We start from the raw sequence: 574,983 nt of genomic DNA, 5'->3' as shown, positions 1-574,983 counted from the left end.
ATAATTCTGATAAATATGTAGAAAACATATTTTTTAATAGAAAAATTATATACTGCAGCTTGTTGTTTCAGTGTCATTACTTTGAAATCCTTATGGACCTGAGCTACATTCAGCCACTGACTGAAGTATGAAGTTTGTTTGTGAGGTCATCTAGCCTAAAGTTGAAGTCAGAATAGAAAGTTAGTTTTTACAGTGATAATAACACTAATCTTGGCAAGCACTAATAGAAAGGGCTCAGACAGATGTCAAACATTATAAAAACACATCACTTGCTAATAAAGATACAAATCAAGGAAGAACTAATCACATTGTTTCCATAATGGAAAACAGAAAACAATGCTAATCAGTTTATATAGCATCATCACATCATGGTCATCATGACTTACATTAATGTGCATTTTACTGCTCTAATCTGTGGCATTGTTTCTATTAAAAGCTGTCCCGTCATCTTTTCCATGAGTGTGTGGTCATGTGAGGCTGAGTCAGGTGATGGCATCAGTCCTAAAACTGAAAATAATGATACAAGTATGTACACAAACAACTTGCTGACTGCTTGATTTCCACTTGTGATTCTCTAAGGTGTTTTGATACTGGAAACGCAAGAGTTTTTCACACAAGGTGGCTAAACAGATATATAACTCAGGGTGTGTTACAGTTACATTTTGGGAGTGCACATGTAGGAATAGTTTGGCTTTGTGTCTTGCATACAGTTGACCCTGCAGTTTGCTGCCACCTTGTTCGGGGGTGTTCCTTTCATTATGCATGCAGAATGCTGGTAAATACAAAAACTTTCTGGTGTGTGCATGGTTAAGTAAATCTGGACTTTTTTAATTTTTTTTTTTTGGTGCCCATCACACCCCCTTCAATTCTCCTTGCACTTCTCCTTCCACCTGCAGTTCCTCCCCCCAGTTAAAAAAAGAGTGAGTGTTTTTGAGTGTTTCTTTGCTTACATAATATATATTCAATATATTTTAGATTAGTGTGGCTTAGCTATTAGTGCGAGTGATTTGCTACAAATGTTTTGCCTGCTTTCTTGAGCTACAGTGTTTATTCTTAGCTTAAAAAATGTTTAACTTATGTGTTTTCTCAACCAGTTACTTTATATTTTATATAAAGTGTTCTATGCTCTCTAACAGACAGTATATTTAAGAAAAGACAATAAGTAGCTGTGACTTGTAGTACCCTCATACTTTTACCTTAATTAATGAATACAAAGTTGTTGAAGAATACGTGAGAAGCTACACAGCCTCATGTGATTAAGGCTCAAATGAAAAGTTTGTGGTTATGACTCATTGTACTTAGTTCTTTGATGGCACCCGTCATGTGAGCCTGTTTCACTGTGGTTTTGTCGCTTTAGAGTTTGCGCACTGTCTCTTTGTATAATCACAACAAGTGTGGGGGGGAAATAAACCATGAAGTGGTGGGAAACTTTTCTGTAATTTCCTAGCTTGTTATACAGACTTTGAGCTGGAATAAAGCGGGTAACAATGTACGTCTAAAATGGGTGCTGTTTTGACATGAAAGAAGAAAGTCAGGGTGGAAACTGGTGCTTGTGACGTCAGATTAACTGAAAAGGTTTTTAGGGGGGCTCCAAAACAACATGTCATTAAGACATCATTTCACAGTCACTACATCTCGTTGCTTGTACTTGTGACAGTGCAATGACAATAAAGTTAAATTCTATTCTATTCTATTCTATTCTACAATGTTGCAAACATTTTTGCTTATTCAAAAAGCCATGTCATAATGCATCTGAAAGGTATTCCCAGCACTTCACCTTTTTCACATTTTGTTATATACAGATTGTATTCAATTTTAACCTCGTTCCTCAAAATTCTACATTCAACTACCCCATTATGACAATGTGGAAATTTGTCTTGAGATTTTTGCATATTTATGAAAAATAGAAAACCAAGAAATCAGATTTATGAAAATATTCTCAGACTTTGCTTAAATCTTTTTGGATCCACTCTTGGTAGTAATTACAGCCTCAAGTCTTTATGAATATAAAAACTGGCCTGGTGATGAGTCATACCTGGTTTCCTCCAAACATGACACCTGGTATTCACACCAAAGAGTTCAGTCTTTATCTCATCAGACCACTGAATTTAGTTTCTCGTGGTCTGAAAGTCCTTCAGGTGCCTTTTGGCAAACTCCAAACAGGCTGCCAGGTGCCTTTTATTAAGGAGTGACTTTGGCCGAGCCACCCTACAATGCAGACTTGATTGGTGGATTGCTGCAGAGATGGTTGTCCTTCTGGAAGGTTGTCCTCTCTCCACAGAGAAACTCTGGAGCAGTAATTGACAGAGTGAGGTCTACAAACTATCCCTTTGAGTTCATTCTTGGTGTTTGACCTCTGACCTTCACTGTCAACTGTGGGACCTTATATAGATAGGTGTGTACCTTTCCAGATTAAGTTCAATCATCTGACTTTACCACAGATGGACTTCCTGTTAAGCTGTAGAAACAGCACAAGATTGATCAGTGGCAACAGTTCAGTTTTGATGTAAATCTGCAAAGGCTGTAAATACTTATGTGAGTGTGAGTTTCTTGGTTAGTAAATGTGCAAAACACTGCATGTGTTTTAAGACATGGTGGAGTTAGCACTGCTTTATGTAGATGTCATTTTTGCTTCAAATTAAATATTCTGCCAAAAGAGTTCAAAATTTCTCCACAGCGATGTAAGAGACTGAATGCAAGTTTCACTTGTGTGGCCACAATCAGGTACTCAATCCATGTTTGTATGTTTGAAATATAGTTGAAATAGAATAGAATAGAATAGAATAGAATAGAATAGAAATAAAAAAACAATTAATTGGTTGGGCTACGTCTTTATTCTGAGTATTTGCGACTCTTTTCTCTTTGAAGACTTAAACTTAGATATTTCCACTGAGGCGGTAATGAACCGTGACATAAAATGTTCCCCAAACATTTATCGAAACAGATGCAGATCAACAAAGGGAGCAGTCACAGTGTTCTTTGTTTTTTCTTCTTTTTTTTTCAAACTCGGGAGGTAATTCGCTGAAACCAATGACAGGTACTCATTTCTCACTCAGGTTTATCTGTGTAGCTGTCATAGTTTTTGGTGATTCACCATCTGCAAGGACATTGCAATTAAGAAAGCTTGAGTCAGTGATTAGCTCTTTTCTCCTCTGCAGATTTGTCAAGACGTTCTACAAACTGGTCCAGGCAGCAGCTTTGAGAAAATTACTCACGATGGGTTAAATCTGACGAAGTACTCAACCTCAGGGTTTAAACTCTGATAACATTATGAATAAGCCTTATTTCTGTCAGCAAGGTTCAGTCACCAGTATGTCACAAGGCTTTGTTTTATTTATAGAATACTATGGTGGGTAACTTGACTTGCTAAGAAATGCAATACCTTTTGAACTCTTTCACATTTTTCACATTTTTCACATTCAAAAGCATTATTTTGTTTTATTAAGCTCTTATGTGATAAACCAACACAAAGAAAAACATAAATGTGAGTAAAATTAAAAGTATGTAGCTTTTGATATTTTTCACACAATAAAAAATGCAAAACAAAAAATAAACAATACAATTGCAACATCATGAATTCATGTGGTTTGTTCTCTGCCTTTTCCATTTCAAAAGAAAACTGCAAAATCAAAATAACCACGTTTTTCAATGTTCAAAACCTCAATGCGAAATATGTAAAATCAAACTAATCAAACGAAGTCTGTAAAATAAAGTTTGATTTTTGCTTCAGCTATCTAAATCCAAAATTAAATATGTTTTATTATGTAGCGATACTGGAAATGACAGAAGACACCAAAGAAGAAGAATTTGTAGTGGCTGGAAAACGACTTAAATGCAGAAACTTTCATAAAGATATTGGTAATTTTGTTCACGGTCAGATAATCAGCTCTCAGTGAGATCCGTCGCCTCCCTTTAAACAAGAGGAGGCTCATTGTTTCTGCACCTACATTTCAGGCCATGATTTCCTGTTCCATCAGAAGGTCCTAAATGTTGAAGAAAATGTAAAGCTTGTCTATGCTTTACCCATAAAGATTATTGTCTTTAAAACACCCAATTATTCTGTTTTTGTTGTTGTTGTTGCTTTATTTTGAAATGGAAAAACCAAGAAAAGAACAATACATGGATTCATCTGCCTTCAAAGGTCACCTGATTAGGAAATTGATCTAATTTATTTTCTGTATAAACCCAGCTGTTCATGTTCAAGCAGCAAAATGTCGTTATAAAAAGGAGATTGTACTGAGATGCCTGTCACATTTTTCTCATGTATATAAAAATAAATAAAAAGAAAAGACTTAAGTTTCTTTATGCTTTCACTGCCCGGTAATTCACATGTTTGTGTTGCTCTATCACATTAAATCCCTAAAAATATTTATACATTTTGTAGTTGTGAAATAATGTGGAATGGAAGCAATTTGTGTAAGATACTGCAAAACAGTGCATAGGGAATCAAAAAAAAATAATCATTACTGAACCTCCCACATCCATCCGCACACGCACACACAAATTGTTTGATGAAGCTTGTCATATTCAACTTATATGTTCAACTTGATTTACAAACTCTTCATTCATATGTTGAAATCAGTACCAGCTGTGGTGTATAAACACAAATAATGATCCTGGGCAGTTTGAACATCACAGCTTTTTCTGAGCAAAGCTGAATCCATTCAAACACTGAAACATAATGAAATTATGCCGATAAAAAGACATGAAAATGAGGAAATTAAGATATATGTAACATTCTGACTACTCTGTTAATTTCAAATGTCATGTGGCATTTTTTAGTGTCTTAAGTCCAGTAAAATGTTGTCCTAAAATGTTTTGTTTGTTCTGTTCTTAGGGTTTTCATGATTTTCTTTTATGTTCCTCACCTCTGCATCTAAGTGTAATAGCCAAGATTTCATTCAAATAAATTCAGCTGACTTATGCTCAGAATTACCGCCTGTTAAGCTATTAATAAGCCACAACTTGTAGAATCATGCAATTTGACATGTGCAGCCTCAGTGTCATGTTGATTAAATCAGAGGGGAAATTTTAAAGCTCAAACAAAATTGGTTAATTTCCCGTCAACTTCTCATTGCGTATGAAAAGGTTTGAATTCAAGTTTCCATTGGTGAGGAATTGAAAATTCTTTACAGCTTGTCAAGCACCAGCTTGAAGGGTCCCAACAGCTGTCTACATGCTGCCCGCTCTGCTCTGCTCTGCTCTGGCCCACATAGCTCACATTCCTCACTGACTCACCAGCTTTAAGAGTGTGCGCTCGTGTGCGTGTTTGTGTATAATGTGTATCTTCACAACTTCTGGTCTAGCTCCCTTACTCTCACTGGCTCTCGCAGTGTAGGCAAGCACAATTGTGTGTTGCCTGAGATATAAACAAGTGACTGACTCAGAACGTGTTATATAAGGATTACTTGATCTCCAACTGCCAGTCAAAACACATCTGGTGTTTCTAAAGTGGAAAAGACAGTGTCACTCAGTTTAGCCTGCAATCAAATTGACTATTTCTTTTCTTATTTGTTGTGAAATGCAGTGTATGTTAGCTAGTAGATACTCTGTTTTAACCTGCATAGCTTGCATGTACATAAAAGGGACTGTTTTGACTCTGTGCCCACATAACAAACACAATACTGGTACCTGCATCACTTCCTGACAGCAACAGAAAACCGGTTTCACCTGCTTATGTCATTCGACCTCACCTTTTTTCAAACTTAAGCAATCTTAGGTCACACCCTGGAACATGTTTCTAGGCTCAATAAACAAACAGAAAGACATCTGTGAGAACTGAGATTGGTCAATATCAGTACAATTTAGCATATTTTGGATTTAGGGCAGTTCTGTTAACTTTTTTTGTAAACTTACATAGAAATCCAATGCTTAGCCACAGTGTTATGACTCAGTTATTTGGGGTTGTTAATTTTTGAACATCAAAACTGATTCTGTAGCATTTCTCTAACTCTATATCAGGCACCATGAAACATTTGTAGATATAAAGTGGCTCCATATGTGAACCAATCACATCCAAAGAGGTAAAACATTTTCGTTTATTGTCAATGTTCATACAAAAAAACCTGAAAAGAAAAGTAAATGTAAGTAATGGAAGATAAAGAACATACAAAGATGACCTCTCGCAGCCAATAATCTAACAAATTTAGTTCTATCAAAAAATGCAGTAATATATGAACCCCGTTAAAACATTGTAGAAATAATAGGATCACTACAGTATCGGGTTTTTTTTCTGTTACTATGTTTTCTTTGTTTATATCTGCAAAAAGCTCTGATAATACAACTAGGATCAAATTAACATTGGAAATAATTTTGAAATCTGACATCTGGTGCTACATACAGAAACTAGGAGGAGGATCATTATGAAGGTAAACATTTTTCCTAAACATGCCAACTGCTTCCAGTTTCAACCATTATTTTCATTATTTTACCTTACCAGTTTTTCACATTTTCCGGTGGAGTATTTGCGTACACATATCATATAAAGTTTGTCAGTGTGGATTTGGTTATGCACAACCCAACGACAGCAATTAAAAGCTGGAATTTGGCCTTTAATCTGGCAATTAAAACAATTTGTTTTTCTTGTTAAGTGATTCACTGGTGTGCTTGATGTTTTGAATTGTAAATTGACTCCTGTGACTCAAGGTTGACTCACTGACTGCAAAGCTTGCAATGACTGTGGATGCAAAACAACTTTAAATCACAATCATTCCACCCACATGCTTGACAGTTGTATTTAGGTAACAGAACTCTTTTCAGCAAGAAACAGTTGACACTAAAAATACAGTGAAATATGTCTTCATAATTGCTATTATAACCTATCGCGTTCATTTTCATCCACATCAAACCATCCTTTTGGTGTGGATTTAAGAGTTTGAGCTTCTGCCAAGTGCTTGAAACGTGGAAATCGTTTATCTGTTTTTTGACTGTCCTTTGCCTGTTTTGCTCCATTTGGGTTTGCACGGCAGACCTGGAATGTGACGTACAAACATGATCTTGTGTTTTCAGCAGACATCTGAAATCACACACTCACATAGACACACATAGACACTTCCATGTGGTCTCACACACCTCCCAAGACCATCTTTCAAATATAAGGATGGAGCGTTGCACGCAGTGTTTGTGTGAGAGGGTTGCAGCCGTGGCTGTGTGCGTGTGTGTGTGTGTCAATAGTGGTGTAGTGGGAAATACAAAGTGTACCTGAGAGAGCCAGAGAGAGCTGTGGGAGCCGAACAGAGGACAGAGAAGTTTCAGTGTCTCATCCTGTATTTCATCTCCTTGGTAGCCTTATTTATTTAGGTGTGATTCTGTGACAACATATGCTCGTGTGTTAAATGTGTTTGAATCTTTCCACCTATTCAAACACTCTTTATGGCTTTTCTAGATAAATTAAATGGGAAAACCCTAACACTGTGGATTTTAGAGCAATATTTTGGCTTGTTCATGCTTTAATATACTTTGTTTTGGAAAAGAATTGAGTGATAGTGAACAATCGGTCAGAAGCTACATTGAATTAGTTCAATATACAGTATTAGTGCAGATCTGTTATGCTGTAACTAAGCTGCAACAATGAACACTGGTTCATTTCTTGAGTCAAAACTTGCTCTGCGCTCTCTGTATTTTCAATGTCTAAACCAGAGGCCATTGGTGGATGTGGGTCCTTGGTTGAATTTTGTGTGGCACTCGAACACATTTCAGGAATGACAAAAAATTGGCCCACCAGCACTAACATCTTGTTAAGGTTGTTCTTTAGGCTGGTATTTTCCCTGATGTAAGGTTTTTAAAGAATATGCATTAAAATATTCTAAAAATAGGAAATGTTATGTGCAACACACTGTATCTGTCGTTTTTGTTTTTTTTATTTCCAGTCATTTCTAACCCAATCCAGACAACCTAAAACGGGAATCTGCAAGACTAGAATCTGGCAATTTTCAGATGTGTTTCTACTTCAACACATCTGAGTCAAATAATGAGGTTATTAGGATGGATTAAATCCTAATGACCTTCAGCCATTAATGTCTCTAATGGCATTTGAGGATTAGATTTGATTTAAATAGGAAATCCTATGAGAATATTATATGTCTGTATATTAAAATAGCAAACATGTAAGATAATTTTTGTCTTAGAGACCTGGCTTTGCAAAAAAAGGAAACCACTATGCTTCATCAAAACGTTCAGTTTTTTGCTGATTGGGTAAAAATGATAAATATCACAATGGAATTGCTTTCATGTTTTTAATTTTAATGTACATGCTGATTTTGTGGCCCATGAGTACTTTGAGCTTAAACTTTGAATGCCACCAGTACACTTATCGTTACAGAAACTAGGCAGGTTACAGCCGGAAACCAGTAAGTAACGTAACTCACTTATAGAAGTTATGATCACATCTGTTGTTTTTAGGAACCTAACAAGATGATGCCTGCAAACCTATAACTGTGGGAACAGAAAAGTAGACACTGAAACACTGAAATGTTCTGAATCATTGAAACAAAAAGAATAAGATTAATATCCATTGAGGCAGCTAGCTCTTGTGCCTGTGTGAACTGTGGGGGGACAAAAAAAGCTTGAGTGACGTGATTAGACAAACATTTTAACTTTGTTAACTTCTGCATATTACTACGTCTGTTTCCAGGACACATCTGCAAAACTCCCCTTTTCTCTATTTTGGCGCGTCTGTGTGTGAGTGTGTGTGTGGTGTTCCAGTCAGGAACATACTTTTCCTTTTAAAGAAACAGGAAAGAGGCAGCAGAGTAAAAGAGAAAGAGTGGGGTAAAACTTTTTCTTTGGCAAACGCTCAGAGGGGCAGGGCCAGAAAACGTGGATAAAGGTTGGAAACGTAATGGATTTTATCTGCCGAGTCTGGCATGCAGCGAGGCATGACTGGGAGATAAAAGAAGATATGAGATCAAGATGAACGGAGCCGGTTTTCTATGACGTCAAAGAGGATTATAAAGTATTAAGTGGACTTACTTCAATTATCTGAGTTGCACTGAACCCAGGCATTACCTATTGTATGTCAAAGTACAACCCAACCAAAACAACACCGGTCTTACTTACAACAATAATGTGAAAGGTTTGCATTTTTCAGGTTGTCTTGCAAAAAGAAAAACATCAATAATAATTGTAAAAAGTTACATTTGAAATGCTAAGATGATTTCCAAAAGCCTTATCTCGCTTCTGAAAGGTGCCATGACTTCATTCCAGTGAGATTTAATCTCCACAGCCTTTTGGGTTAATGTTTCAGACAAAAGCTGCACATTTAGTCCTGCAGTTGCAAATTACGTGAACCTGACAGATACAATGTGTGCAATGCCTGTGTTTTGTCTGAACTTACTTGATTATCACAAATGACAAAGCATTTTCTGAAAAGACACTCACTAATGATATCAGAAAGGTGAATTTTCCAACCAACCATTTCTATGATTTAAAGTTTTCAGAATGAGATGTCAGACAATGTGTCAGAGTGACAAAAGTGCCTTGCAGCTGTATAGAGCACACAGCTAAACAAATGCTGCCCATTCCCCACTTGTTACTGTGAAATGACGGTGTTTCACTTCTCGTTAGTCCCAGAAAAGAAAATGTGCTTGTTAGAATATGTTTTCAGCAGTAGACATTATTGACATTGTGGATGTGAAAACTAAATGAGGATCAAACTTCTTTTTTTTTATTGAGCAGCTAACTGCAGGTAACCTGACTAATTATCTAGTTAACATGGTGCTATTATTCATAAAATAAAATAAAAAAAGATATGTTGAAATCTTTTTAGTCTGTGTCGTAAAATCAAAATTACAGTAAAGACAACAGCAACAACTGCAATATATAGTATTTTTTAGTGTATTTTTTAGTATTGCTCCTCTGATTTAAACAACAGCAGCTATGTAAAACAGTTACACATGTATGTGACGGAAACATCATGTATGTTTCCGTCATGTATGTGACGGAAACATACATGACACATGTTTTCTATGTTTTCACATAGAAAACATGTGTCGTTCCGTCACATGTTTTCTATGTGACGGAAACATCAGATGTTTCCGTCACATAGAAACATATCATGTTTCCATGTTATCACATCACTGCAATCTAATACTGGTTAAGTTAAATTCTACATAGAAATTTGAGTTGGTCAGTTTTTCAAATTCAGAGGAAAATACTTTTTTATTGCCTTTCTGTTGCTTTCTGTGTGTCTTGATCACATCTGTATTTCACCACTTTACTGTTTCTAATTTTCAAATGCAATCACAGGCAAGTTTACTAATTGAAGCATTGTTTGTGCAGCTTTAAAATACGTGTCTTGAATAAATATGAAGTTTGAAAAGACCACCAAAAGTCTGGTAGTCGGACAAAACCTGAAAAGATTATTTTGTTTCTGCTGGTTTTGTGTCTTTTCTATCTCTTCCATTGCTGCTGTTCTTCTCTTATCTTTCTTTTTATAGCTCAGAGTGCTCAAATACGGCGTTATTTATGTTTTTAGGAATGTTTTTCACTAACTTTCGGGGTAAGTTTCGCCACTACTCCGAGCTCATTTCCTGGCAGCCACTCCAGCTTGCAGTTGAGAACATTTTGTTTCATTTTCCTACTGTGGCTTCCCGTCATTCCCTCCCACCCTCATTCTTCTGGCTTTCTACACCCTGTCCTGATTTCCGTGTGAGAAGGAAGAAAGTTGCTCTACTCTGGAAAAGAAAAAAGGGAAATATAAGAAGGAGAGAGGTTTCGAGAAGGAGACGTTTTCTTAGAATTTAGTCTGTTGACAGATTTACTGTAAGTAATTAGATGATGAGTAGAGACACAATGAGAAGAAAAAAAAGTATTCTCAGCTTTCTCCGTCGTGTCTATTTCATTCCCATCAAATAAGTTCCTCCATATTTTTTTTAATAAATCTGGCTACATGAGAGCTCAACTCTGACACTTTACATGAAGAAGCTGCAAGTCAATGATTTCTGATCTGGAAATCTCCAATGCTCTTTCTGCTGAGACAGGGGGAAAAAAAGCACAGCTTGAAAAATGACAGCGGCAAACATCTGTTAAGCTTTTGGAGCAAAATGACGTGCTCAGTGGACACTGTGAGTTCTTAGTCACTGCCACAGAGTAAAATATCACCAAACACACACAACACCCTAAAAGCCCACACTAGTGACCTTGAACCACAGAAGAACACCCAGCTGATACACAAACATTTACAAAAGGGGGCTGGGTCGACTACTTGCTGACAAAGCACTTACTCTGCCCGTTTTCAATGTTTTACCAGGATGGGTGAGTTTTAAAAGCATATTTTCTGACAGAAAGTTCAGAACTGTTCTTTTGTTTTACTAGGGTCCATGTGAGTTAGCACTTCAGGAACACATAAGCCCTAAACATATACCTTGAACCTTTTCCCATGTTATCACTTTGGAGTCCCAGGAAAATTACGGGGAGCATATGTATTTAGCATATCCAAATCAGTTACTTGCAGAACCACTTTTTGATTCAATTACAGTTTTGGAGGTATGACTCTGCTAACTAAGCACATCTTGAGTCTGAAATTATTGACCTCCCTTCTTTGCAAATTAGGTCAAACACAGAACAATTGGACAGATAACATCTGTGAAAATCCCTTGTCAGATCTTACAACAGATTCTCAAATATATTGTGTCTTTGTGCCATTTTAGGATATTGCTTTGTAACCCTAACCCTTCTCCAAACTTTCCACAACTTTCTCCCTGCTTTCTTTGGTCTTCATGATGCTGTTTGTTCACAAATGTCTTCCTACAAACTCAGAGGCCTTCACAGAACATCTGGATTTATACTGAGATGAAATTACACATGGACAAACTTTACAGTTTTACTAAATTGGTCACATTATTATTATTATTCTCATTTTGAGCTGGATTTTATTAGCTGGTAAGAGAATAAGAGAAGCTTAATAAACATGTAACAGATAGAAATTATTTGTGAAAAAATATCTTAAAATCATGTGTCATTTTTCTTCCACTTCACAACTGCTGTCTTGTTAGTCTATCAAATAAAAACATTAAAAAAAATACAATTACGTTTGTGGTTGAAACAAAACACAACATTGCAACGCTATGAATAATTTTTCCAGGCACTGCATCAGAAATGACTTTGAAACACAGAGATTTGAAACTCCCAGTTTTCCAGTTTCAAAATATTTTTTTATTATTATTTCTCTTCCGAAATAAAACAAAACCTGAACCACGAGTTTGCCCTGGTCACTGGAAATGTCAAATTCAACTTTTCACCAAATAGGAAATCCCCTCCTTTGTTTTTTAATTCAGGACACCAGTCAAAGAATTTGAAACATAAGATTACATTTTGCCCAGAGCTATTGCCGGATCTTTTCAAACACTCTAAATATACCTTGTTGCCTGACAACTGCATGCATTGTAACACAACTCATATAATTTTCTCCTGCAAAAAGTGCTTGACTGTGTTTTTCTTTGGCTAGAGTTCTATTGCCAAATGTGCATTCATTCACACAGCCCGATTATTTTCGTCTTTTTATTTTAGTATCTTTAAAAACTAACACTCCCTACTGTACAATAGACATGTTATGAAAACAATTACTTTCCATCGCACTATTTGGGGTTTCATTTATGTGAAGGATCCGTTATTTAATTTTTTCTTTTGTGCCTGCTTGTTCTTGAGAGTGAAGAAATAATTAATTTGTGAAAATTTATATGAAACACAGATCAGAAATGGTTAATTTAGCTGTGACTTTATGCTTTCAGAACAGAGGAACATATGCACAGATTATGGGTTTTGCTCCTTTATGGAAAACCACCACTTCTCACTGCCAGAGAAAAAGTCAGATAAACAATTCTTGAGTTACACACTGGAAAACCTCAGCATTAATTGTGTGTGGTATCAACCAAGATTACAGTCGCAGCTGTTTCAGTAATGTAATTACTGCTTTTTTGCTCACAGAAGAAATTCCTCCAAAACCACGTTTCGCAGCTGATACAGGAAGCATGGCAAAAATGTCTTTGAGCTTGTAAAATACATTTTTAAAAAATGCTATAGATTTTCCTTTTAGCTTTAAGGTTTTAACAAATTGTTGAACTACCACTTTTATAATAAAGAGTTCAGGGGTTATAAAACCGTTTTTAGTAAGTGCAATATAGGCTTTTGTGTTCTTTTTGGTCAGCAGTGGTTTGAACCTTGGATTTCTTCTGTGTGTGCGATTTGTATCCAGTCCCTTTTTCACTGTTAAGTTATGTACACTGATGCTAACTGGGAGGCCAGCAGCGCTTTACATTTGGTTCTTCGTTCATTTGTGATTTCCTGGAAAAGGCGTTAATATGTTCTTGGAATAATTTTGGTAGTCTGACGTCTCCAGGCAATTCACCGCTGTTCCATGTTTTCTCCATTTTGTGGATAAAAGCTCTGACTGTGGTTCACTGAGGTCCCAATGACTGTAACCTCCATACAGTCTCATAGATGTGACTGATCTTGCTGATCTGTTCCTGAATTTTCATCAGAGAACTGTGTGTCGCTTATTTAGTTGTGTTTAGCGTACTTCATCTTGCCGAGTGATGGTTCCATTACAGTCATGACTTGATCCTACAGGCCTTGTACTATTTGGGTTAAGCAAGATGTAACAAGAGAGTAATTACTTTTCCTTTACGGCCATGCTGGTTAGAATAGTGTTCCCCTAAAAATATAAATGATCATTTGAAAATTAATTTTCTCAAATGAAAATGTGATTCAAATCAATCACGTTTTTTATTGGCAATAAAAGCAACAAAAAAGGAAACTGTAAGGGGATTAGTACCTTCTGCAGCACTGTATCTGCTTATGCCAGTACATTAAAAGACTGGCATTTATTTGTATCGTTAGCAAATGATTTTTTATGTCACTGCACTGCATTACATTTTGCTTTTGAGTTGTTGTCACCATGACGCCTTGTAAGGAAAAGCTAAAGAAACAAGTTTAACCAGTCGGGCCACACTCTAATCTCAGTCACATGCTAACTGACCTCTCTAACCTTTCTCTTGTTTATGGAAAGGTCTGACATTTTCAATGGGCCACTATTGAAGAACTGCATTATTCTTGTATTATTATTCTTCAGAAATGTTTTCAAAGAAATTTGTGATATTTAGATTTCAAAACGTTTGCCGACTTATCTTTTATATGCCCCTTTCACCCTCTACATATCTGCAGTAGTAGTAATTTGTTTATTTGTCATTCTTCCCCTTGGGTTTTCACCTATAAGACCAATTAAACGTTGAAGTATCAGTGTGACACCATTATGTTGTATGAATCTAATGCTGCAGGTTGAATAGAGTTCACAAAAGACATGTCATCATGAATAAAAAAAAAAATCTAATGTCACGTCATTGAAGCAGCAACTTCAATAACAGCCAAAAAGTCAATGCTAGGGCACAAAGAATTGATGCTGTACCCAAAAGTCAATACTTTGTCTTTTGGGAAAAAGTCCAGCGAACTAAAGTTGTACGATTGAAAAGCAATTATTCCAAATATTAGTTAAAGCCTTTGACACTGAAAAAAATAATATGAAAAAATCCCAATCCAAAATTACCTTGAGTATAACATGTTTCCTCGGATTATAAGAAAGGTAAGAAAAACTACGATAAGAAAATCTGCTCATGTTTCTTTTTATACAGACTATGGAAATATCTGATTTTGACTGTAACTGACAGCTGAAGGTTGTGATAAACTTGTAACCATGAATAGTAATGTGCTTTTGTCAGCATGTTTCCAGTTAAAAGGTAAAACCACTATTACAGTACAGTTCCTGAAAGTATTGATTGGAAAGAGTATTTAAACTGGATCATTAAATAAATGTGAGTATGACGTGATCGAGTTCTAGAAAAACAACCCACTCATTAAATGCTACTCTAATATATGAGCAGGAAATAACCCAGTAATCCACTGAGAATGAGAGATTAAAATTAGTCATCAGTCATTAGTAATCAGACATCTGCCTGTTGAGAAACAGAAGCTATATGCCACAGCTGCATTAAATGCCACAAAACCAGAGTTCAGAATAGTTCTGGTTAAAATGTATTGCCATTCAAGAAAACACAAACACATTCAGTTCAATTCTAGAATAATTTATTGACTTATAAGGAAATTAAATATTAATAATCAAAAAAGATAACATGGAAAAGTTAGTCATATTCAATAAGTTAACATTATTTTGAAAAGTTTATTCACTTAAAATCTCAATTCACCAAGTGAAACACATACAGGTTGATGTTGCAAAGCCTTTATTTCTGTTAATTATGATGTTTTTTGCTATATCTATTTATAGATTTTTGTGAAAATATAAATTTGCCTTCAACACATGTAAAGTTGAAGTCCTTCTTAAATTAAGATGAAGCTCTAACCAATATAATTACATGTAGTAGTCTGCAGCTCATACCCTGAAAACTGGTCCAAAAGCAGCCCACCTGTTAATGATCCTACACAGAAGCCTCCGTATCGGCCATGTCTCATATAAATGTGCCAGAAGTCTGGAGAGGAGGGTACTTTCCCCCCACTCCTAATGTCAACACAGGCCTCTTACTTAAAGCATTGACTCACTTTCCCTATTCTGCAGTAAGAATACCATTTATCCTTCAGTCTTTCCTGAGTTTCTGTTCTTGAATCATTCAGTGAACTCAAAGGTATTAGCAGCTCAGGCTAATCATATTTCTGACATCTTTATTAGCTTGACAAACCTGCTGCACAACTGTTGCTAAGTGACTGTTTAACCTGTGCTCATTTAGTGGTTCAGTGTTTGGCATATCACCATAGCAACGCTATGTAGGGTATTGTTAAATATTTGCCGAGTATTAGTTAATGTAGACACAGGCTGCCCAAACTGTATTTATCAAGGTCTTTCGGTGAGAGTTTTGAAGGAGTTGGAACCTGAAAGATCAACTTTAACACTGTCAGTGAGTCTAAAAACTGCATAATCTGATGTGAATTGTAAATATATAATAGCATAAATGCAAAAAAAAATAAAATAAAAACAATGTTTGAAACTATAGCTCAGTAAAATTATCAGCAGCATAAATTTTGTTTTGGCAAGAAAGGAAACCTCCCTGGCTGTTGAGTGTCTTCTTCAATGTTGACTAAACCTTCCTGTCATCGAGAGTCATGTGATGGTGACTTGGCAGTTCGGACCTAGTAATGAGTCAGAGTCCTAAAACGTTTCTCAGAGTTCCCCTCATACAGGTGCACTTAAAGGTCTGTAGAGAAGTCTCAGGTTGGAAAATGGCAAAGTACGGTAGTTCAGAGTGTAATTTTAGATTTGTCATAAATGTCATGTGCTCTTTTTTCTTTCTGATTGGAGTTGAGATGCGACATTCTAACAGTGAAAATTATCCATGACTCCAGCAGATTTAGATTTTGTTTTCATTCAACCAAGAAGTAGGTATATCAGAAAATAACAATCATTACACCAACATTCAGGGCAGTTAGCAGTAAAATTTGGTAATTATTGAATATTATGGATGTTCAGGAGCTAAGTTTCCTTTAATTTTAATTAACTAGGACATATTCTTTCCACATGCAAATTTTAAAGATTACATAAATCATTAGACATGAATGTTATAAGTTATTAAACTTAAAATAGAATAAATTCCAAAGTCATCACATCATATGATCAATACAAAAGGAAAGTAACTAGCCTGTTGTGATTGTCTAGGCTGTGTAGAATCATTTGAAATTAATTTACTAGGATTAAATCCTTAGTCTCACTGTATCATAACTTATTAATTTATTTGGATGTACAATATATATGAAGTTTGATTTATTGTTTTCATAATAACACACATCTACACATATGCATGCAAGAACAATCTGATCAATCTGTCATGCATAGGACTGCAAAAAAAAAAAAAAATTCAAGCATTTAAGCAGAAGTAGCTACCTTTTAACCTTTTTCCACTTCCCATTGCTGGGTCTGGGAACATATGGCAGTAATAAGATGTGGGAGATGGCATCAAAGCTTTCTGTATAATATATCAGCAGCTTCTGGTAAATGTAAAATGTGTTGCACCACTTACAAGAAGTGAAAAGAGCTTAGACCTAGGCCAAAGTTTAAATAACAGGATATGTAATCTGGCAACCTGGACCTTGCTTTGTAAGCATTTGGGATGATCTAACCAGAGATAAGTTCAAATAATGTTGAACGTGTCTGGTATATTTTTAACCACAGATTTTTAGGCACTTGAGTCAATTCTGTGTAAGAGCAGGTACTACATCATCAACAAGGCTGAACAAAGGCCTTTTGGTTAATGATCCAACCATTTTGTTTTATCAATGTGCACAGTCAGAGTACACTGATAAACGTCCATGAACATTGGGTACATTTTGAAACCCAATTAGGAAGTCTAGACATCAGATGATAGTATTTCTTTTTATTCATCTATGTTTGAGGGTAAATAGATATGTACATTTATTTTCAAAACCTGCATTATTTTTGTTTCATTCAATCAACAGTGGAAAAGAAAGTAAAAGAAAAATATACTTTCACATTTTAAAGTGCACATCATTTAGTGTTGGATCTAAATAAATATTAAGCTTTTGACTGAGAATAATAATAGACCTTAAAATGAAGAAAAAAAAAATCACAGATAAGTAACAGGATTGCATTGTATGTCATTTCTCCAATTACACTTTTTTATGGACCAGCTCACGCCTGTCATCATGCCCTGACCTGTTATAAAACTTTGCTGTGTAGAAACTGAGATGTCATCCAAGAAAAAGCGCTGTGGAAAACTTGGAAACTGAGAGCCCAGTCACTTAGTCACAAAGGAAAGAAAAACCTCACACTGAGCAACTTGCAAGTCACCGTCACCAAGAAGACTCTCTTAAGCTTACATTGCTACGAGTAGGCTATGTGAGTGCCACTCCCTATTTTAGAGCTACTCCCTGCAACTGCACCAAAAGACGTAGCAAAACCAAGGAGCCGATCAAAGTAACCACACCAACATGTAAACACACGTACACACATATGAATGTAATTTTGCTTCCTAAGTATCCCTGCCAATTTCCTGGTCTGATGAGGGGGGAATGTTTCTAAAGAAGGGGTCAGATTTTTCCACACACTGTTGACAGGCTCATATAATCTGTCAAGCTTATAATAAACAACGTTATTTATATCTAGCCAAAGATATTATTAGCTGAACATGAGAAGCTAGTCTTTTCCCAGCCATGATGTCAGTGCATCATCATGTTAAGGTGAAGAGCATGTGAGGTCGTTTCATTAATTTAATTTTCTAATGAGTTACTAGCCCATAAACTGTTGATCTGTTGAAAAAATTAAGACATAACAAAATAGTTGTGTTTGAACAAAGTGCTGATTAGCCCCTGGGAGTTCAAAGAAAATCAGGGTTCAGTACATACTTTGGTACTAAATTCACAACTCAGTTTGTTATCAAACCCCTTTAAGGAGCAAATTTAAAACATGAACTGTTACTGACTAAGACTGATAGTTTGATTTGTAATACTATCAGTAGCTATAAGTACTACTATAAATATTTTGAAGATGGTTGTTACAGCTTTGACTTGATCTGAATTGTTAGCACAGGGATACGTTAAATAGTACAATCACCGTGTTGGGAATCGGGGTTTTGGGGGGTTTCCTTTTTGCTGCTGTTTCATCCCTTATCCACCAGATGGCGTCTACAGGCGGAGGTTTCTCTGGAGGGACGGGCCTTGGTTCAGCACACCGGTGTTTAATCACCTCTTCAGTCATGGAGCTTAAGAGGAGCGGACTACCAGTACTTCGTCGCTTGAGTGTTAGCCTATATGGTACTCTAAGCCCCTAGAGAGTTACCTCCGAGCCTTTCCAGAAAGATCCTCTAAATATCTCTCTCGTTGTTTTTTTCCTCCTACAGCTATTCCTTCGTGACGCCAAGCGGCCTCCGTGAGGAATCCTTCCTGGTTTGACTCCCCTCGAGATACCACCTACCCACGGGTTGCCCGAGCCCCGTTTCCGTTCCTTCGGCCGGATCTCAAAGCCTCTTCCGGATTATTCGGCGGATTGTGGATCCGCTCCTCGTCTGTCCTCCACCACAGAAAACACTGGCCCGCTCTCGGCCGCAGCCTCCTCCGATCCTCCGGGACGTCACTCGAACATACTGTAAGCCAAGATCCGGTATCCACCGGAGTGCCTCCAGGACTGTCATCATCATTTTCCCAAGTAAGACCGGCTACTACTCTCACAGCTCCCATTTCCGATTACCCCTGAACTTACCATTCCCTCTGCTACTTCTCAGTGTGCCGGCCTTCCCCAGAAGCCCTCCCCTGACAGTTCGTCGTTCTACCCACCGAATCTGTGTTTACATTAATAAACTATATTTTGCTGATCTCTGTTCTCCAGTGGTGTTCTGCATGTGGTTAAGAAAATTAGACCTCACCATGACAGAACACTCAAGCCAACCGTCAAACCCTGCAGATGCCATTAGGAGAACATTGTCAGAACAACAGGCCCTACTTCAATCTCATGAATCCGCCCTACGTGAGCTGTGCACCCGTCAGGCCGAAACCAACCAGCACTTATTAGATCTAACAAACTTCTTGCAGAACTCCGTTCCACAAACTCCACCCTCTACTCCTGCACCAGCTCCCGATCCGGTTCAGTCGGTCCGCCCCACGTTTTCTGAGGTCCGACCACCTACACCAGAAAGATTTTCTGGCGATTTAGACAAGTGTAGGGGTTTCATCTTACAGTGCTCGATAATGTTTAATCATGCTCCCCAAAGTTTTGAACAGGATAGCGCGAAGATTGCCTATGTCCTTTCGTTACTGTCAGGTCGAGCTTTAAGTTGGGCTGAAGCCAGATTTCCCATCCCCGACAACTATGGGTGCACTTTTGCTGAATTTCTAAGGGAATTCAAACTAATTTTCAGTCAAGAGTCGGACAAGACGTTTATTTCACGGGAGTTGTGGAAAATGAAACAGGGGCAGCGAACCGTAGCGGATTTCGCAATCGACTTCAGAATAAAGGCCGCAGCATCAGACTGGAATGCGGCTTCGTTAAAGAGTGCCTATTTCCACGCTTTAAATGAACAAATCAAGGATGAATTGACCACCTTAGATGAACCGGAGACTTTAGAAGAGCTAATAAGTCTTACCATTCGCCTCGACAATAGGATCCGCTCTCGAACTAAAGAAAGAAACCGAAGAGAACCGCAAGCTAGAGCATATTCAGTTCCCGCTCCGACTCATTCTGTAACACCTCCACAGATTCCAATGGAGCCCGAGCCGATGCAGATCGGTCATACTCGGCTCACGCCGGAGGAACGACATAAAAGGATGACCTCCCGCCTCTGTTTATACTGCGGGTCTCCGGGTCATTTCATCGCTCACTGCCCCGTCCGGTTAAACTCCCAGGTCCGCCAGTAGTTGTGAGGAGGCTGGCGGACCAAGCTCGGAGGGAGGATTCTCCTCGCCTTTTATTTCCAGCTACTCTGATCTACAAAGATCAGCCAGTCCCATTGTCTGTTCTCGTTGATTCCGGCTGCGAACAAAATCTGATAGATCTGTCATTCGTCCAGCAGATGGCGATCGAAACAGTGTCACTTCAGGTTCCCCTCCGAGTCTCTGCGCTAAATGGCAAAGCCCTACCGCAAATTACACACCAAACTAAACCGTTGAAGTTAACTATTTCAGGAAATCATAGCGAACTAATCTCATTTTTTGTTTTTCCCACCGCTAATTCCCCCATAATTCTAGGATTTGACTGGTTACAACAACATAATCCACACATAAACTGGCTGGACAAACATATTGAATCCTGGTCCACATTCTGTCATTCATCTTGCCTCCGTTCAGCAGTTTCTCCAGTTCAGACACCAGCAGAACCACCCGAAGCAGACCCTCCAGACCTGTCATCCATTCCTCCTGAATACCTCGATTTAGCACCAGTTTTCAGTAAGAAAAAAGCTCTTTCTCTACCGCCTCACCGCCCGTATGACTGCGCTATTGATCTTCTCCCAGGTGCCCCACTACCCACCAGCCGCCTGTATAACATCTCTCGACCAGAACGAGAGACAATGGAGAGTTACATTAGGGACTCATTAGCCGCAGGCATAATTCGTCCATCCTCCTCTCCCTTGGGCGCAGGTTTTTTCTTTGTTGGCAAGAAGGACGGCTCGCTTCGACCCTGCATTGATTATAGGGGACTGAATCAGATAACTGTGAAAAACAAGTACCCTCTGCCCCTGTTGTCATCCGCCTTTGAACCGGTTCATGGTGCCACTATTTTTTCAAAATTGGATCTCAGAAACGCATACCACTTACTCCGAATCCGCCAAGGGGATGAATGGAAGACAGCATTTAAAACACCCATTGGTCATTATGAATATCTGGTTATGCCTTTTGGATTATCTAATGCCCCGGCTTTCTTCCAAGCACTCGTTAACGATGTCCTGAGAGATTTCCTAAATGTATTTGTTTTTGTGTATTTGGACGATATCCTGATCTATTCTAAGTCCCTCGCAGAACACAAGAAACATGTCCGTCTGGTCTTACAACGACTCTTAGAAAACAAACTGTTTGTAAAGGCTGAAAAATGTGAATTTCATAAAGCATCAGTTTCATTTCTTGGTTTTGTTCTTGAAGGGGGGAGAATCAGACCTACGGAGGAGAAAATAAAGGCTGTTTTGGCGTGGCCGATTCCCGAGACACGTAAGCAACTACAAAGATTTCTCGGGTTTGCCAATTTTTATCGCCGATTTATTCGAAACTACAGCCAAACCGCCTTGCCATTAACTGCCCTTACATCAACCAAGACCTCTTTCTGTTGGACCCCAGAGGCAGATGCGGCTTTCAGACAACTTAAGAGCCTTTTTGCCAGTGCGCCCGTACTCATCCAACCAGACCCAACAAAACAGTTTATCGTCGAGGTTGATGCATCTGATACCGGAGTTGGAGCTGTACTCTCACAAGTTTCCGAGTTAGATAACAAGACTCATCCTTGTGCTTTTCTCTCACGCAGATTATCTTCCTCGGAACGCAATTATGATGTGGGCGATCGTGAACTTCTGGCAATTAAGTTGGCCCTGGAGGAGTGGCGGCATTGGCTGGAGGGGGCCGAACATCCTGTGCTGGTTTGGACTGACCATAAAAACCTATCATATCTTAAATCAGCTAAAAGGCTAAATCCCCGGCAATCCCGATGGTCTTTATTCTTTTCTAGATTTAACCTCTCTATTTCATACCGGCCAGGAACTCGAAATATCAAACCTGATGCTCTGTCTCGCCTGCATTCTTCGGATGACTCGGAGAAGATTCCAGCCACTATTCTGCCCCCCAGTTGCACGGTTGCAGCAGTAACGTGGGAAATTGAGGATCTCATCAGACAAGCCCAACAGTCAGAACCTGCTCCTGTCTCTTGCCCCTCTAATAGGATCTATGTACCTGCTGCGGTCCGGGCCAGGTTTATTAATTGGATCCATGCGTCCAAGTTTTCTGGACATCCAGGGGTTAGCCGCACTATATCGCTTATAAACCGTAAGTTCTGGTGGTCATCTATTCACAAAGACGTTAAAGAATATGTTCTGGCATGCCCAGTATGTGCTAGAAATAAAGCTTCCCATCAACCTCCATCAGGGCTTCTTCAACCGTTACCCGTTCCTAAACGTCCATGGGCTCATATTTCTGTTGATTTTGTCTCTGGCCTACCTCCGTCTAATGGCATGACCACTATTCTTACAATTATTGATCGTTTTTCTAAGGCCTGTCACTTAATCCCTCTTCGTAAACTGCCAACCGCATTTCAGACGGCTCAACTTCTAGTGAAGCATGTTTTCCGTTTGCATGGCATTCCTCAGGAAATACTATCTGACAGAGGACCTCAGTTTATTTCTCAAGTCTGGAAAAATTTCTGTAGGGCGCTCAACGCTAAAGTTTCTTTATCCTCGGGATTCCACCCACAGACTAATGGCCAATCTGAACGTATGAACCAGGAATTAGAGTCAACACTCCGCTGTTACACCTCAACTAATCCCTCTGACTGGAGTCAATTCATTTCATGGGTGGAATATGCCCACAATAGCCATGTCTCTGCCGCTACTGGTCTGTCTCCATTTGAAATTTCTCTAGGTTACCAGCCACCATTACTCTCATCCGAGGAAGACGACATCGCTGTCACTTCCATTCGACACCACATCCGTCGCTGCCGGAACATCTGGAGGAACACAATACACGCCCTCCACAACACGGCTGAACAGAACAAGCGACTGGCCGATCGCAAACGAACTCCTGCTCCTTCCTACGCTCCTGGTCAGAAGGTTTGGCTATCCTCCCGTGATATCCCGTTGAAGTCTATGTCCAAGAAGCTTTCTCCCAGATTTATCGGCCCCTTTGAAATAGAGTCCATTATCAATCCATCAGCTGTTCGTCTACGCCTCCCAGCCTCTCTGCGCGTCCATCCCTCTTTTCATGTTTCACAGATAAAACCCGTCCAAACCAGCACGCTTTGCCCTCCTTCCGAGCCCCCTCCTCCCGCCCGAGACATAGATGGTCACCCAGCTTATTCTGTCCGCCGGATCGTGGACTCCCGTCGGCGAGGTCGTGGGTGGCAGTACCTCGTCGACTGGGAGGGCTACGGTCCGGAGGATCGTTCTTGGGTCCCTGGCTCTTTTATTTTGGACCCGTCTCTCATTAGGGATTATCGGGCTTCTTGTTCTTCCCGGCCGCCAGGTGGCGACCGTTGAGGGTGGGGTACTGTTGGGAATCGGGGTTTTGGGGGGTTTCCTTTTTGCTGCTGTTTCATCCCTTATCCACCAGATGGCGTCTACAGGCGGAGGTTTCTCTGGAGGGACGGGCCTTGGTTCAGCACACCGGTGTTTAATCACCTCTTCAGTCATGGAGCTTAAGAGGAGCGGACTACCAGTACTTCGTCGCTTGAGTGTTAGCCTATATGGTACTCTAAGCCCCTAGAGAGTTACCTCCGAGCCTTTCCAGAAAGATCCTCTAAATATCTCTCTCGTTGTTTTTTTCCTCCTACAGCTATTCCTTCGTGACGCCAAGCGGCCTCCGTGAGGAATCCTTCCTGGTTTGACTCCCCTCGAGATACCACCTACCCACGGGTTGCCCGAGCCCCGTTTCCGTTCCTTCGGCCGGATCTCAAAGCCTCTTCCGGATTATTCGGCGGATTGTGGATCCGCTCCTCGTCTGTCCTCCACCACAGAAAACACTGGCCCGCTCTCGGCCGCAGCCTCCTCCGATCCTCCGGGACGTCACTCGAACATACTGTAAGCCAAGATCCGGTATCCACCGGAGTGCCTCCAGGACTGTCATCATCATTTTCCCAAGTAAGACCGGCTACTACTCTCACAGCTCCCATTTCCGATTACCCCTGAACTTACCATTCCCTCTGCTACTTCTCAGTGTGCCGGCCTTCCCCAGAAGCCCTCCCCTGACAGTTCGTCGTTCTACCCACCGAATCTGTGTTTACATTAATAAACTATATTTTGCTGATCTCTGTTCTCCAGTGGTGTTCTGCATGTGGTTAAGAAAATTAGACCTCACCATGACACACCGTGGTTTCCTCTTTAGCTTTTTTGTTGTTTTTGCTTCATACGAGGTCATGTATGATTACATTTAGATGTATTATAAAAGTGTGTAGTTATGTTAGACATAAAGCTATCTACATAGTTTATCCTTGTTAAACAACGACAACATAAAAATATAACAATTTTGTTCCATACATCATTGGTTGACTGAGGACTTATAATATCATCAAGCCTTTCTGCATCTGGACCCAAGACCCTTATTGCTGCAAGGCGACAGGGCAACTAACTTTAATAAAGTTTAGTAGAGCTAGACTTGAATGATAGTTGGGCAGCAATATGGATAATGTGAAATTCTATGATGATATATTTAAGAAAATAGATGATGAGTCTTCATAGCAGAATTACTTCGTTTTTTTTTATTTAAACATACGCTACTTATTTACTTACATACCACAAATCAGTTTAATCTGTCAAAAATAGATTGAAACTTGACTACCTCCACATCATTATTACAAAACATTTAAATGTAAAAAAAAAACCAATATGCAGTCAAGAGACACATCATGTTTTGTTTGGTTCAAAAAATGTAAACAGGACATCATACAAATATTATATTGTATAAAAATACATTTGTTCCCAGGTTGTTTTTTTTTCAGTTATATCAAAATTGTTTCTTTTGGTTCTCTATTTAAGTAGCTGTTAGCTAAAATTCTATCCCATAATTCCTTGCTTCTTCTCAAACAGGAGGTCACTTTGATGGCATCTGACAATATGACAATAACTACAACACGGATAGGTGTTAAAAATAAAAAGTAAAGTAAAAACTGGTTGCACTAATAAGATGCGTACATTAATCTGGCTGCATTGTCACACGTCTTAGTGTTCTTAGTGACTTATACACTTACACAACATTGCTTCGAATATACGTGCCATCATTGCCAGGATTCAGGATGACTCATGCAAGTGGGTGACACATGCAAGAGCAGCAGCAGTGAAGAGAGAAAGAAAACATGATTTCTTTATCTGATATGAAATTTGTAAAATTGAAGGAAACTGACAGTTGCATTTAACGTTACTGTATGTAATCTAGATTTTGTGTGCCCTATCACTGCTGTAGTTGTGTGCTTGATGACTCCAGTATTGTAGCAGAACCAATGGCAAAACTGTCTGCATTTCCTGTCAGCCTGGGATTTCCATTTTATTTAAGAATTACCTGATAAATAACTTTGGAAGACTTCAAAAAAAGTGACAATGTGTATGTGTATTTATTACAGTTGCATAAAAGTGTAAATAACATTTTATGTCAACATCAGATAAATGTAGAGTACAGCCTAAAATTATTCACCCTCTTGTTAGATTTTGATTTGAAGTAGCATTTTAATTTTAGCAACATGTTTCTTCTAACTGGCAGATATATAATTTATCTGGAGTCAACCAGCCTAAGTCTTGAATACGACAGTCAGTGGAGGCAGATAAAGATTTGTTTATTTCACATTGATAAGTGAGAGGTATATGAAATGAAATGACTTACTAATACTTAATAAAACATAGACATTTTTTTTTCTAAAAATCCTGATTCACCTTTTAAATTGTTTTATCTTTTGAGAGAGATCTCTCTCTCATTTCCTATGAGAAACAAAATTAGTCACAGAGTAAAAAATAAAATAAAAATAAAGGAGTACAAATAAATTTTAGCTTTACTCCGCAAAGTAGAGTAAAACTGTACAAGTACTTTGTGGACAGTTTGTGTAATTTTTTATGTAAAAATAACATTTTTAAAAACATCTGAAAGCATATTGGTTGTGGTAAATACATTAACTGTTTAAACTCAAAGACTGACATGTTTCCACTCTGGGACATGAACTTCAAAGGGAGACGTTTTCCGTGTAAACGAATATCTCTTATGACAAAAACAGGATTTTTGTCAGTTTCTCAAGAAGGCTGGAGAAAATTTGATTAATATGTTATTTTTTAAATTGTATTCAATTAGATTCTAAAACCAAGTCATTTACTTTATGTAACAAACCTAGTAATTAAAAAAAGGCTTACACCAATTGCTTTAAAACGTAAATATCCTTAGCCACCAGTGTTCAAGAATTATCTGATTAGATTTCACTCTTTTTTTTTTTTTTTGGTCTTTGCTGATATTTTTTATTTGCTCATGTCTTGTTTTCAACCAAAGGTTTCTCCCTTTGACCAATCTGTACCTGAATTTGCGGCTGTGATGTAATCATCACTGAAACCAGAAGACATAGTGGAGGGGGCATGTTCTGGTAAACTCAAATGTACAGTAATACATTCTGCTCTCTATGAGACAAAAAGAAAAAACAACTCTTAGAAACTATACATTGTGTGATCATTTATCACACTTCCCGACAGTGTAGTATTAGTCACTGGAACGAGGTCAAATACTGTAAAAGTATAATTAGGTTTATGTATACAGAAAGACTCAAACGCAATTATTTTGGCATTTTCTTGAAGCTTGAATGCTTCAGATTTCTAAATCTCTCACAAATTTGGGAGGGATTTATCTTCCTTCAGGAACTTTGTGCGTGAGAGCATAAGCACATTTGGTTTGCTCTGTGCCCTAAAGAAGAGTATCTTCGAGAGCTATGTAAATAAGCCACTTCGGCTTCACATGCCTACGAAACTGAAACATTTCACACAGCTGGCTAAAAATACTCAGTTCTCTTCTGTCTTTTTCTCTCTCATTTTTTTTTCTTCTTTTTTTTCTGTTTTTCTGGAGGGGGAGGAGAAAGAGTTGTCAGAAAGAGGATCATCCGGGAACATGGCCTGTGCTGTGGAAACCCCTCCCTCCAAAGGGAGGGGTTAGCTCCCTTAAAATAGGAGCTAAGAAAGAGCAGGGTTAACACAAGTCTACACGCAGGCATTTAACACTGAACCAAGGATCAGAGCCCAGTCTTTTTGTTGCAGTCAAAGGGATACAGCATGTCCGATATGCTTGACGACATTTTGGCAAAAGTGAGTAAAAACACAACTTTTGTGGGGTTTTCTTTCTCTTTATTTATTTTTTGGTAAACTTTATGAAGTTCAAAAAGTATATCTATAAGTGTTTTTTTTTTACTCATTTGAGACATTTTGTATTGCCTCGCAGATTGTCTGTATGCTTTGTGGTAACTGTTTACATTATCTATTACAGAACTTCCCAAACTTGGCCCTGAATGAAGAGCCGCTCTTCGTACAGCTTAAGAACCCAGGGCAAAACCGACTGAACCGATCGGCCTCATTCTTCTCTCCCTCCTCCCATCCTGCTTCCTCATGCCTCAGCTCGAGCTCAGAGCACATTAACGATGATGACAATGGCAGCTCTATCTGGTCATCGAACATCTGGAGTCAGGCACTGGTTTCCAACAAAAAACAGCTTTCCTTCCGGCCTGACCGCTCCATGAGCCTGACCGAGCCCAGCAGCTCCCTGCTTCCTTCAATCGGACACCTGAAAGGCCTGGAGCCTTTCCCCCCAAGCCCTGCTACTACAGTGGCCCCCCCACCAGGATTTCCTCCCTCATCCAACCTCCCAGCCCAGGTACCACCAATGCTTTCCTCTAACCGTTACAAGACTGAGTTGTGTCGTGGCTACCAGGAGAGCGGCACTTGCAAGTATGGCAGCAAGTGTCAGTTTGCTCATGGTGAAGCCGAACTGAGAGGAATGTACCGCCACCCAAAGTATAAAACCGAGCCCTGCAGAACCTTCTACAACTTTGGGTACTGTCCGTATGGCTCACGTTGCCACTTCATCCATGAGGAGAAAATCAGTGGTGGTCCTTTATCATCTGCCAAATTCCAGCAGCAGCAAAATCCCTCTGCATCTGGCAGCCACAACCCACGTCACCAGCTACGCCAGAGTGTCAGCTTTGCTGGCTTCATGGGTCCATCCCGCAGTTCCTCTCCTCCATCATTCTCTTCACTGTTCAATGATCCCAACCTGGGATTCACCCGTGCTCCTTCAGTTTCCCCTCCTCCTGCAGATCTCCTCTCCCCCGTGTTTGGAGACTCTATGCAGAGGGAGACATCAGCATTCCAGTTTGGCAGCCACCAGACCCGCACCAGCACCGGAGACATTCCTCTCATCCTGGAGTCAAAGTCTGCGCGCTGCGTGTGCAACCACGGAAATAACTTTTCCAACAATAAATCTAGAGCCTTCCCCAGCATAGTGGACCATGATGGTGGCTTGCTGTATCCTGGCAACACCGGGGGCTTCACCAGGTCCACTGGACTGCAGCGTTTCTCCTCCGAAGACTCCTTGGAGGACAGCTACAGCAGCAGCAGTTCCAGCGGGACTGAATCTCCAACTTTTGATGGGTCGGCCACCAAGAGGCTGACTGTGTTTGAGCGTTTGTCCCTGTCTGACTAAAGATAAAATCGGACAACGCAATCTAAAGAGAAAGAACTGTGACACTTGCGTAGCCTTTCTATTTTCTGACTATTTTTGAAACTCTTCAGAACAAGACAACTTAATAACACTTGTAGAAATGTAACTTATCTTTTACAAACTACACATACTAAGATGATTTTAGAACTCGAATGTTATCAGACTTTATTTTTATACTCAGAAATATGGCTTAGCCTATTAGACCTTTGTATGTGGTCTTCCAAGAGAATTACCTCCTCTGCAGGTCTTGACCCTACCAGCACATACTTTAGCTCACTGCAAATCAGTGGTGATTAAAAAAATGGCTTATCTTTTAGCGATAATCAATGATGCCTGTGCCTTAAAGACTTTTCCATCCTCTTTGCCACAAGCAGTATGTTTGATTCAGTAGCCTTAATCAGCGAGACCTGACGTGTCTATTGTATGCACTTTACAGCTAATTCAAATGGGGAAAATGTCCCAGTAGCATTCAACCAAAGCTTCATTTGTAATTCTGCTCAGTGTGTATGGAAAATGAGTGACTGTACAAGAATGCATGTAAGAATGTTTGAGTTTATTTTTCAAAACTTGGGGTGCGAGTAAATATTGCAGAATGCTGAAGGATCAAAGTATGCTAATAGATTGTTGAGTTTAGAACTGAATATTTGTATCCTGACATGCTTTTATGGTGTTTGATTCTGTAAAACGTTCTGTTTTATTTGCTCCTTTGTTAATTGCACACCATCTATAGCTTTTTTCTTTTTTTCCCCCCCCTGTTTGTTTGACAGCCTGGTTCAGGGAACACCACAGTATTCCATTTGGTTATTGGTTGGCTCTTGTTGTTAACTTAAACTAATGTATTTATTATATTTATTCATGTTTAAAAAAAAAAAAGAAACTATGTGTTTTGTACTTTTATTTATGGAGAGATATTTCCAACTCTGTGAAATAGCAATGTGAGAGAAAAAAAAAACAGAAAAAGAAAATATTATATTTTTAATTGCCTGAAAAGCAAACAATAAATTCCTAAATACAAAGAAACTTTTTGTTGACTTTTTATGGAGTTTACATTTTGGGTTTTCTGCACATCACAACTCAAAAAAATATATAAACCAAAAGATATTGTAAATTTAGACAAACTGAAGGAAAGCATGAATTAATTATCTTGGATCAGTTCCATTACATGTTTTTGTCAGCCATTAACACACTACTATGAAAAAACCTAAACCTTCTAAAGGGACGGATATCCCTTTAGTAGGTTGTATGTTTTGGCTGCCATATTCTAATGTTTGCAATAAACATGGGATTTTATAGTTAAAAATACATAATCCAAACTGTTTCCAAGAAAAGTCAGAATATTTTCCTTTCAAGAAATCTTTTTTTTGAAATTCATTGCAAGATTTTTAAGTTGCATGAGATACTCACACTCAGATTTCACTGGCTCTCACCAGGAAACTAACCTTATATGTAAATTACAAACATGTTTATTTGCTGTCATTTTTATTCAGATTTAGTAGTTGTGCAACACTGACTGAGCTTGCCAAGAAAAGCAACTAAAAACAATAGCAGTAACCACCCCTCCACTCATGTGGCTGACAACAGAAACTGTTCTTTTTCCGCCTCATTTTCACTAAAATTATTCAGGAAACTGAAGACAATTCTAAACTGCACAAAAGCTGATTTACCAGAACGGCTCACTATGTAAACTGCAGCAGTGAAATACATCCATCCCTTTCAATACTTAGAAATGTCCTAAAAGTTAGTTAAATACTACAAACATGAAACAGGGAAAGCGATGGAATTACACAACATGCCGTTTCCCAGGAAGCAAGTCATCTGCTGTCATTTCCAGCCTTGATTGATTTATGTTTTGCGAGCTAAGTGTTCTAGAGATTGTGCAAGAAGCATTTATGTGTTAAGCAGAAGTTCACAAAAGTACCCTGTTGCAACTTCCACTTTAAAATCCCTGTGAGACGATGTGTTGTGCAACAAACAAGCCACCACCCTCTCAGAGTTTGAAAGAAAGGCTTTAAAAATCTTGCCAGTAAAAAGACTTCGGAACGTTGGCTAGTGCACCATGCTTGAATTTGTCTGAGATTTCCTGTGTTGGATTTAGAAATTGTTGTGTTTTACAGTGGGCAATAATAGCCTATGTATTGTATGCATACATGACCCTGACATGTGACCTTTGACAAAGATTTGAAAACAACCTTTGCATGTTACATTGTGGGCAGATAAATCATGCTTGTGGAAACTTCTTTCATGATGGTTCCAGAGAAAATGGAAGACAAATTTAAATTTAGAAAGCCAATGAAATTACCTTTGTTAAGCAACTTTGTTTGAGTAAACCGCAAACCATTTCTACATTTTTGAAGAGAGTACTTGTACTGTGGTTTAGTTATTTTTACAGTTCGATAACTTTTCTGAGGTTCATTAAGGCTGGTTTACACTTTCACACAGATCTTGCCATGGCATGTTATTATTGTTTAAAACCTTGAACTATTTCCTATTTTATTATGTTGTTAATGCAATCTTCTATCTAGGATTGTTTGTTGGGATTTTAGGTCGTAGACATAGAACACCAAAGAGTTTATGTTTTCAAAAAGAAGGAAATAGTTCTCTTTTTTTCCCAAAAACATTTCATAGCTAAAATTTCTGAAGTCTGAGTTGTATTTATATTCAGCACCTTTTATTCTAATAAGTTGCATGGAATACTGTGCACCCAATTGCCTTCTGAAGTAAATAGAGACAACCTGTGTATAAATTAATGTTAACAAATGCAACAGACTCAGAGATTTGTTAGAGAACATTAGTAAAAGAACAACATCAGGGTTAGAAATAAAGATATTTCATATCTCATTTTCAAGAGGGACCTGAGCAAAAACTGTGCAATACATAACAACCTGGTTACAAGATAAAAACAATTAATACATATGCACAAGTATAAAACAATAAAAACAATTTAAAAACAATGACACTGTTTCATAGAATCTATGATTTGGTGACCTTTAAAGCAGAGTAAGCTATAAATCAATGTCCCTAAACTTCAAACATCTTTCAGAGCACTGTTAAAATCTGAAAATGGATAATTTGACACAATACCAAACATATCCAGACCACCCAACCACCAAAACTAACAAGCTGGACAAAGAGAGCTTTGTCCAGCTCTCTTTGTAAAAAGTAAAGAGGTCCATGGTTGGTCTGGAAGAGCTGCAGAGGTCCAGATCTCATGTGAGAGAACCTATCTCCACAAATCTGGACTGTAGAATAACATGTCAACAAGAAAACCAGAAAACCAGAAAGTCATTTTACAGTTTGCAATTAGCAGCAAAGGAAACACAGCAATCATGCTTTAGCCAAAAAGGAAAAAATCTGAACATTTTGTCCCATATGCAATTTTCTGTGTCACCCTGAACACATCATCCCTGATCTGAAACATGGTGGTGGGCTGCTGGGATCCTTTTCTCAGGAGTAACAGGGAAGCTGATTAAAACTGATATGGACACAGAATGAGTTAAATACAGAGCAATTCAGGAAGAAAACCTATTAGAGCATGCAAATGACTTGAAACTAGAGGTTTTCCTTCCAGCTGGACAATGACCCTTAACATCCAAGCAAACTAAAGTGGAATGGTTTAGATCCACATACATGCATGTGTGAGACTGGCCCAAATACTACATAATTATATTATTACATGAAAACTGAAAAATATTGTAGTGGTTTTGCCCAACATTCAGGGTATGAAGAGGTAAATGTGCTTTGCAAAAAGGTAAGACAAAACCACTCATAATATTTAACTTTTTTTTGTCGTTACTTACAACTTTTCACATCTTTAATATGTAACCAAGGTTGAACATACAATATAGAGAAAGCACAGAGCATGTTGTGCAATGCATTCTAATTATCTTTTCATGATTCTATTAGGGTTTTTTTTATTTACCACACTTTTCCTTGTTGCTAATGCATTTGCAATTACTTTGCTTCTACGTTGCTGTGTTGCTCTTCGCTAGTAAATAGAATGAAAATATCAATTTAAATTAAAGCTATAAACATATCTTACTCAAGCTGCATCATGCCATCTGCTGAGCTCCGAACACAGCTGAGACAACCGAAATTGATTTATTTCCATTGTCTATGCATCACAAATGCATGAGGAATGCAGATTTTCCGAAGAAACCTATTGAAACTGGGCCCTGAGTACACCTCAACTTAAGCCACAATTGCGCATTGTGTCTTTAAACCCAGTTCCCCTTTCGAGCCATAGCAGGATGTGTTGCCATGGTGATGGACAATGACCACATAGTGTAAACAGCAAAGCCAGAATGAAAAAAAAAAGCAGGCATGTGTTTGTTTGTTCGCAAACATTAACTTACCAGCCAGTTCACGGGACTAGGCTGGTTAAACGCCCCGTGGAACAAAAGGGCAAATATCTGAAAGCTCCACAAAGCTGGACATTTCAGGAACCTGGTGACAGCAAGCTGGTCAAAGGAAGCATTCTTTTATAAAGAGCTTCAAGTTAAACTATTTACAACAACATGGATTTTTTTTCAGCTAATAGTATTTTAGCTGTTGATTGACTTCAGCTTTTTTTCCCTCCATGTCACATTTTGCACCGCATAGATTTTTAACATAGATTTAGTAACTCCCACACAGAAATTGTTAATAATCAACCACAAACCTGCTTCTGTCAAAACAGTCTTTCCCCTAAGTCACTTGATCTAAAGACTATACATGGACTCAGACAGGCCTGTTAAAGCTGCTGCCCTTTATGGAGTACAACATTATCAATGAAACTACATGACGGAGTTGTCTGAATAGGCTGAAGTAAACGTTTGAAACAAACAGACAGGTAATTTATACACTTTAATCTTAAACCAGAGTCCCAAGAGTTTAATCGCAGGAACAACTGGTTTATAAGACATAAATCTCAGAAAATCTTCCAAGTTGTGAAGCATTAACATTTTTTCTTCTCCCATTGGATAATGAAGGGATTTTCAGTCAGCAGTTTTTTCAGGCTTTGCTGTTGATAGTTAGAACCTAGTAACCAAGTATTTATCTGTATGCGTGTGTGTAGGCGTGTGTGGGGGTGTCTGTCTGTCTGTCTACTTGCAGCGTTTGCTTAGCATATACTCTATCTCCCGTCCTCCCACCATGTCTGTCACAACCTGCGGATTAAACATTTATGGTTGAGAAATCCTTTAGCTCTAAAACATCGTCAGCCATTCAGAGTGTGACGGAGTCCGTTATGTAAGCTTTACCTCTCGCTAACAAGGTCATTGGAAAATACCACTATTTTTCCTGGAAAAGAATAACATGGAAGAGGTCAGAGCACGCTAAAATACTAAGAAACCGCTCAGTTTGTTCGCACACATTTCACTTGGTATGATCCTGTATTTTTGAGATGCTGTTTTTTAATGTGTGACACTACCAATGGAGAGACAAATCCTGTCATTACAGGTGGCAGTAATAACCAAATCTGACATATCAAATTACTTGTTATTACCCTGTGATGTTTGATTTCAATGCTTTTTTTAATGCTCTATGTTGTGCACCAGGAAAAAGTGAGAAATGACAAGTGTTGAGTCACTTCACCAAGGTAGGTTTGGGCATCTAAGTAAGTGGGTCAAAGCTTTTAAAGGGAGGGGAACTGATGAAGGTAGAAAGATCAGCATCAGCATTTGGGAGTGTAAATGCTCTTGGATTCAGTGTCCCTGCAGTGAATTGTAGCTTCCTATTTGGTGTGCAAATAGAAATCCTTGAGCAAAATTATTTCATGCTGCTGACAGATTGATCAAAAAATAGTTGATTATTTGCTACGTCGTTTGAGTGACTGCCGAAAACATTGTTTATAAGTTGCTAGTTGTCTCGTCTTTACGTTGGCATATCAGTTGATAAAGGGAACAAATATTCAAAGAACTACTATGTAATATGTAACAACTTTTTCAGAATGATCTCTGAAACTTTTAATGTAATTCAGACTTTTGATAGATTCATATTATAAACTGAATGTGATAAAGTGCTATGAATAAAATGGCTACAAATCTGATTTAAATAATATTTTAATAAGTTGGCTATTACACAACATTGATAAATTGTTTGTCTTTTAAAGACCCCTTTTAAACTGAATTGACATAATGTATTGTCTCCAAAAGGCAATTCCTTTAATAGCAGACTACAAAATGTACACACAATAGCAAACACTCACAAGGAAAAATAAAAATTAAAAATGAAGCACATTCTTGCATGACAAAACAAAACAAAAAAAAAAACAGGCATATCATAATCATTTTATGTTGTGTTGCTTTGGAGTCCCTGATGATAGCTTTAACAGCAGGGTATAAAATAATGTGGGCACAACACATAGACCATTGTCTGCCAATGTGATTTACCAAAACACAAAACTATTCCTCTCTTACAGTAAATACTGACTGATTTATCAGAAAAGTCAAAGGAGCTGCATGTGGGCTCCAGAGAAATTATGGATAACTGGCGGAAGTGTCAATAACTGCGAAGTGGAGGAGAAGAAAGGAGGAAATGTTTGTGTTGTGACATCAGAGTATCGGAGGGGAAGTGCAATCCTTTTATAGCCATGTTCTATCACTTAGTTACATTCCTCAGCTACAGGCTCCAGTTCACCCCTCCTACTGTGCTGTAATCTAACTCCACTTGTGTGACGCAAACACAACAGAGAGCAGACACAGGAGATGGAGGAGGAGGAGGAGGAAGGTGGAGGAGTAGAGCAGTGTGTGAGGGTGAAGGCAGAGTAAAAATCCCCTAACTTCCCCCCCTCTCTGTCGACTATGTTCACCACTTCTCAGTTCCTGATGATCCACTCTTCCTCTCTCGAATTTTACTTTCACTAGTGGGTCTCTTTGGTACTAAAGGTATCCTTGGAGGGATTTAGGACAATCTCCCATTTACAGTAGCACGCTTTTATGGAGATTTTGATGTGTCTTAAAGCAAGGCCTCAGGAAATATTTTTGACATTTTAATGATAAAGTATCACTATGCTGGAATCTGAACATTTCAAGTCTCACTAGTGTGGTTTGATTTTAAGTACCATGCAAGATGATGAATTAATAATCACATATAGGTATGCTCAAAAACAACATGTGTAGAAGTAGGAAGTTATAAGTGACAGCACATGTTGCTATTGACTTAAGTTGATTCACTTTGGTTTCCTTACTTAATAAAAACAAGAAATAAAGTATGAATGAAGCACTGTGAAAAGCACAAAACAGTACATCTGTAGACTTTAGTGGACTCTAAAAAACCAGATTTGTTCCTTGAATTAGAGTCTTTGGTCAGACTGCTGAGTCATAAATGGACGGATGCTATAAAGACTGTATAACCAAGACCAAGTTTTATTGTACTCTTCCAAGAGTTTATGTCTTGTAAATCAGAAATTTGGGTTAAACTTTGATCAGGCTAAATAGACTCATAATCATAAAGTCCTTTGTGATAAACTGACTCTGAACCCATTGCCAAGATAAGCTTGAGGTCATATCCATTGACATACGGCTCTGGAAAAAATTAAGAGTCCACTGCACTGAACCCCATTGAAAACCTCATGGTTATTCCACTAAATATTGTTTTCTAAACTCTTCCTGAGTTAGAACATTAGTGTTGTTGCATCTTTTTTGTTATTTTGACCATATCTCATTTTCTGCAAATACATACTAAATTGTTGTCAGTAGTTAATAGAATAAAAGAACAATGTTCATTTTACTCAAACATATACATTTGAAAAGTAGAATTAGAGAAACTGACTCGGACAGCGCCTATTAGTTGTCCAGTTCAGTAATATATTAGCTGTGATAGTTAGTGATGTGCACCTGCAGGCGCCATTATTATTCACTGCGTCAAGAAAACCATACTTTTCATTGCAATGTGGGATAGTCATACATCCCACATACAAGAAATAATGGTCATAGCACCCTTATTTTTTGTATGATTTCTATAATATTTTGTCTGAGAAAATTGTAAATGTTTTAATATGTAAAACATGTGTCTCCCTGGAAATAAATCTATAAACAGTTTGGTTTCTGTTAGTTCTGTCAAGATGCAAGAAAGGTCTAAACAAATTTTAGTTGTATATTGGACAATTACTTTAATTTTACATAACTGTCGCTATAGGAACCATAGCTTGTTAAATACGTCATGAGATATCTTATCCTTTTTGATTATTGTTATGAATATTAGTCAAATTAAGTTTGTCACTTCTTGAACTTTCACAACTTACTGTGGCTGCATAGTGCTACAATGAATTTTTCTTGTTACTCTCTTCCTATTAGCTATACTCAGCGCTCACACATTTGTTGCTGTGGCAACCACATAACAACTCCACTAGGCAGCAGTGAAGAAATAATGTACAAGTGTATCAGTAACATCAAAACCATAAAACATGCGAGAATTTCCCAAGCAAAGAACGGAACATAAAACCCACAAACAGAACAATCAGTTTATTACAGTATTATGTTTTATAACTTGATGTCAATTGTGCAAATATTGGTAAGTGGTGGCGTGAACAGGAGCGGTGGTTGGTCAGCTAATTTAACACCTGATCTAATGATGATCTGTCATCATCACATCAGCGGGTGTGGGTCTTAGTTAACCAAAGCAAAACACAGAGAACTGTGGAGCATAGGTACATGATACGGTTGTAATTAATCAAGCTGAGATGCATGACCTTCTTCCTAAATGTTCATTATTTTTTTAAATGAAAACTTTTTTCTGACTTGTGAAAAGTTATAGTCTTAGACTTTATCTAGCTTTTGTAATGTTGACCATTAATAGCAAAACATTGCATCCATTTTTAGATTCTTCTTCATTAATGTTTGATCGTTGTCTTTTTCCCAACCACCAATATTTCTAACTCAATGCATAACAATGGTGCATGTTTGTCACACGATAGTTACGTGATGTCCAACTCAGTAATGTTGGACATCACGAGGTATGAGGTATGAGGTCATAAAGTCAAAGTTAAAGGTCAGACCTTTAACTTTGACAAAAGGTAATGAGTCTTTTGTTTTTAAGGGGCAGTATTATGCAAAATCAACTTTTATTTAGCTTTACATCATGTTAAAATGTTATTCCTACATCAAAAACATATCTGGGATGTTTCCTTGATTCTCTCATGCATATTTGAGAAATCCTATTGAGCTGTGCAAACTACCTTGTGTTACTGCCTTCGAGGCTGAAGCTCCTACTCTAAGCTGCAATTTCCAAGCTTATCAACTTCTGCCTCACAGAACAGCCATCTTTCACGATTCCCTGACTCAGCTTCTTCAAACTAGCTTGCAGCAATTAGCAAACATCAGCTGAAACAGTGTATTTGCTGAGCTCATTATATGAGCTACTAGTAATGACTCCCTGAAGGTGGAGTGAAAGAGCAAGAGTTTCTTGAAGAGACAGAGATCCAATTTCAAGGCATAACATTAATAAAGAGATCATTTCTTTTAAGTCATATTTGAGATATATAACTGAAGATAACAGTTATTGATTGTAATAGTTCCCTTTGTTGTGATAGAAAAACATTTTATTGAATAAGTTTGTACAAAATTAAAGAAACAGTTGTGAAAGGCTAGCAGCTAGACAGCTAGTCCATGTCACCATGCTAAAGTGACGTTGTCAGGATTCATAATATAATTTAAAAGTCTTTTGTGAAAGTGTGGACATTTAAAATCTGTTAATATAGTGTATTAAATAGATATTTTTACAGTTTAATAGTTTCAAATAACTACATTTAGCTGAGTGTCTCTGTCTAGTTTTTAGCTTTCTATGGCTCAGAGAATTATCTCTTTACTACACACTATGACTGAAAAAATACAGAATTTAATTAAAAAAATTAAAACAAATTCAATTAACCTCATAACGTGCTTGTCGCTGGATATAAATATATCTGGCCAATTTCATTAATAAAAGATATATCTTCTATGCTGCATAGAAACTCAGTAGAATTAAATTTTGTAACCTATGGAACATCATAGGAAAATGTTACTGACATAATTACATTTATTTAATATCCCTGGGCCTTGACTTGATACCCTTCTTCCCCCCACCTCCAAACACACACACACATATATATATATTTGTATATATATACACATATCCGCCCTAGGACCTCATCTGTCTTTTCAGTGTTTAGCCTTTTATAGCCTGATGTGTTTCTTCTGGGTGTTGGGCAGGAAAAGAAAGTCCCGTCAGCCAGTTTCACATCTATTTCTGTTATTAAAATAGATCTTTCAAAACATACTGGCCCATACATGTTCACTTCACACTTCCTGTTTCTAAAGCCTCAACTGGTACTTCTCCTTTTAGACTTTGCACTTCCTGTTTTTATTTCCTTTTCTCATGATCGTATGAAAATACATTATAACCGTTTTGGTGGGTCTATTGACAGCAGATGTGTGACACACCAGAATAAAAACAGCTTTCTGTGTAAAAGGGCACATGACTGAATGTTGCAGGCATTAGTGCTGGAGAGGGCTGGTTTGGTCTTAAAGTACAAAGCACTTTTTGTCGTTATGCAAACTTATGGTTTACAAACTTGAAAGATTTTAGCAAGAAAGATTTCATTTCCTATTTCTTTGAAAATTTAGAGGGGGGGCAATGCAACATAGATGGAAAATTTGTATAAACATGTCACTGCTGCACCAAAATGTTTTCTCCCTGCAATTTTCAGCATCTCTTTGACATTTTCCAAAGCCTGGGCCATAATACGTCAGCAGTTCCTTCCCAAGTTGATCTTACCACTTATTAGCTGAATAGTACTCTTATTTGTGGTGTTTTATTTTACCCCGATTTGTCAGTACACTGGTGTGGTAGGATCCAGGATGAGTTGGCAGAAAACAGCAGGCAAAGAATATCTGAATGTTTAATTCTCAAGTGGAAGGCAAGCCACAACATGGCTACAGAAACAGGAAAATCCACCATTAAACCTAACCAAACCTAACCAAGAAATCATGATCTGACATAAATTTGCTATAAAGGTATTCCTGATTAAACTTTAGCTTTAATAACATAAAGCTACAGATTTTTTTAAGTTTAATCAGTAATACTTTTATAACAAATTTATGTCAGATCATGATTTCTTGGTTAATGATAAGTTGTCATAACAAAGACATTTTGTATTAAACTTTGTATTAAAAGTGTCATAATTTACTGAATGACACTTTCATGAAGACTTACTCATGTTTATGACGGTGTCATGACAGTCTTATTCTCAACCCATCAAATAAAGTGTTACCAAAAATTATATAGAGCTGAAAACCAGGAGTAACAGATGTCTCACAAGCCCAATGGCCTGGCACTAAGCAAAGGAAACTGGGCTTAATATTTACCAAGGGAATAAAGGATTTACACACCGCACAGGAATCAGTGTTGTCAAATCAAAACCAATATTTAAACGAGAGCATAAAGAAAATTTACAACACACAAAGTTACAGAGAACAATAATACCTTAAAGATTAATTATTATGAAAGCATCTGTTACTGTTTAACACCCTGAAAGTCATTCCAGTTCTACTTCCCCCCAACAGGTCAAAGTATCAGTTTTGACTACCTTGTTATGCTGTAGAATCTCACCAAGTTCATTGGGTGTGAATGTCTCACAAATACGCACCACTTGGCAACATATGCCAAAGTAACACTGTCATTTCTTGTTAAGCATGTTGGTGTATCTAAAAACAGCTCTTGTATGGTCTAAATATGGAGAAATATATTGCAGTCTGTGACACATTAAGCCTTGTCACTGCTGTGATGTATGTTGAGCCTGTGTAGGGATGAAGATTGTGCAGTTCAGTTTGAAGGTTGGTGTAGTGTGACTTGAGGAGTTGATATGTACACGTTGTAACAGTGCCATCTAAGTGCAGCATATGTGGTGCCTTTGAGTTGCAACATTCCATTTTGACAAGCCAGAAAAAGTCTGTTGGTACTCTGAATCATCTTTTCTTAATTATCAGATGTATAAAGACATTATTTAATTAAAGTAGTGTATCATCATATCATCATCATGCAGCTATTGATAATAGTCTTTAAAAAATGTCCAAAGGCTGACAGATTCAGTGACTGCTTACCATCAAAAATGATCAATTTGTTAATGCAAGACTTTCATTTGTAGAGTAGAACGGTTGTTCCCTCCAGTGGATTAAATTGTTTTTTTACAAACTTGTTTCTGCTAAAAAGTGTGGCCCAACTCAGTTGTAAAGGTGTCCCCAATACTCTCAACAAATTCCAAATTGTTCGTTGCGTTCCTATTCATCAGATTATTTACGCGAAACAGGTCTTCATTTACATGTGAAAATGAGTATCATGGCGTCTTTTTTTGTACACACGTCATTTACAGATGAATTGCAAGTTATTCAGCAATTTGTTTTACACATAACTGCCAGAAAGTGTCCCTAAATGGCCACACACATAATGAGATTATCAGTGCAAGATAAAATCCCATAGCACAAAATGAGAAGCACTCTGCAGTCGCCTAATTAGCGCTTGCTGTTTCTTGAATTGATATGCATATATCTTAGGAACATCTAAAGCAGCACAGCTGTGAAATATCCACAAAATATAATTGAGATAGTGGCATGCTTTCTGTGTAGTTGCTGTAATCTATCTAAAATAGAGGTGAACTTCAATGCATATTTGAAAAGAAAATTTTCATTTCTTTATTTTTGATTTCCAATATGATTTCAAACATCCGTCTGCATAACTTATGTGTCCAAGATGACCTGTATTTTAAGTCCTTTCTTTAAAACACACAATGCTGATGGGGCACAATTTTGGCTCAGTTGCCTTTTTGTCAATGCCTGTTATTTTAGGCCCGTATTTCATATTTAGGCTAAAATCAGCAAAGGGCTTGTGGCTGCCGAGTCAATTCATGACACAGCATGGACATCGAAGACCTGAGCACAATAGGCCTCTTTGTGAGCTTGCACGTGTATGAACATATACACAGTGGTGTTTGAACAGGTGGGTTGAAAAAAGTGAGTGGTGTGTGTATGCGTGTAGGCGTGTTTCTGGTGGGTTTGGTTATTAAAAAGGAAAGGAATGGATACAGCATGTGTGTATTTAGCCTTGGCTGACCTCCCAGGAATACATACCACAGGGACACTAGCAGCGCCGACACCAGCAGAATTCCTTCCTATAAAAATAAGCATCGTCGAAACAAAGAAAACAGGAGGGGAAAAAAATCAGGAACAAATACAAACATAGGGGTTAATGGTGAGCAAACAAAGTAGGCCTGTTACAATGAGTTATTATGCATCTATGCAAAAATAAAAAAATAACATGATGTACTCATTTGGATCTCATTATCATCTTTAGGCAACAAAACCACAGTCTGTATTTTTATGACACCAATAAAGTGTCATATAGCATCTGATGCTATAAGATCATCACAGCTTATCTGATAAGGTCAACTTAGTTAGCTAACAGTCTGCTCAAGACTCGTAATTTTCTTCCTCCCCTTTTGTTATCACACTACACTGATAAAATGCTGTTACTATTGTTATTACAGTGTCAAACGCCTCACTTGCAGCGTTATAGCACAAGCCATAATGCCCTTCTTGTGAAAGTAAATCTGATAGATTAACTACTTTAATTTAATTGGTACACAGTCGGACACTACACGTAAAAGAAAAGTAAGAAAAGAAAATAAATAAATTGTTTAATGTGCCTGGTTGTCAATGGTGTGTGGCAGCAATATCAGGGGCATGGCTTCACTTTGGAGAGGGGTTGGCATGGGGGTGTGCTGTGCTGGGTGGTGTCAGGGTGGGTGCATTGCAGGCATACTTGGACACCTGCGGGTCTGTTGTGTGGGACTGAAGCAGGGGCTGTGTGCGGACCTCAAGCTGTGTTGATGTGTTCTCATCGTCATTTTTGGGGCAGAGCTCTCTTGTGGGAATGCCTCCTATTTGGATGGGAGATTCATGGGGTCTGTGTTTGGGGGCATGTGCTCCCCAAACACATGGGGTAGTTCTGTGAGGGAATTCATGTTGAGGTTTGTGGATGGTGGGAGGTACATGGAGTTGAGGTTAGAGCTAGTAGGGGGTTTGGGGCTGTTTAGTCTTGGGGCTGCATTGGTAACTGTGTAGCAGGGCCTGGTTATGTTTGCCATAGATTTGTGAATCCAGCAGTTTTCTTACTTTAAAATATTCTCATATTTCAAATAGTCCATGATATCATGATGTTTCACAAGTTTCCCAGGACCTCTTCAAAGGATACTGGCCAACAGCATCTCTTGACCTCCATCATGTCTATCATAAAATATGAGACACATTCATATTTATTAGTTGTTTTATTGCTCACCCAGATTTTAATATTTGTGGTTTAAGTCTCTGTAGCATTCAACAAATTTATTATGTTAATGATTGAATGACAAAAACAGTATTTTTGTCATGCCTACCAAACAGCTGGCTGGTATGTGGATTGTGTTGTAATTATTATGGAAAATTGGTCATTCAGGCTACTCTTCTTTTTCCAGTGCTCTTTAAAGAAGTTTATTTTTTTTACTCATTTGCCATACCTAACTTGTGTAGAGGGACAGATTAATGACCAATTAGATGTTCCAGGACATGCTAAAGGGCATATATGTTTTTTAAACAATGCTACATGCTTCAAAAAACGCAACATAATATGTTTTTTTAGGTGTGACCATAAGTGTTGGACAGGAGATTTTATAAACATGTTTTTTTGGAGATGTTCCTCTCCACTAACAATTGAAATCCCATAACATATGTAATAGTACAGTTTCATGCAAAAGTAAGTGGTTGTTGCAGGTGCTGACACGACTTGTTTGTGAACAGTCACAGTCCACATCAGGAACTTTGCATCCAGTACTAGACGCACGTGGTGTGCACGCACAAATGGGCCGCTCTATTGGGAAGTGACTGCCTGAGCGAGCTGGATCACAATTACAGGTAGTGACGGCTATAAAAAGAGGAAACAAAGGATTTTATGACGCTGGGCAGAGCCCAACCACAATATGGCTGCTATCTGTTTAACAGCTAAGAAAGCTGATGCGACGTATGGGGCTTTTCCTGACAGTTGTTCCCCGGGTATACCCATCTTTCTGTTGCCTTTGGGATGGTCTTTGACTGCACATTTTGTCCAGCTTCACAGTTTACCAACTCAGACAATTCATCATGACTTTGCATTTACTACTCTCCTTATAGCTGTTCTAAAACTAACAGACAGACACATCCCACATACAAACTCAGAAATAAGAAAGACGTTTGGTCACTCTGGTCAAAATAGATGTATAAATAACTACAAGTGTTGCTAAACACTTGTAGTGTGTTCACGCCTACAGTAAAAGAAAACACAGGCAAGTTTTGTAATAAGAATTGGGAAAGTCTGATAACCCTTTTTTGTGACTGCATTCGTCACCAAAGCCAGCTAATGATTTTCTGAGTTATAGTGTAAGGTTTTGTTGACCAACGTCTTTGGTCTTGACCTTACTGAAAATATTTACTGATTCCAGAAATCAGACATACAATGGAGTAATTGGGGACAAGTCCTGTGTTAAAGCAGATCCTCTTGTGTGGTTGTGGTAAATGAATCACTTTTGGGATCTCACATCAGACTTCAAATTACTGTAAGGCCAGTAAAAAAAATGTCTGCCAGGTGAAATGAATATGGCCTGTAGAAGCAATAAAATTATTTAAACAGCATCTGTCTGGCAGCATGAAGTAGGTAAAAATATTCCTAAAAGTAACGCATCACTGAATACTAATTGGCTAATCATCCTGTGTTTCCCTGGCTATGCCATGTTTCTCAGCCATGTTTTTATTTTGGACAAGAATATAGTCAATATTTCTGAATCAGCTTTATCAAATGTAGGCAAGTTTCTACGTCTGCATAAAATACAAGACTTTATGACTGACATGAAGAAACAAAGTCATTCCTATAATTTAGGCACACAGTGACAGACTCACAGGGTAGTACAAAGTATGGAAAGCACTGAGGAAGGAAACAGTGTTGCAGTAACACTTCCTATGACACATCCAACACATTCCTCATATAGATTCATTTCCAAGTAGGAGCTCAAGGAAGCTAAATACACTTCCCCCTTAATGCATATGCAAAACCTGCACAAATGTACACAGCTTAGGCATTTTTTTTAACAAGCTGGTCCCTGCTTACCGATATACAGAAATAAGCAAACAGATCACAACCCTTTGAATATGAATCTACCAATATTCAATAACTTTTAAAGACATAATCCCATCAATATAATTAGCCACCTCGAGACAGCTTGATGAGTATTCCAGGACTCACCTCTGAGGGGCATGTTCAGTTTCATGTAGACACTTGAAAATGAACATGCCCAGCATTACCTGACTTCTAGCATTGGAGACTCAGCATAAATAATCTCCTCACAGTTGACAGCTGTCTCCTCTGTGTTTATGATGCTCCCTTATTGAACAAAAACCTTCTTAGTTAATAGTTCTAAGAAAACCCTTTGAGGACATTCAAAGAGAAAACTTCTTATCTAGCGAGGTACACCCAAATTCTCAAGTCTCTATGACTTAACATTTAGCTTCATAGATATAAGCTCTAAAAAGAGTGCTCTAGCATAACTAGCATAACTGCGTCAACACAACAGTTGCGTCTTCTGTAACCCTGTTTAACACAACAGTTAAGCATCAGGAAAATTACAAATATACAACAATAAAAGAATGCAAAATTGATCATTTTACGAAGTGGAAAAAAGTCATAAACGTCACTTGAAAGCTTTGTGGTGCATGCTAACTGTCTTCCATATTTGGCAATTTTTCATAACTGTTCTGATTCAGTTTTAGTTTTTTGGGGAAAAAAATATATTGATGATGTGAGTTTGTGCTTTCCTCATCTCCACCAGTCCTGGCAGGAAATCAGTAATCTAGTGGTAAAATGTTTTGGGAAGTTTTCCACATAAAAATGACTGACAGTGCAAATTAGCAGAGTGATGTTTTTTTTTCTCATCTGTGTTCCTCTTTTGTAAATACAAGTGTTGCAACATGTCTCCTCGTGACGCTTGTTCTACATTTGCCCGCCCGTCGCTATGCAAACATCTTACATCACTTCTGACTCTTTATACGTTAGTGATCATTTCCTCTCTCAGTCTATGAAAGATGCAAACTACTGATAAAAGATTGATATTGGAATGTACAGGGGTGCATTTTGAAAGTCAGTAGCAGCAAGTTCAAGATGTTTCTATGTACATCTGCTAGGCGGACATAGAGACAAACAGCTCATGCTACATTCCTTTTGTCTTTCATAACACCCTCAAGGTGCTGTCACGCACACAGCCTCATAATTTTTAAGCTTCTTAACATACATAACTATTATTTAGGAAATTCGAAGGCTTTCTCTCTGTTGCATCTACCCTACCACATTTTCCCTAAATTGAGGAATTCCACTGTTCTGACACAGATTTCTGATGTATTCCATTTTTATAGCTAAAGCCACTGAAAGCCAATGAAAACAAGCTGAAATTTGAGTTTAACTCTTTGGTTCCATGTTTTCTATACGTTTCCCTGTCTCCTGAGCAGCGTTTGTTACTACACCTTTGTACACTGAGCAGACGACCATGCAAAGTGATAAATCATATTATGTCTATGTGTTTTGTTGTGGCTTTAGCTGGATCACTAAGAACTGCAAACATTTAGTAGCTGCCTTCCAGGTAAAGTTCCCAAAGGTCCCCCCATCTGTCAGAGTTTCCTCTGCAAATGTGCCTGTCAACCTGAGCCTTAGTTCATGTTACACAAAGTGAGCTAATAAAAGTGTGTTCATTGGGTGGCAAAGAAAGAGTTTAGGCATGAAAAAGTAATGCATGTGTAGATGGAAGATATTTCTAAAGGGAAAGCAAACTGACCTAATTCGTTTTTCACTGTGGGACACACTAAAGCACTAGAGTAGTCATGGAGCAGCACCTCCCTCTGCTGGAAATTCATTTAAGGAGAAGTTGTAATTGTATTATATGTGTGCATTTGTATTCAGCAGCCTTTACTTTGATGCCCCTAAATAATACAAGGTCTTCAGATGTTATTAGTATATAAAGTCTATAACCGTGTAATTTAAAGAACACAGCAGGTAGGTCATGAATAGAAAACAAGTTTAGACATCTAATGCAGCACTGTTCAGTCCATTTTTCAAAACGGCAGAGTATTGGGCAAAATATCCAGATATGTAAAACAGGCTGAGACTGTAATTAGAATGAAAATTGGTCTTAACAGGTGTTAATGCTGAGGGGCTGAATATAAATGTGTGGCACATATCACAGATTGTTCTCCATACTGCTACTGCTCATCTGTGCTGCCTGGATTTTATGTGTTGTTTGTCCATTAAAAGCCATCATTATTGCATCTTTACCACCTCAAACCACCACTCAGGACAATAACCCTGTTTTAGTTTTATCAAACTAATACAATGCAGCCATTGTTTAACATTTCAGAGAAAATATTTAACCATATGCATGGTTTGACATTAAAAAATGCATGATTGATCATTAAAAAATAAGGTCTATTTAGAAGAAAAGGAAACTGACAACTTTGATTAGAATAATTGTTGCATTTTTATGTCTCATAAAATCTCCCCTTTTATTTTAAAACTTTTATTTTACTATCGCTTAAATTGAATTTATGTCATTCTTTAAACATTTTTAGTCAGATCTGATTTGGTGAGTTGCAAATACACTTTAATCCAACAGAGGGCAGAAATACACAGCAAACGCCAAAGAGCTCTTCCCCCTATTCCTCAAGGCAGACATCTTTGTTTTCTTACGAATTTTCAATTTGCATATTTCAATTTAATGACTAAAAGCATTAAATTGAAATAATGTTTTTTATTATTATATTAATAATAAAATATTAATTATTATATTGTTTCTTGTTTCAAGAAACAACTTATTTTGAAACAAGATAAGTTGTTTCAAACTTATCTTATTAAAACAACTTATTTCACATCTAATGCAATGCATTCATGGTTTCAAGGCTAAAAATACTGCTGACCAAAAAGATTAAAAAGCCCATTTCAGATTTGCAAAAACATCATGATGACCCCTAAGACTTTGAGGAAATATTCTGTAAGCTAACGTAAGTTAGGCAGTTCTGTAAGTGGAACTTTTTGGAAGGTGTGTGTCAGGTCTTATCTATACTGAAACTAACCCAGCAGTTATTAGACTCTGGCTATGCACACTCAGTCTGCTTCAAGTCCCTCAGAGAGAAAGCTAATTGTAATAGTCTGAGCAAAGTATACAGAATCAGCTGCTTTTCTCTTCACTACACAAAACATCAACTTGGCCTCAATGCCCTCAACAGCTTCTTCTTATAGACATTTGTCACTGTTATCTTGCTTTCTAAGCTATTTGACTTCTCTTGCTTCTTAATTGAATCCACAGGACTGAATTCCAACAGCAGGAGACCAGAAGAGCAAGGAGGTTGTGTCAGAGGTCTAAGGTTGTTTTTTGACCTTCAACCTCTGAGAAGAGGCCTACTGTGTGGGGCTTTTAGAGGTTTGTGTGTATCTGGGTCCAAATTGTTTGACTTAATATACATACATAGAGACATACTTTTTTGTAAAGGTGTCAGAAATCATTTATTATGTTATGCCACAGTAAAATGCATTCACGTTGATACACTTTTTTTTTATTTAATTCAAACAGATTTTTTTTTTCTTCCCATGAAACCCACAGCCACTAAACAACCTGCTGATTTACAAGACTTTTGGGAAAGGATTCTGTGGCTTGAGACAACAAAATGGAAATTCATGTCCCGTTGCATCTCCCGAAAAACTAACACAGCATACCAGAAAAAAAATCATCATTTGAATAGTAAAACATGGTGGTGGGACTCATGTGTTTCTTTTGAACATCACATATCGAATGAAATCAGAAATTCTATTGGACAAAGTCCAACCATTAGAAGGATAAAGAATGACCTAGTCAATGTCTGGACTTGTATTTGATTCAGGTGATTTGCTATGACTTTCAACAACATATTCATGTTACAACACCATCGAAAGGGACTGAATTATTTAAAAGAGGGGGTCAAAAAATTTTCTGATTTCTTCCACTTATTGCAAACACTTGAATGCAGTTGTTCCACCTAACGCAGCACAACCGGTTATTAGGTTTAGGAGACAATTACATTTCCACCTAGGGCCAGTTCCTTATCCCTTAGCATTAGAAAACATTTGAAAATTGTGTTTTGTATTCACATTTGACATCTTCATCTGATATAAAAAATTTGATCATCTGAAACATTTAAGTGTGGCAAAAAGTGAAAACGGAAGAAATGGAGACACAGCAACGAGTGAGAGAGCAGTGGAAACTGAATAAAGTAGTGAGGGGTGGGGAGCTAAAAAGCAGATGTTCAAGAGGTCCACCACCCCCATCTTCATTGTGCTGCCTTTTGTAAGTTAAGCTGGACCAGCAAGGTTGAAAACCGCAATAGATCGCCCCCTGGTGGATATTTTGTTTTGTTTTGATGACGCTAAAAAAGAATATAAATCCAAGATGGTGGAACGCGTCACCGAACAGCTCACGATTTAAGTTGATTATCATCCTAATACGTCGTGTTTCAGACAAGATTTGTTCTTTATGATGGCCAAAGTGATGGCAGTGGTCAGAGGCCACTCTTCAATAAACAAGTCGAAAAGAAACAAGTTTGGTTATTGGAGCGTCGTTGTCTGGCTGTCTAGCTGCTGAAAACTGGAAACCTCAGGGCGAGGACAGCACAGTAAAGAACATCAGCGCAGCGGGCCACAACCACGAGGAGATATTCAGCAGATTAACCATGAGCCTGCGGTCAGGTAAAGCAGATGACATGGAGAACAAGGATAACGCAAGCAATACAGACACAAGTTCCAAGTCTACACGCTCATGTACGTCCAAACGTTCGTCCACAAGTTCTGCAGCATTAAAAGCACGAGCAAAAGCAGAGGCTGCACGTGCTCAGTTGGCGTTTTCAGAAAAAGAAGCAGCCATAATGAAACAGAAAACTGAACTTGAAGCTAATTTGCATATTTTGAGTTCTCAGAAGGCTGTTGCAGCTGCAGAAGCAGAAGTTGCAGTTTATGAAGAGGAGGAGGTTCTCTCAAAATTTGAACAGGACTATCCATTAGCAGGACCACCTGCCAGCCCAAAGCAGCGTACGGCAGAGTATGTTCAAAAACATTCAGACATTAGTTTTGAAGGCTTCTCGTTGCCAGCAGATCCACTCACCTGTCATAAGGCTGCACGTGAACAGTGTGAAAACGCCATGAAAGAAGAAGTGGACAATAACAACTCACACAGTGCAGAAACAGCCAAGCCTAAAGTGGCGCACATTGCCCAACACAGAGAGCGACTGAACCCCCCCATACTATATCCGTTCCACACTCCACCAACATCAACAGAGGCACAAGGTGTACAGGAGATTACTAAGTACCTTACACGGAGAGAAATGTTAAGTTCAGGACTTTTGCAGTTTGATGACCAGCCAGAGAATTACTGGGCGTGGAAAACGTCATTTCAAAATGCTATTAAAGATTTGAACGTTACAGCCCAAGAAGAGCTAGATTTAATGGTCAAATGGCTGGGAGCTGAGTCTGGACAACAGGCAAAAAGAATCCGCTCAGCCAACATCTTTAGTCCAGCTGCAGCACTGGACCTTGTGTGGCAAAGACTGGAGGAATCTTACGGTTCTCCTGAAGTAGTGGAAAATGCACTCTTAAAAAAGATCGAACAGTTTCCCAAACTCAACAACAGAGACAACATAAAGTTAAGAGAGCTGGGTGACATTCTGCAGGAAATTGAATGTGCAAAAGATGGAGGATACTTACTAGGACTCTCATATTTGGACACGGCTCGCGGAGTCAATCCCATTGTGGAGAAGTTACCCTATGGACTACAGGAAAAATGGATCGCAACAGGTGCAAAGTACAAAGAGGAACATAAAGTTGCCTTTCCCCCTTTCAGTGTTTTTTCAAAGTTTGTAAGACAACAAGCCAAAATAAGAAATGACCCAAGCTTCGATATCACACCTGCCAACGCAAGCTTCAAAAAAGAGAAAAGCTTCAAAAACAATAACAGGCAAGTGATTACTGTACACAAAACAGACATCCCTATAGATGCTAGTACATTTCAAACTAGTTACAGTAAGCTTATAGAAAGCCCTGACAAGGTTTGTCCTATACATAAGAAGCCTCATCCACTTAAAAAGTGTAAAAGTTTCAGAGCAAAACCCATAGATGAGCGCAAGTCATTTTTAAAAGAAAACAGAATCTGTTTTAAATGCTGTGGCTCTACCCAGCATCTAGCAAGAGACTGCAAGGTGCAAATAAAGTGTATGGACTGTGGCAGCGACAGACATTTAGCAGTGCTACATCCAGGTCCACCGCCTCCTCCAGCTGAGAGCTTTGAAGCTGGTAAAGATGATGGCGGGGAGACGCAGGAAGATAGTGCAAATGTCTCAGTTGTTTCTAAGTGCACAGAAGTCTGTGGTGATGTAGATATCCCACATTCATGTTCTAAAATAAGTCCTGTGTTAGTCTACCCAGAGGGGAAAAGAGAACAGGCAAGAAAGATGTACGCAGTGCTTGACGAACAAAGTAACAAGTCTCTAGCTAAGTCTCAGTTTTTTGAGCTCTTTAATGTTAAGACACGCTCAGACACTTACAAACTCAGGACATGCTCAGGACTGTCAGATAATGTTGGCAGAACAGCATTAAACTTCACGATTGAGTCAATAGATGGTAGAGTAAAGCTCCCACTTCCAAATCTCATTGAATGTGACATGATTCCGGACGACAGAAGAGAGATTCCGTCTCCACATGTTGCTATGAAGTTCCCACACTTACAGAAAATAGCTGAAAAAGAACCTGCTGTAGAAGAACAGGTACCTATTCTTTTACTCTTGGGAAGAGACATTATTCAGGTTCATAAGGTCAGAGAGAGAATCAATGGGCCACATAGTATGCCCTATGCACAGCGTTTAGATTTAGGCTGGGTTATCGTTGGGGAAGCCTGCATGAGGAAAACACATAGGTCCCCTAATGTGAATGTGCTCAAAACACATGTTCTTCAGAATGGACGTGCTTCTTACCTCTGCCCATGCCCTAACATATTTCAAGTCAAGGAGTCAAGTGGCTGCAATTACCAACTCAGCACCACACCTGCTTTCCAAATGGATATCGAAAACACAGCTACCAGTCAACTGGGAGAAACGGTGTTTGACAGAACAAAAGATGATGACAAACCAGCACTGTCAGTAGAGGATAAAGAGTTTATTGACATTATGGTAAAGGAAGTGTACCAGAATGAAGGTAATAGCTGGGTGGCGCCTTTGCCATTCCGCTCTCCTAGACCAGAGCTTCCAAGTAACAGAGAGCAAGCACTCAAACGCCTCCAGTCGCTCAGAAAAACACTGGACCGGAAGCCTGAAATGAAAAGACAATACACAGAGTTCATTCAAAACATGCTGGACAACGACCACGCAGAGGTTGCTTCACCTTTGGACTCAGGCAAAGAACACTGGTACTTACCATCTTTTGGTGTGTACCACCCACAAAAACCGGAGCAGCTGAGAGTAGTTTTTGACTCAAGTGCGGAGTTTGAAGGACTGTCCCTTAACAAAGTCTTATTAAGAGGACCCGATCTAAACAACACGCTAATAGGTGTTCTTATGCGTTTTAGAAAAGAGCCAGTAGCATTTTCAGCTGATGTGCAACAAATGTTTTACTGTTTTGAAGTGAGAGAGGACCATAGGGATTATTTGAGATTCCTTTGGCATGTGGATAATGATACCAACAAAGGCATTTGTGACTACCGAATGAAGGTTCATGTCTTCGGTAATAGTCCATCACCAGCTGTGGCTATTTACTGTATGAGGCGCACTGCAGTTGAAGGAGAAAAAGAGTTTGGCCATGACGCAAAACAGTTCATATTGAGACATTTTTATGTTGATGACGGCCTTTCATCCACAGCAACAAGAGAAGAAGCTATTGAGATACTCACAAAAGCACAAAACATGCTGGCTCAGTCAAATTTAAAGCTACATAAAATAGCCTCTAATGATCACAAAGTAGTGGAAGCATTTCCTGCTGCAGAAAGAGCCAAAGATCTAAAAAACTTGGACTTGGACGACATACCCCTGCAAAGGAGCTTAGGGGTGCTGTGGAATCTCAGAAGTGACTGTTTCACTTTTCATGCCACAACTGAGAAAAAGCCATTCACCAGAAGAGGTGTCTTGGCCACCATTAACAGTTTATACGACCCATTAGGATTTGTTTCACCCATCACAATGCAGGGAAAAGCTCTTCTCCGTGACCTATCCACAGAACGGAAAGACTGGGATGAACCACTTCCTGTAGAAAGAGAAGAGGAATGGGACAAATGGAGAAACTCGTTGAAAGATCTGGAGCAGCTACAAATACCAAGGTGCTACTTCTCATTCTCCCAGTCCATCGCTGCAAGGAAAGAACTGTGCATATTTTCAGACGCCTCCACCATGGCCATAGGAGCAGTGGCATACCTGAGAGCTCTCGACAGTGAAGGTCAGTGGCATACAGGTTTCATCATTGGCAAGTCCAAAGTTGCCCCCCGACCCGCTCACACTGTTCCTAGATTGGAATTATGCGCAGCAGTTTTAGCTGTAGAAATGTATGAACTCATTAGAGATGAGATGGACATTGAAGTGGACACTGTAAGATTTTTCACAGATAGCAAAATCGTCCTTGGTTACATACACAACAACACAAAGAGATTCTATACCTATGTAGCCAATCGAGTGATCCGAATCAGGAAGACCACACATCCAACACAGTGGTTTTACATATCCACTTGTGACAATCCAGCAGACACAGCCACTAGACCGATCCCAGCTTCCACATTAGCTTCCACAAACTGGTTTAGTGGTCCTTCCTTTTTGACACGACATGATATTGAGACATCACACTGTGATAGTTTTACACTCATTGACCCTGACACAGATACAGAGATCAGGCCTGATGTGAAAACCTTTGTTACCAAAACCTCAGTAATGCAGCTGGAACCATCTCGTTTTGAAAGATTCTCTCATTGGATGAGATTGTGTTGCACTATTGCATCACTAAAGCGTGTGGCAGCATCATTCAAGAAAACAGACACAGAAAGTAAAGGCTGGAAGTGTTTCAGTAACAGTAACACTGCAGGAGAAATATCCAACGCAGCCAAGTTTATCATTCACACAGTACAAAGTGAAACATTCAAAGAGGAGCTCAGGTGCATAAAAACAAATCAACCACTTCCAAAACAGAGTTGTCTACAGAAGTTAAACCCTGTCATTGATGAAGAAGGACTTCTCAGAATAGGAGGACGCTTGGCACCTGCTAACCTAACAAAAGAGGAGAAACATCCTGTCATTATTCCAAGGTCTCATCACATATCTATCTTTCTTATCAGATACCATCATGAGAAAGTAGCGCATCAGGGGCGTCATATAACAGAAGGAGCACTCAGAGGAGCTGGATTTTGGATTACTGGCAGTAAAAGGCTTATTTCTTCCATCATTCACAAATGTGTTCTTTGTCGAAAACTTAGAGGACAAATGCAAACTCAAAAGATGGCAGATTTACCCATTGACAGACTATCAACCATGCCACCATTCACTAGTGTGGGACTGGATGTCTTTGGGCCCTGGACAGTCTCCACACGTCGCACCAGAGGAGGAAGTGCAGACAGCAAGCGCTGGGCTGTACTTTTCACCTGCATGTCCACAAGAGCCGTGCACATTGAGCTCATTGAATCAATGTCAACATCGAGCTTCATTAATGCACTAAGAAGATTCTTCTGCATCCGTGGACCTGCTCAAATACTCCGTTCTGACAGAGGGACAAATTTTATTGGTGCATGCAATGAACTGCAAATCGATCAGACAGACACAGAGCTGAATTCTTACCTGCTAGAGAAAGGATGCACATGGCTGTTCAACTCTCCCCACTCCTCACATATGGGTGGATCGTGGGAGCGACTCATCGGAGTTGCAAGGCGCATCCTGGACGGTATTCTTTTGAAAGCCGGACACATCCAACTCACACATGAAGTGTTAAGTACATTCATGGCAGAAGTAATGGCAATAATGAATGCAAGACCACTTGTACCAATTTCAACAGATCCGGACAAACCAAACCTCCTCACTCCTGCAATGCTCCTCACCCAAAAGACAAATGCGCTATCTGCACCAGCAGGAAGCTTTGCACCACCAGACCTCTACTCGAGGCAATGGAAGCAAGTACAGTGTCTGGCGGACTCTTTTTGGAAACAGTGGAAAAGTGAATACTTGTCAACTTTGCAGAAACGGAGAAAATGGACTGATGATAAACCGAACATTAAAGTTGGTGACATTGTGTTACTGAAAGATGCTCTTGCTCACAGAAACAACTGGTCCATGGGAAAAGTTGTGAGAACATTTGAGAGTAAGGACACTAGGGTTCGAAAAGCAGAAGTAAAAACTGTAAAAGACGGAAACGAAAAAGTGTTTTTGAGACCCATTACCGATATGGTTTTGCTTTTATCGGATGATAATTAAATTGTTATGAGTGTTAACAGTTCGAAATGTTTATTGGAAAAGGTTAGTTATAGTGGCACAATTGTATTGTACCAGGCGGGGAGTGTGCTGCCTTTTGTAAGTTAAGCTGGACCAGCAAGGTTGAAAACCGCAATAGATCGCCCCCTGGTGGATATTTTGTTTTGTTTTGATGACGCTAAAAAAGAATATAAATCCAAGATGGTGGAACGCGTCACCGAACAGCTCACGATTTAAGTTGATTATCATCCTAATACGTCGTGTTTCAGACAAGATTTGTTCTTTATGATGGCCAAAGTGATGGCAGTGGTCAGAGGCCACTCTTCAATAAACAAGTCGAAAAGAAACAAGTTTGGTTATTGGAGCGTCGTTGTCTGGCTGTCTAGCTGCTGAAAACTGGAAACCTCAGGGCGAGGACAGCACATTCATCCTCTTCATTATTTCACTGGTACTAATAGCCACTTATCTGAAGATGGATGTGCTTGGCTGTGAAGGAATGACTTCACTTGATAAGTATTGTTCCAAAAGGTTCTGACTAATACTTAGTCATAACGTAGGGAATTTCTTCAGTATTTTAAAGGTTGTCTAATGTGTTTTAGAAACATATATCTCCACAATGAAACGCAATTTCTTCAAGGTCTGTTTTTTTTTTTTACTTTACCCTTGAGGCTTACCAAACAAATAGATGTGTCAGCAAATACCTTTTCTGATAACTTGGCCTGTCATTTCAGATAAGTAAGTATATGTGTGCAAAAACTAAATGTGTTCCAGGATACAGAGTTATGCATTTTGTTTATTTATCTGAAATAATAGTGGAAACTTTTGCACATCCAGTAAGAAAAAACTCACTCCTTCCTATACTTTCAACAATCCTTTCTCTTTATCTTCCTCTCATTCTCTTAAATAGCCCCAATTTAGCCTTCTCTCCCCATGTCTGTTCTCCTAACAAGACCCATCGTACCCCCCATATACTGTTTTTTATGCTGTGTGTGTGCATGGAGAAGGAGTCTTAGAAGGCGGGCCATTGGTTTGTTAGTTGATTCAGCAGCTCATTGAGCTCATTGTACTCAAAAGGCCCTCCAGCCCAGCTGGACTCAACAAGAAGCAAGAACTCTCTTTCAAATCTCTCACCTCCTCTCTCGTCCCCTCCCCCTTTTTCGTTACACTCCACTCCCCTACCCACTCACACATAATCCTCCAACTCTTACCCAGAGTAATCCCCAACTCACCAAACTTTATTTTTCTTTTACAAACGTAAATCCACTTAGCTTGTTTACAGCCAAGGCTTGTTTACAGCCAAATGAACACACGGTACAAGTTTTTTTTAAGGTGCAAATGTCCTGTTGTTTAGAGTGACACTTCAAAAACAAACTTTCACAAATCATAAACCCTCAATTTCTAATGTTGGAAAGCTAACAAACATTACATGTGATATTATTAATATACAGTGGGTAGTACAGAAAGTATTCAGACCCCTTTAAATTTTTCACTCATTGTTTCTTTGCAGGCATTTGCTAAAATCAATAAAGTTCATACTATTCCCCATGAACGTACACTCAGCATCCCTTTTTAGCAGAAAAAGCAGAAATATGTAAATGTTTGCAAATTTATTAAAAAAGAAAAACTGAAATATCACATGGTCATAAGTATTTTGACCATGTGATATACATTTTACACCAGGGATCAGCAAACAACCCAAGTAATTCACATTTACATATAAATTAAAGCAAATTAGTCCACCAATGAAGTGATGGGTATACTAAGACAGTCTTCAATTTGTGGCACTCTTTATATTTCAAAAGGAAATCAGAACAGAAAAATGGCTGATCACATCCTTTAGGGTATGTAGATTTGACCAGTGGGACACACACTCATCTCTGGAACGGTTTAACACACACTTTCCGACATTAACAAACACAAGTATGCCCACCCCTATGCACACAGAGACACACACACTTAATGGGGACCAGTTGGCTGGGGTAAAACAAAGTTTTTTGGATGGCTTTGTTCTCAGCTGATCACATCTTTTCGAGGCGGCTTAGAGGTCTGAGTTGAAGTATTAGAGACGTTTTTAGTAGAACATCTAAAGACACAGCAGAATGCTTTTCAAATGTTACATTTATTTTTCTTAGACAATTTCAATGTGCTGGTCAAAAAAAAAAAAATTAGAATAACCTCATACTTTGAAATGTTGTCACAATCATAACATTGCTTATTTACTTGTAAAGTGAGTTCCCAGTTTCTTCCATGATGCCTATACTCCTTAGTATGAGTTGTTGCAAACTGAAATAGTCCTCACAAAGTTTGAGACAATTATTTGCGCATGAAGCTTGTGAGCATGCTCCTGTAAATTCCCAGTAATGCCAGAGATCTGGTAGTTTCCCTCCTAGTGAACCTGTCTGGATGTGTCTGTACTGCCTTTGTAAAAACAAGCCTTATCACCTCCGATGGTGGTAAGATTAGGTTTTCTGTGGCTTCTAGTTAGCCACAGGGCTAACTAGAAGTCCTGTGGTGTTTTTCAAGACTGAATTGTAGGTTCTAGGTACATTGATGTAAAATTTTAACTTGCTATAATATATATTTCCTTTGCTGACGTTCCAGAAAAAAAACTCATGTCTGTGTGTGAAAGTGTGACTTATATTTTCATGGCTCAGCTCAGTTGCAGTGGAAATTTTCACACATCTGCCTGTGCTTTTGAAATCAAAGACATTGTTTCCTTTCATCTGTCTCAGACTGTTAGGCTGTCTCCAGAGGCAGTCGTTCCTAACCATATGTCCAGGTGTCTTCTTATCTGCCTGTTTTCTTCTGTTTCTTTCTGGTGTGTGACTACATACTGCTACATTTCTTCAGTCTATTTCATGTAGCTCTTTGTTTTCAGGTTTCTTGGTGTGGCAATGCTGTTATATGCACGGGACACCCTCTTTGAGAGAAAAAAAACCTCAAAAATGTACATTCGTATAATAGCTTATCTCAAAATCAGTAAAAAAATAAATAAATACATACATATATATATATATATATATATATATATATATATATATATATATATATATATATATATATATATATACACATACAGTAATATCTTTTGTTTTGGGGCGAAAGTGGCTTTGTTTTTTTGTGTTATTTTTAGATTAAATAAAATGTTGCATTTCAAAAGTCAGTCATGATTTGAGTCATGTTTAATGCTGCTGTATGTCCACTGTGTTTTGTGGCACTTCCTGCTTCCTCCTGCTATCTTCCAGTATCACTCGGCTCTTTTCAGTTATTGGTGTCTAATCTAATAACTATGGTATTAACGTGCTTGACTGGGCAGCAAAATGGGCTAAGAGAATCTATGGAGTCCTGTGAAGACCAAGAGGAGATCCCAAATCCAACAATGCAGATGAGCTCAAAGTTCCTATTAAATCAACCTGGGTTTCCTCAATACCTCAGCAGTCTCCTTCATATGAACTATATCACTCTGAAAAATAAAAAAAATACATATTTTCGTTCAAAGAGTTTTACCTGTTGAATCAAAGCAGGTCGCTGCTTTGGTCTCCTGCATACTTTCAGACTCCAGTGGGAGGAGCCACGCGGCGCTGTTAGGTTTTAAATCCACACGTGGTCTCCGTCTCAGGGCTTGTTTAGCACCAACGACGTATTGCTGAAAACCTCTGACGAAACTCATGCCAGCGCACTGCACACGTCCACCGCGGCAGGGGTAAACTGGACCACACAGAGGCGAGGATGCCATCTCACCCTCTCAACCAGTTTTCCGAACTGGAAGACGTAATGAGCAAGGTAAACGGAACAGGGGGCGGAAACGCGCAAAAGAAAAGTTGAGCGCAGGACAAGTTGGTTAGCTAAAACTCTGGAGGGTGCTAACATTAGCCTTTTTAGCTGCTCCACGAACTCTGCAGATAGTTTACTTACTCATGACTTTGGGTTTTCTTTTCTTGCGTTACAAGAAAAAGTTGTTTTCCGGGGTCCACGGCCGGTTTTAGTCCTGTTGCTGTTTATTGTTTTGCCTGCAAACTAGAAGCTAGGTAGTCGGAGCGTTGTGGCGCCTCTTCACAACAGCGGCCTATCATCAAACTCTCTGAGCGACATTCTTACAACTTTTCATGCTTAATATAGCGCTCAAACTATTCCCTGCCTTTTCACACTGAATCTGAAGTAAAGTGGCCCACTTAAAGAAGTAACTGCCAAAAAGTTTATTCAAAACAGCAAAGCCAAACTGAGCTGTAGCTTGGGGATTTTTCTCTTCGTATTGGGCTGCAGTCACTGTGCGCCTGTTCATATTTCTGCTTTGCTTATGTTGCTTATACTGCAGCTCGTTTTAGCTTCATACCCAGGTTTCTGTGTTTCTTTAAGCTTATGTCCAGAGCAGCAGCAAATAACTCTGAAAATTTGTGTTTTTCCTTTGGCTTTACAAACCATCCATTGCATTCGACTCTGGCTTGTTTTAACAATGTTTGTTGATTATTAAGAAAACAACTTAGTTCTCCTGTGTACATTTCTTGTAGCTGAGGTGACTTTTATAATCTTTGATTGATTCTGATTTAAACGCCATAGTTTAAAAAAAAAAATCTGATTTGTTGTCTTTTAACCACCCAGGTTAGGATGGAGCACAAATCATCCAGTTCCAGATATTAGCTAATTTCTTGGTGCATCTCTGCCAAATGCACAATGTAAAACAGGAATATTTCTTTCTTTCTCAATTTCTGACCCCCTTTTTGCACTGAAGTGGGGCAGTTATTAGCGTTTCCTTTATAGCAACTGGCACTAATAAACTGGTGAAGTTTTGGCTTCAACTTTGACCTGAGCTAGAGGAAAGAACTGTTTTCATCAGGCGCTGGAGGTAGGCTCATGGAGTAAAGCAACCAATCAAAAGTGTTTTGATCACCATGTTTGAAATTCTACCTAAGCACAGCCTCAATTAAGTAAAAACACTAAACCTAACAAGGGAAGAATTTGGATCATCTCAGGCGCAACATCAGCCTTCTTATCCTGCAGGAAGTCAATTTAATTTTAAAACTGCATCGAGCGTCACTTGGAGTGATTTTTCTCCAGGAAGACCATTTGTAACTCAGTTCTTCGACATTGTTAGTCTTTTAAAATCCTCAAATAACGTTACTACATTTAGCTTCAGATACTGTTTAAATGCTTCCTGCAGGTCGTGATCAGAGCTGGTCACCTTTGGGTCTAGAACACCATTAATAGGTCGAGATACTCAATAAGAAGGAATGTATCTGGGGGAATGTGGATGTGTATATATCCTCTCCCTCTGCACTGTGGTTGTTCATAAAAATATTAAAATAACACAGATGTAGTGTCATGGATACAGAGTGACTGCTTTGTTGAAGGAAACCTAATTGGAGATTTGGAAGTGGAACGTTTTTAGTTCATACCCATGTATTGTTTACAGATGTTCTCCACCTCCTCTGAAGGAGAGAAATCCATAGATGGGGAGTAAGAGAGCTACTTGCTCCGAGGCTTGTTGGTTGTAGGTTATTGATCACAAAGTTTCAGGGGATTTAACGCTAGTTGTTAATTCAGCTGCACAGGGATAGGTGCCTTGCTGCCAGAAGCTGTTGGACATTTGACTGTTGTGGATTTCCTACATCTGCACAGCTACAGCAGCACTTCACTGCTCACTGCCTCACCTTTTTTGCCAAGTAAACCGAGAAAGGCTATTGGTTAATATTTAAAAAGTGCTTTATAACAACACTTTCATGGTGTTATTCAGCCAGTTGCTATAATGACTTGCCGCTAGCTGCCATGGAGCAGTATCTAAATAACTTTCAAGAAAAAAAATCCAAAAGGTTTGCAAATATTTACTCTGTAGAAATATTAATTTAAAAGCAACGTAAAACTCTTTTAATCTACAGCGATGAACTGGTTTCTGAATAAAAGTGTTTATCCTCTAAATGTCAAATGAGAACAGTAACATTTTCACTAAGTTTTTATATAGAACTAAAGGTGCATTTTGAGAAATCTCTGGTTTCAGTATGTAATTTTAAAAAATTGCACAATGATGCAGTTCAAATATTTACCCATATACATTTTGCCAATTCTGGCTTGCAGTTAATAATAATTCAAAATTTGCATTGCATTCATAATGGAGATTTTTATTATAGAAATTTGAGTCTAAACAAAGTACGAAACGCATTAAAAGATAATTGCCATGCATCCTGCCTATTGAGTGCTAGATGCAAGCATAGCAATGAAAAGTTGAGTGGAAGGAAAATGTGTGTTAGCAAAAGGCTGGATGCCTGTACATAATCAACCAAATATAACATTTTATCTCTGACTTAATAAGCTAATGCACACAAGAGCGTCAGCCATTCACGCTCTTCATTATGATTAGTAGATGTACCCAGCTGGTTAGGTCAAATGCATATTAAGAACATATAGTGACATATGTGCTGTTGATGTAGAAAAAAAAACCTTCAGGTTTTTCTGCTTTTGACCTGCTGATTCTTATTAAAATTGGAAATGTACCAACTCTGATCTGTGGCTGAGTGAATTGTGCATATAAAAGATGCTTTGTTGTTGAAACACAGCAACAGGTTGAAATACGTACGTAACGATTTCCAAAAGAATTGAGTGCAGCTGTAAATGTATGGAACTGATTTTTAAGTTTAAGTCTGCTTGTTTTGTGTGAAATCATTTTGGGTAAAAGTAAACAAAAATAAAATTGTAAGGATTTGCAGCCCAGACCATTCAGACTGCCTCAAATCAGAAAGCTTGATCTTAAACAGGGTCAAAGTAGTAGTAATGTTGTGGTAAAATATTTTAACACGTTTCTTTCCTCTTTTGTTTTTTACAGCATTTTCTCAGTCTTGACCTTGGAGAGCAGAACAGACCGCCTCCCTCTGTGAACCTGGCCATGACTTCTCCGGGTTACGCCAGCGATCTGTGCAGAAGCTCCTCATTCTCTCTGTCCAGCCTCCCTGCTGATTCGTCAGACGGCCTGTTTCTGGCCTCCAGCCAATGGGGGCAGCCGTCAGAAAGCCCGTCGCCCTCCCAGCTTGCTGCTAACTCCAACCAGTGGGGAAAGTTTGGTTTTCTCTCCCAACGCTCTGTCAGCCTGGTGGAGACGAGGAGCATGCCGGCAGCAAGCCTAGACTGGCCCAGCACTGAACTGAAGACATCCGAAAGTGACATGAGCCCCACTGCCTTACAAGCTGCCGCTGCCTCTTCATCATCCAGCTCCTCATCACGCTACAAAACCGAACTTTGCAGATCTTTCACAGAGAACGGCCTGTGCAAGTACGGCGGGAAGTGCCAGTTCGCCCACGGCCCGGAAGAGTTACGTGATCTAAACAGACATCCTAAATACAAGACGGAGCCTTGTCGCACCTTTCACACCATTGGCTTCTGCCCGTACGGGATCCGCTGTCACTTTATCCACAACAGCGAGGAAGAGAAGAAACCCGCCTTTTCTCGCTCGTCCTCATCATTCTCCTCCACCCTTAACGCTTCTCACCAGCTAGCAGATTCCTCCTCTCCCTCGTCCTTGCGCTCTCACAGGCCGCCTCTGATCAGGCAGAGTTTTAGCTTTGCTGGCTTTCCTTCCGCTCCTCAGCATGTCCTCCAGTCAGTCTTGACTGGCCACACCCCTCCCCCTGCCGCCACCGCTGCCTCGTTTACATGCGGCTCATCAGGCTCTCCTGCTTCCTGTGCCGACATCACTGACCTCCTCTCCAGCGCCTTCCTGGAGATGGACTCCGCCTTTGAGGCTTCTGGCAACCAGCAGTGCCAGCCCTCAGCGGGCCACGTTGTCCAAACCGACCTGCGCTCCCACTTCCTGCCTTCCCCCGACTCAGGCTACTCCCCCAGTGGACTGTCACCCACCAGCTCACCCTCCCTCCAACAGAGCCCCAGCAGCGCTGACCATCTTCTGGGGTCGCTTGGCGCCCGCTCTCCGTCTTATACCTCCCTGTCAGATCAGGATCAGGACGGCGGCAGCTCCACCAGCTCCCTCAGTAGCTCCGAGTCATGCGGGGGGAGCAACGACAGCAACGGGAAGCGCTTGGCGGTGTTCAGCCAGCTCTCTGTTCCATAAGATTGCTGCTGGCTTCCGCCTAAAAGCAGCAGAGGTCTTTGAAATGAAATGTTCTCACCTTTAACCTCGGTATATTTTCACCTGACTGACACATAAGACGTTCTTTACAAACTGTGTGGCATTAAAGATGATGAGGACTTGATGGCAGATTCAAAACACTTTATAGAGATTTCCCTGTGTAGATTTATGTGGCCAAATTATTACCCCGACACGCACAAGCCACACTGATGCTTAAACTAAAGAATACATATCACCGTAATAGTTTTACATCAATAAATGGGCTTTTATTCTTTACCTAAATAGTTAATATGTGCCATGAAGACAAAGAGCAAAAAAGCCAAATCAGTGTCATACGATTGATTTGCTCAACCGCACAATCATTCACTTGTCTAAATGTTTTATGAATGGTTTGCAGTATGTGACAAAGCCAAAGAGGACATGTTTTTGCAGCTCAGACTTCCTAATTACGGTCGAACAAACGGTGGCCAATGTTCAGGAGTTTGCTCCAATAACTGTACGCAGTGTTGTTTATAAGCTTGTGAAATAGTTTTTTGGGGTTTTTTTTCTTTGTAAATGTGCAGTCTGAGGTTATGTTTAGATTACTGGCCTTAAACCTGTAAGTCAGACAGAGGGTTGTCTGTTTTTTTTTCTTTTAAAAGATGTGCCTGTAATGTTTTTATTGGGTCCCGTTTTGTTGTTGAGCCAAGATTCTGATTTGTTTGGAGAGATGGAAATGGAGGTGAGTCTCAACCTTTTTTCTTGGAAGCATTAATTCAAACTGTCTTGGTATGCGTTGCCAGCTTGTGGGCGCTAGTTGCATGCCTAACCAGCAAGTCTAAGCTACAGTTTGAAGCATAAACAAGATGCCTGCTATTGGCATTTGGCTTTAACATATTTAAATCAAATCCTTCTCAACAGCTCTCGTCAAACACCCCTATTTTAGGTGCTGATGGTGTTTTTGAATTGATCTTTGACACAGACATTGCTGTTAGTGAGTCTTTGTTTTGTTTTTTTCTTTCTTGCTCTCATCCACGGGTGCACCATTACAGTTTCATCAAATGTTTTAGTGATTCTCGTCTTGTTGCATCTCTCCATCATTCAGTGTTAATCCTTGCTGTTACGCCTTCATACTGTTCTGATAAGATCCACTTGAAATGTGCCTGTTGCCTTACTGAATTAGACTGTAGAGGTTTAGAGTACGTATGCTTAGTGTTCTAGAAACATTACTCGGCTGTATTTTTTTTTTTTTGTGTGCGTGTGTGTGTTTACAGTAGTTGGTTAGACGAACAGGCGTCGTGATGTTCCTGGTCTATTTAAGAATCGCCTTTTTCGTCGACAAGTTTGAGACCTGTTTAGATATAAAGGTGAACATCTTTAGTAAATTAATTTCTTTAATTTATTTTAACGTATTTATAGAGGACTTCTCAGTTAATGCTTGTATCGAGTTTAATATATTTGGGTTTCTTCTGCCTTTTTCTACTGAAAATAAAGTTTTTCTTTTTTAAAAATAGTTTGTTTCTTTGTTTCTCACTTAACAGATATGCTAATGAGGCAGAACGTATGATTTCCGTTTGCTCCATCTTTTTGCATAATCTACATATGTGTTGACTTTGTTGCAGACTGCATGCATCTGCAGCCATTCTCTGGTTTTTAGGTGCAGCAGGAAGGAAGGAAGCAGGAAATGACTTAACTGTCATATCTGTTTTCAGTATTGACTGCATTTCACCAGTGACCACGAATGGTTTAGGTTAAAATATAGAGATTTAGAGTAGAATGAAAATTTGTATTGTCTTACATTTTAGATTTATAGTTGACTGACTTTTATTTTTCTCTCTTTGCACTCACCACTATTGGTCACATTATAAAGTTGTCTGTGACCATCTAGCACAAAAGGACTATTCTTTGAACATTTCATTCTTAAATTAGAAGATTTTTCTTTTTAAATACATTTTGCTTAAATGTTGTGACATGTTTTTGCTTTTTCATACCATTACTTGAACTTTCAAAGGTGAGATGTACAGCATGCAGTTAGTACACATCACATTACATTCTTGTTCTTGCCAAAGTGCATATATGAAGTAAGAAGTGCACAAGTTGGTTTTAAACGGTTAATCTTGGCATTTTAAAACAATAACCAAATACTCACTTTGAATCCACTGTTAAGTTTTAGATGTGCTTACAAGTGCTTTACTACTGAGCTTATGTAGTCCGGTATCAAAGGATTGTTTATGTGTGAGCAGGAAGAGAAATGGTACATGGTGTCCCCCAATATAAATAACATCACAATATTAATTTGCATTCACTATATATGAGTCAATATGTGGAAAGCTTTTTTTTTGCTGCAATTTCGTCTTTTAGCTCTTTGTCTCTGATAGCTCTGCAAAATTAGAAACTAATTTTTGTCAGGAATTTCTGCATCTTCCCCAACATTAAATCGTTTGATGGATCCATCAAAAGATTTAATGAGGCAAACAGTGTAACTTTCCTGCCTCTGTTAACGAAAAGCATTCCCACAGCATGCCGTTGCCAACACCTTGTTTCATATTTGGGATGATGTTGGTTTTACACCTTATCATTTGTTATATATGAACAAAAACAATTATGATCTTGTCATTTTTAGCTGAGCACCTTCTTCTACAGGCTTTCTGTGTTCCTTGTATGCAAAGACAAACTTGTTATCTTGTGGGTTTCTTTCAGCATCGGCTTTCTTTATTCTATCTGTAGAATTCAAAATCAAACGGAGCCAAAAAGATAACAAAATGTGAAAGTGAAAAAAGAAAAAAACAAAGAGTTTATTGTGAGATTCACCTCAAGTAACTCAAAAACTACAACTTGAAATGTTCAAATTGGCGAAAAAAATTTTTATGGAAAAAATAAACTGATGAATGAAAGAAGAATATTGCTAAGATTGGTAAGCTGTTATTCAACCTATACAACATAGCTGAATGTTACAGTATACATTATATAAAACACAGACTATTAGAATGAGAAAGGGAATATTGCACATTGTTCACATGATAGTGGTATTGCACTCGTTTTGTTATACTGCATGAGTATAAACTTGTAATAAAGCCGTGAGTAACCAAATTAACAAGATGGTAACAGTAAGTTTGAGTAATTTAAACCCTTGTGTTCAAAAAGTTCAGATATGAAACATGCATAAAGAATGTACAGAAATGTAACAGTTTGGTTTTGTGATGGCTTGGGATGGGGGAACAAGATCCTGTTAAACCTGGTTGTTCTGGACTGCTGTTAAATTTTCCAGAGGATAGAAGTTAAAACAAACCATGTGCAGTGCGAGTGAAATCTTTTATGATCTTGGTAGATCTGCTCTGGCAATAGGGAGTTCTTGGACAGATGGGGGTTAAGCCCAAATGATTTCGTATGCTGACCTCACGACTCTAGGTAGTATGTAGTGGAACTGCCACTGAACTGAGATGCTGCAGTTCAGTGTAGAAAGTTCAGCAGATGGACGGGTTTCTCTTTTCAACTTCTTTTCAGAGTTGTCAAACAATTAAATTATGAAAAAGATGTTTTCTATGTCTGGCTTGATGATTGTGTGAATTATTACTATGTCAAAAAATTCTAGAAAATGTATTTTGCAAAACAAGTTAAATAATGGACACGATAGGTAGCTCCTTATTTAATATTAGACTATGAGATAGATAAATCTACAGTGGAGCTGTTAACCATAACACTAATGATTTTAATAAGTTGGAAACATTTATGTGAAATAAAATAAAAATTATGTTTCCAACTTATATTTTTTTCTATCAACACACCAAGAAAACCAGAAAATGAGACCTCCCATACTGAATAACTTCCAGTTCAGATTTACATAGATCGAGAAACAGATTAAACTTCACGTAGTTTCCAAATAAGCATTAGTTTAGTGATGATAGCTGAGGAAAATTTTACAACTAAAACAAATTGCTATCATCAGCAAGAAGTACAGGAAACAAAAACACTAATGCATTGGATTAGACAAATCATTTTTATATTCAAGAAATAAGTGTTCCCAAAATGGATCTTTGTTGGATCCCAGGACTTACAAGAAATTGTTGATCAGGATAATTATAAAGCCACAGAGGAATATTTTTCCTGCAGAAGTGTAAGGTGATAATTTTGGTAAAATTTTGTGATTTACTATATTGAATGCCTTTTTCTTCAGCACAATGAACTAAAGCTCAATTTGCAGATTGCATGATTAATGGCTGTCATATCAACAATCTTTTCCAACTGAGTTGAGGATTTTTGCAGCTTTTCTAGCCTCTCCATGGGCCTCAAGGCTGTTCTTTGGTTAATACATTCTTTATCCGGCCAATTAGTTTACGTGCTTAGTTGTGCCACACTTTCATTTTCCAATGACTGCACTGTGCTTTAAGCCTGGGGACACTGTTTAACAACCTGCTTTTAACTTCTCCATAACTTTCACAACCTCTCTGCTTTATTCCTTGATCTTCACGATGTTGTTTGTTCATTAATGTTCTCCTGAGGTCTTCACAGAACAGCTGCTTATACTGAAGATTCATTACACACAGGTGGAATATATATCAAATGCAATAGTTTTAAATAGGAGTATCAGATCAAAGAGTAGATATAGAAGATGAAGTAGATATAAAACAGATGAAGACCTTTCAGATTTGTACTTGTAAACACTTTGGAAAGCCATGTAACTCAGCTGTTCCTACACACAATTATGCATTTGTCTCTGATGGTTTCTAACATAATATCCAAAAATAACCCAATATAACAGTTTGCGATTTTAGCATAACAAAATACAGAGATGTGTAAAAATGTTGATTCTATTACTGCCACTTACATTCCTTTTCACTTTCTTCCTGCTCAGCTGACCTAGTTTAGTCATCTCTAGTCTAATGACCAAAACATGATTGCAAATTGTTTAGTTTTCAGTTTTCAAGTATTTTTGGTTAGAACATGGCAGAGTTAGCCTCTGCCATGTTCGGCACAAAATGTATCGGTGCCTATCATTCAGATAAAATAAGAGTATGGTCTTCTTAAGGATCCTCATTACTGAAGTCTTTATTTTTTCCTCATACATGCACACACTCAAGCTCTATTATCTAGTCTCTACAACAGCAGATGGGTTGGCCTTCCTGGGAGTGATTGGTTAGCTGTGCAGGGTTCAGAGGCATGTGTGTGCTTGTATGGGTATGTGGCATTGTTTCCTAGAGACATTATCCCACACTCCTGCGCTGCGGGACAGAGGAAAGGCAGGCAGATGGCTGCATTCAGGTCCACCATAGGTCAACATATGGGCCATAGAGACAAAGTTTGTGTTTGTGTGTCTGAGAGCCTGAGCGTCCCGCCATGCATGAGTGGAAAAAGTTGAATGAAATAAGAAAGGGGGAAAAAAGGTAAGGGTGGGGGAAGATGAAAACTGGTGAGAAAAGAGTTGTGGGAGAGTTTGAGAGGAAGAAACTTTGTGTCTTCCCATGAGATAATGCAAATTAAGCCCAGCAATATGGGTGTATGAGGACTTGTTAGCACAACCCTGCAAGGTAACACTTTATTTGACAGGTTGTGAATAAGACTATCATGACACCATCATAAACATGAGTAAGTCTTCATGAATATTTATGAAAGTTGTCATAAAGTGTCATTTGGTAAATCATGACACTTTTAATACAAAGTTGACGTTATTCAAAATGTCTTTGTTATGACAACTTGTTATTAAACTAGGCAAAAATATCTTCATTATGACAACTTGACATTTACCAAGAAATCATGATCTGACATAAATTTATTATAAAAGTAATACTGATTAAACTTTAAAAAATATGTAGCTTTATGTTATTAAAGCTAAAGTTTAATCAGCAATACCTTTATAACAAATTTATGTCAGATCATGATTTCTTGGTTTTTGATGCTGTTTGATGTCAAATCTCTCAGAACTTAATTTTTTCTTCTGTTAATTTTAATGAAGATTTGTTGTGATGCTATAAAAATCTGTCTTCATTTCCAGCTTTCTACCAGTCACCTGGATGATTAGGTTTTTTTTTGTCAAAACTTATTTGTGTCTAGATCTGGTAATGATTTCACACTTGACAGAACCCCAGTTCCTTCTGAAGAAAAGTAATCACGATACCATCACCAACATGGTTCACTGTGGGTAGAGTGTGCTTTTGGCAACGTTCACAGTTGTGTCAAACTTGTGATTTTGACAGTCAATGGTGGTGACAGTAGTAGCGGTTTATCCTAATTCGAGCGATAACCGAAACTCCCACAAGGTTTTGGGAAACTTTAGCAAGATCTGGATGTTTTGTTTGAAATGCAAGACTGTTCTCTTTAGTCCAGATATATGGGGAATATTGGAGATTGCTGACTTCTGCTTCTTATGTATCACTATTAACTGATGGCAGGTGTTAACTATAAAAGTCTGATTGCTGAATATGATTTAAATAGGTGATTTAGCAAAGAGGTAGTTTCAGGGGGCAATCACTTATGCATCCAGGACCTTTCTGTGTGTCCCACCTTTTCTTGCTTCTTGAAAAGTGAAGGACTCGGTGAAGCAGTCACAATTTATCATACAAAAGATTAAGGGAAGTTCAAGAGAATCTATGAAGAGAAACCTCTACTCAATATAAGGGGTTCAAGAAGACTTGAACTAAAGATCTGTTACCCATAATACAGTCAAGAAAACCCTAATCTTTAACAGGGAAACACAGGCTCCTTGTTGTCGGAAATAAACAGGTGAGTAATTTTTCAGTCTGGACAGCATATTTCTTTGTACTTGTCTGGTGAACTTTAGTTACAGAAACATGAACGGTTCTGAGTGCAGCTCTTGAGCCCCCTACGTTCAGGCCCCCTCTGTTCAGGCTCCTTTCTGAGTCTATTGGGCGACACAAGGGAGGGAAGAAAAGAGACAAAATGTCCCTGCTGAGCTGCAACTATTGTCCCTCGGTTTCACTGGAAGAATCAGTCTCCATATAACCCTACTTCTCAGCAGAGGAATTTGTTTGCAGGTGAAAGGAAACACTGCCTGAAGACCACTATTACACCTTTGTCACCTTTTTCTGTTTCCTTCTCCTAACTCTCTGTTTCCAAGAACCTCCAATGAAAGTCTCTTTTCTTCCTTTCTTCTCCCTACAGCCTCCTTCCAGGCTCTCCATTTTCTCCATCTATTTTTCTTTTTTGCCCACTCTCCTAATCTCCTCCTCCACCAACTTTCTAAAACTCTACCCCCTCTCAGTCTTTCTCTAATCCCTCCTCCTGATTATTTTCCTCCTCTCAAGAGAGGATTTGGGCTGTTTAATGGGTTGCAACGAACAGAAAAAGACTGAGCTTGGCTGCAAAGGAATACAGTCAACTAACTGAGATTCCTAGTCTGTTTTTTCCACCTCCTCTAGATTTCTATGGTTGAATAAAAGTTTCATAAGGGTTACATTACACTGTGCAGATTTACAAGTGAAAAGTAACCATTTATGGTATATTCAGCAATTTTCCTTAACTTCTCTTGAAAACTCGAGATAGCTTAAGCACACTTGTTTCTGAGACGTTCTAACAGGGGAACACAGCAGGGCTATGAGAGCAGTTTGAGACAATAGCGTTGAAAATAAAGAGATAGTCAAGCAATAAAATCTTTATCATCCACACATACAATTAAAAAAATACAAATCGAATGAAACAAGACTTTAAAAATTCACAATTCACTAGATCATCTTTAAAACCCTGAATTGTGCATTACCCACCTTACAGAACATAAACCTATCAAGCAAAATATTATTTTATGAGTTATAACAATAAAGAGTACATTACTCTCCACTGAAACTGGAAATTTTTAAGTGTGCATCCCATATGTGTCTTTCTCCCTAGAACCAAACCAAATCTCCTTTGGGGAATGTTTATGTTGCTAATGGAAAACCTGACAAGAGCACAACTGGTATTACTCTTCTTTAATATAAAAAAAATGTTGTCTTCAGCAAGGATATGATAAAAAAGGAATACAAGTATTTGTGTAAAGTAAAACTGAGACATGAATAAATAAACCCTCAAACGTATAATGATTGTGTCATGTGTCTCCATCTGGTGGCTTAAAGAAACTACTGCTTTGAGTTCCTCTACCAAACATGACAAGATTTTCATGGAGCGCAGCATTGTCTTTTACATCACAGTTTTATTAAGTTTACAAAGAGAAGTCTTGTTTTAAGACCCTATGACTGAACAGAGAACAAACACATTGTCATTGAACATAACGCATTTCAAGAAAGAATTTTACAAACATGATTTACAGCCAACTGAGAAAACATATATACACATGAAATCAGGTCAGCATTCTCAATCTAGTATTTGGTAGAAGTAGTGCTTGTATAATAACATTCAATCATTTTAGAAGATCAGGGTCCCCCACAAACAAGATCTGATTCTAATTATACATTTTAATGCACGGTTGACTTGGGAACACAAGATCTAATTCCATTTAATCCATGTGCCAGCAATATGAATCCAAATTACTACGAATTGATTGCAGAGGCAAAATGACCAAAAACACCAGACATAGATGCAGTTCTGCCATGTGGTGTTTCTCATACCTGATCTGTTCACAAACTTTACCATCACTGACCACATACACCAACAGCATCCAACATTTACCAAACAATTTGCTGTTTAGGCTTCATAGGAACTTCAAGTGATGTACTAAACTTGCATCAGGTTTACATTAACTTTGACAATCAGGGAACAAAATATAGGAGGGATTTCTGACACACTAGTTATAGAATTGGCTTTATTTTTTTTTGTTTGTTTTTTCACTACATCTGCTGACACATTTTTTCACTACATCTTCACATTTAATATTTAGGTCCAGCAGTTTTGTTCCCAAGCAAGGCTTTCCCAGTTAGTTCATTGAAGCAAGCTTTTAAAAATTATGAATGTTTAGTCAGACAGATTTAGTCAAAAGTTTGCACTGGATAAATTGTTCTAACATTTAGCTGATCAATCAGTGCCAGCCTCCCCCAAAAATACTTTACACAAGAACTGATAACTTTATATTACACAGTTTAAATGGACAAGCATTTCAAAAAAATTTTAAAAAGGAGGAAAAAAATGCACAAAACCAAAAGTGAGCTAAAGAGCCTCCAAAGTGGGCTGTTGAAGTCCCAACAGTGGTTTGGAGGATCCGAGTTGACCCATCCATCACCCACTTGACCCATTCGTGATCATATATTCCAATGTCCGTTATGATCAGTGGAAATACAGGTACATTCCTCCCAACACGTTGGCACCATTTATGTGTACCAGGGTAACCAAGGCAACTGGGTTACAGCTTCTGGATGACCACCTGAAACTTACCTAGGAGAACAAGAGGCAAAAAAAAGGGAACCATCATTATAATCTACACAAAAGTAAAGTAACAAAAATGGTCAGCACAGTTAATGAGATGATCTGGGCTTACTGATCAGTGAGAGCACATTTATCCTGTAGCAGTAGCCATTTCTTTTCTCAATGAGACACACACTCAAACTCCAGTGGTCTCATTTAAAACTGTCACGTTTATCCTGGTTATGTAGGTTGTAAATTCTGAGTCTCAACAGTCAGGCCTGTTAAAGTAGCACTCCATTGAGACTTTTTAGGTATAGATATAAATCTCAAATATGTTGCGATATTAATATCACAAAGGACTGTTTTGGAGTGCAGTAATATTTTCAAGTATTTTGAAGTTGTGTTTTCACACTGAAGTAATAACACCGCTGCTGTTAAGAGTCTTACAGCAACAGAGTCTCATACTGAAAATAATGATGTTGTCCAAAATGCTAAAGGTCACAGAGTGATGGAAGCACAAATGAGAAGAAGAGGAAAGAAGAAAATGGGAATATGGCAACTGATATTTTTATCATAATATTTACCAATATAATCACCAGCACAAAATTTTCTAACATTGTGAAGTCCTTGCAGACAAAAAACATACATCCACAAAAACAGATAAAATCAGTTCAAGTTTTATTCAAGTCATCTGTTTAAAAAAAAAAAATCTTTTTTTTTCTCAAATTGCACAGATAGAGAAAAAATTACAGTGTCAGTTTTTTCCCCCCAATATTAGGCAATAGTGATGCCTGCTATCTCAGAGTATGTCTCTTAAATCAATTTTCTTAATCTGTGATGTTCCACAAGATTCAGTTCTGGGCAAATTAATAGAATCTTTTTACATCCTTTTATTAGGTAGCATTTTACAAACTTATCGGACAGCTATGTATCAGTTGATGAAGCCCACTTGGTGAACAGGTTGTCCACCTTAGTCCATCATTAATCAGGCTTTTATCCAGAGATGTTATGTTACTTGATTGCTTGCTTATAATTAGAACCATTATTTGTCCAAAAAACAACTCAAGCAGTTAAGTTGCTTGTGAGTTTTAGTTACTGTAGCTAACCACTTTAGTTACTGCTTGGAATCTGTGAAAATATTATACCTTAGTTGTGCACATAGGAATAGAAGTCATGTATTGGACACTTACATGACGGCATGATGGAGACCTCAGCTGTCACCACACTCTCCAGTCCGAGGTTAGACAGAGCTCCTCTCACCACACCGCAAGAAAAAGCAAGATACTGGGAAAAATAATAGATTGATCAGTTACAGCTTAGCTAAAACAAACTGATTTCATAAGCTGCGTGTCATAAACATTTTATCTGCCTGTTTATGTTAGATTTAAAGTTAACAGCAGTGTACATCTACTTGAGTGTACAAGGTGATAATTCTGTACCTTGGGGGCCTGATCCAGATACTGTTTCCCACCGGAAAACTGAGTCAGAAAAGAAAACTTGTTGTCCTGTAAAACATAGGTCCCCTGTGGTGCAAAATAAATGGTTAGACTGCGCTATATTTTGTTCTGGACATTCACATTTGCTAATGCTCTTCTGAAACACACACATTTCTAGAATTGTTACCATTTCCCTGAGTAGTTTTTTTTTAAAACCTCTTTTAAAAGAAGAACTTTACAGGCTTTTGGTTTTAGTTCAAATGCTGTTTGTCATTTATTGGAACCTTGGGCAGAATTGGAGGCTTTGCTTTCTGTATGTCAATACTACAATATTACAAAGCAGTGTCTCGTTTGACACTGTCTTCAGCACCATGAATAAAATTACATTTAATCATTGCTCTTCTCTGTGAACCAGATTTTTTTCAACAATATTTTACCTGATGGTTTGTCCGGAGGTTATCCACTTGTCTCCTAAACACCTTAGTCCAGAAGTCTTTACAAATAAACTTCATAATATCCAACTCATCCTTAAAGCTGGGGGTGTCCCGTGTCAGTCTGCAAGCAAACATCAAATCATATACATATTAGAAGGGAGATCAGTGGTCGGATATGCATCCACTGTTAAATATCCCTTATTATGAATATCACCAACCTCTCAATGAGACCTTGTCCCACCCTGAAGCCCATCGCTTCTAAGAGAGAAATACATGCCGCTCTGTCCTTGGGTGAAATAATATATAGACATACAAGTGAATTGGTTAAAAATGCAACAAAATATCTTGTAATGTGGTAAATGCTAAACTTGTGCTACACAGAATTTAGAGAGGAGAGAACACAGACTAAGCAATTGCTTGGTATGTATTAATATCCTACATGCTCAAAAGTAATTTAAGTATCATATTTTTTGCGTTTTACTAACTTCGCAGCTTTAAATTTCATCTTACAGTTTTTATTTTTGTATATATTAATGGATTAGGGCTATGCAATTGCTTACAGGCTTTCTCTATATCAGAAAAAACAATTTGACTCAAGCTTGTAAATAAACATACCTTGTTGTCCAGCTCTCCTTTACTCGACTGCTGCTCATTGAAAATGTGCGAAACAATCTCCATATGGAGAAACTCAAACAAGGAGTCGTCTGCCATTCTGTAAAAACACTTAAAATTAACATAAAGCTCTATGAAAGGATGGGACATTAATAAAATCAGCTGTAGACATTAAAATTCTGTTCTTCTGTTTAGCATTAGCTAGCTAGATTTGGTTAGCAACCGGTAATGAAATATTTCTTAGCCTAACAGAATGGGCTATACGAAAACGTAGTAGAGAAAAAAAAAAACAATAGAAGGATCACTTATAGAAATTAATCACCACAAATATCGCATTAGATTCAAATTTTCACTATATTAGCTTACTTGTCAAACCTCCCGTACTCTGCTAGCCTACTTCTGCTTCTCAGGTTGCACTCGATATATCCGCCAGGGCACCCCGTAAAAAGTATGCAGGCGAAGTTAAAGGTACTTTGATCAATTTATATGGATTATCAACAGGAGAAGAACCCTGTTTGTGCTACTAAAGACAAGGTAAGTAATAAAAATAATCTAGTGATTGAACAGCCTCCCTGATACCAGATAAACAGCAGTTTCACATCTAGATGTAGCTTCCGAGTACGCCGGCGTAATACACAAACATCTGTAACATACCAGGGAACCAATCAAAATACAAAGCGTATTTTTCATGCGCTTCCTGTATCCGATTTGATTGGATCTTAGAAAGCAAGCTACTTCCTCGCTCATGTGATTTGTTTTCGACAGGAAAGGTTCGACATTTTCTGAATTTGATTCTGCTCATGTATCCATTGTGTAATGCAAAACCCCCCATTCTTTTATTTCCAACGAAGTGACAAATTCAAATTGAGTCCTTTCGCTGCCCATCCACTGTTGTTTTGTTGTGTTTCCAGCCATGTCCAGCAGCAGATACCCGATAGTGGTGCAGGGGGAAGCGTCTGAAACGGACTCCGATGATGAAGTCTACATCACTTCTCTAACTTCTCACCAAACTACCGCAGGAGGAGCCAAGGTTAGCAAATAGAAATACAAATAAACTTTGAGCATTTGAGCTCTATTTTTCTTAATGCGTTTAATGGATGCTGTCAGGTTCCTGGGGAAGCCTCGGAGACGGACAGTGAAGATGATGCGCAGCAGGCGGTCAGATCCTCTTTAATGGCTCAGGAGAGTGCTCAGATACTCAAGAGAGAGCTGCCCCCTCTTATTGTGGTCAGAGACAACCCCGATGTGCAGTCCATAGTAGAAGACAGGCCGAGCCCTTCACACAAGCCTTATGGTGAGGACACATACACAGCTCTGTGTTGATGCACACAGGCAACAACACAAAATCATCAATCTAATCCATGTTTTGTTGCTGGTTTGTATGTGAACAGTGTTTGGAGAACATGCCATTGTGAAATAATGTATTGACGTTAAGCTTTGTGCATCTCTGTACTGCATCTGATGTTTTAAATACCATTTTCATCCTGAAAGAAGGTAATTTTGAGTCTTTTTCCCTCAATAACATCGGTAACCGCTATGATTGGTGTTGTTGTTAGAATAACCTAGCAGTTCTTTAGCATGTTGCATTCAGTAATGGGAATTTATAGTTCATCTCAGATTAGGGTCACTCAAGCTTAAAATTCAGGTCACCAATGAAATTCTCAGGGCGTCTCCAAGTCCAGCGTTTAGTATTAATTTGTTGGCTAACGTTAAAAAGCCTGACTACATTTGCATTAGTCATATAATAAAGATGGATCCAGACACTGTCTCCTTCACTGAATTTAAGAGGAGTATATGATAAGTTTCCTGTCTGATATTTAAAAATTTATTACACAATTTGGTGTAATGGTGCTGATCCAGAACTTTATTGGTGTTTACCTTCTGCAATTATTTATTGCAGAAGGTAAAATAATTTTTACAGATACCACCATGTCAGTGGCATTGTATGAGGAAGGACAACTTAAAAAAAGACATAAATATCAGATTAATTTCATAGAACTTTATTTGTGACAAATAACGGTGAAACAAAAGATTCATTACTGGCTTTACATATTTTTATGTTATCAACCTAACCATATCACACAAACTTAGAAGGTCTTTGTCCATTAAAATTTCTTGTTTGATTGTTTTTATCTATTAGGTAGCTGTCGAGTTTCAGTCCCTGCTCCGTTTATAATTCTGTTAGCAGGAGATACCCTTCTACAGCAGAAGCTGCTGGAGTCCAACAGCCGGCTGTATACCGATGTGGGGCAGAGGGTCCGACAGGTTTACGGCAGTGCCAGTAAGGAGGTGTGCTGTGTTTCAACTTGAACCAATAATTTGTCAATGCATGACTTAATACTTATCTAAAGTCTTTCTTCCCTGTTGCACCACTTCTGGTATAATCTGTCATCTAATTTAGATGAAACAATTCCACACCTAAATAATAATGTCAAAATTATTCATACCGTTGGCAGGTTCAGGTGTAGAATTTTTTTGATTTAACTTGTTTTTGATAGGAAATGTGACAGGCATCTCTCAAAAGATAATAGAGCAAAATAAGACGAATAAAAAAATGATTTTTTACTTTATGTGTAAAAATGCCACATCACAAAATATTTATCACTGCAGTAATTACTGGAAAAATCTATTTTGACATTATAACATTCAAATCATTCTTGTATTTGCTGACCGGCTTTCTCTGCTTCCACTAGCAATTTAATGGATGTTCTTTAGTGATGAACTCTTAACAGCCTTTGAGGTTGGATGGCCTCTTTGCCATCACCCTGATCTTTAGCTGAGATCAGTTTCAAGTCAGTACCCTAACTGGCCCACTCCAAAAACATTAATATTTCTTTCAATCAGAAGAAACATGCTGGTCAAAATAAAAGATTACTTCCAACGAAATTCTCCCAGAGATATGAATTATTTTGTGTTTAATAAAGTAAAAGTTCTGACATGCAATGCAGACCTTAGAGCCGACAGAATTTCTTTCCATACAGTAAGAAGTACCTTCTCAGTTTATTGGTTAACTTTGTGTTTGTAAATTAGGTCCACAGTGTGACATCTCAGCTGAATACATCCCAGAGTGCCATCATCAATGCTTCCCACAGTATCAGATTAATTCTGGACGATCTGAAGGCCGTTTCCGAGAAGATCGACATTATCACCAGCTGCCAAATACTGCCTGATATTAATATCAACCATGGTTATTTAACTTCACCTACACCTTAATCAGTGCATTGCAACTGACTGAAATGATGACATATTTTTCAAACAGCATCATACACACATATACATTTAGTAATTTCAGAGTAAGACACAAAGAGGAACAGTATATTGTTTTACTTAAGTGGATGCAAGCTGTCCCTGTATATAAAAGTAAAAAGTGTTTGTAAGTTGCCTTTTGTTGTATTTAACTGACAGTTAAATACAAGTGGCTGTATGTAGCTTTCTGTTAATAGAAATTTAACCGAACATGTTATTCTTTTTCTTCCTTTAAAGCAAAAAAAGTCTTTTTTTTTTTACTTTTTTGACTATTTTTAAAGAATAAATTGTATATTTAAAATCTGAAGGATTATAAATAAAATGTTAGTCTCTGATTTCTATGGATGCTGTCCAGGTTTTTGATTTATTTTGTTTGTGGGTTGAATATATCATGTATTTATTTTTGTTGTTTTTCAGAAGGGACTTCTAGGGTAGATGAATATTGTTGCTTAAAAGAAAATCGTAAGCTAAAAATCAAACAAAATTAATAACCACAAAAAACATCATAATACAAAACTTCAGTAAATGACAAAGAAACATTCACATAAAGAGACATTAAAATAAAACTGTAGTTCAAACAACACGCGCTGTTGCAAATGCTGTCACATTATTAAATATCACCACAGTATAATTTCATGTTTACGACTTCTGAATCTCGCGCATTCACAATTCACTAAATACACACCAAATATATTTTAAACTGATGTTTGAATAAGACACAGTAGATTAAAATGACCAGTCACAATTACAAACATCTGCCGAACAAAATACTAATACAAGAAAATGTACTGCAAGCCATCAGTAGCTCTACTTATGTAAGCGTTTCCTTGTACTCGTTAAACAGGGGTGTAGATGTACACCAACACCACCACCAGCAGGTTGAGAACGGTGCCTACAATACCCACAATCCCAAGTAAATGATCGGGGTCAACTCTGCACCTCTCCATTTTTTGGCGCAGACTCTGAGCATCAGCTGCCTGAAATAGAAAGTAGAACATAGATGCACATTTTATATGTCTTGTAGAATTGATGGCCCCATGCAAATAGCGCTCTGTATGACCAGAGCCTTTATGAAGTTGTGCACCACACCAGCTATACAGTGGAAATATAAAAAATTTAACAATTGTTTTTCTAACAGACACTGAGGGTTTCTGCACATTTTTAATATGTATTTGTACAACTTTGGCTGTGTGGCTGCAAATCTAGTTTTTGATAACTTTTGACAAAAGGTAAAAACTGAATGTCAATTTTTGACACCATGACTACCACTACCATGACCACCCTAAAAAGTATAATGTGTTACATTTGAGCAATCGGGTAGCAAATCCTCGGCTTAATTCCTCCATATCCCTTTTTTTCTGAGAGAGAGTCGTTTTCTAATTCTCTTCTTCATACTCTGTGAACAAGGTATTTGTTCCTCTTGGTAAAGAACAAGTAGGCAGATTTAAGCAGTGATGCATGATGTCCACTTTAATGGACATATGATTAACTGGAATTTCCAGCTCATGAAAAATCAATTAAAGCAGTGTATGGGATTTCTGGCTTGATATGGGATGGGAGTTTATTGTGCACTTACGCTAGTTATCCAGTAGATGGTAGTGTGTAGTATTACATACCAGAGACCACTAAAATGGCTCTGCACAAGTAAACCATTCACATTCACACATGACCAAGAAAAAGGTTTTGAATGTAGTGACCTCTAAGAAAACTGTATCCCTCTTTCTCCTCCTCTCACACATATTTTTGTGATACAAATTACATCTTCTATTTAAAGTGATCCATAGCTGATCTTTGGAAACTTTGTTACAACAGAAATGACACAATTTGTGCTTATGTATTTTGTTAATCGAAAGAAACATTCGGAAAACACAGCTTACATAAAATATTTTGTAATTCAGCAAAATATGGTGATTTTCAACATACATTGAAAGTCACAAAGTCTTGTGTCAGGTTTTTATAATTTGATAAAGGAACAACTTTTAGATAGAGGTCACTCGTTAGATAGCTGTTTCAGACCTGACCTCTCTGGTTCTACTTGTCGACTTTCCTCTTCTTTTCAGTCAATCTACATTATAATCTAGGCTGTCATATTTAGGTAGATGGGCTGTAAAATGAGTAAAAAAAATTAGCTAAAGTCCCCAAAATATTTTGAAGCTTCTATGCACAACAAATCTGGAACAAAATTCCAGAAAACTGCAAAACAGACGAAACACGTAGTTTCTTTAAATCTAGACTAAAAACCCACCTGTTTAGAGTTGCTTTGTAACATAATTATGAAACGTTAATCAATAATCTAATGTGTAATGACGGCAAAATGTAATGTTGACTGTGTGTTCTATAACTTTATATTTTGTGCTTTTATGATGTAAAGCACTTTGAAATGCCTTGTTGCTGAAAGGTGCTATACAAATAAAATCTGATTTATTGATTGATTGAAAGATGCCTAGAAAACCTGGAGAACAACCAATTCAGACTACTTAAGAAAAGCACAAGAAATCCTACTACTTGGGGGGGGGGAAAGAATGAATAATTTAGTTTAGCATTTTTCTGGCCATTAATTAACTTTAAAGGATAAACAAATTATTTGAAACCTTAGTTTTTAGATAATGTACATTAGATCTAGTACTTTATCTGAAAACTATCCATGTTAAATGTAACATTCTGAGTTTACCTCAGTAGTGTTCCTCTGTCCTCTGTCTTCTCTCGGCACCACTGTGGGCTCCATGTCTTTGCCTGGAAACCTTTCCAAATTGAAAGTAGTAGAAAGCAAGAGTTCAGCAACTCCCAATAAAATACCGTCTGATCGTTTATGTAGATTACGATGAGCAAGAGTGAGCGCAGCTTTCGTAGCTGTTGGAGTTTAATTCTTGTGTTTTCTCTACCCCAGGCTGAAGAGGCTCACAGGTCTGTGATAAATGAGGGTTATGAAGGGATGCAGGTCTGACTTATTGTGCAGCTAACTGCACAGAGTGCCGCTCAGTGCAAAGGGACTTCTCAGCTGTCCTCTAACAGCTTTGGCATAAAGTCACATTAAAGTTGGCTCATAAGTGCCTGTGTGCATCTTTTCCGGTGGGAGTGTTATAGAAGAGGATCAAGAGGCCTCCGGGGTCTCAGAGACTCTTCTGGATGTGTGTACATATGTTTAATTACTGCTAAAGAATTAGATGAGCCAAGATTATTTTATGTCAATAAAACTTCTTGAGTCACTACTTTGTAAAACTACTGCAATCACAGTCTATTTGTTATCAGATTTTTCCTTCCAAAATAGTTTAAGTTCAGTCAGATTGGTTGGAGAACTTTTCTGAATATTAGTTTTCCAATCAGAATCCACATAAATATAATAAGACATACAGGATTCAAAAGCAACCATCCATTTTAAAATAAAGTTTACAGGGAAATAAACATTTCTTCCATCATATTTTTTAAATCTCACTCTGATGTGTGTGTTAATGTGCGCATAGCTATCCATCAGTCCCAGCTGTGCTGATCGAGCTTCAGGCTTTAAAGGCTTTTTGAGCGACTAAGAAAAAAAAGATCAAAATAGCAAAATTATGTCAATAACTGAGAAAAATAACACACTGCAAGCTTTTGACCCAATAGTTGTGAAACATGTGACTCTTATCTGAAATTTAGATGTAATTGAAACCTGCAGAGATAAATAACAAATGCTTTTTAATCTCAGCGAAATCTTACGTAACTAAAACCCACCTTCTAAATTCAAATCTACAGACAAATTTTTGCAGTTTTAATGTGATCATTTAAAATAAATGCTTAAAATAACTAAAGTGAATTGAATAAATACATTTAGTTTCCAAATAAGTGTATAACTCAATATTTCTCAAATTCAACAACAGCTTATTTCAAGCATAGAATACGCAAAAAACAGACCAAAGCACTGACGAGCCCAGGCAAATGAGAACTTTCCCCCCATGTAAACAGAGAAACATAATCAGACTGTATTCCTCCAGCGAAATCTTTTTGGAGTGCCTGGACACTGAAAACAGCATAATTGCTTTTTTGACTGTAAGCCATTTTTTTAATTCAGTAATCCAAAAGTTGCAGTTTAATTGCTATACAGCATGCTCTTCATTCATTGCAACTTCTGGTAAAGTTGTGTAAGAAACATTAATATAAATTAATCTTTTATTAAAGTAGCATAGTCTCATACTGAAAAGAAATTACTTTCACTCTCTACCAATGAGCTTTAGAGATTTGCTTTTACTTCCCTTACGAACACCTCACTGTGTGTTGTGTCAAGACTAATTTGGGTCTTTGTCCGTCCATGTTTGCTCCAGTTTTTTAAAACTCTTTAATTACTGCTCCGACTACAGATATTGGAAAGTTTAGACAGTTTTCTTGCAGCCATCTTCTTACTTGTCAAGATCACGATACCTGCACCTTACTTGATGAGCGGCTAAGAAATAAAGAACCTCTGTGGCACAGCATATTTAAATTTCAAAGAAAAACAAAATCGTAGTATTTAATGTTCATGGACTCTCTGATTAGAGTTGGGATATTCTTCAGTTGTCCCCAAATTTATTGAACCTGTTTAACAACCAGGTTGCAGAGTCTGGCTACTGTTTCTTTTTTCAGATGTACATGCAAACTCCTTTCCTTGTCCTGTAAGAGTGACAGAGAACAGGCTGGAACAGGCCTGGTTTCTGCTTAAATCACATCTCTTCCTCATTAGCACTAATAACCAAGTCAGCATCACTACTTAACATTATGTTTATGTTTTAAATCAGGCACGCTGAACAATTGTGTTCCTTTAGTCATTTTTTTTTATTTATATGTAAGTTAAGTGTAAACTACTATAGTAGAAAGTTCAGTCTTCTCAAAGTTAGAAATATGAACAAAGAAATGGTTGATTTGTTCCTTTAAGGCCTGCTGCACTTCCGGGGTAAATTCTCACGCTCAACAGGCAAGTAGGACATAATATCTTACTGTTTATAAAAAAACATCTTCTCTTGTTCTGCTGACAGTGGCTTTAGGCTCACATATAAGGGATGGGGTTCATGCTTGAAATGGCAATCTAACCAAAGTCTAAAATAGTAACAGAGCAAACAATTCACCAGGGCACAGAGGAGGGAACATAAATGTTTGCAGTACATAGCGGAGGCTAGCGCTGAGCAGACAGGGAGGACACTAGGTTGTCAAATCAGACTGGATTATGAACTTTAGCAGGATTCAGGTCCTTTCTTAATAGCCTGCTATAATGCGTATAGGTCTGTGTGTGTTTGTGGTGCTCAGAGGGCAGCTTCCATATTAGCCAGGTCAGTGGGTCTCTCATGGGGAGCCGCAGGACACACTGTTAGTTTATATGGCTGGCTGAACATGGCTGCACACAACAAATCAGGTTTGCCAAAGCAACTGCTTTAAGCTAAGCCTCCACTTTGGGTGATAATCTTGTTTTCTGTTGTATTCAAGACAGCTTAGATAAAACAAGGGATTAACAAACCAGAGGAGCAAGGAAGCAGGGATCAACCCAAATGAGTTAAGGGAACATTTTTTAAAAATCAAAACAACAACGTATTTTCGATGTTTGTCGACATCCCTTCTGCTTTAACCCAGCTTAGGTCTCTTGCAGCGTATCTGTCACTTGATCACAGCCCTTCAGTTTCTTGCTTTTAAACAGCTAAATATGTAAAATGGCCCATCATATTTTCTCTGACGGAGCAGCTGTTCTCCTGCAGGGCTGTGCAGTGTATGTAAAGAGGTGTGGAGACCGCTCTTCTACACCTTTTTACATACACCACAGTTTCTCTATCTAATAATCTAGTTTGCTAGCACATATTCTGTGATGGACTATATTTCAAAGGAAAAGGGAGCTTTGCTTTGACAATCCAAGTGATTAAATGCCTCTGCACGGCTCCCCAGCAGAGAAAATAATGGGTTTCAGTCCTCTCTCCCTCAAGGAGATTCAAAATTCCTTCATCCAAAATTCATCTCATGTTGGAAATGTTCGTCTGGTGGCTCTGGATGGTACCACCGTTATATCAAATAAAGATCAGACAAACTGAAATAGTTTTAGTTCGTTTGTGAGTATTATTTGTAAAAGTAAAAGAAAAACAATTGTAAATGCAAAATAAAAGGCAAACTTCATAAAAACAAAAAAAAACAACAACAAAAAACTTAAACAGAACATTTAACAATAAATGTGAACTATAAGAACAGATGTATAGATTGCCATGAATAAAGTTTTGACACAGTTATATTCAGAAAAGAAACCAATTAGAACAAAGAAAAATGATGACTGCAAGAGCGTGGCAGCTCCAAACAAGAAAATGACCCTCCTTTCGACGTTTGAGACAGACCTGAATCCTGTCGGCTTTTGGTTAGTTGGTTTAAGCCGTCCTCATGCAGCCAAATGTCTGCCTTCAGTTTTGGTTTGGTTTCCTCTCTCAGTTGGCAGTCCTCTGTTTCATTCCACTCATCTCTGTTTTTCGCATTTTGGAAAGTCATTGTTGAAAAGTCATTGTTGAAAAGAGCGGTGGTGGCTTTTGATTTGGCTCCATGCCCAGGGCTGCCTGGCCATAAGCACAGGGTGATGGTTTTCTAGTAATTGTTTACATATTTTATATTGATTAGAGGGCTGCCTTGCTTCCACTTTGATGTACTACTAACAGTTGGAATATGTAATTGTAAGAAAATTTCCAAACTGGACTTATTACACAAGTGATGTCCAGTCATGGTACCTTCCTGCAATTCACTGAGCTCCTAAGAATGTCCCGTTCGGTCACAAGTAGGGCAACAGCAGTCTGTATGCTCAGTAGTTGGATTTTAAAAATACAAAAACTAACAAAATTTTATTTTCACAAAATGCTTTGTATAATTTGCATAGTAAAACATTAATGTTTATTGTGCGTTAATCAAGGGGCACGGGGGAACTTAGAGAGAGATCATAAGCAGCCGTGGGGGGCTCGGTGTTTACAGATTGAAACATAGCAGTGGGGGGTGTCATTGTTTTTGTAAAAGGATTCAGCGTCTTTCTTCACATTTGTCATAGTAATCGCTCTATCTCCACAGATCACTTCACTGCTGTGTGGAGCTCACAGATGGGGTTCTATGTGCAGGGTTTTTCTACACAGACATGAGATTATCTAGGTTCTGATCTAAACCTCCCAGAGATGAAAGAGTTAATGCCATAAGTGATGAAACTGTTTTTATTGTGGCACATGTCATACTGTGTGAGTGTGGGTGGAAAAGATGCATGACTGCAGTCTCCAGAGGAAATATTGGAGGGCCTGAAGGTGTTATGTTTGCAACTTGCTTGTGTTAGAATGGAGGAAATCAAAGGCCATGCCATAGGAACGTGCTGACAAGTTGTTACAGAGTTTAATCTTAAAACGAATTAAACTGGTCTCTGTTTCAATCTCAAGTTGAAACAGAGACACATCTAGAACCTGCAGGACACCGGCGCCCGATGCCTGGATTGGGGACTCGGTTTAGACTCTAAAGCCCTTTTTGCACTGCAGGGTCCGGCCTGGCCCAGCCCGGCTCTGTTCGACCCAGTCCTATTGGTGCCATGGCCCTGGTCGTTTTGCATTGAGCAGGATAAGTGACGTAAATCTAATTATTGCTAAAGCTACCCTGGTGATCTCCCCAGCAGCCGCAGAACAGTTTTCTTCTTGGGTCTCCCGTCCCATTTTTTCTGTATGAAAAAATGGGACGGGATTTTTTGATTTGTTTTGTTGTAAATGTAAAGCTGAGGTAAATGTTTCCCTCAGCTTTACATTTAACGAAAAGAAAATCTCATCTGAATGTTGTCTCTGAGCGGGACTTGCAGCCAGCTGAACTACCGCTGCAGTAGGTGGGATTTCCTGGCTGGAGCGACGCCAGATGCGGAAATCTCCTTGTTCACAGCCTTGCTGACTTCTGATCGGTTCAATTGAAGAAATGTTATTTACATTTACCATTAAAATCTGTGGCTGAAGAGGCGATTATAATCCCAGTGTAGGGTAAGAATACGGTAGATTATAACGGGAATTTATTGGTGCAGCACATTGAAATGACAGCCATCGAGAAAGTCTAGTGCTCCTCTGATCCAGAGATCTGATCTTTGTCCCGCCCCCACAGCCAATGAACCAATCAACAGCTAACTCCAAACCGGTCCGGTCTGGCCAGCCCGATTGCAACCACATCTCTCGGGGTTCCAGGGAGGTCGATGGTACCGGACTGGAAGTGCTAATGCAAAAACGATCGGGCCGACCCGGGTCCAGCGGTGCAGTGCAAAAGGGGCTTAATACTCAAATTACAACAAAGTCCAAATCCAGTCTTACCTCTTTGAGATGTCTCCCATGGAAAAGGAGAACGTGCAAACTCCATGCATAAAGACCCCAGGTCAGGATTCAAACCCAGGCACTTCATATTGTCGACTTCTTTAAAAAATACCTCACTAAATAGGACTTGGAGAGTTTTCTTATCCTCATTCTAAGAAAACATGATGTTGGAGGCAAGCTAAGTTTATTTTGTTCTAACAAAACATCCTGAAGTCATTTAATGTTAAACAGATTTTATGATTATCAATTGCGGATAAATAAAGCGTACACTTTCGCAGAAGAATATGCATGTCAAACCTGTCAGAGCTGAGGTCTCTAGCTGTCATACAAAAGAGCAACCTTCTCAGACCGCATCTCTGAGAAAGTGGAGGTCCTTTCTCAGAGGATAGCAACCGAGAAAGCCCGGTCTGCCACACACCACACTTCAATAAATGGGTGATTTATAGGCTTCTGCAGCACTTGATGGCACGATGGCCATCAAGTGCATTCGGTCATTTGAATCAGGTGTTCTGGAGCAGAGACGCATCTAAAATATGCAGCGTAGTTCTTCTTGAGGACCGGAATTGCTCTCAGCCAAGAGAGTGAGTCAAATCTTAAGTCTTTGGTTTTGCAACACAACTCCGACTCTTAAACCAAAGTCACAATCTCTACCACTTCCCAAACAGGATAACACCGATTAGTAGCATACAGAATGAATCAATTAACCTCCATAAGTTGTCTCCAGGCCGTCTGTGGGTGATGTGAAATAACAAGGCCAAGTTGTCTTTTTAGGCCAGTAGGCCTAAAAAGACAACTTGCATATAAGTGTAAAGAGCAGCATATGCACTGCTTGAGCAGCTTAAAAAGGATTTACATCCTATTAGATTTTAAAAGGTGTCGGTGTTACTGAGCACCAAATACATGGTGCAACATTCATACTCAAGTTGTCACAATAGCTGAATATTGTCAGAGAAACAGCCAACAACAAAATGAAATGACTATAAATTAGATGTATTCAAACAGGCTGTTTTGACAGAATAATTTTTATTTTTATGGACATCTCTGTAACTATACATGTACATATTTACACCTTTACATATGAAAGTACATCAAATCTCAAAACATTTGTTCTTTGTCAGCTTAGTCAAAAAACAGCGGCATGTTGTCAAGTCATCTGGTAAATTCTCCTTTTTGCAAATAAATTAGTTTTTATCACTTGCTCACGAAGGCAAACGTAAACAATCCGGTAGTTATTGCAGACATCTTTCATCTACCAGAAAAACACTTTAAAAATCGGATTATTATATAAAACTTTGGCAAATGGATAATATCATCTACCTTTCATTATTTGTCCATTTCTGATAAACTAATAAAATAGTTTGCATTTAAATGAAAAATGACAAGATGACAGAAATTGTCATGCATATCAAGGCTTTTCCTCTGGGTGGAGATGTGAGGCTGAATGCAGAAAATAGTATTTACTTTTAAAAGGAATCTATTATGGCCAAATTTTTCCCACCAGGCACTTGTTTTTGCCAGATTTCAGCATTAATGAATATTATACAACTTGGTTGTCTAAATTCCCTCGTGCAGTCAGTGTCAAAATGTTTTGAAAATGAAAATCGTGTCATGCATCAAGAGAAGGCTTGCTTAGTTTGGTTACATCCTTTTTACTTTTAGACGTCTTTCGAGGTTTTCTGGTAAAATACAGGTACACGAGAAAAAGGTTTCATGCATAGTAAAAAAAATAGTGACAAGTGAGGATTTTAGTTGATAAAAAAAAAGAAACCCATGCTGTGTGTGCGTGTGGGTGTCTGCGTTCACATGGTGTCTGTCTATTTGGGCAGCAGATGGTCAGGATTCACCCTCAGGGCTCTCTCCTCTTATTGGTCCACAGAGCACACATTGAAACTGGTCCCCAGGGAAAACTTGAACTGCATTTTGATACAGCTTGGACGCAGCCATGGTAATAAATCAGCTTTTAAAAGTGATCAATATGCAGATATTTATGCATTAGGTGCAACGATTCTTTTTTGCTACATAATTTTTTAGAGTGGAGTGCTTTACTTTGTTACATACTATATGTTAGTTTTAAGCTGAATTTTCCATGTCTTTTGATAATTCAAGAACTGAAAGTTCAAAGTGCTCAAGGTGAAACATCAATATTGTTATAAAAATGAAGCAGACCTTGTTTTTGAAGTCTATTGGAAGATCCTTTATTTTATTTGCTTTATGCTAATTATTGGAAGCGTAAATGTTTTTGGAAGCATGTTGTTCCTACGCATGAATAGGTTATGTTGTCATTTTGAAAGGAAGAGCTTTCTTACAAAGTGATCTAAAAAGATGAAAAGCTCATCAAAGTTGTACTGATGGTCTAATCGATCTGAAACAATAGTGAGTGGAGAACGTTTAGCTTATTTTTAAAGGCAGTATATTGACCAAACAAGCTGGTAATCTCAGTGTGAATCGGTTTAGCCAAGGTTATCCTAATATACAAAAATTGAATCCATATTAAAAAGCAATCTCAACATAAACATATCTATACGTATCATTTCAAAGGACTGATTTCAAAGCGTTATGATTTTTAGTTTCCTCATCAGCAGTTTATATCCACATCATCAGCATGAGTGTTATGCTAATTTTGCTGATTTTCCTGGAATATAATTTTCTGTTTGTTATTTCAATAGGGAACAATTTTTTCAAAGTATTAGCAGCTCAAGTCTGACTTTTGCATTGATGTTCAATAATCCACTTTGAGTTAAAATTATACATAGAAGTTTAAATGTTTCTTCATACACCCACACTAATATTTGGATAAATGTCCAGTAGTATGTTGCAGAGCAATAACATTTGTTTTTTGTATTCTGAAACAAACGTCTGCCATAATTCTGGTTATTGGAGCATTTAACTTTGAAAAAGAATTTGAATAAATTGTTTTCTTTCCTAGTTTTCTTTTAAACTAGGAATCCACCAACTCTTAATAGCGTTCAAAACGGTTAATGTTGGCTGGCTATAACAATAAAGAACGTTCTGATTGTGCATTTGGGACTGTCATCCCGTGTCAGAGTTTCAATCATCTTTTTGAAGATTTGAGCTAAAATCAAAGAATGCATTAGTACCACTGTCAGCTACACCGACCCTACAAGGCTGTCATTTTGAAACTTAAGATGTGGTACATTGTTTTAGGGAGTTTGGGGTTTGAAACACTCTTTGTCATTCTATACCTTTAGTCTCTCAAGTTTTTCTCTATTAGGCCTCTGGCTCATCCATCTGGGCAGATGCAAATTGCTTTCATGCTTTAAGGTATTTTGCAGACGAGGCCTCTTTCTTACTCAGCACTTCATCTTAGAGCATTACCACACTTCACTATCTAGAGTTACTCACATACTGTAACATTTTTCATGATTGGCATACGCCTTGTTTGTTCCTGATTTCCTCATGAACAACTATTGACATAAATTATGCCAGAGGCCACAGCCAGACGTATTACTAAGGTAAATTTATGAATTAAATCTAGTGTATGTGCACCCAAACTTTTAAAAATCACTAAAATTGCATGTGAGATTACAGGTTGGTTAAATAATTGTTCAAATAAAAATCAGTGAAAGCCCTAAATTAATTGGGCATTCATGTTGATTATTATGTAAAGATCTAACTGCATGATTTCAGGATTTTTAGGCATTGTTCAGCCTTAAAAGCTTAAGAGGGAAATGAAAAATTTTGTTTTTCTGACATTTATGTTTGTTACTCTGCTGCTGCAAATTTAACATTGAACAGAGCAGCAGTAATTATACAAGTAATCAACCAACCACATGTTCATAGAAGTAAATCCAAATGAGGCACAGGCAGTATATCTATGAGGATCTTCCAGACTTTGCAAATGTGGAAGAGATCTTTTGAAATTTACCTCTGAATATTATGAAAATTCAAATGTATAAAATAGATGCATTAGGTTTTTTGGACTAAAGTTAAACAACTAAACGTATTATGTTAAACATTCACATGAATATTTGTAATGTTCTTTGTCGATGGTGTTCCCATTTGAACCTTCAACAGCTTATAAAAATATATTGTTGTCACTTTCAGTTCAAACATCGTTCAACGCTGGGATTCTGGCCTCTGGATTTGTAAACCAAAGAAACTCAAAGGAGAAATTGAAGAGAGACACTACACTGCGTGACAACAATTTAACAGAATTACTCAAAAATCTTAACACTTTTTCACATGAGCCAACATGTTAAATTGCACATAGACACATGGGCAGTTGTTTTTTTGTGTGTATCTGTTTCCTTAACAACAGTTTGTAAAGTAGCAGCAGGGAAGGAGGAGTTATTATGTCTTCTCAGGTATTAGTTTGTCAGTGGAGAAAAGAACGACCAGGATGAAGTGTATATTCAGCCCGGTCTGTGTTGCTTTCCTGTCAGCTGTGTTTAGGTCTACTTCAACATTAGATATGCGCTGCTTAAAACTAAACTCACATCTGTTTAGGTATGTCGCTCCAGCATAGTGAAACAGGTTCTTAACCCCCTCGTTAGTTTTGTAACAAACAGTGGACTCCTTTACAGCATTTTTCTGTCCTCCTTTTTCAGACGTTGCCTGCCGCTCCTCTTCGACTTTGCTATAGTAGCTGTTTGAGGTCAGCCAAAACACTCTGTTGTCTAAATCCAAGTGGCTTTGCTTCAAGTTCAGGGCCTGCTCTCTCCGATGCTGCTCCTCCATGTCTGGTTTTCTAATCCAATCAAAGAAACATGACAGCATAAAAATATCCATCACTCTGTGGCACCCAACATTAGCAGAGTGATCTTCAATGATATGTAGGTTTTCTGCATGGATCAAATCACCAACAGTATTTTGTTCCTTTTTTATTTTTTTATTTTTTGTCTGATTTCAGTGTCAGTAAGCCTGTAGAAGAAATAGAAAACTAGCGTTTACTCCAATTTTGATCCAATTTTGTGAAAAAATATTTCACTTAGGCAATGCAAACATAGGTAAACAGTTTACTGATCATACATGAAGTTCTGGATGATAAAAATACAAACTGTAGAGAATAGGTTGACACAGAGAAGTCCAAACAAAGAAAGTGTCTAACTTCTAAAAATAGCTCCTTTACTTGCACTCTGTATGTCATTGCTGTTTCATTAAAATACCCAACACTTTCATATTAGCTCAAGTCGACTTAAAATTCACCTGATGTTACTTATGAACCAAGCTATTTTTTAAAATTTACAATTGTGGTTGCAATATGAAAATTTGAATGATTTGAAGATGTGCAAGTAATCTCAGAACCCACCATAAGAAGACGACTTGAAATATGTATTTACAAAGCTCCATCAAATGGAGGTGTAAATATACACAAAGATAAGCAGTAGCAAGTTTAAGACAATCCCAATAACTCCCAGCACAGCCAGGAATCTCTCCTCAGGTGTGCTCGGGTGCGGACACGTCAGTTCCATGTAAAACTATCTTCTTGAACTCCTCCAAATGAAAAGGAATGGATATTTTGGAATGGCTATGCTTTTTTTAAATTACACAAATGTACAGTTTGAGGAGATGTTTAAGTGCTATTTGAGTCAAAGCATTTAGATTTTGGCAAAGGTTTAGATTTTGGTCAAAAGTAATGGTGTCATTTTCTAATTTTCTCACGTTAGCTCAAAGCTCTCCTGTTGCTCATATGGGATTGTAATATTGGCTGGCAGTTCTATTGGCAGTGATGATCTCAACTCTTTCAAAAAATAAACAAACAAAAAAGCGCAAATCTTAGCATTTCCACAGCAAAGATTAGGCCTCACAGTCAGATTTCAGAACAAAAATCTGTGAAGTCAAAAACCTGTTTTTCCTTAATCAGTCTTGATTATTAGAGTATTAGAGATGTGAATATTTATAAAATGTGAAAACACAGTTTTGGTTTAACACCACATAGTTACCCTGCATGCTGTAGTGGAGTTAGTGTTCCTGCAGATGTCTAAACTTTGCATGTCAACAGCCAGTGAAGCAACCCTCTAAAAGTATATGACTACTTCCAGAGGCAGGGATGCAGTGGCAGGAGGAGGCTTTGGCACCAGCATCTTTCGTTGAGGTCCTGTGGGAAGCCTCAGGTGACGGAGGTGTAGATGTAGACGAATATAACCACTAACAGATTTAGGATGGTTCCAATGATGCCCAGCACAGCTAAAATTCGCTCTTCGCGGTCATTAGTTGAGTCATCCTCTCTGGTGTGAGCGCTGCAGACATAGTGGCTGCCGGGTATCATGGTTACCATCACAGAACCCCACCACCAGAGGGCACAGTGCCTGTTGGGGACAGTCGGATGATGGTTGTGGGTGGGAGTGGGGTTGGTAAAAAAAAAGAAATATGTAGGAGGTGGCAAAGAAAGGAGAGGAGGATATAGATGAAGTAAAGGAAAGCAAATTGATTCAGAAGAGAGAGAAAGAGAACTTAGGTTAAATATTTCTGAGAAAGAATGACTTTCATTAACAAACATGTCCGGCTGACTCTACGTAGAAACTTCTGATCTGAAAAAAATAAAAAGATTAAATAAACATTTCTTCTTCTCTCAGGTTGTCAGGAATTTAAAAGCCTCCATAACCACTGAATTCTGTTGTTTTCATTCAATATTTTTAACCCTCCAACTTCTCTTACAAATAGAGTATAGTTTTGTCAAAGAAATTTTAAATACTTCATATTAAAGTTTCTTAAAAAGTACATGTCATTTAAAAAACCCTGAAGTATTGCACTCTAAATAAGTTCTTGAAGGCTCTGTTCATGTCGCTGCCCTGCAGATGAGATCATAGATGCCTGAACAATGGAGCAAGTGGAATAGCAAAGTGGGGGTGCAAACTTGATCCCTCATTTTTTGACACAAAGAAATCTGATCACTCCCTGCAGTTTACAAAGTCTTATTCATTCTCATTATGCTTCATTAACCAGCCTGCAAAAAACAAAAATAACGGCTAAATGTTAGTCCCACCTTTTTTCACCTGTAAGTTATAGTGAATCTGGAAAGTATTCACACCATTTCACTTTTTTCCACATTTTATGTTATGGCCTTATTTGGAATTGTATTAAATGAATCTCTGTTTCCCCACCCTGGTCCTCAAGGTGCCCTGCATGTTCTTCTTCTTCTACTTCTTCTTTTTATTGGCTGTTGGCAAAAAATGTTAAACAGCATTACTGCCACCTGATTCAGATGATTGCAGTTCAGCAATTACTTGTTAATCTGCCATAAAGCAAGGAAACACGTAAAACGTGCAGGGCAGTGTGCCTCAAGGACCAGCATTGGGAAACATTGTCCTGAATTATTTGTCAGGCTTTTTCCCTTTTAGTTCTAGATCAGTGATCTCAAATTGCAGTCCTTGAGACCAGAGTCCTGCAACTTTTAGATTTTTTTCCCCCCTTGTTCTACACGCTTGAATTAAACGGCTAAACTGCATCACTAGCATGTGGTCAAGCTCTACAGAGCTCTGCTAATGAGCTAATATTGGAGCCAGGTGTCCTGAAGCAAAGAGACACCTAAAGGTTGTCCTCAAGAGACCGGCTCTTGAGGACTGGAGTTTAAGGTCGCTGTTCTGGATCCTTTTAGTCCCTTTGTGCTTTATTATCAATCTTCCCACAGTGTTTCTCTCACAGCTGCACTGTTCCCAATCAACCACCTGTCTTTTGTCTGTAATCAAACTCCCCAGTATTTAAACCCCTCATGTTTTGTCATTTCCTACTGGTTTCTTCCATGACATAAACTGTCTGTTTTTGCCTTTTCCCTGCTCTGGTCCTTTTGTGGGTCCCCATCTGAAAGTCATTTCAATAATACAATAGTCAATTTTGCCACAGTCAGTCTGTGTGTTTGGGTCCTTTTCAAACTTTAGCCTAACGTGACACCTTCTGCGTTATTTTCAAAATTATGTCCTTTAATCACCTTCACCTGCTGTTTTTTTAAAAATCAGTTGTTTTTGCTTTAGTTAAGTCCTTCTTGTGTAAAGATTTCTTCATATTCTTGAGAATACATAGATTTTTGGACATATACAGACTGTACGCCATACATGTATCTTGACTTCTACACTCCCCTCCGGGCACAGGCTTCAACACTGGACCACTGCTGCATCAAATATGCATCAAGATATTGGACCAACACACTGTCTCTCCTCTCCTACTCTCTCCCCTCTCCTTTCTTTTCAGAAACACATCATAATGAATTGCAGCAACTCAAGCGTTAAGTCAGTTCTAATTAATATTTCAAGACAACCCGTATAGTCAAGCCTCTACGACTCGTCTTCATTACTGTAATTAGGAGCAGTCAGATGTTATAATTCTGCTCCAGCCTATTTCCCTTTTATTTTTTAACTATTAAAAATCTACTGTAGAGCAAAAAATGCAAGACATTTTTTTAAACAGATTCCTGTGGTGAATGACCCTCCATGACAGTCTGTATAAATATCAACCTATATGTCTATAATTTTAAATGACATTTATAAAACACCACGGGACGTTTTCATTAATCTTTCACCATCAAACAGGAAGTGGCTATCTTTGTAGCATTTGTAAGCAGTTATTGGATATGCTTTTTGGTTTACACGTTTCTTCCAGTATGACTACTAACAGATTGTGCTCTAAGTTGGTTCAGCATTTTTTTTATTTTATTTATTTATTTTTCTTCAGAAATAATGACAAGGTTTAAGCAACATTGCTTGTTAGGACTTAGTCCTGCATAATTTTGAGTATTTATGACAAACTGGGAGTATGCTTAGCCGGTTTTGAATTAAACAAGGAGAGTAGTTACTGTGCAGAGCAGTAGAAACAGGGGAATTCCTCATTAGCTTCCCCACTGACTATGCAAAGGCAAGCATTCTGCCCCATGAAACTCATGCATATTATTCATCATGGTTGGAGCAGATAGCCACTCTGCCTCTTCTTCCTGTCAGATCACATTATACCCAATATGATTTCTATGAACATCATCTATTTGCAATGTGTGCTACCGGAACTGTAAGAGAGAAGTCACATGGGAAGCAACAAACCATCATGAATGTAAATCTCACAGCTTGTCAAATGCATATCTAATATTACAATATTATTGTTTAATTTATGCTCATAGTTACGACATCAGGGAGGGTTTTTTGTCACTTTTTTGCAGGTGCAATCAGTCATCTAAAGTTATGAAGTGATCTCAGCACCCTTCATAATTAAAACAGTTTGCTTTATGTATTATTAGTGATGGCATACATAGTTATGAGTTTATGATCTACTCGGAATATAATTCAAATCTGCAGTAGTACAGTAAGCAAGGCATAAAAAGTTTGCCTCGGGGCAAAAAAACCCCTCCATGGTCTTGAATATGTTTCTGCAGAAACATGCTTTTTTTGGTTGGGAGTTTGGGGTTTCTCTGAGAATTTAACTGAACCATAAATTGCAGTCTTGTTAATATTTAATAAAAGTTTCCTATCTTTGATATTTTGTTTTTCAAGTTTTTAAAGTGCTTTGAAAGCAAATCAAACATTTTAAGGAGCACTGCTATTGGGGAACACACAGGCAGATTTGTAGAGATTCGTCCTAAAAGTTAGTTTTGCCTGCAGCAGGAAACCGTTCTTAAAAGCTGTCATTGCTAGAGTATTCATAAAAGGCCTGGGGTACCATATGCATCGACACAATCTCTGAGAGAAAAAGAATAAATCAGACACACATTTTGAAGGAAGTTCTATTTGGAGATTTAATGGAAAGTTTTGGCCAACATGTAGAAAGCTGTGCGGCAGACGGCTAAAACAGCACATCATCTGGGATACACCATCCCTGTGAAACATGGTGGTTACAGCATTATCCTATGCCAATGTTTTTGTGTAAACTAGTTACAGTCAATGGAAAGTTAGCGGGAGTTAAATAACCAGATACCAAAATTTAAGTTAAAACCTGCAAAAGACTTGTGTCTGAGACAGAGGTTCATGTCCCATTAGGACAACCACCTCATTCATCCAGAACTCCAATGAAAAGCATTAGTTCAATATTTATGAGTGGCTCAAAGTACAGACCTAAATCCATTTGCGAATCAGTGGTGAGACTTAAAAGCAGACGTTCTTCATTCTGTGTCAGGTTAAGCTCTTTAACAAGGAATGATGGGCAGAAGCTTTTGTCCTCAGATGAACTAAACTGGTAGAGACATATCCCAAAGAACTAGTTGTTGTTATCACAGTGAAAGGCTCAAGTATAGAATTAGAGGACTTGAGAGCGAGAGAATATTGTTTATCAAGAAAATGATTAAGTGTCCTTCATATCCCTTCCTCTAGCTTATTGAAACTACAGGGAGTCTTATTAAAATGTGTGCCATGTCCCGCCATAAGACCTTTTCCCAGTTGCAGCCTTTCATAGCATGTTGGGTATGCTATATGTACAACATTTTTGCTACAAAACCATTGTGGAAATATTTAAAGAAATTATTGGAGGACACCTTTTCTAGTGCCCTGTACACACTCCTCAGGAAGAAAACAATTTGTTTTGGTTACATGAGATTGTAATAGTGAGAGCTAAGATCTTACTGACCAGGTTACCTTCCCCACTGCAGCAGACCCACTTCATAAGTCTTGGTCACCACACAGGATATACATCAGAACAAGCTGAAAGAATTCTCAAACAAGAGCTGACATAACAATTTTGTTCCTTTAGCTCAAGGAGACCAAAGAAATCTCTATTCTTTCAGAATATGTTTTGGGCTTTAAAGTCTGAATTTCTGAATGTAAAAGAAAACTTTGTAAAACATGTTTGCTCTGTAAAATGGTTTCAGACTTGCCCATCGCCTAGATTTCTACTTGCACAAGTAGCTCCACATCTGCACATCTGGTTAAATAAAAAGGAACACAAACAATGACTAAACATATCAGCAAATGAAGACAAATCTGAATTTACCTTACAAATGTACACCTTTTACACTGTAATTCCAGAAAAACATTTTGCTCTACTTTGTGTTGGTGTGTCACATCAAATTCTAATGAAACATACAGAAGTTTGTGGTTGTAACTTAAAAAAATGTAAAGACGAAAAAGTTCAGAGTGTGAATTCTTTTGCAGGAGAATGTATGTCCAACCTCACTGTTCGACTTTTTCAATCAAGACCCGTGACCTCTTTAACCCTGGCCACGTTCCAAGGTACACAGTGCCACTATTGCTCTGCCAGATGACAGAATGAGAAGGTCAAACATAAACAGTCTATCTGGGCTGTATTATTAAGCTGCTCATCAGGCAATGATCCGGGAGAGGACGTACTGTCTGGAGTCATTGATTGCTGCTGCTATTGACTTTACAGAAGGTCTCGACAATAGAGTGGAGTCTTCACAGAGATCACTGAGAGACAAAAGCACAGAACAAGCTGCTTCAAGACACTTCTAAGATGCAGTAACCTTCAGCATCTATAGCAGAGAGGCACCAGCTTTTCCGCCCCCCTTCCAGAAGCTCACATACACACACTCCACTGATTTAGATATGGTGTGGGAGCGGGATCCTTGTGACACTAGAATGTTCCACAGTCTCATTACGAGCTCGGCTGGCCTGCTCTACGAGCATTTAGAGCCAGCGGCCATCAAGCAACTGTCACTTCTCTTCAGCCACAGCTCTGCTTGTTCCATGTGAGCCCATGACTTGGAAAGGGGCAATAAAGGGTGGAAAATGTGTCTCGTGTAAGATTGAGTGATTTCATGATAGACTGCGAAAGGGGAGAGTACAACTTTGTGTCAAAACCTGAAATTTTAGGGAATTGCAGTCATCTTGATACGTATCCATTCATTAATTAGTGAACACCTTCAGGAATCCTCCCACTCTGACTTTCTAATGTTTGGTCTTCATTTTGCTCCCAGGCAGGAGTGTCATGTGACCCATGGACACCACCATCATGTGACCTAGATTAAACAGTTTGAATCACAGTGTGGAAGAATAAAGTGTCACACTCCAGACCCTGACATCCTGAGGTTTCTACAGTATTACATGACCTTCATCCAATAAACCCCCTGAGCTCTGTCGTCCGTATCGGACCTGAGAAAAAATGACTCACTGACACCTATGCAAGGACTCTGATATGAAAGTGTGGCATAAAGGGAGTGATGTGTACTCACCACACATCGCACCAGGGTGGCAACCAAAGAGTCCTTTGTTTCTTCTCTTTATCTGAGCATTTTCGTTGTGGTTCCCCCCTCTTCGTCCGTTGTGTTTCTGTCACCTCCGCTTGCTCCTTCTCCTTTTTATTCGCCTCCCTTTCTCCCTTCCACCCGCTGCTGTTCTGGTCCAGGTCTGTCACTGGTGAGGAGAATCCATGCAAATGCTCACACAATCGTCTTCAAAGCTCAGTGTGAACACACACTAATCGATAGTCACACCCACATATGTGCAAAGGAAACAGTTAATCCATAACGGCTGCCCCACATTACCACACAGCTGGTTTGTCCATAGCTGAACGGAGAGCGTGGCACTGTGTCGTCCTGCGTAATCGCCTTGAGATGCAAGTGATTCTAGTCGGAGACTAGGCAGTTTCTAACTTAACACCCTGTTGGCATTAACTGCCTTAGAGACAAAAGCAAAGAGCACAAGTTCACCACCCGTCCAACGATCCTTTGCACCACGGCTGATTAAAGAATCTCCTCGCGTGTGTGCTCAAGAGGTCCTCCACTTGCCAAATCTCTGTAATGAGGCCATTTTCTGAGATCAGGAATTGCTCCAATCAGTCCAGGACAATATAATTATAACATAAGCCTCAGGGACATCAGTTAATCTCACCTGACAGAGATTCAGAGTAGCATTTCAGTCCAGCATGTTCATCTCTATTATCCTCAAAGAAAAGAGGAAGGCGATCACATTGTTTCATGGAAATGGATTTGTCCTTTCAATTTTGCTGTTCCACGTCAACATCAAGCTTTTCTTTTAGTCATTCCAGTGTCTACAAGGGGTTTCATAGCTGGCCAAATGTCCTCCAAGAAGCCAACTCTGGCTACTTTGTCGGGAACTTGTGCCAATGTTAGGCAGCAGCATTCTTTATGGCCATCGTGTGACGCAGGTTGTCTGAGCTTTAAAAATCCAGTAGAATAAAAAAAAGCAGTTGCACAAGTTCTTTCCAGATTGGCTTGTCAAAAATGTTTAACACCTTGTGACGTATTTGTATCACAGTTGAGATTTCCAGTCTTCATGATGATTAACCCTCCTTTTTTCAACTCTTTCTGTATTCTTATTGAAATCATTAAGTTTGGTGTGGCTTATGTCACTTTTTCTCTACCTTTGTCTCCTGTGTCTATGGACAAGTGGAAAAAAACTTTCTCTCTCATTTGCAGACCTCCGGTTTGCCTTCTCCCTCAAGCTGGGAGATAGTGACTCTGGACTTCTCCAGTGGGAAATGAAGAAATTGTTAATTAACACAGCCCTCTTGACCTTTGAAGTTCCCTTTCCACAGTCCTTGCTGCAAACCTTCACTCAACCTTCCCTCAGCCAGCTTCAGTCATACTAAACACTTAAGTTCCTAAACTCACCCTCCAGCAAACTGATTCACTTGGCCTATTTCTCGCTGCCCGCCAGCACAGCAGGCTCCATCCTCAAGCTGTCCTTTGCCTGTCCGGTGACAGCTTACTTCTGTTCCAGCCCCTTCTGTGTTTGCTCCATATTCCTCCTTAGCGATCCTTTAGCACTGCCTCTGCTGCTCCTCTTGCATGCAGAATACAGTGTCTCCTCGCTGCTGAGCTCTGAGTCATACAGCTCACTCTCTCCTCCCTTTTCCTTCCAGAAGCTTGCAATGCCCCCCCTACCACCACTATCACACCCCTACCCCCCTTTTTTTTGTCTTTTTTTTATGGTGGTGCCTCATCTCTCTAAGAACCCATCAGGATTCATTCAGCATGTCTTTCCATCCTTGACACCAGAGGAATGTGTTTGCATCATTCAGCCAAGGGTTGCCTCTGGACAGACGAAATACAAATATTGTAAGCCAGGAGACACAGGAGTTTGACTGAACATTTGTGATGTTTTGTCCACGATTTTGCTAATTGTTTTACTTTGAATTCATCTCTTGCTGAACAAATGTCTTGTGTGGGTGGGTGTGTGTGATGTAGCCTCTGGTGCAGCTATGGCTTTGTTTTCCCTCCCTATCTGTTTAAAGCTTGCTGTTGGTTCTTCAAGTGGCTGTCAGGGGGAAAAAATACAATACAGAAAATGTTGCCTGAATACACAACAAAATAACAGAGAGGTGCTCTGACGAGAAAACAGAAGAACCGGGGAAGAAGCATGTGCATGAAAAATAAAAATGCCCTCAGGAAGTGTGGAAGTGACAGCAAAGGAGATACAAATGGAGAGAGGAAAGGGGAGGATGAGGAGGGGGAGGAGGAAGGAGATGAGGAAAAGAGTGGAGGAGGAGGGATATTTTGTGTGGGTGGAAAGGAGACCAGATTGTGGATGGATGGAGAGTTAAGGGAACATGGGAGTTTGCAGGGTAATGAGGAGATGAGAGGGCTTGTTGACAGAGGCACATAACCAAATGAGAGGATGGAAACAAACGCATATGCATGAGTTGGCTGGTGGGTTGCCCCTCAACTAGGAAATTTTTTTCACCTATTCAGAAGAGCCCCCTCTGACATTATATTCATCGATACTGTAACTATAGAAAAGATCCTCAGTGAGTGGTTTGTTGCTTGCTGGTTGATGTTTTACCTGTATGGAACCACTGTCCACTCTTTGACAGCATACTGCTCCTCCTTTTTTAATTTCTTGCTCTTTCATCGCTCTCTGTTTGCTGCTGCAGCCTTCGCTGCCAGCGCTGTATCGTTGAAAAGCAGCATCTCTCTTCCCTCTCTCCACCTCCTCTCCATCGCTCTCATTTCCCTCCCTTCTTTTTCCTCCATGCTTCTCTCTATATTTGTCCTCCTCTGCCTGTACCTCTGTCTCCACATCTCATATGTTCACCCTTCCTATCTCTTGTCTCCACCCCCTCCTCCCCATATTCCATCAGTTCCTCTCCACCTCCCTCTCATCTAGTCCTCCATCCTACGCTTGCTGTTACATCCCCCCTCTCTGAGGGAAGCTTCGAGAACACAGTGGACAGACTTGGGGAGAGGAGAGCTCTATGGACATGTGGAACAGCATTCATTACTCTGCCTTATGAATAAAACACATATATACACATGCATGTCTTCTCATAATCATGCATATCTTCATCAAGTTGAACAACCTGACAAGTGAAGCAAGGGTTTTGTGATGCATACATACCTGAGCAATATCTATGACACAGCCTCATGTGCTCAGACTTTTGTTCCCCACTGAATTTGAATGGAATATGTAATAGAAGTATATTTTGATAATGTTCGTATGACAGCAGGAATCAATTTTATAGACGTTTTGAAAAAGGACATTGTAAATCCCGTGAATTTCCAGGGTTTCCTGTAACTTTTTGTTCACATACAGATTAAGACAACAAAGCTCACAGTTTCCCAGTTTTTATCAAACACTTTCTGTGGCCACCCAGGTTTGATCGAAAGCTGATAATGACAACATGGCTTGGTCACAATATATTTGAAAATCTCATTTCAGGTTGAATGGGTCTCATGGTGGAGCAAAATTGTCCTCTAGTACAGAGAAATTTGACGCTGGTTGAAGCATTTCAGTGTGGTACTTTGGGTACTTGGGCTTCTTGTTTCCCAAACATTTATTCAGACTTCCAAGTATATTTTGACATTAAATGAGGTGCCAGTAGCTTAGTAATTTATTTGGAGCCCGGCCAGCCCAGTGTGGCCTGTATGTATCCTTCGCATGAGAGTAGGAGTGACATGTGGTGAAATCTGATGTATTCATACAAGACCACTGTAAAAAACATAAATATTATATTTTAAGTTTTGAACCTATGATGGACACATTACTGTTTGCTCATATTAATATGCACGCACATATCAATCTCATTATATTGTCAAAATTAACAGTATTAACAACATTAAATAAATGTGCTCCTTAACACTTCTTAAGAACTACTGCCACATCTCAAAATGTTCAGACAGGTACAAGTGAGATGTACGTATAGTCAATACAAATATAGTCTTCATATCTTCCTCTAAATTGTTGTCATACACACATTTATGCCCCTTAATAACGTTTTAATGACAAGATAATTGAGTAACCTGTAGCCATCCAGGCAACATTTCCCCATAGATTTTGCTTTCAGCAACTGAAAACATATGCAGTTTATTAAGCACATAAAACAATCTGGGCATTTTGTGAGAGATAACATTATATAAGGAGTTTTTCTTACTTTACTGGAAAATGAAATCAATATATCCTTCTGCTTTTCTTCAAATAAAAGTTGAGAAACCAATTTTAGCTACACTATGGCTGCCTCTGGCTAGTGAGCCCAATCTTTAATTGAATTTTATAAGAGCTTGGGTCAACTCAAAAGCCAGAAAGTAAGCTGCCTTTCTACATACAAATAGCCTAAAGTAGGCAGTTTTATTTTTATTTTAGTTAGAAAAATCTCTTCAGATCTTAATGTGATCTGTGCTAATCTAAATATATTCTTTTAAACTTAGGGTGACACAATCAAAAAGTTTGGTGCTTTTTCTGAAAAAGCTGTTTTGGGATTTGCTAAAAATAACTTACAAAAGTATAGTACTTGGTTTTAAGAGGTGGGAAGGGTGATGAATCAAATCTCGCTCTCTGTTGAGCAATTTGCTTTAGCTTGTCTTAACCTTGAAAGCACATTATTAATGTATGAGTGAACATATACAGTAGAACTCAGCCCGGGAGCTTGCAACACCATGACACCAAGCTGTAAAAAATGTGTTCATAACTCCTTTTTCAGCTAGTTTCATTTCTCCTATCAGGAGTTTGTTTACCTGTTGTAGGCTATGGCCCCGACCAGGAACAAAAGAATGAGTCACAATCTAATTAAATGATAATTAGTATAATATTTTGCTGCCTCATAATTGGATTTTTTTGTTGTTGTTAGAACAGGAAGTTTGTTAAGCAAATTTTCATATTATCTAAATATATTCTGTCTGTCTAAATGTCACAATCTATAAGCCTGTGCTATTGCTTGTATTTCTTCTTTGGGTTTTTAAGCTCTTTTCCTTGAACTTTATGTTCATTTCCTTTCTAATCTATGCATTTGACTATACTTCATTTCTTTTTACTTAAGAATTGACACTTGACCCACTTATCCTTCTAGTTGAAAACATGCTGCTAAATATTGAGACATAGACAGTGATTTGCTGTGAAGTTCATGAGGGATGAGGAACTGACACCTCTGGATTTGGATGTGCAAATATATAAAATCCAAAATAGTATTTTAACTTTAAAATAAGATTACATAAAGTGTACTTTTTTAATCCCAGAGTCTGGGAAATTATTGGGCGACAGGAACATGATGTACAGAAAACAAATAATATATTCAATATAAGTAAAAATGAAATACAAGATGAAATGTAAATTTATATGACTTTCTTAAAAACGGTTTTAAGTAATCAGTGTCATATTGTTATGCTATATAATGATAGCAAAAATATACATATATTTTGTTTTATATATTATGTCAAATTTTGTTTAATTCTTTTTAATTCAATTTCTTTTTTGGTCTGATATTTTATTTTATCAAAATTGAAAATCATATATGCTCTCACCTTTCTTCGTATAAAATATAAGAATAAGATTTACTTTCACAAGCAGGGAATTACAGCTTTTGCTATGATTGCTCACTTGATATATAGATAAAACTTAATTAGAAAATGCTTTGTGTTTTTTCAAACATAATTGTGCAATAATGTAGAAGAAGTTGCTACAAACTCACAAAGTCGTATCCTTAATCCGAAAGCACGTCTTTAGGATGATTTACCTTGTCTTCCTCTTTATTAAATAAGACTGAAAAGTTTTTCTCTTTTTTTGTTGCTTTTCTGTTATATATTTATAATCTACATGTTTTCATTTGACACTGTAAGTCAAGTTATTTTTTTTTTGTCCAACATCACTGTCTGACCTCACAAATCCTCTTGAAGAATACTAAAAATCTGCAGAATGTATTCCCACCAGTCCTATAAATACTTTAAAATATGAGTGGATTAGGAATCAAATAGGCCAGGAAATGTATGCACCCATGTGAATCTACATTTTGCATGTGTTGAAACTTGGTTTTTCCACTTTGGTCCTCCAAACTCATTTTTCTCTTGTTTTCGCTCTCAATTTTTCTGGGAGATTTTGGGGAAAACATTTTTTCTCAGCACTCTAAAGCAACATTAGAAGAGAATAAAACGGATTAGAAAGTGGATTTTAAGATTATGTAGACATACAAAAATGTTGGCTACATAACTGTAAGAGTGATGATGTAGATCTGTAAAAACATTCCTTTCTTTATTCATGCCAATCCCTTTATTTGATCTCAAAGGAATCAGAGATATCCACTGTCTTACATTGTCTTAAGCATAAAAATGCATGTTAGAGCTAATTAATGTCACATTTAAGTCATCTTCTGTGAATTGTTGTTTACACACACAAACATTTATATATAGGGCTATTTTCGCTTACATGCAGAGCACAGGTGTGGTTCGTTTTTCTTGCTCTTCAAATTGGGGTCACCAGCTAACCTCCACATGAGCTTGTGGCTCTCTCTTGTGTTGATTTCTTGAATTGCAGGAAAGTCTTCAGATTAAATGTGCTGGTGTGATATGCATGCATATCACACCAGCTTTTACCCTTTGAGAAATTAAACGTATCAGTGACACGTTAAAATAGTCATAATTTAAACTTAAACTAATTATTTCTGCTGCTTGTGCTTGCAAAATATTCCAAACACATTTGAACGGTTTTGTAAATTGACCAGCAAGAGTTAGTGTTTTTCTGAAATTGTTTCCTGCCTGAAATATGTAAAACTTTAGTTTTCTAAAACCTTAAAAATTTCAAAATCTTCTAAATTAAAATTGTTAATTATTTTTATTAGATGTATTACGTGAATGGTATGATAATCAAGCACAACCCATGCTTCAATGTATTCAGTGTAATTAATCATCTTCCCTTTCGATGAAACTGCTGTAAAATAATAGTTTCAAGGCTTGGTACATTAAAAATATAAAATTAAGGTCAGTAGTGCTGTTGTTCCCGGTGGGCTTAACCTGAGGTTGGCATTTTATCTCAAGACTTTACAGAACTTTGGACCAGTTCTGGATCAATAAATACATTATTACAGCTTTATCAGTTTCTCAATTAGACTTGCCTTTGAAATAACCAGAGTCAGCTTATCCATTATGGTGCCCTACGCAAATTACAGATTCCCCCACCACCAAAACACTAAAAGACAACATCTGCATTACAGACCTTAAATATTTAAACATGTGGATAGACATTTGTAGCTTTTGCATATCCTGTAGACAAAATTGATAAATATTAAAGCTTCCCATCAATATTTCATGTGTAGCTCTACCTTAACGATTCTAGTAGAAGAATTTAAGACAGCTTTTCATAATGATTAATTATTGGACTACAATATCTGGCAATGTTGCATCTAAATGGAAAATTAGGATCAATTTAGATGCAACATTAAACTACTTTACTTTTTGTCATCATGAACGCACAGTAATGTTTTAAAAATGTTTCCGTTTATTTTTGATTATGTTTCAGTTAATTTTTGATTATGTTGTTTTCTAGCATTCATGTTTGGACAAATTAAATAAGATTTTCTGGCCAACAGGCCAAGTTGATTTCTGCATGTTATGATGTGAATATTGTGATAGAGTTTTGCTAATATTTGATAGAAACATACCCAAAATTGGAATATTTTTTCTGTATTCATATATATATATTCATATATATATATATATATATGAATACAACCTATACCGGATTAGAAACCTATATATATATATATTATTTTCGAGACAGCCCTTTGCAAGAATAAGTAGTGGATGTTAAACAATAAATTACATATTTGTACTAATTTATCTTGCATTGTCTCCTCCAGCAGATGGAGTCCTAGGCAACCGCATAAATGACTTGCCTGCAAAGCTCTTTCCTGTGCAGATAAGACATACTTTTAAGACACTAAGGGCAGTATTGAGCTTAAGGGATGCAACTGAATGAAGTTCCTCTGTTGTTAAAGGCTGTGATCAACTATGCAGCACGGAAAATCCATTTTGAGACCATAGATAAAAGTATTCTCAGTAGCTTTGCTTGGATAAACCAGAGCATAAAATGCTCTCCCTGAAGCTTTTATCAGCACAACCCAGCAAGCAGATGGGACAAAGAAAGCCAATAGCAAGCATTTGAATTGAGGAATTAATGAAAAACATATTCAGATATAAAAAAAGCAACAATTCCTTTCAACTCCACTATATCCTAAGGTACCCTCATATTATGCATTGTATTTTACGACATATATTATACTTACTTTTGTATGTTTAGCACATTACACATTAGTGTTGACCTCGGAAAGACTTTGTCATCAGTGCTTTTGAAGATGAATATTGTTGATGAAGGACATTTTATGCAAGAAGCAGCACCTCTAGTAATTAACCTCAGTGTGTGTTTACCCTGATGCTTATATCATATAAACTCTTGAAAGTGAGCCTTCAGTCATTTTATATCTATTCGTTAAAAATATATATCACAAACATGTTTTATTTTCTTTTAAGATAAATGTAGGTCATTTTAACATCAAATTCTTTATTATTATTATTTTAAACATTGACTGGAATAAACTGCCTCCTTAAGGCCAAAATGCATTTTGTTTTGATACATTTGTACATTTATCAAAACAAAATGCTTGTAAACTTTGTTTCAAGTTTACAGTAAACCTAACACAAATTAAGCCAAATGATGTTTCATTAAAAATATATACACTGAGAATGAAATGAATATTTCACCTGACTTTCCTTAGGCAACACATAAACGAATAACGGTGTGTGCTAACAGACACAATAATATTGCTTTCCATCTCACTGACCTGAGACCCATTTTGAACTGCATTTTGTGCTGAAACACTACAATGTCTCATAGTTTGGATTACTATTTAAAAAACATTGAACATTAAAATGAAGATCTAAAAAAGTGCTTAAACCTCTACAAAGGCCTTTTACGAAAAGCCCCATCTTGATATAATGTGTGGTTGGCCTTTGACTCTGGCCATAACATGAACTGATTGAATTAATTGAATTGATGACTGGAAAGATAAAGATACTTATCTTTATCTTATGATTAAGATAAGTCTGAAAGTCAAGATTCTTCACATATTATTATTCATGGACCCTAGCAACACTTCCTGTCGAGAATGATAGAAAAGTAATGCAGACCAATAACATTAGAACTGAGCTTGAGACATGACTGCATACAAGAAAAACAGTTTCTTTGTTTCCATGTATGTTTTTCTCTCAAGAACACATATGTATGAAATAAAGGACAATGAGAAAATAAGAATTTGCAATAAATTTATTCATAGGTGTGCTGTTCCCATTTTGGGTGAGGAATGTGACTCCTGCATCTACTGACACTTGAAGTAAATGTTGCACCCTTAAAAAGAACTGAAAAAAACTCAAAGGTCTTCGTTTTGTGCAACTTTATTAAAACAAAATCCACGGTTCAGCATACAGCGTGTGTAGTTTTCTGTCTTCTCGTCTATTCACAGGTCATGAACTTTTTACTCCCATCATGCATTGTGTCTTTCTTAAAGAGATATTATCATAACAGAAATCTATGAAATAAAAAATAATAAAGTAGTCTAATTTAACATTATCACGTTCTTAACATATTTCCAGGGCTCTACACCCTCCCCTACTAAAATAATAAAATGTTTTCAAAACATTTTACACTTTAAAACTTAAAGAATGTATCCTTGCTACTAGATTCTAACATTGAACTCACCCATCTCAGGTACCATTTAGTTACATGTTGCTCTTCAAAACAATAACCAATACTACACATTAAATGACTACACATGTATGTGTACAGGATAAGTACATTTACTTATATTCCCGTTTCAGTGTATTGACTTAAATCATCGGTACATTGGTAGGCCTCCCAAGTCCATTAAGTCACATATGGCTAAATCTACCATTCCACCTTATTAAATGTATCCACATTAAACATACTTTGAATGTAGTACGACTTCTTACAGACTACTTTTGTGTTACCTTACAAAACACTTATTTCCTTCTGTAAACACATCAATAACTTTTAAGTGTAGCTGTAGTCACTAGAAATACATTTCTGAAAAATGACTCTTACTTGTAACTGAATATTGTGTACCAAATGAATAATAGAACATTTTCAATTAACTTTAGCTGTAACTGTAACTATATATGGTTCAAAATACAATTCCTATTTCTTCAAAGATATGAAACTAGGTTTCCCTAACTCATCATATGTAAAGATGGATTTTGGTTGACGTGTTCTTGAGGAACGTCGCTCCTGCTCCACCTCCTGATCACCCTCTGAAGAAGCATTGATGTCTTCCTCAGGCATTTCAAGTTCAAATGGTTGACCTTCAGTATCCATGTCCGGATTTTGACTTCGGTCTTGGTTCTGCGTATCTCCTTCCTCATGTCTCTCGTCCACCTGATTCCTGATATCAGCAGAATCATTCTCATCCTGAAACTGGCTTTGTCTTTGTACAAGTCTCCTAGTTTGGGTTTCTTCTGCAGGTTGGCTTGATCTGGACTGAAAGACTGGGGCTTTTGGGTTGAGACTGGTAGTCTGGCTTTGATGGGTAATCCACACAGAATACTCGTCCTCACTACAGCTGTCAGAATTCTCGTGAACTTGGTCTGTGGTTTGGCGTGTTTGTCTGTTTACTTGTCTCTTTTGGTTGTGTTTTTCTTTTGGTTCTTTAATGTCTTGCCCATCAATAAGATAAGGACAGGGTAGTAAGACATTCCTATGAAGGGTTCTTTCCCTCCCTTCACCATCCAATGGTGTCACCACATAAACTGGACTGTCTGGCCCTTTTCTTTCTTTTATAACATGGGTTTTGTTTTCCCAGTAAGAACGTATTTTTCCAGGTCCTCCTCTTTCAGATAGGTTTTGGACAAGAACGTGGTCTCCAGGTTGAAGTTCTGAACTCCAGGCTTTTCTGTTGTAATACGTTTGTCCTCGCTTACTTGCTTTTCTCATGTTTTCTTGTGCAATGCTGTAAGCTTCCTGCATTGACCTTTGCCATTTGTCTGCATAGTCTTGATGAGACTGTGACTGCCTTTGCTCCTTTGGAAACAATAGGTCAATAGGTAGGATTGGCTCTTTTCCAAATAACAGAAAAAAAGGTGAAAAGCCAGTCGATTCATGCACTGTAGAGTTATATGCATGTACTACTTTGTTCAAATAGTCTTTCCAGTTAGGTTTCTGTGTCTCTTCCAGTGTTCTGAGCATGCTTAACAAAGTTCTGTTAAAACGTTCAGCTGGGTTTGACTGAGGGTGGTAAGGTGTTGTCCTTGAATGTTGTATCCCACTGTAATTTTGCAACTTTCTGAACAACTCATTCTCGAATTCCCTTCCCTGATCATGATGGATTCGCGCAGGGTATCCGAATCGCAGAATAAAGTCGTCAAAGATTTTGCGTGCAGCTGTCTTTCCAGACTTGTTAGATGTTGCATAAGCCTGTGCGAACTTAGTAAAATGATCTACTATTACAAGAATATACTCTACTCCACCTTTACTTCTCTCTAGATGCAGATAATCAATCGAAATTAGTTCAAAAGGTGCAGAGGTTGTAATAGTTTGGAGTGGGGTTTTAGTTTTTCGGTTGGGTTTCTTTTGTTTCAAACAGCGGCAGACTCTTGTAACATAATGTTCAATCTCTTCTCGCATTTTTGGCCAAAAAAACCTCTCTCTGGCCAATGAGATCATTCTGTCTGCGCCTAAATGACCCATTTCTTCATGAAGTTGCTGATAAATCAGTGTCTTTAGCTTAGCAGGAACTACAAGTTGATTTCTAGTTTTCGTCTTTCGTCGTAAAACTCCGTCTTTGTCTAGGTAAAGATGAGGCCATTCTCTCAAAAGTCATTTTACTTCAGTTGGCTCTTTCACCTTATCCCTGTATTTAACTTTCTCATTTTTCTGCTTTAATGTGATTACTCGTTGTGTCACTCGATCTTCTTGTTGAGCAATTTGAATGTCTTTGATTGCTATTGGCTCAACTGGAGTTGTACATGGAGCAGTTAGTTGTGACAGTACATCCACATTGCATGTAACAGCTGAAATCCAGTCAGTATCACCACAGTGATCTGCTTTGAGTCCTTGCTGTAGTGCTGTTATGTCATCAGCTTTACATTCCTCTGTACATGCTGACATTATTTTGTCCATTTCTGCAGGTTTGCGAGATAGAAAATCAGCATCTCGGTTGACTTTACCAGGTCTGTACTTCAGAGTAAAACGGAAATCAGCTAATTCTGAGACCCAGCGATGTCCTACCGCATTCAGTTTAGCACTTTTCATCACATATGTCAAGGGATTGTTATCACTGTACACTGTAAAGTGTGGGGCATGGAAGAGGTAATCTCGAAATCGCTCAGTAACAGCCCACTTCAGAGCTAAAAATTCAAGCTTCCCTGAGTGAAGTTTGTAGTTTTTCTCAGTTGGAGTGAGTGTACGTGAACCATAGCCTATGACTCTTAATGCTCCCTCCTGCCTTTGATACAGGACAGCCCCAAGACCTTCCTCTGACGCGTCCACCTGTAACACAAATGGTTTTTCAAGGTCTGGGTAGGCCATTACTGGTGGATCTGATAAAGCGTCTACAAGCCTTTCAAGTGCCTCCTGCTGTAATGTTGTCCATTCCACAGACTGAGACGGTGGCAACTGTGAAGAACCTTTCTTTGAGGATGTGTTCTTTGTCTTTGGATGTGACAACAAATCGTAAAGCGGTTTTGCTATCCTTGAGAAGTCGGCTATGAATGATCTGTAGTAGCCTAGAAAGCCTACAAGAGATCTTACTTCCCTGACTGTTTTAGGACTTGACTTTTTCAAAGATTGCACAGCTTCTACTTCTTTTGGATTCATCCGGTATCCATCTTTTGAAACGACACGGCCAACATAACACACTTCCCTTTTAAAAAAATCACATTTCTTTGCTCTGAGTTTGATTCCACATTCTTTTTGTCTTTGTAAAACTTTTCTCACATTTTCCACATGTTGGTCAAATTCTTTGCTAAAAACTAAAACATCATCGAGGTAGGGCACACATATCTCATCTCTGAGATCTCCAAGACAACCTTCCATGTACCTCTGAAAAGCAGCTGGGGCATTTGTTAGTCCGAAAGGTATCCTCAGCCATTCATAAAGTCCCCATGGTGAGATGAAGGCAGTGCATGCTCGGCTCTCTGGACTAACAAAGCCTTGGTGGTAGGCTTTTCCTTGGTCTAGCACAGTAAACCAGGAATTTCCGCCAAGATTTTCCAAAGTTTCCTGAATTCTTGGAATGGGATGTCTGTCGGGGTGTGTCTTTTCGTTTAATTGTCTATAGTCCACACAAAGTCGGATGGTAGAGTCTTTTTTTCTTACAATTACTATTGGTGATGAGTAAGAAGAAGTTGACTCCTGTATCCACCCCCTACTGAGTAGATCTTGAATGTGCTTTTTCACTTCCTGATACAAATGACGAGGGATTGAATTGTATGTTTTTGTCACTGGAATGCTGTCTTTGAGATGTATTTTCATCTGCAGATCAAGTATGCATCCTGTATCCCACTCATTTTGTGCAAAAACATCACTTTCCTCTCTTAGCATTTTTCTCACTTTGTCTTGCTGTTCTGCTGTTAAGTGTGAAACATCAACTGGTGGATCCTATATTTGTTCGTCAGTTTTTCCTTCATTTTCTGGTGTCACTTTCATGTCTTTGGTATGTTCATGTCCACTTTCACTTTGTGACCTCTTTGTGATCTCTTTTACATCTTGTACGTTATCCACTGTGAATAATGAACCAATTATTGTCCTGTTTTGTAGTCTGATATTGTTATCTGTGTTGTTTTCGACTACAACTGAAATTGTTGCTCCCTCATCAATTGGTATGTGTATTAGCTGCTGCTGTATTTGTAATCCTTCTGGCCATGGTGTGCTTTCATTTGGTTCCAACACTGCATATTGTCCCTTTAGCACATTTTTCTTGAATTTTCCACAGATTACTTTGAACATTTGATGTTTTGGAATAATAACATCTTGTCTCCCTAGCCTTACTGTTTGACTCTCCGACATAGATTTGTCTTTACTTAACACGGAGAACACTGCTTTTGCTTTTTTGTGTCCTACGTCTAATGCTGACCCAAGACTGTGCAAAAACTTGTTGGGAAGAGTCCTATCTGTTGATATGTTAGACTTTGCAAGTTCTTCTATGACATTGAAACCCACTATTGGCTTGGTAATTGGCTCAGAGCTTACAAGAAACGGTACTAACAGTTCACTGTCTCTGTTCTCTGTAAGACTAAACTCAACTCCTACCCAACCCTCATAAGGTATCTCAGTCCCATTTGCTGCAGAAAGATCTAACATACCTTCCTCAAGAAGCTCTTTCACTGATCGAACCTCGGCATCTGGTAGATGTTCTCTTTTCCAGTTTAGATCCACAATTGACACTTGTGATCCCGTGTCCCAAAGAGCTGTGACTGGAACACCTCCAATGTTGCACTGTACAAGGTTTTTGCGTCCTATTAGTTTTGCTGTCTTTTCTTGTTTTTTTGACAAAGGCACATCCTTTTGTGGAACAACACTGTCAATAACATTTGCAATATGTACTTCGATTTTATTGACATTAACTATTGAGTCTTTCTTTTTCCGACAACCAACAGCCCAATGTTCACTGCTTCCACATTTAAAACAGTGTGTACATTTTCCTTCTGGGTTTGACTGTTCACATTGACGACATTTTCTGGGACTCTTTCTGGTAGCACTTGGATAGTATGGCTTACTTCTTATGTTTTTGTCTTCAGTTTTCACTTTTGCTTGAGTCAAATTAGCAACTTGTGTTGAAAGATTTTGGATAGCTTCACAAATAACTTTATTAGCTTCCAGCTTTTCCACAATGGGGTTTGGCTTTTCTGTCTGGTTTTTGCTTTTCTTTGAGCTTCCATTTTCATTTTTGCAGTTATCCTCTTCCTGAACTGAGGCCACTTTGATGCTCTTTTGTCTGGTCGACAGTTTATTCCTTCTTTCGAGTTCAACACTGTAGGCAGCGCTCATTTTCTCAAGAAGCATTTCATCACTAACAGTTACGTCCTGCAAGTAAGGTTTAATGTCCACTCTTACAGCATCATCTTGTAATCCAGTCAGAATAGTTTGCAAAAATTGTGTCTGCACGAGCTCAGGATTGTATTTTAGTCCAGCTTTGGCTCTATCAGAAGCAGTCAACACTTTTTGTCTAAGGTCCATTGTGCGTATAAGAAACTGAACAGGAGTTTCTCTGGGATCTTGTACTGCACGCGTCAAAGAATGATAGAGTTCTGTTGCATCTTTCTCTGTGACGTGTGTCCTAAGCACTTGCCTGAGAGAGTTCAAGGATAATTCCGACCTACTCTCTAGATAACTTTTTAATTTCACATCAGGTGCAATGGCTTGAATCACTGCTTCAACGATCTCTCCCTCATCGTATCCTTTTTTAAGTCCTCGTTCCATTTGTCTTTCAAGACTAGTGAAGTTCAGTTTATCCTTTTGTCCCACATCACCGATTTGTCCAATAATTCGAAAATCCTTTCTGTAAATTGGATGCAAATTTATTTGATCTTTGACTTGCGATGACTCTCTTTCAGAACTTGGTGAGCTGCTTGATATTTGCGGTGGTAAAACTAAAGGTGTAGTACCGATTTGTACCAGCAGAGGTTGCTCACCGACCACTTGTTGCTCAGCAGCGGTGCGCTCTGACGCAGCACTTGACAAAACACTCATATCAGTTTTCTTATTCAAGTCATCTATCAAATCATTAGTGGTCAACAACACTGATAATCCATTGTCCTCTAAAGAAGTGACATCTTCGCTTTCCAAGTGAATAAGCATTTTTCTTCTTATTAACCGACATGACGACTTCACCTCTTCACTCAGCTGCAGGCCTAGCGCTTCACTTAAGGCATTTAGCTCATCCAGTGAAAGAGTAACCAGCTTCTTCTCAATATCGGCAAATAGAGATTCCCACTCACTGTCCATGATGCTTCGTCTTTGGTTGATTCACTGCTTGGAAAGATTCATGTCTGTTTCTTCATTAGTTGTTTTTCGTTTTCAGTAGATGTCGTCTGGCTAGCCGCATAGCTACTTAGCATAGCCACTAGCACGTTCGCGTTGCTCCGCCGAAACGTAGTTCCTCTTCATACAAAAAAAAATCACTTCTCATTGCAGAAAACATTTGCTGAACCGGGCGGAAACACCAAAATTTATGTTGCACCCTTAAAAAGAACTGAAAAAAACTCAAAGGTCTTCGTTTTGTGCAACTTTATTAAAACAAAATCCACGGTTCAGCATACAGCGTGTGTAGTTTTCTGTCTTCTCGTCTATTCACAGGTCATGAACTTTTTACTCCCATCATGCATTGTGTCTTTCTTAAAGAGATATTATCATAACAGAAATCTATGAAATAAAAAATAATAAAGTAGTCTAATTTAACATTATCACGTTCTTAACATATTTCCAGGGCTCTACATAAAGACCTGAATCTTTTATTGCAGGAGCATAAACTTATGTCCTGATTTAATTTTACTATATTTACTCAATGCGGAAGACAAAACCTCAAATTCATAAGGGATGTGTGGTTTTCTGCTAATCAAATTTTTATCCAAGGAAAGTAGGATGTAATTGCTTACTGATTAAAGGCTCCTGTTTAAAGCCGCATTTCTGTTTTTAAACAGAAGCGTTTCAGCCACATTTGTTTATTGAATCCTAAATGTTAGGCAATCCACCAGTGATTTTGTGACCAAAATAAATGTGACCTTGAGGTTGATTTTTTTTCTTACTTTTCAGTGTGAGACTGAGGCTAAAAGAATTGTTTTTTTCTTTTCACCAGGAGTTCCAATAATATGGTGGATACTGTAATCAAATGTTATTCCACTCACTGTGCAAAGGATTTCAGAATGTTTATTATAACAATTTACAACTTGTGTACAAAGTATTCTGAAACTGTAAAAATACATATTTTCCAACACAAAGACTTGGTTTTTAATAATAAAACAATTTATTTATGTCTCATTTTCTATTTGAAATACTGGTTTGGTTGGTTTCTTCATTAATCAAGGAGTTTATCAAAATGGTGGCATTGTTGCAGATTCTGCACCGGTGAATATAATTCTGTTGTTGCTTTGACAAATGTTACCTTAGTTAACAGCAGATTGATGGAGTAAAATGACATTTATTTCATGATTTTGAAGAGGCTAATAGAAAACTTAAATATGACAAACAGTGGTAACTAGAAAAAATAAATGTGCATGTAAACAAACATGAAAAAAATAGAAATCATAAATTCCTAAACACTGGAAAATTTAACATTTGTGTGTTTGTTTTGTTCTGCTGACTCAGAAATAGCAAAAAAAAAAAAAGAAAAGAAAAAAAAAACATCCATAGCAGTCAGTAGAAAACTACTTTGACAGAAAGACAACTTGCCAAGTTTCTGGATTCCAGATTTACATGTGTTTTCTATAGTGGGTTAGACATTTTTTTAATCACACATCTCACTTTGAAATCATCTGCATTCTTATTTGAAAGTAGTTTCTGGTGTTGATTAAAATCATGAAGTACATTTCCCCCTGAGGCACATTGGGTCACTGCCAATTTACAAAACATATTTTCTTTACGTTGCTGTAGCTTTAAGGCAGTGTTGCTCAATTCCAGTCCTCAGGAATATTTTAGATGTGTCTCTGTTCCAGAAAACCTGATTCAAATGGTTGGATGACCTCTTCTCCAGTCATCAAGCGCTGCAGAGGCCTTATAATCTCTCACAGATTCAAGCCAGGTGCGTGGCAAAAAGGGAACATCTAAAGCAGCCAAGGCAGGGGGGGCGTGAGGAGCGGAGTTGAGAAACATTGCTCAAAGGCAAGCGATCTCAAACTCCAGTCCTCAAAGGCTGGCGTCTGGCAAGTTTAGATATCTCTCTGCTTAAGCACACCTGGTTACAATGTTAGGTCATTAGAAGAGCTCTGCAAAGATTGACTGTAATGCTGGTGAGGCAGTTTAGCCTTTAAATTCAAGTGTGTAGGACAATGAACACATCCAAAAGTTGCAGGATACCAGCCCTCATAAACCCCAGTTTAAAACCACGGCTTTGAGGTAATTGAGAAAATTGGGAGTCCAGAACGAAACCAGACGATACAGAAAACAATACTTGCCTATTGGGAAACCGGATCAAGCATACCAGGTCATTTCTAGTTTTCAGAAAGAGAAACAACACATCACTTTTCAGAATATGGAGAGTAAAACTTTAGGCGTGACAGCCTCTTCTTCTTTATGTTTCCTAACCGCAGATCACCCCTACATCCTCCTCATGAGAACAGTTGTGTTTTCCCACCTTTGACCTCTTGCATTCCAGCAGGGATTTTTCCTCACCTTCACACTCCACATCATCCAGCAGGATCCTAACCCTGCTGCTGGCCTCGCCCAGCGCGGCCCTCTTCATCACCATCAGCGCAGTTGTGAAGCCGAGCTGCCGACATACAACTGTACCTGCCTTCCTCGTGAACAGGTCATCACACACCGTTCCCCACTCTCCTCTGATGAAGATCTCCACCCTGCCTCGATCTGGCATACCGTCTGCACTCACAAGTCGCACAGACCCAGAAAGAAGCCCTTTTCCTCCTTTTCCTCTCTTGTTACCACGTCCTCGACCTTTTAGCCTTTTGTTGACTTGGTTGCTCTCTCCAGCACTTTGTGGCTTCGCTCCAGGCCACAATTTTTCATTCTGGATTTTAGGTAACGTGGTGCTGACCGGTGTTTTTGGGGGCTTGTTGGCTGTCTGGCTTGTATAAGGTGCCCATGTTGTTGTCAGAGACTGAAATGTAGTTGGAGAAGGGGATTGTGGTGGGTTTAAAGGTGAGGAGGTGGAACTACCAGGGTATGTAGGTGGTCTCCAATATCTTTTTGTTGAAGTTGTGCTGTTGATTGAGGTTTGAGAAATCCTAGAGCGGACTGCAGTCATGATGGTTGCACGATAACCTGAGGGAGAGACAGAATCACCCTCTTTATTTAAATATAATTTAATATTGAGCTAAAACTGACAGACATTGACTTTTTAAAAATCTTATCTTAACAATTGATGCAAAGCCACTCATAAAGGCAACACACATTGGGGGCAAACGGCAAAATATTCCCCTATTGTTTTCCATTAAATAAACACCAGTATGGTCAGGTTGGTGCCAGCACTCATCCTTTCCAAAGTGGAAAAGCTTCTGATCCATCCTCAGTGGAAGTCCAGAAATATGTTATTGCTTTATCTAATTTTGACTAATGTAAATTTTGAAGAAATTAGTTCTAAAGTGGTAAAGAATATGAACAAAGTTCTCTCTTGCCAGGGCATTTAATACTTCACAAGAACTTAAGTACAAAACTATGGAGAAGTCCCATCGGTCGCTCCTACTCCAGCAGTCATTATCACAATAACTACACCCACTTCAAATTTTGGACTCACAATTCCTAACACAGTTGTTACTGGGCAGCCCACAAGAGAAAACTTCTGCCCAGACAATGTGTCAAGAACAAGTTGCAAGAACTTCCTAAACTGGGCTGCAGGAACATTCTTGGAGTCCTGCGAAAGAGATAAAAATTGGGCAGTATATATCTAGGATGTCCAGCCCCAGTACAACACACATGGATCAAATGAAGGCTCATGATCAGATCCCTAGAGAGCATTGACATGATGAACAAGTACAAACTACCACCAGGGAAGGAGCTAAGAGATGCTGGACACCAAATGTTGTGTCCGGCATCTCCAAAGTATGTCCAAAGTTGAGGACATACTTTGGACACCCCTGCTAGCCCTTTCAGCCTAATGCATCCACTCCATTAAAGGTGCCAACCGATGTGTATCATTTAACATGATACACCACTGCACACCCAATGTGAGTTCCCCTTTAGTAGTGAGCGATGTTGTTAGTACTAAGCGTTAGCTTGAGTGTGTGGCGACAGCATCCTGTTATCTATCTGCTGACAGATAACTGTATCTTTGTAGTTTAAAATGCAACTACATCTGGATTAAAAACTCTATAAAATTTATATAAAATCACTTGACATCGACCAGTGCACATGATGAATAAGTAAGATATTACGTTACTTGATTAAATTTTAAAAACTAGGATAAAAATCCTTTAGTTTGGGAGATTTACAAGAAAATACTCTGGCTTTCTCCCACAGTCGAAAAACAAGACTGTCAGGTTGATTGATCCTCGGGTGTGTGTGAATGGTTGTTTGTCCAGGTGTGTGTGAATGGTTGTTTGTCCTGTCTGTCTCTGTGTTGCCCTGCGATGGACTAGTGACCTGTCCAGGGTGTACCCCACTTCTCGCCCGTTGACCGCTGGAGACAGGCACCAGCACCACTCACAACCCCACTAGGGATAAGCTTGTAAGATAATGGATGGATATTTAATGGTAGTCTAAAATGGTTTTTCAAAGCTTTTCCTTTCTCTCAGTTTTAAAAAAAAAGGTCTTAATGAAACATTGTAAAGCGGAGAAATCAGTCTTCTTGCTTTAAGTCAAGAGCTGCAGAGACTAAAGGAACATTTAGCTCATCAGAGTTTTGTTAATACATTACAGCAACACAATTATGCAAATAAGTCAAGAGAAAAAGTAATGTTTGAGTTATTATTTTTCCATAATTTTTGTGACAATGATCCAAGTATATCAATGACTCTGCATGTTCTTATTAGCGTTGTGAACATGTTGTGATATGTTTGAATATGAAGTTGGTATTTGAATAATTTGTAAGTAGCAGTGATTTTTATCAACAATATCGTGAAAAGTATTCACCATTTCCAAACATCTATTTTTACTTTTTTGACACATTTGAATAATCAAACAAATTTTATCACTAGATACAAAAGATCCTGAGTAACTATAAAATGCTGTTTTTGAAAATGGATTCTAAGCTACCCAAAACAACATGACTAAATGTTCAAAAGGTATTATCACCTAACTTTTCGATTGGGTTTGCCTAGTCTTTTTAGCTGAATTGCTTCAATTCAACCACAATGGAGGGTATTTGAGCATGAAAATGCTGACTTTTTCCCAATAAACCAAATTGCAATATTTTTGAGAGTGATGTTATTGTGAAGAGCCATAAACAGAAAACATTGACACAGACACACAAGGAGGATTGTCCGAGCTGAAACTGAAGAAGAAACATTTATTCAAAATAAATTAGCCCCAGTACTTGATTTAAATTAGTGCAAATATCTAACATAAATAAGAATTTGTCCTGCAACAAAAACTTTTGTACCAGCCAAAGAGAAGCATGTTAGCAGGTTCTAAGCAGGAATTGATGGTCACTTAACTTTCCTCTCTACTTGAGTCTTTGTGTTTCAAGTTGGTATTTGAGCACCTATTAATATTAAAACAAAATCAAAGAACAACACAATCGTAAACAGTTTCTTCTGTCATTATTTTAAATAACTTACCTTAATTTAATTAACTTTTTTGCCATTTAAACTTATAAATAATAGAGTAATTGTTTAACCCCGCAAAAAAGGTAAACATTGAAGAGCTGCATCGAAGAGTATATTGTATATAAAAAAATATAGTAATAAAATATTAGTACCAAAACCTCCCATAGAGTAACTGAATTTGTACATGTGAATAATTTTTATGGAAACATTTCTGGTTATATTCAGTATCAAGAGGGCAAAGTGAAGCGTAACTATTTGATAACAGGTTCAGTCATAAATGGCAAAGGTCCTGCCAATTCTTTACATTCCCAGATCTTAGCACCTTCTTAATTCCTAAAATTTCACAACCTCCAGGAGAGATACACCAACATCATATCCTTTGAGATATACAGTGAACTGACAAATTTTATTGTTCCCAAGGTTTTAGCTAACCATTAACTACTCTAAAGGTGTGCATCAGAAATCAAATTCAGATTTGCCCACCCAAGAACCCCACAGGTGAGTTTGATGGTGAATCAAACAAAGTTTGTAGCCAAATGAGTAGTGCTTTATGAACTTTTACCTCAATGTTCTTTGTTTTTGAGCATACAATTTAACGATTGTTTGAACAGTTTGGACAGAGGAAAGTATTATTATCACCTTTACTTGCAAACTCATTAGCAAAAGTGATATTTTTTGTCAAAAACTGTACCTGGACATCAACAATTCTGGAGTAGGTTTTTCTTTAGATTGTGTTCTATCAATTATCATTTTAAACTGAGCGTTCGAAGTTAAAAGGCAAGTTTTCTCATTGACAATTTGTGCAACCGATTGCTGACCATGAGAAAAGAGGGGCATTTCTTACTTTTATCAAGAACCAGAGAAGAAGCACCAAAGAGCATTTTGAAACTAAAATGATGTTCTGAAACATAAGATCTGCTATAGGATCCTTTCTCCTTTCCATATCACCAAAATATCTGTTATCTATTGCATATTCAGAAAGTCCTACAGAAAGTAAAAAACACCAAAATCCCCCTGAAAAATCTAAATCTTGTCAAAATGCTCACTATAGACATATCAACATATTCTTAGACTCTGATACTAAATAATAAAACAATTATTATTAGATAAAAACCCTACCAAGCAAAAAAAAGCTAATATATTTGATCTTTTAGAACCCTGAAGCTGAAAGACCGAGAGCACAGTATTGTCTAACACAGCAACTGTCTCCTCTATCAGGAGGAGACAGCGTCGTCTTTCTTTCTCTCTTGTTATTCAACAAGATGCTAAGCAAATCACAGTCTGGGTGTTGACTTAAAAGAATAATTTGTAGTCACCTTCAGAGTTAGAATTCACTCAGTCATTGCATTGATATAGTATAAAGCAACAACGTAGTGCAGCATAGAAAAGCACCAGTGTTAATACGAGCTCCCTGTCCTCGCGGCTCGGTGTGAAATACTCTGTGTGTGGGTTTAGAAGATGTGTTAACAGCTGAGCCAGAATGTGAATAGGCAGTGGAGCTAGGATGATAAACAGGTGCACCAGTAGGCCTACCAGTGGACGGAGTTGTGACAGGAATTGTTGCGCCCCTCTGGACAGTTGTTGGTTTTACTGTTGTGGTTGACGTAGTCTTTATTGGTGCAGACTGTGTCGTCTTTCGTTCTGTTGCTTTTGTTGGCTGCGGTCGAGCTATTTTCCCTTTTGTTTGTCTTGTTGGCATCGGAGGTTTTCTTATAATTATTGGTCTTCGTATTGTCTGTTTCTTCGTAGTTGTAGATTTTGGAGTGGTCGTGGTGGGAAGAGGTGTCGTGGTTGGTTTCTTGTTGACTACAAACTCTGAAAAGAGAGACAAAAAAGCTATAAGACAATTAAAAATACAGATCTGGACTTTCACAATTTATGTAAGGTATTTTTTTCTATCTTCAAGCTATAAACATATTAGTGACAACTTGAGTTATAGCATATAGGGAAGTTCCTAACGTATTCTGTGAGTAATTTGCTTGAGAGGCAACATTATCTTCCTGTGAAACATACAAACTTTTCAAAGTCAGATCTCAAAGGCTGGATCAGTCTGGTCCTTAGCGTAGTTTGGTTCTGACTGGTGTATAAAAAGCCTAATCCACCTTCCAAAAGCTTCCACTCAGAATCCTTCAGTTGTAGCATTACGTTAAAATAGGTTAGGAATTTATTGTTTTGTTTCTCTGTGCTGTACTGACCCCTGCTTAACGTCACTATGTAACCCTCTTAAAAGAGGAGGTAATTTGGACTCCACAAGCTTTAAACTTTGTGTGCAGTCCAGCGGGGTTGCATCGACCCCATTTGTGCTTTACGAGGTTTTTTTGTGTGGTTTCAGGAACTGACAGGCTGTTGAGACAACCCCTCAGCTTCCCCGCTGTCTGTGACATTTGTCGTGCTCCTCTTGAGTGTCACGCTACCATTGAGGGAGGGTTAAAGAAGCAAAAACGGTTTTAGAGAAGTGTGGACTAACTACCTTTTGTCATATTTTGAATGTGGAGCTGAACATGCTGTAGGCTACTAACTGAAATGTAAAAACAATGTTACAGCTATCCCCTCCACTACATACCCTCTTTGGGGTAGAAATGAATGAGTTTTCCCTTTATTTTCACAGGCAGAGGCTTGATGCTGCATTTTCCAGGTGGTGCTCGTCTGCATAGTCAAAAGAATGAGAAAGCAGGAAGAAGAGCAGAGAAGACCATTTAAATTTCTGTATATTTTCAATCAAATCACAGTCATTGCATGGCATCTACATGTTTTTTGACCATGGCTGCACCGCAAATGAATCAGTTCTACTGATAAATGACTAGAGGGGATAAATTAGCAAATAATCTTTCTGCAGAGAAATCCATTAGCATACAAACAGCCTAACATTGCCAAGATACTCATGTTAGGTTAACTTTACACTATAATGGACCCATAAATATGAATGTTATTTCTGTTTTGTTTTTTTTTTTGCATTTTTGACAAAAGCATTGTTTTCTGCTAAAAGTCATAAATTAAGACATAGCGTACTTCAGAACAATTTTACAATGACTAAGAACCCAATATTAACCATAAAAATAAGAAAACTTACTGTATGTTCTTTGGGTTACAAACTTTTTTAAGAGGTCATGTAGAACTTACTTAAAAATTTATTTCATATGGTATATTGAGAAAAATATAACAGCCTGTGTCTTTCTTATTACTGTTGCATTGTAAAACATTTACTGTATTTTGATTAAGTTTTTAGATGAGTTATTTATGTATATATACTGTATATATATTTTTTTTAAATTAAGAATTCCTCCAATCAAGAATTCATAATGATTTTATTCAAATCAATTTTTTTCTATGATGCTTTTATTTTGGTGTTTACACCAGAGGCTTATCGATAATTATTAATTTAAACAATATCCAGAACATTGAAAAAAGGATTTATGGGAGTATAGCTGTTGCATCTTGCTACCTGGAAGGATCCACTATTTTATAGATGACTCCAGAACTGGCTGTGGCACTTGGGACTCCTGTGGCTAAGAAGTACAGTTCTCCTGGAAAATGCACAGAGGAAAGTGGGGGTTACAGGCATACATAGGAGGGAAGATGAAAGGAACCAGATGGAAAACAGCAAGAGAACAGGATGGAAGAATAAAGAAATCATATACTTTAAGTGTAGACAAAAGAAAGCCCAATATCATAAAGGTAATAACATTATTGCTGAAGTGACATATAAATAATATAATTTTCTGAAATATCTGTGAAAATGCATTCATAGTTTGCTATAACTTTAAATGTCCCACTTTCAAGAGCGTCATAAAAAAGAAAATGGAAAAAAAGTAACAGCGTGGGCAACATTTTACCTCATTAATCAGCAGCTGTTAATTCAAAACAGACTTTACAATAAGCCTCTCCTTACTCATCAGAAAACAAGACACAGTATGTTATATCCTATGTGTGGGTTTCAAGGACCTTCTTTTCTGAAAATGAATAGATTTTTTTCTATGTAGGATTCATAAATAACAATAATTAAAATAATAATTACCAGAGAACCTGGAAATACTGAATATTCACACACAAAATTATTACCTGCTTCGTCTTCAGCAAAGGAGATTATGTATCTATAGTAACTGTTGATGAGTTTGGGAAATTTGCAGGTCTGGTCTCTTCCCATGCAGATTTCATTATACTGCCATTCACCTGTAGCCTCATTCTCCTTTAAAGACATTAGACGCCTAAACAGAAAGGGAGACAATTAAATACGGTCAGAAGACAAAATAATTTCTAATAGAGTCCAGCAAAATCTACATCAAGTTCACCCTACAGTTAGAACCAAGTAATGAAACCTTTCTTTTTCTCATCACTGTATGTGGATGTAAGGGAAATATCCACATGAATCCTGTACTTGACAAGGAATAAATATTCCCATAAATGATGAAATCAATATTAGCCCTAGGAAGGTGCTACCTATAAAATGTATTTGTTCAAAAATGTATTTATTACATTTTAACAACACAACAGTCATAATCATTGATATAGTTTTAACATGATATTCCTCTTTGGGATGCTATTCTTTGTTTGGCATGTTCAGTGTTGTCTGAGTGTATCCAGATAGTGTAAAAATATCTATAAAGTTTTAACAACTTTGAAAATTTTAATAAATGATATTAACATCTACCCGCTCATGAAATCTCCAAAGATGTAAAGTCCATTTAGGTTGGGCATCTCACAACCTCTATAGACGTATCCGCCTGTCACCGATTTTCCCAGTTTATGGGGGTAGTCAAAGATTGGCAAAATGTCGTCTGCAAATTGAGAGGTACAGATCAAATGCATACCACATTACATAACACATTTTTTTTTCTTTTTACTCAGTAGTTCAGATTATGCGTTTCTATTGTCCTTTGAACATTGCAGAGTAACTCACTCAGAGATGAGTTTTGGCAGAGCTTGCGGTCATAACAGCTAAAGCCTTCTTTGGCCCTCCATCCATAGTTTCCTCCTTCAAATAAAAGGGTTATCAGAGTCTTAGAGATTTACAGGCAAATCAGTTTTCTTTCCAAATATTAACAAATCAGATCATCGTAAATATTTAGCAACAGAAAAGTCCTTCTAAGGTTTTTAAGCCACGTTTTGTTCAAAACACAGAAGCAATGCTATTTCCTTCAGTCTATAAAGTACAATGTGTAAATGTGGTTGAAATGATGTGTATTGTTTTTCTCTGAGCACTAAAAACATTCATCTCTGTCTGCACTTTGACTAACAAGGACAAAGATAGGCTAATCTAAATAGAAGTTTTATTTGTTTTTAGTTTTGTCTTGCATCATAGAGGCCTCTATAGGCTCAATAATGACATATCTGCCAATTCAGGGACACAGTAGATTTTGGTACTATTTTCCTCCATATTTAGTTATATTTGAACCTGGTTATAACTGATATTTTCATCTTTCTTTGCTTTTGTTTTGTTCATCCAGACTTTGCAGACTGCCAGTGCACTCTGTTCTGTTTGTCAGAAACACTAAAACTTTACGATGTAGCTCATGTGTTTTCTCACAGCGCATTATTTTCCTTTTTACTCTGTTAGTAAATTAACATTTTGCTTATTCATCCATCTTAAACAAGCTAGTTATTCAATTAGCACTGAATTTTGTAGAAAATCTAAATAAATAGTCTATTTTGATCAGAAGAGAATTAAGCCTGGATTATTGTAGATGCCATTTAGACACATTTCTCATATACTGACATCACGAAATTATTATGGAGTAACTGAAGTTTCTTGCGTTCATTTTATGAGATTATTTAGCTTTTTCTGGACTGAAAAATGTTAGTAGGTCTTACACTAAACAAAGTTTTGCTGTTCCATTATTTTTTAAGAAATAAAGCATGGCTATTTTCAGCATCTGCACACATTCAACATAAAGGACTTCAATGTGAGAAAAAAAAAACAGGATCCTGTAACCTCCTACCTTTAACAATGAGGTCTATTTCTTCATATTTATTCTGGCCAACATCACCACAAAACATCCTGCCTCTGCCTGCGCCTGTAGCAGGGTCACCGCGGTCAATGGAGCATCGCCACATGTTGCGAACTCCATAGGCGTAAATCTCTGCAAAGAAATAAACCCGACAGGATAGTTGCACACTTTTTTATGGGCTGGATGAAAAAAATATATATATCGAAAGCCTAAATTGCCATCTCTGGATAAGAAAAACAAAAGCTGCTTTGCTCATGCAAAATAAGATGTCATATAGCTTAGCTAAAATCTGAATCTGACATTCTAGAAATTTTTTTCTATATCCGATTTGATTAGAATTAAAAGGATTTACCAGGCCTTGCTCCCTGTTCCCCTACGAACGGATTGTCAGAGGGAATGGTGTATGGAATGCTTTCATTGCTGTTGTCAATGTCAATGCGGAGCACTTTGCCGAGAAGTGCTGATCTGTTAATTACAAAGATAGAACAACAGATTGACATACACTTGGAGGCCAAGATGATACTTTTCTCTTTTTCTGATTAATGCTAAAATGGTTACATTTTTCCTATCAGTGTCACAATATTTCCCCTGTTTGAAATCTTCTCCTTTGTTTTTCTCTACTTTCCAACTTTCATCCTGAGTAGTAATATTTTTTTGTCACAACTTTCCAGTTTTTCTTCTCTCTTTATCTCTTTATCTACTTCTCTTTTTGTCTTTGCATGCCAGTGTAGAGTGAATATACCTAATAAAGTAACCGGTGTCCTGTTCCTAGAGGAACTCAAATATGAACAACAATAATTTTGTCTACAAACCCCAAAAACGCATATTTAATAATTAATTTTAATTTTCAGAATCAAAATTGTGATGAAAGCGTCATTAGTAAAAGTAAAATAAAAATTACCATTCTTGTCCAGTCAGAGTCATTTCATGGAATTAAGTGAAAATGTCTTAGCAAAATTATACTAACTTGTTCTGTGAATTGCCAAACTTTCCAAATGGGTCTCCGGCTCGTCCGCCATCTCCAGTAAAAATGTAGAGATATTCATCATGGCCAAAAAGCAGCTGCCCACCATTGTGATTAGAAGCTGGCTCCACCACTTCCAGGATCATTCTGTATGAGGATGGCATATGAAAATGATAAATATGCTTCTCCTTTTAAGACAAACATGCAGATAAAATGTTAAGTTTATACCTCTCAGAGGAATGATCTAGCTGGTTATCATCATGTGCTGAGAGTATAAACTCGCTGATTCTTATTCTCTCTTCCTTCTTGACAGACACTGAGTAGTAAACATATGCCTTTCTGACTGTGTTGAACCTAAGAACAGAAGCAATGCTCGGTCTTATTTCTACTTCACATTTAGTCTTATTTAAATTTTCATCCAAAAATGTTGCAAAAAATGACACTGTGTTTCATAACTTTTATGAAGAACTAGAAGTAAGAACCTTGGATGCAAGGCAATGCAGAGGAACCCCCTCTCATCTCCAGTCCATCGAGATGTGAGCACAGCCTTGGTGAGGTTGAGGAAAGGACGGTCGATTCTGGAGCCATTAGCCAAATACACCCACACATAACCCAGCTGCTCTGCAACAAAGAAGCGATAGCTTCCATCGTCTGCATGGATCATGGCCACAGGGTTGCGGAGACCATTGGCAACTTCCTGCAGGCAGACTTCCAGACAGCCTTTAGAATCCTCTTGTACTAATCCGAGGTTAGCATTCAGTTCTGGCGACAGAAGAAACTGCGTATAACCAGCTTTATATTGAGGAATAATTAATGACGTAGATTAGGGCTAATACATTAACTCATACCTGCATCTGTTAAAACATTTGGGTAGCAATACTGTTTGTCCTTGAATTCCAGAAAGTCACAGAATCTTCTGCGGTCCTCCTCTATTGCGGCAGTCAAGTTTGCAAACTGTTGTGGGTTCCCCTTATCCTCCAGGAGCAGGCTGAGTGTGTATCGACAGTCCCGCCAGTAGTCTGAGCAGTAATCTCCACATAGTCCTGGCAGAACCCTCATTGGTGTGTTAGCATCCTCAGCATCATATAGGTGGGCAGCATATGGAGAGCACTCCTTAAAACGGAAATTAGAACCCATTAATCATTTGTGGAAATTCAGGTTATTAGTACACCGTATTATTTGTTTCATCTCATAAGTGGGGATTATAAACTGTCTGAATCCCATGCCAGTGTTGTAGAAATACTGCCAGAGCTTCTCTGTGCCATAGTGTTCAATGGTCAGATCAGGGTTATATACAGCTACAGTATAAATGAATGCAAGGCAGGTCCACTTTGTTATTAAGTCACAACCACATTGTCCACACCCAGAATAGTGAGGAAATTCAGTGGCACGACATGCGAACCACTGGACATTTGAGACTGTCACACAGGATGAAGCCCAAAAGGGAAAATCTAAACCAGGACAACAAATCTAGGAATGTTTCAAATAGCACATTCTAAAATGGGTTCTAAAGTGAACAGGTAGTCATTGATAAAATTGTTTCTGCAAAAGCGATAAAGAAAAAAGTCATACTGCAATATTTTACATTGGTGTGTAGTTTCTCAGCCATCCAGGACATTACAGTCCCACATACTTAAACAGAAGAAAATGTTACTTCTTTTGTTTTTTCTTGAAGACATTACATCTCTCATGCAAACTGAAAAAGCCTTTTGGGTATGAGACAAAACATTTTCAAGAGACAGTAGAAGTCCAGTTGCATTCTACTTAAGCATTTAAGATTAATATTTTACAGTTTGTGCAGATATAAATACAAGGTCGAAATTAGCTTCTTCTACATGGTGGTCAAGGGCAGCCTTAGAAAAACTAAGCAAAGCTGCTCCACTGCTTTGAATGGAATGAGGGGAGGGAGTTTGAGCATCTGATCAAGATGTCTCCAACACACCTCTCTATGGACGTTTTGTGGTTACGCTGACTTCTCATTTGACATGAACATACTAAACATTACAATGATTGAACTGTAATGAAGGAATGGAAACATCAAGCACTGTTTGACCACTGTTGTATAACTATACAGCAGAAAAGGATTCTGAAACCATATAAACCAAAAACAAAAAGTTATTAAAAGTAGGTACAATATAAAATGACTCCAGTGTGACAGCAAAAATGACTACACAAGAGGCACATGCAGCTGGTACATCTAGTTGTATCAGAAATAACTACAGGATTTGTATTTGTCCCCAGAAATATATAATTAAGAAACCTAATCAACTCAGATTCTGGGATTTGAAAACCAGAATGAAAAACCTTTTTCATCTAAAATGATATATTTGGAGATAATGAGGAAAATTATATATTTGGAGATAATGAGGTCAACTAATGATACGTTAGTGATGATACACTTAAAAGAAAGTGTCAGAGATGCAATATTATGTTTACCAAGACATTGTTGCTGAGTACAATACCTGCCTGCATGCCATGCTGCCAGACAGACTGCAGACAGGTGTGCAACAGTAAAAGAGATGTTATTGTTGCATTGTTAGGAAAGATGAAGCAAATCTAGACATGTTACTCTCCTGGTGTGTGTTTCTTCACCCTATAACACGGACTACTTCCCCAACACTGACATTCATACTTTGGTTAATAAATATCCAGTTACCTAGATAAAAATGTAAAAACAGTAGAACAACATTCTGAGAGGTGAACAGTTCTCCTTAAGTATTAAAACTGAAAAAAAAAATTCTAGCATATGATCCTTGTCAACATTCCTAAAGCCTTAACTGCATTAGTTCAGAAAAAAATGTTTAATATATTTGATATATTGAAGGTTAAAGTTGCAGCCCACAACTCTCATTATAAATACCAACTTTTCAATCATAGTTCAGTTCAAAGAAATGAATAATGGATTTATACCACAATATTCAGGACTTTCTTTCTCTGTTCGGATCATTGTGGTAAGTCAGTAATACCAGGTTTCTCAAACAGAGAACCTGTGTGTGGTGGGTTAACCCAGCTGAAAACTCAGGCCTTTAAGCTTACTTGACTACCAATTGGTGCTTTCTTTTTTTTTATTTCAAACCATCAAAGACTATTTTTATACCAAACACTCTAAAAAAATTAAATCATATCTAAAGCAACACCAGCTTTTTTGGGCTGGTCATAGCAAACCCATTTCCTTTTAGCATTCCTCCAGTGAAAGTTTTATAACCTAACTTAAAATAAAATCACTTCTTAACCTTATGAATTTACACTGCTTAGAGGCAAGCCAACACTAAAACCTCACTAACAGGAGTAAACTCGTAGACACTTTGCAGCACTGTTATTACACACACAACCCAGCCTGCCCTGCATGGAAAGAACTGCTGTGGGCTGTAATTTCCACAGCGGTAGAACCTATATTTTAGGATTTGGTGATTTGTCACTGCTTTTACATAGAATATGCTGCACTGAACTGCAAGAGAGACATGTATTTAGTATTTTCATAACATTGTGGTACCCCCCAAAAATATGAAAACGTAAACCATTTTGTTTATGTTACTCATGATACTTAAGGAAAATATATTGGCCTGCTCAGTTTATCTATAAAGGCTACAGCAAATTAGTGCCGCACCTATCATTCAATTTCCACACAAAGGCTGCACGTAGCTAGCATCTGGGCTGCAAAGTCAGCACGTAATTATGTAATCAGTGAGGGGAGTGAACTTCAAGGCTCATTCCAGTGACGGGGAGGTTGGGCTTTAGTGCCAGGATGTGTTTAAGATTAGGGAAACTAAAACATACGGAAATAGAAATAGTTAGTGGATGAAATAATTTTCCAAACAAAGACTGTGGCAGAAGCAGGATTATCACATTAACTTCTAAAATTAGAGATACATTTCAGGCTGTAACTGTGAGCCCTAACTGTAATAAAAAGTGCAAGTAAAATAAGTGCTGGAGGCAGTCGTTGAACTTGGTTTGTAATGTTTTAAATGGTTTTCTTATGTTTTAATTTATTTCTCAGACTATTTTTTTTTACTTTTTCAAGAAAATGAAAACAAAACAAATTAGCACCTTAGAACAGATGTTCCTAAATTATGCTAGGCAGAAGGTTTTGTAAGAGTTTGCTATGGGAGGTGAATGGGGATAGTGTGCAAAGGGTCAAGAGCTCATGGGTTTTCACCTTTGGTGGCATTTGTGCATTTCTGTGTAGGGTAAGCAAAAATCACAAATATGTAGAACACAACAACCTCAGATATTCAGAAGAATCATCTACAAAATGATCATTAAGATATGTAAAATAATTCCAAAGATGCATGAAGGTACTGTTCTCTCACCTGACAGAGGATGCTGCGTATATATGCACCACATTTTGCTGAACCTAAAGTGTCAAAATTTTCCATAATTGAGTCATACTTCCTTGATATCTCTTCATCCTTCTGCAAATCACAGCATCCAAACTTGATATACTCTTTGCAGAAGACTAATGGCTGCTGAGGCCCAAATGGAGGTTTGTAATCCAAGCATTGGGGGTGACAGTTGCCCCTCCAGACCTGGAGGAGCAGCATCAGGATAAAGGGGAGATATTCAGCGAAACCTGTGTGCTGCAAGATCTTCTGATGGACCAAATCATTGGAATATAGAGTCATGCTGCCACTCTGTTCAGGATAGTCTTTCCCTTCACCCGGAAAGGAATTAAAAAGTAACTATTGCAGCTTTGATGTGTAAATACACCAGTCTCCAACAGGATCTATGGAACACAGATGAGACAGTTAAAGTTATTGGTTAGCAGTTGTACTTGGTGGATCTCGATGTAGAACCTCCATAGTCAGTGACTGTCTAATCTCATGATTGAATGTTTTATTAAATGACGGGCCTGATTCTATTAACTTTGAATTAAAGGAGGCTGATATTTGCTATTTTGTTATCCAAGGAGAAACCTGGACATTTGTGATTTGATGCAGATGATAAAAGTTAGTTTATCCTAGTTTGGTTGACAAGTTGGGCATCAGACAAAACTGGCTCATCATAATTTTTTTTAATTTTGATTTTTAAGAGAAAAAAGCTTTTAATTTAATGTGACCCTAAGTCATAAAATAATATCTACTAGCTGCAACCAAGTAAGAGAATTGCTTTATCTATAACATCAAAAAAATTGGTCTGACAGAACTAAAGACAAAACAAAAACAAAAAAGAAAAACAGAAAATCTCATCCAAACAATTCAAGAACAAATCAAAAGCAAAGTCACCGAAACAGTGACAAAGACTTTTCTAAAGCTTTCACTGTGGTAAACCACAGCAAAGGCTTTTAACCCCAAATGGGGAAAAAATGGAAAAGAGATTAACTTTCACTGTAGTGGGCAGCTTACCAATATAACTCCAAGATCACACAAACAACCCATATCGGAGGAGAACCCAGGACAACATCAGTTGCACCCTTTAGATCAAGAGTACAAATGTTGCACACCAGCCCATTTACCCCCAAATAACTTTAAAAAAAACCCAACTAAATAAAGTAGCCTAACTAGTGGCTTAGTCAAACACCAGAGCTAAATTTCACTAAGATTATGCACTGGGACCTTAAACAGAATGTTCATTCTCCTGAAACCTCCTGATTTTGCAAAGTGGGATGGCCAAGCATCTGACAGGGATGTAACTGGCACATAGCCAGTCATCGCTAACAATTGATGGTAGTTGTTGCATCAAAAGATGGTAAAGTCATTTTAAGGGGGTAATTACCTTTTTACAAAAGGTCAAATTGGATTATAAACTCACTATTTTGCTGTAACAAATTAAGTCGTCATTTGAATTTTCAGTTTTAATATTATCCAGTTCACTTTGTCTGATGTACAACTTGTTTACTGATCTGAAACTTTTAAGAAGACTAAAAGTTTTAGTTTTCTTAAAAGAATAAAACACAATGTTTCACCATTTATTTTAGCAGTCTTTACTAGCAAAAACATTAAAGATGAGAAACTAACCAAACCAGTTTAGTTCAAGATTGTGGACATGTACTGAATTTCAAATATTGGATGCAAAATGATTAACATTAATTTGACATATAAACAAAGTTTTAAGCAGTTCATATGATGTGTGAACTTACAGAGCTGGTCTCTAGAAGCGTGAACGTGTGAAACACACTAGCCCAGCATCATAGCTGTCTGCAAGGGAACTTCAGAAGGTACACAATGGGTTACATCATCATCTCACAAAACTCATACAGTTTCCCCACTGCATGTGCAAATGTCATAGAATATTTTCAGCTTGACTCAGATCCAGTGGATTCTTATTATTACAAAGGTTTTCGTGCTTCAGTCCAGACAGCAAAGACACCTGTGGATCACAACACAAATCATGCAGAAGCTGAATTCAAGAGTGCATTGCATCTCAGTCAGTTTTCAGACACTGAAACCACAGCATAATACAGAATCTTTAAAAAGGATACAAAACTTCAAGGAAGGCTTTTCAAAATAGAGTTTCACCTTCGTCCAAGGTTTCAGAAAAATATTTACTTCCAGACCGAGGTCATCTTGAGACTCTCCCTATGTTTGCTCTGGACGCTCTCACTTGCTGCAGTGAGTGAAAGCCATGCATAGGGAGAGACAGCAGAAAAAGTGTGAGAGGTTCTTTCATTTCCACATGGAGCCACGCTGCAGCCTTGGCTGAAAGCCTTCCCACTGTGTGTCCTCACTCCTCCTCTTCCTCCTCCTTTCTCTCTCTTCGTTGGCTTTTTAACTCCCCTCACAAAGACATTCCTTCCCGTAGCATGTGGCACATATAGCCCTGGAGTTGCAACTTTTCATCTTTCCTCCCTCTGAGCTCCCCCTCACAACCTTCTGCATTCCCACACCTCCTCTCTGTCTGTGCCGCCTCCAGACAGACTCATGCCGCTGTTTGTGTGTATTTATGTATGTGTGTGGGTACTGCTCTGTGTGTATGCGTGTGGTCAGATGAATCAGGACGTGTGCTGGAAGTGAAGTCCAATGGATTCTCCAGGCACAATTCCAAACCTGAATCTTATTTTAAAGCACACAGCTAGCCAACGTTTGCATCCAGAGCTACATTTGCGCTCTGGATGCTCTCTAGCTCCAGTAATGAAAAACATTTAACAGTATCAAAACAAAATGTAAAGACAGTTAAATATTTTGAATTAATTATTTTTTCTTTAGATATTCTGATTTTGGAAACTGTTGCCTGGCCTGTCTTGGAGCAGACACATAACACTTGCAAGTAACTTTATGGAAGTGGGTCAGTATAGAAGACAATAAATGGCCATTTTTGCAGCAGAAGTAAGCAACTTTACAGGCTGAAACACACAAGGACACATTAATAGCAGCAAGCTGTTGAGGGATTTAACCCACTTGAAATGTGGAAATAAACAGTTTTTAATTTGTTAAAGAAAATCAAAGAGCCTGATCACAATAAGCAACTGGAGAAAGTGATCAAATCATGAGCCATCCACATTGTTGGCATCCTGGGTGAAATTTTGTAAAAGCACATCAAATGCATTTCGACTGTGCTTACAAATATTAGCAAAAATAAAATATTGCAGAACTCCTGGCTTTTGACAAAGTTGTAATGAGAAAGAGTGTTGTAGAATATTTAAAGTGCTTTTTTAATTTCCTGTATACATGCAGTGTGTTACATTCAATAACAAATAAAGTTTAAGTTTAAATTTTAAAATGTGCCAACTTGTGTGGAGGTTGTATTTTTCCCAGACATACAGATGCCAAAAATCAAACAATCAGCCCCACATCCACAATTATGTCTCTCCTAAACAAATCCCCTCCTGCCATACACACACACACACATCCCCACCCCTGCGCACGCGTACCCCCCCCCCACACACACACACACACACACACACACACACACAAGCATTAACAAAACATTAGATGGATCCACTTTGAAAGCTTTTAGGCTCTTGATTTATGTGACATAAAAGGCTTCCTCCATTGTTTCATTTATTAATGAAATTTAAAACATTACATCATTAGGTAAATGAATTAATCAAGTTAATTAAATCAGTTTTCTCCATAAGTAAATATTCATGTGAACATCACCTTTTGATTTTCTTGAGGTTGATGAACTGATGAAGTCTAATGAGATATTCATGAGATGGATCAGTATTGTGTGAATATCTGGCATAAGGGCTTTTGTGTAAGTAGAAATATCACACTAAGATCTCTTGCTCAGTATTTCAGATCATAGATTGTCTGCTGTCTGACTAGCTACCAGGCAGTTTCTCACTCAGAACCAACAGGAACAAAACATCATCTGCAGTGTTGCAATGAACTGTCCTTATGCATGTCTAATAGTATGCACTAGTTGCATACTATTAGGCATGAACTATTTGTCAAAATGTAAGAATTTTATGCATTTCTTAATCATTCTTTCCTGAAAATGTCTCCCAGACTGAACAATTTCTATCAGGTGAACCTCAGCTTTCACTTATGATGCTTGTTGAGCATAACTTCAGCGCCGAAGAGAGTTTCTTATGTATGTACCAAAAAAACAATGTACTTTGTTTTTGTACAGTTCCATAAACAAATTACAACTGGAAGCAGCACATGCAGTAAAAATCTGAAACATGTATTCACTGATTGATACTAATTTGCCTCACTTATTGTAACTCTAGATTACAAGTGGTTGAGTAAATAATGCATAGATCCGTCTTGCACATTTTCAGGTAGTGTCACCAAGATCTGACTCTTTTGGATTAGAAAACACGGTGTGTACTAGTTGTTTTGAGAAATACACTCTAAACAACATATGTTGTACATATGTTAATACTGACATATAGCTTTAGATTCAGTCTTTACTGAATCTTCTAGGTTTTTACCAGGTTAGATTTAGGGTTAAGAAGGTTTGCAAGAGGAAAAGTAAAACAAAAATCAAAGCTGCATGCTGAAAATGTGAAAGCAAAGATGATGCAAGAAAAGACAAGTACCTGATAATTACAGTAAATTTCAGTCTTCTGAAATGAAACTTAATATGTATTTTGTTGCAAAGTGTACCAATAGAAGTGTGACCCTTATTGGGATAAATTTAGTCGTAATGACATGACGTGGAACTGAATTAGGTTTTGGGGGTGTAACGTTCAAAAGTGGTTCTGGAGGTTTTCTGGGATAAATACACAGCTTAGAGAATAAGATTATGTTTTTTTGGATTAAAGGGCCAAAAACCATTCCTGTACCACAGCGCTTCATGTCTGCATAGCCTGTTTGTTCAAGATGTACACCCTGGATTACTGTGATCATTCCTTCATCTGATACTCTTTGTAGGCAGTGTAACAGAGTTCAAGCACTTACATGGAAATATATCTTTCAGATTTTTAGTTAATATTAAATGAAAGTGAGCCCATTCGAACATGTGCTGCTGCTTAGTTTGAATTTTCAGAAATCCTAGGTCTATTCTGAAACTGTAAATAGTTTATATCCACAGACTTGATTAGAGCTTTGGCAGGAAGCATGAAAGTATCTTCTGCAGACAGCGTTTAAACTTGGCTTTTAAAGTGTGCTAATCTTTAGAATGAGTAAGGGTGAGTCATTCTTTACTGGAAAGACAACCACACACACACACACACACACACGCACACATGCACACACAGATGTTTGTCTGTCTATCTTTGCGGGGACTTTCCATTGACTTCAATTCATTTCTACAGCCTGACCATAATCATCACGCGCATCAAACGCTTACCCTAACCCAAACACCTTAGTTCTAACCCTATCTCCTAACCCAAAAACATAATTTCTCCTTGTTTGGAACAAAGTAGTGAGTCCCCACAATATAATATGTGTCAACAAAACGATCCCCACAATGCATCAAATTCATGACACCCGCACCCACGCACACACATAAGTAATAATTAAGTCAATGCAATCTTCTTCGCTTTGACTTTCTTTCATTTTTCATTTATTTCTATTGCCTAATCCTCACCCTCACCTTATATCAAACCATTACAAGTGCAAGGCTAAGCTCAATTCACACCTTAGTTATAATCCTAACCCATAAACCAAAAACTGCACTTCTTATGGGGCTTGATCCTTGGGCCCCATAAAAAGCACTGAGTGTTCACAACGTAAGTATTTGTTGGAAAAATGGTCCTTACAAGGTAGGAAATGCACACATCTGTGGTGACAGTCACCAAATGGGTTTTGTCTCAGTCTCCTTTTCTGGACACGCACATAACTTGAGTGAATTCACAAATTCCCTTTTTCTCTGACTCATCCTGAGAAAGGTCAGCAAATCACAACAATTATGCTGTTTAAACCTTATATATTACACGTTGTTTAATATGTGTTTAAAACACATACTAAGTGATTGCTTGTTTTTTTTTAAATCCATCCACAATTGAAGAGAGTTATTTTTGTTTTTGACACAATTGCACAGCAGCTCATATTACCAGTGAAGCATGACCTACCACAGCCACTAGGGGGACCCCAAGAACAATTTATTTTTTCTTTTAACAGCATAAAAAGTGACTTCTGCACAATGAAATATATATTATTGTAAAATAAATCCCAACTTTATACTAAAATTGTGTGTTTTTGTTCATATAATCACATAGAAATTGTTTCTTGAATAAAATAAATCTGTTCCACTTATTGGGCCCTTAATGGCCCCGGGACTCTAAGAAGCTGCTTAGTTTGCTTGTGCCTTGGGCCAGGCCTGTTGGTGAATGAAATCATGAGCTATAGCTATAGTTGAGCTATAGCTGAGCTATAGTTGTGTTCGTTTACCAAGAAGTGTGGCGCTTATAGTTGACACAAACAAGACACAAATGGGCCTTTATAGAGGGATTGTAAAAATGCCAGTGATAGGTGACTGGCTCTGTAAGAGCACTTTCCAAATAGCCCAGCTTGAGTGAACAGTGGCGCGTGCGATCCGTGCTTGACCAGGCACGAGGCAGAGTTTGAGGCCAACGCACGTCCCCTTGCACCCGATTCAATGTGTCAACTATAAACGTAGCTTCAATCTTTTGATACAGGGGATAAATAAGACATTAAATCACTAAAATAATGTATGTGTGTGTTTGTTTGGGATTAGATGGACGGATGATAGATGGCTTAGTGCTCAGGAATGTGTTGTGTTTGTGTATTTGAATGACCCATTTGTCTGTGTGTTTGAGGGTCCCTCATTCCCCCAAAGACAATCATGCCTGGCAGAACTCCAGATGGAGTGTCTGGGATAGCCTGAAGTGTTAACACACACACAAATACACATTTATTACACCCACAGAGATGTCGTGTGAATTCAGACTTGCCCCTTATTGCATAACTCAAAAATGTGAGCCCCATTCACACAAGGTAATGAGCATTTCATTTAAACCCCACTGCAACCTGAGAACATTTCTGTAAACATCTCCACCTGGAATACTTTATTTTTACTATTTCTGTGGGGATTACAGGGATAGTGATACTATGGAGTTGATGTGGCTTTGGCTCAGAGAAAAGATAAGATTTTGTTAATGAGTGGGGCAATACATGGATCCTGGACCTCTTTGACTCAAAGTCTCCTTCAGCAACATTTTCAGCCCCACAATGACCCCAGAGTCTTTCGCTGTCAATTTAACCTTTAAGATAAAATCATAAATTGAATCTGTAGGACTGATTAAAAGTAACAAAGAAAAGTACAAAGAAATCTCCGTATTTTGATTACATTGCTATCCACTTTACATGTTGGTGAATTGGACTAAACAAAACAGAAAATTAGTTTTTTTAAAACATGCCTCTTTGTACAGTGCACAACCATCATTCAAAATTTCATCACACTGCTTTTGTCATTTATTCATTTTAAATCTGCCAGATTATAAATGATCATTGAGAGAGTTTCATATATTTCTGCTGCAGAATCATTTTATCCATTTTTTAAAGGAAAATAAAAGTTTTTATGTGAGATATCCTGTGGTAGGTTCATGATGAATTTTCTTTTTTATATAATGGAGCAGTAGTCATAACGATTATATAATAACATTCCTATTCAATATTTGAGTGACATTAGAGTTAAACCCTGTCATTTCAGATCTATGAAATTATTCCCTTTAAGATAAAATCATAAACTGAATGTCATTAATCAGACCTTTCAAACTGTCCGGGGACAAGGAAACGGCCAGTTATACAACTCTTTGTTAATATAGAAATGATTAGTGATAATAACTCACTATGCTGTCAGCTGCAATTTCCTTGACTCAAGTTGTATTCTGACTTCTCTCCAGGAAGCAGGAGTTGGAATTTCATTTTATCCTTTTTTTCAGAGGGTGAGTGAAAAATTCCCCTTGCCAGACAAACCACTTTTTAACAATCACAAGAAACTGCAGGCACTAACTGTACCTGCAGTTGCAAAATGGGGTTAGGAAAGTTATAATTTGCAAATATATATAAGGTATGATATTCTCATGGATGAATATGGAATAGAAAAGGTCTGTATTGACTCTTGAAGCTTTTAAAGGCACATTTATATGTCAATTGAATGTTTTTTTAAAAAAGTAAATGGTGATACTGGGATAGTAGTATTTTTTTTTTTGGTGAAAGTCAGTGAATGAACAAATCCAAAGCATCATACTGGCTCAGATTCTTGGTCATCTTTATTATTTAGGTTGTAAGGCCATTGAGGTCTTACTACTTAAATAATAAAAGCATAGAAGGAGCAATAGATATACATTTGTCTAATAAAATGAACTGATGACGACCAATGTATAAACATATTAAAATATATCAAAGTGAAAACAGAAATAGATTTGTGAATCTGTGAAGAGTTTGTCCATCAAAGTGAAGAGTCAGAAAGACATCATATCCACAGCTGGGAATGGGCTGCAATATTAGCAACTTAAATACTGAAAGTGACCTATTTCAATTATTTAATCTGAACAGTGATGTGCTTCTGTTTTTTACATCACACCATTGCTCTTTTTTCCATAGAGATCCATTTCTTGTGAGGATTTTGTGTAATACCTTATAAGCATGCTGCTGTATGGCCCTGTTTGCACCAGTATACTCTTAGAAGCTGTGCATCCCCTCTATCATTTAGGTGTATTTTGAATGTAACTTTAAGTCATGAAAGATTAACCCTTGTTCTCACAAAACAGATCACAGCAAAGTAAAAAAAAAGAAAGAAAAAAAAACAAACTACAAGATTGTACTGTTGTTGTAAGACATCCAAAAGAGGTCCTGCTTACAATTTCCCACAAGTCATGTGGGGGACACAGCAAACATAAAAGAACGCTCTTCACGTGGCATAAAGCTTTTTCTCAGCAGAGACAGAGAACATGGTCAGTGTTCATTTAAAGATGGATGAAGCTAAGAACACTAGTTGAACAAAACCTTTACAATAAGAGCTAGCCTTCAACAAGATTTTGGATGCCTAAATAAATTTAAGCTTAATCCTGTTGACAGAGGTAGTAAAAATAAGCCAACTGAAAGAAAAATGAGACAATCAGTTCGTTCTCAATAAATGCAACTCCATTTCCTGTTTCCTTTTGCCCTGTTTGTGCTCTTTACTTTTCTTCCCTCACTGTTTTTCATATTACCTCCTTAAAGCTCAAATTATAACCCTTTCAATTTCCTTCCCTGTCATCCTGACAAACAGTAGTCAGTGATGACAACTTTTCTTCAGATATCTTCCTCACACCACCTCGTATTCTTCCTCTGTCTCCTCTAATTCATCATCATTCTTCAGTTCTATTTTCCCCTCTCTCATCGGATGTCATGTTCTCACAATGCTCATTGAGCTGATAGGATGAGTGCTTCCTGTTTTTGTAATTCAATTTTTTTCTAACTCTCATTGTTGTAGAGTAAACATCAGTCACTGACCTTTGCCTCCAAATATGAATGTTCTCATTTGCATGCATTTATTTGTGTCCCTTCTGTGGTATCATATCCTAAACCCCCATATCCTTGCAGGATTACTGGGAGCTGGTGTCTATCTCCAGCAGTCATTCAGCAAGAAGTGGGGTACACCTGGACAGGTTGCCAGCCTGTATTATAGAGCACTTATAATAAGATTTTACATCTACATATTCTCATAAAGTCATAAACCGTTAACCACAATGAAGTGCATACACATTTGAAACTTCGTATGTCTTGTGTTGCAGGTAATTTGAGGACATGACATAATATGGATGGGATGCTCTAGAGGTGCGTTGCAGCTCATTAATCTGAGATGAGCAACAGAATGCTGGTCAAACCGAAAGTGAAATGCTTTCATCTGTTGAAAAACTAGTATGCATCCTTGTTAATGATACTCATTTAAAAGATTTTGGTTGTATTTTACAAAAAAAAAGTGCATAAAGTTCTCATCTAGCACAAAGTTCTCACAATATTAATATAAACTGATTTGGTTTTTTTTAGTAGAGGCCACTGTTCACAGCTGATGCTTGGACTTTTGGGTTTTACATTTAAATCAAATTCTTGTAACTATTGAGTTGGGTCATCTTAACATCTCTGTGCAAAAGATCCAACAACATTTAATTTACTCTGATGGTTTCCCTGCGGTACTGAAGACAAAGTGCTTCTTGACACAAGAGTTCATCTGATTAAACGAGCAGAGTTTTAAATAGTCTCCCATTGTTTTTAGATATTCTGTGACTTAATCTTGCCTCATTATTCTTGTGTCTCCACCACTTCTCTCCCCTTCAGTGTCTTCTTTCATTTATTCTTCCACATTGGCTGTTTAAAAACTAACATCCTCGCTAATAGTCTCCCTGATCTAGACAGAACTGGAACTCGAGTCACAGCACAAGTTTTAATGATTCGTGTATTCGAATAATGAGGAGAAAAATGACCTTAACAGAGAGATGTGCCCCTATTTGAACCCTATCTTGGTAGTTAAATTTCAATAAGTAACAGTTCAATTGAGCCATTTGTCTTTGGGAAATCGCTTTTTATCCATTCGGCTTTTTTAAAGTGGACCTTAGTCTCCTTTTAGGCAAGATGTGTCAGCTGAACGTTTTGAGTTGGAAAAATTTTGAGTTTGCTGAAATATTGAGAAATAGAAGATAAAAGGCCACAGATACAGAAAATGGAAAAAGTTATTTTTCTTAATTCTTTGATGTGTAATATTGTAACAAAGTAATTCTCCCTTGCAGATTTGTTCTGTTTTTGCTTTTTTTTTTTTCAGGCCTGTTTCAGATCATCAAACACATTTTAAAATCTAACAATGATTAATTGATTTATATCATAAGTGCTCTTAATTCAACTCAGTTACATATAAAAATATGTTTTACTCCAATGGGGAATTAATTGTCATTGTAACTTTTAAAATCCAACTATCTGAAAAGTTGTTGAGGATGTCGGTGCTGTGGGCAGGAAGGATCTCCAGTAGCAGTCAGTCGTGCAACATATCTGAGGCCTCTGACTGAAGAATATTGCTGTATGACAGTCACGTGACTATCATGACATAACAGCGCAATGTCTGGGCAGCAGAGATCATATTCCACTGCAAAGTGTCATGGATGACACATTTAGTTGTTGATATGCACTGCTAATCCAGCTCATTTGTTTTTTCTACTCATCCTTAAATTTCCTTGTGGTTGGAGTTGGCAATATGACCTTATTGCTGTGTTTTGGACTAATTTTTGCAAGCCAGGCTTATCCGCTGTTCTGAAGAACTGTGTAGTGCTTCAGATGTTGTGATGGGTTCTTTGGTGACTTCCTATATGAGTCACTGAGGTGTTTTTTCTTAATATTTTTGGATAACGGCTCTTTCGTTTGCTGGAGTCCTACAGCCGTAGAAATGAGGCTGTCAATAACTTTGTTCCCCACATTCTTTCACTACTTTTGAGGACATGAACCTTCAGCCTACTTCATGTTGTCAGACTGATTGATTTTACTTAATGATTTCTTGATTTTGTAGATGTGATAGTGATCAGGTCTCCCTTGAAGCTTTGTTTACATATATGTGGCTAAATCTGAAAGGCAGCATATACTTTTTCCAAATCTATGTTTTTCTTTAAACACTGTTTTCTCAGTGGAATTGCTCAATTACTCCTTTACTAACATGAAAGACACACACATAGATTTCAAATGATAATTACAGATTTTTATAAACCCAATGCAACTTTCCCTCTAATCCCCCGAAACAATGCACTGCTCTAGTCCAGTTGGGGAAAATTCAGAGGAGAACTTTACAGGAACAATGACATTATAGAGTGAAAGGCATGCAACACTGAAGGAAACAAAAACATGGCAGACACAGTAGCTATGCAGCTGTTATGATCAGGATTTACTGCTTTGTAAGGTCAAAAAGTCTTTCAGACTCAACCAGGCCAACTGTGCAGTCAGTCAAGAAAATAGCATTTAGGATGCTGAAAAAAAATAACACTAAAAACTAAAGGAATAAACAACAGTAAGAAATAAGCAGGATGGCATTTAATGTTTTCATTAATTGAAATATTGAATTCCCAAACACTGTTAACACTGTTTCAATACTTAATATCATAACTGAATGATGCCCTGTTTTCTGATTTCAAAGAGATTGAGGTTTCATCTGCTCTAATCACGATATCTGTTAAACGTGTGCTTCAGTCACCAATGTATGGACTTGTATACCTTTTATTTGTAAAATCGTGGCCTCGTTTGCATAACCAGCAGCACGCATGATGTTTTTATTCTGAGGTCACATTTTGTTTTGAACTAGATACCTGTGACAAAGAGAAAAATGCAGGTATTTGCTTTGGGCTCATTTAACAAATGTTAATAAGCAACTCATGTGGAAACTGAAAGCGACCTTTCTGTGACCTGGTTATTGCTCGGCTATAAAGGGCAGACCTGGAGACATGACATGTTCTTCCAAATACAGGCTGAACCATTTCTGGGGAAAAAGATATGAATTTTAAACTGAGTCAACATCATTGTTCCTTTAAATTGTATTTAAATAAATTATACAGAAACTAACCAATATCTACAGACTTAATTTTAACAGTTTGATGTGAATATAGTTCTATGTTCTTGAAAATGAAAGGATTATATATCACAAATTACTAAAACATAAAATCCTAGTTTTGATTGTCTTGAAGTTTCCACCTATTTTTGTGTTATTTTAGTTGTTGCACTTTGTTACTAAAAATAAGCTAATGTTCAATGGGTTTCATACTTTTTATTACTCTTTTAAAAGGTTGGTGAGTTATATTTTTATGAAAGAAACAAATCAGTGACTGCGTTGATTTACCAATGAAACCTTTTTTGTTTGTTTGTTTTCATTTTAACCAAGAAAAAGAAAGAAACTCAAAGAAGGTCTGAACGTTTGATGACAGTCATGTTCCTGCCTCGCTCCTCTTCTGTGTCAGAAGGCACAGGCACACACCACAGCCACCACCACTATGTTCCCAATGGTCGCAAGCACGGCGATCCACAGCCAAATGGTGTCACTGGACACTTTTCCATCATCCTCAGCTTCTGAAGGTCGTGAGTAACTGGCGTTGAGGTTGGATGTGGACGTCTGCAAGGACGCATTGCCATTGTAAGGAGAATCCATGAAGGCCCTGCTCACAACTGGAAAATGCTGTGGAGAAAAGAGACATAAGATATTTAATAGTCAGGGTGACTTTAGCCGTCTATATAATAGTAATATAATTATAATGAGGAAGAAAATCAAAATCATTTTAAAAGTTTGGAGAAAAACAGCTGCAAAAGTACAAAAAAAAACATCTTAATATCTAATTTGAAAATGACTGTGTTGGCTGCTGCAGCTCCCAGTCCCAGCAAAACGTTTTTTAATGTTTTATCCAAACACAATTAACTGGAAGTGAGTTTAATGAAAACAGAAAAGAAACAGAACCATTTGCCTAGCATTTTACCAAGTTATTTGCATTAAAACATTGTCACCAGATTCCAGTTCTGAGTTGAATACTGCAGCTTTATGAGTCAAGGGAGATACATCTTCACAAACAAATGCTAAAGTTCTTCCTGTTTTAGGGGAAAGATGATCAAATCAAATTGGGACTCAATACTGGCAGATGACTCATTTCAACACTAAAAAAGAAACACTATAGTTTAATAATATAGTGCGTCAAATAGTCGAGAAAAGTTGCATTTTAAACCAAGATAAATTAAAACTGAAGATAAGAACATAAACTATAGATGGTTTAAGTGTTGATTAATAGTTACCAGTCACCATATTTTGACAAATAAAACACTGTTTGTAGAAACATGAAATGCTTAGATTATGCATTTCATAAAAATAACAAAACAGCAGCCATATGTTTGTCATCACATATTTTTTCCACTGTTATATTTTCACAAGAATTGCTCCTCAGAAGTTTATTCCTTCTCTGCTCTTCCAGCTACACACTTTGGGAAAGTTAACTAGCTTTTTGGTAGGAACAAATCTGTTAAAAAAAACACCCATTTATATGCTACTTTACTTTATGTGCTACTAAAACACTGCCAATAAACTGCACCAACTATCAATTTAGTATTGCGAGTTAACCAACCCTGGACTTTTTTCACTGAGTCAGACTACCCAGATAAAAGCCACAGAGGCACAGAGGCACCATACAACCTCTACATCCCAGTGATGATATAAACAAAGGTGACAGATGAAACCACTGTGCCACCATACACTGTAGAGATAAATGTACCTTTGATAGGACACATGAGTTTGTGTCCTTAAAAGTAAAGAGAAGTTAAAGTTTATGAAAATGTATGTTCGTATAAACAAAGTGTGCTGCTTCACATGCAGAATCTTTAAAGCCACAGGGACAGGCGCAAACAGAAATAACACAGAAAACACAGAAAAGAGAACCAATTTATCTTTTTTTCTATTCCAAACAAATCCACGTGAAAGAAATAAGTGTGTTTATTCATGTGTTTACTTTTTAATACAAAACAGTTCATGACTTACTTATGTTGCTGTAAGCTCTTTGGATCTAAATAAAGGTACGCAGGTGCTTAATTAAAGCATAGATGTGTGAATTTAATCTTCTGTAACTTTTCGCACCTTCTCAAAAATACATTGTAAAATAGTCTTTAATACAAACACAAACACAAACTTGTTTTACTTAGTTATACTTACACTAATTAACAATATTAAAAAGTTTGCCACCAATAAGATAGCAACATTGGTGGCAAACTAATGTTGTCTTATTGGACTAATATCTTATTGCACAACATGTTGATGTCACAGCAGGCACACATCAGCAGCTATAATACAACTAACTGCATTCATCAGTAATTTTTTCTTTAGATTTTAAACAAATCAGTCTTGCTGTGATGTTTCCTTTAGCCTGCTAGAAAACATCTGAGCCATACTTGAAAATACTGGACTTCTGGATAATTTTGTTAGCAAGAACCACATGAAGCAGTTTACGAAGTAGACCGAGGCTAACTAAAACCAACAGGATTCTATCATCAAAGACCTGCAGTAATCAGTTTGAGTCATTTTAAATAAAGAGCATATGTTATATTTTGTTAAGGTACTAAAAGTGATGATTCTCCAAGCCAAGGCTATAATGTCTGCCTGCATTAATCACCTATCACTACAAAGACACAAAGTTAGAGACTCAGTTACAGATTCATCTTGCCATGTATGCTGGCAATTTGAAAAACTTGTGCTGCATGAGTCTAAACATGGAAAAGTTATTTCCATTTTCTGAAGTATGTGTGTCACATTTGTTGGAACTCCATTTTATGCAGTGTGTGATTATTGGGAGGGTCAGTTTTAAAATTCTCAATGGTTTACTGGGTCGTGATAAGGCAGAAACCTCACATTTCCTTACTTGGTAGACATAGCTTTTAAATTTTATGACTTGGGTCAAATGTTCTGAGTATCTTCCTACAAGTTTCTTACAAAAACCTCCGGAACTTTCTGGAATTTTGACCGATTCCTCCTGACCAAGCTGGTTTAAATCAGTGAGGTTCGTGGTAAAGTTGTTTCCCCTCAATGCTGTCTAATTTGAGAACCGCACAAGCCTCTCCAGCGTCAAAACACAAAAAAAACTGTAAACCCTGCTACCCCCAAACTTTGGGGATGGCGGCATCAGTTAGGATGGTGCTTCCTGACTTGCATTTGCAATGTAGCTAAGAGGATTGAAAACCTCTCATGATATCTATAAAATCCTATTGATGTGATTGTCTGTCATTGTGCTTCCACAACTAGGTTATCCCTTCCAGTGTCAGATAATCTGACACTCACCTGAACGTTGCATGCATAATTCTTTTGCTTAAACACAACAAACATTTGTACTAATTATATCCTCTTGTGAAATCTGGGAAAATCATTTTCAGACCAGCTGGTTAAACTTTATATATAGTTTGAAATGCCTCACTTTAGTTTTCATAAAGTAAATAAGGGACAGAATTCCTGTCTTCAAAAGATCGTTTGGAAAAGTTCACCTCACATACTGTTGCTTCAGAGAGAAAATTAGGGCAAAAAGAAATGTGTTCTAAAAGAGAGACCACTGAACTTTACCTTTATATTTAAGTCTCTGCCTGAGGATAGAGTCGTGTTTGGAAATGAGACAACAAAGGTCGTCAGCAGAACCTCTGGAGAGCACGTACAAGCATTATTAAGTCACACGTCTGGAATACAAACTACAGTTTTGCTTTTAGACATTGTCCACTTTTAAAAGGCTAAATGCACAATTTCCATCACTCCTTTGTCATTACTGCATATTGCAGCTCAGATAAAATGATAATTTACACAAGCAGTTTCATGCACTGGTCATAAGGAATCTATATTTGCTGATATATTGACAACTTAACCCATGTTTTGAACCATCAAATTCTTAACAAGAGTGTCTTTGCAGCTTTATGTACCAATCAAAGTTTTATTAGCTTTTGAGTGTATTTTAAAAATACAGTGAAATACAGAACATTTCAAGGAATTTTAAAGTGTCTGCGCTAAATTGGGACAGTCTTATTATTTTAAATCTAAATAATGTAAAAAACTAATGGAGAATCATCCATTAATGCATAATTACCTAAGTTGTGTGGTGCAGTACTGTAATGTTTTGAAAGTCATTGGTTTCAAATTATTATGCCAATATGCCTGCAAACCCCACTCTAATCTCACTCAAATAAAAATCTGCAGATTTCCAGGTTGGAGGTCTATTATATGATTTTTCTGAAAGGAATGATTTCAATAATAACTGCCCATTAAAGAAGAAGTGAATTGCTCGCTGCCGTTCACTTCCTTGTATAATCTAACAAAAAATGAAGAGGAGCACTTCCAGACAGACGGACATAAAAACATGTTTAAATTCACTGCACCGAGTATCAACACTAAGCTGTGTAGAAAAGCAGCAATCTGTTCACACAGACTTAAGTTAGTTATGTAAGTAACTGACCTCTTTTGCATCCGCCACAGCTTCGTTTTTTTTAAATGGAAACAGAGTTCACCACCTCTTAACAACATGGCTGCAGCTGGCCAGTAATCATCTTAAGAGGTGTTAGACAATATTTTCAAAATATTTTTTGTATAATTCTAAAAACATGCATGACTCAAGTAAACTTGCTTAGTATACAAGAGATCCGATAATTAAGAGCCCCCCCCCCAAAAAAAAATAAATCAATAAAATTGATCGTTTTTTTGTTGTTGTTTTTTTTTTTTGCTTGTCTGTTGTGTAAAAAGTAACAAATAAGCATAAATACAATTTATGAAATTTAGTAAATTAAGGTAGCTTATTGTTCATTAATCACTCAGAAACTGCAATTGATGAAAACTACGAAGGTAGACCTTTACATCAGTCACTTCTGGACATCTAAAGCAAAGAAACTATGCAGAAGAAAAGAAAGCACTATTTCAAATAAAGAAAAAACCAATAAAGTTGGTTTATTTGTTTTACTGAATCACTTAATCAGTAATAAAATGACTACACTTTATTTCTGAAGTAACAAAAATAAAATGTAATCATTTTCCTTTGAAAAACATTTTATTGGCAGAAACATCCTCTCTTGTGTTCTGCTTTGCACAGTAATGTAGCCCACATAATATTTGCATGTCAAATGTAAAACTGCTCTTTAGAAAGTATCTCACACTGCTTGTTTTTGTCAGGATTGAGAACTGCAATCATTAGAGGTTCTTCAAAAATGTTATTCCTTAATTAATATGCAATTAGATTTAACAAAGGTATTTACATAGGTTATCTGCTACTTGTAATTTGGTTTTAAATTTGTACCTCACTTCATGCTACATATGTTAAAACACGAGGCAGATACTGATTTAAAAAAAATAAAAAATAATTTTGAAAACGCAAGAAAGATACAGAAAGAGTTTCACCTACTGCCGGCTACTGTCAGAAGAAAAAGATGAGTTGTTGCGTTGCAGCGCGTTCCGTCCGACTCTCTGACTTGGAGGGGGAGCATCTACAGACAGGGCTAGGGTAGCGCTTCATAAGAGTGAGAGGCATAACTCCATCTGAGAGACAGAGGGAGATAGCTGGAGTGTACACTAAGAGGGAGAGACATCGCTCCCAGCCATAGCCAGAGCATACATTGTGAGATCATGAGTGTGCGTGACAGATCCCGCTGTGAGACAGTACTGCTGTTAATACACGTGTGTGTGTGAGGGGAGATTTGTGAACATCCTGTGGATTTGTCTGGACACAATCGGTGAATTGAGTCAGTTCAGGAAGATGCATTTAAATGTTTGGAAACAGCTTAGACTGACATCAGGGCAACCGTTAGAATTGAAATTATAGCCTGAGCTTTGTTAGATGCCAGATTTTAGCTCAACTAAATACATCTCCTAAATAAAAGTAAGTCTTGTGTGACCTGATCAGGTGGGGTGTACGCGCAGGTGGAAAAGCGTCTTTTACAACTTTCTCAGAGATACATATATGATGTTTATTTCATTCACAATGAGCCAGTCAACCTTAAGTAACCTTGCTCATGTGCGTGTTGACCCAATGTTGTTTTTGTGTAATCAGAGGAGGCATGACATCTAATTGAGCAGTGGTGGCATGTAATGTGACCTATGGCATAAAAAAATGAAGTCCTTCATTAGGATTTTAGAACAATGGCTGGAACCTGGGTGGGGAGGTATTTGATTTTAATCTTGTTTGCATTGGAGCAATTCATGCTCATGAAAAATACTTTTTTATTATTATTTTTTTATGATTTTTGCATGAAATTACCTAAAAGCTTTTTTAAAGATGCTAAAACATAAAACGTTCCTATCCAAAGTTACAAATGATTAACTCAGATATTTAATATATCTGAGTTAAAGGGTTAAGTCAGAGTTTTGTTGGTTTTGAAAATACCATCTCAAATACTGTGAGACGAACATTGGGGCTCAGACTTCTTCAGTTTGCCCTGTTTTCTCATAAAGAAAAAAAAACAGAGAACATAATGTTCCTGCGATGTATGTTTGTTTGAAAGATGTGCTTCATTTGTGTTCATAGCTTTAGCCAACATTAACATTTATAAGTTCAGAGGTAGAAAAAATAGAAAATGTGGAAGGTTTCTTACCAAGAAAATTGAGTATGGCATTTGTGTTTTTAGAACCTTGAGACAACTGATGCTTTTTTTGCACTTCTGTTTGTTTCTCATTAAATTTTTCTTACACATAATACTGTACAACTTCTGTTAGTAAACAGATTTCTTTAGCATTTATTATACACTGTTATTAGCATACCTAAAGTGAGGGCTATTATGTATTTTCCAGGCACAAAGTTAACATTTTATAACACAATCAGGTAATTATGTTTCCTTCAGTTGCTATAAAATGTAAAAGTAGAACAGAGTAAATGGTATGCTTTTATGAAGCCCATTACTTAGGTATGTTCAAAAGGCAGTATGTTTTACTATTTTTCGTTCACACCCACACACTCACTACATATGATACGCGTTCACCTTGGTAATGGTGAGCTGAGGAACAAAATCCAGATGTTTCTGGAAGACAGCAACTACATCAATGACAAATAAATACAGAATTACAACATAGATTTTTTTGTAATTGATTGTTTGCCTCCAGCAACCAGTCCTATTAACCATATTCATTTTAAATATGCACATTTAATTGATTTGTTTTCAAATATGTAGTAAAAAATCTATTTATGTAATTGTCATGTTCATCCATATTTCCCTGAAACAGCTATTTCATTTCTTTCCATATGTTTGTGATTCTATAGCAGTGGGGAGAGCCTGAGAGCAGTGGATTCTCATGATCAAGTTCATCTGTGGAAGGAACAAAGATATTAAAGCAAACCTTGATGCTGGTGTTAAGAGGAAGGGGAGTTGTTCAGCTCTGTGTTGTCATGAGTGAATCACTTTGAGTCACAACACAAACAGTGCTGATTGTGCTTTTTGTGTGACCAAATGATCCTCCGTGACATTGGTGAGTAGACATGCAGACACCGAGTCCCACAGAGTCATGGACCAAGAAAGCTTCAGTCGCAAAAAAATAATCGGCCTTTCTGAGTTTACACAGGGGACCCTCTACTCTTGCAGTTGAAAAGTAACCAAAACAATAGTTTAAAAAATGCTCCCTGGGTATGTGTATCTGCATCTGTTAATGTGTATGCATGTGTGCACAGGGTAGGCTCATGTTTGTTTTGTTGTGTGTGCACATAAGAGTGCATCACAGGCATGAGTGAATATGTGTGTTTCTGTATAGTAGCTCTGATTTTCTTTTTTCAAGGAGGACTGTTTATGTTTTTACAGTTTTTATTTTATTTTTCAAGTCTCCAAATATTTACGGGGCCTCCAAATTTGACCATTTCGGCAGAAATACATGGAAAAAAAAAACAGAAGATGACAAGAAAGACAGCAAGGACAGAAAAGAGATACATGAAAGGGTGAACAAATAGCCTCCCAGCAGCCAGATGTTCCTCTTCTTTGTGGAACATCTGTCGTAAAAATGGAGACTCAGAGAATGATGCAGAGAGAATGCAGATGAAGGGAATGGAAATATACATGAGAAGAGCCAAAAAGAAGATGGTAAAACATTCCAAATTATTCCATGCTTATTTAGATATTTATTTAAAAAATATGTTTGTATGTTACTTCTGACCTGCACATGACGCAAGCCTGTTTAATACGTACAAAATAAGTATGATAGAATTGCTTGCTGAAAAGCATTGAAGCATCCTCTCTATGACCTGTGACAAATATGTTTATTCTGCTTCAGTAAACCTGGACCAATAGCTCCTACCCACTGACAAAAACTGATGAGTTACACAAAATAAATATGCTAGAAAATATACAATTAAAATGTAAAATGAGAACATACCAAATCAATGAATGCAAACCATTTAAAAAACATAAAACTATATAAGTATACCAGAATACACATAACTTCCATTCTCTTCTTTAATGCTAAGTTTCACCAAATGGTCATCTGATTAAAAAAGAAAATATGTTTTATTAATATAGTGTCCTTTTTAATATGTCTCTCGTGTCTGCTGCGTGCATTTGTGATGCATAATATATAATTTGATTAAACTCAAATGAGTCACAGTAGATGGGCATTTGCCCTGAAATAATGGACACCAAGTAAATTAAATCAAAAAGTAGTAGCAGCTTTAAGTGATCCTCATAACTTTTAAGCTATTGAGCCGTATGTTGACAAGAAGATGCTGGAGCATAAGGAAGTCCTCAAGGAGTCTCAGCTGCCTGGCTTTTTGCCAGGGGTGGAGGGAGCAAGCATTACAGGGAAAAGAGAAGCAAGTGAGTTCAAAATGAGGCACTTGCACAAGTCTCATGATCTTATTTAGGGTAAAAAAGGACACACATCATTGCACGGACACATGAAACAAGACATTGTCTTCAATTAAATTCTAGGATCACTAAGACTTAATAAGTTGGTTTGGTGATATTGTTGCTTATAGTACAGAGTGGGAAAATTGGCTGGTAAACAAAGTATCAATTTATAACTAACCAATGATAGTTTTCTTTTTTTTTAAATTGCCCATGTAACTATCTTAAGCAAAACAACTTTCATGTTCAAACTAGACTTAGTCGTGTGTTTTGGGACATCAACGGATTCAAAAACGTCTTGACAACTGAAGCAGACATTTAAATATAAAGCCAAGATGCTATAGATAATGAGATAAAAAACATAAACTGATAAGATCATAACAGGAGCCACTCACCTCAGGGCTCTTTATCAGAGACTTTAGTTTTCCATTAGGACTTGAAGGGCATTTATTTTGATTGCACTACAAAATAAGCAAAACAGAACAGCATATAATTTCATAGTTGTGTAACTGTTTTTGGTCTATTCATTCAACAAGAAACCATTCCAAAAATAGCCCTTTTATACAAAATTGTACCTATGAAACATTTAGTGTTGTCCTATAAATATATAATGAATTCCAGGGTTTAGTGAATGAGGAAACCTGGAACCAAACAACTCAAGGAATAAATGCAACAGAAGGATAGTATTGTTCAAACTTGTGCAGCTAATTTCCAAAACCTCTGATCAAAAGGTACCAGGTATTATGGAATATATACATGTGAATAAAAGACAAAGAACCTTTTGCATAGCTATGTGCTTCTTATAACTTCACATTCTTGGTAATCTCATGAATCCTGGCAGTGCTACCACCTAAAAGGTCGGGAACCAAAAAACATCTTCCATCTGCATGAATTATGTAACAGTTACTTGTGTCATGTGTAAATGGTGTTGATTGCTTTTACTGGTATTTTCCATAAATGGGTTCTTCCTGCATGTGACAAAGTCAGATGAGCAAATATTACACAGAGTGGTCACTATCTGGCTGTTAAGATACTAAGAAAACGGTTTGATTGTTAATATTACTTTTCCATACATAGGAAAATTATAGGAATTATAGGAACTCTCACACTGCTTGCAGTGTGAGAGTAAGTGGTAAATAAGATGGATTTATATAGTTTTTCAGTCATTCTTACCATCCAAAGTGCTTTGCAGACAAATTCACGCTCAAAAAACAGACACACATTTATATATCAATATCCAGATCCAGATCATTGTGGTTTGTGCTAAACAGTTAAGTAGTAGAAAATTCAGAAGCCATTTTAAATGGAAAAAATATACAGTATATAATTGTTGCTTGCTCATAGAGCAAAAGTAGACAGAAAAGTAGACAAGATTTGTTAGAGGGCCTATTTACAGTGGTGCAGAAAATAAGTTGGTTTCCCCTTCCTGATTTCCTAGTTTTTGCATGTTTTTCACTGTTAAGTGTTTCAAAATATTAAACCAATTTAAGTATTAGTCAAAGACAACACAAGTAAACACAAAATGTACTTTTCAAAGCATTCATGTTATGAAACTGTGAGAGGTTAATGAGACAGGGATGCTGGTCTTTTTGGATTACATATAAAACTAATTCTTGGATTACTTTGGAAAGAAAGACCCGCTCCTGATTGATCCGGTTTGCTGTCTAACTGAGGTTCATCAATAAACTCTTTATCAGATGATAATGTGACCAAAGACCACATTATACACACTTTGATGGACATTTCTTAATTAAACCCTCTCTTGCATTGACATGAGACTTGAGGATAAGAATAGAAAGGAGTCATCAAGATAATCTCACTCCTGGAGATTGCGCTGCTCAAGAAGAAACGACAGAAATTGCATGAATACCTACGATGCTTACTATCATAATAAGAACTGAAAATAAATCTGAAATGAATGCACATTGTGTACATATGCATGTCAAAAAAGATGCTGACTATATTTTTATGGCTCATTTCATGCCGAGAAAGCAGGACATCCATCATCAGCGCAAGAATCGCCCCGGCAGTCTCGACTTTAAAAAAAAAAAAATCATAACACAAGTTTAGGCTTTTCTTTAAAGTTTAAATAAGTAACAGAGTTATGGTGCTGACCTCAGATTGCTCTGAGACAGATAGTTCAGGGTGATTAAAGACCAAGCATTGAGCACATCTGATTAACTGTCTGGGAACAGATGGCTATCAGATGAAGCTCTTCATCAAACTCTTTCAGTCGGGCAGGGTTCACATTTTGAGCACGGGGTTGACAGTAGAAAATGAAAGAGTAATGCCTCTCAGTTTGAACACCTTATCTGCTTTTTACTACATATTTTAGAAATTAATGATGTTTATGATGCAGCACTTTCACAAGGTTTTTCAGATGTATATTTTCACTAACATGGATTGATAAATGCCAGAAATCAAACAATGTTTTTGTTGTTTTTTTATTATGATTTATTTTAAGTCAAGTCAAAGTGTATTTAAATAGCACATTTACAACAACCTCAGCTGACCAAAGTGCTTCACACACTACCACACTAAAGGGAAAAATATGTTAATTCTGGTTTGTATGTAATCGGGTCAGTGAGCTCATAAGAGGCATAAGGAACAGGTCCGTCAATATTTCTTGAGAACAATTTCTTGAAATTTTGGCAATAAATCAGAAGTCTTCAAGCTTAACTGGAGTTGCAAAGGGGTTAGCTTAAGAAAATGATGATCATGGAATACATACATTCCAGTTTGATTTTCTCCATTTTATTTGTTTCTTTGCATTCTTGTAAAATTAGTAAATGTTATTTACTGCCTCCATGACCTTCAATAGATACATAATTCGCCAGTGCAGTAGTAATAGAAGAACACTGACACATTTTCTTGCTTCCTCCCTCTGATGTTTACCAGAGTGATGGTGAATCTGCAAGCTGTACTGCAGGTTAATGCAGGGTGGGACTTACTGCTAGTGTTGTGTTCATACAATCTTCCTGCCTAGTGGTTGTTTTGGATGGAAGTAATGGGAAGCTGTTCCGCTGGAAACATTGTAAAGACTTAATAATAATGTAAAATCTGTCCAGTCTTCTTCATAAACTGCTTCCATTGGTTATATTTTTGCACAATTTTCCAGAAATCCATGCAAAACTATTTAAGGCATTTACAAGAAATGCAGGTAAACACATTTAAAATTAATTGAATGAAAACATATATTGGGGGGAAAAAATCACCAGCACAATTAGCACTCTAATAAGCTCTGTGCTATTTGTGGTGTCACCAGACCACATGTGACATCTATAGAAAATAAAGATATTTTATAATGCAATAATGTTTTGTTCTATAGGTAAAAAGTTACATTAGCGCAACAGATGAATGTTACAGAAAAGTCTGTCTAGACTTTAAGTCATTATTGCAGCAAAGTATGTCTCCACTGATAGTGTAAAGTCATGAAATATTAACTTTGCCATCAAATTTTAACATCTCAATGTTAGTCGGAGCCACAAGTGGAGCTAATTTATGAATCTTCGTTTGCATGTTTAGGTCAAATGATTGTTTCCAAAAGGTTTAAAGTTGGCCTGTCAGAACATTTTCTTTTATTTTTCACTGTGTAAACGAGCAGATGCTGTAATTTCACACACAAGCAGGCAAATTACCCAGACAGCAGGGTTTCAATGCTAAAAAACACTTCTGTTCCCTGGCAGATGTCGTCAGTAGTCTGATTTTAAAAAGGCCGTTTAAAATTAATTTGCTTTAGTCCAAAAAGACCACAAAAAAAAAAACTACAAGAAGCTGGATGAGGTTTAAAACTATGATTTAGTGTTCGATACTGCTATGTTCTAGCTTTTAATGAAGACTGATATTAAACATTCAAAGGAGACACTTTTAAACGTTTAGGATGTGTTTAGATATTTGTATTATGATCAATAGGATTTTATCTGCTTTGTTTAACTATTCATTTAACAACACTATTCTGTTATATTGTTGCGCAGGTAAGTCTTGATTTGGAAGTGATTCTCGTCACTGCCACTAGATGTCCCCAGTTACACATGATGTCATCACCTGCTCCATGTTGTTCATTACTAAACTCTTATTATTTTACCTCATTTCCCCCAGCAGGACTAAAAACCACATTCTCCCTTGCCTGTCTTTTTTTGCTCTTCATAACCTATTCTGTTGTTAAAGTTTTTTCAAGTCACTTACAATTATATCACTGGTTTCTGACAAGAAGATACAGTTACTTTAACATATAAATGTATTCATTGTGGTGCTGTTTCTGCATACTGATACTGAGAACTGATCAGATGTCTCTGAAAAAAGAAAGCTGGTTAGTGAAGCAAAGCAGTTCTACATACTTAAAGAAAAGTTTCTAATCTTTCAGTTGTTGTGTTACTTCATTTAGGATTCTATATTATGGTGATATAACAATTATATCTTCCTATTTAAACCTATGAAGGATTATGTTTAAGAATTTGTTCAAATAATAATGTTGAAAATACTTCAGCTTTCTCCAGTTCATGATTTCAGTTTGTTTACTTTGACACGTCTGAGTCTCCGAATGCCCTGGTTGAGTGTAGGACCTAAAAAACATCGACATAGCCAAAGGAAAATGCAATAAACATTGGCAAAACCAATACTTAAACAAAGCATTTGCAAACATTTCTAAATTTCTTTTTCAACATTTTTGATATCTTACCTGCACTGACGTCAGTGATGGCTCCATTATTCAACAATTTCCAACCTCAGTGTGAGCAAATTACAGCTTTAGCCACAAAAAAGATAAGTGCTGGCAAAACAGAAAGTCAAAGAAGGGGACCTCTGTGTGGTGGAGAATGTTGTTGTGGTTGTGATTCACGATGACATAATGATGTTTTATGATTCATGGAAGAATTTCTTTACTCAGCAAATCTTTCACTATCTCTCTCTGAGGGGTGGAGGTTTGGGGAGGTAGGGATTCCTCATGTGTAGCATGATATGCAAACTTTACAAAATTATTAATGCTGGTAGTTTTGACATGAAAGTGCATTTTACACTCCCACAACTCCTTTCACAGTCTCGCCACTATGTTTGATCTCACAATCCTCATTGCAGACCTGTTGTATTATTTATCTTCATTTGAAAAAATAATTATTTCCCTTGAACCTTTCCACATTTTGTCACGCTATATTGTGTTTTATCTGGATTTTGCATGCAAGGTCATAAAAAAAGTTCACTTTAAAGTGGGGAGAAAGTGATACAAAGCTTTATTCAAAGAACTGAAAAGTGTGGCATGCGTTTCTATTGATCCTCATTTTATTCCTTTCCCACTTTTAGGCACTGTCCTGTTCATGTTCTGGCATTTCAATAAATCAATTTAAATCAATGGAATGATGAACAAGCTCTGACTCTGTAACATAAAATAACACTATACATTTGATCTGTTTTAAACTTAACTCAGCCAACATGATGTTCTCAAAGCTGTGATCTTGTTAACTGGTCTTCTGTTCATTGAAAGTGGCATAAATTGTGTCCCAACCAGCAACAAACAGCAGCTCATCATTAATATGCTAATGAAAGCTTCTTAATAGTTGACAACACATTGCTGAGCTTTATATTTTGTTTCTAAATAGTATATCTGACTCAGACATACTGCTTCAGTCTTTAAAAAACTCAAATACTCATACTACTATTTATCTGTATCAAAGTTTACTTTAGTGCTGTGTTTTTGATGTGAATCGTTGATTTACTTCATAGCATATTTTACGGTAGGTCCAGGTAATCATACAGGCATAAATTACAGAAAAAGAAAAATATGTTCCTCTGATTTAAAAAATAAGCCCTTTATTTTTAGAGATATAATATAAATCAGTGATGCATGATGCAGAATGACATGTCAGCTGCTGCAAATTGTCTCTCTCCCTGTCAATCTCATTGAAATATTTGGAATTCTCACATTTCTGAAGTATTTGCGTTTTCTTTACTCTCTCAATATACTGTATATGACATGTCACACATTTCAGAGCTAACCACAATGTAGACAACAGCACAAAATAAAATTTTCAGCAGCTTTAAGAATCACAATCAGAAGTTTTAGTTCATCACTCCCTAGTGTTTTCTTAATTGAACATGTAAAGCTGTTATCTGTTGTCCTGTAAAATTACTGATGAATATGTTTTTTTAATGTTGAAAGTTTTGTCTTTTCTGTAACTATTAAATATTTTATATATCAACACAGTTTGGTAAGATCCCCACAGCTTTAAAATGGTTATGTTTGTGGTTTGCCTACAGAGGCATATAATCTTCTTCTCTTCAATAATAAAACAGATTTTTGGACTGCAGAAAACCTATGTGGAACTAGTCCTTGGGATGGGAAAAGAAGAATAATTCTTTGGTTATTACACAGTTTTACTATTTACCCTCATCGCTCACCTAATTGAACTGAATTGAATTGAATAGCATTAAACCACAATGAATCTCGCTCTGGCTACATGATAATCTCATGTAACCAGAGCTTATCAGTAATTATAATAATTAATCACTAAGTCAACGTTATAAGCTTGAACAGGACGTCCAACATCCTCAGTACATGTCCTTTTATAATAATTGACTAGTTAAACAGTGGCCTAAATGACTAATGGCTTTAGCTCAGTTGCCTTAATCATTGGATCAGTGCCTTAAGGATACAATAAAACAAGAAGTGTTCCAGTTCCCTGTCTGCCTTGTTTGTAATCATATTACTTCTTACCCATTAGCTTTATACAGTATCACATAAGTCAAATGATATCTTGACAGCTTTGATGATCCTTGCGTGACAAAATAATCCTAAACTCTTGCAGTACAAAGCCTATGGTATAGGGAGACACCTCTTCTCGCCATGATTTGCCCTGCATTAAGGAGGAAATATCCTCCCTTACTGCTCAGCATTACTTCTGAACATGGTTTTTACCAGCTGTTAAGGAACACTTCCTATTTTTACAGGGCAAAAAAACCCAAAATTATAAATAATCATAACCAAAGCCATAACTATCAGGTGACTGGGAAAGAGTCCTGACAGGCAAACTTTCTCTAATCCCATATAAATTTATTTAGATTTGGAAAAACATTGTACTCAAAATTGTTGCTAAAAGATGCTACTTTTTTGGCCAAATTGCCCAAAACAGGCTCTGACCTTAGACAGAGGGGAAGATTACCCTTTTGAACACTTGGTGGCGGTATTTTTTTTTTTCAACTGACTCGACGCTTAGAGTCGGCTCTTAGAACACCTAGCGTTCACTTCCGTGTAAATGTTATGAATCACTTCCCCCTGTAGCTAGTTGACTTGTCTTAACTCCATCTGATTTCAGGTAGACAGTTTGACAGCTGCTGCTCCTGCAGGGCCTAATCAGATGGAGTACACTGCCGCACAGAGTGGGTTCAGACAGCGTAAGTTACGTACGTGATTTCGATTCGAATAAAGAAGTAAGCTAGCATGCCCAGTGGAGACTGCTGCTTGCTTTCTACACCTAGCTCTGTGTTGTACCGGGTTGAAGCTAACAATAAGTTGAACTTATTATACGCAGACAACCCGTAAAATGCCTATTCTTAGTCATTTTTTTATTATCTTTTTGTTTTCTACGGCTTCACTAACAAACTGTCATCTTTGTCAACACTACTAACTAGCTAACTTCTCTTTAAAACCGGTTAAACCAGCTAGCGTCACTATGGAGTTGTTGTTGTTATTTTTTGTTATAAGTGTGAAGTTCTCAAGCTTAGTTTGTAAAAACACATCAGTTGTGGGAATTAAAGTTGTTTAAAGTCCATTCAGCTGACTAAATGTACAGAGGATATACAAGGATATGTTGTCTCAATATTCAAGGTTATTTATATTGAACAAATACTATCATCCTTATTGAGCTTAGTTCATCAGCCAATATTTTATTAAAAATAAAAATATTGGCGCCCCCCCCCCCCCCCCCCCCAATTAATCTAAACCTACTTTTGTCAACCCTACATTACTGATCTTTTGCTGACTTGTAAGTATAGACCAATTAGTGTCTTGCCTTACCAGAAGGATCTGACACAGTATTGATGTCCCACAGGGCTCCATGCTGGGTTTACTTCTCTTCAATATGTAGTTGAGCCCAAATGGCCAGTATGTTATCAGCAAGTAGAGTTTATATACCAGTAGTCTGCAGGGATATGTTAAGGGATAGATAAAAAAACCCAAAAGAAAACAGGACACCAGCCATCAATGACTGGAGTTTAACATCTGTGCTTTAGGGCCCATAAGCAATTGGAAGAAGTGCATGTTGGGGTTATTTTAAACTTCTTGGCTGACTGTTGTTTGAGTTGCTGATTCTGCTCAACTTCAATTTAAGCAATTAAATTATTCCTACATATACCTATTTAGATGTTGTTTTTTTTCCCCCACAGAGCATAATATGCGTTTGAGGAACAGCTCAATGGATGGGTCAGATGGCAGCCAGCTGTTTGACGACACAAGTGCGACTGGGCCAGGGGCTCAAGGAGTCTACAGGTGGGATCTGTCCTTGGATTAGCTTATATTTCACTGAATATTGACCAGTTGTTGAATTGGCAACTGAAGTGATAACATTTGATTTTGGTTTCTGGTTCTTATCATATTTCATTAATTTATTGACAGAAATCAGCAGGCTGGCCCTCAAGCAGCAGGAGGACTTCCTGGCCAGTCCCTCCTGGCGGACCCCATGTCCAACCTAGCCATGGCTTACGGCAGCTCACTGGCATCCCAGGGGAGGGAAATGGTGGACAAAAATGTAAGGCTGGCGAAAGATGTAGCTTATCAGCAAGGCTCTAATGAAATCTACTGCAGGGACATTAAATGAAGTGTCCACTTCTTTGTCTTTGTGTATTTCAGCTGGACAGATTTATTCCCATATCCAAGCTGAAATACTACTTTGCTGTTGACACGGTGTACGTCGGAAAGAAGCTTGGAATTTTAGTTTTTCCGTACATGCATGAGGTAAGCTCGTGTTTTCTACTAAGTCAAGTTTTTTAGGCAGTTATTGGATTGTAATTGATGTACTTTTGATGGACATGTGTAGTTAGAAATAAATTATTTAAATGATAAGTTGTTTTTATCAAATAAAGTTATTTTTGTTTGATAAAAATAACTCTTTTTTTATTAAAAAACTTCCTTTTTTTTGATACCAGGATACCTGTCCCTTTAGCACAACTTACAAAAACCAGAACATCTTTCTTTTGTATTTAAAGTTTGCTTAACAATCCTAGCTATTGTTGCAAACGACTTAGAATAAGCCATAAAACACTTGAGCTAAATTTGAACAGACCTGATAATTGTGTGAAATGTGTTTTCTTCTGCAGAATTGGGAGGTGAGTTATCAGCAGGACATCCCTGTTGCCCCACGCTTTGATGTCAACGCTCCTGACCTTTACATTCCTACTATGGGCTTCATCACATACATCCTGGTGGCTGGTCTGGCTCTTGGTACACAGAACAGGTACAGAAGCCTTACTTGTGTCCAAGCTGCAGTTTGCAGCTGCTGATTGTTGTGTCAAACAAGGAGTAAATTGATTCTCACATCTGGTGGGGGGAAAAAAAGTTTTCAAAGAAACTTTGACAATACAGTGGCAATCTCAATGGCAATCTACAGCTGATTGATTTTTTGGAACAATAGTCTTTTTAGTAGCTAAAACCACAAATATGACTTATTGTAATGAGCTGATAAAGGCTGGCTGAAGATATCACTGTTACTATGTATCCTTTGTTCCTCAGGTTTTCCCCAGAGCTTCTGGGAGTTCAGGCCAGCTCGGCGTTGGTGTGGTTGATCATGGAGGTCCTGGCGGTCCTGCTTTCACTTTACCTCGTCACTGTCAACACAGACCTCACCACCATAGACCTTTTAGCCTTTTCAGGTTACAAATATGTCGGGTATGTGCTGGTGCATATTTCTGTCAACATTATTTCTTCTGCAGTATCTTTAGTTAACCACCAGACGGCCTGCTTTTCCAGAATGATTTTAGGCGTTGTCGCTGGTCTTCTGTTTGGAAAGCTAGCGTATTATCTCTCCCTGCTGTGGTGTTGTGCCGCCATCTTTGTCTTCATGGTGAGTCTGAAGCATTTTTAATTATTTTAATCTGTTCATTTTTTGCTCTTTCGGTGCTTGTACCTCCGCCTCATACTCCGGGTCGCAGTTCATACATTATGCCTAGCATGTTCATGACAATTGAAAGTTGTTACAGACTGTTGCAGGACTGTTTTTTTTCTATCCTGCTCTGGATTTATTTTGAACCCCTTTTGTTACCTTTAATGCATTTTACTGTTACAATGTAGTTACAATGATTTGATGCGTTTCTCATCGTGTTGTCGTCCAGCTTTATTGCTGTTATTACCCACTTAAAGATTTGTCCTGTTTGTCACAACTAAGTGTTTCAGATTGTGGAACTAGTTTCTATATTAGATGAATCCATTAAGATAAAAGATAAAAGCTATCTACATCAGCCTGACTTTATGTGAAAATAGAAAAGCTTCTTAATAGTTGCTGTTGTTCTACCTCTGGTGACAACACCTACCTTAAAGTGTAAAAATGGCCAATGTGTCTTTTATGTTTCTGTGGAGAAAATTTCACCCACTTGTATTTGAGAAATCGTTTTCTTTCAGCCACATTGGAGAGTTTCTGAGCATGAACAGTCTTGTTTCAGTCATGCCACAGCATCTCAGTCAGGACTGATTGAGTGTTTTTGTTGAGCTATTACTCAGGTGGACTGGTTAGAGTGCTTTAAATCTTCCCCTAATTTATAACCCAAGAGCACCTGAGCTTAAGCTAAAAGTGAAAAAATGATGGCTGGATATCTCCAGGATTTCCTGCTAGGAGGAATAATTTATGCTTTTATAGATTACTGACAGATCCTGACACAGTAAAGCAGGGAGGACCACCACAATGCCTCCATTGTTTGACTCCTGCTGTGACATTCTATTTCTGAGATGCTTTTAGTTTTAAGCCACAAAATATTTATATAAGTTCTCTATTTCTGAACTTTGTGTTCTTTTTGATCAGCAGTGACTTTGGCAACTCAAGGGGAATTACAGTTTTGAAATTACAGTACTTACCAGTTCACTTGGGAGTAGAAACATTTCTCGCCTTGTTCTTCTTTCCAAGCAGATCCGCACTTTGCGTCTGAAGCTCTTATCCGAGGCGGTTGCTGAAGGGAAGCTGGTGAGAGGAGCCAGGAACCAACTGAGGATGTACCTCACCATGTCCATCGCAGCAGCGCAGCCCGTCTTCATGTACTGGCTCACCTACCACCTCATCAGATAGAAGCTTCAACTCTCACTTTTGCAGGAGAAGAACTCTGCTGTCTGCATGACATCATCTCAGAAACAGAAACACAAACTCTCCTCAAACACAGAACCACATTGCTAAACTCACCGGGCAAAACGCTCGCTACCAAACAACAAAGAGGTGAGACATTTCTGCCTCCACCTCTGAGCACAGCCACGTTGTTAGTTTTGCTTTTTTTTTTTTTTACATTTAATGTCTTCACATTTTGTAGCAAGAACATGTGGCTTTAATTGCTCTGCGTCTTTACTGCATAATTGCATGTTTACTATGATTTTTTTTTTATAAATATTTATGTACGTCTGTGAATTAAGTCGTTGCGTTGCAGATTTTGCTCGTCTGGTCGTCGCAGGTGTTTTATTAAAGACTGCACAAAGAAAGCACATTAGCCTCACATTTACCCCGCCACCTGATGCTATGAGCAAACTCTAATCCAGGTTGCTACTTGATCGGCTAGCTTTTCCTAAATATTTTGTGTAACTTTTTCTGTCGCTTCTTTACTGAGAAATGTCAGACCCTGTGGAGAAAAAGTTTACATGACGAATGCAGCTTCAAATGTTTAACCCTTTAGTTTGTGCTCCGTGACATGTGCGAGGTTTGTAAGAGCAGACGTCTTGGACAGAGACCTGCTGGAAGGAACGATGTTAGATGCAAAAACACAAAGATAGACTGTAGAAGTTTACTGCTGAATAAATGTAATTTAATATCAGACATTTTTATGTTTCCAATATTAAGGTATATTTCCAGCCCAGGTGTAATTCACATTGACATGAAACTTCAAATGAGCTCCTTCATTGCTACTGAAGCTTTTTTTAATGAGCACTTATTTAAATATGAAGCATTTTGCCTAGAAAGATGGATTCTTTTATCGCTGCGACGTGATGCTGACTGGGAGTCGAAGTTTACCGGAAGAAGGAAAGATGATAAAATGAAGAAACTGAACAATGAAAGTGATGTAAAAATTGGTTTTTAAACTGTTTGTAGCTAAATTTGCACAACAAAATGCCCCAAATGTGCTGAATTCTTGCAAAAATAAAAACTGTCCCAGACCCATGAAGCAAATCAGAATTTACACATCACCATGTTGGACTCAGATGTACATTTTTATCACTGTTCTGTTTATTTAATATCTTTTGTCAAAATAAAGAACTGTAAGATGTTGCTGATGTTGAATGTTTATTTACTCTTATAATGCAGAAATAACTAGTATTGCTCTTTTTTTAAGCAGAGTTTTCAATGTACAAGAAAAATAATGCAAAGAACAAATATGGATAAAGTCTCAAATGTTATTCCCCTGAATTGTCTGAACTCCAGAAATTAAATGTGGATTAAATATGAATCACCACTGAGACTTATGCGTTGATGCTGGTCTATTTTGTCCTTTTGGAGTTAAAAAAAAATAGTTTGTAATTCAACAAAGCTGGAGCTTTTATGTGGAAACATTCTGATACATGTTTAAAGCTTATTGTGGCTTTACTTAATTGTGTATAAAGTGAGCTCTTGATCTAAGGTGTAATCTAATTATTGTGTTCTAGTTACATCAATAATTAAGTAGTTATTGTGAAACAGGATATGTCAGCATTATTTAGACAGGATTTCTACACAGCCTGGAATTTACTCCTTCCTTCAATGTTTCTTATATCTGGATAAGTATGAAAAATATTTGTATTTCCAGACTTTTCCGTCTTTTCCAGCCATCCTGTATTTTTGTAAATTGAAGTCGTTAGATCTCTTTGTCCCTCTGTCCTATTCTTTGCTTCCTAGTCTCTATCCACTTTGTTTCTTCCTTCTTTTCTTCCAGTGTCCCATTTCCCATCCATCCATCATGGACAGATAAATAAGTGTAATACTTTACATTTTTTAATAAACTCTAAAGAACTGAGCCTGGAAACATTCATCTGTAAATGACAACTATTACAGGTGTGTATATCTTAGATAATATTGCAGTAATGTCTTTAAAAGGTTAATGAATCTTTAGATGTTGCACATTGTGGAAAACCAAATAACCAATAAGGTATGCTTGTAGAAAGATTTCTAGTTCTTCCAGAAACCTCTGTTGTGATTAATGGCCTGAAGGAGCCTGGCCTCCATCGTCCTCTCTACCGGGTATCGCTTGTAGTTGGGCAGCAGCAGCAAGGTATGGCAGGTGAGGGATTCAGGCAAGTGGATCTCTGTGGCATCTGGCATCATGGCCACTCTCATCCTGATGCACTTCATTCCCAAGAAGGGGACTCTGTCACAGCCTGTGAGGAACACTGACCACAAACAAAAACAAAATGGATGAAACAGAACCCTGGGTAGATCTAAAACTGATCCAAAATGAACAGTGGAAAACATACAGAGGAACTTTTTCTTCTCTTCTGCCGAGAGATTTTCAAACACCTTCCAAAAGGTGATGATGGTTGGATGATCAGCATGATAGTTTCCTTCATAAACTGTGTTCTGTGAATTTAAAAATAACATACCTGAATACATCATTTCGAATTGTTTTTACAACTCAACTTACATCACTGATCTTTAAGGTTTGATTTTATTTACATTCCCTTAGAACAAATATCAAAAAATGCATGTTAATGAAACTAAAACATTAAAATCAGGAGATGTATGGCTACCTCCTTGAAGACCTCCCAGTCGTAGTTTTCCTGGCCCACCACAACTGTCTGAAGTTCCTCAGGCTGGAAGAACTCCACGACATCTATGTTGCACACTTTGAAAAACCCTTCCTTGAAGAGTTTAAACACTCCCTCCACTGATTTGTTAAAGGCATGGTTGACAAAGGCAGCGACAAATTCTTTCCTGTAGACATAAAGAATATTACAAACAGCATCTAAGGAATCGTTACACTGACTGGCAGATTACTACAAGTCTTGAGGTTCTTGCATAATTGTTCATCTTAACTGTAGTCCAGGAACCTTTCCACAGATGGCTGGAACAACAGCTTTTCACATAAATATGAGATGCCAACAGATGGAAATGCAAATTAAAACAAACCTATTAGATCCAGTGACAGATTTTCCGGGTTCGTTTGGATCAAGTTCAGCTTTCTCACCACCCCAAGAGACCTGTTTTGTCATTATGGATAAAAAGGTTTAGGAACCTGCACAAATATTTTTTAAATATCTATCTTTTGAAGAGGATAAATCCAGCTGGATGTAATTCAGTTTATGTTTAGAAAACCTACAGTGAAAGTCATCTCCATGGCTTCGACAACTTCGGGGGTGTAGTCCTCCAACATGCACCTCCATGACCTTAACACACAAACAACGGTGAGGAAAGTTGTTTGTTTTCCATTATAAAATTTCACGTTTTTTCTGAACTTTTGATAAAAACAATAAAGTTTAGTTTTCATTATCTGATGATTTCTGTAAATCATGAAGCACCTCAATGCTGAGGCTGGTCTTCAGGTCAGGATCTTGGTTAAGGGCACTGTTTTATTTTAGCACCATTTGTACATGTTAATATATTTTTTCCATGTGCTTTAGTCCAAAAAATAGAAATTTCAGTGATTTGTTCGCAATTTAAACCAATATGCAGGTCCAGTCTAAATCTTTAATCCAACAAAGTCAAGAAAAGCAAATACTTTGTTATTCAGAATTTTCTATTTTTAGATTTCTTAGACAACAAAATATAGGATGGTCTGGAAACATTTTACTCTTTTTTAATATTTTTTTTTCATACTGTACTTATTTTGACTTAGAAAAATTAATTTCAAACTTTGAACCTGCATTCACAACTGATAATGTTTGAATTCAACCATGACAAATATGAAGAAGAAAGAACAACATTTTTGTGAGCCTTTTCTCCTAAAAGAAAATGTGCTTAAGTGCCTTTTTATTTGTACAACCTGCTTATAGATCTGTTCAGCCCTGGATTTAAAAAAAATGTTTCTTACTCTGCCATGACAGGATCAAACTCCTTCATGTCGTCCAGGGACGTTTTGACTCTGAGCAGCTTCTTGAAGAGCGCCAGCGGGAACTTCAGGTGAATGATGTTGTGGTTGTAAAGAGCCAGGCCACACAGAACGCCAAACAGGAAGTACTTCCTTTCCTCCACTTTAACCTACCGGTTTTTAAAAGAAAAACAAACAAGAATATGGGAAAGCTGAAATCCAACACAATTCACATGTACAGTATGTCTGCTATGTCTATGTTGTATTTATATCCTTGGCTGTACACACAAGGTCAGTCTTCAAACCTACAAACTAACAAGTCATGTGTTTAAAGGTGATGCAGGTCTTACCTTGGGTGGGAACCAAGCCAGAGTTTGACTCTCGTTGTACATAAACATTTGAGATTCAGGAGCCATGAGCTCATCAAACACATGGAGGAAAAAGTCTTTTTTGTTGACGTTCATGATCTTCCTGTCATCTACAAACTGCACCTAGGGTAGGTAGAAAGATAAAAAAAAAAAAGCCCTGTAAATTTTTAAAAAGAAAAAAAGCATCCAAACTGCTCTCCATTTTCAAAAACTTGTTCTCCAAAATAATTATTTTAATTTATCTAAACTTAGGCTGCAAGTAAGAAAACAGGTGAAATTATAAACCTCTTCAATAAAATTTCACACGTATTTGTTGTTTTACTAATTATTTTTCAGTGATTTAAGCACTTTTTCTTTGTCATTCAAGCTCTGCAGTTTTGTATGTTTTTAACCTAACGTGTTTGTGTCAAATTCCACAGACTCAACAACTGTAGATTTTTAACTATGTCCATTTTCTTATGTTGCTTTTACCACAAGCTCTCTTTTAAATGCAGCGTGATCGGCTGCAGCAAGATGTCTGAAGGTGTCCTCCACCATGTGAGTTCGTCTCAGGTTCAGCTGCAGCACCGGGACAGGGGAGTCCAGGGTGTTTCCAAGAAACTCCACAGGCCACGGCATACCCATTTCATGAACAACATGATGAGATTCCTGCAGTTACAAAACTTCTTTCTATTATAAAATTGTGGAGCAAAATATTTGCAGCAACATACAGGATGCAGAGCTTATAAAGCACATTACCTTCATCACACGTGCCAAGATGTTGAAGACAGCAACTTTACAAATCAGAGGGAAAACGAAGGGGTAGCGACAGAAAATGGCGGGTGTTTGCTCGTTGTCCTTTGAGAAAATGTCAGAATAAGTGGTCAAGAAGGAATTTCAGCAAAATATGAGCAGATCATATTAAACACCACATAACACTGTTTTCACCTCTACTTTGGAAAGCGACAACCAAAGAGCGACATCCACAAATGCATTAAGAGTTCCCGTAGCAGTGCTTTCCTCGAGATAAAAGTTGCTCAGTGGGACTTTGAAAGACTGTCCAGATTTGTTCGCCTGAAAAACAAAGCAAAACAAAACAATGGATCATATTAAAAGCAACCAGAAACAATATTTTTATTTTATTAATACAGAGTGAAATGTAGAGTTTAGTAATTATATAGACTGCATGTCAAACTTTCGGTAGAGGTTGTGATTTCAAAGCATCTATTAGTAGACTTGACATTGGTAGTAGTGAATATTTCTCAAAGGTTAAAGGTCAAGCAGCTGATCAGAAGATTCTGAAATGCTAATTTCATTATGTTAAATGAAACACACAGCTGACTAAAAGAAAGCATTCAGCACTGACTTTGTAAAGGAGCTTCAGGGCTTTCAGCAGCAGTTTGGTTCCTGGGTTGTGGGTTTGCAACAGGCCGTTCTTCAGAATGAAAGTCAGGGCGTTTTTGAAGACCATGATGTGCCTGATCAAAATGGTGGCCGACAAAGACGACCAATAGCTTTCTGCAGAAAAAATAATATGAATTAAAAAAATAGAGAGGGGTACATTTATTTTAAGTCAAAAGGTGACAAATCATATTTATCAGTACTAATGTTAAACTGAGGGATGGCAAATCTTCCTAAACCTTAATTTGAAACATGAAAATTCAATATAAGTCCAGTAGTTTCTTACTTAATGTTTCCAGAGTCTTCTCACTGAGATGCTCAATAATGATAGCCAGAGGCAAAGCCACATTCATGATGTTTGAGTCTTCTTGTACCAGCGGACATGTCAGCAAAATCAGGAGAATCTCCGGAGACTTTAAAGGATGTCTTGAGAGAATGAGCAATTCTATCAGGAGCTCCAGATTTACCTGCATGGGAAAAATCTGTTTAAAAAGCTGTGCAAAACGTGCAGCATATCTAAATCCTGAATCGAGCTGTCATCCAAACTCGTAAAATTTCAGTTATTCTGAATAAATGAATGAAAGCATAGAAATTTTCCTTAACTGTTTGCTTGATCCATGGGACTGCCAGCATCTGGTCGAAGGCCTGACAAGCAGCCTCCAGGTCCACAGTTAGAGCACCAGCTTCCAGCGGAGCTCCTCTGGTATCAGGGCCAGAGCAGTGTTAGAAATCTGACTTGTGGGAATTATTTATTTGTAAAACACACTTCTTTAATCCAAATTCCAAAGCCGATGGAAAATCATACTTACTCGGGTTTTGTGAAACTTGCAACAAGACTTGAACTTGTGTAAAACATCGACTCGATTTCTCTGTTCCACAAAAAGAAGACAGCATGAGAAGGGACTTATAAACACTAAAATATATATTTTTAAATTAGTCACTACAAAAGGCACTAAAGACAATAAAATGCTACACAATTTAATCCCTTGCAGACTTCTTCTATTTTTGGTTTAAAAAAACATTTATTGCTTCAGATGTAATCAGATTATGTTTTTAAACGCTTATTTTAAAGTCAAACAAAAATAACCTAATAAAATACAAATATCTGTGTTCAAATGATGATTTAATTTATAAACCTTCCAGACCAAATGATGTCAGCAACTTTGGTTTTCAAATGTTAATTAGTTTCTTTTGATAGGGGCACGATGTTTTACTTTCTGAGATCAGTTAGTCGTTGGGCCAAATTGATTTGAATAGCTTTTATCTTTAACAAAGGAAATTATCATTTGAAAACCTTATTTTGTATTTACTCTGATTAATGGAGACAGAAAAAATATATTTTTGATAATTTAAAACTTTAAGGTGTGACAAAAAAGTAAAGCCAGAAGAAAACTTTAAGCATGTAAACAAAACTTTTACAGCATAGCAACATAAAAGTCCACAGTTAAATTATTAGGTTACCTTTTTGCCTCGATGTTACTGTACTTCATTGCCACCCACTTTTGCAATTTTTTCTCATCCAACCGGCCAATTATTTGTCCATGGTTGAAGGTCTTAAACGTTTAGAAACAGTAAAGTTTTTATGTTTCCTTTTTAGGCTAATGAAAAAGTATTTTTTGATTTGATACCACCTTACCTTTGCAGGTGAAGTGTAAATGAAGTTTGTGTCCCATCCAGCTGATAACTTCAAGTCTGCTTGACAACATAAGAAATGATTAAAATCAGTCTTTGAAAATGGTGGATTAGAAATGCAAAACCTCATTTTCAGAGTCTAAAGGTTGTTTTGGTTGGATTCCAATCTCAAAATTGTGCCAAAATGCCAGAAAAAAATAAATTCATCTCACTAAGATAGACTCCTTGACAGGCAATCAAAAAAAATACACACTACTTAAATCATTCAAACTATCATATGCCATCCGAGGCGACTATATACGCACCACTAGGTGTGGCAGCAGCACTGTCAGAGGCCCATGGAAGCTGAACTAGGGAGGGGGACGAGCTGCTGTCTCGCTGTCCTGTCCCCAGCTGGCCTTTGTCCCCATTACCAAAAGCAAACAGACGTCCAGAAGAAGTCAACACGAGAGTGTGACGTCTGGAAGGCCAGAACCATGTCAGAATTTAATGAGGCAGTATTTAATGGCACGGTGTCTTGAGGTTTTTTTGGAACAGGTTTACGAAGTCATCTTACAGCAATTTGGCACATTTACCTTCCACATGCAACCTGGGATGCCGTCTCTCCAAGACCATCAACCAGCCTGGGCCGAACCTCGGTGGTGGAGGCATTGTGACCGAGTTGACCGTGGCTCCCGTCTCCGAAAGTGAAAACTTTCCCATCCTACAAAATCCAAGAATCACATGACACCCAAAAACAAAGAATGATTATTTTTTAAAAGGCTGGTGTTAGAAGGGTTTATTCACTTTATGTAAATAATCTGAGTCAGCAGCATTAGCACCTTTGTCAACACAGCAGTGTGCGATTCTCCACAGCTGATGGAAGAGACACCCAGAGGTCTGAGAGCAGGTACCATGCAGACGTTGAACCTGCCTGTTTTGGAACAGATAACATCAAAAAGAGCTGGACACTCAGTGCTTTCTATGGAGGAGTCTGAGAGTTACCTGTTAGTTCCCATCTTAACGACAAAAAAAGATTAACCTAATCTACCTTTTTCATCCACCCTGTTGAGCCCCAGCTGGCCAGATTTATTGGCCCCACAGCAGTACGTCAGGCCGGAGAGCGTGAGGAACAGTGTGTGGCTTCCTCCTGCTGAAACCTGGGTTACTGCAACTCCGGTCAAGGCGCACACCAGGACAGGTCTCTGCTGCAGTGTCACGTCCTTCCCCAGGCCCAACTGCCCATGACTGTTTAAACCCCAGGAGAAGACATCTCCTCCTAAAAAAACAAAGTAAAAACAAAATATAACACTGAGTTGTCTCTTATCCTTTTAAGGTCGACGCCCGCCCTGTGGCGGGCATGAGGTCATGTTTCTGTGTGTGTTTTTTGCTCCAATGTGATAATAAATTTTGTCAAAATGAAACAAACACTGTAAAATCACAAAGTTTAGGATGTTCTGAAAATAATGATACCAAACAAGGTAAGGTAAATAGTTTTTATGGTGAAAATATAAGGGTATATTCAAAATTAGACCAAAACGGCCATTTAGACCCAAGACTCCAAAGGGTTGAGCATATGAAGACATAAAGCTTTCCTCAGCATGTTTGTAACTTTACCTTTGGTCAATGCAAGGGAGTGGGAGTTTCCACAAGCCACCTGGATTACCGGTATGGGCATTGGGATGGGCACTCGACTGCAAGTTGATGAGGCAATAATGGGTTACACATATTTCCACTAAATAGTGCGTGTTTACTTGTGAGTTTCAGTTCTTGCCTTGGTCTCTGGTTGTTGCTGGGGTGCCCTTGTGCAAGCCCAAGCTGTCCATCATCTCCTGCCCCCCAAGAAAACACATGTCCAGAAGCACATAAAGCCAGAGAATGGTCCTGACCACAAGCCATGGCAACAACATCACCGAGTCCCTCCACAGATCCTAAAATATGGAGAAAGAAAAGTAATGATACAAAAACATAACAGGATTAAAAATTTATTCAAGTCTTTCATTTATAAAATTGATTAATTGAATTGTGAACACAGCAAAGTTTCACTTATCAAATTTCGATCACATCAGAAACTCTCTGCCAACAAAAGTAGCAACACCATATATTAATTATTTTATTATGCCACATCTGTCATGTTGACTAGTAAGGCACAATGATCTTGTACACGTTTAAAATTGGTACACGTAATTTGATCACAGGCTGTAAAAATACTGACGGATGCTTATCGTCATGGTTGTGTCATTAAAAATCAAAACATATTGGAATAATTTTGTTAAATTCCAAGATTGTTGTCTTACTTGCAAGATATACAACAGAAAACATCTACTGACAAGAAAACCAGATGTGTAAGTAGAAAGGACTGTTCGACAGAAAAAAACTGCACTTGGTCGGGCAGGTTTTTTGGTGAGATACTCATACCTGAAATATTCCTCTAATGGTGTTCAGGAGCATTATACTTTCTTTGAAAAACATTTTTAAATTATGGTTGAGGGATGGTCAAGTGTGTGATAATTTGTGCTCTCTATGTTTTTTATTACATGTTCATTGTATTTTAATATATTATTAGTGCTGCATTTTAATTATGTCAATGTTCATGTTACCTGCTTCAGAGACTATGGCTGAAAATTAGCCTATTTGTCTAGGCTGGCATAGTTAAAGAAATGTGTATTAATGTGTACTATCTTTGTACATTTTAAACAAATGAAAAAAAACTAACCAATCAAGTTTAATCTAAAACATAACGTGTTCTGTTTATTACAGCATTAAAGTAAATGACACAATTATAAAAAGGAACTATGGAAATTAAAATAAAGAGAGACTTGTATCTAATATCTCAACACACTACCAATGACTATCACATTAAAGATTAGGAAACAAAGAGTCAGTATGGTAGGATTTATTGCATACTGTGACCACTATACACTAAAAATCAACACAAGAGGATCTTTAAATAAATGGAGTATGAGCTAGTGCATCATGAAACGGGTATTTCACCCAGTTTTACCCTCAGGGACTTCCTAAAGCAAAACAAACAAACTTCAAGAATTCCCCACCCTACCTAATTGTATCTCAATGACCTTTCTAAGTTAAGTTTCGTTGCATGAATAAACTGAAATGAAACGAAACTGAAACTTAACTCAATAAATTAGCCTACATGCTATGCCTGTCAGATGATTCATGACTCTTGCATGAGGCAATAACAACCTGTAGAGGATAATTTAAAAGAAATACAAAAACTCCGTCTGTCCCGCAGCTATTTTTTGACCACATAATTATTATTAGCTTATGGTCAATTATTTGGAAGAGCATTTTTATTTCCTTGCAAATAAAAACCAAGTTATTTTATACATACTAAAAAAAAAATGTAATTATTTACCAAGCATCTTTCCACTTTGGTTCCTTCGTCCAAGTTGGCCCTGCGAGTTGTGTCCACATGATAAAACTTTTCCGTCTTCTCTGAGGAATAAGGTGTGCTGCTCTCCGCAGCAGATGTTGGTTAGGACTCCGGGCCCGGTCCAGGACACCGGGCTAAGGGTTGCCTGGACCCCAAACTGTCCACTCGAACTGTCTCCCCAACAAAACATCTGCATGTCTGCTCGTAGACTGACCGGAGCGACTAGTGGCGCTCTACTTCAGCTGGAGCTGCTGCCTTCACATGATGTCGGAATTATAAGACTCCTCTTGTAAGTGCGTCAGGAAAATATTATTCCGCTATCGTAGTCCTTTTGAAAACATTGGCACACTCTGGATTAGGTAAAAGATCCAATTCAATGTGATAATTATATTCAGCTTTATAGTTTATTTTCAAAAAAGTAATAATAACTTTAAACTGTAGTACGACCTCATGAAGGTACGTGAAGGCAGCACCAGTGTATATACATAAAGTTTCTGCTTTATGTAGTAACTTCCTACTGTAACTTCCTACAGTAAATATAGGAAGTTACTGTCATCATCACCAAATTATTAAATGTTTTTTAAACACTTTTTAGATCGATAGACAGACAGAAAGACAGATGTTTTATGATCATTTTTAATCTAATGAAATACTGCAAAAAGCATGATCATATCAAATACAACTGCATTTAGGCAAAATGAAACTGAACAAATTCAAACTGAGAGTTGCATTTAGCTTAAATGCACTACAGAGAGAAGACAATTGTGTTCCTTCACTGTCCTCCCATTTTACATCAGTCAGTATTATAAACATCATTTCTATTTGCTAAAACAAAGAATGAGAGAGAATTTTTTTCAACAACAAAAGAAATGTATTCTTTAAATTCATCCATTTACTTAAACTAAAATTACTAAGCAATTTGAAAAAGTCCAGAGGAATTGTAAGGTACTAATAGGTCATTTGGTACCAATATCAATTTCCCAGAGATGAACATTTTTGATGTAATCAAATTGTTGATTACATTTTGATTTTGCTTTTGTGTCTTCCTGTGTCTTTTGCTTTTGTCCAGGACAAAAGCAAAAGACACATGAAGCTTCTAGTTGAAGTTAGTAAGATAGTAACATTATCCATTGTACTGACCTGGACCAATATTGGATAAAAGGACACTCAGTGAGGAAGAAAACACACACACACACACACACAAGAAGAAAAATAGATTACAGTTTTCAGTTGCATCCTGGCCCAGGGACATTAGAAACAATGTTAAAACATTATTTATATTAATTACATTTTCTAAGACCAAAAACTATAATAAGACCTAACATGCAATAAGGCATAATGTGCTTTCAAACACTATACAAGAAAATTAATAACAGTTTTACATTTCTGGTTGTCAAAGTGGTTACAAAACATCTTCTTGATGACTACAAATTAACCCATTTAATTTGAAAGGTCCCATGTCAGATGGATCCCTATTGAAAAAACTAGATATGGTAACAGGAAAAAAATTTACAAAACAGGTGAAGGGCAAAAAAGACCTGCAGTCATTTTGTTTACACTGTATGTAAGCAGATACAGTAGGCTCATGACCAGGTAATATTGGGTTTTGACTGATAAAAACACCTTATAGGTTCTCTGTCAAAGGGACATTTTATTGGTTCTGATTTTAAAATTTCTCTGTCCCAGACTAACTCTTTATCAATTGTAGCATCAGAAACAAAGAACACACCTAAAGACCCATCCTCATAACCCACAAACACGCTTTGCTGCTTGCCAACAGTCAGGGCTGACGGATTCTTATGCAGATGTACGCTTCCTATTCTCTCTCTGTCCGAAAGCCGCACGACTGTAAGGATGAGCTTAGAGTGCAGGTAGCATGCACAGCTCTGCTCCTGGCTACTTGGGTTGCATACATACACAACATAGCACCCAGTTTTGTCCAAGCAAGCCTTGATGACAGGTCCCTCAGCTTTCAAGGAGCACAACCTGATCCGAGATAGATCTAAGAAGTTAATGGAGTTATGATCAATGGACAGCAGTGCATAGTTCCCATCAGGCAACATTTGAAAGTCTTGTGGCTGACAGTGAAACCTACGTGGCAGCTGAAAGTGCCGGCATACCGTCTCCTCTGACAGTTTCCAGGTGTACACCGCTCCAGAGGCAGTCAGCACCACCACAAAGTTCGGATGGTCTAAAAGACACTGGAAAGCAACAACATGCTCTGAGTTTTCCACACATGAGAAGCGCTTACTGATTGAACCAGACCACAGGCTGGCAGCCAGTAGGTCTCCATTGCAGAGGCCAACAAGAAAGGTCCCCTCAGCTGATACTTGTGCGTCTGACAGGTACTGATGAATGTTGCACACAATAGCCCCATGTGGCAACTTCCAAACATGAGAGAGGCCATGCTTAGAAATGCTCACTCCAAATTTACTACTGGGAGTGATCAGCACATCTGCAGCACTGCCGCCGTTGATACGGGCAATGTTCTCACCTGTTTCTGCCTGCCAGACGTAAATTTCCCCTGCAGAGAGAGAGAGAAGGTGGCTGTTGTTTGGAGAAAGCTGTATTTTTTCCACATCGCCGGCATGCAGGAAGGTAAATTGTGGAAATCCAACATCTAAACTCCACCTCCAGACATTCTCTGACCCATCTGTGGTGTAGAAGCATTTTCCTGTTTGCTCCACTGCCATGCCTTTAACTTCACTCCTCATTTTTGTTGCTTTACCTGCAGCATTGATCATCTCTGAGTCCCAGACTGTCAGACATCCATCATGACTCACGCAAACAATATCTGAGGCTGTTTTGATTAGCGAGAGGGGCTGTCTGTTTGTTTCTAAAGAAAGGACACAATCACCAGTACTGACCCTCCACACCAAGATTATTGTGAAATGGTCCAACAAAGCCAGGAAAAGGTGTCCATCCAGGGAGAGCACCGCTTGAGAAAAGGCTTTCCCTTGCGGAGCCAAGAACTGGTCCCAAATCTCCCAGTTAAATGTATTCCACAATGTCACCTGGTGAATTTGACACACTAAAAGAGTGCTGGTGGCTTTGGAATAATCTGTGTTGAGAATACTGGAAGACTTACCCTGATTGAAGTTTTCTTTGAGAAGTTTGGGAGCTTGTTTTTTATCAGCAACATCCCACAAGTCTACACTCCCACTCCTGTCCACACATGCAATTTCTTGCTCCTCTTCACAGAGGACTATCTGCATAATTGCACTGTTGGTTGAGTTTAAACAGGTGCCAAGAAGACGGCTGGTTGTCAGATCAAATATTGACACTGTGCCGTCCTCTTGTCCACAGTAAAGGCTGAAACTCCTGAAGGAGGCAACCAAACAGATCACAGAGCTCTCACAATGAAAACGAGTAGAAGTATTGTTGGCAATATCAAACACACTGAAAAAACTCTCCTTTTTCCTCCAGATGCATATCATTTCCTGACATGAGATGAATCCTTCAATTTTACTCAGAGTTTGACTTGACTCAGACTTCGGTTTCAGAGATTCCTTCACCTCTATAAGACTCTGTGGATTTGCCCCGTCCCACACAAAGAGTTTGTTGCATTGAGTGGAAAGCAATAGGAATTTGCAGTTACTTTTAACTCCTGCAAACTTTAACTCCTGTTGATCCTGGATAAGTGATAGCTTGTAAAAATCACAAATTGAACCCTCCCAAATCCAGGCAGAACCATCATCCATAACCTCTGCCACAACATCACATTCTGTACATGCAATTTCTGCGACTCTGGTTGTTCTGGTTTTAATATTGGGTCCTACATAGCAAATGGGGAGAACGGAACAGGGAGTGGGACAAAGTACCAATTCAACTCCTTTTCCGTTCTTCTTCCTGTACTGTCTGATGTCTCTTACGTATCCCTCAAAGGCAGGAAAAATATCCAGGTAAGGGAGGAGGTTTGTCTCCATCACTTCAGGCAGTTGCAGGGGTGAGCTCTGCAAGAAGCAAGCAGAGGACTTTAATGTGCTTGCTATAAGCCATTTTTCTCTTAAAAACTTTGTTGAGCCTTCATACGCCTTTAACATGGCTATCAGATCACTTAGCATGTCACCTTGAACCATGGCTTGATGAAACCCTAAAGACATTAACAACTCAAGTTCCAGTTCTTCCAACCTCCCACTTTGTTCCAAATGATGCGGCAACTCTAGGATCTTTCTCATGTTTACCTGACAAACATCTTCAGTAACAGGGAAAATAAATGGTTGACTCACTTGTTCATGTTCTGGTTCAGATGCAAGACTTACAACAAATGGTTTTTCATTTCTACCAACCCGTCTTCCACTGAAATAGTCCGCCATCTCTGAATGGATTTTCCTCCTCACTCCGTGAGTGCCCAGATATCTTTTAGTCACGACAAGCTTGAAATGCCGGCTCACCCAAAACAGAACCTGAAAATCAGTGATTGGCCGCTTGATTAGAAAGTTTTTCAAATCCATAAGAAGCCTCTCAACGTCAACCTGTGAAATTGGTCCTCCACATTCAGCTGGGCTGTCATAATTATAGGACAGCAGATCCACAAGCTCCGACTCACAGAGGCCAGTCCTGGAGAGGGAGACATATGAGGCCAAACGAGCCATCAGGGACGAGCCGTGCTTCTGTTCCAAGTGATACAAGAGAGCTGAAATAGACGAATGGACGCCATCCGGGAGAGACGATTCGTTCACATCTGAATCTGATAAGAAAAGACAAATTAGATATAAAATGTTTTCACTGCTGGTACGAATGTAGATGCAAGAACACCCCATGAACAGTACATTAAGCAACATAAATTGTAATTTGTGTACAAAGCCTGAAAGAAATTACAACTAAATAATTTGCTGAAATCTTTTAATGACAAAATCATTGAGAAGAAAAATATGTTTTTAAAGTGCATATGCACAAAACACAGAAAAGCTGATGCATATTTCTATTTATTAGGTAAACTTTAGAATAATTTCCATAACATCTTTAAAACTTTCAGTTCTTCGGTTTGTGAAATCCTATCAAGAACAAACTACATATTACATAAAAAACCACATTCAACAGGGTGCCGTTTTCTGTAGGAACGAGTAGCTTTTGTTTTAGTCATACCAGAGTGCCACAGTGAAGTGTGTGCATGTAGGAGTCGGACATAGAGAGGCAGAGAGCAGGAGGTCAGCGCCTGGTTCACCAGCACTTGTTGTCCTGATGTCACCTTTCTTCCTGAACTGTTTAGTAGCGATTCCAAAAGCTTCGCACACTGTTTCCTGTCCTCTGACTGGAGCTGTATAGAAGCACATCCACTCTGCTCCTCACTGTCGTCATCTGATGCAGAGGAAGAACGACTGCCTTGCTGGGGATAGTGTAGCTTGATGGCTTGCAGGAGACCTGTTCTGCTGGAGGAGACTGTGATAATGAGTTTGACAGCATCCGGGAGCGGGGAAGGGATGCTGCTGATAATCTGAGCACCAACGTTGTTTTCCAGCTGATCCAAGCCATCGAGGATGAGAACAAGAGGATGTTTTGCGGAAGGAAGTTGGGTTAGAATGAACACAAGATGCTCTTCAAGTTCAGACAGAGACACATCCACTTTTATGACGCTAGAATCGAGTCCTTGAGAATCTGGTGTTTCACAGAAACCTGGGTCACTATCACAGATCTGTTTTCCATGGTGGCAGTCGTTGTGAGGATCCACAGCAGATATTGAGGTGTAGTTAGTCTTACAGCTGCACTCATTTGGGTTTTTGCAGGGCCAGGACTCAGGCTGCGGCTGGCTGAGTGACTGCTCCTCATATTTGTGAGCTATCTGGTGACAGATACTGGAGAGCAGATGCTTAGGAGATGTACTGAATGAAAGGTTGCAAAAACAGCTGATCACCACTGGATCACAGTCTGGTAGCCAAACCTTGATCTGTGGAGCAGAAAACTTAATTACTAAAAATCAACAATGTTCTCTTGAATTCAGGTCTGGTTTTGTTTTATTATTTACGTTAAAATTTAAGATGACAAAAAATCTTGTGACACATAAAACCGGGATTCAGTTTGAGATCTGAAAAGCAGTTTATGTTAAGTTGCATCAACATTTTTCTCTTAAAACATTATTAAATAGTTAAACCTAAAATGGCAAATATCTACCACAGTGTAAAAATTATAGTAAAAGAAAAAAAAAATATTTGTTTCACCAAAATATAAATTATGTTAAACTTAAACAACTTAACAAAGATTATTCTTTTCATATGGACTAAATGTATTTCATATTATTTCGTGAAGCAAATTAAAATACATTCGTCTCCTCTTGGAATCACGTTTCATTTCACTGTCCACTGACCTGTTCAGCGCAGTGTGCGATTAACACAGTCTTCCCTGTGCACGGTCCTCCACTCACCACTAGTGGGCGCTGTTGATCCATGCCTTTCACATAAGCACTGATCTACAACCAAAAAGAGGAAAAAGCAGACCGAAGCATCATTTGGGATCAGGTTACATATTACATTACAGCATGACAACAACCACAATAATGAAACATGCAACAAAAAATTTAATTCTCACCTTTTCCTCCTCTGGCAGAATAATTTTGTAAAACTGAGCCAGGATGCAGCACAGCTGCTCCTGCTCGGCCCGCTCTCTGGATGGGGCATCAATAACATAAGCTTGCCCTCTGACCTGAGGAATGTTCGAGCTGTCAGTCAACGCCATGAGGTCTGAGAAAACCTGCTGGCACAAAGAGTCTGCGTAGGCCTGCCTCCTGGCTGTGGTGTAGCCGTGGCGGCGGTCACACTCGGTGGTGGTGGTGTAGAGGATAAGTTGGCGGAAAGTGAGCAGAGCAGGGAGGAAGCTGTCACACAGCTGTGATAATAACTCAGATGGAGTGGGCACTGTCTTCAAAACAGTCTGCTCACACGGGTCAGCCTGCAAATTTAAATAAAGGAAATAAAGGACATAAAGGAAAATCGACTCCTGTCGCATTTGTACGTTGGTCAACATGTAAAATTTCACTTATGTTTTGATTTAACTTTGAACTATAATGTTTTGATACCTCCACTAAAAATATATGAGATCTTTCTGAAATATCTCCTTTTAGATAAACTCTTACCTTCAATGCTGGCTGCAGCTTTGTGTTTCTCTGTTGTTTTCCTCTTTCTCCATCTGCATTGACGACCTTGTGGACGTAGATCATACATCTGTTGATAATGTCCAGAACAGGGCAGTTTTCCAGAGCAAACCGAAGATCTGAATCAAGAGCTAGAGACAAAAATAAAACACCAGAATCAGGTATATTCAGCTCAGGATAGCATTCTCTTAAAATTTATTTTAAATTCTGCAAAGCACAATTGGTTAAATTTAATACCTGTAAAATAAAATAAAAAAACAGCTTCTGTGCTTTGTTGGCATCTAAAGGAGACCAAGTTTAGGAATCACAGCTTTAGCACAAAATGCTGATTTCAAGGTGACTAAAGAACAAAAATGCTGTGAATTGGTCCTTTTTAAAAACAGGTGTGAGTAACTCAAAAACTCAAATACTGACAGATGAAGTGTTAAAGCCACTGACTGACATTACTTATCAAATATAAAATCAGCAGTTTATGGAAACAACATGGAAAAATTAGTGTGTGATTAGAAATGTAATTGTATTTTTATTTTTTTATACCCTGAAGACACTTTGAAAATGTGAGACTATCACCAAAGTCCCAGAATATTCTGGGGAGGATCATGTCTTTGTACAAGACACGTCTTGGATGCCCCACAAAGTTTAAGGTAAGGTCAGGGATCCCACAGGCTGCCATGATTGCAGACTCTGTACACAATTCACAAATCTTTCAGAATAAAAGAGTTCTTTTGTTGTTGTTTTTACCTGATCTGTAGAAGACTTGGGCTCTCTCTGCACTCATACGTCTGCTCTGGACACACAGACTCACGGCCGTCTGCAACACCTTCCTCAAATCTTCATCACACAACATGTTATTCTCCGTTTCTTCCGTCTCTTCTCTCTGCTGAGCAAAAACACTTTGATATTTAAAATTTTTAAAGTTATGACTGTCTTCTATATTTTCCTGCACTATATTTTATTCTATATTTTACACCTACACTAAAATATTTTGTCTCTTTTGAAAAGGTTTATCGTTAAACACAGTAAGATTAATTTTCACATGTATGTGTGAACAGATTGATATCTAAACACTTTCCTGATTAAAAAATAAAATAAAATCATATCATGTAATTAAAGTTAGCCACACAGCAAAATAAATAGGTTGACCATAATCACCAGAGGACTGCAGATGGATTTCACGGCAGGCGTCAGGTGGTAGGAAGGAGGAACGGCGTTCTCATCTCTCTGGTACGCCCTCTCCAGCTGTCGGGTGCCCACGCCCGCCTGTTGGCTCTCCTGCAGCAGCAGCTGGAACTCCGACACCTCCACCTGGGTGGGCAGACAGGCTGGTCCATACTGGTGTCCAACTAGAGCCTGTAGCACCAACATGTGGACACAAAGCAATAGCAGTCAAAGGAGTGAAAACTCTTTTACTGTGAATCTACGATTAGGATGAGCTTCTTTTTTTTTTTTTTTTAGCTTTGTAAAATCATTTATAGCAGAGTTTTCTGTCTCAACTTTTTGAATAAATAAGTAGTCTGAGGCTATATTGTATTGTAAAATTCTATTTTAAACAGCCATTTACTTAATCCTCTTTAATTTAATCAAGCACTTACTATGAGTGGAGTTATATTTGTTTTTTTTTATTTTAAAAGGTAATAGTTTAGTTGTTTTCTCTTACAGGGGCAGTATTATATATTTTCCAGTCACATAGTGCCATTTTATAACACAATCAAGTAACTATGTTACCTTTAGTTGTTATAAACATGCTGTTTGTATCAAACACAACTTAAAAGAAATTTGACTTCACAATTTTATGCCTTGAAATTGGCCTCTGTCTCTTTCTGACCCTCAGCCTACAGCACGTCGTAACCAATGCTCCTTCATCATGCCGTTTACAACTGTTCTTAGGTGCGCTGGACTGAGAATATTTTGTAAGAAGAGCTCAGCAGGTGTGCAGTTCCATCAGGTCTTTGATAATTACTGCTGCTGCTAGTTGAGAGGAGCTACGTGGGGGAAGGGTGCTCGGTGAGGCAGAAGCTCATCTTAGAGACTGCAGCTCCAAGGAGAGACTTCAAGGAAACAGGCCGCGCTTTGCGAGAGCAAGCGTTTAGGCAACCCCAAATGGCTGCTATGGGAACTGAAGAGATTTCTTAAACATGCATGAAAGAATCAAAGTAACGCTCCAAGTTTGTTTTTGATGAGGGAAAAACATTATAGTATATCCTAAAGCTCGAAAAATTTGATTTACATAATACCCCCCTTTAGTCCATAATTGAACTGGCACACTTTGAGATAAAATCATGACCAAAGCATTGATCCTTGTTCTGATGAAACCCCAGCTTTTAGCTCAAATAATGAAGCTTGTGTACCTAATTATAGTAGTCCTTTAGTTTAGAGCTCCTAATGCTTGTGGGAGCGAGCTTTGATCTCAATATTCAGCGTGCATTTAGTTTCTCTTCAGTGCAGTTTCACTTACCAGTAAAAACGGTCCAGCTGAGTTCTTTCTGCACTCTTCAATTAGCTGCTGCCTGGTGTTTGTATCTGGCCAACAATTAGGATCGCTGGACTCAAATGGGTCGATCAGCTGCAGAAGCAAACCCACACATACAGTAAAACGACATAAAAGACATAACTGGGAGTTGATGCAGAAAACTTCATTAGAAGCATCTACCGCAAACAACCAAGAAACGGCTGAATGATATATGATGTTTGTGTTTGCGCCTAATTACACAAGCTGCTGAATAGAATGAGTTTCACAATGGACTTGTCCGGGGGGGGTGACTTAACACACACAAAGCACGCAGTGCAGTCATGTTGCAGCTGCTCACTGTCTTTGTTGTCATTAGTGATTAAGCGAAGGTAAGCAGAATTGATTGTACCCTCACAGGAGTGGCTTCAGGCAGGGAATACAAATAAATAAATAAATAAATAAGATACAATCATGAAGCTGGTAATAATCACTTGCAGCTCTTTTATTTTTCCCACTGCTTGGGCCCAGTTAATACATAAAATTTACACCTCAAGTTTCATGCTTTTTAGTTGACTGATGGAAACTTAATTAATGGCAACAGTTTTAATTTGACCCCAAACATTAAAGGAATAGATGTACATTTCTGCAAAATAAGAAGAGGAACAAACAGCAAACGCAGACATAAAGTATTACATTTATTCTATCTAAAAAAAAAAAAACAATGTACAAAATAACTTGTGTATAGTTAAAGTTTGTGTTCTTAGTCACAGAATAATATTCTTCATAGCTGTTGTGTTTTCAGTGCAGTGAGACTGATTCAGAGCCGGGTACTCACCCTGACATCTAGCGCCAGTAAGCTCCTACAGTGCTCTCTAAACCTGGGAAACACTTTCTCTCTGAGAGCTCTTCGCTCGATCACGCTGTCTGACATGCAACATAAACACAAACAGGAATCACTTGTAACCAAGTAAAAATAAAGGCACTAATTGACAAAATGCTCAGATTAGAGTAGATTTATAAATATGTAAAAACAGTACCTTCTGGATTGGAGCACAAATAGATTTTGACAGAGGATGAGCCACGGCAGGAATATGAAGAGTGCCGGCCTTTTCCTTTGGAGGGCATGCCTGGTCTATGTCCTTCAAATGGAATAAAAATAGAGTAAAACTATTTCTGAGAATATAATAAGCGACCTAACTAGCAAGTTGATTCCTCTCTTCTGAGCTGGCGGTCCTGTCGCCTCCAGTGAGGAAACTCTGGCCTTTGGTTTCTCTTGCAGACTGTAATATCCTGACCACGCCCACTTCTGCAAATGTTTCAGTTTTTACATTTGCACCCAAGTGTGAATCTGCACAATTCATATTACTTCTCATTTTGCTGCGGGAACACCCAAATTCTGAAAACTACGTAGAATTTTATTCATGCTTACATTGTGGAAATTGTTTTGACAATAAAATAAGAAGCAAATCATTTAAAAGTTTGAGTCTTTTTAATATTTTTTTTACATATTCAAACATTGAACCCATCCATGCAATTATTCAAACAAATCAGACAAAAGTGTTTTAAACATTTTTTTATTAATTAACTTTTGTACACAATAAATACAAACTCTATTTTTGTACAGCCAATATTAATACGATGAAAGACTTTTGCGCCTGTTCTCATTACTGTCACAACGGCAACAGTCTATGAAGGGAGAAGGCCAGTTTGTTTCACCGCATCACTGATACTAGCGGGCTGCGCTGCTCTGAATCAGATATATAGAATCATATAAAAACATAGAAAAAACACAAAGTAACAAATATCTCAACCCTGGAGCAGATAAAAGAGACTGGCAAAAGAAGGAGAGCTAGGCATGTTCAAGGTGGCGACTAGCAAATAAAAAGTCAAATGTTGCACTTGGGCCACCACTCTAAATCTAAAGATTTCAATAACAGCTCTGAAAACCATTGTAGGGAGATTTCAGAGAGAACAAGGGGAGCCGGCTGTTATGCTAATGTTTTGGTATATCCCTCCCATCACCTTTATCTGCTTTATAAAAAAGGAAACCAGTTAAGCTGAACCCAGATCTTACTGGAAGAGGTTTGTCTTCCCACTAGAGCTTCAGTTAACATGAAAATGTACTCACCTTTGGAAGATTACTGATAATAATTTTCACTAAGAGAAATCAAAACACATATACTGCCAATTGTCTTCCTTTTCTGGAACCATATAGGACAAAAAAAAGTTTTGTGCTGCAATTGTGCTGCGAAGAGGTGTTGGATTGTGGAGCTTTACAGTTCAATAAACCCATTAAACCAAATTGGGCATTTATCCTCACAGTGTGTTTCAAAGAGGGACTTTTAAAGCTGTAATATTTTTTGAACAGTCAGAGGTTTCCTGCTTCGGGTCAGTTTGCCTCATAGGTACCCCATTTTTCACCACTAAGTATCAGTTTATTTATCTCGACAGTAAATGTAATTTGATGACTTAATGATTTATAAAAAATATATATATAATAATTACATGTATGATGTAATGGTTTTGTATATTTTTTATGTGTATATATTTCACACTATATCCTATTTCTGCTAATTGTGGTTCAGTTCAAAATTATATTAAATCACTGGTTGTTGAACTGGGTACAAAATCATGCAAAACAATGAAAACTGCAAACATATTTAAGGCATAAAGGGAAAAATGACCAGCTCCCATTATCCCAAGAGTCCAAAAAACACACCAAATGAGATTACAAAAAGTCATCTCTTCTGAAGAGTGTATCATTGTTTTAAGCATCAGTCACCCTTAATTAAAGACCATCTAGAGAGTCAGTATGAAAAGATGAAACTCGTATGTCTGCATGTGTCGCTACAATTGCCTATAAGAGTCGTCTCTAACCATGCTGATGCTAGAAGAGGGTACTGCTACTTTCCAGGGAAGGTACCAATAAATAAAAGTGCTACTACGCCCTTTAGGGAAGGACTTTTAAAGGCATGAATAGTAAATGACGAGGGGTATTTATTTACTTTGAGTACAAAAAAACCTACCACAAATTAGTACTCGGCTCCATTTGCGTTATTTTTAGTCCTGTGACCAAAATCATGTCAAGTAAACATGGATGAATGTTGAAGCTGAACAGATGAAGAAAAGCAACGCAACATGAGTTATGATCTCTAATGAAGAAAACTTCAGTCTTTGTTTCTGGCCCTAAACAGTTTTTAAAGTTTCAAACAAATGTTTTTTTTTGCTAGCACATAGTGAATACCAACAGATTCGGTGCGTTTCAAAGCACCAGCAATTTTCCTTGATCAATCATTTAAAAGGAAAACCACACAGCGCACAGAATGAGAGAAGATATAACAACTCGTGTGTGTAATATATTGTAACTGTATGAATGTATATTATAGCCACTGATTCACACCGACTGCCCAATGACAGAACGAAGGTTGAGAGACAGGAAGCAGAGACGGGAGGAGAGGTGAGCACAAGAAAAGAGAGGATCCAGCCTCCCTCGGCTCTTGTTTCTCCTCCTCTCTCTCCTTCCGTCTCTCCTTCCTGCTGTTATTTACAACACCCTTTTCAGTACATGATGAAGATAAAACTTCCACTACATATCAGACAGGGTATTCCATTCAGTTCAGTTAGTCTATATGAAACCATGTGCATAAACATTCCTATGACAACAGTAATGTACTGTACTAATACACATTAAATACGTATAATGATAATGACTATATATGGCGTGAGAGAGGCCGGAAGTAAACCCACCGTCGGGTTTTCTGTCCACGTCCCTCAGCCCTGCTCTGCACTTTGAAACACCCCGACAAAAAGTTGACTTTTTTCTTTATCCCCCCTCACATCTCCTCTTTTTTTTTTATAACAGAGCCTCAAAACTCGCAAAACATCAGACGTGGTCCCTGAGAAAAGGCGGGAAAACATGTATTGTGTTCATTTTCAGCCTATAAGGATGAATTAAAATGGGTGGGCTTATCATACAATGACTACTAATAAATTAATTTCAAAAGCAAGACTTGGCTGCACACAAGTTGGTGTGGCCTTCACAGGGTCAGAAGTATCACAAACTGGTTCGCCAACGGGACAAACTGTTGGCTAGCATTACTTCCCCTTCGGAAAGTCCTGACCTCGATCCGTCTGAAAACGTACGGGGCATCTTCAAAGCTGGATCCGAACCTGGAAGCCAACCAACTTAAAGACCCTCTATGTTTTCTGCCAAGAGGAGTCGTTCAATATCAAACCACAATTATATCAGAAGTTTGTTGATGGTCATTAAAAGAACACAGTTAAACTCTCTAACGGGATATTTAGTCAAATATTTCTAGGGTTAAATGTATACGTGAGCTGGTATGTGCACTGTTGCACATAAAGACAGAATACTTGTGTTTTTGAGGCACATTTCTTTTTTTATTGTTTAATTTTCTCAGTATGTTGTCACAATCATTTCATGAGAAGACAATTACTTATTCCAATAAACTCAAACTTGTGCACCAACTTTCTGTTTGAAAAAAAGAAAAATCACTAGAATTGTTCCACCTCGGAAAGAAAAAGTCGCTTAAACTCATTGTTAATAAAGGCCAAAAACTAACATGATATCATGTTCACGGTAAATGTCCGTTAACCTTTTGTTATAACTGTCAGTATTCAGACTGTTTGGTGACCTAAAGCTCGTCCAGATGACTGAGTTAACCTCAATTTGTAGTTTTTTGGTGAGCTTTAAATATACCTGAAAATAAATTTTAATAGTGTGATAAATATCTCGAGCTGTATGTTTTGCTTGACTTTTTAAATATTTTGCAGGTTTTGGGCTCTGAGATGTTACTGATGCTCCAGGATTTAGAGTCCTGAAGGGGTTTAGAAAGTGCAGAGGAGAAGAACTGCTTTACATATCTTGCGAGCTTCAAAAGACCCCATCAATAAGTGTTCCCCATCTCTCCTTCCTCTCTTCAGCCCGCTCTAACTTGCTGTGTGAGGCGACGTTTTAAGGCCAGACTGGAAGGACGGGTCTGAGGGGGCCAAAAGAACGCAATGCTGCACTTCATTAGGGGGCTAAAATGGAGCTGATTAAATTGGATACGCCAAGCATTACCCCGGCTCCCTGCTCCTTCTCTTCCTCGGCTCGGGGATGAGAGAAGATGCAGAGCGTCCGGCAGTGTCAGTGTGGTTCGATCGAATTAACTTCTCTTCGCTTCATTTGCGCTCGCATCAGTCCAGAGCGAGTTCAAGCTCACTGCATCAAGGTCTGCTTCCGTCTTTTGTGCAACGTCATCAACCTGCCAGGCTCGTCCGTCACACCAGGGTGATCTCCACTTCCTCCGTCTTGTCGCTTTTCTCATGCGGTCGCCTAGGTTGCTGTTTGGGTGGAGGCGGAGCGGCTCGCACCTGCAGCACAACGAAACGAATTAAAGTTAGAAGAAACGCCGAGGTAATCACACAGAAGGCTAACTTTTCCAAAAACAAATATATTTCCGATTTATCTTCTTTTCTGCCTTTCTTAAGTTTTACGTTATTAATGAAAAAACAAATAATTTAAACCTTGTGTGGGATCACTTTTTCTTTTACAACAAATGTTAGGCATACACATTTAATATTTGATTCATATTAACACTATTGCAAGTAATTGTGTCACATTATACATTGCAAAACATTTGCTGGGCTGGTGTACATAATCCACCTGCCCAAAGAGCAGATCATTTTTAAATAAATACTGTTTATTTGGTTGTGAAATTAAAACTGTGAGGAAAACATTATTGAAGAAATACTTTTAAAGATTTATCATCCAAAAAACGTGAACATATGAATGACATCCTGGATGTCTTTGATACCGACCGGCCGTAGTTTACCCGGTCCGCCTCCTTCAGCTGTGAATCGTAGAGGCTGAGTCTGAGGAAATCCTGGAGACACTGGACTCCTGCCAGAGCTTTGATCTACACACGGACAAAAATACAGCATCAGAAAAGCTCTCCACCCGGCCATCTCTCTCAGTCGATATGGTGTTTGAAGAAAGTTTTGAGTCAATCTCACTGTGAGAGGACAACTGTCCCTTGTGTGAGGAGGCCGGCAGAGGAAGCTTGTGCTCCCCGTTGAGTGCAGTGGAGGGGGATCGCGGCAGAGGAGGGGGGGTGGAGGTCTCCGGGCTGGTGAAAGGGCTGATGGGAGGCTGTTCATACAGAGGCAAAGGCGGCAGGGAAGATGGCAACTTTGAAGATGGAGAAATCTAAAATAAACAAGTGACAGAAGGGCAGAGTTAAAGGGACGTCTCCAAATAGTTCTGTAAGCACTAAATTTATAAGACATGATATATTTATAAAACAGACTTAAGTACAAATTAATTACGGTAGTTGAAGCTCATTCTTGCCTGTCTTAAAATTAACGTCAGTCGTCATTTTGTTAATTGCAGAGAACCAAAGAACAGATTATATCACATGAACTAATGGAATCCATCGGAGAAATACTCAGTTGGTATCATTTATTGAAAAACAAAAAAAATTGTACAGTAAGAAGTTATTCTTTCATTGACAGAGTACAGCAACCTACACATTTATAGCTGGCGTTTGATATTACATAAAAAAGTCATTTTTTTCCTAATGTATCAGGACATAAGGAACTGATCTTGATCTTGCTGAGATGGTGTGAGGTGACTTGAAACGGGCTGAACAAAAAACCCCTGAAACATCTCAGAATGGGGCAAGTTTTAGAGACGAACAGAAGACTACAAGAAACCTCTCACTGAGTTAATAAAGGACAAAGAGGTAAGACTAGCTACTAAAAGGTGGGGTATTTATTTCTATTTATTTAAAAAAAAAAACAGATTATTTTGGTGTTCACCTGTAATTAAATTACTTCAGTTTCCAGAGAAGATTAAACACTGATAAGTGAAACTTTCTGGCAGAGTTCTAATTTTCTCACATCACTAACTCCACAGTATATAAGCCGTTAACTAAACCACTTCTACATTACCCAACCACATTACCTCATGTAACACTTAAAAGTACCAAAAACCTCTTATGTTTGGTCTACAGGCTCAAAGGAAGGGAGAGGCTACATCCTTCCTGTTGCCAAACCTCTAATCGGGCAGCGCTTGGTGCCACAGATAAGGACATTTTTCTCTAATTACAAAGCCGGATTTTGATGTACCAGGAACGCAACTATTCCACTTCACTGTTTGTGAACTCTGCTGGCAGATTAGCTGGAGAACAGACAGGAAGGGAGAGCGGGAGGGTCCTGGTACAAAGTGGCACAGCATATACATTCCTTCCCAGCCCTGAGGATAGCGCTGAATGTGCAGCTCAGGCATTGATTATCTATGAAGCTCAATTCCATCGCTGCTTCCCATGGTTTCCCTCTGAGATTCCTCCATCTGGACATAGAAGGGTCAACCTCTGTTATCTGTGAGGCAACTCCCTGTGTGTTGCCGTACCTGTGGGTCATTCAGGGCTCCGCCGCTCGTCTCCCCGTTCTCAGTCAGATCCTCCACCAGCACGGAGGGGAACACCCCCACCCTGCCGTTCAGCTCGCCCTCCCAGAAACCGTCGTCCGTCTGAGTATCGCGGTTCAGCAGGCGGATCACGGCGCCCTCGGAAAAGGAGAGCTCCTCATCCGCCTGGCCTTCGTAATCGTAAAGCGCACGGACGTACGCGGCTGCACACAGACAAAGAGAAAACAACAAGGACAGGCAGGAAAGCAATCAGTGTCACTCAGAGGGACTAATTATTCTCAGTAAAATATATTTCCTTGTCTGCTTTGCTCCTTATTGTTATGAAGAAAACTGTACACCCGGCTGGAGAGGCAGAGATAAACGACACAGACAGCAGTAAGGATAATAATGAGATGGGTTTTCCTCAGGCGTTTGTTTTAAACATGCAGATGGAGCCGACACAAGCAGGAAGCAAAGCATGAGAGACTTCTAGAATAAAACAGGAAACACATGTAAACAAAGCAGTTTACGTGTTTTTAGCGGAAGAACACGAGTACTTGGTTTTTGAAATATGTTTCAACAAATACAGATCTGAAAGGTGTGGCCTGCATTTGCATCTTCAGTTTATTTTCTTCCACCACCTTTTGCTGAAATTACAGGTGCAAACTCTTTTGGGGCTTGTTCCCTCCAGTTTTGTACTTCTAGAGATGTATTTACAAAATACATCATGCTCAGAGAGCATCCCTGAACAGCAACTGCCACAGATAAACAATTGGATTTAGGTCTGGACTTTGACTAGGCCATTCTAACATACGAACATGCTTTAATATGAATCATTCTATTATAGTTCTGGCTGTATGTTACTGTATTTGTGCTGTCATTTTCCATTTTGTTTGTTCTCGTCTAAGCCCTTCTTCCACATATCAAAACTTTGTGACTTCTTACGACTTTCTTCTTGCCATTCTTCCATTAGAGCATGACTAACAGGTTGTCTTGTCAGTAGATTCTCATACCTGATAGGTGAATCTGCAGCTCCTCCAGAAGTACCATGGTTCTCTTGCCTGCCTCTCTGATTAATGCTGTCCTTGTCAGCCCTGTCAGTTTAGATCAGAGGTGTTCATTTGTGGCAATGAGATTCATTTTGTGAGGCCCCTGACCTCAGCTCAAGAATGGTACAAATTTGGAGCGGATGCAGATGGACACCTTATGTAATATTTTTTAGAATGAGATTTTCAAGTACAAATGTATCTAATTTTAAATGAAAAATGAGAAGTATAAAACATTAAATGTTTTTTTTGTTTCTTTTCATCTTACTGTGATAGTGAGAACCAGAAAATTTCAGCAGCTTTTTAATCAAACTCATTTACTGAAACTGAATACAGTACAGTACAAACAAAAATACAATAAGTTGCTTTTCTCCTTTTTATTTCTGGGAATAGGCTGAAAGCATTTTCCAGACCAACAAAATTGAAAACATTTGGGCCACAAAATTATGAAATTGCACAAATTTCTTTAATTCAGCAAACATCTATTCTGTTTTTATTTTTTAACTTTGTTTCATTGAAATACTGCATGTCATTTAATGCATGTTTATTGTCTAGCAAATGAAAAGATAAAAATGAACTTAAAGATATTTTGCGTTTTTCAGTTCTCACTTAAAAGTTCAAAGTAACTCAAAGTATCATTTTAGTGAATTCTTCTCACTCTAAGGTCACTGAGTGCTTTCAACTTGCTGATTTTCGCCCACCGTGGTTTAGGGACCACAGGTTTAGGTGGATTTTCAGATTATTGCAGGTTTGCAGTTCTGCAATTTCATTTTGAGACGATCAACTGAACCACACTTTATGGGACATCAAGAGCCCGAGGCATTATTTTACAGCCTAACTCTACCTTAAACATCTCCACAGCTTTATCTCTGACCTGTCTGCTGTGGTACTTGAACTTCATGATGTCATATAGTACTAATGCTCTCAAACAAACATCTTTGGCCTTCAAAGAAAGGTTTACAATGAGCTTAAATTACACATAGATGTAACATATTTACTAATTAGTATACTTTAAAATTCAATAGATTTAGGGTAGGAAAAAAGGGCAGAAAACAAATGGATGGATAAAGAATGCTATAATTTTTCTTCCACTTGACAATTATACACTACTTTGCAGTGGTCTGTTGCATAAAACCCAGTAAACATCAATACAGTTTGTAGTTATAGTGTCAAAATGTAAAAAATTAAAAGTTTACCCAGTATGAATATTTCTGCAAGCACTCTAGACTAGTCTGATTTAGGCCATAATTTGCTTAAACTACTTTTTCTTTAAATTGAAATTCTTTAAATGTTAATAGGTTTTGCTTAATTTATTTTAATTTATAACTAACTGCCAGATCATTTAGCCCAGTTTGTGTTTTCTTCATCTGGATTCCAGAAAAGCAATAACTAGAAAACATACTCAGGGATAAAAAATAAATAAATAAATAAAACACAAAATACTTTAAAGTGATACAAGTGGAACTGACTAATGGCAATGATCTGATACCTTTAGCTCCCTAGAATACGTACTGTTTGTGTCTCCGTTGATGCAGCCAGAGTGCAGCTCCGGTTCAGTTGAATTAGAGGAGGTGTGTGATCGAGCGTCCAGCGTGGCCAGGGACTGGAGCATGCTCAGCAGGCTGTTGGAAGTAGGGAACTGGAGGTATTTTTCTGGCACATAGCCCACTTGACCCGTCTTGTTGCGTGCCTGGGAAAGACAAGCAGGATAAGAATCCATTTAGGAAGGTAGAGCCTGCTTCAGCTCCTCCATTTTACTGAGAAGGCGTGCGCAGGGGTGTGTGTGTGTGAATACCTTGACCCAGTCCTCCATGTCTCCATCCTCAATGACCTCCAACATCTCCTGTTCGTCAATGGTTAACTCATCTGGCTGAGATGCCTGAAGGGAAGACCAAGAACGAGATAAATATAAAGATAAAAGTATAGCAGTCAATAAGTGTCTCTGTGATGTTTTCTACCTTGTAGGAGTAGAGCACTTTGCAGGTTAGTGGGTAGTTGCGGAGGGTTCCCGAGGGACTGGAACTGCTGTCGTCAAAGACCTCCATGTTCTCCTCACACTCCTCTCCCTCTTCACGCTCCAAGTCCACTGTACCCTTTTGACACACAAAGACCGAGTCAGAACCTGGGATAAAGCAAGGAGGAACTTGACGAACAAGTTTCTCTCGCTGTTGAATAGCTAAAAAAATGTGCTGTGCTCTGAATCAAACATCCAGGTGTAAAAACACAAGTTCAATTTAACATGTCACTAAGATCTTTACCTATTCTAGCCTCAGAAACAACCCCATAAAGATGATCCATCACCATTTATTCCTGCTGAGATTCTGCTCTGTAGCTTTTAGAAACAGGTGATATAACACAGCCCCTCCATGTGTTTCCCAGCTCACATGAACATCACATGATCCCAGCTAATGGAAAGATCCATCACACACAGAGTGAGCCAAGTTAGGTCAATAACAATAGATTGTGTATGCAGGGGTGTGTGTGTTTGCTTTTGGGTGATTGTGTTTAGACAACACATTTCTGTTGACACGGTAAACTCTGCACCAGTGCAGAACAAAACTCATGTGTGTTTTGTACATGGATTAATCTCCAGCATTGATCTCCTGAACAGAGAAGTTCATGTCCAACCCTCAGGTGTGGTCTGAAGGAATGAAACAAGCAGAAAAGGCACAAATCTTTCCACTGTCAATGGTTAAGAAAAATACTTATAGTTGATCATTTTGTTGTATTTACTGTTGATCTTATCTTTTCACTTAAACCAGCTGTTAAAGATCCTTCTAGGGATAGGTAAACACTGTGATACTGACGTCAAATTGTTTTGATCTGTGTCTCCTATCAAATGGGCAGTAATAATAAAAAAAAAGCTACATAATGTTTAAAAAAATTTGACATTCTAAAGTGACGTAAAATACATTTACACTACATTTCACAAGAACATGGTCTACATTAGTATCAGTATTGTGGATACTGCAGGCTCTCCTGTATTGACGTTGCATGTCAGCAGGTCAATGTCAGTATTGGGCAGCGCTCTGGGAAAAATCACAACACACTCTGACTGTATTACCTAAAGCAGCCAATATAGTCTCTTTCACTGGAAACATCATTATAAAGGCTAAATAACACTTCAGATCAACATATTGCACACAAGCTAAAAAAAAAAACAGTTTTAAGAACCTTGAACAAAAAAGGACTATGACAAAAAAAAAAAGAGAAACAAGAACCTGTGAAGTCTATTTGATGCAAAACGATGATGAAGGATTTTATTTATTTGGAGGTAATAATACTGGCTGACAGAAGGAGTTTAAGTAACACTCTCTTTTGAACCAAACCATGTTTGGCATGATTCCAGCAAGCACATTTTTCTGGCTAAAACACAGAGCATATGAAGTTTCTGTGATTAAGCAATTTTTTTTGAACAACTTTACAATAATTGCTTTTTTATCTGATCAATTTTCACAGCAAGCTAGACTCAATGCAAATTTCTACAGCAAGCATTAAGATTTATGACAAGAACATGAGATACTTCACTTTTTATCAAACAAGCTCTGGCTTTGAAGCTCCACCAATCAGGTTTTTCCAGTCAAATTTATTTTTTCTGTCACTCACACATGACAGTTTTCAGAGAGGATTAATTACCATAGCAACAGAACACTGAGGAGAGCAGAGAACTACAGAGATGGCGGAGCAGAATTTTAGAACTACAGTGACGCCACCTTCAGAAAAGCAAAAAAAAAGTAAGTGTCATATGACTTATGAAACTTGATGCTCCTAAACAGACAATAACTTTGGGCTGTCAAAATAAGAGCGTCCCAGCTTATATTTTTTGACCAATAACAATATTTGTTGTTAATCTGTTGCTAAGATATGAGGGCAATTTCTGGTAACCAAGCGCCATGAAGTAAACATAGATTTTTACTTTTGCAAAATTTACCAACTCTAAATTTGTTGTGCCTAAGCAGATAAGCAGTATTTCAAAAGAACTTCTGTTTTATAAACAATAATATTCCTTGTTATTAATTTGGTGTTAAGAAAGGAGCGTGTTTTTCTGGTAACGAACTGCCACGAAGTATTAATCAGATTTTTACTTTTGTGCTGAGTGTCTGTTTTATAAGATATTTACCATCAATCACAAAAAAGAAAAACATTTTCACTTCTCTGCAAGATTCACCAACTGCAGAATTTTTAATATAAGATAAGTAGTATTTCAAAAGAGCAGAGGAAATCTTAAGTTTTTTTTAAAGAATAATATTTGTTGTTGATCTGTTGCTAAGAGATGAGGGTGATTTCTGGTAACCGTGCCACGAAGGAAACATCTGACTTTTTACTTTAGCAAAATTTACCAACTGTGAATGTGTTGTGTCTAAGCCAGGGGTCTCAAACTCCAGGCCTCGAGGGCTTAAGTCCTGCAGTTTTTAGATGTGCCACAGGTACAAAACACTGGGCTGAAATGACTTAATGGCCTCCTCCTTGTGTAGATCAGTTCTCCAGAGCCTTAATGACCTAATTATTTTGTTCAGGTGCGGTGCAGCAGAGGCACATCTAAAAGTTGCAGGACTGCGGCCCTCAAGGACTGGAGTTTGAGACCCCTGGAGCAGATAAGCAGCATTTCAAAAGAACTTATGTTTTATGAACAATAATATTACTTGTTATTAATTTGGTGTTAAGAGATGAGTGTTTTTTTCTGGTAACGAACTGCCACAAAGTATACATCAGATTTTTACATTTGTGATGAATGTCTATTTTATAATATATTCACCACCAATGACAAAAATAAAAAATAAAAAATTCTCTTTTCTAAGAGATGAGCGAGTTTCCTGGTAATCAAGTGCCACGAAGTAAACATATGATTTTCACTTTTCCGAAATCTACCAACTCTAAATTTGTTGTGTCTAAGCAGATAAGCAGTATTTCAAAAGAGCTTATGTTTTATAAACAATAATATTCCTTGCTATTAATTTGGTGTTTAGAAAGGAGCATGTAACGAACTGCCACAAAGTATAAATCAGATTTTTACTTTTGTGTTAAATGTCTGTTTTATAATATATTTACCACCAATGACCAAACAGAAAACATTTTCACTTTTCTGCAAGATTCGCCAACTGCAAAATTCTTAGTGTAAGATGAGTAGTATTTCAAAAGAGCAGAGGAAATCTTATGTTTTTTGAACAATAACAATATTTGGTGTTGATCTGTTGCTAAGAGATGAGGGCGATTTCTGGTAACAAAGTGCTCATGGAACCTGATGGGTTGTTGATTGGAGCTAAACACCCTCAACACACAGCCAGAGCTAGAGTGGAGTGTTTTAGAGCAAAGCATCAAAAAGATATATTAGAATGGCCTAGTTAAAGTTCAAACCTAAAACTGCTGAAAAACAATCTTTAACAAATCTGTAATATTAGGAAGAAATGGTCAGTCATACTTGAACTGACTTGGGAATTGTAAGTCATACAACATTCAGCTTTTACTTGTAATGGTAGCTATACACAGCTCTTGTCTATCATAAAATCTCCCAAAAATACATCGCGATTTTACAAAATGTGAAAACGTCTAAGAGGTATGAATACATCAGCAGGATACTGTTAATCAGATGAATGGCTTTCAGACAACATTTGTAGTGCACTTTATGATACAGTTACATAAAACAATCTATTTAATATTAGCAGATTACTTGGAAGTACTCTGAAACTGTCACACAGTTAGACTGTAACTCAGTGCAATGTTTAGGGTCAGGCAGGATGGATTTTGCAGCATATAGTGGCATTATGTTGTTCTCTTTTTTCTTCACCCCTGCATCCAGTTTCAGTTCAGCGTTATCACTGTGTTGCTACCTCACCGCTCCCTCTCTGCATCTCATCACACCACTTCTCTCGTTCTTTGTCATGCTTCAGTAATTGTCTCCTCACCGCTCTTCCATTGCAGCGAACAACTCCACCTATTGTCCACACTTCTTTCCATTTATCTCCTGCAAGATTCCTCCCTCCCTCTCGCTGTGTTTTCTCTGTTCTCCTTACACCCCAATGTCTCACCCTCTTCCTCTCTGCTGATAGCTGCAATATCCTGTGAGCAGAATGCCAAATGATTCCCACAGAGCAGGCAGACTACGCTTTAGTCACCTTGACTGACAGACGCAGACACGTCCATTGAAGAAAAAAAAAAACACAAAACAATTTCTCTACGGGATAATTCTTCTAGGCAAAGAAGTACTTACTTCAAAGTAAAGCTAATGTGAAAACCCTAACAGTTTTGTATATGCAGTGAAAAAAAACACTCCACTGTAGACTGTATTGATTGTTTTTAAATGTAGTTAAAAAGAAACCCTGCACTTTTAGATTAATTCAGTTTGTTGACTAAAAAATATGCAAAAAGATAAACATCCGAAAATGTAGCTTTTCTTGATGTTGCCTTGCTGGAGGAAAATGACACAATGTCAAGATCTGACGATGAAGCATCATCTCTTAAATGAGATACGCTGTTCAGATACTATGGAGTTAATTTACAATCTCTTATTTTCTAAACAAAATGATGCCAGTTTGCCTTGAAAAGCCATAAATTATACTGTACATGTGACAGACTGGCGATCTGTCCAGGGTGCACCCTGCCTCTCGCCCAAAACGTTCACTGGAGAGAGACACCAGCACCCCTCCCAACCCCAATAGGGAGAAGGGTGTACAGAAAATGGATGGATGGATGGATCAATGGACATATTGTACAAAAAATGCTTTTAAGGTTTTGGATTAATTGAAATGGAACTGCCTTACAAATGTAGTTAATATAGTAAAAGAAAAAAAAAAGGACTTTCAAAACTATTTCTTTGAAGCTGACTGAAAAAAAATAGAGCTATATGTACAAAGTAAAATTTTACTGAAAGAACAAAACCATCTCCTAGGCTGCACAGAACAGTGTTTTTTTTATTTTGTCTAATATTTTTTATAACCTTTTACTTTTAGTATTGTAGTACTTTTGTGTGGATGTGCATTGCACTGTGTTCTAATAAAGGTGTTAAAAATAAATATTAATTAAAAATTACTATTAACATCTGTGCAGTCATAAAGTAGTTGGATCTGCCAAGTCCTTTCACAGTTTTATCATTTTAGAAATAAACTCCCTATTTTATAACAAAAGGTTCAAACATGCTGATTTGGAGCAACACAGAGAGTGAGGGGGAAGTGTCTCACCGACAGTGAGGGATCGTGGGTAGTGTAGGTGGCCCAGCGTTCATTTTCCAGCTCCTCCATCACCTACAGCATGCACAGAGAGAGACAAACAGGGACACACACACTCACTGAAAAGGTCTTTATAAAACACACATACAGCACCCTATATTTCACACTTAATTTAACAACTCAGGCAGTGAGAAGGTGAAACACATGCACGCAGACATCTTGTGTGTTTTTCACACCTCCGGAAAAAAAACCCAATCACAAACCTGGTTCATTGCACTCTTCAGCCAGGTATCTACAGCCACTCCAACTTGCCGCAAAAGGTCCAATCGAGCCTCAGCTTTCAACTTTATTGTCTTTGGAGAAAGAAGTGATGAAAAAGGTAAAACATATTTCAGTTTCTGCTGAATTATTTTCTGTTTTGGTAGTGTTCCCCCTAAGTGGAAACTGTGAATTAATTTTACCTCAAAAGTGATACATTTGTCCCATGTTGTGACCTTTATAAGAAATCATACTTGCCAGTTTCTTTTAATGCGCTGTAAACACTGAGCGCTCTAAATGAGAGAATGCAATAACGCTGGAACAGCCAGCTGAGTGATTGCTGGTTTTCACATGAAGGAGGTTCTTCCATCTTTGATCCTTTCTCCTCAGTTTCGGTTTCTCTCACCTGTTTTTTTTATCAATTTACTCTTTTGTTTCCAGCTTCTTTCCTCTCCCTCTAATGCTGACAGAGCAGACGGATAGCTGATAGGCTAATAGCACAGGGAACTTAAGTCAGACTCGCTTACTTTAATCAATAGAGACATGCTCCACTGAAGTGTACTGCTTTTTTCTATTACCAGCAATGAATACCAGATGAAAAAGACCATAGTTGGCTCACTCTACTAGACCCCAAAGATACAAAATTGATAGGAAAAGTTGAAACATCGTCTCTTACACTGCCTTATGCTGCTGCTTTAGAGAGCTATCAGGAGTGCATCATTAGCATAGCTTAATAGAAGCAGCTAGCAGTGGGAGTGATCGCTGGTGGGCAGGCAGCTTCAAGTCAGACAATCAGTCTGGCTGAGGAGCGTTAATCGATGCAATCATCACTGAAAGAAAGTGGAAAACTAGATGGAACGATAGACCAGGGGAGAGTGGCTGCAGGAAAAAAAATACAACTGAAGACAATACATGGTAACCAACAGGGACATCAGGACAGAGGACTGTAAATGTGGGCAGAATTCAGGTGAATTCTAAACCTGAAGGGAAAACCTCAAACGACATAAATGCACAGATACACTAACCTATGAAATGGAAGCTTTTTGTGTGTAAGTTAATGTACATAGGCACTAGTCTTTTAAAAAGACAATTTTATATAAAAAAAATTTTATATAATTTTTTTATAATTTTTAAATTTTTATATAAAAAAGTAGCTCTTTAACTTCAGATGGAGAGGTGTACTGCCACATGCTTGATCAAAATGACAAAATATAGGTGTCATTCTTTCATAACTGTGCTCATGTCTCTTCCTCTTAACTTACTAACTGTGTTGATACCGGCCTGATGCAACCTCATTATGAGATGAGACTTTCAATCGGTTCCCCAGGAGCACATATTAGTAGTGTTTGTACTGACAAAAATGGATTTCAGGACAAGACCTTCCTCAGCATAAATATTTAAACAAGGACAGATTATTTGTTGGGTGCTACAGCAAAAAACTACCATGGAGGCACTTTCTGTATCTCCTTCTCATCCAACCTGTATAAACCTAATGATGGAGAGAAGCACCAAATATGTCTACAAATCATCAATGTCCAGCTTTTTTAGACACCATTCAAACCACTCTGAGACAAACACCATGACAAAAATAAGCCCAAAAATAGAAACATTTGTGAAGCAGCAGTGCCTATTAAACAATATAATTTTAATTAATGTATTTTGTGTACTGAATTTATGTAAAAGATGTCTGTCCCTCAAAATATGAAAGAGGAAAAAATTAAAATTAAAAAAAATTTCATACCGAGTTTTCTTATTTCCATAACCTTTCCAGATTTTTCAGCATTGTGAATTCAAATGAAATCTAGCATCTGCCCGAAAGATTGGTCAAATACCCAGCCAGAATTATGACTCAACCTCATTAATTAGCTATGACTGAGGTGCAAGATAGAGGCTGCATGCATATATTTAAGCCTGTATTTATCATTTTCACAATGTGAAGGTTAGAGCGAATCCATAATAAACTCAAACTTGTGCACCCACTGAATTCCACTGAAACTACATGGCATAGGAACGTTTCACCTGAAGAAAAATTATTTTAAAAAATCCATTAGATTAATTAACAGACGATAATTGTCCACGATGAGCGCATGTAATCCTCTGACTGAAACAGTATGTCTCTATGTTTCTAACAAAGAGCCAACACCAACACTAGAAGAACATTTGAGATTAATACTTGACCTCAGAAGAAGGAGGGGTGGTCAAATCAGCATCAAGATTATGCTTTAATTGAATCTAAGTAATATCTTTTGTCCTGCCTTTATAATTATAAACTCAGAACTCTGTGATTAGCTCATCTGTATGAAATGAGCACATCAATTATTTAGCAACTTATTCATGGGAGAAATGATCGCCTGCAAGAGCAAAAGAGCTAAAATTCAACTTTAGATAGGGGAAAGAAGAGTGTAATGAAGGGTATATGAACAAATTGTGGTACTTTATAATAAATAGGTTCCAAAATTAACAGCTGGACAAGGTCACTAATACAACACTGCCTCTAAATTAACATTTGTAGACCAAATTTCTTAAGATCCAACAATGAACAAGGGTAAAATTAGGCATCATGGTTCATTTTTGAACATGCAAAGACAGAGGTTGGCAAAAAATGGGACCTATAAAGTTGAAATAAGGACAGAATTCAGACATTTAGACCATGAAGAGTTAACAAAAAAAACTGACAGAATCTAGTTGAAAAGACAGGAGACGACAATGTCCTAATTAATGGTGAGACATGTCTCATCTGTGATGATTAATGCATAAATAATTGATTTTCCTGCAGAAAGAAGAGTCAGAGAAAAAGATTATGACTGACTGTTCAGATATGTTCACCATAGTTCTTTATCTCAAGAGTTGATTTGTTTTCACATTTAAATTTTTCTAAATGATCTGAATGTGCAGCAAGAAAATGACATGAATCACAGTTTTGACTTTCGTCTGGGTGATTAGGAGGATTAAACTAAGTGATTAGTCGATTGTTAGGAAGGAAGCCACCATATTTGCATCCATATGGTCAAAGACCAGTTAGCAGGTGGCAGAAGCACTTGAGTAGAATGCTTATATTTGCAATGGGTGTTGGAGAAACAAAACTTATTTGTGAATATCTGCATCATAAATTCACAGTATTTCAGCATCAGCGTGTAAATTCAAACAAAAATCTCTAAATAATGTTTTATACTTTATTCTTGACAGTATGTCTCCATTTGTCATTTAAACTGATGCTGCTAAGAGAAAAGAGTTTAATAATTTATTGTTTTCCAGGAGCCCAAAAGATCAAATCTCCTGTGACAGACCAGCTCAGAATAAATGCTCCTATTGATGCAAAATAATTATGTCAAGTCCTATTTAGGTGTTTTTAATTCATCTAATGTAACATGATGTAAAAGTGTCAGGGTAAAGCCATCCAAGTCCAAAAACTTTACACAATATAAAGTTAAAAGACAAATCTGAAAAGCAGGAATTAAATCTCATTGGAGTTACACACCTCAGCTTTCCGCATTATCTCTTTGGTGTCTTCGATCTTTAGCTCCAGATCTAGTCTGCCCTGCTCAGTGGGAGGCAGGCCATGACTTTCACACTCTTCCAGAGACTAAACGAAGATATTTACATTAGAGGTGTGTGTTTGTGCTTTTTACATCAAAAATAAACTTGGCAGAGTTTAACAACTTCATGTTTGCAACATTTTTGCCCTTACTCGCTTGCAGTGAATAATATTCTTGTGCTCTCTGGCCACTCTGGTTGCCCATTTTCTGGCCTCTTTGTTCAGACTGTGCTCCTCGGTCGTTCCGGACTCAGACTCCAGCTGACGACTCTGGTACACACAGCCACACACAAAAACAAGCATAGGTAAACACACACGCATCCAGCCACAGGCATGTAAACACAGATGAGAACAAAGTCAGTGTTACAGTTCCAGGGAAAATAATTAATACTCACTGAACTTTTTCACACTCTGTCATATTATAACCCCAAACATCAGTGTATTTCATTGGAATGTTATGTGGCAGAGAAATACACTGTAGTGCTTAATTGTGCAGGGGGAGGAAAAATGATGCATAGTTTTCAAAATGCTTTATAATCTGAAATGTGTGGCATGCATTTCTATTTAGCCCATATTGCATTATACCCACAGGTAAAATCCAGCAAAGACATTTGCATTCACAAGTCAACATAATTGAAGGGTTTAGGTGACTTTGGAAAATTTGTTAATTCTTATCTTCTACATCACATAATAATGTACTACTTTGTGTTGGTCTACCACACAAAACCACAATAAAACACGGTAGGTATGTTTAAGGCTGCAACGTAATCAGATGTTTGAAATGTCAAGAGATTCTGTATTTTGCACTGTAGATGCTCAAGGCGTGTGATTATGCTGAGGCTAGTTATTAAGCTGAGGAAAATGCGAGTGTGAATGTTTCCTTCTCAAATAATTAATACACCATGTGTTGCAAAGCTTTGTTGTTATCCTCACAGATCAAAATAGCTGCTATTAAAACCACATGTGGAAGACTGACAGTGTGTGAAAAATGCAGGGGTGTGTATTTGTGTGCACAGCAACAAATGAACAGAGCAGGAGGTGAAGAGAAACAGTCCAGTTCTGTTTATATGCTGCTTTGATCCGTTTTAAACAAATGCAGGAAAATATGTATGCTTAACTACAACCATCTGTCTCAATTACTTACCATTGATAAAATAAGTAAAACTAGTCATTATTAAGAGCTTCTGACATTTACAAGTATATATAAAAAATGTGGTACTTATGTGTGAAAAACTGAAAAGAAATGTGAAATAAAAACCTCTGAAAGCAAAAAACCCCGAAAACAAACCCGATCCTTAGGATGCACAAATATTAATAACTAATCTGTGTTCATAAACCGCATAAGATGGGGTACTCATAATTTGATAATAAATATGCGTCATGCTCTTATACAGAATATTTTAACTGTGTCTTTTCATGCAAGTCATACCTATTAATTAAGTGCTGAGTCAGTAACACTGGGGCATTAATCCAGCTAAGTATAGGTGTGAAGCTGAAAGTATTACACAGGAGATTTACAGCTTAATTACATTTGGGCGCTGGAGATTCGAGGGGAGTTAAGGAACCAAAGCAGATCTCTAGATTAAAAACAGTGGCAGTGAGATAAAATGCCATGGAAAGAGGGTCAGCTAATTTGTTCCTTACCAGCGTGCTGAAATTATTGGGTCAATTTCTATAAGCTTTCTGGATGCAGAAAAAACAAACAAAAAAAACATTATGCTGGTGCAGAAAATATTCAAAGGTCCTCCTTGAGGACAGTGCTGTTTTCAGGTTCTCCTTCTGCATCAGTTTTAGAAAACCTGTCTATGTACTATTCAGTAAAGGCCAAAAGAGCATGAAAAAAATTAGAAAAACAAAAAAATTACAGATTGTTTAGCTTTTGCAGGACCTGATAGTAGGTCGAGTCCGACATCTGACTCCATTATAGGGGGAAACAAATCCATAATTTTACATACAAATCTTATTACAAAGTAGGAGATCAATGAATTCAGATTTGATTGTCAGTGTTTGGGTCACCTTGGTGCTATTGAGTTTGTTTATGTGCGAGAAAATCCAGGTCAAAATTTGTACTAGCAGCTTGAAGCACTTACAACAAGTTCTCTCTGTGAAATTGGGAGAATCTTAACAGAGTTTTAGACAGTTTTTTATTTGTATTTGTAAAAAAAAACCTTAACAAAACAAATATAACCTATGTTATTATTTTTTACAAATACAAATCTTTTTACACATCAGTTCTTGTCTATGGATACACAAAAATAAAATTCTCCACTATTTTATTGTTCAAGGTTCCAAAACCCAATTCACAATTACACATTCATATTTATAAGTACAAAATATTTATAAGTGGAATTTTAATCCATCGTCTTCGCCTAGATACTGAAGCTAATTTCTCTTACTAATTGGAAAGTCCCTCTGACTCTAATCAATCTAATCAATCATTCTAATTTCAAAAATAGATTTTTTATTCTCCTTTGAATAATGTTTCTCAAATTAAAGGTTGGATTTTTATAATTTTTTTCAATGCAAGATTATGCAGCTAAATTAAAAGACAAAATTGTTTTGAGACATTTCACACATTTGGTGGTGGAGGACATTAACTACTTGGATGGTTCAAAGCATTTAGAATTATACTGCACTCCCATAAAAAGCTCAGCTGTCATCATAACACTCATTTGGATTAGTGTGTAGAAATAACAGTGGTTAAAGCGATGGCAAGGCACTCGGTTAAACAGTAGTGTGCGTTAATGGGCAGCAATGAATCTGCTGACTCAGGCTTCAATTTAAAAGTGTAAACATTCATCGGAGATTGCTGCTTGTTGCATGTCATCCTCTCATTCTGACCATGTGTAGCTTTAGTTTTTAATCATATTCTGAGTAAACAGCAGCCCCAAATAGAAAAAAACCCCTAGAAGGTAAAAAAAAACCCTAGTATCTACACCCATTTTTAATTGGAACATTTAGAGCTCACATAGTCTTGTCCTGTTTCCCCAGAAAAAAGGGATCTGTCACCACAGCTGGTGGAGCTGTAGCACTGCCCAGACAAACATAATTTATCACAAGACATGCATCACACTTAACTCAGGGCATCATCATTTCTATAAGAGCTGTTTTAATGGATTCCTTTTAAAGCAAATGGGGCTTGAGACTCCAGAGTGTCTGCGGTAGAGTATGGGTACTTTTATTCTGTTTTTTGTCTCTACATTGAATAATGCTGCACTAAAACGCCAACAAAGACCAATTTCTGAACTATGTCATCCCTTTAGGAACTTGACCTTTTTGTGTTGGGCACTATATGGCAGTACAAACTGCAACTCATGTCTTCTGAGTCTGTCTGTAACTTCTTTGAACACACATCAAAACATAAATACCCCAAAATAAGAACAAGCAGTTCTGATTTTTTTATTTTCACCATTCTGTTGGATTTCAATGGCGGTTCAATACAGAAAGAACAGAATGGAAGACAAAAACAAGAGATCTCCATCTTGTTAGAGACATTTTTTAAGCTTGCATCTTGCAAGAATATGCAATAAAAATTATGAAATGCTTTGAGAGACTGCTTCTGGATCACACCAGAGCCAATGTGATCCCAGATGCTGATGAGCAGCAGCTTACCTACAAAGCTAATCAATCCACTGAAGATGGTTTCACCTGGAGCCTCAACACCAAACAAATGATGTGCTGCTCCTCTGCATATTTTGTTTGACACATCTGTCAGACTTTTTTTTCTTATTAAAATAAATACATATCAATAAATGCTACAACCTCCTCACAGTAAAATGATCACAAGTTTATGACCTGGTTGTAATCCTGAGTGCTACTGGTTTTTCTCTTGTGCTTCTAAAGTAACTAAACCAAAAGGTTTGAGGCAATAAAGTCCCTTTAAAATTGGCTAAAGTTACACCTTCCCAGTGAGCTTTGAGCGGTGGTTTCATCTAAGTTACAAAGAATAGTAGTTGCTGAGCCATAATCATCAATTACAGTTTTACTGCTTAAAATTCTGCCTTTTAAATTTTGCCAGGGAAGTTTTTCTCCCACTTGAAGTTGCTGAGTGAGACACCACAGCAGTGGGAGTTTCCGCCTGGGGTTTGCAGACATTGAGAATCTGTTTTGGACTTCACATTGGAAACTCATTGAAACCTACGAGGGTAAATTGAAGTTTCTGAAAAATGAGTTTCAGCACAAACGTCCAGGGTTTCATAACTGGAACTGGCCTCAAGATGCTAAATGTCCTTAAGACAACAAGCAGCATAATGACAAAGAGGAAAGGGAAGAAAACAGTGGTTTTAACGCAACTTCATAATTCTCTAATACTGTGCAGGCTTACACAATAAAAAATAATGCTTCTAAACTTAAAGTGATTCCATACAAAAATGTTCTACATGGCAACACTAACAGTTCCATCTGTACTGAAGCAGGCAAGAGAAGCTACAACATCATCCTTTCATCCATTCAAAGCAAATTAATTTAATTTAATTTAATAATTACCTAGGCAGTCAAAATGTGTGTCCAGGAGGAAAGTCACTTGGGGCAACTAACTGTGCTTTCATTAAAGCTTTAGTTGACTACTACAGGTTGAATACTTGTTCAAATACATACAGCATTACCACAGCAGTCAGATATGATGATGGTGGTGTGGATGGTTTGTGTCAGGAATGAGGATGGGAATGCTAGCAGCTGATAAAACTACCTGTGCCAGGGTCATTCTCATGGCACTGACGGGCGACGGCTCAATGTCCACCAGCTGCTGCACCGAGCTCAGAGTCTGCAGTACGCTCCCACAAAGAGGCACACACATAGACAGGAGGCATCCAAACATAGACACACACACCCCAGTAGCAGCAGTGAAAGCACACAGAGTCAGGGAGGGGTTAATCAGAAAGAAAATAGATCAGGGTACAAGTGTTAGAAAATGTTGAAAAACGGGGAATACATGGCAGTATTAGAGCATTGTTATGCAGAAATATAGCTGCTTGACAAAATGTTCATACCTGTTGAACTTGTTAGCATTTTGTTATATTACAACCACAAGCATAAATGTTTTTTTATTGGAATTTTATTTGATTGACTAAAGTAGCCCATAATTAAGTAGAAGAAGGAAAATGATGTATGACTTAAGCTGAGTAAAGGGCATTGCTGGAACAAACCTTGTTAGAGGCTGTAAAAGACTTAAGCCTGGCACAGAAATTCAGCTTCCAACAGGAGCAAAGCCGAAAACATACAGTCAGAGGTACAGTGAATTGGTTCAGATCAAAGCATATTCATGTGTTTGAGTTCCCCTGTCAAAATCTGGACTGTAACTCAATAGAGAATCTACACCAAGACTTATAAACTCATCTTCACAGATGTTCTTTTGCAATGAGGAACGGGTGATAATTTTAGTCTCCAAGATGTCCAAAGTTGGCAAAGCCACAACAAAAAAATAAATAAATAAAAAATCAGAGGTCATTTTGCATTTAAAGGTTTCTCATCAAAGCATTCCAGGGGGATGATTACAATCTCAAACCACAATCTTGAAAGGTTTACTTTAAATAACATGTACCCTTTTCATTCCACTTCCCAATTACACACCATTTTCTGTTGAACATCACATAAAATTCTAATAAAATACAATAAAGTTTGTGGTCGTAATGGTAAAAAATGTAAAACAAAAAGACCAAGAGGTATAAATAATTTGGCATGGCAGTGAATAAAAAGTTTACACAAGGACTAAAAAGCTGGCTGAAGAGGCACAAAAAGTAAATGAGAAACACGGGAGCACAAAGTGACTCACACAGAAAAGAAATGGACTCTGGAACTGTGTCACAGTGGAATTAGGAACTTTGTCCACAGAAACATTTTTCATTGTAGCCATAAAATACGTAACAAGATCCCAAAGGAGTGAAACAGCACAGCTCTGGATGATTTAATCACACAGCCTCTGATCATTTGACAAAATTCTTAAACATTTTTAACATCCAACAACCAGTTGAATTTAAAAATTTTTTAGCCTAAATTCATGTAAAATAAAATTAAAGAACTAATAAGATAAGCTCCCAATGGACAAACAGTATTTAATTTTAAACTTAGAACAAAGAGGTGATTCACATTTCTGTTCAGTTGTCACCAGACACAATTTAGCTCAATCGCTGCCATCTTATGTGTATAGTATAAAGAATGCACAAGTGAGACTGATCAGAGTTGCTTCTCAATCTATTTTGTATTAATGCAGTTCTCCATGATCATCAGTGTACAGAAAGAATTGTGATATTGCAGATCAGATATGCCACACCTGACAAATGAGGAGGCTGATTTCATGTCAAGAGTCCGAGAGAGAGTCACAATTTGTTGTTTTACACAATATAGAGTTACTGTCCTGCTGAAAACTGGTTTATAAACAAACAATAAAAGAGCATCCCTTAACGTGTACAGGTATTAATGCATCATCAGTGCGTACAGCTTTGGGACTCTCACCATATCGTATTCGCTGGCCTGGAACTGGAAGTCGTGTGCCTTGTGAAACACAGGGTTCTCTTGCATGAACAACTGCTGGTTGAACTCCTGTATTATCTGAGGAAGAAACAAGAGCAGACTATTAATGCTTTCATTTTGACTATACTGCAGTCGAATGGAACGTCAGTAACTCTTAACTAACTCCAGCTGCTGATTTCTGGGGAGGAGGAAACACCAAACCTTTTCATTCAAGATCACACAAGGTAAGTGCTTCACAATTATACTTCAAGTCTGAGCTGGACGTTTTTGACAATCACCTCAGTGGTATTCAACGAATGGAGCATCTGTTGGATTTCATGCAAAAGGTTTTGACTGTAGATGTCTAAGCTTTTTATAAGCTTTTTATTTCTGTTTGACTAGTAAAGAAACCATCCAGATAAGGCTTCTTATCTACTTGCAAGACTATTTTCCACTTGTTCTTATCTTAATATTTGTACATATATTACTAATATTAGTGTGTAAATAGCCAGTATGCACAGATAGGGAGAACATTTCTGGAAAAGGTTTTTCAGGAGGTAAATTTTCAGAGAACACAAATTGTGTTTTGTGTGAAAGAAAGGCTTAACAAACAACAAGATATGCGTTTTCAAAAATAATATTACCTATGTGTGTAAGACTGTTGAGCTTGACTCCTTAAACCACGTGACTGTAACACGAGTAGTTTCTTGTATGTCCCTTAAATACTGAGTAAATACTGAGAACTCTGGAAGTTGGTTTTGCAGGTGGGGACACATCATTGAGCTAATACTATGGCAAATAATAATGGAAATAGGTTGTCTTTGGATGTCTGGTAGACTCATTTAAATTGGAGAGCAAAATAGGAACATTTGTTAAAATTTCAGCTAGTGTGAGTTGCTTTCACACTGCACTCTGTCAAATCAACAAAACCCTTTGAAAAACCTGTTCAAAGGTTTGGTGGTGCTGCATCAAGAACCTGTTTCTTGATGCAGATTTTAGCTGTAGTAGGATTTCTCTTTTGTCTTTGATAGTACCTCTTGTGCTAGATTATTGCTTTTGTTTTGGATGCATTTACCCAGAATGCCTTGTGCTATAGTCCGCTTCCTTCTTTTATAGCGGATTTCTGGTCCGCTTGCATCCTCATATGCATTCAAACCGTGCCGAATCCACTTCAACTGAACCAATACCTAGATTTTTAGATGGACCAGAGATTGCTTTTTTTGTCCTGCATCAAACTTCAATTGTACATTCACCTCCTCAAACAAATTGTACCTTCTAGGCAAGTGAACCAGAGTTTTATTAAAGCCAACTAAACTGGGCGGTGTGAATGCACCCTTTAAGTGATTCCACTTCAAAATTATTTTTAGGAGGAAAATCCTCCATTTGCCAAATCAGGCAGAAAAGGTTACAAATCTACTATGAAAACCACCTTGTTAGGAAGGTAAAAAGTTTTTGGATAGACTATGAACTAATGGGTGAGAGGGTATGGTGAAAGTAGGGTAAACATTTGTTGAAAATTTGCAGCAGCCATCACCCAGTTTATCCTCCTCTGCAGTTCATATGTTGAGTGAACGTTAAGTCACGAGACAGGAGGTCTATGGTTTTGTTTGAAAACATCACATTTAAATCCAACCACTCCTACTGAATTTCACAGACATTCACAGAGTTTGCATTCAAATAAACTGATAAAAGATTTTATACACCATGACCCTTTTAATCTCCGTTCCTTCATCCTAAAATGAACTTCTAAACTAAGTTGACTCACCCTGGAAGATTTTTCTAAGAGGAACTGGAAGGTGCTGTGAGTGGCCTGCGAGGCCTCCAGCTCAGTGCGGCACAAAGCCACCAGGTAGTCCTTCACATGCTCATAGATTCTCCCATCCAAGTCCTGGAGGACAGACAAAGAAAAAGATAACAGGGTTACACTGAGAAGAGTGTTAGTTCAGTATAATTTCACAATATTGTGTATCACATACTTAGCAAGAAAAGTAAGTAAGTATTGTTTCTTTGTTATAACAATGCTTTTTGGCAATTAACTGTATACCCTCGAAAAGCTTGTTAATTTCCTTTGTGTCGCATTTGTAAGAAAGAAGACTATAAGTAAGAAAGAAAACGAAGCAGCTGTTTTCACTTGACAGCAACCATTAGAAGTTTAGATGAACGGGCAGAAGGACATTTTAATGAGGTATGAGGCTCAAGTGATCAGCCAAGAAGAAGGCCACACTGCCAAACACACAAATCAGCCAGTGGGAGAAAAAAAAAGATTGAAGCTTATGGAGAGAAGAGGGAAGGAACTGAGGAGGTATTAACAGCATTATTTGGTGAGAGAAAAGAAAATGAATGAGTGAAATAGTTTTTTTTTAGGAGATGTGTAGAGTTCACACAGCTGCAGAGGAAGGTAAGAGAGTTCAACAACAGAATGACCACACACTAACTCACACTTCAGCTTTCAAATATTCAGGCACAAATAAACGAATCTGGCCAAATGCCTTGCCAAATGTCATCAGATGCCTGAGTCGTCAAAGAAAAATACTAAAATATTTAATTTGATCTGTTTGAAATTATGATGTCCAAACTATTTAATTGTCCTTTTTATTTCACTTGGTGTTTCTGACATCCTTACAGAACACTCTGAAATGCTGCTGTACAAAATTAAAAGCACCCACATGTTTTCACACACACATACACACCCCTGCGCACACACCACAGCATCATAAAACAATAGGATATTGACAAGGAAATTATGTCATCAAGGGTGGGCAGTTGGCTGACTTCACTCTGCTTGTTCCCTCATCAGTCTGGCCATTTCCTTCTCACCCATTCTTCCCATCCTCCCCTCCTCTTTTTAGCCATTTATGGTAGTGCTGAAACAAAGTGAGTCAGCTTCCAGAAAAAGCTCAGACGCGGCACAGCTGCCAGTTGGACGGTGTGTGTGTGTTTTTAGGCGAGTGACTGCATTGGCCAGAGCAAAGCAGAGCACACAGGAGAACAGAGGTGCAAAAAGTAACTATTGGCACCAGCTTTGACCAGCAGAGGGAGACGTGGAGCTGCTCCTGACCTCCTACTACAGCTGTTGCATCTACAAGGACAACAGTGTTTATGTTTAGGATGTAAGTTATTGCTGCAGCCAGATGCCAGAACAGTCACTCAGGAGAATATTTAAATTCAAACAATTAAAAAAACTATGCTGGTTTTCTAATATATCTTGTACCTAAAACCCTTGTTTTCTGTCACGTATGTAAAATAAATTGATAGTTAATGTAGTTTTATTTTGTTGAACATTTCAGCTTTAACAGATTTTTGTTCTAATTAATAAACAACAACCTCCCTCTGCCACATTTCATGATATAGTGCCTTTCAAAAGTGGTAATTTAAAATAAAAACGTAGCTCATGAAAAAATAGTAGCAGATTCATATTAAAACTAAATAACTGGAAAAATTATACTCAAAATAAATATATCAAAACAAACCTCTGCATGCCTTGGGAAAGCATTCAAGCCCCTTGTGGGTTTTTTTCCCCATTTTTTCATTGTACAGTTGCAAACTTTAATGTGTTTTATTGGGATTTCATGTGATACAAAAACAAATACCAGTAAATAGATGTAAAAACAAAGGAAAAGAGTACATGGTTTCCACACTTTTTACAAATGCAAATCTGAAAAGTGCGGAGTACGTATTTAGCAACTCAATGGTAATGCTAAATAGCGGTCTTTGACAGGGTGCATTTCTACCAGCTTCAAATCTACAGAGTGATTTTTTTCCGACATCTTGTTTACAAACTAGCACATTGTCAGTCAGACTGGTCAGACTGCATGGAGAGTGTCTATGGACAGAAAATGGCAAGTACTGTCTTAGATTCTCAATCGTATTTAGGTTGAGGCTATTACTTAAATAATAGAATCTAAACTATCCTATTGTAGCCCATACTGTGTTATAGGGGTTTTGTCCTGTTGGAAGGCGAACCTCGGCTTCAGTTTCAAATATTTTGTATCTTTAAACTGTTTTTTTTTCCAGGTTTGAGCAGTACTTATTTACAGCATAGAGGACACTATTTTGTTCAATAATATCCTCTAATAAACCTCTGAGGGTGTTCAAAAACCGTCTTGATTTTATGCTGATGCAAAATGATACGAGACTAAATGGGGCTGAACACAAAACCAAAGCATTGTTAAATTTTTATTTTAAACAATTTGAAAACCAGATATAATTTTTCTTTCACTTTTACAACTATGGTCTACTTTGTTTGTCTATCATAAAATCCCACTAAAACACAGTGAAGTTAGTGGTTGTAATGTGACAAGATACACACAACTCTGCAAGCCACTGCAAAACTTCAAGAATCTAAAAGCATATATTGCCAGGCTTTACTGCACAAACAAAGTAATAAAAGAAAGCTGAGGTGATGGCTCTGTCAGTTTGGTACCATTTTTCAAAATTACATTTATTACAGAATTCCATGTGACATTGTCTAACCTCCACAACTAAAAGAAGATAAGCAGAGAGTAGGAACAGCTTTCTTCCTCCTAGCAGTGTCCCCCTATTCTCATTGTGTGTTTGTGTGAACATATTTGTGTACATCCATACTTCCCTGCAGTTCTGTCCTTCTGTTGCAGTGAACTGAGGATCTATTATTCAGGGAGGCCTCCAAGTGGAGATGCTCACACTGTACATGCCTGAGGGCCAGTGTGTCAGAGGGAAACTGAAGCAAGGCTGAAAGCTAGAAATAGGTTCTCAGAAATGTTTCAGTTCGCAAAGTTGAACTTATTTCTCGAGTCACTTTATTAGTCATGTAAATTGCATGTTTGTTCAGAAACGGGCAGGAAGAAAGTGTCTCAGTCAGTGTACCTGGTTTATAGGAGCTAAATTCACTACTAAGAGTTCAATTAACTACTCGTTTCAGTAATAAACTATCCAAAACCTAAGATTACGGGTTAGTCGTTTATTGTTTGTTTGTTTTATTTTGCAATTATGCTTATATGAACATTCTCATTTTTAACCAACCACGGTTGTGACAATAGTGGGAATCAAAATCCCTTACACAGCTTTTATTTTATTTATTTTTTTACTCAGATATGAATTTCAAATCATAACACCCTGGAAGACTGCAACTCTCTTTAGAGCCTCAAAAACTGTGATATCATCACTTTTTTAGGCACATTTTTTCCCTTCAGCCTATTTTCTTTATATTGGTTTCTGGCAGTTTGCAGATTTACATTGAAGATGCTTTCCTAAAAAATAACAATGTCCAATTTGAGCTTGGAACCTGGAAATGCTTCTGCTCTGCTGAATAAAAAACTACTTCTAGGTTTTATCCAAATGTAAGTCTAAAGTCAGCAGTAGAAATGTTGATGTAGCAAAACAAACTTGAATCTTTTTTTGTTGGATTTATTTTCATTTTAATTTTTTATTACTCCACTCATCAGTCTATGGATATGTATTATCTCAATTATATCACTCAGTTTTGCCCCTAAAAACAAATGTGTTCAGGTCAAAAAGTCTTGTTGAACAAATCTTTACCTACTTGTATAATTTTGTCAACTTTTGGTAAAAAGAAAACAACAACAAAAAAAAACATACTTTCAGATCAAACATGCACACTCTCCATTTCAAAATGTTTGGTCAGACTCAAGCAAGCATATTAATTGAAATGCTTAACAACAGTTAATAAACAGTTACATAAGTTTTGGTTTGTGAAGCTAAGGATTAAATTCAAAATTCTTCACAATCTAGTATCTTCTTATCACAAACCCCAACATTTCAGCTCTTAATTCATCTTTAGGTATGTACCTGTATGCAGTGCAGCAGGTCTGTGTGATAGTAGCGGTCATGATGGGCGTTTGCAGCAGCTAGCGTTAGCAGGTAGTCATTCCTGGCTTGTGTCGCTTTGGAGTTACAATCACTTCTCTTTGCTTTCAACTGCAATAAAAAAAAGAACGTTATAGATTTTTGTGCTTTGCCTTTTGTTTCATTTGCACTAAAATGTTTTAGATCACCAAACAAACTTCAATATTTGCTAAACAGAAATAGCTATGAAAACTAACCTGACAGAATGTGAAAGCAACTTCTGCCAACACACTTGTGCTATTAATGTTTGCAATAACTTAACATAGCTCAAGAGGAATTTTGACCAACTCTCCTTTGCTGAGTCATTTTAATTACGGTAATTAATTCAGCAACATTGGAGAATTTTCAATCAGAAATATTTGAGTGTGAAGTTTTTGTTTCACAAAGAAGCAAAGTTAGATATGGTAAGATATCTAAGGTGTTAAAGGCAATAACATTCATAGTGAGACCCTCTTACCTTTACACTTGCCTTCTGTAAACTAATTCTTGATTGAAAAAGTCCAAGTTTGGACCTGAAAGAACAAAATAAGACAGATAAGAAGAACAGATTTTGTCTATACATTATGATGTACAGTATATTAATGATGAAATAAAGAGACTTCTGTCATAAAATCATTGAGTATTTAGGTTTTTATCCATCTGTTTCCACCTTTTATAATGTCAGTCCTACACTTTCCTCTGATCTTTGCACTTTGAAGTATAAAGATTGTGCCTGTGAAATTCCAGTTTCTCATCATTATCACCCTTTCTTAAAAGTGTTTCCACCGCCTCTGGCTTTCTACTAAGTAATAAAGAACAGATCATCCAATCGATGCGAGCCCTAGCCAGAGCTGAGAACTGAAGTGAAAGTGAAAATGTCACCATAGCTACTGCTACCAAGAGGTGGTAGGAAAGCAACACTCATCAGCACCAAGTCAAAATCTGGAACTAATTGTGAGATGGCAAAGCCTCAGATGCTCTTCTGCTCAGTTGGCTTTGCAATGAAAAATCCTGTTAGGCTCAAAAGGCAAGAAAAATAAAAGATATGTGCATCATACACTGTGAATATGATGCACAGATGTTTTTTTTTTTTTTCACAGAAGTTCTCCTGATACACGCAGCGCCTTCCTAAACTTACTTGGCCTCTATGTCGGCCTTCTCTCGTACGGCGTGTGCAACCTGCTCGCAGTCATAGTATTTCTTCTTGGCTTTCGCCAACTCCTTCACCGACTCCTGCAGCTCTGCTTGAATGCCACTCAACTGATCAATGGTCTGGGAGGAGCAAGCAGAGAGAAAGTTGAGTTGCCAAAGAAAGAGCTTAATCACCATGATTAAGCTATTTCTTAATCATGTTAAGAAAAAGCTTAATAGGATTTAAGAGTAAAGGAGAACAAAGTTTGACTATCACTTCTACACATTGACTCACCTTCTTGAGCTGCTGTTCCTTATAGAGTCTAACAGTCTTGGCAGGTTCTGATATTTGACTCTTGTAGTTGTCACATACATTCAGTCTCGACTGGCTCACCTGAACAGTTCCCTCTAAATAGGCTCTCCAAACAGCATACACATTCCTGGTTGGAGAAACAAAAAACAGTGTACACCCCCAAGAGCCTTTTGCATTAGGAGGATCTGATTTAGCACAGTGTGAAGGGTTTGTACAGTAGACTAGGTATTTTTTTTATTTTTATAAATCAGATGTTACTCAAAAAACTGAGTTGTATATATTTTGTTGTTCTTCTGTGGTGTGTTGGAGACCTGACAGATATGTTCATCTAACAGAGCTTAGATTAGATTTTCAGCTGAACAGAGGAGATGAATGAGCAGCTTTTTTCAGAGTAAATTATAGGACATATGAAAGCATTTTCTGTTTTTAACACAGTAAAGATCTAGGTATCTTTCTCAGAGATTAGATTTTAGCTCTATTTTAGATAACATTTGGCAACAATTCAGGTATATTGTAAAATTGTCTAAATACCTAAGTTTAAACTGAGTTAAAAAAAAAAGTTACTCTGTGCTTATGTAAATCCAGTTTCTTGTACAGAACAAAATAAAGGCAAACCCACCTATAATCTGTTCTCTGGTCATCGGGGCTGATTCCAGGCCAGTCTCTCTTTAGGTACTGACTTGCCAACTTCTGCAAAGCCTGAAAGCACAAGCACAACAAGAGGGAACTTCATAAAAAGCAGGATAACACAATACCTTTCTAATAATTCAGAGAGATTACTACACTTGATGCCATAACAAACACAAGTAATGAAATTAAATAATACATAGCAGTCAATGATGTATATTAAAAAAAGGGCAGGTCTCAAGTTTGCTCATGGAGAGGTAGGTCTATTTTCAGCTGATGAACTACAGTACAATGCAGATTTAATATATATATACTGTATATATATATATATATATATATATATATATATATATAAAAATTCCCTTCTCACCCACCGCGGGTGGTTCTTATCCTCTGAGCTCGGGTCCTCTACCAGAGGCCTGGGAGCTTGAGGGTTCTGCACAGTATCTTGGCTGTGTCAAGGACTGCACATTTCTGGACTGAGATGTCTGATGTTGTTCCTGGGATCTGTTGTAGCCATTGGTCCAGTTTGGGGGTGACTGCCCCGAGAGCCCCGATGACCGCAGGCACCACTGTGGTCTTCACCTTCCAGGCCCTCTCCAGTTCCTCCCTGAGGCCCTGGTATTTCTCTAGTTTCTTGTGCTCCTTTTTCCTGATGTTGCAGTCGCTTGGTATTGCTACATCTACCACAACGGCTTTCCTCTGTTGTTTATCCACTACGACAATGTCTGGTTGGTTCGCCATTACCATTTTGTCTGTCTGGATCAGACACTGGAGATATATATATATATATATATATATATATATATATATATATATATATATATATATATATATATATATATATATATATATATATATATATATATATATATATATATAAAGCATAATATAATGATAGAGAAGCTATGTGGTCAACTGCTGAGGAGGCAATCAGCTGTCCGAGTGAGGAGATACTGAATCCAATGTGTTTGGAGACATAGGCTCGATTGCAAAACACCTGGCTGACAACCACTTACATCTGACCTGTGTGAAACCATAACAACACACCCTAATAGTAGGCCTTATACTATCAGGTATAAGGCCTACTATTAGGTACTTATAGATGGATGTATAAGCACCATGTTCATCTGCAGTCAAGAACATGCAGTGATTTTGTTACTTTTGTTAATGATTTTGCACCCCTGTCAACCTCTATGAATCAATGAATCTAGCTTGACATGGAACTTGTAACCAACGTCTTTCTGTAACGGGTCTGACTACAGGCCAAGAGTCAGACCTAGGATCTACTTGCTGCTAAGCAACAGTACTACCAACTGTGCAGCCCATTTCAAAACATGTAAAGCTTAAAAGAAGTAGTGACGACTACTCCTGCTATTGTTTAATTATCTACATCTGTAGGAAGATACTAAATCACTTGATGTCATTTGGGAAAGAGAAGCACATTTTCACTTTATTATACATTTTGATAGTTATGAAATGAGTTTCTGATTTTATAACCTTTATTGTAGTAAAACTAGTATCTGCCAATATTTTGCTTCTTCATTGCCATCGTTCTATCAAATTCTAGGATATTTGGCTTTGGTGTCTCATAAACAAATAAGCCAATGAATAAGTCCATAAATATATTAAATAGTACATTGCATAATTCTATGTAATGCAAAAGTAAACTGAAATTGCTAATAGCTTGTCAGAAGGAGTCAAAGGTTAAAAAAAGTTAAGAGAAATACTTTGTAACTAGAGCAGCATTTTGAAGAGAAATTGTCATAGTACTGTCAGTGTGAGAAAAATTGCAATCCCAAAGTTGGTCGGCATTTTGTGGGATATTATATTTTGCTATGCAGACAATTTCTGCATGCAATAATACATTAGCCCTGTAAGACTTTCACTGTCTTTATTACTCACACTTTATGTCCATTTTTAAAAGTTGAGACAAAGAGTGGTTGGCACATTATGAAGAAGGAAAGGTCTGAAAGGAGTCAAGAAAAGTCCCACATGAAGCTAACTGAAATCTAAGGAATTGAAAAAGAAAAAATGTAGTTCACAGCATTTGCATTTACAAATTAAAATTACTTTTTTTCCCTGAAACACATAGTGTATACACCTTAAATACATTGTATTTGGCAATGTTTACACAAGCAAATAAAAAAGTGCTTTCTTTCAACAATAGTTTTTCATGGTGACTTTAAGAATAGACATTAGCTTAACCTACTGATGGCAGGCTGAGTTGATAATGATGGAATCAGGTAAATATTGACCTCCTTGACAAACTCATCACCATGTCACACACAAAAAGACACTGTTAGCCGTTTAATCTTGTCTCAACTTAACTCTGACTACATCAACTCAACAGAATGGATGGAGTAAGCTGAATATTTCTGCTTCAGATTTCAAGTGTATTTTTTTTATTAAATGGTACACTGGGTCAAATCTGTGTCAGCACAACTGAACCTACCATAAGCACCTGGTGTGTGTGAGCAGAAACTTTATGGCAGAAAGAGAGGCAAACTCACATCTTGCAGATTGGGTCAGTGTGTCAGCACAGTGACACAGACACACTGCACTTGCGTCTCTGTGAGTATCTCTATGTGGCTGTGCAAAACACTCATTAATAAAGAAGTCATTAACAAACTGGAAAGAGCAAGCACAACAACCCAAACCAGGCAAAGGCAGCCTAGGAGAGAAGTTGCACCCTAACAGACATTGAATGCTCCATTCTTCAGATTTGCATGTAAATCAGGTCTCAGTTCTCATTTAGAAATGCCCCCCCCCCCCACCCCCCTCTTTCTAAGTAGTTATTTTATTGTCTGTCTGAACAATGATGTTTCTCAAAGGCAAATTTATCAGGTTATATACTGGGGCTCCCTTCCTCCACATTATCTGTGCAAAAATTCTTTCTGGATATTCTCCCTCTTCTCTCTTTTGCTGTGAAATAATGATTACTAGCGTTCCTGTAGCAACACATATTTCAAATCTTCACCTGTTATGTCTTGGCACTTTTTTGCTATGAGTACTTGCTGTTCTAAAATTTAAATATTTAAAACATGAAACAGTACAATAACTTCACTGTACAGTCAGTGTGAGATTGCATCTTGAACTGCGGACTGCACTTTAATGTTGACTCCTTTTAGATAGAAAACGGAGAAAACGTCTTGCCTTATAGTTTGCTTTGACAAGCAACACAGAGGTGATCAGTGCCAAAGAGAAGTGAAAATGTTACACAAACAGAATTAAGACACATACAAAACAAAATCCATTGCACAAAAACTGCTCTGTCCTGTGCAAACATGTTTGCTTTAAGAACAGTCACCGTTTCTTCCTCTTTGACCCTGAAGGGAAGGGTGGAGTGGGTGGGAACAGTGGTGATGAAAGTTTCACAGACTGTGAGCAAGTTTGTTAAAGTGAGTCTGAAGAACTAGAAAATGTAACGTCCTTCCTAATGCATGGACATGCATATGAATGAGTTATACCAATGTACAAATAGAAGCACATCCAAGAAATGCTAGAAAATAATATTTACCCCTAATACCTTTTCATACACACCTGATCAATGTCAGACCTGTAGACTCGAGAAACAATTAAACCTGTCTGACAACAACAACTTCAAGAAGAGATGAGAAAATAACATCCACTTCAGTCTGGAAAGGGTTACAAATCAATTTCTAAGGCTTTGGGACAGACGTGAGAACTATTATTCACAAAGAGAGAAAGCAGAAAAGGAAGAATGGGAAACTTCAAATATTTTTTTCAGAGCTCTGTAAATATAACTCATGGCATAAATAGTGTCCTAAAGGCTGGTATTCATAAAATTCTATAAAAAAACTTTTCAAGGATGCCAAGTTATGGTTTAAAATGTGTAACAATAACTGGTAAGATGCCAGGAAACATACAAAATAAATTTCCAGCATTTTTCTGCATCTTTGTGAAAGCCTCTTCAAATTTACTGTTACAAATTTATGTTGACTTCTGATTCTTGACTAGCAATCAGGTGGAGGTCACCTCTAATAAAAATGTCTGCCATTATATTACTGCAGTCAATTTAAATGGCAGATTATTTTGTAAAATTAATTTTCTTGTTATAATGTCATCCCCTCATCAACAATATACACATATGCCTTAATTCTGTCATGCATGTTTGAGAAATTCTTGGATTGGTTGGGGCAGTCATTCGAGGCCGCCTTAATGCTTGCTTCCACAAAGTTCCTCATCGGAGCTGCAGTCTCAAACGATACCTCACCAATTAGACAAAAACTTCACACTAAACTTTCAAACTCGTTTAGATAAAAAGTCACCAGAAATTTCTAAACATCTCAAAAATCTTGCATTGTTTTTCCAAAACATACAAATGAAACTACCTATTTTACCACTTGATCAGTTTGCAATCATGGAGGCAAAGCTTACATTGTGCATGTTGATCATTGCCGCTTTCATAATTCACTGTACAGACCCTTCATTTTCTCTACTTTTCAGTGCCATAAATCCTTTTTTTTTTGTTTCCCTCAAACTCTGCACACAACAACCTATACTGAGAGTGTGGAAAAGGCTTGTCATGGCTGAGCTCTGGTACGGTTTCCACTGATCATCCATGCGATTTTTCTAGAGCTTAATTGGAATCCACCTGAGGTCAATTATGTGAATTGAACAGGATTTAAAAAACGTACAGACATTATTGTTTTTTTTTTTCAACAATAGTTTTCTTCTTGCCACTCTTCCAAAAAGATGATGTATGCAAAAATTATGACCTTCTTGACTGCTTCTTCAATTCATGCTCTCTGAACAGTAATCTTTGCAATGTTTAAAATATTCAAGATAGTTTAAAATAGTTTAAGCTTATTACCAACTTCAGCCCTGACCGGTCTCCTCACTTGGTCTTTATGATGATGATGTTTTCCAATGTTCTCTAAAAAAACTCTTAGATCTTCATAGAACATCTAGATTTATAAAGTTTGTTACATACAGTGAGATTCAATTTACTAATATGGTGACTTCTAAGGGGATTTGGTTGTACTGGATTTTTTTTTAGGGTTGTCACTGTAAAGAGGGCTTAGTTAAAATGAACACAACAGCAGCAATATCTTTCATTCTGGTATTAATTTCTTTTTTTCTCCATACTGTCAGAAGAAAATCAAATAAAACACAGAAGAGAAAAGAATCAGGCCACAGAAAAGCTTCTGCAATGTACTGCACATTTTTAAAAGTATGTCCACAAGTCAAAGCGTCACAAAGCAGTAGCATTGTGGTCTCCGTTTACTTCTTTGTCAGACTCAGTCACTGACCTCCTCTGTGTGCCGTCTCAGAATCTCTTTGTAGCCAGCAGGCACCGTAAGTCCTATGGTGACAGACTTGTTATCTACTGTAAGTGAGAGCAAAGAGTGAAAATCTGGGCAAAGACAGACTGCTGACAGCCTGAACGTTTAATAACTTAGTGCTTGTTCATTCTCCTACATCTGCCTCTCATTTGCCATGTCTCTTTCATTTTCTGTCTCATTCCATGAGACCTCTTGCTGCCTCATATCTTTTACATTTTTCATCCAGATGGCCATTTTTCTTAGCTCTACTTTCTCACACACTTTTTAAAAATACTTTTTTCACCTTCTTTCATCCTTCTTTTGTCTGTCATCACCTGACAGTCACTTGAATGGCATGTTCCTATGGCAACCTCTCAGTCCTTCCTATGCGTCCGAGCTGAGGTACAAACAACTCTTTTTAAAAAAAAAACCTCAGAGTTAAACAATGTTACAAAGTTACAACACATCCTGTTTTGTGGTCACAGTGGTAAACATGGTGCCCTGACAGCAGGATGTCCGGACTGGACAAGTGTGTGTGTTGTGTGTGCCAAAGAGAAGGTTGATGGACAAAGGAAAAGAAAACAAAAGAGGAGATTGAGGTTAATAATAAAATAATTTGAGCAGTTACATCCTGTAATAATTTTCATTTTTCTTTACACATAAAACTTTTCTTATCCCAAAGTTTTCACAACTACTTAATTGCTTGTTTTCCTTCAGTACTGCAAGATGGAGACTACAAATGACTTGTGATAGTAGGATGACATTAGGTTACTCACAAAACACAATTTATTTATTTTTTGCTCGCCCCACCCCTTTTTATTTTCCATACATGCAAAATGGATCTTATAGAGGGAAGTAGGTACTTTTATCTATGTTTATATGGGAGTTTCAAATATTGGGAACAGCATTAACTTTGATGAGATTTGTTGAAGTCACTTTTAAATAAATTTTGTCAATTGTTTTACTTAAGACAAAAAATTATGTCTTATTAATTTTCATACAAATATACATTAACAATAGAAACGTTAGCAACTAAAAGCTTGTTTATGAGTAAATAAAAGATAAGAAAAATCTGTAGGTGTGTGAATGGCTTCACCTCGTGCAAAATACCCAAATTTTCTTTGATTGACTCCTATAAAGTTATAGAAGTCACATATTAAATAGAAAATTTTATAAAATTCTTTAGTTAATTTTATATATGTCATTATTAACTTCATCCTGACAATAAAGAACACATCCTGAGGAATTGTCTGAGGTTTACTTAGTTACATACCAGCCAAAAACAATTTGAAGAAATGCTGGAGGGAAACATATTTTTGTTTCTTTAACGGCAAAAATGAGGTGTGAACAAAATACAGTAAATAAAATTTGATCCCAAAATACACTAAACGGGTCATTTTTGGCAGTTTGTATTAAACAAAGCGGAAGCTATGTCAAAAAGAATAAAATTCTTTAAAACAACATATTTTCCAGGAACACACTAAATCTATCCTTGAGAGCTTTTTTTCTCTCCACATAAGTGGATGAAAAAGAAAACAGTCTTCTAGATTGAAATAGATTACACTATTGTTAAAGCACTCAGTTTTACTCTGTGCAATTTACTTAATTAGTGAAGAAGTTTTTGTTGTTCTTTTATTTCCCATTTGGCTAATGAACAATCTCAAGTCATCTTGATACTTCTACATTGTGTTTGCTCTCACTGCTCCACTCACTGCGCTCTGTCTCAGTTCCTACCTGCCGTCTCTGATTTCTACCTGATATTAGTGTGGCTTTCTGTTCAACTATTTCACTTCCTCACCTTCCTCTTCAATCAACAAACTCGATTTTCTTCCTGTCTGCACTTTTCTGCTCCTGCAGCCGTGTGTGTTGGTTTTGTTCGACCCTGACCTCTTCATCTGCTGATTAAGAGCTGAAGTAAAGTCACCGTTGATGGAGGAGAGTGTGAATGGAAGAGGACTCACGCAGAGTGAGAAATGGGAGATGATTAGTTTAGGAAAAAACAGCACTCTAAGGCTCTATGGAGGGTATGAGTTCATAAAGGTGAAACAACACTAAGGTTTAAAAAATAAAAAAAATCTATATGAATAAATATGAATTAAGCTTTTTGCATGTCTTTACCGGAGGTGACAGTTAATTTGTTTTAGTATTAGTTATTCATTAATATTGCTAGAGAAACAAAATCTCAGATCAGTAAAAACTGTGATGAACTATATACTAATAAAACAGAGAATAGATAAAAATGGATAATTGTGCTTTTTGTTGTTTTTTTCTTGCTGCAGGTACATCATTTACTACAAAGGCTCAAGTGTACACTAAAGGAACAAAATAATAAAATATTTTTGTTATTTAAAAAATGATTTGAATAATTTGCTTATTTACATGTTCCTTTGCATTTATGATACTGCATAAATGAAGTTAAACTGATTAAGTTAAAAATCGGTAGAATATGACCACTCTTTTTCACCCAGTTAATCGATTAATTGTCAGAATAGAATAATAATAGAATAATCAGTTACTCACATAATTGTTAGCTGCAACCCTAATTTTGTATATGATAAACAATTAGTAATTACTGGCAAAAGTCTATAATGATTGAGTACAAATTTATAGATCAGTGCATTCAAACAGTGAATGAAACAGACCAATTTTCTTTCTGCAAATGAGCTGAAATGAAACTTTTTAATAAAATGACAACAAACCATCCTTCTACCCAAGTTTTATACCCACTCAACAGCAGGGAAAGAGAGCAAGCAAACACTGATCAAACTGTGTAATCTCAAAATTATGCTGTCTGGATGTTTGCATTAATTTTAACTATATAGAACATGTGAAGAGCAAGTGAGAAAATGTATTTTTCTCATTTTATCAGAAAAAATACAGAAAATGTAAAAGAGATGCCAAAAATGATAACACTGATGTAGGGCAAAAAAATTGAAAGTTACAAAAAAGAAAAAAGAAAAACTGTTTTCCTGGAAATCATTCACTATAAATAAGCATTCCACTTCTTACCATGCATAATAACCTTGCAGACCTTACATAACCTCAACTCCCCCATCATATTAATTCTGATATATGTCACGGCGTGTCTGCAGAGGAACGGCGTAAGGGAGCAGCAGGCCCAGAAAGCGGGCCGCTGCTCAGTGTTGGGCTGAACAGTGAAGTGTGACCTCAGCTTGAAACTATTCCTGTAATGTTGATGTCGTAGGAGGGGAAACACGAGACAAGCAGCTAACTCTTACATGCAAAACACACACACACACACATACACGCCCACACACACACAGAGGACATGGATCCCTTAATTAGCTGCTGGTAATTGCAGTCGACTCTCTCACAGGGAGACGCCTGCTTTGACAAACTGAAGGGACAGAGGTTAAATGACCACGTCGTCACTTTCTTTGGCATTTTGTGGTCCTCCCACTCAAATGGTCCAGTTATTATCTTGACTGTACATGTCATGCTTTCATCTTTTTAAGCATCTTTAAATTCCCCTAAATGTTTCCCCCTTCTTCAGTGGAATGTGTCTGTGGGAAAAAGCAACAAAAGGCAGAAGATACACTTGGAGCAAAATTACAATTTCTGATGACAGGAGAGGGTAAATCAGCTTATTTATTTTAAGGATTCCCCTCATAAAATCTTTTTTCTTTTTTAAAGTCCATTGTGCTCAGACATTCCCACACAAACACACACCTACAATTAGCAGGACCTCCATTGTCTTACTGATTAGAGGGCTTGTTGCTAGGCAGCCTCCATCCCTAAGGTGGAGCAGACAGTGCTGAGGAAGAGCATCCCAAGGCGGGGGACGGGCAAACCAATGTGGGCATAGAGGGAGATAATGAGCGTCTGAATTCTGTCAGTGTGACCACAGGAAACCAAATCATTCAAGAACCATGCAAATGAGAACACACACTACACACACACACACACACACGAGTATTCTGCCCTTACTGTGCTCCTTTCTGCCGCCCCCTTTATTTGTGTCTGTAATGAAACTGGTGGTAAAAAAAAAAAAAAAAAACACTACTAATTTTGCCACATTACAGCCAGATAATGTTGCAGTTTCACTTATTACACCAAGACACAGTGGTGGATAACTGGCAAGTGGAAGAAAAACCTGCCAGTGACATGCTTTTATATTAAAAATATATAAAGCGTGGTTTTTCATTTTGTATTCAACCACCTTCACTGTGGCAGTCGTAAATAAAACCAAGAATTTTCAGAAGTCACCTAATTAACTTCAGAAATCCACAGCTTTAGTTAAGAAATGTGTTGTCTTTATAAATCTGACTTTTATGAGAGAGAAGTAGGAAGAAATCCATTGTTGAAATAAAGTCATAAGAAGTCCCATTTGCATGGAACCACAAGTCATTTATGGGACACAATGAAAGGCTGGTAGAAAATTCTCTGGTTAGATGACTGAACATAAACACTTTGGTGTATATACAAAATTATATGTGGATAGAAAACACAATCATCACAGAGAAGTACATTTGAGGCAGTGTGGTGCTGCGAGGATGCTTTTCTTCAAAACAGGTCCAGAAAACTAGGGAGAGCTTTTGAAGCTAAAAACAGGGAAAACTTACTAAGAGTGGACAAAAGACCTGAAACTGGGACGAAAATTTGCAACCTAAACATTTTAGATGAAGGAATATTTATGTGTTAAAGATCAAAGGTCAAGCCTCTAGAGTATAATCTGTGCCTGGCTTGAAAATTGCCTAAGAAACTCTACATAGAATATGATTGAGTTTTAGCAACTGGTTATGAAGAATGGCTTAAATTTTAGGCTCTATTGACACAAAAAGTTAATAGAAACAAAGCACTAAATATCTGCAAATGCTGCTCTATAAAGTGTTAACTTGGGGAGAGCCAATTGCAAATGCACATCACTCTTGCATTTGAAGAAATATCTTGAAAACCATTTATCATTTTTCCAGTTCACAAATATACATTAATGTAATTAAGTCAAGCTAGCACATAAAATCACAATAAAAGCACATGAATACCTCCGCAAGTTTCATGTGAAATTTTTTAAAGATTTTCTCACAATGATTTTGCATCTTCAAATGTGGTAAGTGCAACTGTCAGCAGCTCTGTTTATATTTATTTTATTTTAGTAAGGAAATTCAATGCTGAATGTCTTGACAGTTGTGATCTTTCTTTGTGATGAACCATTGAACTCGAAGCACAAAACAGTTTTAGTTACTCAGGATCTAAAGGTTAAAGCTGGACCTGGATCCGGGCCATTTGCTGCATGCCTTCCCGTTCTCACTCAACCATTCTTCCTGTTCAGCTAATGAATGAAAGCTACAAGTGGGACAAAACCTTGAAAAACAAAAACAGTATGCGCCACCTCACTTATCTAACCCAAAACATTTGGTGTGTTCTCACCGCCTTGACCTGCAGCACATTAAAACCACGTGCCAGGAGAAAATAAAGAGGATCAAAACAAATTTATCTGTACCATTTCAAATTTTATCATGCTAACTACTATTCAACATATTACCGTGTGTTAGAGAACAGATCAAGAATTATATAATCTTCACCATAGCCTGCTTATAGCAGTTTTTGCTTTCATTTAGTTTCTTATACTTTTGAAACTCAGTAAGTGTTTTGCCTGTATTTGGTAGAACTTCATCACACACAGTGCAATTTCAGCTTGTATAATCACACAAAGGACAATGAGTAGCGCAGGCAATGTAGATGTGAGGTTGGTCAATTTAAAAATCTAAAATCCCATTTATACATTTTCAGTTAAAACTGTAAATGATGTCATGTCAAACCTTAAAACCCTTCCAATTAATAGATAGAAAAATCTTTACTGGTGGTAAATAAAACCCTCATTTTACCTGCTGTTCAAATGTTTCCATGGAAATAGCAATTAACATGAAACTGCCTCAATTCACTGCTGATGATTTATCTTTGGTGATGAGCTCCAAGTCTGTAAGGTCTGCAGGCCATCACCCTAATCTGTGACACATTCCACAGATCATCTATTACAAAATAGTGGGTGTGTGCCCATAAATCTGCCCCAACTTCCAGAATTTTGGAAGATCGTGATCGGCCAGTACTTTCTCATCCACTGATCTTATCGGCCAAAATTGGAATCAGTTGATCGGGCTTTGAAAAGATCGGTAATGGGTGGTCATCTAGAAAACTGCAATCAGTGCACCCCTACAAAATAGCAATATCTTCCGATAGTAATAATATGGTGGTAAACATGATCTGACAAGTGATGGTCACAGCCCACATGATTCCTTAACAGCAACTAAGGTAGGTGTCTCTATTTAAGAGGAGCCCTGCCAGTCTTACCTGTGCATAGTCCCTCTCCAGCTGTCCTTTCTTCAAACTGTAGCTCCTGCAGACAGAAAGACAGATTTTTTAAGCAACTGGCTACAGACGGATGAACAAAAACTGAAACCCAATTGGGTTGATGCTGAAACACACATTTCCCACCACAGCTTTAAAAGCCTTAATTGCAGAAACATTGGTCTCAAGAAAGACATTTCTAGTGTGTTTTCACAACTTCAAACATTTCAACGTAATGTTGTAAGTAGATCCGAACAGATTGTTCTAAAAATAACTACAACATCTCTGACCCACAAAAAAAGCACCAACCCCTGCTCTCATGCCCTCCCTTTTACAAACAACATCCTGGCATCAGAGACGATGGACGCCCTTATCAAAGCGCAGGAATGTTCACCATGAGAAGCACAACATTTCAGTGTGATTGCACATAAAGATAAAAATAACAGCTAACTATTTCTGTAAAAAAAAGAGCAGATTAACTGCTAAAACAATTCTTCTACACACTCCAACAAAATATCCCTTTTCAAATGAATTATAGCTGCCACTCGGCCCCAGTGCATTTTTTAAAAAAAGGATTTGAATGTCTCATCACATTCAGCACATGCTGACGTATGTGCAGTACATATCATAATTCTCATCAGTGTGTTAAATCATCTTCTCAGCCTAGAGTTTTCCTGACACGCTGATGCAAAGACAGATCAAGAATCTTTTTCCAAACTTGCTGATCTGTCCAGGCAGGTCAGACACTGACTACACGTGTGTACTTCACATAAGCCATCCTTTTAACTTTAATAGAATTGCTGTAATGACTTCACATATGAAAAGAAATACCTGTAATGAAACCTGGCAGTTTACATGTCAAGAACTTTAAACAGCAATACCACAACAGCAATAGAATGCCACATATTTTCTGAAATTTATTTGTATATTTAAGTTTGGTATGATGCTGACACACATTGCATAATCAGGGCCACAACATGCAAGTCGAGGCGTAAAGGTCCTGGGAAAAGTTCAGAATCGTAATTGAATGTGACAGACCCAAAAAAGTTAACATTACAAGCTAAAAGGTTACAAGACCAAAGAACACTCCTTAAAGCTGCAGCTTATTTACACTGGGTCAAAATCTTGGATTTTTAACAAAGAAAGCCTTTTTTCTCACTTCTTTTTTTTGTAAAAATAAAAATTAAAGTCATTACAGATTTTTGAAAAAAGCTTCCTGATCAAAAAAAGCTGAAATCTAGCTGAGAAATAATAATAAACACAAATTGAAAAAATAAGAGAACTCTCTGGATTTTGTTTATTTCAACCCCAGACAAATGTGAAATGGCACATGAGTTTAGAGGCTGGAACCTGTTTCCAAAAGTCTTCAGTTTTCATTCACCAGGAAATGATTCACTTTGTGTTTCTAAAAAGTTTCACTCTGAAGCCTATTGTCAAATTTTAGCATTTTTCCCCATCCAAAACACTTTTATTGTATAAATGATAGGCCAAAATACAACAAAGCGTCAACTTTCCTGGTGATGTAGCATAAACACAGTCAGAACAAAAGTATTTAGAAATGCAAATGCAAAATGTTGTCGTTTAAACAGAACCCAAGAGTACTTGATCAAAGTTTTTCCTGACTTATTAAAAAAAAAAACTAGAGTAAATCTCAGGTTGTTTGGGAGCAGTAGGATAAGGGTGAACTGAAAAAGATTTGTTTTTCCGGAATGTGACAACAGCTGTTTTCACATATCAATGTGTTTAGGGGAGAAACAGCACTGTTGCCTTTTTTGTTTTTCACATGGAGACATGAGCAATTTCCCAATCTACATGAAAATATGTCTATAAATCACTTCTTTAAAAGTAAAAAAAGCCAATGTGTTAAAAATGAAATTACTTGAGAAACTAACATACTTTATACAAAGCTTAAAGAAGTAAAGACTCAAATACATTAATAAATTGAATGACTCATTTTCTGTATGTTGTATGCTAAATCAACAATTAAAGGCAATCCACAGATATTTTAAAGGTGTTATGCTCTTTAAATATTATTGCGAGCAATTAAATGTTAACATGTAGAATCCAAACCCATAAGAGGATTCAAACAGTGGAGGAAGACTCATAAAAACAGAAACAGCAGTGCAGACAGCATAATTACAGTCAATTCTCTCTCCAAATTACAGAGCAGACAAATAGGCCAGTTCTCCTTGTCAAACGTTTTCTTTGGCATGTTAAAGCCATTTTTTTTCAAACATGGTCGACTTCAGATTTCAGCAATAACCAACTGAAAGTAGAAAACGGACTCAATAGGTCAAGCACATATAATATAAATATAAAGGCTATATATATATAGCTTCTGCTTCCAGTCAGGCGCAGCAGTTAATGTTCAGTTCACCCCACCCTCAGTCTCTATCAGCTGAAATTTGACAGACCAGACACATCCGGCTGTGGATTTCAGCACTGAAAGAGAAACTTCACAGGCCTCGTTGGCGCAGTAGGCAGCGCGTCAGTCTCATAATCTGAAGGTCGTGAGTTCGAGCCTCACACGGGGCAAGACTTTTATAGCGACGCAATTCCTTTCAAACACTCTAAATAACCACAGACTGACAAATCAATTATCAGAAGGCTTCCAACTTCGATACTTTAGTCAAAAGGGAAAATGTGGAAGCTTTCATCAACCAGAAGCTGACATAAAACCCCGCGATTCGACAGTGAAGTAAAACAACCATTGAAATTTAAAATAGGAGGAGCCTGATCAACTGATTTACATCAAAATGCATCCAGACAATGTCCAGACTCTATAGACTGCTTTAATTTTCTGAGCAGCAATCAGATCAGTGAGACTGAAACGCCTTGCTTGGGCACACAATCTTGGCATAAAAATGATTCTGATTATTCTGAGAGTTATCACATGAAAATGAGGAAAAGGCGTGACGTATATATGTATAAAAAGAAGGCACTGCTGGGATTCGAACCCAGGATCTCCTGTTTACTAGACAGGCGCTTTAACCAACTAAGCCACAGCGCCACACAAGCCTGCTCCACAAGAAAACACACCTTACACAGCAATAATGTTCTCTGTTGGTCTGTTGTGCCCAGCCCTGCTTTTGTTAGGCGATCACTCAATACATGGTGCTCACCAAACAGGAAGAGCAGCACAGTAAAGTATGTTTCTGTTCAACTTCAAAATCAACACCTTTGGCATCACCAACTATGACAAGAGTCCCAATTGTCCAAGAATCACTTCTTGGATGCAATACTTAGTAGATTCTTATATCTCATATTACCTGAAATGACAGTCAGGACACCAATATTATACTATGCATGACCCAAACGCCCACCCCTGATATAGCTTTTAGTGACTGTGATTCTAAAATTTCCATATGGAGGTGGGGACACTGTGATGATGGAAAAGAGCAGCAAGGACAATGTAAGTAGGTTATGATGAGAGTTGTATCACTGTGATGCTTTAAAAGTGCTTTAATGTGTTAAATGTTGACAATCATTATAAAGATAAATATTTCCAAATCTTTATTATGCTATAGGTGCATTTGGGGGGGAAAAAACTATCAAAACCATAAGCTATGTTCTCAAAGATAAATACCTTTCCATAAAATATAACCACCACAAATAATTTACATACATTTTGGCATGTTAATATACAAGGAGCTTTTATGTACCACTATCTATTCTGCAGCTCATGTTTACTAGACAGTTACACCTTGTTATCTAAAAGCAAAACCTGCAGCCTAAAATAGCAGTTCTTAAACTGGAACTTTATTTAACTTGATATATAGTGTGTGGGATCAGCAATTACCATTTAGCAGTTGAACAGAAATAGATGTGAGCCACACTTGAAGTGATAATTGTGCGTTATTTCCTGAAAATCTATTTATACCAAGACTTCATCAGCAGACAACAGCAGTTCTTATCTACACTGTAATACCGGTGTATTTACTCAAAACAAAGTAAACAAACACCTACGTCAGAGTTGTTTTTAGGTTTCACCACACCTTTCCCAACAAACAGTCCTCAGTTATCAAAAAGCCTTCGTTCTTGTTTGTAATCAATAAAAGTTTTGGAATATATCCACATGTAGTTCCCTCTCCCCGCCCCCTCAATGGTGATTAAAACATCTACTGATATTGTTAATTTATTTCAGCAATTAAATTCAACAAGTAAAACAAAAATGCCATGAAATGTCCCTATTGTCCCATGTTAAGGCATAGACATATTCTATAATAGATGTATCCAACCTCATCAATGGAAAGCATCTTCAGATCCAGCCAAAAAAATCTATATTTTAAGTCATCATGATCATATAATTCAGTCTTTTCATTTTGCTTGCCCTGACTGTCTCCTTACCAAAGCCTTCGGTTCTAAAAATCTATCCATTTTGTATCTGACATAGGTTTGGTGAAGTTGGCTAAATGTTCAGTTACTTTATCTGGTTAATTTTTTTCCACGTTTCACACACCCCCCGTAGAACTTTGGTGCCCCACACTTTGAAAAGCCAGGAAGTTTAGGACTTCCTGGATATAAACCTTTTACCCTAAGGCTATGCAATTACCACTTCTTATAAAATCCTACAGTTATGTACTGTGCTGTGACAAGATGTTGACCCACGCAAACTAATTTCTTATGGTTTTCTTTTAATGTTGCCTGTTTTTATTCTCTCTGCTCGACTTTTACGTTTCAATGCTTTATACTTGTGTTAGTAAGGTGCCTCAAAAGCACAGGAGAGAAACCAACACAAGTTCAGAGTCAATAATCACATCAGCAAACAAATCACGCTGGGATCCCTGGGCATGTCTAGACCATTCATGATGTCATGGTGACATTACAGCAGAGATTGCACCTGTAAACATGGGCAGCCAGTTATGCCCAAGATTGATTTTACATGTTTATATGACACTACTCATTCTTACAGCAGTGGAAAAATGTTAACAATTGTGAGCAATAATACGTTGTACTCATCAGATTTATTCCACTTCTTAAAACCTGCTCATGCTGTTCATTAATCTCTGTACTCTTGTTTTCTTTTTTTTTAATTCGTCTCATTTTTTGCTCTCTGCTTCTATTATTCTTCCTCCACTATTGTTTCCTCCAATACTCCTTCTGCTTCGTTCTGCTTATGATTAATTCATTGTTGTAACTGCAAGGCATATGAGTCAGGAAATCATGTCAGCATCAGCTGTGCGAGAAGTGCAAAACAAGGAAAGAAAGAGTGAATGTGCCTGATGGGAAATACTTGAGTGCATAAAGAGTGGCCAAGAAGTGGATGAGTGTCTCCATGTTCATGTTCTTAAGGATGAAAGAGTGTTTAGTTTAATGAGGGCAAGGGGTTCTCTGGTAACCCCCCCCAAAAAAACGAGGAGTTAAACATGAGGAAACAGCTAAAATCACTGGTTAACAGCAGACTGACTGAGATCAGCCGCCTGAGTCACAGACGGAAATAGAGACAGAAGAGAGCTGCTGTGATTTCACACTGCATGATCACCACGGGAGATTCTTCAGATCACGTAGACGCTGTGCTAGAACGTAGAAGGGTTTTATCTTATTTAGGAAAGCTCTCTAAATCGACAGGTGGAAAACAAAGAAAAGCTCAAAGTGATGCTACTTATGCAGACATCGACTAAACAAACACTCTGCATTAATAATTATCTGCTGAAATGGTTGCCGCAAAATCTTTGACTCTTAGAAAATTGTTGATTTTTCATTTAGATTATTTAAGAAAATTAAGCTAATAGATTAAACAAAAATATATTGTAATTAGTAAAAACCCAACTCCTAATGCTCCAAACAAATAACTTACACAATTTTCCCATTCCATCAAATAAATTATTATTATACGACAGTCTGACAAAAACAAACTACAGCAGAACAATATCACAGTCAACTACTGCTTTGATCAGTCACAGCTGCTGAAATGTAACCTGTTAAACGGACCTCTGTGGATACATGGACTCATCGTTCATTTCAAAAAGCTATTTTCAGGGATTGTCACTTTTACAGTGTAACAATTCCTCTACACAGTGTAGCCAAAGATAATCAATCTCTGCTCTTACAGGGACTCAAGTGAAATGGGAATAGGGTGGCTGTGTTAATGCTGATTATGATTAATAGCACTTTATCGGTTACAAGTTCTCTGCTGTTTAGAGCAGCAGCTGAGGTTTTCTGCAGCATAATTCTGTGAAATACAAAGACAATCCTACCTAATTGCTTTTCCAGAATAGTTTTGCATTAATCTGAGGTTTTGATTTTCTGTTCCCCGTGCATTTAAATTATGGAAGACGCACAAAACAGGACCCTGAGAGAATTCTAGGTTCAAAGTGGTGAGCTTCATCTCACTACTCAGCATGGAGAGCCATTACGCTTTAATGATATGCACAGACAAATCCCAGGAATCGGTCAATAAATCTGTGTGCATCGCAAATTTCAATTATCGTTTTCATAATTCCCTTCCAGCAGGTCAGGATGGGAATCACATTGAGATTCCAGTCAAATCCTGCACCATCAGCACCATCAACACCAGCTCTTTTACTGATTATTTGATGATTATTGATGCGTCAGAAAAATATAAACGTTGTGCAACTGTTCTCAAAAAAATATTTCCCTTGAGCCGAAAACATTTTAAAGACTTAAAGACAGAAAAACATGTTCTTGTCATTCATAAAATACACTGCAGAAAGGCAGCAAAATGGCATGATGAATGCCAGTGTAACCAAAATGAGAGGAATACAAACATACAGGTTCTGTTTGTGAGCTGATTTTAACAGTCAGCAGCAGTACAGTGATGAGTGTATGTCTGTTGAGTCAGATATAAGAGTATATAGGGGGATTTAGGTGGATTGAGGACACCAAGTTGAACCCACTGACTACACATCTTTTTCTCCTCCCTGTCTTTTTCTGACCATTCCTGCACAAGACATCAAACCAGAAGATTAAACACATCACCATCCCTCTCTCATCTTTCTTCTCACCAGCATTGCTTAGTCTTCCACCGTCATCCTGAACCTTATAGATTTTGCGGGCAAGTGCAGAGAGTGTTTTTATTCAAGCTCCCCAGTGGTCTGATGAGAGTAAATAACCTCAGCAAAACCTCAGAGCAGCTTTTGGGATTAAGGCGCTGCATTTAATGTATTCTTCATGTGGAAAAATATGCACTTTTCAACTCTGAAAAAATGTCTCATGAGGCCAGACGTTTTGTTGCCCTGCTGTATGCTTCAATCATTTCAAAGGTCAGTCTCCATACTTTATCGGATTAATTCTTACAGAGTTCAAGCAACTGATGAGCCTTTTTTTCATATACGCAGGCATGGTAAAAACAAACAATTTTACTGTCCACGTGTACACAAAAAACTAAACCAACAGATTCAATATTCTGGAAATGACATAAAACCTAAAAAGGATGTACTCCATCTTTACTGTGACATTAATTATAAATGTAAAACCTTCTTCAAACTCAGCCACATTTTGTCACATTACACACACAAAGTTCAACTTATTTTCATGAGAGTTTATGGGAAGAACCAACATAAATTAATTGAATTAATGAATAACAGGAAGAAAACTCCACACTCTCATCTGAATACAAGAACATAAAATAAAAAGAGCTTGCAATAAAAAGTAAAACAAATATCTATCTATCTATCTATCTATCTATCTATCTATCTATCTATCTATCTATTGTTTTATTTCATAGGGAAATTAATTTAACTTATGGTATATTTATTCATTATTTATTAATCACAGTATTTATTTATTTATTAGATTTTTAATTAAAAGAAATCCTGGAAGAAAACTGGTTGGAATCTGCTGACGACTTCAGAATGAGTCAAAAGTTCACCTTCCAGCACACAGCCAGAGCTACTATTCAATGGTTTAGATCGCAGCTTGTTCATGTAAAATGGCCTAGTCAAAGTGCAGACAAAATGCCTAGTTAGAATCTGTGGCAATATTTGAAAATTGCTGTTCAAAATGCCATTCATCCAGTCTGACCTAGCACCAGTTGTTTGCAAAGAGCAAAGATCTTTCCTCTGTAATTGTAACAAAATGTTGTTCTTCACAGTATTGACTCCAGGGGCTGAAAACAAATAAAAAAGCATATATCATTTCCTTTTACTTCACAAGTATGCACTGCTTTGTGTCGTTCTAGCAAATAATATCCCAATAAACTTTGTTTGGCTGCTGTATAAAAGATAAAATGTGAAAAGGTTTTAGTGGTAAACACTTAAGCAAGGCACTGCACCTATCAATGTGATCACTGGTATGTTGCAGAATTGTATTAAAATCAAATTGTGGCTCTTTATGACAATAGCCATAATGACTTGCTTAAGGAAACAAACAGCAAACAGATGCGGGTCACTGCGGGGGCCCAGGCCCCAGCCACCTAATCAAAGACGACTTCCCCAATCACTACAAAACCCCGCTGCTCCCCATTTTACCACCATCAAAGTGCATCATCACAAATAATTACAAAACATTAAAAGCTTGAGTATCATACTGAGAAAACACTACAGGCAGCTTTCTTTTTTTCCCCCACTGATGAGGATGACAAGGACAAGTTTTGAGCTCTTTAACCAGAGGTATGAAGCTTGATCTCGCGCCGACTTACACAACCGAGACGTTGTGGTCGCATGTGTTTAACTGGCTCTCACAATCTCCCACCAGTGAGACCTGAGCCTTGCTCACTCTCCAAAACCCCTGCAGCAACAGGCCAGTCTGGTCCCAAAACAGCTGGAGCTGCCTCCCGAGAGAGGGAGGGAGACAGAGAGGAGAGTTGAGACAGAGCAGAGGACAGCACTGGGAGAAGAAAGGCTCAGGTTTTTTTTTTTGTTGTTGTCATAAGTAATCAATGTTTAGTCAACAGAGAAACTGAAACTGAGAAAGGGAATTGAGGTTTTATCCTAAATCTGGACAGTTTCGGCTGTCGGATGAAACTGTCGACTCGTGTGTCATGAGGAAAAGTAAAGAAACAGATTGAATGATAGTGCGAATGGACATAGAATATCCTAGGATCTGGGTGACATAGATTGATATTTTGAAAAGAAAACGAGCATAGACGAGAAAAAGGACAGCTGGAAATTCCTTCACAATATGACAAGCTCCCTCCTCGGTTTATGTCTTTCTCACGCGTCACTTCCCTCTAATTCCTTAGCTGCCTCCTTTTCCGTCTTTCTTTGTGTTTCTGTGTAAGCGCGTCTTTGCCGTGCAAATCAGACGACAAGATTTCCAAACATCTGCCATTTTGCTTTAGCTTTTCCTTTTTCATACTTTGACAGAGGATCGTGTTAGAGCGATTCACGCAGAGCGGAGATCCGTCATACCTCATGTCTTCCAGCAGGTCACATTCAGTTTGATGTTTAAAGTGCAGCCTTGTCATCTGCTCCGTGTGAGTGTTTTTTAGTTCCTGCGTCACTTTGACCTGCAGAAAACAGCAAAAGAAAATAAATAAATAAAATAGAGATTAATCATTTCCTTATCTCTCTTCCCTGGGGGCATCTTATCTCATCTTCTGACTGTCACTCACCAACTGATAACCCTTCTCAAGAATTCTTAGTTTTCCTTTCTTGATTTTTATTACAATACTATTTACGAGAAACAGGATTTCTTAACATCTTTCTTGATTGCAAAAACATCTACAGTTAAAAGAATGCAATATTTTGCTGCATATATTGACACCTTAATATGTAATAATTCATCAGTTCACAACTCATCATGCCTTTATTGCACCCGTTTGGATTGAGGTTTAGATTAAATTGCTAAAAGTCACAAAATAAAACATGTGAAAGAATGATGCCCTTAGGTTCAAGAGGCATGGACTGCTTTTAGAATAACACTGGGCTTGTCACAAACAAAAAAAAAAACAAAAAAACTTTGTTGGACAATAAACTGCCCCAGAACTTATAGCGTTAAACAAAAATATTGTAATATTTTTATGTAGTATATTGATAATGGAATGATTACTTTAATTTAATTTTGAAAAGGACACTCCCCACTGGTACTGGAAAACATTTCAAATATCCAATATACAGCAACCAAAAACAATAAAAAAATAAATAAATATATAAACACACATGCCATATAAACCATAAATAAAATGCATTATGATGACTCTGTAAACAAAATTGCCCTTCAAAAAATATTAATCATCAGTATGGAAAATATTGAGCTCATTTTAATTAATCATGTGATTACTTAATTAATTGCAATCGGCTTAATTCACAGTATGATGTCTTTTAGTTGAAATACCTGAGCTTCATGGCTTCACTGGGTTTTACCAAAGATTTAAAAGCAAAAGCACAAAAGTAAAACAGTTGAACATATGAAATATACCAGGTATAGTTTTATCTGTATAGTTTATTACTATTTTGACTTTTTTCCTATTATGTAGACTTAGTTTCTACAGCTCGACTATCTGTGGAAATATATCCTGACTGACAAATTTGTCATTTTGTTACCAAGGGCAAAGCATAACAACTTCTAAGCCAAATGAAAATGTAGAAAACAGCAACAGGTTGGGGCTAAGGAAGTCTGCTATGAGCATGCAGTCTGCTGGCAGCCCAAGGTATGGTTGCAATATTAAGCGATAGTTGTGCAATTATTTGCTTTTTAATTTTAAACAGCCCTAGACAGGGGCACAAGAAGTAATAATATTTATAATCTAGAAAATAAACATACAACAATGTTTGTTCAGGGCAGAAAGACTTGGTAAATTCCATTATTAAATAATTTTGTTCCCTAAGCAACTTTTCAACATTTTTTTTTCTCTGAAAGGGATTAGAGATGACAAAGACTTTTTTTTTTACTTCTAGTATGTTCTGATGTGTTTGGTTAGCCTCTCCATCTCAACAGTCTGTAGATCAGATTTAGTAATTACACACTGGACAAGACTGTTAAACATAATTATCAATTAAAGAATTGTAGTAGCATAACTGTGTGCTTTATTCATTAATCTGAACGAAAACACTAAAGACATTCTGGATCAAAAAAGTCAGCATCTGAAGGTATTTAAATTCAAATATTGGACTAAAAGGATGTGGTTCACAAAATATGACTGCAGTTTCTTTGCCATTTGATGAAACAGAAGCTACTCTGATGGCAACTTTAAGAAACAGATAGACCCTACTGAGTGCCATAAAAAGATGCATAAAGTTTAATCTCACATACAAATGGGTTTTGCTGAGTAAGCCATATCCATTCACACTGTCCTGTGCTAAAAACAGGACAGTGTGTTTGTCCCTGCTTTTATTAGGGGACAAAGCAGACCCTTAATATACAACCGCACATCTCCAGCCAAACAGAGAAGGTCACCGAGCATTGTGGCCTGAATTCCATCATCTATTCACCACGGTAACAGTGGGCAAATTCATGACGCTTCTAGACAAAACAATCAACAACACATTACACACAACGAGAGAAAGAGAGAAAGAGGCAGAGAGAGGGAACTTCCTTTTTCTCCATCAGCTGCTCCGCTGAAGATAAGGGGGGAGTGGTTCATTACATTAACAGGGCTAAAGCACTTCACTTGATTTCACCTTCTATTGCTCAGAGGGAACCACAGGAGGAGTGAGGGGTAAAAAAAAAAAAAGAAGCGGGTCATATGGGGATCAGGAGGTAAGCGGGGTGTGAGAAGAAAAGGACATGAAACATGAAGAGCAAGGAAGGAAATGAATAAAAACAGAAAAAGAGAGAATGAGATGGAAAGACCAGAAACAAGGAAGAAGGTGACACATTTACTCTTGATGACAATGTTAACTAAGCTGGCAATCGATGGAGTTTTGATTGGGAAAATACCTCAATTTCCAAAACAATTTGATTCCTCCAAGATATTTTTTTTTTTATTGCTCCTACAATCAATTATTTACATTGTAAACCAGACCTTTAAGCATAAAACATTCTTTCCAGTTTACAATGGACTTCAATTGTCCATTGCAGAATCTGATCAACCCAAAAATCAAAAGGCTCAAAAGTGACACTAAAAATTTAAAATTATTATGAAATTTATGTTGTTTATATGTGAACTTGAAAGTCAAATTGAGGATACAACAGTATCCATGGGGCATGTTCACAAAAACACAAAGCATTTTTTGCTAAGCTGAAATATGTGCACTTCTGTTTCACACACAGTTTTTAGCAAGATTCTTGAGATTATAAAACAATGACGTGGACTACACTGCAGTGGAAAGTGCAAGAACAGTGAAGGAGTGAAGGTGACTTTTCTACGTCTGTCTCACTTTACTCTGATTGTCCACTAAACTTGAATTGTAAGATAAAGAAGTTAACAAATGTTTTAAAAAGTGTCAGAGACAACCAGCAAATTAAAAATTTTGATTAAAATCACAGACATTTGTAGACACAGATTTGAAAAAAAATGAAGAAAATATAATAAAAGCAGTTGAAGCAACAGTCCTCTTTATTATCAAAGCAAGCTGACCTCAAAACACATCCCTGTGTACGTTATGAAAAGGTCTTGAATGTTTCCTAACTTATGTTTGTTGTGCTTTCAAATTCAAATTTCTCGTCATACTTTAAAACTGCTGTTAATCAGTATTTCTTCAGGCTCCCTAAATGTGTTTCCAAATTTTCTTTTAGACTTCAGCTGCTTTTTAGCCACTTTCTTTTCAGTACCTAACCATTTTCAGAGAGCTATTTAATTGACTTGGAAAGGTACTTAACTCAGACTTATGAATTATTCAGACATGAAATGTTTCTAAACTAGATGAATAAATTGATGTTGTGTCTAGAAATACCAGACTCAGACACTAAAATGTCCTATGTTACCTTTTTTAAAGTAAAAAAATAAGAATACAAGTGTGGTGTACGATGGTTTTTAGCCCTTATGTTCCACAGACCTGCACTTTATTAATCTGTTCTTTATAAAAAAGTGGAATGAAGAAAGTCATTAGAAGAAGATCTGTTTGCAGTTTGTCATAAGCCAAGAATGCATTTGGTGCAACAGAGAAAAAATTAAGTTTCTGAGCATTTGATCCACTTATTTGGAAACCCCAAAACAGTAATAGATGCATGGTTCTTTAATCACAAGACAAAATGTTAAAAGGTAGGTACTTAAATGACTTGAAAACTCATCTTCATGTTGTGGATCAAGGCAAATTTGATTTAAAAAGAACAATAATGGACTTCTATTATTGTTAATAATAGAGGTCCATTCATTTACCTTTCCAGACTAGCTGGAAAGGTAAATGCTTTCCAGCTAGTCTACCTCAGCTGAGGAATGAAGACAATACTTTCCTAGATGTGTTTTCTTGGTGTGCAAGCTGATCTGTTAATAGTGAAATAGAAATGTAGCTCCACTGGTGGACAAATGTTGTACAATGCATACATTTTTGAAAACTTGGAATTTTTCTTTCACATTACAATAAAGCACTAATGTGTTGTTCGAAAACAGCCAAATAAATTGAAGTTTGTGATTGCAACCTGTGCAAATGTGGAGGAAGTTCAAGCACATGTACTTTTGCAAGGCACAGCATCATTCCGCTGAAATCTGAATGATGCATATGCCATCTCTCAGGTCCAATGTCAGGCATATGCTTCCATTTTTGTATTTCTCACTGTCAGTACTTTTACACTGTTCATCTGCTGAAGGTAATTTTTCACTTTCCCTCCTTGTGTTTCAGACACACTCCACAACTAACTCCTTTACATACGTTTTTGTTAGTTTTTATATCCCGTTAAAATTGCTAGAGAAAAAAAGCTAAATATTTAATCAATACATCATATCTTTGAGAAAAAGCTGCTCTGCTGGGTTCACTCCCGCCTCTGCCTCACACAGACACTCTTAATCTATTAGTCTGTGTTAACCCAGAAGCAGCCATCTATAATTTAAGTCACATCAAACTAATATATGGGGCTCAAATAGCTCAGTTTGTTAGCAGATGGGCTGAGACACAGACAAAACACTTCAGGGGCTGGATGTGTCGCTGTGGGAGGGAGAAAATACTTGTATCTAACAGCCAAACACTGATACACTCTGGCTGTGGTGCTGCGGGTTGAGAGGATAGCGTGTGTCAGCCACCTTGGCAGAGTGTTTAAAAAAAAAAAAGCTGTACTTTTGGTTAATTTGTGTTAATTCTTGAAATAATTTTGACATAAAATTGATCAAAAAGACAGCAAAGAGTGGCCTCTGCTCACCATGGCCTCATTTATGAAAGAACCTTGCAAAATGGGTGAGTTTTAAGGGCATGATTTGACATGTAGAAAGGCAGCACATTAAGAAGCACAGTGGGGAGATATGTGATAATTAAAAGACATCTGCACAGAGACTTACAGGGGAACACTGCCTACCATGCATCTGCTTTAAGACTCCACATAACAAAAAGCAGTGAGAAATACTTCCAGTCACTGTCCATTGTGTGCAAATACAGCATGCATTTACTGTATTTCCATTATTGCCTTCTTATAAAATAGAAGGCAAAATTGGACAGAGATAAAGAAATTACCAGTTCCTCAAACATTGCATCATCGTCACAAGAACGATCGCGCTTGTGTTAGAAGTCGCTTACTTAAAGCTCCCTCACATTACCGCTCATCAAAATAAATAGTCAAACTCCGATTTATTCATCGGAATATTTCCAAGTTTGCTTTTGTTCTAGAGTTCAACCTGTATAAAATGTATTGAACCAACAAAGCTGTGTTTAAGCTCACCGTAACACCAACAGAGACTTCGGAAAACAGAATCTAGAGGGTGATCTTTCAGTCAAGCTCTAATAGAACCAGTCATTGGTCTTTGTCCAGTCTACTCTTAAGAGTAGGCCTAAATCTTTTTCTTAGGCTTTCTTTGGTATAGGTTATCGTACCCTAACTCTATAGATAAGCAGTGGGAGGCGTAGGCTACTAGAAGACTTTCTGACCAACTTTCTTCCCTCTGCTATCTTTACTCTCTCTCCATTTATGGGTTATTCACACTTAATGCTGCACATTAACTTCTGATATTCTCTTTATTTTTCTTTTCAGTAGAAATGACTCCTAGTCCAGTGATTCAGTGCTTAGCCATTTTGGACTGTTGAACAAAACTTTTGCTGCTATTGTGACCATTAATTACTTGAATCATACGTGTAGTTTTCCTTCCAGTACAAAGCATTCCCACCCCAGTGCTTCTGCATCTCTTTCCTGGACGGAGTCATTGACAAAGCTGTTGACGACTCTACTTGCATTCTTTATGTTTCTCCTTCCATTCCTAGCCCAGTGCTTTATTATGTCTTTCTGAGTGTCTTTACTGGAAGGAGCTTTTGATGGCGCTATTGATACCATTAATCTTGTGTTAGCTTTTTGTGCATTTAGAAAGTACTCCTGGTTTATCCATGGTCGAATCCCTTAACATAGTTTTTACTGCCATTAACTACTTGTGCCCAATTTCTTTTTCTTTCCTATTAAAAATATGGAGGTACGCTTCATTATGTTTTTCTTTGTCTCCTTCCTTTCCTCTCAACCCTAAGTTGGTTGAAGTGATGGTTCCTCAATTAGAGCCTGGTTCATCTGGAGGTTTCTCTCTATTAAAGGGGAACCGTTTCTTTCCACTGTCCCCATGTGCTTACTCAGGTTGAGGGAGGACACAGATGTGAAGACTCAATTAATCTGATTTCTTTAATTTTGGAAGATCAGCGGTCAGCCGATACTTGCAAGAGGAATAAATTTTATCCACTGGTCTTATCTACCTCTGCAAACGTCTGAAAATCAACCTTTTGCTCGCCCGTGCCAGAGGGCTGACTCACAGACCAGCGCTCCAGGTCACATCTAAATGTTCGTCACCCCACTGTTGCGTAGTCAATGACTTTGTCACAATATTTACTCACGTTTCAGAAAAAAAAAATTGTATTGTCCAAAATTAGAAGGGGCTGGTGATCGTCCAGAAGACAGCAGTCGGTGCACCCATACTTTTTACCAACTGTAGGGGTGCATTACAATCAGATGAAACTAACAGATCTGCAATTAAATATGAATTTCAATCTGATAATACTGGAATGCACTGGAATATGTATTTTGTCTTTTGAAAAAGACTTAAGATGAACTTGTTGTCAATTGGTGCTCTACATATACACTAAGCTTAACTGAAGGTGTTCTTTTAAAAAATTAAAAATACTAACAAAGGATTTAAAGCTTGTAAGAACAACTCCATTTCCACTGTATTTGAGTTCCTTATTTGACCTCTCTTTAGTTTTCAAATTAAATACGATGCTCGCAGACAGCATTGTGCTTCAGGGTGCTGTAGAGACGTCTCTCCACTCTAGAGTAAAACACAAATCAATAAGCCAGCATCAGACCTGGCTCTGGCGTGTGATTTTTAGCTTCTGCAAGCTCAGCTTCCTTACAGCTGAACCAATGTGACCCTCGTTTGATTTATACTCTTTCGCTAAAGTAAAAAAGATTATGCATCACATTGGACAAAAGCCCGTTGTCGTTCTACCTTCTGGAAACAAAAGCTGTCACAAATCTGACAGCGTGCATAAATTAGCAGAACAACAACACTGGGCTTTGGTTGGTACTTGTGCACTTAAATGCAACAAATAAACACCACATTTAAAGTTATTTCCACAACAACGCGCGTTAAAATGACAGCCACGGTGTTACAGTCAATACAACAGTGTGGGGCTTTGTTTAAAACGTCTTGTAGCAGACCACCTAGCGCCTTGTAGCTAACGCGGTTAGACGTTTTGACGGCTGGACAGATGCACATTAATGTCAATAAAGGTTTCTAACTCGCCATGCTAGCTCGCCCATCTGATATCTTTAACCTTGTGTTGACAAACGTTTGTTGTGTGGGCTCAATAAATTACTTCCTTCTGAGGTTTAACACCGCCGTTATTTGTCATTGTGTGAACGAGCTGCCAGCTAAAAACATAACGGACCCTGGGAATCACTCACCTTCCTCGGCGGCGGCTGCATGTTGGGGATTTGACATGAATGGTATTTCCCTTGCGAGATGTACTGTAATTCCAGGAGGAAATCCAAATCCGTGTGGGGCCAATAATAATCTTTCGCCTTCTTCAAACAGAAATCCCCCCTACTCCTTTTAAAAGTCGACAGGGAGGAGAAGACGGAGAGTTAAATCTGTACTCCGGCGGCCATGATTGATGATAAATGGCCAGTTTTATTGAGAGCCGAAGCTACGAGGAGGCACTGCACACGCTTGTGCTGGCTGCTGCCACTACGAGAGTGTACTGTACTGTTGTAGGCAGCAGAGAAAGAAAGAGCAGAGGGAAGGAGAGAGTGTTTTCAGCAAATTAAGCTCAACGGCGCCACCATGTGGACACCAGTGATATCTGTTTGGTAGTAGAAAAAAAAAAAAACAAACACCAAGAGCGGCACAGCACAATTTATTTGTTTCTCCACCGGCGTGACCTCGATTAACGCGCCCGCAGATATTTTTTTGAAGGCAAACATGAAGACTAGGTGACTGATGGAGATACTGACTGCAATTTATTGTCGGGGTTATCCAACAAAAGTATATTTATTTTTTTCGCTCCCGAACGTCTATCAGCATGAGTAAGAAGAAAAGGCAAGAGACGGAGCTGCATAGCAACAAGAAACCGCAGTCGATCAAGGAAAAATCGATCGTTTTTAAATACACAATGAAAATGGCTCTTATCGCTTAATAATATAATATAATATAATATAATATAATATAATATAATATAATATAATATAATATAATATAATATAATATAATATAATATAATATAATGTAATATAATATAATCTCCAATTCTCCAATTAGGATGAAGCTGTGAAATTTGTGAAAAAAAACATTTTCCAATTTAAACAGTTTTTTTTAATAACTCAAATTTTAGGCAGCAGATTCCTATTAAAGATTTTTGTGTTGTAATTTAAGAGAAAAATGTAAATGGGGGGAGACATCCTCAAACAGTGGTGTAAAAATCTTTGTTGTTGCTCCCCTAATCAACTCCTTCTTATAACTGCTGACCAGGTTTGTGTGTTTTCACTGGTCTGAGCCAGTTATACTGGGTGATGAGCTCCAAATCTCTGAGGTTGGAAGAGCTGTGTGCCATCACTAGCCTTTAGCCTCCCATCTTCTTCAAATTCTTGTCAGGACTTTGTCTGGGGAATTGTTACTATTTCCAATCAGAGGAAACATGTTGGTCACATAAAAAGATCCCTGGACACTTCCAACAGTCCAGAAACATGACTGTTAGGTCAATTGGTTTCTCTAAATTGCCCTTAGGAGTTTGTGGGGGTGTGTGCGGGGGTGGGTGTGTGTGTGTGTGTGTGTGGGGGGGGGGGGGGGGGGGGGGGGTGTTTGTGTGTTTGTTTATTTGTTGGGGTTTTTTTGTCCTGAGTGTTTCTGTGCTGCCCTGTGATGAAATGGCGACCTGTCCAGGGTTAACTCTGCCTTTCACCCAATGACTGCTGAACCCCCTTACAGCTTTGCTAAGATAAGCAGTGCAAAGCAAACAGATGAATGGATTAATAGTTCTAAACACACCTTTTAAAAAGCTTGATAAAACTGATTAAAATCTATTTGTCAGGTAATAAAAACATCCCTGCATGGATTGTTGTTATTAATTAAAAAAGCAATACAAAAAATCTAAACCAACAAAGAAAGATACATAAAGTTTATGTGCAAATTGTCTTTCCTAACCTCTGAATTATATGACTATAATGCCTCAGAACAGCTTAAACCACTCCTCCCATCCCACCACGTTTTCTCCACAGTGAAATGTAACCTTTGGCAAAGGAAATGGTCCAAGCCGTTCAAGACTAATACGTGTTAGTAATCATGGAAAGAACTTCCTTTTCACTAATCTGATTTTGAAAGTTCCCCCCTCTCCCAAAGCAGATTATCTTAATTTCAAGGTTTTCAGAGCAAATGTATTTAAAGAATTCTCATAAAGCCATTATCAAATTATTTGACCAGACAGTATGGCTCCAGTGAAATAGTAATACTGGCTAACAGAGGAAAAGGCAAGGTGTATGCCCTCTATGGTGACATACATGTAAGGGTGAGGAACAGTTAATGATTAATGCACAGAGTTTCTAAAAGCAGGTAAGACATTAAGCGCCTCTTCTCACCTTCCTTTTCGATATTAACACCTCACATACACCCACACGAGGCTATTCATTGAAGCCAAACACATCTACAGTTAGTGCTCAAGGCAGGAAAGAAAATGGATGACATTCATTTCTGGATGATATTGTATTTCAAGAGGATACTGAGACAATTATTTTGATGTATGGTTTGTTTTCTTTTGGCCGAATTAAGGTAAGAAAGCAGATCCTATACACTATATTCTAGACACGGTGTCTCCTATGTTAAAGCTTGTTTGTTTTCCAGTGAATAAAGCAATCTCAAGAAACATTTTCATATCTTGCACCACATCAAGGGCAGACAAACTCTTGCTGCAATAAACAGTGCACCTTGGGGATGAGTACACCGTGTTACATCAGTTGGCTGGCTTACACTGTTTTTTTTTCCTTCTCCTAGCTTGCCTGCCAAACATTTATCAGTTTTATAAAAGTTTAAATAGAAATATGGTTGTGGTGGTGAACATGTTTCGATATTTGAGAGCAGCATAACTTTAGAAGCCTTGTATTTTAAATGTGGACAATAGTATTATTGTTTTACTTCAGAAGATTGAGATCAGCAATGATAATATTTTTGCCTTCAGGGTTCATGAGAAAAACAGTGGTTTAGGCTTTAGTTCCTTCCTTTAACTGTAACAGTAGTGGCTTAGCTATAAAGTGGGAAAGCGGTGTCAATGGGGATATCAAGTGTGCACAAGAAGAAGACAGAATGCAATATCTAAGCAATAAATCTGCAATAGTCATAATAAAAATAAAAACCCTTTATAAATATAGCCCAAAAACAAATAAATGTTTGTTTGGTTGATTTTATTTTTGATGGAACAGTACTTTTTGGATACACGTTTTTACTGTTGAAAAGCTTGTTTAAGTCCTCTTAAATAGTGCCATATTAATAACAAAAATGCACTGAATATGTGGGTTGTATTAATGAAAAACTGACAAATGTCAAACAGCTTTTGGTGGAGGCACTGTGATGATGGGGGTGTCACCACCACAATCTTTTTAAACAAGTCTCTTCATCAGACCAGTCTCTTTGAAATTGGACTGGTTTAATTTTAACCAATCCCAGCAAATTCCTAACAAAGAAGTGTTTGTGTCTATAATAACTTCTTTGTTATTCTTTTCATAAAAGTCCTAATTTAAACAGTTATGTTTTATTTATAGATTTTTAAAGAGAAATACACACACACACACAAAAAAAACCAATTACACTAACGTGCCAAAACCGTTCTAACAAAGTAGCAAAACATGAAACGTTCCTATATAGATTACTTAATTGTGGTATGACAAAAATGAAGACAAATGTCCATATTTCACGTTCTATAAATAACATTAAATTGCCATATTGCCAGAATGTATTTCCTGTATCTGTATAGGAAATACATTTTGTATTAACCATATTATGCACACCTGCAACTTTCTTATACTATTTTCTTGCTCCCTGTGGACTCTGTCTTCATTTATCCATGTTTTTTTCTCTATGTGTCTTGGCAGAATAAACAATTAATAAGACTTTCAATTTGATATATTTTTGAGATGTTATGCATGTAAGATCAAAGATTTGGACAGATTAAGGCTGTAAATGGGAGAAATAGTATCCGAGCCCTCAGGGTAAAGTGTGCAGGCTGCAGCTTGTCAGTCTAGCGCACACCTCCAAGTTCTTCACCAACCTAAAGTTCCTACTTGTACACTCTGCCAAAAAAGCAGCACGCTGAGGATTCCTCGCTTAGGAGAGGCAGCGCTAAAACTCTCATTTAATGTAAGTAGCCCTTTAATTTTATCAGTTTTATAGATCTATGTGAGAAACTACTTCATCTGGAAAGTACAGGATGTTCTTGCATAGCTGCATGTGCTTAGTTTTTCCCGCTTTGCACACTGAAATTTAGGAGAACTGGGTAGATTTTTTTAAGAAGTGGCTCATTCTTAAATGTTGTCAGGGAAAGTTAGCCTTCCACAATTTCAAAAGGACATTGTAAGGGGAACGTTCATGGGGAACAGAAGATTCGTTTTACAAAGAAAACAGAAAGAGAACAACAAAATTGCAGTTTTTTTTCCCCAAACTGACATGGGAAAAGGTTTGCTGTTATATTTGCATAAATAAATTGTGTTTGTGTTATGTTAATGCATGACTGATTTAAGATGGTCACTGCACAGAAATGCCAGCTGAAGCTGAGTGAGGCACTGTTGTTGCTTGCGGGAGATAAAGTCTTCAAACAGTTTTGAAACTCAGTCTGGTTTGAGTTAGAAAGTTATTTTTCTCTTCTGTTGCACAGCTGTGAGTCTTCAAAAACGTAGGCATGCAGATTGTGAGGGTGACTGTTGATTATCTGTATGGAAATGCGGCTGCAATAAATATTGTGTTGCAACATAATCTGTGTAAATAGATAAAGAAACACCTTACATTTAGTTGTAAAACCTATAAATCCCACATCTTGAAATGTTCAAATCTTTGTACTCATTCAGGAGAGCAAAAGAAATTCATGAATTTTAATTAAATCCATATTTACAGTCGCATATAATATTTATCATTTTAATTATTTTCCCAATTTTATAGGACTTCATATTTTTCTCTCATTAATTCTAGCGCCCACTCGAATAGAAAATACTAAATCAACAATCAAATGACTCAATCTCTGCTGAGTAACTTTGAACATCCCTCTGCATGATTTGTTCTGAATTGTGCTGCTGAATCAGAACAAGATGAGTGTCCTAGGACAGTGGCACAATTCCTGTGTCTACATGCCCTCTGAATAATGCCTGAATATTAAAGTAACCAGTCTAAATCTTCCCCTCAGGTGCTGTCACAATCAGCATGGCCTACTCTCACATCAACATGACCAACCGCTCCAACTCCAGCTCTTTCTGTCGATTTAACGAAGACTTTAAATTCATTCTCCTTCCCGTCAGCTATGCCCTGGTTTTCGTCATTGGTCTGGCGTTGAACGCCACAGCTCTTTTTGTGATGGTGTTCCGTACAAAGCGATGGAAGCCTTCCACCATTTACATGTTCAACCTGACGATGTGTGACACACTCTACATCTTCACTCTTCCCTTCCTCATCTTCTACTATGCCGACGAGAACGACTGGCCCTTCAGTGAGCCGATCTGCAAGCTGATACGCTTCCTGTTTTATGCCAACTTGTATGGTATGTCACACACACCTATGATACAGCACACACACATATCTGAAATCTGATACATAGAGGAAGCGGTAGAGCAATGTAAAATCATGCCATATTTGCCATTTGGCCATAATATGATATATCACTGCCAAATATCAAGACTACATAATGATACGTGTTAGCATTGCATATAATCAACAAGGCGTGGTGAAATCTTAACAGTATCTCAATGGTCTGTTACTGAAGAATCCACAAATCACTACTTAATGGTTTGTTTTTTTTCTGACAAACACATTTGTGCAATAAATTATGGAGATTCAATACAACAATAGCTTCAATATCTACCCAGTTTCTTAATGTTAGCCTTCTATAAATTTTATAGACTTTCCAGGGGTCTCAAACTGTATCCCTTGATGGTCAGAGTCCTTCAACTTTTATGTAGATGTCACTCTGCTTTATTACCCTTGCCTCAAATATTATCTCTTTAGCAGGGAAGCATGACTAAATGCTGGTGAGGAAAGTTCACCATTCAAATGCAGTGCACAGGACAAAGGACACATGTAAAAGTTGCAGGACTGAAGCCTATTTGATGAACTCTCAATGAAGAAAACTAGTGTCAGAAAAATCTAAAATAAAAAAAGTCAAATAATTAGCACATAGGGTTTATCTATGTGTGATTTAATATTAGTGTAAAACCAGCTGTTCTATGAAGTTTTCTGAGATTTTTAGAGAATATTTCTGAACAAATAGCATTATGAAGAACAACTTTAAAACAGCATTGGGTTTATCAAGTTACTATTAAGTTATAGAACATTTACTCATATTAATATTTATGAAGAACATAAAATTATTGATCTGCTTTGCAGGTTCTATTCTATTCCTCTGCTGCATCAGTCTCCATCGGTTTCTTGGTATCTGCCATCCGGTCCGCTCGCTCAGCTGGGTCAGTGCTCGTCGGGCCAGGCTGGTGTCTGTAGCAGTGTGGGCATGTGTTTTATTCTGCCAGGCTCCAATTCTCTACTTTTCAAGAACAAGGTGATTAAACTATATTTTACGTCTTGCCTACAACTGAAAACTGAACAGTCGGCCATTTTGCTTCTATAGCTTTGAATGTATTTACGTATTTTCTCCTCCAGGGCTGTAAAGACAGAGCGAATCTGCTATGACACCACCAGTCCAGAGCTTTTTGATGACTTCCTGGTGTACAGCTCAGTCGTGTCAGTGATCATGTTTGCCTTGCCCTTCATGGTGGTGATGGTTTGCTACGGCCTCATGGTTCGGAAGCTTCTGGAGCCCGGCTGGGGGTCTAATGAGAGAGGTGAAGGTGAAGGAGGTGGTCTGAAGGCACAACAGTCAAAGCAGAAGTCTGTGAAGATGATCATTATTGTGCTGGCGGCGTTCATGCTGTGCTTCCTTCCTTTTCACCTGACCAGAAGTCTTTACTATTCATTTAGATACCTGAGACAAGTGAATCCATCACAGGTAAGTCCCCAGCCTGTTTCTGATTTTAATTGGCTTACAGTTTGTTTGAAACTCCTCAGATATTCAATATGTTTTCATCAGATCAGCTGCAGTTTGCTGGAGGCTGCCAGTGTGGCCTACAAGGTGACGCGACCGTTAGCCAGCGCCAACAGCTGCGTGGACCCCATCCTTTACTTCCTGGCGGGACGGGACGCTCGCAGCACTCTCACCAAGAAGGGCAAACTGTCCTCACAGAAACCGACCACGTGCCATTTTCGGACCACAAAACTCTGATCCCCTGTCTAAGACTTGAGTGGATTCATTCTTATGCAGCTTTTTAAAGCAGCTCAGATATTTGGAGCATCTTCGTGGAGCCTGGCATTTGTCTGATCTTTTGTAAGTTGCTTCCTGACAGAGAACATCATTTATAAGATATTTGATCTCTACCTCTATCCACATTCCATATCCACACAGCCAGTAACCTGTCTTGCCTGTTCCAACTGGAAGGACATAAAGCCTCCTTATACAAGTCTTGCTAGTGAAGTAATAATGTCTGTTTATAGCCGAAATAAGAATAAATTATTAAATTACTAATTTAATTCACAAAGCTTTGATTTGTTAGAAATGTCAGTAGGACTTACAGTAAAAATAATGTTTTCAATATGAAGATACAATTCCAAACTAGCAAGTGCTTTTGTCACTGTACTAATTGAATATCTTTGACTATTTCTGCTTATTTGCTCAATATCCCAATTGATTTGCATATATGTAAATAGTCAATACTTTCATTTATTTTTGTTAGCTCCAAAGGAAATCTCTAATAAGCAACCTAAAGTACCACCAATGGTACCAAGGTTTGACAATCATGAGTCAAGTCCTTGTAATGTGTAGAGATCAGCAGTAGGGGGTGGTAGTTATGAAGGAATATTGGTTCTTCAAGCTCCTGTTCCTCTCACACACTCTAACAACAAACATATCTCACATGCACACATGTCAAACAACATTAGGCTATGGATCATCAACAATGAAACAGTTTAAAATACAGCTCTTCTTTATTTCATGAGTAAAAACAGCATACAGAAATAGATGTGATATAGTAAAATGAAGCATGATATAAATAAATACCAAAAGTCTGATGAGATGTTTTTCTTCCTTCCTGCCTAGTTTGAAAACATTTAATGCTGACAACAGCAAAGCAATAAAATCAGATGAAAACATATGATCATCAGCTTGGGATAATAAATGCCCTCTCCTCTACATATGTTGTGTTACTTTTAACAGCATAATATGAGCATAATAAAGTAATTAAATCTGATAATAGCACAATCTTGGAAACCTATGAGAATGTAAACTAAAGCCTGTTTAGGGGTCCGGACTACCTGCAATTTGTTAGTTTATTAAGGAACTAAAATGTGAGCTTGTGTAGCTCAGGATGAAAGAAAAAAACACTGATATGTTTAACCATAGATTAAGGGTAGAAAACCGTTTCAGACAGCAGTTCAGCTTATATGAATGACAGAATCCTGTCACTGGTGCAGTGCAGCTGTTCACCCCTGAATGACCTCATACGTACTAGGTGTTAGAGTATAAAATCAAAATAAAGAGTTTACTTGTGTATGCTCTCAGTCTTATTTACATATTTACACCTATATACATGTTTTGTTTTTTTAATTGTGGTCTTTCTCAATATTTAGTTTTTCACCTGTGGTCCAAAATGATATTAGCTGCTTACAATAAGATTGGAGCTGCAATATCGTTTAAATGTAGTGAAAATATACAAAAAAAACTCCTTTCCAACTAAACCTGGGGCGACGCTGGACTCTATCTAAAAACTAAAACGTACCAAGAGGTTCTTAATTCTGCTTTTGGAAAGTTGTTGAATTGATCATTTAAACATCTCAACTATACAAGAGTTGAAAAGAAAATGTATCTTTTATCAGGGTTTAAATCAATAATTGATACAACAAAAGCTGCTTCAATGTGATCCAACATAAAATTTGGAGGCCTGTGACAGGTAGCAACATTTTTGAACTTTTTAAAAAGACTTTCACAGGTTACCTGAGGAGCTCTGAAACATACTGAACCCTTGTTTATAATCTGGAAGACTGAAATGATTTTGTTGATCTGGCATCGGCATAGATAATTGCATGGCACAACTCGATAAGAAACGTTTACCCCTGGGACTGTGACAGATTTCCAATAGCTGGCATTTATCAAATATTGACCTTTATAGATGTAAAATTCAGAGCTCAGGTTTAAACCCTCCAACCGGATTAACTTACTTCAGTGCATACAATGAGTTTCTGTTAATACATTCAACAAATTAAAGAACAAACCAAATCCTTAATTCATCTGTAATTTCTATGCAAGCCAAAGAGAAGAACAAGCCTTTTTTGTATGAACCAGTTGTTAACAAATAAATTTTTACCTCTAATCTATGTGGCACTTGGTTGCAAAGATTATTTATGTTTTTTTGACGGTGTTGTGCTGTCTGGTTTTCTCCAAAGCTAACGGGGGAAACAGGTCACAAAAGTTGCTTCCAAGGCAGCAGAACCACCATATTTTGATCTGTAACAATTAGTGATTTTGCATCTTGTGTTTCATTGATGTTTGGTTTAAACAAATCCTCCTCCTGCATTAAACTCATTAGCTTTCCAGCACCGTTGCTGACTGGGCATTAAGCTTTGAGCAGCATAAGATCAAGCTGTCAAGATCTTGACAGCTTAAGACATCAAGAGATCGTCTTGTCATGCGATCCAGCAGGTGGTGGTTAAGTTTTCTGAAGAGCATCTCCATCCTGGCATTTAAGCTGCCATCAGATATTGAAGTCTTCTTTCACGAGGTAGGATAATCATGCAGCCTCTCTGCATCTTTTTATCTGATAAGACAAAGGAAATGGTAATGTTAATCAGCCATTAAAATCCTTTGCTAATGATGCAACACTGAAGGCTTGTTACAGCTATGTCTTAATATTTTGGATTGGGACAGATGCTGAAGCACTGTCTTCTGTCTAAAACTTTTTAATCTGCAGGACAGATAAAAGTATTTATGGCCCTGTTAATAAGTGGCGCATCTGAGTGCAATTTCTCTAAGATATTGTTCCCAAATGCTGTGCCTAAACTTAATATAAAATGTCTTGAATAACCTACCAGAAGATCACAAAGCCAGAACATCATAATCTGGGCTTTCTCAAATTATTTAACTTGAGAAAGTTGACTTCTCAGTTTGAAGAAGCATTAAATGGTTTTCCGAGATATTCTCACTCCTATTATTTTGTCATTTCACAAAAAGAAAAATGATCTCGGTACCTCTAAGTAACCTGACATAGTCAGACAGTTGGAGAAGATGGTTACTTGTCTTTTTATCCAACATTTAAAATTGTTTCTGTCATAATTAATACATATGACTTATCTTGTGTTATTCACATTCAATCTCAGTGAACTGACAATCAATTCTACACGTTCACCACTTTATCAAGTATAAAGAAACTACAGAGACATAGATTGAAGCAAGAATCGGAAAGAAAGTGATGACACATGGTGTCCTTTTGAGTTTTTCTGACCGTACCTCCTGAAGCCAGATGATGAACAGGAGGGAAAATGTTTCCCACCAAACAGGGAGTTTCTTTGTTCCTGGGATGATGTTTTTGTTTCTGTGGTAACAGGCTTGTACTCAGGTATGTGAGCAACTTGAAATCTTTAAATTAAAAACAGAAAGTTATTCAAAGTTAGTGTCAGAAAGACAAGTGAAAAAACACCTGAAGAAACCAGAGCAGATTATCTGAAACTGCTTTTAAACATAGTGCTGTTCAGGCCAGTTTTCAGTTCCGATGTGAAGTTGAAGAAGACTTTAAACCAGAAACAGCTAAAAAAAAACAAAAAACAAACATAGCAATGCATTTAGCCGAACTCACCTCCCAACAGACAACACCTCCCCTTCTTTCTTCTCCCTCCCTTCACTGCTGTCCACTTTGTTCTGAACAGGTTTTGGCACAACAGTGGCTTGGGGGTGATGAGTGTCTACGCAACCCGCCCCCAGTAGAGGGTTCTTCTGCTGGTTAACAGGTGTGTCCAAGGAGGGCAGAATGAGACCCCGTGGGGGCTTCAGAGGGTCTTTGAGAGAATCCAGGGGAGGAATGAGTATAGGAGGCCACTTTCTCTGAGCGCAGCGGGAGCAGCGGTAGCCGTGTTTGGGAGCGAGACCGGAGAGACCTGAGATGGTGTGGAGGTGGGACTGATGGGGGCAAGACTTGGGGATGGAGCGGAAGGTGGACAAGGGAGACAGCATCGGGAACCTGTTGGTGAGAAAGGGAGGAAAAATGGTCAGAAAGTTTATTTGAACCTCGGTCTAATCAAGATGACTACAATCATCAACTATTGCATTTTTAATTAATACATTTTACAAATTGGCCTTGTGTTGCAGTGATCCTAAATGTACAAATGTCTGTCCTATGATGGGCCAACTCCTCTCACTCTCCCATCTAGTTCAGCGGTTTCTAAACCTGGTCCTCAAATACCCCTGCATGTTTTATAAGGGTCTCTGTTCCTGCACAGAGGCCAGATGTCTTAGATCTGCTTGTATATACCAACAAGGCAAAGAATAAAAGATGAAATTCAATTGTTTCAGAAAGTAGCTCTATATATTGACTGTGTAGACATACAGCAATTTTGATGTTAAAGAAGTGAAGGTCTCTTTATTGCTATATGGTGCTGATTAAAGTAAAGAGCAAAATAGAGACAGTTGTATGTCTCTGTTGTTGCTGCAAGAGGTTGACCCCACATAGCCCCTTCCATGGGCTCCGCATCTATCTAAAAGGTTTCCAGAACTGTGTGTGGACATTGTGTGTGTCAGAATGTTCCTGAAACTGTAGCTATGTATTTCTGTGGCCCCATTGAGAAACAGCGTATCAGCTCCAGCCACTGAGACCTCCAATCACTGGTTTACACACAATTTTTCACACTAAAAGCAAATACATAAAAATCAGAAGTGAACAATTTTGGGAGGGGGAGTGGGGTGGGCAGGTCAAAATCCAAAGATGAGTAAAATAAAGTCCTTTATTTAGTTCGATGACTTTCACAGGCTACAGTTTTCTAACAGTTTTTAAAATTATTTCTTTCTTTTAATTCTATCTGGACAGCACAGTGGTGCAACTCAGTTTAGTTTAAATGCACTTTACAGCTTACTAAACTCTACAACATAATATGTTCTGTGCACAAAAGAAGACGTTTATGCTATCTGTAGTAGTGTTTAAATCAAAAGCCAGCAGTGGCAGTCGGAAGATCCTCTAAATTATGACATAGTTAAACCTACTGTCTGTGAATGCATCTGTAAAATTTAAAAATAAATGCAAAATTTGAACAGTAAACTAGAAAGGCTTGAGGTCTCACAGCAAAATGATATCCAAGGAATGGTTCTGTTCTCTGAGTAGTTCCCTTAGTGCTTAACTACAAACAGATTTTATAACAATATCTTGTTCAATGTTATGCCAGGCTGAAATGTTAACATATGTTTAAAAAAATAAGCAAGATCTCATATAAGAAAATAGAGAGGCACAGTTTTGTAAACTGACATTTTGAATTTAATTCTGACTACTTGAGTGATTCTTAAAGCCACAGCAACTAAAGTTCCAGCCACAACCACCCTTGGTCGTGTAAAAGTTGAGACTTTGATAAGTTATGTGGCCACCAGTGAGCTCAGAGACCAAATGACTGTTCAAGTCTCATAATTGGACAGTTTTTATGACTGTGTAAGACGTTCGCTGCAGACCTGTGGGAATGAGTCACTGCCAAGCGTCAAACTGCTCCTACTCATAAAATGCAGCCAAAGCAGTCTGAAGGGTCAATACATCTTTTGAAACTATGTGTTTTTGTTTTAAAAGTTTAAGGAAACTGTGAATTACAAATGTCATTAGTAGGGTGACCATATTTTCATTTGGGAAAACCAGGACATCTTGGAGCGGGGGGGGGGCTCTGAATGCGGGGAAACGCTTTTGTAAATCGTCGGTAAACATAAATTTGCGCTTTGGCATGTTGTTGGCGTACTGATAGCCATGCTATCTATCTTCTGATTAAGAACAGGGCTGCCCGCACTGACGCGGGATTACGTCACACGCAGCGCCGTGTGCAGTGCCCTAGTGCCTGTAAATTTAATGGTCCGATGAAGGTAATTTAAAAAACAGGACATTTCCTCACTTTCTAAAAAAAAACCCGGGACGCCCGGGTCAGGACGTGAAATACGGACATGTCCCAGGAAATACGGACGTTTGGTCACCCTAGTCATTAGTTTAAGTAATTAGAGAGAAAATTACAGGAGTGAAGTTGACTTCTTGTTAAATCTGACCTCAAGGAGCACAACTTAGTGAAAGCATGCAAGGATTTGTCAGTGTGTGACAGTGTGTGACTTGGTGTGACTGCGTGCGCGCGTAGGGGGGTACCACAACTTAGTGAAAGCATGCAAGGATTTGTCAATGTGTGACAGTGTGTGACGGGGGGGTGTGCATGCGTGTGTGTGTGTGTGTGTATGACACTTACTTGATTGATGAGCCTTTGCTCATCTGTTTGCTCTCATACTCCAGCAGCAGTTCCTCCAGTGCAGCAGCATTTTCTGAAACAGAGACAATATCAGCTTATTGAAACACCACCTCTTAATGGTTTTGGTTGCATAAGTTTTCACATTCTGCTTGACATAAAATTAGATCATGTTAAAAAAGTAAAAGATAATATGGGTTACCAGTTCGGAGTGCTTTGAAGAATTATTTGCCTCTTAAATAGTTCTTGTTTTTGGTCTGTGTTTAACAATTATGTTTCAAATGATGAGACAAATACGCAGTAACTTGACTAAAATATAAGAAGCTATTTTCAAATGGAAATTGCATGTTTTGAAGCAAAAGCTATCAGAATGAGCACAGCGCTTTGTAATAAAGTGATCACAAAACTTTGAGGACAATGTTTTAGGAAAAATATTGTGTGGACTGACAAGACAAAAGTGTAAGATGCAATAAAAAATGTTCTGGAATGTGTATATTCTGCTATTTGGAACAACATCATGAACAAAACATGGAGGCAGAGTGATGGTCTGGAGCTGCTTTGCTGCATCAGGAGCTTCTCTTTAGCAGAAAATTCTGAGAATGTCCAATGATCAAACTGTGATTTTCAGCTAAAGCTCACTTGTGTTATGGAGCAGGTGACTAATTCAAAGCAAAAGCAGCAAATCCAGCTCTGAAGAGTTAAAAGAAAAACAAGATTTCCTCCACAATAATGTAAATAAATAATTGAAAGTGGTTACCAACAAGAAAAGCATATATTACATTTAGAGCGGTGACCACATTTTCACAGAGGGGCAGGCTGATATGGATTCATTTTTTCTCTGACAAGATTAAATAATCTAATATTTTGCATAAAGCTAAGGTTATTTTTGTCTGATATTAACATTTGTCAGATCTGAAATTTATAGGCAGCAAAACGAAAGAAATCTACCAGGGAGCGAAAAGTTGTTCTTTTGTTTGTTATTTGATTAATAAGATTGCACTACAGGCTCAGATCAAATCAGATGTGTTATATACCTTTCTTCTCTGTTATGAGGCGAACCAGAACACTGATTGTGTCTTCATTCAGGTCATCAGATATGTAGGGGCAGTTGTGACCTAAAAGACAGGGGGAAACATATTAGCTAGCTCATAAAATAAAATGCATCACGAGGAAAGAAGATTATATGTAGAAATAGTGAAGCAGCAGTTTTAGACATCAGCCAGGAAGTTAAAGTTTGGGCACAGATTGGTCTTCCAAATGGACAATAAATAATCCTAAGCAAACAGCCAACATGTATCAATGTGACAACAAAGTCAGCGTTATGGCGTGGCAATCACAAAGCCCTGATTTCAACCCTAGAAGTTTTGGGCAAGTTGCGAGTCAGATGGCCTACAAAATGCTCTCAGTTACACCAGCTCTGTCAAGAGGAAAGGTCCAGAACTCCAGCAAACTATTGTGAGAATCTTGTGAAAGGAAGCCCAAAAGGTTGGAACCTAACCATACAGTTTAAAAGACAATTATTTTGGATACTGACCAAATGTAGATAAACTTCTGAGTTCGAACAAAGTTGCAAAATATTTCCCCAAGGTTTTCTGGTATTTAGCAAATAGAAATAATTTTAGTAATTGCATCCTAAAACAAGAGAGGTTTGGTCTGATTAATCTTCTGACAGTGAGAAAAAAAAGTGTATTTTTTTTATTCAGCATAATTATATAAATACCTGGTTTCAACTGTAAGTCACAGCATACTGTCCAATGGCAGAGAATCGTTTATCACAGTAGCCATTGTTATTGGACAGTCAAGTAAAATCCTTGGTAACATAAAATATCAACACAGTTACTACTAATTTTTTCACAGTTGTTTAGACCTTGACCCACCACTGGAGGGTGCTGCAGATCTGGCAACTCACCCACTTCCCACACAGATGATTGCAACCATTGTAACCAGCAGCTAAAGTGATAAATTATCTGGTAAGCAAAAGTATATGTTTTTAATCTGAAAAATAACCCTTTTTTCATCACAGATGAAATGTTTTTCCATATAGGAGGGCAAATAGTAAGCAAACTTTTTTCTTTTTTTTTTAAATGAGTCCCAAAATTCACAAAGTCACTCATACTGAGCCGCTCTGTCTGATGAGGATAGACGAGGACAGATTAACTGCAAAGAATATAAATGCCTCCATGGCAACCCCATCCCATAATAGATGAGGACAGTGAGAGAAGGCAGCGAGGGCCTGGGGGGGACAGAATAGACTCACTCAGCAGTTCTCCTCCATTCAGCACTGCTGGGGCACACAGAGCTCGGTGTGTTGGTGCGTTCAGTGCACTGTAGTGTGAAATGCCAAGCGACACTGAGCCAAGTGTGAACTCCAACTGTATTGATTGGAAATGTCTCTGAGTATATGTGTGTGTGTGTGTGTGTGTGTGTAGAGTTTTATTTCTATCTCTTACATCAGCAGCATTAGGCTGTTGTCAGAGCGTAACAATAGCTCTGTCTCTACAGTGATTGTTGCTATGGAAAAATAACAGCATCACTCTCACAGAGTGGCACTCTTTACACCATGACTCTTTGACCAAGTTCAACTGCAGCATTTGACTGAGAACTGGAGAACTAGAGTTTTTAATGAGTCATTACTCTGCCTGAACATAGATTTAGAGACATTACTTCCATTAATGCCTCTACACCTGAAATTTGTAAATCCAGCTTGTCAGAGCTGCTAGCAAGTCCGCTTTAGTCCTACAAGGCAAATGGCTTGTTGTAATTCAGCCTCGGGGGTATTCTCCCTGACAGAGTTGGTCAGAAAAGTGCAGAAGCAAGAAGTTGGTCTAACTTTAGCCAAGCAAAGACATCATGAGACTGACAGACTGTCACAAGTGCATAATGTAGCAGTATTGGCAGAGAAACAGGAACAGGTTTTGTTAATGAGGTTTTCAGTTTCGTGCTCTTACTTTTTCCATTGCTCACTTTCTCACGTTTCCTGTTTTCCATCATTTTCACCTGACTCCCTGCATAAACACCGTCCTTCTCTCCTTTAACTCACTTAGCATAGCACAGTCTACTCATAGGTAGCTGAATCAAGACCTGAAAAGACCTGAAAGAATGAATGTGCAACTGCACATTTATTCATTATTGCTCCCAGTTCTTAATGTATCCCTAAAACATTAAATTATTCAACTTAGCAGCATTTCTTTCACTGTAAATATAAACAGTCTTAGAATTGAGAGCAGAAAGCAACTAAAACGTCCTGGTCAAGGAGAATGAAACAGAAGACATTAACAATGAGGTAAAGGAGCTGATTAAATAATTGATCTGACTGAGAAAGGAGAGAGGGTTTGGTGGTGTCAAGTTCTTTTCCAGACACAACTGAAACTTATGATAAATGGAGAGGAGACGGAAGAAATGAGGGAGCTGCAGAGAGAAGGAGGTTCAGGTTCAGTTTCCTTTGCAGCATCAGGAGCAATTTAAATTTTGAGGCAACAGCTACACAAACACAAAACCAGACATCGCTGATACCTGAAGCACTTGCCACTATTAAATGGCATCCTCTATGCTTATACAACTTTGTTTTAATCACATTGAGCAGACATTCAACTTAGTGAAAGACTCTGTCAACGTTTGTAGGGAGCAAGAAAAGCTATCCATTGGGTCTGTCACTTCACAGAACATAAAAACACAGATAAGTATCAATGATGCAAAGCACTACAGACTAATATAAAGTTTAAAGTGGACACATGTTCATTTCTATGTTCTAAATGTGCTTTTTATTTAATTTTAACTGTTTAATATGAAGTTTTGCACAGTTTTCAGTTCTATTGTTTTTTTTCTCCCCATCTTGGGGCAAAGGTTCAATGATTTCTACATGCAGGTCTCCAGATGGTGGAATAATTGTTAATTGAATAAATTAGAAAGCAGACCCTACTCTTCCTCCATGTCAGTCACTAAGAAACCTAAAAGCAACAGCTGTTGTGCAGACGTAAACAGCCTTTTAACAGGATCTGTTGAGCTCCCAGCTGACACTCCTGGTAGGTCATAATACTTTGTTGGCTCTGCTTTGCACCATCAGGTGAGAACAGAAGAAGCCAGCTTAGCCAGCTTTAAATCTGTTAAGGCTCACATTTTAAAGGCCCTCTCTTTCTTCCTTGGCAGCACATAGAACTAATAAACAATCTAGGTAATTAATTATTAAATATTACCTTTTGTATATGGTTTTTGTTTTTCATGGATGCTGGATTACAATCAGGTTTCAGTTTGTAGACTAAAAAAAGAAACGTTTTTATTGTTTCTTACATAAGATAAACCTTTTTATTTTGCCATCTCTCAATACAATCTTTAGCATTTGTCCTTTCAACTCCCTGTGGAAAACACAGTCCACCCCATGTGTTTTGCAAGAATAAGAACCCAACAACCACAGTACACCAAATCCAAAAGGAGAATAATGGAGAAGTGGGTGCTATTTACCACATTACGTGCAAAGCAGTGTGGGTGACCTTGACATTGTAATTGTAATGTCAATTACTGCCTTATATCAACAACTTGCAAAGCTCTTTTTGTGTGTAAGTGGGTCAAAGGCTAAGAATTATGCTTAGAAATACCATCTCAAAGTGGCTGTTCTTTTGAAAAGTAGTCGGTACAAAGTGCATAGAGTGGGTGTGATGAATCAATATTTGTTTTAGAGCCCCTCCCCCACACCCTTAATCATTTTTTCAGTTTCTCCCACTTTAAACTTTTAATAGCTTTTATTGATTTCTGTCTACCTCATTTGATTTTCCCATCTTAACTTTTCTGCTCTGTTGACTCTTGAATTAACTCTTGTATGGCATTAAAAAAAGCCCCCACTTCCTTTGAGTGCTGATGCCTTTAGAGCACATCACAGCACCAATTGTGTGACTACAGGATTGAATGACATTATGTGGTCAAAGTTGCACTTTTTGTCTTTCTCACCTTCTTTCTGAGGTGTAGCAGTCTCTTCGTCTCTCCCCTCCTTCTCAGCAGTGCAGTTGTATCCCTTCTTCTTCAAGATGTTGCAGATCAGGATGCCCAACAGGCCCATTATGCAGAAGACAGGCACCAACGCGAACACAGCGTACTCTGCCGTCTTTTCCTCGGCGCTGCGAACCACCGTACTATTGGCTGGTCCTTCTGCCCCATTAGAGGAACCTTTTCCCACAGTGCGAACTTTTCTGACATGCAATTCAGCTGGAGGACGGCGACAAGAATAGCAAAATGAATCAAATGTTTATAGGAATAGATGCCTATAAACACCAGGGAGCAAAATAAGGGGTGCAGGATATTACTTTTTATGCAACTGCTTTTAGTGGAAACTTGTCCTCCATCAGGAGAAAGAAATCTGGATGAGGAAAACAAAACAAAACAAAAACAGGAACAAAATTAAAGTGAGACAAGTTTAAATTGTGGGCGCATGTGGAGCAGCAGTGAGACAGAAGCAGCAGTACTCACCCAGGCAGACAGTCGCCACAGATAGCGTCTGAGGTCAGAGTGCCAGACACTGAAACGTTTCTGCCCAGGATCTCACAGGATGTGTGCGGACGGCAGAGCTCAGAGTCGACTGTATCTGAAAAGCTCCCAGGTGGGCAGAACTGACATTTCACGTCTTCAGCTGAACTCTGGATCTGCCTACAAGCCTGAAGAGAAAGAAAAGACTTCAAACACTAGAAGATAAAACAGAAAAAAGACACACTAGAGCCTCTTTCTTGTGCTGTACAATGTCAAGTTTAGCTAAGAAAGTTTGTGTTTTATATTTTCTTCATAGTTTTACTGATAAAATATTATACAGTTTTTGGCAGTAAGTATGAGTGATTAAAATTTACTTAAGGCAACAACTCTTGATCTTATTTAAACGTGCAGTGCCCTTTGAGCTTTTTCACATTTTGTCTTATTTTACAAACACAACCTTCAACTTATTTTACACTAAGGACGTACAAAAAGAAACCTATTGTTGAAAGAATGCATTAAGATGTCCAGTTTAACATTTGTCAAAAACCTTGTAGTGGATGTGGAAAACTGTTCTCTGGTCACTATACTGTTTTAGGCTACATACACACATCACAAGTGGAGGAAATGGTGGAATGGTGGGATCACAAGCTGTTTAAAGGATGAAGGGCTGTTAATACTTGTGAAAGACACTGTAAATATGATGAAAGTCTCCAAAAAATAAAATAAGTTTACATGCTGGCCTTTATTTCTTGACTTTTACAGGCTTTAATATGATATAATAATAATAATAATAATACATTAATATAAGGATGGAATACAATGTATCTAAAAAATAAATCGTTTTTTGTTGTTTGTTTATTTACAGTGAATGAATCCACAGAATTACTGTGGATAAAAACATGCATAAGCACATTTCATCACATTTATATTTTATTTGGATTATAAAAGCAATGGGAGATGTATTGAAGGAAGCATAGTGAACAACACGGAGAAGAGAAAATTAATTTACCATTTAAAAAATGTTCAACAATTCTTTTGGCTCTTTGGCTCACCTTGGATGGCTCCTGGCCTGCAGGGCATTGCAAACACACACACGCTTCTCCCCACCGACACTGCACCACTGCAGTCCCACCACAGCCTATCACCTGGAAGATACATAAGTCAGAGTGAGGGGAGGCGCAAACATATTTGCATATATTAAGACATATGAAAGTAATGAATTATACCGCGAGAAGGACGAGAGTTGAGCAGCAAAGGTGGTTCCTCATCTTCTTCAATGTATTCTTCTATGTGCATATGATCTGCAGCAGAGCAAACAAGGTGGACATAAATGTACCATTTTGAAAGCTTAAATATTACACAAAAAGAAAAAACAATGACATGACACCTTAAGTATAACCATCACTTTGGAGCAAATTAGTACAGTACATGTTCATAACAGCTGAGTCATTTTTGCTAGTGATCAAAAGTTCAGAGACTCTGGACACAAATCGGTAAGAAGCACCTCTTGTAGCTGTAAATAACATTTACTATGATTCAGGAGCTTTTTGTGCACTCCTGTGAATGAACCAGGGATTTTCTGCAGCTATTTTTGGGCAGCAGATGCTCATACACACAGTTCATCCAATGATTCATCCTGCAACACCTTCATTTGCTAACACATGCTGACTTTCTCGACACGTGACATCAGCTGACCCTGGAAACAGTGTTTTCTGTTTCCAAGCTTCAGGCATGGACATTTGAGATTCACAGATTTCTCCATATGTGTATTTGTTTAAAGGACTTATGAACAAACCAATGATGATTAAAGCTTTATATGCATATGGCAACTTTTATGATTAATATCAGTCTTTTAAAATGTGATGAAACATTCATATATGATCCTTTAAATGCACCATGTACTTAAACGCAATTATAGGGGTTAACAAAACACATCTTTTGTCTTCAAATACAAATAAAATTAAATATCTAATCAAATGTAAAAATTTATCATGATTATGATAACCCAGCAAATCAACTGGCTCATTTTCTTCACTTTTCCCTCTTAATCTACTGAATTGCACGACAGGTGCAATCATCAAGTCAATTATTACTTGTTATTACTGGGTGTGCATAAGCATGCACAAATATCATAACATTACTAATATTTTAGCTAATACCAGAATATTATAGTGAAAAACAAATGCTAAATGTAATCCCTACTGCACTAAAACATCATTAATTGGGCCAAATCCCAAGATAAACCATGAAGATTTGCAGAGAGAATTTTCTCTGCACAGATCTCTCATTTAAAGCCACAATTATAGGGCTGTGAATTTGCAAAACCCTGGTATTATCATGATGGACTTGAACCTGCCACCAAACAGATAGGCACTGTGTGGTTTAAAATATTACTTCAAATATGCAAAAATATGCAACTGATGTCTGTGTTTGCTGTAAGATTTTTTTTTTGCACAAATTGAAAAATGATGAGCGGTTTCTGCAAAAATAACAGATACACAAATATGTTAGGTATGTACTTTTCTATGTGCAGTTTTCCTTTAAAAACAGTAGATGACAAAGGGGGCTCTGCCAAATTTAAACCAAACAAACTAAAGAGATAATGCTGAGGAAGGAGAGCAGGAAAATCCAGCTGAGCTGCATACTCACCCCAGACTTTCAGTGGACCCACACGGTTGCTGAGGCAACCCAGCAAGGATGCTTGACTCACTAAAAATGCTGAATCAATATTAAACTTAAAAATGCTGCAGTTTTCTCTCTAACTCAAACACTTGAATAAATAATGTTCTGAGAGACAAAAAAAACTTCAAAAAGACAAACTAGTTGTTTCTCAACCGGAACTCAAATGAAATAAATTAAGCATGAAATGAAGTTGCAGAAATTAGTCAAAACTGAGATCTACACTCTTCAGTGCAGCTGAATGAAAATCTTTAGAGTACCTAGCCGTGTCTTATACGGTCAGTCTGACCACAGACACACCCCTCGCACCCTCTGGACATGCCCCGTCTGTCACTGCCAAAACAGTCAACCTGCACATTGTGCATGTGTGTGGGTGATACTTGTTTAATGATCCTCTTAACCATCGAGCAAGTAGAAAAACACATGTTTTCACTGCCATGCAACAAGAAAATCAACAAATGTTTTATTATTTATTCTGGTTTCTTATTTTTTTAACACAGAAATCAAATTGCTAGACTGATAAATCTATATACTTTATATTTAAAGACACAATATTGGACAAAATTCTTGAGTCCACTATTTTGCAATGTTTAAAAGTTTGCAAAAGTTCTTCTGGTTTTCTAGAGGTCTATAGTTTCATATACCTCTATACCATATAGAGGTGTATGAATATTGACAAGTCAAAGTTTCACAATAACCTGAGATTGGAAATTTGACAGCAAACGCTAATCTTGGCATCTCTATTCGGGATTTGACTTTTTTCAAGAGAGGGGTTTTATTATTTCAATCCATCCATTGCCTTCCACTTCTCCAGGGTTGGATTCAAGAGGATAACAGGTCTAAGAGATTAATTCAGACCGCCTTATCCCATGGGAAAATCTCCATCTCATCCTGGAAGTTCCCAACGGGTTCCCAGGCCAGAAGAGAAATGTAGTTCCTCCAGTGAGTTAGGGCTCTCCTTCCCTTTCAATTAGACATAAATTGAAAATAACCAGAGAGAGGCAACCAGTAGAAATCCTTACCAAATATCTGAACTACCTCAACTGACTCCTTTCAATTTGGATCGCAGAGATCCCCAAGTTTTGGTGATCATACATAAGGGCTGGACCGTCTGGTTCCAGTTATTGTACATTTGCTGTATTAACGAGATGAAGAGGTGATAGTACCCCAATTATATCGAAGTTTAATTTTATTTTACTTTTTTTCTTGGGAAGGTGAGAGCTACCTGTGTCAGGGCCTGAGAATGTTTTCCTTTTTCTTGAAAACTTGTCTTTTAAGTAAAGTTTTTCCACTTGTCCGCCTTCCTCTTATTTTACGTACAGATGTTAGGAATTTATCAATCAGAACCACTTTATAAAGATTACCAGAAAGTGTAGCCTCTTTGAAGCAAAGAATAAAGAAATAATGGTTTAAAACCTTTGCACAGTATTATATGTATGTAGCGTCTACATAATTGATTTCCACATGGTTTTTTCATAAAGGGGAAATACACACAAAGACACACTCAAACATCTGAACGGTACGGAGTCTGCCAACGGCAAGTTGTGTCTTACACAAACTGCAAAATAAAAATTATAATGTGTTTGTGAGTTCAGTCCTGGGGACAAAATCCTTGTGCCAATGAAAAGCTTTTGAGACATAATTTTCAGAATTGCAAGAACTGAAAAAAAATAAAGGGGGAACAAAGAAACCACAAAGCTTAAAAAAAACATAGCCCCAACCCAAAGGGACGGAAAGCAAAGGAGGTGGATGGAGTTCATCTGCGAAAACATCAGTCTGATAGCATGTCCATATAAATAAATATAGAAGCATTTGTTAAAATGCCATACAGACCAGAGCACAAAGCTAATTACAAGTCAGACATGCGCACAGACATCAGCATCCACTTACACACAACTCCAGGCATGCAACATCACATGCAGCTGAAAATTTTGAAACACGTATCAATAAAACGGCAATGATAGAGAGAGCAAAACGAAAATGGGACCCACAATTAAATGCCTCTGTTTTTGGAACGTGTCAAGTAACAAATTGGACATGGCTACAGGAATGCTGGCTTTCTCCGAAGAGCCTCGTTTGACCTCCAGCAGAGCACTGAGGCAGCAGTACTTCATCTGCAGCTGAGTGACTGAGTACAGTGGAATACAGGACTTGCTAATCAGTCAGGTCACAGAAGGTGGATTCTGTAAAAAAACACTTGTAGGTAAAGAGTATCTATATTTAAAAATATACAGAGGTGCCCCCAAAAACTGTTAATTCAACCACTGCAACACTGGAGGCAATCAAAGCCTTCAGTGTCTGTGAATGTGATGGTTTTACAAACCAGTTTGCCTGAGGTTTTCCCAACTAACCCACTACAAAAAGACTGTCACAGGTGGACTTCAGTTGCACTCACAGACACGTGAGTGCACTCATGTCCTTGAATGCCTTGGTCTTCATAAAGCCATTGTTCTTTACTTTCCCAAACAATTGCCTCTAAAAAGCAAAAATTTTAATATGTAAAACATTATCACACTTTAGGAAATAAGTTTCTTTGGAGCTTAATGGGAGCTGGGTTGGAACTGCTACATCTGTCAGTAAATTAATTAATATGGAGTAAATACTTTTCTTGCTTTCTTCAAATGAAACATGGTTTCCTCTTAGAATCTTGTAAGAATTATGCTATGTAATATTTTCTGGAAAAAAAAAACTATAACTATGATTTTACTTCTCTAACAGTTGGAATGAGTGCTTCCATCAAAGCCAGCATACAAGGTCTCCTTGTGGGTAGCCACATATTACATAGTAAGCTACTTGCGCCTAGCCACTTCTCAAAGAATTGAACTTATGATAGTGGTCAAGACTCCAACATTTGTCTTGGAGAACCCAGTCTAATTCCAGTTTGAACAAGTAGTTCAGGTCGAGTGTCTATGAAGGAAATCTCTAGCTTCAAAATTGATTGGCTTTGGTTGGAGTTTATGTGAGTATTTATGGTTCTTGAATAAATCGGTGATTTGGCTGCACCTTTGATAAATACTCTATTTTGATATTGTTTTATACCCTAACCATGTTTTTGACTCAGTATGGCATGTTTCCTGGTGGTTTGTGATGCTAATTGTTTCCTAATGGTCTCTAACAAAACCTAAGACACTCTCCAAATAAGATAAATTGTTACTGTTGCAGGTAAAACGTGCCTAGAGGCATGACTAAAACAGACTTACAGCCCCTTTCAGCACAGACCTTACATAATCAAAGAGGTCTGAGGTCTTTGTCTGCTTCTTATAGCATTGACTGACATCTTTGAACTCATTCACTTGTCTTCCACGTGCCTTTTCCATTCTTGCTGGCCTGACTGTGCTGTCAGTCCTGTATAATTGCAATTTAGTGTTTCTCTTTTCAAGGCCTTCCTTTGAAGAGAGATGCACCATGGTCTGCCATGTGCTTTGGTTTGGAGGGTGCAGTCATATGGCTATGTGGTTGGGGGTACAGACAGAAGAAAGAGAAAGAGAGAGCAGACAAAAGCTACAGATACAAAGTGTGAGGCGGTGGAAAAGTGGCATACAACAGACATTAGCACCTCTCAGAATATCTCAGCAAACGCAACACAAATTCCTATGGAATATAGCACCCTCAGTGCTGTTGTCATTTTATGTGACGGTACAAAATCAGCAAAACACAATTCAAATTCCAGAAAACACATTCAAGGAGGAAGAGCAACTTGTGGTGAATTTTCCTAAATGCTGTTAAAACAGTAATTACCTGACACCTTCTGCTCTGCTGTTTGACGCATCCCAATAACAAGCCGCTACGACGTCAGATGACATGTCAAATTTTCTGTTTTGTTCAGGAGGGCTAAATATAGCACTAATAAAGAAGCAATGGTCAACAGGTTGACAAAAACAGGGACATTATTCCCTTCTGTGGTGGCTTTGGAGGCAAGGACAAGCAAAATGTGTTTGGGAGCTTTTTCTGGCTTCTTGATGTCATGTCGCAGCTGAGCTGAGAAATCCTCCTGGATGAAGTTGTGAAGGAGGGAAGGGACCACAAAAGAGGAAACACAAGAATGAGTGGAACTTCCAGGCCTTTGAATGTGAGGTGACGGAGCAGCAGGGGAAGATCATGGGTCAGGCTAACACCCTGTCGGCTTTCAAAATCGGCACTGAGCTGTCTTTGTTGAGCAGACGAGGAGACTCTGGCTGGACACCAGACATTTTACCTTTTGGTATCAAGTCTGAGCTCCCAAGTTTTTTTTGTTTAAGGCGACATCTAACATCATCTGTTTGGATGAACATATTATAGAGCTTAGATTGATGAAACAGCTTAGTTACAAATAAAAGCCCAACAACAACTTCTACGACTTTCCAATTATATAATAGCAGATGCCAATTACAACTACGTTGTTGATACCTTGCGAGGAGATTTGTTGCATTTGTCTTAGTTATGCCCTATGGGACTTTGTCTTCTGGATATTTTACTGAAACATGCCGTAACTATTACAATGAATAGGTCCGACTTGATAAATTGTGTTTTGATGAAAATAAAAGTCAGTAAGTAAGTAAGTAAGTAAGTAAGTAAGTAAGTAAGTAAGTAAGTAAGTAAGTAAGTAAGTAAGTAAGTAAGTAAGTAAGTAAGTAAGTAAGTAAGTAAGTAAGCTTTATTTGTAGAACACAGTCTTTTTTAAATCTGTGAATTTTGAAAGTTTATACATGCTAAAATACCAGGTTTTTGTGAGAACACACACATAAAAATTAAACTCAAAAAGACCAATTTTAAGCTTTTTCTAAATTTTATGAAAAAAATATCCTGTACTATTCAACAGTGAACATGCATTTGTAAAAGGAACAACCTAAGAAGTGAAAACTTGTAGAGATTTAGATTGTGAGAGACTGGGAACTTGTCCAGGGTGTTCACTGTTTTCAGATGGTCATGCATAATGGCTGCAAAGACAAGTCACTTTTTAAGCTTTCTTGACTTTTCACAAGTCAAACACTTACAAAAAGTCGAGTCCAATGGTGACCATTGAGCTCTTCAGTGTTGGTATATTCCACAAAATATACCAACACAGAAGAACCAGTGAGAGATATAATGAAACTCTGCTTGTCCCGTTTCTCCCCACTTCACACCTGCTTACCATCTTAGCATTATGACTACAATCCTCACTGGTTGAAGGTTATAGGTCAGTTTCGAACCCTTATGCCACATGGGCCTTCACACAGATTTACAGTAAAAATTATGTAAAAAGGGTTGCGCACCATCCTTTATAAAGAAATGCACGAACATTTACAGATCTCAGAGTCAGCTAAAATAAGAAAGGAAAGCTTTCCAAATTCTTCTATTATAACTTTAAAGCAAAGATAAGAAAGTTGAACCACCATGTTGAGTTTTATCTAATCTTTCATGTCCACTGAAACATTTCCTTCACATTGATGATGCAAGTAAGTCAAATGATGTCAGCAGAGGCTACCCAATAAACCCACCAAGTCACATACAATGTCATAGCCTTGGGGAACACCTCCTTGTGATGCACATGAGCATGAGCTTATTCTGTAAAGTGGGAAAATACAATGGAAAAGAACTGAGGTGGCAAAAGAAAGGTTTAAGGTAATTATACTCTGCCATTCATCAGACATTTGGTGGACGTGAAGATAATATGCACATGTATGACAACGACGTGATTGGGAGAACCATACCCTCTGTTTGACTTTGTGGAGGTGCCCATTACTGGCAAAAGAAAGGCTGATTTACGCCAACACTTTGTACGTTGGTGTTTAGACAATGTCTCATTATGGGAAGCAAGTCTGATAAATGGGCAGGTGTCATTAGTCCTTGCATTTCTCTGTCACTCTTCTTCTAGGCCTGTGTGGCATCAGTCATGATTGCCATTGCAACTGTGCACCAGTATGAAGTGATAAACAGGCCCTCTCTACTGTTGCTGGCGTCTGTCGCTTTGCATTATCAGCTGTAACAAAAGAAGTTGATTTGATCAGAGAGAGTAGAGAAGAGACGGTAAGGATAGAACATACCCTTACAAGAGATAATATTTCAGAATCAGATATGCATGAGTATTTGTTGCTCCAATTTGAATGGCATGCAAACAAAACAATCAAGACCAAAAAAGATCCCTGACTTTTCATCATTACAAAGGAGATTCTACATTTTATTGGAGGCTATAAGTTTACAGCTACATTAATATCATCAACTTAAGGTCAGAAATCCGTTGTGCTGTTGTGTATCGGTCTTGAAATGTACAATAATTATGAAATTTTGGGAAATTAGTTTTATTTAAAATTTACACCATATTAATTGCATTCATGCTATTATAGCACATGATGTTCTGTGCAGTGTGGATGTCCAGATTCACATTTCATTTTGAAAAGGTGTAAAAACATGCGGATGTCACTAATAAATAAATAAATGGCTCTTTAAGGGGATTAAAATAAACCAAAGGTGGTCTGTAAGAAGCTGATTTCGAACAAGATATTCCATAATGACTGAAATTGCAGCATGTGAGAAATATGTAAAATAATAATAAAAAAAACTACATATATATATATATATACTGTATATATACACACAGTCTAATTATTATTTATAACCAACTTGTTTTATGAATTGGTATTTAACCTTCTTTCACAGCTGTTGTTATCAATGTAAATGATGATGATGTAAATCAGCTCTGCTTTTGTTGACTTCAGCAGTATACAATTACATTATGTCAGGACATATTCACACAAAACAAATCTTATTTTCTCAATTATACATGTACAAACCTGTGAAAATAGCCCTTTAAACTTGTTGTCTCAGTTTGTGAAACAAATATGAAGGATTTAGTTAATGATTGTTTTAGTCATGGGAGAAATCTTTTTAAGAAGTTGACCTCCAGTGAGGAAAACAGGACTTTTACCATGTCATCTCCTTTAGTCATCCATCTCTAAATCTTTAAGTTTGAAAAGAGGGAAAACACATGTGTGGTTGAAACAGAAAGAATGAGACAAGATAGAAACAATCTACAAAAAGAAAGTAGGATATAACTACCAAACTGTTTTCTAACTGCTAGTCTTTTCTCTGTGTAAATATTATTATAATTTAGAGAAATTAAATGGTAGATGGACTAGATTTATACGTTGTTATTCTAGTCACACTGTGGGGCACATTGATATGTGACAGGAGAAAAGCTAGAATCAAAGCATTAATTCTCCAAACCCATAATAACTGTTTGGAAATTTGAAGCAGCTGATGAGCCAGTCACCTCTTAGGCCTGAAAATTATTCCAGAGAAAAACACTCTTCTTCCTGATCACGTGCCTCTTTTGTATTCCACTGAACCATTTTGTAGGTACCAACCACTGCAAAACACCATCAAACCATCACAATTTAAACCTTAACCAGAGTACCTTAATAAGTACTATCTGTGAAAAGCAAATGAATCATTATCTGAATTAAATAATATTGACAGAGGTGAAACAATATAATTTTACAGCCCTGTTATTTGCTCCCAATGAGCTAGAAAACAACCACAGACAAACACATGTACGTTAACATATCTTTAAAGGTCTAAAAATGGATTGCTTTGAATTTGATTCAATAACTTCAGCTAACAGAAATGAGAGGACCAGTTTCCTGCACTGCTCTGACACATTGCCAATACTTTGCAGGCTATCTGGAGCACTTTAAATATGAGGGATTGCATGCTCATCAAAACATGACAAACACACACACACACACTGAAAATTCTGGCTCTCCCACTCACTTCTGCCTTGTCATAAAGAACTTGATTCGCATGTGCTATATGATTTGCTCTGGCAGCTTAAAGCCAGCAGCAGGTCACCAGCAGGTCCGACTGGTAGATTGTGGTTATACCCAGAACTACTTGTCCTTAACCAGACCTTGCTTCTTTTGCTTTTTTTAAAATAACTGTGTGAGTTAATAGGATACAGTAGAGTGTGACAAAGAAGATAGGTCAGAAAGAGAGCGGATGTTATTAGGTCAAGCAAGATCTGCTTTCACTCTGAATTATATACTGCAAAGGTTTTTAGAGGTACTATATTAAAACAAATTATGTTGATGGCAGTCCAGAAAAATAAACTGCTATGAAAAGAGAAATAATGTATAATTCTAATAGGGGTCATTTCCTGCCAACATGTAAATCAGCAATTTTGTTTGGAAGACTAATACAACAGGTCAGTGTTTATTTACTTTTAGAAAGAAAAAAAAAAAACTTTTTCTTTCTGTATATAAACTGCTGAAAGTTTCACTTTGTGACTTTACTTTGGGTTTTTGTGACTTCTGCATATCTTGAAAAGAAATAATAATAATTAAAAAATAAATAGAACTCCTTGTTAACATTGTTTGTCCTTAATCAGAAAATGTACTATTTTTTCAGCTTCTCTGATTTGTAAAGTGCTCTTGTGTAATAGAATTTGGTCTTGAACAATAACGCCGCATTGGGTCTGCTTGGTGCATTTGAACTCTTAAATGATTAAATAAGAACAACCAAAATTATTTTTTTTCTTAAATTTGGCACAAAATATTAATTTACAGTGGAAGTTCTCCAATTCACACACTTTTAAATACTTATACTGTACATACACTGCCACTAATATTTAGAGGACATTGCAGAGAAACCAGGCACTTTCTGTTGGACCCCCATGGAATGGAAGGGTGGTGACCAAGAAATTAAACCTTGTTTCAAAACCCAACAACTTGATATTGGTCTGAAAATGGTGGCGGCCCATGTGAGCTAAATGCCTTTTGGAGAAATTCACTATTTAGTGAAACAAAGATTGATCTCTGTGGATGCAATGACTAGAATTTGGAAGCACTCAAAGTAAGGCTTTCAAACCTAAAAAGGTCTGAAAGCCGTAAAGAGCATAGTGGTGGCAGCAATATGCTGTGGGCCTATTTTGCAAGTGATGGTATAATAATAAGATCTACTACCTGCATATTCTTTGACTATATCCCCAAGCAACCACTAGATAGACATGAATAGATGTTGCAAAAGGACAACAGTCTCCTAAGCACATCCGATGTGATTTTAGAAAAAATTAATCAGCCAAACATTTTACTTTTATAATGGCCCCGACATTAACCCTATTGCAAATGTACACCCTTAAAGTTATGCCTTCTTTGTATGTAGCTGCTATTGCATTTTTTTCCCAAGAAAACTAGCGGTAAAATATGACAAAACACAACACACTCAGGAAGGGTAAACTTCAGCTAAGGAAGAGCAGGCACATCCTGGAAGTGACTCACTTTTCACAGCTTGATTTTCAACAAAGTAAGACGGAAACCCTCAGCAGAGTGACTTTTATTTTCCCCACCTACTGCAAAAGAATATCCCATGCATAATAAAAAAGGTGGTTCTTTTAGAAAAATGCAAGGAAAGAAAATGTGCAACAGATAATGTTTGTCAGTGTTCTAATTAAGCCTGTGTGTGCCCTGCATGTGTGCTGTGAGTAAGGAGATCAGGAGGTGAGCTATGCACGCTCATAGCTGCGTCTGTTCAGGTTGCCCCCTGTAATTATCCAACCCTTCACCATGCATGGATGCTGACCGAGCAAGCTTGGATCAGGATCTGTTGACTGGTAATATAGAGGGAATTTCTTTTGGCACAGAATCCCCGACTGACATTGGAGAGGCAGGCAGTTGAGGCACGGGCATGGAAGGACGGCGGGCAGAATTCCCAACCACACTGGTTCAAAGAATGCAGAGACAGATGACAGGATTGATGGCTTAATTAGAGCTTAGTTCACGTCTTTGACTCCTACATGCCCTTGCACGCGCTCAGATAGAGATGCGGCAGTGCATACATGCCCACCTAACTTTATGATCACCTCCAACATTTAAGGTTAGCACAGAGGATATCAGAGATGAAACAAAGTCAATTCAATAAATAACCCTGCTCATGTTCAGTTATGGATCTGCACTAATTTCTTTAAAGCTCAAATAGAGGGCAGCACTTGGAACAGCGGAGATAGTTTAGGGTGTACTGTTTATTATGTGGTATTGATACTTTAATGTGATATTGAAACTGCTCAAGAGTGTATGCTTCCAACTAAAACTCATGTTGCATCTCAACTGAACACACTAAAATAAACAAGAAGATGCTTCTTGAAATGAATCCATGCTTCCCTGAGCCAGCTACTCAGAAAAGGACGAGGCGGCTCTGATTGACCTCAGAGGCCAGGTTTTTCCTCAAGTGGAGTTCAAGTATCTTGATGTCTTGTTAACAATTGATGGGAGAATGATGCAAGAAATGGATAGAAGAATTTGGGACTCATTTGCAGCAATGAGGGCGATGTTCCCCTCTATTGTTTGTCATCAGCAGATTTTAGCTTTGCTCCCTATGTATTTGCCATGTTGTGTGCGTTCATGTGGACAAATACCTTTCTGAAACCAATCCTGTGTGTACAATAGTATTCCTTTAAATGATGTGGCACAGATCTTTGTTTTTAAGAAGGACCTGGCTGATTTGTTCACAAGGCCTCAGACTGTTTTGGTTTAGTTAAAACTTAGAAATTCTTGATTAATTTATTGGAAAGCTAATATATCACTATCCCAATTTGCTGCTTATTAAGTAATCACTGAATTAACATATTTAAGGACAAAAAATGTTGCGAAAAAAAACATGGAATTAAATAATTTCAGATGAATTTCTTTCCTGAAATTGAAAACATTTTTTAAAAATGGTCACAATGCTAAATTACTGATTTTTTTCCCATCATCAATCCAAAACAATTCAATATCATACACCAACATTGTGTAAAGATATTAGTAGATCACCAAAACTACGTGGGTCTCTGCTGATGGATGTGTGCAGATTGTGTGTGTGCCTCCAGATGTGTGAGAGAAATAGAGAGGTCAAGAGCCTCTTACTGAAACCAGCATGTTGGAATTTAAACTCAGACAATGGATGCCCGCTGCTAAAGATGACAATCTCATCTGGGGTGGATTAATGAGTGTGAGCATGCTCATTGGGGTCAGTAGTGCTTCCTACCAAAACCACTGTAGTATGAAATGGTAAATGATGAGACAAAGTAAATTAGAAAATACAAGAGTAAAAATTTACTGTAAAAAAAACGAACATTTTCTTTTTGTATTTTATACTTAGAACAATTTCTTAATTTGTTACAGCTGGCCTCACTAAACTGATTAGATGCACCCGAGCCAACGATACCCAACAATACAGTCTGAGCCAAAGTTTGGACTATAAACCTCATTAAAAAGTGAGGAGGAGGAGGATCACATGGCTAGTGAGGTCATTACATAGACTACCCATATCGACGCACCAAAAGATACTCGCCCTCTCATTGGAGATTACTTCATGGCGAGTGCTTTAAGACAGTGGTCCCCAACCTTTTTAGTACCGCGGACCGGTCAAGGATTTGCAAATATGCTGCGGACCGTGAGGGGGGGGGTTGCACACACCGACACCGATGCTGTTGCTGCTGTTTTTAAATCATTCTGCTACTTGTGGGCTCAATGTTGGCGACAGAATCCGGTTAAAGGATTTTCAAAAATAAAAGATCCTCCAGACTCAATACATAAATATTAAATTATTTCTTGTGCAGCCAGGTACCAATGCGCGGCCCAGTACCAATTGGTCCACGGGCCAGTACCGGTCCGCGGCCCGGGGGTTGTGGACCACTGCTTTAAGGTACAGTTCTTACATTGCAAAGCAAGCATTGTGAATCTATTGTCAAGCTGCTCAAGGTCCCACTCCTGGCCTGTAGAAAAACTTGAATTTCCAAGACAGGAAACCCTATGTGGAGAAAAGAGAGACTTGTATAACCACTGCATGATTCCCTAATATAAAGTATTTTGGCTGGGACGGTTGGGAAAATGAGAGGGGATCAGAGTAACAATGCTAGTCAGAACAGGAGCAAAAATGACATCTAACCTGAATGCTGGCAACATTTTAGAGTTTTGAATGATCATTTTTGTCACAACTGATTATTTTCCACTGTGGTAGGCTGATGAGGACCGAGACCTTTCATGTCACTCAAGGGTCTGCAACTCCTGACCTCGAGATCATGTGTTATGAAAATGTGTGATTTTAGCTATTTCAGCCACGGAATTATGTGACTGTTGCTACCTATGAACCAGAAGACAGTTGAAAAGATTTTTTTTTCCTTTAATGACTCAACGAACAAGTTTCAAATGAAGTACACTTCCTTCGTCTTATCGTTAATTTTTAGGCAAGTAAAATGTAAAGTAAACCAATACAAATAATCCCATAGTCTATATGCAAGTAATTAATGGGTCACCTCTTAAGTTGTGTTAAATGCAAAAATGGTCAACCGTGGATCGCCCCACACTCTTTCAACCACAATACCTCAAGGCCTCAAAAAATATTTTGCCGTCTCTGAGTCGGAGTCCAACTATCGTTACGGTTACTACAAGCTATACTCCAGACCAGCCGTGTAATCCTAAGAAAAGTCAGACCACCATCATGCGTAAAAACGGTGATGCCGATGTTGCGCAGGCTCTGTGGGGAATGACATCCCTCAAGAGAAAACTTAACTACCTACTTCAGCAGACCTTTAGCTGCTTCCTTAAATGTTTAAAGGGAACTTCAAACAAACTTACCGGTTCGATGAATGAATGTAGCTGAAGTTAATAGTTAAAAACGAGCATAATTATCATCATCGGCTCCACGCGGCTGAGCTGAGCTGGCAGGTGCTGGTAAAACGCTTGATAGGGGATGAAAACCACAAAGCCGGTTTAAGCGAGGATCGCCCCCCACCCCCTCCCGTTCTCTGTCTCTCTGCGGTGTGTGTGTGTGTGTGTGTGACTGTGTGTAAGAGAAAGAGAGGGCACAAACGCTGAGCTGGCTCAAAGTCAAGTGAGCTCACGGTGCGTCACTGTGCGTGCGCTTCCCAGGCAAGGGGCGGCTGGTCACAGCCTGCTGCATAATGACAGCTTGTAGTTGTCAAACAGACGCAAAGAGCTCAATATCGACTAAATATTCAAATGGAGCCAAAATTTTAAACACAGAAAGCAAAAATATAAATAAAGCGGAATATATTTGGAAAGTTAAAGAAAATACGACAAAAACAACAATTCCTACAGAACCAGGCTCGCTGAGTGCTGTATCCAAACATAATAATAAAAAGTTAAGTTGAAGGAAAAAATATTCTTAAAAAAAATTGCATAATTATCTGGGATAACTGTTCAAGAGTCACAAGAATAAATGTTTCCGGGACACAGACTGCAGTCGACCTTGTTCTGACAGATAGGTCAGAAATTACAGACCTTAATTTAGAAAGCAAGGTCCCAGAGCCTCAAAAGTGGAGAGACGCAACCCAAATTATTTGAGGTCCAGGGAAATTCTGCTTCAGTAATGATTTGGGGAGCCATTTCATAAGCTGGTGTTGACCTATCATCTTTTACAAGGCCAAAGTTATCTCATCAGTTACTTCATGATGCTCTGAATTAGTGATATACAGCTGTGCTCACATTTCGAAATCTTTAAAAAATGTTTGAACTCACATCAGACTAATTTAAGTTTTTATTTTCGCTTACTTTTGGCAGAGATGACTTGTACATTCACTAATTTGGTCTATTAGAAAAGTTTTTACTGAGATGAAGCACATAAAAAGATGGCCTCTTAGTGTTGATCGAGTTTCCCATAAATGCTTAATTGACTACCGTTCTGCCTCTTTCAACTTGGAGCCATTCCCATTTGAAATTTCCTTCATTTCCTCCCAGAATTTCCAAATGAGTAACTGAGCCTTTCTGCAGACTCATATATAACTTAGTTATTGCGACAATTTGTACCAATAGTATAGTACCAATAGTTTAAAAATGTCCCAAATATGTTCAGTGGTCTGAGTGCAACATGTTTTAGAGTATTTTCAGGCTTGAAAATACTCTAAAATATAAAATAGGTCAATGAAAGAATTCTACCAGTGAATGATTTTCAGTATCAGTTGCTCATTTTGATGAGACAGATGAAGCTTTGTGCTGGTGTTTTCCCAGCCTTGTTGGTCATCCTACAGATCTCCGTTGTGAGGATGTGTGAGTCTTCATGAAGGAATGGTTGTTTGTTGGACTGTAATGTTACAAAGCAATTTATTGTGGGTCAGTGGGCTTAAATGTTTTGCTGAGTTACATTGAAAAAATGAGCCACAGAGGTAACTTTGTGTCCAGGTTTGAGTTGCTTTTTAATGAATGTGAACATTGATTTGAATTAACTGGCACCACTTAGAGTTGAAACAGAGTGGAAGGAAGAAAACATGTATTAAAGAAGTCTTACAGGCAGCTATTTTTTTAGGACATTTATTTTCTAATTTGTATTAGCGTTAAAAAATATACATATATATTCTATATATCCACTTTCAATAGTACAGTTCAGGGAATAAGAGAAATTTAATGCAGCCAAAATAAAGCAAATCATATTAGGCCCTTTAAAACTTTCTCTGAAGAGCATAATCTCATGTATGATGTCAAATCTTGCTGTTATTTATTCTTCATTTGTCAAGCGAAGTGCCATTTTTCTCCTTCTGACACTTTTTCTAGTTTTGCTGTTCTTTAGTATTCAGATGTCTGTTATCACCATAAAACAAAGATATTGTTGTTTAGGGATGATTGCTGTATTTGAACCCAGAAAATGTTAAAACATCTGTGACAAATAATGAGCACATAATTTTACAGTTAAAAAATGATGTTAAATTCTGTTAATTACTAATTAACATTCACAAATAATCTAGGGAGATTTTTTAACAGACCATGCAATGCCCACAGGATATTGTTTTTAAGATTCTGGATAGTATGAGTTTGAAGAAAAAACAAACAAACAGAATATTAGTTCAGAAAGAAGATTGATGATTTTGGATTGTTGAAAAAGAAAATAACCAAGTTGTTTCCATGACCTAGTCAAAGTCTAGAGCTCAACCTGAAGGGAATAGTTAACAGATCAGTGCAAAAGCAAATGTTGTAAAACTGTTAACTGAACAGAAATGACAACATGAAGAGTAAAACAATTTTCACACAACGATGTGAAATACTGCTATAGTTATTGTTTAAACATGTCTTTTCATTGATGATCAGCTATTTGTCCTGAAAGATTTGACAGATAATATACATTATTTTTGAATTACAAGCATCTTCAATAAATATTCAGTATTAAAAATATAAGTGCTTTACAAAAGGGAAATACTCATAATCCTGTTCTCAGTAGTTTTCTCACTTCTGACCAAGAATAAAGTATTAAGATAAAGCTGTAAGTTAAGAGAACAAACACAAGCTGGCCCCAGTGAAATTATTTATTTTACAGAGGAACCCAAAGTGACAAAACTAGAGCAGCTACATACAGGAAGAAACTCTGAGAGACTGCAGCCATGACAATATGTCAGCCAGGGGCAGAGGAAAACAGAAGGTCAGCAGAGCAAAAACTAAGAGTAAGTTTTTTCCCCCCCTGCAGAAATAAGCAACAAAGCAAACATTTTGAAGCTGCCATAAATGCAACTCCATCACTAAAACAGAAATCTGTTTATTACACCTCTTTAGTCTGGGGCAATATTTTTTTTTCTGACAGTTCAAACTTTTTTTATGACTGAAGGCGCATGCAAAGGACTAAAGGGGGGAATACATAGAGACAAACTTCACAGAAACATATAAAAATATGCCATACGACTTATATCAACAATTGAGGACCGTGAGTGCACTATTTACAGAAATGAAGCAGTATATATACCAATATTTACATCAATACAACTTAGATCACCTGTACTTACGTACATGTCAGTGAGATTTATGGAAAAGTTGGGATGATACCGATTATTACCATTTGCCTCCTTCTCCTAGTCATGTATAAAGTAATATGCAGAATGATATTCATACCTTCATATTTAGGATCTAAAGTTTCATAAGGAGTCTTAGCAGATCCGTTTCACTCATTTCCATCTACTTCTTCTGTAATTATTAATAGGTGTTACTTCTGGTGAATTCTTTTCATTTGAACCTATTAAAAACATTCAACTGAAATTATTTATTACAACCACAATGCAGAAAAACAGCCAAAACTACAGTTCTGGTCAGAGGACGTGAAAACACAATAGGCTACCACCTTTGAGTGCTTTTCTGCTACCAAGCTCCACCCCGTTTGTGGAGTTCATTGAAAAGACCAGTATGTGTACCTCCTATAGCCAGCATAAATGTATATATTTTACATACAGGAAACACAAAAGTCAACGTTTTGATTGATCATGCAGTTTAAAAAAAACATTTACCTTACATCAACAATTAGGAATGCTTTATGGATTCTTCTTGAAAGTAATCGTCTGTGCTGGGGGTGGAAAAAAAAGGTTAGCAGTAAAATTGAAGACAACTATGTGGGTAGTAAGCATAGCTTAGCCCAATTCATAAACCAGCAAAGTGGGCAGAAAATAGAAAAAAAGGCATCTCCTTTTATTCATCTTACCTAAATAAATGCACTTGAGGAAATAAATCCACATCTACGCTAACAAATGCACATAAGCTAGTTAGCAGCTAAACTGATTCTCTTAGTTATTTCACAGGGAGAAAGAGCTTAATGTGGATGTATTTGGAAGTGAGATTCTTGAGGTGAAGAGCCCAGATGGTTGATAAAGTGCAATGAGGTTTTCAAGGCTTTGAGGGATCAAAGACAATCACCACTTAACCCCCAAAGCCTGAGGCTAACACCTATGAGAGTGTGTGCAAGGACAAGAAGTCAAGGACAGGTGACTTTTACTTGTGTGTAATGGCCTTAACCTTTAAGCCTCCTGAAGAAATGCGTAGGCACTAAGCATTTGTCCTACTGACATACTATCTTGTTTGTAAATACCAGGTGTGAAAGGATATCGGGTTTTTGTAAGATGGAAAAACCCCTGTGCAAGAAATGGATCTGAACTATGAAGCATATTTGGCACACATCCAGGCATCAGAGTGACTGTGCTCAAGCAGTCCAAAAGCTGCTTTCTGATACTATACAAGGCAAAACCTTGTGGGACATTTATCCTACAGCGAAAAGCATCATTTTTGGTCTAGTCCAAACCCTGCACTATGAACTGTTGTGACCATGAGGGAATGGAGCTAAACTACTTGTTTTAATTCACTTTCATAATCAAGTCAGAGCCTCTGTGTTCATCATTTCCAACAGAAAAAGTGAAGGCTACATCTTCTATAAATTAAGTGCTGTTAAAGAAGGCGCTAAAATTAAAAGCATAAATACTGTACACAACTATTTCTGCATCCGCAGCTTAGCGTCATCAATGAAGAGGCTCTGTCCAGACATGACAGAACTTCAACTGACTTTTCATGGCAAAAAAAGATCTTTAACGTATACAAGGCTTTGGCATGACTGTGTTAAAGAGGAACGCACTTATATTTCACTTCCCAGTGAGACACAATTTAAGCTTAAACTGACAGCAAAAGTAAAACTGACTGAGCCAACAAAATGTGATTTTCTGCAAAAATCATATGTTCTTTTTTTATTGTTTTATAAGGCTGTCCATTATATGTGTGCAATGTTTCACCGTAATGCTCCCTCTACTGGAGAAAGATGACATTGGCAGTTTCACAACTATGACTGGCCATTGTGAAAAAGGATAATCACCACCTGACTGGAATCAGAAAAATCTGACAATACATCTGATATTAAGGCTAGCATTAAATTTCAGCTGAAAAAATATGACTAAAATAAAATAAGAATTTCAAACTACCATTCTGAGCTATGTTACATTTAATTTACATTGTTACAGCTGATCTTCATCTGTGGATGAAACGATGGACTGAAGTATTTCAAGTTCAAAAAGACAAAATTTCAAAGAAAATGCAATTCCTCAATAATTACATCACATGACTCAATCCTCCTGTTTTGTGCACTGACACCCTGAAGAATCCAGATCCGCCTGTGGAAGTTCTTTATTTGTCCTCAGTTTGAAAATAAGTCCATCTGTGCAAGTTTATTTTTGGCTCTTCAATTTTCTTATCTCTTTCAAAAAAAAATGATCAAAAATGCACACATCACCAGGAACACAACAAAAGCTGAGTGTTTGATGTAGTAGTATTCATTCATAAATCCAGGAGGGAGCTCGGAATCGTGTCATAGCACTGGATGGACTGAGCAAAAAATCAACGCCTGAATGTGCTGGAGGGAGATTGGTCAGACTGGGTGTTTGATTGTCTCAGACTCTCCAGAGCAATAGGTGATTGGTGCTGTCATCTCGACCAATGGTTTCACTGCTGTTGGTCAGCCTAAAGTCCTCATAGCCATCTCCGCCAGAAATGACAAGATGATTGGTCTTCACTGGGATGTGTGTGGAGGTTCTGCGGTGTGCGGAGTCTCGCCTCTGTAGGCTCTCATCGTCTACGCTGCTGCTCGGAGGCTGATTGCCTAGATCCAGAAAAACTAGGGTTATTTTTGTTTGATAATAGAATTTGCTCGTCTGAAATACTTAATTGCAAAAAAAAGCAAAAACTTAAAAATACTTTTTCACAGCACTGTAAATGCGAAGGAGTTTTTTTTTTTTTTTTGCTAAAACAAGAAAGTACCTGTGGAGTCTGTTGTTGTTGGAGGGAAGTTCATGTCAAATCCTTCTGGTAGCTCAATTGAAGTCAGAAACCGAACATGCCCTGTGTGCCCATGAGCCGATCCGATTGGAACCAGAGGTGACTTAAGAGTCCCGGCACCAGTTCCTGTGCTCACTGTTGGGATCGCCAGTGTAAGGACCACTCCTGAAGAATATTAAATCTCTTTGAACATGAGGGTCTACGACCTAAGGTCCTTGAATTTAAAAACTTAAACAAAAACTCAAACTTAGAATTCATACAAAAAATCATGTGTTTTGCGGATGTAGGCCAGAAATGTTAGCCGATTTCAGAATTACAATTTAAAATTCCAACTACAATACAATGCAAGAAAGCTTATTACTGTGGAGGGTGGGGACGGGGTTCCATCCGACTTCAAAAATGTTGATTTTCTATTGTGCAGATTTATGATGTATTTCTGTAGTCATTGTTTCATTAGCATTGTGCTACTGTAGGACCACCGCAGTTAAACAGACAAACTCTGTGTCCTCACCTGCACTGGTGCCGATCCACAGCAGATCCTTGCAGGCCAACAAGGCTGTGATCCTGAGGCAGGCAGCTTTGTGCTGTCTAATGATTGCATCTGCGCCTGAATAAAGGTTAAATAAAAAACACGCGATAGAGGGTCAAACTGATTTTTTAAGCCATTTTTTGATGAGTGGTCTGTCAGATGTTCAAAGCATGGGATGTCGTTTTATGACTTCACCCTGCTTTCAACCTCTCCACTACTACTCGACAGTCACATAAAATCTCAACAAAATGCATCACAGATTATGGTTGTACTGTGACCAAACATAAAAAAACTCAAAGGGAATGAATACTTTTTGCAAGCCACTGTGTACAACTAAAACCCTTTGTATAAGCTCAGAAACTGTCTGCGCTCACCTGCAAGCATTTTGTGCACAGCCGGTGCCACATCCACCTCCGTCAGGCTCTCCCAGGTCTCTGTGTGATACAGCCTGACCTGTGCACTGCCCTGCAGCGCCAGCCACACACCCTGACCATAAGCCACCATGCATGTAACACAGCGATTGCTGTCAGTGCCGACCTGGAACCAGTGCTGGAAAGGAGGGAGGAAAAACCAGTGATCTAGATCTCCATTACTCTCGTTTGCCATTGTGTAATGTCTGTAAAGTCTTCATCTAGAGCTTTGCTAAGCTTACCTCCTGTACCAGTGTAGTAGTGTTGATGATAAGGACTCTGTTTTGTGAGCCACACCACAGTTTCCTGCCAACAGGAACCATTTTGGTAACTGGACTACTAGGCGTGCCAAGAACTAACATCTGGGAAGACTGAGGATCCCAGAAACTACCTGGAGATTGAGTTCAAAATGAAAAATGTGGTATAAAAGAAAACAAAACAAAAAACTATTCAGCATTTTTAAAATATGTTTTAGTCATTAGCTCACCTGCTTCTCTCTGATAGACGATAACCTCTCCATTTGCTAATGATACAAACACTTTGTTGTCAAAGTACCTGATGTTAGAGGAAAAACACAAAGATGAAATGAAAAACATCAAGTTATAAGCTTCAAATGACTCAACCTTCATAGTCTGTGCTTCTGAACCATCAGTAAAACAGGATTTTATTTTTCCTTTGTATCAAAACAACTCTGAGTTGTAAATGACATCTTGGATCTCAATGAGACAACCTGTATAATTAAAGGTCAAATAAATAAAGAAAACAAAATAAAGACTTTCTTTTTTTTCCCCCTCCCCTCCATTGGGTTTTTTGTGGGCTCTAGTGTCCCTTATATGAAAGTAGGCTGACAGGAAAGGGGGCAGGAGTGGGGGGAAGTCATGCAGCAAATGTCGCCAGGTCCGGGAATCGAACCCGCGACAGCCACGTCGAGGTCTCAAGGCCTCCAAACGTGGGTCGCACTATCCCCTATGCCACCACAGCACGTCCAAAATAAAGACTTTCAAAGACTGATGAGTCGTAAGTGAAAAGGCAGACTTACAATATACAGAGGATGGAGGCCGAGTGCTGCATCTTCATGCTGTTTTTACGGTTTCGAATGTTGTCTGAGGACTGGTAAACGTGTATGCTGAAACAAACAGAGATGTTACAATTAATCAAGAAACCTGCCCAAGATGTTGGCTGCCTCTCATCCAACAGCCACTTTCTTTAGGCACCAGCCTGCATGTGGCCATGAATGCACGGATATTAATGTGTTGGCAATGGCTGGATGGATGTGCTGGGAATAAGAGAAAAGAAAAGAGTTCATTTTCCTACCATCCATCTTCTGTGCCCAGCCACACAGAGCTCTGATACGCCTCCGGGTCAATACTCAGCAGATCCTCCAGACTCGCTCGGGTGAATGACCCCCTGGAGGACCGGCGCATGGCCCGGCCGTCCATAGGACTCTCTGTGTGGGCGCGACTCCCTCCGCCTACTCCTAGCATCCCAGGAGCACCATAGGAGGTCCGGACAGGGAACTCCTGCTCCTCCTCGCTGCTGGTGGTCTCCGTGGCCATGTCCTTGGAGCTCAGACCCTCGTCGTCTTCAGGAAATGAACAGAGTAAAGTCCGATGAACTGGTAGATCTGGTGGTTTAACTGGCTAAATCTGAGACAATTACTCACTGCCATAGCTTGACGATATGGTGGAGTGACTGGCCTGACTCTGCAAAGTTGAAGAAGGACTAGGTGAATCTTCATCATCTGAGTCATCGCTGTCAAAGGGCACAAGCTCCGCCCCTGGTCCTGGAGAAGATAAGCCAACAGTCTAAAGGAAGGCTTTTTTATTTTACAACTGAAATTGTTTTAAAGAACCAAATAATGTACTTTATCACATCAATAGAAATTAAAGATCCCATTTGATCTTATGGTCCACAAATGACAAACTTTAGATGCTTAGTTTTTTAAAACCATCATGTACAAGTTGGTTGATGTTGCAAGAAAACAATCTCTTAAGTTTCAGAGCCTTTTTGTTAACTAAATTTAGATCGCATTGTAAGAAATGGGGGCAATAAGTTAGCAAAGCAATTGCATTTATTTTTCACCTATACAGCAAATTATCAGACAACGATCTACTATGAAAGCTAAAGTTTATGGAGATTTTAAATCTTAAAGTATTCCCACTGCCCACACAAACATAATTCAAACAGACTATAAGAAACTTGAACTTGCAGGAGGGTTTGGTGGAAGTAGCTAACCTGTAGGCTGCTCTGTTAGCTCCAAGGTCGTAGGTGAGATGGAGATGTCGAGCTGCTGCTGTGGATGAGTAGGAGGCCCGGAGGTCGAAACAGGTTCTGATACGCGATCCCTGAGAGAACAACATGGTGAAAGCTTTACAATCACACTCATCAAATATTTCAGCTCTATCTAGAAATGTATGCTGGATCTCTATACCTTTAGCAAAATAAAATGCAGTTGATTTCCCAAAATATTAATTCTCAGAGCCATCTTTAATTAAATTTACCACCAAACGTGTCGTCTTCAAGAACACATCTCTGTGTTTTCTGATCTGGCATGTTTTATCCCGCAAATTTTATTTTGAAACCTTCTCTGTTTCACTCCAGACCCAGACGGTTTATTGCTAAAAAGCTCAATCTTAAAGTCAGCTCGCTACAAATCATAGGTGCAGTAGAACTGAGAAATGCCATATTTTATGCGCCAAACTTTACTTTGTTTTTAACAACATGAAACATAACATTAACATCTACACCAGTTATAAGAGGATGGCAGAACATTTTTGAATGTATACATGTCAATAAAGAAAAATAAACTATTGCTCATTTCTCCTTTAACTGTGCTCCCACCTTCCTTTGAGTCCTGGAACCGCAGCAATACAAATGATCCTGGCAGAGCAGACGGCGATGCAGGCCTCCACCGTGGGCTCATCTTTGATGTTCAACAAGCAAACCTGGAGTGAAGACATTACATCACTCAAAATGGCTGCAAATTGAATTTGCCATCAGTAATTGGATAATCTTTTTCTATGTCCTCTTACCTGGCCTACATATCCATCACTGTTACACACCCAAACCTCACAGCCACTGTCAGGACAGCTGTGGCTGGGCGAGGCACATGAAAACTAGAAAACAAACAAATCATAAAACAAAACATATATCATTTAGAACATGTTTTTTGTTTCCCCCTCATTATTTGACTATTTGGCACAAGCAAAATCTGCAAAATCCAAACATGGACAAACACACACAGCAATAGTTTGTTTTGTGTGTAAAAAAGAAACACACCTGCATCCCACTGCGGGTCTTCATAATAGGGATTGCCTTCAGGAATTCTGGGTCCCACTGGTCCTTGTTCATGGCTAAAAGTACACACAAATAATAATCAGGAAGATTTTAACAACACAAGTAGAGCCCGGCTGCTCTGATTCATGAGACACAAGAATTCAACTGTAAAGTTTTCTTAGATTTTGCAAAATTGAAAGGAAATGTAGCTTCTCAGCTACAGGTAGACGTAAATATTTACTAAAAGAATCTCATCCCCTTCAGCCCGTTTCTTGTAGGTTTCTTGTAGGACAGCACTTATTTGATCACATGAAACATGTTCTCACTGACCCAACTTCTTCTTGGCATCCTCAAAGGCCTGTTCAAAGCTGGATCGAGCGTCGGGCGAGCTGAACTCAAAGACGAAGGTGCTCTCAGCGGAGGCTGTTGTGAACTCCAGTTTTGTGGGCAAGAAAGTCATGCTGAAGGCCAAAGACTGTTTCTCTGAGAGCTCTTTGTGAACTGAGGCCATCAGATCTTTTATCACCTCATCTAGAGACTGAGAGGACCAAATGAAAAGAAGAGGAAGTTTAGAGAAAACACAAAACAACAAAAACTCATTGGTTAATGCAGTAAAAAAAAAACTTTAAACATTACAATTAAAAAAAAATTTTTTTTGCATAATTAAAACTGATAAATCTATGAGTAAACACTTATTTTATATCCATAAAATATAAGTAGAGCTCTATTAATCATTTATTTATGTAATTTTATTAAGTGTCCTTTACTTATTAGCTTATTATACTTAGTTGCATTACAATAATAATTACAACTATTCAGTCGCGTGTTTGTACCCCTATGGTCCCAAAAAAACCTTTTTTTTAAAAAAAAAAAAAAGGCTAATCAATAAATAAATACAACTGAGGTCTTCAGATTCTCTAGTTCATCCTCCAGAGCTTGAAATAACTAATAGCAAATTCTATATTTTTCTAAACTTTCCAATACAAACTCTGCACAGCCACATGTGCTTGTGGCACGTACCTGATGTGGGAAGCTAAGGGTCTCTGATAGTTTGCTGATCTGACCCAAAGTGCTGAGATCCTCATCTAAACGGGTAATCATCTTCTGGATGCTCTCTTTGTTGGTTGCCTGAGAAGAACCTTAGGGAGAAACATGAGAGTCATTCAAACATTGGGTTATAAGTTTCCTTATCATGCATGCAGTGAATTGATACAATAACACAAAAGTTAAAACTACAAAAGAATAATAATAATAAATCATACTTTTCACCACCTCCACGTCCTCTAAAGGAAGCTTCCACAAAAACTTGTATTTGCTGGAGGTATCTATCACACTGGCAGCAGAGTATCTGAAACAGAGAGGATGCATTCATTTTTTTGAACACCAGGGGGCAGCGGGCTTTAGAGACGTACTGTGATGGCGTGCACGACTGTTACATACAGGCTCATGGAGCTGCGCCTCAACGAGCCAGACTTCCTCTTGAGAGTAGTGCAGATGATCAGATCGCTGAAGAGGAAGAGGGATCGGTCTTTCTTACCCCCTACAGTCTTCTACAGAGAGACAGGAACAGCTCTGGTGATCTGAGCCACATTCCTTTTGTAATGTTTGTTTGATACTACTGAACGTATCAGAAAAGAGTTTGCTACATTAATCTTACCGCCTCCATGACGATTTCCTGCCTCAAGAATTTCCTCTGTGGATTTAGAATCTGTCAAAGAAAAAGCAGCAATTAAAAAAAGGCTAAATCAACACAAAACTAGTTCAGGTTGGTAGATGTAGAAACAGTAAAAGTCTAAACATCTCACATGTTCAACTCCCTCTATGTGAGCCTCGATCTCCTGGATAACCCTGGCCTCCCTCTCCGCCTCCTCAGCGGAGCGACGTCCCTTGTTTATTTTCTCCGCCAGTCGTTTGATGTTCTTCTGCGCGTCCAGCAGAAACTGATGATCTGGATGGTCCTCTGGCGTGTGTTTCAACAAGTCCTTGAACAAGCAATATAAAAAAAACCTGAATCCCTCTTTAAACTACCCGAGTGCGGCTGAAGTCTCACTTCTAGCTGTGTAGCGAAGACAAAGTGGTCACCTTAACCAGCAGCTCGTATCGAGGAATCCTCTGCACCGGCTTGATCATCAGGTCACCCAGAGCCTGCTTCTCCTTGTTCTCACGCATGTTTTGCTTTTGGATTAGAGGGAGAGAGACGATCGACACACAGACACACAAAAAAAGAGCATATAAGTGGTGAAATTAACTGAGGCCTTCCCTCCTGATTAATGTGTTTGTGTTTCAGAGCTCCGGGTAGATTGGTGTTGATTGGAACTGGAGGCAGCTGGTCAGGATAAAACTAAGAGGCACACCACTTCCTGGAAGTCTCTCGCTCTTTTTTTCTTCTTCTACCAGCCAAATCTAATTAAAATAAATCTAATTCTAAGTTACACACATGTGTTGCTTCCGGTTTTTTGGGTTTTGGTCTATGAGCCAGGCCATAACAGCAGCTTGAATAAATTTTTTAATGGGACAATATGGGAGGACAACCTAGGGCATTACAGCCCGCATAGTGAAAGTAGCAGAAATATTGGTTGGCCAGAAAAACTACAACAATGTGAATAATTGTTGGAAGGTTTCTAATAATTGGGTGACGTGTTGAGCTTGTTTCTGAGAATAAATCTGTTTTTAGAAAAGAGTCATGCTTGAGGTACTTTTAGGAATTCTGCCCACCTTTCTGAAGACACTCTGATTGGTGTGTCTGCTTATGTTACTGCAGGTAACATAAGTATTACAATTTAAAACTCCCTAAAATCTGATCTTTGGTGAACTTCACAACTTCACCACAAGATGGCGAACTGGTTCTAACGTCCACAAATCTGACTGCAGTGCCACAGCAGACATGGTTTTAAAAAATCTTGCGTATTGACATACCTGCACTGAATAATTATCATTACTGTATGTTTCAGATGAGAGGTTTGATTGCCTAAGCAGAGAATTCAACGTTTGAACTAATTTTCCTACAAACAAGAGCAGCTGCTGACACACGTAAAAGAAACACCAGAAACTTGGTCAAACACTCACCTCCAGAAACTTGTGAAATGCTGGTTTGGCCTCCTTTGCAATCCTAACTGCATCTTTAGCATTGAGAAAGTTGTCAATGTATGCTGAGTACATATCAGCGAGAGCATCTTTGGAGAACTACAGGAAGACAAAAATACACTGATTACCCCTTTAGGAATATCAGCCTGAAAACGATGTTTTAACTTTGAAAGAAATAGGCAGTAATTTGAGCTCAATTTGAAACGAGGACACAGAAATATGTAAAAAAAAAATTTTTTTAAATAAATAAACAAAATACACCATTACTAATAATAAAGCAACAAAAAAACAGGTTTACCTTCTTTTTTCCTCAACAAAAAAACTTTTCAGACTCCGAGATCTCACACTGTAATTTAAGTGAACCATTTTTAAAGGAAATGAATATTTTAAAAATGAAAATGTAGCTCTTTGACATTGCAAAAACAAGCAGGTAGGTATAAAAAGCATTAAAACTTTTTTCTATTGTTCTTAATCCATCAATCCATCCATCCATCTTCTTTACACCCTTGCCCCTACCCTACCTATTTAAAGCGAGACATTTCGGGCAAGAGGCGGAGTTATTGTTCTTAATTTTCAAAAAGATTATTTTCAAAATCTCTCTTTGCTTTTAGGAATACTTCCAACCACTTACAGGAAACACAAACCAGGGCAAATCTAAGACACGTCACATTTTCCGTAAGCTAAATTTGCCAGGTTTCTGAGAAAAAACAAAATCCTTCAGTCAATCTATTTATCTTGTATTTTTCTGCCTCCTTCAATCACACACATGAACCCAAATGACTCAGCCTGACCTGATTTTCCCTCAAATGGTTGAAGACCAACAGGGAGACAGAAAGACAAAGAGAGAGAGAGAGAGAGAGAGAGATGAAATTGTAGCACAAATCTAAACAGAAGGGGAGGGTGTGGAGGAAGCTGTTATTTAACCCGATTACAGAGTAAACAGATTTTTGTCACTCTATCAAATATGAGTTGACATTTTCCTAATTATCTCAGATTTTCTGTTCCCAACCTTTCATGCCCAATGCCCTCCCCTCTTTAATTTGTTCGTTCTCTGACTTTGGGAACTCACAAGCAACGTCAAAACAAAAGCCTGAGTTGTGGAGGATACATGAGGTAAAAGGTGAAGTTCTTTCCAGTAGATTTTTTTCCTCTAAGTATAGTTCCCTCTGATCTTTACTTAGCTTTAATTAAGAGTGTCCACTTGTCTAAATGTTAACAAGAAGATTAAACTGTGAACTGCCAGTGAGTCGATAACACAATGCCTTGTGTTTAACTTTTTAATCCCCTGATGTTTGCACACTTAATACGGTCAAGGGAAAAAAAATCTTTTTAAGCACCGACTTTCAGATTCAAAACATGTCTGGGCTGTGTGCTTTTGTTATATCAATATGCAGGTTTTAGTTTTTAAAGCGTAGTTTATGCTCATGAACAAGTTCATTTTTAGATTACAAGTTAGGGTAAAGTTAAACGATTTTATTGCTGCTTCATTTAAGAGCAGTTTCCACTAAGAATTTGGGTCCTAAAAAGCACATGTAACAATTCCTTATTTTTTTATACATGAGCTCTACATATTTCATATATTTTATGTTACAGAAATAGTAACCCTTAACAATGTCATCACAATACAACCACAAACTGCAATCAATTTAATAGAATTTTTTTTACAATACACCAACATAAAGTACTGTGTGTGAAAAACTGTCAACAGGATTAAAATCATATAATCCAAATTTTGTGATTTTGCAAAAAAATATATTGAAAATCATAATATTATCTTTCCTAATGAAATTTAAGCACTATGCTGCCAGGGAAAGAACAAAAGTCATCTTATGTTTATTTTAAGATTTTTGACAACTTCTTGACACAATATGATCAATATATTGACAATTTGCCTAATTCTACAATAACATGAAACTTAAATGATTAGACACAGTTATCCTCTATCATCTAGACGTTATTACAGCAGTCCCAGCTTTTAAAGAGAATTTGAATTACTTACAAATGTACATTGAAATACAGAATGTGTCTACGTTTCTAAGACTCTGCAATGCAAATTATCTGAAATAACTGAAGGATTACTGTCCAACTATGCGATGACATTTCATAGCACATTTTCTGACGAGATAAAGCTGATTCTAACAGAGACACAGAGACAGACAGCACCAGCAAAATGAAAAGGACTGCTGTTGTAACTAAAACAGCCAAGGGGTCAAAAAAACAAAAAGGAACTTGCCCCGTGTGAGGCTCGAACTCACGACCTTCAGATTATGAGACTGACGCGCTGCCTACTGCGCCAACGAGGCCTGCAGCACACTACAGCTGCTTCCGTTTAGATAGTCGGGGGAAGGTGGTGCAAGCAGGGGAAAGGGTGATGCAACAGTGCCTGCTAGTGGGGGAGAAATACCACCACCAACTACCTGCTATAGAGAACATGTAGCTCCAGTTTTGCATTAGAAAGCATGAAAAATCTTTGAGAAGCAATAAAAAAAGATGAGACAGTGTTTGAATTTCACATGTAAATGGTAAAATGCTCTTAAGTTGCTTTTAATTGAATTTATCAAGGCTTTATAATCACTTCAGGTCTAAAACAGGGAAAAATCTAATGCAGAAACTATAGATTTGTCTATAACATAATACATTTCTCCTTGCTTGTTCAGTATTTCTCTTTCCTGACTTTTTCAAAAACCAAACCTAACATTTAGGCTGACGTTGATCGTTTGGAACAGTGTTTGTTTATCATCTAGGTCTAAAGCCATCATTAGGTCATGGGAAATTTTAAAAAGGGGCACAGAGCAGTCACTAGAAAATAACAGTCCTGAAATATTGCCACATGTGTCTCTTTAGTCTCTTTATTCCAGCTTCTCCTTGTTGAAAGAATTGTTTGTCTTTTCAGGGGTACATCCAATTTAAACATACTACATTTGTCCTAGCCACTAAAATTTAAATATTCCTTACAGAAATTGACTGGTTCTCCTTGGTAAATATGTTGATACTAAGTTGAAGTAGCATCGAATTACACTGAAAAAGTCTGCAAAATCCAGCTTGCAATCTGAGTACTTTTCTTAAGCAAGAATAAAGCTATAATTGCTTAAAATGAAATCACAGATGACACAGTTGGGTGAAGCTCAAGCAGAATTAATGCAGCTAAAGCTTCTTACTTACATTTTAGGTTGATTGAAGTATCTGGGAACTTTTAAACGGTAATCCACCACTTTCTATTTCCGTGGGCTGTAATATATAACAGTCATTTCTCTATGCTACTTGTCAATATGGGAAAGATGAGAGAGCATATCATTCAAGCAAGGAAGAACTGAACAGAATAATAAAATAGAAAGATTGCATTTTTACCCTCAAAGAAACTTTAGAAAATACAACCAGCAATTGGAAACCTACTGTATTTAGCTATTTGTTTCTGATGAATGTAATAAAAGCAATACATGAGAAAGTACTGTTTGTTACTCCCCCTACACTATACAGTTTACATTGTTTTTATTTTCATAGTATTATAAACAGGTTTTAAAAAGTTTTGTTTTTTAAATTTCAAGTGTCAGATAGAGTGATGACAACAAATGTGTGTAAGTCGGGTGCGTCAAACAAAAAACACATTTCGACAATAAACCTTTTTTTGTGAATCTTCCGCAAGAAACTAACTATCTGTCTAACAAATGTAGCATGTAGTTCAGCCTCTATAAATGGATTGGGTAAAACAAATGTATGTTTTTCTCATTTCAAATGTTTATAAAGTGGCCACTGACATAAAATCCAAATCAGATGTGGGCCATAACCCAAGCAATTCACAAAGAAGTGAGGGCAAATATGTTCACAGCTGAAGTTGTAGGTAAACAACTGGAATGATAAAGGAAATAGGTACTAAATATAATTGCAGAAATTAAATAAATATACAGTCCCAAAGTATGGCACAGAGTAGTGTGAATAGCAAAAGCAAAGATCCCTCCACAAAAAAAGCAAATCTTACTATTGCAAATGGCATTGCTTACAGCTGCATTTCTAAACTTCTCAGTGCTGTGGGACCATAATCTGGAGGTGGGAAGGTCTTAAATGATCATGAACGGTCAGGTGCCATAATATTTCTGATAGAGGAATCAAAGCAATGATCAAAACATTTGTTCAACTGTCAAGAAGCAGAGAGAGCACGTACACAGCAAGACTTTACTGCTGAAGGAAAAGCCAGCTGATGATTGTTTAAGCATTTCTGCAAAAGATTTGGACAAGCTATAGAAATGCTGGGACACTATGCTGCTGACAGATGAGATCATAGCTGAGCAACTTGGATGCCATTGCTCACACTATGTTTGAAGGAAGGTTGGTTATGTATATCACCAGTAAAACACCAAAAGTGAAGTTTTGCAGGAGGCAACATGATAATGTGAGCAGTCTTACTGCAGAATGGGATTGGCAGAATTCCTGCAAGGGAATAATCCTCACATCCACAAGGTTCTGACAGCTAATCAGAGGGAATCAATTCCTTGCACAGATAAAGATGCCTTTGGCTGCATCAGCAGGCCACTTGCAATGTGGGTAAGGCACAGGAAACACTGATCATCAGTCAGCTCATTCATGCTTAAAACTGGGAATTTTAGAACATCTGTTAATACCCATAACCCATAACTTTTAGTTCCACGTACTGAATGGATGAGGAGGTGTCCAACCGTCTGCCTGTCGTGCCATTGGCTAACACAGCCTGCAACCTGCTCCAAGAACTGTTCGTGATGCTCCAGGATCTCTGGGATCTGATAAAACATCTCGTCCACCAGCAGGGGGTCCACAATGGAGCTGCCGTCTGGTTGTTTCAGAGGACGCATGTAGCCCTGAAGGAAGAAAATGACAACTCAACAACTGAACAGTTTTAGATAAATTGAGGAGGCAGCTTTAATAAAGATTTGATATGGATCCAATTTCCAACTTATATGAAAGTGACCAAGGTCTGATTTTTTAAAAAATTGTTTGAATGTATTTGTTTTTCTTTCTTTCCTACTTACAGAACGTTCCTGTTTATATCATGAGTTTGTGGTGTTTTTTCTAAAGAAAAAGATATAAAACTTCAGATATTTCACAACAAGATATTAACATGGAAAAACCTTCCAATAACCTAATATTAAAGCAGAAAATACGATGGCCACGGTAAGAAAGGTTTAAGGTATTCAATTAAGCCACATTAACTGATCAATAAATTATTGCGAGGGAACGTAAAAGTATTGTGAGGGAATGCAAAAGAATTTAAAAAATCCTCCACGTCCCATAAGGACAGTCACAACAAAAAAGAAAAAAAAAAGAAATGAGTAAGATGGGGAAAATTGGCGGATTTAGGCCACTTTTGCCAGAAGTTTGAACATATTCTTAATGTCTGCGTTCCTCTGCAGGATTAGCATGCACTAAGCTTTATTTTGTGTACCATTCAGGAAAGATACTAGAGAACCACTGTTTTATAGAGATCAAAATAAACACAGGTACACTGTACTTACCAGTAAGGTGATTTTTAAAAGCAATTGGCTGCAGTGCATTTTATTTAAGAGTGTGAGAGTAAAAGGAGGCCTGAATGCAAATACATGTCGCATGTTTCCATTTTATAGTCACAAAAACAAAAACCATGTATCCTGCTTCTCAGTTATGTGCTACTTTATATTACTCCCTCTTACAAAGTCCTCCAAAATCACATTTTGTGGCTAATGTCATAAAATGTAGAAAACGTCCTGGGTATGAAATTTATACCCCATTGCAAAGCATTGTTGCTGGAGCTCATTGAGTGGGATTCTCATGTGATGACAGGTGTCATGACACGTAGCTAAAGGTTCACCAAAATGTCTGGTCAGAGGCAGCAATAAACACCAACTCAGCTCAGAGTTAGAACATCAGCACAGCAGGATCTGCAAGATCCCAAATAAACAATGTTTGTACCTCTGTTATGATCTCCATTGTTTTGTTTTCTGGGATCAGTTTTTCTATTTCCCATCACCATTCTTCCAACACAGCAGCGCTGAGCATAAGCCACAGGGTGCTTTCATTTGGTTTTAACAGATCAATGAGCTAAATCTGCTGTTTGTTAAACCAGGGGAATGTTACGGTGAGCCCCCATCCACACATAAACTGATTCATGTCTCTATTTCTTCACATCAGTATGATCTTCACTCAATCTGAATGATTCGATTTGAACAAAGATGCAGAATTCACATTAAGATTATTGGAGTTTTACTGACTCAAATGGATTACAGTAGAAAAGGTTTACTGTATTAAATATTGGGTTTTATTTTGTTTTCATCAATGAAGGTTTGAACAGCCACACGATGCATAGTTCTGATTTCTGTTGTCAGAACTGCTAATCATTTGAGTCTAAAGTGTGGACTGAGAGAACCCCTCCACAACTGAACTATCCTGAATTTTATCTGAATTCCTTTTAATATTGTTGCCTTTTTTTGTCTCCCACTGTTATTGATTGTGGGGTCAAACTGGTAACTGAGTCAGACACCATAACTCCAGAAGTGAGACAAATGCTGTGAACCAGTAAACATGAGAGAATTTAGGAAATTCAACTAAAGCGGAAGTGGACTCAGCCGGATTTTACCTCCAGGCACCACAAACAGAAACTGGGCCTCATAACTTATGACCAAGACAATCTGCAGTTTACTCCATTTCAAATGTAGACAGGACTGAGATTCTTTCAATGCAGCACTGATTCAGCTTGTGCTTTTATTGTGTGTAACATAAGATCTCATTATTTTTTCAATCTCCAGACACTATAATGAAAAAAAAATACAAACACACTCACACCTAGGGAGAAGAGAGACCAATTAACCTGACAGTCATGTTTTTGGACTGCGGGAGGAAGCCGGAGCACCCGGAGAGAATCATGTTGTGAATTATATAATCTTATGTAAGATAGGTTTAGAGCATGTGTATCTTTAACTGTTTAATAAAACTTAAATTGTGAAGTTTGCTTCACCATTTGATTATTTTTCATATTTGAATCAACATTTTTCTTATACAGATGGCATAATTCTCAAGAAACGTTCAAGTGCCAGTTGTAACTAATTATCAATCTGCAACCTTCCATCATAATAGATGATAATGTTGAACAAAGTAGTTAATAAGTATGTGAGCAAAATTTTTACGCAAAAACAATTTTTCAGAGATCACAAAAAGAAAATTTGTGCTGAAAAATAAACGTAATTCACTTATTAATCCATGTGCTCTCCAGCATTCATTTACACCTCCAAAAGTACTGCTTAATGCATTTCATTTGGGAGTTAGTTACACTTTAAGAGGAGCAGCTTTAATGAATGCACCTGGTTACAGATTATGTCAGAGCAGACATCTGACCAATCGTGGCTTTCCACATTACTCAAACTAAATATGCAAAAAGTTTTCCAAAACGTCCCAAATAAAGAAATTTGAGTCGATTTGAGTCTTGGGCGGCAGTGCTCCAGCTTAGACCGGCAGAGCGGTCTAAGCTGGAGCACATCAGAAACCCTCCCTCAAGGATCTGCACTCTGCAGTCTCCGTGGTAACGCATCTTTTTCCCAGTGTCGTCATGGGAACACAGCTGAGGATTATTCATTTTGTGGTCACACACAAACTCAGAAGTACATGAGCAAGAAGAGCGCGGTCAGCGTGCATGTGGGATGTAACATGTCCCTACAAAAACAATTCTCACACACACTGCAGGGTGCTTAAACAAACATATACAACAAACAGCGATGGGCTGCTCAACCAAGTGATCGAGGTTTATACTTGAATCTGTGTGTGTAACTGTGTTCCAGGGACAGACAGATCATACTGCTGAAGATTTGGGGTAAAGGTTAGTTACGTGGTAAAGCACAGACAGGTATGAGATGCATAAGGAGAGTGGATTTGCGTGTGTCTGTGATGTTTCTGTGCATTCAGAGTCGATTTCAGCATTGCTCAAATTGATTAAATAGTATCAGCACTTTCATCAGTTTTTGGGAAATCAGGTTTAGTATGTACAGAAGGCAGTGTACATATCACATTAATAAATTAGAATATTACTGAAAGTGTGTTTTAAATTTAAAAGGCTGTTATGATTTTACTTCTCTGGTTTTCCAGACGTTCTACTGTGTGTGCGTGGATGGGCGTGTGCGTGGGTGTGTGTGTGTGTGTGCAGATACTGCTGATGACAGGGAGTTGTGATAAGGTTAGCAGATAATCCTGGCCCAATGAATGACAGTAAGTGGATTACATAACACCTTTGCTACCTACATTTGTTATTCATTGCCTCAGCCTCAGTTTACAAGCAGGTTGGTAGTTTTTGCCTTCTGTGTGTACAGATAATGTGCGTCTGAGAACAATGCTCGCTTATGAGCCGAGAAACATCAGCAGATGAGTGTTTGAGTGTGTCACCTGAATAAGAGTGCGTAGAGACTCAACATATGACTGCTCTGTGTCCAGGAGGGTCATCATTACATGCTTTCTCATGTCCTACAAAGACAAAAAGACAAGGTGAATAAATGAAGATTAGTCACTGCATTCATTTCTTACAAACACAATCAATGCTGATTTATGTAACTGTAACCATCAATTTAGAATACAAACCCGAGGGAACACAAACAGTGGCATGTCGACACATTTTCCAGCTCATAAGAAACTGATGTTAAAATATTCCTTAATATGCAAAAACTAGTAAATCTGTAAAATATAACTTAAAAATGTGAGTGCTTTTAGATGCCCAAATATTCAAACACCACATCAGCCATATGCATCACTGGACTCGATTCTCGATTCTTTTGGTGTGAGCTGTCAATGCAGAAATCAAAAAGGCTGAATAAAATAAAGTTTTGCTTTTGTAACTTAGGCAAATTAATCTTCATCCTGCTAGAAATATATAAGATGATATATAAGATGAACAGTTTGCTATTTCTTGTAGACTTCATGGGTAAAAAGTTATAGCAAGAATACAGATGCACAGCAAGCACAAAAAAACTCTCCAGATTAGAGGTGACAGAAGCCATAAAATGCCCACAAGAAAGCCTGACTCAGCTAAACGCTCTTGCCGCGACTCAAGACGACATGTGGATGTGAGCTAACAACCTGCTCTCCAACATACAGACATCAGGAAGGAAATAAGAACAAAAAGAATGGAAAGTGCAAGGACAAGAAAAAGAAATGCAGGAAATTCTTCCACAGAGCAAGAATCAAGATGACAATATACCTTCCCTGTTAATTTTGCATATTGTATTTAAAATATACTTCATTCAAAATGCTGTTACATTTCAATTGTTTTCCTACTTGGCCATATTGTGAGATTCTCATCCCATCAATTTCTATCCATTTTTAATTGTAACTGAATATAAGAGTCCTGCTGAAAAATAATTCTAATGTTTTATTTTGTATTACAAGTCAACTAAGACCTTAAAAATGCTGTGTGTGACATAACTATAAATGAACATATGCCTGAACACTATCCCACTGAGAAACATGATAGTGGTAGCATCATGCTGGAGGAATACTTCTGGCCAGCAAGAAGTAGGAACTTGGTCAGAGTTGATTTTAATATGGATATTATTAAACACATGGAAATTCAATAAGAAAACATGGTATACTTAAAGCTGAGGCAGAGACTGAGACTCCTTTTGGACTTACAACCAGAGCAACAAAGAAATGGTTCATATCAAAGCTTTAAGTCCAGACCAATATCTGTTAGGGAAAGTGTAGCAAGACTTAAGAAAGTGTTGTTAGCTAATGTTTTTGGTTCTGAATAAATTTGAGCTATTTTGCAAAAGCCGGCCAGAAATTGCAGTCGCTAAATGTGCAAAGTTAGTGGTAGAGTCTTGCCCCAGAAGACTTGCAGATACCTACTTAAAGACACAGGAAGGATAATGTGGTCAGATTTGATTACCTAGACTGTCAAAACTTGATAACAAACCAGGCCCATTTAAGCTCAATGAAGTTTAACGGAAAATGTGTGCATTGTGAACAACACCGTAGGGAGTAAGGCTACGTCATCTTTGCCAGGCAATAATATGTCTTACACGCTCCTCTTGCTGCGATTTCAATTGCTCAATATTTGGAAGCGTGGCCAGTACAGAATGAAAGGCTTTGTTCACTTCCTTCGCTGCTATTCCCAAACATCAACCCAATATAGGCAGACTACAATTCAAAAACAGTGCAGAAAATTGACATCAATCATGCACAACTCCTTCTGTTCGCTAATTGGCCTGGTTGAAATTCAATTGAAGAAATCCAGCTCAAAGGCAGAAATCCCAGATGGAGCGATGAAGAGAGATGAGAATGAAACAAAATTGCGTAGAAAGGCAATGACCAAAACTAAAGGAAGACTAAAAGGAACTGTGTACTTGTGTTTCTCAATCACAGATAACATGTAAATAATCTAATCTGCCAATAATCTGCTTTGATGAATATAATTGTGTTATTTGTACCATTTAATTTTGTGGCTATTTGACTACAACATGCAACGACAAGTGAAGAGGGCATGGGCGTGTGCGTGGGTGGGTGTGGGTGGGCGTGTGGGGGTGTGAAGGGGTAGGAGTGTGGGGGTTGGGAGGTTGAGGGATATGAGGAACATGTGAGATGAATAATCTGGGTGGATCTCAGGGGAGGTTCCAAAATATTCTGGTACCAAACAGGAGATAAATATCAGAGGAAGCCACAGGCAGAACCGTGTGGTGCTTGTCCAACCACAGTGGCTCTTTCTCCCTCTCCCCGTCTCAGAAGGAGAGGTTGCATAAAAATACACTGAGGAGGACTTTTTTTCCCCTCTTCGCCTGCTCTGCTCTGCCAGCAGCTCTTTGCCCTATAAATAACCTTAACAATAACTTCCCAGAAAGGGTATGTTTAGTGTTTGGCATTTGAAGAGGTCCCAGGGGCACTGAGGGGTTCCAAGTGAGGCTGAAAGGTGGTGTTTGGATGGGAGGAATGTGTATCGTTGTGGGTGCGGGGGTAGTGAGTGAGAAAATTACTTTGTACCATACGGAAGAAAGTACTTAACACTTTTTGCTGAAAGAGTTGTACTCAACTGTCTCCTTTGTCAGGTTAATTTCTATTTACCTAAATGTTGCCATTTCAGTCTGCTGATATGAAAACAAACATACAGTGAAGGAAATAACAGCAGGACTAAACAAGGCTACAGGGTGAAGCACACAATACAGAGTAATCATCATCTCTTTATTTTCCATAATTACCCTGAAGGTGGGGAGTTATTCTGAATGCTTTGTGCTCCAATACCTTCTTATATTATGCAGCAGGACTAAAGATTAAGACGTCTTCGTTACTTTGTGACGGTTCCTGTTACTCAATCTGTAACAATCACTCAAAGTGTGGTAAAGAAGGATTTTCCCCATCACAGACATCTTGTTTTATTTTTTCCTTTCTTTCCTGGCACTCTTAAAATGTTTCAGCCTGAGTAAATACTTTAAGCACTCTGATGATCCCCAAGACTTCTGGGAAAATAATGTGTGGACTGGAGAGGAAACTGTGGAACTTGTCAGTCAATGTGCTCCCTGTTAGATCAAGTATAAAAACACAGCACCTCATAAAAAAAAAGAACATCACATGGTAACAAAAGCAGCTTTGCTTCAGAGGACAAACCCATGTCACGGAGTATCAAACTGTCTTCTTAAACTTATTAAACATAACAACGGCAAACACGCATACAAAATGCAAACGCATAAAATACACTCCGTGCAGGACCACAGCTGCCTCTGTGTGAATTTCTAATTTGAATTAAGCCTTGTTTACAATGATTACAATAATAATTGCAAATCTTGTTTTCCTCATGGAAGCTAAACTAAAATCAACAACTTAGATTGGTTGCTGTTTATTCAGAGTCAGAATATATGAGGAATTTGCACGTCCTGCTGTAGGATTTGCAGATCTTTTGTAAGATGTGCTGAGATGATAATGTTCTCTGAATGACCGGACAGGAAGACGAGTGATACAGTAAGATACGTTTAGCTATGAAGAAAAAAAAAGAGGGGAACTTCCCTAAAGACAGGAATGTTGTTCTATTTTCCCTTGGTTGTCTTTATTAGATTACACACACACACGCACACATATCAGAACATGGAGAAATAATGCTAGGAATGTCACTTTCATTTCATGAGCCAGGTTACCATAGCAGCCCCAGCTGAGAGGTTGAACAATCATGGGACGGCAAGTGATTCGCTGTGAAGTTGACAGTAGTTTGGGACGAAAGTCAGCCTACGCTTAGTCCGGTTTCTGTCAAACTTCAGCACAAAACACTGGAACCACTACAGTAAGACAATCAATGCTCAGCTCACGAAGCTAAGGAGGTATAGAAAAAAAAAATAGCTCAATACAAAGAGACAAGAGAGAATATTTGTGATAGACAATATAATTGGATGAACATGATTACATTTTGAAATATTTTAAAATTTATATTCAACACTGATTCATTTGAGCTTTACTCTGTTCTTATTGTAAGCACAAAAAACAAGATAAGATCCTCTGTGAAGCTGTCAGAAAGGGAACAATCAGACCTGATTATTACACCTATAAACTGCAGCGCATGTGTGAATAGCGCATACTTAAAAAGAAATGAAGCCAGTTATTAAACAGGAGATAAAAGTATAATCAAGCTTATAAAATCTGTATCTTTTGTTCTTCTAGTTTCAACTGACACTCATCCCCAACAATGTTTTTTTTTTTTTTTTTAAATGAGACCAAACTTACTTAATAAAAAAAACAGGATCCATTAGAACACCACTGATCCATCAGCCATGGAAACACATATAAGGATCCAATCAGAACCTTCTGTGGCAAAGCCTCCAACAAATGTATTTTTCTCTTTCTGTAATGTCGAGAATTGAAACATCTGACACACTTTTCCAAGCAGCTGTAATTAAATTGACATTGACTAATAGAACATTCAAAGCAAAGTTTCTGAAGCATGAAAAATAAAACCTCACTTTGTAAGTTTTCTCCACCCAATATTAAGTGGAGCTGCTTTACACTGTTTGCACTTCACATCTCACCAAGCTAAAAAAAAACAAAAAAAAAACACAATTAGTAAAATATAAAGGCTTTTTGGTTTTTTTGACACTGAAATTTGGAGTTACTTACTGAATTCAAAAGAACTAGGATTACTTTTATGCCCACCAGTGTCAGGTTGATTTACACAGTCATAGTCCTATTTTTATTCAATTTTAGGCAATTTTATCTTCTCCTGAATGCCTGACACAAATACATATTTAAAAATATTACCTCAAAGAGAAAAATGGATACGTGTGACTAAATCAGCCTCATCTAAATTAAACACACCCAACAGAACTAATGAGTCATCTTCATTTTAAAAATGAAATCGGAGAGCATTCATTATGCCAGCACCGCATATCTCAGGAATGATGTGGTTTTAAAGATGGAGTCTGTTTGTGTAATTCAATCGCCCCACAAACAGAGGAGGGGTAATCATTTTGGCCAGACAAGTCCGTACATCACAGTCTGTTTGAGAGGGGATTCACATCCACACGTAAAGCCATAAAACATTGCAGGTTGGATTTTTCTTTCCTCCAATACGTTCACAGTGTCTAACATCAAGCTTATTCAGCAGTCTGCATGTGTGTGTGTGTGTGTGTGTGTGTGTATTAGAACATCATGTTCTCCTAAGGTTACACATGTCCTCTTATGAGCTTTAGTGATAATGTGGACACAGCGGTCAAAAAAAAAGAAGAAATTATCACAAATATTCCTGGCAAAAGAGACCGTAGGAACACTGCATGACAAACATAGGAAAATAATCTGTGACAGCTTTTACAAATTAAACCAGAAATCCACATGCGCATTACAAAAAGACTTTTGACCTTTTTTTGCTGCCTGACAATAAATCAGACTAAACTTTCACTGTTACTTTATAATTTTACTTCAAACTCAAAAGTTACCATACAGTTCTTTAGTGTTTGGTATAATTTCCCTTCAAATTGCATGACTTGGATTTAATATTTTGCAGATCCTTCCACGGCCTTCTCACATTGTAAATTACCTGCATTTGTATGCTTTGCCAAGTCAAAAGACTCCAGTTACATTACATTTGTTCAAAATGTATTTATATGGATTTGTGTAAATGCAGCAATGACGAGCAGTCTGTTGTCAATCACGACCCCCCATGTTCATTTGTAAACTGAAATCTGGCCCTTTATCTTACTTTTAAAGCAACCGCTTCTTCCTTTATGAGTGGTCGCTCAGCCCATGTTGAACAGGACTTGTTTTACTGTGCATAATGACACACTCTTGTCTTACCAGAATCAATCAACATCTTCCTAGAATATTTGTAATTTGCTCTGGGATGGATACGCATATTTGGCACCAAAATGGGTTCGTCTCTGAATAATCTTTGTTTAATAAAACTGTTTAATTGTTGGTATTTGAATATTATTTGAACAGGGTCGAGTGGCACTTTCACTCTTCAAGAACCTGGATATAAGGATGAACTAGACTTGAGGAGGTCCACCATTTTCTTCCTGATATCTTGGCTGATTTCTTTTGAGTTTTCCATGATGCCAAATAGGAAAGGAGTGTATTTGAGGTGTTTTCTTGAAATACATGCAGAGGTGTGCCTCCCTTCTACTCAGCCAAACATCATGAGTGACAAAGCCACCATCACCTGGTCTTTCCTAAAATGTTGATGGTTTGCAATAATCTGCATAAGACAAAATAAAAATAAAAAAAACACTTCTCAAAACTGAATGGGCTTTTCTTTTACCAAAAATAAAATCCTTTCTTCCCCACTAGATTCCCTTGTATAATAAATGAACAGGTATACTAAAACATAATAGCCCTGAAGCTCCTTGGACATTTTTGTGAGCAACTGTAACCAGTTGTCTCTCATCAAATCCCAACTGCATTTTATCTCTCCAAAACCAGATGAAAACATACAAGGTTATAATTAAAATTTGTTTCATTTGTCTGTCTCTTAGTTTCCAAACTCAATAAAATACTTAAACAGAGGAGCAGGTGTTCAAGCACCTAACCGATTTTGGGTGACAGAGCTCAAATCGGTGACAGTCATACAGCATAAAAGTCACCAAACTATGTCTAATGGTATAATACAGGAGAGGAGGGTTCCATGTCTGTGTTTATAAAATAAGAATTACCATCCAGAAAATATATGGTTCCCCTTTAAGTAATTCTTGACAAAATATCCAAAAGCACTATTATGAGTCGCTTTGCAATAAGCTTTTTTCTGCTCTTTTCCTGTAAAAATCTCTGTAAGAGAAGAGTATGTGTTTAATCCTTTTGCAATTTTACAACTTAAATGCAATATAGTCTTTCAACAAATCAATCAGTTCCTGCATCCACACTGCCCACAGTCTTCAGTGGCGATATGGTCCTAATGCACATGGGAGAGCAAGTTTGATTCTGTCAGACACCCACATAATGATACAAATGAAGATGCTAAATATTTGGTGACTGTTCTGCTGTACATCTCTAGACCCAGGACCAAAAACACCATTGTGGCAGAGGATCGCACTGCAAACACTCCATATAATCGACAAACCTCACATGAAAGCGGGAGGAACTGACTGAAGAATCCTTTTAGGAATACAGACTCTGACTAAAGTTATTTTACCAAAAGCTTTAGTGATTAAAACAAGACTCCGTCCTCCTGTCACTGTTCTCGTCACACATCTCCCACCTCCGCCTTCGGCCTCTCCTTTATCCTCCCCTTCTTGGCTACTGTATCCCTTGGCAACAGCTTGGCGAAAGCAGCAACAGGCAGCCTCTTAGTTCAACGTGAAACACTTCAACCACAGCTTTCTCTGTTTCTCTCTGTTAAAAATGCTATACCAGTAAAGACCATTTACCATGTAGCACCGCTCTGCCTCTGAAAAACTCAGACCTGGACTATCAAAGGTGGAAGCAACTAAAAGTTAGAATGCTAATCTATAACTCCATCTTCAGTTTCTGACTTGGAGATTTAAGCTGGTAAAATGTATGTACCTCCTACTTGTACCGATCAACACTAATATAAACACAAACTACAAATCAGCTCAAGCTCACCATAAATCCTGCAACAACTTTGTATCCCCTAAGATCTTAATTAACTATAGCAAAATAAAATAAATTGAACATAATGTTCTGAACTGTCATATCACTTATGACAAAATTATGAACTCATCTTTCAGTCTTTACACAAAATGTTTCATGTTTTATGGATGAAGCGTTTAAATGCTGGGTTTTTTAAGGTTATCTTAAAAAGCATGCCTCAGATTTTGCCACTCTTATTCAAAATTTACACCCGACTCTTTTGTACATTAATTCTCCTTAATTACGCTGCAAATATTCTGATAATTTAATAGGATATTAACATGCTGAAAGAGGTATTCAATAAGTGAAAAGTTATATACCGGTATATATATATATATATATATATATATATATATATATATATATATATATATATATATATATATATATATATATATATAAAGAACTGTGCAAAACAAAGACAGTTTGCTTTTACATAAGAAATCTTTAGCTACACAGAAACTGTGCAACATATCCACTCCCACTTATTATTATTATCAATATCAGATATTATTGATGACAAAGGACTGCCTGGTTGCAATATTTGGACAGCATGTGTTGGCATGCATTCAAGTTTAAATGATATACAAAATTTGACCAGCTGAATTAACATACAGTTTAGCCCTAAACTATTCATACCGTTGGAAGATTTAGGTTTGAAGTGATCTTTTAATTTCACCATCATGTTTTCTTCTGATTAGAAGTAGCATTATTTCTAATCAACTTCTTATTAATAGATGCTTTTTTTGTATTGTTTAATTATCTTTTTAAGCAGTGGATCTCTCATCTAACCCTAAACAAACTTAAAGGTTGGATTAAAATTATTATAAATGGAAATATATCACAGGGAATTAATGAGTTCTTGAGAGGAAACAAAATATGAGGAAAATGTGGATTTAGAATTTAGAATTGTGATAAATGTGGATTTATCACAGGCAGTACCAATCAGTACAACATTTAAAAGTGTTGGCAAACCCCCAATTAACATAGTAATTTGGCTACCTCATGCAAATAAACAAACAAACAATATTGCAACAGTATTTTTTCTATCTCACTCCCATCCTGACTGCAGCATAATAAGCCGCGGTCAAGACAAGAAAATCTTGAATATAATTATACTAGTGTTGTAGTTTGTTCCTTTTCCCACACAAATCAACCCTGATGTAAAAAGAAAAAGCCACCTGTGTGAGTGTTGGCTAAAAAACTCAAAACATCTATGAAGCACCATGGGAAGACCAACTGTAAGACTATGGAGTGAGGGCTCTGTGTTTAGGTGCTGGAGATTATCATCTCATTTACTCAGCTCTAATCATATCAAGGACAGGCATGAGGAAAAGAGACAGAACTCCCAAAGAGAGACAGACATTAGCCAGTCGAGACAGTGATGCAAAGAAAAGAAGGGGACTGAAATTGAGTGTCGATAGGAAAAGAAAAGCTAAAGAGAGGAGAAACGGGACCTAATGGGAGGAGAATGCCGGATGGAGTACAATCTAAATTGAACTGGACAGGCAGGTGATGGTGTCCCAGATAGCCAGAGGAGGATGTCACAGACAGGAAAAAAATTAATAAAACAAAAATAAATCCTAATGGGCGATCTGGTTTACCTCTCCAACAGGGGTCCAGGAGCAAAGTCCGTTTCCATTCAAACTCCCACCTGAGCTCCCACTGCTGCCATTTCTGAACAGATCCGCTGCATCTCTGTCCACCATTTCTTCTCCTCCACCACCTTCTCCTCCACCACCTCCTTCATCTCCTGTGTTCTCCCCGCTCTCGTTCATTTCTTCCAGAGCGATGCTGAACTGGGCTAGGGTCCGAACCATCTGCAGCATACGGACCGCTCCGTGTGCCCGAACGCACCCTCTGCTTGGCACATAGACTTTAAAACAAACTCGAGGCAATGAGGTTTTGATCTAACTGTTTATGCAGTTAGTTACAGCCATTATGTGTAGAAAAGAAGGTAAAATGAAAAATAAGACACCTGAGGGTTCAAGGAACTAACGCCTCTACTAGTATTTACAGCTCACCGTGCCCTGTTTCGGTTTTCTCTTCTCAAAAACAATTGCAGTCTTATAATTCAGTCCTTCAGGAAAGCATTTTCTCTATATACTGTCCACTCTTCCATAAATGAAGTCTTGAGTCTTCAGTGAGCCTCAAACTATGGGTTTGTTCTGCAGGAGGTACACTCAGCCGTGCAGCTCGTCAAATCATGTATCCTGTGCCACACACACATCCCGAATGCCAGGCAAAGGAGCGCACTTCAGCATGTCTGATCTGCTTCTACTGCATGAGTGATGTAAGCAGAGTCGGAGCGCACATCGAGGTGTCTGTCTGCGTGTGTGTGTGGGTGTGTTATGGCTGAGACGCCCAGCATGTGAGTCTGTGTGTGGGTGTAAGCGAGTGTGTCACAGCCCTCCCTCTGGGTGTGTGTATAATAGGAGGCAGCAAGCAGGGCAGACGCTCGCAGCGCTTAGATCTGCTTCACACCAGCCAGACTCGACCAATCATCAGAAACGCAACGGATCTACTGAGTTAGGAAAGGGATAAAGAACTGAAAGGTGAGGGGAAGCCTGAGAAATCCTTCCCTAATACCCTGATAGCTCACAAACACAAAATATTATTGTCTCGGGATCTTTTTCTTCAACCTCAATGAAATTTTCAACTTACAAAAAAAAAAAGATTCATTATAATACATCTGTTTCTTTTGCTTCCATGCAGTTTCAGTAACGCAAGTCACTCTGAACTCAAAAAAACTTCAGAGCTTTAAATTTAAAGCCAGCATCTACAGCATCAGACAAAGGTTTATATAAAGGTTTATATACACTATATACATGATTTCTCATCATATTTAATTTATATCAAACAAATATCACAAAACATAGGCAAATAAGTAGAATAAGATTATTCTACGATAAAGTTATATTTAAAAATATTTGATGCTTATGTCTACCCTGCAATCCAGCAATACTGCTACAAGATATGCTTTGTATCGTTTCCTGTCTGCTATTTGCTTCACTCACCAAGACCTTGAAACTAAATAATAAATAACACCCCACAATAACCATGTATGGGCATTTGGGATGCAGTATTTGTTGGGTGTTATATGTCAAGTGTCTTGAGTTAAAACTTTAGATGCTAATGCAATTTTCAGACTGTTGGATGAAATGTGGTCACTTCAGATGCCGACACCTAAAACGGATGATGGTGTCTGAGATGATAAAAGCTATACAATGCTGGAAACACAGATGAGAGAGAAAGAAGGGAGAAAAATATCGATTTAGAACCCACAAATTCATCACAAAATGAGCCAAAAACATTGCCATTTCATGATTTGGTCACATTGCAGAGCCCTACAAAAAACTACAAGTTGAATTCATAAACATTTGGTCTTTAAGTTTGGAGTCACCTAAAAATAACAGCAAATCCTAAGTTTTCTGTTGTGCTTCAAGCTACTTTAACATGAAAAAGTACTCTTTCCTCCAGCTGGGATTAGGCAGTGACTGAACAAAAAGGTCACTGGGGGACATTTAAAGGTCAAGTTCATCACAGAAAACACAGCCTTTAATCCCTGTCGCCATAGGAACATCAGAGCAGCTTTCAAGGTCTGGTGACAATTTTTCTGTACTAATAATCTGGCCCAAAGTTAAGTTTTAGCTCATGTAGTTTTACAGCTTGCATGTGTAGTTTTGTCTGAACAAAACTACACATGACATTAAATAATGGTAACCAGTATGATTATTTCCAATGAATATATGAGTATACCCGTAAATCTTTCTTTCCTCATGTCAGATTCTTCTTTTATTTTCTCTATAGCAAGAGTGTAAAAATAAAGTGTTATAAAAAAAATAATCCAGAATTTACTGAAGTACAACATTTCACAAACTCAGTTTACGTTATGCAATGCAAAATATAAGAAGTCTTAAGATGATATCAAATAAGGTCTGAGCAACATGAGGTGAGATGGAGAAATGCTGCTCTGTGTGGTAAAGATTGATTTTTGAAGATAATCTCTTGTCCAGAACTGATGTAAGTTTTTGTGAACCATCCTACCTGTGCCAGTTTTGACTTTTTAAGTCTGCTGGGTATTTGTTCACCAGCACAAATATGTTTTTTTCTTTTATTTACATCCATCCCCAAATGTTTCAATGGGACTTGGCTAGTGAGTATGCATAATAGCTTATGAAGGAAGGAATAGAAGGAAGTTTATAATCCTTAAAAGAGCCAATTTTTTCACACCACTGTTTTAAACTACAACAATTTCCAGTTAAGAGGTCAGTTGATCCCCAATCACCATTTTTTGGTAGAGATGGTTGCTGCAACATGACACTGGCAGTTGCAATTTGTTGCCCCTGCACGACTAGATGTTTTGTTTTTTTTTATTGAGGAAAAATCTCCTAGATAACAAATGCTTCTCTTCTTTGAGCCCCATTGGAAACATCTCCAGTGGGATCTCCCTGCCATGTTAGGTAGCTGGACCTTTACAAAGTTCAAAGATGCAAGTTTGTGGTGCGGAAGGAGCAAGTGGACTTTGTATTTTGGCTCTTTAAGACTCTCTCTTTCAAATCATCATTAGTGAGGGCAATAATTTGGGTTAACAATGTTCCTGTGTTTTCAAGTACAGCTGCTGGATCATCTGGCTCGGAGTAAAATGAAATTATTTTGTGTCTACTTCAATACTTTTTTGTCCAGTAACCATGAGCAACTTTTAAGACAATTTTAGAACATCTTTAAAGAGATTTTGCTGCATCCAACTTGCACAAACAGGACATCCTCATATGTGTCCTCTGAGTCACATGTCAGCAGCAGTGGTATCTTGTTCCCATAGCAACTCATCAGCATTTCCTGTTTAGCTTAGGACTAATGTAGTTGCTGGGTCACAAAGGATGGAGGGGAAAAGAGGTATGCATGTGAGCACGTGTGTGGATAAACTAAGATGAAGAAAGGGAACACAGTCTGTGCTGCGGGCTCGTGGCGAGCTGACCCAGATATCCCTGAGGTGTGTATTCACTTTCTTTCTCTTTCTCACACACATATCCTTCACGCAGACTGTAACTACATGGCTGAATGAAGATCACTGCATCCTTTTCAAGAAGCGAACAGGATGTTCCAATTACTTTCAAGTGCATGCTAGAGGACGAGGGTGAGGAGGGGGGGTTATAACAACATAAAAAAGCCAGACGAGTTAGAGGCACTCGGTTTGTTTTAGATTAACACATTCACAAGAAAAAAAATTCATTAAGGAAACTGTGTTGACGGTATGGTAGAGACAGAGAAGCAAAATCAGCAGCACTAAGAAATAACAAAACACCAGAGAGACCTCAGACTCTGTCTCCACCCTGTTCGGAAATCTGTGTCCTTATCGCGTCAGTCAGTGCTACCCAACCCCTGACCCGTCATCGTCACCCCCATAAAACGCCGTCGTAATCATCAATAAGCATGTGACAAAAATGCAGCACCTGTCAGCACACACACGGGTCCCACATTTGTGGGTGTGTGAGTGGGAGACACTGAGTGTTACCTCGGGAGAGGTCAACGGAGGGTTGTCCAAACAGATCAAAACAGATTTTTCATTCTGCACCTGTGCAGGCTTACGGCTTGAACCATGTGAGTGTGTTGGTGTGTCGGTGGCCCCGTTTGCTCCCAATGTTGATGTTGGGAGCAGAAATATTTGAGCAAGGATTTCTTCATTCTATATAAAAGAAAATAAACTTCTTTCCCATCTCTGCCTAGACAGAGATGGGATCAGACATTTCACTAAAAAGCTGATGAGGTTCTGTGTGCTATGTTCCTTAATATGAAAAATACACACAAGCACAAGAGGGCAGCATTCATAAAAAGAACAAATCTTTACTAATTGGCTGTGTTTTCTATTCTTTAGTATGACAGCCAGCTGGTGTGACAAATTAAGGTATTCTTAAAGATAAAAGTAACTTAGAGTAAAAAAGGAACCAGCACAGACCAAAGGGAAACATTTTGTCAGGTTTCCATTTGAAAACAATGTTAATGTAAAAACACCAAAGTCAGCAAATCACTGACTGTGAGAAAACTGGATTAAAATGACGGAGGCTAGTATAAAACCAGAGCTTCCCCAGTTATAGAAACCATAGTTTATATCTGCACATTACAGAGAATTCACAGGTAATAAGATCTTCCTGCGCTCTAAATACGCCCTTATGGGATGGCATGCATCAGAGTGTGTGTATGGCAGAGAGAGATGTGGTGAAAAGAGCCTTTTGTCCCTGAGAGGTGAGGCTTCAACAAGGACAGCATTAGCCACAGGACTCAGATGCTCATATACAAACACACAGACAGACAGAACATGGACGCTCCCTTACTCCTGTCCAAACACGTGAACATCTGATATTATGTCTTAATAAAGCACAAGACTAGAGTGATACCAAAGCAACAATTTATCTACTTAGTTTCTAGCAGTATTTGTTATTTGTCATTTAATAATTGAGTAAATCTTCTAGAAAATAAAAGTACTCTAAAAAATGTTATACTTGCTGTTTGGGTAAAACCATATACCAAATAGTATTTACAACATTTCAAATCATATGCAGAAGAAATTACTAAAAACTGATCTTGCTTCCAGAAGAAGTCTCCCATTTCTCAAAGACATATTTTAACCATGTCCTTAAATTAGGTTTGAGAGAGTGTTGGGACTAATACTTGAAAATAAAATATTTAGCCTAACAGTGGTATCACCTGGTCAACACTTCACAAAAAAGAATGCTCCTATCTTGTTAACAATAAATCAATATCTTATTACATTATTATATAAACATAAAACGCAGTTTTTGAGGAAGAAAAATTAAACATCCATCCATTTAAATACATCAAAAATGGTCAAAGTATTTTCAAACCACACACCTTTTGTCAAAAATAGCTTATCAATTTGGTTTTAAATCAAAAACAATCAAGTTTACAGTTTTTGTCTTGCTCGAACAGGGGTGGAAAGATCCTGATAAAGTTCCTCTGAAGAGAACAGCGTTGCTGTGATAACACCAGGAGGAGCCTTTGATCCACTCTGCAGCATCTTCGTCTTCAGTTTCAAGGTTTACAGCAAGCTGTAATCCGACATCCCTTCCACTTCCTGTCCGGCACCCCGTCCCACAGTGCAACAGGCTCCAGCGATAGCCATCAGCCACACAAAGAAATTTTAACCCCAACACCACTCCGGAAATACCTTCTCTGCATCTGTCTTTCCCACCCAGTTTGTCCTTTCTGATGCCCTCTGCCTCTTTCCTTTCTCTTCAAATTTACAAGAACTTCCCTCCTGCCTGTCATGGTTCCTCCCACACAACAAAATCTCTATTCTGCGTGTCGTGAGTTATTTTTGAAAATCCAAGTGGTGCAAAAAGTTTTAAAAGGCACCATCAGCTGAATTTCTCATCAGTGGCTCCTCAACAGCGGTCTAGCCTGTCCTCACACAGGGACAGCAATATTTATTAGAAACTAAAACAGAGAGAGATAAGAACGCGATAAGATGAAACAGGAGGAAATGCTGATTCAGGAATTATCAATCCAGTCTGAACATATGTGTGATTTTCACCAAAGTGTACTGTATTTGTAATCACTTTCTTTTCTCTCTTCATGCTTTACTTTCCACTCTTTCTTTCTTTTTCTTTTACCCCTTCCTCACCCATTTTCCTGGTTACCTCCATTTCTCCATCATTATCCTACTTTCCACAACATTCCTGACCCCTTGCTTCCTGTAATCCTGTGTATCTAGCAAAGAGGTTATTTCTCTTGTGTCGTTAGACATGCAAACATTGTGGTTTTAAAAAGGCGGCTAAAACAGAGCTTTGGTGCACCTCCAGCAATAAAACAGAGTGGGAGTTGGCCTGTGACAAATCAAAGCAAGATTAAATGAGAAGATGTCTCAGGGTGCACAGGAAGAATCAGAAGAGAGAGCAATGAGAGGCTTGCTTTTGTTTAATCAAAAGAAAAATATTTAAAAGAGATGTAAACAGAGACACCTCACTGTCAGAACAAACCAGGGCAGCTAGAGAAGAAGCAACAAATTAGAAGAAGGTTTTTCAGCCTGTCCAACTGAAACTTATACTGCCTGGTGATTTGAATCTTGTGAGATACAATACTGAGAAAAAGTGCTAGATGCAGAATTTGATAAAGTACCCACTAAAAAATCTTCAGTCACATTATTTTTAAAACTTTGGCGCTATCAAGAAGGCCAAGTTGTTTTCCATCAGTCATTTCAAAATTGTAATCTCATGTTTGTTTGCGTCAAGTTGTGTGAACGTGGAAGCAAAGTTTGTGATGTAATGAAATAAAATGAATGAGAAATACAGGGTCTGCAGTTTTTACTCATTCAGATTTGTGCAGCTTGTGAATATTTGATAACAAATAACAAGCAGAAACCAATAAGTGAAACTGAGATGTTCCCTTGCATGCACTTCCTGGGTTAAAAGTGCAAATTTCGGCCAATTTTAGGAGTGAACCATTTTACAATTACCATAAAATAAGTAAAATAAAAAAGCTGATTGTTAGTATAAATGTCTTAAAATGAAATTACTTTTTAAACAGATTTGGGTACAGCACTATTAGAAGTAAAACTTGGTTATTCAAGAATGCAATCTTGAAGCATGTCATCAATGAAACTAGCAGGCAGCAAATGAAGAAGAGAAGGTGGATTTCAAACATCAAAAAGCAACAAGTCACATTTTTTACCAATTGGATATTAGCTTTTAAAAGATGTTTCTAACTATTCCAGCAGCCATTAGCTTCATACAAGTTGATACTAAGTAAGCTAACATGCAGAAAGTTCTTAGAGTATCACTACTGTCGCCGCAGTACGGGAAAGTCAAAATAATATAAATTTTCATATCAGATAAACTACAATATCTTTCTGAAAACCTTCAAAATAAAAGCTTTTAGATCACTGAAATGCTTGGAACCTTAAATAACACATTATCTCTGTTGGGCAAAAACCTTACATCTCCATTTTTAGCTATTCTTGAAAGAATCCACTCAGCTGATCGATGAAATCTGTGTTGTGAAGAGCTTCACAAATAGCACATAACTTTGACCTTAAAAGTGTGAGGTTACATTTAGGAGTACAATGGTTATTTCAATGTCTTGAAAAATCACATTTTCAAGAAACATGGTTCTTGAAAATTAATCATGTTTCCATGGTTTTCAAGAAACATGGTTTCTTGAAAATGAGACACCCATCATTTGTAATTCTAGCTCAGCCTTTACTGTTTCAGTTCAGCTAGGGTAACTAAAAACACCTGGGTTTTATAAAAAGGGAACAAATTTGAGAAAACTTTAACCCCCCAATGGACCAAAATAGTAACATAGCCCAGGGCATAAGAATAGCATAATATTAATCCTAGTTGGTTTTGAGACAAAGATGTCAAGTTTAAGCCTCTGATGTCTTTTGTTTAAAAATGCTCTTTGACAAAAGTTGCAACTAGGGTTAGCCGGAAAACAATCCCTGGGACAGTTTTTGTAGCCGTGGCAATAAGCAAAGAACAAAACAGCAAAACTAAGGAAGATGTCATCAACATCCTTAATGTTTGTCAACTATGTAGATTAGATTTCCACTGCTAATGTGACAGCTATCTTACAACAGGAACATTGAGAAATTATCTGATAGATTCGTAAAAGAACCAACCAGGACACATTTTTATGAAACTACCTACTGTATGTTGTAGTTTTGTCTCTGTCTTAACCTTTCAAAATGCCAAAAGCTTTAGAGAGTCATCAGCTTTTTCCTCTTATTTTCATCATCCATTTGAAAGCTGGGCAGCACAACTGCAGAAGTTTACCTCTGTGTGGAAGTGAATGGAAAGCTGAAGAGTTCCCACAGAGTTCCTTAGAAAAAAACTCGTAAACTAGAAGAGTAAACCAGATGCCAGACGGATGGACACAATTCAGTAACAAAAAAAACATTAGGTCTTGGAGGATAAAGATGAGATTGATATGAGAGAGTCACTTCTCATGTTGGCATATACAAAAATGTAAATTTCACAAATACAGATGCTGCTGTACTTGGTGCAAAAAGGAGTTAGTTTACATGCTTCCCTTTTAAACGCAAGAAAATGTAACCACAGGAGAGATTTTTTAAAGATTAAAAGAAAACAAAATCTGTGTAATGAACATCTCCTACAGGCAGGTCAGCAACTCCAGTTACCACAGAAACAGGCAAATGGTACAAAAAGCATGAATGAGACAGCAAACAGCAAAAAAAGAAAAAAAAAGCCCTGTTATTATTATACTCACCCAAACAATATAATATAACAATACTGCAGAAAAACACTAAATAGGAAGTGCAGCTGCATCACAAATCTCCAAGGAACAACATGTGTCCCATTGTCAAGTTCCAATAACTGGGTCTGACACACACAAAAGATACAGTAAGTGAATGGAAACAGATACGTGGCAGAAGTCTTTGTGAAGGAGGTAGGTCATTACAGAGGACCCATTATACTTCCTGGAAAAAGCTAGAATAGGTCTACGGGAAATACAAAACAAGGTCATTACGTTTGTTTTTTTGTTTGTTTGTTTGTTTTTTACATAAAATCCTTCTTAGATAATAACATTCAACTTCTTCAGCTCTTCAGGTGTGCAATTATATAACCATACATCTTTGAAAAGCAGAAAAAGAGCTTGCTGCACAACCAACCAGAATGCAGCAACAACTGCTTTCTGAATTCAACAGCCATTGCACAGTGCATACAGTGGTAAAACGAAAAGTGCTGGAGCACCGCTTGGATTGCTTTGTGAGGGGCTGAGCTTCACTGGGGTTACTAGGTAACGGGGCAGTGTTTGCCGATTGTGACTTAATAATCACAATTGCAATCTAGCAAAAAGTTAAAAAACGTAAAAAAGAGTCACTTTTTTGAGATCAACTTCAAATTGTTGATCATAATTGCACATCTGTGCAATTAGATGTGCAATCTAATTGCACTATCAATCTAAATGTTTGCAATTGCACAGATGTGCAATATAATTGCACATCTGTGCAATTGTTGATCATAATTGCACATTTCTTTGCAGCCATTTTCATGTGCGAGTGTAAACGTTGAGTAGACCTGGGCATGAAGACGTCCTACAACATCTCAGAGAAGCTTAAAGTAGGCAGAGCTGAAGAAGTTGAATCCTGAAGTTGAATCTTTGAACTAGAAATAGTCCAAGTACTTGGATAAAAACACACTAAAAGCAAATTTTGCATAATAGATCTTCTTTGAATAACGTAGTGGCAAAGTGTGACAAATAAAGTCAGAAGAATATGAAGCTAATTATGAGTTAGCGTGGCTTTGAAAACAAGTGCATATAATATACAAGATAATAGGTAGATTCATCCAGACTGACATGCAAGTTATAACAGCTGTTTACCTAACATAAAAAACCCTAACATAAAAACTACTCTGTGCTGTCAAAACAACCTCAGAAGTGTTATTTTTCTTTAAATGTTTGTTAAAAACAACAAAAAGTGATCTGTCATTTAATATCCTAAGTAACGGTTTAAATAAGGAATCAAAGTCAACCAAAAAAAAAAATCCTTAGTGGATGTAAATTGGCTCCAACTGACATAAAGTCCAGCATGATTTAAACAAAACAAATAATCCCAGTTTGTCACACATAATAGCATAAAGAAAAAAAAACATCATTATTATTTCCTACAGGACAAGATAAGAATAATACTGATAGTGAAACTCCTGCTCAATTCACAGCTTTTGCAGATCTCGTCCAGGTTAGCTTTGCTTTACTTTGACGCCTAATAATATCAAGGAGATTAGGAAAATGTTTTAGTTTTTCAAAGACATCACAATATTGATCACTGATTGCAGTAGGTAAGGGATGAAGACTATTTTATTTCTTAAAGGTTTTCTATTAAAAAAAAAAAAATTAGTAGGTATCGAGGAAACCAGCAATAATAAAACTCTTTGCTAAAGTAATAACCTGTGCTTTGGCTTATTCTTTAACAGCAGCAATTGTGTAAACAAGCACTTAGATTTTACATGAGCTTGTGGAAGAGTGCAGTCAAACTTCAGAGCCCACTGTCTATGTGAACAGAGGAGGATCTTCATACCAAAGATGAATGCCCTCCTCCCATTTTTAAGTTATTTTCCCAGTGGGACAAAACTAAAAAAGGGAAACATGTTTTGTATCTCGACTACCAACATACACACACACACATCCCCACACACCCACCCCCCACATACACACACACACACACCGGATACTCCCAGGAAAAAGAAGCTGTTTATAACCAAGCTTGAAACACTTGCATTCCAAACACAAACACACAGAAACTGGATATAATCCGCAGGGGGTGCTCCGAGTCACCTTAACTGTACACATTAACTACTGCCTTGTTAAAATATTCACCAAATGTGTCACACTCCACTTTCTAACTCCTCCTCAAGGCACCGTGGGGTCCAGAACAAAAATATTACACATTATTTTGCATTACATCACACTGATGTAGACGAAACCTTTCCAATGAAGCATTCACTTCAGACCTGTAAACAATCCCCGCACTTAAAGTAATCTTTTTTATTTGAACTGTGGAGATAAACTGTAATCAAAAGGCTTAAATCTCACATTTAATTTAACTTGTACCTCACAAACAGTTTATATTGCTCATATACAACTTGCGTGTTGCTGGGGATGTTTGTATTGCGCTCTATTCCCAATTACGGTCAAAACTATTGCACATTATGTTAAAAACACATTTTCTTTACTTACTGACATTAAATTTGACTGAAAACGTTCCTGTTCTGGATCAGTAGGAATACCAAAATGTCTTTAGTCAATTAAATGCCAGAATAATGAGAGAAAACATTTAAAGAATCTTTATAATTACGTTCATCCAACTTAGATATTTTAGATAAATTTCTCTAATATTTGATAGAATTACCTTTGACTTTGGTCAAATGTTTTGGGTATCGTTCCACCAGTTTCTCAATAGTTTGCTGGAGCTGTGGCCCATTCCTCTGAACAGAAATGGGACAACAGAGTCAAGTCTGTAGGCTGGCTTATACACACCTTTTCAGATCTAAATTCTGTATACTGGGATCGGGGTTTTGGCATGCCCACTCTAAAACAGTGACTTTGTTATTCTCCGGCCACCTTTTCAACTAATTTAGTGACATTTTTAGGATCATGGTCTATTTGTGAAGACCGATTTGTCCCCAAGCTTTAAGTTTCTGTTTTGAAATATTGATTTAATATTTTCACATAATGTTTGTCATCATGATGTCATTCATTTTGTAAAGTGCTCCAGTCAGTCGCTCTTTAGAGAAAAAACACACCACATTATAATGATGCCACCCCCATAATCCATAATTAAGAGGGTGTCAAATTGAACCTTAGACAGTGTGGAGTCAAATGCTTTACTTTGTTTTTACTCTTTTAAAGTTTATATATTTATACTTAATGTCTACTCTGAGCTCTTGAAACTTTGTTTCCTTGTTTTTGCTTGTAAGTCTGGTTTTGATTCTGGTATACAACTTGACTAATTTTGTAAAATTTTAAAACTACCACAACTCCCAATAACCCCCATGATAACAGACGTGATGTATCAGACTGATGTTAGCATATTTGTTTTCAGTAAAAAAAATGATTTTTCTATCACTTTTAAATCATAGGTTGTCAAGAAGGATATGAAAAGTCAGTCGCAGAAGACATTTCGGTTTCCAGTTTTTCAGCTAAGAAGCAACCAACAATGGCAAAGGGAAAATTGGCACAAAATGATTCTTACTGAGAAAAAGTGTCCTTAAAACTGTGTTTAATAGCTAAAAAGCAAAAGGTCAAATATAAAATTTAAATTATGCCAAATCACTTCAAAACAAAATGTCAAGTTCACATCAGGCTTCCAGTATTGCTCACTCAGTCTCATGCTTCATCGTCAATGTAACAAATTTAAGAAATGTATTTTTAGGCAGCCCATGTGTTTAAACTCAGTTGGTATCAATGACGGTCATTTAGTTAATGAATAAGGTTGAGCAAAGGCTGAGGAGGAAAGAAAGCATTTAATGCCAGCGAAAGCACTTCCCAAAAAACTTGGTGTGCAGCCGTCATCTGATAAGAGAGAGAGAGAGAGAAACTGATTCCGACTGGAAAGTATGAGAATGAAAGAGAAGGGTATATAAAAGAAACACAAAGGGATGAATGAGTGAAAGTGAACGCTTGTAGACCAAAATGAACTTCAGGACAGCATTAGTTTAAGAAAGAGGTGGTGGAAAGAAAGGAAAGGAAGACCCTCCTTTTCAACCTTGTCCCATTCTCTCTTGCTCTCTCCTTATATGGTAGTGTTACGTGTGTGTGCCTCTCAGCATTAATGTGTGTTATACGGGCTCAGTCCCAGCGTTGCTCTCAAACTGAGCGATTAGATCAGCAAACAATTGCTGACCAAATTCAAACCAAAGCTGCTCTCCATATCACTGCTGCATGCACATTGGGCGTTTAAGCTAAAAGGAAAAAAAAAACACACATGGTTAAAATGTTGTAGTTTTTAATCAAGGCGAGCGAATCTAGATTATAATTTTAGGATTGTAGCTAAATATAACCTAACAAAGTACAACAAAATATGCCCATGGCCCAGGGCACAGGCTGGAAAATAAAAATACAAAAACTATGGGAAGTTACATCACAGTCAGTCTGTTTAAGGGACTGATAATTCCCCTGGGACATTTGCCTCAGAATGGAAGGAACTCAACTCAAGACTCCTCTCACTCCTTCTTCTCCTCCCTTATATTTTCATTTCAACCCCTCCCTGCTCCATACTTCCCAGAATGTTGTAGTCTGAGCCCAAAATGCAGGACTGGAATGCAGGAATCCAGGTAGCATGTCTGCATAAACACATTCGCAAACAATGCATCCATCCACACATACTGCACAAAAAGGAATGCGTTTGCATGCGTAACCCCAGCCCAGACATAAAACCTGAGCAAACAAGGTGATCGATGTTACTTTGGAGTAGAAGATTTCCATAAGTGGGAACAAAAACAGGGAGACTCACAGCTGGAAATACACTGCAGAATTTTTATGATCCTGTATGCTTTTATTTCTCTCTAAGCAACTCTTGCAAACTTCTTGCTCCTTCACCATAAATCAGAGAAACTTTCTTCCACTCCAAGAGTTTCAGGTGGAGGCACAGAGGCACACTGGGCCAAGGATGAACATGTCCTCATGCAGAAATCAGTCCAGCAGGTGCTATGGGCAACAAAAGAGTTTAGAAACATGTCTCTGGACATTCTTCACATTTTTGAAAAGTTGGAGTCTAAAACCAAAACTAACTCTGAAAAAACCTTTTCCCCAAAATCCTACTTGCTCATCTTTATGTCCGTTACCTCTGATATTACTTTAAAATCATCCATTATGATTTTAAGATCTGCACCTCAATTGGTTAGTTGTGCACTCCATTAGTATGCATTTACAGGAAAGAAAGCTGTTGTAGAAAAAGATAATAAGTCTCATTTGGAGATTGCTACAAGACAAGTTGGCAACCATGTGGATGAAAACTAAGGTCTTGTCCACACAAGAAAAATTTTTCCTCAGAACAGGTTGCCATTTTCACAACACCTGCATCCATATGGGGTTATTTTCAGAAATGTTTTAATTTACACAGAAGCACAGAGAACAGCCCAAAATGCTGCTTTTAATCCACTAGAACTGTAAACATGGAGTATGAGACATGAGCATAAAGCCTCCACATGAGGCAAGCAGAAAACAACAACGGCAAACCACAAAACCTAATTAAAAGTTTTGCATGACAATCACAAAAATGGAATCCGCCAATGTTGCTATGTATGATGCATATGACATTCTTGGGGTTATAAGTCAAGTTACAGGCTGCGGAAATGTCACCAAAAATGCACACAAATGCAGGAGGGTGAAGGTTTCCCTCTGGAATCCATTCACAAAACAGCAAAAAAATGTGTTGAGCGTGCCCTAAATATCGTTTTCGTGCAATGTGGAAAAAGGATGAAAATCTTTTCCCATTTAGAAAAAATGTGTGGATGTTACCAAATCACCTTGAAGACGTTGACTCAACTGTGAAACATTGTGGTGGTGGCATCATCCTGTGTGGCTAATTTCTTTAACAGTAAAGCTGGTCAGAGGTAATGGAAAAATGCACGGAGTAAAAACATGTCGTACTTTAAAGCACCATCTAGTAATTAAAGCAGTAACATTTTGTCCTATTCTAATCATCTCTAATGATTTAGACTCAAGAATGTCATATTTATTTCTGCTCTGAAAAAGCCACATATTTTTAATTGGCCATTTAAGATCCTTTCAGTTCATGAGTTTATTTTGGATTCTGACATGTGGTAAATTAATTTCTCAGATTACCTGACTGGTGTCAGTAATTCAACCCTGAAAACACTTTTTAAAACAGCACCTGTTGTGAAAAACTCCTAAGCAGTGATAAAACAAACCACTATAATTTCTTTCCAAACACCACATCTATGCTCTGCTTACTTTCATGCAGTCTTTCTCCATCTTACTATCCTTTTCCCTTCCCTCCCCATCGTGTCATTCCCATCTCACATGGAGAGCAACGGACAGAAAGGGGGACAGAAAGGGAGGAAAGAAAAGTTTGTTTTTCCAGAGGGGACAACATTCCCAGGCCTGCACCATTCCTTTCTCTATTTTTAGAGCACACACACATACACACGCATATCCAACACAAACAACAGCTCTTCACTCAATCACTGGACTTACTACAGGATCTTAAAGCCCAGCACACAGAACAGATAACAATAGTAATATTTAATTCATTGACAACCAGAGATAGGAAGAAAAATCAGCTGATGACCCAGAATCGGACATTCTTATGGTTCCCTGGCCCTGATTGGTGATCCACCAGATAGAAGCTAGGAAGTCCTGAAGGCCCATTATGATTTGAGACTCAACTCAATTGGAGTTGCCACTGAGTTGCTGATCCAAATTTTCTTTCATGAAACAGTTAGTCAAACGGACTGGACCTGTTGAGTAATGTAGTCTCCGACTTGGTGATGCTTTGAGTACAAATAATGGCAGCTAGTTCTTCACACCAGGGAAATCTGGGGAATCTGGTACTTTTTGTCTCCTGAACTGCTATTTTTTCTAAGAATGTTTCCTGCAAAACAAACATGCATTTACCAGCCATATATTTTGATTTGGATGCATTTCTTTCAGCGTTATTTCTTCATCCTCACTCAACAAAATATTTCTCCCAGCCATCTCGCTGTACTGTTTTTGATTTTGGTTGTGTTTACCCACAATGCCCTGGGTTAGATTTATGTATTTGGTTAGCTGAAGCAGACCAAGACCAATATTTTTTTTTGGTGGATCTGAGTTTCCTTCTTAGATCTGCAGTTCCATGAAACATTCTCACCTTCCAAAATAAACCAGACTTTCCAAACAAACAATCTAGAGTTCAATTAAACACACTCGAAAGCTCTGATCTTTTTCCAAACAGTCAACATATAATACAAAGCGTCATCATGTTGAGTTAATGACAACATTCTTCCGTGCAGATGTTTTTACTGCGAGAAGAAGACTGAGCTATTTGATATCAGTGAGCAGTTTAAAAGTCAGATCAGAAGAAGCACAAACAAATCTATATTTTCTCTCAAAATACAAGGAATTTAGCTGACGACTCAAACGGCAAAGTTGTTCAAAAGGATAAAAGTTGCATCCTTTTGAAAAGTCCAAATCTGTCTGTCTTGGAACATGCTGGATTTGCAAATGTTGGCAGATTTTTGTAACTCTCACATTGGGGATATAGCAAGACAGTAAACTCTATTCATGGAGCATATTAAACAGACAAAAAAAATAAATAAAAATAACTACAAAATTCAACAGCATTTTACAAAAGCACATTCGTTGCTTTTTGCCAGAGCACACAACACACACTTTGAGTTACTGATTGTTTTAAATAAGCTAATAATGCTAATTGCTAATAAAAGATGACAAATGCCATGTCAGCTCTTTAAGGATGTTTTTACACTTTAAAAACGACAGCCAGCAAACGTGGTTTAGCAGAGTCAATGTAGCTGTAGAAAAATCTGTCAGCTGGTCAGGGCGTTTTCAGTCCTGCCTTCTGGAGGAACCAGGCATTTTTTCTTTCTTGTCAGAAATACAGCCTACCATTAGCAAGATTAGAGGTCATCATGTCAATAGTTCTTAAATCATAGTTTGGGTAAGAACAGTGCTTTGCTCAGCACTCTCAGAGTTAAGAGTTTAAAAGATCTGGAGGAGCCTATTACACTCCGAAAGCAATGAGGAGTTTTTCAAAAGTCAGGTGGACGATAAATTGATGATGTTCTGTGGACCACCAAGTTGAAGGCTGACAGTCTCTTTACTTCAAAGGTTGAAAAAAAATGTTTAAAAAGACAACAGCATAGTTATTAGTCTATGCGCAAAAGAAACTTGTTGCATAAAACACTCAAAGTCAAGTTTATGGCAAAAGAAGAACCCATTAAATAACCCATTAAATTCTGATCTGTACCAAGGTCCTTTTTATTGAAGCTGCTAAATAAGTTGCCAGGCTTCATGAAAGTGGATTTCTCTGAGCACTCTTGTTCTGTAAGGCTGTTGCCAACAACACATTTCACAAAAAAAACAAAAAACTGGTTTTCTCACAAAAACGTGTGATAAAACAGATCTTGGAGGAGGTCAGGAATATTCCTGCAGATGAAAGAAAGATCGCTACAAGATTGATCTGGAGGACCAGGCATGTTTAAAATAAAACAGTGTCAAAGACAACAATGCTTACTGAAAATTACAAAAACAACTCTGAGATGGAAGACATTTATAAATTAACTGAGGTAAGGTAGAAAACTTAAGCTTCGGGTCAAGGCCAGGTCCACAGTCCACTGCAGTCACGTGACTGCTCAAGTCTCCAGTTCACATATTATGATTTTTGAAAAGTGTGTGAGGAAACTGCAGTAAACAACAGGTCGACGGTCATGCATGAGGAGAACCTGCAATAAAGCCTCAAGCTGACATTTGAACCAGCAACACTGAGGATCTGAGACAGCAACTTATTTCTTTTGGTGACAAAATTGTGACTTGAACTGGAATTTATTGGCTGTGCATCCATAAAGCTAAAGTGTGGCGAAAGCAAGAAAACTTATTATAAGCTCACAACTTACACTTATAAGTTCACCATGGATTTATGTATATTATTCAGCTAATCTGTTCATTTGTGAAGTGATAGTCAATACTGGATTTTATTATAATTTGGTATAATCTCCTCATGTTTGTTGAGGGAAAATGTTTATAACTACAACAAGAAAATGCTCCCCCCCCAAAAAACACCATTGACGTATAATAAAAATCATAAATTGTTATAGCAAAATCCTACTGCTAACCTGATCTAATGATAAATATGACAAAACACTAAAGACATTTCATTCTGTCTCATACGGGGCAATATGGACAGCAGCGATTTTGTTGATATACATTTCTTTGCACCTTGGTCAAGAATGTCCTTATACTTTCTTTTTGTTGGTCTCGAAGACATGCTCCATCTATGTTTTGCGGTGCGCTTGCCTACAAAGATGACGTAAAATGTAAAATGTAAATGTTCTGTATTTGTGTAGCAATGTGTCAGATCCAGAGGACCCTGAAGAGCTTCACATTACATTCAACCAGTCACAAACTGATGGTGGTAACGACTATCACATTGTAGTGATAGTTGCCCTGGAAGAGTCTGACAGAAGCTCCAGCACCATTTGGACCTTCGACCACCTTCAAAAGGCAAGACGTGAAATAAGGTTTAGCAAAAAAAGAAGACATGGTTTTCATTTCTTTCTTAATGTACATAACAACTCTTCTTTTTAAATATGGCCGTCTATGTTTTGGTACATAACTCATGTTAGGAGCTCTACATGTTTTGTAAGGCAAACGCCAGCACATGCACACAAAGTCTTTTATGGCTGAAAGCCTGTTCCCTCTGTATATAAGATCCAGATGTGAACGTAGTGGGAGAGAAGTTAAAAATAGAGAAAGAGAGGTGAAAGGAAAGGGGAGAGAGAAAGACCAAAACAAGGTAAAGGAAACAAGTTGAACAAACAGAAACAATAATATTAGAAGGTGAATGCTACAGGCAAGTAAGAGTAAAACAAAGTTATCATAATGACACTAAATGTCTTTCTTTTCCATTAAGCTTAAGTTGAAACTTTAGCCTCTCTGATGTCACCACATTCCTAAGGAAAAAAAAAAAACATCGATGCCATGGATGATGAAAAATACACAAAAGGGTGACCATCAACTTTCACCAGCCAAAAAAAGCGCACAGCTCTTATAGCCTCTTAAAAAAGCTCCCCCAAATCCCCTCTCTCCTTTTTCCTCTCACCAGACACAAGAACCATTTAGTGTGCATGTGTGTGTGTGTGTACATAAGTGTGTCCACGATGCTCTGAAAATGCCTCCCCCAAACCCACTTCCTGCCCTGCCCTCTCAATGAAGACAATTATGGTTTTTGCTAGAAGGATAACACAGAAGAAATAGCTCCATAAAAGGCAGGATTCATGTCGTTTTCACCTCCACACACATTTTTCAAATTAAAAGCCAATATGGCAGGTTTTTAAATATTAGGTTCTTTGTTCTTGCAGATGCTGAGTAACGACACAAAACTGAGCATTGAAAACGAGGACTTATAAAGACAAAAGCACAGCCTTCAGTTTGAACACAAATATGTGTTTCACTGCTGTAAATCTGAATGCAATTTCTGATTTATTTGAGAGTGAAATAATTAGTGAAAAACTCAACTACAGATTGCACTAATCAAAATGTGCAACCAGATTAGAGAGTGAACACAGCTTGATTTATAGATGATGATTTAAACAGTTTATGAGAAGCTGCCAGCTGCAAAACCGCCAAGCCAACAGAAAGCTTGTTTACATGAAATTGCATGTTATTAACAAGCTGGATCCCATTTTACATTTGCTTTTCTGCTGCCTTTTTATGTCATTCATGTTGGTATTATCAATACTACAGAATGAGAGGGATGTCAGACTGCATTTAGAGGCATGTAAAAATATAAGAACATCTGGGTTTATTCAACATACATAATGTTAATTCACTCAAAAAATTAACAAACGAAATCTGGAATAAACAATTCTGAAATTTTACAATGAAATGTTATAAAAATAAAAAAAGTAATTCCTGGTGAGAGTTACTAACCCTCCACATTTATTCCCATTTCAGATAGCTAAAATCACTCTCACATGCTAAGGACATTATTATTCAGCATTTTGAGGGACAGATATTTAGCTATGCTCCCGTCTGTTGAAGACAGAGTGAACATCACTGCGAGATCGAAGAAGGTATTTGATGAGAGAAAGAGGGTCTAACCATCCAAGCACATTCACCCTGAACATTGAACGCAAGAGGCTAGAGGAAGTTTTCAGAACCAGCAGGTTGTTACTTCTGCTGATAGGAAAGTACCTGCCTGAACTGTCAGAAACAGACCGCACGTTAAATTTTAATGGGAAAGGAATAATTTGCTCTCTAAAAATAAAAATGAAGACCGGACAAACGTTTAACAGTGACAGACGAAGACCAGGACGTCTGGAATGATGTATTTTTAATAGATGAGTCTGAATTAAATCATTTTGACGCCAGGACAAACAACATGTTTGGCATTAACCAAATCCAGCATTCCAACAAAAGACTCTCTAGACAACTGTTAACCATGAAGCTGAGGGTCTCATGGTTTCAGACTCCATTGCTGCTGCAGCACCAGGTCAGCTCACAATCATAGATTTTATTATGAGTTCTAGCATGTGAAAAAATATGGTACAATTTGAAGCTGATCCAGAACTAGAGCTAAACTGTACCAATGGTTCAAGACAATCTATCAAGAATTGGCTAAGATTTAACAAATAGAAAGGACCTGGACAGAGTGAAAGCCCAGATCTTGATCGCATTGAGATGTTGTGGGATGATTTTAACATAGAAACAAGAAATCACGTAAGCTATTTCAACTAAAAGTGTGTAAAATACTATTTCGTTTGATGAATAAAACAACACAAATATTTGGTGTTAACTTGTAAAGAACCCATTGACTTTTTCAGAATTTAATACATTAAAAAACAGATGTAAATATTTCTTCTGGGAGGACTAAATATTTAACAGGTTATAATGTTTTCCCATCACTGTTTCTTCCAATTGTTTGGCAATTTCCAGGATGGCTTTTCTATTATATGATTTGAAGCAAAAATAACTAGGGAGTGTTCAGGATATGGCTAACAGTTTCTGGAAAAAAAATTATATATGTGAATGAGAGGCTGTGATTGCAGGAAAAAATAAACTAAATCGGCAACCTTGAAAACTGTTCATGCATGGACAAAAAAAAAAATTGAAAATTTAAGAATTACTGTCAACTAAGTTCACCTGGTAAGTTTATTCTGTAAAAAATGAGTTTTACCCATACTACTAGTGACAGAAAACTGTTCATATACGTAACTAGCCGTTTCATGACTCTTTTGCGTCAAGGTATGCCAAATTAAATGTTAAAATTCTGCATCATATAGCTTTTAAACAGAGGAGCTCCCTGGTTGTAGGACTGCTGGACTCTCCTCCAACTGTTGCAGTCTTGGCGCATCACCTAAGGCACAGGTGTCAAACTCCAGTCCTGGAGGGCCACTGCCCTGCAACTTTTAGATGTGCCTCTGCTGCACCACATCTAAATAGAATAGTTAGGTCATTAGCAAGGCTCTGAAGAACTAATCTACACAAGAAGGAGGTAATTAAGCCATTTCATTCCAGTGTTTTGTACCTGTGGCACATCTAAAAACTGCAGGACACCGGCCCTTGAGGACAAACAACCATGCACACACTCACACCTAGGGAGAATTTAGAAAGACCAATTAACCTAACAGTCATGTTTTTTGGACTGTGGGAGGAAGCCGGAGTACCCGGGGTGAACCCACGCATGCACAGGGAGAAAATGCAAACTCCATGCAGAAAGACGCCGAGCCTAGAGTCGCACCCAGGACCTTCTTGCTGCAAGGCAACAGAGCTACCAACTGCGCCACTGTGCAGCCCGTTGTGCAATCAAATAAGCAAATATTAGTTAAATAAAATAATCTAATTTTGCTTAGCTTGTAATGGAGGCAGGCACAAAAAAGCCAAAGAGTGTAAAAACAAACAAAAAAAACAAGTTAGAAACTAGAAAGGCAATGATAATGAACAAAGGAGTAAATAAAGCCTTGATGGACATAGAAGCACACATTTTCCCTTTTTATCATCCAGAAGAAATAAGATTTTACTTCAAATTCAGATTTGGAACCATTTTTAGAATTTTAGCGTCTTCCTGTCATGAACTTTTTGCCTGCTCAACATTTAAATAGAGCCTTGAAACATTTTAGTTGAAGATGTAGCTGCACGATTATGAATAACATAACAGAGACACCCAAAACAGAAAATAAATCACCACAGTAAAAGAGACTGCAACTCATTCTTGATTCAGGTGTCTCATCTGAAGAATCGCTTTTTAAATATCCATAGATGACAAAAAACAAAATCATCCATTTGTTTTGCACTGGAGATCAGTCACAATAGCGCAGTGTTTCTGTGACATTTACTGGAAACCTTGCTTTCCGGAAGAGTTTAACTGTGATTGACGTACATTGTCCTAGATCATTTTCCTCCATGCTTAACAACAACAGAACTGCAAAGTTAATATTCCATATAAAATACTTGAAGAGGGGAAAAAAACCCGAAGTCTTCTTGAAAATAAAAAGCCCATTGAGCAGTGAAGAAGGACTACATTGTTTCAGGAGAAACTGTTAGCGACAACCCCCTGACTGCTGTCACCGGGTGACGGGAGCCTCGTGTGAACCCTTCCAGCAGGTCTAAGGGGACGCACGCAAACACAAGCGCATTCCTCTGGTCAGATAAATGGCAGTCATCATCATTAACCATCATCATTGCCATGGCGATTACTGCTGTTATTTTTGGCCAGATATCCACTTCACTGGATGGGTGTGAGAAACAGCCAAGGGACAGAGGAACAAAAGCAGATACACTGGACTCAAAAAATAAAAAAATCAGTGAGAGATATATCAAATATAGAGCATGCCATGAAAAGATTAATATTTACCTGATTAAACATTCATTCTGTCTTTACTTTTCTGTCATGCTTTAATGTTCCAGATTATGCAAAACATTTTATATGAGAAAAAAGTAACTTGAGCAAAAAAATCATGTCTAATGTTAATTATGAAAAAAAAGATGTGAAAAAAAACAATTTTACCCTGCACCATATGGAAAATATATCAGTTATATATAATTGACATAACATTTTATCTACTTTCATGAAACTTGAATTTAATACACAGTGAAACCAGGAACAAAATCATTAGTAAGTAATTTCAGAATATGTAAAGCTAACAGTTGCTTCATCCCAACTTGTCTCTTACTCACACAGCGAAATGGCACCTCTGCTTCCAGTCTAACAGTTGACCGCTCACAGGAAGACAGAAGAAAATACACTGTCATTTATAGTCCAGAAAGATCGGAATCGGAATTGACTAAAAATGGTATTGGTAACAATTATTATTCTTCCTATTATTACACAATTTTTTAAAAAGTTGTGCAGTTACAGCAATTGTAAATCTCACACACGCTACTTGGTATAGGAAGCAAAGATAATGGAATGAATATTTTTTACCAAACACATTCTAGCTGGGATGCAGAATATTAGCACAACATTGTGATATTAAGTATGACAACTTTTGTGATGACAATTTTAGCGGAAACGTTAAGATTTTCCTCACAATTCTCTTTTTTCATCCTCACAATGTGCCCACCACACTAGGATTTTTGATCTTAGTGTGGTGATTTAAATCAAAGCATGAAGGATGGTGAAAGTCCATCCAAGTGGCCCAATATATATGTACATACACGCTTCCCATTAAAGCTATACTTATAAAGTCTTTTTCTGATTGTGCAGCCATGCACTTTCATTTCAAGAGTAGCAAGAGATGATAAATGTCTTAAGATGACATTTAGGTTTTTTGGAGATTGAGCTCGCCCAGGAGGTCGTAAATATGTTAGCAGTTGTTTTGAAAATAGACTGAACAAAGAAATGGCTGATTTTAAATTCTTTTGAGACTTCTTTGAACTCCCTTAACTTATCTGCCACTAGAATGTTATTTCTGATGGCCTCCAGCAGGTGTTTTGATCTACAGATGGTGATGACCGTCACTTCAACAGTCAGGACCACATCAGAGTGAATCATTGTCCTGCAGTTAAAATAAATCAAACCTCCTGCGAAATGGTGAGTACTAACTAATGTTCTCATACTGTACTGAGGTGATGCACCTGTGTGATTTTAAATATGGGGCTGTCCCGATTTATTCACTACTAGAAATTGATTATTACATTTCCTGATCATTTGAAATATTTTTCTTTAGTTTCTGTCTCCAGAAACTAAGGAACTAAATAACTTGAAACTTCTATGATTTAACATAAAAAGAGAAGCAGGACCCTCAACAACTTATATATTTCAATCGAACTTAAAAATGATCTATATGAGCTCCAGACAAATATTAATAACAACTTAAAAGTTTAGATTACAAACTAAGAATGTGACTCATGAATTTATAGTCCATAAATTCATACCAAAAGTAAACTGGCTTGCAGAGTACAAAGCTGAGTATATGTTAAAATCAATGTTGTTAAAATGTCGTGTTTAATGTCATTGGTTCTGGTGACTTTGATCACAGTGATCAAAAGAAACACAAGAACAATATGAACAAGCCTAGAGTAATGTAAGCCACATGCTGTGAATGATGTTGTGACAGCACAGATGTAAAATCCACATGACAGTGTTGAAGTAATATGACAACAGCAGCATAGAGCAAAATATTACAAGATATTTTCCCAATAAAATATCAAAGTCCACTTTTCAGGCTGCTCCAAATGTTTAAACAAAGCCGCAAAGCCTTTGATGAAGTTTTCAGCGATCAAGACAACCAGATTTATCCTACACAACAATATCAAGAAATCAAAAAGTGAGACTGAAGCCGATGATTACGTTTGAAACTCAATCTATTCTGGACAGACAAAGAGCAAACACCACCTGCCTGTCGGGTATCTCTGGTCTTAGGTGCTCCCATCTTTCCATCGCCACCATCCTCTCCCTGAGCTTTGATCCGTGAGCCCAGCAGCCATTCGGGAACAGCACTATGACACTTTCGCCGCCTCTCGTTCCCGTTTTTGTGCACGTTTCTTAACTTGCAGCTAGAGCATGAGCCGAACCGTCGGATAGATGCCATAAGACAGACAAAGGACAAGGTGAGTGAAAGATAAAGAGACAAAGAAAAGAGAAGGAGCGCTGCATAGTTCATGTTTCTCTGGGTGACAAAGCTATGAGGGAATGCTCAGTGGCCAAACCAACCCACAGTTACATTGGGGCCTGAAGTCCATCTATGAACGTTTTTGTGCTGTGCCTGCATCCAACCACGCTCTGAAACACGCAATGTAATATGCAGCATGATGCAAGGAGAGCACAGTCGTAGCACTGTGTGAGAGAAACTGGCAGAAAGTTTTAACAATGACTTCCTGTAGAAATAAGTGCACATTCCCATCTTACATGCATAGATGCATGGTGATGTAACTAGATGCCCACATTCTGAAAGCTCGTCACCGAACTCTTTGGTTACTATCATTTGTTTTACAAAAGAAGAAAATTTCACATCATACTGTTCATATGAACCGTATGACATTTAGTAGATGCAAAAGTAAGTGCTGGTGTAGCAATAAATATTAGAGCTGCCCCTACCCCACCTGTTGCTGGACACTGTGGATTAGTTGGTTAAGGTAAGGTTCCCTTCCAACTAATATGGCAAATATGCAGTAATTCAAAGCTTTTTATATTTTGTCAAATAATAAATCCATATTTCAACGTATCTTATAATTATCATTTCATTTCCATAGATGCATGTTACTTTTTGTCTAAATAAAAATCTGAGACGTGTGCACTGTGTTTCTATTTGACACCCTTACATCAATACTTTGTGGAATCACCCCAAAGTCCAGGTTCTAACAATTGATAATACTGGATTTTATTTGGAGATGTCAGAGTAAAGGGTGAATACAAATCATGCTGCACTTGCCCATGGTGATCCGTGCAACCCCAGTTTTTAACTCAAACTGAAACCCCAAACTTGAGTACAATAGATCCAACATTATAACAGTTCAGAAATGAGACCTGGTGCAGCTTTGCAGTGCAACTTTGTAATAAATAAAGCTAGGTTAATCTTAGTAATCCCAGCTGCATATAGAGATTAGCTACAGTAAAGAAAGATAAACTGAGGGAATAAAAAAACAGAGAAGTTACCACCATTTTTAAGTAATGCTTAATCTAACAAAGTTAATTTGAAATATTTGTTATCAGTGATCAAAGAAAAAAGGGGAAAAAAATCAGAATTTTGGGGATATTTTTTAAAATATGTTGGAAAAATTCATCTTCTCCAGCTGGCACAACTTAGTCAACATTACATCAGTTAACCAAGGACTGAATACTATGTTTCTCACGTTAGCATATTTGCAGCCACAGCGGGAGCAGATGTCTGATTCAGAGAGAAACCAAAAAGGAAGGCTAAAATTTCACTGGGCATACCAAAGATAGTCCACAATGTCCTGCATACTTGAACCAAAGAAAAAACAGTCTTCAAAAGGTGAACATATTTATCACAATCAAGTAAAAATGCCTCTTTTTTTTTTTACGTTGCAAACACGAACTGTGCCAAAATCTTTCAGTGCACACAGAACGGCTGAACTGGCAAGTCTCTTAGAAAGTGCTGGTTCAGGAGAGGCTTTCCTTACACAAGCAAACTGCTCTGTAATTACACTGGGTGGATCCACATCAGCCGAGAGAAGAGAGCTAGAAAGGGACAGAAGTCAGGAACAAGGAGGAAAATCAAGATGGACAACGACTAGCAACCACACTGAAGCAAATTCATTGTTACATGGGCAACAGTAAAAGAATAATTTAAAAAAAATCTAAAATACAGAAAACAAAACAAAAACCAAGGGAGGCTTTCCTTAAAAGGCCATGCTAAAGATTTTCAAAGCGTAGAACAACTGTGACTTACCCAGCAAGGACATTCAGCAGTGTTTTCCCACAGATGTTTTTTTTGTGTGTGTGTGTGTATATACATGGACACTGTGAGAAACCAGATGGAGCCTCACTACAGAGAGACACTACACATCCGTTTTAATGTCTTAAGAAAACTTTAATCATCCACTTGTTAGTGCTAGAACTCTAAAAATAAGCTGAAAATGGTTGAAAAATATTCAAAATTACCACCTGAAACTTTGTTATCTTAAATAACAGCTTTGGCCAAAGGCTGCTACTATAGTTGATACCTTAAAGCAAACTACTACTTGTAAAGGTTCTCCATTACTGATGTTCATATTGCCAAGCGAAGACCATTGTTGCCACAATCCTAGATAACAAAAGATTGGTCCACACAAAGATTCAATTCAATTACTACCTATTGTACTTCTGGTCAAGTTTCTGCAAAACCATCAGACTAGAAGTAGCAAATATTATACATAAAAAAAGAACAATTATATGAATGTTTCTCACGGGATCCGTTTTGTGTGTAAGTACTGTAGAGGAAAACTGAACCAGACGAGAGGAAAGCCAAGAGGAAGCGATGAATGAGAGAGGTGACAAGGCCGTGTGGGATGTCTGGACAGGAACAGATTCAAGTATAAAGAAACCTTTTAGTCAAGCTGGAAAACTTCCAGGCCAAAGCAGAAAGAGAAGATGCATCCCAAGTAAAGTTGTGCATAATACAACTAAGTCTACTCTTGCTGTTTCCATAGCATTTAGTAGAAGGGAAGGTAGTACATTGGTGCTATTATTTAAACATTCATAAATAAATGATCTTCTGTGCCTTTGCATCAGCAGGAGATCTGGCGGTTTGCACGTCTTTGTGTTGCCCAGAAAAGGAAAGACATCAGCAATCACCTTAAAAAGCTATCCATCAATCTAAAAGGGACTGCAAGGGAAAAGAAAATTAAGACAGCTGCCCATCATCTCAGGTGTAGACCCAAGAGAGAAAAAAAAGTTCCCCATTTCAAGCTCAAAGAATATGGCACATTCTACAAAGTTGAATCGAAATGAAGCAGAAAACCTTCTAGAACACCGCGTTTTAACAAAAGAGACCAAAGTGGACATGTTCAGTCATATAACATAGCACAAACACCTCATTCTAATTGACAAGAATGGAGGAGGAAAACTTATTATTCAGGCTCATCTTGCAGCCACAGGACCTTGGCACCTTGCAGTCTCTGTTTGCCAATGTATTCTAGCGTCAGAAGTGACGTCATCTGTCCGACAGCCAAAGCTTGGCCCACACAGCACTGGACGATGATTCCAAACAGACTAGCAAATCTACCAGCTGATGGAAAAAGAAAAGAATCGACATGCTGCAACGTCCCAGTTGCAAAACACAGACCTCATCTTGGTTGATACTATGTGGCGGGATTTCCGAGTGAGTACGCACAATCCTCAACCAAGTGAATAGGTTTAGTGAAAAAGACTGGGCCAACACTATTCAATAGCAATATATGGCTGAAAGATTTCCAAAGAAACCTCCAGTAGTCCCACTGCTTATTTGTGGTTTTGTAGTCACAGATTGTTTTTGTCGATATACAATTTGGGAAGAAAATCCAGCTTGGGAAGCTGAAATGTCTAGACTACTTGACACACTACCGGCTGGCATTTGCAAAAGCAATCAATTCAAGAGTGCCATTCTTCTTCCTTGGTGCTGACTGCTTGTACCCCTAAGAGCAGAGATAGGAAAGACTGTAGATATTGGCTTTCCACTGAGCTAATTAATGCATATTTGGTTTTTCTACTATTAAAACAGACAGTTACAAGCATTTTACAGACGATCTCAAGTAATCATGGATTTCAGATATTTGCTGGCAGCTTTGGTTCCTAACCTCTGTAAGGCCACTTTTATACTTTAAGTTATTGACTGAAGGTGTTTTTCCAAAAAATTATGATGTACTGTATGTGTTGCACTTCAATTATCACAGATTATTCCATTTTGAAAGAATGGTGTCTTGCTTGGTTTTAAAACACACACTTCAAAAAAAGGATTAATGTAGGTCTTGTTCAGTACGGGATAAGTTTATTCCGTAAGGACAACTAAGCCCCAAAGGTTTTTGAAAAAAAAACAATTATGCACATACAGATATGTGTTAGATTTCATCAGACGGTTTTTATCAAGCCCCAAAGGTTTTTAGGTGGTGGCGTCAGAATGTCTTGCACATACCAGTCAAATGCTAGTCTGGTGATTCATTCTCCCAGGTAAGAATTTTCTGGAACAGTTTTCAGAGTAAAAGGTCCCCCAGCAGACACCAGCTATGTGTCATAGATAGCCCAGATATCCACAGCAGCATCTTTTATCTTCTGATTCATCCCTCCTCCTCCCACTTATCCACAGAGCCAGAACAAACCATATCCTGAACCTTTCATCTCACCGGCACATTTTAACCTCTCAGCTGCACGACTTTTTAGACCACCACAACCCTCCACTGACCTTTGTAAGTAAAGGAAGAGCTCCAGGCACCAGCTCAATATTCTCCGTGTGATGTGGCCTTTCATTCAACTTTCAAGCTGGCCTTTAAAAAGAGTTGATTAATGGATTAGAGATAGTTTTCCCTTTTGCTGAATTTGGTGGGAGGGTGTATATAAAACTAATTGTTCCTAAAGGCATAACAAAACAATAATCAATCATATTTCTTTCTAATAACCAAAGTAATAGCTACTGCAGATGGGTAATATTGACTTCAATTTTTTATCACATTGACATTTATTGCAATAATGATAAAAGTATTGTATATTGGCAATACAGGTATCACTACATGTGGCCAGAGTCTAAGAAACGCAAACACTGTTACCCAAATATTTAATAGGCTTCTTTATAACTGTACATAAAAAATACATTCAGTCATTCTTCTAAATACAGTGATTTAAATGAAGCTCCTATAAAACTGAGCCAAACAATGCCAATCATATTGTCAGTTTTTTTTTCAATCTTTAAAGTATATTATTCCACTAAATCTGAACTCTAATTACAACTTTTTTTTTCACAATACCAACAACGGTTCAATAATTCCTTATCCCAAGTTGCTGCCGTCATTTCAGCCTCTCATGCAGAGTTTGTGTCTCCCATTTATGACGTTGTGAATAGCAACAAAGAAAACAGAAGCAGATAAAAGCAACTGAAGGCAATTTTGAAAAATTCTGTAGCATTTTAGAAGCTAAACAAAGCTAAAACAAAATTCAAAAAGCCTTCAGTTAAGAAAAAACCCCAATGCAGCAATGGCAGCGCGTCACACCTTAAAGGAGAAACGGAAGGAGAGCTGACTGGTTGTCAACTCTGGTTAAAAATAAGAGTGTGTGGTGGATTTCAGCCACCCAAAACCACTTAGGCTGAATATCTTTGAAAGATATGTATATTCAATGGATTGTCATTGTCGTTTTGTTTTTTACTTAAAAAACAAACAAAAAAAGCAATATTGACTGTAAAAAAAAAATGTTTGGTAAGTTTACTGATTAAGGCTAAATTTAGACAATCGCATGATTGTCCCTGTTTTTGCACCAGAACTTTTTTTTTCTAAGCTAAAAACACAGTACATCATATAAGACAAGCAAAATCATCGTAAAGGCATTGTATACAGCTGCAGGTTTTCTTTACAAGTATTAATTTACCTTAAACCAATAATTATTGATGTCCTTATAGAGTGCAGGTCAGTCTCTCTCTTTATTGTGTGTAAAGGATTTTAGTCAACAGAACTATGAAGTTAACATTAAATGAGCTTCTAGCCTAGATCTACCTTTTCATTTGTTTAAGTCTGGTTAGCATAACAAAGGATTATAAAAGAGTGGCTATAGAAAACGTAGATGGAAAGTATTTGATTCTATGTGGGTGGTCAAATAAAACAAAGTCACTCATAAATCTATAGTTATAAACACTTTGCTTTTAGACCTAATCCATGAAGAGTTTATCTAAACCAGCTTTTCTCTCCCTCTCCAGTTATGTCCTTTCTTCCATCTGTCTTCCTTAAATACCACAACTCATAGCTTCTGTCGACATGTCCTGGCCTCATTACTAAAATCATATTAAACAACGTGGTACACAGTTATGCCTGGTCCGAGGGACGATATTGCAAAGAGTATGCAAAAAATCAAGTCACTAGAGTGGGCTGATATGATTATGGGTAGCAAACAAAATTTCATAAAATGAAACATTTCATGTTCTAGACAGTCCTCGAGGGCCACTGTCCTGCAGTTTTTAGATGTGCCACAGGTACAAGATGCTGGAATGAAATGGCTTAATTACCTCCTCCTTGTGTAGATCAGTTCTCCAGGGCCTTGCTAATGACCTAAAATTCTGTTCAGGTGTGGTGCAGCAGAGGCACATCTAAAAATTGTAGGACAGCGGCCCTCGAGTACTGGAGTTTGAGACCTCTGAATTAGAACATAAAAAATTCTGATTCTAGAGTATGAAATAGCCCAAATTAGGTCATTATGCCACACACTCACTGTAAATCTTTATCTCTTTTGGGAAGTTGAGAGCTGTTATGCAACAAAAGGAGAGGTTGATAATGGACCACATTCCTGCTGCCTGTTAAAGTGAAGACTGCTTAAATGAGCAGAAGACATGCACACATACAAGGTCAAGAGAAAACTTCATCCGTCACAGTAATGTCACAAAAACAGCATGTGCACTGAGATTTTTATTTTTTTTTTTCTGAGCAAATAAACACTGCTTGTTACAGCAACATCTCATGGTACTATTTGTTCAAACCTGCTTGTTAAGTCCTTGTGAAGTTAATTTCATAGTAATGGATATGTGAGAAGTACTGCACTATTATTTTTAATGGATCATAAAAATGACCAAAAATTAAACATTTTCCTTAACTTTTCTATTAAAGGCCTGTCTCCTTTCCCCTCCCTTCATTTTTGCTTCATTCTTTAACTCCATCTCAGTTCTATTTTAATCCTGTTACTTTTTTAAGCCAGTACACTTCCCTCCAACTCCTTTTATTTCTTTTTGCTTTCTCTCTCCATCTACCTGACATTTGGCTTGTCGGCATGGGCTACACTAAGATATGACCTCACTTCACAACAATGCTCCAAAGACATAGCAGAGAGAATAAGATAACGTGAGCTATGGGAATTAGACTGAAATGGAGATGTGAAAAGGCAACACGCTGGCACAACATTACAGGCATGCAAACAATAAAGACTGGCAAAAACATCTGGAAGGGTGAGGGAGAGTGTATCTAGATTAAAAGGATAACTAACACTAGAGCAGAGAAAAAAAAGAATAGGTAAAACTGAGTAAGGTAAAAGTGGAAGAAGGAAAAATATTCCTCCCTTAACCCCATACAATTTCATCATTTTTTTCTGTGCTTCTCTAAACCTCTCAAGGTTCATTTATAGCCTGGCATTGTCATCCCATTCAGTCCAAATCACACAGGCCGTCAGAGTTCACCAGAGCTGCAGGACACCATTCTAAACCTAATGTGCTGGCTCCAAACGTTTGAACAAGACATTGACATGTTCCAGGCAAACAATATGCACAAAGGCTCACGCACACACACAAAGCAGAGGAAAAGAGAAACCAGTTTATGACACACACACAGAACAATGAGCACCAGTCGCACTGGACATCGTCAGACCCTCCAGTTACCACAACAACTTCCCATTTCCCTTAACCCATTTCCTGCTCGGAAAGGTCGCTTGCCAGCTACCGCTTCCGTGACTGCAGCAACAGGGAGGGAAAACCAATGAGCACCAAAGTAACGAAAGGGAATTAATTTAGCAGCTGAGCTTCTTAGGTTTGTGCTAAAGTTAAGCAAAATTACAAGAAAACCAATGTGTTTGCTCAGGAAAATAAAAAATTAAAACCCAGCAAGCTTGGGATTGATCAAGGATCCAGATCACGTTTAACCCATGTACTTAAATTATAGAGGATCAGCTTATTTTTTTTCTTTACACTTCAGTATTTTCTTGCATTATGGAGATAACTAGTCCCAATGTTTCACAAATTTAATTTATTTGTAAATTATTTTCAGAGAACCTTAAATTAAATTTTTTGAGTTCTGGTCCATATATAAATGTGGATTTCTATGAAATATTACAGTTTCCAGTTTCTCACTCGTAAATAAACTAAACCAGCTCTGAGCAACCTCCTGCAGGCAGCTATTATTCATTGGAGTCCCATAACGTCATTAGACTGAGTAGATTGTAGAAAATTACTGTAAATTCTCAGAAAACTACTTTAAACCCATCCCTCACCGCTGCGGGAACAAGTTGACAAATGGCAGATTAAAAAAAAATAAGTCCAGTGCCAGATGGCTCCATTTCCAGGGGAGTCAGATGAATGACTGCAAATGCATAATATAGCAAAGAGATGTTACAGTGAGTACAGATTGCCATTTTCTAGATAAGCCTTATCTTTTCAGGGTTGTGGGGTGACTAGACCCTGTCTTGCAATTAATGAGCAAAATTGTAACACAAAAGTCACACAGGGAAAACAACCACAGATGCACATACAAATACCATAAAGGCAATCTTGAGAGACCATAGAGCCTATTGGTCTCACATAATCCGTTCAAAATATTCCATGTACCAACATCAAGCATCCCCACCAGAAAAAAAAAAGTGAGCACAGGGGTACATAGCTATCCCAGTGATGATGTAATGAACCGAAAGTCCTGAGTTTTGGTTGCAGCTTTCCTGCATGATGTACCAAAGTTGTTTTTACTTTCTTCATACCTCACAGCCACATCCACAACTGCAAATAATAATAACTTTGACCTGAGTCAGGGATCTGCAGGAAAGATTATCTCTATATAGAGATGTTAGAAATACACACAGAAAAATTGTATTCCCTTTCCATTCACTTTTAAACAAGTAACTGCTCAACATAAGTTTAAACAACATAACATAACAGAGAATCTCTTTATTTATGTTACTATGAAATACAAACACTGGATTATGCCAACCTAATATCTGCAAATAAGACAAAAATAAATCTCTCAGCCTTTAAACATAGCATTACATAACATACTCTGATTAGAAGAACTGTTTATTTTATGCCTTCTCTATGACTCTAACCCTAACACAGTCACAATTGATTCTGGGCAAAACAAACAAAAAAGAAACAGCAGACCTTGGATTACCCCTTAATATCTTTTGTATGAGTTTTGTTTAATTAAACTAATAACATCCACTAATGTTTGTTTAACACTCCTCGACCTTTCAATAGGTTCTGGCATGTAATCCTGAAACCCAAACGGCCTCTGAAAATATCCATGCAAGTGTTTGTTGGGGGAAAATAAACACAAGCGCTGAATGGTGCCGTAAAACCATAACAATTAGATTCGCTGTGTTTTTTATTTATAATATTAAACACAATATCCAAATATTTCATAGTTTTTTCCTGTCATTAAAAACAAAAGAAAACCACATGGATATCTGTGTTTTATGTTGTGTGCATATTTCAAGGTAAGCAATCAAAACCTAAAACACAGAACACACAGCAGCAGACACAATAACAAGCACACTAAAGGAGGGGGGGAAATCTGAACTCACCACTTTGGGTTTGGTCTTCTGTGGAGCAGAAGCAGATAACGTGTCCTCTGTGCCAATCTTCTGAGGTCCAGCGTCTGTAAGTCCAATGTTACTGGTCACACCTGAGCCTTCTGCACTAGGAATTAATCCTTGCGATCCATTACTTGCTACAAAAGCAGGTCTGGCCTCAATGTCCTCAAGATTGTATTTCTGTGAAACATCCTCCAAAGGTGGGACCTCATCTTCTGCAGGCACTGCTTGGAAGTTCACTTCTTTCAGGGGTTGGAGCTGTGCAGGTGGGGAGATGGGAATGAAGGCGGGTTCACTGGTGTTGCGAATGTGCTTGGGTTTAGTTTTGGATTTGGATTTCAGTGGTGATGCAGGAAGAGACGATATTAGCTTACTTTGGTTGCTGTGCTCCTCCTGGTCATCTGAACCCATTTCAATGGGATGAAATTGGACATTGTCAGGAAAAGATTGTAACTTGCTGGGACGTTTTTTAGCCAGCCGACGTGTTGTTCTAGGAGACAGAACCTCAGAAAGCTTGAGATCTAAGTTAAACTTCTCCTTTTGATCATGGTCTATTGAATCATCGTCATCATCAGGGTTATCAGAAACAGCACTGCATTCTGACTGGGAGGCAGCAATCTTGGCCTGAAGCGGTTGTGTGCAGTTAGCCTCTGAATCCCAAAGTTCCTCTCTCTGCTCACTTAGGATTGGTTCACTGCTAGAAGGTGGAATCTGTCCAGATTGATCCAACTCACTGACCTGATGTGTGCTGCCAGTTTGAGGGTCAGTTTGGGACACTGGAGGGGCCTCACTACGGCGACTGGGGTCACTAAAAGACTTCTTCTTGGGGGCCTTGCCATTGCCATGATCATCTGTGATCAACCTGTCCATTGCACCTGGTTCAGCTACAATGTTCCTGATGACCCTGCTGTAATCCTGAATACAGTCATCACGTGAACCGCCATCACTGTAAACAGACAAATCACTTGCCACGCTGCCTATGTATTCTGATAGAGTAGATGCAACAGAGGCTTCAGGAGAAGCACCCCCCTTGACAGACAGGGAACCCAAAAGGTTGCTGTCGACTGAAGAAAAATTGTTGCTTCCTTTTTCCGCTAGAGAACAACACCGCTGAGGCATGGGGTCACTAAGAGAGCGATAGACAGTGGACTCACCATTTCCTACAGCTGCTGTTGTTGAATCTGCATGATTTCCATTACTGGAATCGGACCCTGTGTTGTTGTTACCAGACGGAGAAAATTTGCGCCTTCGGCGGACTGCACTTGGGGTTGCAGGAGATTCAAATCCTCCTTCTCCTGATGCTGCAGCTGATGTTAACTCTGTTGACACTGCACTGCTGGTGTTGATTCCCTCAGAGTTAAGTTTGTTCATAAAAGTAGCAGCACCCATATCCACAATATGGTTGTCAGTCTGAGCCGTACATACTGGATAGGTCAAAGACTGTGGAAAACGAGTTTCATTTAGATGGATTGTACAGTTCAAGCTGCTCTCTGGCATTGTTTTTTCCTCCTGTTTGAAGCTTTTCATCTCATGAAGAGCTGACTGCTTCCATCCAGTCAGTGGCTGCCCTAGAACATCTTTTGCTACTCTTGACCCTAAATTAACCCCAGCTGATCCCAGGAAAGATCTCTCTGAGAGGTCAGTGGGACCCGATTCAGGCTCTGTCACAATCCCCTCATCCGTTAAGCTGGAGTCATGGCCTGAAAGCTCATCCATGGAGCGGTCATAGAGCATACTTTCCTCCGAGTCGCCCTTCAGTAATGTTTTCTCAATCTCTCTGGTCTGTCTATTGGACTTCTTCCAGCAGTCTGTACCCCTACTGTTTAGTTTCTCCAGCTGCATACTTTGTTCACTTCTCTCTCTCTCCTTGCTCTCTCTCTCCTGCTCATGTTTATCTTTGTCTTTTGTGTTCTCAGACTCTTGAGCTGTGCTCATCTGATCTTTAACACCTCCTGTCTCTTCTTTCCCTTCATCTGTTTGCTTGACCTGTAAACCTTCATTCCCCAAAATACTATCAGATGACATTAAAGCTAAATCATCATCATCATCATCCCTACTGCACATCTGGCAGATATCTTGGATGACCTGCCTGGCTTCCTGCACACATCTCTCCTCTAGTGGAGTTGGCATCACTTCTCCATCATCATCCTCATCCTTTAGTCCATAAGTCCTAAGATTTTGCCCAAATCGAAAATCTCCACCATCACTTTCTACTTCTCTGTCTGACACCACCACCCTACCCTCAGTCTTCTCTTCATCCAAGTCAAGCTGCTGCTCAGAGGAACTCCTCTTTGTTGTACCACCTGACAAATAAGATCTTGCACCTGTTGTAAGTTTGTCCGAATAGGTGAATGATTTTGTTCGCCTTAGAGTGGCTGTGAGGTCTTTCAGAGAAGGGCGGTGACCGGAAGGTAAGATGGTCCCACTTAGAAGGCCCAAGTCCCTGCAGTACTCCGACGAACATTCCCCAGCCCTGTTTCGGTCCCCTCCACTTGGTCTTCGCACTTTGAGTTTTGGCACATCATTTTTCAGTGAGTTTAAGAGAGTCATAGTTTCTGATGCAATATCAGGGTTGGACATAGACATTTTGTTAGCCTTATTTGCAACCTCTCTCCCTGTTGTTTTCCTTAGTACAACAGTGTCAAGACCTCTTACTCCTGAAGATCCTCCACTTTCTCTGGGTGTTACACTTGGTATAAAGGTTACTGTCGGCAAGATTTTGGGACGCACTCGGACAGGTGCCCGGGAGAAGTTGTCTCCATGTCCAAAGCTAGGGGACCGGTACATGGTGAAATTCCCATGGTAAGTTTTACTCAACACAGACGACGAAGCAGTTCTACTTGTTCTGCCTTCTGATCCACTGGTGTTAAAGAGCATGTTATCTCCACAGCTGCCATCATTCCCCTGGTCCTCTTCTTTTAGAGTCTCAGTACTGGAGTATCTGCTACTGCAGCATGAATCACCAGGACTAGAAACAAAAGGGGGTATCTTCACCTTTGACACTCGTGATACAGCAGGAAGTGTGGTGGACATAGTAGGCGAGGAAAGGCGTTCCCAGTGCTGCACCCTGGCTTTATTGCTACGACCACCAGGGTCTCGTGCTGAGTGGCTCCGATGTATCATCCCTGTAACTTCTCCAGTGTTTTGCTGCTGCCTCTCTGTGTGATCCATGGTCAGGGCTGGATCACTGTCACTGTCTTCTGATTCACCATACTGATCATTGTAATCATCACGGCCTGCTGCTAGAGCAGCCCCGCTGATCTTCTTCTTTTTTCTTAGAGAGCGACGGCGCACTGCTTCTCTACAGTGGGTGCCTATAGAAGCAGGGCTGTCCTCCTCGCTGCCTGAGGACCTGCCAATGACCTTTGCACCCCAACGACCATTTTTATTGCGGGATAAATAGCTGCCCCCTCTCTCAGTGGTACTCCTTTCCCCTCCCCTACAAGTGACAGAGGAAGCAGGACATGAGGGATAACCCCAAGCCCCTCCTCTCTTTCTCCTGCTGTGCACCTCTTCTTCGTCTCCAGAGCTTAACTTCCAATGGAAGCTGAGAGGAGAACTAACTTTTGTAGGGGCTCCTGGCTCAGAGGGGGGAGCTATAGTAGAGGAATAGGAGGTAATGGCTTTATCTGGAGCTGGAGCAGAGGAGATGGAGGAGGTGGTGGGGGCTGGTGCTCTAGAAGAGCTATGTGAGGAATGTAAACTATCCCTGGGCAGCCCGACCCCCTGTATATCCCTTCTCTCCCTCTCTGTTGGCTGCTGTAGAGAGGAGCAGCAGGAGGAGGTGTCTAAGCTCACTGATCGCCTCGAAGACGGAGCAGCACAGGGTTGAAGGTCAGGTTTAGGGTCAGGTGTTGATCCAGTTTTTCTGGGGAACTTACAGGTAGCTTCTGCCTCAGCACTGGTACTATGAGATCTGCATGTAGATGAATTACTCCTGTGATAATTACACTCAGTGTGAAAATGACTTCTGGAAGATAATTCAGAATTTTCTACATCTCCTTCTTCGTCATTTGACGGATGAGGATGTTCAGTTTTGAAATAAATGTCCACACAATAACAAGAAGTGTCTTTAGAGGAGATAGTTTCCCTGTTTTCTTCTCCAGATACGAATTTATCAAAAACAGAAATGCATACTGACTGATTGTCACTTTCAATGCAGCTGGAGTCATGTAAATAGCCTCTGCCAGCTGCCTTTAAGCTCTCACATGTGTCAGTTTTGAGTGGTTGCGAAGCTTTCTCATCGAAAAGTTGTCTGATTTTGGTGACACTGGGCCACCTTTCAGAATGCGTGGGGATGTGGCGATAGCTTCTGTGGGGTTTGCAGGGTAGTGAAGCCTCTTTACTACCAACATCCTCTTCCTCATCTGTAGTCAAACTCTTTCTAAGATCGGCGGCAGAGATCTGAGAATAAGCTCTCTTACCAGACTTGTTGCTCTCAGCTGAGAAACGCCTAAAAATCCACTTCTCCGAATCTGAACCCGATACAGAATCGGTGCCAGAGTGAAACTTCAGCGATTTACTGTCCGAGAGAGATTCTGCAGTGGTTGGATCGCTCTCCAAGAAACTCCCCTCACCGCTGTCTTCGTGGAAAGATTTACGAGTTGGAGATCCGTCTATCCTGTCGACTCGGGTCCGGGTTAGAGTGCTGCTCCCCGCTGCACCGGCTCCCGGCGAGGCTTGTTGCGTCCTGGTGGGTCCGCCGCTCCTCTTGCTGCTGCTGTTGAACTTCTCCGTGAGCTGGCGGATGGATGGAGAAATGGAGGAGGGAAGAGCGGAGGAGCCTCTCTTTGGCTCTGCGGTTGCGGTGGCGGAGATTTTGGAAACTTTTCTTGACACACTGACATTACGCGTCGCCCAGGACTGTTCTGCTCGGCTGGGCTCCGGGGGGAGGGCGACGCCGACAGACTCCGAACCCTCTGGTTTCTGTTGCTGCTCCTCACTCCTTCTGCAGTCCAACTTTTTGAAAGAGACGCTGCGATACCCGGCCGCATTCTTCTTTTTTCTTTCAGCCATTGTTCATGTCTTTCTTTGTTACACTTCAAAGCTCCTTTCCTAGTTGTTGCTCCATTCTTCTTCTCTCCCCTCTTCTTACAGTTCAACCAACCCCAAACAACAACCACTTTTTCATTTAAGCTGTTTGTAAAACACCAAGCTGCTCCTTGGTGCATAAAAACGACTAGGCAGTGGGGGGAAAAAGGTGAGGGCAGACCTCTTGATCAAAAACTTACATATTTGATCGAATGCCGAAACCGCATCCGTGCAAGAAAGAAAGGCGAAACTGGGGGGGTTTTGGCCAAAAACTTCCCCAGCCAACCTCCTCACAAACACAACTTTTCCATTGTTGTTCCTACTGTTTGTAAATCTGCGCACATCCTCCTGCACGGGCCCAGCACACCGACCACGCTGAACTCCAACAAAACTGTTTGTGGATTCCTTATTTTGGCATCATTTGCTTTTCCGTGACTTATGTTGTGTTTTTGCGTGTGCATGTTAATACTTGAGATAGGGCAGAGGGGGTGGGCGGGACTAAGGGGGTATAGGGGCTGTCATAACCCCCCTGGGGAACTGAGAGGAAAAGCTTTTTTCCCCCTGTTGATAGAGGGGAGATACAGTGGACTAACTGGATGTAATTATAGCCTCTTCCCTTGTGAAAAACACAACATCACTATCAGAACATGGGGGGGGAAAGTTCTCAAATAAGTAGCCACTATAAAACAGAACAGATCGCTACCATTATTCTGACTACAGCGTTGTGCTAGAAAGAAAGAAAAGAAAAAGCCAGATCATTGCATACTTTACAACAGCTTTGGCACAGTAAGGAGCTCCAGAAGCAGCATGTCAGCATTTGTAGGAAGGGGGTTGGGGGGGCAAAGATAAAAGTTTTCATTCCTGCACAATAACCTCTCTGTGGTGCTTCCCATGTGGCTGTCTGCTTAACAGGTCCTTTTGTTCCAAAGGGGAATTCTGTGCTCCAGTCTCTCACAAAGAAAAGAGGGGGTTATCACTGCAGCGCCCCCCACCGGTGGATTCCCTACGCCTTCAGTTCTGAGTTGGAGGACACTGCATGCTGGTTTAAAGGGACTCCTGCTGAATTTGGGTTGTAATTTGCTAAACTGCTAAATGTTCTTTACTGTTTTAAAGTGAAAGCCAAAACTACGGCCTTTTAACAACATTGAGTCTGCATACCTAGCCAACAAGATAGAAAAAAACAGCTTGAGGTAGGCAGAGAAAAATGTGAATAGATTTCTTCCCCCCCAAGAATGAGGTCTTTATACAACTTAAATGATTCTTAAAAACAGCAAGTCTGGTGACCTCAATTCTTTTTGTATGCTTTCCCCATTTTTGTACGAGTTCTCTGCAGGTACTCAGGCGTCCTCTTGCAGTCAAAAAATAGTAGGCTATTTGGTTACTATAGTTTGCCCTTATGATTTAGTGAGTTTGTTTGTTCTGTAGTTCTCTGTGATGGGGTGGTGATCTGAACAGGATGTACTCCCCTGACTGTTGGAGATAGATACCACTCTGACCCTGTAAGGACAAGCACTCACAATGCGTGAGAGTCCTCTAATCAATAAAGATTAACATTTTACATATGTCTTGAATAAATACATTGGACCCCAAATACTATTTGACTAAAATGCCCCAAAGGAGGTTGCAGAGAAATTACAGGCTTTACAGCCACCAAAATGATAATTCTGGATAAATTTTATTAGTTAACAGAGAGAATTAACATCGCCTGGTTTCCTTGCCTGACTTTTAAGTATTGTTAATACATTTTTAATGCCCTCCAAAAGAAATTTGGGCTTCTAGAAGATTATGGAAGATTCATCCAAATAGTAGTGCAAGTATTTGAGCTTGTATGTGTAATTTTGACCCAGTGAGGCTTAGAAACTTATGAAAAACTTTAAAAAATAAACCCAACTTGCATGTACATAATTATTGTTTATAAAACTAATTCAGGTTTCTGTATAATCATTCAAATTCAAATAAATGAGTTTCATGCCTGTAATGGAAGCATTTTAAATCATAGTCCATAGAAGTTATGTAGTTTGCATCTGTTTTTATTTGCTTTTTCAGCTGCTTCTTTTACAAGTTATTTCGAATCATGGCAATACTGTTCAAAAACAATTTCACAGAAAACTGAGTCTAAAAAAATAAAATGTTTACAGCAGAGACATTTTTGACACCGAACATTTTTTGACATGTTACAGTTTTTCTAAAATGAAAATCTTTACACTTTTCAAAACACTACAAACAGACACAATAAAATTGGCACTGTACAGATTTAATAAGTTTCCACCATCACATCATGTGATTGATGTGATGGTGGCTCATATTTAGAGCAAGGAAGGGGGCACTTTTTAAGTTATATAATTTAATAACTAAAAATACACTTTGTCCACATGCAAATCTTCAAGCACATTACTTCATATTTGTGTTTTAAATGTTTATGCATATGAATTGCATACATTTCACATTCAGTGAAACACATATTTGTCAAACACTAAGTTGGCTGGAGCTTTATTATTAAAGCTCCAGCTTTAATAAGCTTTCTGTGTTTATCTCAGCTAAACACAGAAAGCAAACGATGGAGCTGAAGTATTACCACATTACCTTATTAATGTGATTCTTAAAACTGTGAATTTTCAAAAAAAAAAAAAAGAAAACGCTGGGAAAACATAAGTACAGCAAATGCATTGTTCGCATTGTTTTTATACTGTTCATTGAGACACAGATTCACAGTTTCTGCAGTTACAATGGCATTTTCAAACAAAACGGAGTAAAAAAAAAACACATAATATGATAAAAGAAATACAAAGAGGCTCACAATGAAAATCACACAGTACACGCAAAAACAAACCGTACAAGCAAAAACAAACTGTGATATGCTGTATGATGGGAATTTACCATGAAAATTGAACAATTTTATATGCAAATGGATTTTAGACTGTGTCCAGTAGGAGCTATTAAAACAGTGCAATGCTAAGCAGTGCATTTCTTCTCTCGACTACCTCTGGTAAAATAAAGAAACTCTTAGTAACATAGGACCATCTCCACTGAAAGGCACCCCTGGTAAAGATGTGAAAAAAATCCTTCAAATGATTTCATATTTAATTCCAAGATAATTTCACATAAGGAAACATTTAGAAATCCAAGGTAATTTTAGAAATTTCATTCAGTGAGGAAACAAATAATACTTCCTACAAAACATATTTAACAGAAGCATTTTTAAAGCTATATCTTCCTTTAAGTTGATAAGTTGGGGGGTAAATATGCATTTCTACAGAGGTACGTCTTTCTTACAGACTCCTTAGAAGCAGAAAGGTTAGACTTACTTTAGGCCTTGCATTTAGGCCCATAAATCGCCATTTTGTTACTTCTGAAAAAGTTCTTTGCTAGATTAACAGTATATGTGACGTATTAATGTCACCTCCAACATCAAAATGTACTTTCAATAAAACAATGTCCAAACTGCCAAAGCTAGTGCACTACGAGCTGGACTTTGGTTGTAACTGGTTCATAATTAACTGCAGTGCAGATAATGTGATCCATGCTGAATAAATCATATTGATTACATTCGAGACAGAGCCAGTGTTTGGGTGCATTGGAGTACACACGACCTCCAGTGGTGAAAACATGAAACAACACGCTTTACAGCTTCAACATATTTGTGCTGAACAAATGTAAAGATCTTCAAATGAAAAAAATATGATTTAAGTTGCAAAAAAAGACTTCAAATTTCAATCTGTATTACTACAGCAAGTGCAATGACAAAATATCCACTTTGTCATATTTTTTTGTGTTTAATGCTGATCAGTTACAGGTTACAGTCTCTTCATTTGAAAATCAGGAACACACCCCAAGTCTTGTTGGTTGTAGCTGAAAATTTGACTGGATTCCATTCATTTCAGTCTTCAAGGACTTTCTTACTTAATGGTTGTTAAAATGGAGAAATAACAGCTAATGACAGATGTAGTCAAATGGGATGTGCTCACACTGAGGTTCCCTTGTCCCTGAGGGTGGTCACTTTGCGCATAAACCTCTTAGTGCTCTTGCGGTATCGTGGGTGGGTGAAGTAAAACAGTATAGGGTCCAGGAAACTGTTCATGCTGGCAAATGGCCGTGTGCTCTTATAGATGATTGCAAACAAGTTCCTCATCTCACAGGGGGCACTGGGCAAAGTACGCACCACGAGGTACATAGTTTTAGTAAGGTGGAAGGGCAGAAAGCTTACACAGAACACGGCCACCACCACAAGGATCATCCTCACAGCCCTGTCTCGCTTCTCCCCCGTGGCTACCGAGACCCCGTGGTAGGACACGGGGCGGCAGAGGATGTGGGCCATCCGGCAGTAGCAGACCATCACGCCTAGAAAAGGAAGCAAGAAGCCGAGGAAGGTCAGAGCCATGCCGTAGGGATAATAATCCACTGAGCGCTTCGGCGTGCTCAGATCATAACACACAGTGCGGTTGCGCTGGATTCCTGTCGCAGCAAAGTTAAAAGTTGGTGCACAAAGGAAGAGGACCACCACCCACACCCCTGCGCAGATTCCCCACGCCATCCTTCGGCCGCCTTCTTTCAGCCACACAGCGAAGGGGTGGCAAATCCCAACGTAGCGATTCACACTGATGCAGGTGAGGAAGAGGATGCTGCCATGCAGATTACTGAAATAGGAGAACAAATGTGTCAGTATCATTGGACTGTGCATCTTTATAAATGACTAATACTTATAAGGAATTAATATGTGGTTTGGTAAAAACTAATTGCTTTTAGCAAAATCTCCTGCTAAAACTTTGTAAAAAAAAACAAAAAAACTCCATAGGAGAAGCTTTTCCTCTAGGAGAAGCTATTAACAAGAGTATTTTTTACAAAGAATTAGCAGGAGATTTTGCTAAAAGCAATTAGTTTTTATATTTATTTAACACAGAATTTCTTCCATACTGAGAGATTAATGGGTATAAACAATGGAAAATACACTAATTTCCCATTCTCTTTACAAGTGGTGCAAATAAATGTGCCCAACAGTGCACTGCCCAGTTATGTTTCATAAAGTGACAGAGAAGATTAGCATTTTTATCTCTTTTACCCAGAACCACAATATATACAGTATTCTCAACTACTTAGTATCTAGTAACTTAATAAAGATCAATCCTAAATAATACCACAACAAATCTCTATCTAGAGTGAAAATTAACCAAAATGCAACAGATAACCTACCTGTAGAACTGAAACCTGACCAGTTTACAGGCAAACTCCCCAAAGGGCCAGTAGTCATGGCTGGCATAGTTGTAGATGAGTAAAGGAAGTGACGTCACATACAGAAAGTCAGCTATGGCCAAGTTGAGCATGTAGATGTTGTTCCGGGAGATGTGGGGCCTCGTCCTCCATATCTTCAGTATGACGACGGCGTTGAGAGGAATGCCGAGCACAAAAACGACAATGTACACCGCAGGGAGTAAAATCTTCTTAAAGTCTTCCTTATATGTGCAGCGTAAGGAGCTGGCGTTGCTGACATAGATATGTGTGGTGTTTGGTTCTGATTCTAAATGGGTGGAGAGCAGGTCCAAAGTGATCGCTCCTGAGATTAGCGACTCAGTAGGGGGGGGGTTGAGAAAATGTTGCATCTTCACATCCTGCAAGACAGGCACAGGATGAAATGTTAAAATCAGAGTTGATATTTACTTTTATACAACCGATCAGTGCTCTGTGTTCCTCTACAATAACAAACAACAAACTCAATATGAACTGATTCATTTAAAGTTCCTCTGAGGTCAGATGATGACTCCATAGTCAAGATACAGCAACATTCCACCAGAGGGCAGACAAGATCTACATTGACGATAAAGAATATAAAGCAAAATAAAGCAAGCTCTAACCGTATCTGAAAGAATACTTGAAGTGGTTAATAAACAAAATGAGTTGAAAAGGTGAGCTAAATATGGTTGATTAACTTGTATGCTATGTCTTTCTTTTAGGGCCTTAAAAGATGAAAATTATGATGTGCATGATTCTAATTTATTACCTTTGGTTTCAAAACTTAATACAATAAAAATAAACAGACTAAAATCATTGTGTACCACACATGCCTCATTATTATTATACATTTTTACTCCAAAGATCTGCAACACTGGTAAACACATGCATATTCTGAAGGACTTGAAGCCATACCTGCAGCAAAAGGTGGTTCTTCAAATAAAATACTAGTGGCTTTTTCCTAGCACAATACACCTTTTTGAAAGAAACATTATTATTATTATTATTATTATTATTGTTGTTATCCTTCCAATTAACAATTATGCACTGTGTGTTTGTGTCTGGACCTAAATCACACTTAAATACACTAAACTTTGTGATTGTGATGTAAAAGAAATTAGAAAAATTACATGGGTTATGAAAACTTTTGCAAGCTCTATATTGCCAATGGAAAAAACTAAATCTAGTAAACCTAACCTGGGTGTATAAAATATGATACCTTAATTTGCAGTGTTGTATAGTAACAAAGTACAAATACTTCACTACTTTACTTAAGTATAGTTTGGAGTACTTCATACTTTCCTCGAGTATGGAAATCTTTGATGACTTTCACTTTTACTTCACTACATTTCCGAACTTAATTGCGTACTTTTACTCCGATACATTTTCAATGTGTGGTTTAGTTACTCGTTACAAAAACGCGCGAGAGAGAAACAAAGTGTTTTGATCCCACCTACTGATTAGCAAGTAGCAAGCAGGCTACCGAACAAAGTCCGTAGCCTGCTTGCCTGGGCTTGTTCATCACCTCCAATAGGATACACCTGCTTAGCTTCCCCCAGTGTTGGGGAAATTAGAAATCAGAACGGGCAGGAGGGAGGGTCGAACAGAGAAGCGTGCTGCCCGCACTGACGCGGCTCAGGGATTACGTGACACGCAGCGCCGTGCCCTATAATGCACTGTAAGCTATGTAATGTGTTTTGAGGCAGTTGACCAAAATCCCGGACAATTTTCAAATTCCCCCCGGACATCTTTTTAGGTCTGAAAAGTAGGACATGTCCGGGAAAAAGAGGACGTCTGGTCACCCTAGTTCAATGGGGGACAGAAGCCATAGCGATAGCAATTTAGACTAAATTCAACGAATATAGGAAAGGCATGCGAGTTCAAAACCACAAACCATTAACATGTGCTACTCTTTAAAACTGGAACAATTTATTAGCAGGTTTCATTTTGCCTGCACTTGGTTGGGTACATTATTTTAAGTGTATTTGACAAGTTTACCAAAATATAAGAAATGTCATTCAAACTTGCCTTGTTTTACTCTTTACTTGTACTTTTCATTACATTACTTGAGTACATCCATTTTTACAGTACTTTCCATACTTAAGTACAAGAAGTTTCAGATACTTTAAGACTTTTACTCAAGTAACATTTCAGTCAGTGACTTCGACTTTTACCAAAGTCGTATTTTGGAGAGGTACTTGTACTTTTACTTGACTCTGAGTTTTCAGTACTTTATACAACACTGTTAATTTGTGTCAAAACTCTTTGACTAAATACCACAATAGTCTGTCTAGACTCTTCCTCAGACCTCACACAGTCTGGAACAGAAAAGGAATTAATAAAATAATCCTAAATAATGATTATTTAGGATTCCAGCATCAGACACATCAGACACATCCTTGCTTCCAGGGAAGCAAGGAGTTGAGCAAGTGGTTTACTTAAGCTACTAACTCCATAAAAGCATTACTCATGCCATTTCACAACATGGTATTTGTAAGGACAAGTGAGACATTTTAAAAACTGCCAGAGTTTGTGTGTTTTAAAACTTTTTCAAGAGGTTGTGGGTTCCTCCAGGCCCATCCCTCTGAGTGGGTGCAGGAACAGTGACGACTGACTTCAGGTTTCCTGGCAACGCCGGAAGAGGCAAGAAGAAGTGTGCCGGTAGACCATAAATTGTCACATCAATGAATTGTTACGTAGAAAAAAAGGAGAGCAAAGTTGTCTCAAATAATTCTGAGATAAATTCTGAGACAAATTTGTCTCAAATAATTCTGAGACAAATTTGTCTCGAATAATTCTGAGACAAATTTGAATTGAAAAGTGAACAAATTTCTACTAATACACTGGAGTTTAAAATATCTCCCCTTTCGACTAGCATTAATCTGCAAATTTGCTCCTGATCAAACTGCATTTACTGTAAATGTCCACCCTTCAGATTGTGAAATGAAAGTCGTCAAGGACAGACTTAACACCTGATGTATTGTCTTCATTTCCAAAGAAAAGTTTACCACTACGTCAGGCATGTTGAGTACAAAGAAAGGAAATCACTTATCTACACTGACTTGGAAAACAAGAATGAAAAGTCCAGCAGGATTTCCAACAATTATTCCAATAAATGACCGGTAAACAAATTACGGTTAAATATCAACAGAGATTCATTGACTGGAAAAGGCACAAGGTGATGCTTATCTTCCTCATTCATTTTTAAAGGTGGAGAATTATGAGGACCCAAAGAAAACTGATTTTAAATTGAGAAATTCTGTTTTAAAATTACAACTAAGAGCGATTACTACTAAGATATGTTGTTATCTCATCCCTTTAACAACATAAAGGGATGATTTTTATGTTTGCTCTATGATCCAAATATCCCCGCTATTTCAATTTACAGCACATCCGACATTTATTGGCAATCCTAAGTATGGTAAAATTATTCATATTTCATACGTTTAAACATTTGCTTTGTTACCGTTTCACATTTGCGCTGCCACCTTTCTCAGCCAAATCACCTTTGTGAAAAAGATCCTGATCTCAGTATTTATATGTGTAGAACTTTTAATAAGATGTTTGATATTAACCTTAACTTGCAGCAGCATAATCTCAATCTCAACTTGACTTCAGTAATTGTATTCAAGAGGGAAAGCAACCCCATATAAAAAAAATAAGTTGCTATTTTTGAATTTAATATGTACAGTACAGACCAAAAGTTTGGACACACCTTTCTAATTCAATGGGGTTTCTTTATTTTCATGACTATCTATAAGGCAAGAAATCCCACTTATTAACCTGACAGGGCACACCTATGAAGTGAAAACCATTTCAGGTGACGACGTCTTGAAGCTCATCAAGAAAATGCAGAGTGTGTGCAAAGCAGTAATCACAGCAAAAGGTTGCTACTTTGAAGAAACTAGAATATAAGGGCTATTTTCAGTTGTTTTACACTTTTTTGTTTAGTGCATATTTCCACATGTGTTATTCATAGTTTTGATGCCTTCAGTGTGAATCTACAATGTCAATAGTCATGAAAATAAAGGAAATTCACTGAATTAAAAGGTGTGTCCAAACTTTTGGTCTGTACTGTATATGTATCTGACGTTAGATTTACTGGCAATCTGGGCATGCCGTGGTGGCGTAGGGGATAGATTGACCCATGTTTGGAGGCCTTGAGTCCTCGACGTGGCTGTCGCGGGTTCAACTCCCGGACCTGGTGATGTTTGCCGCATGTCTTCCCCCTTTCCTGTCAGCCTACTTTCATATAAGGGACACTAGAGCCCACAAAAGATCCCCTGTAGGGGTACAAAAAAAAACTGGCAATCTCAACATTTACAGGATGAATGCATTTTATACATTAAAGAATTACTATTTTACATTATATATTTTTTTAGGTCTTAAAATGATGAAAAACATAGTGGAGTGGCAGGATTTCAAAACATATGACTAAAAAGTACGTAATTTGCATCAAGACTTGTTCCATTTTTATCAACATTTTTCAATAGACAATCTCTGAAATAAAGCTTTTCTTAATACTTATAAGCTGAATCATGTGACAAGGCTGGAAGACCAGAGTTTATCTAGCCACCCAAAATAAATCTCCACATTTCACGTAGTGAACTACAGAAAAAGTCTAGTAGGATCACTTAGTCTCCATAATAATGGTTTATTTTAAGGATTTTAACACATTGTTTCTATGTGTTTTGAAAGTAACGTGTAAAACAAACAAGATGTAATCTGCTGTTTGTTTGGTTTCTTTTGCCAATGTTTATAGTAAGCCTCACATGTGTTCAAATGGAAACATTGACTGGAGGAAAACAGATCCAGGACATAAACTCATGTTACACTGCCAGTGACGGCACTGTTATTTCTGTGTGATGACCTAGTCTGCCCTCAGCAGAAAGTTAATGTATAAAGGGTGTTTCTGAAATCTGCAGCATGTTTTATTGATTTATGTTGGATTGTTTCTGTTTTTATATGCCCTTCCTGAGACGACTTAAAGCCAGGAAGGCTACAGATCCAGACTGGGTGTGCTCCAGGGTGTTCAAAGGAAAGTGCTGTAAAACTGGGAGAACTTTTATTGTACATCTGCAACACAAGAGTTCATTAAGATGTAGGGCTGTAGGTGCACTACACTAACCACCAGTACAGGGGTGCCTCAGGGCAATGTGCTTTCGCCCCTACTTTTTACCTGTACACCACCAATTTCAACTACAACTCTGATATACATACAGAATTTCTCTGTCAATGCTGCAAGTGCATCATGTATAAAAGAAGGCAGAGGAGGTGGGAGAGTACAGAAGACTGGTGGGGGACTTTGTGGCATGATGCAGGAGAAATAAACTCCAGTTCAATACCATTAAAACAAAGGATATACTAGACCTATTCAGGGTAACACTTCCCTTCCAGCCAATTACCATAAATAGTAATGATGTAGAGGTGCTCAGCACATACAAATATCTGGGTCTACATCTGGACAATAGGTTGAACTGGCTCCTAAATACGGACAATGTATACAGGAAAAGGCAGAGCTGATGGCATTTTGTGAGAATACTTCCCTCTTTTAATGTGAGCTCTAAGCTACTGTGTCGATTCAGTCGATTGTTTCAATGTACCGTACTTCTCTGTTGGTGGAGTAATGCAAGGAAGAAGGATCATTGGTGGAACTCATGATTTATTTACGTCTACATAAACTCAGTGATGTACATGTGTATTGATGATTTTGATTATGACATTTGACAAAATGTAATGTTTATTGCTTGTTTCACACTTGGTGACTGCATGTTGTAAAGCCCTTGGAACAGCATTGTAGCTGAAATGACCTATACAAATAAAATTTACATAAAATTGTCTCAAGACAGGCCAAACTACTAAAATGTTGCCCAAAACCTGTGCAAAAAATGATCTGTGTTCCCCATATGATTGTTATGTCTTTGCTCTATGATTATTGTTTTCATCATAAATTTTTGGGGTCAGGTTTAAAATTGTCTACACGTGTTTTCTGTAAACCATTAAGCAGAGTGACATAGATTTTAACAAAAGGTACAGTCAATGGCATTCTAGCTTTTTAGGTTTATAATTATTAATTTTTATAATCTATATTAATATGTAACTTTGGTTAAACAGCCCTTAATGGGCCAAAATGGACACACATGAGCACATAGTACCAAATGCACCACCATTCACTTCTTGTTTACTTCTACATACAGTCACTTAGCAGATGTTTATTATGCAATAGCACAACACAGAGGAGAGTAATATTCAACTTTGTGTTCAGTAATAAGTCCGTGCATCAGTATGAAGGGTTTAATAACTTTTCATGACAGACTACAGTTGGAACAAGTAGAGGAGTGCAAAATCAGTGCTTCTCAGGCTTAATAGTTTTAGCCTGTAGATTCGGCAGAAAGAACGGAAAGAATCTACATTTGGCAACTTTATCATCATAGAGGCAAAAACAAAAACAATCTTGCCTCCTGAGGCTGCCTTATCAGTAGAGACTGTGATATCAGGCAGTATTCCAGGAAGAAATTTAGCAATTTATATAGCTGTTTAGAGTGAACATTTGCATTTCAATATTTAGCATAAAGTACTCAGGACGCATGAGAAATGGAAGGCAGAGTTAGAATCTTACCCCAATTAATTTAAGGTCCGTTGATCTGATGTTTAATGTTTTCATTATGTAAAGCATCTTGAATTCTCTCGTTGCTGAAGTGAGCTATGCAAATAAACTTGCCTTGCCTAGTGCTGACATCTATTTATCGTAAAATATAATAAAATAGCTACAACAGAAAAAACTTCAATAAGAAAACAACATGAAGTGTGTAAACATGTGCAGCCACAAAAAACTAATTTTAATAACTAGTCTGAAGCAAAGCAATTCTGAACGATCAAACTTAAAATAAAATAAGTACTGATTTGTGGACCATAATCATCTAGTCAGCTAAATAAAGCATTTCTACTCCATCAAAATAATGCGCTTTCACATAAAAATAGCTTTGGTTTTCACATGGGGTAATAAGATATTTTTCCTCTTATTTTGAAAAAGTGCATGGAAAATATTCACAGTAGGAGTGCTGTTCTCAATTTTCACTAAACCAAAAATAATGTATCTAATTTGATCAAGGATGAAAAAGCATTATTCTGTGCTTCTGTGCTGCTTTAATTACTGCTTTCTGCCTCGAACAAAGGATTTAAATTCAAAGTTCCAGTCTAACATGCTAACTGAGCCTTCTGCTCATTCACCCACATAAAGCAAAACCTGCAAATAAAAACACCTGAATGTGCAGGATTGTGAGCGATCCACAAGAGTCATGTCTGGAGGGTAACATCACAAATTAATGCCAGGGTCGCTGTCTCTCCCTGAACTATTTTGACCTCTACCATCCACTTATAAACACTCCTACAGGAGTCATGCTGCACTGACTTTTGAGAGTTGCCTGCAGACACAACTAAGAGTGACACAAATTTATTTTTAAACTAGAGTTGCAAGTGGGGGAGAAGCAAGTTAGTACAAATATGGCAGATTGAAGACTAAACATAACCGGGTGGGAAATGCAGTGCTTCAAACTGTTTAGATTACTAAGCATGTGGTTGTGTTAGAATCATGACTTTCAAACTTTGATTACTGGAAAGTGAGACAATATTTAATACATTTCCAAGATCTGCAGAAATGTGACTAATTAACAGAGAAGGTGGTCAGACTATAAAACAAATGTACATTTGAAGCAAAACATAATAAATTTGTAAAATCTTCTGCAAAAACCAACATACCAGACATACAAAACTTCAGCAGCCTCCCTCTAACCAGCTGCATCATGCGTTATCTAATAAACAACAGACCAGTTAGGCCACAAAAATTATGACCTTGTACTCACAGACTCTGTTTCTCCGTAATTTCACAGAGCCAGAAATGTAAATGACCAGAGGGGGAAGACAAAGAGGTCATAAAAGCAAGCCAGGAAGTCTTCGCCTTTACTGACTTTCCTCTGTTTCTATTAATCTTGACTAAACAACACTGCTATGCACTCCCTGGCACACGTGTTGTCTTTTCTTAATCTAGAATAAAGCTGACATACAAAAAACACTTTAGAAAATGCACAAAAGACTCATTTATACATGCAGAATCACACATGACTATAGTAATCAAATAAGCAAATGAAACCAGACCCACGGCTGTATGTGGCACATGCCTCCGTTTCTTGTTTCAATCAGAAAAACAGACACCCTGATTAGAACAGCGAACGCTATGCTGGCAGTGGTGAGGACAGCCAATGTAGCCTTTATGCAGGACAGTTTAAACGAATCAGCAGCTCCATAAATAGACGGACGGGTGATGAGGAGGGCTGGAGTGCTGACACAAGCACACTGCTTACCATAAGTTATCAAAGTAATAGAATCATTTCTAGGTTTGCCAAAAATAACAGCAATCACATCCAAGTAAGTCGCACACGTGCTCTTCCTGTTTTCGTCGGACTGAGAGTCTGCATGAATTGTTTCGCTGTTAAGGACTAAATTTAAAAGCATGAAAGTTAATATTTTCCTCGATGACTACAAATATTGCGCATTAAATCCTGTCTTTACCCAGTTCTTAAATGCACAAAGAATTGAGACACATTCCTAGAAGTCCCTTTGCAAAATGTCTTCAACTATGGTAACGTGTTGACAAAAAAAAAAAACACGTTCATGCTTGTCAATGTTGGAATATGGACAGATTTAATTCCACATGGAAAGAATAACAAGCAGCAGCTCATGTGTCTAAAAACTTCTTTCAGGTTTTTAGGTATGCATAATGAACTGCAAACAAGAAACTACAAAAGATCAAAGTATGTGGACAGGTCACAATGATGCCTCTATTGCAATAATCAACCTTCTGCGCCTCTGGTTCATATTCAGTAGGATATTGTGCTCATTTTAGCTCATTTCCTGCAGAGACTGGGAGAAATTGGATTAATTTGTTATAATTCCCCCTAATTACTTGTTTACATGCTTCTCGACCCAAATCAGTTCTAACTGACAAGAGGCTGAAGCACTGATACAAGAAAATCAGGTGCTAGTTGTCTTTCAAATATTAAAACATTTATTGTCATTTTGGGCTCAATAACATAGCGTACATGGGAAACGGTGCCTTTTGTTTCTTTTAAAACCAGCAGTCTTAAGAAAGATTTAGATAAAGCAAATGTTTGGGGTTGTATTTAAGTGGATGGCTTGGACATTTAAATCTGCACCCAAAACAAAGTCTCCTTTCAGCATGTCTTGCTTAAAAGCACAGTAAATCAGCTTGTTATTTACATTTGACTTAGATTATCAGAGGAAGAAGTATTTTTAAACTTGAATTTTGTCAGACTTAGTAACATTATAAAACATTTAAGTATATAACATTTTACCATTTTAGGTTTAGATTTTCTGTACGATGCAGAACTCCTGGCATAGAAGGAATGAAGCACCAAAGTTTAAATATTTATGTTAAGACATTATCTTTCATTGAACACGTTAGGATAGATCTGTAGGTAATATAAAACATGCTTAATTACAATTTTTTTGCATAAAATTATTCTCGCATAATGAGATTTCACTTTGATCAGTTCTGTCTATTTTGAGCTCCTTTCCAAACTGATCTGTTTTAGGACCTCTTGTCACTTTAAATCCAAATAAGCTGCTGCTATCCATGCCACCTAGCACAATGTTTATGCTTGCACTTTATAAAGCTGAAAATGGCTGCACTCAGCTGTACATCTTTGACTCTAAGATCCAAAACCAAAGGAGGTGGAGCCTTCTGTATATCTAACAAGAATGCAACAAGTGTTTTCTGGATGGTAAGTCAACAACCATCCAGAAATGGCTGCAGGACAAGACAAAATACTTGTCTTGTCCTGCAGCCATTGTACTCTAGGTAATCGGCTGTGCTTGGCTTGAAGTTGCTAGGTAAAAGGGGAAGTGACAGCTGATTGTGACTTAATAATTGGGAGGTTTTTGAAAAGGCTCATTTTCCAGGCATCAAAAAACACTTTACTTATTTGCTAGAAAACAGCCAGGTTATTTTTCAAGTGTTTGGTCTGTTTCTAGAAGTAAAGACCTTATTCAAAGTACAAAAATGTGCCGAAGAGCTTAAAAGCCGTACGAGAGGTGGAAGTGACAAAGAAACCAACTTAGCTAATCAGATCATATTGGGCAGAAGCTGAGTGAAAGTGCAGACAGATGGAAATGAAGGGATAGGAAACAGCAGAGAAGGGGAACAAGCTGGCAGGCTGTGGGAAAGCTGAAAGATAAACAAAGCAGAACTTAAGAAAAAAACTGAAACTGACATAAATAGCAAACAAAAAGAAACACCAATCTAAGGAAACAAATTCAAAGCACAAATAATGAGAACTAACACAAACTAACAAAGCAATGAAAACTAAAGTACTAACACCTCAGAATCATAACAACAGCACTACGCTAATGTTGAATTATCACTCAGTGGTGTGTAAAAGGACTATTCCACTAATTATTTCTAATGAGTACAAACTGAGATCTGTTTTATTTCAGTTTTTTTTTTCAGGGACTCAGGTATGTATCCTTTTGATATTAAAAATCTAATCTAATAATAAACACTGAAACATATTTTAAAATTCAAGTTTCTTTTTCCGATATAAATAGAGTCTCGGAAAATCAATTCAAATTCCATAATTTTCTGGACTACATTGGAAAATGCCTTTTAGTTGCAAGAAGGTTGCATTTTAGGATTTTTTTAATCAGTCTGTTTGCTTTGGACTTTTACAGCTTTCATACATGTTGTGCATGTACACGTGCACAAAACAGTTTGGCTTCCATTCTCTAAATTACAACACATTTAAAATGTGTTCAGTCATGCTGTGCAGTGGGTGTAGCCCTGGTGTGTTCATCAGAAGAGAACGCACGCGTATTCTTTAGAATCTGATGACTAATGTTTGTTGTACGGTGAGTGAATGGTACACAGGAATAACCCTGAGGCACTACTTTTATAAATAAAGTGCCATCTACAAGTACACTGCCCTGTTTTGTGGAGACGATTATGTCAAACAACAAACCTATTGCACAATGACACCAGAAATATCTGGATAAGCTGTTCACAGTGCTAAGTCCTTACAATTGACTTTAATCAAAAGCAGATCTCCTTGATCCAACAGAAAATTAAGAATTTAGCTATTTAAGCATAGTTCCATTTATTTGGACAAAAACTCTAAAAAAAAAATGCATCAAAATACATGATATCGATTTATCCACTGACACATTGATAATACTCTCAGTTCTTACACTTATTGCGTTTGATAAATAGGTTTTTTTAAGCAAAATTGGGCGATTTGATCTGTGACTGACTGGTGAATCTCTAGAAATAATAGCATACGTTACTGGCTTGCTGATAGTCCACAAATACTTTTGTCCATCATCTTCTGGGAACTTGTTTTTATTTTCTGTCTTAATCATTATTGTTCAGAATGTAATCTAGTGGTAAAAACATGTTTTGCCTAACGTCTGCTGCTGTGGGTTGCTGTAGCTTTTCTACAAACACATTTGGCCAGACACACAGCTTATCAGAAGCTTAACAGGCTTCCAGATAGATGCTGTGTGGTTGATATTGTCATGAAACTGCTGCAGAGACAGCAGACAAATGTGAAAACAGAGAGTGTAAAAAGAAAAAACACAGAAACTTTCTTTAACTTTGACTCTGACTGCTTCCTCAGTCCATATCTGACAGACAGTCTTGGAGAATTAAACCAACTTTTGTTCTTAGTCCTCATTGAAGACTATAAATCTGCATAATGGGCTTAAGACTATTTACTCACCAAGTATAGTCACTATTCTTTTTTCTCACACTTGCGGGAATTTAGCACCTTCAAACCAGAGCTGCATTATATTCATCCACGTCTCCCAGACAAAACCCCCCACAGAAGCCCAATCACTGCCAAGCAGAAAGCAATCTTCAATAAAATCATAGCTGGCATGTCAATGTTTCCCACAGTGCTTGCCAAGTTCTTAACATATGTTAGCCTATGTAAACTACTCACTTATACAATTTGCATTGTGAAAACTTATCTTTAGTAAACCCCATCTTACTGTTACAATGAAACACCCCAAAAAATATATTGTAGTCTGAAAATCTTGCATATGTTTATGCATTGAAAGCATTTAGAATGTAAGAAATACCTAAATAATCAAATTATTTCATATGGGAAAAAAAAGAATAAAAAGTTTTTCAAAGATCTAGTTATTTGACTATTTCAAATTCCATAACACTCTCAAATCCTGGCAAATTTAATTATTCCCTTGTGCCATTACTCTCCCAGATTCATAATAAAAATACTGAAATTTATGTGTAGCTCTCTGCACTGCATTCTTTCTGGCTTGAAAGAAATATCGCTGTTTTGTGAACACTACATAGAAGTAAGTCACTCGTCAAGGTTATGGAAGTTCCTAATAATCTCCATGATGTTTTTTTCCCTGCATTGCAGTTTAGTCATTTATGAGGACTGTGGCTAAATGGGAAGGGTAATTGTCTTGCAGTTGGAAAGTTGCAGGTTTAATTGGCTAGAAATTTAAATGACAAGAAAAGTGCTATGCAAGTCCATTTACTACGCGAAAGTACACAGTAGTGTTATTGTATTTTTAAAAAGTGGGTTAAGCATACGAGTCACCTTTCAACCAGTCAAGCAGTAAAAAAATAAAAAAATAAAACATCATGAGAACTGCCTGAGATAATTGTATGGCGACATTCCTGTGTAATTTTTTGGCTTGATTTTACTGGCTGACCTTAAAAGCTTCATTCCATTCCCAGGTCATCACACCTTTAAGTCTAACTTCAGAACTTGTAGCGCTCGCTAAATAATGAACTCTTTTGCCTCAGACTACAGGGATTAGGTTCTCAAGAGAGAGTTTTCTGTACAAAATGCCATCATCTAACACACATAAGTTCCAGTGTTCAATATAACCCTTGAATATTTTTTAATTTACACTCTAACCACAAACTTCAAAAGATGTTGTTGGGATTTGGGGTAATAGACCAACACAGAATAGTCTAAAAGTTTTGTTTGTTTGTAAAAATGTGTCAGTTGTACACGCCCCCTTTACTCTTATACTTCTAAATAAAATCCACTGTTATCAAATTCTTCTTAGTCTCAGTGTAAATCCAGACAGACAGGTCAAAAGGGCGAACATCATGGAAAAGTTTAAGTGGGTTTAGGTTATAAAACAACTGTCCAGGCTTTGACCATTTCACAAAACTCTGTTTAATACATTGTCTGTAAATATGAAGGGTATCACACAACTAAAACCTTCCAGGGATTGACTCTACTTTGTGTTCTGTCACATGAAATCCCAAAAACATTCATTGAAATTGATCCTTATAATGTGAGAAAATGTGAAAGTTCAAAGGGTGTAAATGCACTGGCATAGTGCTGAATAAGACCTGTGCTTTCACAAGAGTCTGTCAGAAAAAAAAAAAAAGCTATTTCTGCTCATCTCAGTTGAGACGTATTCCTTTATGCATGTTACTTTTACTCTCAGTTTCTAATGCAATAAAATAATCTCCCATAAAAAAACTTAGTATTTAACCACAATTCTGTGCAATTCACCAGTGGCAACACTTAACGCATTAATTGTTTGGGGGTTGTTGTTTTTGCTTTATGTCTTAGAATCAGGCCACTTCCTCTTTGGATTAGTAAGAGAAAAGAATAAGTAACTAAGCAGAACTTACCCTGAACAGCCTTAACAAGAACTCGAACTATCCATGAACGATTTCTTCGTTCTCGAGGTTCTTCTGAATCACAACGTGGCGCAAAATCGACGCTTAAGACAAGTCAGTGTGAACACAGTGGAAGCCGCAGTGAGGGAGAGCAGGTCTTTTATCTGTCTTTCTCTCCCGGACCTACCTACCTACCTGCCTGCCTGCTGCACTTCGCGCTTTGTTGTTTTTGCACCACAACGTGAAGCAGCGCGCGCGCTTTCTAAGAGTTACGACACCGCGGTTCAGCAAGCACGCGGACAGTCTCTCAACTTAAACATGACCCTAGAGCTATACTTTTAAGACGCCAAATACTTTTAGAGCTGTTCCTTTGTTTGACTGGTTGTTGGACTTTCTACGGGTTAACGAATTTGTTCCCCCCCGAACATTCATCGAGCAGCTTGAGTAACCCTTCAGGAACGTACTGAATGGGTGGTGATTGGTGCCGGAGCCCCTTCCATTTCCCTTTGATAATGGACAGATTTGTTTTTAGGCACTGTGGCAGAAATCTAATAATTTAAAGTTACAAAAAATAGTTCCAACTAAAAACAAACAAACGATGAGTATGAAAAGTTTTGGTCTCTGCCAGCCTTAAATATGTATGTATCTACTGTATGTACAGTACAGACCAAAAGTTTGGACACACCTTTCTAATTCAATGGGTTTTCTTTATTTTCATGACTATTTATAAGGCAAGAAATCCCACTTATTAACCTGACAGGGCACACCTATGAAGTGAAAACCATTTCAGGTGACGACCTCTTGAAGCTCATCAAGAAAATGCAGAGTGTGTGCAAAGCAGTAATCACAGCAAAAGGTTGCTACTTTGAAGAAACTGGAATATAAGGGATATTTTCAGTTGTTTTACACTTTTTTGTTTAGTGCATATTTTCACATGTGTTATTCATAGTTTTGATGCCTTCAGTGTGAATCTACAATGTCAATAGTCATGAAAATAAAGGAAACTCATTGAATTAAAAGGTGTGTCCAAACTTTTGGTCTGTACTGTATGTTTATTCTCTAGACTTGTAATTCATACTATTATAACTCCTGATAAATGCAGCTATAACAACAGACAGTGGAAAATGAGGTGGAAACAAAATGAATTTCATAAGACTGCAACAGGCAGTTAATCAAAGACCAAAGCACAGCCCAGACTATTTCAGATAATACATACAGCCATACAGGATGTTACCAAACTGAGTTTGTTTTTTCTTATCTTGCCTGATCTGATCTGCCACCTCTCCCTGGTTAGTTAATATTCCAGACTGCACAGAGGAAATAACCCAGAAACACATTAACATGATTTTAATTTAATTTAGCCCATAATTACTTGAACATTTTGACTAGGATTTCCTGGAAGAAAACATAACTTATCAGTGAGTCTTTTGGAGTTAAGCTAAAGGCAATCTGAACTTGTGCTGGGTCACCAAATCATCTGCCATGTACAGGATAAATGTAAAGTTGGTTGGTGTTACTACATCTTATGACGTTAAAGGAATTGTCAGCAGTTGTGATTCTCATTCATCTTATTGCTTCATCTTATTTGTTTTGGCTGTCAAATTACTTAGCTTGATCATTTCCAGTGCGTGTCTGTCATGGTTTTATGTCTGTCTGTATTCAACCTCTGTAAAGCGCCTTGTGTTACACTTGGCTGTGTGAAAAATGGTCAGTAAGTAAAGCTTGATTGACATCAGAATACCAGCAAAGTTTTTCCAAATTAAGACATGCTTTAGAAAAAGAAAAGTTAGTGTTTATCTGCTGCATTGTGCTGGGAGTTAATTAACTCTCCCCTCACTTACTGATTGTATTCAGTGGCTTGATTGCACTGTTAAATATATTGAAAACAAGATCATTCCATCTGTTCTTTAGATTCCTGAAATACAGGTGAAGCATCTTGCTAAAGGATACATAATTGTGATGATTATTGAGTGTTTGGGGAGTGAAAAGTAAAAACTAAAAGTCATCAGTTTGTTCCCCTACGCTTTAATTGTTACTTCATGATAATTGAGTAACTCAGTGTTCTTAGTGCCTTTGTCCACAGTGCTCCAGGAACCAAGTCATAACCAGGTCTGCTCCTTTTTTATTAGTGTTTGTCCTTCAGAGCACAATCACTCATTATTGCCAAACTTGTCAGCAGTTAAATCTGGAGTCGCCACTTTTAGATTTAATTTCTGACTCGGTAAGTGTGAAATTGATTTCACACTCAAGAGGAGTGGGCTTCGACTCTCCACAGCAGTATGATTATGAAGACAGACGATTCCCTCTCTTTGTCCATCACTCTTTAAATGTCAGTGTATCGAGCTGCTGTAAAGTTGTTTATTGGTTTCTATTGACTCTGTAGATTAAATTACAGCTTCCTACCTCACAGTGTGTGTCTGCATGTGTGTAGAGAGAGCTTGGGAAGCCAGTAGAGTGGATGATTCCCATTATCCCAAGAGGCTGCCTGCAGTTACGTATCATTAATCAGAGTGCGCTTGTTAGTGTGAGAACCCAGGATATAAAAGATGGGGTTGTTTTGATGATTAACATTCCACTAAACTACTATCGTCGCAGAAATCTTCTGTAGCTGTAGAGTAAAAGTAACCACTTTGTAAGGTGAGATTGCTTTACAACACTGGAGTGTCTTCACTTGGAGATTCCTTCAGACCCATGTTGCTACAGACATCTACAGGATATCCTGACCATGTGCCACCCATGTAGTCACAACATTGATAGTGTAGTGTCCTACTTATTCAATTCTTTTAGGAAAGGTCTTTTAGGAAAAGGCCTTTGCTGGACTAAGGTTTTTCTGATTACAGAAGATACAGATGTTTAACTTATGACCTTCTTATGATTGAATGATCTTAAACTGTTTGGATGCCTTTTTACACATGTCGATATGCTCTATAAGTATGATCTTATTTTTAGCGTTTCTGAATGACACAACAGTTTATTCGTGACTAGTTCCAACTTTAAAAAGTGAGAGATGTGTTACACTTTGGAATGTAGGCTTTATTCAATACAGTGATCACATATTAAAAACCACAGTAACATTAGAGGCTGCTTCAGTCAGGGACGAAGTATTTTTCAACAAGGACACCTTGTTTTTGTTCCATTCTTCTTTTGGGAGTTTAAACAATGTAGTAGGGAAACATTATAAAACAAACAAACAAAAAAATAGCAATTCCATCTCTGATTGGCTGACTGGTCCTGCGGACATGTCCTCTCCTGCCAGAGGACACCTGGGTTTTGAGGAATGGGCTCAGACACAAAAAGAATCAGAACCAAAGGACTAATCACCATGTCAGGATTTGGTTGGGATTAACTATTTGGCTACATTGTTCACTTTAACTCTATTAACTCCCGCAAGATTCTTATATTAATTTTTCTCGTAACAACTGGAGAGACTGCAGATCTAGCTCCACCAGCAATTTTCCTTTTTATTCTTTTAATAATTTGGTTTTTAATTCAAAGAGAGGAGACATCAAGATATTAAGAAGGTCTGGGTGAGAGAGCACTACAGCTTGCCTTTTTCTAAATAACTTCTGAGCTGACAGTGTCACTTTAAAGCTGTTCAATGTCCTGCAAGGGGTGGTGGAACTCCAGAGCAGAAATGAAACTTGGTTCAGAGAGAGAAAGAAATCGTCTCTTCTGACCCAAGTAAGGCCCTCTTCCCAGTTCTATCTCTTCTTTTTAGAAATCATTCCTGTTGCAAAAACCCTTTTTTGGTAGAGATAAAGAGAGACATGTAGAATTAGTTTGATATATCTTAAACATTCATTTCTAATTCAGAAAACCTTTTCTCTAAGTAATAGTTTATAGAGTTAATGTCTTATCTTGTTTGACTATTTATCTAAATTAGTAAGTAGGTCTAATGTGATTATTAGTGCTTATAAAATTCCCACTTCCACCAAAAGTTGAGACTGATTGAACTTTGATACATTAATATAGTTGCTGTCTGTTACAACAGCATAAGTTCAAATTCAAAAATATTTTATTAAATTCAAAGAGTTATTGTGGATAGTGATAGCTATTGGCAGGAAAGATCTCCTGCCACAATCCGTCTTACAGTGAATTTGAGGAAGCCTCTGACCGCCGTCTCCCCAACACAGTCTCATGAAGAGGATGGTCAGAGTTGTCCATCGTTTTCTTGACTTTACGTAGAACCCTTCTTTGTACCATCATCTCCAGAGGTTTCTCTGTCGTCCCCAGAACAGAGCCGGCCTTATTTGTGCACAAGAATGAACATTTGGAGGTCAAAACAAGTTTGAGGATGAAACATTAGTCATGTTGGAATTGAAACGTGTATGGACAGAGAAGTGTAGTTTTGAAAGAAGTCTGTCTTTCTGATCCTTCAACACCACAACCTCAGTCATGTTAGGCCCAACCCATAGTTTGAGCTGTTTCACAAAATCATTAATGGCAGAAAAAAAAAGTAAAATAATAACCTGTTAATGCCGTGCAAGATAAGAGCAAATAAACATGATCTTGTCCCTCCCAAAACTGAACAGCATCTTTTTACACCTTCAAATCCTTCATAAACTTTTCACTCTTCCTGCCAAGGTTTTCTTTGAAAGAGGCTTTTCCAATAAAGAAATTACCAACTTGACCAAACTTTGATTTCATTAAAAAAAAAAAACATTTAAAAAAGGTGTACTGAGCACCATTTGAGCTAGATCTTCAAGCTCACGGTAAACATTATACTGTTTGCTCAAAGCAAAAGCAGCTAAATGCCTGCCCTTAGAAGACTGCCTCCAAAGGATTCTGGCTTTTCCAGATTGTCCACTGGAGTCACATCTGTGTAAAACTCAGATAACCTGACAAAATTAATTTTGTTTATGTGTAAAGTTTGCAGAGCTCTTAAAAGTCAACCGAAGCAGGATGTTTAAACCTTTTGACAGAATGTTCAAAGGATAATCTAAAACTCTCCACTTGGAACATAATGAGATGGGGTTCATCCTCGAGGTTTTACTTCATGCCAACTAGTTTAAACTTGTTACTGCATGTTCACCACCTGCTAGTTGCACACAAACTACAAGTTCACAAAGAAGAGTATGATAGAAGGGGAAAGAATGGAAGAAAGGACAGACACCTGGAAGATGGAAAGAAGGAAACAAGAAAAAAATGGCAAAGGAAGGAGGTGAGGAATGAAGAAAGACAAGGGTAGAAGCAACAAAAGAATAGAACAAACATAAGGAAGAAAGAGAGGAAAGAAGTTATGGATAGAGAGGGAAGGTAGAAAAAAAAATCTTCAAACATAATAGGAAATAAAGTTTGTAAATACAAAAACCTCTCTCCAATTTCCTTTTTCCATTCTCACCCAAACCTTAAAAATACCTAAACTTTTCCAGACTACTTGTGAAACCTCAACATTTTTTGCCTTCTTGTTTTACACATACCGCTAGACTAACAGCCTCCTTTAACATTGTGTTTTGTGCACAAAAATATGGGATTAGTGTGCAACATTGTGCAAATCTGTCAGAGAAATGGCTGATATTGCTTAAGTTGATCGGATGTCTGCAGTTACAGGAGAAGTGAAAGTGAAGTGTTCCTCTCCACTTGGTTTCCTTTCACCAGAAGGGGAATAACAGATCCATGTTCAATATGTGTAATACGACAGTAGAAAATGAACGGAACATTTCCTTCTGCAATTTCAGATTTTATCTCAAATTTACATTTAGAGCTGACAAACATGTGATAACAGCTTTTGAAAAAAATCTCAAGAGACAGTCTTCCTTTTATAGGAAAATTTTAATAGTTATTCAATGTTCTACATTTTACAGTAAATATACAATTACAAACTTGGCTTAGTTATAGTACTAAGATCACTAACTGATCTTAAAAAAAAAAAACCCTCAACAACAACAAAAATACATTTAAAAAAAAAAATAAACAGATTTACACTTCATATCACAAGCCTGACGCTGGTCCTTCACTCCGGACCAAATAGCTAACATACAATTCACTTCTCTCAACGCTGAACAGACGTTGGGCTTCAGTTTCAAACACAAACCTTACGGTAACAGAGATACCATAGCATGTGCAAACTGGGTACCAAACTAAAAACTTCCAAAGATGGGGTTGTTCCTATTACTCGATCCAAGCGCAATACGAGGACACGTGTTTGTTCTTTTTTCCATTTTTTTTTCTTTTGGAAGACAAGGAATTTTCCACTTTTTGCATCACATTTAGTGTCAAATCAAAACCAAGAGAGACCTCTGACAAACTGAGAAATAAAAAGCTGCAGCAAGAACATCAAGGACAATTAAAAGCCTACTATTCGTTTTGATAGTAGTGTTGTAATTCATACCCATGAAAAACTAAGACTCAAACTGCAAGGCAGAAAAAAAAGAAGGGAGAGAAGAGGTGAAGGGAAATGGATGCAGGAGGCAATATATGGTTCTGGTCGTGTTTTCACTGTCAAAGTGGAAAAAGGTTAGACAGGTTGTTTTTTTTCACCTTTTAAAGGTCTGGAAATGTTACAGCGGACAGGATGATTTACGGAAAGAGGAAGAGATGATCAAAGACTCGCGTTTAAGACAACTTTGCACACGTTCCCCCTCACAGAACACACCAAAAATGCCCAACCTCCGACTTTTCACTTCAGTGCAAATTGAAAAATAACGAGACGAGGAATGGAGCGAACTAAATAGGCAGGCACACGCTTGCTTTCCCTGTAAAACAGGAATACTTGGGAGAAAAGTTGTCCTGTTTCTTAGCTCTGTAGATCTGCCTCTGTAACGTTGGCACCGTGCATCTCCTGGTAATTGGATGTTCTCATCAAAAACCAATAAAGATGAAAACTAAAAGCACAGTCATTAGATTTTCCTTAAGTATTAGATAGAAAAATAGGTTTTCTTTTTGTGGTTAAAAAAAATGAGTAGAAATAATTTTTTTATTATTAATATTTAGGATAAAATTGCTGTACTGGCAAAAAGGAAATGAAAATATTTCTGAATATTCCTAGACAGAAACTATATTCTCAGACTAAACAACAAATGCATACAATTTTGATGAGTTTGAGTGAGGAAAGTTAAACTGATAAAAAAACAAATCAAGTCAGAATTTTAAATGGGATGGTAGATCAGAAAAAAAAAGGTTGGCCCCTCTGAGGTTGGCCAAATTGTAGTTTTTCTTTGCTACTGATGTTACAATGTCTTAATATAAACTTAAATATGAAAACAAAATAATTTCTGCTCATCTGTTTGACCACAAGACAAAATTAAAAATAGACTGCAAATTCATATTAAAAGAAAAGAGAAAAACACTTTCTAGTTTCTGAAGAGAAAAATGAAATTACCACAACATGCACAGACCAGGTTGGTCCACAGCTCAGAAAACTCTTATAAGTGCAGCAAATAAGAGGCATCACCTTGAGTCCTGTTTTGTTACTTTAAAAGACTATTTGGATCATAATGTGCCAGTGCTCAAGGTACGATACCCAATTCTTCTATGCATGTTGGCTCAAAGCCTTCAACCACTACGAAGCCACTTTATGACTTTGTCACTAGTGACATCTAGTGTTAAACAGGGTCAGCTGACACAAAAATGGCAGCAATCATGATGTAATTCAATAAGACTGCAGTTTAGGTGAGGGTGTTGAGTGTAGCAAAGGTCAAACTGAGGAAAAACAAAACAAGAGAAAAAAGTTCAATCGAGGTAAGAGTGGAAAAAGACTGGGGACAGACATCATTTTGCATCCCCGAGGTTGGAGAAATGAAGAGTCCGAAGGGAGATGCAAAATGGCACGGAGTAAAAACAAGTTAGACACGTAGGGTACAGTAAGCCTAAAAAGTCAGACAAGTAATAAGAGTCAACAACGCGACAGAAAAAAAGGACAGCAATAGGAAAACACAGATTCCACGGGAAGCAAGACGTAACAAGGACTCAGAGCTCACCAGTTATTAGGGAGAAGAAACTTAGTTACTGAATAACAATTGGTGAAATATGGCACAGGAAAATTAAATTTAAACAAAAAAAAAAAAAGAGAATGGAGGCTGAGGGTTTTTTCAGACATCATTCAATACATCCTTGCAGCTATGGAGCTAAAACAGACAGACAATTGGACACATTTATCCTCCACTTCAGCTCTGTCACTCATCCTCTACTTCCCTCAGCGTGTCTGGGAATTCAGGCAGCAGGTATTAAAAAAAATAAAATAAAAAAAGCCTGTGGGAATCTGGTGCCAGACTCCACAACTTCCAATAATCTACAGACACCGTGGTAACTTCTCCCCTCAAAGTGAAAGATATGTAGAGGACAGGGATGCAGTAAAAAAAACCAACAAAAAAAACCCTTAAATAAAAAGCACAAACAGTAGCTGCCACATTAACGCAACCATGCTTAGCTAGAAATACATTACTGTACCACTCGCTCTTTAAATATACTGCATGTTGTTTTTTTTAAACCTAGAAAACCAATGCTATAGTGAAAGACACCTGAATATTATGCAAACCCATTACGTTCAACTGACCTAAGGGAGAGAAGGAGAAGAAACAAAGCAAACAAGAGGATTTTAATTCAGAAATACTGACAAAAGTAGTGGTTGGTTAAATAATCCTAATGTAGAGTAACATTGCTGCTGTCGCAAGAAAATCCTGCTTTTTTTATATTATCCAGTCTCACAATCAATTTTAAATATACAGGATCTGGTCATGGTCGAAATATATCCAATATTATCCACCAGATATTCAGTGAAATTTTTATTTTCCTCCGACAGCGGCATTATGCAATATCGTCTTAAGAATTAACCTACTAGTGTACAAACATCTTGACTAATAATAATTCAAACACTCCACCTTATTGTTTTAATTATGATATAAATTGCTTTTTCCTCCTTTTTGCACTACAAAGCCTAAGTACCTGTTACTTAGCATTAAATTATAGTATAGTCAAGTTTTTTATTCCTTTATCTTATGTTGTGCAATAATTCCTTGCATGGTTAGTCAATACCCCAAAGTTCTGATATGTTCTTGACTTCTTTGCAGTATTACTTATTGAACGTTGGCAGCGCGAGCAGCCTCGACTCCCTATTTGGATATCACGATTTCTTTTTAAACAAACTCAAAAAGGCTGTCAAAATAATTACTTTGTCAACATATGGAGTGCGCACGCCCTTAATTTATTGCAATAATCAAACCACTACATCCACACACCAGCAGTAAATGCTTCTTGTAATACCGACCTGCACTGTACAGATCTCAAGAGTTAGGATGCGAGTAGGCATGGGCCGGCACAAGATCCTGATTGTATGATAACCTCGAGTTAAAAGGAAAAAGAAAAAAAGCTTCTGAATTTTAACAAAAACTTGAAATGAAAACATGGCGTCATTGCTTTCATTTAAAATATGTCGCAAGTTATTCCTTCTGCTATTAAAATTACATATTGATTACTAGATTTATAAACTTTAATGCTCACAAACTAAGTTGAGAACAGCAATATTTGAGGAAATGCTTTCAAGTGCTAGCAACAGGAAATATTCAAAATAGGGCTACACAAAATAGTGAATTGCAATATTTGGTATGCGGCGATGTTTCAAAACTGTTGCCAATGCTATGTGAGAAGCTGGATACATTTTTGCCGCCTTTTATGCCCACACCTGATACAAATCTCATAAAGATATGTAAAAAAAAACAAAGTTGTAATGACAAAGAAACAAAAATGTGATTTAGTCATTATCATCCTAATGCTTAACATTAATATTGCAATTTAATCTTTTCACTAAATTGTACAGCCCTGTTCTACAAATATCCCTGGCCAACTGGCCAACTTTGTCATTTTGTAATCAAGACAGCCTATGAGATTTAGCAGGTTCCTTTCAGCCAGCTGGCCAGCAGTGCACATCCACAGCTCCATGGGGCTCCATGCAATCAGAGAAAAACCCTGGGCACTGCCACTTTCTCTTGCATCTCAGTAAAAAACTTTACACCTTACGAACGGTACGACAGGAAACTTTGGCGGTTTCAAACACCGGTTACACCTGGATGCAAGGAACCGGCCTATGCCTAGATGCTAGTGGGATTTATTTTCCTCAGAGTAAATCCTAAAAAATGCCACTGGCCTTATCCAAGTATTAAAACCCCACAATCAGTCTTTAACCTTCTGCACAAATTTTCCCCAGACGAGGACAAACAAGGAAGAAACAATCACAACAGTCAGTGTGTCACGTTTCCCGTTAGACCTACAAAAGTTTCCCCATCATTCAGCAGCAGTGGATGACGCTGAAGTGCGTTCACTTTATTGGGCCTTCATTAAATTTGTCTCAGCTGTTGTGTGTTTGTTCATTAGTCCTCGCCTGGGAAGTGGAAGGAGAGAGCACGATCACAGCCAGAAGAGAAGACAGAAAATCGATGTAGAGTACAAAAATAGCCGCAATGTGCCGTCCGCCTTTAAAGGAGAAACGTCACACACTTAAATGTCTTGTACTTTGAAATTGTTCGCCTGCCTTTCAATGTGTTTCCCCCCCCTCCCCCCGCCGCCTCCACAATCTCTTTAAACTCATTTTGTGCTGGCAGTTTCTGCCAGATAGCTATGTTTCTTTTTGTGTGTTTTACAACTGGAGGTACTGTCCAGTAAGTGCCACTAAGTGTGAGTGTGTTTAAGTGTAATCCCCAAAACCCCTACATTTGTTTAAATGCAAAAACCCGCAGACAAAAGAGTCACTGTTATGACCCAAACTAGCTAGGTTAAGATTCCAATAGTGTCCCAACATGCCAGCCTGCATAGAGTGTAGCATGACGTCGGAGAATCTTTTCGTTAATGTGTACTAGGTACAGCGTTAATGTGAAAAAACGACGGGTCGTGATCTGTAAGTGCTCACAGCACCGGCTAATGTGGCAAAAGGGATGACGGACACACAGCTACTACGCATTGGAAGACAAGTGAGATCGGACTGAGAATCAAACATAATCAGGCAAAAAATAGGGATGAAGAGGAAGGCAGGAAAAAATAAAAGGTGAAGCAATTGAGGTTGGTAGTATAAAGGACATTTAGAAATATTATTACCCCCCTTAAAAGCAGGAAAAAAATGATCTGATGATGTTAAAACCCTGTGCTGATATCTAGTTATTAGAAAATTTGGCAGCATTAGTCAATAGTCTTTGATGATGATGATGATGTCCAATATTTTCCAGCAAACTGAGCAGCAGCGGCAGCAGCAGGCGGGGAGCACACACACCAGCACAACACAAAAACAGGAGCGACCGACCGACACCTGCGATTGGTCGAGAGTCCTTTCTGGAGTTCAAAGGAAAGACGCGGCAAAAAAAAAAGAGGAATTCAAACTAAACAATCGAGAGGAAATAAAATAAGACCGTAATGACTGGTTGGCAAACAAACAGAAGAGAGAATAATAAAAACAAAAGCAGCCTTTGTATAAACATTAGAGAATGTCGCATAATAATAATAATAGTAAAGTGGCTGTTGCACTTTAGTTTTGTTCTTGCAGACAGGTGCCGAGTTCTCGTGGTTACCGCTGGGAGCTCGTGTAACATTTGAGCAGTTGCATACGATGGTGGACTCCAGATCTGGTGGGGTGAGCAGAGAAGAAGAGCATGGGTTGACGTGAGGCTGCAGAGTTTGTTTGTTGGTGGGGGAGGAGGACAGGACTAAATGGCAGGAGAAGAGGAGGCGGAGGGATTTTCTCTGTGGATACTCACATGATGGGTGGGCTCTACCAGTGAGGCGGTACGTAGCTGTAACCGGGGGTCCCTTGGGGCCTGTAGGTTGGCACAGTAACTGGGTGTGCTCCGATTGGTGGGTGCTGGGGTGTTGTCAGCAGAGTCCCTGCACACATTTAACACCAGCATTAATGTGAAAGAAGCTCCTCTCTCATACACGGCTTTAGAAAAGTACTGAAACCCTGCTAACTTTTATGTCACGTTACAACCACAACTTCAGTATATTTTATTGAAAACCACAAATGCTCTCGAAAGCAGGGCTAGGTTAGAAACTATAAAAAGCACAAAAAAGCCTGCATCTAAGGCGACAGGCCAGGTATGGAGAGCACAACTCAGAGAAGCAGCCAATACGCCCACGCTCACTCTGGAGGAGCTGCAGAGAGACACAGCTCAGCTGGGAGAATCCGTTAACAACAACTACTGGTTGTGCCTTCCGCAAATTTGGTATTAATGTACGAGAACCGTCGTTGGAAAAAAAAAAAAAGCCATAGCATGTCTTGTTAAAGTTCGCACACACTGAAACACACATTCTAACCTGCAGCCACGACAGCTCACAATGTGAAGTCTGAATACAAACATAAGCATATGCTCGCTTTCTGGTGAATAATTTCTGTTTTACTTAGTATTTTCCTGAATTCAAATGTTTTGTAATAAATGACCACTCTGACCAGGTCCAGATAAAAAACGGAATGCATTTCTGAAATGGAAACTTTTAAATACTTTTCAGCAGCCCACATCATACTCCCAGTTATATTTTTTCTAATAGAAAACTAAATCTTTAATCTTTAGATTTTATTGGGATAGAATTAGAAACATGCACTACCTTGAGTTGTTTCATCACATAAAAACTCAATAGAAAACTTTAAAGTTTGTGGTTGCAAAGTGACAAAAATGTGGAAGAAACATAAGGGAGATTAATGGTTTTACAAGGAATAGTAGTTGACAGTTGCAGGGTCTCACTTTGTACACATTCCGGAGAGAGTATTGGTTCTACCTGCGCTCATGGCCATGGTTGTCCCGGCTACCATCCCCATGGTAGGCATGCCGTTGTTACGAGGGGCAGGAACAGGGACTGGGGCAGGGTAGAGGGCTGTGGAGGGGATGCTGTTGGGCTGCACCACAGTGGTGTGATGGATCACATGTGGCTGGGCAGCATACACTGGCTGGGTGTAGTATGCTCCCTGTCAAAGAAAACAAGTAAAAAGAGCTCTTAGTGATGCTAGCGATGGGGGCATGCCACATGTACAGCGTGGAAGAATTATAACAGTATTAAAGTGCTTCATCACAGTTCTGAAGGCAACGTTTGAAACTAAACGTTAAATAAATATTCATGTAATGTGAAGGCTAGAGCATGACGAAAGTGATATGAACAGAGATAAACGGCTGAATAAATCCAATCGCATTTAAAGAACGCATTCTGCAAATCCCTAAAACAAGAAAAGCGAATCAGGAGAGGCTTTAAATCTCCTCTAACAATTTGTTTTAACATCAAGATTTGCAAAAAGTCTCATTTCCAAGCTATTGCACAGATTGCACGCCATTTGGTCGCAAGTTTGCCAAAAATGCTTCAACAAATAGTTTTTTAATAGCCAGAGAAACGATGTTGCCAGCAAGGAAAAACAAACGTTAAATGGTGGAGACAGCCAAACAGGTGGGCCAGCAAACACAGAGACATTTCCAATGCAATGTCATCCGTGATGTCCTTACCTGTGCGTAAATGTTCTGCTGAGGGTAGGCACTGCGGATGGGGTACATAGCTGTGGGGTATGGGGTGGGAGTGGGGGTGTAGGGAGGCGGTGCTCCATTTGACTGAGTGGGGGGCACTTTGTATGGGGTTCCCGCTGGGGTGTATCCTGCAAATATCCAGAAGACAGCTTAAATTAATCAAACAAATGCTAAGTAGTTCAAAATTTTATGTATAAATAGACTTTTGATTATTAAAATAAGTTAGGAGAATTCTACAAAAACTAAAATGAAAATACAAAACTCAAGCAACTAAAAGCAATTTATACAAGTGTATCAAATTCTGTTTTCATTTCCATCTTTTCTAGGGGAAAACCTGGAAATGTGAAACATCGTGAGATCTTTGAGAGGATCTTGTAAACAAAGTTAACACGTGTGGCGCCTAAAAGTTATTTCGAGTTTTGAGCTAAATATTTCTGCTTCTATTTTTTCCTTCTCAGTGGAGTCGGAAGCATTTTTCCAGATAAAAACAGCAGCCAACTGCTTCTTCAATCTAAGCTGATAAGAGCAATAAAACCTAAAGCAGTAACTGCTGATAAGATGCTGAAACCCTCAGAGGGAGCTAAAAATGGAAGTGCAGAGTCAGATAATTATACCAGGCTTTTCACTATGAGCCGAGCGTGAATAAAAAATAGCTCCTGAAATGAGCCATTGTTGCCGCTCAGACGCTGCTATAAATCCATTACGTCAAAATAACTTCAGAAAAAGAATTGTCAAAAGTAAAAAAAAAAAGTCAAATATTAAACAGATTTTCCCCAAGAAACTTTGAAAGAGATGTGTCTCACGACCATGAATGATATCAGTTTTGCCACATTAATATTTGCATTTCCTGTAAAGACCACCAGATGGGGACTGTTTGTATTTAAAGAAGAGTACAGCCTCACAATCAGCAGAGAAAAACCCATCTATCCTGAAAAAAAATAAATCAGATTTAGCAAGCTTTAACTGGAGCTTTGAATCAAAGCCTTCTTTTAGTATGCAGAGAAAAGAAAAAGGAAGCTGTGTACGCAGTGACTATGGGCTAAATTTAAGACATCACTTTGATTGTAGGGAAACATGGTGGGCATTAAATAATTTAACAGAGAATCCTCACTTCACAAAGATTACATCACTCTTTGAAAGATGGTTTTAGTCTCATTGGGCTGTGTTCTTATGTAGACTGCTCTGAGGGGGTGCAGTACCTCTGAGCAGCCACAGGATGGAGCCTGAAGGTCAAACATGCTACTAGCTAGCTGCTGCATAGCTTTTGAGAAGCCCTTCTCTTACACAAGGACAAGGGAACAAAGAGATGCTGGAGCTGTTCTCGCTACCGGTGATTGTATGCTGGAGAGTGTGTGTGTGTGTGTGTGTGTGTCTGTGTGGGGGGATGTCGGGGTGTGTGTGCATGCTTTCACGGTCAATCTCTGATATGATGTCCACGCAGGGCATTAAGAGACCATGGTATGAGACAGACGCACAAAAGAAGCGCAGACAGAAAAAAAAACTGTCCGTCAATGGCCTTGATGAATAACGACCGAGACGTGTTTTTAATCAGACCACAACTGGTTTTATCTAGCGATTCATTCATGTTGAGGGGAAAAGAAAATGAACTATTTTAATCCCCTCATGAATCAAGCCCAGCAGAAAGGAGTCGGCAATCAGACAACACAGCCACAACAGAAAGGCTCAGGTTTCTGTGAGAACAAAAGCAGATCTGATGTTTTGCTCGACTTCCAAAAGATGAGCCTAAGCTCAGGCAGAGGAAGAGAGGAGGCAGCTTCAGAAGGAGCAAAGGAGGAGTCTATAAAACCTGCTCCTTCCTTTGTTACAAACCAAATCCAAGAGGACAGGAAAACACCGAAACACTGAAGGGAAAACACTGATTTCGTCTTGCTAATAGAATTCAGTTTTGGCAAATTTATCAAGTCATTGAGGGACATTCATTACTTATATGATATGAATATAAATCACTGACCCTTTGCTCTGTTCTCTCTCTCTCTCTCCGTCACCCCCTAATGCTCACATAATTGGGTCTGCTCAGTAATGGAAAAAAATAATAACAACCAGACTTCTTGTCATTAAAATCCTTACTTTTTATGATTACTAATAGAGTCTGGAAATGAACAGCATATTGTATTTAAATGATTATTTTCTAACATCTATGTTTTAACAATGAAGCCATTTGGGTTTTTTGTTTTTAGAAACCCAGGAGTCAAATTGCATTGTATATAAATACCATTTGAACAGGGTAATGTCAATAAAAAGTTAATTGATTTCAGGAACATTATTCATTTCACACACAGAGGGATTTATTTAAAGCTCTTATTTATGTTAATTTTGGTTATTAAGACTTACAGTAAATAACCCACATATCAGTTTCTTAAAATACATGAATATTGCAATGAGACAAAAAATTTTTAACAAAGAAATGCTATACCATGGCTTATATCGCTGGCATTTCAGTCACCTCCCAGCTTCATTTCCTCTGAAGTTTATATTTTCTGTTACGTTGCAAATACACCAACATTAAATTTTTTTCCATCGTTCGCATTTAAATACATTGATGTAATGAGCCAACCTTACTTGAAAGGTAAAATTAAAAGAAAGGTCAGACATCTGCTTCAAGGTCTAACTGGATATGGGGATTGAAAGAGTAATGCTGTAATCAAAGCCTTGGAGAGATTTTAAACGGTAAAGTGAAAATATTTCGGTGTTTATGATCTGAGACTCAGATTGAAACAATTACAACTGCCCAGAGTTGTTGATCATTTATCCACCTGAAGGTTTAATGGAGCAGGCCCGCAGCTGCTTAATGTGAGGGTGTGCTTATTCTTCCAACGTTACTCATCTCTTTTAATAATTAAAGATCTGTAGATTATTCCGAACCTCTGAGTTAGGAGGTTCCCTGTTCTTAAAGGGGCAATGAAATGTGTTTTCCAGGCACATGTCATTTTAAAGCATAATCATTTGTAATAAAAATCTTATGTATATCAAATATGACTAAAAAGAAATTGTACTTCCTGATTTGACGCCTTGAAATTGGGCCTCATGCCTCTTTAAAAACTTGTGTTCTTTCTGAAACTCCGCCTTCAGGAAGTCATCATAATAGTGCTCATCTATTAACCCTTTAATAACTCTTTTTTTACCAGCATTGCACTGAGAAGTAGCTCCTATAATGATGCACAGTTCTGCCAGGTGTTTTCCAATTGCTGCTGGCTACTCTGGAGGAGCTGAGCAGTGGAGAAGCAGGCCATGGAGTCTATAATATAAACAGTGTTTGATAAGGTAACTGACTGATTAAGAATCGTCTTAATCATGACGTGCAAGTTTATTCTGTTTTACCTGCATTTTACTTTTTCTCATTCCTCTAGTCAATGTAAAATACAGCTAAGAACGTGTTAAATGTCAGTTTTCTCAAAAGCTAAATGCTAACCCAAGGTAATTACTGAGGCTTAAGGCAACTTCAGAGCGACCGCATTCCTATAATAGCTGCCCTGTTTAAAAACAGTTAATATTGTTATAAATGGACTTAAGAGAGAGAGTTTAAAATAACTTCTTTATGTCAGTTTATGTTGCCACCTTGGTATCCCAAAATACCAAATTAGATTCATCGCAATCAGTCACTGTGGTGACGATCAATAAACTAAGAATCAATAGTTCAAAAGTTTAATAATTCAGGAAATTATTAAACATTAATTTCTCAAAATAATGTTTTCTCTTCACTATAGTTGTGCATTGTAACATGGTTGATTGAACACAAGTCCAAATGATGTTATCAACTTAGTCTTAAACTAATTTGAATTAGTTTAGAGTTAATTTGGCCTCATTTTCAAAAAAATCTCCAATACAAACCTAGGTCTTCAAGCATGGATATTCATAATGAACTGTGGTATTTCTATACAATTCTGAGTCACTTCATGTTTCATTCTTACATGCTTTTGGTGATGCTGTATGAAGAACCCACAGTATATTATTGCGCAAACTAATCTGAATTTGTTGAGAATTATTTTGTCCTCATTTCCAAATTCGAGGTTCTTAAAGAGAAGAGGCGCCAGATGTGGCTATGATGCAAAGTGAAACTTCTAAATTATTTTCAGATATACAGCATTTTCATCACAACTGAAGGTAACAGTTGACAGCGTGATTTTACAGCACAATAATAACAACCCTTTAATTCTAATGTTAAGTTATTTTTGCTGGTAATCTTGTATATTAGAGATAAGTTATTTTTTTTGTTTCCCCCATGAATTTATAGTGTACTCCTGTTCAAAAATAACTCCAATAAATTGTCAGTACTGTGCTTATCTCTCCATCTATTATTTCAATACCTAAACCTCATCAAGCAGGACTGCATAGACAATAACAGTCTAAACTATTTGGCTGTTATTTTTTTTCTGATGCTCAGGTGGTGCCTCCACTTGGCAATTTTGATCTAAATTACTGGTTTTGTTAATAATTACCCTCAACTATTGTTTAGTGATTCACAGCCAAGTCAGACCCATTGTTGCACAACACCCACCATCTTTGCCCATTGGGTGGTAAGTTGTTCTCGGAAACATTTTGAATAAACCAGAAGCACAGTAAGATGCTGTGTAAAGACTGATTAAAGGCACTGAAGGAAACCTGCAGGTTTGCTTGTTATTTCAGTCTAGCATCAACAGGTGCAAACGGCAAACAAGTCTAAATTTACTTTATTAACTAAAGTAATTTGTTGAATACGACTGATGATTTCTCAGTTTGAAGTAAAGCTGTCAGGAAAATGTGCAGTTGCAATACTATTGTTAAGTATTGCCATGACAAATGTAATCAGATATATTGTGCAGCTAGCTTTAAATATAGCCATCAAAATCTTCTAAATGCTTATGAGAATAACTACATAATGTTTCATTCCAGTAAGTGAAAGTATCCTTTTTACGATCCTTGTGATTTAAATTTAAAACTTGTATGAAGTTTACAAAACATACTTTGAGTGATACAGTTATTGTCAAATTACATTTTCCTTAAAGCAAATACAACAGTCAGCTTAAGTGGACCTTTTGACACTGGCATGCAAGCCTTCTTGCAGCATTAATTAAGTTTCGTAATAATTACTTATGACATTTGGACAAAATGTTAGAATCTGTGTTACAAACTTTCCCATTTTTCTCTACTTTCAACTAGTTAGAAACTAGTAGATAATGAACAAGTATGTTATTCTTAATTTCTCTAAACATGTAATGAATCTGTTCCAGCTGAACTAGGGATTATAATAAAAAAAATGTTAACAAAAGAGGCAACAAATTGACAAAAAAAACATTTGAATGCAACAAGCTTCCCAAACAGCCTGTTCTGGTTTTATTCCTTTTTAAACCAGAGAAAAATAAATTTTCCCTCTATCCCCACCTCATCAAAACCCGTTTATTGGATTTTTTTTTTTTCTGCAGAAAACTCCTTTAACATGTCTTTAACAAAAGCAATGAAAGCTGACAGCTTTATTATCTCTTTGTAGAACAGTGAGAGTTCAAGCTCACCTGGTGGATACCCAGGACTGCCTGTTTGATAGAGATTCGGAGTGTAGGTGGGAGCTGTGGCTGGATACCCTCCTGGATAGGCTGAGAGAGGAAGAACACAGGTGGAAAAGAAAATGTTACAAAAATCCCACTAAATAAGCACAGGGAACACACAACACACATATGAACGAGTGTACAACAAAGTATTTAGCTTGAAGCAGGATGTGCACAGATGGCAGTCATTAAAAAAAAAAAAAAACTAAAACGTCTGCAACAATAACACAGTCGGCTGAATGTGTCTAACATTCACCGATTAGGCAGACAAGGCACACCTGCCAATATGCTGTGGGAGGAGATAAATTCAGAAGCATTAGCCGTGCATAAGGATGCACGTGAGGGGGGTAGACACACACTGCTGTGCGTCATAAATCACATGTCGGGCAAAGCAACAAAGATCCGACCTGATAAAGAGTTTTCTGGGATGTAACGTGAAGCTACGGAAAGATACCAAGAAGCAACGACAGGAAGCAAAACAAGCAAGCTTCAAAATACAGTATAATTCTAATTATATTATGCAGATTATTTGTGTTGCTTTAGAATCAACAGAATCTAAGATAGTTTTTAAAACATTTCTCTGATTAAAGGGGATTAAATAGTTAACTAAATCAGACTATTTTATTAGAACTAAAACTGACCTGGACTGCATGTAACTTGACTGGATTGTGTTGGAATGAACTGGACTGGTCTGGGGTCTTATAGGAGCTCATTTATGTAAAATTTGACTCTATGGGTCTCACATATCTAGTGGATCAATTTGTCTTGTACACAATGCATTGGGATGTCTTTTAAACAGGTTTCCTAGAAATTTGTACAAACCCACGAGGTGCAAAAGCTCGAAAATGTCTTAACTAAATTTTTACTGTATTTTTACTTTATGATTTAAACTTAAATTGAAAAAGGTGTAATAAATGTGTTGTAACATTTTAAAATGTATCCGGTTTTGATAGATATGATCATGAACAACCATTGATACTAATATTTAGCATTTGTTAACTGGTTGTTTGGTTGGTTGATTTATTGAAGGAAGCATTAATTTTATCAATCAATCAAACTTTATTTGTATAGCACATTTCAGCAGCAAGGCATTTCAAAGTGCCTTACATCATAAAAACACAAAGTCATGCAACAAAGAATCTAACAAAATTTGTTGTGTATGTTGAAATGTTTTGTAATTAGTATAATTACTAGCAAATTAATTCTCATCTACAGCCTTAGAGGATTGGACTGGAAAACCATTTGCTAGTTTTTGCCCCAATCTCAGAAATTTTCTACATTTTGAGGAATCACCACAGTTAATGCCAAATATATTCCTTGGGAGTTGTGACACTTTGTTGATTCCAACTCAGTTGTGACTTTTAGCCGGGCCGGAGAAGAGAATCAGTTTAGTAAAGAACTAAAGTTGAGCTCATGAGGATCAACAACCAATCAAAATGTTGAGTGCCATGTTTAAAACTCACAGAGTTTCTATCAGTTCAAATCTGTCCAATTAAAAAGACAAAACTACTAGACTATGACATTAACAAAATGCAGCAGAATAACATGAGCTCAATTTGGATATTATTCGCCACATACTACTATATAGGTAAATTTCTCTACAGCAAAAAGCTGCACCGACAAGTGCCGTTTCCAAATCCATTTAGTAAAACATTCTATATTTTATCATCACCAGGTGCTTTAAATAATTCCAGTATGGCTGGACATTACAGGTAAGAGTTTCAGCTTTCAATCAGACCGTTTAATACAACATTAGTAAGCTAAGGTGGAGATATTAAGGTTCTTGTAGGGAAACTGAAACAAGTATTGTGATTTGTGTAGTCACAGTGTGCCTGTGGTTCTCTACAGAAACTCAATATATGCTCATTGTAGAGCCTTTTTCTGTAATGTCCAGTTTTGTTTTACAGAGCCAGTGAAGAACAAACTAGCAATCAGTGAAGCAACTTTGGTGAAAAAACCCTGAAGGAGCGAAGAGGAGAGGCAACCGATATCCCCTTAACTAATTTTATAAAGAGGTTAAGAAACATAGATAAAAAGTATCTGAAGAGGCTCCCACTCAAACTGGAAAAAGCTTAAAGGAAACCCTGTAACATGACTGATCACAGATTGAAATCATAAAGCAAAGGCAACACCTTAATTGTGCGTGAACTGTTAAATAAATAGTGGAAAAACTTCATTACATTAAAATAAAGTTTGCCAAAAAGAAGGGAAAAAAGCTTTGCATTGCAACCCACTTCAATCAACTTTTATTCTTTTCACAATAATTAAAACCAGATCCTTGGGATCGTAGAGGAAAACTCAATGAAACACCAGGCGGTTTTGATGACCTAGTTAAAAGCCAGAACTCCTCAATCTCACAGAATTTAACTCGTGGCGTCTTTAGAGGTTTGGTGAAGACCTAAGTAAATAGTTCAGAGGGATGGTTTAATATGTGCAGCGATGCCTACCAAGGCTTAGGAAATGGAAAACAGTCTGCTTTTGTATCTTGTTCTATTGTATTCAATTTTCTGCCTGAATGGTCTGAGTGAAGGCCTATGTGTACAAAGGGAATGAATATTTGAGTCAATAACACCAAGATTACGGGTTTAGAGAAACCTTGGAATGTGAAAATGTAATTCTGCTAGAAGACCAATGTAAAAAATAATGTGAATTATTTGTCCTTTATATTTTGGCAATTTCCCTTTTAAACAGGTAATAGAGGGACATAAAAGTCTTTCTAAAAGTACTGCTTAACATGCCGTTTGATTTCATTAATTATTAATGGAAAAATACTTGAAGTAGTGGTCATAAACGACAACTTCGTAATATTTATTTAATCAAGGATGGGCTGCTGGGGGAATCTGACCAGCCAACATATACTTATGGACAGTTTGTCCATCATCCAGCTCATCAACTCTAAGTAACGCACTAGCTCTGTGATCAGACTGCTGAGCACAGAGAAACAGAGTTCCTTTTATGTAAAAATATAGACTTGATACTCAACTTTTCAGACTTCTTTGTTCATTGTCTTCGTTTTAAATTCTAAAATACCAGCAATATTTTTACAGTACAAGGATTGCAATGAACAGTGGACATGCTTTAAATATGGAAGCTGGGGGGGGGCTGAAACAAAGCAAGGAAGAATGAATGAAAAGAGGACAAAGTAAAAAAAAAAACAATAAAGGAAGGAAAGAATGACGGGGAGAACACAGGAAGAAAACAGAAAAAGTAAGAAAATGCAGCACAAGAAAGGAAATGAAGAATGGAAGGGTTAAAGGGAAGAAGTAAAAACACCAAGAAGGAAAGAATCAAGAAAGAACAGTACAATGATTGCAAATAGCTAGCCTAATTAACCAGCTAATGGCTTGTTACAGCTTGTTGCAATAAACATTTAATTTGAAACGGTTTCAAAATTCAGTAAATAGTCTTGAAGTTTTCACCGTTTGTCTTAAGCTGCAGGAAATTGTAAAAAAAACCCACACCCGCTTATGTACTCATGAAAGTTTTTATTCACTATCAGCCATTTTATGTTCTCCTCCTGACAGTACTTGTGCTGCTTAAGCTCTACATGTGTGTCCACATATCACAATCAACATCAAAATGACCAAAATGGTTCACTATTAGTCAAGGTTATCCTACCTAAAGTATCTCATATTTTGGGTGGAAACAAAATATGAAATACAGTTACCAGTACCAGTATAGGTACAGTTAAAATACCTAAACTGATTACTTATTTGACAGTCTTGTAAACAGTTTGTGATTCTTTTTAAACATTTTATTCTGCTTTTGAAAACATAAATTATTAGTAGAATGACCAGTCTGGCTTTAACTAGTCGTTTTTGCAGCTTCCCTGTCTGACTTGATCTCACATGGCAAAACAAAAACCTTAATTCATATCATTTTACAGACGGAGAAAAGGGGCTATAAATCACAAACTACATATAGGGCTAATTTTAATTAACTGTGAGGGTTTATCAGGGAGAATCACGTACTGGCATTGATAACAGAAAGTGAGCCCACAACAAAAGGAGGAAATGAAATAATTTCAATCAGCATAACTTGAACAGATTAGCTGACTCTATAGTAACATCAGTTGGAGACCTAATGTTAAAAGTGACCCATGTACAGTAAATGGATGAATGAATCATGTGTAGATGACAGATTGATGGACAGCCAAACGGAAAAAAACAGAAACAGGTGGAAAGTAGTGTCTTTAGATAATAGGATACCTCTTTTCAAATAGAACATAAAATGTGTTTAAAGGTGCAGTATTATGTGTTTTCCAGCTACAATGCCATTTTATAGCACAATTAACTAATTATGTTAGTTGATTCAGTTGTTATAGAAATGCTGTATATATCAAATATGAGATATATATATATATATATATATATATATATATATATATATATATATATATATCTCAAATAGTGAGTTCATCAGATGGGCAGTGTTTGCTAATTCCTGCTGGCTAGTTTGAAGGAGCTGGGAGTGGGAGCCGTGGGGCAGGGTGCTCTGTGAGGCAGAGGCTCAGAAGCTGCAGCTCTCATTTGTGATGCGATGTAAAGCCCAAAAAAGTGAATTTTACATAATACTGCCCCTTTAATCTAATTCTATACTTGTCTCCATTATATTCCAGACTGCATAAGAAGCCAGCACATCAGTGGATGCCTGTCTCACCTGTGAAGGCCATGTTCTTGGGGTTTCCATAAGGAGTGCCAGGCTGAACAGGACTGTAGACTGGATTCATGGCTGAAGATAACCTGCTTTTACTAAGAAGAAAGACAGGAGGGGGGTGGAACAGAGGGAAGAGGGTTGAAATAGAAAAAGGAAAACAGAAACAACACATGTAATTCATGTCAGTTGATGAAAGACACACATACTGTTAACATTACATTCGTCTAAGGTATTCGGCATGAAGAGGAAAAAACAAATCTGAAAGTCATCAAGCCCTGTGACTCATCGCCCTTATGTAGGCTCAACGTAAGAATACACTCAGACTATTGAAATAACACGGAGCACAAGTACTGGCTGGAAAGCACAAGGAGGTGTGGATTCATTGAGAACTAGCGTCTTCTGTGCGGTCTTGAATGCGCCACACAGCCAGACTTTCACAACTGGAAGGGGGAAAAAATGGAGCAACCTATTAATGGATTCAGGTGCTAGAACCGGCTCAGGGTAAAGGTTTTGTTAATGCCGCATGCCCTGCAGAAAAAAAAGAAAAGAAAAGAAAGAACTCTGCCTCAGTTCTGTCCAACTTACCTGCCGAAGATGAATTTGGGCATTCTGAAAGTGTTTTAGTGATAATGTGAGTGTGTGTTCATGCGTGCCCCGTACCTCTTGTGCGTGTCTGGTTGATACATGAAACTGAATTTGTCTGTGGGATGCCCGCTCGCCATTCTTGCTGTATGCAAATGAGGGAGGAGTGGAAGTGGATATGCAAATCTGAAATTAAAACAGCGAGAGGTCATGATTACAATGAACACAGGAAAATATAGTGAAATTATAAAATAAAAAAAAACAGCAAAGAAAAACGGGGTAAAAAAAAAAAGCAAGCACCAGTGCAACGGTAAATGGTTAGTGAGAGCAGCAGAGCCGAGTGCCTTTCTGAGTGATAACAGCTGATAACAACTGATCCAAAACCGTCTCCTCAGTTGCTACTTGTAAAACCTATAAAATGTGTATCAAAGTGATAGCAACCCATGACTATGTATGAGTATACACACATGAAACGTGCTGTATTTAACAAGAAACACAAGCGGCGATACAAACACGGAACCAGCCCATGAAAAAGCACAACGAACCCAGTGAGCAGGCAGGTGACAGCAAGCACAACAACTAAACAAAACACAGCACACCAAGGCTGAAAGAAGACGCCGAGCGAGGACTGAAGGGTTCTAAATTAAAAAAAAGGAGGGGAATGTGTGTGCGTGTCTGTGTGTGAAATGTGTGTTTTATTCGAGATGATGTGTTCCCAGGACAGACGGGACGTGGCGTTTGAAGTGTGCTTGTAAAAAGTAGCTCTGTTATTTGCTGTGTATGAGAGGGTGCTGAGTATCCTGTGGCTAACACCACAAACCTCAGCAGTTCCTTATGAGAAGCAGGAGTACTCCGTCAATGGTTTCTCACTTTATAAAACCACATTTTTAAACTGAATTAAATGAAAATTAACGGATCCACCCTCAGGTCGAGTTTATTCGTAAAGGACATTTCAGCAACGAGACACATCAAAGTGCTTTACACCATAAAAACACGGTACAGTTGCTAATTATGAAATAAGCAATAAACATTGCATTTTGTCAAATCAAGCAAATACACATCCAATGTGTTGACCAATGGTCCACTTATAACTAAACAAAAGCAACTCTAAACAGGTGCATTTGTAGCTTTGGTTTAAATAAACTCAGCGTTTCAGCATCTTTACAGTTTTCTGGAAGTTTATTCCAGATTATTGGAGCATAAAAACTGAATGCTGCTTCTCCATGTTTGGTTCTGGGAATGCAGAGTAGACCAGAACCAGAAGGCTTCAGTGGTCTGGAAGGTTCAGAAAACAACAGGTCTTCAATGCGCTTTGGTGCCAAGTTATTCAGTAATTAGTAAAATAATAGAAGTATTTTAAAGTCTTTCCTGAGCTATTTCCTCAGCTTGTGCTTTAAAGTCCATTAATTATTGGGAGTTCCACAAACACATTGAAAATATATTCAATGTAAAAATTCCATTCAAATGTGAAACGTTGTACTTGGGCAACTTACAATTGGACACATGGACCAATATAGACAAAAAACTGCTGGCTATACTACTGGTAAGAAAGCCATCACAAGGAAATGGCTAAACCAGATCCACCCACTATCGATGAATGGATTGAAATTGTTTACCAGATTTATGCTATGGAAAAGATTTCTTTTTCCCTCCAAGTTGAAAAGGGAAAGTTTTATAAGATCTGGATTAAATGGACTGAGTATGTAAATCCAATTAGATCTGACTTCATTTGATTGTTCTTGTGGATTATGTGCCCTGCCCTTGTATGTTCTTGTGGTTTTTATTGCTCGAGATGGTGCAATCCCCATTATTGTTCAATTCTGTTCATTTTTGTTATCGTTTACAACAAAATTTAGTGATAGTCTGTAAAAGAAAATACCAGAAAGGCAGTATGGACAAAAATCACTTGGACTCTCTGGTTGTATACTCATGTACGATCTTAAATGGGTAAAGCTGTAATTAACAAATGTGATGGAAATCTGTCTTTCTAAATAAAAAAATAATTACAAAAAAAAAGTCCATTAATTAGAACAAATCCGTTGAATCCTATTAGTGTGTCAATTCATACACATGGGGTTTATAGAAGTCCTGAAACACCAGCATCAATCCAAAAAACTATAGTACACGAAAAGCACTAAAATGTATCTTGAGCTCTTTTTTAAAAAGTGTTTTTATGGTGGAATACAAGTCCCAAAATCCAAACTTGTGTGCCAGTGCTCTTGTAAAACAAGAGCGTTAACACACCAGCTCTATTTCGCCTCTTAAACTGGTGTCTCACACTGAAATTACGTCTCAGGGGAGATGATTAACCTGCTTCGAGACATCTCGCAGTACAATCCTCATTAATCTACTGCATCATTTGTGATTTAATTCCTTCCTCTAGCTCTGCTCAGCCTCCCACCTTTCATCTCCCCCCGAGCGGCTCTTCTTTGTTAAACTTATCGTTTACTTTCCCCGCCTACATTAATGTGCGTTTTTACATGCAAATGTTTCCAAAGTCAAACTAAAAGTTGTAGTTCTACACAGCTCTGGTTTGGCCTCGACTTAACCCTCTATGGCATGACTTTTTATTTTTGTGGGGAAGAAATATTTTCCTGCATTCTTTGGGAGCTTGGTGGTCCCTAATTACATGTCAATCATAAAATCGGACTCTGACACCTCCTGGAACCAGATTTGGGTTTGTTGCCTCAGGGTAACATTGGTCTAGAACACCAAGATTGTCTACACTGATTATGAGAAATGAAATACAAATCAAACAAAAACTATATTCATAAAAGAACTATTTTTTGGACAAAAATATGTCAAAAATCATGCCCCCCAAAAAATAAAATAAAGGAGCAATGTGAGGTACAGCTATGTGGTTTGTTGCCTGAGGGCAACGCCATGCCATAGAGGGTTAAGGATACTAAAATGTTCATGACAAACGCACAAAATATGCAGTATAATGCATAAACTTAACTTTTATATGGTTTCACATTTTTGACCAATGATGCAGATTAAGAGAAATACACCAAGTCCTTGGCAAATGTCAGTTGCAATTTATTATTATTAAGTACTGACCTACCAAATTAAAATGTTGCGGATTACAGATTGGTCATTTTGGGATTGTTTATGATCATTTCAGATGTGTTGCTCCAGTTTAAAGCAAAAGGCAGTAAACATATAACAGGTATGTTTCTGGCACCACAGGGAACCAGGTGTTTAGTGCAGCTTTGGACTTTATAAATGTGCAAACGAGTCTTTTTGAGGTTGAGGTCCAACAGCGTGACAAAACAACCAGAAGGAAACCACCAGACCACTTCTGTTCTACCTACTACTAGCTGACTGAGGGATAATGCTTCTACTAAGACCAAGTTGGATATTTGGGCTTTTTATGATGGCCTGACTTGTCTGCTTAACTTTTCGATTGTGTGATTTAAAAATAGACTATAGGACTTATCTGTATTTGTTTTGGGTTTTTTTTTTGCCAGGGTAGTCAAAACAATGTTTTCTAGCATCAGTATGAAAACATACATACCATTGTATAAAGAACTTCAAATTGAGCTCTATTAATCTAATTACAACAGCTCATAGTATGATCTTAATTATAGTTAGACTAATAACTTGGATGAATTTGTAATATAATGCAAAGTTTTCATAGTCAGAACAGTCTGAGACGCAGCACTTGAAGTCTTTAGTGTTTTGACATCTTAATTTCAACTGTGCTTGAAACGTTTTGACACCATTGTGCAAACTGATTAAAATCCGTTTAGAAATGCTCTTTGACCTTTCACCTGATGGAATTGTGAGAAAAATCGTAACCGTAGCTTTACAGAAAAGAATTAAATGTAATATTTTTGCTAAGTCACTTGTCTGAATTTAAAAAAGCAAACAAAAAAAAACACAGCAACTTCTTGCATATTTTTTTAAGCAATTATTTTAACACAAGTAGCCTTTGCTGATCAGTAATCTGAAAGGATAGAGAGATAGGGACATGTGACCAGGAATCGAATCCAAAACAGCGTGAAGAACTAGAGTTTCTCCTCAAGCAGACGAGCTACACAGCACCACAACCTCTAACTCATTTAAACAGGTTTAAAATACACCACATACGCCATGATTGACATATATTTTTGGCACAATACATTAAAATTGTCTGATTCCATTCAATAGTAAAGAAATAAGTGTATTACAATAATTCATAAACTTCAAAACCCCATACTTCTACCTCACTTGGGGCACTCATAACCAAGCAACAGCTACAGATCTGGTCATCACAGTTATGATCAAAGTGATAAAATTGTCCTCCTCTATTGTCTTCAACTAACAAGTCAAGGCTTAAGATGTCCTTATTTTGTTCCTGGAATGGTAAATGATAAAGCTTCCAATAAAACTGATAGAAAGTCAATGTCATAACAAGTAAGAGAACTGATCTGATCATCACATTAATAATGTTATTTCTCAGACAAAAATATAAAAATGCTAAGTGAGGCAACAAAGCCCATTAACACAAGGACAGGTGGCTACAGAGACCCAGAGGTCTTCTCCTCCCAACACATACATACCCAATTACAGCTGTGCATGAATAGAGCAGTGAGACTCGGGTGTGTTCGTCTAATTCAGTGAGTTGGACTGCAGAAAAAGGTGAAGGGAAAAAAAGAGAAAGGGTGAGAACAAGAGGGGCTCCACAATGCTTTTAATGAGGGAGTATGTGCGGAACGGAGGACAACAGAAACATGTGTTGAGTGGGAGAGTCCAACAGTAACTCACTGCGTTTTCCTTTTTAAGAGGGGGGGAGGGTGACGAACAGTCACAGTCTCTACTCATAAAAATTCTCTCTTTTTTTTTTTAAACCAGTAAAACTTCTGTGTTGCGGCCAGATAAGACCATTTTACACAGATCATTCACAGCGGAAAGGCAGAAGGGATTATTGTGTATTTGTAGAAACAAACGCAAACAGAGTGTTTCTTTCTATTTAACATACAACTTTGTGGCTCATAGGATAACTTGAAAAAAGTAGCAACAATTTTGTCTCCTGATTAAATGAAGTGGACTACCCTATTCGCGGTTCAGTATTAGTTTTTTTTTTTTCCTGTGGAAATGTGACTCAAAAAACGGGCTTTTTTGAGTCAGTTTTTGTCTACCTGTGTAGACATTAATATCACCCATGTCTACACAGGTTTAGCATAGTACAGTTGCAGGCAGGCTTTGTATAATGCCATCAGACAAACAGAGTTTGTCTCGGAGTGCGAGAAATCACTGTCCAACAAAATTGAAGGTTAGTGGTGCAAAAATTGCAGTTTCAGGCATATCACAGATTATCAATCTTTTAAAAAGCCTGGCCTACCGATTCTGATTTTGCCTGGTACCAATTTATGTTTGTCTGAAATGTCACTAAATATCAAAAGTCACTGAGTTGGCAACAGTGAGGCGACTATTGTTAACTGCAAACATGACTTGATGGGCCTGGTGTCAATCAAACCTCTCGTCTCACCAGAGAGTAAAATAGGACAACAGCTGATTTTTAGACCGAGGTAAATAAGATCGGCTCCACATGTACGTATCGGCCCATCTCCCAAAATTAAGGAAATCGGCGGCGACAAATCAGTGCACCCCTACTGAGGGTGAAAGAGGTTTGTGGTGTAAATACAGATTTTCTTCTACAATCTGTTGTTCCAGTTTGAAATCAGAATCTTCTTCTGATCCTAATTTGTTTTGCTTCGCACACAAACGTTGCAGTGTTCTCTCAAGCAACAATGGTGTTTGTAGGGCAAGAATTAAGAAAAAGAAAATCTTTCTACCCAAGAGCTATAAAATCTGAGTAAACCAATGAGTTTTGTTGCTTGTGGATTACTCACAGGAAGAAAAAAAAAAAAAAAGAGAAATGGTTAAGTTTTCTGTTTGCATCATGCTGGGGGAAAAAGCATGGCTATTGGGTACCAAGAAACATTATCATCTCCTAAACAAACTACTTGACTGAAAAGAAACATCTTTTGAAACTACAGTTGTTTGCAACATCAGAATACGCAGTTTGGTCAGTGATCAGTTCAAAGTACTGCTTTCAGATTGAGAAAAGTCAAATCAAACACTTGTTTGCCTGCTGCTGAAGGCAGACCACTTGCAAACTTTAGTCTTCACCACCACTCACTAGCAGATGTTTAGTGCCGACTCACTCTTCCACTGACCACAACTAGAACTGGGGTAAGATATGGCATAAAATAAAATAAATAATAATACAGTGTGTCCCCGTCTTTGGTGTTTGCCAAAACCATGAAACTTGAAGCTTCGTCTCAATCCTTTCCCTCTAGAATCACTCATTAGGAAATCGGTGAGCCAGATGTGCAACATGTGGAAATAACTTGTTCTTAAGTGCAATATTGACATGCTTTAAAAAATAAATTGCATATTTATGTTATGTCTTGTAAAGTATATATTGCTACTACTATTATTGTTATTATTCTCTGTATATTTTTTTAACACTTTTGGAAGTTTTTTGTATGAACCTAGATGATGCTGCTGTTCACTTGAATTTTTCCAATAAAGGCCATTTCTTATCTATTCTATATTTGTGAAATTGTGTATTGAAAATTCACATTTTTCTATTGTTCTTATCCTACAGTTGTTAGAAGAAAATGTGCCCTTGGCAACTTACTTAAAAATCTTTGTTCAATTGTTGCAAAAATGTACTTCCAACAAGACAAATCTTCTCTCTAATGTCAAGCTGTAATTTAATCAGCAGTTCTGGGATTGCATTATATTCAGGTATCACTTCTTTTCCCCTGCATACAGGCAATAAAAGTTTACAGCTAAGAAAGAAAACTATTCAGCATTGAGATCACAGGGATAAAAATAGGCATTCATAACAGGATGACTAACAACCTCATATTGTTCAAGAAATAAATAGCCGTTTTAATTTTGAAGCCGTTATTAACTCAGGTTGGTATAGTAATGACATTTAGGTAGAGCAGGAAAGCTTTTACATGCATCGCCTTACGAACACACTCTCACACGTCAAAGATTCATCTGGGGGACAACTGGCATTATTAAGGAAACCTTCCTGCTGCCTGACTTTACCAGGTTTATTCTTCAGGACTTCGTTCAGCTCAAACTCTATTAGAGGGACTTCATTTGGGCTCAACTCACAGGCCTGTAGCCTGAAGGCCCTCAGTAGAACAACACAACTAAAACGTATGTGTAACTCAATACCATGCGTATCTGTAAAGCTGATGAGTCGGAACATAATCTGTGGATATAAAACTAAATAAACCCACAGTTCAGCAACAGAAATATTAATGACCGTTTCAGTACATAAAAAAGGAGCCTCTCAAGGGGAACCGAGAAGGTGAAAAATATGAGGCGGGAACAATCGCAAAAAAAAAACAAACAAAAAAAAACACACACACACACAAAGAAATCTACCAGTCCTGAAGAACGCATACAATTCAACACAACCCCCACATCGACTCTATCCACCCACATAATACCTCACCAGGCATCTACTCTTTAAGCAACAAATCAAAACCGGTGGGCGTTATCACACTCCTACATGGGGAGAGAGAATAGAACTGAAAGCCTTTTTTATATTTTCAGCCCTACAGAAAGAAAAAAGAAGAGTTTTACTTGAATTAGATGAGGAGAAAACGGGAGATAAGATAATCTAAAGACATGCTTGGAGAGCATAATCCGATGTGTCAACAGCAAATATCCTTTGTTCTGCTTTTCTTTTTTATTAATATACCTTTTACAGCCTATGTGATGATACTGAGCAGTGCATCAATGCAGTTCTGGTTAACAATAATGCAGGTTTTGGTCAATTAGTTGGAGCTTTGTTTTTTTTTTGTCTTTAGACCTGTTCACTTAGAACAAGTCAAACTAAGAGAAAACAAGATTTATTTTGTACTGATGCTTTTCCCAGTCGACAGAAACTTCTATTTTATGTTTTTTTAGGTCTGATCTAAAACTAATTTCCGACCAACAATTTTATTACAAAGACAAAAACACAGAACAGACCAAAAAACATTCTCTGATACAAAGTTGCAGTTTTAAATTAAATAGAAATTAAGAATTTACTAAATCACTGCCATTTATGAATCAAAACATATCTCCCTAAACTTTATCTGACTTAATCTGATAAACATTAAGACAAAAGGATAAAATACTTGATATCAATTCATGCATTTATTGACTGGAAATGGTCATTATTTTTAGCCATCAATTATTAAAATGTTAATTTTTTCAAAATTTACCTGTATTTACCTCTATCTGAGTCGAAAAAGGGAAAATTGAGTCTCTGGTTAAATGACCTGTGCATCTGCAAACCTTTAGGTAAACATCAGCTGAATTGGCAAACACCATAAGACAGACTTGCAGCTCAGACTTTGTGTGCTACTGATCGCCTACATTATGGTTATGCACAAACACGTCCAAGACTAAATCCACTGCATCGCATCCCTGTGTGATAAAATTCCCTGATAAATCCCTTCCTCCTTTTCACGCAGTCAGACCTGCCCTGTAACAAGGACCTCTGAACACTTCTGGGCTATTTTCAATCTAGGACACTGCCTCCCACTTCTCTACGATCTGGCTTCCTCTCATTCTATTCTCCTCTATAAAATCATCTCATCCCTCACACACCTCATGGGGTCTCCATTCCTGGATTAAACCGACATCTCTGTGCCGTTTCACTCAGGACAAGAATAACGCACACATAGCGCTCGCACCATTAAGTATGATGCATAGTCTGCCTATGTTGTTCCTCATCCCTGCTGTGGTCCTTGATTACTATTCTACATTACTGTAAAGAATAATTACATCTTCTGTAACTGTGTTATTAAGATATATCATGACAGAAAAGCACTTTCTTCATTTTTTTATGACGATGCATTGATTCTTCTGTCAAAACACAACGTCTGTAAGAAAATTAAAACGTTGCTCTCACACCGCTTTGGATTAAATATGATCATTTGATTACGAAAACATGCTGCTAACTGGCAACAAAAGCCTGGATGTGAACAACAAAGCTATCCTTGCAGTCATTAGACAGCAGACAACAAAGAAGGCTGGATGGATGACAACCAGCTAAGAGACATAAAAGATGTTTATATCAGTCATCCACATCTACTATAAAATGCCAGTCAGTGACGAAAAGGTAAACAGTGAGGGGGAGTTTATGTTAAAAAGCTGCTGATTTGGGTTTTTGTTTTTTTTGCTTATTCTTATATTTACAAAATCAATATAAAGAGAGTAAGATGTTGTTTTTCTTGATAACTAAGAGCCATAAAGCTACAAACAAATCCTTTATTATTTAGAAAATCTCACATTGATAAAGTATTTATAGTTCATTCATTTCTTCTGGAGAATAATTGAATACTGTGTAAAATAACAAGTGGATCAAACCATATGAATATTTCCTTGGAGCAATGTTATCACATTTTCAGGACAACATTCTGATGTGGCATCACAAAAAAGCTTCTTATAAGAAATCACATTTTCTTATGGATCTTGCACGTCTTTCTAAAAAAAAAAAAAAAGAAAGAAATCAATCGTGTTAAATCCAAAAATCATTAAATGCTGACTGCTTTAAAGTTTACTACAACAGACTGTCACAAAACACAATGGCCACTAAAACCGTAGAGAAGAGAAGCACTAAAAAAAACTCAATGAATAATAGGAAACTTTCTTTAACACTGGAAGTTAGAAGAGAGCAATATACTGTTTATAGATTATGAAGGATTAGAATGTGCTAAAAATGTACCAAAGCAAGGAGGTTGTTATCTACAGGGACACAGTCTTGCTCAAATGTATCAGTATTGTTTTTCTCCCTTTCCTTAACTTCATTATCTAGCTTGTTTTAGGGATGAAATGCTTACTGGTTTTCATTTTTGTATCACTGTATTCACTTAGTATCACTGCTTTAAAATGAAATTAAAAATTTAAAAAAAACTTCAGCAACTATGTATCGCTTTCCGATTGTCCATCAAACGCAGATCCATCATAACAGACACAAAGATGAGACAGTGAAGGAACAGTGGGGATGATTTATAAATACATTACGATCTAGCACTTTGTAAGTGCATGGAGGCTTTTAAAATGTGCTTTTGTCCTCACAGAAAGAAGAAACATGAGTCAGCCTCTAGCAGCCACTAGATGCCTTACATATAAAGCTAAGTAAGTTCGCTTTTAGCCGGCTGTATGCCACTTTCAGAATAGTCTTGCTTATTGGTTTCTAGCTTGAACTACTAGCATTGTATATGTGAGTCTGCCTACAGTTGGCGGGGGTCTGCCTACGCTCCAGTCTGAAAAGACAATCGTCTATTTGATAAAAGTAGAGACAGAAAGTGAAGTGAGAGAATTTCATTCAAACCTTCACAATAAAAACCGTCAGCATACATACCGCACTCTGGACTTCAGAAAACCATTTTTAAGTCTTAAAGTATCCTTTCCATTGGTAAAAAAATAAAATAAAATAATAATAATAATGGTGGTCCAAGTCATTGACTGGATTGTGTGCCATCAATGCTTTGTTATTCTCAAAAGGAAAATCAGAATTAGTCAATACTATTGGCAAGACAGAACTTATCCAAAACCAGCGTTTGGAAATTGTTTTGATCGGGCCTTCTCTAGATAAAACTGATGACTGGGGAGGCAGAATTTACCGGCAATAAAGTATCAGATCAGGTTGGTCGTTATTTTGAAATATTTACTGACCCAATAAGTAAAACTGGGCGGATGAAAACAAGTGATTAATTGCGTCATTTACGTTTTGGAAGGAGGAAAGAGGTAGCTGTTTGTGCACTGCCAGTGCTCAAACTGCATTGCTCAAAACCTAGCAGATGTAGTAGACTCTTGTTTCATTTTAGCTGAAGCAAAAAGTAATGTCCACAGTGAGATTGTTTTTTTTTTTGTGGTGACAAACGCATAGAGAAATGCATCTAATTGTTTAGTTGGCGAGTGTCATCATCAGCTATATAACAATATTACAAGAATTGGCATGTATTTTCCAGTCACATAGTGCCACTTTACAGCACAGTAAAACAACTATGTTACCTTTAGCTGTTCAGTTCCATATCAAACACAACTTATAAGAAATTTAACTTCGCAATTTGACCCTTGGAAATTGGGCCTCTGTAACTTTAAGAAGCTCCTTGCTCCTTCTGACACACTGCCTTCAGAAAACCATCACAACAACATCTGTCCATTAAGCCACTTACAACCATTCTTAGGAGCGTTAGACTGATGAGCAGTTTCACATATCGGTACAATTTCCTGACCCAGAAAGACAGTTGGCTGAAAAATATAGGGCAACTTTCAGGTTCTAGTTGCATAAATCAACTCAATCTTAATACACCAGCAGAAAGCAACAACACTGGCATCTTCAAACATGTTTGCTTTTTAATCAGCAGTTTTGGGGGGTTTTTGCAGGAGAAACAAATCTTATCCCACATTAAATTTCTTAAGATTGGATTGAAATTTTAAAAATGAATTAAAATAAAGCAGTAAATAAACACTAGCAAATTGATGATTCCTTATTTATGTGAGGTCTTAAGCAGGATATTGTTTTTCCAATTGCCGCTTCTGCTACATTTTGCAGAAACAGATCATTTAAATAAATATTTAACTGCAGAGAATTATTAAAATCTCAGAGACTGTTTCAACAAACTGTTGGAAAGATGATAGGAGACTATGCTAATTTCAATTATGAATGCAAACAATTTGCAAAGGTATCTTTTTCATTATTACTATAGTAAATATTTACAGAAAACACTGAAACCAGTTCAACAGGTTCCACATTTGGACTGTACAAAAAGTGTCTCTATTGCAAATGACAATCCGAGTAGTTTCCAAGAGTGAAAGGGGATAGAAAGTGTACATCCACTCATGAAACACATTTCACCACCATCATCATCGGTCTTAAATATAAATCCAAGATAAACAATCAATAACTCTGAGCAATATTAGCAGAAGACGGGTTATATTGCTTTTGGTGGAAGTGGAACTAAGCACACAGAGGAAGGTAAAATAAGAGCATTTTATTGCATATAAAACAGTGTTCAACTTTGCACAAATACAGCTTTCATTAATGAGCAACAGTTTTGAAAAAAAAAAATTGTGATCAACAAAAGACTTTCCTCAGTGGTCGGATATTGTAGGTTCATACTAATATGTATACATCATAGGGCTGCAACAAATGATTATTTTAGTTAACGATTATTGAGATGAAATATTGGATAAAACAAACTGGCATATTTTTCATTTAACCAACTAAATATTTCAAATGCATTAAATAAACAGTTACATTTCTTTTTTTTAGAGAGAAAAGCTTACAATGTACTGCCTAAAATACAAAAATATAGCATTCCTTTAGTGTACGTTTGATCATTTGTAGAAAAGAATGCATGTCTAGCTAAAGAAAACTATATTTCCAACATAAAAATGTGAAAACTAAAGAAATTCTGAGTAAAATGTTTACAAAGAAGGGTTTTTTTTATCTTAAGTGCAATGCTTTGTACAGTTTTGTCTTAACTACTGCTCTGATTGTGTTCTTTCAGCAAATGGGTTTTTCAGAGTCTATATGCTCCGGTTGACGATTAATCAGTTACTAAATTAGATTACAGTTAATTGATTCATCACAATAGATCATTTTATCCCACTAATAATGCCTCTTCAAGCAAAAGCAAATGTGGCAAAAAAAACCCAAAACACGCACTTCTACTCTGTCAACGACACTCTGGCTCACAGCAGCAGACAGAGAGTGCACAGAAAAACAATTGCAAAGCAGGCAAGGATATCTGCATTTCTTTAAACATGCTGAATTTCTTTTCAATAGCAGTAGCTTGCTCTCCTGCAAGCAGCAGCAAGAGTAACTGTTATTATGGATGTTATTAAAAGAAAATAAGAGTGCACCGATTTTAGTTTCCTGGCTGATCACTGATATTTAAAATACCTGACTGATTTTGCCCTACAGCGATTTGTTTCTGTACAAACAAATCGCAAGCAAAAACAGGCAAAAAATGTTGCAAAGTTGGCAACAGCAGGCTAACTATTGGTAGTCCCCTCCCAGAAACTTGTGGTAGTAGAAAAGATTGGTTTCACGAGTGAAACCAATCAAGTGAAACGAGTGATCGTCAATCAACCAAAATTAAAGAAATCACGGTGATCAATCTGCGCTCCCCTAAAAATCCTCCCCCTGCCTCGCAAGGCCATGTCCCTAAAGGAAACACTGAAACATGTCCAAAAGAAGAAGAAAAAAAACTATAATCTAAAAATATGTCAAACAACTACTTTCATGTACTTTTATTTTATTTTATGAAAGTGAGATCATTTTTTTCTCAAAATTACTAGGCCTCTCACAAGGTTTTATTATATTTTGAGAGATGAAACAAGATTATTGGTCAAATGAGAACTTTAAATTTAAATTGACGCCAGATATAAATAATTTTGGACCTTTTCATGCATAAATTTTCTAAGTTGGATTCAAAACTGTTCTAAGTTGATTACAATGTTTGAATGTATGCAGCTGTAATGAAATTGAATTGAAATTGGTACTGCCCAGCAAAAGCCTGCTTAGTACATATTCAATGAGAAATTATGATTTATTTAAAGATGTCACAGCCTATTATTGTACAGACATGTCTGATGTCACAAAGTTTTATTTGCCCATGGATCAAAAATACTTTGCAAAATATTTTCTATATGAAAATTGGTAAATTGCCTTACATTTACCCTTTTTCCATTAATAGCAGTATTGACATATTTATTTAGAAATCATTCAAAAGTTATGAGTTGCAATCAACTCACAGATGGCCAGTTATTTGTAGTTCACAAAGGTATTAAGAATCAGACCTGACTTTTCTGAAAAAAAGATTGTATCAATTTTCCCTGATGTAAAAAAAAAAAAGAAATTGGATTTTTAAAGTTAGTCGTCGTCTGTGTTTTTAGTGTGGAAAATGATGTATGTGATTTTAAACCAGTTAAGAATGTCTCTCAAATTTGCCATCTCTGTATGTCCTCTAAAAATATATAGCCAAAATACAAAACGATCACATTTCTTTGTTCCTTTTCTATCATTTGTCTATATATTCAATTTCAAGTAATAAAGCACAACAAACAATTTCAGTAAAATTCAATAACACTTCTTAACCAAGTGTAGAACAATGCAGACTCTCCCATCTGGCGGCTTAAAAAAAAAAGAAAAAAAAAAAGATTTGGTTGAGTGAGTGCGAGTTGGACAAGGTGAACCAGAGGGAAGCGCAATTTAGCTCAGCGCCATCTGTTTATTTACTCACCAGTAATGAGTAAATCACTAAATTGTTCAAATCACACAGAGAATAAAGGCTGAAGTCTATAAGAGAGCCACTGATTGACAAAACATGAAGCGACTGCATCTTTCAATGGTCTGACATTTTTACGGCTACATTGTCCATCCCACCAACCATTCAAACCCAAGTCCACACACACGTACCTCCCACCCCCTTTTTCTCATGCGGCAAACGGGGGTCACCTTAGGGTGATGCTGAAATTGAAATCAACCACTTCATCACCTTCAAGCATTAAACACATATGCCAGCCTTTTTATTGATTCCGCCGCCTTCTCTGCAAAAATTGATAAAGTCGATTTCCAAGAAGGAAGCAATACTGTTGCATTTCGTTTAAACGCAATTCTGAGGATGAGCTATTGAATTAGCCCTCCACCGTTTGTTTATCAAGTTGAATTAATTAACTTCTGGTGCTCATGATGAAGAGATTTTATTTTACGAGTAAAAAATGAAAAAGCAGACACCACTGAGTACGAATCAAAAGGATTCCTGAACTAAATGTTGTTACTATTTGGTACAAAAGTAATTCCTTAATACAAAAAAGAGATACAGGCAAAGGTCAAAGCCGCTTGCCAGGAACATAAAGTATCAATACTAAATAATAATAATAATAAAAAATCTAATTTCATGTTATATAGTTTAATATGGCTCGTAAGATGCTAAAGTGTGCACTGCAAGTCAGCTGGCTTTAGGAAGCCTAATGCACTTGCCACTCGCTGAGTTGATCGCCCACACAGAAAGACCAACTAATTAACCAGACAATATCATAATATCAGAACAGTATTAGTGAAATTATTGCACAATCTTTCTAAATAATGGTAATCTTTCTGTTATTTTTAAATAGATTTTAGAGCTGCACAATGCATTAACTCAAAACATCCGCGTATGCAGCATTTCAACCGGAAAGAAATGTTTGGACTGTTTCAGGTGGCATACATTACAATTTTACTTGGTAATTTTATATTTGGTACCTGGATGAACTTTCACTGCACCTTAGTGGATCACTGAGATAAAGATCTTAGTGATCCAGATCAGACAGCCCAGGGAGAGATATGGAGATACTGTAATTATGGAGAAATCGGAGGAAAATGTGGTTAATCGCAATGGACAGTTAATGAAATATTGAGCTCAGATGTCTCGGAATTCTCATAATACATTTATACTTACATGCAACATTGTGGTATTTTTAATCAATGTTATTGTTCAGTGAAAATCATACAAGCCTGGCAAAGGAGATAAATTTTATTCAATTAGCACTGATGGTAAAGATGTGGGGTGTACCGACATATGAATAGGTGTGCAAAAAGTTATTAAAATGTAATGCAACAGTCCACTGTTTAATCTGTCTAAATAGTTACTTTTTTTTTAAAACTGAGAAATCCCAGGTGACTTGATGTGTTGTTTGCACACCTGTGTGAGGAAATCTTAAGAGGACTCATGTTAAAGCAGGGGAAGATTCTCGCATTGCTAAAAATGAAACGTTCACGTTGAAATTTCAGCAGTCTCTTTTTAAACAGGCCTTGACACGAAGAGTGTACAAATGTTGAAATACTCGTTTCTTTCAAATCCAATCCTCTGCATACAAAGCATGTCCAAATGATGCGATTTGGTGAAAACAGCTAGAAAGCAGTCTGCAGTCGTGTACCTCTGCAGCTTACAGTTTTAACTAAACGGATCTGAGCACGCAGGGATATTAGAAAGCCGTAAATCAAACTCCAAAACACGATTCTATTTATAAGAAACAAAGCCTGTAGCCTTGGGGGGAACACGGGGTAGCTTGCAAACATTTATGTTTACCACCTCTTCAGTGGTTTACATGTTTATATATCGGAGCGTGGCATGCGCTGGCAGTGCGCTGCATACCAGAAATAGCAAAGAGAAGCCCAAACAGCAACGGTTGGACAAAAATGGTCACACTCAAACAAGCTTAAGACACCATTTTGAAAAATCCACCGATTTCTGGATAACAACCCCGAGATGCCATCTTGCCAATTATCACTAGATTGGCTACCGCTGGAATGGCGATCCAACCCACTCCGAAAGCAGTCCACGCAGGAAACTGCGAGTCATATAATACTAGCGTTAGCTTAGCATGAAAGCTAAACTGAAAAGACAAGCGCTAGCCCAGTCGCTGCATCCCCGCATCCATCTGCTCAAAACGCTAATTAGCCACCTAGCCGGGGGGAATATTAGAAAATGACAATAGAAACTGGCAACAGTCGCTTCGCAGGGGAAGAAAGTGGCAACTATAAACCTTGGTCTAGAACAACTGAAAGTGAAAAGCGCCAATCGATTCGCAAAGTGTATGATCCCGCTATTTCAGCTAGCCGTTTAGCCTAGCATAGCCCGCTAGTTCCTTGCGGAGGACAATTGAAGGGATACGGAGGAGAGAGAAAAACAGGGGGAAAAAACTTAAAAAAGTCCACACACGAGACATTCTTCCCGTCTACAATCAGCGGTGCACTTAAACTTACCAAAACCACTCGGTGGAACAGTGAAAGACAAACTCTGTGTGTTTCTTTCTCTCGTGGGTCTGCGGAGCTTCGGATCGCTGCGGACTGGCTCTGCTACAGCAACGTTTTTGTCGGGCCAGTAGCGCTGGGAAGACAGCTTTCACCCGGAGAGACGGCCACCGTGTGTGGGGGATGGGGATGCACTGCCGGGAGGGAGAGAGGCGGGCGAGGGAGGGACGGAGGGATGCAGGGATGCGAGGAGAGAGGAGGGGGCATGACCCACCAATAACGTAAAAAAGTGGATGGTGTCTAATAGGTTGATATTATCTTATCAATGTATTTTATAGTTCATAAAAAAAACTGTGAGAAAAAGATTTCGACAAAATCACAAAATATATACAAGAGTTATTAAGGTGATACATTTGTAATGCATAAAATACACCACTACAAATATTAGCATTATCATTATTATCGTCATTAGCCTTTTGTTATTATTATTATTAATGTTGCTCTTAAGTGGCTATACAATTTCGTTACCGGAATGTGTTTTATTATCTTAACATCAGAAATGTGGTTTTCAGTCAGAAATAGCAATGAGATCAGGTGGTCAAATGAAACTGCAGTATTATCGGAAGTTTAGATTGGAGCAGTTCAGTTTTTCCAAACACTTTTGCACTCAGTAAAGTAGCGCCATCAAGTGGTAAAGGACAAGCTAGTAAGAGTACGTCTGACAGATTACTGAATGTGCTGCATTCGAGAGTAATTTTGGGTTTTCACATTCTTACAATAAATAAATACATAACAATAATAATAATTTTTAAAAAACACCTGGCGTTATTATTTTTTATAACTGCTAAAATACATGAATAAATTCCTTATTCCTTGTGGCAAACTGCAAGCGGGACTTTTTTTGTATATACTTCTTGATTTTATTTATCATATTAGAGGAGAACTCTTTAGGTTGGTTAAAGGGCTAACTTAAATGATATATAGACAAACTGAGCATAAACAGAGCGTTTTCCTGTCGGTCACTGTCAGTAGATCTGCTAATTAAAGAGAACAACAATTCCCAGCGGCCGTCGCGGTCTCTAATTTTACCGACTGCAATGTATTGGTCTAAACGTTTTTAGCTAGCTTTCGCCGGCTGACACAAGTGAAACGTTCATCTGTTTAAAAATAACCCTATTCTTGCAGAAATTTCAACAACAAAAGGTCTGATTATAAAATATACATTTTTGTGTTTAAAAAAAAAAAAAAAAAAAAAGGCCCTATTGAATCATCGCGTGATGTTGAGTTTCCGGAAGTTAGAGCGGCATGAGAAGAGAACTGTCCGAGGTGCTGACACTGTAAGATAAGCTTTTCCTTCTTTGGATTAATCATCCTGTGGTATTTTTTCCACAGGAATTCAGTTATGAAATAGTGTACAAATAAGTAATGTGTGCTTGTACGTTATGTTATGTTTATTTTATTCTATTCAGAACGAGTAAGGCCCAAAGTCGTTGGAATCTCTGATATGTTATACTAGATGTAACATGTTAATATGTTTTAAAACCTGTTAAACAAGTTTGAAATATGATTTGCTTACGCACACATTTAAAATTACAAAATATATTTTCAGTCTTTCTTTTATTTGTCATAAAATCTTGTTTATCTATGTTTTAAAAAAATAATTTCAGATTTTGGCAATATGGATGAACATCGAGGGGTCTGTGCAAGTTTGACCTCCTCCCCCAACAGCGGTAGCCCTGCTGGTAGTAAGCCTGGGATTACCCCAGAATGCAACGGGGCCCAAGAGCGGCGGACGCAGCTGCGGGTCGCTGAGTCCCAGGGTCTGCAGCTCCTTGGTGTGCTCAGATCGTTCAGGGAGCGAGGTCTGCTGCTTGACTTCACTATCGTAGTCCAGGAGCATGAATTCCCCTGCCACAGATGTGTTCTTGCAGCATGTAGTGATTTCTTCAGGTATCTGTCTCTCTGTCTGTCTGTCTGTCTGTCTGTCTGTCGGGATTTTAGGTGATACAGACCAACATAAAGTAATGCATGATTGTGAAAAGGAAATAACATTTAGTTGTTCATATGTGTTCTGTAACCTGAGCTAAAACTTTATGGGGCAACCCTTTGCTACAAATACTGTTGCAAGATATTTGCTGCATTGGTTTACTGGCTTTCCACATTTAGATTTTTAAACTACTTTCCAAGATAGATGACTAGTTGTGGGAAAGTTGGTCAAGTAAAAGTCCTTCCAAGTGTTTTGGGAACACGGAGTTTTCAGTGCATCATTGTAATTCATCATTGCATATTCGCAGGCGCTGATATTATGATGGTCCTGATAATTCGATATTAAATTACTTGTAAGCAATTTAAGTTTTCCTTATGGTACAGTTGATACAGCCCTAAAGGCAATTTGTTCAACAGGATTTTATTTAGGATCGTCAAGGTAAACGGGGTTAAAACAAAAGCATGACACACTTTGCAATTTTTTATTTGTAAACTTATAACCCTGCATCACTTTTCCTGTTAGCCTTTCCCACACAACCCCAGAAACATAATAAAATGTGGAAAAAGTTCAAGGAGCATTAATACTTTACAAGGCACTATGTATATCCATTTAATGATTGGTTTAACATGACAGTGTGCGCTCCTGATGTGTTCAGGGTCATGTTCGAGGTTGACATGCGAGAGCGTGGAGATGGCTCAGTAACGCTTGCTAATCAGTGCCCTGAGGCTGTGGGTTCCTTCCTGGATTTTGCCTACTCTGGGGAGATACTCATTACTGATGGCAACGTTGACATACTGTTCCAGCTCGCCTCTTTTCTGCAGGTAACGATGCAGTTATTAGATGTTGTGTCTTAAATGCTACAGCACATCATGTTTAGAGCTCAATTGTCATTGTCTCCTTAGGTTCCTGTCCTGTTCAGGGCATGCAGTGACTTCCTTGTGGGAACAATGGAACTCTGTAACTGCCTTGCCCTCTTGTCCCTGGCCGAGGCATACGGCTCAGCTTCTCTCCTTCAAAATGCCAGCGAGTTTGTGGTTGGGAACTTTTCTGACCTGTCCAAAACACAGGAGTTCTTGGACATGCAGGTGACCATGTGTATGCTTTTCTGCTAAAGCAGAATAACATTAGCCATATAGTCTGCAAATTGCAGTATGTTATTTTTAAGTCAATTTATTAACATTCATCTTTGTACATTGTGTTATAATTTAGTCTATCTATCCATCTGTCTGTTGTAGTGACATAACAATGATTTAACATACTTGAAACTTGTTAAAATTCTTAAATTTAAATCCAGCCTTCATGGACTGTGTAATTATATTTTACATAGAAAGGCTCATCTTTCTCTTTGTATCCTAAAAATCATGCGTCACAAAATGAATCTGTATTTTGCTTGTTGTGACACGATTTTTACAGCTTCTGTTGCTGTTTTTAGGAAGATGTCCTAAAGGCCTGCCTGAGGTCAGATGCTCTGAACATTCCCAGTGAGGAGGCGGCTGTGATGTCTCTTCTTAGATGGATTCACCATGATCTTCCAGGGAGACAGAAGCTGCTTTCAGAGCTGATGTCTCTGACCCGACTGCACCACCTGCCTGCAGCTTCCCTGATGGTAAATCCGTCTCTGTGGGCATAGCCAAAAAAACAGTGGTTCATGCTTCATACTGCCTTTAAGATTTAGATGTTTTTTTGTTAAGGATTTAACCACACAGTATGTGTTGTGATCTTTAACAATAACGTTTCAGCTTTTCAACTAAAAATCTATTAGATATCTTAGACATATATATTTTTTACTGTTTGCGTTTTGTTTTGTTTTTTAAGCTCAAGCACTTTACCGGTAATACTCTGCTTTCCCTTCACCATGAACACAAGAGTCATATTAATTTTGGTCTTTTAAAAATGCACTGGATCATGACTCCCATGATTTAAGCTTGACTAAATGTTTCAGCTACCAAATGGAAAAGCAACATTTCATCTGGAATTGTTTTTATTGTCAAGTAGAAAATAGAAACATGTTTGGATGTGTAAATTGAAATTCTCAAACTTAAGAACATTGTACCAAATATCAAGCACTGTGGTGGCAGCATTATGGTGTGGGACTGTTTTGTCATCAGTGGTAAAGGTCCATATTATGTAACATTAAATGAAGAAAACTAACTCTACTTCAAATCAAATCAACAGCTAGATGGTTGAAAATTGGAATCAATGGAATGTTGCAACAGGACAATAATCCCCAACATTTGGAGCTTCTTAAAGAGACAAAGGCCAATTTAAAGGTGACAAATTGCAAAGTCAATGGAGGGTAGACCATAGAAGAGGTTGTTGCAGTACTCAAGGTGTGAAGTGATAAAGCCATATATTAGGGTTCCAGCAACAGAAAAAGAGGGAGAGAGGTGGAGTCTTGCGATGTTTTTAAGTGAAAAGATTCTGTTCACATTTACATCTTTCTACTGAAATAAAGTCTGATTGAGTGTAATGCTGTCATTTTAAAAGATGCATTTACTTGTCATTTTAGAGAACTTTTAACAACTATGTCCACACTTCTTGGTCATTTTACTCAGCAGGTGACTTTCCTGCAATTAAGTTTGCCATCTGACCATTATTTTATGTTGCTTTTGTTACCTTCATAGAAGTTGCGTGAGTCAGAGCCGCTCCTTGGCAGTGAGGACTCCTGTCTCACACTCCTATCAGAGGCCCAGAGAAGACAGACTCAGTACAATGGCCTGTTCAGTGATGCGAGGCCTGCAACCACTCAGAGCTACATCTACATTCATAAGACAGAGGAGAATGGACAGAACCGTCACACCTTCTGCTACTGCCTGGAAACGGACCAGTGGAGAGAGCTGCAGACAGAGCTGGGGGAAACTTATATTCCAGATCCACCTGGGTCTTACCTGACCACCTATGCTGAGAAGGTACTCTTCAGAGCAGAGCTTGTTTTGGTCTGTGAGTGTGATCAAATTTTTGATGCATTTTTAAAAAATTAGGATTAGTCATCTTTAATCATAATCCTGGATGTTGCTGATTCTTTTTAAAATATTAGGAACATTTAAAGCATATATATGCATATTTCTGGTATCTATTGTCTCTAAGATGTTTATCACCGGGGGTTGCCGAGGGAACTGCTGCCGGGCAATCCGCCTCCATGTGGCCGAACCCTACCACAATGCAATTGATGAGGTTTGGTGTTTTTGCCCTGTGACTTTAACCTGCACGCCTGCACCAGCCATGCTGAAGCCCAGAACCATGCACACAGCCGTGACCTGCCTGGACCGGGTCTATGTCATTGGAGGACGGACCGAGGGAACCAGAGGAGAGGCCCCGAGTCTGCTAGAGGTATAATAGTGTTTCCATGATCAGCATGGCTTTTTAATGTTAAGTATTTAGATTGCAGAGGGCGAACATTATCTGTACCTTTTCCATCTTGTGTTGAAGGTGGAGTATTATAATCCTCTGACTCAGAGCTGGTCCTCTGTCAGCCCTCTGCCGACTGCCATCTTCTACCCAGAGGCCAGTGCTTGTGGCAGTGTGATTTACACGCTTGGGTCTGAGGTGGAGATAACAGACTCCTTTAATCCCTCACTCGACTGTTTCTTCTGCTATGAAGCCCAGCAGGACCAGTGGAGCCGCCTGGTGGCAGAGTTTGGGCAGTTTTTCCATGCTACACTGGTCAAGGCGGTGTCAATAAACAATACACTCCATCTCTGCGATCTGTCGACGTACAAGGTGACCAGTGTGCCTCAATGTTAGGTTATTTTTTTGTATGAATTAGTCAGATAGTTTAGTTATTAGGCTGAAATTGTTCCATTTTTACTATTCAGGTTTACAGTTTCTGCCCAGAAACCAGTGTGTGGAAGGGCGAGGGATCGTTTGAATGTGCAGGGTTCAACGCTGGAGCTATAGGCATGAGGGACAGAATCTACATTCTGGGTGGCGACTATTCACCGGACGAGATCACAGACGAAGTTCAGGTAAACTCCAACCTCTAAATTATAGGAGCTACTATACTTTAACTTTTGCTAAAGAGTAATCTCCAGTGTAAACAAACTTCAAAATGACTGGACAGAATTGTTCTTATTAAAAATGAAAGAAAAATATGCCTGGGATCATACTGAGATTTCAGAATTTACGTTTATCTTATGAGATTTATCTTAGATTTTAGTGTGCGAAAAACATTGATACTTTTAGATTCATTTCATGTATTTATTTGAAAACAAAAGATGTTCTCTAAAAAGGTGCATTTTCAATGATTAAAGGCATAAATTTACTAAATTAAAACTAGAATATTCTCTGACATTATCAAGAAATTTGCTAAAGTAAGACATATGTGCCACTTGTGCAGGTGTACTACAGTGGGAGGAGTCAATGGGAGGAAGTGGCGCCCATGCCCAGAGGACTCACTGAGTTCCACTGCCAGATCATTAGCTTCAACCGATACAGAGACCCATGGGGTGATGCAGAATGATACCCACCACACAAAAGTCGTTTTACATACACACCTGGAGGAAAATGTTACTGGATGTGCATGTCTGCATTTTAAACATTTGCACATTGTGGATGGCAAACATCTCAAAAAGGAAGGATAACTGGTGTTCTTCAGAGATCATCACACCTGAGCCAAATGATTATTTTTGTTTATCATGTGTAAGCCATCATAAGAGTTGCGTTTCCAAAGCACCTAATTTTTATCATGTCCTCCTGTGGAGGAACCCTGCTAAGCTGTGTGAAAAGTTTTATTTTAGTAACAGATTATTTTTCATGATGAAGAAAACAAGTAGAGAACAGAATTTTAGGCGCTGCATGACACCATAAGCTCTCCTACAGAAGAAAACTTTATTTAGTCTAATAACAGATAGCTTTTTTCTGCTATCATTTGGTTGTTTTTCAGCCCTAAGTGATTCATATACTAGCAGCAGTTCATAACGTGCACTAAAGGCCTAAACACAAGGCAAATACTAACTGCTGAATTTATCTAACAATCACTGAAAATAGATATCTATACATTGAGTCTTTCTTAGTCACATATGCTCCTTATAATTTCTGCTATAAAACATTTTCTGGGCAGTTAGAAAGTGATGTGAAATGGTTCATCTAAAATGATTGGGGGGGAAAATGTCATGTCAGCATTGACATTAAACAGCGTGCTTTTGTTTTGCTCCATCACTTTCATGTGAAGTCTGGCTTCCTCCCACAGTCCAAAAACATGACTGTCAGGTAAATTGGTCTCTCTAAATTCTCCCTATGTGTGAGTGTGTGCCTGGTTGTTTGTCCTGTCTGTCTCTGTGTTGCCCTGTGACAGACTGGCAACCTGTCCAGGGTGAACCCCGCCTCTCCCCCGGAACTGGAGATAGGCACCTGCGCCCCTCCTGACCCCACTAGGGACAAGGGTGTTAGAAAATGGATGGATGGACGGATTTTCATGTGATATGCATGCCCTGGTTCTTGTGCTTTTGGTAGATAAAAATGATCTGATCTGTATTATCTGCTCTGTCTGTACCCGTCAAACAAAACACACTTTTTAAAAAATAATAAAATCTAGTTTAAGAAAGCACAAGCAGAAAAAACATCATTAATGAGATATAACTAGCTGGTGTAATGAAATAAAAACCCACAAGTGGAAGAGTTTAAGGAACATATGTAAGCACACATAATGTCAATAAAACAAACAGATGACAAAAATACCTTAGTGTGCCTAAAATTATATGACCAGGTCTATGACATATGCTGCTTGTACGTTGTTTTTTATTTTTATCACACTCCCATCTCTTTAATGCTTCTCCACCTTTTTTATAACTTTAGAAACTTCATGTATCTCAGACACCAGATACATAAATAGAATATTTGACCCTAAATGAAGACTGGAACTGTGCATAGGTCTTCTTATGATTTCATAGACTAAAAAGACTCAAAAAATGTAAACGCTGTATTTAGATATCTAGCAAGAACCAGCTCTCTCCATCTATCCCTTTGTTCCCTCCGCCTCCTGCTTTCCTCTCGCCTCGTGGCTCCATGCTTCAATCCTGGTAAGTTTTCACCAGTAGCCACATCAGAAGCACAGTGATAAGGACGATCATGAAGTTGAGAAACAGTTCTTGCGCCGAGCGGTCCATGGTGAGCGAAGAGGAGGGCAAGAAGCTTCTTTTAGAACACTTAGAAGATCTAGAAGAAAGGAGAGGTGGAAATATACTGAGCTGGCATTTAAAAATAAGCATGTAATCAGTATTTGTGTCTGTGTGTGCCAGTGTTTGCTGTCTTGGAAAGAAAGGTCAGAGAGCTCACTAGCTCTCAGATATGCAGTTACTGTCTCTCAGCAGAGCCACAATATTATCCCAAGTTTGTGATACAACACTGAAACACTAATCCTGGTGATAAACAATTTAATCTGTATTTGCTTAACTTGGAAAGAGTTTTAGAGTCTGTGAATTTGCCAAGAAGAAATAACACTGGAACAAGGCAGCATAATACAAGACTTGCATTAAACTTTTGCAAATTATCAAGTACAGAACATTGTTTAAAAATTGAGATGTCAAACACTCCAGCCAAACTAAACCATAGGACATTAATGCCAAGTTATCTCTTAATAATTATTTTGACAATATTTAAAATTTCTTCAGGTGTACTTAGACAATTTTCTCTGATTACAGTTGATTTTGCAGCTGATTCCACAAATAAAGTAAAACATACCTGAATGCTTTTTTTTCCCAACTATGTAAAGGTTATGTGAACAAGCATTGTAAGCTGCTGCACTTTTTTGGAGGATGTAAGATGTCAAATATGAAGGGAAAATGGCAAAATTAGATTTTAGAACTGAGGATATGTCAGTGGTTTGAACACCACAGCAACAAACCAGGTCAATGAATGCAAGAATAATCTACAGCAAGTAAAGCATGTCTTTGATTTTTAACTTGCTGTTTGAGTGGCTTTTCTCTGACACTGACAGTCAGAGATTTACATTGATGGGTCAGAGGTTTAACCTTTGCCATAAATTCACATCCCTGTGGTTTATATAATCAAGACCATTAATGCACTGTGAAGAGGCATGCATAAAACTGGCAGTTATGTAAAACTAATGGATATTCTTTTGTCTCAAGAAAGACTTGTACCAGAAAAGGGAAAAACAAGGATTTATCTTTTTTTTTTAATTTTTTTTTTTTTTTTTTTACCAGTTTCCCAATGGGAGACTAGAAGGAGTTAATCAAGATCATTCAGAAAATCATCACTTGAGATTTGTAGGTATTTGTTTTCAGAGACTCCCTCAAAACATGGTTGGTGAAGCTAAATGGGTGATTCACAAACTTTAAATTGGAGCTGGAGATTTGCTTTTAGGACATTTTAAAGATTGTTAAAGGTCCTAATGTGCAGCTGGAAAGCAATGCACAACAATATCATCAACATAAAAATGGAAATTTGAGTTTGATACTGCTCTATACATATTGTTGATATACAGTATATGATTAATAGCCCTGAGGATTGATCCTTTGAAGACACCATTTGCTACATGAAGAAAGATTGAGGAGACGTCCTTGATTTTCACAAACTGAGGTCGTCTAGGAGAAATGATTAGCCTAATACATAACTTTCTGAAGTAAATTTGTATTACTTTTTGCAGTAGCTTTGATGAAATCAGATTAAATCTTCTCTGCACTAGCTCCTCAAAAGGTCTTAAACATCACAGTCAGATTTTACTGCACTGCTAAGAAAGTGGATGGAATTAATACTCTGACAAACTATTACCTGGTATATTTGTTGAAATTGTTCAATGTTTTTCTTCTTTTTGTGTCCTGCCTGATTGTTGATACAGCCTCCTTGTCCTCTGCTTCTTGGAAGCTTCTCCCTCTTCTTGCTGTACCTTTTTAGCTTCTGCTGCTCACTGTTGGCCAGTTTTCTGCTTCAGTCGGAGATAGGTTCTGCTCCTAAAGTAGCCCACTCTCAGTGGACCGCCCATGGCTCAAATACACACAGACTGATGTCACACACCAACTGAAAGACCAACAGAGGCTGTTATTTTCCACAGTATCGTCCACCTGACTATTTTCCATCTATAACCTTACAGAGTCTCCCTTTCCTTCCACACACAACAGAGGAGGGTTATTTTGGCAGCCTTGTTGAAGATACTTGGTGGGTCGCAGTTGTTCCAAAAACAATCCTTGTAACATCTGATGAATATTGGAAAGTGTAACAGTATCTAGGTCAGACCCGTACTCTGAGGAGAGGAGAATGACAGAGCAACGACTCCAAAATAAAACACAAAGTGACTTGTGGATGCATTCATGCCCAACAGACTTCTTCATACTTAGTGAATTTAAACTACAATTGGAACTTATTCTTTTGGTGATTTTGAACAATGCACCAGTAAGTTGTGCATAATGTGATGTGGAAAATAAATCATACAAGGTTTGCAACACTTTTTACAATACAAAATCTGAAGTGTGTGGTGCGCATTTGTGTGAATACACTTCTTTTGGCATTGGGTCACTGGGTGTGAGTAGAGGTACAAGCTGCAAACCATTCCAGTCTACAACTGGACAAAGTTCTGATTAATTTTAAAGATTATTTGTAAATAAAAATCTGGAAAGTGTGGTGTACACCTTCTGACAACCTTAACTTCCATCTGACTTGTGAAGTCACAAATCACTGAATAACAACAGCTATTCAACACAACATTTTATCTAGGGGTGATTATTAGTAAAGAGAAATAAAAAGAATGTAAAACTGTATTACCTGAATTTTTAATTTAGCTTTCTCATGACATTTTACTTTTCAAACTGCAGAATGAATCAGTAAAGTGTTAAAAGTAAGTAGCAGCTTTGATTTGATTTGGCTTAGAAACTTGAGGGAGTGAAAGAAAATATCTGAACCAGCAACCAGTTGCAAACTGAGAAAATACTCCTGGACCAACAATCTCCTTGGCAACCGGTTGACAGACAGCCAAATAAGGATGTATAAAACAACCAACAGAAGCAAATGGTTCAGATGCTTTTTTTTTTTTTTTAAATGCTCAATGCATGGAAATTTTATTTTTGATCAAGCGATTAAAAGTTGACATTTCAATTAAATTCATATGTAGAAGTTGCCTCCTCTCTTTGCATCCTTAAATTGTCTCCTCTGTATACTTGAGCTTTGACAGTTTACAACAACAAACCTCTTAGCTCATCTCACACTCAACAGCTGCTAACAACCATGTTATCTCTGAACGAGTGTTAGCACTCAACGGTCACCATTTCCTGCTCGCAGAAGGGGCACACCAGGACAAGGCGCCGGCTCAGCTGCCTTGATCTCTTCCATCAAAGAATACCAAGGTCATTCCCAGAGGATTTAACAGATGAAAATAAATGTAACTTTATCCTGCTCCTGTTCTTTCAGCCCCACACCGATAACTACAGTATGCGACCCAGGGATTCCCATTGTCATGGATATCCGGTGCTAAGGTGATTGACTAAAGTGGAGCGGGCACCCGCTGTAACAGGTGTGAGCGTATCTAAGACAGACGTGAGCTGGCAGAGATACTGTCTAAATCAGTGGCGAGATGGAGAGTGTCAACAAAGCCTCATAGACACCATTCCATGCATTGTAGGTCACTAAAAGTGTGTGTGTTTATGAATATCCTATACAATACAACTGTCCTTTAAACAGAAGTATCTATTTTCCTGTTTGTTAATCCACATAGCTGATCTATGAATCAATCAAGCAAAAACCGAAGGGATAGATCTTCTATACACATTGCAGATAACAATGAAAAGAATCGATTCTGGGTTGTATTGTTGGGCACTTTGCCACTGGCACCTTGTCACATTTTAGAGACAAACTGAAATCCCCAAAAGTTACCAATGGAGCCAAAGTGCCACAAATCACATCATCCTCAGAATCACATCCCTGCTTTCGCTTCCTTTCTCTATCAACTTATTTCAACACTTCATTTGATTTTTCTTCTTACTCCTTATGTTGATATCTTCCTACAGTCAGTCATTGAAGACAGTCAGATCATGCTTACAATTTCAAAAGTGAGTATCTGGTTTCTTTGTCTGTCCATCTTTGTTCTGCAGGCCAAGCCAGTTATGATACAAAGATGCCTGGTTGGCTGCTGACCTTGAATTCCAGAAGGTGATGACATACATCAGCTTATGCAGGGGATTTCACTACACTTCTCTCTGTTGCACAGCTTTTTCAGAGCTTGGTGGGGACCTTAGGTGAAGCTGCCCTCGAGCGCTGCAAAGCAACCCTCAGCTTGCCCTGATGTCAATACAAAGGGAATGAACAAAGCACATTTATTCGGCATATTTTGCTAATACAAACTCTTTTTTCACACTTTATTTTTCATCTTTGCAAGTAAAAAATAAAGTGAAATGCGTCTAAATGCGGTGAGCTGGAGTTTGTTGATTGTGCACCTCTTAACTCCTGTAATGGTCAACAAATGGAGACAAACAAAAGAGAATTTTATTAGCCTGCTTAGGAAAGATATGCAGAGTATTGTTATTGTGTTCAAGAGGGAATTTGGGTGGTCTCCCCTCATACCAGCTGTTGTTTTGCAGACTAAACAGAGCGGGCTGTTTCAACAACGAAGGGCTCTCACCGCCCGGCACATAAGATGACTCTGGACAGGTGACGACTTAGTTACACAACTAACCCCAATCTATTAATGTATTTGGACACAAAGATGGACAAATGTCCACAAGTGAAAGACTCATGTAGGATTTTTTTTAATGCCAAAAGGGATCCCAGAGTCACTACTTTTGCTGAGAAGCTCATCTCATCAGGTCATATAAAGTTTTGTGATTTGACTAAAATAATGAATGATCATTTAGCCTATATGTAAGGGCATCTACAAGTTTAGGAGGGGTTATATTCTTGGTGAACTAAAAACAGTGAGAAACCAGTAGTGACTTTTATTGTTGAATAGCTATTCTCTGGTGATTTTAATAAATGGTGTTGTTGAGCTGCCTTTGACCAGAATATGTTTGAACAAATTGCTCTTTGCCTTTATTTATTTTACATATTTATATATTGTTTGTTACAAACACAAGACAAAAACGTTTATCAGCACAAACACAAACAATATTCTACAACAAAAATGCAAAAGTACAGCATGTTATAATGATTCAATAATGGCATAATTCTTGTCATTCGGGGTCATTCAAAAGTAAGCTCTGGAGATGCAGCTGTATGAATTCTGTCTTCCTATTTGTAATCATTTACAGTATCTCAAGGTCTATTAATAGAAGTCAGACTTTTGGGAGGGACTTTACCTTATGTATGTGCAATTATCCTAATCGTAAAATTAAGTATGAAGTACAACATTTCATCACTACATTCAAACTTGACTGTGATATCTGTACGTATGATTTCGATAGAATGCTTAGTTTTTCGATTGAGAAATTACACGATGTCCCTTGAAAAAACAGTAGCAAGAATTGTAAAGGATGCATTACAGTCGCTGACTCAACTCGATAAAAAGTACAATTTTCACCCAAGTCCTTAGACCTTGAGGGTTTTTCTTACCAGGATAAATATTGTTCAAAATTTTCACATTAAGTTTTCTTATTTTATTTGGTTGATCTCAGCTAACACAGATCACACGTCACAGGCGGAACCATAGTTTGAGGGTGCTAGTTGTACCCGGACAAATTAGGTAGGCGAAACATGGACTGCACAGTGGTAAACAACGTGAAAGCCGCCGCTAGAAGAGGCAAAGAAGTCAAGAAAGTGCTGAGAAAACAGCTGAAGGCCAGTCACACTTTACTGAAGCATGAAGGCATCAGTACAGCATCGCAGCCTACCAAGGTGAACAAAAAGGAAAGAAAAAAACACCCAACGAGAAATCATTACTTTCAGACGAAGGGCTGATAGTTTAAATTAACATAGGTATTATGCATTAGCATTTGTAAAAGTAGCTTATTAAAAGAATTAATTTAATACCGATATGAAGCCGTAGACATTATGTGTAAAAGTTTTAAGTGCCGTTTTAAGTTACTAGATATTTTTGCTTTTGGCTCTGCTTTGAATCATAACACAAACCCGACCACAAAATGTGAGAAAAAAAAAACTATTGTTCAATTAAACAACTGCTTCTGAACAGTTGTTCAATTGTTCAACCAAAACCCATTCTATTAAAGATAGATTTTTTTGCAGAAAAGATCAAGAAGTCAGTAAATACCTTTGTATTTGTAGGATAAAGTTACATTATGGCCTTGGTTTGGTCTTTTCCATTATGGTGGTTTAAGATTAATACATCTCTCTCTTAAGTAGAGTTCAATTCTATTTCCTTCCATGGTATTTTTTTGGTAGAATTAAACTTTATTGCTTACTAAGGCAGAACTTTTATGTGTTGGGAGCTCTGACAGGTACCTTGTAGCTTGTAAAATACAGGTAAAATCAGTGACTTAAACATCAATATGAAACAACACAATTAATATTCTTTGAGCAATACACTTTGGGGATTCTGAGTAATTCTTGTTGAACTAGTCTAACCTTTGGTAGACTTCCAGTAAGCCGTACAAATGTGTAAAATATTCAGCTTACTGGACAGCTGAAAACTTGCTGATCCTCTTCTTCTGTCATGCCTGCAGAATTTGGTGGTGGCTAACGGAGGCTTGGGAAACGGTGTCAGCCGTGAGGACCTCTCTGCCGCAATGAAGCAGTTTGGAAATGTGGAAAGTCTGTTTATGCCTCCTCAGAAGCCTTATGCTTTTGTCACGTACAGGTATCACCGCAGCAAGAATCTGCTGTTTATCATTAAAGCAATCTGTTCCAGTGAAGAAGTTATTTAAAGCTGAAAAGAAGTAACAGCTTCATCAAAGCTTGGAAACGAGCTCAAGCTTTTCATTAAAGTTTCCTAACTAAGTTAAAACATGAACAGTTAAAAACACAAAATTGGAGAGAAAACAAAAAGAAAGCAACCAAATTCTAAATACTGAGACCTATCCAACAAAAGTTAAAATTAAAGCTTCTCATTTTATTTCCAAGTGTCAACTTGTTTTACAAATATGTTATTACATATTTTGACCAAGAACTTTGACCAGTTTCTTGAAAATTGTATACATAGTAAGTTTTTTCATGTTTGATATCTTTGCTGTTGATCAGGTCTACCAAATCCTGTCTGATTTAAATAAATTGACTCTTTGACCCAAATGTTTTCTTGGTTTCTCTTGTTTTATTGTCTTTGTCTCTACCAGATCAGAAGATGATGCTCGGAAAGCTCACACCCAACTTAACGGGCAGAAGCTCCAGTCTGGGGAGAACAGCGTTACTCTTTATCTCAGTTATGTTGATTCAGGTACGTATTTTTGGATAGTATCACATATGTAGCTACATGTATCTCAGACGTACAGTGTTGTGAAAAAACCTTGAGTAATCCTTCTGTTTCACTTTTGAGAAGGCAATCCTACAATCCTACATTTTACATCAGTGCTCCCAAAATCTAATAACTATTTTTAGGAATACAGTTATTTGCTAAAAATGCTGGTATTAAGCAGATGATCATCTGAAGGATGACAACCCTTTATCAGGTGTGTGATAAAGGGCTACACCTGTTTCTTGAAAACATGACTTTCGGTTGCTTTTCATTGGCAGCAGAAAGATAATTTTTTATTGCACTGTCCATTTTTCTTTTCACCCCTGATTGTCAGATTTCCTAATTTTTTATGTCGATACTTGGCATAGAACTACCTAAAGTCCAAAGAAAACCTTTAATTTACTCTCATTAGATTGAATAAACTGCTTTGTAGTTAGAATGTTTGACTCAGGAGCAAAATTCAAAGAAATAAGTGATGACTCAGACTAGATAAGGAGTCTCTGGAAATCATCTCCTTTAGGCAACCTGATTTTGCAGCCTGTGTCTATAACTTCACTGCATGTGTTACTAATATTTGTTTGCAGAAAAGCATAAAGAGGAAGTGTTGGTCCATTTTCCTGAAGAATTAGCCCTAGTGGAGGATTTTGTGTCTCCAGAGGAGGAGATTCTGCTCCTCGCTGCTGTGGACTGGTCAACTTCTAACCAAGGTAATGAAGCACGTTGCTCTTTCACAAACCTTAACTCTTTTAAAGCTTAGAACAAGATCAGTGTTGCAAGTAGGAAAAATATAGTTCCTTTACCTTGTTGAGTGTTTAGTGTTAAATAGCTATGCATAACTTTTGTAAAGTTTGTTCAGATTCTGGCATAGGGTCACATGTTTATTTGATCGATTTTAATCTAATATTTTGATGCTTTGTTTGTTTAGCTCAGAAAGCTTTGAAACACAGGAGAGTGAAGCATTATGGCTTTGAATTTCGCTACGACAACAACAATGTGGACAAGGACAAACCATTACCTGCAGGTAATCATTTTAGTCGATATAATACTTTCCGTAAAGCATAAAGAAGAAGTGTTGGTCCATTTTCTCGACGGATTAGCCTTGGTGGAGAATCTAGCAGTTTAATATGACTTGATTGTCATGTTTTGCATGGTTTCTAGTTTTAGTTTGTTGCAACCCGTCGTCTATATTTCAAGAAGTTGATGAAAGGTCTTTTCTATTATATAATTCTCATTATTATGACTCAGATAAATCTTAGTGTAAATAATTTATCTGTCCAGGTCTTCCTGAGGAGTGTCTGCCTGTTTTGCATCGATGTCTGCAGGATGGACACATTAACTTCCTCCCTGACCAGCTGACTGTTAACCAGTATGAGACTGGACAGGGTGAGTGTGTTCAGTTTCCAGTTAATGTTTGGTGTAATATTTTTTACACAGTAAACAAACAATTGCTCAGTTTATCAATTGCAACTATGGGTTGCATTAGCAACACACGAGACTCAGTTAGGTATTTATTTAAGCATTATTTCATACTATATTTCATAACTACTATCTTTCCCTAATTTTTTTAAGAAAGTTGTTCTTATTCAGAGAATGTGTGTTGGACATTTTCTGAATAAGAAACGCACAACAAAAATAAAAGATAAAAACAGAGTGTAAGTACTTCTCACTGCGGAAGTCTTTACAACTAAAAATAAAAGATGTAATAAACAACATTGTTATTTTTCAACATTTGATTGTGAATTCACACACTTGTCAAGTATCACATTTCTGATACAATTCCTTGCTTTTGTATGCAGCTCTGATTCCCTCTTGAAACTTTCACAGTGTTATAGAATGAAGTGGTGTTGTTTATGTTTGAATTTTTTAGTATTACTAAAATTTATATTAAATATTCTTTTATGCCAATATTTTAGAGAAACATGCAGGCTGCTGTCCTAGTTTTTTTTCCCCACCTCACTGTATTTATGCAACTATTAATTCCATCAAAGTAGCACAAAACATATATTTTTTATTTACCACCAGGTGGCGTATTTAACACGCCAATATACAGTAGTTTCTCCTTTTTGGATCCCGAGCTCTTTTAATGCATGTCCTAAAGGTTTAAAATCCTTGTTAGCCTGAAATGTCTGATTTGTTGTGAAATGTCTACAATACTTGGCTTTTCTCACACCAGATTTAATTAAAATGGTCTGGATTCATTTCACTTTTCAAGTCTGTCATATTTGTGTGATTTTCAGGTATCCCCCCTCACATTGACACCCACTCTGCCTTTGAGGACACCATCCTATCTCTGAGTCTCGGGGCCAAGGTAAATCACTCGTGTTTTAATAATCCCCTTTGTGACCTGTGATCCAACTTTTCTGTCTGTTTTTCAGCTTGTGCAGTGATCTATTTGAAGAGCTCTAAACTTTAAGATGTAGGAATAAATTTTATGTCATTAGTTTCCAGGGATAATGACATGAATGAAACAGCAGCTCATCAACGTGTGATTCCTTTCCCCAGACTGCTGCTGTTGCTGTTGATTCTTGGATCTTCTCCTTCTGATTCTGCTGAGAACATTTTGTTACCTTGTTGCTCAGTCTCATTCTTCTTACTCCCTCTGGCACACCATCATAGTTTTTGTGGCATTCTGCCAACGTGGTTCATGACTTGCTTTCTGCAAGCTTTTGTTAATGGTTGCAAGAATGGTTCATATTTTAGAGGATGTATTGATTTTTTTTTTATGGGTTTGTCTCTGTGGGCTGATTGTGGCACATTGACTCCCAACTGACCCCACTTGTTTGAGTGATAGTGGCTAATCTATTAGCAGTTGCTCTCATCCTTTACAATGTCATAACCAGATAGGCAGACTTTATGTGGCTGCAGGGCTGTGAATTTGGGCCACTCCATGTTATTGACATATTGTAGAAGGAGACCCTTTCTGAATAGAGAATGAAGGTTTTGGTCCCAAAGAAAATTATTATTACGATTATTGTTTTTATTTATTTGTTTATTTATTTATTATTAAGTATAAATACAAAGTATTTATACACTATGAGCCGTTCATTGAATTGAATACTGCATCGCTGTCCTGTTAAAGCCACAAATATAGATATTTCAGGATTGTATCTAAGCATTTTATGTGATAAATCACCATGAAGTGGTGAATAATTGTGAAGTAGAAGGAAAATTAGACGTGGTTTTTAAAAAATGTCTTTCCAAATGAAAGTCATGATTTGTCTCGACGTGTTTTTTACATCCACAGTCTGACATTAGACCCAGTTCATCTTTGAGCTCCGTCAGATTGGATGGAGACTATCAGTGAACATCATTTCTTAACTCTTACCTGAAGTTTTCAGTCAGATTTCTGTCTCGAGTTTGACTAGGCCACTTTGAAACATGAAACATGCATGATCGAAGCTGCCCACTTTGGAAACATCTTACTGCTTTATATTTTAAAATGATGATAAATGACTGGAAAAAGTCTGACATTTTGACATCAAAACTTATGGTATCAACATGTCTTTCAGGCTCTTAGCAGGTTTCCTTCAGTTATTGCCATCTGTTTAGCTCCATCCATTTTCAGATTGGCTATGGCCAGATACCCTTTCCCTACTGGAGAAAAGCATCTCATAAGTAATATACTGCCACCACTGTGCTTTACTGTGGACATGGTGTGTGTGTTGTTTTTAGGTACAGCTACAGTTTTGTAGCAATCAAAATAGTTAAGTGTCTCATGTGACCAGAGCACCATCTGCCACATGTTTTCAGGTTTTTTTTTTCACATTTGAAGAATTCTACACATAATATATCAGCTTCCTTCCACTTCACAATTATGCACTTTTTTGTGGAAATCAGTCAAACAGAATCCCAATAAAATATGTTCAAATGTCACATAGGAACTTGCGTATCTGAGACTGAGGGAGAAGGATGAGTAGTCCTATCGAAAAGCGTATTCTTCCAGCATCATCATCGACTCAGTCACATTCCACCGCTTTCACTGATTGGCTAATTTTCTTTCAGATGAGAACAGTGCAGACCTTTCTTGCCTCTCTGGGGGAAGAAGGAATAAGTTCAGCTGTGGTCCGAGGGAAAGATCTGATCATGTGCTGGAGCCTCTTGTGCTCTTTCACAGGAAAACACAAACCCATGTCCTTCTTTCTCCCTTTTGCCCACCCACACTCACACATGCACGCACACACGCCATCACTTCACAGAATCCAATTTTCCTCCTGTCAGAAGTTGGAGAGATTCAGTTTGAAGTTGTGTGAATGTAATTTCCCTGCAGAGCGCGAGCGGTTGCGTGCTGTACGGAAACATTAGGATCAAACACAGGCGCCGGGATGAAGGTGACTCCGCTGGTTAAAACAGAGGGCAGACATAAACTACATTTGTTGATGGCGGTCTGACAAATTCAGCAGATTTATGCGGGACATGTGGGTAAAGATGATCTGATGTTGGATTTTTATTCAAACATTCAGTTTGCAACATGCCTGGGTTACATTTTCCTAATAAGAGACATAAAAAAACATGGTGCTTTTCATTTTAACATTACAAAATAAATATAAATGTACCTTGGAAAATTAAGGTTTAATTCTTCTACAAGTTTTACAGCCTCTGAGAAAATCCAAAGGAAGCTGCAAGAAAATCATAAATGGAACTTTATGAACTTGCAAAATTGGTGACTTTTTAGGGCAATTAATATGAGCTTTTAGGAATATACCTGGACGTTCGGTATATAACAAGCACATAATGTCATATCAGGGAGCGGTCTAGTAAAGTTATCAAAAGTATTTAAAAAAAATAAAGTCTGGTTGATTGATATGAATGAAGGAATGAATAACACGTTTCTGCAGCAGGACATAGATCAACTGGTTTAAATCCTACATAATTAAAATAGTTAACTTCTTTGGACTTTATGTTAGCCTGATGCTTTGAATCTGCATGATGAAGACATGAGTTGCATCCTTTGTCTACCCGCCTTTTTCGTGACATTTTTTTTTTTTTAGATTAATAGTTTCTTTTAAGCCGTTAAAACGTTTTCGCTTCTTGTTCATGCTTGGGTGCCTCTTCATGCAGACGGTGATGGAGTTTCGTCACCCAGACGGCCGAGTTGTTCCTGTTGTGTTGCCTGAACGCAGCCTGCTGGTGATGAAGGGGGAGAGCAGATACCTCTGGACACACGGGTGAGCTGGATGGTGTTTTTACTTTTCTCACTGGTTTCTCAGTGTGCCGGCTTTTTCTTCCCGCAATTGAATTTCTTGCACTTGATCACTTTAGTGCCTTCTGGTTTTTTAGTTTGTGGATAATTCTCTCTCTGTTAGGATTACCCCACGGAAGTTTGACCTGGTGCCAGCTTGTGAGACACAGTCGGCTGATCATTCGGAGCCCAATCTCGTTTCCCACGGTGGTCTCACTTTGAGCAAGAGGGGCACCCGCACCTCCTTCACTTTCCGCAAAATCAGACACGAACCCTGCTGCTGTGGTGAGACTGGCACACTGTTGATATGGCAATGTTGAGACAGATGATGTCTAGCTAGAATTTTTTAAAGAATTTAGCAAAGTTAGTAAATGTTCAATTTAAAAGGTTAAACTCTTTTATTATGTTGATTCATTACAAATTCAGTGACATACTTTAAGTGTTTATTTATTAACTTAAACGTTGATGTATTTTCAAGTTACAACCACAGACCTCCATATTTGTTATTAAATGTTATCTGACATATTAACCTAAAGCAATGCGTACCTGAGATGGGTGAGGAAAAAGGGTTTCAAACATTTTTACAAATCAAAATCTAAAAAGTGCGGCATGTCTTTGCATTCAGTGTCGATATTGCTCAGGATGCCGGTCAGTCATTTAAGAATAGACACTCACGGATATCGATTCCCAGTTGAGATTATCTGTGAATAGCAAATTTTAAAGTTCTTCCACACATGGATTGTGACAAATTAAATTTGAACAAAGTAGCTGACTTTGTTGTCTCTCATTAGCAAAATTTTAAAGATGTATAACAGCTTTTTTCATAAATCTAAGCTTCATTCAGCATTGCTGTTTGAAGCTGTAGCTGAATATCATATGGATTTTAAGGACTCTTCCATGTTCCCCCCACTCCAGCCTTCCCCTCTGCCTGTGACAGTCAGGGAGGATCCTCCCCATGCCCGCCATCTCAGCCCTCTCTTCCTAGTTGCCACGCTGACGCAACCCGTTTGGAGGAGGAGTACGTGCACCGAGTGTATGACGCCATCGCCTCTCACTTCAGCAGCACTCGCCACACTCCGTGGCCCCGCGTTTGCCACTTCCTGTCCGCGCTCCAGCCTGGAAGCGTGCTGGCCGATGTGGGCTGTGGAAACGGGAAGTACCTGGGGGTTAACCCTCAGCTGATCACGGTGGGTATGCACATAGTTCAAGAAAGAGTCTATGACCCCTGAATGGACAGCTTTTGTATTGATTTATTTATGTTGCCATTTAAAAAATGTGAAAGCGTTCACTAATCCAGAAATTTGAAGATATCCAGTAAGGAGCAGCAGAGTCATGATTTTTTATTTCAAACCATCTTTTGTTAACTTGGCCAAAAGTATCATTGAAATCAAAAACAAAGCCAAACTGCCCAGGATGTTAAAGGTGCTTGTTTTCCTGAGAAACTTGAAACCTGTTATTAAGGATGGTTGTTATTTTAAATTAGTTTTAAACAATTAAAAACAAAATTGTCTATTTTGGGCAGGCACCACATGGAGACTGGAGAAAGAGCCGCACAGGAGATTCCCTGAGTAAAAATGTTATTTTGGCATTGGCACATGCTTTACATATTTTTATTTTCAATATTTTGTTATTTTGATGATTTTTGGTTGGCTGGTATGTTTGGTGTGTCATTCACATGGGCAGAACTGCATCATTGTGTAAATTATTTATAGGCATTTGCTCAGTTTTTGATTTTGTTGGCAGATAGACCCTCATATTTCTGCTATAAGTGGTGATTTGTGTTAATTCTAGTTTTCACGCAAACGTTTTCTTATGTTTAGTTCTGTAAGCTATCTAACTTAACTTACAGAACTTATTTGTATTTCTTTTGAAGATAACATTTGGAAAGTTTAATGAGCTTTAAATCTTAAATCAGGATAAAACCTGTACATAATTTTCCTTTTTAGTTTTATGAATTTTTATAAACACTCCAAAAATGTATTTTTTAAAGGTTTTCCCTGTATTTTCCCTCACCTATCAAAAGCTCAGAAGCCCACAGTGACTCTTTAGCTGCACGGCAGAAGAGGCCTAGAAAGTGCTTCTAAGAAGTCAGCAGAGATTTTTCTGACTGACTGTGTTTTGCTGTTGATCTAAAAAAAACAGAAAAGCTGTCTCAAGTTCAAGCTGTAGAGGAAATCCTTTAGTAACACAGAATATCTTACTTTGCTCTTCAACGCATGAAATGCATAGATTTTTGTGCAACAAAGCAAAGGATGAGATCAATGTTCTTGCTCCGGTCTCTGCAGGATGCCATCCTTCGCATTCGCTCGGTTTCCATGGTAATATCCAAATTTTCTGTTTACGTATGCACACGAGGATATTCATGTTTGGGGATTTAGGAGAAGCGTGTAAGCGGCTTATCTTGACTCAGACCGTAGCTGTAATAAATCATCAGTGAGAACATTGTGATTATGCAGGTCGCACACCAATTTTCTGAGTTTGATTCAGTCTTCTTCCTCCTCATCCAGCGTTCTTCTTTTCAGCTCAGTAATCCTTTCCTCTCTGGCTCTCTGGCCTGCTGCCCTCCTGTCTTCTCATCTGCAGTTTGAAACCATAAACATTTTCGAATTTAATTGAAAGGAAAATTGCTGCTCTTGTGCATGTGTGTAGTAAATATTTTCTCACCTTGTTTTTTTTTTTGAGAAGACCACATGAAGCCTGATTGAATTGACTTTTGTTTTAAAATATTATCAGAACTGTCCAGCCAGACTTCTTTCTCCTTTTCAATTTCATTCCAGCCCTCTTTGCTTTCGCTCATCTTAATCCCTACTTCCTCAGGTCTTCCATCATTTTGATGGTTTTATTACATACATGACATGCTTAAATTTTGTGCTCTGAGCTCATTAGCTCTCCTTGTGTTTGTCTGATCTCAGGTGGGATGTGACCGCAGCAGCTCTCTGGTCCAAATCTGTGCAGAGCGAGGTTTCAACGCGTTTGTATCTGATGCTCTTAGCGTCCCCCTGCGAACGGACTCATGTGACGCCTGCATCTCTATAGCTGTTATACACCATTTTTCCACACAGGTATGGGCAGCACATTCAAACACTTAATGTATGAAAATGATCAACACAAACAAATAAAATGCATTGGGCACAACTTTACTAGGCAGAAAGTTATCCCACTGAAATACAATTGACATTCTGCATGAGAATTTCTGCTAATGTAATATTTAGCCAATATGCTGTCAAGAGACAATGATGTTGCCCAAAATGTTAAAAGTCACAGAGTGATGGAAGCACAGATGAGAAACAGAAGAAAGAAGACAATAGACAAATATTGCAACTGATATCTTTAATAATTTTGAATTGCTACGGCAATCCTTCACCAACATGCCTTTTTTTCCCCCACTTCTTGAAATGTTAACTCTTTAAACGTCTGTGTGTGTTTCAGGAGCGTCGGCTGGCAGCTGTGAGGGAGCTGGTCAGGCTTCTAAAACCTGGAGGTCAGGCGCTCATCTATGTTTGGGCCTATGAACAAGAGTACAACAAGCAGAAATCTAAATACCTTAAAGACCACAACAAACCGCAGAATGGAGAGAAAAGTAAAGACAAACCAGAGGAGGGCCAGGAACCGCATGAAGAGCCAAGTGTCCTCACCACCAGCCATTTGGACAACAACTATACTGGAGGCTTAAAAGATGACAGCAAAATGACCGAAAGCAAGCTTAGTGTTCACACTAACCGCACAGCCTTTAATTCCCAGGACCTTTTGGTTCCCTGGCACCTTAAAGGGAGGAAAACACGAGGGGAAGAAGAGTTCAGTTCTAGTTTGCACACCACAAACTGTCCAGACTCTAAACTCAGTCCAAGTGTTGACACTTCTCAGGTTCCTGGTGGGAGTTCAGTCCCTGTTTTTCATCGCTATTACCATGTCTTCCAGCAGGGGGAGCTGGAGCAGCTCTGCATTGAGGTGACCGGAGTCGAAGTGCAAACCAGCTATCATGACCAAGGAAACTGGTGTGTTATATTACAGAAGGAATAACATCTTAAACTAAATTTAAGTGCTCATACGCAGTTTTTAATTGAACAATTTTGGAAATTAATCAGCTCGGATAAATGATCTCTGAGGCTTTCTAAATAAGTGAAAGGAGGATCTTGCTGAATATTTGCTTCTGTGGAAATTTATACTCATCGGTTTTAGTTGTCCTGCCAATAAAAGACAAGTTTTCAAGGAATGCGTTATGCATAAGTCTTGTAATCTGGTGTGGATTTAATGTGAATCTATGGCAACAATGTGCACAAGGTTATTCAAGAAAATGTTAGTGGCAAAGCACTCACAGATGGCAGATTAAAAGAAATGTGCAACTAAGTAGGATAGTTTAAAAAAGAAAAAAATATATTTGTGCAATAAAAAGACAATACAAGAAGTGAAAAACTGCCAATAACTTCAGGGATGTAAACATTATGGGGATCTGCGATAGCTCTTCTTTGCGCAGTCTCGCTGTAGGAGTTCTCTAGTTCTGGTCTTCCTTATGAGCTGATCTAACAGCTTCCTCTAAGCTGTAGATAGGATGCTGCTCCACCACACAACATCATAGGAAATGGCTGATGCCACCACAGAGTCAAAGGTCTTCAGGTGCGCTCCAGAGGATATCAGGCTCTTTTGCGGTAGAATCTGTTCTGACCCTTCCTGTAAAAAACATCAGTGTTTTGACTCCAGTCCATTTTATTGCTCAGACGATCACACAGGTACTTAAGATTCCACAATCTCAATTTCAGTTCCATAAAGAATTGTTCATCCTGCTATTTTCTTCCTATTTTAGAAAAACGAAATCTGCTCCTCAGACTGTTTAAAAACAGAGATAGGTGTTGGCAAAGAGTTGCAATTAGAACATCTCTCAAGCGATCAGTAATATCGTTGCTGTCATTGAATCCTAGTGGTGGCTGACTAATCCAGTGACTGAATGTGCATCTTTATTTGCAAGGATTATTACTGGTTATAATTAAGTCTACATGAGCTTAGAGTGACAGACAACAACAGAACTATAAAGGTTTAAGGGTATATGGCCTGAAGAGTTCTTTTATGCTAAATCCTGACAATAAATGGAACTAATTCAAGCAGACTTCTATTGCGCTGGAAGATCTCATGCAGAAACCAGCTTAATCTCTTGATTATTCTTCATAGTGCACAGGCTTTTCAATAATTCTCTCAACTTTATTATTATTACTTTTTGTACCCCACTCCCTTTTAATTTGTCTTTGAGGTCAGCGTCTGCTCTGAAATCACTGAGCTGTAACTAAGCCGTATAAACTTTCTGCCAGACCTTTTCCAGTTAAAGGGCTGCAGTATATGGTGTTGCTTCTGGCTCTGGATGATCTGCTCATATTTAATAAGTCAAATCTACTTTTTCTTTTTAGAAAATATCTTAAATTGTATCTTACGGATCAGTTCACAGTCTGAGCATTGTAACATGCATATGCAGCTTTTTAACAAATTTTGCCTATTAAACCTAACCTGCATTATGCTAGTATTATTTTGGGTTCTTTGGTGCTGTAATTTAGTTATTTATTACTATTATTATACATTTTTTGTTATGCATCTTGAAGTTAATGATGCATACAATATGTTTATGCTATACATTATTGCACCCTGCTATATGTAAACACCTTTGTTCTGTATATATATAAAAAAATATATATCTGTAAAAATATCAATCAGAGCATTTGTGGAAGGAGCCATCAAGGCACCATTCAAACATGAGACAGCAGGAGCACCTTGTCCACAAAGAGTCCACCACAATACCTGTTGCTTGATTGCAGTGATTGCCTCAAGGGTGATCAACGCAATATTAAGCTATGGGTACTACTGCCTTTGTCCAGTCCTATTTCTTTAGGTTTTTTTTTTTCGTTTTTTTTTTTTTTTTATGAATCTGTTGAACCACAACTCAGTAGCAATGTCTGCTTTTCATTTGCTAATTTTCAGTAAAATGTTAATTAATGTTACTTTTGTTTTCAACTTATTTCAGTTATCATTGCGAGCTTTTTGGTCATTAACAGAGAGGAACTAACATATTTGTCCATGTATGTATTAAGTAAGAATGTTTCTAAAGCCGAAATGAAATCAATCCTCTTGCAGTGTCAAGAGGGTGAGCTGTTTTTCATTATTATTTATCAACATACCAATGATTATTATAAAAATTAAATTTCAAATCATGGTCTAAAGAAACAATGTCATGTAGGATTGCTTTCGTCTTCTAAGTTAATCCTAATACGTATAATTGTGAGCACAAAATGTAAAACATGCATTATGTATCTGGCTATTCACAAATGTGATGTGTGTGTCCCAGCTTTGCCCTTCTGGAACAAGAGGGTATTTTGTCATCAGGCTCAGGTCAAATCACCCATGAAGCTCGTAGTTCCTCTGGGATCAACAGACACAAACTAATCTTGGGTCTGAATTATACATGGCCCAGTTGCTTATATTGACTGGGATGAAGAAGAGTATGTAAGAAAATGTTGAAAACTACAAGATCATTGTCAAATTTACCTTCCGTTATCTAACCAGAAATCTAACTTTAGAGTTGTTTTTGGAAAATTGTCATCTTCCTAAAAAAATAGTTTTTTGCCAGAAGATGATTAGGCAAGAGTCACTTTTGGCAAAAAAAAATTACTTAGGCCATTATTTTAGGATGGTGATGAAATGTAGAGGAATGTATTACACAACAGCTTGCCATCAAATTGTTAAGAGGTTCAGTAATTTTCATTTTCTTTTATCATTTATCATTATGAAGTGCAATATAAGCCAGGTTTCAGGGCTGTGGGTGTAAGCACAGACTGTAGCTTACTGATCCTTGTCTAGTTCAAGTTCATGTATATTTTTGAAATGGGACAATAAGTATTGATGACAATTTACATATAAATACAGAAGGCTATCTCCAAGTGGCTAATTTGCATCTCTAATCTCATTGGAAGGTTGATGTTAAAACATATTATAAAAGCAACAATGAAACCACAAAACAACACTACTAAATAAGAAAATGCATAAAATTAGGCTACCATAAAATTTATACATATTTACATATTAATAATGTTGAAATTTTAGGCTTAACAAGAGCTAATTTTTAAGATGTTTTCTAAATGAAATAGAAATTGAAAAGTTTCTGTTGTTACTTGGAATCGTATTCCAAGTATGAGATGCATGATATAGGACAAAGTAGTTTCACTCACAGCAGTTTTCCTAAGAAACTCTAGGACCTGCCCTTGTTCACTCACTGAAAATCTTTTGAATACATTATTGTAATAGAAGTGGAGCATAGCCATACAATATTTTACAAAAAATACAGAATTGTCATATTTTACCAATCTCTTATAATTTTTTCACAACATGAAGATGCAAAGTTAGGGCCCTCTTTTTATCAAATACTATCAGGTTTCCATCCTAAATTTCATTGCCGTTTAACATATAGAAACAGCATTGTATTATTGTTGGTACCCCAACAATCTGATTAAAATAAATGTAACGAATATATAATTTACTTTTCTAAATTGGTCAGTTGAGCCCGTGATGAGATTCGTAAGGTCTTATGGTTATTAAGAATTTGTTTCCCTGGGGTACAAATAAGATGTGACACAGGCCAAATTAAGTCTCTAACCACACTCGCTATACAAGGACCAAATAAAGTGAATATAGAACTAATTCCTTTTAAAACTTGTTGCACATCTTTACAAGGGGGGCAAACTTAAGTGTCTGTTTTGTGAGGCTCTTAGACTGTCTTCCTCAACTACAACAACCACAGGTCAATAGTTAACGTAAACAGCTACGCGTCACGACGTTTGACAAAAACATTTACGACAGTGTCATGGCGACGCACGGGGTCAGTTTTGAGTGTTCCAGCAACATCGAAGACAGGAAAGAAAAGAAGCGTCAGGCACGACAAGAGGCTATAGATAAGGTAAAATGTGTGAGCGCAGAGAAAAACAATATTGGTTAAAGTAAAGTTATATCACGCATACATGTACTGTCTAAACCATACCGGTATTGTTCGAATAAACGCTAACCAGCTAGCACGGCTAATAACTACGACGACACCATAACGTTAATATGTGGGGTCTGTTTTATGAAATTTTCCGTTGCCCTGTAAAGCTAACAGATTTTGTGTGACCTAACCATTTCTGGATCTGTAGATAACTCCAGACTAAAGGAAGGAACTTACTAGCTAAACACTGAATGAGGCAGATAGCAGAGCTGTTGCTATATTTTAGCGTTTGTTTTATGCCTCAGCCACATTCATCCATCGTTCCCAGTTTGATGCTGAGGCCAGTGTCAGTGCTGTAATCACATATGTACACAGCTTCACCACTGAAGGCTATCTGTGTGCAGTGCAGCTTTGTTTACACTCCTCTCAAACCAGTAGCTGCTTCCTGTAGAGGGACATTACAGGGTTGTGAACGCCTTAATCTGTTCAGCTCAGGTGTCTGATCTGACACAGGGATCGAAATATGTCAGCTAAGGCTAAAGTGTGATTGGCTCAAAATGAGTTAAGACTTTATTGACGTTAACTGTTTGATTTCTAAACAATAAGCTTGGAACTTTGAAGCTTAAGTTTTCATCTGGATGGGCTGCAGATGAAAATTAGCCTCTGTAGCTAACTCTGGCTTATAATGTGATGTGTATTTTCCCGTTTGAAATAAATAAGCAACAATAACAACTCACGAATCACAATATAATGTCATTTAGTCGTAGTGTGTGCCACTTGCCCCATTTTTCTGACTAATATTTTCTTCAAGGTTTTATCTGCTAATGGTGATTTTGACTAATTCCAATTTTTTCCCATTATAACATGAAAAGAAAAATGCACTACAGGTTCTCTGATACAGGTAGTTTTAAATCTGCCTTAATATGAATTAATTATAATATATTCCTGATTTATGCACCAAAGCAGCAACCTTTATCTGATATTCCTAAATGTAAAAAAGGATGGCTGATGGCTGATGTTTACTATGAAATGTATTTATTATGAATTCGGTGGAAGTTCTTGGTTTAAAAAAAAAAACAACAAGATTTGATCTAGAAGAAAATGGACTGATTATGATTTCTTGCCATCTTAATGGTGTATCTCTATTTAATAGTGATTCTTTTATCCAGTTTTTCTTTGTGCAATCTGGTCTATCGGACTTCCACAAAGAACATATAACTGAATTCTTGGTTGCAACTACTGTTTAGGGATGAATGTTAGATGCTGATATAAATACCTAGTGTAGGCTATAATCTCCCCTCTCGTCCTCCAATTTAATTCAGGCAAAGCAGCGGTATGAGAGAGAAGAGAGAAGAAAGGAGCTGAAGAGGCAGAGAGGGGAGGACACATGGATTCTTCCTGAAGTGGACCAGAGGCTGCAGCAGATGGAGGAAGTAAGGATAACCACTTGGTCAATTGTTAGATTAGTTTGTTTTACCAGATATGTAAATTGCAAAAATGATTTGTGCTTGTATTTTGTTCCAATAAATAATCAACCAGTGAAGACCTGCTGTTTTCATCTTTTGCAATGATGTCCAGTGCTGAGAGAATGAGTTAAAGAGTTGGAAGTGTTTACCCTGAATCCAATCTGACTGGGTCTGGTAGGATCTCTGGGTAGAAAATAAAAGCAAGAAAATATGAAGCTACACTACAAACCATCTCCAGGTTTTTTTGCCCACACCTTCATTTGTCAGAAATTGTTGTTGTGAAGCCAGTGTTATTAATGTGTCCTGCTCTGTGATATTGCACTGCACAATATATGAAAAAATACATCTTTATTGCATTATTGGTGTGCAGTTTTAGTATGAAAAGATTTGCTTGTTGGCTGTTATATTTGCTATTGTGTCTGACAGCTCTATAAATGTAAATGACAAAAAAGGGGAACTAAAGCAAAATGTGAACATCCAACAGGAGGGTTCTGTTAAGAGCAAAAAGAAGAAAGAGAAAAAATCCAAGAAAAAGAAGGAGAAGAAAAAAAAAGTCAAGAAGGAGAAGAAAGCTGAAGAAGGAAATGGCTCCAGTGAAAGTTCCCAGGTAATTGTTTTTTGCTCCTGCATGAAACATATGACCAAAATTTGCTCCTGAAAGAGAGATGGGAATTCAGCTTTTCTGGACTAAAGTTATGCCGTAGTTGAAATATTTTAGGCTCTTGTGATTAATAAGTGTGGCAATGTATTTTATTCAGATTTAAAACCTATGTTTTTAGCTGTTCTAAAGCAGTTCTTTATGTGATTTCTTTTTAACATTTGGTTGGAATTTTGGCTTGCTGTTAATTCATATTGTACCCCCCGGCCCCCATCATTTCAGGACTCAGAGGAGGAATGGGTTGAGGCTCAGACTCAGCCTGCGAAAGCATGGAAGGTTCCAGCTCTGCCCAAGGCTTCAGAGGGCGGCCTGAGCCTAGCAGAGAATATCCAGGTATGTTTACTACAAACTCCATAGCAGCTTACACACTGTCATGGAGTCATTACCAGGTCGCTGGTGATTTCTGCATTTTATTACCTTTTCAGTTTATATTTCTTTCTCTTTCTGCTGATCGTAGTAATTCATTCAGCTTCTTTTTCTCTGATTGTGTCTCCATCTCAAAGAGAGACGAGTGGATGACTTTTGATTTCCTGGCTATGAAAACGACATCCACTGCGGAGAGAAAAGCAGAGAAAGACCGACAGAAGGAAGAAGAGAGAGCCAAGGCTCAGGCCATTGAACAGGTGCATTTTTCTTCTACTGATGGGTTGGCTTCATTTTCTGCTTGTAAAAAGTTAAGATGAACCAAAAGTATTTGGGACTGAGGAGTGTTGATTTGTGTTTGTTAAAGAGAATTAAGGAAAACACCATATTGTCATTTGTGTTGTTCATGCTGCTGTTTTTGCTTCCTTTCGAATAGATTATTTTACATAAGCATGTTCCAGTTCTTGTAAATGTTGTATTTACGTAGTATTGGTTGTTCCAGGCTGGTTTGCACAAATTGGAGCTAAACCCATACTGGAAAGATGGAGGGACTGGTTTGCCTCCAGAGGCCGTTGCTCATTCTGCAGCAAAGAAAGGTAGCAGAGTATGCTCATTTTGTTTTAGTGTTCTTTTACACTCATTATTCTCAAAAATTATACGTAAGAAAAAAATACGGTTTTATTTTTGCTTCTGGTCTTTGTTCTGGTTCACAGGGCATTGCACAAAAACGATGAGACACATTTATTTAATCCCCTGTAATCACCTCTTGTTTTCTTTTCCATCCCTCTTTTCAGTTTTCCAGTAACCCTGCTGTTTTAGAATCATCTTCTCAGTTTTGAACTTGTTTAATCTTTATTCAAAAATGAAGTTTTCACTTTTCGAAATACTTGTACATTTTCAAATCAGATTTGTCCATAAAAATGTCATGTTGTGCATTTTATATATTCTCCTCGCTTTTTCATTCTCAAGATATATTTATCCTAATTTTATAAAATTCACAAAAAGAGTTTATTTAGAATCTCTTGTCTTTTATTTATTGCGTGTGAATTTTAGTTTTATATGAAATATATTTTTTATATTTTTAACACACTGTCACAATGTTTACTATGTTGTATTTTCATAAATCAGATAAAACCAGACAACTATAACATTGCTTCTTTAAGATATAAAGATAAAATGTTTAGCTATATACCTTTTCCCACAGCCCAATCCCAGGGAGTTCTAAATTTTGCCTGATTTTAGTTGGTTTTTACTTGAAATGTTTGTCAGCACACGTGAGCCAGAGCAGCCAATATTTTCCTTACTTCACTCTTTACCATAACGCAGAAAACACTTCTGTTCTCTCCCCATATTTATAAATACACAAATATGGGTATGCGACCTAAATTTCTGAAACTACAGAATATGAGGTCATTCAATTTTCAGGATTATTTTGGATTGCTCCATACATAATCTCCTTTAATCCATTTTAAGGTGCTACATTGGTGGAATAGCTGATACATCCTCTCCTGAAGTGGCATCTAATTAACCTCCTTTGGATCTATTTTACATGAAATCAAGTGGCCTTAGTGTGGTATGGTGGGAAATGGAAAAAAAATAATATCACACGAATAATAGCAGGTATGAAAACGGTTTTATTTGCGTTCTTGTGAATATTCATGTTTCTGCTCTGTTTATTCCAGCAGGCCCTGTAGTGAATGATGGCGGCCTGAGCTGGCTGAGGAAGAGCTACCAGAGGATGAAGGAGCAAGCAGAGCGGGAGCAGCGTAGCCTCAGCGATATTGTAGCTCAGAGATACGGGGTGAGGATCGACTTCTGCACACTCTCGCACATTCACAGGCGCAAATTAGTCGGCACTTTGGAAAGTATAAAGTTTTAAAGCGAACTAAAAATCAGCCTACCAGGAGCAAATCTGCATTCAATCTGCAGATGGTTTTATAGCTGAGGTGAAAGATTTGAACATTGTATGAAGAGCTTTTTGATGTCCTCCAAAAATATTTAAAGTCTTTATTGTGTTTCTTCTTTATCAGTCAATGGAGGAATTTCAGAAGAGACTCGCCGGCGCTGAGAAAGCTGTTCATGGTGAGAGTAGAGGCAACAGAGAGCGTTCAGCGAGAGAAGGATGGAGGAGAGGAGAGGAGGATGACAGGGAGAGGTGGAGAGCAAGAGAGGATGATAGGCAAGATCGAGATCGGTGGAGAAAAAGTGAAAGAGACCTGTCACCCCGGGAAAAAGCGAGTTACAGGAGGGGAGATTCGAAGGAGAGGGATCGAGGAAGAGAGGATGACAGAGGCCGAGACGGAGAGAGGGAAAGAGGGAGTCGACGAGACAGAGGCAGAGATGACGAAAAAGACAAAAATGGGGACAGAGAGCGAGAAAGGGATAGGCATAGAGATAAAGAAAAAGACTTCGGCACACGAGCATCTTCATCATCATCTGGAGAGAGTTGGAATCAGCGCTCTTCCTCTCTTGGTTCACTAAAAGGTCGTTTCCTCAAGCCATCAGAGGATGATGATAGTGTTGAAGGTGAGGTTGTTTTTTTTCAGGTGTCTGATAGAATCCTGTAAAAATTGATTCATTTAAGTTGAATAAAGTTATTGCATCTGAAATGTTTTAACAAGATGCAACAGGGATGCTATAAATAAAGAGGAAAACTTTTTATTCCAGTTTAATCATACCATGTGTCTTTGTCTGTGAGATCAACCTCTTTTATACTTTTCTGCAGCTTATCAGCGTCCTCCTCCAACTCGTCCATCCGTCGGCTTTCTGAAACCGAGCGCTGATGATGAAGACTCTCCCCAGAAGCAGAGTAGTATCCAAGCCTGGAAAGAACGCGGCACATCTGGCCAGGAATCCGACAGGACTGAAACTCCTCAAGAAAACAAAACCCAGCCAGAAGGGACCGGAGACACTCTTCATGTTGCTTCCTCAGCAAGGTCTGAGGTTTTCTGCTTGTTGAACTGAAATCTTTACTAATTTGTTTTTGCAAAATAACTAAAGCTCAGCCAGATTGGATGGAGAGCAATTTAATATTGATTTCTAAGTCCTGCCACAGATATTTAAGTGGATTTTGGTCAGGACTGCAGCTGGGTCATTCTAACACTTCAATAGGCAACACTTAGTTGGCATCATTCATACATATAATCCAATGTGCTCTAGAGGAAATCGAAGGAAATATAGTAAAAATAACAAAAACTTTTAAACTTTGCTTCAAAAGAGAGCTCAATATTTAACACTTAGAAGTTTTCCATAATTTAATATTTAATCTCAGGCTTCACTCTCTCATCAGTGATAAAGAGAACAGCTCCTTAGTGAGATTCTTGGATCGAAAGCTGCAGAAAACAATTCTTCCCTCCTGATTTAAAGGAGGAAAATGAATCTCCTTTGAACTCATCTATTGCCTCCATGGCCAGATGTTTATGTCCTGTTCAAAGTTGAACTCCCAGACACAAGACTTATGCAGCTCTAATAAGTTTTCTTTCATCCATCTGTCTTCCCATTAACTCTGAACATCTTCCATATTCCTGCTGAAGAAATGCATCCCCACACCATGGTGCTGCCACCACCATGTTTCAGCATGGGGATAGTGTTTTAGGTGGCATTTTGCATGGGTCTAACAAAGTCAGTTTAGCTCTGATCTGACCGAAGTGAGTTCTTCCACAAATTTACTGTCTCTCTTTCAAGAACAGCTTTTTTGACTCTTTTCCTTAAAGGCCAGATTCATGGCATGAGCTGAGATCGTAATCACACACCTATTTATTCTTATGTACCAATTTAGTGACTTTTCATGGTAAACTCATCTATTTCATTGAGTTCTTTTGCAAAAGTAAATGGTCATTGACTCCCCAAACGCAAAAATGCTCTGCTGCTCACAGATTTCAGCTTTCTTAGATGATCGCAGTGCTGGCTTACAGACCTTTTAAAGGTAACAATAAGAATGAAAATAACATTTCAAAGCAAAAAACACACAACCTAAAAATAAAAAGTAATGATTCAGGTTTTCATGGTGTTCTGGTCTTACATGTGGGCCAGATGTCGGAGTGTCACTGCTTTGTAAAACCTTCTACGTTTCGCCTCATTAGACTAAGTTGTTTTGGTAAACGGGCAGTCAGAACCCCCTGCAGCATGAAATGAGCCTATATGGTGGGAGCAGACGGAAATGATCCTGTGAGGGGTGTAATAGCGTAGAACGACGCTTCCCAGGCAAGGCTCTTATTATCGCTGGAGGGGCCCGACAACTCAAATGGATCAGATCAGATATACAGTGGGAGAAGAAGCAAACAACTAAACTGTTAAATTAAAAAGTTCACAAAAACAATTTTGAGAATGGAAGACTATTGGGCGGGGGAGGGGGGGGGGGGATGTTTCTGAGTCAGCAAGGCAGATGTGTAATCCAATGTTATTTTTTATCTCTTTGTGCCCTTTGACCTCCTTTTCAATCGGTTTCCATAGGACTGAGAATGATAGTGAGGAGGAGGCAGAAGAAGAGATTCCACTGCTGTCAGAGGAAGAGATGAACAAACTGGGGTCAAAGCTGATAAAGGCAGAGATCATGGGAAATACGGTGAGTTTTAAAATGTTTTATTGATGTTGGTCACTGCAACACTAGAAGAGCTTTAATGGAGAACAAGCTGTGCCACAGTTGTTTCAAGTGTTCATAATCTCTCTATTTTATCTGTATTCTCAATTTGTTTTCTCTCCTAGTTAAAAAGAATCAGACAAAGTTTTTTTGGATAAGATTGCGAGCATAAACAAGGGATTTCACTTTGATTTTCAAAGTGCAGACATAAAGCATAAATATATAAGCTACAAATAAATAAAATAAAGAACAGTATGTAAAGATATCTATTTTTTAGAAATAAAAAATGGGAAAATGTGCAAATGTGACAGTGTAAATACACCTATTTTGTTTAAGAGACGACTGCTGGCTGTTCATCACAGAGACAGTCTGGGGAAAGAAATTGTCTCTATAGCAGCTGGTTTAAGCAAATTGTTCTCTGTAGCGGGTAAAGGTCTAAACAGATTGTGTCCAGGATGTGTGTGGTCTGCAGAGATGTTTGCTGACCTTTTCCTGACCTTAGATCTGTACAAGTCCTGGAAGGTTAGCTGTTTTTTTTTTTAGAGTGCACCAAAGTATATGAAAAACTTTTTATCCTTGTAGGCAAAAACCTGGTCTGAGAATGCTCTATGGGGAATTCTTACTGTTCTGTTGAGAAATTTTGGATCCTACATCCACTGATGGTAGTCGCCTCTTTTAGTCTGATAATTAGAGATGCACTGATTGCAGTTCTCTGGCTGATCGCTGATTACCGATCTTTAAAAAACCTGGCATTCTTATTTTTTTCTCTGAAATGTTGCTAAATAAAGCAAGAAAATCACTGATTGGCCACATTGGGGTGACTGTGGTTAGCAGAGAATGGGCAGACATTACCTAGTGGGTGGATGTATCAGTCATATCTCTCTCGCTTAACAGCAGAAGAGTACAGTGGTTGAGTTTTAGACCTTTACTGAGGTAGATAAGATTAGTGGAATAGGAAGTATTGACCAATCACTTATCTCCGAAATTAAGGAAACTGGAGACGATTTGTCAGCTGGCTGATTTATTGGTGCACATCTAATTGCCCCTCTTTATTTCTAGCATCACTGTTGCTTCTTGTTAAACAAACGGTTCAAGGAGCACAACAGTGGTCTTCAGGTGACCCTGTTCAGTCAGCCTTCACATTGAGGGAGGACCAACCGTACCATGTCCAGGATTCCCATGACCGTTTGAAGACATGTGTGCTTGGTATGACATGCCATATTCCAAACTATTATCACTGAGCCAGCTTGTCACGTGTTGGCTTCAAGGACTGGGTTGAGCAGCAAGTATCATAAAGTTATTTTCTACACCTTATCAGAGTTTCATTCTCTTCACCTGCAGCCTTCCTCAACACTCTGTTTTGGACAGAGTAGCAAATAGAAGAACGGCAGTCTAAATAAAGCTTCCCTTGGTCTCCCAGCAATCAGCCTATATGTATAATTTGGAGATGTGTGCAGATGGGATCTGTTATGTTTGGGGATTGCAGCAGATCTTTGTGCTATGTCTGCCTCAGAGGCCCAAACTTTGCGCCTTTAGGATTTATTTTTCTCTTTTCCTTGAGTTTGTGGATTGTTTGTTACAGTTGCCTGTTAGACCCAATGCGCGAGCCGGAATGTAATTGTTGCAATGCCAAAAGCTTCAAGGATATTTTATGGATGCTCAAACAGTTGGGATTCTGATACGACCCGTCACATGTGTTGTTCTGTGTTGCTTTTGATGTCACAATGTGGTTCTAGTCCAATATGAAGAGGGCTGGACTGGACTGATGCCACCGCAGCCCTATAGTAGTTCACTCCATGATACAGTGACTTGCTCACTATTTGGTATGCGGTCACATTGTTATGTTTGATTTGTGTGTTTTCAGGCTATGGTTGAGAAGCTGAAGTCACAGCTGGAAGCAGCTCAAAAAGCAAAGGAGATTAATGCTGTCAGAAAGAAGGAACATGAAGCAGCTAAGTCGAAGCAGGTTGGTAAATCTCCCTTAGCGACTCCTTTTACTCACTTCGGCTGCAGTGTTTATGGGTCTGCTGTGAATTAGAAAACATGATAAGCAAAACTTTCCACCGATAGAGACAATGACTGAATGCGCGAAAAGGGTAAAATAAAAGACAGGACATATTTCTTTTAAACGTGTTCTATTCTTTCTTATTATTTCTGAATGCAAGCTGTTCCTGAGAGCTTTTGCTTCTTGTGCTGATAACGATACTCTGTTTCCAGCAGAGTGCAGTTATCAGCTAACACTCACGTATGTGCAGACACTTCGAAAAACCGACTCCTATCCAACCACGTAGACAGGCACACAGGCAACAAATAAGCTTTCTCATCACTCACAGATTTATCTTTTACTACCGCTAAAAGTCTGAATGCGAATCTGAAAGCCTTAAACCTATATTTGTTTTAAACCTCAGATCCAAAGAGAGCTACAAACTGCCACATCAATCACATTCAGCATGCTGTTAAGATATGAGCCTGACACACAGGTTTTGCTTCAAACATAACTAAACTCTCCACTCTAATGTCTGTCTGCTTCTAAAAGGGAGTCCGTTTGAAGTGAGTTTGGTCTCTTGTTTTTCTGTCTGGGTTGAAACTGCTTTTATTGAGCACTTCAGTGAACCCCTAATGATCAGCAAATGCCCTTTATTTTTCACCAGGGCCTTCCTAATGTTGAGTGTCCTCATTTTAATGTGTTTTTTAAAGGAAAAATTGAGAAGCAGTAGCATGACATCTTTTTAGACAGACATCACTTAGACCGTTTCCGACACAATTATTGAGACGTCATATTTAAAAATAAAATAAAATACTCTCATTACTGTAGAATATTCCCAACCCAGAAAACAATAAAGATTATGAAATAAATTTATAGTTTCATATGAAATAAATTTAGCTAGGTTTTGTAAATCCTACTTTAAGAATTATAGTTTTAAAGAGTTTCTGTAGCTTGTGGATTAATACCCAAACTGTTTTGCCAATGTCGTGTGCTTTAAAGGGCTGTTGTTAACAAAATTTATGTAAACTTCTGACTTTGAAAAGTAAACAGAAAATAGTTTCTTAATTGACTTAAATTAATTTTTAATTTCTTGCATTTTTCTGGAATTTAGCAAATAAAAATAATGTTGGCAATCCTAACTGGCCTAAAAATGTTAATTGTCATTTAATGTCACAGAGGGAGGACAAAAAAAAATTATTTCTTCAAATTTCTGGGTTTGACTGTAAACTTTCCCAAACCCACTGTCACAGTGATAGCTAAACATAAATAAAATCGTAAGATATATGTTTTTTAGAAAGTTTAAAGCAACTGGAACTGTCACAAAAAAGGCTGGATGAAGCCTTTTAGGGTCACTGGTTTCTATAACAACCATTAGACAATGGGTGATTCTCAATATTCAAGTACGCAAATATCTTCTTGTGTACTTGGCTGCAGTTGAAGGTCCATTCTTACCGAGCACAAGGACACAGGTCTGTAGTTCGGCAATTGGAGCGGAGCGTACTTGATGATGTCGCCGCTCAGCTAAGATCTGTGACAAAGTTTCAATAAATGGTCCAGTTTTACTCTCGCATGGGATTATTTTCACATTTACAATAGAAAGTCAAATAAAATAAGTAGTTAATTTGATCGACATCGAATATACATAATTAGGAAGAAATGTTAATACAGAGTAGAAAACCTTTAAAATGATGGACTATAGTTTGCATTATTGATTTATAAAAGCTTTACTAAGTAAATAATGATGGTTTACCACTCTGTTAATTTTCCCAAATTGTTACCAGTAAAGCATGGTTATCTACTAAAAAATGAAAAGGAATATAAGACTATTTTCTTAGAAATTGTTTGTGTCTTAACAAATAATATTAGATGATGAGCAGCTTTAAAATTATGCAATTGATTGAAGAATTGTAACAGCACTTGTGACACCATCAGTGATGTTTCACAAGTACAAGGAAGGGCTCACATTGAGAACCAGGCAGAATCTACAGTGAGTTATTTGGGAGTTGACAGGAAACATCAATTTCTTTACTGCTATCATGAACATAAGCATTTGATTGTTGCTGCTATTGAGGCTTTTACTGGAACTTTATGCTTTGCTCAGATTAGTCCAAGAGTTTCAGAAGCGTTCCAATGTTTAGGTTGAAAGAGAGGGTGAATATTAAACCACATAGCCACTACAAAGAACTTTGGATGATCTGTGATGCTGTGTTTGTCTTCCAAAATCTCTGGGACCCTTACAAGACTAAATGTTATCATAGGCACTTTAAACCACCACAGCAATAAAAATAGAGATCTAGTGCCCTCTGATAGAAAACAGAAATTGGATCTCCTAAAAACCTTTGATAATGTTCTAAAAGATCCGGCCAAATCAACACAAGCCATTCACATGACACAACCTGTACCTTTTCCCTCCCAGCCTACTAAAACCCCTTTTTAAAAACCTGTGCATGTCTGTGTGGGAGAGATCCCTCTCCGTGTTCTCCAGCTATGTGAAATGTTACAGGGAAGGACTCAGTTCTGTTCAGTTGCCACAGTTGGTAGAAGGGTGATAAAAATTTCAGTGTGAGATCTTTGCTAATAAAATCTAAATTTGTTTCTAAAGCTTCTTGGGCATGTCTTCACTAGGGGTGCCAATAAGTGTGGTGGGCTCTTTAAAAGAGCAGAGAAAATGGAGCACTTTGCCAGGAGACTCGAGAAATGTTTCTAAACACAGAAAAATCATAATAATGTTATTAGACCTTTATATTTAAAGTAAGAATCTCATTTACAGCTGGAGGTCAATAATCTTTCTCTCCCAGTCAAAAGGTCTAATGTAAAGACCTTTTCACTTGACATGTCATAATTCTTTGGCTTTGGTTTCCCTATTAGCTGAGAAGTATTTGTTCAGTCCAGCCTGGAGGTCCATTGATTTGTGTTCATTTTAAAACTTAACATTTGTGACTTATTTTGGAGGCCTTTTGGCTCATCTTCAGTGCTCAATGTCTAACTCTTTTTTTCTGCTCTTTTATATTTATTGTTTTTCCTGAATACTTTTATCCTTTAAAGGTCTGACTGAAGTACAGAAAATTTTTTTTTGTGCCTTTTTTTTTATGACACTACAGCTTTATTTTTATGAGACAACCTCCCATACTTTGCTACTCTCACCTCTCTTTTACGCATCTATCCGTTTGCTCCATGCACTTTTTACCCGACCAACTGCTGTTACATAAGCCCGTTTTTCTTCTGATTTGCAGCTTCCATCAAAGGGAAGAATGTTTGAGAGACAGAGAAAGGCTGTAAATGTGTTTCTTTTACAAATCAAGCATAAATCATTTCACGCTTTTGAACCAGATTTCTTTAAAACTTAAAATCATTTATTTTTGTTTCAGACTTATATTCATAGTGAAGCTTAAATTAGATCAGAATGTGAACATCTTAACTAAGGAGGGTAAGTTAGGCTCACGTTCTTTTACAAGTCACATTTTTTCCGACTTAAATAAACAGAAAACATTTATAGAAGATTAATTCCAGTTATTTTGTAACAATTTTAGACTACTTTGACCCTGGTTGAATGTGTTTGAAAAGTTTAGAAATGTGTGTTTTTCTGGGTATGCATGTTCTTAAAGTCATTCAAACTTCACACATCCTGAAATTCTGGCAGATATCCATTGCCATCTCTCACCCTTCTCTCATTGGGCAAAGTCTGACAAGTTGACAAAAAAGCATGTATTTTCAAATTTTACTTAACCATTTTCCAAATCTGGAAAAGTTCAGAAAGAACAAACACTGAGACTGAAAAATGTTTGATTTTCCCTTTTTCTTGTCTTTAACATTATTGGCTAGCACTTTATAAATATTTAGCAGTAATCAACATTTACGTAATTATTTATCTTTAATTTGCCACATCACACCTTTACATCTCGTTGCTTGTACTTGTGACAGTGCAATGACAACTAGAAAATTTCGGAAGAAATTTAGCCGGGGCCTGCCAAGGCGCGCCCGTCGGGCATGGGCCCGGCGTCGTCGCGCCACAAATCGGCGTCGACGCCAAAGGACGCCGCGACGTGATCAGTGGCACGCGGAGAACCGCAAGAACGTTAAGCGAGGCGGACGTGCACCGTTCGGTACGATTTAAAATGTTGTCAAGGCTTTTATTTTGGAAGTTTTGTTAACCTTCATTTCAAAGGGCCAAACTAATCCCATGCGTAATAGTCCTTGGGTTAAAATAGTTATATAATGCTCAAAACACAAGTAGCTGATGTAAAAATATTCAAGGCTTTTATTTTGAAATTTTCAGTATGCTTCATTTCAAAGGGCCAAACTAATACCACGTGTAACAGTGCTTTGGATGAAAAAGTCAAATAAAGCCAAAAAGAGCAATTACGTCATGTAAAATTATTCAAGGCTTTTATTTTGAAATTTTCAGAATGCTTCATTTCAAAGGGCCAAACTAATACCACGTGTAACAGTGCTTTGGATGAAAAAGTCAAATAAAGCCAAAAAGAGCAATTACCTGATGTAAAAATATTCAAGGCTTTTATTTTGAAATTATTATTATGCTCCATTTTAAAGTTCCAAACTAATCCCATGTGTAACAGTGCTTTGGATGAAAAAGTCATATAAAGCCAAAAACAGCAATTACCTGATGTAAAAATATTCAAGGCTTTTATTTTGAAATTTTCAGTATGCTTCATTTCAAAGTTCCAAAGTAATCCCATGTGTAACAGTGCTTTGGATGAAAACGTCAAATAAAGCCAAAAACAGCAATTACCTGATGTAAAAATATTCAAGGCTTTTATTTTGAAATTATTATTATGCTCCATTTTAAAGTTCCGAACTAATCCCATGTGTAACATTGCTTTGGATGAAAAAGTCATATACGGCCAAAAAGAGCAATTACTTCATGTAAAATATTCAAGGCTTTTATTTTGAAATTTTCAGTATGCTTCATTTTAAAGTTCTGAACTAATACCACGTGTAAGAGTGCTTTGGATGAAAAAGTCAAATAAAGCCAAAAAGAGCAATTACGTCATGTAAAAATATTCAAGGCTTTTATTTTGAAACTTTTGTTAAGCTTCATTTCAAAGGGCCAAACTAATACCACGTGTAACAGTGCTTTGGATGAAAAAGTCAAATAAAGCCAAAAAGAGCAATTACATGATGTAAAAATATTCAAGGCTTTAATTTTGAAATTTTTGTTAATATTCATTTCAAAGGGCCAAACTAATACCATGTGTAACAGTGCTTTGGATGAAAAAGTCAAATAAAGCCAAAAAGAGCAATTACGTCATGTAAAAATATTCAAGGCTTTTATTTTGAAATTTGCAGGATGCTTCATTTCAAAGGGCCAAACTAATCCCATGCGTAATAGTCCTTCGGTTAAAATAGTTATATAATGCTCAAAACACAAGTAGCTGATGTAAAAATATTCAAGGCTTTTATTTTGAAATTTTTGTTAAGCTTCATTTTAAAGGGCCAAACTAATACCATGTGTAACAGTGCTTTGGATGAAAAAGTCAAATAAAGCCAAAAAAGAGCAATTACGTCATGTAAAAATATTCAGGGCTTTTATTGTGAAATTTTCAATATGCTTAATTTTAAAGTGTAAAACTAATCCCATGTGTAACAGTTACTGAGTTAAATCAGTTATATACAGCCCAAAGCAGCAAGTAGTTGTAAAGGCCAGTTCTCAGTCCTGATCTGTTTCAACTGAGGATAGATAGAACTACAACGATGCGTATTCGTAGTCCTAACCAGCAGCCAATAGCCTCTTGAGTTCCGTTGCTATGGCAAATAATGGTCTCAGCAGGTGTGAGCTCTGAGCTGTGAGCTCTCAAACACACAAGTGTGTTTGAGCAAACACACTTTACTGAAAAAAAGCATTGGAAACAAATCCTTCTTGTTCGGGAACCGTAATACATATTCGAAAAGCGTTTTAAGCGTATGACAGTTCAATGTGTCTTCTGCGATAGTCCCGAGATTCATATCTGTACCTCACTCAGAGCATTTACAGTGATGAGAGAAAGAAATGTTGTGCCCAGATATGAACCGAGGTCGGCTGTCACTCTAATATGAGCAAAAATGAGAAACTTTGGGTCGCTTAGAGGCAAATTGTGGACAAACCATAACTGGTATCGACGAGCCGTCTTCACTTTCGAAGAGATCACAGACGTATCTACAAAATGAAATTTGAATGGCATTTCTAGGTGAATTTGTGACGACACAGCAAATCCTCAAAAATAGGGTATTTCTAGGATTTTTCCCATTGAGTTATAATGGGGTTTTTTTCGTAGTTTTTTGCGAATTATGTCGCCATGTTAATCCCGAATCCCACCAAAAGTAATAGCTGGAATGGCGTGAATTTTCTGCACGTTTTGATACCTCTTTTGTAGGTGTGCACGCAGCGGTATGAGCCGCATTAACGGTTACGGATGAAAAATAAAGAATAACTAGAAAATTCGGAAGAAATTTAGCCGGGGCCTGCCAAGGCGCGGCCGTGGGGTTCGGGCCCGGCGTCGTCGCGCCACAAATCGGCGTCGACGCCAAAGAACGCCGCGACGTAAGCAGTGGCACGCGGAGAACCGCAAGAACGTTAAGCGAGGCGGACGTGCACCGTTCGGTACGATTTAAAATGTTGTCGAGGCTTTTATTTTGGAAGTTTTGTTAAACTTCATTTCAAAGGGCCAAACTAATCCCATGCGTAATAGTCCTTGGGTTAAAATAGTTATATAATGCTCAAAACACAAGTAGCTGATGTAAAAATATTCAAGGCTTTTATTTTGAAATTTTCAGTATGCTTCATTTCAAAGGGCCAAACTAATCCCATGTGTAACAGTGCTTTGGATGAAAAAGTCATATAAAGCCAAAAACAGCAATTACCTGATGTAAAAATATTCAAGGCTTTTATTTTGAAATTATTATTATTCTCCATTTTAAAGTTCCAAAGTAATCCCATGTGTAACAGTGCTTTGGATGAAAATGTCAAATAAAGCCAAAAACAGCAATTACCTGATGTAAAAATATTCAAGGCTTTTATTTTGAAATTATTATTCTCCATTTTAAAGTTCCAAACTAATCCCATGTGTAACATTGCTTTGGATGAAAAAGTCATATACGGCCAAAAAAAGCAATTACCTGATGTAAAAATATTCAAGGCTTTTATTTTGAAATTATTATTATTCTCCATTTTAAAGTTCCAAAGTAATCCCATGTGTAACAGTGATTTGGATGAAAACGTCAAATAAAGCCAAAAACAGCAATTACCTGATGTAAAAATATTCAAGGCTTTTATTTTGAAATTATTATTCTCCATTTTAAAGTTCCAAACTAATCCCATGTGTAACATTGCTTTGGATGAAAAAGTCATTTACGGCCAAAAAAAGCAATTACCTGATGTGAAAATATTCAAGGCTTTTATTTTGAAATTATTATTCTCCATTTTAAAGTTCCAAAGTAATCCCATGTGTAACAGTGCTTTGGATGAAAACGTCAAATAAAGCCAAAAACAGCAATTACCTGATGTAAAAATATTCAAGGCTTTTATTTTGAAATTATTATTATGCTCCATTTTAAAGTTCCGAACTAATCCCATGTGTAACATTGCTTTGGATGAAAAAGTCAAATAAAGCTCAAAAGAGCAATTACATGATGTAAAAATATTCAAGGCTTTTATTTTGAAATTTTTGTTAAGCTTCATTTTAAAGTTCAAAACTAATCCCATGTGTAACAGTGCTTTGGATGAAAACGTCATATACGGCCAAAAAAAGCAATTACATTATGTAAAAATATTCAAGGCTTTTATTTTGAAATTATTATTATGCTCCATTTTAAAGTTCCGAACTAATCCCATGTGTAACATTGCTTTGGATGAAAAAGTCATATACGGCCAATAAGAGCAATTACGTCATGTAAAATATTCAAGGCTTTTATTTTGAAATTATTATTATGCTCCATTTTAAAGTTCCGAACTAATCCCATGTGTAACATTGCTTTGGATGAAAAAGTCATATACGGCCAATAAGAGCAATTACGTCATGTAAAATATTCAAGGCTTTTATTTTGAAATTATTATTATGCTCCATTTTAAAGTTCCAAACTAATCCCATGTGTAACATTGCTTTGGATGAAAAAGTCATATACGGCCAAAAAGAGCAATTACGTCATGTAAAATATTCAAGGCTTTTATTTTGAAATTTTCAGTATGCTTAATTTTAAAGTTCCAAACTAATGCCATGTGTAACAGTTACTGAGTTAAATCAGTTATATACAGCCCATAGCAGCAGGTAGTTCTAAAGGCCAGTTCTCAGTCCTGATCTGTTTCAACTGAGGATAGATAGAACTACAGCGATGCGTATCTGTAGTCCAAATCAGCAGCCAATAGCCTCTTGAGTTCCGTTGCTATGGCAAATAATGGTCTCAGCAGGTGTGAGCTCTGAGCGCTGAGCTCTCAAACACACAATTGTGTGTTTGAGCAAACACATTTTACTGACAAAAAAGCATTGGAAACAAATCCTTCTTGTTCGGGAACCGTAATACATATTCGAAAAGCGTTTGCAGCGTATGACAGTTCAATGTGTCTTCTGCGATAGTCCCGAGATTCATATCTGTACCTCACTCAGAGCATTTACAGCGATGAGAGAAAGAAATGTTGTGCCCAGATCTGAAATTCTATTCAAATACATGGGAGAGAGCCTCAGACAGCCTCAGAAAATCCTGTCGCATGACTTTGCTCTGAAGCACCGTGACAGAAAACCGTACGGTCTAGATAAATTTCGAAAACATTTTACCGGAGCAGACAGGCGTATCAATGTCAGGACCGATTTTGATACTAATCGTGCGATATTTGTGGGCGTGATGGCGATTTCAAAAATGATTTGGGTTGAAAAAGTTGTCTTCATCTCTCACTCTAAGCAGCCAGAAACGCACTCTAACTTGAGCAAAAATGAGAAACTTTGGGTCGCTTAGAGGCAAATTGTGGACAAACCGTAACTGGTATCGACGAGCCGTCTTCACTTTCGAAGAGATCACAGACGTATCTACAAAATGAAATTTGAATGGCATTTCTAGGTGAATTTGTGACGACACAGCAAATCCTCAAAAATAGGGTATTTCTAGGATTTTTCCCATTGAGTTATAATGGGGTTTTTTTCGCAGTTTTTTGCGAATTATGTCGCCACGTTAAGCCCAAATCCCACCAAAAATAATAGCTCCAATGGCGTGAATTTTCTGCACGTTTTGATACCTCATTTGTAGGTGTGCACCCAGCGGTATGAGCCGCATTAACGGTTACGGAAGAAAAATAAAGAACTAGAAAATTTCGGAAGAAATTTAGCCGGGGCCTGCCAAGGCGCGCCCGTCGGGCATGGGCCCGGCGTCGTCGCGCCACAAATCGGCGTCGACGCCAAAGGACGCCGCGACGTGATCAGTGGCACGCGGAGAACCGCAAGAACGTTAAGCGAGGCGGACGTGCACCGTTCGGTACGATTTAAAATGTTGTCAAGGCTTTTATTTTGGAAGTTTTGTTAACCTTCATTTCAAAGGGCCAAACTAATCCCATGCGTAATAGTCCTTGGGTTAAAATAGTTATATAATGCTCAAAACACAAGTAGCTGATGTAAAAATATTCAAGGCTTTTATTTTGAAATTTTCAGTATGCTTCATTTCAAAGGGCCAAACTAATACCACGTGTAACAGTGCTTTGGATGAAAAAGTCAAATAAAGCCAAAAAGAGCAATTACGTCATGTAAAATTATTCAAGGCTTTTATTTTGAAATTTTCAGAATGCTTCATTTCAAAGGGCCAAACTAATACCACGTGTAACAGTGCTTTGGATGAAAAAGTCAAATAAAGCCAAAAAGAGCAATTACCTGATGTAAAAATATTCAAGGCTTTTATTTTGAAATTATTATTATGCTCCATTTTAAAGTTCCAAACTAATCCCATGTGTAACAGTGCTTTGGATGAAAAAGTCATATAAAGCCAAAAACAGCAATTACCTGATGTAAAAATATTCAAGGCTTTTATTTTGAAATTTTCAGTATGCTTCATTTCAAAGTTCCAAAGTAATCCCATGTGTAACAGTGCTTTGGATGAAAACGTCAAATAAAGCCAAAAACAGCAATTACCTGATGTAAAAATATTCAAGGCTTTTATTTTGAAATTATTATTATGCTCCATTTTAAAGTTCCGAACTAATCCCATGTGTAACATTGCTTTGGATGAAAAAGTCATATACGGCCAAAAAGAGCAATTACTTCATGTAAAATATTCAAGGCTTTTATTTTGAAATTTTCAGTATGCTTCATTTTAAAGTTCTGAACTAATACCACGTGTAAGAGTGCTTTGGATGAAAAAGTCAAATAAAGCCAAAAAGAGCAATTACGTCATGTAAAAATATTCAAGGCTTTTATTTTGAAACTTTTGTTAAGCTTCATTTCAAAGGGCCAAACTAATACCACGTGTAACAGTGCTTTGGATGAAAAAGTCAAATAAAGCCAAAAAGAGCAATTACATGATGTAAAAATATTCAAGGCTTTAATTTTGAAATTTTTGTTAATATTCATTTCAAAGGGCCAAACTAATACCATGTGTAACAGTGCTTTGGATGAAAAAGTCAAATAAAGCCAAAAAGAGCAATTACGTCATGTAAAAATATTCAAGGCTTTTATTTTGAAATTTGCAGGATGCTTCATTTCAAAGGGCCAAACTAATCCCATGCGTAATAGTCCTTCGGTTAAAATAGTTATATAATGCTCAAAACACAAGTAGCTGATGTAAAAATATTCAAGGCTTTTATTTTGAAATTTTTGTTAAGCTTCATTTTAAAGGGCCAAACTAATACCATGTGTAACAGTGCTTTGGATGAAAAAGTCAAATAAAGCCAAAAAAGAGCAATTACGTCATGTAAAAATATTCAGGGCTTTTATTGTGAAATTTTCAATATGCTTAATTTTAAAGTGTAAAACTAATCCCATGTGTAACAGTTACTGAGTTAAATCAGTTATATACAGCCCAAAGCAGCAAGTAGTTGTAAAGGCCAGTTCTCAGTCCTGATCTGTTTCAACTGAGGATAGATAGAACTACAACGATGCGTATTCGTAGTCCTAACCAGCAGCCAATAGCCTCTTGAGTTCCGTTGCTATGGCAAATAATGGTCTCAGCAGGTGTGAGCTCTGAGCTGTGAGCTCTCAAACACACAAGTGTGTTTGAGCAAACACACTTTACTGAAAAAAAGCATTGGAAACAAATCCTTCTTGTTCGGGAACCGTAATACATATTCGAAAAGCGTTTTAAGCGTATGACAGTTCAATGTGTCTTCTGCGATAGTCCCGAGATTCATATCTGTACCTCACTCAGAGCATTTACAGTGATGAGAGAAAGAAATGTTGTGCCCAGATATGAACCGAGGTCGGCTGTCACTCTAATATGAGCAAAAATGAGAAACTTTGGGTCGCTTAGAGGCAAATTGTGGACAAACCATAACTGGTATCGACGAGCCGTCTTCACTTTCGAAGAGATCACAGACGTATCTACAAAATGAAATTTGAATGGCATTTCTAGGTGAATTTGTGACGACACAGCAAATCCTCAAAAATAGGGTATTTCTAGGATTTTTCCCATTGAGTTATAATGGGGTTTTTTTCGTAGTTTTTTGCGAATTATGTCGCCATGTTAATCCCGAATCCCACCAAAAGTAATAGCTGGAATGGCGTGAATTTTCTGCACGTTTTGATACCTCTTTTGTAGGTGTGCACGCAGCGGTATGAGCCGCATTAACGGTTACGGATGAAAAATAAAGAATAATAATAATAAAGAAACTTTTCTTGGGAGAATAGCAATAGGTTCCTGCCATTGCTTTGCATGGCAGGCCCCAATAATACTTAAAGAGACGCTTCTCTCCGACAATAGTAATAGGTTCCTGCCATTGCTTTGCATGGCAGGCCCCAACTAGAAAATTTCGGAAGAAATTTAGCCGGGGCCTGCCAAGGCGCGCCCGTGGGGTTTTGGGCCCGGCGTCGTCACGCCACAAGTCGGCGTCGACGCTAAAGAACGCCGCGACGTGACCAGTGGCACGCGGAGAACCGCAAGAACGTTAAGCGAGGCGGACATGCACCATTCGGTACGATTTAAAATTTTCTCAAGGCTTTTATTTTGGAAGTTTTGTTAAACTTCATTTCAAAGGGCCAAACTAATCCCATGCGTAATAGTCCTTGGGTTAAAATAGTTATATAATGCTGAAAACAGCAATTACATGATGTAAAAATATTCAAGGTTTTTATTTTGAAATTATTATTATGCTTAATTTTAAAGTTACGAACTAATCACATGTGTAACAGTGCTTTGGATGAAAAAGTCATACAAAGACAAAAACAGCAATTGCATGATGTAAAAATATTCAAGGCTTTTATTTTGAAATTATTATTATGCTCCATTTTAAAGTTCCGAACTAATACCACGTGTAACATTGCTTTGGATGAAAAAGTCACATAAAGCCAAAAACAGCAATTACCTGATGTAACAACATTCAAGGCTTTTATTTTGAAATTATTATTATGCTCCATTTTAAAGTTCCGAACTAATCCCATGTGTAACATTGCTTTGGATGAAAAAGTCATATACGGCCAAAAAGAGCAATTACTTCATGTAAAATATTCAAGGCTTTTATTTTGAAATTTTCAGTATGCTTCATTTTAAAGTTCTGAACTAATACCACGTGTAAGAGTGCTGTGGATGAAAAAGTCAAATAAAGCCAAAAAGAGCAATTACGTCATGTAAAAATATTCAAGGCTTTTATTTTGAAATTTTTGTTAAGCTTCATTTTAAAGGGCCAAACTAATACCACGTGTAACAGTGCTTTGGATGAAAAAGTCACATAAAGCCAAAAACAGCAATTACCTGATGTAAAAATATTCAAGGCTTTTATTTTGAAATTATTATTATTCTCCATTTTAAAGTTCCAAAGTAATCCAATGTGTAACAGTGCTTTGGATGAAAACGTCAAATAAAGCCAAAAACAGCAATTACCTGATGTAAAACTATTCAAGGCTTTTATTTTGAAATTATTATTATGCTCCATTTTAAAGTTCCAAAGTAATCCCATGTGTAACAGTGCTTTGGATGAAAACGTCAAATAAAGCCAAAAAAAGCAATTACCTGATGTAAAAATATTCAAGGCTTTTATTTTGAAATTATTATTATTCTCCATTTTAAAGTTCCAAAGTAATCCCATGTGTAACAGTGCTTTGGATGAAAACGTCAAATAAAGCCAAAAACAGCAATTACCTGATGTAAAACTATTCAAGGCTTTTATTTTGAAATTATTATTATTCTCCATTTTAAAGTTCCAAAGTAATCCCATGTGTAACAGTGCTTTGGATGAAAACGTCAAATAAAGCCAAAAACAGCAATTACCTGATGTAAAAATATTCAAGGCTTTTATTTTGAAATTATTATTCTCCATTTTAAAGTTCCAAACTAATCCCATGTGTAACATTGCTTTGGATGAAAAAGTCATATACGGCCAAAAAAAGCAATTACCTGATGTAAAAATATTCAAGGCTTTTATTTTGAAATTATTATTATTCTCCATTTTAAAGTTCCAAAGTAATCCCATGTGTAACAGTGCTTTGGATGAAAACGTCAAATAAAGCCAAAAACAGCAATTACCTGATGTAAAAATATTCAAGGCTTTTATTTTGAAATTATTATTCTCCATTTTAAAGTTCCAAACTAATCCCATGTGTAACATTGCTTTGGATGAAAAAGTCATATACGGCCAAAAAAAGCAATTACCTGATGTAAAAATATTCAAGGCTTTTATTTTGAAATTATTATTATTCTCCATTTTAAAGTTCCAAAGTAATCCCATGTGTAACAGTGCTTTGGATGAAAACGTCAAATAAAGCCAAAAACAGCAATTACCTGATGTAAAACTATTCAAGGCTTTTATTTTGAAATTATTATTATGCTCCATTTTAAAGTTCCAAACTAATCCCATGTGTAACAGTTACTGAGTTAAATCAGTTATATACAGCCCATAGCAGCAGTAGTTCTAAAGGCCAGTTCTCAGTCCTGATCTGTTTCAACTGAGGATAGATAGAACTACAGTGATGCGTATTCGTAGTCCAAATCAGCAGCCAATAGCCTCTTGAGTTCCGTTGCTATGGCAAATAATGGTCTCAGCAGGTGTGAGCTCTGAGCTGTGAGCTCTCAAACACACAAGTGTGTTTGAGCAAACACACTTTACTGAAAAAAAGCATTGGAAACAAATCCTTCTTGTTCGGGAACCGTAATACATATTCGAAAAGCGTTTCGAGCGTATGACAGTTCAATGTGTCTTCTGCGATAGTCCCGAGATTCATATCTGTACCTCACTCAGAGCATTTACAGTGATGAGAGAAAGAAATGTTGTGCCCAGATATGAACCGAGATGGGCTGTCACTCTAATTTGAAGAAAAATGAGAAACTTTGGGTCGCTTAGAGGCAAATTGTGGACAAACCGTAACTGGTATCGACGAGCCGTCTTCACTTTCGAAGAGATCACAGACGTATCTACAAAATGAAATTTGAATGGCATTTCTAGGTGAATTTGTGACGACACAGCAAATCCTCAAAAATAGGGTATTTCTAGGATTTTTCCCATTGAGTTATAATGGGGTTTTTTTCGCAGTTTTTTGCGAATTATGTCGCCACGTTAAGCCCAAATCCCACCAAAAATAATAGCTCCAATGGCGTGAATTTTCTGCACGTTTTGATACCTCATTTGTAGGTGTGCACCCAGCGGTATGAGCCGCATTAACGGTTACGGAAGAAAAATAAAGAATTATAATAAAGAGACGCTTCTCTCCGACAATAGTAATAGGTTCCTGCCATTGCTTTGCATGGCAGGCCCCAATAATAACTAGAAAATTTCGGAAGAAATTTAGCCGGGGCCTGCCAAGGCGCGCCCGTGGGGTTCGGGCCCGGCGTCGTCGCGCCACAAATCGGCGTCGACGCTAAAGAACGCCGCGACGTAATCAGTGGCACGCGGAGAACCGCAAGAACGTTAAGCGAGGCGGACGTGCACCGTTCGGTACGATTTAAAATTTTTGTCGAGGCTTTTATTTTGGAAGTTTTGTTAAACTTCATTTCAAAGGGCCAACCTAATCCCATGAATAACAGTCATTGGATAAAATCAGTTATATAGTGCTCAAAACAGCAATAATCTCATGTAAAAATTCTCAAGGCTTTTATTTTGAAATTTTCAGTATGCTCCATTTTAAAGTTCCGAACGAATCCCATGTGTAACAGTGCTTTGGATAAAAAAGTCACATAAAGCCAAAAAGCGCAATTACCTGATGTAAAAATATGCAAGGCTTTTATTTTGAAATTATTATTATGCTCCATTTTAAAGTTCCGAACTAATCCCATGTGTAACAGTGCTTTGGATGAAAAAGTCACATAAAGCCAAAAAGCGCAATTACCTGATGTAAAAATATTCAAGGCTTTTATTTTGAAATTATTATTATGCTCCATTTTAAAGTTCCGAACAAATCCCATGTGTAACAGTGCTTTGGATGAAAAAGTCATATACGGCCAAAAAGAGCAATTACATGACGTAAAAATATTCAAGGCTTTTATTTTGAAATTTTCAGTATGCTTCATTTCAGAGGGCCAAACTATTCCATTGTGTAACAGTGCTTTGGATAAAAAAGTCACATAAAGCCAAAAAGCGCAATTACCTGATGTAAAAATATTCAAGGCTTTTATTTTGAAATTATTATTATGCTCCATTTTAAAGTTCCGAACTAATCCCATGTGTAACATTGCTTTGGATGAAAAAGTCAAATAAAGCCAAAAAGAGAAATTACCTGATGTAAAAATATTCAAGGCTTTTATTTTGAAATTATTATTATGCTCCATTTTAAAGTTCCAAACTAATCCCATGTGTAACAGTGCTTTGGATGAAAAAGTCATATAAAGCCAAAAACAGCAATTACCTGATGTAAAAATATTCAAGGCTTTTATTTTGAAATTATTATTATTCTCCATTTTAAAGTTCCAAAGTAATCCCATGTGTAACAGTGCTTTGGATGAAAAAGTCATATAAAGCCAAAAACAGCAATTACCTGATGTAAAAATATTCAAGGCTTTTATTTTGAAATTATTATTATTCTCCATTTTAAAGTTCCAAAGTAATCCCATGTGTAACAGTGCTTTGGATGAAAAAGTCATATAAAGCCAAAAACAGCAATTACCTGATGTAAAAATATTCAAGGCTTTTATTTTGAAATTATTATTATTCTCCATTTTAAAGTTCCGAACTAATCCCATGTGTAACATTGCTTTGGATGAAAAAGTCATATACGGCCAATAAGAGCAATTACGTCATGTAAAATATTCAAGGCTTTTATTTTGAAATTATTATTATGCTCCATTTTAAAATTCCAAACTAATCCCATGTGTAACATTGCTTTGGATGAAAAAGTCATATACGGCCAAAAAGAGCAATTACGTCATGTAAAATATTCAAGGCTTTTATTTTGAAATTTTCAGTATGCTTAATTTTAAAGTTCCAAACTAATCCCATGTGTAACAGTTACTGAGTTAAATCAGTTATATACAGCCCATAGCAGCAGGTAGTTCTAAAGGCCAGTTCTCAGTCCTGATCTGTTTCAACTGAGGATAGATAGAACTACAGCGATGCGTATCTGTAGTCCAAATCAGCAGCCAATAGCCTCTTGAGTTCCGTTGCTATGGTAAATAATGGTCTCAGCAGGTGTGAGCTCTGAGCGCTGAGCTCTCAAACACACAATTGTGTGTTTGAGCAAACACATTTTACTGACAAAAAAGCATTGGAAACAAATCCTTCTTGTTCGGGAACCGTAATACATATTCGAAAAGCGTTTGCAGCGTATGACAGTTCAATGTGTCTTCTGCGATAGTCCCGAGATTCATATCTGTACCTCACTCAGAGCATTTACAGCGATGAGAGAAAGAAATGTTGTGCCCAGATCTGAAATTCTATTCAAATACATGGGAGAGAGCCTCAGACAGCCTCAGAAAATCCTGTCGCATGACTTTGCTCTGAAGCACCGTGACAGAAAACCGTACGGTCTAGATAAATTTCGAAAACATTTTACCGGAGCAGACAGGCGTATCAATTTCAGGACCGATTTTGATACTAATCGTGCGATATTTGTGGGCGTGATGGCGATTTCAAAAATGATTTGGGTTGAAAAAGTTGTCTTCATCTCTCACTCTAAGCAGCCAGAAACGCACTCTAACTTGAGCAAAAATGAGAAACTTTGGGTCGCTTAGAGGCAAATTGTGGACAAACCGTAACTGGTATCGACGAGCCGTCTTCACTTTCGAAGAGATCACAGACGTATCTACAAAATGAAATTTGAATGGCATTTCTAGGTGAATTTGTGACGACACAGCAAATCCTCAAAAATAGGGTATTTCTAGGATTTTTCCCATTGAGTTATAATGGGGTTTTTTTCGCAGTTTTTTGCGAATTATGTCGCCACGTTAAGCCCAAATCCCACCAAAAATAATAGCTCCAATGGCGTGAATTTTCTGCACGTTTTGATACCTCATTTGTAGGTGTGCACCCAGCGGTATGAGCCGCATTAACGGTTACGGAAGAAAAATAAAGAATAACTAGAAAATTCCTGAAGAAATTTAACCGGGGCCTGCCAAAGTGTGCCCGTCGGTTTGGACCCAGCGTTCTGATGCTAGACATTAGCATCAATGCTAAGCTTAGCTCAAAAATTCCAAAGTGGCATGTGGAGAATCAAAAGAATGTTGACTAACATGGAATTGCACCATTCAGTATGATAAAGTGTATCAGCTAAAATTAGCCAAAATGCTAATGTTAGCATTAGCATTTGCTACATGTCAGTAGCATGTGGCCACATGCCACATGTCAGTAGCATGTGGCCACATGCCACATGTCAGTAGTGTGTGGGGCATCACTAGGATGTTTTATATAATTGACTTACTCCATTCAGCATAGTAGACATGGCTAATAAATCAGAAAAATAGCTAATAGCTTATTTAAGCTAAAAGGCTAATGCTAAGTAAAAGATAATGCAGGCTAATATTACCTGTGGCGGTGCACTAACCCGAGTGGGCTATTGAGGCTTTTATTTGGAAAAAAAACCGTAAGCTTCATATTAAGTCGCCACACTAATCCAATGTCTAACAGTGATTTGTTTAAACCAGTCACATAAAGTCCAAAATAGCAATTACGTGATGTAAAAATTGCCACGGCTTTTATTTTGAAATTTTCAGTAAGCTTAATTTTAAATGGCCACTCTAATCCCATGTGTAACAATGGTTAGGTAAATTCTGTTATAAAATGCCCAAAACACAAGTAGTTCTAACGGCCAGCTCAGTCCTCCACAGTAATAACTGACAGTTCCTCCATGTTTTAGTTCTAACCTTCTGTGTCATCATGTTCTGCTATACTTAGAACTACAGTGATGCGTTTTTGTAGTCCTAATCAGCTGCTCTGTGTTCCGTTGCTATGGTAATTAAGCATCTCTGAATTAAGAATTCTGTGTGAGGCATTACAAAAAAGCATGGGGAGAGTCACAAGCATGTTGACTAACATGGATTTGAACCATTCAATATGTAAAATAAGTGTATAAGCTAAAATAGGCCAAATGCTATTAATGTTATTATAATATAATAATTATATTAGTTCAATAATATTAAACATTATTTTATTTTTCTCTGAAATCAATTAAAACTTTTTAAAATTTATACATTAGTGACTTTTGTCACTTATAAAGGTAAATTAATCTACTTCATAATAGTGACAAAAATGTTTACTTAAATAACCCACACAAACAACAGATCACGTTTAAATATATATTGAACTGATGTTAAAAGATTTCTACAAACTTTTTACAGGAAAAGTTTACAATGAACAAAAAATTACAACCTTTAAAGAATACAATACATTCGAGAATCTGATGCCTCTGCAATAAAAAATTTTGCTATTTTTTTTATTTTACGTGTGTCCTGTCCGGCCAGGTGGCACTCAGGGTTGTTGCCTGAGTGTCAAGGTGAGGCCCGACAGATTTACTGTCACAAGTGAAACATTATGGCTTTGCCATGATGATCCACTTGTTATAAATGTGAAACGTTTATAACTATATACATACATGAAAACATATTTGAAACTATAATCTAATGTAACATATTGCAGTCTCTATAGAATAAATGAAACAATTTTAAATATATACATACATGAAAAACTATTTACAGATCAAAACAACAAAAAAGAATTGCTTCTCTGAAGGTCTTTGATTTGGCCAACTTCTTCTTAGGCCTCCAATCTGGTGTGACACATCACAGACTGTAGTAAAAAAAAAAACAGACAAAAACCAAATTAATATATATGACATTTTTAAACATTTATTTGATTTATGAATGAATAAAGTAAAAATTAAACTTTGTTAAAACTCAGGTTTAAGAATGATTAAGATAGATATAAACACCAATGTGACCTAAGAAAAAAGGGCATATATCCACTGGATTCCTCCTATCAAACCTACATATACAACATCATCAATTTCAAATTAAAATAAACAAAATTAGCTTTAATTTGTTATGTACCTATCTAAAGAAACAGGAACTCCATCTTCTCCTCAGATTGGGTGTGGGACCAAGTCCATGAGGTAGGCAAGGGTGTCCTGGACTAAAAATACACAAGTCATTCCATCAATAGACATCTATTATCTATCTATGAACTATCTACAACAACAAAAAAGTAACTACTTTTAAGGTTGCTACAATTTAGATACATTTGCTACATCTCATGGGCCAAACCTCCAGGTCTCGTTTCCTCTCTCTCTTCTTGGCAGCCTCCAAGGATTGTTTGTGTGGAACAACCTGCAAAAACAACCTGCAAAAACAGACTAAAACTGGGAGAAAAGAGGTTAATTCCACCAAAACAACACAAATTCTCACTATGTGGAGGGAGTCCAACAGGACAAAAGTGAGTTGAACTTTTGTCCTCCTAGTGAAGTAACCACTAGGGGGGCTGCAGCAGTAACAAGTGCAGTGTGATTGGAGAGAGATGAAACAAGGAGAGCTTTAATTGAATGACGCAAATAGTGAAAAATAACGAAGGAGTTTTGCAAAAAATTAGATTTATTTGAAGGGTAACAGTTACTCTAACTGCATTAGAAAAATAAGGAAAATGCTCTGTGCCAGATTGAAGACCTATTTGAAATAATTTTGATTTCAAAATAGAACAGAATATACGTGTAGTAACTGATTGTTTTATCTACTGCTTCCTGGTCCAATATTTCCAGCAACTACTCTGACAGAGAACCGATAAGTGTTTCAAGATCAGCCACTTTCGTATTCCCAAAGCTCAAACAAACTTTCATGGGCACATACAAACCCTGCTTATGAAGCCTCCTTTCTACGGAACTAAATAAGTACTGAAAAGATTCGCAAACTGTACAAGAATATTTTTATGCCTACAACAACATCCACAAGCTATACCATAATTCACAAATGTGTACAATGAATAAATATATATCAAACACTCTGCAACAATAATAGAGAAAAACAACCCACACTGCTTTCTGATTGCTGCATGTACGAAAGAAACCACAGTCAGATAAAATGATGTAAGATCTTAACATTTTCTCCAAAAAGAATGTCCTGTCATGAATTCAGGATTAAGATGTACAGTGCTTACAAAGTAATCATTCCCCTTGAACTGTTCCATATTGTTACATTACAACCACAAATATATTTCATCGGAATGTAATATAAAAGACCAAGAAAAAGACCCCTTATGATGAGTCAGACTGATTCAGTGTTCCCTCACTCGGACGCAGGTCACCGGGGAACACACTACCGTGCATTTGATCAAAAAGTTGGACCGGAGGGTGTGATCCAAATAAGTCTTCCTGGCAAGGTCTATTTGGGGGTCCTGGAGAGGAGAGTCTGTCGGATAGTCAAAAGAAGGATTCAAGAAGAGCAGTGTGATTTTCACCCTGGTCATGAAACACTGGACCAGCTCCATAACCTCAGCAGGGACCTGGAGGGTGTATGGAAGTTCATCCAACTGCTCTACATGTGTCTGTGGACTTGGAGAAGGAAATCGACCGTGTCCCTCTGGAAACCATGCGGGGGTTCTCCAGGAGTATGGAGTATCAGGCCCTTTAATAGGGGCTGTTAGGTTCCTTCATGACCGATGTCAGAGTCTGGTGTGCATTGCCAGCAGAGTCGGGCTCGTTTCCTTGGTGGAGTCCAACTCTCAGCAGAAATGAGCACGACTTACCGCCAGCAATGCAGACTAAACTCTGGCACCAATCACACAGAAACCTTACAGCCAATATCAAAGGACCTTGGACACCATACTCCCGGAGAACCCCCCCCACCCTCCTCCCCCGCAAGGTTCCCAGAGGGAGACTGTCAAATTACTTCTCCAAGTACACAAAACACATGTTGATTGTTTGGACGAACTCCCATGCACTCTCCAGGAACTTAAGGACCCTCCTTTCTAGGACCCCAGAATAGACTCTACCAGGGAGGCGTAAAAGTATACATTATTGAATTAATTTTTTGCAAATAAACTGAAAAGTGTGTATTACTCAGTTAATACCTGGAAAAAATCTACAGTGTATTATGTACTTGTATTTCTACATTTGTGGTTGTAATGTGATAAAATATGGAAAATTTCAAGGAGCATGACTATTTTTGGAAGCCACTGTAGATGCAGCTTATACTGAAGCTAACACACAGTATATAGGATTGTGGTAGCTGTAGTAAGCCTGCAAGACACCTGACTGGACACAGTATTCTGGATTGGAGATGTAAATGTGATCAAGGAGAGTACGTTTTTCTGTGGTTGCATCAGAGATGAGTTGCATAAAGCCTTTTGCTCTAAACAACTCACTGATGGCTTTTTTCCCAGGAGGAATAAGGTCCTCATTGAAGTCTCCCAATATGACAACGGGCCGAATATCCATTGAATTCAGGCCATCCAAGAGGTTCTGCAGATTTCTTAAAAATGTTCCAAGATCATAACTTGGTGGCCTGTAAACTGTCGCAATGAGGGCTCTGATTGGGGTGTCCACTTTGACAACGTTGAATTCAAGATCTGTAACCTGGTTAAAGAATCTACGTTCCTGCGGTTGGAGAAGACTCCGGCAGTAAGTCGCTACTCCCCCACCCTCTTTGGTAGCAATGTCGACTCTGTTTGAGTAGGAGACATGTCTGTTCCGTGAAAAGAAAGAATAGCCCTCCATTTGGCAAGAAGCTGGAACAGAAGATCCAAATAAATGAGTCTCCGTTAGGCATAAGACATCTGCCAGCATAAGTTCATGATGTTGTTTCATGTCCTCAGAGTGACAGATAAGACCTTCGACATTGTGGTGGACAATTGTTAATGTTGCACCTTGATGACCAGACTGAAAATGCAAGAGTGGTCTGGTGTGCAAAAACGATGCTGGTCTCATTGATTCCATAGCTGCTGTGATATTTTCGTCAGCGTAGATCTTACTTTCATCGAAATCAATGATTTTAAGTCCTTCCAGGGAAGTTGTGCGACTGAGGGCCACATATGCCATTCCGGGTTCAAAAATACGCTTCAAAGAAATGACCGCAGACTTCATGGTCATCCCTTGGACCTTGTGTGCCGTACACCCAAAGGCTAACCTGATTGGAAATTGCCGTCGTACCACTCCCTTTACGCTACTCTGTTCCTCAAATCTCTCAATGTAAACAAAGCCATCTGGTTTACCCTGAATCTTTTTTGTGTGTCCAGCGAGGGGATTGTCCAGTTTGAGTCCAATTAACTTTACAGTAGTCTTTCCATCTTTCGTACTGGTGACAATATCCGCAATGGTGCCAAATGTTCCATTAACGAGACCATCCTCTACATCCAAGTTTCTTATAATCATTACCCTAAAACCCAAACCAGCCTGTATGTTGTTAGACAAGTCTCGTTTGTTGCCCGCTATGCAACAGCCCAGATTAATCATGTTTCCTGTCTTTGTAACCCTTTTGTAGTCCTCTGCCTCGATATCAACTGTTACTACACCTAAAGAGGCCACAACTGTTGCATTATGGGTGTCCACCTGTTTGTTTGTTGCAAAAATGTGCAGAACATCCATTGGACACTCTTTGGGGTCAGTAACAGCTTGGATCAAAAGAGCCTTGTCATCCTCACTAAGCGAATCGGCTTTACCTTTAACTCGAATCCGGTTCAGGAGCTCTGCAAACGCTCGGTCATCTTTCTGCCGCATGATTTCTGTCAGGCTGATCATCTGGAAATTCTCATTCCAGATATCAAGCACGCCATCCTCGGCGACACAAAGCGGTTTTGATCGTCCAAGAGGAGGAAGTTGGAAGAAGTCCCCCACAGCCAAAACAGAGACCCCACCCATGAACCTGTTGTTCCCCTTGATTTGTTGAAATCTCCAGTGAACATATGCAAGTAGGTCTTTGGAGACCATGGAGATTTCATCGATGATTAAGATTTCTACATTAGAAAGAACTGCCCTCACTTCATCCAATGAATTTCCAAGTCCCTTGTATGGTGGTTTTAAACTTTTGGGTAGCTTCAAGATGGAATGTAAAGTCTTCCCTGATATGTTGTACGCTGCAGTACCAGTAAAAGCTGTGAGGAGCACAGTGGGCTTGGACATGTCACCAATATCGAGAAGTCTCGGAAGCTGGCGCAAGAGCTTGGTTGCCTCCTGGTAAACACATTTGATGACATGAGATTTACCACAGCCAGCTCCTCCCGTCAAGAAATAAAAGAACGGTTCTGGGTTCTCACCCCAGACGCGCTTCAGACACCAATCGCGAATGGCGTAGAACATGGACGCTTGAGTCTCATTTAAACTCCTGTACATTTGTCTGATGAAATCAGGGCTCAATTTAGGAGCTTCAATTTTTGGCATGTCTACAGTGTTGACATCAATTTCATAATCTGGAATAGGGTCTTGCTCTTCATCTTCTTGCAATGGTGGTCGCTCAGCAGCGCATTCTAAACGGTCTACCTCAACCTCGGGTGCAAAAGTGTTCCACGCATTACGAACCGGTCCTTGCTTTGTCAGATTTTCCATAATCTTATCAATTTTCTTACCTTGCCCTTCATACCTTTTGCAATTGAAATCCACATACTGTTTAACCCGATATCTACCACGAAAACCGTTGTTGTAAAAGGCTTCGTAGGTTGTGTGTTCCTCATTTTTAAGGTCCTCATCTCTTCTGTGAGGAAAATACAACTTCAGAAGCCGTCTGTAAAACTTTTCGGGTGTTTTTTTCTCAGAAAAACGAGTAAATCTAATAACTGCAGGTTTGCCCATAGTTCTTTTCTGGATGTATCCTGCATCATTAAGGAGGGGAATTGCATTTGGCCCTTCAATTTGCCTACCATATAGAACCCGGTATTCTGACGCAAATTCTGCCAGGCACATGTGTTCGAATTCTAATGTTTCTGGTCTGTTGAGATATTTTTCCGGCAATCCTGTCATCCACACATTCTCTTCATCTGGGGACATGTTTACGAGTTTACTCATCGGAAGGCTCATTTTTACACCGTCTTCATCTGTTTGAAGAAAAAGGACACTACGAGAGGACTTTTTGAGAGGTAGGCTACAAGTGCGCGCAACGGATTCTTGAGCACTAACCTCTCTCTGTTTTGAATAAGCCTGCATGATCTTTTTCATCTCATCGCGTTGGCTAACATTGGCCGTCTTTAAATCATCTACAACAGACTTGAGGAACTGCGCCATTTCATGCTCTGGCTTGGCTATGTAGGACATCATGTACTCAATGCAGCTGTACTCATCAAGCACATACTGGATGTCCATGTTAGCATTCCATGCACGAAGGAGATCGGGGTTGTACCCATTGACCCAGCTATCTTTAGGATCTCGTTTCATGATTACCACCATTCCAGAAGTGAGAGCATCGACATGGCCATTGTACTCTACTTTGGTCATATTACAAGCCTGGAGTAACTCTGACAAATCCCTGAAAGATGATTTGTCATCTTTCAGTGAATCCCTAATTGGTTTCAGTTTCTTCTTAGCCTCTCTTTGTAGGTTTGAGACAAATGGTGATCTAGATTTTTTGGACTTTCTCCTACCTTTTGGCTTACTTTGCTTTGGTGTTTCATCATCAATTTCCAAATCTAAGTCAATTACTGGGACGGTGATTCTGGTGCGGTCCATTGGTAGTTTGGGGAATCCAAATCGGCATTCAACATTACCTTTTTTGCATGATTTTGAGTGCTTTTTGCTGTGCATTTGAACCTCTGTTACAATTTTGTGGAGCTCTGGGTCTCTGATTTCATCAGGCAACTGACAGGATATGTAACGATCGATGAACTTTATGACTTCACCGCAACATGAGGGATCTTCCATTTCAGGTGCATCCTTAATCCATATCACAGCATGGATATGGGGTGAACCCCTTGCCTGAAATTCCACACGATAAAAGTAATCCTCAACTGGTCCAATGGGCTGTGCAGGGGAAAGAATGAGGTCTCTAAACAGTGCGTCCACTCTCTTTTCAAACATGCGCATGACGGTGACAGGGTTGCTTCTAAGAATGTCACACTTTGCATTCCAGTCAAGCTCAGAAAAACTTACCTGCTCGCCATGTTGACCTTTGATGGCCTCAATGACTTCTGGCCATCTCATTTCAGCAGCAGAGAACGTGCAAAAGAAAGTGGGCTTTCCAAGTTGCCTCACCATGGCGTGCAAATCACGTAATCCTTTCTCCCAATAAGCAGGAGTTCCTCTTAAGGGTTGCATGAAACGGGTGGCCTCTTTATTCTGGATCAGTTTTTCCAATTCCTCTTTGTCCTGCAGCATTTTGCTGGAAATATTTTTCCCATCTTTGGTGCTTGGTTTCCCTTTTCTGGTCTGAATGGACATACTATTATTGGCAATATGAGTTTCAGTAACAAATTGCGCAAAGAAAAGATAACTCTGGTCTTTGGCAAACCGAGTATCTATTGAGAAAAGTCGTACATTGAAATACATACTCGGTGAAAGTGCAACACGGCGGGATTCATCTAATGTGTTCATTCCAGTTGGGAAATGTACAGGATAAGCCTTGGCTTCAAGTCTTGGAACACTGAAGAAGGAGATGGGCTTGTTCCCCTGAGCCGGCGCAATGCTGAAAATCCCTTCTCCATATGACAATACTTCCTGCGCTATGTCAGGAGGCTGCATACAGGTGTCCAAGATCAGACCAGGTCGAAGTGCCTGATGCTCTGCCCCTATGTGGTCAGGTTGCTGGTCTGCGGCTGCATCCATTGCAGCCTCCTCTGCTTCTGAGTCCTCAACTGGCTGATCCTCTTGGAAACCCTCAAATGTGGCACTTTCATTTATACTTACGTCTTTGTAATCTGGATGACTCTCTTTAAGCTTTCTCAGTGCAGCTAAGACAGTTTTCATGTTGACCGTGTAAAAGTATTGGTACCCTTTGTACTTGGTTTTTCTCTTCAGCTTCACCTGTAAAAGCTGGGCTTCCTCACGGGGCCTCGGAAGACTGTTTACGACGGTTTCCATGTCAGAAGGAACACAGACAACTGCTCCATGTATTGCCCTTTGCTGGCCCTTGGGCAAGGAAACAATTTTTGCAAAAGGTAGAATTTTTGCAATTAATTGCCTTTCAAGTACATTCAATTCTGCAAGCTCTATGGGAACGGAAGCTAGGTGAAGGTTATTGGCAGCAGCAATCGATGGCATCTTTCCTCTGCTTAGATGGCTGTCACATGTGTAGCAGATCCACTCCCCCATCCTCTCTTGAGGTACAGAACATGGGGTTGAGCAAGCATGTCCACACACATGAACATACGTACCTGTGAAACAATCAGCTACTACACGCATATTCTTGGTATATTTACCTCGTTTACACTGCTTTACTTGATTGGGGAAAAGAGCTCTGTGACACACAGTGCAAACATATGTGGGTCCGTTTTGAATGTTTTTATTAAAGTTTTGTATTGCAGCTTTCATTTCTTCACTCATCAGAGGGCGTGGAGTTTCAAGGTGGAAGCCTACATTTCTTTTGTATTTCCTTCTGATTCGCAAAGCATGCTCCAATTTGAGTTTATTGGAAACTGCTTCCCTTGATAGCCTGATTCTCCTGTTGGCAGCACATTTCTTATTATGTTTGAACTGATAATCAGGCTCTCTGTGATACTTCTCCTTCATAAGTTCACTCATTATTTGTTTCTGTCGGCTTCTGAAATCGGGATCATTTTTGAATCGTTGCCTTATACGCTCACTCATAATTAGTTTTTTTCGGCTTCTGAAATCGGGATCATCTCTGAATCGTTGCCTCATACGCTCACCCATAATTTTTCTTTGTCGGCTTCTGAAGATGGGATCATTTTTGAATCGTTGCCATATGTACTCACGCATGTATTCTTTATGCTTGGCTCTGTAGCTGGGGACGTAGTCGTATCTTAAATGTACATAATTCTTTCGAGCCATGCGGAATGGGGCATCTAATTTGTATCTTTTGTTGAGCCGATCCTTCCTCTCTGCCTGTTTAAGAATGTAAGTTTTTTTCAAGGTCTGCAGTTTTTTGGTCCTAAATGTTGGAGATTTTACATATCTGTCTTTTCCATATGAACTTTGTTTTAATTTTGTTTCTACATTCTGTCCCTGTTGCGCTTTAACCCTGTCCCTAATCTTTCTTCTCTTGGCTTTTGGTGCTTTTAATACATTTGGAACGGTTGGAGCTGTCTCCTCTAACATGTTTCCAACTTCCCTAAGCCAAGGAGGCATTTCCTTTTCATCAGAGGGACTCTCTGGTTTCAAAGCAGTTGGACTTACTTTTGTGGCTCCAGGTGAAATGTTCTGAAAGGCCAAATCCTGAAAAGGATTTGGCCTTTCAGAAGGGGCGTCATTCTCCCTGACAAAACCTACTGGCACAAACTCATAGGTGGCATTGGGGCCGCGGTTTCGAAAAAGCTTCAGCAGATGGTTGACCATGTCAGATAGGTTGCAGAAAGTCATCATTACTGCAGTTCCACTGGGGTGGGGCAGGCCTGCTGAATTTCTTGAGTGGGAATCAAAAACTCCAAACCGACCGCTTCTGTCCCTGAAAACTGCAATGCACTCTGGAGTCACCAAAAGGAAAGCATGGGTGACATTCTCCGAAAGACATTCCAGTTGCAGGGCAAGAGGCAAACCCAATTGTCGAGATCCTTGAGGGCTCACGCTACGAGCAAAAACATGACCTACCCTTAAACCAGTTGTGTGTACTGCATAGATGTTCCTGTCTGTCAGCACATGGTCAGGCATCTCTTCAAACGTCAAGTGATTGTCACGAAATGTTCCATCACTGATCAGTTGCTGTTTAACACCGACATAAAGTTGGTCTCCTTTTTCAATCACTCTGTCAAGCATCACTGTGTCAAACTGCAACCCCTCATTGTGGTAAGCTAAAAATGTGAGTGCCATGCATGTGCACTGGTGATTACGGGAAAATGCAGCATACCTCTTGTCGGCCTGGGAATGTGTAGCACTTACCAACAGGACAGGTGGACCGCTGATCCCGGGTTCCAGCGCAGAAGCCTGAAACATTAAAAAAAAAGAATAAAAATTATATTTAGCTATACAAATATTCACCTGATGACTACCTACCACCAATTAGGGTTGTAAACATGTATTTTCTAATTGAGTAATCAATTATTCTGGTGATAAATAGATTAATTGAAAGGTAATTTTGTTAAAGTAACATAATGGTAAATACTGTTATTACAGCAGTATTGGATCGGATTTCAATATAAATCCATATGTTCATATTTGTGCATCTCAAATTCACTTTTCTGTACTTTAGAAATTAGTCTGTAATAATATTAGCTCACTTCTTTAGCAAATCTGAAAAAACAAACATTTTGAAATTATATTTAATTTAATAAAAAAAGGAACAAAAAATAAAGCAGCACGCCCAGATGAAAATCTGGAAAAACACACAATTTTTAAATATATAAACTCACTTTGCACAGCCATTTGTAGCTTTTGTGCCCATGTTAGTGACATAATCCTTGGCACCTCCGTCATGCACAGAACCACAAATGCCAACTTTGTCCACAACACATTGCACTGTTCCACCCATTTGTTGTGACTGAGGTGGTAGGAAGGAGTTACCTGGCAGCTCCCATCCCGGACATGGTCCTCCAGTGGCACGGAAGAGGACTCGGCAGGGGCCTCGACGTCCGTCTGGGGGACCGTTCTCCGTGCCTGGCGACGAGCTGGGCTGGTGGTCTCTCTCGGCGCTCCCTCCATCTATAAATCAACAGAAGCTATCAACTTAGTGCAAAGTGAACATATACATTTCATTATCTTAAAAGTCTGTGATATATTTTCTGAAACGGTGTCACACCTGCCGCTCCACCGGATTCAGCTGGGAGGGATCAGAAATTGGACGACGCCTCGGACTCGCCTTCTAATCAAAAAATAGATGAAATTATATAATTGTTAAAACTAACTGTGGCACATGAAATTTAAATGATTTTTTTTTAAATTAAATAAAATACCTTCTTCCCCTTCGGAGAACATGTAGGTAGCGGAGCGTCAAGGCCAGACGCAGGAACGATCCGGTCCATCTCCTCCAGCAACGCTGGGCTGAACCACACAGGATTCGGGGGGATGGAAGAATCCAGCAGGTCTCCCTGTAAAATCAAAAAAATTGCTTAAAATAGATTCATTTGTACACTGAGGACACAACATGTTTTGCTTGGAGATGAAGAAAATCATACCTGTTGGTCAACCATCCTCCCAGTGGTGTGTGGACAGCCATCACCACCCTGGACCCCGCGCGATGCCTGTAAACAATAAAAAAGTATTTTCAGTGGAAGCAAGGTATATACTGTATACAGTATATACCTCATTTTTAACAAACTTTGATTTTACCTTTGTATTTCCTCAACAGAAATCATATTAGTGCTTAGTGTGGTATTTTCTCGAGCACAACCGAAATTGTCTGAAATTACACTTTTTATTCTCTTTTGGATATACTGTAATAACACATACCGGAGTTACAAAAATTTCAAGTTGGAAAATGTTTATTTTTTCACTGTGAAACTCACAAAGGGTTTCTACCTTAACTCCTGGAGTTTACCACGGCTGGAAACTGCTTACTAGCTGCTGGGGGAGTGGCTCTTCCTCAGCCCCTGGTGATCGACTCCTTACAGCTGTGCAGTGCCGCCATTCCTCTGCTTGGACCTCTGGGTACCTGCCTCTGACCCTACCATAACCTCATCTTACCTTTTATGCCTCCGATTATCTAAATTTGTAATAAAACTGCCATCAACATCGTTTTAATCTTCACTGTGCCTCAGATCAGAATCTGCAAGTTTCCCTCTTTCTCTTCTTCAGTTTAAAAAAAAGAGCAAACCTGCCTGCTGCACATTTATTAGTTACACAATTTTTCATATACAATGACCAGACTGTGAGTGTCTTTACTCCAAGTTTTTCCAGGACTCATTTATAGATTAACATATCAGTGTGCGCTTGTTATTTTGTCCATTTATTTTATATTTAGTCACATTTTTAAATTACTTACAATATCGCAATTACGTATACATTTCCATAAATTTTATATTGCTTATGGTTTCATTTGTATTAACTAATATTTACACCTTGGACGAACCATCTTATCAGCAAATAAGCAATTTCCCCTTGAACATCAATAAAGTATATTTGATTCTCCAAACTACATATTAAGTATGAAGTGTGTGTCACAGATTTCTGTCACACCAATCAATATCACTATCTCACTGTTTTTGCTGTTACTCTAGTCCCGCTTGTCACAGTTGCTCTTTTCACCATTACTTGCAATAGTGTCCCCCATTTCTTAGCAACAAAATACAGCCCATAATTATTGTTTGAAAATGAGATTTCAAATAAAGAGATGTCATGTTGCATTTCATATTTTACATTTGTAAGCTAATTCCCTTTCACATTCTCAAAATCGGTGGTTTTTGACATTTGCATGATCTTTTTTTTTTCTACAAAAAAGACTTAATTATTTTAGCGTAACTCCAGTTTGACTTGCCCTCAACACAATTAAAAAAACTCGTATATTGTTTATAATCTTTAAAGAAAAGCTGAAATCTAGACTCAGGTAGGCTGACACAAAACAGACATGTTAAAAAGTCAAATACACACATTCAAGGACTCTTAAAGAGTTAAACATACAAAATGTTGATTAAATCAACTAAGCATGTATCCAGTACCTTACGGCCACGAACCACAGTCCAGGCGAAAGGGTCCGAACGACGCGGAGCAGCCACCTCGCCAACCACAACCAGCCGGGGCAGGGGACGTCTCACCGGGGGGGGGGAAGCCGTCCCAAGGGGGGGAGGAGCCAACATCACAGGAGCAGGAGATTTCGGTGCACTTAACTCAAGTTGCGAGCAGACCGCCGCCTCAAGCAACTGAGCAAGGACCTCCATCCCAGGATGGTCGCTCAGGTGAACCTACAATTATAAACACATTTTATAAAATACAGAACGCCTAAATAACATTTTTACAATACAATTATAAAAATCAATTCAACTTACGCCATCCCTGCTCCACAAGGCCAGGCTGCTCAACGGGAAGTGTTCAGTGACAGGCAAGTACCGAACACCTAGACAGAAAAAAAGAAAATGTCATTCTTAATGTCAGTCACACTAACAATGTTCGTAATTTGAGATAAAGTAGATACGAATGGAAAAATAAATAATTTTTTCATACATCTGAACATAAAATGTTAATTTGCTGAAGTTTTAATCTAAACACAAATTGTGTACGTCACTTACTTCTCAGAGCAGCCACACGTTGAAACTCCTGCCGCAGCAGCTGTTGCACACTTACCTCCACGCAAAGGCGCGGTGGAAAGTCCACAACGACCACCTGTAAATTTTCATACAAATAAATGAACAAATTAACATAAGCCAAGTTTTCTGATATATTTGATCATGGATAAATGCAGTGGATATTATACTTACATTAGCAGAGAGTTTGCAGACGGTACGCAACAAAGCGTCAAACGCCGCTCCGGCCTCCACGAAGGTCCTGCTGGCGGTCAAGTTGTTACTTGGGGCCAGAAGACAGATCACCTCGGGGGGCCGAGGCAGAACTGCATCCAGCACCTCAAGCTTCAACTCTTCCGCAGAGGCACCGGGGGATGCAAGCACCCCTAAGGAGAAGTCGCCCTTTGGCATGGTAGAATACCCATCCACAATAGCACGCAGATGGGAATCACCAACCAAAAGAGCAAACTGAAAAATAAAAACAAACATTAAAGTTTGCTTATAGAATTTTATCATTCAAACCAAGATTTGTGTATGAGATCGACAAAAAAAATACCTTCTTCTCCAGAGCCTCGGCAGTTGGCAGAACCAACTTGCAGCTCCGTCTGGTCACCCGGGAGGCTGGCCACGTCTCCACCCGATGGCGACGCCCCGTCCCACGGCCTGTTTAGAGACGTGCAGTTATCAAGATTAGGCTTTCATGCCTTTTGAAAATTTAACAACCAAACAACAAAGATTTTATCTACATACGTGACCCAGGAGAGGTCGATGGCACACGGGGCTCCTCCTGACGCACCACGGGAGGCGACACCTGCAAAAGAATTATTTAAAAAATGTTTAGATTAACTACAAACATAACTGGATTGGGTTATTCAAAATAAATAATCCTGAACTTGTCATGAACATACCTGGTAGGGCGGGCTACCCTCCAGCAGTCGGGACATCTAGAGACATAAATAAAATGAGTAAAGCAAATGACTGTTATCATCCAACAATAAGTTACTAATATGTAAAATGACAGCCATACCTTCTTCGGCGGAGACCGAGTCGGGTTCCAAGCGCTGGGTGCGAGCGGTGGTGTCCCAGGCTGTAAACACAGAAACGATTATAATCATGCTTAAAGTCTAAACTACATTAAGAACTACTGCTAGACAAAAACAATTACTGCAATGTGTAATTGTTATACCTTGGCGTCGACCGGCACACTCTCCAGCTTCCTCCATCTCACCTTGGCAGCCTCGGAGCGTCGTCCTCTACGTGGCATCCTGTAACAGCAGAATAAAAAAAGAAGACACCTGGGGGGGAAAGCTGGTTATTTAAACAATATTTGTAGGAAGGTGTGTGTTTGTGAATGTGTGCAGCTGAATGTTACTATGTGCAAAAGAACTTGTCTGAATATGTAGATAAAATATGTGTCTGTAGGATTAAGAGGTATGAGTAATAAGTGAATTAATAAGATGGTGTGGTGATGCAGAGGTGAGATTCGCAGCAGGCAGCAGTGGAAAACTTCCAAATCACAAAGTCTCGCACAAGAGAAAAGCTGTAATTAAAAGAAAAATAAATTCCAATTAAAAAAGGACCGTAAAAATATATATATACATTTTTTAAAATAGGTTAATATTTTTTTTCTTAAATACAAGGATGAAGTTCAAACTGTTCTGAGGCTTCTAAACAAGACCAATATATTTTACCAACTGGTGCAAACATCAGTACATTTTACAACTTGGTCAAAAATATAATTAAAAAAACAGAGATGTCACATATGAAGATACGAACAAAATTACGAGACTTAAAAACATTGCAGCACTTTATTATTTAGCTTACTGTGGGTCTAAAACATTTATCTTCTCCTATCCACCTTATTCCCACTGAGGAAACGATTATGGGTCTTACTTACGGCTCCCACCGGAAGTAGCTTTATTTCATTGTAATTTGTAGGGTTTTTAGCTAATCTATATTCATGATAGACGTTACATATCTTTTTTCGGTTATTGTATGACATTTGACAAAACTTGTTTACGGACACACCGTCTGCTATCAAACAGCTGCTCAGTACAGAGGAGCGAGAGGAACACAGCGTTAAGTTTTGTAAAGGAATGACCGTGAATTAGCAGCGCTGCTAGCAGCTAGTTTCTCTGAAGAGCGGACAGTAATAAAGAAGAGAAATCAGGGTAATTCTGAGCTGCAGGTTTGTACCGACAGTATAAAACAGCAGAAATAGATAATATTAGCTTGGTGTGATGTGAATTAATTTTTTATTTGAATTTTAAAAAATAATAGTTCATGAAGTGAATCCAGCCAGTGTGTTTTATCACTGTGTATGGGCCAGTAATACATTTGTATAAGACAAAATAGAATATCTGACTTTATGCAGTAAATCAGAACCAGAACCTCGATGTTCTCCGTTGCTGACTGACGCAGCAAATCCGCGGAGAAATGACTGCAGCTGCCGCGCTTCAGACCGAAATAGAGATAATCTCCCCCCATTGGACCGATATTTTATAACCTAAAAGCTCCGACGAAAGCCGTTTAGCGAGTTGCTAACATGTAAACAAACTGCGGTTCCAGTATACGGCGGAAGTCGCCCCCATAAATCACGCAAAGCCTCGAAATAAGGTGGCTAAATCCAGAAAAATCTTGTTCCATCAAGCTAGCAAGTACGCTAACAGAGCCACGACAAAATATTCTACAGCAAACTTTTAAAATCAACCATCTTTCTCAAGGAACTCTTTACATCTAACAATTGTAAGCAGTTATAATAATAGTGTAATCAAATAAAAAAATGTAAATACTATATTTTATGGATAGAGCATAAACACGTCTTACCTTGACCGAAGCAGACTCGGAAGCCGAAAGTTCCAGAAAGTTCCACGGGCTTCGGAATATGTGTCAACCAATCAGAGATTGACATTTTACAGCGTGTATGACGTATCTTCCAGCTGACCAGTCAGCTTCGCAAAACAACAATTTTAAAAGACGCAACCAAATAACATTTTTTAACATATGGTTACAGTCAACACAGCTGGCTGCCAGCTTTTGCACCTTACGTCACAGGCATAGATACAAGATGTTATGTGTCAACCAATCAGAGACTGACATTTTCTAGGGTGTATGACATATGCTTCTGCTGACCAGTCAGCTTCACAAAAAATAAAAAAATAATAAAAAATAAAGTATTTTAAAAGACGGAACCTAAAAATAACTTGTTTAACCATAAGGAGCCTTTCATCACAGCTGAGAATTTTTTTTATAACATTCTTATCATAGGGAATAGGCTGATGGAAATGCACAGGCAGTACAGTAACCTCAGAGAAACAAATAGCTTAAATGTTTATTTTTTAGAATAGGCTAATGGTAGTGCATTTATGGGGTACAGGGAAATGCTAATGTCTGTGCTGTGCTAACCTAAGAGAAAAAGATAATACAGGCTAATGTTATTGCACCGCCAAAGGCGGTGTACTAGTGGGGGGCAGTGAAATGCTAATGTTTGTGCTAAAGTTAATGCACTGTCTTGCTGCGCAAGACAGTGCCCTAACCTGAGAGAAAAAGATTATGCAGAATAATATTATTGCACCGCCTACGGCGGTGCACTAACCTGAGTGGCATATTGAGGCTTTTATTTTGAAATTTCCAGTAAGTTTCATATTAAATGCCCACAATATTCCAATGTGTAACAGTGCTTTGGATAAAATAGTCACATAAAGCCAAAAAGAGCCATTACATTATGTAAAAATTGTCAAGGCTTTTATTTTGGAATTTTCAGTATGCTTCATTTTAAAGGGCCAAACTAATCCCATTTATAACAGTGATTCGATAAAATCAGTTATATAATGCTCAACAGAACAATAATCTCATGTAAAAAATTGTCAAGGCTTTTATTTTGAAATTTTCATTAAGCTTAATTTTAAATTGCCACACTAATCCCATGTGTAACAATGGTTGGATAAAATCAGTTATAAAAAGCCCAAAACACAAGTAGTTCTAAAGGCCAGCTCAGTCCTCCTCTGTAGTAACTGACAGTTCCACCATGTTTGTAGTTCTGACATTCAGCTCAGACCTCTTTTGTAGGCACTGAGTGTCCGCCATCTTGTAGTTCTAACCTTCAGTCATTGTAGTTCTAAACAGCAGCTCAGTTGTCGTGTGAGTGAGACAGAGAGGGAGAGACAGAATTCTAACTGTTTGAAGCAGTTAGTTTTTCTGATCAAAGCAGGCTGAACATATCTTTCCCTACATGCTGTCAATAGCATGTGGGATATCATTAGAATGTTGTCTGTAATTGACTTACTCCACTCAGTATATTAAACATGGCTAATAAGTAAGAAAATAGCTAATAGCTTATTTAAGGTAAAAGGCTAATGCTAATGAACTGCCTTGCTGTGCAAGGCAGTTCCCTAACCTGAGAGAAAAATATAATGCATGCTAATATTATTGCACCGCCTACGGCGGTGCATTAACCTGAGGGGGATATTGAGGCTTTTATTTTGAAAAAAAACATAAGCTTCATATTAAATGATCACACTAATTAAAATGTCTAACAGTGTTTGGGTTAAATCCGTTATTTACTGGCCAAAACAGCCAGTAGCTCTAAATGGCAGCTCAGCCCTCTGTTTTAACTGAGTGTTGATTAGAACTACAGTGATGCGTATTTGTAGTCCTAACCAGCAGCCAATCCCCTCCTGTGTTCCATTGCTATGGTTATCAATCCTCTGCTAACTGTCATGTGTGTGTGTGAGAGAAAGGTGGAGAAAAAATTCTATCTTTGTGAGACACCCCATTGGTTTATATGGAAAAAGCAGTCCGAACAACTCCTTGCCGTTCAGGAACCGAGAGACGTATTGGAAAACCGTTTGAAGCATATGAGAGGGCTATTTGTCGTCTCCCATAGTACCGCGATTCATATTTGTAGCTCACTCACAGTAATTGCAGTGATGAGACAAAAATGGTGTATGCAGAGCACAGAAATTTTTCAGAAATACATGGAAGTGAATCTGGGAGAGCGTCAGTTATCCTGGCGCATGATTTCGCTCTGAAGCACCTTGACAGAAAACCGTAAGCCCTAGAGAAATTTCGAAAACATTTTACCGGAGCAGGCATGCGTATCGATGTCATGACCGAGTTTGATACCAATTGGGCGATATTTGTGGGTGTGAGGGCGATTTCAAAATCATTTTGGGGTCAAAAATTCTCTTCATTTCTCACTCTAAAAAAGCGGCAGTTGGTGTCAGTTAGGCTCTGCGTTTCGGCAGTTGGAAATTTGGCTCGTTTGACGCTTTTTACGTCGCCATCGTAAGTCCGATTCCTTATAAAAATAATAGCTCCCTTCTCGGCATCGAGCCGCACGTTTTGATACCACTTTTGTGGGGGTTCACGCAGCGGTACGAGCCGCATTAACGGTGATGGAAGAAAAATAAATAAAGATATAAAGAGACATTCTATTGGGTGTAGAATAATAGGTGCCTGCCATGCAATGCATGGAGGCAGTACTGACTTGCTTCGCAAGTCAGTACTGCTCTCCTTATGCATTGCTATGGGCAGGCCCCAATAATACTTAAAGAGACGCTTCTCTCCGACAATAGTAATAGGTTCCTGCCATTGCTTTGCATGGCAGGCCCCAATAAAGAAACTTTTCTTGGGAGAATAGCAATAGGTTCCTGCCATTGCTTTGCATGGCAGGCCCCAATAAAGTTGAATTCTATTCTATTCTATTCTATTCTACTTTGGCTCACCAATTCCTCAGTTTTTGACCTTTCTTTTTTTTTCTCGTGTGTCCTGCTTCGTCATTCTAGACATACCGTTATGCATAGGCGTAGGAACCGGGGCTGACGTGTCCCCTCCAATATTGGAGACAGCCGCTTTCGTCCCACCCAATGATTTCACCGCAGTTGCGAAGAATTTTGAAATTTTTCTCTCGCGTGCTTTTATTTTGAAGGTGCACCACAGCGCCTTTAGCATAGCTGAAATCTAAATATATTATTAGTTCTAATTATTAATTAGTCCTAAATCTTTTTGGTTAAGCAGTTTTAATTCTGGAATACTCACGTGTCCAAAATTTTACTACTAGCTTTGTCTAAATGTTAGCTACTCTAGCCCCAATGTTTTATTTCAGCAGAATGAGACTGAAACAGCAGCAAAATGAGCCTTTTTGTTATTTAAAGTGAGCAATGGCTACACAACACCTGATCATACTCGACCACTTAACATGTATATTATATTATATTATATTATATTATATTATATTATATTATATTATATTATATTATATTATATTATATTATATTAACAGTGTCAGTATGTGAGGTGTTGCTAATAAAAGCTTGCCAAATCCTTCTCAAACTTTATTGAAGCTACTTTTTCAAAATAATATTTCAAGTTCTGATCTCTGTCTCCTTTTTGTTCTTTTGAAATGCTGAAAGATAAGTTAATAAACAGACACGTTGTTGTAACCTGGTGCATTTTGATTTTTCTTTCTTTAGGTTGGCAGTCAGTCAAGAGAAGAAAAGGAAGTTTTACTGTTCAGAACGGATGAGTCGGGTCGGGCCTGGCCCGTGAAAGGTCCGTCTGGACCCCAGGAGCCTCATGGCGGACGCCGGAAGAAGAAAGCGGTAAAGATGATGTGTTATGGATGTAGAATAGTGGGGAAATGTAACATTGTGATCTTAATATAACCAGGCAGGAGAAATGCAGATTGGGGATAGAAGTATCACTTCATGTTTTTCTAGGTTTGTTAAATGGTGAAAAGACAGCAGCAAATCCATTTGACTCTAAATTATATGTAAAATAAGCAGTAATGTCCATATTATGTTTTTCCCAGTTAGTTTCTCGATATCTCTACATTAGGCAGTCTGTAATTTTGTATCCATAGTCAAGTCAAGTTTATTTGTATTGCACAGTTCAGCAATAAGGCAGTTCAAATTTGCTTTACATAACAAAAACATAAATCAAATAACAAACAGAAAAAGAACTATCATATTACAGTGACAGAACAAAGAGAAGTGATGAAAAGGTAATGAAAAGTTGTAATTCAGACCACAGTTAATTTATTTTCCAGATATTATGAATCAAAAGCAACTCCAAACAGGTGGGTTTTAAGCTTTGCTTTAAAGGAACTCAGTGTTTCGGCTATTTTTGCAGTTTTCTAGACGTTTGTTCCATATTTGTGGTGGGTAGAAGCTGAATGCTGCTTCTCCATGTTTGGTTCTGGTTCTGGGGATGCAGAGCAGACCAGAGCCAGAAGACCTGAGTGGTCTGGAAGATTGATACAGCAGATTTTGAATGTATTTTGGTGCTAAGCCGTTCAGTGATTTATAAACTAACAAAACTATTTTAAAATCCATTCTCTGAGCTACTGGTTTTAGTGAGAATGTGAGCATCAGCATTCTGGATCAGTGGCAGCAAACTAATTGGTATTTTTGCCAGACCTGTAAAGACGCTGTTGCAGTAATTGAGTCAACTAAATATAAACACATAAATACATTTATCTAGATCTTTCTGGGATATTAGTCCTTTAATCTTAGAAATGTTCTTCAGGAGATAGAAGGCCGACATTATAATTATCTTTATGTCACTGAAGGTTCAGGTCTGAGTCCATCTTCACTATGACTACACTTTGAATCCGATAACTCTTGATCATTCCTCTTTAGGTTTAAAGATGATAACTTCAGTTTTCTTTCTGTTCAGCTGGAGCAAGTTCTTGCACATCCAGACATTTATATGTCTGGACATTTATATATTTTATATGTTCTAAGCATCTGTTCAGAACTTGGATGGGTTCTGAGTCACCTGGTGACATCGTAATGTAGATGTGTGTATCATCTACGTAGTTATCATAGTTAATCTTATGTCTTGTTATAAACTGAGCTAATGGGAGCATGTAGATATTAAATAGGAGGGGTCCCAGGTTTGAACCTTGGTGTACCTCAAATGTGACTTCTGTCCATTATGATGACAAGTTGCCTATTGATACAAAGAAGTCCCTGTTCTTTAGGTAAGATTCGGACCAGTCAGTACTGTACCACAAAGTCCGACCCATCTGATATACTTTAATCAAAAACCTTGTTATTTTCATAAGAAGAATTGGTCTTTTGTTTTATTTCCAGTATTTTACCCCTCATCACAATTCTCTTCTTTGTCTCTATTCCAACCTCTTGCTCAGATTGAGACCCATGTTGATGGGGAGCGTGTTCGCTACTTCCAGGATGACGACAGCATCGGACTGCAGGAGATGGTGAGGAGGGAGAAGATGAGCTCTGCACAAGATCAACATGCCCTTTATTCGCGTATGGCAGCAAAGGTAAGAAAATCTTTGAACGAATCCCTTTTTGATTGATAAGAATCAAGTTAGAATAAATGACGTTTGGTTTTAGACTTAAAGATATAACCTCATTTTTGCACAATTCATTTATGTAGCTGTAAATAAAAACTGCTGTGATTAATCTGAATTCAGGGTTTAGTTTTTCAGGTCTTTAAAAAGAATTATGAGAATGTAAATCTTATTGGGCAGTTTGAATCATTAAAAAAAAATATTGTAATGCTAAAAGAACCAGTAGAATACATACAGTTATGTTTATTTTATTGTAGATAAGTTAAAAATAAATATCATAGAGAGTTTTTATCAGCCTGGAGCTATCAGTGTGTATTCTTGTCATTTTCTTGCCTCTAACCATGCTGCTTTAAAGATGCGTTTTCCTGAGGGGTCCCTGTAGTTTCTTTTACATGTCTTGAGACTTGAGGATTGATGTGTACTGAACCTAATATGTACAGTCAAAAGAAATACACCCTGCTTTCCTGAAATGTAAGAGGAAAATAATAATCAGGTTGCTGTTTATCAAATTATCTTCATTATTGAAGAACAAGTGTGACTGGGTGTTTTGACAGTTTGCTGCTCTGAAGCATACTAACAGATTTGTGCTAAGACAAAAAGACCAACTTGAGAGAAGCAATTATTGTAGCCCCTCAATCTTGAAAGGTTTGTAAGGCCATTGTAATGCCTAATCATTAGAAATCCATCAATCTTAAAAACGTCAAAGAATAACATATTACCTTATATAACGTAACCTTTTTCCCAGTGTGGAATGTCCCTGCAAATTTACTCCAACGTCAGACTGGTATAAAAGAAAATGCAAAGAAAAGACAGCTCCATCTCACACTCTACCAGCCTTAGTTAGAATGTTAAATATTAATGTCATCGACAGTAAAATGTAAAAAAAAAACTGAGCATGTATTGCTTGTTTGGAAAGTTACAGTGCAACTCTTATACATAGTGGTGGAGAGGTGATGATAAAACATTTTTCTGTTGCCTCAGAAACAAATTCTTTCAGTCATTAGTGAATCATGAACTAATATATTGACTGGAGTCTTTCTTAGTTGCATGTGGCAGTATCTGTCTGACAACTGAATCTTGATTGAAATAATCACCAACAGGGCAATGCTCTCAAACACAGCAGTAAATCTACAAAAGAATAACTGAAAAGAACAAAAATCACAGATGGGATGATTGAAATAAAAGCCAGTTTTTAAATTTCTTATTAAGAAAACAAAGCCAGAAAAAACAAAACAAACAAACAAATAAAAAAACTATTAAAATCGGAAATTGAATTTGGTATGAAAAAAATCTAAGATTTTGTTTTTAAACCATAGAACCCAGGGCTACTACAAACTATTGAATTTTGGGGTGCACTTACAATTTCCAATTACTCTTTACATGCTTACTTAATGCAGTTGTTTGTGTTATTTAGTACTGTTGAACAGTTCAGCTTAGGTACTATTTAGTTGTCTGTTCATATAAAGCTTTCTATTCTGTCATACCAGCCAGGGAAACATCCATAATGCACATTCAGCTTTTGTTGTGCCACATATCAGGTTTTATGGGGTTTTTATTTCTCTCTATTGCTGCCTGTGATGTTGTTTGACTCTCACTCTCATCCACTAAGTCTTAAAACACACATCCAGGAGTAGATGTATACTGGCTGTTTGTGTGTGTATTTATGGGAGTCTGTCAGCAGTTTGACAGATTAAACCTCTTTATAATCTAAGTCACATCCTTCCTGTTTCTTCTGTTTGAAACATGCTTACTTTCTCCCTCTGCTCAGTTTGAAAATGGCTACAAATTGTATGACAAAGTGAAATTTTCAGTAAAGATTTGGATGGGTAAGTTGTCATAGTATTAAAAACTGCACTTAATCTCTGTCCTAGTTTTTTCTCCATTCACTCACATGTAGCACATTAACACACACTCCTTTTTCTATTCAGCCACACATTCACACGTATTAGTGAAAAGGCATTCTGCACCTATAAAGGTTGACTAAAAATAAATCTACAGTTACCATGGCAGGGCTGCTATAAATACTGTTACTAATCATAACTATAGATTGATGAGTTCAGGGAGAGAAAACTGGATTTCTAACATCACCGGACGCTCTTATTTCTCCAGGCTTCTTTTCTACTATTAATCATCTCATCCTTTATTCCTTTGTTCAAATGGTTTTGTTTTGTCAATCAGTGTTTGTTCTAACATTCTTAGTCATTTATCAGTGTTACAAAAGAAATTTCTTTGTTTTTCTTTGACCTATGTAAATTAATGTCCTATTTAAATGTATTTGTGTGTCTGCTGAGCCAACTATATATCTTCAAACCAACTCACCTCAGTGTTGTTAACATTTCTTTGGGAAAGAAAAAGCAGATTTCCCGAAATTCAATTTACATTTGTATGACTTTTTTAAAAAGTAGGTGAACTTAATATTAAATTCATTGTGAATTTTTAACTTGAACTTATTCACATTTTGTTTTTTATGCATTACAAGAAATATTATTTAGCACTTTTTCATTCATCTTACCTATTATAAATGGAGCGACAACTGCGGTTAGATACATTATGTTCTTTGCTAGTTTTCTATCACTTATCTTTTTTTTACCTCAAGATATGAATAATGTTTCCAACAAATTTCTTCTATTTATTTTTTTGACCTTGATAAAAAAAAAAAAGTTAACCAGTTGTGGTACAGTGTGTTTACTCACCAGAAAAGAGTCAGATTTTTGAGTTTCAGTACAGCTGGTCACTAGTCGGGGCTGGTCGAGCTGAAATTTCACTGATCCAGATCACCAGACAGTTTCTATGTATATCTCTGATTTTGTTCAGCACATCAAATTGCAAAGCTCGTCATCATGTCAATATGTGTAGCATAACATTGACAAAGGAATGCTTGGATACAATTTTGTTGAGGCTAAGAGATTAAAAAAAATTCAGACAAACAAGATTATCAGTGTTGTGAATGATAACGTCCCCTATTGTCATGCTGCAGCTGTGGGGCTGTTGGCTGCAAATTCATTCCTCCACTCTACCTTTTAGCATTTTCTTGAGGTTTTTTAATTGCTGCTTCCATTTTCCCTCTGTTTTCCTTGCTTCTGATATTATTGTGCCCTGTGTTATTTGTTGCTTCTCCATTCCCTTTTAATTTGTTTTTCCACCAACTGCTCTCCTTCCCTTATGATTGTTTTCTTGTGCTTGTCCATCTTTCAGCACAATTGTAGCCAGATTGCTTGTAATGGTGCGTCCCATGTGCTCTGTGTTGGAAGGCTGGAGTTATATGGAGAGCTACGCAAGACCAAACAAAGCAGCCACTGAATGAAAAAAAAAGGTTGCTTGTTTTGGTCTCAGATTAAAAGGAAGAAAACACGTTGACAATTATTTTCCCTACTTTATTGATCCCCTCATTTTCTGTTATGGCATTGGCATTGTTCAATAATGAATGTACCTGGATCCATTTTTGTCTAATGTTCCATTATTAGGAAATTATTACTTATTTTGCATTTTTCCATCCATTTATGATTAACAATAAAATATTTTTTGATGCATGCTTTTCTTCTTTTAATTTTCACAGGACTAAAATATTATAATGTGAATATATACCTGCTGTAGTGGATTCAGTGTTCCTGTGTACATAGAGGATTAACCTTTTCACATATATACAGTCTGGAAATGGATAAGGTTGTATTTAAATATTTTAATTCCTGGAAAAATATAGAAAAAGAAAAAAGACTTACTATAAATGTCCACCCTTCCTTCCTTGCTTTCTTGCTATTTTTCATTCTTTCTTGCTTGCTTGTCAATTTATATCTGTTCTATATATTTAGGGTGGTTGTTCTACTGAAAAATGAACTGAACTTAGGGTTCTTATGCAGTCTGAAAAAGTGTGAAATTGGATTTGGCTTTCTTACAAATTTCAAAGTGTGGAAAAGGATACAACTGTGGAAGAAGTTTATATTACCAGAATTCTGTTCCTTTATAAAAATGTTGTTTATTACCTTCATGTTTTTCCTTCCTTTCCTCTTTCTTTTTTTTCTCTTTGAAAGTTCTTTTAAAATCTTATTCATACCAGATAAACAAATGTATTTTTCTTTACACCTAGCTGTTAAATTCACATGTACTGTATTTCAATTGGACAGGAAATATGTGTGTTGTTGCTGACTACTGTAAATGAAACATTTAAATGAAACATTTAAGTGAAGGCTCGCGGGCTTTTTGTTGTAGAAAGGTATCTATTTCTTATGCTATTCTGCAAGCATGAAAGTCTGTGTAAAGGCATTTCTATAGAAATTGTAGTAATATGGTATGTTATTAAACAATGCCGTTTGGGTGTATTCTTAGTTATGCTCAGTATGTCACGTGCGCACACAGACATACATTCCCACCTACACTGTCACTAAACTAATCCAGTTTTTAACTCTCACACACACTCTCTCCTACACAGAGAGTCACACACACTCTTCACTACAGCTATGCACTCACACATTCACATGCACACCCCTTCCAACCTGTTGCCTGGTTACCATAGTGACAAGACTTAAGTGCTACACTGCATCCCGCTTCGCAACATTGGCTCTATGAGACTCATTTTAAAACAATGCTCTTTTAGTGCTATTTTTACTGTATCCTTGCCTGGTAATACAATGGCTTTCTTTTCCGTTCAGATATGTTACAGGCAGTAAATTAACTAAATTTATTGCAACAAAAAAATTCTTAATAGAAAAATAATACAACAATTCAGCTGATAAATCATCACTTTATTTAGTTTTTTAAAAATGAACTTTAGTTTTTTTCCCCTGTTCTTCTCTGTCCAGATGATGGGAAAGACAGACGGCGACAACTACACACTGGACGACATGTTTGTGTCGAGCGCTGCACAGCGGGAGGGCGAGGGAAAGGACGAGGACAGGATGAGGAACAGAGCTATTGGGGAGAGCAGACGGCTGGCTGTGTCCATGGAAAAATGTCCTCACTGTTTCAGCAGCCAAGAGCTCCCAAAGCATCTTATTGTGGCCATAGGGAGCAAGGTAAGACATGGTTGCCTGTATGTATACAGGACTGAGGAAAGAAACATTCTTTGTTTAAAATTTTTTTTCTGTTAGAAATTAAAATTTGAGAAGACTTGCATGCTTTTCTGTTCACCCCAATTAATCCTATTGCCTCTAAATTAAATCCAGTCCAATGAATGGCAAAAGTAACCTAGTTATCAAGTAGAGTCTGTGTGGAGGACATTTAATTTATGACTGCCAGCGCAATCCCTTAGCATGAAACATGGGAGTGACAGCATCATGCTGTGGGACTGCTGATCTTCAGCATGGACGAGCAAGCTGGATAGAGCTGATATGAAGATGAATGGAGCTAAATACAGAGCGATACTTGAAGAAAAGTCTGAGATGGTCCAATCAAAGCCCACACCTAAATTTGGGTTCAGTATGACCAAAAGTAACTAATTTTAGTAAATAAGATTGAGAATTTTGCAATAGGGCTACATGATATCAGAAAAACATATATAATAATGATACTATTTCTAAAAATTGCAAATGGGTCAAAATTCAAATACAGTATTTACACTCTTAAGAACAATACAACTTGTCAAAAGCATTCTCAGTTGTTACCAAAATATTTTTTTTCTCTAATTATTATCCAGTTAGTTTCAAATACGTGTTTGATTTGTCATCCAGCACTCTCACTCACTAATCACACACTCGTCGTCTTTAATGCAGGTGTACCTGAGCCTGCCTGCAGGAGTGTCAATGACGGAAGGCCACTGTCTCATCTGTCCTCTTCAGCATCACACCTGTGCCACCGGATTGGATGAGGATGTCTGGTCAGAAATGCAGGTTTGGCATTTAAAGGTCCAATCCAACCTACTCAAGTCAGAGTAGTAACTTTCATTTGGCGTCTGCTCTGCCGCTTGACGCTTGTGGTGTTTTGTTGCTAGGCCTCATCTCCCCTCCTTTTGCACATTTGTGTTTGTCTATGTTTTTGCACCTCAACATTTCCATATGCACTCATACAACACATCCAAGCATTTGCATTACGCCCCTTATACTGACATCCACAATCCATTGTTGTTTTTTTTTTGTTAATAAATATTCCTTTTTATGCACTTTAAGCACTGCATGGTCTCCCCTTTTGTTATGACTTTGAGCCAGTCGTAATGTGGTTCTTTATCCTAAAAATCTAAGTTTATCTGTCCACAGCTGTTCCGGCGTGCTTTGGTGCGAATGTTTGAGTCCCAAGAGCTTGACTGTGTGTTTATGGAAACATACATGAACCTTCGCAGAAAACAACACATGGTCCTAGAGTGCATCCCACTGCCCAGAGAGCTGGGCGACATGGCACCCATATACTTTAAGGTTTGTGTAAGATATGTCTTAAGTTTTCTAAGCCTCTCTAATGTGTTTTTCAGGTGTGATATTGTTGTTATTTTTGGTGTTTTCCAGAAAGCTATCATGGAGTGTGATGAGGAGTGGGCTATGAACAAGAAGCTCGTTGACCTCTCTTCAAAAGACATCCGGAGAGCTGTATGTCATTTCCCCTTTGATTTCTTGTCCTCTTTTATCTTTATTCCCCTCCCTTTCTGTTCAGATCTGACCAAGTTTTTCTCATCTGTATTTTTTTTCCACTTTTTTTTTTTTTTTTTTGGTCTTTCTAGGTCCCTCGGGGTCTGCCATACTTTGCTGTAGATTTTGGATTGCAAGGAGGATTTGCTCATGTCATTGAAAATGAACAGAAGTTTCCTCATTACTTTGGCAAGGTTGGTTGTATAAATGTTGCTAAACATCATTTATATTGTCACATAATCTTTAGTTTATTTTTATTTATCCCAGGTATTGTCAAGTCTGTTTGAGTTTGTCATGTTAGTATAGATACGAGATAAAACAAACAAAACAGGAGTGTGTTAGTCAAGCAAGTGTTCTTGTGAAGTAGTAACAGTTAATTGCCAAAAAAGGTATTCAGCCTTTTTTGATGTTTTACTCTTTTATTGCTTTACAAATCAGTCATAATCAACAAAATTCAGCTTTTTTGTCAAAAAATATTTTTTAATGTCAAAGTGAAATCGTATTTTTTACAAAATAATGATAGCTAAATAAAAATATATAACATAGAATAAGTGATTGCATAAATAGTCACACCATTGAATCAGTATTTAGCAGATGCACCTTAAACAGTACAGAGTCTGTGTGGATAAGTCTTGTGTGGTTAAGTCTCAATGAGGCCGCACATCTGGACTCTGCAATTTTACTTCATTTGTCCTTGCAAAACTGTTCAAACTTCTTCAGGTTGCCTGGAGATTGGCTGTGGATTGTCCTTTTCAAGTCCACCCACAAATTCTATGAGACTGAGATCTTGGCTTTGACAGAACATCCACCTTGTAGCTTTCCTGCTACAAGGTGAAAAATAAATGTAGCTTTCTTGCAGATGGAAACACATTGTATGCCAGGATTTCCTGATATTTTGCTGCATTTATTTAATCTTTACCTATCAATATCCTGCCACCACCATTCTTGACTGTGGGGATGGTGTGTTTGTGATGATGTGCAGCCTTTGGTATCCACCAAACAGCATATTGTCTGATGGCCTAAAAACTCAATTTTGGTTTCATCAGACCAAAGAACCTTCTTACACTTGACCATGGAGTCCCTCAAACTCTAGCCAAGATTTTATATATATTTTTTCCAACAGTGGCTTTTTCATTGCCACTCTGAACCTGGCAACAGTTGTTGTCTGCAGTCTCTCCCATCTCGCTGAAACTTGTAAACTCCTTCAGCGTAGTCAGAAGTGTCATGGTGTCTCTCTCATTAGTCTGCTTACATGGCCACTCAGTTTGTTAGGATGTTAGAGCACCCTAATCTAGACAGAATTGCCCATGTGCCATATTACTAATTCATGATGGATTTAACTGAACTCCTGGAGTACTTCCTGTCTCCTTGAAGTAGAAGTTGCATGACAAGACATGTACTCCACTTTTCAAAATGAGATTGGCAAGAGAGCCTGACAGTCAAAAATGGTAGATGGTAATTTTTTAGTGTTAATTCTTATGAGTCCAGAAAGACTCATTGTAGAGCATTACTATGATGTAAGAAAAAATGTACACACCTTAATAAACTAGAAGTTAAAATTAGCTGTTAGATTATGCAACTGCAAAAAACAATTTATTCTTAAACTTTTTGCACATCTTTACAGAGGGGGGAATGGTTGTAGTTATAATTGAATCTAAGGTTTTCTTTCTCACAAGGTCAGATTTGATGCAATCAAAAATCATAAATTACTTAGTTGAAATTATAACAAGTGAATTTAACAGTTGTTTTTTGGCTAAGATTGAAACGCTCTGTATATTTCTGGAAAGGAGTCAGAACTGTTTATCTCAGAAAGTGCCTTGATGTAACATTTGTTTTGAATTTGCCACTGTATAGATGAATTACATTGAATTGAACTAAATTGAATGAAATCTAAAAGCACTGACCTCTCTTTCCATTATAGGAAGTTGTTGGAGGGATGATGGACTTGGAGCCACGACGCTGGAGGAAGCTTATCAGAGAAAATTTTGATGATCAGAGAAAAAAAGTCCTGCAGTTTGCACAGTGGTGGAAACCATATGACTGTACCAAGACTGAGGTCTAGCTGCAGCACACAGCTTTACCTGGATGTTAGGAATTTAATTGTGTAATGTAATCCACTTTTACTCAAATAAAAGAAAATCAAATGACTTTAAATGTTGTGTTTTTGTAATTGTGATAAGATATGATGAACTAAAGAGGGCTTCTCTGTGTCATAAACCTTATTTACAGTCTGCTGCTCCCCACTCCCCATCCGATAAAATTAATTTCTTACTTTCTGGTCTCATGCTCTCCACATCTGTCACTTAATAATTTGAGGTTTAAGTGTCATCCCTGAAACTTGTGCAGGGATATCGACAAGCATTTGTCTCCACCTCACACCTTTTCTCCTGAGCAATCTGAAACGATGACCTTACATACAACTTCATCATCTTTTTTTATTTTTCAATTTGAGCAAAGCTATTGGCTCTTTGATTAGTTCACAACTTCAGAGGCTGATCTTATTTCTAGGTTTAATCTCGGACTCCCATTTGATGCATGGATGCAGCTGACTGTTGGTGAATTGGTGTGAGTAATGGAAGAGGATTACTATGATGTTTTTTATTGCACTATTTGTACATGCAGACCTGTGTAGTTATTCCATATTGTCCACTTTGTTAAACTATTGCAAATGTCCCCCTAAAATATGTTGACTGTGACTTCCACTTTCAAATCTAACTTTTTGAAATAATTAAAAATAAAATTTTCGATTATATTCTAGTTTGACATACACATTCCTTCTTTGCAAAACTTAATGTTATTTGCAGTCCTATAAACTTTGTAAGAGGTTTTTTTGTTTTGTCTTTCTATTTTGTTTTCCTCTTGTCAACTTGTGTTTTCAAAGGTCAGAACCCTTCCAGCAAATGACTTTGCAGAAAGGTTGCCATTTTGCAGGAAAACAGTCTCTTGCAATTTCTGCGAGAGACTTTAACCCTGCTTGTGCTTCAGACACTGTCCTGTGGACAAGCAATGTTGGTTATTTATATGACACAAGTACTGTAGAGGATGCAGGTTCATGGTTAATAACAATGGTGTGAAGTGATGTATGGTGATGGCCAATTAGATTGGCTGGGGGTGGATGTTTGACCGAGCCAGTCATTCGTCTTTTCCTGTCTGCGTCTCTGTCTCTCGCTCACACGTCCTTTTTCTGTTGACCCTGGCATTAAACTGTAAGGCCAACAAGTACTTTGTGCTTTCACTCTTAATATCTGCAGTTTGAAGTCTTTCTGCCTTGTTTGTGTGCTTTCACGGCAGGCATCAACAGGCATGTCATTTTCTCTTTTGTTGTACAGTTGATGAGGACTTCTAACTTCACTCTAACATATATTTTTTATTATTGAGCATTTAATTTGATTAATAACTTCATGGAAAAACATGATGGAAGCAGACAGATGTTATACCATAATACGAAATATGCCATATATTTATCGACAGCACACACACACACACACACACACACACACACAATTTCCTGCTCTTCATTTTTATGAGCCTGATTATTGTAACACTGTAATGCACTTCACCTGATAGGTAAACATTTCATTATTAATGAATCGTCTTTAAGGTAAAATATTGTTGGTTTCATTGGTTGGAACATCCAATCAGTTTTTTATTTCTTTATTGAGAGATGTTTGAGGGGTTTCTGGTGTGTACTACCAGTTTCAAGTCACAACATCTCAAACAGATTAAGATCTGGGCTTCGAGTCATCCCAGGGCTTCCCACTTCTTAATCTTCAGCTGGTGGATTTTCCGGCATTAGATCACTATCATGTTCCAGGATCCAGTTCTGTTCTGGGCAAATCTTTTACAGATGGTCTCAGATATTACTCAAGCACCTTCTGATACATTGTACAATTCATCATGGAGTTTATGATGGTGAGCTGGCCTGGTCCCTCTGCAGCAAAGCATCCCACAGTAATACTTCCTTTTCTATGCTTCACAATTCAGGTTCTTTTCCTGGTATATTGTTTTCAGGCCCTCTATTCTGGTGTCATAATAATTACTTTTTTTAACTCATCTGAGCAAAGACCATTATTCCAATTGTCCTGAAAGCTTGTCTTTGTTTTCCCTGGTAGACTTTAGTTTGGCCTTCATGCTTTTCTTATGAAACATTTTCCCATTTAACACTTTTCATGAAAATTCAACTTTTAGAGTTCTTTGAGTTCCTTGTTGCTGAAAATGTCCTGTTTAGCTTAATATCGAATATCTCAATGACCAGATATGTCAAGAACACTGGATATATTTAACATTCCTTGTAGGTTAATCAGTTTGACTGATGGTTGGTTTGTCTGTGACATAAATTCTCATTTTAACTTTCTGACTTGCAGCAAATGTTTTTTGTTGTTGTTTTGTATTATGGTATTTAATTTCATATATGGATCCAGTTTTTCTTCAACTTTGACACAGTTCTTTTTAATTTACGCCAGTGAGACTCAGGGTTCAATTGCTTTATTCTGTGTTTCTGTAAGTTATTAAAATTTGATGTCATCTATGATATATGTGTCCAGAATGAAATTGCCACAATACACAGAGAACTGCCCTTTATATCCTGTTGCCCTGTCAGCACTCGGCTGTACATGGCTGGCAGCCAGCTTGAGACAGCCCCTTGTGCCTGTGGGCTTATCTTCCCTGGGACATTATTTATTCTATTCTAGTGTTGGCTTTATTAAATGCCCACATTATTACCGGTGGACCGCAGACTGATTGCTGAGAGCAAGCAACTAGATAAGGGAAGAGAGGCAGAGTTAGTGCAGAGTGTGTGTGAGAGAAAGAGTGTGTGGGCGTTTGTTAGAGTGAATGTCTGCGCAGTGGATTGGGGTCATGTTGCTCCAGAGAGTCAAATTTATTAGTGGGAACCTTCAGAAAATTACACTGGGATGCATGTGTGACTACATGCATGCACTTGCATGATGCATCATGTCTATTTCTGTATCTCTCTGTTGGTCCCTCAGGGCCACTTAATTAACAGACATGCTGTGCCAGTCGAGGTCAAGGTCGTGGTGGTTATTAGTGCCAGACAAGAGCATCTTTCTGTCTTTTGATAGGGGCCAAAAAGCCACTGCCATCTCTATTAGCTGTCCCTGGAGGGACATTTTCTATGTATTTAACCCTAGAAGCATGTTCCCCATCTTATCCTGACTGTAGTTTCATAACTGTCACTCTTAAATCAATGCTTTTTATTAAGTGTAGTCTCTTCGTTGCTGTTTAAGATATTCGTATATCAATAGGGGACAAGAAAAAGATGTCCCAGAGTAGGTGTAAGTAGATGTTGCACAATGTTGAACAATGTATGGATTACCAAGAACAAAGGATGTTCAGCTTTAATACCATTTAAGAGCCCTTCAGACCCCATTTCCACTGGAAGGGATATGATATTTTTATGGACTTAAACCAATAAGAAAAAAAAAAGATAGACCGATAAATAGAAGGCAGAGAGGTGGAAAGCTTCAGGCTACTTCTTGTTGCCCAAAAGGTTCCATTTAATTAATTTCTCCAGTCTGTTAGACGGTCCTTTCAGATCATCAAACATTCGCTTAACATTTGTGATCTGAAAACAAAAATAAACGCTTAAAAAAAAAAAGACAAACACAAAACATGTCTTTGATAGTAAATACATTTTCACGAACTATCAAAATTGATCAAGCCGTCGCTGCGTACTTCAGACCGCGAGCTCGGTGCACGCGGCACTTGGCGATACTTGACAGCCAGCGCGCGCTTTCTCGCTTGCTCTCTTCTTCGCGCAGCTCCAACTCCAGCTGTTTGTCTATCTACCTTCAGTCCGAGTGCGAGCGATGTTCCCACCCCGGAAAAAAACACGGGAGGGACGCTGAAGGAGAGGAGGACGGACAGGGGATGAGAAGACCAGCCAAAGAGGAGAGCCGCTGTCGCAGAGGAACAGGAGGAGGAGGAGAGAGGGAAGCAGACACATCTGCGGCGACTTGGGGGATTCGGCTTAGTGAGAGGGGGGATACGCAACATTCTTATGATGCCAGCATTTCTAGCCCGGGTAAGCGGAATAAATAATTTGCCGTGGGACTGCCATATTGTCAATTTCTTTGCATCTTAGTTATTTTTTTAAAAAGCGCCTGCTTTATAAATAGACGCTTAAAAACCGGATGCTAGGAAGATTTTTGTAATTCTCTGTAGATATCCACCACAGAGAGCTTTTATCACCTTTGGGAGCAAAGTGGATTGACTGAAGGGGGAGAGGAGGACTGTTTTTAAAAGGAGATACCGCCACCTTCTCCTCCTTACATAAATGTTTGCGTGCCATTAGAGCGCTCCTGCTTTTCTCCACAACAGACGCGCGTTTCACGCACACTGAAAAGACGTGGACATTGTCAGTCACACATGCGGTCCTAATAACACGGACGGACCTCACCCCCTCTCACCTACCCAGCCCCTCTCCTCACCCCACTGTCTGATGACTCCCCCGCGCACAGGTGGACGTGGTACGGAGCCTACTGTAGCATCATCTTCTTCAACACCACCATCATCACCAACACCACCATCCTCCTCCTCCTCAACACCACCATGTCCTCGTCGTCGCGCAAGATCTCATCCGAGTCATTTAGCAGCTCAGTGGGCTCGGACTGCGGGCTTGAAAGCCCCGGAGGAGACGGAGGGGATGGCGCTTTGGAGCCGGCCGACGAGAGCCGGGGTTGCCCGTTTTCCTCCTTCCCATCGTCCCACAGAGCGCTGCTCTGGAACGGCCGCAGCCCCGCTGAGAGGTCGGCGTGCCCGGCGGGCGAGGAGCAGCAGGGACCCTGTGTACCCCACAAGAGGGCTACCAGGCGGCGGAGGGTGAACCTGGACTCGCTGGGGGAGAGCCTGAAACGACTCACTTCACCGACGGTAAGCTTACAGCTCTTAGCCTACATGTGTAGCACTGTGTCACAGCTCATGATGAGCGCTATATATATAATTATTATTTCTTGAGCACTATGTAATAATACTCAAGAAAAATAAGAATTTAATAAAAATTTTTTGGATAAGTATGAAAAAAAGAAGAGTTAGGGAAAAAACATTTCCACTTAATTCTTGTCTCTTGTCTAGTCCATCCATCCATCCATAAGTGAATGTATTTATCTGTCCATGATTCCATCCAGCCATCATCTATCCATGAATCCATCTATCCATCCATGCATTTGTGCACCTGTCCATCCATCCATTTTTTTTCAGGTTCTATATTATTTGTAAGTCCAGGAATGTAGAGATATTCGGCCCATTTGGAACCCTGTTTTCATCAATGATGTGATGTGCACTGTGCTGTCCATGAAAAAACCCTCTTTTCTCCCTTCTGCTCTGCTAGCCTGAATCATCTGGCAGATTATATAATACTAAATATGTTGTTGTGAGGCAGAGTCAGAGATGCCCCGGCCTCTGTCTGTATATATTTAACTATGTGTGGATTGTGACAGACAGACCTGTGTTTGTTGGTGCATCTTCTATCTGTGCCTCAGTAATGTTATAAAGCTCCTGTTACAACTGAGTGTCGTGATAGATGATGTGTGATAAGGAAGTTTGCAGTTAGGTTATCTTTGGTGGTTAAATTAAGGTTTTTTAAAAACTATTAAGATGCGCGGAACGTGACTTTCCAAGGTTTTGCTAGAACTTCATAATCTCTGAAACATTCACTCGTTAAATGATAGATTCATAATGAGGATTTTATTATACTGTACTATAACTGTTTTAACCTAGGGCTGTATTGAGGACTTTCAAAAGTTTTAGATATTTTGCTTGGAGTTCTGGAGATATTTAATTTCATGTTTATTTTTTTAATATTTAGCCATTATAAAAGAATGTTATCAAAAATCTGATTTAGATTTATTTAGAAATTACATTGCACAAACTTATTATGGCAAGTCGGCAGTGGTGTAAAATTAGCAAACAAGGGTTAGTTTTTACAACCTCAATTATTTGCCTCAGAGGTTTTTCTCGTTTTGACAACACTCATATATTCTTCAGATCATCAAATCAATTTTAATCTTAGATGAAAAATAGAAAAGCAAAAAAGTTGTTTTCAAATTATTATAATTTATTAACACAAAAGGGGAAAAAGGCTATCTAAACCAAACTGGTCCAATGTTTCCAACCTGTTTGGTAACAGCTGTGATTAAGCATTTACTGTAACTCGTCTATTACATGCAGAATTACTTCAGTTCTATCAGTTTGGAGGGTTTTCTAGCAGATGTAACTAGTTTATAGATCTGCTGCACAAATGCAATCAAATTTTGGTTGGGGCTTTGATTAGGCCATTTGAGACAACAACTATACTTCATCTTTAACAGATCTGAGTCATTTATGTTGTTACTGATAGAGACAGTTGGATAGATGTTATATCAGCTCATTCATAAATAAACCAACCAGTGCAGTTTTATTATTAGATAGGTTTCAGAGCTATTAAGATTTAGACTTCAATAGCAGTAGTGAGTTTTTATTTTACTGTGTGATGTGGGATGTTTTTCTCAAATTTACCAATGGTTACTCCTAGTGAAAAACAAGCACTTGTGTTGCTCATTACCCTTGGTTCTGCGTACAATCGTAGTAAATCTCACTGCTTCTCCAGTTTGCAACTATGCTCAGCGCATGAGTCCCAGAACAGAGTATCGACTCTATAAGGATAGAGTAGAGATAGAGATAAATAAAATTAAGAATTAAAGTCAGATTTGTCTTTGACTTGTTTATGGTACAGAGTTCCTCTCTGTACAGAGTTCCTCTGTCACTAGGAAACTCTGTCTCTCTGTTCCTAGTGACATAGTTTTATTGCTGCAGCTTACAGTCTGCACATTTGCTTTAAGAAGTCACTTCTTAGCGCTAACCTTCCCTGGATCCATCTCTGCTTCCTCTCCTATCTTCTCATACTCAAAAAGCTTCCACTCCTGTGTTCTTCTCCTAGCACAGTTTTAATAGAGTGCTGTCCACCTGTCTACCAGAGGAGAAATTACCATAAAGATAACTTTAATGTTATAATAATTAATTTTAATTAAATGCTATAAATTATATTAGAAATTTTGGGTTAGTTCTTCATGCAAAGATCACAACTGCTTTGATTAATTATATATGAAATAATAATTATTGATAGATAAACAAATAGAGGTGTGATTCTCAACCTTCATCCTCAGGGCCCGCTGTCCTTTATGTGGTAGATGTCTCTCTGCTCCAGCACACCTGATTAAAAGGATTGCATCACCTCCTCAGCACGCTATCAAGTGCTGCATAAGCCTGTTAATCACCCATTCATTAAAGTCAGGTGTGTGACAGCAGGAAAACACTTAATACAAGCTGGACAGTGGGTCCTGAAGTCCAGCGTTGAGAATCGCTGGTTTAATAAGTAACATTAAGAGGAGCCGAGATCCCCCTAAGATAGACCTAACAATGTCCATGTCTTATTGCTTCTAGCTCCATGAATACGATCTCCGTCTTAACAAGCAACACATAGTCTTTTCTTGACCTCTCTTTCTCACATGCACAGATGCCACTCATGCAGACAAAATGCATATAGGAGTGCAAACAGTTGGCATGTTTACAGCAGCTCACTGTGACTGACAGGAAGGAGCAGAGCCTCTGTTTGTGTGAACTCTGACCACACTGGCCCAGCAGGAGCAACACACACGTGCACACACCCCTACGCTCATTAGCAGCTACCCAAACAATCATTTCTGCTCTCTTTTCTCAGTTTCATGTTTGATTATAGTCATGTATGTTTTTACTCATTAGGCTGATCGCCTTTTGTGTTTTCATTTTAGAGCAGGTCACTGTAGTTTTTAGGGAAGAATGCATTTTGATCACAGTGTTTTAGCAGAGCACAATGATGCAGTATTGACAGTTTTTATGGAAATTGCACTTTGTAAGACTTTTCTGCATACGGTTTCACTGTATTCTCTCTTAAATAAGTTATTTACTTGCACTGTGTAAGAAAAAAAAACCTTAATTTTTCTCTCTCTATCTGACATTAAATCCGAATAACCTTTTCCTGTTTCAGTTCCATTTGGAAACCATGTCTATTTGCTAAATGCCAGAATCCTAAGAAAGAGAGGAATTTCATCTGAGAATTTTTGTAGCTTCATAGCTTCTTGAAATTCAGACATCTCAAAGTCTAACCAAATTAAAACAGATTTGGCACTCATTTATGTCACTCTAGTGAAGGACACATTTTGATTTTATTTGACAGTAGATATGCTTTAACAGTATCCCAGGACTCCAATTTTCTTAAGCAAACAAAAGTGCTTAAAAAAACTGCTTTCATGTAGTGAAAGCAGTACATGAAAGCAATTGTAACTGCTTTCATGCACAATTGAAAGGCAAGACTAAACAAACATATTGATAAGTACTGTTATGGTAACAGGATTTATTTATATTTTGGTGTAGACTCAGACAAAATATGCATAAAAAGCACAGAAATGTATTTGTAGTTTTTAAATGGTAGAGGTTTTGCGCAGTATATTAAACTGGTTTACTGGTTAGCTCTTTTTAGAGTAGCACTGGTGGTCTAATAAGCCTATATTAGCTGGTTAATTATTCAAACTGTCTGCTGAAGAAGCCAGCCTGCAGTTTTAGTTGCCAGCAGAAGTTGCAAAACAGAGTAATCTTAATTTGAGATGAATGTGGCTCAATTAGTTTCTACTACATGACTATCCACATTTTTTGGATATTTCTGAATAGCAAAGATAGTGTTTTACACAAATAAATAAAGGAAGACTCTGTTACGATGTTTACCTGCCACGTGGCTCATGTTTGACCTACTTGTCAAGAATATTGTTTATTGAAATCAGCGATACTGTAAAAGCTCCAAAGCTGTGTTTGTTGACCTTGTAAGCTTCTTACCAGTTTAAATCATTAATACATAATCTATTGTTTATTTGTTTCAACATGGATTTGATATGTCTGCGATTACAATGTTACAGTGAAAATAGCCTCAAAGTCAAGAATATAGTAAAGCAACCCATTCATTTTGTAGTTAGCTGGGTCTGCTGGTGCTTTGATGATGATATTGTAACTTTCACATTTGCACATGCTGTATTTTTCCATCCCTCTTCCTTTGGTAACTAAAAATAGGTTGTGGTTTGATTTGCAGGGTGTTCTTTAGTTAACTACTGTATATTTGTGAATATTATTTTGCTTTCATTTATAAACGCAAGTAGATTGTTTCTCTTTGTGATTTGACATTTCAGGGGAAACCAGAATCACGGTTATTGCCTAACATCTTAGTGTTAGGCTTTAGTGATTGTTAAGTGATTCTTAACACTTAAGAATCACTGCCTTCCATATTTTCCCTAGTGATGTATGAGGATGAAAAAGAGTTTAGTTTTTTCAATTAGCTATTTTTTTTGTCTCTGGTCAGATTCAAATGAAAAAAGGAAATGTTAAATAAAAGACAGAAAAGTAAAAACCAAAGAAGGCCGGCTTTCAAACAACTCCTGCATCTGGACTGTGTAAAACATAGTTTAAACTTTTTGATTATAGTAAGAAAGTTGGTTTCACTCACAAAGCTCTTTTATTGTATCAGTAAAACCTGAACCTTGCTTATAGATGGGTTAAAAATGCTGGTGAAACTGGACATGCTTTGTAATTGACATTAATATGTTACATTGTTATTACTGTTGAGCTCTACTGGGCCTTTCTGCTGGATCAGATTCTACTTTATTTGGAAAGTCGAGGACGTTTCCAACTTTCCTAAGGCAACAGATCACACTTTTATGGTTGACAATAACTGTTAATATAATGATTACAAATTTTAATAAATAATGTATTGTAGTTCAGTTTCTGTCGTTGTATATAGCAATACAACTAGCAGGTGTAACCTAACTGTAATTTTTCCACATCAGTTTCCTAATAAATGACCAAGACAACAATGATCTAAAAATAACAATTTAATTTAAAATGTTGCTCTGAACTGAGCAATTTAATCCATGGCCTTAAAAGAGCCTTTAACAGGTCTTCTGTTTTATATAATCAGTAATTTTAATACCAGACAAAGGAAACTTGAGAAAATAGTTTATCATTGTTTCAGTTATTAAGGTAAATAATTATCCAAACCATCCAGAATTAAAGTTTGTTTGCGAAAGTGTGAGAAAAGAAGTAAAAACTTCAGAAATTCATAACAGTGGAAGTAGTTTTTCCAGCACTGTATTTAATCAATCAACGTTCCTACAACCTACTTATGAAATACAATAAGATTATTGTAATAAAAGCAGGAAGGGAGTAACACATCTAGTTAGATGTGTGTCGATGCATTTGTTTCAATGAAAATCAGGGACACTGACAGGCTGAAAAGGCAGATTCTCCTTCTGCAGAGGAGAACATGACTAACCAGCATTTCATATAAATAAAAGAGACAGCAACATGTTTTACATTTTTCTTATTGTTGCTATGGGCATTGGAGTTATCCTTAAAATTTGATAGAGACCATTACTTTGATTGTCTTGTATTCAGTTTGTAGTTTTGCACATTAATTTAAGGAGCAGAAATGCTACAGTTCAGACTAATTGTGATGTAAGAGAACAGTATGTTTGTGCAGCAGTTTTTTTCTCACATTCACAAATCTTAGAATGCAACTTCATCAGACACGCTGTCCACCTGGACTACACATACAGTATGTAATAAAAAGTCTTTTCTGAAAAAAATTATCAATGTTTCTTTCTATTTTTAAAAAAAAAATTTTAACTTTGTGTCAGGAAGTGGTGCATGTAAAGCAAATCAACATTTAGAAAAAAAACGTTCCTCTGCAGACAAGCTGCATCTTGTCTGTTAAGGTTTCTTGGGGTTATTTTTGGACCAAAATCTCCCGTATCTTCTCTATTTTCATTCTGGCTCTCTCTCACAAACACACTAATGCAAACAAATGGACACAGACTCAAAAAATCTCTCCTGTATCTGACCAGAGTGGTTGGTGACCCCAGAATGACCTCTCCAGCTGGTACACTGTGTTCCAGTATTGTCACAACAGCCGTGCATTTCAGCCGTATCTCAGATAATCGTGTTGGACCCGCCCTCTAAAGCTTAGACTGCCAGCAGCGCTAAACATGCCAGCTGTGCACACAAGCATTCAAGTGGTTTGTGTCTTATGGTCATTTGGAAATTTTCTGCACAAATATAAGGCAAAATATATATATAAAAAAACACTTCATCAAAGCATTTCCTGTTATGGAAATTAATTTGATTTTCCTTTGAAACTGGCATTCAGGAGTGAAAATTGAATATGGATCTGTTTTTTTATGTTACTCAGAGCTTCACTGATATTAACAAAGGCTTGCTCATTAAAAAAGCTTCAGAACAGAACTGCTAAATGGACTTTAGTCATGATTAATTTTGTTCGCACCTTTACTTCAATGTAACTTGTTAAAGTGTCCCTTGAGAAATGTACCCATTAAATATGACTGTGTTAGGTGATGAGGGTTTTTTGGGTAGCTTATGTGCATCACTTTTACCAAGCCGAGAAGCCAAAAGAAGCTCCAGGGTGATAAATTAAGTAGTGATGGGACTCCATTAAAATTTTGAGATTAAGGTTGATCCAAAATGCAGAATAGGCATAGACAGGTGACAAAAGGTGAAAAAAATTCAAGGTGGCAGTACTACATGAAATCCACTGTTTTGATCCTTATATCATGCTATAATGTGTTTCCCTCATCAAAAATATATCTGGAGTTTTTCTTTGATTCTTTCATGCATGATTGAGAAATCCTCTAATGTCCCTTAGTAGCCATTTGGGGGTGCCCAATCTTCTCCCACAAAGTGCCGTCTTTTCCACAAAGCTCCTCCTCAGACCTTCAGTCTCCAGCCAAGCTTCCCCCTCACAGAGTACCTTCTCCTCATGACTCCCTAGTTACTCAGCTCCACCAGACTAGCGGCGACAGCAAAAGTCAAATGACATGCTGAAGGGAGAGTCTCAGAAAGACCAGGAGCTAAAGGGTAAAAATCAACAATAATCAAAAGGTAGGGGCTTGCAACCAAAAGTGCTAAATAAAACAAAATCCACAAAACAATCAGAGGTGTAAACCAAAGATCTTAACAAAGCAAAGCTGCACCTTTTGTCCAGGTTAAACAAAAAACAAACTACAAATCTCTAGTAGAGATACAAAACCCACACAGGGACAAAAGCTATCAAAGTTTACAAAAGCTCACAGAAAGACAAAGCTATTCAGAGCAGTCAAACACCCAACAAAGCAGCAAGCTATCTCAACAAAGAATCAGCTGTGCCTTCTCCCAGGAAGTCTTGGGTTTAAAAAGGGAGGCGTCATCACAGATTGGTGGAGCTGACAATTGGTGATCCAATGAGCTCTGCTGTAGGCCTCAGGGAGAGGCACAGGAGGATGAGGACTGCATCCACTTCCCAGTGGAGTCAATTTGGTTGGAAAGCTGCAGATATACAGATACGGAAGAGCAAAAGACAACATACAAGGCCACTGGCCGTAACAACACTATATATTTTTAATTTTTTAAACGACCTAATCTTGCATTATTTCTTGTGTTGTATAGACTTTGCTCGAGTTTTAGGAAATGTGAATGCCTTTGGAGGGTATTCAGGAGCAAAGTGATTGATGTGATGTGCTATTTTTTTCTTTCCTTAAATGTGATGTTTTTTTTAATATTTTTATTGTTTTAATAATATTCAAAGTCCATGCAGCTTTGCTGGTATGAGTTTATTTTCGAGAAATTCCAGAAATGGTGAATAGTAGAAGGCAACTGGTCTTCTGCTTAAGGATGGAGGATTTTCACCAGCATGTTGAGAACTTGCAAAATCCCAGTAGAACATGTACTGCACTTAAAGACATAAGTTGGCATTCCAGATGTTTTACAAAGTATTACATATAGGGTTAGGGAGTTAATGATGCACTTTCTAGTCCTCTTTTAGTCAAAATAATGGGTATACTCTGCTGTTAGAAACAGCTTGTGCCTTTGATGCACTGCCTGCGTAGCAGCAGTAGTCTTGTAAATGCCACGTCTTTAAAATCAGCTGCAATCCTTAATGTCTTTGAAAAGGGAGAAATGCACAAAATAGACCAGTTTTACAATTACATAAAAGATAAAAGAAAATCATTAAAGCTTTCCTCATCAAACGTAAATAAAAACACGTTTAATCATGTCATCTTTCTTTGCAGACACAGACTGTTCAAGAGGCTCTTCAACGAACTCTGCAGTTCTACAGACAACAAGAAATGAGGTATAAACTTTTAACTACTTGCAGCTTTTTTCTCCTCTCCACAATTTGTCTATCTCAGGTATCCCTGTCGTTCACTTCCCATCCAGTTCCTTGTACTTTTCGCACTTGTCTGTCACACGTCACACACCTGTTCACTCAATTTTTTCACCGTCTCTACCACTTCTTGTTTGCTTTGCAGCCGCCACTTTTCCCTTTCTTGTTTTGCCCTCAGCCACACTTCCAAAGAAATAGACAAACACCTAGTCTCACTCCTTCACCTCTTGTTTGTGCCCTGTCAAAACAGCAAAACTCAGTGGAGGGTTTTCAGCCAGGCACAACACTTACAGACAACCTTCACATGACACATACTGCATAAAGATGCAGAAATGCTGCAGCTGGTCTTCCGTATCTCACACTCTGGCCTCAGTCGGTGTAACTTCTGTGCTTCGGAGCATCTTACTGTGGAAAAACAAATACAGCGCCTTGAAAAAAGTGTTTACCCCTTTACAAATTTATTTTGCTCTGACTTTTTTTGTCATACATAAGTTTGAGATCATCGGACAAATGTTAACATCAGACACATATACTGTAAATGTGAGTAAAAACAAGAAGCAGTTGTCAAACAGAAGTTTCAATAATTGAGGGTAAAATCAACCCAAACCTACCTGACTCTATATGAATTTATCCAGGTTGCCTTTGTCCAACGTTAACATTTGTTTGATGATCCAAAACATGTAAGTGTGACAGGAAAGCAAAACCAGATAAAATCTGTAAGGGAGCAAATACTTTTTCACAACACTGTTTCTGCAACATTTTATCTTTTATCTCTTTTACTAGTCAGGTTTTTTTCAAATTATGAGTGCATCCAAATATACTCTTAATCCCAGCTCTCAACCACCAGCAGAGGAACTACACCAGCACATTTACACCACATGTGCATTTTGCATGATGTTTTATTTCTCCTCTCTGCTCTACCCAGATGTCACTCCAAATGTATTCATCTTAGATGAGAAAAACTTAGCTTTTTATCAGTTTCAGCACCATGTTGGGTTTTCTTTTTTTTCTTTACTGATTCCAGGATTTGATTATACATTTGCCTGTTTGCTTTGTGTGACTCACAGGTGCCAGGATGTTGGGGGTAGTGAAAGGCAGCGTGAAAAGAAAGAGGAGAAGTGCCCATTTCTTGAAAACTCTGGCTCAGAGGAAGATGTCCTACAGATTCTGCAGTACATGGCCACAATATTGGGTAGGCATGTAATGTGAGCAAAAAAACACTGTTCTGAGCTTGACATTTAGAAATAAAGGATATAAAAAGGTAGCTTTATATAAAAAATCTAGCCTCATTTCTATTTAGTGTGTTGCTTTCACACTTTTGTTCTACTTCTTGGTTGCTTTGAATTTAATATCTGTATTGTAAATTGATGGGTGAGCACAACATGTACAATGTCCCCTCTCTATATGCTTAAATTTATTATTTTCATTTGTTTGGTCACACACCAAAGCCCTTATCCGAGACCTTGCTGTTATTATACATTGTAGCACATTTCATGAAAATAGGAAATACTAGGTACTTTAAACTAAGTGGAGTAACTATTATGTTACTGTTTATGCATAGATGCACACATGTGCATGTACTCAGGCTATCTTTTACTCTTTGGGGAAGGTTGTTTTGTCTCTAAGGCCCACATGAAAATAACTAATTTATTCCTAGGGTAAAGCTTGGCTATTTTAGGGGCATCTAATTTACTTTGACCCCTGAACAAAAACAGACAGCTGGGTACCGTAACTGAATCTTTTAATTGATAAAAAAAACAAACTTAGTGGATTTAAAATCCAGTGATTTGAAATGGAAACAATTTATCAGCCATGCTTTAATATGGTCATTTATTTGGGATTGGTGACTTGTTTATTTGGGATCAATAACTTGCTTAAATTTCCAATAATTATAAAGATTCACTTTACAAATGGAGGCTATCACATTCTTGGGCCCAGCTGTACTACTCGTGATAAAAAAAATTTAAACTGGTACTTTGCTGAAACAAATAGGCCAAAGCTTCTTCAATAACAACTTTAAAAATTTCCTTCTTACTGTGGATTTCTGCTTCTTATATTTGAAGTTAATCAGAGACATTATGTTGGGTACGCATAATGTGGTCCTCATTGTTTCTCAAAACCTCAGAATACTCGTTCCATAGAGTATTCTCTATGGATACAAAAATTTTTGTTTTGTTTTGTGGTATATAAAAATATGCACAAAACATTGGTTTGAATTAGAACAGGTGGTACACACACAACATAAAATCACAAATGGGAAAAATATGTAAGTGTGGAAAGGGCCTCATCAAGCTTTTAGACCACTAACAAGTTTGGCAGTAAGATTAGTAAAATTCTGTGTAAGTTGCCCTGGCTTTTTGCCTAGACTCCCCCCCAGCTTCACCTTTCCTGATGAATGTCTGTCCTTACACTTACAATGGAGTGTCTTCTATGACCTGTACATATAATGTCTTAATTTTAAAATAATTGTTTTTATATAACATTTTTTACCTTGTTTTTCAAGATCTTTTTGCAGCAGTTGGCAATAAGACAAAAGCACCTTCCACCGATTTGTTTGTGTTTCTTTTAAAGCGGTTTCCAAAAATAGATCAATAAACATAATTTCACATGGAAAACATTACATCATCACTACCAAAATATATTTGACTTCAGTAGTCAATAATTTAAAATGCTGTTTCTTGTTAAACATTCTGCTCTAACACGATCCTTCTCTGCATCAGTGAAGTAGGACTGACTCCTTTGCAGCGATTTAGCTGTCATTTTTTCTTTTGATACTATTTATTTTAGTCTACTTTGCAGCATTTTAGAGGTCTCCAACATCTTACTTTTGAAAGTGACTGGAATCTATCCATAGGAAGAAGTAAAGAAAGCCTTAGAAGCACCTCAGCCTCTCTAAAACAGCGTTAATGTTGAAATTTCTATATTTGATGCCAGTGTGCAATGATTCTGCATGATTATATCATTTTATATGAAAATGCATGTGTAGTTTTCCTGTAATCCTTTAATCCTGTTTATTTCTGATATTATTTAGTCAGTAGGCACATGATCTTTTTATCCTATCAATATTCATTATTTTAGCAAAGCTTTGATGTTTGATTATGCTTGTGACTTTTTATGGTTGATTTACTTAAAATAATTTTAATTTCATTCATTTTGGTGTAAACAAATAATTGAAGAGCTGAAACACCAAGGTTCATGGCAGATACATAAGAGAAAACAAACATGCAATAATTTAGCATTTAATATACATGTTTTCTTATTTAAAGTCTAATAATATATATGTCACGTCACCCTTGATTCTGTTTTGTGGTTTCACTTGATTCCCTGCATGTGGGCACTAAAGGTCATCTACGACATTAATTTGTGTGCAGAGTTCATTCTGCAGAGCCGCCTTGCTGACGCTGACGTTTTACATCCCTTTTCTCACAGGAGTTCCGTTCTGCGAACTGCGAGAGCATTTTGGCGAAGAGTTCTTTGGCCTTTGCTTCGAAGAGAATGAGCGAGTACTGCGGGCTGTAGGCGGCAACCTTCAGGATTTCTTCAATGGTTTTGACGCCATTTTAGAACACATTCGCACCTCCACAGGGCGCCGAGCCTCCTCCGAGAGCCCTTCCTTTCAGTGCAAGGATCCCCGCGAAGAGGAGAAAGGTAGAGGGAAATTGGAGAAACTTGGAAACCGTGGCAGCAGAGACGGAAGAGGGAAAGTGTTGTTTCTTCATTGCTTTAACCCTGCACCTGTTGTGGGATTAGTTATGCCAGGTTTGATTAGAGCTGTCGCCAGGCGGATCTTTCATTCAGAGGTTGAAGTGGAAGAGGTGCCACCTCTAACTCCTCTATTGCCAAATGAAGAACATACAGATTGTGATTCTACAACACCCACTCCCACTGCGTCCCCCACTGCCTCACCCTCCTCATCTCCGTCCCCTCCATCTCTTTTTCCAACCTTCGTCCCCACAGTTTGTCTATCCTTCTTACTCCAAGAGACTTGCCCTTCTCCTCTCTCTTCCATCCCAAATTCAGCATCTGTGAGCACTAACCGTCCCCCACTCCAGCTATCAACTAACCCCAGTGATCTTCGCATCTCCCTGGCTACGTTTTGCCGTGCCTTCCCGTTTCACCTGGTCCTGGGGCATAGGATGGAACTCCTGCAGCTTGGAGAAGGACTTAGGAAACAGGCTCGTATTGAGCCTCACCGGATCCTTTCATTTAGGGACTGTTTTGAGATTGTCTCACCCAAGATGGATCCCTCTTTCCAGGGCATACTGCTGAGACTCGCATCCCCATTTACTATCCGCACTAAGCCCGATCCCATGCAGGCTGGCACCAAGGAGAAGGTAAAGTCATAATGATAATCACCACTGTTTTCAATAGTTAGGAATGATCCATATGCTGCAAAGTTGGGGCTCTTGCAATGTTTAAATTTTCTAAACCTTAAGAGTTTCTTTCACTTGAACTAAGAAGTAGGGTCAAAGTTCTGAAAAAGAGGCATATACCATAATCTCCTTTGGACTAAACCTTATGCTTTATACAGTCCAGTCTGCCTATTGCCTTCTTGACCGACAGCAGGTCTTCCGTATTACCTGTATGAAATCTACTTAAGTTCAGATTTATAAATATTTATGCCATATCAGTAAGACTTTTTTCTGTGTGTTCATCCAAAGCTGATCTTAAATCCATGGTAACCTTTGTAGAGGGGATTTTTAACAATTTGAGTGGTCGCCTATGGGACAAGCAGACATATTGTAGAAAATGCAGAGTTGTTTAATAATAAAATAGGTAACTGAGTCATCTTTACTCAGAAAGACCAACAGAATGCAGATATTCTCTTGCCGATGCAGCGTGTTCACAGACTGGTTTGCTATTTTTAGTGTAGTGTCAGACCAGCTGGTGACTGGTCAAGTCAAAAACCAGATCCGCTCATCAGTCAATTGACTGACCCATGCCAAGCAAGGACCTTAATCTGACATTCTTCCTGTTCTTCAGGGGAAACACAGCTGTGTCTACACACTACTCTTTTAGGTCCATGTTCTGCACCCTTGGCAGAGGTTTCTCTTCACACCCTCTCTCATATGTCATGCTCTAAGAGTAAATCTTCACCTGAAACACCTTCTTTGTAAAAGAAATGTGTGAGCAATAGCTGCGCCAAAAGTACAGACCGTCTCTGGTGTTCAAGTATTCAAAGCAGCTATGCTGTCTGGAACCTAAGATATATGATTTCTGCTAAATGAAAACCCAGTCCACTTTTGATGACCAAAGCGGTGGATAAGACTTTGTCACGAACTTTATGCACCTCAAAGCCAAAAAAATATGCCATCTCTGCACTGTTTTATCTATCAGGTGAAACATTATCCTCAACTAAATATGTGCAAGAAGGCCACACTTTGTTACAAGTTTCTTCACCAAGTACACTTTGTCCTATGTCTAGCCAGATTTCAGCATCTGAAGAATGAATGTCAGTATTGTTGAAGTAAACAAAATGTAATCACTGAGCTTACAGAAATTAAGAAAAGTCTTACACCACTTTGGGGGAGGTAGCATCTGAATAAAATGTTATCATGACACTCTCGAAACCTGCAGATCTTTTTTCACAAGAGGAGTGAAGATTGAATTGCTTTCAATTTGCCTGAAAAACAAATCAATTGGAGCTTTGTGCTATATCCTGCTCTTTATCGATTGGTTGGTCTCCGCAGGATGTCTGTGACACAACCCAACACCTCGACACAGAACAGTACTGACAGAGAGGAGACGGATCGGTCTAGCGCTAGGTTTTTTTTTCCTAAGTTAGATGGTAAGCTTTTCAATGCACAATATTTTTAACATCAACTCGCACAATTTGCTATGTGTGAACACTGCTATGTAGTGATAGTCTTTCTGTGATTTATATATTTGTATGCCTCAGGTTTCATTTTAAAAATCTGTTTTGACTCCCAGTTGACACATATAAAAGTCAAATGTGCTTGATATTAAAAATCCTTCCATTTGTACAAACACTTACAAAAGTATTCACACTCTAGGCCTTATCACAATTTATAATGTTACAACGACACACCTATTTGCTTTTTATTAAGATCTTTGCTACAGACCAACACACAGTGATGCATGATTTGTAATTTTCTGTGATGTTCATTTGTATTCATTCCCCATTGGTCAAAACTTTGTAGAAACACCTTTCTCTACTTCTGCCAACCCCTCTGTCCCTGTTGAAGAATAAATCCCTACAGCATGATGCTGCCACCACCATTTTCACTGTGGGGTGGTGATTTCCTATCGATCTTCAGTGTTTTCCAACAATATAGTGTTTTGCTGTATGGCTAGAGCATCTTCTTTTGCATGTTTGTTGAACTCCCTTCATGCATTGCAGTAAACTGTAAAAAGAAAATTGCAATTAGTTTTCTTCCTATTTCTAGATACAAAACACAAAATAAAAAAATGACTTCTTAAGGCAAATAGTTACATGAGATTTTATTTAGTGTTTTCAAGTAAAGCGAGCTCAATACAACTTCAAGTCACACTTTTCAAATTTATAGTTTGTAAAAATATTTTTAAAACATGTAGCATTTTCTTTCCATTGAACAGTTATGTGCAACTTGGTGTTGGTCACATAAAATCACATTTAAAAACATTAAAGCTTGATTATGGCTAAAAGTGTATATAACCATCTTAAGTGAATATTGCAATGAATATTACAACTTATACGTTCTCTTTGCCTTTATATTTCACACAGTCTGGGCTCTCTTTTTGAAGTGGGACTGCGCTTAAACCGTCTTGTGTTTGTGGAGCAGGAGGGCAAGCATAGCTTTCCGTATTCCTTTCACTGCGAGTCCTGTGTCACCTGGAATGGGAAGCAGAAGAAAAAAGAAATAGAAAGCCAGGATAGAATTGGTTGACATTTTTAAGAGAAAAGGCAGAGAGAGAAAGCCACAGGCTGGGGGAAGGAGGCCACACTCCTCTTGCACAGCACTGGAAGTGTGTGTTTGAGTGACCTGTGGTGGCTTTTCAGTTTGACTTCTATCCTCTCTTCACCTGAAGATATTTGCTGTGCAGGAGACATTTAGAGCCCCGCAGAAAAGGGCAAATTGCATCTCTGGCTGTCTCTTTGCTCTTTGTGTGAACAGGGTGGCCACCACACAAGGGAGGGTACAGAGGTTGTACAGTCAAAAGCTCTCCTCCAAGCTCTGCATGATATCATATGTCGTGTTATTTTTTTTCTTCACATATCTCAATAGTTTGTCAGACATAAAAAAACAAGATGTAGTTTTTAGTATTTTAACATTTCTCTTTCACTTCCAGTCAACATTTAATTTTTTTTGTAATCTCACCAAGACAGAATCAGTGAATCATGAAACACCTACATGATGAGGATTTTCCTGCAGATATCTCAGCATTCTCAGGCTCTTTAGTGTTAAAGGGTCAATTGTCTGTCTAAGATGAGTCAGTCCAACTACAAGTGAATAATGTGTGTGCGGTGTTTGATGCTAGTCGGAGCCTGCACTGATTTTTAGCTGCAGAGTACTAATTCTGCTATTTTCCATAACATTAACCCTATACTGTTCATGAACTATATGAAATTATTAGTTTATACAGTACTTTGTTGTAAAATTTTTTGATCTGCAATTTTAGCTATCATTTAAAGATGACATTTTTAGGTGTTGATTTAGGCCTAAGGTCAAACAGTACATGTTTGGAACCTGCAGTGATGTAGGGTTAGATGTGTGTAATACTGCATTATGTAATAACACCACAATAAATAATACTGTAATAAAAATGGGCTGTAAAATGTAATAAAACATCATTAAAACTGCAATATGTAACAATAGAAGTAAAATGCAATAAAATCCTTGAATGCATTTTGAATAATTTTGCCTTGAACGACTTGTAGGTTAATACCAGGGGGTCTAGCTTTGAGTCTGAAACGGCAACTAAATGATTATAAAGTCTGTATTTATTGACCAAACAATCAATTAAAATGTGCATAGGCTCTAAAACATGGTTGTTATTAGAAGCATTATAATTAGGATGAACACAAACAGTTTGTGATTGTTTATTACATAATGCACCACATTATTACATTATCATTCCTAAAAAATGAGCTAACTCCACATTTTGTAGTAATCAGTTCAAAATATAATAATGTTATTACATATTTGGCAGACAGTATTGCAAATGTGTTCAATGATTTTATTACGTTTTGTGTTGATTATTACATCATGTGGTTTTAATTATGTTTTGTTACATTTTGAAGCCAGATTTTATTACATTATCACATATTGTGGCGTTATTGCATAACGTGGCATTACAAGGTGCACCAGATTTGATAAGACTTTCAGCTAGAGTCTGACTTGGTGCAAAAAATAGGACAAGAGTTGGACTTGCCCCCAAAGACTTGACTTAGAAATATGATTCAAGAATTCAGTTCAATCAATCAATCAAATTTTATTTGTATAGCACATTTCAGCAGCAAGGTATTTCAAAGTGCTTTACATAATATCAAACACAGAAACACAATGCAACATAGAATCAATAATCAAAACACAACATTAAGTCAAGTTCCATCAATAAATTTGTAATTGATTACATTTCAAATACAATCCTAAACAGGAGGGTTTTTAGTTGAGATTTATAAGAAGTCAGTGTTTCAGCTGTTTTACAGTTTTCTGGAAGTTTGTTCCAAATTTGTGGTGCATAGATGCTGAAAGCTGCTTCTCCTCGTTTGATTCTGGTTCTGGGGATGCAGAGCAGACCAGAACCGGAAGACCTGAGAGGTCTGGAAGGTTGATACAACAACAGCAGATCTTTAATGTATTGTGATGCTAAGCCGTTCGGTGATTTGTAAACTAACAACAGTATTTTAAAGTCTATTCTTTGAGCTACAGGGAGCCAGTGTAGGGACTTTAAAACTGGTGTTATGTGCTCTATCTTCCTGGTTTTAGTGAGAACACGAGCAAGAATTCAGTTGAGTAAAACCTGTCCGGCAACATGAAGTGAGCTAAACGATTCCAAAAAGCAATGTATATACAGTATATACCCCAGATCTAAAGAAATTCTTCAATAGATGATTACCCTCTATCAGTCTTACATAAAGCTAACAGAGCATCGACACCAAACATGGTGGTATTAGTGTAAAGGTTTGATTCTACTTTGTTGTTTCAGGATCTAGATGACTTGCAGTTAACTTTGCCTGGTGGTAAAAGTTGTGAACAGGAGCAAACAGAAGGGCAGGGCAAAGATATTTCAAAACTCTATATAATAGACTGAGAAGTAGAAAATAGAGGAGAAAAATTACTGAGTCTGCACTGTAACTGCCTTTATCTAACAAATGCAATTGTAGCCTTGAAAGAGGTTTGCTTGTTTGCGTCATCTCTGCACCTGCATGTCTCGGACAAAGAAAATGTTGATGTCAGCAGTGTCCATCTTTGATCTGAGGTAGATAAATTGCTGCTGTTTGTTCAGAGCTGCAGGCTTTGAAAATCATTTCCCTCTTTCTGTTGTCTTTAGTTGAAAATACAAAGAAGCGTGAGAAAAGTCAGAAGGACTACAAGGAGATGTTATATCTGTTAAGCACATTAATAATATTAATTGCTTTCAACCGTATTACTTTATTTCTCCTGGACCATGCACAGAAAAATATAAGCTTAAAGAAAGAATTTGTTTTTCAGCTGATTTTCTTCAGCATTCCCTGTGGCACATCCAAGAAAGATCAACAAAAAATGCAATAAATGAAAAGAAATTTACAAATCAAGAAAAGATTATAAAGCATATGAAATGTCAGAAAATAAACAAACACATAATAATAGAATAATCCAAAGCTACAAAAAGAGCATGAGGATGTGATGCATGTTTTTCTTTAAAACAGGTGATGATAATGCTCAGTTTCCATTAAACCAACATTAAAGCAAAATATAATGCCAATTATAAATATATTTTTTGCATATTAATTGAATAAAATCGCAGTCAAAATAATTTTTCATGTAGAAACACAAGATTATTTTGGGGGGAACTCTTAGATTTAAATCAACACTTTGCAATTTGACAAAGACAAAGTAAAATATAGATTGTAGTTTTTACATTTTTTTTACATGTATCTTTTGTGTTAGTATAACAAAGGCTGATAAGGCAAATAATGCTAATGTAAAGAATATTTTTGCTGATATTATTATGATAACCACTGTCCTGATGGGGTCCCTTTTATGTGTGCGTTTTTTTGTTTTCTGCATAAACAAAGTGTACGTGACGTGAGCTTGTGTGTTTTCTGTGTACAACAGGATTTCAAGCAGAGAGTGGGATGTAAGGGAATTGCACACTAAAGTCTGACAAGATAAGACAAAAACAGCTTTGTGTGTATGCAGTGTGTGTTTGTGTGTGTAAAAGGCTGACTCATTGACTGTTTGCTGCTGAGTGCCTGTTCATGCGAATGAGTCTGTTGACATCTCCCAGAATCTTCTTAGAAAAAGGAATGCATTAGGTCTATGTTCCACCTCCTGCTCTCCTTCTCTCCTCTTTCCTGCTGTCCCTTATTCCTGTTTATCAAGTACAGTGTGTTTCGTTCTCCTCATGTCTGTCTGTTCTCCCTGTGTCCTTGCATCTCATTCTCCTTCTCTGACTACTTTTTTTTTTCATGCTTTCCCATTTTCTTTTGTCTTACCGCATTGCCATGCGAAAAGGCAATCTGAATCGGAACATTTTAAACATTTATGCATGCAGAATGTGAACCCATCAAGATTGAGAGATGTGTTGTCTGAGCATTAGTCCCACTGGCTGCACTTTACTGATTGCAGTTTTGTCTTGTGTCAGTAGAGCTGAATTAGTTGCTTTAACTACCTGGGATTTTAGACATACTGGTGCAGAACAACCTGAAAAAAAATATTTTGATGACTAAGCAGAGTCCTTGAGATGAGACACTGCTAATTTGTTTCAATCTGTTTCAAAGGTATCATGACTTGAAGGCCACATCCTGACCTTTCATCTTATTGCATATTTGCATGTTTTCATATAAATGAAACCCAACAACCATTCTTTTCAGGAAAAAGTTATTGAACACAGTTTTTTCCATAACTATTTTCTCTAATTAGCTTATTAACATTAAATCCACACCAGATGTTGGTTAGAATCCAAGTAATTACACATAAAAAGATATCCAAATGAATTTTTGTATATTTAATATGTAGTAAAGTCTAATGGAGCAGAGAACTGCTCCATTACATTGATTTTAGCTATGGCCACCCCCCTAGATGTTATTAAATAGAGACACTAGCCACATTCATTGTTCAGGTGGGATTTTATATCAGTTTTTACAGAAATTTTGAAAGTACGGTGGTTCTCTTTTTTTGCACTTCTCTAGGCTTTCACCATATTAATCTTCGTGTCAAAAATGTCCTGGTACATTTCTCCCTTTATTCTTCCTTGATTTATATGGAAGAATAAGCCTGCCAGGTCTGAATGCTGAAAAACTGCCCCACATTGTGATGTTTCCACCTCTAGACCTAAATATTGGTGTTGTATTTTTGGGTTGATTTAAAGTGATATTCCTGTTATTTTGTATCATCTGAGCAGACCACAGTATTCCAAAGACTCAAATGTTCTGCATCAAAGGTTAAATTAGTTTCAGCAAACCTTTTCTTCAGCAGCGGAGTCTTGCTGAGGAGAAAGAGGTCATTGCTCAAAATTAAGGTCAAATCCTGTACTTTTAATTTCCGGATTAAGACCCTAGGAAACTTACTGGAACATTTACAGTTTTAGAAATATTTCTGTATCATCTGTCAGTATGTTTTGCGACAATAAGGATGTACAGTATATATCTAGGTAGATCTACTTGCTTTACCCATCATTCCTCACGGGCCATGGTAATAAGTAAGCTCTTTTTAGACAATTGATTAGGACTACCAGCTACTACTACTGCGTAATGATAGAAGGAAGGATAGCTTTCTAAAAGCTGATAGTTTCCAGCTATATTCTTGGTTTCTGTGCCTCTTTGCTATTTATTCTCTTAACTTGCACCACCTTCTTTCTGTCATTCCACTTTAGCAAAGCAACTTTTTGACTTGCTGTGCTTTATGTCTTTGCATATGTGCATCACCTGGGTTGTTATTGAATTTTGAATAATAGCCCATTAGAACTATATTTACTGCTCAAAATGTTGACACGTTATGTGTCACTTTGCTTTTACTACTTCCGTCTTTCTTTTTTTATTTATCAACCCCATCTTCCATCTTTTCCACCTCCTTCTGTAGTTTTTTTTGCACTGCTGTGTGTCTTTTCCCTCCCATCTCACAGTTGACTTACTTCCTCTTTCTCCATGCTGTCATGACAGAGACGCAGGCAGAAGTAGAAAAGAGTGTCGAGTTAAACAGAGACGCACAACTAGGCCAACACAACTGCCTCCAGGGATGTGCGTATATGTGTGCATCTGTGAATGTGCAAAGTTTGCAACACAGTAAGCTATAAAATGGGAACCAAAGAGAAATAGACACCCGTTACTGAGAGGAAGGTTGGGAGACACTAGCATAATTATGCCTACTGTAAATAAATAAAACAGCGATCAAAAGAGGGAAAATAGATCCTGTGCTCTGTATGAGAATCAGCCAAAGAAAATAGCACATCAGTAAGCAAAAGACAAAGTGACAAATCACAAAAGTCCTGTAGCAGTTAATAAAGGAGGCATTGACTTTCCGGCAGGATCTTGCTGCGAAGCAGGATGCCATTCTTACATTATTAATTATTAAAATTAATAATTGATTACATTGTGTGACAAAAACACTTTCTTGACTTGAAGCATAATTTTGTTTTACAAATGTTGCTAGACATATATCAAAAAAGGAAAGACAATTGGGATTAAAAGTTTTATTGAGGATGGCAAGTGTTTAGTGTGGAAACTGACGTGACATTTCTGAATTATCATTTCTAAACACATGTGGGTATTTAAACTAGTATTTTGGATACCGTAGAACATTTTTAATAAGTTTCTGGAACTGAACAATTCTAGGCATTTTTAAACTCATGTAGCAACTTCTATTTTAGAAGGGAAGATTTGTAATGGATAAAAATCACAAAACTACTAATAAAAAATACCCACATCCTAGACAGGTAATCAGCATGTGCAAATTGGAAGATCACGCAGTCCACTGTTAGAATAACTTCTAAGTACAGAAAAAAACAACATTTGAACTTGTTTATTACACAAAATTTTCCCCTCCAGCTTAGAACATCAAACTCACTTCAGTAGTTAGAAGCGCACCACACCAGGCTTAACCAAGGAAAACCACCTTCAAAATGTTGAGTAATGATGTTCTGCTTTTAAATAGGGTGGTGCCTGTTTCCAGTGGTGATTGGGTGAGAGATGGGTTACCTCCTGCACAGATTACCAGTCCAGCAGCTGGGAGACGATGCACACACTCACACCTAAGGACAATGTGGAGAGACCAATTAACAGTCATGTTTTTGTTTGACATGAACACATCTCAACCAAATATGTCCTCTTTTCATTGGCCTGTTCAGAATTAATTTGATGTTGTCTTATAAATGCATAAATGCTCTTGCATATTTACCTTTTCAGATCCTTAGATCAGCCAGCCAGCTGCTTTTAGTTATCCCAGAACGTGACAGAAACTGAGAGAAAATCAAGCCTCTCTATTGTGGCTCCTGGACTTTGGAACATGTTGCCTTTAAGTATTAGATAGACATCTTTGCTTTCTGTTTTTAAGTCTCTTTTAAAAACACATCTTGCAATAGGGGTCAGAGATCCCTGATCAAATGTATGTACCTAATAACTGACATTGATTATGTTCTAAACACCCCATGACCTGTAAGCTGACACCTAAGATATTTGAATTTCCTTACACAGAAATGATTCAGTTCTGCTGTGATTTAGCTTACTCTTCTGGACATTTTTGTTTACATAACTTCTGTTATCTAAATCTTGAATTTTCCTATGAATAACCACAGCAGCATTAATCCCCTTATCTTGTATTTTTTTTTGTTCTTATACATATGTCCAACAGAGGAAAGCTTTTTAAAACAGAGAGAGCTAATTTATTTGACCAAGCAGCATTGAAGCAGGTTTTTCAATTTGTTTTTAGCTCCCCTGATTTCACCGTCTCCATGGAGATGGCTTTCAGTATGTCAGACGTGTGGCCCTCCCACTCGGCCAGACGCAACCTCCTGAAACAGCTGCTCACGCTGCCATTTGTTCGTATCAGCAATATGTTTTTTGCGTGTTTGTGTTTTGGATCTTGTATTGCTCTTGGGAATATTTCCTAAAACTCCAGTAGTGTATGTAAAATAAAATCAAATCACCAAAGCTGGTAAAGTGATTTCTCAATTCTTGTTTCTGTAAAGGTATTAGTGCATGTGGGGTTATTGGGTTAGGTCAGCTCAGACCCAGTGGGTTGGAGGCTGCACATCTAATTATACTTATATTAAATTTCTATAAAAAGAAACACAGTAAGAGACAATATTTAGTAATGTTTGGATGTTTGTAGAGAGGTACTGTGCACATTAAGCTGTAGACTGGATGTTTTATGCAGACATAGGAGAGACTTGTGCTATAAATAAAACAGGGCTGCAGCGTGCTCACTTGCGGAATAATCTATCTGACACTATGAAGAAAGCCTGAGAGAGGGGACGGAGGAGATGGAGAAAAGAGCATAGATACAGAGAGACTCATGAAGGATTTTAAACAGGGGGACTGAGAAGACGAGAGAAAGTAAAAGAAAATAAGATATTATGTAGGTAGACTATGTTGTTAGTTTAGTAGTTTAAGGCTATTCCATGTACGTTAAGCAAAAATATAAAAGTTGGTTTTGAGCTCCTCGCTCCTGTATGTAATGTTTTCTAATAAATGTGTCTAAATGTTAGTCTACAAAACTTCTAGGGGATGCTTCTATATGACATTTTTCTCAGGGGAAAATATTTGCTGACTGAGCACGAAGGGAAAACCCCTCTGTAAGAAACACAGTCTGTAGCGAGGATGAACTATTTCCAGGGTGGTGACCGGAATCAACGGATTTTCAGCTTGACCTGATGTGATCTTTTTTTTATGCTTACAGTGCTTTGAAAGCGTGTTTCTTCCATACAAATTTTGTCTGTTTTTACTTTTTTTTGACACACTTATGCTTCACATCATCAAACAAACATTGAGATCAGACTCTGCATAAATAGAAAATGCAGTTTTGAAATTCTAATTTTATTTATTACAAGAAAAAACCTTCAAACCAGTTTGGTTCCATGTGAAAAAGTAATTACCCAGAATTATGATTGATCAAATTTTGCAGTGGCCTAGTTAAAGTCCAGACTTAAATCAAATGCAGATGCTTTAATAGGCCATTCAAGTAACATGGCTAATTAAAATAAATCCTTCTGGACAAGTGGATGATGTTTTATTTTTGTTTGTTTTTTTAACAAAGATGATCCATGATGCCAACAATTAGACAACTGGTTATTATTTATTGGCATTTTCAATTTGATCTAACTTATAAAAATTATTTATAGTCATGGTGCTTAGCTTATAGTTGCCAGCTTGATTATTGGAAAAAAAGTGATTAATATTGAAATTAGAAAACATATTACATTTATTAAAATTAAATTAAAAATACACTTGAAAATAAGAATGCAGCAAAAATAATTAAAATTTTCTGTCCATTTGCTTGTATGATCATTTGCAGTCCAATTTTAAATTCAAAGATCAATTTGATGAGTGGCACAGTCTTAGTTTAATAGTTTCACAAATTATGAAAACTGGAATTGGATAAAAAACAACAAAAAAAAACTGCAGCTGGTTCGCCTTTATTCGGAAACAAGTTAATGTCAACATGCAGAGTCCAGGATCTGGTCTTCTAAATCGATTTTTCTTTCATTTTTCCACTGATGTGTTATCACTTCTAAAATTATATTAGATCCCCAAAAAAAGAAAGCATTAGAATAACATCACTATCTATTTAAAAAGTCTTCCATTTATAGTTCTGAGAGCAGCTCGCAAAACAGACAAGCCTTTTAAAAATAAGACATGCTTGTTTCAGTATTTTTTTCTTATGGAACATGCAAACAGTCACATCAACAACCCCCTCAGAGGAAACATCTGAAAATAATACTTATGCTTATGTATGATGCATATGCTCAAATATTAACGCTTTGCTGCTTGTGATCATCGTGTTAATCTGCTGTGAGTTACTGATAATTCATTATTTCAACTTAAGCTATCAATACCTAGAGTCCCGCTTCTCTGATTGCAAACAAATACTAAGATATCACAATCAAACATGAAACGGAGCAAGAAGGGAATTTGCTGAATGCTTTAGCATGTTTGAGGGCAAGGTTCTATCGGTATCTCCTTATCTTGTTATAAAAGTAGCTAATGTCAGAAAACTAACTTTGGGAAGACAGCCTCCAAGGCTGTGTTTCTGTGTTGAGAATATTTTTAGCATAGAATATTCTTTAGAAAAATAAGGCTCGCACTTGTGCTTTGTCAAAAAAAAAGAAAAATCAGATTTAAGTCATTTTGCTTATGTTATAAATATCTGAGTTCTTGACGCAGCATGACCGTTAGAAGTTAAAATTGAAACCAGTTGTATTACATGTAATAAGTCATGATATGAATTTATTGTCTGATTAAAAAATGACCACAATTTTCTGTCTTCACACTTCAGTAGGAGGCAAGCAGTCAAAACACAGCTATTCATGACCTCATTGTTTATTTTATAACGAGAGGTTAACATTAAACACAAACCACGATCCAATATGTGAATGTAACTTAGAGAATGTATTAGTTTTATTCCTTGTTTTGTTTTTCTGCCAGGTTATGGAGTTAAAAGGTCAGATGATCCATGTCCCTGAGTCCTGCTCCTTGATGTTTCTGGGCTCGCCGCGTGTTGATAAGCTAGAGGAGCTGATGGGCAGAGGTCTCCATCTGTCAGACATCCCCATCCATGATGCCACACGAGATGTTATCCTGGTAGGGGAGCAAGCCAAGGCCCAGGATGGCCTAAAAAAGAGAATGGACAAACTAAAGGTAAACAAAAGCATAGAAAGAAATGTTAGCATTAAGCTTCTTGCTATATAGTTTCTAATAATACAGACTGCTGTATTTTTAAGATCTGATGTATTGCCATAACTTGTAAATGTTATTACTTATAATGAAATTATTGGCTCCTAAGCAAAGAGTGATTTAGGATGATTGGATCCTTCTGTGTAACATTGGTTCTGTATAAGTAGGACCATTTGTCATCCAATATTCATTGAATTCTCAGCATTAGGAGTTAAAATTATTCAAATCACATAGCAGCTTTTTGGAGTCTGCACATTAATCACCTCTTTAAGACAAGATCTGGTCTCTTGACTTTAATTCTAAGAAATAAGCAGCAGATTGCAACTTGTAACTGGGATGACAGTATGATGCTTCATACCTCACTAATGCATATGTAGTAAATTCACTTAATAAACTAAACTGATATTCATCGGCCATGTTAACTGTAAAAAATGTGGTTTCAAAGCTTCTTGTAACAACTCAGTGGATGCTCAATGCATCAGGCTCTGCAACAACCCCGCCTCCCTTCCCTAGGCTGTAGCTATAAATAACTATCATATTTTGCATGCTTGAACAGTACTATAGCATTAGATCTTCAGAAAAGTTAGAATCAAGCAGATATACTCAGCTAAAAATAAACGTATACACGTACTGCGGCAGATTTCATTTGGCGCATTACTCTTAGCTTTTACCATTCTTGTCATCTGCTGCTTCATCAGCGAAACACGTCTCCTGACCTCGCTCTCTCGTTTCTCAGGCCACCTTAGAGAGGACACACCAGGCTCTGGAGGAAGAAAAACGAAGGACCGTGGATCTCCTGTATTCCATATTTCCGGGTGATGTGGCGCAGAAGCTGTGGCAGGGCCACCATGTGCCAGCGCGTAAATTCGATGATGTCACCATGCTGTTCTCGGACATCGTGGGTTTTACAGCCGTGTGTGCCCACTGCACACCTATGCAGGTTATCTCAATGTTGAACGAGCTTTACACGCGCTTCGACTACCAGTGTGGCATTCTGGATGTTTACAAGGTCAGTGAATGGACACGCATGCATCTTTTCCACGTTCTTCACTTTAATAATGGTCTCCAACCTTTCAGTTTAGTTGGGCATCCAGGTCTTGGTATGTTTCTAGCTATGCTATAACCATTTCTGAATGATGAACTGAGAAGTTCATATGATATGTTACATAAAGCTTGATATGTTGTTTTATACCAGACAGACTTCTGATGTTGTTTGTTCACTAATGTTCTCCAACTAACGCTTACAGCCTTCATAGAACAGTTTTGTCTGTATGCAGATTAAAATTACAGACAAGTCTACTTTTTAATCATTTGACTTCTGCAGGAAAATTGTTGATTTTATTTAGGAGTGTCAGTGTAGAGTGGACAAAATACTTTTTAAGCACTGTGTGAGTGTGTGTGTTGGAAATGTGAATAATAGCCAGTCTGTGAAAGCTTATCAAAGATTCTGGCACCTTCCTGACATCTTCTCCTACAAAAATGGGCTTCTCTTGTAATAGTTGTCAAACCTGTGACATAGCAGATAGCAGAGATGGGAAGAGAAAATGCTGAGATGGAGGGAGACAGTGGCTGTGATTAGGATGGGTTTTGAGTGTTGCGATGGAGGAGTTGGTTTGTGTGTCAAGCAGGAACAGGAGGACACCAGAGGAGAGTGAATCACCCATATGTCGCCATTGTCATGGTTACTGTCGAAATGATTTAGCCTGTGGCAGGCTTTAATGAGAGCAGTTTGTATTTCCAGATTTCCTTTTTTTGGTTGTCTGCTCTAAATCTATTTTTTACAGAGTCTGTCATTGGTATTGAATTCTAGCTTTATTTTTTGCATATAATAAATCCAAGAAGCTTGCTTTTATTTTTATTTTTAAAATATTTTAATAGATGGTAGGAACGTGTAGCTTTTAGTGCTGCTATGTGTAGCTCAGTAAGATGTATGCTAGGAGCATGACATACTTAGCGAATGAAATAAAAAAAATTGGAATAAAATGTTTTTCTACACAATTTACTACTAAAAAAAACGTTTGCATCTCTGTCACAACTTTTTCACATCATTATGCTTTGGTCAAAATTAAACAGACTTAACAAAGAGGATATAACGGATGCTCATGCTCCTCCTTCTTCTCCCACATAGATTGAGACAATAGGTGATGCCTACTGTGTGGCCGGTGGACTTCATAAGAAGGTTGAAAGCCATGCAAAACCAATTGCACTCATGGCTCTAAAAATGATAGAGCTTTCTGAGGAAGTACTAACGCCTGATGGGAAGCCTATCAAGGTGAGTTTAATTTCATTTTTCCTTTACCATGCAGGTGCATTGAGTTGTTAAATAACTGAACTAGACGAGAAATTGTTTCATCCTGCAGTTTAAAATGATTTCCATCTAGCACTTTGAGAATATGAAAGGTTTATGTATAATAATGTATTTGCTTGGTTTGTTTAAGGATAACAACATTATTTAATTTTTAAGGTTCATGAACCTTTAATTCCTTTAGTAATTTTCCAGCTGCGGGTAAATACTATTCTGAATTATTGTACAATCAAGTGAAACTGATATTTACTTTGGTATGGCTCCAAATTATAATACAACACATTAAGCAGAATATTACAGAAAGGACAACATAGGAAGGAATACCTGAAAAACAACTGATGGTGAGATATGGACAACTAAGAGATAATGTAAATAAATGAATTAATAAGCAGACAAAAAAATATACTTTGGTTCCGTCAATCATGCTGAATAATCTATAGTAGTTCTGTTTTGGGGTTGCCTTGTAACTAGACTAGATTGCTTCCTCAATGTAATGATTTATCACAAAAATAATTTCTTTGAGCTTCTGCCCAGCAAACAACCATAAAGGATCCTCTGAAAGACTTCCTATTAGAAATTTTGTGTCAACTCCATTCTAAACTAAACATGTTATAGTTCTGAAGCACTGATCAGATAATCAGAGTGCACTTTCATTTTGTACTCAAGTTATTGTTGATACAACTACATATTTTTCCATTTTTGTGGTGCGACAGAAGGAGAGCTGCTCTGCAGAAAATGACATCTGTTTTATTTACTGAAGAAATAAAACAGCACGGTGAGAGGAATTCATCATGTTAGCTTAGGTGAACATAAAAGAAACACAGAATGATTTATTAATGCTTGTCCTCAGTTTGGTTCCCCTGAAGGTCATATGAAACTTGAAAGGAGCCTGAGAAGCTCAGCAGGCTCTCATGCAGTCTTATGTAACTATGATATATAAGTAATTAGTCCTGTGATCATTGGGATATTAGCTCATTTGTTAACATCTCTATAGTCCTGGAGTTTGTTTTGTTGTTTTTGGTCATCATGTAAGACACTGACTTTTAAGAGTCAGCTGATAAAAAACTTTAATGCAAGTACATACAAAGTTAACCTCTGACTTTATGAAAGTTGCTGAAATGTTCTTTAGGACTACATGAAGATAGATAAAAATCAGAAAATTGTGGCTTATACTGTATATGTATCCAAGACACCTTACTGTATTAGTTTTTTGGGTCCACCTATGCATAATTTAGTCTGCATTATAGTGCAATTGTAGTGCAGCTAATTTAATAGCTGCACTAAAGGCCTCAGAAATTTATTAGAGGAAATTAGTGAGCAAACCGCAGCAGGAAGACCAAAAAACACTCAGTGGTAGAGTTGAGAAGAAGCCCAAAGCATACGACTCAGTGGAAGTAGGTACTCTGGTCAAATGAGACAAAATCTGAATTTTTTTGGTCTTGGTGCAGAGTAAAACATGGTGGTGGCATCAAACTTTGGGGATGCCCTTCTGCTGCAGTATTAGGGAACCTGGTCAGAGCTTGTGTGAAGATGTATGGATCTAAATTCTGGGTAGCCATTCGGTCCAGTCATGCAAATGACTTGAGAAAGAGACTAATTTACAGCCAAATTTACAATGGAATGGCTTAGATCGGGTCAGAAATTTAAATAAGAAGCAAGACTTAAGAAATTCTGTTTGCAGATACTCTTCATCTAGTCAAACAAAACCTGAGGTATTGTGAAAAGATATTGGTCTTGATTTGCCCAGCATGCTTTGTTAGTACTCTGAAGGTTGTGTATGTAACATGATAAAATGTGATTCAGTTCTAACGTTTTGAACATGTTTACAAGGTACAAAAAAGATACAAAGGGTCCAGATGTTCACCTTTGTCCAGTCTTTGTTTAGATGATTAATTTTGCCACATGTTCAAGAAAATGCAGATATTTGGTTCCTAAAAACATTTATTTATGTCTTTTTCCCCACAAAATCTATATAGCATAGTTAGGGACCAAACAACTGAGTGTGAAAGAAGGTGAGACAAGGGAGCTGCTGAAAAAAACAGACAGGACACTTTTATGTGTACCGCTGTGGTCCTAACATGGTCCATTTGTCTCAAAATAGAAAGCCCTTGCCAAGCGTTTCTGGCCTGCTCTTTTTCTCTTACATTTGCTCTCTCTCTCTCTGGTTTCCCTCTACCTCTCTATCTTCTTCTCCTCCTAAAAGGTGCTCCTTTATCTTCTGTGTCTCACTCCCTCAATTTCTTTCACACATTTTCCCTGGGTTTTGTTCTTGTTCTGCCTTCCTAGAATTTTTGTTTTGCCATTTTTTCCATCCTACTCATTTTGTGCTGGCATAGAGCAGAGATATACAGATACTCAACACTTCAGGATGATAAATGCTGTTCAGCAAGTGCTCTCAGCCCAGCCAATGTTTCACTGTTATGCAAACTAGCATGAGAGATGTGAGAGAGAATGGAGAGAAAATGCTTTGTGAGACACAAATGGACACAGAGTGATTCAAGGACACTGAAATATATTGAGGTGTGAAATGTCAAGGGGAAAACATGGATAGTAATCAGACACTGTATGTTGCTTCCACTATGTTATTATTATTATAAAGTATGAGACGTTATTTATTTATTGTTTGTCTGGATGAGTGCATGGATAGGTGGCTTTAAGAGAGCAAAAACAGAGCCAAACATTTGTCTTTTCCTCTAGATGGGGGGAGGAAATTTAATGCCTACAAAATAGTTCATAAGTAAACTCTTGTAAAAGTATCTACCAGACAACTGCAGCATCTGCTGCAGTTTGCATTCAGAAAGGATCAGAGGCTGATCATGCTGACCGAAAGTAGCTGTGTATTTTTTCTGTCATAATGCAGTTTCAACAACTGCAGCCTTTCTGTATGCAGCAAAAGGTTTTGATTGTGCAGTGCTAAGTCTAATCTTTTCACCCCATTAACAACTCACCATTCGACATGCTCGTGTAACAATATGAAGAACACCGTAAGGGACTAGCACATGAAACACATTTACACTTGCTATTACATAATGCTTTATAAAAACGTGCTGAACATACAGACAAAGATGCATTTGTAGATGCTGTCATTTCAGTTGGTCCAACAGAGAGTTTCCAGTGTTTACAAAGCTGTAAGGATAGCATGCCGTCCATGCTGCAGAGAGGACACATCTGCACCTCCTCCATGAAAACATGTCATAACAAGTGGATATCGGTACAGTCAAGCACTGTGTCTTGCAAGAAACTTTTTAAAGGACATGGTTGGAGAATTAAGGCCATAATTTGTTGGTTTTCATTTTAAGATACATTTTTATGTGACAAAGCGATTAACAGATTGTTTATGCCATAGCAACAAATTTTAAGTTTGCACCACATTTGTCCCTCCAGGAGCTAAATATAGATTTTACTGTATGCAAGTTAATAGAAAGAATTGTATTGATTTATTCTTTATTCTTTATAACCTTACAGAGAATCAATTAATATTTACAAACTGCTGAGGATAATTAATCTTGAATTGCTTCTTTTGTCTCAGTGAAGAAAAAGTCAAACATCCGATTAGTTAACCTGCACAAAATCTCTGCTGCAGACCAATAACCATTTCCATAACAGTGTTTGCCCTACTGAGTGACTGAGTCATCAGTGATGTGGATAGATAAAATAATATTATAAAGGATTAAATAATTACAAATTATATACTGAATTTATTATTTAAGGTAAATAAAGATTATTTATTAACATTGATAAATATGAATTTTTGGACCTTTAAATTGTGAATTGTGGCACTTGGGGCTTTCCATACCTGGTGGGGTCTAAATTGTTAATATCTTAGACTTCTGCTTGATTGACATGTATAGGTTTGAGCTCCAAATGCCCTGGACCAAACCTTCCCTTGGCAGCAGACATACAGCAGGATCTTCATCTTATTGGTGGTTTGCATTGTTTCATTTTTCAAAGCTGAAAATTAATTTACCCACTTGACATTTTTTCAATCTACTGTCTGTACTTCAGTTAATTCTTGCTGATTTGTCACTCTGCATCTCTTTGTTCTTCTATGGACAAGGTGTTTCAAAAGTCAGAAACAAGTCTTTTTCCAATTTTTTGTTTGTCACCCTTCTGTGCTAAGCTAACTATGTTTACTGTAGAGTATCAAACATAATGCAAACATGTTGATCATTCAAGTTGTTTGTTGAATCACTGTTTTATGTTTGGTTCTGTGATTTAAATGTTATCATTACTTTTGTACCATGCAAGGCTTACTGGTTAAGCAATTATCAGAGGCACAAACAAGATCAGCAATGAATGTAATGCTATCTACGTACATTTGGGTAATTTATTTCTCAGCCATCTTAAGGACTTAAATCACACCCATTTTTCCCATGTTCTTTTATTTATTTATGTTTTTTTTCTTTTGGCTTTTAAATAGCCAGTTAACACTGCAGCAGAACGTTGCCACTTCAAAGTTGGAGTGAAAGCTGTAGACACCAGACTCGAAAGCTGAGGTGCAGCTTTCGAGTCTGAATATAAGCGTGTGAGCTGGCACATGTGGATGCGGAGAAGCATGCCTTTCAGTCTATCTCTGTATCTATTATCTGTTTGTCAGCATGGCCAGAGGCTATGCTGTGATTGGCTGCCAGTGCCGTTGCGGCATTTGCTCTTCGACTTCAATGAGGGCCATGTGCAATGGATGCTGACTCACGGCGAAACAGAGGGGAAGAGTGTACGGCTATTACTGTTTGTATTTTAAGGCTCAGAAATAAAGAGAACAGTGGGCACAGATGCAGATGTGTGTGTGTATGTTTATGTGTCTGTCTGAGTGGTTGTCTGTTGTAAAGACAGGCAAGTATACAGCCGTCTGTATGCGATTTAGCCACAAAAATAGGTCACAATGGTGCACCTGCCATCCTTGTTCTCCCTTGCTGTCTGTTTCATTTTCTTTATCATTCCCCCTGAACCGTCAAGGTCCAACCATCTAATTATAGGTTCACTTTGCCTTTCTCTCCATTGCCTTTGCATTTGCTAGCGCTATCTCACTACAACCCTCAGCTGTTGTTGCCATGACTCCATCGCAGTGTGCTGGAATGCATGTTGAGATTAATTGTTAACAATCTACTGGGTTCCTCTGGGTTTGGTGTGTGATGTGCAGCATGTAAACTTTAACTAATTGTTATAAATCAATAGTTGATCAAGTGGCCCTGAATTGGAAGGATGGCCTTCACGCTGCCTGCAGTTATGTATAGATTCACACTAGATTACAAATTGAGCACCATAAACCTGTTACCAGGGGGAGAAGGAATTGATAATTTTCCCTCTCACTCTCATGCTATTTTAAATCCCGTTGCTGCAGGGTATATATGAGATTAGATAACAACATCCAAGCTATTATGTAGTTATGATCTCTTCGCTACAATGTCCATTACTCATCCCAAAGCATACATAGTACTTCTAGCCCCAAAACAAGAACGCTTTTGTACTGTACAGTAATTAATTCCATCAGTTCAGCTCAGCTCGGAAAACTAATTTGTGAGCACGCTCTGCAGTGCCTGGTGTCATGTCACTCTAGAGGCCAGGTTGGGTTGAATTCAGGCTTAAATTAAATGAGTTTGCCCATATTCTCTGCTGCAGACATGACACACTGAGGCTCAGTTTCTATTTTCGATATCTGTCTAATTTCATTTCTCTGAGCTGAACATGAGATCTCATGTATGATTGGCCTTCTTATCTAAACCCAAGGACAATATTCTGTTCTAGATGTTAGAAGGAACTTCAACAGGAGTTTCATGACATGTCATGAGTCTAATTGCTCTTCCCTTCTGTCTTTCTCCTTCCCTCTCTTAGTTAAGAATAGGTATCCACACAGGTTCGGTTCTGGCAGGCGTGGTTGGGGTTAAAATGCCGCGATACTGCCTGTTTGGGAACAACGTCACTCTAGCCAGCAAGTTTGAATCAGGAAGCCATCCAAGGTGCATCAATGTTAGTCCAACAACCTACCAGTAAGTACCAGCATATACAAATGCATGTTTTTAATAAAACAAAGTAAGCCCTGATGTTGTTTTTCATAGAGATTTAAAGGTAAATTATAAAGAAACATTTTTGATCACATCTGTTACAAGGTGCTTGCCATTTTTAAGTACTTGGTAGGGATGAGTCAAAAACCCATAGAATTAATCTTTTGTTCCAGTACTATATTTGAACAACATAAAGCTAACTAACCTTTACTATGATTACATTTATTCAGTACGGAATCATTTCAAAAGTTAAGAAATAAATGCTTTTTTTTTTTAAATACACGTTATGAAATCCTACTGTTAATACTTCATACAACACGTTTTTTTTTACCAATTTGTCTTCTACTATAACGCATTCCAATGGATCATACATAGAGTGGGATCTCTGACCTTTCCTCTGCACAATCTCTCAACATCAACCAGAGTTGCAGACCCTCTCTTCTGCAACCATTTTTCAGTTCATCCTAAAGGTTGTTGGTAGGACTTAATCAATCTAATCATTGATTTGAAGTGAAATCTTTCCTTTTTAAAGGTAATAATTCTATTACACACTTAAAATACCAGGATATTTCTTTAATTTCTCTTTGCTCCAATTTATTGTCAAATCAGTGATGATGCAGTGTTCATATTATAGGAAAATAACCATGAACTAATTATTACATCCATATGCAAATCTATTAGTAGTCAAACTAATGTGTCTTTACTTATAATTAGTTAAAATAAAATGTCATAAACAAGAAAAATAAGGACTAATAAATGATTTATTCACACCTCTCCCACCAGAAACACAAGTTACTCAGTGCCTGGGTGTCTGGTTCACAGTAAGCAGGCAGTGAAAAAAGGATGCTCTTTATCTTTCTCTCTTCGTCAGGAGCCTCGGCTCACTGAGGACCAGCCTGGGTTACTTTGAGGGAGTAGGTAACACGTACTGCCAAATACAGGCTTTGGTCTCTGGATGAATGAGCTTCTGGTTACCAGTCGGGACTGAGTGTCAGAATAACAGCAGGTAGTAGAAAGGGGCTATTTCCTGGGCTCAGCTTCAGAATTGGTGTGAAAATACAGTTTCTCTTGAGTTTGCAGAGACAAATAGCCTCTCAGCAGTGTTTTGGGACAGACAACTAGTTAACGTTGACGGAAACACAACATTTTCTCAGGCAAGTCTCAATGGCATCAGATTATCAGTTGGTACTTGTGGATGGCATATCTCGCTTAGCTGGTAGTAAAGCTTCACCCACATCTCTGTGTCCAACGAACTGCTCGAATCAGTGGGGGACATAGAAAAATGTGGATCAGTGATATGCCAGGATGGTGGGTACTCAAATTAATGTGTTAGCGACAGCCCTCACTAGGCTTTAAAAAAAGTAAAGATGTTTTCCCCGAAGGCCTCAGAAAATCTTCTAATCTCCTTATCCCTTTAAAACAACACTCTACCTTAAAACATCAAAACTAGCTTTGCAGTAATGGTAAAAAAACAAACAAAAAAACAGTCTCTATTAGTAGTTAAAGCTACTGTGAATCACAAAATGATTCAAATTGAATAGATTTCTTAGCAAATAAAAGTCTGTGTGCAGGACAGAGAAACTGACTACAGGTTTATCAAAACTTCTGTCTCAAGCAAAAGACGGAGTTTTATGGCCTTGTTCTGACTTCTATTATTTTCTTTATTCTGAGTGGGTACAGAACTGAAAGATATATGCACCCAAAATTGAATCCTGGTGCATTCAGCATTAGAACCACAACAATAAAACATGAGATAAGTTGTTGCTTTGGTCAGAAATAGGCAACATTCGTTTCTGCTCACATCTCGATTACTTGAAGCTCAAGTTCTGCTGATTTTTCCATTTTCAATTAAATTCAAAAATACTTTATTAATCCCAAAGGGAAATTAAATAATTAATTAAATTTGAGGAGTGGCTTTCAGAAAAAGTTTAGTTATATGTATTTAAAAGGGATTGGCTAGGCTTTCAAATAATGGTGGCACTGGTCATTAGAAAAAATTATTCTTAATTTGGGATTTATTTTTCTTAACTTAATAGATGCTCTGAAATTCAAGGTTAGAAATGATCATATATACTGAAATTATCATGATAAACAGCTAATGAATGTTATTGTATTCTGTTTTACACTATTTACAACTGCTGATTCTGTTCTTTTATCAATAGGTTGTTGAAAGATGACCGCTCCTTTTCGTTCATCCCCCGTTCTCGGCTGGAGCTCCCAGAGAATTTTCCCAAAGAGATCCCAGGGACGTGTTACTTCCTGGAGGCAGGGACTTCGCACAGCCACGCCTCACTTACCAGCTCTCGCTCGGCTCCTCCGGCCTCTATGAGGAAGGTTTCCTACAGCATTGGGACAATGTTTCTAAGAGAAACCAGTTTGTAGAATCATACACAGATGTTTAAAATGTAAGCAACTGGATTTGAATCACATGAACATACAGGAAACCAGTCATGCAGATCTGTGGTTATGCAAATGCACTATGTAAAAAGTGGAATTTACAGCTGATTGGTGAAATATGCTTTCATCATAGATGAAAGAGAACAACTGTCCCCATCTCTTCCCTGAGCAGTGGAGATATTCTTCAAATGACTTAAGGGACAGCAGCTGCAGTAGTCCTTTATCTATCCTCCAAGAGGTGGACTGATATAAGCAAATTGTGGAAAAACCTTTGGACAAAAACTCTGTTCTAGCTGGATGTCTCGGCTGCAGAACTGGTGTCTGGCTCTTTGCGGCGGTTCACATTCAGACAACACCCAGACCCTTGTCCACATTAAACAGAACTGAGCTAAAACTCACAGCGATCACACTCATGACCACTGTTGCCCTCATTAGCCATTTGCAAACAGAACAAAACCCCTTTTCATTTATAAGGTGGGTGCTGAAGAATGAATTTTGTATGACTTGCTGTCCATCATGCCCTCATGTGCGACAAAGACCTGTAATGGAAAACGATACAACTCTCCGTTTCCTTCATGTTCATCTGTCTGTAAGTCATGTTATGCTTTACTAAACGTAAGAGCTGCTCCTCCAAACTGTTGACAGGCGGCCAGCTGGCTGGGATTTGTCAAGGAAACAACAAGAGGATTTGCTTTGAAAAGGTAAACGTTGGAAGACGAATGCAAACTAGAGTCATACTAATCCAAACTTATAGCCCTGATTGTTTTGGATCCTCAGCAAACTATAGCAGACAATGTTGTAATAATGGAGATAAACAGAATGCTAATAACACAGAAATGTAGATGTCTCACAGCAACTACGCTTTGATTTTTTTTTTTATACCTGTGATTATTTGTTTTTAGTGTATTACATGCTTTAGCCTCTTTTTAATAAGATAAGCTGTTGTCAGCATTTACCAGCTCGTGCTTACTTGCATTCAACTAATCAGCATTTTTAGCTACATGTAGCATTGTCTGAAAAGCTTTGCTTTTAGGATGGACCTTCCCAGATTGGTCTGCATCTTGTTTAGGTGACATCAATGCTAACAGGTATTTGTGTGCAGGTATGTCCCTTTTCATGTCTGCAGGAATAACATTGTTGTGTGTTTTAGTTTGTAGAACTGACAGGAGGAATCAGACACAGTTCACAGTTCCTCAGTCCAGATATGAAAGAACGTTGAATCAAAGGTTTTACTGAACATACAGCCAACTTAAAGATGTACTTTTTTTTCTAACTGCAGTGTTTATAAAAATTAATGAAAAAAATCCTGCATTTGTTTTACCCTGTGAAAATTTAACCAAGATACAAAAGCCCAAAATGATTCATGCCCCTCACAGATTTAGACTTAATTTTTATGACCTCCTAGTCTTTCAAGTTGAAAGGTCACCTTGCCATCGTTCTGGTCATTCGCTCATTAGCTCCCTTCAATGATTTATTTATTTTTTTCATTAGATTCAACTCTGGACAGTAGCGGGACCACACCAAAAATGTTAACACTACTGTGAGTCAGGAAAAGAAGTTGCTGGTAATTCAAAGATTACTTTGCACTTAAATCTGTGGAGCTATGAATGCATTTTGGGAATAACTGTAAATAAAATTCAAGTTGACTTGTTTGCTGGCAAACTGAGTTCAACTTGCTGAGTTAATAACCCGGGCTGTGCTACACAAATCCAAACATGATCATTAAAAATTGGTCATCATAAAGTGGAAATATTGGTTTTGGATAGTTTGGCTTTAGAGTATTTTACTGGAGACTTTACAGATTTGTGTTGTGTTCTAAATTAACATTTATTTAATTGCTATTTTTCACGACCTGTGAAATTCAGCCCAGATGTTACAAATTGAAAAGTTGGTTGAAGAGGAAGACCTTTTCATTGTAATAAGACTTACTCAAACATTCCCATCACAGCTGTTTTAAACACACTACTTGTTCATAACAAGTTCAGAAATGACAGTGGTTACATAGGTTTAAATAAGGCATTCCTCTGTGCTTGCTTACATCGTAGTTTAAAATAAACTTTGAGTTTTTTTCTCTGAAAGTCATTTCTATAACCATAATCCTTCATACATGCTTTGAAAGAAAAATAAACTTGCAAAATTATGTAGCAGGACTTGAAATAACAAACTAAATGTGCCAGTTTGTTTCAAAGATGCCACCAGCACAGGTTAGACATGATTTCTAAGTAACAGCGTGGTTTCTGTGTGTCATTCTGGAAGATCGTTAGCTAATTGTAGGAGCCTGAAACACATGCCATATGAAAAATCACTTACTGTATGTTGGATGCAAAAAAATACCAATGTTAATATGCTCCTTTTTCACAAGTAATGTAAAGGAAAGTGACACCAGCTTAAAAATGCAATACTTTTTATTGGAAGAGAAGAAATAATGAATAACAAAAGTGTCTGCTTTTAACATACCTGAGCGGTGAATTATGTCATTGTCAGTGATGCATACATAACGTCATAAATAAATAGATGAATACAGATTTATTAAAGAGATGGTAAAAAAAAATTATACTATTAATAAAACTAAACAGAGAATAGAGCAAGTGAGAGTTGATTTAAAAAATACAGACTTGTTCATGTTTTCTAGTGTGAGATTTACTTTTCAGTTTTGGGTCAAAGTCATAGCATCTCATCAGTGGTTTATCCGCAGCGGTCGGCTTATTGTATTATAATTCTTTTTCATCAGATGAGTTTGAAAATACAGATGTTATCCAGGGATCAACACATTAACACAGCTTTGCGTAAGGAGGATTTGGACTTTGAAGGGACATTGTTGTGAGTAAATGTGATCATGCAGCCATTTTTTGTAAAACATGGTGAAATGGGAAATTGTTAGCTTTAAATCTAAAGACTTTCCATGGATTACATTTAGAGCTGAAAACATATATTTTCATATACTGTATAAAAATATACAATATTTCTTTCTTCACTGTCTGGTATAAAATCTGACTAAACTTTTCCTGTATTGCATCAGTTACTGTTACTAAAATTACTACTATTTAATAAATGCAAGAATAGTGGGAGAGAGAAGTAAATTAAACTTTTTATGAAATTTATCATAAACTAAAATTGTTTCCAAATTAAACAACTTGGAAATCATTGATGATAATGGCATGGCTTTCTGACAGATAATTTCATAAACTTTTAATTAAATGAAGGCCACCTGTCGATGTAGTTATGGCTACAACTCAAAAACACTGCTTCCTTGTGCAACATAATGCGAAAAATTGAAAGAAATTGGCCGAGGTATGGGGAAGAGAATAACGAACCCTGGGCTGGTACCTTCTCGAGTAGACTTTTCAGATTTCTGGAGGTGCCATGTTTGTCTGCCCAAGCAATTATATCCAACTTCAAACACCATAAGGATGTCTAAACTCACAAGCTTAAAAACATAGTCCACTCTGTGAAGTATGGGGATGGCACCATCATGTTGTTTCACAAAATAGATGACATCATGATGTGTATATATTAAATCAATGACTTTAAATAAGTCATTGATTTAATCTCTTCCTAACAGAGCCTCTTTTTTTTGGAGAGTTCTCGAAAATGACAGCCCCAAAATGAATTCCATATATCTCAGGAACTACAAGGTTTATTTGACTGGTTCAGGTATCAGAATAAAGGTAATATTCCTTTAGGTCTAAAAATCAACATTTGTTTTACTGAGAAAGAACAAATACATGTGACACACAGTGAAAAAATAAAAATAATAAATTCTAATAAAATACATTACGTAATGTGGATTTTCCTTAAAATGACCCGTTTGCTGCGAATACTTCCGAATAGACAATGACTCTACTCACACAACCAAATTAATTACTAAGTGGGTCGAGGACCATCAAAACTCCTGATCTCAGTCCCGTAAAACATTCGTGGTGCATTTGTGTCCAAGCAACTTGTCCTACAAATCTGCCTCAGTTACACCAGTTCTGTCAGGAAAAATGGGACAAATTAATCTGAGAAGCTTATGAAAGGAGAACCAAAACCTTTTGACCTTTTACTATGGAAAGATATGTTAACTTGAATTTGAGGAAAGCTGAAATAAAAACTCTAAAAATCTCTCCTATCATTCTGGTAAGTAGTAAATAGAGATAATTTTAGTATTTTTAAAATATCTAAAAAATATATATTATATTTTTGATTGATTTTTTTTCTCTCCACAGTAACTCTAAGACATATCATCTATCATTCCTGTATGTGCCAAATGATAAAGAAATAATGGTTTAACTTCATATTTGTCTACATGAGCAGTCTTTGAACTGTATGAAGCAGAAAATAAATCTTTCTTTAAATAAATGCTACAGTATTTAAAAATGTTTTTCATACCAATTGTGTTATCCAAACTTACTGTAAAAAATCTTCTCATATCTATTTTTAAATTGCTTTGTATTATGAAATTACACTTAAGAAACTGACATATTGGAGGAAAAAGTGAGCACAGATGAAAAAAAAATCTAGACATTAGTAATGCCAGTATTTGCAAGAAGACAATTAACTCAAAACTAGTGCCATTGTTCAGTAAGAAGATCTAATCTTAAGCAGTGAGTATTTGTGTCTAGTGTGCATTAATTTTTCTTAGACAAGTTGCTGCTCAGCATCAGGGCTGGTAGATTGTTTTGTGTGAAGACATTAGTCAAACTGAAAGAAAGTGAAATGTTATTAACATGCTTCTGTTTGATAGTGGCAAAGCATAAAGCTGCTTTTGAACAACAATGCACGCTCAAGGTAATAACAGAGAAGCAGCACCTGCAGCACCCACGTGAAGCAATAATAATATGTATGCAGGGAGACAAATCAGTTTTCAGATACATAAGGGTGAAATCTTATAAGCAGTCCTATGTACATATGTTAACATACTATGAGTTGATATTACAGGTTAGTATTGCATACATGCAGTATTATATAACAAATACAACTCTTGTAGCCTGTATGTACTAAAGGTGTTGTTTTCACTGAGCTTCGGAGCTTAAACTCTGTTTCTGGGCTAAATAAAGCGGATTACGCTAGCATCACACCCACACAACTTGTGTCCAATTCTCCAGTTTCTTGTATAATATCAGACATTTAGGAAATCTTGTGACTCTAGCTGTTCTGACAAAGAGGTTTTGCAGGTGCTGTTTCTCTGCAGAGTCATGGATTATTACACTGCAGTAAATATTCACACAAACCATTACAGTCAAGTGTGACAGGGCCTCAGTGTCCAGTAACAAAAAGCCAAATCAATAAGGATTTTATTTTACACCATCATTTTATAAAGTCAAATAACTTACAATTCTGTTTGAGCCTTATCAAAATTAGTTCACACACACACACAAAAAAAGATCCAGTAACCTGTTTCAGTTGTTTTCCTTGCTTAGGTAGATCATTTATGTCAGTGTTTGAACCATCTACTATTAAACTGACTGTCCCAAATCACACATAAGCATCCTGCACCCTCAAGTGATGTCTTTTCCTATGACTATGATGAATAAAATATTCTCTGTATTTTCATTTTCACTCCGTGTTATATTTCAAGCTGATTTCTTTACTGATGTACTGATAAAATGTCTTTGTTTCCCTGCTTGATATGCATCATTTTCATTTAAAGTGAGTTAGCTTTTTATTTTTTGTTTATGTCTGAATGTTATAAAATACATCTATTTGCCGTGATTAACTCTATTCCCAGTGACTCACTTTGCGACAAGTCCGAGCTGATTAGAAACCGATATCAGTTTGATCAATGGTTGCCTGGTTCCTACAGCAGAAAGCAACATGACTCACAACTTTCTGAAATGTCTGAAATGTTCACATTCATACAGAGAGGGAAAAAAATATCCAGCCCTGCTCCCTCTGATAAGTTTTCCTTTTCTGGAAACAGAACACTTAATCACAAATCTTCATATTCTGTTTTTTTTTTTTTTTTTTTTTGGTTTGTTTCAAGGCACATCTGGACATAAATTGTGTTTGACCCTGCTGTTTGGATCAGGTGTTTGCTGTGTTTTAGGGTGCTTGATGACAGCTGACGTTTAGGGCACATCTTCTGTCTGACATGCTGTAAATAAAAAAAAGAAAACACCGAGTATCTTTACAATTACAAAAAAGCTTTGGACTCTTATTTTGAATGCATTTGTCACCACATTTTTGAGACACTCAGCAGTTATTTTACATATTGAATTTGCATACAAAGACTTAAGGTCGAAAAAGTTCTGATAAAAGTCTTAATGTTTCTTGAAAGACTAAATCCAGAGATATGGGGTTAAGATTCTCCTTCTCATATATGGAGTCCTTAATAGTCAAGTTCCATCATACATCAGAGATCTGATTGTTCCATAAGTTCCTAACCTCTGTTCGCTGTCAGACTGCAGGTTATATTTCCAAACCATGTTTGTCTTTGGCTCTATTGCAAACTAATCAAATCAATGTTTTATTACATCTTTTACATAGCGATTTAGTCCTCACACTGAAATGTTTTTTTCTAATGCAGCTCAGTCTTTAATTTATTCAAACCCTTCTGCATTGCTTCATTCCCCCCGGCACATCCTCCAGTTGTCTCTTTACCCTCTCACGCCCTCCGTGCATCCAGACAAACAAGTCGCTACACTAACAGTTGCATGTTTTTGCATATTTCACTGGACAACACTTGGGATTAACATCAAACAGGCAAACCTGCTGATGGAAATCAGACACAAACACAAGCTACAGGAGTGTCAGAGGGGACTTTCCTTTAATTTACATACTGGACTCGTCTTACTAGTCAACTGAAGCTCTGCTGAATTATGGGATGTCAGTGGTGTTAGCATTTCAGCAGTGGGTTCATAGGAGATGGACTCTTTTGTTAACTCATGAGGATATGTGCAGGGAAGCTGCTGTATGAGATCTCCTTTTAATAACTGTGAAGTAGTATTCTCCTGTTTTATGATGTTGTGCAAACTGAATACTATCTTGCTCTTATTTTTTGGTTTTTATGTTTTTTTTTACCTTTGATTGAATCTGCACGCTTTCATTTTGCCTGGCACTTCTGCTCTACTCGAGTCTTAGACTCAGCTCTCTGAGGTTCACTGCTTCCCCCTGTAAAAGACGGGGCCTCTGGTTCTGCTCCTGTTGTTACTCGTTGTGCTTGCGAGATTTCTTCCAGTGCGTCCTTCAGGCCAGCTTCTGGTGTTCAGCCTTTGCTTTTCAGGGAGGGATTCTCTCTCCCACGTTGTGCATCTCTTCCTTTTGAGACTTAGACCTGCTTCTTTATTAGTGGTTAAGTCTACACAGGGTCATTTTCTGTAGTTAGGTAACAAAAAAAATAAGAACATAGAACAGCAATTGTGCTAAAAAATCCAAAAAATGCAAAAAGTAAAAAAAAGCATTAAATGCTTCAGCTCCTGAAAAATTTAAATCTCAATTTAATGATACAAAATGTAACTTTTTTTTTTTAATCTCAGTTCCCAAACACTGATCAGAACTGATCTATTGGAAATTGTCTGATTTTAATCAGTGGTTAATTGATTCTAATTCTTCTGAAGCTAGGATTTATTAATGCATCACTAATGAAAACACCAATTTATCAAACAAGGATTATTTCAGTCATGGAGAAGATTGGGATGCTTAATAACAGAAGAACTAAAGCTCCCAAATGAAAAATAGTTGAACAAGCGCTTGTCTTTGTCATACATTGAAGTCGTAGTTGTTCTTGGGGAAGCTTTTGAACAGAATGTGCTCCTGCAAGTCTGTTGTTACTGATATGAGGAGAAAAGTCTATGTGCAGCTCATTAGCAAAGAGCTAATCCAATAAAAAGATACTCAGCTTCCCTTAATTGCTTAAGAGAACTGAGAGTCCTGTAAATTTCTTCTGATTGATATTTATCCATAGATGATAAATGTGGAAGGAAGATATATGATACAATTATTGAGCTTTGTCTTCAATCTTCTTGTTCTTTAGTGATTCAAGAATTTCTCCAACATGCATGTAAGAATCAAAGCATGACGGAATAACATAACATTTTGCAAAACGTATAAAATTAAATTTTACAAAATATCCCACGCTTCTCCCCTTTAACTCTTGGACATTTTGGGGTATGTCCGCACTAAACCAGTCCACCAAACATAAATCTGTGTCTTCGTGTGTACCGTATTTCATTTCTGTCTTTTTCCCAAGCAGGCCTCTTCCTCTACTCCTCTCCAGCCATCACTCACACTGTCCTTCCAACGTCCTTTATTTGTGTCATAGTTTTTTTAAAATCACTATTGTTATTTCAATTTTTTTTGGTGGTATCTCCAGGTAATAGTATTAGTGATGATTAAAAGCGAAAAGTTTAAATGATGAAGTAATCAAAAAATGTTCATCGGAAACTTTTGGGGAATTTGATCAATATGGAAAAGCAGGAAGGCACTAATTGTTTGCTAGGAGACTCAAAGGCATAAAGAAAAATTCCCAGATTATAAAAAAAAAAAAAGAGAGACATGAAGAAAAACCTCACTGTATATCTTCCTGGCTGAAACATTTTCCACCAGGGTCAGTGGAGTGGAAAACAGATGAGCAGGATCAGGGATTAGTGTTGATCCACGCAAATTAAAAGATCACAGAGGCAGCCTCTCAAGGCCATGTGAACGCCAGGCCCTTTGTGTCCATCTGGATGGCTCTATATGTATGTATGTGTCTATCTGGGAGTTCTTCTGACCACCATTGAAACATTACTGCCCATTATGTCTCAGTTCATGCTGCCATTTCCATGCATGTGCAATCAAAGAGATTTCATCTTCAGACATCATGCAAAGTTTATTTAACCTGTGAGTTAACAGCATGCTGTAGCTCACAGGTTATCTGTTATTAGGATATGTTATAGTTCATTAAAAGGGGAGTACACCTTAACAAAGAATGAGCAGAGACATTGTGGCAAACATTACAATATTGACCATGGTGTCGCATCATATTTTAACCTCAGGGTAGTCATAGACTTTTATAGATTATTTATACATTTCTGACTACTCATATTAAGCTTAAAATATGGTTAAACTGTTTCACTTAAGTTATGTAGTAAGAATCATTTAAAGGCACATATAATAGTGTCATTGTTTGTCATAAAAACCATAACTATTTCTTGTGGATTTTTTTCTACCTATTAAATAAATGTACTACAGCTAGAGGTTCAATTATCTCCAATGTGGCTAAACACAAATGCCTGCCACACTTTTAGGATTTTTATTTGCAAATATTTTTGAATACTCTTTGTATTTTTGCTTCTATCTTACAATGATGTGCCACTATGTGTTGGTCTGTTACATACAATCGTAAAATACATTGAAGCTTATGGTTGTAAGATGACAATACGTGCAAAAGCTCAGGAAGGAGGAATACTTTTGGAACTCTCTCAAACATTTCTCATCTTTTCATCTAGTTGCAAAACAGTACATGTGCATATGTTCTTATACGTTAAACAAATCATCTTATATGAATGCCACATAAATATCCACAGCTCACTTCGGATACTTGATGTCTACAAATGGGTGCTTTGATACAACTGATGAAGCACATAAAAGACTATGTCCTCTTTTAACACTCCAAAGACTGACTGCATCTAATGGCGTTGTGCGTGTGTGTGTGTGTGTGTGTGTGTGTGTGTGTGTATGTAGGGGTGTGCATGTGATTTATCCCTTTGAAGTCTGTATAGGGATGTTCAAAGAAACTATCCAGACAGACACACAGCTGATGAAACAAACTGGTGAATACCGTGTGTGTGATTGTGTTTGTGTGTCCTCTGCTGATGATTTAAGGACATGCTCCCTGCACTACTTCCTGGAACATCTTGTAACCTCATTACCATGACATCATTAGGTTCTCATTTAGACCAATCTGATTTATCTGATCTAATTATTTCACATGGATTATGAAAGAAGTCCATTATTACAGCCAACAGCTGGCTAATTACAACCAGGGTATACAACTTACTGTGTACTTATATACTTTGAATATTGCGTAGGATTCATTGCTTCATTTGCAGCTGGTTCATCACGATGTTGCAGGTGAATAAGATTGTCGGTGTCTTTTCCCGCATCTATTCCCTGAGACGCTACGATCCCATTTTGAAGTCATATGTTCTATAGTTGTAATTAATAATATTACACATCGCATACTTGCATCTGCTGCACATGACCGCTGTGTGTGTGTGTTTTGAAAGACCTGACTTCAAAAATGTAATTGGTAAACTGTGCAGAGCCATTTAATTTTGGTTTGCCAGCCAGTGCTGGACAAGATCACCACGACACCCTCTTTGTCTGTTTGTGGATGATGACTCTCTTCTTTGTTCACAGAAGTCCAAGAGTCTTAGAAATGACTTTGTAAACTCTTTCAAACTGATAGATGTTAATGAATTTGTTTAGCTGAAGGCTTGGTGTGTCACTTTTTAAAATCTTTTAGCCTACCTCATGTTTCCACACTGATTGCATTTATTTAATTTCATGAATCTGCAGATCTGGCAGAAATTAGAACTGGGGTTAGCAACTGAAAGTGAACTCAGCTTTTTAAAAACTTTGTTTGAATCCGACCTGTGAAAACGTGGACCAAACCAGATTGGCTTGGATAGATTCTTCACTTAGTAAATTAAATCATCATTTTAAAGCTGCTTTATGCATTTACTCAGGTTCTCTGTTTTTGATCAGCTCAAACATTTCAAAGTGGAAGAAAATATTAGCCTAATACTTATGAAACGTATTGGTGCCACAGTATGGTAAAAAATAAATGCACATTCTAGGGACATAAAGAGAAAGTGTTATGTAAGAGCGTTTCCATTCTTCATATGTCTTTCCAAAAATCACAAGGTATATGCTGTAAACCCCTCTAACTTATCCACGTTTTCCAATAGTAATTGGATGTGTGACATGCAAACATGCATGGCGTTTAAATGCAGCTGAACAGAAAACATTCCTCCCGCTTGATTGACATCTGCCCTCTGTGAACTTGTTTTATTCATCCTCTCATCCTCAGCTGAATCAACAACTCAGTGTCTGGATGTGAGAGCGAGCGTACGTGCATTTATCCACATGCTGTCAAAGAAAGGGATGGGAACTGATTTATGTTTTGGTCATTTTTTAACCTTTGGCGGTCAGAACGTGAAGGAAAAAGATGTGTTTGTTGAGAAACAGTTTGCTTTAAATAACAGCTAAATAAAGTCAGTCATGCATGTTATGTTCTCAAGGCCATCTGCCTCCCAAAATTGAAGAAGAGCAAGCAGCAATCCCCTAGTGGCAAATTTCCATTATCATTACTATTAACAGTAACAAGTACCTTTCTGAACACTCACTTCTCAAACACCCGTGCCTTTAATGGTACCTTATATTGGAAACATTTAAATGGACGATAATTAAATTGCTGAATCCAGGCTTGATTTTACAGTAATGTGATTAATAAGTCTGGTTTCTATAACTCAAATCTTATGAAAACATCCAATCATCCACTTTTGGTGGTCGCTTAATCTTGCTCAGGGTCACTGGACCCAATCCCAACAGAAGAGTTGCACTGTGGAAAGGTTCTCTGTCCATCACCACACCAACACACAGACACAAGACGAATAACCATGAATTTCAGGGGTTATCGTGGGAAACTGGCATTACTGCTCCACTGCGCAGCCCCTGGTTCAACACGCAGCTTTCAGTTTCCTTTTACCGCCACTGTTCATTAAGCAACTTGATCCAAGACATAATACAGGAGGAAATCAATGAACATAGCCTGCACAAAATTAAATGCTTATTAAAAATAAAATGGACTGAACAATTTTATAAACACCCTGGGACAATATTTTAAATAATAAAAACAAGACAAATCTCAGTATCTTGCAAATGGTACCTACATGTGATATCATTTTGGAGTTTATGCCTTTCTTCTTAGGACATGTGAAGGAAATTAAATGTAAAATATATATAAGATATAAAATTGCGGCAAAGCTGTCTCGAAAAAGACTCAATGAAGTAATAAGGTTCTGAAACTGTAGCTCATCCTGAGCCATAGGTTCGAACACAACACTTATTTACTAGGATTTGTCCACTTGGGATTATGCTCAAATATGAAACAGATTAATTAATTCTTAGCAGTAAGTTAAAATATTAATATTAGTTGCAGCTTTGTCTGGCTTGCTGAAAAATGCAAACACAATATCTGAAATTTACCTTACAGTCATTATACACATACATTAAGCATGTTTAATCACTTCAAGATGAGTCACTGTATAACTAACTTAACTATTATCTGAAATTACCAGCTGTGGTCTTTAGGATTATTTGTCAGGTTTAACTTCTTCAGACAACGGTCTTGACAATAGATTCATTCCCTTGCTCTTGGCAAAGGCTATAAATGGTTTTCCATGTAATTTGGTTGGTGGTATTTAACCATCTGTTTATTTCAGTGAGTGTTCGTATAATAATTTCAACTTGGTGTGGATAATAGAAAACTCCAAACAAATTTGTATATGTATTCCCTCCCACCCCTAACTGACAAAGAATGGTTATAAGGCATAATTTAAAGCCCAAAATTAATATAACGTTCACTCAGATGATAAGTTTATTAACATTTGACTTGTGACATAGGGCTAACTGGTCACATCCAGGAAAAGGGATTTTCTAAATCGATTATGAATTATTTACTGCCCACCATGGTCCATGGTGATGCTGTCTGATCCTGTTTTTTAAAAGTGAACTAAAGAATAATGTTTTAGAGTGTCTGTTTTATTATATAATTCGTTGTATTTGAACCAGTTTTCTGGCCAAATGTTAAAGTATGTAAATTTGCATTTACACATGAATGTTTTATATTCTCTGTCCTTTTTAGTGTGTTGGTGAATGTGCCCCAGAGTGAGATGCTGTGCCCTTTATCTCCTACCCTGGAGTGAGGTTTATTTTTGGGGTTAAGCATGACGGTTTACTCCCACAGCGCACTCACTCTGTCAAAACAAATCGCTCTACATGTGTTTTTTTAAATTTTTTTTAGGTATGTCCAGGCATGTGTGTGGCTGAAGCATTTGTATTTTTATGCAACTATGACTATCAATGTTTACAATGCATGGATACAACAAATGATGGATGTTTATGTGTCTGCGCAGAAGTTATGGTGGCACGAAGATGTTCAACATGATGCATGTTAAGTCTGGAACTGGGAAATGGAATCAAAAAATCCTGCAAAGTTTCCAGGGGGAAATGTATTTCCATCAAAATCAGGAGCAGCAACTGCAGAAAATCGGCATCACATTTCCAAAGATATTTACAATGTGAATGCATGTAGCATATGAGAAGGCATAGAGTGTGATCAGTTTTTTCCCCCCCAACCGTCATGAAAAGAAAAACACAAAGACAAATCAATGAACCAACAAGGGAGCAATCAAAGTGTAGTGGTCATGTGGCCAGGTCCAAACCAGATCCCACATTATGTGGTATTTCAGCAAGCAAAGTTAAATCATGTCAACCTCTCTGAAGGGCTGAGCCCTTAGAAAAATTCATCTTTTTCTCTGCGGTCTACAATCCAGTCTACAGATACTAATGCAGATTGTTTTAGTCTGGAGCTCAGTAAGTTACAGTTCTATCATCTCACAATTACCACTTCTTTAAAAAGAGTATGAAGAGAGTTTTTCTTCCCCCTTTTAACAACCCAAACATTTTTCTTGCAAAACCAATATTAAAATCCTTTCATGAACAATTGCAGAATCCTGCACTTTGTTTTCAGAAAATTTGACACAAGCTCATTTACAGGCCCATTAACGGAGTGATTATGCGTGTCCTGACTTCATATCTCAATTAAAGTGCCCATCTATCCTCTTTGCTGTGTTTCGTCTATGGTTTTGACTTTTCCATTGACTCGCGGAGCTCGGCCAGATACTCCAGCATGGTCCCTGCAGGGCAGCCAACCAACATCAGGAGGTTTCAATCGACCATGTCAGTGCTGACGTGGCTCTGACGCGAGTCCTGAGTTTGTGCAGAAAGGTTTCATTGATTTTATTTAGCCATGACCATTATCTGAGCAGCATCACTGACTAGTTCCATGGATATGTGTTAATGAGTCCCTCCAAAGCTCAGCTACCAATCAACTAGTGATGCTAGTGATTGCTGCTGTGCCTGGGAACAGCTGAAGGAACACAATGAACTAGCATTCATTTTGTATCAGCCTTATTGGTTTCCTTCAGTTCTCCCTCACTTTTATCAGTCCAGTCTTTTTTGAACTTCTGTGATTGAATGAAATGAGACAAGAACTAATTTTGCAAATGTACCTCGGACATTTTTTAGATTAAGATGTGAAAGTGGAATGCTATTGTGTATTTATTTTATTAAATATCCTCTAAATGTTTTATTCAGGTTTCCTGATAAATCACATATCTTGTTGCAAAAGAGGAAAATAGGAGGAAATTTTCCCTGCAGTTTTACACCAACAGCTTGCTGTTTAAAGCTCATCTTCTTTCACAACTAATTCAGTCTTCTTTCATCCAGTGATGTCCCTATAAGTATTTCAAAAATTCTGCCAGAACCTCTTGATCCATTTGAGTATTTGGGTTGTGAAATAAATTACAAATACATTTGCATATAAACACACGTCACTTTGCACTAAAACTAATTAAAGGAAACTTAGTAGTATATAAAAACAAGGCTCTAATTGGAGTCATCATTAGGCTGCGGTTTATTTTAAGAACACTTGTGTGTCGAGACAAATATTATTGCATACTTGAAAAAGAGGATTTATGTGAATGTGTTGTTCTCACTAATTAAACAAATTAAACAAAGTGTGGCTGGTGGAACCAAAAAGAAAAACACGCCTCCGCTAGAAGCACTTCTTTCTGTCGTAAACAATATTTTGCTGCAATTTTGATCGTGTTGCAAGTCCACATACATAATTTTGAATTCATTTCAACAATATGATCTCTGTAAGCGTTTGCGGCACCAAATACTCTTCCATTAGAGAAAAACATCAATCATCTTCACCAGCGGAGCGAGCCTCAGGCTACACTGATGCTGAAAGAGTTCCTGCCTCCAGCCCACACCTGGGGAAGAAGAAGAAGAGTCTATTTCTGTGGTATTACACTAAACCTGACACGAGAAAAAGGAGCCTCTTTGACTCCTGTCTGACCCTCCTGCCTCTGTTCATCCTCTCAGCTGCAGAGAAAGCAAGTTTTTTTTTTAGACAAAAAGAGACAAACTCACAGCAGCTGCAGGCAAGGACTGCTGTTGCTGTTTTCGTCTTTTAAGTTCTTGTCCCATCTTGATCGCCCATCACGCCACTATATTAAACTATGACAGTTCTGTAGGGAAGTTACTGCACTGGAAACAGATTTGTGATTTTTTGGTCAAAATCAGAAGGCTTCAGTACACAAGAAGGTTTGAGGAAAAGTTTACATTTTTCAAGAAATGCCTCGTTCGCTTTAGAATTACAAGATCAGGTGTGGCAGCAATTCCTCCAGTAAGACAGAGAATTCTTGTGCACACTTTTGCATCTTTTCTCATTAGTTGTAAAACCCAGATGTTCTGGGCTCTGGTTTATGTCTTTATTTGCAGTAAATGTTCGCCTTTGCAGTTAGGAACAAGTCTGAACAACACATCCACTCCACTTCTCTCCAGATTTTGCAAGGAACTGCCTGAAAAAGCCTAGAGAATGCCAATAAAGGACTCTGTAATCAATAAATGCACAAAAGTAAGAAGGCGGAAGTGTTTTTGTATTTCTCCTGAACTTTTACATCAATATTATCCAGAGTCTTAGTGAGGGAAATGTATCACTCATTGTTATTAACATTGTTATTTTATAATTGAATACAACATTATAGGCCAGATTTTGACAAATGAACATACCGTCATCATCATCATGAGCATCATGAGAGGCACGGAAAACAAATTGATTAATAAAAAAATAATACTTAGACCACTTTGGAAAATAAATTCGTATATCCTGTAGAAATATATATATCATCTGTGAGTTCAGATATCAGAAATGTAAATATCTACGCTTCTATAGCATAATTTACCTTGGCCGAAGTTTATGCATTTATCTTCCACTTATCTTTCAAATATCAATTAGGCTCTTCAAGAAAGATCCTCATCATGCTGAAAAAAATACTGGAAGAAAAGCACAGCGCAAATCCAAACAGCATGAAAAGTTGAACAGCTTCTGCGAGTTGAAAGACGTTCCTTCTTCGGCAGAGTTCCAAAGATAGATGGTGCTGATTCCTTGGAGGCAAACTTCAGATTTTTAGGTCTGCAAAGAAACTTGACAGCACTTGACTGGACTTGTGTGGAATAAGAAAGCAGCTTCAATGTCAGTGAACTTGTGTTTCCTCCTTGGCACTTCTGAAAGGTTTGTGTGTGTGTGTGTGTTGGGCAGGTGAATGTCAGCGTGAGACAGGTTGTCAGCCAGATATCTATGTATCCCTCTGTCTCTGCGGAGCCTCGGCCTTCATCCTGAAGCTATCCCAGTAGGCAGCGTCTTCTTCTGTCAGCGGCGAGGCCGAGGCTATGAGTTCGCCGAACGACAGCAGCGTGAACGCGGCGGGAGGAGGAAGAGGCTGCGAGGATGACACAAGAAGGACAAGAGGTTTTCTTTTAGCCTTTATAGTCCCAACTCTTATGATTCATTGAGTTCAGGTCTTATTATTTGCAAGATGTCTAAAAATAGAACTCATACAGGCTCCTTGAGACAGAAGTGTCTGACTAAGACTTTAAAATCACAAATGACTCATTTCATGAGAGGATTGAATATAAATTAAATATTTGATATTCTTCTTTAATAAATAATTTCAAACTGGTAAAGATGTGGCTGCCAACAGTGAAGAGGGAGCCATGTGGTCCACCAGGACACGGTTTCCACGGCAACTGAGTGTATCAGCAGTGAGCATGTAAGAGCTGTGGAGAAAAATGTGTGTCAGCTTTTTGCAGTGGCCCTCAAGAATCACTTTTCTTTCTTTCTATTCTTTTAAAATACAAAATAAGGGGTGAACAAGTTTCTTGGCACCCCAGGTGGAGATGTATCAAAAGCTTGGAAAAATGCTCCTATTTATTTGAGTACATTTATTTAGTGAGAAATATAAGTAAAGAAATGGTGGCAAAATTACTGGTACCTGTGGAAATGCCTTTAGAATAAATTCAGCTGGTTCTTCTTTATTAGAAAGCTCAAAGCAGGAGGTTCGTGCTGAGAAACAAGGTCCAGGCCCAGGCAGGAAAAGACGATGTGTTAAAATCCAGACTCGGGTTTTATTCAGAACAATGACGTGTCAACGAGATTACAACGGTGTGTTGGTTCTGTCCTGAATAGACACATTACTGATGCAACGCATATAATCCACTTAATTAATAATTTAAATTGTCTGGACACTGTTCTGAACAATACGCACCAAGGGAACCATAGTCTCCATTTACATGGCTGTGTCTGAGAGTAAGAACAGATAAGCGGGCCGGTGGCTTATCAGCTGTCAGATCGTCCTGTCTGGTCTGACCCAGCTGGCTCTTATTTATCCAAGCCACTGAGTCACATCTGATATTTCTGTCTCCTAAAACGGGTAGAAAAATGACAATTTCTCACCCTCAACAAAAGCCATGTCTTTTGGCCAAATGAAAATAAGATTGAGCTTTTCCACAGTGAACACTCTGGGTAGGTCAGAAGTGAAACAAAAGATATTTGGTGAAAAAGCATCTGTTAAGCATGGTGGAGAATCTGTTGGCTTGTTTCTCTTCTAAAGGCTCTATAAACTTTATGACACTGCATGGTGTCATAAAGTTTGTTCTAAATACCAGGACATTTCACATAAATATCTGGTAGTAAACTGAAAATGTTTCATCATCCATCCGTCACCCTTTGGCTCTTGAACTCCAACATAGATGCAAAATGTATGACTAAATAAAAACAGTACTTGTTAGCCAAGCAGTCAATCACTGTTCAGTGCATATCAACTAGACTCTGGATGAGGCAGCGATATTTTAAGAAAAATGGTCAAACATCCCTTTTCTCTGCATCCTGAAGAATAACTGCATTTTTCTTGACAAAGAGGTGAATGTAAAGAATTAACAGCAGGGCGGTCAACACCGATATCGCCAGGGATTCCATGAAAAACATCAAGAACAAATTCCCTGCTCCCATGCACAGGATACCGATGCCACCACTGTATTTAACCAGGTGTTGAGTGGGGGACAAAAACCATATTTTCGCCTAAACACAGATGTTACTTTGTCTTTTACTCACACTTCTTTTATTTTATTTTCTCAAAGATGGCCTCAGATGTATATTCAGTTAGAAATGTTGTTTTGTCTTTGTCACAAATAAAGTAGAGCAGCTACTCAGTCATCAAAGCTACGTGTCCTTACTGCGGAGCCGGCCTCGTCTGCTGGTCCGAGTGCAACGGCAACGTGATGGTCAACGTCCAGCAGACTCTCCTGCAGGAGCACAGCGACAGACACATCAGGACAGGGTTTAAATTACTTGCAAGAGTGAGTGAAAATAGCCATCTGTCTCCGTGTGTTAGCTCTGTGATTGACTGTGAAAGACCCAGCCTGCCTCTCCTCCATGACTTTTTAATGATAAACAGCAATTGCTGAGAAATGGCTGAATGCTCGTGTCTGTAAAGTGTCAAAAACAAACAAGCTGCAAATCCCTCCAGAGCCACGGGTGACATTCTGTCTGTCACAAACCAGGGCATATCATTTTAAAATTAAAAACAAATACACAAGGAATTGAGCAGATTTCATATTTTCAACCAACAGGCACCAGTTTAAAGTGTGGCAAAGAAAAATAGAAAAACATATCAAAATAGTTAGTGGTAAATACAAGTCTATTTGGTTTAGCCTATTTACATTTTGTATTTTCATGTCAAGAATATTAAATCAGAATGAAAAGGGACTTCCACATTATACTAAAAGTATCAAGATAGAACTGTGAGGTTTTTGCAGTGATGGAGAGAATTATCATGTTGTTTAGTCCTTTAGATCAATGATCAATCAATGACTCACCACAAAAAGATATTATAGGACCAAATAAAAGAAAAATCTCAGATGTATGGAAAAAACAAAAGCTGCAATCTTCTGCTTTTGCAGCATGTTTAATAATATAAACTCATATATTAGTTGGTTGTTTCAAGTGAACAACAGCAGCTTTGTCACTTGCTCATTTACAGCATTCGTTATCCCATTTTCTTCCATTTAGTTAGACATCTAAATGCATAAACAATATAAAAATTGTTTAATATCCTGTATGTATTTTGAAATGGGTCAAAGACAATGACAGGTGTTGTAAAGAGGTGCTCATCATAAAGCTCATAGAGCTGAAAACAGCAACAGGCCTCCTGAACATAAGAGACAGGTGAGGAAAGATGGCAACAATAACCAGTAAAACCAAAAATACTGGTACAAAAATACAAAAATAAATCCAACAAATCTCGTAAAAGAAAAATACATCACAGATAAAATGTAACAAAATGGATGGATACAAAACAAATTGAGAGAAGAGAAATGACAGTGGCCATCCTCTTTAACCTGTGTTCTATCTGGACGAGCTAGATGTGCTGGAGAACTGGTTTAATTTACACCTGCAGCAAGAGAGAGACACGTCGCCTCTCTCATTAAGTGGATTTGGACAGCCACTTGAACTGTCAGCAGGGACCACAAACAGGTAGCGTAGAGGAGGGGTTTGGTTCCATGTCAATAAAAGTACTATACCCTTGGTCTACATGCAAAACAATCCTTTTGGGACTTGTGTATATTTGATGGGTCAACTTTAGAATCCCTTCCTGGTGATCTATTGTCAGTAAGAAGTCAACTAAACCAATATTAAACATGGAAAGACATTCAGATGTTTTCTGAATCCAACTTACTTCAAATATCCACAAATCCTCTGGTTCCTCATCCAGATGCATCTTGGTCTGGCGCAGCACCGTGCCCTGTGTGAGCAGCTCGGGCGACAGGTGGAACTCTGCCCTCTGCAGGTTAAAACCCAGACCTGTGCCGATGGCCTTGATGAAGCTCTCCTTCAGGGTCTTGGTGCAAAAATCAAGAGGAAACTTGATTAGTTAACGTGCACAGATAAAGAAAATGTTTTGCTTGTGTGAATAAAGCCGAGAGTGACAGTCTGAGCATGGAGAGCGAGCGTGTCTCTACGGTTCATACTCCAACAGAAGAATCCATGCACACGTGTTAAAAGGCGTGCATACAAAAGAGGGGCTTTATGTCTTTATGTGTGCGCCCAGCCAAAACCAGCCATGCTCCATGGCCAATAAGCCACAATAACACCATTACAGGACTAATCACTATGGCAACCGTTGAGCTCTGCCATTAGTCAACAGTGTGGTGGTGATATCAGAGCTTGACGTCTCTGAGCCGCCCTCTCATTCTCACAGCATCTTTACTTAGCTCAGCACTTGCTTACAGTGGCCATCTGTGTGTGCGTTCATGTCTTGGAAGAAATGGAAGACAGGAAACAAAGCTGAGTATATCATAACAAGATACTGACAAACGGGAGATTAGAGGAAGGGAGAAAAGTGGAGGTGAAATTTGAATCAAAAGGAGGTCAAGCGTCAACGTGCAAAATGTACAAATTTTTCTGTCTCTCTCACACACGCACACCACCGCCTGTGGCGCCCGGCAGCAATGAGGTGATGACAGGGTAGTATGGTTGCCATGGTTACCCAGTGGCGGTAGAACGCGGCAAGCTGCTGGCGCTCCGAGCCTGCTGATTGGATGGTGCTCCATTCGTGCGCTGTAAACTGACGAGTCATGATGCGGAAAAACTCCGGGATGGAGTTGCTACCTGCAGGAGACGGAGACACGAGGACGAAGACATGAGGGGAGGAAAAAAGTGAGTAGATGGAAAATAATATGCGAAAGCAAGTCACAGCCTTAATTATCACAATGCATATTTGATTGTGGTGACTGAACACACAAGCTTGGACTTGCATTTTAAAATTGCATATCCTATGAATACTTTTGTTAGACAACAGCGACACCTTGTGGATAACTTGTGAAACTACAAATCTAATCTAGGGCCAGAGAATAAAAAAGTTAAATACAATCAGCTGTAGAAATAGATTCATTATTGTGAATCTCTTATGACACTGCATTTATAGTTGCATTGAAACATTTAATAAAAACTCTAAAACTCTCATATTTGCTTTTATGTAGCAATAAAACTCATGTGTAAGCTTCAGCCTTCACCTGGCAGTGTGGTCTTCATCACATCTACTCCAACCTGCATCCCCTGTTGTGCAGCAAGCACAGCATAGTCGCCTTGGTGGGAGATGTTGAAACTCCAGGGTGGATCAGAACCAGGAGTGACCTGCATCATTTTTGAAATGCATAAAAAAGGGTTTCTGGTTGAATTTGTGTGTCTTGACAGTCAGGTGAACCTCCACGTGAAAATGAAGACAAAGGAGAGCTAATATACAAATAATGTTCCAACAGGTAGAACATTGTGATGCTTGTGTATGTCTAGATGGGCTAAATGTGACCCAAAGTTCCAGCAGTGGTCCTTGAACAATCACAATCCAAGTCATAAAATAAATTACAAGTCTAGTGCAAATAAATTGGAATTTATTTAGGGGACTGACACATGTATGAGTGGTTATCATACGGAGGAAATAAAAAAAAACCCATAATTTAATATTTATTTATTATGACTTGGTAGTGCAGCCCTAACATCAAGTTCTGACCTGGATAGATATTCATTTCACATTGTTGGGAGTCCCATGTGTCTCATGCTTATTGGGATTCAAACAGTAACGACAGAGTAAGAAAAAAGAAACATGAGGAAACACTTAACCTTAAATGAAAAAAAAAGTTTTTACCTGGAGAGGGGCAGCTAGATATGGTTTCCCTCTAGGGGATCGGTTTAATCTGATCTGTGACCAGGGGATTCCCATCACCTCACAAACAAATTTCCTGAGCAACAGCCGTCCAGCCTGTGGGCACATATGTTTAACATTATAACCTGATAGGTTATTCAATTCGCCAGCTGTTTCTCAATAGCATAAAAACAGGGTGAGCTTCCAGATTAAGACGCAACAATTTTTTTTATGACACTGTTTTATGTCATCCTGGAAATTGAAGACCCTTCAGATTTTTGTTAAACATTAAATCAATCTAAAGTTGTTAGGATACCTGCTTCAAAGGAGGTTTTGATCACATAACTGAACTTCCTTGGAGGGTCTCAAACCTTTATCGCAACACCTGCACATCTATCCTTGAAGTTCTTGGTGTCTATTCAGTTAGGGTGCATTTCCTACCTCAATGACAGTGTAGAAGTTGATAAGTCTACAAATTAATTTCCGTTCATGCATACTGACCGAAATGACAGCTGCAGAAGGTGGGTAAACATTGCAGATCAAACTCACCATCGCTGACTTAGCATCCTTAGCGAAGACAAACTGTCCGATCCTGTCCTTCTCTTCTTGCTGGACACACCGAGCAGCGAACAACCATTCGGACCTGCTCGGTGTCCACGACCCGCAGCGGAAACCCCAGCGGACAGAGCCCATGCCTGCTCACCCCGAGTCATCTTAACTCCTGCAAAACTTCCCGCTGATCACAAGAAGCTACCTTTAGCATGGCGTCCCAGCATAAACAAACTTAATTGTGTTGTATTTAAGGTTTTGGGGTCGCGGAGAGATACAGATGAAGAAATGCTGGAGCTGGTAAACCAAAGCAGATAAAAATTAAACCGACCTTTCTGTTTACGTTGCTTCTTTGACACCGCTACATTCACCCGGAAGAGCATAAATGTCGTCACAGTGGGAGCGGTTCAGGATTGGCCAATAAGAGCGTCTGAAACAGTGAGTTGCCTTCATGTACTCTCAAGAATGTTGTAAATAAGAAGTAAAATCGTTAAGCGTAAGATTATTTGATTAATTTCTTAATAAAATCCGATAAATATAACAGGAAGTTTACAAAAATAATATGCTCTCAGTCAGTCTAACTTTCTTAATCTATATGTTTTAGTGTCCATCCATCCATCCATCCATCCATCCATCCATCCATCCATCCATTTTCTTACACACTTGTCCTTAGTGGGATCAGGAGGGCTGCTGGTGCCTCCAGCTAACTTTCCGGGGGAGAGGCGGGGTTCACCCTGTACAGGTCGCTAGTCTGTCAGGATATTTTAGTGTGTTGCGCAGAAAATTAAGTTTTTATTCTAAACTGTGACACACTGATTTAATCTGTATGGTACTAATTAAAAAAACAAAAAACAAAAAAAACCCGAAAGTGGCAATAAATGGAGTTAAGTTTAATAAAAATAAAAAAGAGATTATTTAAACAAAAGATATCGGTTTGGTGTATTCTCCGTGGTTGGTGGCCAACTTGAGCCTCAGAAAGGCTGGTAGACGACCGACCTGAAAAGCAACTGGAATTATAACTCAGTGGTGTGGTTAGTTTGTCTCTTTGCAAACTAACCACACCACTGACATATTTTTTTCTCATATATTATAAATAAACCGTATCTTATTATCTAAGACTTTTCCAGGTTATGATTGTTGTTCTCCTCTGGTTTAGACGTATGCATCCATTATTATAATTTTGCCATTTAGTTAATTGATTGTCTTCTCAATATAGAAAGACAGCCAACGAATCCTACAGAATATTAATGTTTTATATGCTATAAATCTCGCAGAAGGCAGTTGCACTCGTAACTTATGATAACATTTAATCATAATGTTTATTATTTTGCTTTTATTTAGTTTTTTATTATAATGAAAGTGTGGCATGTAAAGGTATTGAGTCGATCAGACTAAAAATTAGAAAAAAATACACCTAGCTGCAGCTACAGCTGCAGGATTTTAGGTTGTTTTTCTAGTAGTTTTGGACATCAAGAGGCTAAAAGGATTGTCCTTTTGTCTTTGCCAAGTAGGTCAAATACTGTCAGCTTGAATATATAATTGCTACTGAACTTTAATTTAATTTTTTTGCCACATATTCTCAGTTACATTTAGGTCTGAACTTTAATCATTCCAATATATTAATATGTTTGATCTAATCCATCTCTAAACCAAGCTATATGTGTAGGGCCTTTTTTCTGCTGTTTTTTCTTATGTTTTTGTAGCAGGTTATCTTTTAGTATTTCCCTGTATGTTGTGCTAACCTTCTTCCAATCAGCTCTGCCCGCTTCCCTTTCCCACCTGAAAGTGTTCCCACAGCATGATCCTGCCACTATATTTCATGGTGGGCATCATATGTTCAGAGTTGTATGAGGTTATTTTTTAGAAAATATAGTCTGTTGCACTTTGGTAGAAAATGTTAAAGTTTGGTCGAATCGGGCCGAAACACCTTCTTCCACAGATTTGATGTGACCCCTACCTGACCTGTCTGATATGTAAGATGTACTTCATGATGCTATTTATTTTTCAATCTTTCAATTTTAATCTTGAAAGAAATTCAAACAACAATTTAACACATTAAAATGTGAAAAGTTCAAGAACCTTTGACAAGTAGTACAGCTAAGTAAGAGTGATTTATGCAAAGAAGTCTAGGTAAAAGTTATTTTTCTACATTTGAGATTTTTCCACTCAAAATAATCAGTTTCATTGTCAACATTCAACACTTTGTTACCACCAATCTGGTCAGTCATTATTGAATTTCACTTTTCAGACTGAATTTCTTCAGTTAAATACCTTTGGCATATTGTCTATTTAAAAGCGATCCAACCCCTTTACTACTACAGTATCAACCCTCAGTTTACTCTTCCTGTCTGACTCCCAGGTAGACTGCTAACTCCTATCGGTCTGCCATAACTCTCAGCTCACCTGGCAACAGCACAGATCAGGATATAAAGGCGCAGCACCCTGCCAGCCTAGCCATAATATACTCTACATGTCTGTTTCCACATCAAATCAGAACCTAGAAGGAACCTTTTTTGAGCGAAGCGTGAAGAAAGAAATACCTAGAGATGGTGCGCTTTCCTGGCCTCCCTGCTGTGATTTCCTCACTTAGCTTGCTTCTTTCCAGCTGGTATTTCCTTAACTCCAATTCGCACACACACTCACACAGAGACAGCATCTAGTGGAACAGCTGGCATCCATCTCCCGGGAGGTGGAAAACTTCACATAGTCGGCTTGAGTCACAGAGGAAGTCTTCTCGCATGAAAACTGCAATACTTTTGAAACTGAAGCTCCTCTGCTAGACACTTGCTAGCATTTATTGCTAACATCCACGCACCTTGAGATCTCACTTTTATGTCATCTCTTGATTTCTCTTTCTTTCCTCCCAGTCTTAACCTCTCCATCTATTTTTCCTTTCGTTTGTCTGCTTTTACCTTATTGTATCACCTCCTCAGTTTCTTCTTGTATATTTGTGAGGTTTGCACCCCTCCTTTGCTTCTAACTGGATTTCCTGCAGTTAAAGCATCTGGAAAGTAAAAGAAAAGCAACTTCAGTGTCAGAGAAACAGAGGTTCTTATCAGGGAAGTCCACAATAGGAGAGATGTGTTGTTCTCCAAACAGCAGGTGGGAGTTTCCTTGTCTCTTCCTGAGTGATGTATCCAGTGGTGTGGTGCAGAAGCACAATCTGTTCTGTGGATACTGACTAAAGCATGCATAGTTCTGTTCATTATTAACAGGCTGTGTCATGTTTCTTTCCCTGATATTTAAAATGCACAGATTACATTGGCTCAATTTAATGTCTTTAAAAATATTTTACATTTTATTTCTAAAAGACAGTTTTATTCAACTGTTCAGGTCCGAGCACATTTTGTGGTTTCCCTGGTAAAAGTGTGTAAAAAAAAAGCTTTAAATAAATTACATTTCATTGCATTAAGATAACTGGTGAGCATGAGGTGCTTTTTCACATATTCATTCTTTGCTTCCCACTAAACCTCTCTGAAGTGCTTGTTGCAAAGAAGTTCAATAATTGTCTCATCTGACCCATACTATGGATATCCAGGAGAGATACTGAAGCTCTACAGGATTACATTTGTTATGGTACGACATAAAATATTTTTTCTAGGCATCGATCTCAGTTAATCAGTCAGCATATTGAGGTACACTGAATTTTTTTTCCTTCCTTTTTTACCCCAATCATGCACACTGTTCTTTATATGAACACTGATTAACTTTGATAGTAAATGTTTACAAACATAAAGTTTAATTGAAAATGAATCAGTTGGAAGAAAACCTAAACTACTCAAATAATGACGAGTTCATTGATTCTCTGACTTACATTTTTGAAGGGGGAAAATATGAATAAAGACTTATAGGTAGACATTTTTGAATAAAACAAAACATAAAACTAGAACTCTTTGAGAAAAAAATTCAGAAGGCAAAGAGAATTCCTTTTTAAATCACGTTTTCTATTCCATCACTGATTAAATGGGTTTTGTGTGCCTTGTTCAGTAATTTTGTTAGCTTCAGACAAGAACAACAATGGTTCATTTGAATACCACTCTGAACACATTTGGAAATCCGTGCTGTTCAAGGCCAGTAAATGCTTCCTGACAGGACAAACAGAGCATCACTGGTTGGAGTTGGGACTACACAGACATGGATTGTTTTAGCAAATTATGCATTTTATTTAATTTGACAGCATCCTGAATTACTCCCACACATCTGCAGCACAGCAAGAGCTCCCTATTTCCTTGCAACACTGAATCTGAGACAATAATCCATGTTAGTGTTGTTAGACCAAAACAGTCTAATTGCTGGTTCTTGTTGTTTTCTTCTCTGTGGGTCTGAGCAAAAACACTGCAGCTAATGAGCTGAGAAGAGGCAGAGGTGGGAAGAAGTGGCACAAGGTGTGAGTGTGCTTTGGGGAGGGAGAGATGCGTTCTGCAGGAGAAGTGCATTTAATCTTCAAAGCACAGTTTGATGCACTTAAGATTAATTTCTAATCAATCCACGTTTCTGTTATTTTCTGAATTAATTTCTGTTTTGGATCTGCCTTGGAGGTGAAGCGATGTTATGACAGCTGAAGGCTGAGCTTTCCTTCTCCCTCCCAATCTCATTCCTGGCAATGAAGCCCGAGTACTATCATTCCTCTCCTGAGCACAAAGCTGCCTCTCCTGGGTTGGGATGTGAACAGCTGCCTGACCTCTGTGGCTTCCCAAAGGATGGCCAGTGTGAGTGGCCAGAGCCGATAGAGCTCAGTGAGCCGAGCGGTGCGGTCTGTGGTGGCACGTGTGGGTGGAAAGATGGAGACCAACATCTGTGAATACGACGTGAGAAACATAAACTAACAGGCAAAATGTTGGCAGAATAACCGCATGTTAATTTTACTGTTCAAGTATTAATATCTGTTAAACCATTTCACATGACATCCTCAAATGGAATTTGTCTTTTTATGAGACATAAAACATAAAGTACCACATATTTGTTAAGCATGAATGGAAAGGACATGTGTTTTTCACTACATGTGGTGAATCAATCAATCAATCAATCAATCAATCAATCAATCAATCAATCAATCAATCAATCAATCAATCAATCAATCAATCAATCAATCAATCAATCAATCAATCAAATTTTATTTGTATAGCACATTTCAGCAGCAAGGCATTTCAAAGTGCTTTACAGTATATAGTTTATCATATAACATGAGGAAATACTTAAAAAAAAATCCATGGATATAAATACCTTTCTGAGAAATATTTAAACAAACAAAAAAATCCAGTATGTCTTTGCCTTGCACCTTGTATTACCACTACCCACGTTAATTCTTGCAGCTGGTGTTGACATTCAAGAACAACGTTTATAAGTAGCAGAATTAATGTCCCCATCAGCAAATGTTTTAAACGTCAGAATGATTGTGTTTCACAAGGTGGAAATTATCATCAGGATGTGTTAAACAAGAATTAGAGTTTGACTTTGACATGTTGCTGTTTTGTAGATAGATGCTTCTAAATCAATTCCAAATCACGACTCATGTATTGTGTTTGAAAATGTTAAAATTGAATTGCTATACCCTACCAATAGATTTTATTGTAAAAAAAAAAAAAATCCCAATTTTCTTGTGCTATTTGCTGAGTCATTACTGTTACACATTTGACAAAACACAAAACAACAGGCAAAAAAGTTGTAATTGCAGGAATTTTCCCTAGAAGTATTTCAGAAAAATCAGTTGACAAAACATAAAATCAGAACCACTTTGTCCAGTGCATCACTGCTTGCCTTTATAGCAACAATGGACTGCTGCACCATGACAATGGTCAAAGGATTCATACTGCTTATATTTTGTGGTAACAAGCCTGAAATCAAGCATGTTTAATAATCCTCAGGCGTTCAACTTAAATAACCCAAAATGATGTTAAACTTGTCCATAACTCCAGGAAACTATAGTCAGAAGCTTTTAGAGGGACCATATAATTTAAAAGAGTTCAAAAGGTAATGTTATCATATCAAATATATGTAGAGTAAAGTAAGAGTAAAAGTAAATAAATAAATAAACCACTTACTCATTTATCTGGTATTTAGTAAACATAACTCATTTCTGGAATCCTCACTGACCAAAAACAGGAAATGAATGGTCTTATTTAATTTTTTATAATGTAAAACAATGAATTAGAACAATAATTTTGTATTACATAATTTATGTTTTGACTGCCAATATATATTTTTCCTAAGATTCTTTTAAAAAAAAAAAACAATTACAGTTAAATATACACTAACTCACACTTGTTATGGAATGTTTTTACGCCATGTCCTCTGTTGCATTTCCTCTCTACCCTTTATCAAACCATTTTGAAGATATGAGATGCAACCACTTTCTGGGAACTAAAAGTCTTACATTTCTTAATTTATCCTATTTGAACTCAGATTGTGAACAGCCTCTCGATTTCACAGAAGAAGACATTGCTGAAAAATAACGCTACTTACTCTTAGCTAACAGAAGGAAAAGAGAAGAGAGACACACTCACACACACATCTTGACAGTCAGGTAGTCCGATCAAATCATAAAAGAGTAGTTTAGTTTTTCATCCAGGAGTTATTCTCTTTTCTGTAACATAAAAGTTTCATAGTCAAAAGATTCCTGTTCAGCTCTCGTTGGACATAAAATGTGCTGAAAATCCTCTGTGTCGATACAAAAACGGTCCCAAAGAGCCAGAGGCATGCAACAACTCAACCAACTTTTAGTTCCTTTTCAAGTAGAAAAGCTGATTCTGGGTGAAACTGCCACATGCTGGCTATTAAAAACATTACAGTATTTTTTCTGGGTTATTATTACCTTAACTTTTGTAATAGATTATATCATATTCGGCAGATGTACAGAAGAGACAGGGGAATCAAATCAGTATTCATGGTGACAGTTTAGATCTCTACCATCAAAATGAAACAAAAACAGGAGTTTCTCAGAGAGCTACTGAGAATATTCCTGACAGACTGAGATGCCCTAAGGTCCTTTTTCAATATGCTGCTGCTGATAATAACTGCTGAAAGGTTGTACAGATCAGAATTGGTATTGCAAGGTACACTTTGACTTTCCTAAATCTTTTTGAGGCATTTCAGAAATCTCTTACGTTTTAAGATAACCCTGTACTTTGCCTGTTAATAAATGGATCTAGATTTTTTTTTAATGAATATCTTGTACAGACTTCTGTTTTTTATTAAAATCGCCCAGTATTGTCTTTCATAAAAGAATAGGAGAAAAGTGCAATAAAAATGCTAAACTTATTCTTCCTTTAAAGCAACTTTTGAGATAATAAATTCTTAGAATTAGGGAGATATCTTTCACTGACTGTAAACCAACCACAAATCTATATCTCCTTCTCTACATGGTGATTTTTCTATTTTGTTCCCTTGAGCTCACATGGAAAATCATCCGTAAAAGACAGTCAAGGAAATTAGGATCTCAGCTGAAAATAATGATGAATGTTTATAAGTTATTTTCAAGCCCAAGTCAATTCTCTGTTTTGACTGAAATAAGTGTTGTCATATCAAATTCATGCCATTTATGTCTGTCTCGTTATTGTGGGTGGTTGTATATATTTCAAATCATACAGTCTTGAAGTCTAATTAAACATTTTAACATTGAATTGAGATAAAAAAAAAGAAGCTTCCCCCTAAAATAATAATGTAAATTATTTAATAAAATGCTGAAGTACAAATAGTCAAAGTCGGTCAATGTAACATTTCTGAATGAATCAAAGCAGGAAATAGTTTTACTTAGAGAAACCAGAATGTCTGAAATTATGTAAGCTGAATAGGAATAGAATGGTATGTTTACAGCAAATTAAGTCTATTTTTTTTTCTCAGTTCTGGTCATTAAAATGAATCTTCAAAACCATAAACATGTGTAATTCATGGCCAGCGAACATCATTGGGTAATAAATCAATCCACCCTGTTACAGAGGAAATTGTGCATCAGCTGTCACAGCTAGACTCTAGCTGTAAATTATTGTTCCAAGGATCAATGACGAAAATTAGACAAATTTATGTATTGCATTTTAGTTTTATAGTAACAGAGAGGCCACATGTGTTGTGCGTAATGTTACTATGACAGCATCATTTGTGTACCCATGGATAAATAGGAAGAGACAATATTAACAATTTATTCAAATAATCTATTCCTGCTTAACTTGGAACACAAGACCAGATGATTGCTTATGAGACCCAAGTCACCAACTTCGAGTCGAAGTCAAGTTTTGAGTTTACGTCACAGATAACTCCTCGACAGTGTTCAGATCTCTGCTTTGTCTTGATGCCTTCCGTTATTCTGAGGATTTATTCAGCTTTCAAAAAGCAATACAATAACTTCACACAACCTCACTCACAGGAAAACATCTAAATATCTCTTTAAAGAGACGCAAACAATTCATGTTTCAATTACTGGTGCAGAAAAGATGCCTCAATAAGTCCTTCTCTCATGAGGGGAATGTTTTGTTTTCACACGCTGCCTCCACATTATGGTTCAGATTTTATTATGAATAACATGGCACTGTGAAACCTGTCAGGGGATCAAACCAGCGGATTAGTTAGTCAAGGCTGATTTGTGGCAGGATACAATTAGCAGCTTCCATGCAAGCAAGTAAACAGGGCAAGATGGCTGTTCCATTGAGAGAATAGTGACAGGGTAAACAACTATCTCAATTTTATCTAGCATTTGCATTAAAGCATTGGGAAGATTTTGAGTTTTTTAGCAGCTTAAGATGGCACAAATGAACTCTGGAATGTTGCTCCTCGGAACAGTGCTTAGTTTCCCTCCTACAAACTGGTTAATGGGCTGATACTAGAGAATAATGCAAGATATCTGCCTGAACGTGAGTAAAATGTAAATGAATCTAGCACACTGTTAGCACACTGTGGCACACCTGCTGTGTACCAAGTGAGTGCAATGTGCAAACTCTTTATTTGGTGCCTCAGAGAGCCCACACTCTAGATGTTTCCCTCAGTTTTTAGTGTTTATGTCGTGCATGGATATTCCTGTTCATTAATAAAGTCCAAAAGACCAGGAAACTAAAGTTTTTTCTTAGTTGTATATTATTTGTACTTGTCAAAGAAAAAAAAAAACGTTGTGATGATGCAACTAATACCTAATCAGGAGTAATTATCCAGAAACAAATGTGTTTTTTTTGTTAATTAATTTCTAATTAGTTATACTTGAATTAACACTGATTTCAAACAAACATTTTAGTCACAGTTTTTGGATGTAATTAAATGAAAAACAATTTGCTTATTTGATTAACTCCTCGCTCAGTCAGAAAACAACACTGCGCTAATTCAGCCTTGTAGTGTTCATCCGTCGTCATCTAATGTCGTGTCTAATTGACTGTAGGTATGTAAGCACCACGCTTCTCAGGCCACTGAGAAGCGTGTATCAAGAACGCACCAGATGCTGGCGTGTGCATCTGCAACAACAATTTAACACACCTGCAAATATATGTGGGTGTGTGTGTGGAGAGAGCGTTGGAATTTAATTTTCCCTTCTGTCATGAGAGATGGCTGGGAAGAAAAGAGCAGGCGGGGTGGATATGACAGGTGTGGGTCTGTGGATGAGAAATCGGGGTTTGAGATCTGCTCCCCAGAGACAGGGATGCAAAAATGGAGAAATTAGATATGACAGGAGGAGGGGGAGTAAAGAGAATGATTAGAGGAATTGAGGGTGAAAACAGTGGAGAAATGAGGGGAAAGAAAGGGGGGCAGAGGGGCTGAGCAGAAATGGGGGATGAAATGCAAAGATGAGACAGAGATGAGATAAACCAGGCTAATAATACATTAAAGGTGAAAAGCGTGTTTTAACTCAGCAGGGGCGGTAAAAAGGTTGATCCAAGGTGTTTGTGAATGTGTGGGGTGTGCATTTGCACATGAAGGTGTAAGGTTAAAAGGGTGGAGGGACGTCCTCAAAATGGTTATTTTCCTTCATCCTCGGGTAAATGGGAAATTCTTGTCAGTAATAACCCTGTATTGGGAGTGTAATGTGTGGGCGTGAGCGAGAGTGTGTATTTGTGTTAGTGTAATATAGATGGGAAATGTTTGTCAGTGATGGTTTTGCATTAGGAGTGTTTGGTCCCCAGAGGTTGAAAAAGGAGCCTAAATGACAAACTCTCAGCAGGGAATTTTCAGTAGTGCAGAAGGGATGACATCAGAGACTTTGTTGTGTCAGACTTTACATGCACTATATTGCCAAAAGTATTGAATCATCCGTACAAATCACTGAATCCAGGCATTCCAACCACTTCCATGGCAACAGATGTATAAAATCGATCACCTAGAAAAGCAGAATACTCCAACCAGCGGAAGAACGGGTGGACCTCAGTGGATTTCACAGAGAAACGTGCAATAACGCAATAATTTGAGTCATTTTCTCACAACTAAATATATTACAGTCAGCTGTTAGTGGCGATATATCATGCTCAATGCAACCAATGTATCTGAGAAAGGTAAATTCCTGGTGAGGTCCAAAGTGCCCAAATATCATCACACATCTCCAAACTTAATTCATTATTATTATTAAGTCACTATTTGCTTAACTTATGTGTGTGAAGAGTTTTATGGAATGGTTTCAAATGGGCGAGCAGCAGTGTACAAACCTTATTACACCAAGTGAAGTGCAAAACATTGGTTGAAGTCATTTAAAGCTTGCTGTCACTGTACTGTAGAGCTGAGGGGATATTCCAACCTTATTTCTCCAATTTTAACCTTATTTAGAAACAAAACAGTTGACCAAAATGTCATACACAAACAACCACAATTAAAACAAACAACACACAATATATGATAATGCTGGTGCTACAAACCAATGCTTCAAACTGAGGTAAAACTGTGCTGCAAAGCCATGAAGACATTTAAAAATAAAATAATTTTAAAAGCTATCCTAAAATAAATTAGAAGTCAGTGAAGAGATGCTAAAGTTTGAGTATTGAACCCTCTCTTCTTAGCACCGGTTGCAGCCTTCAAAATCCACGTGAAGTTATATGTTCTCTGGAGTGCTGAAGGTATGCCTCTCGTTAGCAGTGATGAAGAGAACAACACTTGCTCCATAGCATTGTGTTAAGTTATGGTTTGAAGCTGTGACTCCCAATGCTTCAGTGTTACAAAAGTAGAGTTCTGACCTGATAGAGCAGATTTCCAATAATTTAGAGCAGAAAATGTGCGCAAGGTTTTCATTTCCAACATTAGTATTTGACCTCACTGGAGAAATGGAGAAATTAGCACTTCCAGATCTAGACATTGCCTTCTCAAAAGAGTCAAAGGTGTTGTAGCAGTGAAGGGTAAGGCATCACTACTACTATTATTTTTAGTTTCATCAGATCATTTTATTATTGTTTGTTTTCTTATATCTGTCCCCTTTAGTGTATTTACTGTGCTAGTTCAGTGGTTCTCATTGTTTGTGTTTTGGATTTGTTTAATTTGATCAGTATTTATTTCAGTTTTCCATTCAGGTTTCCTTTCCCCTTTTGTTGTTTTTGTTTCTGTTTGTTTTTTCTCTACACCACATCCTTCCTTTCTGCTCCCCTTTCCAGCTGTTTATCAAATCCTCATTCATCCCTACCTGCTGTGTCCCAGCTGCATTTAGCTGCTCCTTTATTCTCCACTGGTTCCTTCCATTGTACTCCGATTTTCCTCCATGTCATCCTGTTAACCTGCAGCTTCTATTTTTTGTCGTTGTCATTAAACGTCATGAGATCTAAGACAATTCTGCTTTTGTGTCTGAAGTTTGACTGAGACATAGACTCAGCATGCATAACAGTGTCTGCTTTTTCCATCAACAAAACTGGACACAGGGTTGTTTTTTTTGTTTTTTTAGAAAAATACACTGGTTTACCTTCAGTAAAGATGAAGAGCTGGAAGCACAGCAGCAGCTAAGAATTTGTAATTCCATCCCTTATAAATGGCAACAAGTGACAAAACTAATATTTTCAAAGTATTCCAAATATTTTTAACATACCTCCTGCTAGTTCCCCTTCTGAATTTTTTCATAGCTTGTTAAATGCTACACATGTGTAAAGTTATAAATCTATGAATTTGCAAAGAATTGTAGGAATCCATACAACTGAAGAACATCAAGTAGATCGAGACTGGCAAAAATAGCTTGAAGAAAACCTTGGAAAAAAACATACAAAGTCAAAGCTACCATGTTAATATAATTTTAAAGCCCGTCCTTTCTTTATTTTGTCTTCTTTTATGTCAAGTGTTGCAGTATTATATCTCATCTTCAGCTACACTTTACAGTGAATATCCCACTTGGAAGCATCTATAAATGGCCTTGTAATGTCTTGATATCACAATATGCTTGGTAACATGAAAACCCTTTTAACCAACATCTGCCTTGAAAGAGCGTGTGATCACAACAGAATATGAGTTTCCATCGGACAGGTTTTAGTTTATGTGCCTATTTTGAGTAAAACTGAAGTGTTTGAGATTGTGTGAAACTATTTGGAAAAGTTTTAAAAATGTCCAAATGAGACATCCTCTTTTGGACGGCCATGCTGTGCGAGACGCAGTCAGGTATTTTACAAATGAAAATCTGAAAAGTGTGGTGCACATTTGGATTTTGTGCCCCTGGAACAATTCTTTGTCAAACCATCAGTCAATGCAGCTACATTTGCAAATCTTCTAGGGTGGGTATTTTCCAAGTTTGCTCTTTCAGACACAAAATGTTCAACTCTTTGCTTTCAGTCTTTGCTTCAGACCATTTCAAGCTGAAGTCATATTGGATTGATATTATCCGTGAACAACTATTTTCAGGTCTTGACACAAATTCTCAGTTGGTTTTAAGTGTAGACTTTGACTGGACCACTTTATAACTTGAACAAGTTTTGATCCAAACACTCCAATAGAGCTCTAGCTTTAGGGATGCTGTGCTACTGAGAGGTAAATCCCCACCCTTCCTGCTCTGCATTTAGCTCTATCCAGTGTCCATATCAATGCTGAAATAAAAAGCCCATTTTAGTAATAATCAAACTTACAAAGCATATTGTAGAGTCCTCTGGTGAAGCCTCACAAGGATACCAGCACCTCTCCGCGCTCTGCTGTACAAGAGCTGATGATCTGCTGCTGCAGAGCTAAAAATGCATTTTTTTTATTGCAGAGAATGCAATTCTCTTATCAAAGATCATAATTAACACATTGCACACTTTAATAAGATGCATGAAATTTACTTTTAGTTTTTTGCTGTGTATTGTGGCTTAGAAAAAAACCCATTTAACTGTCATTACTTCTTAAATTTAGCGTGAAAGATTTCCTTTGTGGCATCTGGTGCACTGTGGGTCTTTTCTATCCACTGTTCAAAACTGGTCTTGTAGTTTTGCTTGATGGAATTACAGTTTAAACATTGCAGGTTTTCAAAATCAAAATTGTAAATGTTAAAATTGCCCATCTTTATTTTTAGACTTAGGATCACAGGGAGTGTTTTTTACAAGACCACAGGAGGAGTATATGAAAGTTTGACAAGCAAACCTTTGAATGACTTGGCATGCACATCCCCCAGAATTTCAAGATTTCAAATTTTACTTTTACTTTCATACCATCTTAAATTCTGCCTTTTTATTATCAAATTTATTATGAAATCTCAAGCTTCCTTCAGCTTTATTATCTCAAATCTATTCTCAATAAGCAGTCAAATCAGTAAAGCCTTAAATGGTCACACAAACTTGACCTTTTTACTTGCTTTTTGTGGTTGTAAAAAGGCTGTAAGGACACTGGAGGTGAGATTTGCGGCCTTTAGGGATTATAAACAGCTTTCCAGTCTAACAGACCAAATACTAGAGCCAACAAATATCAGCTGCAGTGCACTTTGTAGTCCAAAAAACCAAAACAATTTGCTTTGAAGGGATGAGTTGAAAAGTTATCGAAAAAGCACTACTGTTCCATGAAAGGAGGCTAATTGAGAATTAGTAATTTAGAAATGCTGTCGACTATTTGCAAGTTTTGTTTTTAAATGAACAAACCTGACAAAACTTTGTCCTGTTTTAATTGCTTTGAGCTCTGTAAAGGTTTTGCACCCTCCTGTTTATGTAGTTTATTAGTACACTATGAATATTTGTTTAACTAAATCAAAGTAAAGATGTGAGAATAATGACAAAAATTACAGAAAGACCTTAGATTTGGAATTGATGTTTTACTATAAAAGTAAAGAAAACATGTAGAAAAACATTGAGAAACAAAAGATAAAATGTTAAAGCCAGAATATTGATAGCGCAGCTTATTGCAGTCTACTTGCCACCCCCACAACAATGTCATAAAATAACTGCTTTTGCATATGTTGAAACCATGGAAACGAACAGCTTTTCCATTTTTCATGCAAAGTTTGCTCATCCTGTGGTTGAACTCAGGCATAAGCTGTTTTATTGAGCAGTTTGAAGCTTCAGATTTGTTTATCTTACTGAGAAAGGCTGCAGGAATAATGTCTTAACACTGTCAGGTGAAGCAAATACCGGTCTGATTTGTTTGAAATGTGTGATCGCAACTCCTCCCACCTTAACATTCCTAAGGTTAAAAAAGTCACCTTCTCCTGGCAACTTCCAGTCCCCTACTACGGTAAAAAAAAAAATAAAAATATCAGATGAATAATTTCAGAGTTGACTGATGCGTGTGAGGGTAAAGTTATGCTGATATGAAGACTTTGCAACCTCAAGATGTCACCCTTTGCTGCAATTCTCCTGTATATGTATAGATATTTTTAGCATTCTTCATACTGTGTTTGATGCTACAACATACAGAATATGGGTCTTCATCCAGCTTTTGTCTCGATTATGAAGTTATTTTCTCATTGGCATTTCTTAATTATTTTTAAAAGGATCTACTTTAATCGAATGCTATGTCTTTTGTGTTTCCCTTTTCATACTGCATTTATAAGTAACCTATGGAAATATTCCATGTGACTCATGGGAAAGAAAAAGTCATAGATTAGTAATTAAAGTTAGTAGATCAACTTAAAAAGGTCAATTATAAACTTTTTTTGCAGTACAACTTTATTTTCTAGGAAGTGTTAGGTTTGTCATTAATTATGGTAACTCCAACTTAATGTATTTCTAAATTGATCAATTTAAAGATAGAATTTTTGCTCATTTTTATTTGTGTGAAAACTGGACCAAACAGCTTCACAAACCTCATATCAGTTGGTTTTGTCAGTTACCTTTGTCTCATTATTAGGCAGTGAATTTATTGCTCATAATAAACCACTTTTCATTTGCAAAAGGGAATACAAAAAGTAGTTTTTTTGTAGAATGAGTAGAAAAATTAGAGGAAGAGAAAGATAGAAAAATGCTCAAAGGGGAAGCACAGGTATAAAAAAATTCTCCCAATTACACCATCAGACTGTAAAATGAACACAATCTCTGTAATACAATCTCTGCCATGCTGCATTACAGCGGCAATG

The 574,983-nt window shown here is 37.8% G+C and overlaps 21 protein-coding genes, 1 long non-coding RNA gene and 3 other non-coding genes across 47 annotated transcripts; 10 read left to right on the top strand and 15 right to left on the bottom strand.

Annotated features, from left to right (window-relative positions):
• Positions 1–27,334: 27,334 nt before the first annotated feature.
• LOC102223313 (mRNA decay activator protein ZFP36-like) lies at positions 27,335–29,882 on the top strand. The gene is made up of 2 exons (XM_005809028.3): positions 27,335–27,458; positions 27,637–29,882. Exons 1-2 carry the CDS (start codon positions 27,426–27,428, stop codon positions 28,846–28,848), a joined length of 1,245 nt encoding a protein of 414 aa, XP_005809085.1. The 5' UTR covers positions 27,335–27,425; the 3' UTR covers positions 28,849–29,882.
• A 29,089-nt stretch (positions 29,883–58,971) lies between these two features.
• LOC102223055 (mRNA decay activator protein ZFP36L1-like) lies at positions 58,972–64,931 on the top strand. Its single transcript, XM_014472500.2, has 2 exons — positions 58,972–59,153; positions 62,185–64,931. Exons 1-2 carry the CDS (start codon positions 59,100–59,102, stop codon positions 63,421–63,423), a joined length of 1,293 nt encoding a protein of 430 aa, XP_014327986.1. The 5' UTR covers positions 58,972–59,099; the 3' UTR covers positions 63,424–64,931.
• Positions 64,932–71,540: 6,609 nt separating this feature from the next.
• LOC102219512 (trafficking protein particle complex subunit 6B) lies at positions 71,541–75,806 on the bottom strand. The gene is made up of 7 exons (XM_005809014.3): positions 75,554–75,806; positions 75,191–75,287; positions 74,794–74,861; positions 74,579–74,696; positions 74,145–74,228; positions 73,896–73,989; positions 71,541–72,735 (listed from the first exon to the last, which is right to left on the bottom strand). The coding sequence occupies exons 2-7, from the start codon at positions 75,284–75,286 to the stop codon at positions 72,704–72,706; spliced, it is 492 nt and encodes a 163-aa protein (XP_005809071.1). The 5' UTR covers position 75,287; positions 75,554–75,806; the 3' UTR covers positions 71,541–72,703.
• A 92-nt stretch (positions 75,807–75,898) lies between these two features.
• Positions 75,899–78,660, top strand: bloc1s3 (biogenesis of lysosomal organelles complex 1 subunit 3). 4 transcript variants are annotated; one of them, XM_023350836.1, is made up of 5 exons: positions 75,899–75,957; positions 76,099–76,217; positions 76,295–76,481; positions 77,376–77,476; positions 78,218–78,660. In XM_023350836.1, the coding sequence occupies exons 2-5, from the start codon at positions 76,101–76,103 to the stop codon at positions 78,398–78,400; spliced, it is 588 nt and encodes a 195-aa protein (XP_023206604.1). In that variant the 5' UTR covers positions 75,899–75,957; positions 76,099–76,100; the 3' UTR covers positions 78,401–78,660. The 4 variants fall into 4 exon arrangements, with proteins under 4 accessions (XP_023206604.1, XP_023206603.1, XP_023206605.1 ...); XM_023350835.1 differs by having other exon boundaries at positions 77,373–77,476; positions 78,218–78,659; XM_023350837.1 differs by having other exon boundaries at positions 77,373–77,468; positions 78,218–78,412.
• A 9,058-nt stretch (positions 78,661–87,718) lies between these two features.
• On the bottom strand, positions 87,719–100,393 carry LOC111612055. Its single transcript, XR_002754380.1, has 2 exons — positions 98,774–100,393; positions 87,719–92,981 (listed from the first exon to the last, which is right to left on the bottom strand). It is a non-coding gene; the product is annotated as an uncharacterized LOC111612055 (long non-coding RNA).
• Positions 100,394–115,679: 15,286 nt separating this feature from the next.
• LOC102222798 (HHIP-like protein 1) lies at positions 115,680–133,867 on the bottom strand. Its single transcript, XM_014472503.2, has 16 exons — positions 133,570–133,867; positions 133,191–133,420; positions 131,425–131,837; positions 127,963–128,227; positions 127,597–127,876; positions 127,343–127,468; positions 127,118–127,261; positions 126,503–126,615; positions 126,142–126,282; positions 125,103–125,177; positions 124,854–124,980; positions 124,265–124,410; positions 123,648–123,729; positions 122,769–122,851; positions 121,739–122,020; positions 115,680–117,764 (listed from the first exon to the last, which is right to left on the bottom strand). Exons 3-16 carry the CDS (start codon positions 131,734–131,736, stop codon positions 117,067–117,069), a joined length of 2,874 nt encoding a protein of 957 aa, XP_014327989.1. The 5' UTR covers positions 131,737–131,837; positions 133,191–133,420; positions 133,570–133,867; the 3' UTR covers positions 115,680–117,066.
• A 26,105-nt stretch (positions 133,868–159,972) lies between these two features.
• On the top strand, positions 159,973–165,164 carry yif1b (Yip1 interacting factor homolog B, membrane trafficking protein). Of its 3 annotated transcripts, XM_023351773.1 has the most exons (9): positions 159,973–160,116; positions 161,098–161,200; positions 161,327–161,459; positions 161,561–161,665; positions 162,028–162,036; positions 162,160–162,164; positions 162,440–162,595; positions 162,677–162,770; positions 163,827–165,164. In XM_023351773.1, exons 1-9 carry the CDS (start codon positions 160,071–160,073, stop codon positions 163,980–163,982), a joined length of 807 nt encoding a protein of 268 aa, XP_023207541.1. In that variant the 5' UTR covers positions 159,973–160,070; the 3' UTR covers positions 163,983–165,164. The 3 variants fall into 3 exon arrangements, with proteins under 3 accessions (XP_023207541.1, XP_023207540.1, XP_005809082.1); XM_023351772.1 differs by having other exon boundaries at positions 159,973–160,107; positions 162,028–162,164; XM_005809025.2 differs by having other exon boundaries at positions 162,028–162,164.
• LOC106699924 (probable E3 ubiquitin-protein ligase HERC6) lies at positions 164,178–174,870 on the bottom strand. The gene is made up of 23 exons (XM_023351771.1): positions 174,628–174,870; positions 173,026–173,182; positions 172,869–172,945; positions 172,303–172,530; positions 172,094–172,185; positions 171,848–171,975; positions 171,578–171,732; positions 171,277–171,332; positions 171,102–171,193; positions 170,450–170,509; positions 170,244–170,340; positions 169,927–170,107; positions 169,606–169,757; positions 169,188–169,313; positions 168,999–169,097; positions 168,732–168,908; positions 168,243–168,383; positions 167,896–168,062; positions 167,185–167,251; positions 166,995–167,065; positions 166,616–166,799; positions 166,343–166,445; positions 164,178–166,258 (listed from the first exon to the last, which is right to left on the bottom strand). The coding sequence occupies exons 1-23, from the start codon at positions 174,839–174,841 to the stop codon at positions 166,038–166,040; spliced, it is 3,045 nt and encodes a 1,014-aa protein (XP_023207539.1). The 5' UTR covers positions 174,842–174,870; the 3' UTR covers positions 164,178–166,037.
• Positions 174,871–175,304: 434 nt separating this feature from the next.
• LOC111611898 (NACHT and WD repeat domain-containing protein 2-like) lies at positions 175,305–185,414 on the bottom strand. Of its 4 annotated transcripts, XM_023350743.1 has the most exons (11): positions 185,219–185,414; positions 185,017–185,105; positions 184,188–184,295; positions 182,885–183,082; positions 182,474–182,612; positions 181,715–181,863; positions 181,171–181,530; positions 180,950–181,051; positions 179,734–180,532; positions 179,195–179,335; positions 178,918–179,051 (listed from the first exon to the last, which is right to left on the bottom strand). In XM_023350743.1, the coding sequence occupies exons 1-11, from the start codon at positions 185,304–185,306 to the stop codon at positions 179,008–179,010; spliced, it is 2,217 nt and encodes a 738-aa protein (XP_023206511.1). In that variant the 5' UTR covers positions 185,307–185,414; the 3' UTR covers positions 178,918–179,007. The 4 variants fall into 4 exon arrangements, with proteins under 4 accessions (XP_023206508.1, XP_023206509.1, XP_023206510.1 ...); XM_023350740.1 differs by having other exon boundaries at positions 175,305–179,335; XM_023350741.1 differs by having other exon boundaries at positions 175,305–179,335; positions 182,474–182,609.
• A 509-nt stretch (positions 185,415–185,923) lies between these two features.
• fchsd2 (FCH and double SH3 domains 2) lies at positions 185,924–246,679 on the bottom strand. Of its 4 annotated transcripts, XM_023351126.1 has the most exons (23): positions 246,396–246,679; positions 238,841–238,938; positions 229,533–229,578; positions 217,928–218,007; positions 217,291–217,435; positions 217,003–217,136; positions 216,343–216,397; positions 215,829–215,957; positions 211,807–211,929; positions 210,045–210,140; positions 208,282–208,356; positions 203,748–203,864; positions 203,538–203,642; positions 200,065–200,154; positions 199,814–199,876; positions 194,597–194,731; positions 194,434–194,517; positions 194,151–194,328; positions 192,606–192,686; positions 191,596–191,816; positions 190,200–190,392; positions 190,005–190,102; positions 185,924–189,557 (listed from the first exon to the last, which is right to left on the bottom strand). In XM_023351126.1, exons 1-23 carry the CDS (start codon positions 246,414–246,416, stop codon positions 189,465–189,467), a joined length of 2,460 nt encoding a protein of 819 aa, XP_023206894.1. In that variant the 5' UTR covers positions 246,417–246,679; the 3' UTR covers positions 185,924–189,464. The 4 variants fall into 4 exon arrangements, with proteins under 4 accessions (XP_023206894.1, XP_023206896.1, XP_023206895.1 ...); XM_023351128.1 differs by lacking the exon at positions 192,606–192,686; XM_023351127.1 differs by lacking the exon at positions 208,282–208,356.
• p2ry2 (purinergic receptor P2Y2) lies at positions 210,152–254,771 on the top strand. Of its 3 annotated transcripts, none has more exons than XM_023351133.1 (5): positions 210,152–210,286; positions 251,369–251,719; positions 252,562–252,730; positions 252,832–253,177; positions 253,259–254,771. In XM_023351133.1, the coding sequence occupies exons 2-5, from the start codon at positions 251,386–251,388 to the stop codon at positions 253,448–253,450; spliced, it is 1,041 nt and encodes a 346-aa protein (XP_023206901.1). In that variant the 5' UTR covers positions 210,152–210,286; positions 251,369–251,385; the 3' UTR covers positions 253,451–254,771. The 3 variants fall into 3 exon arrangements, with proteins under 3 accessions (XP_023206901.1, XP_023206902.1, XP_023206900.1); XM_023351134.1 differs by lacking the exon at positions 210,152–210,286 and adding an exon at positions 248,564–248,751; XM_023351132.1 differs by lacking the exon at positions 210,152–210,286 and adding an exon at positions 249,775–250,332.
• Positions 231,992–232,064, top strand: trnam-cau. Its single transcript has one exon. It is a non-coding gene; the product is annotated as a tRNA-Met (tRNA).
• On the bottom strand, positions 232,466–232,539 carry trnat-agu. Its single transcript has one exon. It is a non-coding gene; the product is annotated as a tRNA-Thr (tRNA).
• relt (RELT, TNF receptor) lies at positions 254,196–280,495 on the bottom strand. Of its 2 annotated transcripts, none has more exons than XM_023351130.1 (11): positions 280,383–280,495; positions 266,364–266,438; positions 266,190–266,282; positions 265,141–265,325; positions 264,978–265,030; positions 264,625–264,879; positions 260,718–260,798; positions 259,687–259,759; positions 257,070–257,450; positions 256,724–256,852; positions 254,196–256,034 (listed from the first exon to the last, which is right to left on the bottom strand). In XM_023351130.1, exons 2-11 carry the CDS (start codon positions 266,403–266,405, stop codon positions 256,031–256,033), a joined length of 1,296 nt encoding a protein of 431 aa, XP_023206898.1. In that variant the 5' UTR covers positions 266,406–266,438; positions 280,383–280,495; the 3' UTR covers positions 254,196–256,030. The 2 variants fall into 2 exon arrangements, with proteins under 2 accessions (XP_023206898.1, XP_023206899.1); XM_023351131.1 differs by lacking the exon at positions 280,383–280,495 and adding an exon at positions 267,787–267,900.
• A 2,551-nt stretch (positions 280,496–283,046) lies between these two features.
• Positions 283,047–350,781, bottom strand: arhgef17 (Rho guanine nucleotide exchange factor 17). Of its 2 annotated transcripts, none has more exons than XM_023351028.1 (24): positions 345,268–350,781; positions 302,001–302,078; positions 298,274–298,456; positions 293,610–293,726; positions 292,626–292,718; positions 292,349–292,525; positions 292,201–292,251; positions 291,984–292,093; positions 291,806–291,891; positions 291,564–291,682; positions 290,874–291,081; positions 290,547–290,620; positions 290,300–290,383; positions 290,109–290,212; positions 289,503–289,612; positions 288,931–289,050; positions 288,582–288,849; positions 288,307–288,393; positions 287,755–287,822; positions 287,510–287,658; positions 287,232–287,406; positions 286,840–286,935; positions 286,311–286,493; positions 283,047–286,152 (listed from the first exon to the last, which is right to left on the bottom strand). In XM_023351028.1, exons 1-24 carry the CDS (start codon positions 350,290–350,292, stop codon positions 285,944–285,946), a joined length of 7,974 nt encoding a protein of 2,657 aa, XP_023206796.1. In that variant the 5' UTR covers positions 350,293–350,781; the 3' UTR covers positions 283,047–285,943. The 2 variants fall into 2 exon arrangements, with proteins under 2 accessions (XP_023206796.1, XP_005809069.1); XM_005809012.3 differs by lacking the exon at positions 345,268–350,781 and adding an exon at positions 311,264–312,030.
• On the bottom strand, positions 295,858–295,930 carry trnam-cau. Its single transcript has one exon. It is a non-coding gene; the product is annotated as a tRNA-Met (tRNA).
• Positions 350,782–352,321: 1,540 nt separating the features above from the next.
• On the bottom strand, positions 352,322–369,617 carry p2ry6 (pyrimidinergic receptor P2Y6). Its single transcript, XM_005809021.2, has 3 exons — positions 369,227–369,617; positions 355,495–355,910; positions 352,322–354,941 (listed from the first exon to the last, which is right to left on the bottom strand). The coding sequence occupies exons 2-3, from the start codon at positions 355,899–355,901 to the stop codon at positions 354,269–354,271; spliced, it is 1,080 nt and encodes a 359-aa protein (XP_005809078.1). The 5' UTR covers positions 355,902–355,910; positions 369,227–369,617; the 3' UTR covers positions 352,322–354,268.
• A 6,062-nt stretch (positions 369,618–375,679) lies between these two features.
• On the bottom strand, positions 375,680–410,392 carry fam168a (family with sequence similarity 168 member A). Of its 3 annotated transcripts, none has more exons than XM_023351325.1 (8): positions 410,185–410,392; positions 393,495–393,602; positions 392,838–392,929; positions 388,146–388,226; positions 382,621–382,766; positions 381,908–382,094; positions 380,893–381,019; positions 375,680–380,760 (listed from the first exon to the last, which is right to left on the bottom strand). In XM_023351325.1, exons 2-7 carry the CDS (start codon positions 393,554–393,556, stop codon positions 380,907–380,909), a joined length of 681 nt encoding a protein of 226 aa, XP_023207093.1. In that variant the 5' UTR covers positions 393,557–393,602; positions 410,185–410,392; the 3' UTR covers positions 375,680–380,760; positions 380,893–380,906. The 3 variants fall into 3 exon arrangements, with proteins under 3 accessions (XP_023207093.1, XP_023207094.1, XP_023207095.1); XM_023351326.1 differs by having other exon boundaries at positions 392,838–392,920; XM_023351327.1 differs by lacking the exon at positions 393,495–393,602.
• A 1,037-nt stretch (positions 410,393–411,429) lies between these two features.
• Positions 411,430–417,372, top strand: kbtbd3 (kelch repeat and BTB domain containing 3). 2 transcript variants are annotated; one of them, XM_023350932.1, is made up of 10 exons: positions 411,430–411,509; positions 411,840–412,122; positions 412,815–412,980; positions 413,062–413,244; positions 413,592–413,765; positions 414,784–415,068; positions 415,247–415,489; positions 415,589–415,879; positions 415,975–416,124; positions 416,496–417,372. In XM_023350932.1, exons 2-10 carry the CDS (start codon positions 411,851–411,853, stop codon positions 416,616–416,618), a joined length of 1,887 nt encoding a protein of 628 aa, XP_023206700.1. In that variant the 5' UTR covers positions 411,430–411,509; positions 411,840–411,850; the 3' UTR covers positions 416,619–417,372. The 2 variants fall into 2 exon arrangements, with proteins under 2 accessions (XP_023206700.1, XP_005815061.1); XM_005815004.2 differs by having other exon boundaries at positions 411,480–411,498.
• A 399-nt stretch (positions 417,373–417,771) lies between these two features.
• On the bottom strand, positions 417,772–418,308 carry sln (sarcolipin). Its single transcript, XM_023350976.1, has one exon. It carries the CDS (start codon positions 418,261–418,263, stop codon positions 418,168–418,170), a length of 96 nt encoding a protein of 31 aa, XP_023206744.1. The 5' UTR covers positions 418,264–418,308; the 3' UTR covers positions 417,772–418,167.
• A 5,481-nt stretch (positions 418,309–423,789) lies between these two features.
• alkbh8 (alkB homolog 8, tRNA methyltransferase) lies at positions 423,790–434,833 on the top strand. The gene is made up of 12 exons (XM_005815003.3): positions 423,790–423,931; positions 424,717–424,850; positions 425,323–425,423; positions 426,026–426,148; positions 426,367–426,462; positions 426,720–426,824; positions 427,679–427,749; positions 430,500–430,606; positions 430,745–430,905; positions 431,536–431,807; positions 433,533–433,682; positions 434,050–434,833. The coding sequence occupies exons 1-12, from the start codon at positions 423,791–423,793 to the stop codon at positions 434,638–434,640; spliced, it is 2,052 nt and encodes a 683-aa protein (XP_005815060.1). The 5' UTR covers position 423,790; the 3' UTR covers positions 434,641–434,833.
• A 3,619-nt stretch (positions 434,834–438,452) lies between these two features.
• Positions 438,453–496,420, top strand: cwf19l2 (CWF19 like 2, cell cycle control (S. pombe)). Its single transcript, XM_023351443.1, has 19 exons — positions 438,453–438,550; positions 439,897–440,007; positions 440,525–440,647; positions 440,921–441,031; positions 441,202–441,321; positions 441,564–441,657; positions 442,744–442,862; positions 443,092–443,587; positions 443,787–443,997; positions 445,514–445,625; positions 447,505–447,606; positions 485,872–486,000; positions 487,551–487,688; positions 492,515–492,727; positions 493,424–493,540; positions 493,904–494,059; positions 494,147–494,227; positions 494,359–494,460; positions 496,188–496,420. The coding sequence occupies exons 1-19, from the start codon at positions 438,458–438,460 to the stop codon at positions 496,326–496,328; spliced, it is 2,769 nt and encodes a 922-aa protein (XP_023207211.1). The 5' UTR covers positions 438,453–438,457; the 3' UTR covers positions 496,329–496,420.
• On the bottom strand, positions 479,393–480,695 carry LOC111605775. The gene is made up of 7 exons (XM_023351444.1): positions 480,627–480,695; positions 480,426–480,485; positions 480,307–480,342; positions 480,149–480,209; positions 479,955–480,061; positions 479,594–479,866; positions 479,393–479,498 (listed from the first exon to the last, which is right to left on the bottom strand). The coding sequence occupies exons 1-7, from the start codon at positions 480,660–480,662 to the stop codon at positions 479,397–479,399; spliced, it is 675 nt and encodes a 224-aa protein (XP_023207212.1). The 5' UTR covers positions 480,663–480,695; the 3' UTR covers positions 479,393–479,396.
• A 3,511-nt stretch (positions 496,421–499,931) lies between the features above and the next one.
• gucy1a2 (guanylate cyclase 1 soluble subunit alpha 2) lies at positions 499,932–539,816 on the top strand. 2 transcript variants are annotated; one of them, XM_023351493.1, is made up of 10 exons: positions 499,932–501,157; positions 509,404–509,465; positions 510,566–510,690; positions 512,928–513,832; positions 526,285–526,497; positions 527,270–527,542; positions 528,662–528,805; positions 534,671–534,825; positions 537,003–537,245; positions 537,371–539,816. In XM_023351493.1, exons 1-9 carry the CDS (start codon positions 500,837–500,839, stop codon positions 537,220–537,222), a joined length of 2,418 nt encoding a protein of 805 aa, XP_023207261.1. In that variant the 5' UTR covers positions 499,932–500,836; the 3' UTR covers positions 537,223–537,245; positions 537,371–539,816. The 2 variants fall into 2 exon arrangements, with proteins under 2 accessions (XP_023207261.1, XP_005809067.1); XM_005809010.2 differs by having other exon boundaries at positions 537,003–539,816.
• A 13,095-nt stretch (positions 539,817–552,911) lies between these two features.
• aasdhppt (aminoadipate-semialdehyde dehydrogenase-phosphopantetheinyl transferase) lies at positions 552,912–559,949 on the bottom strand. 4 transcript variants are annotated; one of them, XM_023350673.1, is made up of 8 exons: positions 559,581–559,949; positions 559,035–559,148; positions 558,406–558,526; positions 557,880–558,001; positions 557,070–557,231; positions 555,568–555,636; positions 554,328–554,398; positions 553,688–554,112 (listed from the first exon to the last, which is right to left on the bottom strand). In XM_023350673.1, exons 1-7 carry the CDS (start codon positions 559,722–559,724, stop codon positions 554,342–554,344), a joined length of 789 nt encoding a protein of 262 aa, XP_023206441.1. In that variant the 5' UTR covers positions 559,725–559,949; the 3' UTR covers positions 553,688–554,112; positions 554,328–554,341. The 4 variants fall into 4 exon arrangements, with proteins under 4 accessions (XP_014327990.1, XP_023206442.1, XP_023206441.1 ...); XM_014472504.2 differs by lacking the exon at positions 554,328–554,398 and having other exon boundaries at positions 552,912–553,775; XM_023350672.1 differs by having other exon boundaries at positions 553,688–554,398.
• Between the last annotated feature and the right edge of the window lie 15,034 nt (positions 559,950–574,983).

This window comes from Xiphophorus maculatus, chromosome 18, assembly GCF_002775205.1.
Source record: "Xiphophorus maculatus strain JP 163 A chromosome 18, X_maculatus-5.0-male, whole genome shotgun sequence".
NCBI classification, from domain to species: Eukaryota; Metazoa; Chordata; class Actinopteri; order Cyprinodontiformes; family Poeciliidae; genus Xiphophorus; species Xiphophorus maculatus.
The sequence above is the reverse complement of the archived record's forward strand: the minus strand, read 5'-3'. Positions and strand labels throughout refer to the sequence as shown.

Excerpts from the sequence above, each read along its gene's own strand:
- LOC102223313 (XM_005809028.3), top strand. The coding sequence starts at position 27,426 with ATGTCCGATATGCTTGACGACATTTTGGCAAAA. Across the intron at positions 27,459-27,636 it reads TTGACGACATTTTGGCAAAA|AACTTCCCAAACTTGGCCCT; the intron begins GTGAGTAAAAAC and ends TATCTATTACAG.
- LOC102223055 (XM_014472500.2), top strand. The coding sequence starts at position 59,100 with ATGCCATCTCACCCTCTCAACCAGTTTTCCGAACTGGAAGACGTAATG. Across the intron at positions 59,154-62,184 it reads TGGAAGACGTAATGAGCAAG|CATTTTCTCAGTCTTGACCT; the intron begins GTAAACGGAACA and ends TGTTTTTTACAG.
- LOC102219512 (XM_005809014.3), bottom strand. The coding sequence starts at position 75,286 with ATGGCAGACGACTCCTTGTTTGAGTTTCTCCATATGGAGATTGTTTCG. Across the intron at positions 73,990-74,144 it reads ATCTGGATCAGGCCCCCAAG|TATCTTGCTTTTTCTTGCGG; the intron begins GTACAGAATTAT and ends TATTTTTCCCAG. Across the intron at positions 72,736-73,895 it reads GGTCTCCATCATGCCGTCAT|GTAAGTTTCAGGTGGTCATC; the intron begins GTAAGTGTCCAA and ends TTGTTCTCCTAG.
- bloc1s3 (XM_023350835.1), top strand. The coding sequence starts at position 76,101 with ATGTCCAGCAGCAGATACCCGATAGTGGTGCAGGGGGAAGCGTCTGAA. Across the intron at positions 76,218-76,294 it reads CTACCGCAGGAGGAGCCAAG|GTTCCTGGGGAAGCCTCGGA; the intron begins GTTAGCAAATAG and ends GGATGCTGTCAG. Across the intron at positions 77,477-78,217 it reads ACGGCAGTGCCAGTAAGGAG|GTCCACAGTGTGACATCTCA; the intron begins GTGTGCTGTGTT and ends TTTGTAAATTAG.
- LOC102222798 (XM_014472503.2), bottom strand. The coding sequence starts at position 131,736 with ATGACTCTATATTCCAATGATTTGGTCCATCAGAAGATCTTGCAGCAC. Across the intron at positions 128,228-131,424 it reads TACGCAGCATCCTCTGTCAG|GAGTGCTCTCCATATGCTGC; the intron begins GTGAGAGAACAG and ends TTCCGTTTTAAG. Across the intron at positions 122,852-123,647 it reads AAAATAGTGGATCCTTCCAG|ACGAGCACCACCTGGAAAAT; the intron begins GTAGCAAGATGC and ends TTGACTATGCAG.
- yif1b (XM_005809025.2), top strand. The coding sequence starts at position 160,071 with ATGGAGTACACTGCCGCACAGAGTGGGTTCAGACAGCGTAAGTTAC. Across the intron at positions 161,201-161,326 it reads GGGGCTCAAGGAGTCTACAG|AAATCAGCAGGCTGGCCCTC; the intron begins GTGGGATCTGTC and ends ATTTATTGACAG. Across the intron at positions 162,771-163,826 it reads CCGCCATCTTTGTCTTCATG|ATCCGCACTTTGCGTCTGAA; the intron begins GTGAGTCTGAAG and ends CTTTCCAAGCAG.
- LOC106699924 (XM_023351771.1), bottom strand. The coding sequence starts at position 174,841 with ATGCAGATGTTTTGTTGGGGAGACAGTTCGAGTGGACAGTTTGGGGTC. Across the intron at positions 169,314-169,605 it reads CCCTGAAGCTCCTTTACAAA|GCGAACAAATCTGGACAGTC; the intron begins GTCAGTGCTGAA and ends TTTGTTTTTCAG. Across the intron at positions 168,384-168,731 it reads CATTTAAAAGAGAGCTTGTG|GTGCAGTTTGTAGATGACAG; the intron begins GTAAAAGCAACA and ends TACCTACCCTAG.
- LOC111611898 (XM_023350740.1), bottom strand. The coding sequence starts at position 185,306 with ATGCCCTCCAAAGGAAAAGGCCGGCACTCTTCATATTCCTGCCGTGGC. Across the intron at positions 185,106-185,218 it reads TTTGTGCTCCAATCCAGAAG|ACAGCGTGATCGAGCGAAGA; the intron begins GTACTGTTTTTA and ends GTTGCATGTCAG. Across the intron at positions 181,864-182,473 it reads CCAAGTCTTCTACAGATCAG|CTCTTGATTCAGATCTTCGG; the intron begins GTAAAAACAACA and ends TTTTGTCTCTAG.
- fchsd2 (XM_023351126.1), bottom strand. The coding sequence starts at position 246,416 with ATGCAGCCGCCGCCGAGGAAG. Across the intron at positions 238,939-246,395 it reads TGCAGCCGCCGCCGAGGAAG|GTCAAAGTGACGCAGGAACT; the intron begins GTGAGTGATTCC and ends TGTTTTCTGCAG. Across the intron at positions 192,687-194,150 it reads CATCAACGGAGACACAAACA|GGCTGACAAGGACAGCATTA; the intron begins GTACGTATTCTA and ends CTAAACTGACAG.
- p2ry2 (XM_023351133.1), top strand. The coding sequence starts at position 251,386 with ATGGCCTACTCTCACATCAACATGACCAACCGCTCCAACTCCAGCTCT. Across the intron at positions 251,720-252,561 it reads GTTTTATGCCAACTTGTATG|GTTCTATTCTATTCCTCTGC; the intron begins GTATGTCACACA and ends TCTGCTTTGCAG. Across the intron at positions 253,178-253,258 it reads GACAAGTGAATCCATCACAG|ATCAGCTGCAGTTTGCTGGA; the intron begins GTAAGTCCCCAG and ends TGTTTTCATCAG.
- relt (XM_023351130.1), bottom strand. The coding sequence starts at position 266,405 with ATGAGGAACCACCTTTGCTGCTCAACTCTCGTCCTTCTCGCG. Across the intron at positions 264,880-264,977 it reads TAAAAGCAGTTGCATAAAAA|CTGAATTGCATGTCAGAAAA; the intron begins GTAATATCCTGC and ends GCCGTCCTCCAG. Across the intron at positions 259,760-260,717 it reads CCTCATAACAGAGAAGAAAG|AAAATGCTGCTGCACTGGAG; the intron begins GTATATAACACA and ends TCTCTGTTTCAG.
- arhgef17 (XM_023351028.1), bottom strand. The coding sequence starts at position 350,292 with ATGGCTGAAAGAAAAAAGAAGAATGCGGCCGGGTATCGCAGCGTCTCT. Across the intron at positions 302,079-345,267 it reads AGAAGACCAAACCCAAAGTG|GACATGAGAAAGCATGTAAT; the intron begins GTGAGTTCAGAT and ends TTGTCTTTGTAG. Across the intron at positions 291,892-291,983 it reads AGGCGCAGCTCCATGAGCCT|ATACTCTGCTGCCAGTGTGA; the intron begins GTATGTAACAGT and ends TCTCTGTTTCAG.
- p2ry6 (XM_005809021.2), bottom strand. The coding sequence starts at position 355,901 with ATGCAACATTTTCTCAACCCCCCCCCTACTGAGTCGCTAATCTCAGGA. Across the intron at positions 354,942-355,494 it reads GTCAGGTTTCAGTTCTACAG|TAATCTGCATGGCAGCATCC; the intron begins GTAGGTTATCTG and ends CTCCTATTTCAG.
- fam168a (XM_023351325.1), bottom strand. The coding sequence starts at position 393,556 with ATGGCGAGCGGGCATCCCACAGACAAATTCAGTTTCATGTATCAACCA. Across the intron at positions 382,767-388,145 it reads CAGTCCTGGGTATCCACCAG|GATACACCCCAGCGGGAACC; the intron begins GTGAGCTTGAAC and ends GGATATTTGCAG. Across the intron at positions 381,020-381,907 it reads AACCATGGCCATGAGCGCAG|GGACTCTGCTGACAACACCC; the intron begins GTAGAACCAATA and ends AAATGTGTGCAG.
- kbtbd3 (XM_023350932.1), top strand. The coding sequence starts at position 411,851 with ATGGATGAACATCGAGGGGTCTGTGCAAGTTTGACCTCCTCCCCCAAC. Across the intron at positions 412,981-413,061 it reads AGCTCGCCTCTTTTCTGCAG|GTTCCTGTCCTGTTCAGGGC; the intron begins GTAACGATGCAG and ends TTGTCTCCTTAG. Across the intron at positions 416,125-416,495 it reads AGATCACAGACGAAGTTCAG|GTGTACTACAGTGGGAGGAG; the intron begins GTAAACTCCAAC and ends CCACTTGTGCAG.
- sln (XM_023350976.1), bottom strand. The coding sequence starts at position 418,263 with ATGGACCGCTCGGCGCAAGAACTGTTTCTCAACTTCATGATCGTCCTT.
- alkbh8 (XM_005815003.3), top strand. The coding sequence starts at position 423,791 with ATGGACTGCACAGTGGTAAACAACGTGAAAGCCGCCGCTAGAAGAGGC. Across the intron at positions 426,149-426,366 it reads CTGGTCAACTTCTAACCAAG|CTCAGAAAGCTTTGAAACAC; the intron begins GTAATGAAGCAC and ends TTGTTTGTTTAG. Across the intron at positions 430,607-430,744 it reads AGATACCTCTGGACACACGG|GATTACCCCACGGAAGTTTG; the intron begins GTGAGCTGGATG and ends TCTCTCTGTTAG.
- cwf19l2 (XM_023351443.1), top strand. The coding sequence starts at position 438,458 with ATGGCGACGCACGGGGTCAGTTTTGAGTGTTCCAGCAACATCGAAGAC. Across the intron at positions 441,658-442,743 it reads TCATTCTGCAGCAAAGAAAG|CAGGCCCTGTAGTGAATGAT; the intron begins GTAGCAGAGTAT and ends TGTTTATTCCAG. Across the intron at positions 443,998-445,513 it reads CATGTTGCTTCCTCAGCAAG|GACTGAGAATGATAGTGAGG; the intron begins GTCTGAGGTTTT and ends CGGTTTCCATAG.
- LOC111605775 (XM_023351444.1), bottom strand. The coding sequence starts at position 480,662 with ATGCCACGTAGAGGACGACGCTCCGAGGCTGCCAAG. Across the intron at positions 480,343-480,425 it reads CTCGGTCTCCGCCGAAGAAG|ATGTCCCGACTGCTGGAGGG; the intron begins GTATGGCTGTCA and ends TTATGTCTCTAG. Across the intron at positions 479,867-479,954 it reads CCGAGGCTCTGGAGAAGAAG|TTTGCTCTTTTGGTTGGTGA; the intron begins GTATTTTTTTTG and ends TTTATTTTTCAG.
- gucy1a2 (XM_023351493.1), top strand. The coding sequence starts at position 500,837 with ATGTCCTCGTCGTCGCGCAAGATCTCATCCGAGTCATTTAGCAGCTCA. Across the intron at positions 513,833-526,284 it reads AGGCTGGCACCAAGGAGAAG|GTTATGGAGTTAAAAGGTCA; the intron begins GTAAAGTCATAA and ends TTTTTCTGCCAG. Across the intron at positions 526,498-527,269 it reads AGAGAATGGACAAACTAAAG|GCCACCTTAGAGAGGACACA; the intron begins GTAAACAAAAGC and ends CTCGTTTCTCAG.
- aasdhppt (XM_014472504.2), bottom strand. The coding sequence starts at position 559,724 with ATGGGCTCTGTCCGCTGGGGTTTCCGCTGCGGGTCGTGGACACCGAGC. Across the intron at positions 558,002-558,405 it reads GATGAAGACCACACTGCCAG|GTAGCAACTCCATCCCGGAG; the intron begins GTGAAGGCTGAA and ends CGTCTCCTGCAG. Across the intron at positions 555,637-557,069 it reads AGGATTTGTGGATATTTGAA|GAGAGTCTGCTGGACGTTGA; the intron begins GTAAGTTGGATT and ends GTGCTCCTGCAG.